The 518945-nt window shown below is 43.7% G+C and overlaps 14 protein-coding genes and 2 long non-coding RNA genes across 66 annotated transcripts in view; 8 read left to right on the top strand and 8 right to left on the bottom strand.

The window, feature by feature from the left end:
- LOC128077042 (uncharacterized) overlaps window positions 1-36 on the top strand; it is a 1656-nt gene extending 1620 nt beyond the window's left edge. The window contains exon 3 of the long non-coding RNA XR_008204812.1: window positions 1-36. This exon is cut by the window's left edge and continues 925 nt beyond it. This is a non-coding gene — a long non-coding RNA (uncharacterized LOC128077042).
- A 10133-nt stretch (window positions 37-10169) lies between these two features.
- On the top strand, window positions 10170-19614 carry GALNT5 (polypeptide N-acetylgalactosaminyltransferase 5). 2 transcript variants are annotated; one of them, XM_052675626.1, is made up of 10 exons: window positions 10170-11998; window positions 13679-13845; window positions 14539-14891; window positions 15314-15360; window positions 15450-15569; window positions 15882-15999; window positions 16089-16412; window positions 17726-17806; window positions 17917-18069; window positions 18797-19614. In XM_052675626.1, exons 1-10 carry the CDS (start codon window positions 10866-10868, stop codon window positions 18935-18937), a joined length of 2637 nt encoding a protein of 878 aa, XP_052531586.1. In that variant the 5' UTR covers window positions 10170-10865; the 3' UTR covers window positions 18938-19614. The 2 variants fall into 2 exon arrangements, with proteins under 2 accessions (XP_052531586.1, XP_052531587.1); XM_052675627.1 differs by lacking the exon at window positions 15314-15360 and having other exon boundaries at window positions 10175-11998; window positions 14539-14658; window positions 14756-14891.
- A 1433-nt stretch (window positions 19615-21047) lies between these two features.
- On the bottom strand, window positions 21048-28676 carry ERMN (ermin). Of its 2 annotated transcripts, none has more exons than XM_052675632.1 (3): window positions 26079-28676; window positions 23499-23603; window positions 21048-22378 (listed from the first exon to the last, which is right to left on the bottom strand). In XM_052675632.1, the coding sequence occupies exons 1-3, from the start codon at window positions 26230-26232 to the stop codon at window positions 21969-21971; spliced, it is 669 nt and encodes a 222-aa protein (XP_052531592.1). In that variant the 5' UTR covers window positions 26233-28676; the 3' UTR covers window positions 21048-21968. The 2 variants fall into 2 exon arrangements, with proteins under 2 accessions (XP_052531592.1, XP_052531591.1); XM_052675631.1 differs by lacking the exon at window positions 26079-28676 and adding an exon at window positions 23925-26072.
- Window positions 28677-28760: 84 nt separating this feature from the next.
- Window positions 28761-43071, bottom strand: CYTIP (cytohesin 1 interacting protein). Of its 3 annotated transcripts, none has more exons than XM_052675628.1 (12): window positions 42961-43071; window positions 42707-42786; window positions 40300-40481; window positions 39084-39166; window positions 37410-37603; window positions 34967-35016; window positions 34591-34645; window positions 32522-32624; window positions 32298-32391; window positions 31922-31991; window positions 30071-30137; window positions 28761-29537 (listed from the first exon to the last, which is right to left on the bottom strand). In XM_052675628.1, the coding sequence occupies exons 5-12, from the start codon at window positions 37536-37538 to the stop codon at window positions 29077-29079; spliced, it is 1029 nt and encodes a 342-aa protein (XP_052531588.1). In that variant the 5' UTR covers window positions 37539-37603; window positions 39084-39166; window positions 40300-40481; window positions 42707-42786; window positions 42961-43071; the 3' UTR covers window positions 28761-29076. The 3 variants fall into 3 exon arrangements, with proteins under 3 accessions (XP_052531588.1, XP_052531589.1, XP_052531590.1); XM_052675629.1 differs by having other exon boundaries at window positions 40300-40403; XM_052675630.1 differs by lacking the exons at window positions 39084-39166; window positions 40300-40481; window positions 42707-42786; window positions 42961-43071 and having other exon boundaries at window positions 37410-37871.
- A 695-nt stretch (window positions 43072-43766) lies between these two features.
- Window positions 43767-57629, bottom strand: ACVR1C (activin A receptor type 1C). The gene is made up of 8 exons (XM_052675625.1): window positions 57415-57629; window positions 51140-51385; window positions 49112-49342; window positions 48757-48924; window positions 47904-48060; window positions 47654-47778; window positions 47242-47372; window positions 43767-47085 (listed from the first exon to the last, which is right to left on the bottom strand). The coding sequence occupies exons 1-8, from the start codon at window positions 57566-57568 to the stop codon at window positions 46960-46962; spliced, it is 1338 nt and encodes a 445-aa protein (XP_052531585.1). The 5' UTR covers window positions 57569-57629; the 3' UTR covers window positions 43767-46959.
- Window positions 57630-70626: 12997 nt separating this feature from the next.
- ACVR1 (activin A receptor type 1) lies at window positions 70627-113904 on the bottom strand. Its single transcript, XM_052675429.1, has 10 exons — window positions 113816-113904; window positions 91421-91497; window positions 88348-88602; window positions 87947-88164; window positions 84884-84983; window positions 82207-82353; window positions 79914-80189; window positions 76927-77124; window positions 72602-72732; window positions 70627-71893 (listed from the first exon to the last, which is right to left on the bottom strand). The coding sequence occupies exons 1-10, from the start codon at window positions 113821-113823 to the stop codon at window positions 71759-71761; spliced, it is 1545 nt and encodes a 514-aa protein (XP_052531389.1). The 5' UTR covers window positions 113824-113904; the 3' UTR covers window positions 70627-71758.
- A 1178-nt stretch (window positions 113905-115082) lies between these two features.
- On the top strand, window positions 115083-121051 carry UPP2 (uridine phosphorylase 2). The gene is made up of 7 exons (XM_052675431.1): window positions 115083-115222; window positions 115762-115879; window positions 116432-116590; window positions 117472-117586; window positions 118078-118287; window positions 119629-119775; window positions 120156-121051. Exons 1-7 carry the CDS (start codon window positions 115197-115199, stop codon window positions 120326-120328), a joined length of 948 nt encoding a protein of 315 aa, XP_052531391.1. The 5' UTR covers window positions 115083-115196; the 3' UTR covers window positions 120329-121051.
- A 2649-nt stretch (window positions 121052-123700) lies between these two features.
- CCDC148 (coiled-coil domain containing 148) lies at window positions 123701-156300 on the bottom strand. The gene is made up of 13 exons (XM_052676071.1): window positions 156189-156300; window positions 155283-155386; window positions 154471-154553; window positions 154145-154308; window positions 153783-153878; window positions 153513-153694; window positions 149974-150112; window positions 147667-147873; window positions 136379-136519; window positions 131619-131737; window positions 127578-127695; window positions 126356-126496; window positions 123701-124766 (listed from the first exon to the last, which is right to left on the bottom strand). Exons 1-13 carry the CDS (start codon window positions 156288-156290, stop codon window positions 124620-124622), a joined length of 1743 nt encoding a protein of 580 aa, XP_052532031.1. The 5' UTR covers window positions 156291-156300; the 3' UTR covers window positions 123701-124619.
- Window positions 156301-192386: 36086 nt separating this feature from the next.
- On the top strand, window positions 192387-239157 carry PKP4 (plakophilin 4). Of its 10 annotated transcripts, none has more exons than XM_052675941.1 (21): window positions 192387-192517; window positions 201326-201438; window positions 210360-210394; window positions 214787-214912; window positions 215081-215271; window positions 216024-216582; window positions 218439-218630; window positions 220125-220345; window positions 221470-221598; window positions 224862-225075; window positions 226187-226370; window positions 227762-227879; window positions 228362-228553; window positions 228687-228860; window positions 229563-229713; window positions 231774-231969; window positions 234006-234090; window positions 234192-234309; window positions 236626-236757; window positions 237497-237570; window positions 238106-239157. In XM_052675941.1, the coding sequence occupies exons 1-21, from the start codon at window positions 192392-192394 to the stop codon at window positions 238352-238354; spliced, it is 3579 nt and encodes a 1192-aa protein (XP_052531901.1). In that variant the 5' UTR covers window positions 192387-192391; the 3' UTR covers window positions 238355-239157. The 10 variants fall into 10 exon arrangements, with proteins under 10 accessions (XP_052531901.1, XP_052531900.1, XP_052531899.1 ...); XM_052675940.1 differs by having other exon boundaries at window positions 214787-214918; window positions 220125-220341; window positions 221466-221598; XM_052675939.1 differs by having other exon boundaries at window positions 214787-214918.
- A 6064-nt stretch (window positions 239158-245221) lies between these two features.
- On the top strand, window positions 245222-261813 carry DAPL1 (death associated protein like 1). 4 transcript variants are annotated; one of them, XR_008204867.1, is made up of 6 exons: window positions 245222-246016; window positions 247162-247218; window positions 248045-248132; window positions 249497-249545; window positions 258373-258486; window positions 260443-261813. XR_008204867.1 is itself a non-coding variant. In XM_052675961.1 (5 exons), the coding sequence occupies exons 1-5, from the start codon at window positions 245959-245961 to the stop codon at window positions 258430-258432; spliced, it is 312 nt and encodes a 103-aa protein (XP_052531921.1). In that variant the 5' UTR covers window positions 245222-245958; the 3' UTR covers window positions 258433-258644. The 4 variants fall into 4 exon arrangements, 3 of the variants coding, with proteins under 3 accessions (XP_052531921.1, XP_052531919.1, XP_052531920.1); XM_052675961.1 differs by lacking the exon at window positions 260443-261813 and having other exon boundaries at window positions 258373-258644; XM_052675959.1 differs by lacking the exons at window positions 258373-258486; window positions 260443-261813 and adding an exon at window positions 251056-251336 and having other exon boundaries at window positions 245322-246016.
- A 114-nt stretch (window positions 261814-261927) lies between these two features.
- LOC128077176 (uncharacterized) lies at window positions 261928-263401 on the bottom strand. Its single transcript, XR_008204868.1, has 2 exons — window positions 263230-263401; window positions 261928-262547 (listed from the first exon to the last, which is right to left on the bottom strand). It is a non-coding gene; the product is annotated as an uncharacterized LOC128077176 (long non-coding RNA).
- A 179-nt stretch (window positions 263402-263580) lies between these two features.
- On the top strand, window positions 263581-333751 carry TANC1 (tetratricopeptide repeat, ankyrin repeat and coiled-coil containing 1). 6 transcript variants are annotated; one of them, XM_052675935.1, is made up of 26 exons: window positions 263581-263679; window positions 284438-284512; window positions 293481-293681; window positions 301698-301799; window positions 304555-304676; window positions 305539-305728; window positions 307425-307682; window positions 309032-309157; window positions 310246-310527; window positions 311162-311313; window positions 312311-312542; window positions 313860-314026; window positions 315776-316383; window positions 316560-316668; window positions 316893-317015; window positions 317878-318114; window positions 319165-319350; window positions 320153-320231; window positions 321935-322068; window positions 322596-322719; window positions 322842-323017; window positions 325356-325488; window positions 326307-326398; window positions 328770-328916; window positions 330419-330519; window positions 331336-333751. In XM_052675935.1, the coding sequence occupies exons 2-26, from the start codon at window positions 284452-284454 to the stop codon at window positions 332681-332683; spliced, it is 5490 nt and encodes a 1829-aa protein (XP_052531895.1). In that variant the 5' UTR covers window positions 263581-263679; window positions 284438-284451; the 3' UTR covers window positions 332684-333751. The 6 variants fall into 6 exon arrangements, with proteins under 6 accessions (XP_052531895.1, XP_052531892.1, XP_052531898.1 ...); XM_052675932.1 differs by having other exon boundaries at window positions 293478-293681; XM_052675938.1 differs by having other exon boundaries at window positions 263593-263724; window positions 293478-293681.
- On the bottom strand, window positions 322125-349261 carry WDSUB1 (WD repeat, sterile alpha motif and U-box domain containing 1). Of its 8 annotated transcripts, XM_052675958.1 has the most exons (12): window positions 349153-349261; window positions 348662-348820; window positions 345690-346059; window positions 344845-345029; window positions 343394-343486; window positions 341952-342045; window positions 340847-340880; window positions 339207-339247; window positions 339017-339123; window positions 338154-338336; window positions 335862-336002; window positions 334245-334534 (listed from the first exon to the last, which is right to left on the bottom strand). In XM_052675958.1, exons 3-12 carry the CDS (start codon window positions 345824-345826, stop codon window positions 334356-334358), a joined length of 1194 nt encoding a protein of 397 aa, XP_052531918.1. In that variant the 5' UTR covers window positions 345827-346059; window positions 348662-348820; window positions 349153-349261; the 3' UTR covers window positions 334245-334355. The 8 variants fall into 8 exon arrangements, with proteins under 8 accessions (XP_052531914.1, XP_052531913.1, XP_052531918.1 ...); XM_052675954.1 differs by lacking the exons at window positions 348662-348820; window positions 349153-349261 and adding an exon at window positions 322125-322137 and having other exon boundaries at window positions 334336-334534; window positions 345690-348609; XM_052675953.1 differs by lacking the exons at window positions 348662-348820; window positions 349153-349261 and adding an exon at window positions 332748-332831 and having other exon boundaries at window positions 334336-334534; window positions 345690-348609.
- A 2435-nt stretch (window positions 349262-351696) lies between these two features.
- Window positions 351697-453720, bottom strand: BAZ2B (bromodomain adjacent to zinc finger domain 2B). 14 transcript variants are annotated; one of them, XM_052675917.1, is made up of 37 exons: window positions 453610-453720; window positions 425887-425929; window positions 403367-403522; window positions 400525-400686; window positions 399267-399460; window positions 397566-397772; window positions 396471-396869; window positions 393839-394448; window positions 392322-392618; window positions 390366-390426; window positions 389745-389853; window positions 389376-389477; window positions 384161-384371; window positions 383169-383261; window positions 383001-383062; window positions 382126-382191; window positions 381815-381880; window positions 381181-381225; window positions 380902-380934; window positions 379644-379709; window positions 377090-377230; window positions 375533-375787; window positions 374946-375160; window positions 373457-373531; window positions 368227-368470; window positions 366350-366412; window positions 365016-365160; window positions 361461-362128; window positions 360648-360924; window positions 360335-360490; window positions 359733-359893; window positions 358646-358956; window positions 358130-358265; window positions 357395-357541; window positions 354361-354620; window positions 353532-353675; window positions 351697-352937 (listed from the first exon to the last, which is right to left on the bottom strand). In XM_052675917.1, the coding sequence occupies exons 3-37, from the start codon at window positions 403518-403520 to the stop codon at window positions 352784-352786; spliced, it is 6489 nt and encodes a 2162-aa protein (XP_052531877.1). In that variant the 5' UTR covers window positions 403521-403522; window positions 425887-425929; window positions 453610-453720; the 3' UTR covers window positions 351697-352783. The 14 variants fall into 14 exon arrangements, with proteins under 14 accessions (XP_052531877.1, XP_052531886.1, XP_052531879.1 ...); XM_052675926.1 differs by having other exon boundaries at window positions 358751-358956; XM_052675919.1 differs by having other exon boundaries at window positions 360648-360921.
- A 20425-nt stretch (window positions 453721-474145) lies between these two features.
- On the top strand, window positions 474146-496924 carry MARCHF7 (membrane associated ring-CH-type finger 7). 8 transcript variants are annotated; one of them, XM_052676450.1, is made up of 12 exons: window positions 474146-474288; window positions 479425-479581; window positions 483602-483760; window positions 485861-486032; window positions 487662-487829; window positions 488818-489606; window positions 489775-489928; window positions 490182-490351; window positions 491135-491244; window positions 492688-492797; window positions 494492-494540; window positions 496442-496924. In XM_052676450.1, exons 2-12 carry the CDS (start codon window positions 479435-479437, stop codon window positions 496517-496519), a joined length of 2106 nt encoding a protein of 701 aa, XP_052532410.1. In that variant the 5' UTR covers window positions 474146-474288; window positions 479425-479434; the 3' UTR covers window positions 496520-496924. The 8 variants fall into 8 exon arrangements, with proteins under 8 accessions (XP_052532410.1, XP_052532403.1, XP_052532408.1 ...); XM_052676443.1 differs by having other exon boundaries at window positions 488818-489928; XM_052676448.1 differs by having other exon boundaries at window positions 488818-489928; window positions 492684-492797.
- A 3951-nt stretch (window positions 496925-500875) lies between these two features.
- Window positions 500876-504163, top strand: NAA20 (N-alpha-acetyltransferase 20, NatB catalytic subunit). 3 transcript variants are annotated; one of them, XM_052676452.1, is made up of 7 exons: window positions 500880-501007; window positions 501102-501126; window positions 501208-501298; window positions 501401-501520; window positions 501666-501801; window positions 502769-502914; window positions 503833-504163. In XM_052676452.1, exons 1-7 carry the CDS (start codon window positions 500955-500957, stop codon window positions 503916-503918), a joined length of 657 nt encoding a protein of 218 aa, XP_052532412.1. In that variant the 5' UTR covers window positions 500880-500954; the 3' UTR covers window positions 503919-504163. The 3 variants fall into 3 exon arrangements, with proteins under 3 accessions (XP_052532414.1, XP_052532412.1, XP_052532413.1); XM_052676454.1 differs by lacking the exon at window positions 503833-504163 and having other exon boundaries at window positions 500876-501007; window positions 502773-502893; XM_052676453.1 differs by lacking the exon at window positions 501401-501520 and having other exon boundaries at window positions 500883-501007.
- The last annotated feature ends 14782 nt before the right edge of the window (window positions 504164-518945 follow it).

Below are 518945 nucleotides of genomic sequence, written 5' to 3'. Positions count from 1 at the left end.
CTCTGAAACAGGCTGTGAGCACGGCACAACACCTAACGTTTGGGTAAGATCACTCCAAGCACTTCTTTAAAGACTATATGATGATACTGATTTAACACCTGCAGTTTCACATGTTGGTGCACCTCTCCCAGCCAGGCTGTGCTGCAGGCATCCCAAATGCCTGCCCAAGGTGAGTCTGCAGCCACCACCATCCGTGCTCCTCTCTGTGCCAGCAGCCCAGCCTCCAAGGTCCAGGTAGGATCCTCATTCCTATTTCTGAATGAATCACATGTGCCTTAGTGAGCCCTCACTGAGAGGCAACGTAGCTCCAATATTTCATAGAACCATGGAATCATTAAGGTTGGAAAAGATAACTAAGATTGTACAGTCCAACCGTTCAACCTCCAGGAGGAGAGTCACTGTCCTGCAGGGTTTCCCAGAGCCATGGGAATGTGGCACTGAGGATGGAGTTGGGCTTCGGGATCCTAAGGCTTTTCCAACCTCAATGGTTCTGTGATTCTGAATGCTTCTGCCACCTCAAAGGCAGCTGTGCTGAACGGGCCCCCTCGTTAGCTCCATCACACTGTAATTGAGAACCTCACCAGGGATTTCCCACCTGTAGCTGAGATGGCAATAATGTGCAGTGCTTTCTCCCAGGCACAGAACAGTGCCAACATCCATGCTTCTACTGCATGGAAACCAGAATCTTCATTTCACATCCTACATGTGATTGCAGCATAGAACCACCTGTGAATGCAGACTGTCATTAAATGCAGCAGCCTTTATAGGAAAATATGTCTGTGATTAGTAAATTAGACATTTGTGCCATTTTAAATTAGACATTTGTGTTTCGCAGTTCTTACAGTAAGTTTTAGGAAAGCAGAAGCACGGGGCAGTAAGGGTAACTCTTTACTTTTCCCTAGAGGGTGGTGAGGCACTGGCACAGGTTGCCCAAGGAGGCTGTGGATGCCCCATCCCTGCAGGCATTCAAGGCCAGGCTGGATGTGGCTCTGGGCTGCCTGGGCTGCTGGTTGGTGACCTGCACACAGCAGGGGGTTGGAACTGATGAGCATTGTGGGCCTTTGCAATGAAGGCCATTCTATGATGATTCCTAGCCATGCCAGCATAGCTGCATCAGCCCACAGGGCCATGAGGGTGGGCTGCCACATCCTCACTGTAACAGCGCTCTGCTGAGAGCCCTCACCTCCCATTGACGCCAGCACTGCTCTGCTACCAACAGCACTGTGAGTCGTACAAAGGTGGGAGATTTCCTGGAAGTTGCCAGCATGGATAATTAAAAAAATACCCAAACACATGAAACTCTGTTCGGTGACTCAGTGCACACACTCCCACTCTCCCCTCCCACGTTCCGTCTGATGCGCTGTGAGAAATTCAGTGCTTCATGCTGGTCCCTGCAGCTCATGCCCATAGCTGTGCCTGCGAGCCCTGCCTTCCCCAGCTCACCACGGAGAGCTGTATCCCTGGGATAAGGATTGTACATCTCATGGCTTTACTTGGAGTGCCCGACTCACATCAGCTCCTTTAAAAAGCACAGAGATTGTATAATCACTGATCCCAGGCTCTGAGCAGGGCTAGGATTTACTGCAAACTGTACACTTGATGATTTGGATGGGCTTTTGCAGAATAACGGGGCTTCATTTTGCTGTGTGCCTCCCACCTGTGTGGTTGAAACTGCACACAGATCTCTCACATCTGTGCTGCCCATTGCTGGGCACCTTACTGGTGGGGCTGCTTCCTAAAATGCTCCTCTGGTTATCCTGGAAGGAGGCAGTGCCACGAGCTGAGTTGTGCCCAGAGCAGCCCCTCCTGAGGGCAGGAGCTGGGGGAGGGGGGGGAAGAAGGCAAAGGGCTCCCAACTGCTTCCATTCCTTTCCAGTTCAAAATCCAGCACAGTGTCAGCAGCCTCTATGATGCAGATAACTCTGTTTGAAGGAAAACATTTCCAAAGGCACAGGAGGCAGCTAGGTGCCTAAATCTCATTTACTTTAATTAAGGAAAAGGTAAACAAATCTCTTAAATGAATATAATAGATCCGGTGTCAACAATTCAGTGTCTTTGTTTCCGGCGTTGCTGGGAAGTAAGTTAAATACCACGACTTTGAATTAGTGGCTGCACTTAAACTGAGGTGCCAGGTTCTAATTATTAACAGATTCGATAGCATCCATATGACAGTAGATTACATTTCAAATGGAGATTTGACATTTTAATTTCAGCTGTGCCTTTAAATTTATTCAGGTGGAAAATAGAACAAATGACCATCTCCAAAGATATCATGAAGCCATATGTTCTTAGCCTGTCTCTCCTTTCCTGTTAGTTTAAAAAACAGAGCTGAAATGCAAGTACTCAGCAAAAGCCTCAATGCCACCCTCGGGATGCTCACTTTCACCCCCAGTGCCGCCCCGCTGGGCTCCCATCAGCAGATGTGTGTTTGTGGGCCAGGACATCGCACAAAGGGGCTGAGTGCTGCCATTCAACATCTGGGAAGAAAAACACACCTGGCAGCGTGGAGTGGAGTGTCTTCAAGTCACAGCTCCGTTGATGGATCCAGTCGCTTTCAGGTCTCCCAGAAAGCTGCCCACACAGGATGCTGCCCAAGGGCTGAGGGCATCTGAAGGTATCTGATGCAGAGCCCCATTGCTGCCACTCTCCTCCTGCTGAGCAACCCTCCGTCCCATTGGCATGACCTGCTGCTCCTTGGGATCCCTCCAACAGGGTTTCCAGGGTTGTCTCCGTGCCCTGCTGACAATTCCTTGCAGCAGATCCCATGTATCCAAATGCTGCCCAAGCATTTTTAAAAATCTGTCCTGGGGGCCGTCTGCTCATTTCACACTGAGCTCTGTGGGATGGGAATAATTCTTCAGATATGAGCATTGGGGAGATTTGAACAAATAGCAGACACCCCAGCATGCTGGAGAAACAACTGAGCATCATTCCCAAAGCCACCATTCCCACCTTCAACGCGTGCAATTCAGTGAAGCAATGGGTCGGGGCACTCAGTGCAGGAGGTGCATTAGCTGCTGACACGTGGAGGGTCACTCAAAGATTTTAACATTTCTGGGCATTGAAATAAGGCGTTATGTCTCCACACACAGACTGGAACCTGGTTTTAACACTCTGACCATCAGAAACGGTCTGGCCCATTTGAAAGCTGAAAATAAGCACTGGTACTTAGCAGAGAGACCACCAACCTGTCTTTGGACAGAGCTGGAGGCCTTGTGAAACTCAAATGAAATTACACTCAACTCTGAGAAAATGTTAAAGATAGCTGACCATGGGGGAGGGGAGGGGAGAGGAGAGGAGAGGAGAGGAGAGGAGAGGAGAGGAGAGGAGAGGAGAGGAGAGGAGAGGAGAGGAGAGGAGAGGAGAGGAGAGGAGAGGAGAGGAGAGGAGAGGAGAGGAGAGGAGAGGAGAGGAGAGGAGAGGAGAGGAGAGGAGAGGAGAGGAGAGGAGAGGAGAGGAGAGGAGAGGAGAGGAGAGGAGAGGAGAGGAGAGGAGAGGAGAGGAGAGGAGAGGAGAGGAGAGGAGAGGAGAGGAGAGGAGAGGAGAGGAGAGCTCTCTGTAACAGCTTTGTACAGAGCAGTCCGGGGACGGGTGCGTTCACTCCCAGCTCTGCCTCGGTGCGGGAAGAGCTTCTGGAAGTGGAGAGGAACAACTGCTCCGATCCCCTGTGATTCTTCTAAAATTAAGGGCTTTCGTCGACAGTTTCCGAGCTATTTTTGCTGCTCGACGGGCTATAGGGAGGGCAAAAGCACCACCCTGTGGCCGGAGGAGAAATAGGCCGCCCATAATGGCAACACATTTGTCCTTCCTGCGACTGTGCTCTGAAACATCCAACTTCCTGATCAAACAGCAAACGCACCTCCTCTGCATGCGATGCGCTGAGTGAGCGCGGCTGCGGATTGCAGCGGATTCCTCCGGACAAAGTCAGACTTCCCAGCCAGGTAGGGACACAAAGTCACCCCCTGAGAACCATAATTTCAGCCTAAGCCCTTCAGGTCAGGCTGTCATCAGCTCTCCAAGGATGGCATCCCAGTAATGCAGCAGGCAGTGCCGGCTCACACGGACAGCCCTCCCCAGTGCTGACAGAGCACAAGCATCTGCTGGGCCAACAGCCTTGTCTGTGTCAAATACCCTTGGCAGGGCTCTGCTTTGGTTCCCCTCAGCATACAGCCGTGGCAGATCTCACTCTGGCCAACCTCAGTGGTTAGGACCATCTCAGTTCACTATCACTGTGATAAAGAGTGGCATTAAAATACCTGCAGCTGCTCATCTGCTCCTTCCTTCCTAAGCGGGGCCAGCAGAGGTGGTTGGATGTGTCCACCCTTTCCCATGGGCACCCACACGTTGTGGGGATGCCGGATTTTATTGTGGGCACAGCAGCAACAAGATCAGGAACACACTTCCAGACAGCCTGTGGGTTTTTGAAATTGGGGATTTCATTTTGATTGGCGAGTCTAAAGAGTACACTACATGCTACTGGTTACTTTCCCTGGCTTTCAATAGATTACTGACTACTTTCACTTTCTTACACACCATGCATGTGAACCACTCAGTTTGACAGTGGCTGGCTGCCTTCAAGTGGTCATGCTGACCGTCTGCACATGACACATCCTTTCATGGCCATCAACTACCACAGCATCTTCACTCTCAACTACCACAGCATCTTCACTCACCCTCAGAACAGGACGCCACGCACAGCGACTGCCCCGTGTTGGCCAGCTCTCCCTTTGGGACTCCATGGCCCTTGCTGGCTTCAACCTACGCCAGTGTCAAGATCAGCAAGAAAAACATTTCAAGAGAATTTCCCACAATTACTTCTGGTAAACAAATGACAGAACCCCAAACATTCACCTTGTGACAGAAGAGAGGTGGCTTGTGATGAGCAGATGGAAGCAGCCCTGCGCACACGGATTGCTTCAAGTGCCAACAGAGAGCTGCCTATGCCACACTCAGCATCAGCACCTCAGCCAAACACACACTTGTGTACTGAAGAAAGTGCCCCTCTTTTCTTAAAAATTTGATGTACAGAAATTAGAGCAGGAAATGAGCTGCTTCAATGTGTAACAGCAGTTTTAGCCCCAAAACAACACAACAATCCCTCAAACAGAGATGAAAGAGTAAGCTGAGATGCAGAAGGGAGACTCTTATCTCTGTTTTTATGCTGGTAAAGAGAAGAAACTCTGCCAGGTTATTTTACTCTACACTGGGCTACATGCATTCAGGGAACAATGGGGCCTTTCTTTCCCACCTGCAGGAAACCTCGCAAACCTCACTTCTTAAGTTACTTAACCAACTCGGCCAACATATCCAACATTGCTCGGAGGGATGGAAGAACCCAGTGGGTGGAAGGGAACACGGGAGGCAGCGGGCAGGAGAGCTGCCAGGCCTCTGCTCAGGCCATGCCCAGGGCTGGGACGTGGCACTGGTTCTGTTGGGCAAACCTCTCCCAGGTGAGGCTGGGTGACATTTGCCTCCATTCCCAGTGGCCACGTAGGTTTGCCATTCACCAACGTGTGCACATGGCCCTGCTCATGCAAATATTAGAGGAGTGCTGTTGTTGGTGCTAATGTAGCTTTCCATGGGCAAACAAAGGTACCCGTGATTGCACACCTGCAATTCACTATCTATTAGCCAGCACTTGTGATATCTTTATTAGGATTTAGCCTTTCAGGCAGGAGGCAGAGGAAGGAGTGTTTAACTTCACAAAGCACTCCACTACCTGAAATATTCAATAATTATTTTGCACAAGCTTTGCACACCCCACCCTGTGAGCTGAGCACATACAGAAGTATATATTTATCAAAATCTAGATCCCTTCTTGAGTTAATCAGGACCAGAAGGAAAGATTGAGCTCTCCTGCGAATGCATTCGTGGTGGGGTTGCAGTGTCCAGCAGAGCTGGCAGCCCCTGAGCAAATGGCAAATGGCTGCAGCCATGGTGGGCACAGTGAGTTCTGGGTGGGTGTCATGTTGGGAAGGGAGGGTGGGGAGGAAAGGAGCCCTGGGAGGAAGCACCTCATTGGACATCATCCATCCATCCTGCAGGAAATGCAGCATATAAAAAATAGGCATAATATTTTTCACAACCCAAAAAAAAATTAACCTGCTTGTGCAAAAACACTGCTGCAATTTTGTTGTTTTTTATTTTTATTTTTATTATTTTTTATTTCCTTCTTTAAGAATTCTGAAAGTGATTTATCTTGTATTCTGCTATGCAGAACCACAGAAGCATTCAGGTTGGAAAGCCCTGTAGGATCCCCACGCCCAACCCCACTCAGCCACCCCCCCATGATGCCCACTGCCCACATCCCTCAGTGCCACATCCCCACAGCTCTGGGACACCCCCAGGATGGTGACCCCCACTCCCTGTGCAGCTGTGCCACTGCCTGCCTGCTCTTTGGGTAAGGAATTGCTCCTCATACCCACCTGACCCTCCCCTGGTGCAATGTGAGGCCATCACCTCCTGAATGTGACCCTAAACCCCCAGACATCCCCAGCACTTTGCTGACAACTTGACAAATTTACTTGAACTATTTTGATGTAATAACGTAATTAGGTAAAAGGGTTCAGCATCCAATCCCATTCCACTAATTTCAGCCATCTGCTTCAACATTTGTGTGCCAGACTTCAGAGTGTCTTTGCTCTAATAGTAATTAATGAAACTGTTAATAAGCTACATATATCATATTATGCTGCAATGATTTATCAAAGGATAATGTTATGAGACAAATTATATATAACAATTATAGAAAATGGCTCGCATTACTAAGCGTTGCATGCTGCTAACTAGTTGCTTTACTCATCTCTTCTTAACGAATTCCCTAATTAATTTAATGCATACTTTATGCATAATTTGAAATTTAAAAACATCGCTGGGTCAGGTTGTAGCCGTCCTCTTTTACATGCTGTCTGCTCCTACAAGACACACATTAGCCAAACATGACCTCTATGCAAATTGTGGGCCCTGCTGCTGCTTCCACTCCCAATCCCGGCGCACGCGCTCCCATCCATGGGCATGCGGGAATCTGGGTCACTATTTATGCAAGAAAAAAAAGGAAAATAAATGGCTTTTCTAATCTTTCCTTACATAACCGGCTCCCTCTGGGGGAAAGCTGTCCTCAGACAAGGCTTGTGCAAGCAGCCACCTGAGAACAGAGCTTCCCCAGCACCGTGCGCCCAAAATCCCACCCCAGAACAGCAGGGTCAACCCCAGATCAAAAGATCTTTAAACATAGAAACACAAAGTTCAATTTCTTCATGTTCAGACGTTTCAGGCTACACCACATAACTGTCTGATATTCGCCAGTTTTCTACATCGAGAGCTTGGCAGCTTCGCCACAGAACCAGACCATAAACTTTCCTTCCAAAGCAAAAAGTTCCATCTCATCTGATTGCAGAGCAATTACTGTGAGCTGAGAGTTCAGGAAAGCCACCAATTCCCCCAGCATCCGCACAGACCACCAGCATACACCAACTTTAACATTTCCTCATTCTTTGTCGCCTGACTTTCCATGTTAAGAGAAAGGAGCTGCCCCACAAGGCTGCGCCCAGTGGAACCCACAGACTGCCTGTTGGCACAGAGCAGCACAAAGCTGCCTTTTCTGACACTCATTTATAACCAGAGACTGAGATCGAGTTTTGAGGCACTCACTGGTTTGCCAGCATGACGCAGGACACGCTTGTTGAGGCACTGAGCATACCTGCTTCATTAGGGCAACACTGTATTACACTTGGGAAGTTAATTCATAGAAGGTGGCAAGTCCCATCAAGGAGCAGCTCTCAGCTCTGCCCAGGGCTCATTCTTAACCTCAGATGGAGAGAGGTGCTTCCGCCCATGGGAATGGCTCTCTGGCAAGCAGCATTAGATTTATTTGCAGAGCACAACAGGAAGGAGGAGCCCAGCTCTGTCCCCCACCCCATGAGTAACTGCCTGCCCTGATAAATCTGCTCCGCTGGGGAAGGAGCCCAAAGCCAAACCCAGCACAGCGTGCTTCCCCTGCCTCTGTGTCCCCAGGGCACAACACCCGCTGAGCAAGGCCAAGGGTTGCTGGAGCACAGCCTCCATCTGGGTCCTTCTGACAGCAGCATGGATTCTCTGCTGCCTGGTGCAGTGGCTGAGCATCCAGCTTTCCCTTCAGTGGGGCACCGAGCTGGGGCTTTCCTTCCTCAGATTGGGAACCCGAGGTCTTTGAGATGTGTATTGCTCTGTCAGATTCTATTAAAGTTAATCAGCAGATTCAAACCCCAGCAGGACCCCGGATAAGATGCACAGACATAGAGAGAATTGTCATATCATTCTTAATGAATATAATTAATACTTCATGGAACTCAATATCTCAACGAACAAATCGTTCACAAATAAAGTTACTGTAGTAGCCGATTATCGCCTGTAGGCACAGTCGTGTCTCAGAAACAAAATCATGATTTCATAACTGGGAGCATGGATGGGAAGAGCTGAGGTGCTTGGGCAGCTGGGTGCTGGGTGCTTGGCTGGGAGGAGGTGACCCACAAGTGCAGCAAAGGTGGTGGCAGAACACACAGAGCCATTGCTGAGTGGGATCCCTCCGTGGGAAATCTTCCCTTCTCCTATTGGCATTCCTGCTCGTGCACATCTCTCCTCCACTGTCCCTTTGTGCACTGAGCCTTCTGTAAGTGTGGTTTCCAACACGGCTTTCTTAATGCAATGCCTGTGTCCGTGTCTGTGCCACCTGGCCATGCCGGAAGCACTCTGGTGCTCAGTGGCAGAGAAGTAATTAAGACATCAAGTAATTGAGATATGGCAGATCCTGCACTGTGACGAGAGGAAGAGCTCGGCGGCTTCCTGAACAACCCAGCTGTTCTCTGCCATTTCCAGGAAAGGCCCCATGCATTCTGTGTGGTCTGACCAACCCAAGTGCCCGACTTTGGCATCCGTGGCCCAATGTACTGTCTTCAACTTTGCTGGGTCTCTCATGCTCCAGACCAGAAGGACAGTTTCCCAAGCCTGGCAGCCTTTAGTATGGGACCATTCCTCCCCAGATTCTCTTTGGACAGTATTTTTTATACAATAGGAAACTACTATACAGAATTATGATAACGTTTGCTCACCTCCAGCACACTCCTCTGCCAGAAAAAAAAATACTGAGTTCTCATCTACAAGTTATCTCGCTTCTGTGCTTTTCAGTCTGAGCTTTGGATTGCTGTAATGGCAGAGTAGCCTCAGTTAGATAATTTCTCCCTGCAAAAGCAGCTGCCTTGTGCCAGGAGTCTGCTTTAGGATCTGGAATGCTTACACTTGCCAAGGAGGATGGAGCGAGCCATGGCCGTGCACAAGCAGCCCAGCAGCCCTGTGCTGACCCAGGCTGGATCTGAGCCACTGGAGTGCAGGGACCTTCCCTGCTTGAGGCCATGGGCAGGGTGAGGGCAGGGTGAGGGCAGGGTGAGGGCAGGGTGAGGGCAGGGTGAGGGCAGGGCTGCCCCTTCCCTCTGCAGAGCACAGCTCGGAGGTCCAAGTCCTCCCTGTGGGGTGGCTCTGAGGGTCTGCACTGAGGAGTTAAAATAAAACAAGGAACTGATGACAGCGTGGGGAAGGAAACCACTGCCTGTGGTTTATCTCAAACTTTCTCTTTTACGTTGAAGGGATTATTTATTCTGCATTCAATCTTGACTCCAAGCTATCATCTTTTCCCTTTTAAACCATCCCTTTGAATCCTATCCCTCACCCCCACTTCCTCAGGGTCCCTCAGTGCACACCATGCACACACACACATCCTGCAGGTGCAGAGCTGCCCGCACAGCAGGGGAGAGGAGCTGCACAGCCCTGGAAAACCATCTCTGCCAGGAAGGTGTGCCTGTAGCCAGCAGCACGAGCAGGGGCTGGGCTCAGAACCTGCTACTTTTTCTTAAGTATGAGCGCAGCGTTTTGCCACTTGCTTACTGATCTTTCAATATTCATACGTGCACTGCAGTAGGCTGGAGCCCGGGCTTGGAAAGATCTGTCATTTTGTTACGTGGGACGCGGTGCTTTGGATTTAAGATGTCAGATTTCGAGAGCCGCAAACTACCGACTCCAGCTTTTTCCTCTCAATCCGCACCCGCGCTTCCGCTCATAGCCACGCACCACGCGGGGTCGCGTTCCTCCACCAGCCCGCACAGCTCCGTAAGGGGCGCAGGTGGGGAGCAGCGCGGCTCCCGCAGCAGCCGCAGCTCCCGGTGCGCAGCGCTCGGAGCCCCGCCGGGCCGCGCCACGTCACCGCCTTTCCGCCCCGCTGCCCGCAGCACCGGCACGGCGTTCTGCGCCCCGTCCGTGCCGTCGAGTAAATGAGCCGGCGGCAGTCCGAGCGGTGCCCTGCGCCTGCCCGCGGGCAGTGCCGAGCACATGCGCTCTTGGCCGCGGAGTTAACGAGGAGTTAACGCTGTAGCGCGCTGCTAAAGCAGCGAGGGAGCGTTCCGGCGGCATGAAGCGTAGCGACACGTCCCGATAAAGTTCTGCGAACGCAGTCAGGAGCCGGGACGGCGCGGAAGGTAAGAGCCGGGCAGAGAGTTGGCCGGATAACGAGCGGCAATAGTTTCCTTCTGTGCGGAGGTGTTGGGTTACAGCGCGAGGCTGGGCGGGGTAGGGAGAGGAGAAGGAGAACCTCACCCTGCCGCCTCCCCGCTCCTTTTCCTTCGGGCTGCCCACAGCGGATGGGCGAGCGGAGCGCGATGCTAACGGGCCCAGGGGCCGGCGGGTGTTGGGGGGGGCTGCCACGCAGGCAGGGAACGGCGGGCTGCCGGGGCTGCGGCTGAGGCTCCCCCCGCGCTGCGCTGAGCCGGGCAGGGAAGGGGACCGAGCCGCCCACCCCCAGGCAAGGCGGCCCGGACTCGCCCGGGGGGCTCGCGGGGAGGATGAACGGGCTGCGGAGGCTGTTCCGCGGCAGCGGCCGGGCGCTGGCTTTCGTCTTCGTGGCCTCTGTCATCTGGCTGCTCTTTGACATGGCCGCGCTCCGGCTCTCCTTCGGCGACAACGGCGCGCGGGCTGCGGCGGAACGGGGACGGCGGGAGCGGGAGCGGCCCTGGAGAGCCCCCCCGGAGTCGGAAGGCGGCAGCCGCCGCGACCACAGCCTCCCCAAGGCCACGGCGGCGCGGCTGGCAGCGGCCGCGGGGTCTCGCGGGGGCGCGGACGGGAGGAGCGTGCCGACGACGGCAGCGGGGGAGCGGGGGCCGGGCGGGGAGCGGAGCCCCTCGGAATCGGCAGCCCCGAGCGGAGGAGCGCGCCCAGGGGGCTCGGTGGCGGCGGTGTCCGTCCCGCACAACGTGGCACCGGCGGTCAGCGCGGCCCCGGCACGGACGGAAGACGCGGTGGCGGATCGGACCGTTCGCGGGGGCGGAGAACCGCGGGTGCCGCCGAGCAGGGCGGGAGGCAGCGCTCCGTCCCGCAAAGCCGCGTTTCCTGCAAAGCGAAATGGGACGGAGGGAGCCGCGCACGGTGCCCACGGCAGCCCGCACACGGGGGGGGGCGCCCCGACGGCCCGGGCAGCGCGGCACGGGGAGAGCAGAGGGGGAGAGAATGCAGCGTCTCCTTCTGAGCACTTTGTCCTTATTAGCAAAGAGGGGGTCAACGTGAGCAACCCTGCAGCCCCCAACTTCGGCTTTGACTCTGAGGGACACTTCACCCGGAGCCAAGCACTGCACCAAGTACTGGGGAGCAATGGCACCTCTACCACACAAGCCTCCAGCAGCACTGCAGCACCTCGCACCCCAGGCCATGGCACCTCCAGGGCAGCAGCAGCGGGACCAGGGGCGGCCCCCGAGCTGGGTGGGCAGGAGGCAGCAGGCATCGGCACTCACCGAGTCCTGGCCATGGATGTCACGCTGGCACCCAGAGACCCTCAGGCACCCGGGCAGTTTGGGCATCCGGTGACAGTCCCCGATGACAAACAAGAAGAAGCCAAAAGTCGATGGAAGGAAGGAAACTTTAATGTCTTCCTCAGCGATTTGATCCCAGTGGACCGAGCTGTAGCAGACACCAGGCCTGCTGGGTAAGCCCTGCTTCGCCGCGCTGCTGGGTGAGTGATGCTGATAATGGTGAGGCTGGGAGAACTTCCAGTGTGGCTTAACTGGCTATGCCTGCTGACCAGAGAGGTGAGCTTGGCGTATATCAGGTGTATCATATCAAGTGTTACACCATTCAGTGCTATTTGGTGTCAGCACTCATACATTTGGTTCCACACACTGCCAGTGTGCCTGGGTAGAGTAGCCTTCCCCGCCCATGAGATCGGGGGCTGGCACCCATCTGGAGAGTAGGTGGCAATCCGGCCAAAGCCACCTGCTGTGTGCCAGCACACGGATGTGCCTGTGGCCAAGACAGTGATGGGGACATCCCAGGACTGCTCCTTTTCCCACTGTTACTGTCCTGCCGTCCAGCACAGGGATTCAGCTCTGCGATCCTGGGACCTGTGGGCAGCATGGTGATTGGAAAGCAAATAATTCACAATGATAATTCATAATGAAAGGTGATGACCTCACATTGCACCACGGAGTGTTGTGTTGGGTACTAGGAACATTCCTTCCCCAAAGAGCAGTCAGGCAGTGGCACAGCTGCCCAGGGAGTGGGGGGTCACCATCCATGGGGGTGTCCCAGAGTGGGGATGTGGCACTGAGGGATGTGGGCAGCAGGCCCCCATGCCATGGGTGGGTGGGGTTGGGCGTGGGGATCCTACAGGGCTTTCCAGCCTTAATGGTTCTGTGGTTCTATAGCTCCCCATGAAATGTGCTGCTGGTTCTGTAAATGGCACTTTGGGCAGGTGGGAGAACTCTGGTGCACAGACCCTCCCGTCTCTGCCACAAGAACTATGACATGGGGTTTGTGCTGTGGCCTGTCCCCATCAGTGCACATGCATTCCCATGTTGCTCTGGGAGCCATTGGAGGTCCTTGCATGGAGGAACAGAGCAGAGGAGGAGGGAGGCAGCCATGGCAGCTTCCCAGTGAGCAGAAGGTGTCACATACAGAAGCCACCTGCACACAGAGCAAGAACTGCCTGCAGCAAAACCAGAGTTGAGGGCCAAGTGCTGGGAGCTGCAGTGCAGAACAGACCTTCAGGAGCACTGCCCACCTCTGGTCGATCAGAAATGCTACTGAGAAGGGAGCCACAGCCATTGGGTATCCGGGATAACGCCTGGCTATCCGGGTAACAACGCCTTGGCCAAACAGAGGTGGGTCCCCATGTGCCCCAGTTCCTCCTACACTGCTGCTGCAGCCCTCTAGAGCAATTTGCCTAGGATTAGGTAGGAACCTAGATTTCCTGGCCAAAACAAAGGCTGCACACTGTGTGGCACTGCGTGGTGGGGCTGAGCACCATGTGGGTCAGGGTGGCAGTGCCAGGCTGCTGCCAGGCCATGGGCAGGAGACCTGAGGGAGCAATCTCCAAAGCAGCTCCAGCAGTGTCAGAGCATACACCTTCCTGACTTCAAAGGGACATCAGCAGAACATCAAGGCTGCGGGCTGCTTTTCTTTAGAGTCCTGTCTAGGGCAGCGGTTTCAAAAGAATTTGACTTCTGCTTAACATTAGTTATATAGAATTAATATGCATGCACGTATATAAAATGTATGCGTTTATGTATGTATATTCTGTATAATGAGCAAAGAAAGGGAGCCCCAACTCGCAGAACGTGGTGAATTACCTTCGGCAGTGACAAACCCATCGCTGCCCTCCATGCAGGTGCTTGGAGCAGCAGGTTCACAACGACCTGCCGACCACCACCATCATCATGTGCTTCGTGGATGAGGTGTGGTCCACACTGCTGCGCTCGGTGCACAGCGTGCTCAGCCGCTCCCCCCCACATCTGCTCCAGGAGCTCATCTTGGTGGACGACTTCAGCACTAAAGGTGAGTGAAGCCACTTCTGCCTTGGTTAAGCTGACACAGCTGGAGCCAGAATACAATTTGTTCTTTGTTACCCACTTTGAATAGTAGTAAGAAGTTGCATTTTCTTCTCCTGATGTATTACAGTGCACGCACAGTGACTCCACGTGTGTGGCACAGACACGCAGATGGTTCCAACCTGTGCTTTGCTGTACTTTGGCTCTCTGTTGGCTTTGACTCTTCAAAATGTTAAACTGATCCAATTCTCTAAGTGGTGCTCCTTCAGGGAGCGTGCTGCCCAGACGCCTGTGTCCCTGCTGCAGATACAGACCCCTCCCCAACCACCTACAGTGAGCAAAGTAGCACAGGTGAGAGAGAAGGGACTCACGAAACGTTTTAAACAACCAACAGTATGTGCTCATACTGTTTACTCCCAGTGATGTCTTTTCAGTGTCCCTGTTCATTGTTGGACCAGATGGCCTTTAAAGGTCCCTTCCAACTCAAACGATTCTATGTGTCCATGAAAACTACATTTTGGAGTCTTTTGCCAATGGTTGTATTCCCAGCTGGGGCAGTGAACCACCCCAGCTTGTGCCCCAGACCTGCAGACACCCGTGTGTCCTGGAGAGCTTCCAGGAGCACTCTGCCCATCACTTCTCACACCTGGAAATGGGTGCAGGATGGGTCTGTCAGCCTCGCTCTGCCCTTCTCCCTCAGACTACCTCAAGGAGAAGCTGGATGCATACATGTCACAGTTCCCGAAGGTGAAAGTCCTGCACCTCAGAGAAAGGCACGGTCTCATTCGGGCCCGGCTGGCGGGCGCACAGGTGGCCACAGGTGAGACACAGCCAGGGCATCCAGGGCTCCCCATGTGGCCCAGCATGGCCAAGGGCTGCCGGCACGCACCCAGCGGTGCCACAACTCCTGCCCATAGGCACCGTGCTGACCTTCCTGGACTCACATGTGGAGTGCAATGTGGGCTGGCTGGAGCCACTGCTGGAGCGTGTCCGCCTGCACCGTGCCAGGGTGGCCTGTCCTGTCATCGAGGTGATCAGCGACAAGGACATGAGGTAACACGGCTCAGGCCATCCTGCCGTGGGAGGAGAGCCCTCTCTTTGTCTGTCAGAATGCTAATAGCGAGAAGCTGTGCATCATGACCCTCTGCCCGGCCTTCCACGGGGGGCTACACCAGAAATGAGCAGCAGCGGTCCTTGCCACTGCTTTATCACACACACCTCTTTGCCTTTTTGTGAATTTCAGGATAAGAGGTGATGGCCTCACATTGTACCAAGGGACGGTCAGGCTGGGTATTGGGAGCAATTTATTTTCAAGAGGAGTGGATGGGCAGTGGCACAGCTGCCCAGGGAGGGGGGTCAGCATCCCTGGGGGTGTCCTGGAGCCATGGGGCTGTGGCACTGAGGGATGGGGCATGGTGGGGTGGGCTGGTGAATCCTAGAGGTCTTCTCCAACCTTAATGGTTCTGCTGTTGTAGATGAAGAGAACTTCTGATGAAGTTTGTCAGAATCTTGTTTTAATTAGGTACAGACGTTCTTCTTTGTTCATTAAGGGTGACATTTCAATCAGGAATGTGACTCAGAATTCGTCATCTCCATCTCTGCCCTGTTCAGCTACATGACTGTGGACAACTTTCAGCGTGGGATTTTTACTTGGCCGATGAATTTTGGATGGAAGCAGATTCCACTAGAAGTCATTGAGAAAAACAAACTTAAGGAAACTGATATAATAAGGTCCGGACAGCAAATCTGAGAGCTTTGGGAGCCCACCTGTTTGCAGCTAGCAGCTTGCTCTGTGCGGGTGGTGTGACACAGGGCATCACCCCACCAGCCATGGCAAAGCCCCAGCCACCGAATGCTGTGTTTTTAATGTTACCTTTATCAGTTGGCCCCAAAAGGGATGGGCCCCAGGGTCTGCACTGTGAGTGCAAACCCACACACCGATCCCAGGCACCTCACAGCCCTGTTTCTGGGTGACCCCTTGGTGAAGGTGAAGGAGATGGGTGCATTCTAACCGCCTGACTTGCACCTTGCCACCTGTTGCAGGTGCCCAGTAATGGCAGGGGGCTTATTCTCCATTGAAAAGAAGTACTTCTTTGAGCTGGGGACGTATGACTCAGGACTGGATGTCTGGGGAGGTGAAAACATGGAGCTTTCATTCAAGGTAGGTTGCTCCTGGCAGCCTGTCCTGCGCGCCTGCTGTGGGCACTTCCTGCAGGCACAGCCACCTGCCCAAACATCTCTGCTCCTCAGGTCTGGATGTGCGGAGGAGAAATTGAGATCGTCCCGTGCTCCAGAGTCGGGCACATCTTCAGGAACGACAACCCCTACTCGTTCCCGAAGGATCGGGTGAGAACGGTGGAGAGGAACCTGGCGCGCGTGGCTGAGGTGTGGCTGGACGACTACAAGGAGCTGTTCTATGGCCATGCGTACCACCTGCTGCCGCGGCGCGCGGAGCTGGGCGACCTGAGCCAGCAAAAGGCGCTGCGGGAGAGGCTGCAGTGCCGCAGCTTCCGCTGGTACCTGGAGAATGTGTACCCAGACCTGGCGGCTCCCCTGGTGAAGGCCAGCGGGCTGGTATGTACCCAGTGGTGCTCTTCTTTCAACCTCCTCTCGCTGGCTTGGATTAGAGGCACGGAATCATCTTGGTGTGCCTGGTTCTGAGCAGCTTCCTGGCATGCGGTGGTGGTTTAGGTTCTTTAATCCATCATGACAGTCAGGATTCCGCTGTATTTTTATGAAGTTTCTATAAACTTCATCAAGTCTGAATTTTTATGAAGAGCTGCAAGTCGCATTTCTGAGGGGCGTTGAAGAGCCGTGCAGTTCTGTGCTATTTCATTCCGTGCCCACCAGCAGGGCGCAGCACATCGCCGCTCTGCTCCAGAACTCTGCCAAGACAACGCGCTCGGATCCTCACAGTCTATTTCTGATTGCAGTCACATCAGTAAAGTGCCTGCTTTGTTAGATGAGGTACAGCAACACCAGCAGTGCAACCCCGAGGGATCCCTGCCTGCCCTGTGTGTCTGAGTGCAGGCGCAGGAGCTCCATGGCAAGCTGGGCTTCACAGCACTAGTCTTGAGAACATGGAAAAAATGTTCCAAATTTCTGGAAAGCATTCACTTTTTTAGGAGTTCTGCTTCAACTACAATAATAAAACCCCACATCAAATCCAGCGCAGAGCAGTGAGGCCATACACAGGGACCTTTGTTTCAACGGAACCACAACCTCCTCTTCTCAGTTCTGTGCCTGTGAAAATGTCCGTGGTGCTGCCATGCTTTGTCCCAGTTCAGGCCACCTGAATTGCCCTTTTATCTTCATTCTCAAAATTTAATAGGGCAGAAAATCTGTTTTTCAGCTAGCTCTGCAAATTCCAGCTGTGCTGAACCCTAACCAAATTTACTTGGGAGCTGTGTTCTGAACAACCTGCTTATTCCCCAGGATTAATTTGGAAATTCTTCAGCAATTCTGAAAGAGGGAAAGGAACTGCATTTGCAAGGAAAGAGACAGGAGTGCACAGCCCTGCAGGGGCTGGGATTTGATGGCATCACCTGCAGCCGTGGCTGCTGCCATCCCTGTGGTGCACTGCTCTCAGCCACAGGTCATGGGCAGAGCTTGGAGCTGCTTTCAACGACCTGAACCAATGCTGTGCACTGAAAAGAGCTCATCTTGTCCTGCTTTGAGTGCTTGCAGAAGGGGCTGGGTTCAGGTTTCTGCTGCTGTAGAAATGTGTAGCAGAGCCAGTGTGCACTGACACGCACCAAAGAGCATGATGTGTGGTGGCTCTGCTTCCCCCCTTTGAGTGTGCAGTGTTAATCAGTGCTGGCACGGGCACGGCCTATGCTCTTTGTGACAGCTGATGTCTCAGTGTGCATGTTGGTGCTGTTTTTCAGCTTGTGAACGTAGCCACGGCACGCTGCATTGCCGCGCAGAACACCTCTCTGGCTCTGCAGGCCTGTGATGCTAACAACAAGGTAAGGTGCCGCACGGAGCACACTGTGCCATTGCTGTGTGTGCCCCTGCCCCTGTGAGAGCGGCTCCTGGGGTCCTGGCAGAGGGTCCCCATCAGCCATCCCTCCTGCAGGCGCAGCACTTCAACTACACCTGGCTGCGGCTGCTGCGGCACGGAGAGCTGTGCGTGGTGCCTGTGGGTGCTGCGCCGGGACTGCGGCCCTGTGGGGGCTGGGAGAGCGACCTGGCCTGGAGGCACAGCTCCATGGCAGCACGCCCTGAGCTGGTGAGTGGCATCCCAACTCCCCACAGCCCCCAGCCCTGACTGCCTGGCCACTCTCTGTCTGGAGCAGGAGGGAAGCGCCATGGCAGGGCTGTGCGCAGCAGGGCTGCACATCTGCAGTGTGGTGACAGCCACAAGCCCTGGTGGCACACCAGGTGACGGGTAGCACTTACACTGGTGTTGGTATCCACTGGTGTTCCATTCACAGTGTGGCTTTTTTTAAAGAAAAGTGTTTTGAAAAGGAAGAAAATGGGAACTTTATGACCTGTACTTCAATGCCTGTGCTGGCCCTCTGCAGGGCTTCGCTCTGAGGAACTTGGTAATACTCCTAATTTTGCAGAGAAGAACAGTAGCTGTGACTTAGCACTTCATCCTATAGCAAAGATCCCTTTCCTCTTCTGTCCAAAGCAGTAATACTTCCATGCATTAGGGGGAGAGGGGCAGCATGGCATGTGCAGTGCTTTACCTTCTGATGCCACAGTGACTGTGTCACGTTGGTGATGTAAGTTGCATTTACCATGTACAAAAAAAATCCAGTTTTTGCCCAGGCAGAAATGCATGTGTCCTTTCAGGACTGTTTCCCCTCAGTGTTACCACATGTGTGTGCAAAGCACTGCAGGCCAGGCACAGAACACCCCAATAGGAGCAGCCCTGGGACAGAGCCTGTCTGGTATGGGGAATGGGGGGAAAGATGTGTAGATGTGAACCCAAAGGATCACCCTCTCCACAGGCTGAGCACCTTGTGGTGCAGCACCAGCATCCACCTGCCTGCCTGCTCGTGCACCCAGTGCTGCTGGCCCTGAGGCTGGGTGCATGCAGTGCCACCAACCGCTACCAGCAGTGGAGGTTTGGCAGTTACCATGTGGCGTGATGGAGCACTGGGCCACTGCAAGACATCCAGCAGCAGCGACAGAGCTGAGAGTTCCTTTCCAAGCCAGAACTGAGCCAGCACAGAGAGAGCTTGGAGCACCCTGTGTAGCACAGCTGGCATAAGGACATTGGAAATGTGGTTTTCTTTCAACTGTGAGGCAAAAAACCACATCGTTTTCTGTGTTATTAAATAGAAATATTTTCTGAAATCCTCTGTCTTCTCATAAGCTGACCTTTTTAACATCCCAGAAGCAGCACGTGCTGACAGGAGTACCTCTGGGCTCCCTGCTCTGTGTGCAGCCAGCAGGGCACTGTGGGGTGGCTGTGGGCACTGTGGGGTGGCTTCGACACTGCAGCTGCACATTGCTGTCCAGCATTTACAGGCTGCTGCAGACCAGCTCACACTTCTCCTCCGAGTTCAAGAGGCACAGCGTAATGTTACCCTTCACATTGAGGATCAGTGCTGACAGCACTTGACAGCCTGCGTCTGCCAAACCATTGACTGCCCTAACAGATTTCCACAATTGGCTCCTGCTCCATATGTCTTCCTGATTTTATCTCCCCCCTTTGGTGCTGCTCGCCTGCAGTCACTATCAGAAAAATTGCACAGATGTTGTTTGTGCAGTCATGTTGTATCAGGAGCATGAATTTCATTAAATGCTGTTTGCTGACATTCAATCATTTGTCACTGAACAGTCAGAGCGTGTTCCCATGTCACAGTCACATCCCATCCCCAGCATTGTCCTTGGCATTTATCCCCCTGTGTCAGTGCTCGCTGCACTGCTGGTGTCTTTGACTCAGACCCCAGCACACCCTCAGGGACTGCTGGTGACGCACAGGGAGCACGGATCCCAGCACAGCCACACAGCTCCTAACCCAGCACAGTGACAACAGAGAGGAATTAGTTTCAGAATGAGGCTGTGCCTCCAGTCCTGACCCCCTGGAGCTGCCTCCTGTTCCCACCATGCTGTGTGCCCTAAATGTCATAGAATTACCATGGCGACTCTTAAGGTTGGAAAAGACCTCTAGGATGGCCGTGTCTGACCTCGGCCCACCCCCACCATGCCCACTGACCACATCCCTCAGAGCCACATCTCCCCAGGCCTTGAATACTCCCAGGGATGGTGACTCTACCACCCCCTGGGCAGCTGTGCCGATGCTTGACTGGCACAGGAGAAGAAATGTTTCCTAATACCCAACCTGTCCCTCCCCTGGCACAATGCGAGGCCATCACCTCTCAGCCTATTGCTGTTACCTGGAAACAGAGGCAGACCCCCACCTCACCACAACCTCCTGTCAGGAGCTGTAGAGAGCTAAAAGGGCTCCCCCGAGCCTCCCCTTCTCCACGCTGACCCATTCCAGCTCTCTCAGCCTGTGCTCTCCATGGGTCTGTGCTCAGAGCCTGTACAGCTCCATTGCCCTTCTCTGGGCGCACTCCAGGACCTCAGTGTCTTTCTGGTAGAGAAGGGCCCAAAACTGAACACAGCACTGAGGTGCAGCCTCACCAGAGCTGAGTACAGAGGGACAATCACCTCCTGCTCTGCTGGCTGCATCACTGCTGACATAACCAGGATGCTGTTGGCCTTCTTGGCCACCTGGGCACACTGCTGGCTCACGATCAGCAGCCATCCACAAACAGCCCCAGATCCTTTTCCTCCACACAGCCTTCCAGCCACTGCCCCACACCTGTAAGTGCTGCATGGGGTTGCTGTGGCCAAAGTGCAGGACCTGGCACTTGTTCTCATTGAACTTCACCCCATTGCCCTCAGCCCAGCGATCAGCCTGTCCTGATCCTCTGCAGGGCCTTCCCACAGAGCACCTGCCCTGCGCACAGCCCTGAGAATGCAAGCCAAGCACGGCAACACGGTACAGGCAGGTGATAAATGGAGACCTGCAGTGGGGTTGGAGCTGCCCACAGTGCAGCCCCTCCGGTGCCTGGGAAGGAGCAGGGGGAGCAGGCAGGTGCCAGCAGTCTGCCGGGAAGTGCTGAGCGGGGCCGGGGGAGCACCAGGCAGCGGGGAACAGACCGGCACTATGGGGCATACAACCAACCTCTGAGGTTTTTGCAAACCAAAGAGCAAATAAACAATTCTGAATGGTACAATGAGGACTGTGTTTTGTTTGTACAATACAGAATTGCCGTTTATTATTTTGACGTTGCCAATAAATAATTGCCTTTCTGTGGAACAAAAAAAGTCAAAGCAATACTCAGTGCTGCTGGAAATAATGTAAAACTGAGAATTAAAAAAGCAGTGATGGTTGAAGGGGAGTGCTGGGGTGGGAGTCACGGTCCAACACTGCTCAGACCACTTCTCCTTTCCTAGAAGATCCCCAGTCCTTTCTGGGACGATGTCTGCAAAGCTTGATCCCAACTCAAGACAAAGCTTTCCATAAAATAGTTCGAAAGAGAACGCATCCACAGCACCGTGGTTATACAAGAGAGCTTTAAAATGGAGAAAGGGAAAAGGCTGTGTTCAGGTGGCAAAAAAATATTACCCCTGAAATCTGCTTTGTCTCAAAAAATAAAAATAAAAAAATTAAAAAAAAAAAATTAAAATTTTGCATCTAAACTTAGTTTGAAAATTGAGAAGAAACGTTAAGAAATGCAGCCACAATGGCAGCATGTGGAGAACACAGCTGTGGTGCTGGCAGGCTGTACTGGACTGATCCCAGAGCTGCATGGGGCTGGATTGGGCTGTGCTCACTGAGGCTGGGCTGTGTGGCCCCAACCATCCCAGCAGCATGAGGACTGCAGTGTGCTCAGGGCATGCTGCCGTGTGAGCGTGGGTATGAAAAATGGAGAGAAAAGGAACGGGTGAACTGGAAGTGAATTGACGTTACACCTTCAGCAAACCAATCGTTCCCTGTCCTATGGATGCCCCACCTGCTGTCAAGGGGAAGGTAGTTGGGAAATCACATACAAAAAGGAAGCAGGGGTGGATCCGTGCTGTGTGAAGGCCATGTCTTGGAACACAAACAAAACCAGAACCAGCGCGAGCTCTCAGGCACATTAAGAGATTCCCCACCTCGGTTTATAAGTGCATCATGGACTCAAATTCATCGATTCTTTGTTTGGTGTTTCCTTTCCTGATCTTCCTGTAGGAGATGGTGTTGTACCGGGAGTAGCTGTGCCTGGAGATGTCGTTCTTCTTCCCCAGCCCCAGCTGCTCCCCGGCCCTCTCTGCTGGCGCATTGCAGGTGGGGCTGCAAGGGGGGGACATCTCCATGCTGCCCTCCTGCTGCTGGGGGACCGCGCCGCTCCCCTTTGGCACCTCTATCACCTGCACCTCGTCCTCCTCGGTGTCCTCCTCCTCCTCCTCTTCCTCCTCCTCTTCTTCCTCCTCAGCATCTTTCCCTCTCTGCTCGGTGCTGTCCGTGGGGGTCACCGCATCCTCCCCACCAGCACTGCCCGCTGTGCCTGCTGCACCCAGCGCCCGCTGCCCTGCGGCACAGAGAAGCATGGTGAGCCCCGTCTCACTCGGGTGGATGAGGAGTGACACCCCCAGGATGAGGTGTGACACCTTCGGGATGAGTTGTGACACCCCCAGGATGTGTGACACCCCCAGGATGAGGTGTGACACCCCCAGGCTGCACCCACCGTGCACACACGCATTGCAGGCGCAGCCCAGCACGCAACAGTGCCATAGCCGCACCCCTTGGGGCTCAGACCCTCTGCCCACCCAGGACGTGGGCAAACACACGTCCCCACTTGAGAAGCGTTTGGTATTGTTCTGCTTGGCACATCTCCGCTCCCATGTCACAACAAACACTCTATTCAGTGTCTGCCTGCAGGGTTCTGGGTAGTAATTAGACTAAATTGGTCAGGTACTAAAAAGCTGCCTGCAATTTGGAGATAAAGTGCTCGTGGCTGAGGTGAGGGGGCCGTGCAGGATCGTTTAATAGATTTTATTGTGCACTTGCAAAGCAGCACAGGTGGAGTGGGGATGTTGGTGTGGAGAGGGAAAGCCTCCATCCTGACTCATCTCAAAGCCATTCAGAGCATTTTGCTTAGGACAGATGCTCATATATTTTTTGCTTTCTTAGGGAAAGGTACACCAGTTTCTGATCATGAGGCACAGCCATGTATCTCCTGTATCTGCATTCACACAGCTCAGCTCTGTGACAATCACCCCAAGCTGCTCATTTGCTCCCCTCTGATGAGGAGCTCAGTATCAATGTGGCAGCTGACATATAGGAACCAGCAGCTCACGGCAGCCTGCTGGGCACGCGGGTGGGGGCAGCAACATGGGACAGCAGCAGCCATTCCTGGAACCACCAGCTCTCATCCCAGCCACCCTCTGCCCCTGTAAGGAGCCCAGAAGCGTCCACATGAATGCTCAACACTGGGACATTACACTGGAGCCCTCATAAATCAGGGAGGAAAAGGGTCTGGGTAGTGAGGACATGCAGCTACGGGCAGGAATGCATCTCTGTCCTCTGCACTGCAACGCGAGGTTTTGGCTGAATTTGGAAGTGATAAAACTCTGCATAACACTGCCTGGGAGGCTGCTTGCTGCCATGCTCAGGCTCTGGCACTCTGCACACACAGCATTCTGCATTACCTTCCTCCAGCTCCTGCCTGCAGGCTCCCATGTCCTGGGGCTCAGTTGTATCCTGGGGCTCAGCTGCTCCCTCCTGCAGCATCGCAATGTTGTCCTCTTGCTTTTCTTTGGGAAATACAAAGGACAAGAATTGGACTTGTGGAACAATTAGTGACAATAATTAGGCTTTAATTGTTGCAGATTGGCAGCAGAATTTTCGAGCAGAGCTAAGAAATTGCTCTTTTCTTTGGTCACCTACATTCCAATCCATCCTCTGTAACCACCAGCTCAGATCTGTCGCTAACAAATACTCCAAGTCTTGACACCCACAGTTGCAGCTCAGGAGCTCTGAGCAGCACACGTAACACATCCAGCTGTTCTTAAGGCTGCACATCAAACAAACTTTTCCGCCCAAATACTAAACAAAAAGGCAGCACCGCACATTACCTCTGCATCGCTGCTCTCCATCACAGTCCCCACGTGCTACATCCTCTGCCGACGAGTTCCCACTTTCCTCCACATTTCCTTTTGCCAGCAGAGTGCCGGGCTGCGCACCCGCCTCCACGCAGGGCATCGTCCCCACGGCTCCGGTGATGCCATCGGTGATGCCGTCAGCCAGCGGCAGGCCCTCCTGGGGGGCCGCGGTCCCGTTGCACGCTGGCAGGCCGGGCACCGAGGACACGTTGTCGCTCATGCTGAGCGCCCGGCACCGGGCCGCGTGTGCGGGCAGCCGGCCCTGCTCAGCCCCGGCGGTGACAGCGCGGGGTTTGGCCGTGGCACCGCGGGGTCCAGCCGTGGCACCGCGGGGTCCAATCGGCGTCTCAGCCACCACGCGGGCTGTCCCGGCCGCACGGTTAAATGCCCACTGCCATTTACATAAACAAACAATATGAAGCAAGGCGGCTTTTGTGCTGGCACGCAGAGCGGGGCTCTAACGTGTCAGCCGCGGTCACACACAGAGATTTTGTCTTCCCGCACAATGGCCCTTTGTGCCTTCCCCCGCAGCGGGAGCACCGGCTGTTCTCGCCCCGTAATCCTCAGAGGGTGACCGCCCCGTCGCAGCCCCATAACCGGCTTAGCGCGGCTCCGGCTCTGCCCCACGCAGCTCCGGTGCGCCGGGGCCACACTGGTACCACCGGCACGGAGCGAGGGCACCGACATGACATCACATCCCAGGCGATGCTCAGCGGCCGCTCCGCAGAAAGGCACCTTTGGGTTGCAGAAATGCTCCCTGAGGAATATGGAAGGGGAAGGCGTGAGACAAATGTGCGTGGAGGAGCTGCCAGCCGGACCTTCCAGCCAGACGGCGTGTGAGGGCTGCAGCCGGCCCTTTCCTGACCACAGCTGAACCCTGCCCTGCCGACCAGAGCCAGGTTTACGTAAGGATGTAATCTCCTGCTCTGAACAACTTTTTTGTATTCGTACAATGCAACATTTCTGACATCTTTGGGCTCCGGGATTTGGAAATCCTCTTGTTGAGGTCAGACCTCGATTAAAAGCAGAGCCAAAGCCCTGTGACTGTTTTAGTTTAGCTGTGAGTTTGCATCTGTAATTCAACGACTTCCAATTGCGCTGTACGTGGGGTTGGTGCGATTGATTCATAACATCGATCTTTTGTTGGGAAAACGAGTCCAAGAAAAACGGGTGCAAATGGTGGGAAACTGCTGCGGGTGCCATCCAGAGGTGTGCGTCACAGGCTGCAGAGCTGAGAGGTTATTTCTGTTCTTCTGAGCTATTGGCACAGCCCCAAACTAATCCAAACGGCCCTTTGGTGAACGCTGCTCCTTGGTGGCGGGGTCCTGTCCCCAGATCTTCCCTCTGGTGGCCACGGTGCTGTAGAAGCCCTGAGACACAGCCTGGTGCCATCTATTGGTGGCACACTCCGTCCTCACCCAGAGGCACCATTCCCAATTAGCACCTGGTGGTCATAGCTCTACTTGCACGACTCTCTTCTGAACCACTTCCCGAGTGACCTTTGAAGCGGGACGTTTCCACTCCAGAAGTCCCTCCCCTCACATTTCGCAGGTAGCACTGTGAGTGAAGACAGCAGGAAGGCACATAGGAGAGCCTCATTAGAGCCACAACTCCATCTCAGCAATACTAAGCAGCCATTCCATGAGGTGCTCACACGGCTCCTTGTGCTCTCCATAGCTCATCGCCTGCCACCACATTTCTGCTCCAGTCACACAGCTTGGCTGTAGCGGGTGCTGCAGCCTTGGGCCAGGGCAAGGCAGTGCTTCTCCTGCCCTTATTCCAGGAACAATGAGCCGAGGCCATCGGGCACTTCTTGACTGCCTCTGCAACTTAATGCTGCCTGGTCTGAAAGGCACAGAGCTGCACAACTGTGGATGTAATGGGGCTGTGCGGCATGCACGAAGTTCCAGGACTGTCTCACCTGAATTGTGGCTGGAATGGAATGGTACTGACCAAAGGCAATTCCCAGCTTTGTGGATATGCAAGGTGTGCTCACCACTTGCACCCCAGGTAACTGCACTCCATAACCCCCTCAGCACCATGAGAGCTGGCTGCCTCCACTGCCTTGAACAGAAGCCTCTAAAGCAGCTGCACAGAACAGAAATACTTGGTGAAAACAGAACTCACCTGGGCAGAAGCACCCACAGAAGGCAGAAGAAGCACAACTGACCCTGAAACGCAGGTGAAGATCAGCCACTGAAATGAGAGCTGCCTCCGAGCAGAACGGAACCAGGGGCAGGCAGAAACCCGAGGCTGAGACAGGAAGGTGCAGAAACCTCATGTAAGCCCGTGGCTTCCAGGGTCAGGTCTCCAGACTGCAAGGGGAGAGCAGTTGCAGGATAACACAACTTCGAAGCCAGAATAGTTTTCCATCATAATCCCTGTAGAAGCCAGAACACATCCCATGGCTTTGGGGGAAAAAAAAACAAAAAACATCAGCTACAGAAAGTACAGCCAGAGAGAGCCAAGCACAAAGCCCACCCAAGGCCAGGCATCCCACCTGGGCCCTGAGCTGCTGGCGACAACCAGCCCGCAGCAGGGGAGGGACTGGGGGGCTCTGGGGTCCCTTCCGAGCCAACCGGGCTGTGGTTCTATGGCTCTTCCCCAAGGGGGCGGTGGGCACTGCACAGCTCCTCAGGGCAGCGGGCAGCACAGCCCACCGCTGCCGGAGCTCAGGGAGCGTTGAGACACCGCTCTCAGCCATAGGGTTTCGGTTTTCAGTGGTCCTATGCGGGGCCAGGGGTTGGACTCGATGGACTCCTTGTGGGTCCCTTCCAACTCGAGATGGTCTGCAGTTGCGTGATTCTCCTCGCACACCTCGGGCTGCCCTGAGCGCTTTCTGCTGCCGCTTGCGCGGAGCAGCGCCGCTCACAACAGCGCTCATTCCCTCGGCTCTGCAGTTTGCCCGTGTTCCTCCCCCCCGGCCCCAGCCCGCTGCAGAGCTGTGATCGCCCACATCCTGTTTTTGATGCGCTGTGCAGCTCCTGGCCGCCAGAACACCGCGCTGTGGTCACACACTGTGCTGTAGCAACCAGAGCTCGCTCCCACCGCTGCAGAAACAGCATCACCTCCCTAACAGTCTTTTTAAGGTTTTCTTAGGCCAGTTGGCTGTACGGGTACGCTGGGTCCCTCCACAGTACCAGCAGGCACACATCAGCCAGCACAGTGAGTTACCCTCCCACACCAAGAGTTACTGCTTGTGACCACAAACCTGCATTAATTCCCACCAAGATGCAGCCCCAGGAGCAAAGCTCACATCGCATTTTGAACACCTTTTATGCAAAAGGAGGAGCAGGATGTGCAGCAATGCAACTGCCTGCCCAGAGCCTGCAGCCTGCACCAAGGAGCGTGTGATGGCAATGCAAAGCATGCTTCTGGGGAGCCGTGGGGGCAGAGATGCCCCTGTTTTCCTGGAAGCCCTGAAAATAAACCATATATTTACTTACAAGTGAAAATGATGGTACCTGAGGAATTCCCAGTCTGTTTCTTCATAATATTATGCACCAAAGAGGTCTCTTAGCCCATTTGCAATCTGTATTTCTGGTGATTAATCTGGGTACTGAAATGGACTTGGAAGGTACTTGGAAGGTATGGCTTCCCCAGGCATCATTTAGTAAGGATAAGCAAACAAATTAGCCGAGTGAGATGTCTTTCCACCAATAAACCAGGCACGTCACTTGGCAGAGGGTACAAAATGGGAATATTTGCCTCTCTACACTGCACAAGCATGACTGAGTGTAATGTCCCTTTTCAAATGTGGGATCTCTTCTGGGCATTAAATCAACTGGATTGGCTGGCCACAGTGCCCATGGCTGCTGTCACTCTGACAGTTCTGTGTCTGCCATCAGCATCCACTTGGGAATGACCTCTACTTGTCCTCATTCTTTCAAACACCTCTGTTGGCAGAGGGAAGCTGTGCCTCAGGACAACAAACCATGGGTTGAAACCTCTGTGTCTAAAAAGGAGCTCCAGTGAGGAGAGCCATGGGGAACCCTGTCCAGGGGTTGGTTGCACCACAGCACAGCCATCCTCGCTCATCCTCATGGTGAACATCTGCCTCTGCACCATGCAGAGCTAAGAGCTCAGTGAGCACGGATGGTGCAGTCAGACCATGGCACGCTGATTAGCATTTTCTCCAACCTGCTGAAATTCCAGTCAGCCAATCTGACCACAGCAACCTCAAGGGGGTGATGGTGATGACATCTAGCACAGAAATGACCCGTCACTGGGCACAGAAAATGCTCTTCTAGCAAGCCTGGTAGGAATGGCACAAAAAAGTCCCAGGGCTTCAGCAGGGCCCAAATCGCCACACTGCCAAGCTGTATCACAACATGGGTCACAGAGCACCACACTCCCATAGCCCGCACTCCACTGGGATTCTCCCTTCAGTATCTCAGCATTGCCACCAGCCTGTTTTCCTCCCTCCCAAACTCACAGATGATTGAATCACAGAATGGGTAATGTTGGAAGGGACCCCCAGCACTGCTGATGCTCTCCATCGCACTCGCCCTGCACTCACCGCCATGCACCCCACCCCAGCACATCCCTCTTGTATCAGCACCAACGCCTTCCGTCCTGCACAAGCCAGCAGCACAGCAGCTCTCCTCCATCAGCAGCGTGCAGTTCTGCAGCACAGGCTGGGTACGGGGCTCTGCTGCATGACCCAGGACATTCGTGCTGCACATCCCCTGCAGTAAGGGAGGTTCAGCTGAGCTGTGCCCCCGAGCAGCAGCACTGTCCATCCCAGCATCACCTCTGGGACCTACCCCTGGACGAGGTCTGGGCTCTGCCCTGCTCCTAATCACCAGCTTAGTAGAAGCTCTTGTTTTATTGAAGATCTCTGAAGATTGACTTCGGTAACAGAAAATAAATAGTTAGAAAATTTGCACTTGATTAAAACTCGTCATTAACACTAAATATGCTGAGGGAGTCGCTCACAGTTCTTCACGTCTTGGAGCTAGTCATTTTTTATGTTAATGAAGAAGTCCACGATTCACTCCGATTAAAAATTAAAATAATTAATAAATCAGAGCATTTTAAATACCATCAGTCCTGCTGTAAGGCTGTATGAGTAAGGAACAAACGCAGCCTCATGCTGCTCCTCCTGGCCCTGGGGAACGCAGTGTCACACCCGGCTTTCCTCCTCCTCCAGCGCCCGGTGAAGACCTGGAATGAATTTCAGGAGCTGCTTTCGAACGCTCGATCTCCTGCTCTTCCTCGGGAGCGTCCCGAAGCTGCTGGAGCTGCCGCCGCTCTCCCACAGCGGGGACATGGAGCCGCTGCTGGCCAGGCTGATGCTGCGGTGCCTGCGCAGGGAGCATCTCCCGGCCGTGCCATCGCCATCCCTCGGTAGGAAGCAGTCATCGTCCATGCTGGACTGGCGGCTCAGGCTCTCTGCTGCAGAGTCGTCGAAGGCACCGCTCTGGTAGAAGCTGTCCTCGCTGTCCAGAGTCATGGAGCTCAGGCGGCTCCGGGAGCTGCTCTCGCTGGAGAATCGGGTCTTGGTCGGAGAGAGTGGTCTTGGCATACAGTCCTCAGATAAGTTGGCCTCTTCCAGCTCCAGCAGAGCGTTGTCATTCGCCTCTCCTGGAAGCAGAGGTCAAGAAGGAGTGTTATTCAACAGCATCAGCGAGCTCCTGCAAGCAGACGCAGCCTACAGCTCTGCAGAGCTGCCTAGATCTGTGCAGGGCGCTCAGCCCCGCTCCTCTTCTCCGCCCAGCCAGGGCCACCAGCTGGGCCTTCGCTCTGGCCCAGCCTCCTGCCCCTCCATCCCACCGTGGGGCTGGGCAATGTCTTACCCACATCATATCTCATCCCACGTTTCCAGCTATACGGGACTCTCTACTGCTGCCTTGCCCCAAAATGCAGAAGCAAAGTCCAATTGAAAACAGAGAACAGAAAAGAAGCTTTCCACATGAACTCCTCTCCTAGAACTCATACATCAGCCCAGCGCCCAAATTCTTCAGACACTGATAAAAATCTTCCCCCAGGGTCATTAAGAAGGAAAAAAAGAAAGCAGATGGAAACCAGGTTAGCGGAGTGCCTGGTGCTGCTCAGCCCCAGCTTCCCCCAGAGGTCTCAGCAGCGCTGCGGTTTCCCACCCGGAAGCGGAGACTCACCATGCAGCAAACGCTGTTCCTGTAAGTGCAGGGAGCGCAACTCCACCCACTTCTGCTGCAGAGTTTGCTGTGAAGGATTAAAAGAGCTGACTGTCATTCACACTTTCACAAAGTTACAAAACACTTCAAATAAAGCAGGTTCCCAGAGAGCACTCTTTGCCTACAGGATGCGGAGGTGTGCCCTCTTTCTGCACAACACAGCATTCCTGGGGCTCAGCAAGCCTCCTCCTGCTTCCCTGAGCAAAGTGCTTTGGCTGAGGCACTGTCTGCATGAAATGTGCGAAAGCAGAAGGCTGAAATCTGGAATGCAGGCAGCTGTACTCAGATGGCCTTTCACTGAGCCACTGCTGACGTGCTGACATCCCACCCTACCAGCGAGCAGCATTATGTTATTTCCTCTGTTGCAGGTCAGCCATTGATCTAACAACCAACTGCTGCACTGGTTAAGAAGCTGCCAAGTGAGTGCCTGCTGGGTCCACAGGAAAACACCGCACACTTCCTTGGCAACCTGCATGAGCACACGACAGGGCAGTCTGGCAAGTTACATGGTTATCCATGCAAAGTGCCCAGGCAAAGCTTGCGTGGACAGTATTGCTGTTCCTTGCACATTTTTCTGTGCTCCACATTCCAGCAACACCAATCAAAACACCACAGCTTTGGCGTAAGGCACCAGAACGGCAGCAGCCCTTGTCCTGGGGCTTTTTGCCATCCCTCAGCCCCAGCCAACAGCACAGCCACACAGCAGGGTGTTTTCTCCCATCCCACAGGCAGCCTGCCTGGTGCGCTGTGGCATGGCATGGTGACACGGCACTGATGCTGGGCACAGCCCTGTGCCATGCATCAGGTAGGAGTGCAGACACACAGGGCCAGGCCCACACCTGACTTCACACAACAGTGAAAGCTCTCCTTGCAGAGGCTTGGCACTTTTGGGAAACCACTGCTATCTGAAAGCTGAGTGTTTCATAGCAGCTTCTGTCTTCCTGAGTTCTCTGAACCATATGGGGAGGGGCAGCCACAGCACTGCTCACACAGGTGTTGTTCCCAGATGGCAAATTCCATCCCTGCTGCAAAGTTCTGGCAAGCCTGAACATTTATCGTGAGATTTATTCTAGCCAGATCAGTGTCCAGTTAGAAGCAATTCCTTCAGGGAGGGCCTTGGTTCATTGCTGCCATAAGGAAAAACTCTCCATCAGGTAAAGAATACTCCAAAGTGTCTACATGTCATACATTCCCCAAATGCTGGCCCAGCTTCCTGTTCACTTACAGCACTCATCAATTCTCACTCTGACCAAGTTTAAGAAGAGGCCAAAGTTATCTTAAGAGGAGGTCAAAATTATCAAAATGATTTCTTGATTATTTTTTTCATCCTTTGACCTAATGGAAAACAATCCTATGACATGCAGTCAGCATTATTTCTTCCCTGCATCAGGCAGCAAAAAAGCTGGAGAAGCTCAGCACCCGTGGCAGGACGAGAACTTGGATGCTTTCAAAAAATGCCCAGGGGTTCACAGAGATGCTTTGCAGCCCCAGAGTTGGAGACACGTGGGTCCTCGGGATGCGATGGGGAGCCAGGGCCCCGTGATTGTGGCACGGCAGCCTCATGTGCAGGCTGGTGCTGCAGCCGGAGCGATGCCACAGTGCGCTCAGTGAGGTGGTGCTGACATCACCCCCACACACAGCACTGGCACCCGGCCCCCGCAGCATCCACCAGGGAGGCAGTGGGGCTGCCAGCAGCAGCACTGGGGGCACACGGCTCCCCAGCCCCCACTGCACCCCATGGCTGCTCCCACAAACAGCGGACCCACAGCAGCACTCTGTGCTTCACAGCAGCACAGTGGTTCACCTCGTTACCTTCAGCAGCTGCAGCTTGTTCTCCAGCTCCATCTTCCTCAGGAACAGGGCCCCGTTGACGGTCTCCAGCCTGGAAAGAAGAGGGGCTTTGGGTACCACCATGCAGGAGTGGTGCCGTACAGCAGCACATGGGGCCATGGTGTCCTTAGGGAGGGGATGCACACGGGACGGAGGGTGCCCTAATGTGCCATCAACTCCCCTCCAAGGATGGATTCAGCAGCTGCTGTGGGATGAGCAAAGTCACAGCATGGGCAAGAGATGCACATCACAGTGCTGAGTGTCTGTGAGTGTGGCACTGCTGCTTAGCACAAGAAGGTTTCACGGTTTCCAGCAGGACCACATCAAACTCAAAGCACTGTGAAGGGCAGATGCCTACCTTAAATAGTTCCCTGAAGACTTTATCAAGTCTACAATTTGCTTGTGACTAAAACCATCGGTGTTCACTCCGTTGACGTTGGCAAGAATATCACCTGTAGAGATAAGCAGAAGCTGCAATGAGCATCTTCAGCACACACATCCCTACCACATTCTCTAAAACAGAACTAACATGGAGAAAAGCAACTAGGGCCACCCGCAGATAGGAAAAAAGCAAGTCATTACCAATTTGAAGGCCAGAAACGTGGGCAGGACTTTCCTCTTGAATTTTGCAGACACAAGTGCATACCTCCAAGGAGTAATCGGTTTGGTTTGGAAATCTAATAGTCTGTAAATAGCAAAGGAAAAGCGCTGCTGATATTGAAGACGTGACTACAAGTAATATTTGAAATACTGTCATGTGATCTATTTTCATTTCACATTCTTTTTTAAAATGAGAGGCTGTGTTGAGCAGGTTGTATTATCATAACTCTTGGTAGAATCCATCGTCCTGTTATCAACTCTGACATTCATTTAGAAAAATGCTAAACTGAGAGATACGACCAGAGCATCTTGTGTTGACAGGAAATGTATTTTGGGTTGCATGCAAATATCAGTATTCAGCCACATCCTCTGCCAAGAAGCTGTTTAAGACTGAAACTGAAGTTCCTGAAAACCTACGACAGTCAAACTTACCTTACATACGTCATGACAGATTCCCAAATTCCTCAGTCAGCACTGAACAGAGATGAATTCTATCACGAGTTCAGAGTTTATTAGAGCAAATCACAACAATATGGTGATTTCAGCCTTAAAACCATCAGCAAAACTTTCAGCTAAACTAAGAACACCAAATTATGTGATGCCCCGTCCATCCCTGGAGGTGTTCAAGGCCAGGTTGGATGGGACTCTGGGCAGCCTGGTCTGTGAAATGTGGAGGCTGGTGGCCCTGCCTGTAGTGGGGGGGTTGGAGCTTCATGATCCTTGAGGTTCCTTCCAACCTGGGCCATTCTGTGATTCTGTGCTGAGGATTCTGAAGGAATCTGCATAATTGAGGCAGTAGGACATGCCTGTCCTTCTGTTTGGACCTTGTTGAGTGTCCCAGAGAAGCAGGATGAGATTCACCATGCCTAGCTAGACGTCTGTCCACCAGCTCAGCATCCCTGCCAGAGCTACCCAGAGAGGCAGACATCCCCAGTGAGTGACTGGTGGCCCTAAGAGCCCTATTTCTGACCAGAAGGATGGGATTCCCTCACCACACACCTTCCTCTCTTCACAGACCGCAGAAGAAGCCGGGCCGTTACTTTGGGTGGATAACTGGGCTTTAGGTGGCCACAGTGCTGGGAAAGATGTGACTCGAAGCAGCTGATGCACAAACATCTGGGCACAGACAGAGGCACACCGAGTCCATGTCAGCACCAGAATCCACTTAATAAGTGGGAAGTACCAGCACAAGCAGCACACAAGAGACCCCGCGTTCCGCCATGGCTGTAGCTCTGAGGAGCTCCTTGCAGATGGCAGACCCAGAATTTCACATCCTCATAGTCTGGTTTGCCTACAATCAAATTGTTGCAATAATGAAACTGCAACTTCTAAATAATGCCTTATGCTTGGTACCAAACTGACGCTGTCATTTCGCAGCCTGGACTTTCTAGTGAAATGCTCACACTGAATGTACGTTCAGGAAGAAACACGCCAAGAACAATTATTTTTAATCAGAATGTCACATATAATGAAAATCTGCCCCGGCAATTTATACAAAAGCCTGATAATGGACTCAATTATTTTCCCTTCTGAAAGCTCTCTGAAAGTGTTCCTGAGCCGAGCACTTACACAACCATTAGTCAGAATCAACTCTGAATAAGTTGGGCTTCCCATAGCACTCCTTTCACCAAAGCTAGCACGTCCCTCTGTGCATGGCAGTGCCAGGTCATTTCATACAGCAGGCACAAGGGATTTCTAGGAAAAGGAGAGGATTTTGGTCTCTCTCTTTTATATAAAAATATTTTCACGTGGCATTCTCTGAAAACATGATAGCCTAAGGAGGAAAGAAGGCGTTCCCATTGTCCGCTTCGTATCTGAGCTGTCTCCTATGGTCAGCACTCCAACTTGCCATGGACCAGGCTCTCACCTGTGACCTATGAGAACTCCTCAGAAGCACGTCCCATTTCTGTGGTGCTTCTTAAGCACTCCAGTTTCACAAAGGACTCACAGATGTCTTTCTCTACCCCATCCCGTGTTAATCTAGTTTGGAGGATGTGATGCTGAAGATTTAACACAATATTTTATCTTTAAATTTGTCACATAAGTCTTACCTGGATTTCAAAGCCAAATGTCTCTTTATCTTCTTTGAATATAGAAATGAAGTGTCTGCAAGAAAAGCACTCAGGATTACCCAGGTTGTACAGCGGGGAAAGGCTGTGCTGCAGAGGGCGGTGGGCACAGCACAGCTCCCAGGACAGCAGGCACAGCCCCGAGCTGCTGCAGCTCAGGGAGAGCTGGGACACCAACCTCAGACTTTGGGTTCAAGTGGGGCTGTGCGGGGCTCACTGCTCCTTGTGGTTCCCCTCCAATTGGGACACCTTATCTTTCTATGACCCCATTCCTGAGCCCCTTCACCCTACTTCCCCCATGAGTCCATCCCACCCAGGGCTGCACTGCGTGAGCACAGCTGGCAGGGCATCACCGTACCTCTGCGGCTGGGAGCAGTCCCCCAGGGAGCTGGATCTGGTCAGAGCGAGCTGCAAGCAGAAAGGGGAAAGGAAAAGGGTCAGTGGGGTCACCGCTCCTCAGGGCTCCCTGCGGCCTGCTGCTGGAGGAATGCCACTGTGCTGCTGTTAGGTTGGAAATCAGTCCCTCAAATATAGCATTATTCCAAATCTTTTAAACACGATATTCAGCACTACCAAGATAGGAACACCACAGAGAAAAAGCAAAATCATGGGTGCTCTTAGCTCTTGATCCAGTTGTTGACACCCAGAAAACATCAAGGGATGTTTCTCCCCGGGGGACTGCGCTGCACTGCCAGACCCAACCCGATGTGAAGGCATCACTGCCCAACAGCTTTCTGCTGTCCCGGCCTGCCTGCAGTGAGCTAAGAATGGGGAGCTGAGTCACTGCCAGCCGATACCTGCTGATAACATTTTGTGCAGGGGTGACAATGTGACCTCTGCCAACTGGCTGTCAGCTCTCAGGCATCGCTCCCAAGGAATTGGTGAGCACAGCAGGACGTGGCTGGGGAACACAACAGCACACACCGCAGGAGTTTGAGGCAGGAGGGGCTGCTGTGCTCACATCAGTGAGTGCAAGAGAAAAAATAGTGACGAAACCCCAGAAAAAAATCTGCTGGGAACAGTGCCTGGAGTAGGGAACTCTTCACACGAACTGCTGGAGGTGCAGCTTCTCAGGAGGGCAGAAACTGGGAGGACAAAAGGCACAGCTGCTAAAGAGGAATGCTGTGTTCTGTAGGGCACCAAAGGAGGACCTCCTGCTGCACATCTGCATTCAGCACTAAGGCAAGGAGGCTGCAAAACTGTATAAGCCAGGGATTTCCACTAACACTGTAAGTATCACCTATACTGTACCCAGTTATGCTGTGACTTTCTTTCACACCTTTCCCCTAAAAAATCTGTAGGTATTTATAACTTCAACACCCATCAAAAAAGGCAGAAAACAGACACACACATACACACACCACAAAGCTGCAGGCAGCTCTCAGCAGCTACTAGTGATGGCCAAATAGTGTTTCCAAGCTGACGCATGGCCATGGCAACAAGCACCCAGCATCCCTGCTTTGGGCAAGGCAGCCTTGTGCCTACAGAGGCCTGAGAAAAACCAGGATCAGCACTTAAACATCCACGCTTTCCATAAACATGAGCCAAAAATAAGGAATTACATTACCACTAAATTGTACAGTCAATATACTAAAAAGTCCTAGGCTTCAATACTGCAAAGCCAGGCCAATGTGCAACCACCAACACAACCTCCATTTTATGAACCTGTGTTCAACTGGAGAGAGAAGCAGGGAGGAGCAAGGGGTGCCATGCAGTAACACACTTGGAATTCTTTGTTAACACCCACAGACACATCATGGCCATTATTGCTCATTTATCTGCAGCAGAACCACAAAGTGCTGCTCTATCACTGCTGCTGGTGGCTGCATCAATGCAGTGTGCCCAGCGCTTGTCTGCTTCTGGCTGTCTTTTACATCCCCAGGACTGTATGGGAGGAATGTGCTTCTGTTGCTGCACAAAGCAGAGCTTTCAGTGCTTGGACATTATGTGCCAGCTTTCTGATAACACTTCAAGATTATAATGCATTTCAAGCACTTTCAATTCAGGCTTATTCACACAAGACAAAAAGGTGAGCTACAATTGCTCAGCTGGCAATTTACAGCAGCAGCAACAGGCAGTTTTGCTCACCTCCCGTTGCAAACAACAGAAATTTGCTGTTCCGCATGAAAAGGGAGCTTATAAACAGGAGGGAGGCTGACTTTGTACCTGGGCAGATAGTGGCAGGACAAGTGTTTTTGAACTAGAAGAGGAGATTTAGGTCAGATATGAGGAGGATTCCTTACTCAGAGGGCAGTGAGGCCGTGGCACTGCCCGGAGCTGAGCTGCCTCGTCCCTGGAGATGCCCCAGGCTGTGGATGGGTGCTGGGCAGCCTGAGCTGGGAGGCAGCCAGCCCACGGCAGGGCTGGGGCTGAGGGGTTCCTTCCAACCACGCTGCGGTTCTGTGATCGATGGTACAAAAAGCACAGCGACAGGGACAGCCAAAGTAGCTACAATAGCTGTAATAAAACAGCCCAAAGTTTGGAAGGAAACAACCCACGATAGATGCTTCCTGCCAAGGATGCAGAACAAAGCCCAGCCTGACCACCGTGCTGAAGCACGCCCAAGTTTAAGGGAACACCAGGCAGCAGGATGCTCCCCTGTGCCTCGTAGCACACCTGGAACGAAGAGCCGCAGCCGGGCAGGATCCCAGCTGCAGGAGCTCTGCTGACCGCCGGCAGTCCCGCAGTCTCTCCCGCACCTCCCCTTGGCAGTGCTCCCACACAACAGCTGCTGGAAGGAGCCCATCGCCACCCAAACTCACTCTCCGCCCGCGGTGCCCTGCAGGCTGGAGGTGCCCTACCTGCTTGCGGCTCCTCGGCAGCGTCCCCACCGTGCTGACCAGCTGCTGCAGCCGCCTGCTGTCCATCTGCACGCCCCGATCCCCGCTGCCCGCGCGCTGGCTGTGCTGGGCGAGCCGCCGCAGGGACATGGCGCTGAAGGGCAGTGCTCAGTGCAGCATGGCAAAGCGCGGCACTTTGGGTACACTTCTCCTCTCTGAGCGATCAGAAAGTATGAAAACGGAAAGCGGGCCATGTGACTTGTGGTTTAGGTGCACATTACATAAATCTCTTCTTGCAGCTCACCAGGGCTGCTCCGTGTGTTTGTGCTCCTGCGGGAGCTAAGAACTAGGCTTGGCAGCTACAGAAATCTGCTTAATTTTTCCGACCCTGCACACAACAATGATTCTTACTGCACAGATCCCACTTGCTGTAATAACGTGTCCTTAAAGAACTGTTTGCTTTAGACACTTGCCCGAGCTCAGCCTGTTCATTCTTTCACTTGCTCGGCCTCCCTTGCTTTGCTCAGATTTCCTTTTGGCAAAGGCAGGAAAGTAATGCTTTCTTTGGAACAGCAGCATCAGTGCATGATTTTCCAGCCACAGGGAGGGAAGCAAAAACTAAAGGCCACGGACTGAAAGTAGGAGCTGAAACCAGCGCTCTGCCCTCGCTCTGCAATACCATTAGCTGAGCACTGGTGCGGAGCAGTGACTCATGCAGCAGATCAGGCTGTGAGCAATGGCAGTGTGAGTGCAGTGAGGAGGGCAGGGGTGATGGGGATATGCCTGCTCCACGTGCCCTCAGGATGATGCCACAACTGGTGCCCACACAGCAGCACTGCCACCTGCAGCCAGCTGGGACAGTGCCTGGGCCCTGGGCACAGTGCAGTGTGGTCACTTTAAAATGAAGTCACGCAGGGCTCCTTTCTTTGAAAGCACATCTGGGAGGACCCGTAACTGTGACAGAACTGGCGCTGCTTTGCTTTCTCCCTCCTGCAGAGGTGCAGCACAGGCTGGCACAGCATCTCCTGCACTGTGTGGTTGCTATGCTTCTGGACACGTCTGGGTGTCTGGCTGTGGCTCAGAGCATTCACACACACAGAACAGGGAGGTTTTTAAGGTCTGTGAAATAAGCAGTATGAGTTCTTAAAATACATGTAATTTAAAGAAACCCATGCCTGCTCTTATACTGGAAACAAGACCATTTTTGGACTGTGGAGCACTGTAAATCCAACCAGGATCTGAGCAGAAACACCGGATAAGTAAAACCATGAGTGCAGTGGGATGGGCCATCAAGACTAAGAGATAAGAAAATCCATCTACTAGCACAGCGATTTTCGGCAGTGTTTTTTGTTTTGCTTTTCCTTCTAGCACAGCTGATTTAAATCACATCTCTGCAAGAGTGCAGTAGTTTTCCTCCCTTCGTTTGGCAGCCCCTCGCCATGTCAGCACAAGGGGAGGAGCTGCCATGGCTCTCACCCTGCACTGCCAGAGCTCAGCACACATGGGTCACAACATGAGATCACTGCTGGCTGCTCCCAGTGCAGCACCAGGCACAGGCAGCTTCACCCCCCGGGGTCTCCTCCATGGCCAGCCAAGCAACCCCCAGAATGCCTGCACGCACATTTCACTCTCCCTGGACTCACCTTTTGGTCAAGGTTTCTTTTTATTTTTTCATCTTGTGTTGCCTCATCTTACCTTCTTCTTTCACATTGAATTCCAAATAATTTCTGGAGCGATGTCTGGGCCGCGAAGACGATCAGAGGGCTGGAGCACCTCTCCTGTGATGAAAGGTTGAAAGAGGTGGGATTGCTCAGCTACATAGCGGTAGGACAAGGGAGGATGGATTTAAACTGAAAGAGTGGAGGTTTCAGGTGCTACGAAGAAATTGCTCACTCAGGGTTTTAAGGCACTGGCACTGCTGCCCAGAGAGGTTGTTCATGCCCCATCTCTGGAGGCGTTCCAGCCAGGATGGATGGGATTCTGGGCAGGCTGATCCATGGTCTGGCAGCCCTGCTCACGGTGAGGGTGTTGGAACTAGATGGTCTTTGAGGTCCCAGCCAACCCAAGCCATTCTATGGTTCTACGATGCAAATTACTTCTTAAGAAGGATAGCAAATCAAAAAATGCTACGTTGCTATAGCAGTCTTCAAAACTATTCAGGGCTAGAAAGGAAGTCAAAAATGACTTGAAGAAGGAGCCAAGCAGCCCAGTTCTGCAGGCCAAGCAGACTCAGCTCACGGCCCTGAGCTGACAGGGAAGGACAGTGGGGCACTGAAGGTGTTTCCTGACCATGAGGTGTGCAGCCATCTCCCACCTTGGCCTCCTGGAATAAATGCCTGGCTTCTGCAGCTCAGTGGTGCCCATATCCTGGTCTTGGGGGGGGGCTTTCATGTCAGCCCCCAGAGCTGAGGCTATCAGCACACTGCAGCGCTTGTTTCCTGGCACCACAAATCCAGGCTATCAAAGGATGGATATAACGCAGATTTTGCAGCTGATGTAGGTAATACAGGAGGCAGATAAACAGTGTATCCCACTTTTTAGAACAAGCAGACAGAACTTTGGGATACAACAGTAAACAAAGGGATTTTTATTTTTCCCTTGTATAAATCCCAATGCCTTGACAGGAATGATCTGTAATGCCTCAGAGATTATCCCCCACCTGACACTGGACGTCTTGTGAAGGACATTGCCTGTCTGCATCTCACTGGGGATCCTGAGGAATGTCATTTCTTTTTTCAGCCAGCAGCTGAGTTACCATTAGTACTATTAAATATATCCAATTTAAAATATGGCCATGGAAACTTCTTTATGTTTGATATGTATGTACAAAGAAGGAAAGGGAGAAAGGAAAGAGGAGAAGGAAAGCAGTGTGTGATGGGAGGAAAGCTCTTCCTTCTTTTCAGAGATGTACCTCAGAGATGACAGCAGTGCCCAGAGCAGGCTGAGTAATGCGGGGATGCGGTGACTCAAAGCCTCTTCCTCTTTTCCTGCCCACCATCACCACACTGAGCAGCTCTGAAAACAAAGTGCATTTCAGTTCCTCAGGCAACCCTCTTCTAGTTTCTGAAACCGAGTGACACATCTGCAAACAAGCTGAGAGGAGAAATTAAATCTTCTGCGAAGAGAAATTAAATAGATCAGGGCTCTGTGGAAACCACATCATCGGCCCCATCGCCCTCTCCATGGGGACACGGACACGCACACATGCCCACATGGCCATCTCAGCATGGCCAGGCCCAACGTGGCACCCAGTGGCCCAGGGCAGAGCAGGCAGGGCAGCCCACTGTGGTCACACCGTGCTGGGGACCAGGACAGACAGGACAGGCAGCATTGCATCGCCGCCCAGAGCACATCCCTGTGCTGCACCATTCCAAAGAGCCTCTCGGTATTTTTAGAAGGCTTTGTATTTTTGCACTTGTACATACATACAGAAAAGCCACAAAAGCCATTTTGTTTATCTACTCGTCCTTTGTGCTACCAGATTTTCCACTTGACAAGCAGCTGGCAAGCCGTGCAATGACTCAGAACAACGGTCTGCAAACCCAAACGTGCATCAGCCCTATGCCTCTGCTCTGCTGAGCTGTCTCATGGGCTCCTCTCCACTTCCTAACCAATAATAAAGATTTTCATAAAACAGGGCTCATTTTCAAGATATCCAGATGTCCAGAAGTGTTACATTCCTCACCTCAGCTGCCATGATTTGACGTGAAATTTTTGAACATTTGCAAAGTGTAAGATGATGATCATGAGCACAGCCAGTAGGTTTCCACCAGCTCTCATTGAACTTCCCAATGAAATCAGAAAGGTGTTTCACAATGGATGCAGTTTCAGCAATCCAGAAGTGCATGAAGTATCTGCATGATTTGCCCCATCTGACTGTATCTCACTGCCATAAACATATGAGCACGTCAGGACTTCATGATAGCTTTGCACTGTGCATTGTTCAGTATCACAGAATCACAGAATGGCCTGAGTTGCAAAAGCCCACAGTGCTCATCAGTTCCAACCCCCTGCTGTGTGCAGGTCGCCAACCAGCAGCCCAGGCTGCCCAGAGCCACATCCAGCCTGGCCTTGAATGCCTGCAGGGATGGGGCATCCATCCCTCCTCGGGCAGCCTGTTCCAGTGGTTTCAGTATCTGAGAGTGGGTTTCACTGGAGCCCTCCCTGCCGTGTTCCAGGAGCAGGACATGGGGCGCTGAGCCCCCGGCGGGGCCCGGAGCTGCGGCTGCTGCCTCGCTGCTTTCAGACATCCCGGCAGCTTCCCCAGATCCCGGCAGCCTCCTCAGCCCGCACCGCCGCTCCCTGCCACGCAGCGCCCAGCAGCCGCAGCTGCAGAGATCTGTTCGTCCACGAGAGGGCCCGAGAAGTCAGCGCACCTACGGTTACCCCGCAGTGACTTCCTGCTCCACTGGAAACCAATTTCTGAACAGCAAAGAGAGCTGCTGCACGTTTATCAGCGCTAAGGAACAGGACTGCGCTGCTCTACCTCTGGAGGCACTCGGAGCTGCAGCAGACACGGCCGGCGCTCAGCGGCTTGAGCAGGCTTTCCTGCGGGCTGCAGCCTTCCTTCCTTCCCTCGAGCTGCAGCCGTCCTTCCTTCCCTCGAGCTGCCAGCCGTGCCGCCCCGCACAGGGCCCCCATCCCGCAGGAGCTCTGTGCTAAGGGTGCGCGGTGCAGAAGAACCGTGCTGGCAGAACGTCTCTGGAACATGGGTTTATGAAACAGTTGCAAGCACACTTTAAGCCCCCTGCTAAGTTTTGGAAGGCTGTTTGTAGAGAAAAACGCTACAAAGATATTTCAAGGGGAAAGAAACCAAAAACAAGCAAACAACAAAAGAAACAGTATCTTTCAATTTCTGCTACTGAGTAGCAAAGATGCAATAGGACGTAATAAGAGAGGAAAACGCTGCAGCCCACTGACGGGGGATGGTTTGGCCTTTGGTTATCTGGGTGTTTTGCATTTTTCCTCCCTTTAATTTCTTTATGGACTGTCCGTGTGGTTCTCCTGCACTCACGTACATCCTGAATTCCCACAGCCTGTTCTGGCCCAGGAAAGAACCAAACAGGGTGCTTCGGCTTCCAGCAACCCCAGCTGTTTGCAAGCAGACCCATGCTACCCCATGGCTGTAAGCCCAGCACTGCAGCTACTGCCTGTGGGAGCTCAGCAGGCACTATGGCACACAGTGCTCCTTCCACATGCACGCTCCGTGCACACAATAACACAGGGGTGCACACTGCCCTCCAGGCCTCCCCAGAACCGCCATTGACATCTTCAAGCTGCAACAGCACTTGCCATTACAAATCAAAGCCTTTACGTACCACAGGCAATGTCGGGTTTACCACTGCTCTGCGTTCAGATCGCTGTGACTGAAACACCAGCTGCAGATCTCCAAGGGGAGCTGAATGGAAAAGAATAGCAGTTAGCATCCCAGCATGGCCCAGTGCCAGGCTCAGCACTAACTGAGCTCTGGAATGCTCGGGAAGTGGTGGGAATGCCCACTGGAGCAGACTGTGCCACATGCCACCGGCGGCCCCCCACCTCCCAGATCCATGGCCGTGCCCACACTCCTTACCAGGCAGAAGGAAGGAGGGAGACATCCGTTCTCAGCAGCACATGGCCCTGTACCCAGGGAGCACAGAGCTGGCACCAGTGTGCAGTGGTGACTGCAGCACAGTTGGCTGGCCTGGACACAAGCACACAGAGCATCAGCCTGGGCTCCTCTGGACCCAAAGAGTACTGAGTGTCCCTGAGCACCTCCACCTCCCAACATCCTACTGATGTGCCAGCAGGCGCTGGGCTCTCCAAGGGGAGCAGCAAGTGCTGGTGAGCCCCGTGCAGCTGCTGCTGGCCTCAAAGCATGCACCTCCTCCTGCAGCACTGTGCCCACAGCCAGAGCATCCCTGAGGCAGACTGCTTCCAAAGCTCCCTGCAGCACCTGCAGAAGGACAGAACTCACAAGCAACTGCCAGTTACACGGTGCTGACTGCAAGAGAACAAGAGCCTACAGCATTCTGCAACAGTTGTGAGCATCTCAACATAGCTTTGTAGCGCAGGACTTTGCACCAGCATATCTTTAAATTGAGCACAGCCCAACTTAAAGTCCCAGGTGATGACTCTCTGGCCAGGGCTCTGCCACCTGCACAGCACAGGAGTTCTCCCTCACGGACTTTCCTGGGCTCCGGTGTGCCCTTGTCCTGGTGCTGGGCGCTGCACAACAGAGCCCGGCCCCATTCCCTGCCCTTCAGCTGTGGGTCAGCGCTGCTCAGAGCCCTCAGCCTTCTCTCCTTTGGGCACACAGCCCCAGGGCTGCCTATGGCTGCCTCAGCCCTCCCCGCTGCCCTCCCAGCACAGACAACAAACAGAGCTCTGCACATCACGGCGACACAAGGGCAGAGTGTGCTCAGTTTATTAAAATCTTCCCAACCTTTCCGAGAGTATATTGATCTGTAAAATACGCATACAAAACACAGCATCTCAACTAATTATTTACATCCAGCAGCAACTTTAGCAACAGTTTTATGAACTTGCTGCAATGCACACAAGATTGGGTATCTCACAAGGTGCAGATTGAATTTCATCGCTAAGTTCTAAAGTATTGCAGCACTTCCAGATAAAGTATGAATGCTTCTGTATAGAACAGACAACCCAAGCTGGTTTTTGAGGTTGACAAAACGCGACGCATTTCTCTTTGGGGACTGAAAGAACCACAGCAGATTTAGACACAAATGTTGTAGCTACATTCAAAATACATTCGGTCTATTTATGCCAAAAATACATTCGGAGCCTTTGGTTACAGCTTATTGCACGTCTTATGTCCTGCAGAAATGCACTGTGCCTCTGGCTGCTTTCCTCCCCTGTGTGCCCACAAAAGGTTCTGGGCACACAGAGCAGTGCCTCCCCAGTTCCAACAGACAGAAGTGGTGTGTGATGGGACTTGCTGTGGGGTTACCTGAGGGAATGAGTCCGGTGGAGTGCAAACGACCATAAGAGCAGCAAAGTGCAAAAGAGATTGCAGTTTGAGTTTCTCATGGGGTATTTAATGGGGGAAGACTTAAGGAGACATAAAATAAATGAGGTGCTAAACGTTCGTTAATTAACTTTCCCTTTCAGTTCATGTTCTGCACACATCATTGTAGGTTTTTACTACTAGAAAGCTTAAAAAAATGTAAAGTAATTCCCCCAGGTGAGAATAATGGCTTAAATAGGTTGGGAGGGCTGGGCGATGAGCAGCATCCAGCATCCCCAGGCCTGAAACATCCCATGAGCTGAAGAGTCTGCACTTTAAGTGCAGATTAGCAGCAGAGATTGTAATCTCTCTCTTAAGAAGCCCATGGCTCCCTAAGGAGCAAAGAAATAACTGAGTATAACCTCTGTTATTAAACAGGGTGTTTACATGGAGGGAAAGGGTGACAAGACAAATGTTGTGTTGTGTTTTTAAAGGGAGGGTACAGCTTACAAACATTTTAAAGCCCCATACAGCAACACCGGCCACCTGGCTCCCTTACGTGTACCTGCAGTTTGTTAAGATGTGTATTCACCTCTCAACAAAAGGCAAAAAACCCACTGCAAAAAACACTGAGCTAAGGGAAAAGCAGGGAAAGCAGACTGATCCTTGTGGGAACCTCGCAGTGCCCTCACAGGGTGGCACAAAGGAAGCAAAGCAGTAAGGAGAAATGACTCTCAGCCCACTGCTATCAGTTCCAGATCAATTGTTCTCCAGTTTCAGGGAGCTGATCTCAGTGGTTACCAGATGGCCTTTTCCCACCCTGCAGCCAACACCTCCATGCTTCCTTTGCAGCACAAAGGGTTTTTTTCAGGTTATTCTCAATAGGAGCAAACTCTGAACCTCAGCTCTGCAAATCCTTCGATGCTCATGTGAGTATCACCATTGGGATTACACACTTGCAGCACCTTAGGAAGTACCATCTGTTGAACTCTTGGCATAGTTCATGCAGTAGAAGCAGATGAGAATAAAATCTATCTGATGACTTTGATTACATCTCAGAAAGCATGCTAGGCAAATTCTACTGGCAATCTGATAGAAATACTCTCACCATTCAGCAAACAGACTGCAAAACAAGGCGAGGTTTGCGCTGCTCAACACAAGCAGAAGCAGACAGAAGTTATTCAAGGAGACGTGTTTCATTCCATCCTATTTACGGGCCAATTAGCATCCATTAGAGCCCATAAAATCCTCATTTGTGCATCTGAAGGAAACATGGAATACTGATCATACTGATCATCCCACTCGTCCACACAGCCCATTCCTCCACAGAGAAGCCCCCGCTCAAGAGGTTCCATGACAAATATTGAACATAAGGACCATAATTAGCCAAAATCTCACTTGCACAGAGCTGTGGTGCTACTCCAGATTTCTGCAAACCTTCACTACTTGGGGACGTCGCAGGCTTTAACTTCTCTGACCACCTGGATTTAGAAATACCTACAGAAGCAAGATTGTTGCACAAGGTGTAATGCTGGCAAGCAAAGGCACTGTACTCAAACAGATGGCCACGGAGTGGGACAGAAGTCTTAGAGACTTCTAAGAAGCTGCTTAAAAATGCACACATTCTCAGCTTCAGTAGAATTTCTCCCATTCCATTCCTATGTATTCACCAGAATATTATTGCTTGCACTATACTTCCTAGAGAGAAATCAATTGGCCTTTGATCGATGCACTCAGCTCAGATGAAAAGAACAAAATAACTTCAACTCCTGACTATAATACTGTGTGTGAAACTGAGACAAGAAGAATAAAAGTAAAAACAAAAACAAAAACAAACAACAACAACAAACAGGCTTTTGTTCACAATATTTATGCTCAGTGGAATTTTCATAGAATCATAGAATGGCCTGGGTTGCAAAGGCCCACAGTGCTCATCCACTTCCAACCCCTGCTGTGTGCAGGTCCAGGCTGCCCAGAGCCACATCCAGCCTGGCCTTGAATGCCTGCAGGGATGGGGCATCCACAGCCTCCTTGGGCAACCTGTGCCAGTGCCTCACCAATCTCTGGGGAAAAACTTCCTCCTAATATCCAACCTAAACCTCTCCTGTCTCACTTTGAAACCTTTTTCACCTTATTTGCTTAGGTAAAGACAAATACAGTATTTAAAAATGCATTTTACTGACAGCCCCTTCTCAGATCCCTGCGTCGAAGCAGCAAAAAGCTTGATGAAATTTGGTCTTTTGCTGGGTTTGAGGATGAAGCTGTGCCTTCTCTTGCAGACGTGCTTTAAGCAGTCCCAGCGATTTGCAGCACATTGGCTTTGACAAGGACAGAAAGCACAATAGCAGAAGGTACATTTACACCGACGTGTTTAAAGCTCCTTCCTGCTATTCACCTAGCGTCCCATCTTCCTCAGGCAGCCCAACCAGCAGCTTGCTGTACAGAGCGAGAGCTACAGGTCAAAATGAGCCCCTTCCAGTAGCCAGCTATGAAGCCAGATGGCAGCACTCTGTTCTGGGCACTTAAATACCGACCTGCGTCACATGAGGTAGACCAAAAAGAAAAATAATATCACATGTCAACAGATGAACAGCAGAACGCAGTGCCCTCCTCCTGCTGGAGCCGCTAGGTTTTGGAGTCTTCCTGCACACAGAGCTGTGAGATGGTCTTCTTGATGCGCAGAGCAGTGAGCCGTGCTGCACCGTTGGCGTACCAGCACTCCCGCATGATCCGGCCCATCACCCGCAGTGCCTGCAAAGTGTCATGGGGAGAACACTGGGACATCACACACAGCTCTCTGCAACAGCAGCATAACAGCCATGCCATTTACTAGGAGCCACACCGACCGCCCTCTGGCTCGCCGAGCAACTCTGCATCTAGAGAGGTTTCCTAAAGAACTGCTCTTACCTCACAGCTTTGCCACTGGTTTGGAATATTTGGTCGGAGCTTCTGCTCACAAACCACCCTTCTCATATCTTCTATCGAGGGATCAGAAGGCACGACGTCGTAGTAAGGCAGCTGGTACTCCTCAGTGATCCCTAGAGAGACGCAGCAGACACGTCACAAGATGTGCAGCAGCTGCCCCAGGATAAAAGCATGGCTGATGTTTTCATGGGCAACGAGAAGGAACAGAGCAACTTTCGTGGCCACCTCATTTCCTGGTGGAGAAAAAATGCTCAGCAACAGATTTATTTCCACCTTCACATCCTGCCAAGATAATTGAGAGTGCAGGGCCAGGGACACGGCTCCTTTAATTGCTCTGTGTTTATCTGGGATAAAAGCAGTCCAGATTGCAAAACGCCAAGGGCAGACAGCTCACCTCCAACACAGCACCTCCGTGCTATCTCCCAGTACACCAACCCAAGAGAGTAGATGTCTGCACGCTTGAAGGACTCAAAGATGTTGGTGTTCATCGCGTCATCCAGTATCTCTGGAGCCATGTACCTTTAAAGGGGACACAGGTCACAGAATCACACCCCGGCAGAACGGTTGGCTTGGAGGGGCCCTCACAGCCCCCCATCCCCTGCCCTGGGCTGGCTGCCCCCTGTCCCACCCTGCTGCACCCATACCTCCTCGTCCCCACCCGCGGGTTCTGGGGGATGTCGATGGTGTTGAGCACGGAGTCGTGCTTCACTGCCAGCCCCAGGTCTGCGATGGCACAGCTCTCGTTCCTCTTCACCAGGATGTTCTTGGACTTCAGGTCCCTGTGAGCGATCGCCGGTTTGCCTGTTCATGGGAAGGAGAGTGCTGGCTGTTCTGATGGCCACAAAGAAAATTGTAACATAATGAGCAAGCAAAAGAAAAGTGACCGCAATCAGCTTTGGTGCTCTTCCTTGTAAAAGATATGACAGTCGATTCCATTCCAAGTAAAGCTCTGCTTAATGCTATCCAATTAAAAAACAGCAACAGCAACAAGACCTTGAAGGTGTTTTTGTTCAAATGTTTGTATTTCAGGAACAGAAATGCAAAATTCCACTCCAAAGTGGTAGGGAACTGCTCATCAGTGCACCCTCCAACAGGTGCTCCTCCAGACACTCACTTATGATGACTGGAGCAGGCCAGGAGTGCCTGGGTGAGCCAGCACCACTGAGCCATCACATAACAGCAGAGAGCTTTGTCTGATTGCAGAGCAGATCTTCATGTCTGACTGGCAAGGAAGGGTCTGTTTGGGCTGCCTCCCAAAAAAAAACAGTGCTGAAGCTCAGAAAATTTGCACTTTAAAAGCTGAGAGGACTGCAAGCTCAGTCGGGCTGACTGCTTCCTATCTTCTGTTTGCACTGTATCACGTACACTTATGCTAAGAGCATTTCTTGCACTGCAACAGCATGTAGAATGCTCTGCTGACAGCTAAGCATTTCTGCCAGCAGCAGTGCAGTCCCCTAATGCAGGTGAAGGCGGAGGATCGGGAGGAGGAGCGCTCACCCTGCGTGCCCACGATCTCCATGTGCAGGTGTGCCAGGCCGCTGGCGATGGACAGTGCCAGCCTCACCATGCCCTCTGCCGTCACCGTGCCCCTGTTCAGGTAGTCAAACAGGGAGCCCTGCTCGTGGTACTCGGAGACGAGCCACAGCTGGGTCCAGGTCCCGTTGTCTGTTGAGAAGAAGCAAGGAGATGCGGCTGCCTAAGAGAAGGCATGTGGAGGAGCACTCCCTGCCCTTTGGCCAGCGCCCACCCCAGCACACAGAGCAGTCAGAGCCCACCCCAGGCAATGTGCAATGATGGTCTGCTTCCCAGCCAGCCCTCAGTTGTGAAACGGAATGAAGAAACGCCACCGTACCCTTGTTATCAGCAGCAATAAAGCCCAGGATGTTCTCATGTCTCAGCATAACCGTCTGATAAATCTCTGCCTCCCGGAACCAGGACCGCTCGTCTCTCGAGGAGAAGATTTTCACAGCCACGTCCTCCCCGCACCACTTCCCACGCCACACTTCTCCGAAGCGCCCCTTCCCTACGATCTCCTGCAGAACGATGGTCCTCGCAATGGTTCTCTGTACGAGCAGAGGTAAGCCTGGTTCAAAAAGAAAGCACAGCATCGGTGAAACACTTCACCAGCAGTTTTCCAAGGCCGAAGTCAGAGGTCATCCAGTGAGCTGGCAGACAACGACCCTTCCCCAGATCAAGTTCTCAATTCACACTTTCCATCTGAAGCACGTCGCCCACTGCTGGATGTCAGACCGCTGAGGCCACGCTGCACCCAGTGCAGCCCACGCTGCCCTGCCCTGCACAGAGCGCGCACAGCAGGCTCAGCCCAGGCTGCCCTGTGTCATATTCACCTCTCAGAGATGGGCCATACCCCAGGGCTATGAAATACCAGCAGCAATAACATTTTCCTCACTTGGAGCACGCATACCCACGCTCTGCCCCTGTGCCTGTGTCTGCTGAGAATGCAAAAGCCATCAGAATTAATAACGTCTGACCTGCACTTGTCTCTGCTGTGTACTCCTCTGAACAGGGAGTCATTTTCATGCACACGGAGCTCAGCATGTGCTCCTGGTTTCCCATTGGGCCGTGCCTCAGGTGGGCATAGAAAATATGGTTAACTAAACTCAGCACCCTTCACATATTTTTCACCTATTAATAAGATGAAGCACAATATGTGTGTTTTTTTCAGATAAATAAAAATCCTAGTTACAGCAAATTGGGCCACACAGACTACATGTGCCATGGAGTGATGATGTGGAACTTGGAGATTTGCGATTCACTGATTTAGCACGTTCTCAATAACAGCAGAGTAGGTAGGATATAAGAAGGATAAAACATTACAAAGGTTGGGATTCTGCTCCAAAGAAGTGTGTGCAGTAATGGTATCCTGGAGCCCTCAGGAAGATCCTGGAGCACCTCTCCGACTCACCCAGCTCTGCGGCCACCCACAACACATCAGCAGTAATGCCTCCTTCAGCACTGGCAGCAAATATCTGAATCACAATGCATTAACTTCTGTACCAGAACAGGGGATTGAGCTTGGCTACCTGACAAGACCACCCACCAAGGCCCTGCTGCCCTCCATTCACACGCAGCCCTTGCTCAGCATGGGACTCACAGTGCTCACACTCAGGGTACTCGGCACAAGCACTGCCAGCACCTGGAACCTGCTTCAGGAACCTGCACTGGGGAACTCCAGAGCTCCCTTGCAAACCAGATGGTTCAGGGATTCTGATGTCCCCAAAGACCTGCAGGGGTGGTTTTGCAGTGGAACCAGATGATGTTAGTGATCTTTTCAAACTTTAATCACAAAACCATAGAATGGCTCAGAATCATAGAATCACAGAATCACAGTATGGCCTGAGTTGCAAAAGACCACAGTGCTCACCCAGTTCCAATGACCTGTTGTGTGCAGGTCGCCAACCAGCAGCCCAGGCTGCCCAGAGCCACATCCAGCCTGGCCTTGAATGCCTGCAGGGATGGGGCATCCACAGCCTCCTTGGGCAGCCTATTCCATGCCTCACCACCCTCTGTGTGAAAAACTTCCTCCTAATATCCAACCTAAACCTCCCCTGTCTCAGTTTAAAACCATTCCCCCTTGTCCCATCACTATCCACCCCCATAGACAGCCATTCCCCCTCCCGTTTATACACTCCCTTCAAGTACTGGAGGGAGGTTAGGTTGGATGGGACCTTAAAGATCATCTAGTTCCAACCCCCAGCAGCTCAGGCTGCCCAGGGCCCCATCTATGGCCTTGGGCACCTGCAGGGATGGGGCGCCAGCACTGCCCTGAGCAGCCTGCAATGATTCTGTGATTCTATGGTCCAGAAGCAGGACAGATGCCGGCCGGTTGGAGACGCAGCTCACACGGACGCCCACATACCAGAGCCGGAGCCAGACGTCGTCATGTCATAAATGAGGTCCTTGAGCGTCTTGCCCGCGCTGACCAGGTTGCACTCGGAGAGCGGCTCCTCCACGTTGGGCGGCTTCGTCCTGCCGCGGGCGCAGCGCCGGCCCTGGCAGCTGCAGGCAGCCAGCACTGCCACGAGGGACAGGACGCAGATGGGCACGGCCACTGTGGCTGCCAGCACCACGGGACCCACGGCAGCACGACCGGGGGACTCGGAGGCTTCAGGGAGAGACGAGGGAAGAGGTGGGAGAAACAGACGGTCAGTGAGAAACTGCTGGGGGCTGAGCAGTGCTGTGACCCAATGGCTCACAGCCCACGGGGAACAGGGCCCTGCCTGCTCCTTCGGGTTTGTGCTTGGAATTCTCAGCGCCAGCCCGGCCAAATGCAGAGCCCTGGAGAAGCTGCCTCCCTAACACCCAATGGATGTGGGACATGCAAAGACCTAATGAGGCAGTAACAGGATTCCTAAGGCAGAACACTTGGAAAACATGTGCTCACAAGCTGTATTTTACAAAGGTCAGGAGATGGGACTGTCCCACACTACATTCTGCTTTAAAATGATATGGGAAAAGCACACAGCAAGAGGCTGCAGGGGCACATTACTAAGGGATTGCACATCCATACGCAGACTCCTAAGGCCTAAGGAGTTGTGAATAATCTAAATAAACAAACAAACAAACAAATAAACAGCCACTCAGAATCAAAACACACTGAAGCACAAGTACCCCACGGCGGATCCACAAGCTATCAAAGCCTGGGAAACCATGCACACCCCACAAAGTTGGCAGCTATAGAACACCAAGAGCCTCTCTCCCTCCAGAGGGCACTCAGCAGTGTGCAACAGCCCTTCTGGGGGCAGCGGGGCTCTCTGGGTGCTGCACAGCCCCAGCATTGCTCTGTGTTGTGGAGGAGGAGAGGAGGAAGGTGGATCTCCCCAGCCCAGCACCGAAGGCTACACTCCTCCAGGTGCAGTGACACCAGCAGCAGTTTCTCCACAGTGGCAAGATGTGCCCTCGGCAATGCAAAGGTGCCGGAGCTGTGATCAGCTTTGCAGAGCTGCCTTCTTTCTTCCACCCAGCTTTGACCAAGGGAAAAAGGAAACAGAGTGTTAACAAGAGGTCTGCATCTGTTTGCAGTGTGCAGCTCAAACTGCTCTGCAAATAAAATTCGCCCCATCTTGCCCAGGAGTTTTCCTTCAGTACTGCTCAGGAGGCTGTGCAGACACGGGCGCTTCCTAGTGCGGGAAGCTGGTAAAGAAATGCATACAGAAAGACCCTTTAAAGCATCAGTTCCTGCCACCAACTGCTGAAAAACAGCACAGCGGAAAATGCTCTAAAGGAAAAACTTGCTCGTCCTAAGGACGGTGCAAACAGCATCCAAAGGGAAATGCTCAGGGAGGTGTGAAGTGCACCGAGCAGGCAGCTACGTGCAGCAGGGCACCTTCCATCTCCCACAGCTCCCAGCTCCCACAGCCCCCAGGGGGCAATGCCACTTATCTGCTGGAAGCTGCGCAGGCAGTGCTACTGCAAAGCATCGGCCCCAGCTGCTCCCTGAGCACCACCACATGTGGGTGCCCCGCACATGGCAGGCTGCACAGCCGTACTGATGGGGTGAACAGGCAGGCTGCACGGGCCGAGCAGCACTGCTGGTGGGATGCTGGATGCCCGCTGCTCCATCCCCACCACATGCACAAAGCTGCTGCTGTCAGACAAGGCTTTACCTCACCAGCTGAGATGCTCTATCCTCTCATCTCTGTCGCTTTGCACCGCCGCATACATCCACTGCTGCCACACATCCCCTTCCTGGCACTTCTCTCTCAGGGCCATAGGAGGACTCAAGCACACTCATGGCCATTATGGGGGCTCAGTGAGATGCCCGCAAGGCAGAAACAAGATTCAGACAGATCCACTCATGAGGCTGACATCCAGCACCAGGGATGCAAACAGACACCAACTCCACAACCTAAGCAGCATTTTTGGAATGAAATGGACTTCAGCAACACTTACAGGTCTGCTCTGAGATTGCTGCTGCAGGTTGGGAGCTCGGGCACAGAAGGGGAGAGGTTGGAGGATGGGGTTCCCGGAACAGCTTGGGGTCTGCACTGAGCTCCTGGGGGACACAGAGGCCCCCTGGCCAGGGAAGCCTGCTGGGAGGAGCAGCTGGAGCCCACAGCAGCCATCTCCTAGCACTCACTGGTAGGGAAGACAAAGCACTGGTGGCAACCACTCCAGTCCTGGCCAGGCCTGCGCAGAGCACACATAGGAGTCTCAGGAATTACCAGCACTGTGGTTTCTGCTGCACTTCCCAGCACTGACCCCACAGCACAGCTCCTGCAGCCACAGCCCCACCTCAGGGCTCAGAGCTGGCACCCGTGGGGCTGCTCCAAAAGCACATCCCGGGGAGGGACAAACAGTGCCAGTGCAAAACACACAGCGCTCACCGTACAAACAGCAGTTTAGGACCAAATCACCAAATAAGTGTGGTAATGTTTACAGAATTGTGCAACACTCAACTCTTTGAGAAATAAGAACATCTCTCATGGATACCTAAAGCACTAAAATCAACACCATTAATCAAAACATGTTGCAATCTTATTTCTAATCTATTATTGACTTACTGATCAGGAATAGGCCCTGCAGATTTGTTGTCATGTACGAAACAAAAATAGAACATCTGGCAACTTCCAGCAATTTCACAATGTGGTGCAGCTCTCTTCCAAGTGGTGTAAACAGGAGTGCTTTCAGGCAGGAAAAAAAGAAGGATGGTTCTCTTTGCTCCCATGGAAAAGACATTCTCTCACACAGCACCTGCCTGGATTTTGACATGCCACCTTAAGACTCCCGAAAGCACAAAACTATTCATATTTAAGTTACCAAACTTTTCAGAGATGGAAAAAGAAAACCAAAATCATTCTTTCCATTGCTGTAAGGAAATACACTGCATTTAATGCAGAGTTCCATGACTGCAGGCTTTCAGGACATCCAGAAAACAGCTGGGAAATGGCTGCCAAAGGGTGCCGAGGTTCAAGGAAAGCCTTCGGGGATACAGCTGTGAGATAAACAGAGCATTATCTAAATTGCTGTTTCCCTGCCCCTGCCCCCACCTCCCTTGCACTGGCTGTGCTCTTACAAATCCCCGCAGAGGACACGGATCCGGGCCAGGCGAGGTGCGCGCAGCCAGCAGGGCGCACGGCACACGGAGCAGCCACGAAGGCTGCAGCACCGCCTGCAGGGCTTCTCAGGGCGAGCATCCCGAGGGCTGCGGCACAGCACCGAGCCGCATGGACGTGAGGAGCAAAGGAGCTCGGGTTGAGGGCGCTGAGAGCTGGGCGCAGCAGCTCCTCCTGCCCCCCGCTTTTCCCAGTCCTGACCCCGTCCTGATGGCCAGGCTGCCGCAGACCGAAATGCCTCCGTCAGAAAACAAAGCAGAAAGCGGCCAACTGGATGAACTTGCAGCAACACAACACAACCTGCAGTAACACACGCTGTCAGCTCTGCACTCCGGCATCGGCTCTCGAGCTCATCCACTCAGAGGAACCGAAGCGGCCATGCAGAAGGGAGAAAAATATATCAAAATATTTCCCCGCCTCTCCTCTCTGTGCTCCATTCTCCATCCTCCCTGCTCTTAGCCATCAGCACGTGCTGGGAAGATACTGGAAAGCCTCTTCACTCACTATCTGCTCTGCAGCTTCCACCTAACTCTGTGCTTGGCCAAGTGAGTGCTGGGAAAGCAAAGTGAACCGTTGTCGTCCTGCTCACTAACAGACAATTAATGCCAGTTTTATAAGGTTCACATTTTATAATGTGAAATTTGTAAAAGCTCTCATACAGCAGTGTCCACTTCTTGAATACTTAGATGAATGGAATGCACAGATAAAGGCTTTGGTGTCTTGGGGCACTTTCAAGCAGGTAAATGTAACAGAGTTATGCACAGAATGGAACATTTCTCCTATGAGGACGAGCTGAGAGCTGGGGCTGAGCAGATGGAGAAGAGAAGGCTGCGGGGTGACCTGGGAGCAGCTTGGCAGTATCTAAAGGAGAGAGACAGGAAAGAACGGACAGATTCTATAGCAGGTCTGCGGTGATAGAACAAGGGGATATGGCTTGAAACTCAGGGAAGGGAGATTTAGGTTAGATATAAGGAAAAGGGCTTTCACAGTAAGGGTGGTGAAGCACTGAACAGGTTGCCCAGTGATGTGGTTGATGCCCCGTCCCTGGAGACATTCAAGGCACAGCTGGATCAGGCCCTGGGCAACCTGATGGAGCTTGGTGTCCCTGTGCATTGCAGGGGAGTTGGACTGGATGGACCTCAGAGGTCCCTTCCAGCTCTAAGGATTCTATGACTATATGTTTGTTCATGCAAAACCTACAGACAATATTGAAAAGAGAGAGAGAGGGAGAGAGACAGAGAACGTTGCCTGGCAATTAGTCTTCCAGTACAAACCACCTTTTCCATCAACATGGACAAACACAAGGGACGTGTATTTCTAAATCCAGCTCAACCCCCCTTTTTCTCTCCCTGCTGCACATTCCCACGCTGCAGGTGTGAGCAGCAATGGGTGCTGCCAGTGCCTCCATGCCAGCTGGGCAGCAGCAGGGAAGAGCCATCAGTCACAACTCATAGCACTTGTTCACCCCACGCTGCTCATTCTGCTCCACAAAGCTCTGCCACTTTGTGAGGAAGGGCCACTCAGTATTGTGGTCTAAATAGCAGAAACCTGGGGTACATTCAGGGCAACACAACAAAACCCCCATCACTGCAAACTACTTCTGCTCTTTGGAACATTTCGTCCCCTAATGCAAAAGTATGGTAATGAAATCCATGGCAGCGAGTGCATAAAAAGCAGATGGGAAGCCTGCATCTGCCCCCAGAAAGGTTTGCCTTCACACACGGTGAAAAGCTCAGCTCAGAACAGGAGCAGCCTCCTCTCGTGCAAAGCAGCAATGGGAACTGTGCAGCTGAGCACAGCACACAGGTGTGGCCCGAGGAATGCTTTGCTCTGCTGGAGCCTGAACACAGCTGGCACACAGCTCCTCCTCTGCAGATACCCAAACCCACCGGGGTGCACTCCTGTGCAGCTGCTGTAAGGAACTGCTTGACACAGGTTGACCAGAGAGTGCAGAGAACCCTTCCAGCCCTGCAGTGCTGTGATACAGCGAGGGCTGTGTGAAAGGGGCTGTCAGGGGAGACCAGGAGACAAACAAAGGGCCTTGGCACTGTCACTTTCTGACTACCGTGAGCTCCCCCAAATGTTCAGAGGAAAGGGTTCAGGCTAAAAATTAATTAATTTTCTCTGGTACTGAAATACAAAACCAGAGGTTTCACAACCCAGCCCAAACATTGGGAACAGACATGTCTCCATTCTCAACTGTAGGCAGCAGCTTCTCCCAGGCCCCAGCATCTCTGCCTACACAAGTGTGGCGGTTTGTTTCTGCATTTCTGGAGCTCAGCTACCACTGGCATCTCCCCTCTGCCGTCAGCTGGAAGATGTGCACCTGAACAACCCTTAGCCACCAGCAGCAGGCACGGCTCTTTCCCATGGATGAGATTCACAGCTCTCCTTCCACCCTTTCCCTGTGGTCACCTGCCTATTGCTCACATACTGAATGGTGTTATAGGAGCATTTCATCCTGCCAAGTATTAACAGGGTGCTTTCACTATGCTGCTAATGATAGCAGCTTGAGTGGAAGTTGTAACTATAAATTACGCATTAATCCACATCTTTCTTACTTGTAAGATCTCTCACTGCTCTAAGTACATCAAAAGGTGTCATCTGATAAAGCTGAGTATTTGACAGCTTACTGTAAAGCTTGGATTAGACACACAAACACCCTGGAGAGAAGGGTGAGGTATTTTACCAATAATTAAATCTAAAACCAGTGCAAACATACATTTTTTAAAGAACCAAACCAATTCCATTGCACAGGAATTGGTCCAGCACTGTGCGGTGCAGTCAGCTCCTCCATCCCCTGAAGGCAGAAATTTCATTCACACCTTGTGTCTGCTGGGCAGGGATTGCTGACACAACTGAGCTCTGAGCAAGGCTGTCCCACAGGCTGCTCCCCTGCACCGCACGGCCAAAAGCTGAAGGCAAACCTGCCTGCTCGCAGAGACACAAGGACTCCCCCCAGCAGTGACAACCATACACACCACCCCCCTCAGCTTCAGTTCTGCTGCCAGCCCCCAGAGCAGCGCCCAGCCACGCTCTGCCCACGCCAGCACAGGCGCTGCAGCGCCGCAGCACGCACCTACGGGCAGGCGGAGGGTGATGTTGTTGCAGAAGTCGGTGTAGCAGCACTCGGTCTTGGTGATGTTCTTGGAGCTGTGGCAGAAGACCTGAGCGTTGAGCTCCGGCAGGGACACGCAGGATTTGATCACCTCCTCCTTGCCGTTGGTCAGCATGACCGAGGCCCAGCACGCTCCCTCCGTCTGGCAGGTGAAGTTGGTGTGCTCGCACAGCTGGCACACGCACTGGAGCCCTGCAACACACAGTTCTGTGAGGGCAGGGCCAGCGGTGCCCCTGCAGCATCCCCCCCGCCTGCCCTGCCCCACCATGGACTCGTGGGATGCGTTCTGCACACCCTCACTGGGTCAGCGGCACCTGCAAGGTGGAACTCTGCTCCGTGGCACAACCTGGGGTCTGCACAGAATAAAAAAGCATTATCCTTGCACCATCCTGTTGCTTTGGGAACCAGGCCAGGCTGCAGAGCGCTATTTATTTTACTTAAAGATGACGTCTAAAAAGCAAAAGCACGAGGTGACTCAAATCTCAGATGGCCAATGGCCACCAGGGCCAGAAGAGCACCGTTCCATCTCTAAGCCACGCTCAGGAAGGCAGCACAGCCCCACACACACTGCAGTCCTCTCTGCGGGGCACCACCTGCCCTAGCCAGGAGCTCCACAAGGCCGTGCCATCACACCTCATCACACACATCACACATCACACCCAGCCAGCGGAAGATGAAAGCACAGAGTGCCCACCCCTCCATGTAACTGCATCTGAGCTCACATCTGAGGAGGGACGCAGCCGAGGCAGAGCAAGCTCTCACAGACATCACCATGAATCCGATTTCTGCCACACAATTTGTTGTCTTTACAGCAATCTTCATCCCGTACTACAAGGAACAGCTTGTGGTGTTTATCCTCAGCTCGGGCCCCACAAACTTCCCTGGCACCATATGCCCATGTTTATCCCACCCGCAGGCAGGCAGGGCGCATCGCCGGCTGCAGCTCCGTGCAGGGAGAGCACAGCCACCCGGTGAGCTGCTGTGAGATACATCATCATGGTCCTGGGGTGGGCAGGGTGAGACCCAGCACATCCAGGGAAATGAGACATCAGGAGGGAAAGCACTTCGTCACTGATGCTGCAAAACAAAAGCATTACTTGAGGAAATGAAAACAAACTGCTGCTGCAGGGTCTTCAGTGATTCAGATGTGCCATTATGCTGCTTTCTCTCACCTTCTCAAGGCTAAAAATAAAATAGGAAATGGTCTTTTCAATGCCATTCACGGTAGATAACTGTTTTATCTATACCCTGAAACTCTGTGGGTGGCTTCAGATGAGCACAGGGAGAGAGAAGGGCGCCCCGGAGCCCTGTGTGCCCGCTCTGACCGAGCTGGGGCCATCAATTATTGCCCAAATGAAGGGCTTCACCTGGAGCCTGTTCATGGCTGGGGGCTGGAGCTCGCACACACAATGTCCAACAGCCAGCTCACTGCAGGCAGAGCAAAGCACCGCTGCATGAAGGTTGGCATTTCCTGCTGCTGTGCTCAGAGCGCTCTGTTGGAGTGCCCAGGTCCGTTTTTCCTATTAGTTCTGGACATTCTGCTTGAAACTGACCCATCCAATTCGCTGCCCACAGCTAAAACCAGGGCTCTTCCCCTGTTCTTTCTGCAAGACACCATTACACCACGCAGAACAAAAAGTTTATGGGTACAGACTGTCAGTACAGCCCCATCACATTACCACTGCTTCTGAAAGTGGAGGTGTTCAGCCCCCAGATGAACCCCCGCCCCAGCAGAACACTTCAGAGCCCGTCCATCAGCTCCTTCCAGCTCTGCTCTGGCCCTGAGTCCCCACTGCCATCACCCTGTCCCATTTCTCCCACTGAGCAGCCCCTCAGCTGCACGGCGCTCCTGCAGCCAGCCTGCAGTACTGCACAGTGCGCAGAAGAGGAGGGATGAGGGACAAGAAGGGCTTAAAAGGAAAGGATCAAAGGGGCAGGAAGAAAACATGCTCCCAGTTTTCAAAACGAGGCGGTCTTAATGCAGTAACAAGAACAACTCTGTTATTTACTCAAGCATGGCAACATTTCCCTTAACACATTGCATTCTCTTGTTGAGAAATTAGGAGAAAGAGGACAAGCGAAATCCTGTGGCCTCGCAGAGCTATGCCAGGCATCCAGCAGCCTCTGGCCCCACACGCAGCCCTCCCACAGCCCCACGTCCCCTCACAGAGATGGGCTGAGCCCTGGGGCTGCACGGCCTCTGCCCTGCAGAGCTGACCTTACCCAGAAGGGCTGCAGTGCCAGGAGGGGCAGCGGGTGGGTTCACAGTGCCAAAACTCACAAGGAAAGCAACTTCTAGCTAGAGAGACCGGGCAGAATGTGTGCTCCCTGCTTCGGCATCATTAAGGGTGTTTTTTCTTCTGTTCTTGCTACAGGAATTGCAACAGATGGAAGAACACGAGTTCAGACACCGGCTTAAGGACAGCAGCAAACAGTTAAAGCAAGCAGAGATATGCAGTGCACGTTTGGAAGTTAAATGGAAAGAATAGAGCACACATGTGGCATAGACTGACCAGCAGTGTGGCACAAAGTATGGGCTGAGGCTGCAGGAGGAGGGGACTTGCTGCCTCCTGTGAGCTCTGCATTTAGCGCAGATTCCTCACTATGCAGATCAGCACAGCGGTAATCCTCCATTAAGTCATAATCTGGCAGTATCCACAACGGTGAGCAGATCCTGACTGTGCTTACCAGGCAGCAGAGTGCCTCAGAATGAAATCTGAGTGCAGACACTGATCACATGCAAAGAAATGTGCTGCCACAAGGCAGAGCTGCTCTCCCCCTTACCACGAGGCCGTCCCGTTCCTCTCCAAGCAGCTGCACAGAGCATCTCTCAGCCACATGCAGCTGTATGTGGCAGTGGCCCCACGCCTGCTACTGCCATGGCAGGGGTGGCCCAGAGGCAGCCGTGCTGCCCAATGGCCCCAACCGCATTGGGAGGAGCAGGGAAACACTGCCGGCCCTGGGCCTGGCCTCAGTGGCGTGTTGCAATGGGCACAGAGCCTGAAAGGCACGGAGCAGGTGGGGGGGTGAGACCAGCTCAGAATTGGGCTCTTTTGCAGAGTCTTACAAAGAAATTGTGGCTCATATTGAGAAGATGAATGGGATCGGTCCCTTTTCCCAACAGCATAAGGTGTAGGTCTTACCTCCACCACTTAGGATAAATCATCATAGAATCACGGAGTTATAAAGGCTGGAAAAGCCCTCTCGGATCCCCGCACCCCTCCCCAGCCCAGCCCCTGGAGAACGGGTGCCCTTGGAAACCTGGCTTTGAAGACGAAGATATGGATGTTTTGAAACTACTGCAATAAGAAGAGCAAAGTATTTCAGATCAGCACTGGGAAACCTGAAGTATCTCTGTTTCGCCCCATTCCGCAGTGCCCACATACGTGCTGATGGAGGAGGCACTGAGGTTCTGCATCCAGCTCAGGCTATCTGCAATCCAACTCTTCAATATGTGTTACTTATCTTGCTGCTGCCGAGCTGAAGATGAGCCAACAACAGAGAGGTAAAATGCCACTTGCGTGAAAAACAGAATGTGCAAAGATCACTTGTGCTGAAGAAGATCACTTCAGGAGCCACATCCAGCACAGAGGTGCTGCCTCTTCAGCCTCCAGCTCGGACTTTGCTCTCTGCAGGGCAGAACAGCAAAGGGCAGCTCAGAGCCTGACAGCAGAGAGCTGCAAGGGAGGAAGCATTTCTGACCTGGGTTGGAGTTATTACCCAAGCAGCTCGCCCTGTTATCTGCCCCCTGCTCACTTCCACGTCGCTGCTCTGTAACCCCCAATGGTAACGAGTGCTCCTCAGGCAGAGCATGGGGCTGGAATGAGCCCCGGACAGCCATCCTCACCAGTTCAGACTGAGCCCCAAACAGCCATCCACACTGCTGAGGCCCTGAACCGGCCCCACACTGTGCTCCACCACATCCCACCTACAGCTGCTCATCTGACTGCTCCCCACAGACCGCCCAGGGCTCGCATCACCAGGACTGGCTCTCAACAGAACCCAACTCATTGACCGTTAAGCACTTGGCATTCTCACTGCTTTGTTATTAAACCTTTTATTAATATTACTATTGTTAAAGCTTTCCTCTTGTAAAAGCAATGGAAAAGAGCATCAGCTCTCACAGCCATACCTTGGTACAGAGCAGCACATTAAATCCTCCGGCAAAGGGGTACAACTGCTTTGCCACCACGGTACATAGGGGTGCTTTCTGCTTTTGGTACATCACCACAGGCATTTCCGCATTCCACAACAAACTCCACTACAGAACCTGCCACAGGGCATCTCCACAACTGCTTTTATCAACAGATATGTGTTTTGCAGTAGGGGAAAGACGAAGAGCTGAAGTTTGGTTGTTTGGATTTTAACGCTGCACTTACTGCATAGCAAGAGCCCAGTTCTGTGCTGTTCTCATTCATTTATCCCTGTTTAGCAATTTTCAGCTGCAACCTGTTCTGAGCTGGGATCCACCTCTCCCAAATGCACAGCGTGTCCGAGGAGTCTCTCAAGAAATGGGAACAGTGCTGACACTGGGTGCCAGGTGAGCCCCCAGGCAGCACTGTGCAGATCCCACCCCTCACTCCACAGCCCCTCAGGCACCCCGAGCAGCACAGGAGGGACCACCAGCACCGAGCACAGTGCAGACAGAGGAGATGGATAGCAAAGGTGGTGGAGCAAAGGATTAAACTGCCAATAAACCCAAGCACCAAACCAATGCAGACCTGAGAATAAGCCCCAATTTCAAGCGAGTCCACCCAAGGGATGAGAACATACAGAACAGTGGGACAGCTCACCGTGTCTGCAGCAAAACCTTTCTCCTCTTAACCCTGCAAACATTCCCAAGCACTGAGATACACTGATAGCTCCTCAGGACCCTGCAGTGCCCAGCGCAGCGTTCAGCCTCGCTGGAGAGGCAGACAACCAACAGGGTGGGAAGAACAGAGAACAAACCCACAGCAACCCAAGAGAAAAAGTCATGCAAGATGGTTGAATACAATGATAAAGCCAACTCCTCTTTCCCATGAGGATCACACAAGTCCTTCGACGTGAGAGGCTTCGTCCCTTCCCATCAGCTGGGGCTGCAAACCCCTCTGTGGCAGCAATCTGAATATCACACCACAAAACTCCCACGGTGGAAACACTGAGAGAAAAGCAAACTGCAGAGAGCCTATCAGAGTAACTCAGATCTGTTCTACTGCATGCTGTGCTGCTGCTCCTTAAAGATAAAGGTCGCTCTGTGAGCCTGCAGCTGACACCCAGGGTTAGCTTTTAAAGGAAAGAACGAGTAGAGTGAACACCCCATAGTGCTGTGAGGGAAGCAGCTGGCTCGGGAGGGGGCAGAGCAGGACAGGTGAGGATGAGATGGGATGGGATGGCATGGGTTGGGGCACGCCACTACCTCGGAACCCCAAGGGAACACCGAGTGAATGCGAACAGTACAGGACGAGGTGCAGCGGGTACGGCCCGTCAGAACCCCCTGCTCAGGAACTTCAGAGACATCAGAGCCGGGGAGCATGGGCTGGAACCAGCGCAGGACCGGCAATTCCCCGTAAATCCCACCTGACCTATTTCTGGCGGATACACGTTGATCATAATTAAATGCATTAAGCTCTTTAACCTCCCGAGAAACAACGCTGACCCCGGCCAGGCGGCAGCACAGCTCTCGGAGTGCCGGGCCGGGGGTGGCGGGCACCAAACAACCCCGAGCGGCCCCCCGGCCCCCGCCGCCCCCCGCCGCCCCCCGCTGCCCCCTACCTGCGCACAGCCACACGGCGGCGCCCAGCAGCGGCAGCGCCGCCCGCAGCGCGGAGTTCGGTGCCCGCCGCATCGCCGCGCATCCACGCCGGGGCCGCAGCCCGCAGCCCCGCGTCCCGCCGGCCGCTCCGCGCTATACGCGGCGGGGAGGGGCCGCCCGGCACCACCTTCCCCTCGGCCACCGGGCAGAACCCGCCCGCGGGAGGTGCTGCCGGCGGCCCCGCCCGGGCCGGGGCTGGGGGCGGGCAGTGCCGGGAGGGGCGGCCCCGCACCGCACCGCTCCGCACCGCAGAGGGCAGCGCCGCGGGGCCGCGCGTCGGCTTGGTGCCCGGCTCTGCACGGAGATGCGCTTCAGCATCTCTCCGGTCGGCGCTCGGTCAGACCGCTCCGCCGGCGCGCCTCGGCGGCCGAACCGCTCTCCGCATCGTACAGGTTGGAAAACACCGCCACGGTCATGAAGTCCAAGCACCGCTTCTCCATCATCCCGTTATCTAATCCGTGCTGAGGGCCTCAGAAAAATTCTCCTTTCGGCCTCACAAGCTGTCCCGTATGCCGCAAACTGCCGGGGAGCTTTTTACCCCCTGTGCCTCGTCAGTACCGAAGGGTACCATCAGAAGTCAATCACACTGCAAACGTAGCCAAGGAAATTCTAACAGAGCCACAGGCACAGGCTGTACCCTAAGTCTTAAGGTGTTGTATGCTCCGTGTGTCTGTGTTTGCTGTAAGATCAAGCCACTCCCAAGAGCCTGGTTCCCCACGGGCTGTTACATGAATTTCTACTGCTGCCAATTAAGTAGCACTTTCTATGAAGTTCTTACTATTATTGCTATATCTCCATTAAGTCTTTTGAACATAACAGAAAATTACAGCGCCATATCACCAGCACAAAACCCAAAGCACCTGTGGTTTGTGTCAAAAAAATAACAAAATAAAACTGAAATGAACTCATTCACCCAAACAGCACTCAAAGCCACTTGGTTTGCTTCCCTTCAGCCTTGGTTCTCTCTGAATCAATCAGTTCTGCAATTCCATTCTGGCCTATTGCAGCCCACAGTGTTCTGACTGACTTGTCCCAGTCAGCTCATAGAGGATCCATAATGAGACACGCAGACAAACAGAAACAAATAAATTAAAAGACAAATCTGTTGTTCTTGATCATGTACTTTCCTTAATTACTTGTTCAGGACCCTCTCACCCCAACCATTCTATAGCTCAGTGATCCCCAAGTCCTTCCCAACCCAACCATTCTGTGAGTCCCCCTGCAGCTGGAAGCCCCCAGGAGGAGCCCGGCTCAGCGCAGGGCTCTGTGTGTCCCTTTATGAGAGGAGCATCCAGGGGAGGAGGCCTTGAGGAGGGGAGCCAAGGAAGACAACAACACAGCATGCAATGAAAGGAGCACAACCACCTTCCTCACCCGCTGCCTCCGCGCTCCAGCACAACCCCAGGGCCCTTCGCAGGGCACTGAACACCGCACTGCCCCCCGGGCTGCAGGGATGCTGGCTCCTCTCCTTCCCCACAAAGGCAACTTCACAGACCTGAAGGATTGGGTTGGGCAGGCCAGCTTGGGAGCCAGTAGAGCAAACAGAGTGTATTTGTTGGATTCAGTGCTGCGGGTTTGTTCCCTTAATTTCATCATGGACTCACCTGGATTAATGCTCAGATTAACATTATTTGGTTTCAGTGCTTCTTCAAGAGAGCTTTGTCACAAGAAATGTCGCTTGACTGAATACTTTTAGAAAGACTATGAATTAACCTCTACCAAAACAAAACTTAAGATACAGAAAAGACAAAATCCAAAACGTCCAGAATTGCACAGCCATTGGCTGAGACCCAAAATAGTTGCTCTCCTACAGTTCCACCCTACGAGCACAGTTTATAGACAGAAATTTACTCTGCACATGCAAGCAGTCGATATTCTCGAGCACTGCACTGTCACAGAGATAAGGGTAAGAAGTGACTTAATACCACGCTTTGGGTTTGTTATGTAACTGCCAGGTTCCATACAACATCTCCCACGTAACTCTGGTGGTGGCGCCTGGCAGCGATGCACCAAACCAAAGCCATGAGACTGAGATGGGGCACAAGGATTTGAGGTCCCTTCCCTCAGACATCAGTGAGAGCACGGCGCCATGCGAGCCGCGTTGTGACGGCACCACACGAGGCTGAGCTGCAAAACCAAGAGGACAACTTAAAAGCAGGCAGGTGTGGGTGCTGCCCTTCATTGGCTCTGCACGAGGTCCTCCAGCAGTGCCACCCAGGACAGCCCTGTTCGCCATTGCTGACAGAGGAGGGCCCACTGTGCAGCAGCCCTGAGCAGCACCAGCTTCCCAGAACTGAAGGAACTGACCTGAAATCCCAGCACCTCCGGGCTCCTGATTTCCAGGGCAGCTCTCATCTCCTAACACTGGTTCAATATAGTTCCAGGTTTGAAACTGGTTCCAGGCCAAGAGGCTCACGGCAAATCTGCTCACAGCTGAACGTGCTCCATTTCAGAGCACTTTTATCCCCACGTCGTGATGAGGGCAGGTTTGCACCGGGAGCAGAGCAGAGGAGCAGCCGACTGAAAGCAGAACAACTTCCAGCAGGAAGCACTCAGATGAGAAATCCTCATTTCATGGTAACACCACGGCATGACAAGAGTTAGGGGCTGCCTGTCTGCAAAGGCACAAGCAGCCCGGAGCTGCCCTGCTCACACCTGCAGGGCTGCTGGGATCACTGCAGGAGCTGCCCCTTCCCCAGCACTGCAGTGAAGCTGCACTCACAGCCCACTGCAGCCCAGTGGAGCTGCCCGGCCAGGTGGCACTGCTGTCTGCAGCCAGGATGCAAAGCACTCAATGCTGTGCTACAGAAAATACTTCCATTCCACTGAAATTGTTTTCTCTTCTGCCACAAAATGAGCTCTGTTCCAACATGACATCTACAAAACCAATGGCACAGAACCCCACACAGGATGGGGTAAGTTATTTTTAATGCACTGCTGAGAGAAAACGCGCAGAAAAGAAAAATATGGGAGAGATTTCTGGGGACAAATCAAACAGCTCTGAGGTTTTGTGCTGGGCTTTGGATTGCTGGCTTTTTGGGGTTGTTTATTTTCAAACAAACAATATGGTTTAAGACTAATTAACAGCTTGGAGACATAAATTAATATATATATTTAGATATAAGTTTTTCCCCCAGAGGGTGGTGAGGCACTGGCACAGGTTGCCCAAGGAGGCTGTGGATGCCCCATCCCTGCAGGCATTCAAGGCCAGGCTGGATGTGGCTCTGGGCAGCCTGGGCTGCTGGTTGGCGACCTGCACACAGCAGGGGTTGGAACTGGATGAGCACTGTGGGCCTTTGCAACCCAGGCCATTCTAGGATTCTACGGTAAAAAAGGCTTTATAAAACCCCAGCAGGGCAAAGTGCTGACAGACTGAGCGCCCTAAAGAAGTGCTGCCCTGCCTCTTTAAGCAGTGCCACCAATTGCTGTGTGTGAAGTGGAGCTTTTCCTTTGGGACAGCTGTTGGAAAATAGAAGTTCTGAGGCTGCTGCCCCACGTCACTACGGGCAGTTTGTTAATCACCGGCCAGGTTATAAAATAGAGGTTTTGTATCAGAATAGGAATAAGGCTCTGGTGTATGTGTTAGCACAGCTCTCTGTCTGGCTTTTTCATGCATCGAATGACAACGCTGCTGCTGCTATCTATTTTAACCCTGATCTATAATACTCCTAACACTGTGTGTCTTCAAAACACACTTAAGACCTTTTGCTTCCATGTCAGCTACTAAAAACTAATTGTCTGGACATTCCACACGTTACTGTATTTTGTGGTCTAAGATGCCTGCATGATTTGGAATATTGCCTTTCAAATCACCCCTTGGGTCTGAAACTTTGGAAGGCTTCATGGAAATAAATATATCAGAATTGTTGTAATTATTATTGATACAAAATTACAAACTGTGCCATTGCAGAGCTGCTTTGAAACAGAACTAAGAACCAGCCAACCCAACACCGCTGTTTTCTCAGCCCTTCTCTCCCCTCAGCTCCCCATTCTTGTTTGCTCCCACTCTAACCCAGTCACTGCTCAGGAGGCACTCAGAGTTGCTACCCTACAAAAGGCAGCCTGCTGCTGGAGCAATAGCAAACAGTCTCGTGACAAAACTGCTGCTCTGAACGTTGGCCTTTTCTTGTTTTCTGAAGATTACCAGCGTTGCTTTACTCTGAAGGCATCGGTGTGGCAAGCTGTTTGAGATGCAGTAAAAGGGGGAAATGCTGTGGCCTGAATTTAAATTGCACTGCTGGGACTTAAAAGCGAGGCTCACTCAGCACAGAGGTGGAGATGCTGGGCACCCACCCTGCTGCCAGCTGGGGTCTGGGGATGGGGACACGGCAGCCCCTGCTGTGCTGAGGCAGTAGGGGCTGGGAGATGCCCAGAATCACGGAAGGAACTTTTAAAGTCTCATCCAACCCAACCGTTCCATGGTTCTATGATCTTCAAGGTCCCTTCTGGCACCACTACCCACGGTTCTATGATTTCTGAGGTCCCCTCCACCCGAGCCATCCTATTGCTCTATGATACGATACCTGCGATCGCTGATCTCTCACCCTCTGTCCTCATCAGACCTCTGACACACCAAACGCCAGTGGGAACACGAGCCGACCAAACAAAGGATGAGAATAAAGAACAAAGATCCTACCCTGAGGCACCGTGGGGCAGACGTGCTCCCAGGCGGGATGTCTGCACGGCATGGCTCACAGGGCACCGAAACAGCGTATCTGAGGGATGTAAGGGCCTCTGGAAAGGGGTAACACCGTGAAAGCATTTACCAACTGGAAGTACTTCTGGGGTTGGCGGGGAAACAAGAATTTTGTTCTGTAATTTGTTTTGTTGTGCACCAGGACAAAACCGATGGGACTCCAGCGCGAGCAGAACGAAGCAAAGCACGCAGACAGCGCCGGGCAGCGCCGCGCACACGGCCGGGTCTGCGCCGTCCTGCTTCGCTCCCTCAGAGCTCCCAGGAATCCGCACAGCTGCCGTCAGAGCAACGTCCGCGAAACGGCACCGCTCTGAGAGCGACGGGGAAAAGACTCCGAGGATTCCCGGCCGTTCCGGGCACCGTCGCAGCGCGGAGCTCCGCCGGGCACCGCCAGAGCCGCGCTGCAGGACGCTTTTAGCACACAAATGAGATGATCGCTGACCCAAATCCCCGCCTGACGTCACCCTCAGCGCGGGGCGGAGCGGACCGACGAGAGAAGGGAATCGCGCAGCGGAACGCGGCGTCCCACGAGCGGAGCAGCATCAGCTCCCCGGCGGCAGCTCCGCGCCCGGCACCGCAGGCACCGCCTCCGAAACGGTTTGGGATTTTCCTTCCAAGTGGGGACAAAGCGCACACGTTATTCCCGGTTGGGAGCTTGTGTCACAGCTCAGCGCTGCTGCGGTGGTCCCAAAGCTCTTTTCCACCTTCACGGCTCTGCGATTCCGCTTTGCGCAGCCGTCCCGCAGCCCGTGCCGAAGCGCAGCACCTCTTCGTGCCTCACAGGTCAGGCCGTGGAGCTTTGCGTTGATGCCCCGCGTTGCTCGTCCTCACACACCGGCCCTTCCCGTGCCCGCGGCCGGGCCATCGCCATAGTAATAAATGGCACAACACGCTGTGCGAGTATCAGCGCTCCAAATCCCTTTAGAAGATTATATTTTACGGGAGGAACAGAGGAACACCCATTAACAAGCACACGGGAGAAGCACAGTGTGTGCTGGGGGAGGTGCTGGCCTGAGACGCTGCACTGGAGGCTCCGAGCTGTATCACCCCCATCCCCCGCAGTCTTGACAGCACCAGCAGCATCTCCCCGCTGCTCCGACCCTCAGCAATGACCCACACCCAGCACTGAGCTCCTCCTCCTTGGATCCTGCTCCAAACCCCCCACTTCTGCACATTTGGAAGCACGGCTGTACTCCCTGCAGCTGGGTGTTGGGGACACACAGCACTGACCCATCTCTTCTCACCGTTGATCCCCACGCAGAGAGCTTCTCCTGATGCAAGTCTGAAGGTCCACCAATGAAAATGATAGCTGACATTTCACGAAGCGTAGACCAAAACCACCTCATCTGCAGGGCATGCAGGTAGGTTTGCTCAGCAGCAGCCCTGGGCAGCTCCACACGCTGAAGGAAGCTTCCAGCAGCAGCTCCAACCACAGGGGCTCACTCTGGCACAGCCAGTGCCTGGCACTGAACAAGATTTTAAAAAATTAATTAAAAAATAATTTATTTTTACCCTGGCAGCAGCTTGCTTGGATAATCTCTACCTAAGCCTGAATAAATGAGTGGTTACTGAGCTTTTTCTGGCTTGTTTTTCCATAGCAGGTTACCCCTGCTCTGCCGACAGGGAAGGCCCATGCTCCAGGCTTATCACACCGCAGCTCTCCCACCCAGGACGGCCCACCCACACTCAGAGGACAGCAGAGCTCTGCCACAGATGCACGTGGCAACACGTGTGCACCAGGCAACAAGAACTAAGGAGCCTCGGGCAACAGCTGGTACCAGAAAGCATCGCTAGCACTGCTGATCTTGGTTGAGATGCTCCCTGTTACCTCCATTCATACCCTATTGCTCCATTCGCATCCCATCTCCAGTCCAACAGACTGATTCCCTCCCCAGCTGCAGTTGTTTAACGGCCCACCTGGCACACATCGAACACCCAGACTAATTCAAGGCAAACCAGAGCACACTCAGCCAACAGAGCCTTTGACTTCCTACTAAGAAAAATCAGATCCCACATTTTGGCAGCAGCAGCATTAGATCTGCTCAGATCCTCACCAGGAATAATTACCAGATCCAGTGACTGGTGGCCACTGGTGACTGCAGGCTGTCACACCAGGCCAGCCCCCAGCCCCACGGGGCACAGCACCCAACGAGAGGCAGTGCCAAGTCCAAACAGCAGGAACCAAGGACACACCACACCGTGCAGGGCAGCGGAGATGGGGCCGAGGAGGAGGAATCGCAGAGAAACAGGAGAGTGGGATCTGCTGGGCACACAGCAAAGAAGGGAACTCTGACAACTGCGAATCCAGAGGCGTCATGGCATAACGGACGTGTTGTCAGTTCCTGGGATCGTCTGCAGGATCTCAAGGCCCTGAACGAGGCAGCTCACCAACAGACAACAGCACACGCACCGACCGGCTGCCGCTCTGCACGCAGCGGGATGGGGGGAAGCAGCCGGGCAGGGCTCTGCAGGAGCACAGCTGGGCTCCCCCCGCTCAGCTGCAGGGACCTCGGGGCGGCTCCTGCAGGACGTGCCTGTGAGCCTGCCCAGCAGCAGCACACAGCAACTGCCGAGCCTCGGCTGCTCCGAGCTCAGCCCTGCACCGCCGGCCCAGCGCACCTACCTGTGACACAGCCCTGCTGCAGCACGCGTGGCTAAGAGGCAGGAAGAGAAGTGAAACGCCTTCGCTTGACTTGAAAACATTCTATTTAATTTATACAAATAACTACTAAATAGAAAAAGTAGATTAAAACAAAATAGTTATTTTTCTGGCAGAGTTTAAATGCATATTATATAGCTTAGAAGAAATAAAATGCATTCTCCCCACAGCATTCATGACCTAAAGTTCTAGTTAATTCCTCCGCTGCTTTCCTCCTCTAGCTCGGTAAGATACTGGACACGCTGTCCTGTGAGTAATGGCTATATATATGTTCCATATTTGAACTGAAAATATGTTACAGACCACACACCTACAAATGTGAAGCACTTAAGATGTGACTATTGAGTTGTAATAAGATAATACAGAAAACAATTTATGCTTCAGGTTATATCGTGTTACAAAAACGTTTGTGTAAAATCATGAAAGAGGCCACATAAAAATAAGCTTTAACTTTATGCACTCACTGTACAGTTTAAAAACTGGCAAGTGCACTGTAATAAATAATTTGCAAGTTTTGTATAAACGAGAAATTCCTAATGTTCAGCATTATTGTAAACATCAGTACACGTAAAATGCAGCTAAAATCTGACGGTTACGTTTTCTTTCCTTTGTCCAAATTCTTTTCCTATTATTCAGGCATGGATCAACGCAGTTTACAGCCAATTGTATTTTTGGCAAGTCACGTCATTAAAATTAACAGTGACAGTGCAAGTAAGGAATGCAAAGAATTCCTAGTGCAATAAAGAAGAGAAGCACAGGCAATATTGCTGATTAAAATTACCACTTCCGCGTGTTCACCCTGGGAGCGATTAGGAGAATTTAAAAATAAAAGGAAAAAAACGGGAGGGGGGGAAGCTGTTCAAAGCCATTATTTAATGCCCTGATCTCGTCTTAGGATTTCTCTGTCTTCCTTCAGGCCACTACCTTTGCAACAGTACATCCAGCATGAGTCTTTATAGCTTGACCGTTTGTGAAATGCCCATCGCAGTCACTGAGCAAAGTCCGCATGGTGCCGGTGTCTCCCAGGCGGACGGCTTGGTAGGAGCTGCTGCCTCTGGAAGAAGCCACGTGGGGACCGATGACATGAGCTGCCTGGCCGGGCTGCCTCTGAGCCAGACAGGTGCCTTCCTGTCAGGAAAGCACCACAAGAAGAAGGTCAACAGTCAGCTTTCAGTTTATCTAAGGAATTGTCAATTTTGGTCAAAGTCTTTTTGATTCGCAGGGCTGTTAGTCTCGCTGATGGATTCTGATACCAGCATTCTTTCATCAACTTGGCAAGAGATGTTAACGTCTGGAAAAGAATAAGAACAAAACACACACGTGAGTACACAAATCACAGTCCAGAGCAGCAACAGATTGGGCTGCTGGGCCCTAACACGGCGTGGCTTTACTACCTTACACATCACCCGTTAAGTATTTCAAATACATGAGCTTTGAGTGTTGAAAAATAAGAGTTTGATAATTAAAGAGAAGAAGTGACAAGACAATGGCTGACTGCAGTGTCAAACCATTGTAATTTTAGAATAGCAGTCTGAGGAGTCCGGACTGACTGGGATGAAGGAAAACTTCAGCAGCAGCCTTTCAGAGAGAACAGTCCCTTATCATGCAGGTGGGGGTGGTGCAGTGTAGAAATCAGAACTTTGTTCCAAGTCTGTATGCTTATGAGCCACAGAAAGGCCTAACAGGCTGCATGTCCCCTGCGTGTATACACCATTGGATAGTGAGTGATAACAAAGGGGGAGTCGTGTGAAAACAAGTATTAATTCTTATTACTGGAGGGCCAGTGTGAGAATAGCTCAGATTTAACAGTCTGCTCAATTCTTCTTCCTTCTGCAACATCAAGGTCCACACCTACGTGTCTGAAACCTATATGGGTTTTTCTCCTGGCAAGTAGCACTGAGATCATCTCAGCTTCGGGTGGCTATGGCAGCAGATTGCACGGCTTCAGTTCAGAAACGGGGTCGGCTTCTACAAACCATACGCAGGAACGTCCACTTACAGGGTCTGAGAACCACCTGTTGGGAATGTTTGGCCTTTGCTGATCTACACAGACCACTTTCCTCATGTCTTCAAAACTGGGATCATTTGGAACCAGGTCATAAAATGGTGGTTTATAGTCTTCTACAATACCTAGTGAGATACAAGCAAGAGAGGCATCATTAAACGGCTGCAGTGAAAGAGCACCTCTGCAAAGCCAGCACACACAAACTAGCTGCCTGAGAAGCACAAAAATAGTTTTAAGACTCCATGTTAAACAGTCATTAAAAACATAGGACAGCACTTACTGTCACAGCAAGAGTTTCTCCTACCATTCTGCAAATTAAAACCTATGTCCACTTTGGAGATGCCTGAGCCAAAGTAAGAGGTAAAATTCACTTGCTGGAAAGTCATCTTCCATAAGGCATGGAGGTTTACAGGATACCAGAAAACTGAGATTCCTACTAGCACAGCATCAAATTTCCACATCTGCACTGTTGTTTTCAATGGGTTTGACACACTTTGCATTGCTTCACGCATCATGAAAGAGTCCAGCAAGGATGTCAGCATCTACAGACCCTCATGCTGCTGCTTCACATAAAATCATCTCTTCTACAACACAGTAAAATGCTTAGAATAAGTGGCACCACATATCTTCAGGTATAGGCTTTGCTGTGGTATCTGAATGCATTTTCTGCCTTGAAAAGTGAGCAAACAAGAAGTTGTGTCTCTGCTTCGTCCCCCAGGTTACATAAGAGCAGCAGGCTAAAAGACTTTTGCCTACTCACTACGGCATGCGTGCAGCACTGCTGCTGTGGATTGAGCTCACCAATGATCTAGGGAGCTCAGCTTTCTTTGGAAAGCAATTTAAAAACTGGTGTTTCAAGTCAGGCACTTGGACCAGCAGCTTGGAGAAATACTGAGCAAATGAAGTCCTCTGTGTACAGTGGAAGTGTGGACAGAATGAAGCTAAAACTGCTGTTTAGCAGCCCGGCAGCTGGCCTATAATCAGGTACACATGAAATTCAGGACATTTTTTATTACTTCAGACACACCTGAGTAGAAAAACAGTTCTCAGAAGCTTTGCTACAGCGCTTGGGATTTAATGCTCTTGTTCTACTGAAGACTAAGACTGAACTCACACAGACACTCTGTAAAAGCCTGTAAATCTGCCTGTGGGGACTGGGCTTCAGCAAATCCTAGCTCACATAGGAGACAGCTCAAAGACCTGGCTACCCAAGGGATGCTCCAGAACAGAGCCACTGACAGCCACAGGTTTGCCACGTGGACTCACAACAAGCTATGCATGCCATGTGTGCCACGTTCCATTTCCAAGCAACTTCTAACTGCATCTACTGAACGTCACCTAAAGGGCTGAAGTCTTGGTCACATCCTCCTCCTGCATACTCCCAGAACACAAAATGAAGTCTGTGAGAATTCAAGAACACAAATAAGCTCTTTTGCATCAGTATCGTTTGAAATGGAAGCACAGAGACAGCAGTGGTTTCACACCATTCACACACAAACCCTCAGAGCTACATGGTGCAGTCCTGGAGGCGCAGCCAGTGCCATTACGACACCGACAGACCATCACTGAACAAGCCCAGCTCTATTTCAGCTTCCTACACTCACGCAGGCATTCCAACAAGAGAACACACAGGTGGCTACCTGAGGTACAGCACAGTATTAGAACACACAGTGAAGTCCTGCCTTACTCCAACAGTCACTGGAGTGCTCTGATCCCCAGGGAGGGCTGCTGGCTGCAGCAGCAGCTGGCTGGCACAGGCACTGAGTGCCACCTCTCACCCACACTCCTCCTCCCAGCAAGATGGCCATCCTGAACTGTGACACGCTTCCCTTTCCACTTCCAGAGGAAAGGAAATGAACCTCTTACCACAAGAGGCCCCGAAGTCGTTAAGCACAACCTACAGCTTGCCATTTTCAGGACAGCCTTAATGACTTCTGTCACTGACAATCCCCTACGCTTTTCTCTCTGGAGGAGCTGGTTTTTGCTAACCAAATGCAGTGCAACTCACACAGAGCAGCAGTTTTTTCCACTTTTATCCTTTGTTACTTACACGAAGGCTTATCTTGTGTGCAGAAGCGTGCTGCTGGAGCAATGTAGGACCTCTGCAAACCCCCAGGCTGCAGGTACAGCCCCGCAGGCACAGCGCTGACCACGTGCCATTGAGCAGCAGCCCTTCCAAGCTTGGTGTCTCACATCAAACACGACCACATTATTGCAAATGACAGCTAAGACCTAAGGAACAGACTGCACTGCAGAGGAAGCACATTCCACAGCCGTGTGTAACCACTGCTCTATTGACATAGAGTGAAACACCACTGGGGGGCTCAAGTCATATTTATGTACAGTGAGGGGCTCCTGCTGCAGCACAAGGACAGCACACAAGCACTCTTGGTTGTGGAGAAGCTCCTCCTCCTGCTAAACCACAGCAGAAAAGCATTGAGAATCATGGTGTTGCCTTGTAGACCAAAGAAAAGCAACAGATTTATGGTTCAAATCACAACAACCTTGGGTTCTCCAGGAATGAATATACTTAGACAGGCTGAAATGGAGCAGATTTCAAGTTCACACCAAGCAATAGATGGCAAGCATCCTTCCTCCTAGGACAAAGAGCAAAGCCCTATCATCACATGCACCAGGCACACCTGCCCCATGCTCACCTCACATCTTATTACTCAGTTCACATGAGCCCTGCTGCCTCCATCTTTGCAAGCTCACTTCAAGTACCAAAGTCTTGTTACAGACCAGACAGGGTTATCTGATGAATTCCACCCAGTCAATCACTTGGATTTCTGAGAGAAAATGTTTACTTCACCTCAAACCAGTGCAAGGAAATGTAATCACTTTCAAGCAACAGCCCGGAATACAGAACAATGGAAATAAATACAGCTGAGTTCGTACCACTGCTGCCTCCAACTTCAGACTCACTGGCAAGACTAATGCCACGAGGTACCCACATTACTGTTACAAGAGCTTCCATGGCAGCACCAACCTTGGCCTGAAGTAAATTCCCAAAGCCTTTCCTTATCTTCTTCGTAGGTTTGCAGTCTGTGCTGAGCTTTCTGCTATCTTAGTTAAGCTGCCAGCACAATCCAAACCCGCTAGTTCAACATTAGCTCAGGTAGGTCTCCTGTGAACTGCTGTTACTGCAACTGCATGTATAAATACACATCTCAGCATGGGAACGTTTAGATACGTACCATTACACAGAACTTTCATTTTAAGAGGTAATCAACATAGGACTGTACGTGTTATCTACCAAATACACACAAAGTATATTAAAAATATAGTTACTGATTAAAAAAAGAAGAGCAGGACCTCTGAAGCCACTCGATTACCATGATCTTATGCTCTAGGAGAGATTCCATTCTAGGTCACTTGAGAAGCAGAGAAGTAGCATCTAGGCTCATAAGGAGGCTTAAACAAGCCCATGCCTGAGCCTACCTCTGAGTTTCTGTATCTGCAAGGCAGCTTTGTTCAGCAGCTTATCAGCATTCCAGAGAGGAAAGGCAGAGAGGAGATGATGCAGGGGAACATCACGAGGCACATACCTGGCCTTTCACTGGCACGTGGGCCAGGCTTTGTTACACTGGATGAGCTACCAGCAGTCTTCACCATCACACCTCACAGCAGCCCACCTCTGAACACCCACTGCTCATTCATACCTCACTCTCTCCAATAAAATCACTCATTCTCTCTCCTTTGGGTCTTGGCAAAGTCCTTTGGGAACAAAACAAGGTCCAAAAACCAGACAGGACTTCTGAGTGACAAAGAATCACATCAGCAGATACCCAGCATCAGGGTCTTTACATTCAGACTCCCTTGCCAATGAAATAATGTAATGCTGTGTGCTACAAAACAGAATTGTACTCTGACCAAAGCTCTGGGAGTGGTTCACTTGGTATAGCGAGAGCATCCTTGAATTCCAATTGTTTCACGTCTTAACTTTCTACATTTTCCTCCTCTTTAGGTTCTTTAGGTTTTGTTGTGTAAACAGACACCCAAAAGCGTTCACTGTGATTTAATGGCACATACAAAAGGTCACAGATTCCACAGCCTAAGATTTTAGTTTAGTTGACTATCCGACAAAATATTCCTTGTCATTATTTAGGATTCAGAAGGGACCCCTTTTTCCCCCCTCCACATTACGTTCCGGTGCCCAGCTTACCGGCAGCTTCAAAGGAGGCAGCAACGTGCCAAGAACAAGCAGGCTTAGAGGTGCAGTATTTTGCTGCACCCCCCGTGCATCTCAGTGGCAGATTCTCCGCAGCCAGTTATTTGCCTAACACACTGCAAACACGACAGGGGTCCCAAGCACCTACCATTGCTAACCATGCGCCGAGCCACCTCCCACAGGACCAGCCCGAAGGCCCAGATGTCGACCCTCTTGTAGGAGTCGAAGCAGTCAGCCTGGATGGTTTCGTCCAACACCTCCGGCGCCATGTAGCGCTTGGTGCCCACTCGGGGGTTGTTCCCCACATCCAACTGGTTCGTGCTTTGGGAGTGCATGACTGCGAGGCCTGGACAACAGAGAAGAACTGTTGAACCCCTTCGGAAGCAGACATTAAAAGTTACACGTCAGGAGCGACACCCAGCAGACAGTTCATTTAAAAAGAAGGAACTCAGAGTCCAGCTGTCTGAAGACCAACTGGGTCAGTTCCACAGCAGCCCTCAAAAACAGCCTCGTGTCCACAGTCTCAGCAATCCCTCAGGAGGTATTGATCTATTAGACACGCTATTGCACGGCTCTAAAATGCTGTTATTGTAAGAACTAAATGTTTTGCAGCCACTGGATGTCACCGGCGCTCTAGGCACGTATACACACAAGGCTGGGCAGCTGTTACTGAGAAGAAAACAATTCTACCCAGCATTCAAATTTATTTATAGAACTTTTGGGTAGGTGGATGCATCTGAGCTGTGGGAGAAGAGAAGAAAAACACTGCATGACAGATATACACAAGTTAAAAAATAAAGCTGGAAAATAAAAGCCACCGTATTTGTAATATCTTGAAAAATAAACATCCTCAAGTGATCCAAAATGAGTCAGCCAAAACCACTCCACCAGGCTTCTACTAATTACCAAACATTTAAGCAAAGAACATTATGTGAGGGTCTAATTTACTGTAAATTCGGAAACGCACAAAGTACTCATTTTGCCATGGTAAACAGCCAGCACTGCAAATTGAGCAGCTACAGGTGCATGACATAACTAAGCAATAGAAAAGGCACGGACTCCTGGCTTTCCTCAGCAACTCCTTACTGTTTCCATTTAACACGACTGTTTCAGATGGAACTAAGAAGCCCTTACTTCAGGCCCAAAAAACATCAGCTCACCTGCCATTTATTTTACTTTTCTTCCTTACCAAAAGAATAATCTGTACTTCACAGGAACAAAAATCTGGAAAATCCTCTCCTGCAATTCAAGTGACTTCAGACTGCTAAGAAAACGCTCCTGGCACCTTGAGAAACATGCTATCTACTGACTGCCCCATCGCCACTCAGAGAAGGAGCTGAACAGCCTATCCTCCAGATAAAAATCATTTTTGTCCTAGTTGTTTTTTTCTTTTCTCTTCAGATCTCACACACTGGAAACAGAGGTTAGAAAACAAATTTCCTGGCAACCTCTACACATGTCAAGACTCTGGAGGACACTGGTAAAATTCATAATGTTCCATCCAAATAGGGCAAAACAGATTCAATAGATTGATGGGTCAAAGTTTAGGGCTGAGGGATGCGAGTCAGCATCCAGTACACCATAAACTGAGAACGTGTTGCAATCATGTCAGGAGACAGCCATGTTGTAATCAGTCCTCATCACAGTGACATCTGTGCTGCTGCATCTGTGCTGCTCAGAAGACAGACATCGCACTGCTTCACTTCCCCTTCACCACAGCACACCCCACTGCACGTTTAAACCAAGCGAGCTCTTACTGTAAGATACCAACCCTCTAAAGAACAAAAAGTGCCAGGGAAAAAATGGAAAAAGTGATGGAACACACCGACATTCAGGTTGCCAAAAGAATCACTGTCACTATGCTGGGATATTTCCAGGAACAGAAATTGAGTAGATGTGTTCTGTCAGTACTCTTCATACCTTCCTTACAAATACAAGCTCTTGTCTCAAGCTGAGGTTCACTGCTCAGTGTGAAGGGAGGAGTTCAGTGATGGAGCAAGAGGAGAGCTGAGCTTTTTCTTAATTTTTCTTTTTGTATAAGCTTTACACCACAGTTTTATAAAGTTGCATATGTGATCTACAACCATGTACGAGAACTGCTTTATAAAGCAGAATAGATCAATTACAGGGCAGAGCTTTCTCAGGCCTAACAGCACTGACAGACTGAAGCAACACTGACATCTGTCCTTGAACTTCATGAGAGCTTTTGCATAGCTAGGACATACTTGCTAACTCTCCTCCTTACACATAAGAAGCAAAAAGTGCACGACAAATACATGCCTGCATTTTTAAACATTTAAAATATAGGTATTTTACCATCACAAAAGTTATTCAGGAAATGTTTATGACTGTCCTTGCTCAGAGAATCTCTCTGATTTTTAAGGCTTCCAGGTAAACCACAGTATGACTTGGGCTGGGGGGACCTGGTAGATCACCCAGTGGATTTCACTCGGTTAGTGTAGTGTTAATCAACGCCAGGACGTGCTGGCTCATGGTACGAACATGAATCAAGAGCCAGTCCCTGGTGTTCTGTTTTTCAACATACAGCTCTATGTTTTACTAACTATTCCTCTGCAATTTTTGATAGGCAACGACTCTCCAATGCTTCTCCCTTCTGTTTATAAAAAAAAAAAACAAAAGCATTTTGCAGACAGCCCTGCTGGTGTGAGCACTGCCACAGCCATCCCACCAGCCTGACGCCTCAAGCCAGCTGTTGTGGAGGGCTCTGTCCTCGACTGAGTTACCTGGGCAAAAAGCACAACTGGACAGGCATCTTGGAGACCTACAGGCTTGGAATAGTGAGCACACAAACAGAAGGGCACTTGAAGGATCAGAAATGATGTGAACCATTGGAACCGCTGCCCGCGTAGATCTGTGAGTGGCATCCAGCAACAGAAGACCAAGACAAATCCAAAACGTTCCATCTGTTTGTGAACTCTGCCCTGGGCCTTGGAGCCGTGCAGCTGCACAGCAGCATCTCTAAGTTAGAAGTGCCACCTAGCGGCTGCCAGACCTTCAGGGCAACATCAATAACGCTCACACTGAGTTTCCTTCAAGGCTATTTGAGGTAGGAGTTACCCAATATATTTGGCTGCTGCAGGAACACAGAGTGCATTAGCACCGAAATGAACTCACCCAAGTCTGCTATGCAGCACTGTCCATTTTTCTTAACGAGGATATTTTTGCTCTTCAAGTCCCGATGAGAAATGGCAGGCTTCCCCTGCGTTCCAAATATCTCTATGTGCAAATGTGCAAGGCCACTGGCTATGGACAGTACTATCCGCAGGCAGCTGACAGTGTCCAGGGTGGTGAGCTGCAGGTAGTCATACAAGGACCCCATCTCGTGGTAGTGGGTAATTAACCACAGCTGAGTGCTAGAGTTTCTGGAAGTCATATCGGATGCAATAAAACCTAGAAAAGATGGAAAAAGAGAGAAAAAGAGTGACTAAGTGACTTCCTTAAGAAAAGAACCGACACAACTAGGCCTCTTGTGCATTTTAAAACTCAACTGAACTGAAACCTGACCTCCAGGATGCAGCACTGAAAACAGACTGCAGGTATTAACTCTTTTTTTTCCTTGTGGTAATACGTTCTGGAACTCTAGGTCAAGTCCATGCACAAGGATGTCTTTGTATGGAGTCACGCCAAACAATTACTTGTCAGGACCATACATTTTTTGAAGTCCAAAACAAACACATTTTGTAGTCCCACGGGAAGCACCACGTCCTTCGATGTGATCGAAGCAGATCGAGCAGACTGACAAAGCCCATCCCACCCCACAACCACCCCAGCCACCTGATGGGCTACAGGCCGTGGCCGCACAGCAGCCCTCACAGCTGGCACTGCTCTGTGCTGCAAGCACAGCAGGTGGCTACAGGCAGTGTGGCAGTCCCGTGAGATCTGCACTCCAAAACCAAGCTACAGCAGTTCTACTTCAACCTGCGTGCACACCACTTCTACAGTGAAGTGAGGCAGAGCACCTGAACACATCAGGGCTGTACTTAACAACTGCTTGCTAGAAGGGGACAAAGGAATTTCTCTTCTAAGCTCATGAACCTCAAGGACTGTTTCTGAAAGTATGAGTTCTTAAAACTTCACCCAAAGGTCAGGCGTTGCTCCTTTCCTGCTACCTCTGAGGTTGGCATCAGCACACTGCTGTGCTCTCAGCTGCGCTGGCCAAGAAGCAGCAGAAGCATTGCTCTCAAGCCAGAGGAACAAACTGGGTTTATTAAAAGCCTGTGTAAGACATTTGTCAGCAAGAACACCCACTGCACTCTTCTGGGAGTCAGATCTCTCCACAGCACGACAATATCATAGATGACAAGCGTTTAAAGCCAGCAAATTTGACAGTCATCAAGACAGATGAAACACTAAGAGAGGAACATGGGAAACATGCAATGTAATTTCAGTCAAGTTCCTTGCTCTCTGGGAAAGTTCAACAATTCACATCTCAGGAGTTCACCAAATTATTTATGTAGTAACAAAGGAATTGCTTCAGGAAACATTAGAGCAGCATCTAGCAGAGCGAGCCACAGAGCCAAGGAATATTTTCAGACAGGAAAGATGAAGGAGCCCCAATAAAAATGTCTGACGACAGACTGTGGGTGAGGTAAGGCAGCGAGCAGAAGACAGGGTGTTGCTTTTATTTGTAAAGGTGACTCCCCAGAAGAGAAGCCTGTGTCCAGCTGAATAAAAACAGCTTCAGCCACAGCTGATAGCATCAAAAGCCCTTTTTACCTAAGCTCTTGGACTCAACACACATGCTCAAAGGATGCACAAGATTAGAAATCATCACACTTGACTATTTACAGGGAAATGAGATAAAGGGCAACCATAACCGAAGTTTAAACACCAAAGAAGATTCACCAGTTTGACTCAAGCTCTGAGCAGAACAATCAAATTTAACAAAAAATAAACTCTGCTACGAGTCCATTTATTCAGGCACAAGGGAAAAGAGAAACTCCTCCCCACTCATTCTCCTCTCAGTCCTCCCAGGTAAACTCAAGTTGTAACAACACCAGACCCACCAGAACCTCTTCACCTATACATTGCACAATGCTCTTCCTCACCATTTCACCTCCCTGCAAGAACTGCTGCAAGGCTGAACCCTCAGCAGGAGGGGCAGTGGCACCTCCTTCCCTCTCTACATGCTATAGTGCCAACAATCAATTAATCCACTCGACTGTCCTGCATTTCTGCAGGACAATGAAGCACAGTTGCTGGGACACTTCCTCCATTTATGGGACTCAGACTTCAGCACCTTCCTGAAAGTCTCTCTGCTTAAAATTCCCTTCAACCACTGAATACAAACACAAGAGTTAGCTCCTGAGAACTGCGAGATGTAAAGTAGCACAGAACTGTCACATAAGTCAACTGTTTGGTTAACTTACCTTCATGTCAACTATGTGAATACAATTATTCTACTTACCTAAAATATTTTCATGCCGCAGCAATACAGTGTTATACAATTCAGTTTCCCTGAACCAGGATTTTTCATCCCTAGAAGAGAAGATCTTCACAGCAACATTTTCTCCTTGCCACTGACCCCTCCAGACTTCTCCATAACGGCCCTTTCCTGGTCAGGGAGGAAACACAAAGAGCTGTGAACTAACAGTCCTCATAGGATTAAGGACAGAAGCAGCCAAGCAGACAAAATCCAGTCTCCCAAATATGGGTACTAAAGAATTAGTGCTCATCACTGCCCTTCACCTTATGTGATATTACCAGGACAACATGCAGAGACACATATGCTATTAAACCCAAGTTCCTAACAACAGCACGAGATTACTGCCAATATGCATACACAGAGGTACATATGCACACACATCAAACACTGTGGGTGTCAGCTGTACCACAGCTGAACAAATCTACAGGACACGGTAAAACTTGTATTTTCTCTGCAATCTGACATATTTGCCTCTAAAATCCCCCACAACGCGTTCCTTGCAGTCATTCCTTTTCTGTTTTGTCTAGAAAGAAAACAACACGTCACACAACTCCCTGAAGTGGGGGTACCTCAGCCCCATGATGCCAGAAGCAGTCAGGGCACGAAACTGAAGCGATGAGCATTGACTCTGAATTCCCACTTCTCTCAACAAAACCTACTCTCAGTCACAGCTCACTGATGACACTTCAGCACCTTGCAGAACATTTTACTACTCTACACACACAGTGTGTTCCACTGTCCCTTGTTTAGTGCTGTATGTTTAGGCTGCACGTGCTGATAAATACAGCTCTCTCCTCCTTGCACACCAGTACTGCATCCAGCGTTTGTATTGGGCAAGGAAATGATTCCACTGCCAGCAATGACAGCACTGTTGTTGCTTAAGTGACTTAGGCAATGTACTACAGGTCACTGTAGGCAATTAAAATAAACCCATGAGTTCTGAGGTTAGGAGGACAGAAAGGACACAAACACCAGGGGAAGCCTTTGTGCCTCCCTTGCAAAAGCAGTAAGCATAGCCAGGCATAAAATTGAAGGACGGCAATAAAAAACAAAGAACACTGAAGACCATCACCAAAACATCAGACACACTGTCTGCATCCCAAGCTTTCTACCCAAAAAATAATTAAACCTAAATTATTAAACACCCAGAAGCAAAGCAACATCCTGGAGAAGGCGCAGTGCTAAGTTCCTGATCATCATCTCCAGCACAGCTACAACACCACAGCCTCAGTGTTCACACAACACACTCTGCTGCAACTGACAACTGTAAATACCCAAATTCTGCCCTTCGTGGCTGTGCCACTCAGTGTTCCAGAGGGACGCATACAGATCAGCTGCAGACAGACAGCCAACAGTGACATCTTAACGCTGTCACCCAGAAGAGAACTCCTGCAAAGTGCTCCCACCTGGCTCTGCCATGTAGGCAAACACACACAGGCTCTGGAAATAGCACCAGCCTGTGTTACCTCAGGAGCAGGCATCAGTCCAACAAGACACACACACCTCTACACCAGACTACACACCTCTTAAAATCATTGTGCATATAATATTCTATGGCTTCTGATGAAGAGGAACTGCTCAACACGTAGACTAAGATTTAATGACAGTGTGGACACATGCCTACTCAAGGCACGCTATAGGCCAGAAGCAAAGAAACACCAGCAAAAAGTCAGCCCAGGCTCAAGGAAAATGTAAAAGATCCTTAATGTCACACTTAAAGTTCTGCAAAAAGATCAAAAGGAGTTTTAGGAAATAATTATTTACAGTTACTTACACCTGGTTAAAAAAAAATAATTACTAGAAAGAATTTCTCTTTCAGGAAGGACAGAGCAGCACCAATACATCATTGCCTGCACGCTCCCAAAGCAACCGCAGAGAAGCAGGGCACAAAGTATATCAGAAGGGGCAGAAATATTTAAGTATGCCAGCAAAAACCCTTTTGAAAATACTAGTGTGAGTGGAAAGCTGCAAGGAACATTACCATGGCACCAACTGACACCCTAAGCCACAAAAAAGGGGGTTTGGCCCCCTGGCAGCAGAGGCCTTGCAGGAATTGAGGCAGGGTCTCCAGGTGAAAGTCAGGCTGGTGGCAGCCGCCTTCCTGTGATCCCCAGCTGCCGAGAACACTCAAAGGAATACAGACTCCCAGGGTATTGCTTTCTGCAGCCTGAGCTGCTTAAATTCACATTATTTGCATCTCCTCTTCTAATCACGTTTTTGTAAGTGTTATTTTAGCTGCTTCAGCTCCAGATCCTGGAATCCAAACAATCATTTTCCAATTCTAAAGCCTTCTAACTGAACACCATTTACTGTTCTACAAATGTGCTAGACAGTTTCAAACTCCAAATGGCATTTGTTTCTCTTAACACACACTGCATCTAGCTTACAAGATGCCCATTCAAATGCTCCTCAATTGTATTCTCTAGCATTACCTTCCTGAAAAAAGGTCAAATTTTTCCTTATAAAGCACAGATGATATTTGCTGTCTTCTGCATAGATCTGAAAGGATGATCCCACTTTCAAAGCAGAAATGCATTCTGTAAGCCGAAGCATGAAAAGTTTCATAAGCACAACTGAGGAACAATTAGGATGCACACTGAGCTTTCTGCCTGCATCTGTTACCCACACCCAGCACAAGGCAAACAAGATTTCTACTGACCTACACACTCCACAAGTGTGATCTGGCGAGCCACCGTTCTTTGCACCAAGAATGGAAGTCCAGAACCACTTCCAGATGTGCAGGAATGGTCCAATAAATCCTGTTCAAAAGCAAGAGCAGAATTTTACTATGTAAACTAAACTGCATTTTTTCCACTTAAATACACAAAGGTGCATCTCTTCATAAAATTGAAGCTATTGGTAGTATCAGACACATGGGGAAGTGTGGCCATGCAGAATCAGAATACGCTGCAGCCACCATTTTACAGAGGGCTGAGAAACCTGCACAGGGTTTTCCGACTGCAAAGGCCATCCCAGGCATACCAGAGGAGAGAGGAACTAAAAGCTGCGTGTAACCAATTTATCTCAGAAATTTTACAGTCAACTCAGCAAGGAATAGCGAACAAATCAAGCGCTGCTTCACGCTCACATTTCCTATTCTGTCCCTATCCTTTATTTTCTGTTCCAGTATCATTTTCTTCCAGACAAGCATTTGTTTATTTTAAGAGCATGACATTTAGTGCACGTGAACCTGGATGCTCACTTGCAGCATGCAATCTATCCTGCCATCAGACTCTGCCTCCTCTGGTTTTTCAGCAATTCATCCTTCTTAGCTCCTCATCTCAAATGTGCATTTGTCACTTATTTTAAAGAGAAACTTCCTTCCCCCTCCCCAAATCTTCTAGGCCTTGCAATAATCTGAACCGCTTCAATGAGACCTAAGTTCTCAGACACACCTTCACCTCTGTGTAATCAGCAGAAGGAGAAGCAACATTTCTCTTGAGCCTTACCTATTTTTCCAGCTCCTTGTGGTCTCTTCCTGTTGAAGATGACTACAAGAGCACACCCATGCAAGTGGGCTTTCACTGTCTAGAGCTTAGCTTGTCTCTCAGATCTACTGACCTGGGGATCCCATATCCTAAGTCTGCTTTATGCATCCCCATGAATAAACATGCATTAGAAAGAGCTGCTGACAACTTCTATACTTAAAAACCCAGCCACAGATGGAGTCTGGAACAGAAACATGCAACAACTTGTTTTTCCAACAGCCTCTAACTTGTGTCTGCACACAAACACTGGTGCCCAGCCAGGCACACGACTGAAGACAGAACAGGGAGATGCTGTCAGGGCACTGCACAAAAACAGAGGGCTCTGGGAGCAATGGCTTCCACGCATGGCTCAGGAAGGGCTGTGCTTTGCAGAGCTTTCTGTTCAAAACAAACGTTAGGAAAATTCTAGTTGAACATTAAAATCCTATTAGCCTACAAAAAATGCTAATACACAGCTACTTTTATAGCTAGGACTCCTATACAGTTCTAAGTATTAGCACCTGGTTGCTCCGTATTACCGAGCTTTTTTTTCTCCGTAGAAAGGAAAACAGGATAAAAAAAACCATATGCCCAATCAACCACAAAGCATTTTCAGGAAGCTGCACTGCTGGGCTTCAACTAGATCCAATGAAATCTCATTTCTCCTCACAATTTTTTTAGTGAGTTCTCAAGAAAAGATTGTGTAATAGTGACAGGAGACTGCTGTTCTGCTTTTCTGATGGAAACAGAGCTCATTATCTTATCTACATCAATGACTGTAAAAACAAGATCGAGGAGGCCACAGCTCTTTTATTCTGCATTAGGAAGCTCAGCTTAGGGCTGTATTTACTGCACTAGGGAGACTAATCCTAAATGCAAACAAACTTAGTGTAACAGAACCGGAGATTTAGATCCCACAGCTGACATGAAAAATCCAGAACATGAAAGACTTCCTGTGCAGGTGAACATGTACAGACAAGGAAATACCAATATCTATTTTTTGTTTACATCACCAGCACCAAGAGGCAGAGACACCATGCTTACAGAGCTACAAGAGTTACACAGCTGTGAACAAAACGACAGCAGACCAGAACTTCACAGCCAGCAACTTCTCCAATTTCTTTTGAAAGAAAGTTTTTTAATTTATTTCTCCCAGGCTTTAACTGCTGTTTCCTTGGATCATGAAACAATAAAGAGGCAAAAGGTCTGCAACTGGAATGGGAATGGTCTTGCACTGATAAGAGATAAGAGCTGGAAGACAGTGCTTACAGACGATCACGTTGCATACCTGCCTAATGTGTGGGGAGCACATCAAACCGGCTCTTTTAAGGCCAACAATCAAGCCTTCCAAGAGAGCCAAAGACATTAAAAAAAGAAGTTACCAAGTGTAAATTATGGCTGAGCTGAAGCAGTGACAAAAGCTGTTGCAGTTTACAGAGCGCCTGTTCGCAGTCACACCAACCACCCAATACTTCAAGCTCAGGAGGAAGGCACTGGTTTCAGTAACACTCAATGTACTCCTGAAGCCATGAATGCTCAGTTTTGATGGGAACATTGCTGGAAACATTTTCAATTACTGTTACTTAAAATAAGGCCAAGGTATAACACTTCAAAACTTCACAAGGAAACACTTCCCCATGTTAATTTTCCATAGACTGAGTGACCTGAAACATTTTAAAAATCAAATTTTGAACAAGATGTCCAAAGGAAATGAGAAGTGCTGCTACTCTCCTCTGTCAAAAAAAATTCACTGATTTCCTACTCCTCCACTTAGCAAGTTCACAGGACTCAGATCTGAAGTTTTAAGTTGAGACAACCTGTATTTTCTTCTCTGCTCATCATCACATCCTTTTCAGTCTTTCAAATTGTCATTGAAACATCAAATCACAATACATTTTTACACCTTCCATATCACTTTAGGCTACCTGAAAACTGTACAAATGTTGTTTTGCTGATATGTAAGCTTCTCAGTGGCTTTAGATGTTGTTTGTAGAACCAGAAAATGTTTGACTAGAGCTTACAGCAACTCTCCAAGTCAAGGAGACTATACTTGCAAAAGTGTTTGTTTTTTGTTTGGTTTGGGTTTTGTGTTTTTTTTAAGTTTCATTTAAACTGTGGCTTCTGAACACAGTAACATCCCCACACAAGTCCTGACACTTAAATGGCATGCTGGCAGCATAAAGCCATGGCCATGTCTGGAGGGGCTGTGAGGGCATTTGGAAGCAAAGTTTTTACCATTCACAAAGGTTACTTACTGCCAATGTACTGTCCCCGACATTTGAAGCAATGAGTCCCTCAATTGTGCCATATTCTGCATCTCTAGAATTGAGTCTCTCCATGTGGTTCTTCTGTATTCTCCGGATGATGAGCACAGCTACCACAGAGAAAACTACCAGCACTACCACTGGAGCCAGTATAACGATGATCAGCGTTTCCATGCTGTAACCTGCAGCTTCCCCTTGCAGGGTTTGCCCTTGAAAAAGAGAAAGAACAAAAGAAAAAACGTTAGAACGCCTGGAGAAAACACTTCCACAACCAGCAGTTTGCTCGGTGGCCACTCACACTGGGAGAGGCTTTTACACAGCAGCACACCTGCACAAAGTGTGCTGCCATGACTCAGCTGCTCAGAATTCCTTCTTTATAAGTTAACCATCACCTTTAGAAGAGGGCAGCTTCGCAGTGATATTCATGTTGCACAGGTATCCTTGGCAGCACTCCACAGCTTGGTCAGGAGATGGCGGAGTTTTGCACGTCATTTTCCCTTGTTCGTAGACTTGGAAGCAGCCTTTCTGGTAAACCTTAGCACCATCGTTAATGCTCAGGGAGGCGAAGCACTGCTGGCCCTGGCAGCGGTCTCCATTCCCACATGACATGCCTTCACACACACATTCATTTAGCTTCAGCTCCTCGTCTGCAAAAAGGGAGAGGTGAGGAAAAAACACACCGTACTCTGTAACTACTTTTACAGAGAGATTTAGTTATCTCCATAGAATAAGACAATAAAAATCCTTTGTTTAAGGAAAGGAATACTGCTTGCAGCTATCACAGAGGAACTACCAAGTAGGAGCTAACAATACCCATTTATCTGATTCAGCAAGGCAGAGATACCAGCCCGCACCACTGAAGAAATACCAGTCTTATCTGCCCACTCCAAGCACTCACATTCCCAGGGCTCAGCTTTACATCATCCCACAGGCACTACTGCAGGAGTACAGTATGGAAGTGTTGTCTGTACAAGGGCAGTTAGCAGAGAGAAACCAACCGTAACTGTAAAGGAGATTTGCTAAACTCAATTGCATTGCTCTGCTCAGGGCAACACAGATGAAGTTGCTCCTGCACACACTCCCTGGGTGCATGGACTCTTACAGCAGACTCGCTCACATTCTTTTTTCAGCTCTAGCAGACATTTCCAGCCATAAGCACACAGATGTTCCTAACACAGCAGCATGCCACCACGTGTTCAACTTTTCAGAGCCTATCATTGGAGGTTGCCCACTGGGAATAGAACTCTGTTTATTTTCCTCTTGTTTTTTTTCTGCCCTCCCACAGTGAACAAATACATGAGTATAGTTTTCCACTATTGAACTGCCTAAAGTCAGCCAGCTTCCCTGCAGCCCACACTCTGCTCAGTGCACGCACAGCCCCTGTGGCTCACATCCTGTTCTATCCCACCTCCCACCCAGGGACCCCTCAAGGCCTAGGGCAGCCTGCACCAGCCAGAGAGCAGAAAGCCACCCCTCTGGCAAAGAACCTCTGAGCTGGGAACACAGACACTCTCCTTCACAACAGTTACTCCTCATGCCCAAACTGCTCCTCAGTTTACCCAGCTGGTTTCCCAGCCTCGCAGTGCATTACCACCCACCCCCGTCCCCCAGGTATGCCCCTGCAGTGCCACTCAGCACACAGCCCGTGCAGGTTGCACAGGGCCAGCAGTGGTTGCCATGCCCCGGCAGGTGCTCATGAGCTGGATGCTGCACCACAATGACACATCCTCACGTGCATAACGCCACCCACAAGGGCTGCCTGTCCTCACCACGTTCTCCCGTGGAAAAATACACTGCATGCATTCCTTGTAACATCTCAACTTAGAGATGCTCTCTCCACTGAGAGGAACGTTCCGCTTCCCGCCCAAGCGGCCAAGGAAACAGGCACGGGGCCACCTCGTCTCACTTGTGCTACAGCAACACCACTAACTGATATTTCTTCAGCTCTGACTCAAAATAAATGCTATGTCAGCTATGTCATATGGTCAGCAAACGACAAACTAAACAAACGTACAAAAAGTCAAAACATGCAGCACAAAAAGTCTCCGTTTCCTCTCTAAGGACAACCCACTCCCAGCGGGGGAACTGGCGAAGCATGCGAAGAGGTTACAAACCCAACATGGAGCCGGCCCAGGGCTGCTGAAAACTCTCAGCATGACAGGGACTTCAAGCACAAAGGTCACAATATTTAAAAACAACAATTCTGCTTTTCTTTTTAAACGACAAGTGTTAAGCAGCTCTGGGAGCAGATGGGGGCAGGGCAGCAGGTGAGCAGGCAGCACAGGGTCAGCATCCATCCCTCACAGGGCCCCAGAGAACAGCAGCATTAAGTGCACAGAGAAAGAAAATGCGCCATAGGAAATTTGGGAGAGGAGAAGGGAAGGAATAAAGCAAACAAAGCTGGCATGGCTCTTCTGCAGACACTTCCACAGGAAGCTGCACTTCACAAACAGGAAAACATTCCTTGTGCACTCAGCTGGCACGGGTCAGTGGACCACAGCCCCCAGACAGCTGCTCCGAGCGCTGCACAGCCCCAGCCCAGCCTGCCATTGCTCCACACTCCTTAATGGCTCTGAAAGCCTCTAACATCTTATTTGAAAAGAACCAGCTGTACTTCAAGCGCGGAGGTGCAGCATGAAAACTGCTATCAAACTTTATTTTAAAAGAATATATTGTATGGACAAAAACAATGGTTTAACATATTTCCACTAAGATCTGTCTAGAGTTGCTTCCTATTCTGATCGTGCCTTAATCTCTGCTTTGTAAACACAAAATCCCACCAAACCTCCACACATGTATTTCCCCACTTCACAGTCTTTTCCAAGGATCCAGTCATCATGCGCTTTTGTTATTTGCATCAATATTTGAGAACAAACTCAGGGGATTTCAGAAGGACCTGACAAGGCAAAGAGCACCTATGTGCCACAGCAGATACTCTGTGCATGTCACACATCACCTGGAATGCAGTCACAGCTGAGGAAGTCACTGGCAGAAAGCCTTCCCTGCACGCTGACAGCAGGCAGTTTTGGAAGCAGCTATCACACACCATCGAGAAACCTTCAGGTGAACCACCACCCTTCTTCCATTTTGCTGAAGCAAACCTTACATGCACTGCACATCTGAAAGCCTTACATGCACACAACAACTGGAGTCACTCAGCATTTCCAAAGAGCTGACTGGAGCTGCCACAGAGAAGAAGAAGCGCCGTGCTGAACAGCCCAGACATGAGAGCCCTCCAGAGGACAACCCAGTAACACAACTCCACCTCAGCCCGCTGTGCTGCAAAGAGCTGCTCAAAACTTTGCCATTCAAGTAAGGTTTCCCATTTCACCCCCCAGGTCCTGCTAAGCCCTATGTCAACCACACATGCTGTAGATTTTGTACACAAGCAGGCAAAAAGCAGGCTCTGAAGCAACTCCAAGTGCTGAGAAGAGCTCTCCCCGCCATCACCAGCACAGCACTCACCTTGCACGCTGCGGGAGGGCAGGGCCAGCAGCAGCAGCAGCACGGGGAGAGCCATGGCTCCATCTGTCACTGTAGGCCTGCAGGAAGAGACAGACGTGAGAGCTGGGCACACTTGCACTGCCTCCACGTGTAACCACCCCAAAACAGTGCCTCTCCACATCTCCCATCAACTCCATAAATGAAGTGCAGGACGACCAAGTTTGGTCTCATTTCCTAAATGAGTCGTTTCCCACATCTACAAAACTTCTATTTTACCACAGTTTCTTAGTGAGATTTATACTTTTCTTGTATAGTCACAGAAGCATAATTTGCAACTGTAGCATGTAGCCAAAGTGTGCCAAGAGGACAGCATGCAACCTTTCAGCAGCAAGCAGGCATATAACATAGAAGATCTGCTTTACCAACCAGGTTTTAAAGAGTTAAACTGCTATGAACTTCAAAGGAAGTTGTGTAAAACTGCACTGTTTGCACTATGGTCTCAGCCGAAACTGCTGAATAACTTTCTTCAACCAGCAGCAACCGGCACTGGATGGCAGAGAAAGCACTGCATGGACGGCAGAGCCAGCCCAGCTCCGTCTGCTTGACCCACGTCCTGTGCAAGAATTTATGTGTTCCCAGCAAAGGCACGGGCTCCTCTAAGGAAGTAAATAAAGGAGTGAATTCTTTCACATACTTCAAACCTTTTCCAGGATACTTGCTCCTTACAAGAACACAAAAGCTCTCTTTTCACTTTGAAGAGCTATTTTACAGGCTACTGACAAGGAACTTCTTTATAGCAGGGGTCGTCTCAGAGGTGGAGAACTTGGGACTGCAGAGAGCAGCAAAGAATGGCAAGCAGCCGTATGGGTCTCTAACTCCAAACCACCCACCTGCCCCAGCCCCAAACACAACACAGCAGCAGGGAGCATACCCACATCAACACGGCTCTGGTGAGCAGGCACAGGGCTGCTGCTGTGCCTCTGGCAAGCAGCACTTACATTCACTTACTCACACTGCATCCCAACGCAGCAGACAGAAAAATGACAGTACCAACATTTTTCAATTTTCGTCAGCTATCTTCTGTTGCTGCCTTTTCATACCATTAGCAGGCTGCCTGCGCGCTTGGTGACTAAAGCCAAATCATTTCTGTATTTATTTCCTGACACAGATTAGTTTTGGAAAGATGTCAGGGATTGTTCTGTGACCAGTTAACATGGTCAAGGATTTGTGACCCTGTGTGCTCCAGTTCTGAGATTCTCTGCTTGAAGGGAGGAGCAAGCAGCACCCAGCATCACTGCCTCTGGCACAACCCACCTCCCACTGCTTGCACCCACTCTGCCTGTCTACTCCCATTGTCAAAAGACCTTGCAACACACAGTACCTCACCTCCAACAATCACAAAACACAAGTAAGGCTGCATGCAGCACAATCAGCGAGCACTCATGGATAAGGTGCAGGCTAGGAGAAAGCTGCCCTGGAGCAGCCGGTACGTAGTGCTGCAGCCAGCCCAGGGTCCAGCACAGGGACTGCTCCACGAGAACTTTTCCCAAGGGGAGAGAGTGGGATTTAATCCCAAAGGAGATGAACTGGAAAGCAGCAAACAAATAGCATGTACCATTTATTTTCCTTTCTGCGTGGATCAGTCTTTGTTGACATCTGACTGCAAACTTTTGGCACGCCCAGTGCTGAGAACGACTGCAGTGTCAGTTACCACTAGATGGCATTCAGAACACGAGTGCCTGTGCCTTGGGCACTTTGTGACATACTCCATCCCACCCAGGGCTTACTATACAGCACAGCTGCAAACAGGATACAGTATCGTGCATGTTACCATCAGCATGCAAGGAAAAACATTGCTTGTTTCAACTTTTTCACCTACAGAAAAGCACAATTAGAAAATGGGAAGTTTGCTATGGGTCACCATAGACACATCCCCAAGGGGTGGCAGCAGGCAGATCCACCCAGGCCTGCTGACCTGCTGCCACAGGGCAAGCCCGGCCCAGGCAGGCACTGCAGCAACTCAGCCTGAGGGTCAGGAGAGCTTCCCAGAAGCAGAGGAGCAGCAGCAAGCACATCCCTTGGCAGAGGAGCTGCACTTAAAACTGCCCACCTCACCATACCGGGGCACAACTAACTTCTGCCTACATTCATGAAGCCCCAGATTCCGCAGGAGAGGTTCCGAGAAGCCCCCACCCCCGCACAGCACAGCGCAGCCCCAGACGCAGCGCCAGCAGCAGGCAGAGCGCCGCAGACACGGGGTCACAGCTCATCTGAATGCAGCGCAGACGCGGCACGCCGACCCGGGGCAGCTCCGCCGGATCACAGGCGGCCGCGCTGTCACCCGCAGCCCGGCGGCAGCAGGCCAAGGCCCCGAGGGCCGCGCGTATTCGGCATGCGCCTCACCAGATCGCTATCAAAAGAAAACATCCCCGGCACTGGGCTGCGACTGCCATCCTCAACCACCACACATGAGCACAGTTGGCCAGCGGCACAAGCTTTAAAAGCAAAGATGGGCGCTTAAAACTGACAGATCGCACGGCGGTTGGCCGTTTCTGAAATCCAAGTTCACAGGAACACGCGAACCTCCTCAGAGCAGCACCGCAGCAGCGCTCCGTGTGTCAGGACAAGGGCAGATCCGGGTGTTCTTATGCCAGCAGCACGAAACCCAGCCACAGCACCGCCCGTGGGCAGAGGGCGCCCAGCAGCACATTGAGATCCAGGAGGGCAGTGCCCTGCAAGGCCACGCATGTCCCAAATCACCCCAAGAACAGAGACAACCAAGTGCGAGAGGCGCTGGGCCTCCCACACCCACACACACACATCATACACAACGCAAACTCCCAACACAACTGCCAGGCAGCGAACAACCCATACAGCGTCAAACATGGAGGAAATACATCTAACATCGACTTCTCACAAAGTGGCAGCTCTGCGTACGCTCGTGCACATCCACTCCTTTCCTATGTAATAGCGAGGGAACAAAGCACTTAGAGAAACAGAGGCCTGCTCAGCCTCCCTCCTGGCACCCATAAGCAAGAATCCATTTGTTGTCTATGCTGTCACCCCCTGTCCTCAGCTGCCACAACTGCAGATACTGCACAGCATGGGAGAACAAATTAGAAATATCCACAACGTCTGGAAAAAAAAAAAAAAAAAAAAAAACAAAAAAACCCACATATTTATCCAAGAGGAAAAAATACCTTACCTATAGGTCAGAGACATGGGCCAGAAACACAGGAGTTCTCATTGCCTTTGAAAAAGAGGAGGGTAGGGAGAGGACGAGGCAGGGCTGGCCCTGCAGGACGGCTGAACAACCCGGCAGGGCTGTGGGCTGTGTGAAAGAGATGGCCATCAGAGCCCAGCTGCAAAGCAGCACAAATACTGCATCTGTGGGGCATCCCGAGCAATTGAGCAGCGGATGGCCTGCTCCACTGATCCCAGACATTTCTACATTGACCTGAAAGCCTCATCCTATATCGCAACTTCTTGGAAAACTCAGCCACCCTTCCCCATTATTTATCATCTTGCAGGCAGCTGCCAAGGATCAACACCGCACCGCGGATCACCTTGCCTTTGCAGGGCCTGCACATGGTGACACTCCGTAAGACCCTATGATAGTGCACACAGCTCACTGATCATCTCATCCTTGAGCACCCTGGGAGTTAGGAGCAATTCACACGTGCAAAGAGCCCCCACACGTGGTCTCACTGATACAGGCAAACAGGTGTGTTTGGACACAGTGCCATCAGGCAGTCAGTGATCAGCCAAGCATGCAGCAGCTTCACCTCAGTGCACAACTGCGGCACTGAGCAGGTATCAATTCACAACACCTGTGTTAGGCACATCTCAATTATTGATGCCTAATGCACAGTTCAGAAACTCATTAAGCACCATGAAGATGAAACAAGGATGTTAAGATGCATGGTACACAACGTATTTCTGCACAGGTATTACAGGAAGCACAGTTCCCTGCAGAGGGGAGCATGGCATTCTGCACCAGAAGGGCTGCATCACAGGTGGGCAGTGGAAATTCTCTTGGACATTTTCCCTGTTAAAAACAATTGAGAGTTACAGACAACCTTAGGCACTAGTCACTTTGCCAGCACCATTCCAGATGATCACCCCATGTGGAGACAAGTTCAGCTGGCACCCAGCGAGCCAATCTGCACAGAACACAGAACTATCTGCAGCTCAGCACTGGCTGTGGGAGGCATGGCCTCCCCCTGGAGCTCTCAGATCAAAACACAACATGAATGGAAGACAGGAACTCTGCCATCCATCAATAGCCTGGACTGATCCACAAGCTCTGTGTAAAATCCAAGCACAAATACTTCTAGCTATTAGAAGCTGCACATGTGAGCTTTTTATGCCTTTAGAAAAAGTGCACACTAACACCTAGTAGCTCTAACTTACTCACTCGAAGTTGACTTCTTTGAGACTTGGCTCACTACCCAGCAGGCACTCCTTTACTTCATAAAGCTTTCATCTGTGCAACACCTGATGAAAGAGTTCAATGAAAAACAAACCTCCACAGCTCACAGTGCTTCCCAGCCCACCACCAAGCACTCCTCCATCCTGCTCCAAGCAGCTACCAGGCAGGTAGCAGCCAGAGAGGTACCAACACCTCCATCCCTGCATGGGAGTGGCATGGGGGTGGGGAGGGTCCCAGCCACTGCCCCCAGGCCCCCCAAGTGAAACATTCATTTCAGCAAAACCAACCACCTGCAGCATAAAGATACGCTCACCAGAGCTTTACCCCAGAGCTCTTTGTGTTGTTTTCAGTCTATAATAAAGTTTCCCATTCCACAGTTCACTTTGGCTTTCCTTTCACCCCTCCAGACACGGCCTTGAGCAAAGCCCCCTGCAGGCTGGATCCTGCAAACCTTTTCGATGGCATCCTGCTCTGGAAATTTCAACAACCCCAATCAACTTTGGGAACCAATTCTGGGAAAGTTGTAGCGCACTGCCTGCACGACAGGCAGAAAGCACAGCAAAATGCTCACACTGCCCTGTTGTTTTACCCCATCAAGTGCATTTCATCAGTATGCCAGACTTAGCCCAGGCATTCCAAGTGCTGCCCTGTGACAGGTTGTGCAGCGCCCCACAGCCCCACGGCCCTGCTGCCTGCAGCTACACTCCAGAAGCAGGAACAGTGCAGCCATGGTGTAGGTGAAATCAGTGACTGCTGCTCTAAGATCAGGGTTTGTAAATGCTTTTTATTACCTTCCAGTAGCAAAAAGGTTCCTTTCAACCGTTTCTCTGAATGCTTCCACCAACATAAACAAACAGTTCTGAACACAAATCTTCAGCTCTGCACTCAGTAAGAAAAATCCTTTTCTCTCAATGTCATGGCAGTTTGGTTGGATCCCCGCCCCCTCCTTTTTGTTCCTTCCCATGAGTTTTAGACACAGATCTCTTGGCCGTGGGCAGGCGCTGTGTTTTGGTTTGGTTCAGTGCAGTAGCTAGGGCCTGATGATGTAACGTGAGCAGCATTTCAAGATCACTTCTCATTCTGGCAAGCCTGCTACAAGACAAATGCAGCCCGACTCCCACAGACGTACACAGCAGTGTCTCTCCACCAGCCAGTGCTGTTTGCATAATACGCAAGGACCTTCGGAAGGTGCAAGTGCTTTTTAACTCCAGCCCAATGCCGTTGAGCTGGCTCACTGAGTCAAACACCCAGTAACAGACCCAAGGAACACGTGCACAGCAGGCAGCGCTCCGTGGACCCCATCTATTTTGGTGCTGCCACTGCCAGCCACGAGCCCATCCACTCACCAACAGCCCCACCGGTCCCGCCTGCCTGGGCACATCCAAACCTCCATGTGGGCTGCAATGCCAACACCACCACCCTACCCACAGCCCCTCAGCCCAAGCACCCTAACCAAGACATGGTTTGTGGTATTTTGCTCAAATCCAGCAGCAGCTCTGCACACCAGGAGCACAGCTTTTACCGGGCCTGTGTGCAGCACGGTGCTGGGGGCTCCGAGCAGAAGCCAGGCTGCTGCTTGGCACACCTTAGAGCTTGACTACAGCCACGTGTCGGCTAGCCAAAGGAAGCCAAATACAAGTTACCTAAATATTTTTGGAGCAATCAGATGGAAAACAGAAGTTCCTAATGCTCTGTGGGCACGCGTCTCTGAATGATGTTTTGCTTCATCAGATCCTTTCATTAACTATTGCTTTGGTGTCCAAAAAGCACCCAGTGCGCCACATGGCTGCATCAGCTCCAGCCCAAAACCTCTGTGCCCCTCCTGGTAACAGAATTACTGCATCATCACAACAGACACTCAGCACTGCCATCACAAACAACTCTCAGCCTGATAACTTGGCACCCTATCACTTCTCCCTACTGATTTATTTCAGTTACCATTCTGACTCTCCTTTCCAGAGCTCTGTGCTGCATCTTCCTTTTCCATCGCTAGCTGCATGCTTCCAAATTCATGCCTCCCACATGGCCTTGCCAAACCTGACTGTACTCGCATGTCTTCAGAAAATTGTTCCACACGTTTACTCAGACTTTTGTTTTAATTGCTGTCAGAGATGCCAAAAGCAATCGAATTACTATCCACCAGCTCAATTACTGTGACTGACCTCACACATACTTCTAGCTGCAAACATGAAGTAGAACACAAGCTACGTCTCCTTACAGGCAAGTCTAGCTTTGGATTTCTGAATGAAAGACTGCCTAGAAGCAAATCCTCTGTGATCACACAGAAACTAAGCTGTATTCTCTTGATTAAAGTAAGCTTATGACATACATCCATTGGCAATTCCCAAGGCTCAGCACCTTAACATAGAGGATTGAGACACAACTGTTAACATAACAGACTGAATACAAGTCAGAGAGAACCTTCACCAACCGCTTCCAAGAGAGAAAACGGGATGCCCAAATTTGCCCTGCATCAAAAGCCACCTCTAACAGGACACGACTAAGAGACCGTTCTGAGCCCAATACAAGAAAAGACAGCATTTGATCATAAACAGAGCATGACCATACTGTTGGGTTTTTTTTTGTTTGTTTTTCAGTGTCAGGAAGAGTTCAGCATAAATCCATTTGTCTCCAGCGTGAGAGAGCACAAGTTACAGGAATGAATATACTTCACCCAAAAATCCTTCAATGGCAGCTATCCCAAGACAAAAGGGAAAAGAGCGCTGCCAAAGACACTGTGAGTTACATTTGAATGTCCGCTTACTGTCAGCAGCCTCTCAGTGCAGTTGGTAATGTTGATGAAGGCACCCAACAGTCAAAAGAAAAAGCTTCCCATCTTCTTATTGCCACCCAGTGGAAATGTGAAGCCAGATCTACCTCCGGAGGAAGGCACCAGCTTTTCACCTATCTCCTGGCCATCGAACAGACTGGGTTTTGTGCTGCAGAACTTCCCACTCACCAGCATAGACCTAGTTCTGAGAGCTCTGAGGTCAGCAGGACCATGGCTGCAGAGGTAAAGCAGCAGCTGCCATGCCTGCCTGCGAGCACGCAGTTTTGCCAGGAACCATCTCAAATTCAGCTGGACTAGACGCTAAGGAAACCACAATTAAATGGACTGAGACATCTAAAGCTATTCTCAGAAAATAGGCCAGACTGGGCATGAAAACATCTGAGTTTGGCTTGATTCATAAACCACATGACCAAGACACCCCAGCAGTGCCTCCAGGCAGCGGGCAAAGGAATGCTGAGCAGCACAAAGGTAGGCAGCAGAGCTTCTCAGCCCCAGCTGCCTCTCTATAGCTCCCGCATTTCCCATCATCTCCCATTTGCCACAGCCATACATCCTGAGCCACCCCTTCATCCCAGGACATCAGGGCTCCTCCAGCCGGTACTTGGGCACTGGGCCATGCTCACAGCCAGAGCTGGTCAGTCAACCACCACAAACCCACCTCTGATGCAAAACCAGAGCAATGCAAGCTAAATCATCGATCACATCCAGCTAGCTATGACTGTGCACAACTCCAACTGTCTTTTATACCAACACACAGCAGTTTCCTCTGCAACCAACCAGAACACAACACCAAGCCCTTGTTTGAATAAGTGCACAAACTGTGATGCGGACAAGTCCTTCCCAGTTCCAAGCAAACACAGACATGACTTCAGACACTGGGAGAGCTGCACCAGCTTGGCTCCTCTGCCCTGTGAGTCAGCGTAAGTACTGTGAGCATTGCAGCATTACACGTAAGTGAGCAGAGCACTTAGGGAAGCTGCTCACCAAAGTGAAAACAAAAGGCCAAAGGACATCTGCACCAAGTGGAAGGGACAAATGGCAGGGAAAGCAGACTGCTTCCCATTTTCTAGTCTCAGCAACTGAAAAAAGCAGACGTTCTTCTTCTTAAAGAAATAAGCAGAACTGCAGCAATAATTTCAAAAATAAATTGCTTGTACACGTTAGAAATAAGCACACGAGGAGGAGTGAGCCACAAAGAGATACAGGACATCTGACTTTTATGTCCTGCCCAGCTACAGCACACAACCTATGGAGCAGCACAGGACACGGCTCTCTGCCCCACTCACACCAGGACCCCCCTGCCATCCCAGCAGGTTCACACTGCTCTCACTGGAATGCTGCTCACACCCCACAGCTGTCTCCTCACACAGTTGGCACTGACCCCGCCAACGTGGGACTTGCTTCCAGCGAGGACAGTGTTATTTCATGGCTGCTAGGCAGCACATGCACCACTAGTGGAGTTTTTATCTTCCTGCTTTCCTGCCATACAGAACCAGCCAGGCTGACTCTGTGAACGTTAAGATCACTCACTTTTCCCCATTCGATATCTCCAAGCCAAAACAACATCTGGAACTTCTGTGTGCTGCACAAAGAGGGAGACAGATTAAAGCTGGAGAAAGCTGCACAGAGCTTCCTGAGCACTGCGTGCGACCGTGTTTATCCACATTTCCCATATAGGCCTTCCAGAACGGCCCTGCTGGGAAAAAAGTCCCTTGCACAGACTCAGACACAACATAGAACTCCTTCCACTGCAAAATAACCTCAAGAAGGATTATCAGAAAAATAACAGGAACAAAGCTGATAGGAAAGTTAAGAGTGAGAATGTAGCGCGGTTCTTATAGCAAAACAAGGTGACGTACACTGACCCACAGAAGGAAATAACAGAACGGCCCAGCGCCTTACTCGATAGCTCATGGGAAGCTCCTGGCACCTCACACACATCCCACCCATGGGCGGCAGCCCCCCGAGCGCACCCAGGGCTCAGGCCATGCGCAGCACATCCCCACAACCAGCAGAGCAACAGAGAGCTGCGCCGCAGACAGGCGCAGGGCCAAGACGTGTCCCAGCTAGCACAAACCTCCCTGCCGACAGACACGCCAAGCACACACACAGACCAGTTGCTCCAACATTTACTTAACTCCTGGTAGTTAATTAACAGAAGCCACGACTGCTGGTTATTCCCTAACCAGCTCTCACATCGAGGGGCCAAGCTCCGTACCAACCAAGGGCAGCCAACGGCCTGGACAGCCCTGCCCTCACAGCAAGATGTCCTCTGCCCGCCCAGCCCCGGGCAGCGCACCGGCCCACCCAGCCGCAGTGCAGGCCGCAGGCAGCTGCCGCACCGTGCTGCGCTGGAGGTCACCTTCAATGCATCACAACGACCAAAGTGGGATAAAGCGTGGCTTCAGGAACAGAGTGAATGTGTCACCACTACACCCCATGCTGAGCTCCCACCAGAGCCTGTTACCGCCCTGCCCCACACTGAGCTGTGCAGCACCACGCATACTGCAGGTGAGCACAGAGAAGGCCACTGCTGCCCTAAACGCATTATTTACCTGTAGCAGTTGGCTGAACAAACACACAAGTCACTAAAACACCTCCCAAACTCACTAAACAGCACGACTGCTTGATCTAGTGAAAGCACCCATCCCTGCTGAGCAGCACTGTGCCGTGTTTTGCCGCACTCACCACCAACGCGCTACGATGGCATTCAGCTCTGCTGGAGCCCTGAGCCCCATCCCCTCCCGCTGTCTGATGGAAGGTGCTCCCTTCTTGTCCTGCTAGCATTCTGAAGAAAACATTGTAAGTATTTCTCATGGATATCCAAAGCAAAAAAAACCAAGACCACAGCTAAGTAAGCTTGGAACTCAGCCCGGTGAGCAGCTACAGCACCAAGCCACCCACTGGATAGCTCTGATATCCACGAAGAGCCCTTCACACAGCCCAAACCTTTTCTCTGCCTAGAATTTCCCCAAGTTAAAAGAACAATGCAGCATTCTCTTAACATCTACTTTACAACACACACTAAAGCTAAATTTAACAGGCTACACAAACTGCATGGCATAAATCACTTAACTAAGGAAAAGCACCATTTTCTCCTCTTTCTCTGTGCTTTGCCACCATGACCATTTTCACACACTTGCAGCCTTTCAAAGGGATCATTTTCACCCCATTTTCTGGAATCTCCCCGATCCTTCCCTCTCCATTTGCCTTCCAGCCCACAGACACTCCTTTTGGCCACAGTTCAGCCATCATCCACACCGGATGAACTCACATACACCACGTAGCAGGTAGTTTTCAGGCATTTGCAACTCTCCTGCAAAAGGTTCTGACAGAATTTGCATTGATGTTCAAGCATTCATGGCACTGAATGGTGCCTGAACCATGTACTCTTGCTGTATGACAAACAGGGACCTGGGGCCTGAGACTTCATGCATGTGCTTCACAGCAGAACAACGTGAAAGTCAGTTGGCTCATTTTCATTTACTCTTGAGGTAATCTAAATGCAATCCACTACCTCCAAGCACTTTCTGTAGCTGGATCAACAACCCCATTCCTTTCTTCCTTACTACCCACTGAAGAGACAGCATGGCCCTTGGCTGTGACACAGAGCGTTAGCAATGCTGCAGTGGGGTTTAGTGAAGACAAGCATCGCTGGACACAAGTTAACACTGGTTTGGGGGTTTAAAAAACACTGCTGCAAGAAACACGAAACTCTGAGTAACAGATCTTCAAACAATAATCCTTCATAAGAGACTTCTTACCCAAAGCTGCTTAGAGGGACCTGAAACTACACGTTACTTTCCAGCAGTGACTACATGCCTCATTTCTGCATTGTCTGCTTGTTTTGAAGTCCAGCAGCAACTGCTGTAGCTCTGAGCAAGCAGAGGCACCGGGCCCTTGTGGGAGCAGGCAGCCAGCAGCTCGGCCATGGGCGGCACAGAAGGCAGGCTGCAGGCAGGGGCTCCAGCAGCCCTGTCACACAAGGCCAGCCCCACACACAGCTCCCACAGGTGGGGCGGCACAGAAATCAAAGAGCTTCAAAGTCGTTTTGTGGTGAGCGCTGGGGGCAGAGCTGCCAAACCAGCAGTGCTGGGGAGGGGCGATCCACAGCAGCTGGGGATCTCTCCAGGTCTGCACTGCTCCGCAGGGAAAACCATCCTTGGCCACCTGAAAATCCAGCCGGTCTGCACAGGCTGCCCTGGGAAGGCAGCGCTGCCCAGGGTGATTTCAGCCCTGTTCTGAACATTTCCATCCTTCCCAGACCGCTCCAGGGGCGATGATATACCACACGGCCATCAGAGCAGCCTCCTCCTGGAGGGGAGAAAAGGTTCCTTTAGTCCATCCACACTTGTATGACTGCACTCCACCTTCACTCCCGTCTCCTCCTTCCAACCCCAAATCTTATTCTTAGAAATGCACAAGGCGACAGCAAGAGGTAATTTCAGAGCACTTCATAGCCCCAGTGCTCCTTGCTCAGCTTGTATGCTGGGTACGACAGAACACCCGGTGCTCCTGATTACAGCCAGTGCCGTACATGACAGGGAGCTCTGCACTCAGCAGGATGCACAGGATGGAGGTTTCTTTGGGCTACTACCAGAAAAAAAAGTAGCTACAGAAAGCAAGATGAACCATCCTGAGTCACTGTATTAGCACAATGATTCAAAGCAAAGCTAAGCAAAATTCAAGGTCAAAATAACCTATCTGGAATTTTACCTGGTTTTCTGAAGCTTTAGGACAGCAGTCTGTCTGCATGGTGGACTACACTCTTTGGGGCTTGGTATTTCAACGCTTGCAGGTTGAACAGTGATCAAGGCAACTAAAATCACTGAGCTGAGTCATAATTTGAAAGATGGATTTTGCGTCTGGCTTTGCACTTATATTTTATTCTCTAACAAAGGTTAATCACTGTCCAACATAAATGAAGATACTGTTAAGACCAATTAAATGCTAACTTTATTTCCCAGGAAAAAAGCAACCTTGTTAATAACAAACAACAGAGGATGAAAGGGAAGAATAGAACTTCTGACTGTTACTGGGCGCACGCTGTGCTGGCATGCAGTAATGGGGAGGGACAGTCCCCAGAGCTAACGCTGTGAATCTTTGCTTATCCCAAACAAGAGTTCAATCAAAGGGAATGCAATTACTATTGGAAGACAAGGTTATAGCAGCAGTGTGCTATTTCTGCAAGAAAGAAACCACCCAAAGCAGCAGGCCCACCGCCCCTCCAGCAGCCAGCCTGCCTCCCCTCCCCCCAGCAGCACACAAGGGTTCAGTGCCAGCAGCAGCAGCCCGTGTGTCACCTTGGTGACATTCCTGCAGCAAATCAGCACACTGTGCAAGCTTGGAGGAGATCTCAGAGTCACAGGATGGGAGGGAGCATCCATCACCAGCAATCCATCACCCTCAGCACACAGCCAGGGCAAGCGTTCACCCAGCTGTACTCACAACGTGCCATGTGCTTTTATGAGGACAAAAAAGCAGAAATGCAAATTCAACAAAAGGCCAAACAGTTCAGCCATGTAGGTTAATTGGAGCATTGTAGATTTTAAATGCACAGTAGCAAAGGTGAAACTTTCTTAAAGACCCCAGGCCGAGCATCTCCCAAGGGCACGTCCCATCGGCTTCCTGAAAATCTCCCTCAGACAGCTAAGTTTAGATTCACAGGTTTTAACTCAAAGGATTTTTTTTTTTTAACATGCATTACTATGCTTAGACCTTTACTATGCTTATTTGTTCTACTTAAACATTGTTACTCACTTGCAACAGAGAAAACTTTTTCTTGGTTTTGCTTGCTTTTGTAGGAAAGACAGACTTTCAAGATCAGAAAAAATCAGCAGTCTCCCATAAATATCACCCCCCATATGTTACAGCAGCACCAGAGCAGTGCACACAAACCATCCTAAGGCACTGACATCTTCCTGCAGAGCCTCCTGGAGCTCAACACAGAAAACAAGAAACCTCCCAAATAAAGCAAGCACAAAAGCAAAGAACGAGCTGTTACACATTCACTACAGGAAGACAGTGATTTCAAATTAGGAATTTTGGAGAAAGACAGGATCTGTTCTCACAGCACCACCAGGACTAAGGAAAAGCAGGATGGCTTCGGGATGCACCAACTTCTACAAACACAACACGTTCGTGTTCAGAACACTTCACATGCAACCAAACACCTGTTCCATACAGTCACCATGAAATGTGTCAAAAGCCTTACTTTAAAGTACTTCAGTACTTACTTCAGAACTTTGAGAGAGAAAAAATACACACTTCATATCCTTTTACGCTTTGTTGGCACACCAAAACTCTAAAGGTTACAGTGTGCATCTGAGCATTGCCTCTGTTTGGTGGTGGTTTAATTTTCTCACACTCACACCAGCGAGCAGCTCAGCAAGGAGCCTCTCCCAGACAGCACAGCCAACAAGAAAACCTCAGCGATGCCGGCTCAGCACAGCCAGGCCTGCAGGGTCCCCACTGCCGCAGCCCACAGCCAAGAGCAGCAGAACACGGCTCTGAGCAGCCATCCGTGCTAACAGAGCTGCTCGGGTGGGACCCTACGGCCCTGCTGGTTTCCTGAGTGCCAGGCTGCCTCCTGCCCCCCTTCAGCTGCCTGCACCCACATTCTGCAGCCCTGTTCTCCCAGCGCCCCCCCAGGTCTCCGTGGCTCCTCCTGAAGGAGGCCCCTTCGCTCGCTCAGATTCTCCATGAAGTCCCCTCCCACAGCCACATAACCCTACAGCACTCTGCCTTGTGACAAGTCTCTCAGGAGCAAAAAGAGGACAAAGTACTCATCAGGAAAAGGATTCAACTACACAGCAGCAGGAACGGAAGAGCTTTCACACACACCTTGATACAAGACCCCAACCCTAATACTCAAATGCACTCAAAAGCGGTGAGTTCAGCTCCTCCCCTCCCTAAGAAAAGTGGGCTTTGCTCATTGCTTTGGCTGCCAGTTACCTCCAGGCACACACTGGCCCGAAGCAGTGCACTTGCTCTTCTTTCCAGGTTTTCCAATCACAGCCAAGACCACAGATATCTCTCCTCCTACCTCTCCCACTGTTTGAAGAGGAACCTTCCGATTTCTTCAGCCAGGTCTCTGAAGAGCCATTAAGTTCCACGAGACTTGGCAGAAGGACACGCACTGGAAACACAGCAGTCTTGCAAGAGCTGCAAGTTAAAGGCTTGTCTGCACAAGAGAAGCTCCGGGGATGGCTCTCACCATTTGAGCTAGGTGCTTGTGAGGACTCCTGCAGCAGAGCAAGGGCTAAGGACAGGCTTGGTGCAGGGCAACGGCGTGCCATGAACTGCACCTACTTTCCTCAAAATACAATTGTATCCTCAAATCCCCTCTTTTCATCTCAGTCCACTGCTGTGGGTGGACAGTGGCTCTGTTAACTCAGCTTGCAGAACTTCAAGTTCTTTCTCTTCTTCCATTTGCTCTATTTCACTCCCCAGGGCCCTGTATCCAGCAGATAACTAAAATTAGATAGGTAACGTTTCACGGCCTTCAATACTCTCGTCTACACACAACAGGATCTTTCTTACAATAAAGGGCATCTGCGCTGGGAGCTCAATCAGCATCGTTACCAGCAGACCATGCATCAAAGTTTGACGTACTCCAGGAACACGATCTGACCAGGAATAAAGGCAGATTTACCCCAAGCAGGCCCTTTGCAAAAGTAAACCTACAACAGCAACGCAGATTCAAATGCCAGTTTCCCACCAGAGACTCCAGTAACCCTATAAGAACTAATACCTCCTAGAACTGGATTTGGTCTTCTGGCTTTCAATTGCTCATCACTTTGCCCCTTCTAATGGAAAAAATAAAATGCCCTTGGAATTCTGCATTTTGCTGTACATCAGAGTCCGGTGTTTTATTTGAATGTCTGACAAACAACCGCCATTCAAACTCTAACTAAACAGATCCAAGACTTTTCCACCAAAAAGCCACTCGTACACAAAGCACAGGAATACTGTATTTCTTTTGAGGTATTTTAGCGGTGCTTGGGATTTGAATACCACTATTTAAGAATAGTCATACTGATACACTCATTCCTTAAAATACTGCAGGTGCAAGGAACACGAGTGGGGAAAGGGTATAAACAGCTTCAGACCTTAGAACAGCCTTTGCAGAGCAGACATGCACAGGTTTGCTTTAGAGGAAAGGACACGAGCTCTACATGCGTGTAAAATGCCTCCACCAAGACAGAAAACCAGTCTTCTGTTTAGGCAAGCTGGAACACGTTATTCATTTAGCTTGCTCTCTACTAGAGGCTGATGCAAACATGTGGGTCCACAAACACACGCAGAGGTGTCTACATGGCATTCCTGGCACATTTATACAGGCTTACTTGACAACCAACTAATTTGAGGTTAAAAGAGCAAAAGCAAAGCCAAGGAGGTGTGGAAGAAATTTTAAGCAGTGTCCTGACAGCAGAAGCCCATGGGAGGGACCATGAGAACAGAGCGAGGCATGGTGCCTGGCCAGCACCAGGGCACCGGCTGTGTGCTGCACTGCATGTTCCTCTGCTAACTTGAGAGGAGCTTTTTCTAATCCTGGTGGTTTGACTCAATTCGTGTGTTTCTTTCTTTACAGAGAAGGGCTCCAACTATGCAAGGACTTGGGAGAACAGCTGATGTTCCCGTGATGTAGCTCTCATCTTAGCCACAAAGCTCTCAGCCCCGTGCCCAGCTAGCTCACCTGCACATGGGACACCCTGCTGGCAGAAGGGCAGGAAACTTCACATCAAAGGAAGGCCCTATGCAAGTCTTCAGAGAAAGCAGGCCCTGCATAGAGATAAGCAGAGATGGCTCCTCCAGCACCACGTTTACACCTAGTTACCCTGGAGATGAAGAGCCCCAGGGTGACAATAGTCCTGCCAGGGTACTGTGACAATGGCCTTTCAACAGCACCCACCGCTGAGCAGAGCAGAGCAGCCTGTGCTGATTTCAGTCCCCACACAGCACAGGACTGCTGGTAAAGCTGTGCACCCCAACAGCAAGGAGTGGGGAGCTGCCCACACATTGGCTGCACAGCCACACAGAGCCCAGCACAGCCTTGTGTCACACTGCAGCCCAGTCCTGCCAGGAGCAGCATTTCAGGTGACCAACAAAGCACTGCAATGAAGTCAAGAAGAGTTTCAATGTGATTTTTGCCAGTAATAAACAACCTGCAAGATACCAGCTATCTTTTCTTTAGGATAACATGTTACAATTAATTTACCCTCTCCTAACCAAACCACTATCTTTCCATTTCATTTTCTCTTTCAAGATCCAGCCTTGAAAGGACTTAATTGTTCCAGTCCACCCACATAAACACAAGAGACAACTCCGTTGCAGTGGAGAGCCCTAAATAGCACAGACTGGCTCAGACTGACTAATACAAACACACATCTTGTTTAACACTACGGTTGTTCCCAGGGGGATGCAGACCTCCCCTCTACTCCCACGCCACACCCACAGCCATTGCAGGCAGCCACCCAACCCCAGCTTGGGCAGCGCAGAACTGAGCCACGAATCGATCCCTGCTGGAACTAGTCCAGCAAAGCCAAGTTGAACTTTAACAAAATTAACACGCTTACCCAGCTCATTACATGGCCACAGAAGCACCAGAATAGGAGAAAGAGCAGCACATGGAGAGGATGAGCGGGACTGCTTGTTTCCTCGGCTCCCACACCGAGCTGAAGCCCTGCACAGCTGCGGTGCCGAGTGTGGGGCGGCTCAGGCCGCAACCCCAGGCCATTAGCAGCCCAGGCGCAGGGGCCTGCTGAGGCACACAGTCATGAAAGCAGCCATCAGCAGCTTGCAGGACTTCAAAAGGAAGCCACTTCTAGCCTCCAAGCTATCCACCCAGCCAAAGGAAGCCGGTGAAGGGCTGCCAACCTGCTCCTGCAGTTACAGGATACACGCCAGACAAGCAGCAGACCTGCAATTGGAAGAGGTGTTTGCTGGACTCCGTTCTGCAGCTTATTAGCAGAGAGGTAAAGTCTGCAGCTTCTTGTCCTAAGAAATGCCTGACCTCTGCCGAGAGCTGCTGGGCAAGGCCACCCTATGTGGCAGCACAAGCTCCTCCTGCTCACTTCCCCTCAACTGAGGTGGCGCCGTGGCTCAGTGCAGCAGAAAGGAGTGTTCCAGGCATGGAGAGCACAGCCCAGAGCTGTGCATCACCTCTGTGTCTGCCAAAAAGCTAACAGCAGCCAGCACTCTCCTCTACTCAGCCCATCTTGGTTCAAGGTGGAGCTCATTCCATTTCTGCCAAGGCAAACAGAGTCCAACCACCAAGCTGGAGGTCTTCCTTCCTTTAAAACAGACCTGAGATTACTAGCAACAAGCTCCAGGTGTGTCCGCACGTCTTTTCAGGCACATGGCAGATGGCTGAACAGAAACAGGGTCAGACACTCTCAGGAGCAACTGAAGAAGGAAACGCGCTCATCCACATAAGCCACTTTATATCAGCAACCATTCAGTCACCTATTCAGCTTACCAGGAGAAAAGAGAACAAGAGGTACACCCGACCCACACTAACCTGCTGGCTACACAAGTGTCCCCGAGCAGAGGCCGAGGGAGAAGCAATGAGGACACAACATGGGAAGGTCCTCTGCCCCACGCTTCCAGTCGAGGCAAGCTCCCCAGCCTGACACTGCATCCAGTCCTCTGCACCCAAAGGCCTGCCCACAGGCCCAGGAAAAGACCTAATGCCATTCTTAAAATAAACCAGAAAACCGCCCTCAGATGTCCCACAGCAGTCTCTCCGTACCTGACCCCTCACAGCCGGAAGTACGTCTCAACACGGCTGACTACAGGCTGCATTCCCGGCTCCCACACGACGTGGGGCCACGGCCTCACATTACAGCCATCTCCACAGGATCTGTGCCCAGACCCTCTCTCCCCAGCAGAAGTTCAGCCGCACCGCTCCCACAGCAGCTCACAGCACCTCGCAGAACAAAGCCGAGCAGCCCCAAGTTACCCGAACTGCTTACAGAGCGAGCTGCCTTCGTACCATGAGGGACGTCCCCGGGGCTGCAGAGGTGCCGAGGCACGGGCAGCACACTGCTTCAGGCACCAAGGACACAGAACACGTCCCGTCCGAACCGGGCAGCTCCTCGCCCCAACACGGCCCGCTCTCCCTGCCGGGCCCAGAGCCGTGCCCGCGGGCGGGACGAGCGCGGCACCAAAGGAAAGCACAGATCAAAGGAGCCCCGTTTGAAGGCGGGATCGTGTAATAACCGGCTGAGACGGTGATGCAGCACCTGATGTTGACTATTCACCAGCAGATGAATCACAGGGTCGGTCAGCGCCTGAACTGCTCATAAAGAACACCGGCGGCTTTCTGAAATCCTTCTTCTGCATTACCAGCAGTAGCAACGCAGTCCTGAGATCCAGAAAAGTCAGCATCCCACAGAATTAACACAAAAGCAGTGGCAATTAACCCAGCCTTTCTAATCACAGTCAACGCTGATCTCGTCAGCCAGGCAAAGTTCAGAGAGCAGCGAGGCCCACCGACACCACAGGGGGGGCGCCTGCAGGCACCCAGCAGCATGAGAGGGGCTGGATCTCCAGCAAGGCACACCCACAGCCCGGCCCATAGGGCCCTCGGTTACAGCCACGTTCCCATCCACATAGAGCTCGTGCTTTTGGAAGCACTGCTCTAAAACTGGGTTATAACTGCCAAAATGGCCAAGAAACAAGAGCTTCTTGAAAGCATTTCCACAAAATTCTCTATATTTTACAGCCAACAGCTGTTTCTAAGTTGATGATCTCAAAAAACCTTCCAAACTATCGTGAAGTTAGGTTTCCAACACCAAGAAATCCATCATTCCTTACTTCACATACATGGCTTTTCAGTTCCATGGAGGGCGTGCTTGGAAGTTGCATTCTTAGCCCCCATCAGAGCACACTGTGACCAACATGCTCCTCTTTCTTTCACTCCTGGTTACTCTCAGGTCTCAGACAAGCCATCCCCAAGCACACTGGCACACCCCTGTGAGGGCCAACCCACAACCCGGCCCACTGGAGCCCTGCAAATCCTCACTCACATTAAGGATGGAAGACAGCAATTCCCACTCTGAAATCTACCACATCTGGCACACTGCTGTGATCTCCTGTCGCTGTATATAGCTGCACAGACGAGCAGGCTGAGATTTTAACCTGTTTATACACAGAAGAGACTAAAAGATATAAGGGCAGATACTGCAATCCTCTTTTGAGAGCCCAAATACCTAAGAATGGGAACAAATTCAAGTGCTATTTCTTCCCCTTGGGCAGGAGTGAAGGGGCTAAAAAGGGGGCCTGGATATTTATGGCGGCTGTTCCTAGATCCTATTTTAACATCAGACTTCATTATATTTAAGCATTGCTTCAGAGTACCAGCTGGCAAATAAAATAAACCCACCACCACACTGATGTTGTTTTACTGCCCGTGTTTGCCTCCTACCTCCAAGGAGATTCTTTGCTACTGATGAGGAGCCCAATGCTCATCCCTTCCCCAGTATATGGATTTGGAGAGCAAAGCAAGGCCAAAGCAGGGCTGTGGGAGCACTGAACCAATTTTATCCCTCTCACCTGCATTCCTCCCAAATAAGCCCTGTGCTGTGTTTCAGCCCTGCCCAAAAGGAGCCGGGGCTGCCGGTGGGTGGAAAGCTAGACATGAGCCAGCACTGTGCCCTCGTGACCCAGAAGGCCAACCCGATCCTGGGCTGCATCAAAAGCAGCGTGGCCAGCAGTCAGGGAGGAGATCCTGCACGTCTGCTCTGCGCTGTGAGACCTCACCTGGAGCACTGCATCCAGATGTGGAGTCCCCAGTACAGGAGAGGCATGGAGCTGTTGGAGAGCGTCCAGAGCGGGGCCACAAAAATCCCTGCGAGGACAGCCTGAGAGCTGGGGCTGCTCAGCACGGAGAAAGGAAGGCTCTGAGGTGAGCTGAGAGCAGCCTGCAGTACCGAAAGGGCTGCAGCAAGGAAGGGGGCAGACTCTTCAACAGGGTCTGCTGTGACAGGACAAGGGGAAATGGCTTCAAACAAAAGGAGGGAGACTGGGATTGGATACAAAGAAGACGTTTTTTACAATAAGCGCACTGAGGCCTTGGCACAGATTGCCCGGAGAGGTGGTGGGTGCCCCATCCCTGCAGACATTCAAAGTCAGGCTGGGCCAGGCTCTGAGCTCCCGATCCACCTGTGGGCATCCCTGTTCAGTGTGTTCAGTGCAAGGGAGTTGGGCTACGTGTCCTTCAGGGTCCCTTCTGACTCAAATGTTTCTGTGATTCCACGTGTCTGCTGCAGTGTGCTGTGCAACCTGAGCAAGACAACACAAGGCAGCTCTGTGCTGGGCAGCCATGGGGCAATGGTGCTGCTCTGAGAGGGGCTGCCCCACACCTCCCTCCCCACAGCACCGGTGATGCTTTCCTGTACACATTGGGACCTACCAACAGAGCCAGACCACAGACAGCCACAGCAGCACGAGCAGCAAAGCAGCAAAAGGAAGCCTTTCTGTACATTGGAAAGACAAGCCCTCTCAAAAATAGATAAGTTTTGCAGGAAATGGTTATATTTAGCCCTCCCCTTTCACCTCAGCTCCTCAACACATTCTCCTTCTCCTACTGAAGGACTTTAATAACTGATACTAGAGGTCAGCTTTAACACATCGCCTCAGCAGAAAAAAATGCAGCCAACTTAATGCATGTTAATATAGAAGAGTGTAAACAACCACAGGAATATCAAGTATCTGACTACTACGGCATGAGGAGAACTCTGGCTTCTCAAAATGCATTAAATAGCTCCAGAAAGATAATGTGACCAAAGTTATTGTGCGAGTTTAGTCTGAGGAAGGCGAGGCTGAACTTCTGCAGACACCACTGCTGCCCTCACAAATGCTTTTCACGCTAACCAACACAGCTCCAGTATTTCCTATGGAATACAAGCAGGAGGTAACAGCCTCAGCAGCTGCATGCCGAAATGCTTCCCACTACACACGTATAAAGTAAGCTTTATAAGGAACTGGATTTCAAGAGTTACTGCTCAATAGAACCTGGGGAGAGGCTGTGAACAGTATCTCCAAAGCACCGCCAGCAGAAGGCCAGCAGGATTTCCCTTTCTCAGCTGTAATTTCAATACCATGCTGTAAGAACTAAAACAAGAAATCTCTGAAACAGCTTTCTTCCCTCCGGCTGTTTCATTTAACTATCAGCTTTGCCTTCCAGCTGCTGGCCTCACTACAGCTCAGAATGTAAAAACTGACAATTTAAAAGCCGAGACGGTAGAGGTTGATCTGAGTCAGAGCAACAGGCGCAGAGCTCGTCCCGAGGTGGAACGGCAGCAGTCAGCACAGAGCAGGCCGGTCCTGCCGGTGGGGGCTGCAGGGCCACCGCCAGCGTGGCGGAGATGGGGCACCTCTGGCACCTCCTGCTCCCCCACACAGACCCGGGGATGCCTTCCACAAGTCGGTACAGTCAAAGGAGCCGGGTGGCTGAGTGCAACCCGTCCTCATCCCTGGCCTTGGCTTCGCCCATCGCAGCCTCAAGGCAACCCGGGACTTGTCACGCAGCACCAGAGCTCGGAGAGTACAAGTGGGAGGACGCCGGCAAAGTGTCCGCCGTGCCGCGATGCGCCGCGCTCTCTTCGGAGCTGAGGTAGGAAGGCGGCACGCAGGAGACCATCACTGAGAGCAGACGGGAATTTCAGGCTCCTGGAGCTCCGTCAGCGCTCACAGCGCAGCGCGGCTCCCGGGGCCGCATCTCACGACTTCCTAGCACCGCCCGGAGCGCCGCAGCCCGCCGGGGCCGCTTTGCTACGGCTGACGGGGCCGCCGAAGCGCTCGGCTCCATTTTACCGCAGCCTCGCTGCGGCGAACGACTCCGTTCGACACGTCTTCGGCCGCCTCCGGAGACGGAGGGAACGCGGCCGCCCGAGGAGCCAAGGCCCGCGGGAAGGTGAGCGGCCGGAGCCCGGAGCGCCTTTGTGTGCGGCCGAGGCGGCGGGATGGTCGGGCAGAGCGACGCGGCGGAACGAAGCGGCCCCTGGGCGCCGCACACCGGCACGGGCCGCGCTCGCAGGGCCGCGGCCGCCCGGCCCCGCTCCGAGCCCCCGGCCCGGCCTCCGCACCGCCCTCCGTCTCCGGGGCCGCCTCTCGGACAGGCCGCGAGCCCCGCCGCTCCCCCCGCGGCCGACGAGGCCCCGCCGCTCCCCGCCCGGCCCCAGCTCACCTCCTCATCGCTGCGGCAGGCGCTACGACGGACTCGCCATGGGCGGCGGCGGCGCGGCGGCCGCGCGGAGGGCACGGCGCTGAGCGGGCGCGCGGCCCCCCCGCATGCCCCGCGGCGGCGCGCAGCTGACAATGGGCCGGCGGCGGCGGCGGCGGGCGGGGCGGGGCGTGACGGGGGGCGTCACTCGTCCGCGGCGTCCGCCAATGAGCGCCGGGCTCACTGCGTCACTTCCTGCCGCCGACGCGACGCGGCGATGCCCGTCCCCTGAGCGCCCCCTGCCGGCGGCGCGGGATCCCCGGCGCTCCCGGCGTCCCGCGCGGCGCTAGGCGCGCGCGTCCCCGTGGCCGGGGGTCGCGCTCGTCCAGCGCCGGAACTGCGCGGCGGGATCCGGAGAACGCGGGCCGAGCCGCGGGGAAGCGGCGGCCGCCCGCTCGGCCTCGACGAGTCGCGCGCCTGCTGCCCTCCGCCGGTCCCCGTGCGCAGAGCGGAGCGCAGCTGGAAGCGGCGAAGGAAAAGGCCGTTAGGCAACAGAGAAACGAGACAGGGCTTTAAAACGCAAAACGCGCCTTTAATCGTCGCCCAGCAGAAGCGCTGCTCGGCGCCGCGCGTTGTTGCAGAGCCGTCGGGGAGCGGCTGCCCGGCTGCGGATGGCGGCTGTCGGGTGCGGCTGCGGCGCGTGCTGCGGTACGAGCGCCTCGACTCGCGTACGGGTTTCTCTTCTCCGTTTTGTTTTCGCCCGAAGCCGCCCGGCGTGCCGTCATTGCTCAGCCCCGCGGCGGCGATTCGCACTCCGTCTCTTTGCCGCTGGCCCCGACGCGCGGTTCGCTCGACTTTCGGGCAACTTTCCAGTTCTGAGCGGCGAAGCTCCCCGCACGCTGAAATCGGCCCCGGCAGCGGCACGGAGCGGGGCACGGAGATGGGCACGGCGCGGACGGCGGCGCGGCGCTCCGGCAGCGGGCGGTGCTGCGGGGCGCGATCCCGTCACGTGGAGCCGCCCCGCAGAGCCGCCCCGCTCCGCTCCGCACATGTGTCGGCCACGCGGCGGCCGCCGGCGGCGAGCAAAGGGCGAGCGGACACGCGGCGGGCGTGGCCGGGGCGGCGGCGGCACAGCCCGCGACGGCGGCCAATCCGCTGCTCCCGGCGACGCGGAGCGGCTTCCGCGGCCAACGGGCGGCGGCGGCGAAGGAACGGCCCCGCGGGGGACTGGGGGGGAGGCGGGAGGGGAGGTGGGTGCGCCGCGGGTGTTGAGCAACGCGCCGAGCGGGGCATTTAAGCCGTGCGGGGCGCTGCGGGGCTCTTCCTGGCCCCGGCAGCCCGCGGACGGAGCCGCTGCGGGCACTGGCCGCTGCTCCCGCTTTGGGTCGCCTTCGGCGGAGCCGTCATGACCGAAACGACGCGTTACTCGGGGTGAGTCCCGGGCGGATTCTGAGCTGCTGTGACTGGGGCGGGAAAAACGTTCTCTGGGTTTGTTTAAGCCCGATTTACGAAATCAATCTCCGTTGGTTGTTGCTTTACGTTTATTAAAGCACGGGGACAGGCAGGGCGAGCCGACCTCCCGGCGCCCGCACAGTCCCGATTCTCAGTGCTTGCGTTGCTGGGCACGCGAATATACAATTCCCGTTAAAAAGCCGTTCCGTGTGATATGGCACAGCGTGTTACCTGCCGGGCGCTTCTGGCAGAGCTCCTCCAAAGGAGGAGCTGGGGCCGCCACTGACGAACTGACGACAAATACTGAGAAATCCCGTCTGCCAAAGACGAAAGACACGGAAGGGGTTACCGGCATCGAGAGCTGTAACGTAGAGGACCCCCGTGTGGCAGCAGGGCTTGGCAGGAGGGCGGCTGCCCCTCATTGCCGCCTCGCCTCATCCCCGGCCGTGCTCCGCCTCCCCCGGGCCGCCCGCCCTCCCGCTGCCCCGCTCACCCACCTTCTCCCCGTCTCCCCGCAGCGGTGGATTCGTCCACGTCAAAAACCCGCATCTGGAGGCTATGGATGAGGACGTGCTGTATCATTTGGACTTAGGAACGAAGACGCACGACCTGCCGGCAATGTTTGGGGACGTAAAGGTAACCGGCAGGGGCCGAACCGGGCGGCTGCTTGCCCTTTTTCTCATCGCACCGTGCTGCCGTCCCTTAGTGCGGCCCCCCGGCAGTGTGTGCTCCTGCCGGAGAGCAGCTGCTCTGCAGGTGAGGGTCGGTCCGCTCCAGCATTTGGGCAGCACTGTTTTAGCACGAACGCTGTGAAAACGTGTCCCTTTTCTCCCCACCTCCTGGCCTCTCTGCCATCAGCAGTGCTCTCTAATTGCAGTTGATGCTGCTGATAGAATAAATTAGACAACAAGCTAATATCTGGCTTGGCTCTGCTGTCACTAGGCGTACCGGCAGCTTACATTTGCTGAATGTACAGCAGTGGAGTTATTGCAGATTTTCTTGCCCTGGAAGCGATACCCAACCAGGTTCGGCGGCTCGGCTGCCCCGGCCCAGGCCTGCCGGCTCCGGTGCAGTGCCCTGCGCTGCTCCGAGGAGGCAGCATCCCGTTGCGGACCCCGCCGCGCTGCAGGCTGAATCGCCGTACCTGTTGTAGCCGACGCTGCCAACACATCTGCGTTTTACACCCAGTTCGTCTGCGTTGGCGGCAGCCCGAACAGGATGAGGGCATTTGCGCAGTTCATGCACAAGGAGCTGGGGCTGGAGGGCGACGGGGAGGACCTGGCCGACATCTGCGCGGGGACGGACCGCTACGCCATGTACCGCGTGGGACCGCTGCTGTCCATCAGCGTGAGTGCAGCGCCGTGCAGCCCTGCCCTGTCCTCTGCTCTCAGCTTCTCGCAGAGGAAATCGGGTTGCATCAAGTCCAACCACCGACTCGTCCCTGCTATTCATTCCAGCACGGGCTCTCAGCTCAGTTGTGTTCGCTATTTAAAAAACGTGGTATTCAAAATGAGCGTGCAGGAATTTTGCTCGTGAGATGAGCAGTGTGACAGTTCCTGGTAAAAACCCTTCCCACCCTGCACAAACTATGAAGTGTGGCTGAAGGTATTCCCCTGACGTGAGCTGCTTGGTCAGAACCTCCTCTGCTAGTGGTTACTCCCTGAGGACAGCGCTGGGTGCTGGGCTGGCCTGCAGGGTGCCTGGGCCTGGGGCCGCTTTCATGGCAGGGATCCCATCTGATTCCTGTGACAAAGCCAAGTCCAACCTGGCTGAGGGAATCAGTCTGATATCCTGGGGATCAGCCCTGCAGGTGTTCCTTGGACCCCTGCTGCTCGCTGCCTTGGCTAAAAGAAAAAAGGTGGAGGCCTTTATCATAGAAAAAAAGGCCATGCTCCTGAGCATCTTGTACTTCTAAAAGCCAAGCCAAGAGCAGGTGGGTGCCTACAGTGGTGCAAAGAACTGAGATGGGAGGCATAGGAACAGGATAAGGGTCACCAGGGGGGCACGAGTTTTGCAGGGGCTCCGCCAGCCCCAAGTGGCGGCGTTGGGGCCACAACACGGCATTGAGGGCAGGAGGGGCCGGGAGCTCTGCCTGGGCAGGCTGCAGGAACAGAGCTCCCTGATAACGCCTGCTGGCCTCTACAGTGGGAAGAGGGTGTGATGCTGAGCTGAGCTCACTGTCGTCACCCATCCAGCACCTACAGAATGACTCTTTCTTCTCTCAACAGCATGGAATGGGGATCCCTTCTGTGTCCATCATGCTTCATGAGCTGATCAAACTGCTGCACCATGCCAAATGCCGAGATGTCACCATTATACGCATTGGTACTTCTGGAGGCTTAGGTGAGCTGTCCCACGACTTCTTTCTTTCCAGGCAAAAGGCTATTAGCAATTTTTTTCCCAGCAATTAGTCATGTCACTATGAGCTTTTGCATTTCGTCAGGCCCCCATGTGTCAGATAACATGATGCTTTATTCTGGGTTCAAACCCAGCACAATCCTGGTGACCAGCTTAGCAGAGCATGTTTTTGTTATGCCTGCTGGGGCAGCGGTGCTGCTCACACCTGCACGGCCTGGTGCCAGGGCATGGCTCTGCATCCATCAGCAATTAAAGTGCCATCACTCAGCATGCTCCCAGTCATTCATCATGTGCTGATTCTGTGCACTTTACTGATACATCTGTGCCACCACACAAATCCCAATTATTCCCTCACATCTGCTTCACTCACTAAAAACCCATCGCACAGATACCTGCAGGTATTTGTGGTGCTGAAGCCTTGCAGCAGATCACCAGCAACGGGGGCTCAGGCTTAGCCTCAGCCTCTGCTTTCCCAGGGGTGCAGGCCGGCTCCGTGGTGATCACAGACAGGGCGGTGGACGCCTGCTTCCAGCCACGGTTCGAGCAGGTGGTGCTGGGCGACGTGGTGGTGCGGGGCACTGACCTGGATGGGGGCCTTGTGGAGGAGCTGCTGGCCTGCAGTAAGGCCATTCCTGACTTCCCCACGCTCGTCGGGCACACCATGTGCACCTATGACTTCTATGAAGGTAAGACGTGCTTTGGCTGCCCTTCCCCATGGCAGAGCTATCTGTGCAGCCAGTCCTACGGGTTGCAGCTGTCCCACCGGTGCGTCAGGGTCAGTTCAGAGCAGTGTGCACCTTCAGAACATGCATTACAAATCCCAGCACTTAGCCAGGCCATGAGTTCCTCTACTGATAGGACGTGTGTGCACCTGGCACCTCGTTACATTCGTAGTGTCACCCCCATATGGCTGGCACTGCTGTAGGTGGTGGTGGAGCAAAGGGAGAGCACTCTGGCAGCTGCTGCCCGGCCCAGCTGTGGCATGGCAGTGTGGGTGCTTAGGGACTCCCAGCAGTGGGGGTCGATGGCTTCGGGCTGCAGAGAAGCAGCCCCGGTCCATAGCCCATCCCTGCGGACAAGCCGTGCTCTGCTGCTCAGGACAGGTCTGTAAGTTCATAATAGCCATGTCAGGAAGCGTGTGACTTTTGGGCAAACAAGCTTCGGTTACTCTGGAACTGTTTCCTTTTCAGAACAAAGTGCTGATTACACAGTAGATGAAATGTAATAAATGAAGAATTAATCGACTGAAAACTATCTGTAAACCTCTGCTTGTGAATGCAACCATCTGTGTGTTCCTCAAGGCCACATTTTATCTAAATAGAAATTCATTAAGGGGATTAACAGTAGGAACAGCAACAAGATGCCACAGGTTCTGCTCATCCCAAGGAGTGAGACTGCACACTGCAGGAGGCTGCACAAGGTGCGGGGCGCTGGCTGCAGGGCAGGTGTGGGGAGAGGAGGCCCGGGGCCAGGGGGCACCGTGTGCAGCGGGTCCTTGGGGACCCGTAGGGCTGATGAAGGCTCACAGGGAGCAGCACAGGGAGCAGTGCCTCTGAAGCTGGTAATGCCACCTGCAAACAGCTCCCACTGCCTGCTGCCAGAGTCGGTCCCTAAAAGAACTAAACCTAAGTTAAGGGGGCTTTTCTCTCCCTGATTTTCTGCACAACTTGCTATGCCTCTCCCACAGTGACTTGGAGTTGTTTGAATTTAACCTGGCACACCTCCACCTGATGTACATCACAGGCCTCAGAGAGGCTGCGACCATTCATTTGCCCCAGCAGAGTGCCAGATGCCTCCTGCTCGGCAGCCGGGTCTTCCTTTATACAGCGTAAACCTACACTGATTTTTTTCTTCTATACAGAGACATAGTATGCTGGCCTGGAGTTCAGGTTAACTGGGACATGAGTGAGGTAACTGTGCAAAAGAAAACTCGGTCAGCTCCAGCCAAAACATTGGCACTGCAGACAGCCTGGGTCACTGAGCCTGCTGCCTGCAAGGGCAAGCCGTGACGGTTGTTTCCTTTCAAGGTCAAGGGAGATTAGATGGAGCTCTGTGCTCTTTTTCCAATGAAAAAAAGTTGGAGTACTTAAAGCGAGCTCATGATGCTGGTGTGAGAAACATTGAAATGGAGTCGACGGCGTTCGCCGCGCTGTGCGGGCTGTGCGGGCTGAGAGGTGAGTGGTGCCCCGGGCTGCCCTGCTCCTCCCTGCAGGGCCTGGGGCTTTGGTGTGTTATGAGCTGATGTGAAGGCCAAAATGCATTCCTAGCAATTTCCATTAGAAAAAGCACACTGAAACAAATGCCATGGCTCAATAAAAAAACAAGCTTGTTTCAAAAGGCCCAAGTACCTGTTGGATAGAGCAGGAAGTACCGCCTCACCCCTCTCGTGTCCTGGGTGTACCCTCAGCTGCAGCGATGCAGCCACGTCCCAGCTCACCGGCCTCACCGGCCTCGCGCCCCCCCACACCATGTGATGCCCCACCTCAGGCAGCTCCCAGCGCAGCCTGGGGGCATTCAGCCGCCCTTGCAACGCAGCACTTGGGCCTTCTTGCAGCTGCTGTGGTCTGCGTAACGCTCCTGGACCGGCTGGAGGGGGACCAGATCCGGGCGTCCCACGAGGTGCTGCAGGAATACCAGCAGCGGCCGCAGCGCCTGGTGGCGGCCTTCATCCGGAGACGCCTGGGGCTGCATGCTGCTGCAGGGAACACACGGCCTTCCAGCGACTGAGGGCACTGCCAACCCCACACCACCGGGAGACCAACCCGCACCACGGGCAAGTGGAGAGCAGGAAAGACAGACTGGGGGGCCGCGCGTCCCCAGAGCTGCAGAGGCACTGCTGCCTGCGAGCAGGGGAGGTGTAACTGCAAACACTGCTGTGCTGGTGCAGTGGGGTCTCAAACTGCTGGAACTGCATCAGTGCTGCTCAGGAAATAAGAGCGTGCCCCTCTGGCTCCTGCCCTGTGGATGGAAGGACTGTCCTGCAGGGTGCCCTTGCCCCGTGCCCCTCATCAGGGGAACACGTTGCTCCTGGCGCAGTGCTGATAGCTGAGCAAATGGCACACACAGCTCATCTGCTCTGTGAGGGCTGCTGCTCCTCGCTGCAGTCAGTAGGGCTCTCGGACTCATGTGGCCTGATGAGCTCTGTGGGGCCAGAGCCCAGCCCAGGCACCCAGTGGGCAGGGAGCATCTCTGCCACCAACCGACAGGGATGCAGGCAGGGTCTGTGAGCACTGCCCCATGCTGTAAGAAGGTCAAACTGCTCGTGGGTGAGGTGGAAGGCATTGCACTGGGGTTACACATAGCACAGCCAATTCACCGCTGACACCGCTTCCAGTTTTGAAGGGTCACTTACAAGGTTGCTTGCAAATAAATCTTGGTGTTTTTAGAACAGGGACTTACAGGATTCAAGAGTTCAGATAAATAAAAGTATTGCATATTACAGAAACTCAAGATGGTATCTCTAATATTATTAAAAGCACAAAACATTTCAGTCTGAGGACACTTATCAGCATTCTCCAAGGGGCCATTTGTGCAGTACTCGGTCTCACCCCACGACCTGATTCAGTGACACCTGAATCACAGAATCACAGAATGGTTGGGTTGGAAGGGACCTCAAGGATCATGAATCTCCAATCTCCCCTGCCACCCACAGGGCCACCAACCTCCACATTTCAGAGCAGCCCAGGCTGCCCAGGGCCCCATCCAACCTGGCCTTGAACACCTCCAGGGATGGACAGGGCATCCACAACCTCTCTGGGCAGCTGTTCCAGCACCTCACTGCTCTCATAGCAAAGAACTTCCCCCTGACATCCAACCTCAATCTGCCCTCAACTTCAAACCTTTACCCCATTTCCTCCCACTGCATGGCCCTGTCTGATGGCCCACTTGGGCCCCACTCACCCTGGTCCCCCCACCACCTCACCCTCACCCTCTGCTGCAGAGCTCCCTGCAGCATCGCAGCCTCCCAGCAGCACTCTGACTGCCATCACGCCGGGTCAGCACTGGGAGCACACAAACTCCACTTGTTTCAGAGAAGGAGCCTGGTTCTGAGTTTGCCTTCCTGGACTTCAGTTTTCAGGCACAAATACTGATCTGAAGGCTAAGGAAGAGCAGGACTTGAGCTAGTGTCCTTCAGTCACCCGTTACTGACATGCAATTTAACCTGCAGTTCAAGCTCAGCTCTGCAAAGTCCAACGTCCACTTCCAGAACCTCGTGTACTAACCGTAAGGTAGCTGAGCTCTTAGTGAAAACTACTCCAGGAAAAGCAACACGATGTTTAACATTCTGCCCAATTTGGTAGGGGTTTGCTTTGCTGCAGCTGACACAGCTACAGCCCTGATCATTTGCTCTGCAGGACACAGCCACTTCTTTATTTTCTACAATGTGGTGCAGTTAAGACTCTTCAATCATTCCGCTTCTAACTTAACGATTACATTGGGAAATGCTTACTCTGTTGCACATTCTGACACCCTCCCAGGGTTTCGCATCAGTCAGTTAATGGCTTATAGGGCTCAGCACCTCCGTCTCTGGGAGCTCCTATCAGAATGCAAACCATCCAGCACAGCCGCCCGCTTCCCAGGGATCAGAGCCAGCACTGCAGCCACTCACATTGCTCTTCTATAAATACAAACCCAAAAGCACACATAAGCTTATGTGCACATAAGCTGGCACAAGCATTGTGTTTCTGCAGCAGTTGGTACCGCACCGACTCATCCTGCAGCTGTGGCATACTTGACTTTCAGGCACCAGTTAACACTTGAGCCACTTCTGACGACCAAAACTGACAGCTGAGTTGTACATCTTAAAGTGGAGTGACTTCATTTTCATAAAGATGTTGTTCTCAGGCCTCAGAATATCCAGCAGCTGAAAGTGAGTGGAAGGTCACAGTGACGAAGCTGATGGTGGAAAATAGGGAAGAAGCAGGTGGGCACTTGGCCACCCCAGATATCACCGAGCATGGCCAAAGGTGCATTAGCATGTATTAATGAGTCCTTGACAAAGAATGAATCTGTATGCCAGTGTGCTGCATAGGGACGTCTGAACTGTTTCAGAGTAGAACCTGAACTCCAGAAGATCAAACTGCTCGTCACCTGGCCCGGTGCACCTGGTGAGCAATAAAGGAATGCCTCTTTCTAACACCACACTGGAGTTAGAGAGTTCTTCCCAGATTTCAGATGACAATACTGAGCCCATTCTCTGCAAAGCAGCACATGTGACAGCATCCACGATACTGCTTATAAAACAGAGCCCCTTTTTTCAAAAATGATTTTCTGCTTCATGTAAACGTTGTTTCTCCATAAGCATCTCACCAGTTACTTACTAGAGACAATTACAGTTTCACAAGATTTTGCACCGCTGAGATTGTCTTCTGGATCTGCCTTTAAAGGTGAGAAAAAAAACCACTGCCTTAAGTATGAGACCTTCTGTTTTTGGGAAGCCATCAGGAGGATTTGTCCCTGGAGCCAATCTGGTCTCCAGAAGAGAAGCAAAGCAGTGCTGGCCTCCTCTGCTGGAGCAACCAACAAGCTGCCCAAGCATGTGTTAAAAATACTGAGTTACCTCGAACAAGACACCAAATTAAAATGCACAGATATGCACTGAATTGCAACGACACAAAATGCAGAGGATATTCAGCTTCCGCTGCTCTTGAGCAAGCAGCCTCTGCAGCGTTTCTACCCCAAGCAAAATAACTCAGATTCACTTCAGTACTCAGATTACTTTGCTTCGATTTAAAGCTGCCCATTGCTGCAGCCTGCAGCACCCGCCCTCCCCTGGCTTTGTGATCCCTTCCTCAGTTCTCTGCTTCTGTTTTCACAGCCTCACCCACCCACACCAGAGCAAACCTCCCTCCCTGGGCACCAACCCCCCTCCTGAGGTCAGGATGCACTGCTACATGTTGTCAGCATTACCTTCAGTGCAAGGTGTGAAGAATGGAACATCGCCTGTCAGACTGCAAGGCGCTCAGTGCAGAGCTGCTGAACCAGTCAACAGGAAGGACGGCCTGCTGAGGAGGGCAGCAGCCAGCACAGCTCTGCAGACGGGCTCTGCTGGCAGGGCCTCCAACATCCTCACCCGCAGATCCTCCTTTGGATCTGCTTCACAGGGCCTTGAGGATGTGCGTCCCATTAACGTCTGTAAAGCATCACAATATTAGGCTAATTAAGTTCCTCTAGTTAACTAGATATGCAAATACGGATGTTCAGATCTTTCTGACATTTATTGTCCTTAGGAACTCTGGGTTAAGCTCCTTGCTGTAACTTGTTTACATACAGAATAAATTTTACAGCCATCTTATGTGAGGCTTGGAAATGCAATCAGTTACGAAATGAAATGACATCAATTTACTTTAATTGAAGAGGATTGCACGCAGTGGAGTCCACTCCAAAATAAGAATCCCAGATCTGAAATGGTGTTTATAATGTATAATTCATTCTGAAACACTGCCAATACGAAATTGCTTGCATGACTGGTTTCCAGTAAGTACGACGCAGCAAACTGGTTTCTCAATATAGACAAAGGTTAAGTTCCTTCTGACCGTCATCAAGGAATAGCAGAAAGATCTTATAATTAAAAGAATCAAATTCTCAGGCAACTGGAACAAAAGCCACGTGGCATGCATTTGTGCACCACGATACAATCCAACTCACTGCAAAGCCTTTGGGGTCTGCGTTGCCAATTAAAAACCAGAATTCCAAACCACGCTACGCAAATTGACCAGCAGAGTTGGCAGAGGTCTTTCCCATCACTGCTGATCTCCTGCCGGGAAGAAATACGGGGAATCCTGCAGCATGGGGAGTTGAAGAGCAGCCCAGCAGAGCTCCTCAAAGCCTGCACCCAGGCAGGGCTCAGATGTTGCACCGAACGCTGTAAGGAAAGGCACGTCCTTTCCTTGAATGATTGCACACAGTGACAGCCCAGCAGCTCCATGACACGGCCAGTGAGAATTTATTGAAAGGTCTACTGTTACGGCCCAGATGACACCTCTGAAGCTTCTCTGCTCTTGACACACAAAGCGCTCTACATCTTAAACACTGTAGATTCCATGTCTCTTCTCGGAAGCTTCAGTGGAGGAATTTTTGGCAAAATCTCTTTTGCATAAAGTGTTTTATGAAGTCCAGCTTCTCGAAGAGCTAACTCGACACGAAGCCTGGGGTCAGAAATGATCTGTTAAAATAAACCACAGCAATGATGAAACAAAACCCTACTTTCCTCACTTGCACTGCAAGTAAAGATAAACTGAAAGGCTATTTGTGAATGCACATATAGACACATACATTATATGTTATATATGTTTGAAACAGAAGGGTTCAGAAGGTGATTAAAAATGTCTTGGTCACAAACAGAGCCTTTGGAAGCGAAGAAGTTCACTGGTGAATAACTCACTACACATAGTTTGATATCATTCTTTTTATGTACTAATGATCACAATCTGTGTAAACAGAGAGCTCTGGTTTTCAGTCCTCATTGTGGCTCAGTTCAAAGTGCAAATGAGAAACTGAGTGAACTCAGCCTGCTCAGGAAAAGGATTCTGACTTCTCTGATGTTCTCCATCAATGCAACCCTGCTTTCAGGACAGAACTGTTAATTCTTCCTGGGTTTTTTTGCCTTTTTCCCTATGGGATATTAGCACTTCAAATGCACTTATGAATTTTTTTCATTGCACTGCTTAGTGACTGCTTGGCAGTACCACTTCCATATCTGTAACAGCAAGTAAGGCCCAGGGAAATTAACGCTAAGATTTGCCACGAGGTTATCTGACAAAATGCACGGCCTCTTTCAGCTCCCTTGGCTGGGTGCTGGGTGTTGGCAGGAGCAGAGCAGTGCCCACGACCAGCTGAAGTGGGCAGCACGTTCTGAGAACCCACGAATCAACCTCACATGCACCTCTTCAGAGCCAGGCTTTTCCAAACCTCACAACACCCATTGGATTTGGGTAAATTTTCTTAGCCAAACAAAGAGCCTTGCATTCGAAATCATTCCCATTCTGCAATTTGGAAATGATACTGACAGAAAGAAGAATGCTATTATGTAGTTCTGTGGCATAAAAGCTTTATTTTAGCGTTGAATAAGCTGAAATGTAATGATGTCTATTACCATGCTTGCCCAGCACTTCCCTTTTTAAGACATTTTAGGGCTTCTCAGTTCCGAATGCATACACTGACAGATGGAGAGTAGTAAAAAAAAACCAGAACATCTCTCCCTGTGTTGCTTAACTTCAGTTGAAATAGAGCTAGCACTGTCGTCACCACAGCAGGCAACCTGAAAACCACCTCACTGCTTACCCCCGACTGGTTTCTCCTTTAGCCAACGCAGTGAGGAGGACTTCCATTTCACGTCAGACACTTAGCACAACACCTACAGGAGCAGGTGAATAGGAGGCACTTTTATAAGTGAGCGTGTAAAAGCACGAACGGGGTGAGTTTAGAAATGGAGCAATAGCAAAGCGCTCAGCAAGCAGTCGGCACCCAGCTCCTCATCCTCCCCACTGGTGGGAGATGTGGCTCAAGGACAGCAGCACAGCCCCTGGGGCACTGTGTGTGTGTGTGTGTGCATGCTGCTGTGTGCTGCAGCACTGCAGACTCCTGGGCACGCAGCTGGCTCCACCCATTGCTCCTAAGGAGTTCAGTTTCACGTACATTGTGTTCTGTGTTCTGCCATTAGTGTTACTATTTCGGCTACGCACCCGTTACCACCTATTGCTCTCACAGTACGGTTGCATACAATAAAGCATGCAGTATAAGGACAGGCTTTACCTGCTCTTCACTGTATGTTTGCAACTGAAACAGCGGCTTCTGAAGAACAAACTCTTCTGTGGACCCAACGCCCATCCGAGCTTTAGATGCTGCAGTATCAGCCACCACTCTCGCTGGGTCTGGTTTTGCTACGATGGAAACCTAAAGCACACAAATGAAAACAAGCGTTACAGCCTGTGTAGGGGCACGGTGGTATCAGTAACACACGGCCCTTGAGAGCACCATCGCTGACATGGTTTAGAACCTTAAACCAACCTGCCTCCATACGTAAGTGCTGTAAAGCCAGAAAGTTGAGCCCAGAGCCTGTGCATCCCCCCAGGGGCACAGGACCAGGTCCCACCGCCAGCACAGCCCTGTGCTCTCTGAATGCTGCCAGCAGCACAGCTCCCAGCCAGGCCCTGCCAGCAACCTCCAAGTGCTGTAACACAGAACAGAGGGGAAGATGCAAGGTGTCAATGCAGGAAAACTGCCTCAGACCAAACACTCAAAACCACTTTGATGCAGTGAAACTCAGGGAGATTTTTTCCAGCTTCCCGATAGAGACAATTTAATTGCCTAGACTTCATATTGCACTGTGCATGACTGGTAAGTGCAGGGCTGCCACAGCCTGGAGAACTGCCTGCTACACGGGCAGGCTGCACACAGAGCACCTGCACACTGGCAATGCCAATGCCAGTCCTTACAAACTGAAATGAACCTGAAAGCCAATGGCATTTCTATGAAGAGAGAGCTCATGATGCTAGCTCACAAATGCTGTGGGGAAATAAGCCTATGTTGAACTCCAGGCGACCAGAGGACAGCCCCTCCTGAGGACATGCACCACTGCTCCGTGCTATAAGGGCAGTGCGTGGCCCTGGGTGCAAAGGAGACCTCAGGGGTGGTACGACAGCAGTGCCAGCATCTGCAGCTCTAGCACAGACCGACACGAGATCTGATGTTCACAGCCCATAACCAGAAGCAGCCAGCAGGCTCAGTTTAGCCCCATCCATATTTCTGGACATCTCAGTGCACTTTAACTTCTTAATATTCTTCCTGTCGGTTACAAAGTATGTAAGATTTATAGCACGACAGAATCAACACTAACATCAGACCCGGAGTGCATTTTAGCTCCTTCATTTATTTGCTTGTGGTGTAACATTTTATTTTACCTTCCATGTAGTATGTCAGCATGTGCTCTGTCTCTACTGCATCTGAAAATACCACACATAAGAAATAGAAGCACCTTTTGTCGAAGTGCTTCCAGGCATTTCTCTTTCTCTTCTGCTGCACAGGCTTCTCGAAGGGCCTCCTCCTTTTTCTCCAGGATCCTCTTTTCTAGCAGCCCTTGTCTAAACTCCACCCTGTAAAACAGCATGCATATGAACGGGAAAACTGGTCAAGTTTCACTTCAAAGTTGTTACTTTCCAATTGAAAACTAGCCTGATGCTCTCTTATGTCCACCATCAAAATTCCTGACAAACACAAAGAATGCCATTCCCTTTATATATTTTTTATAAGTTGGTTAACCTTTCAGACTTCATTTCTACAACCCTAGCTCTTCTCTAGCAAGCTTTAAGCTTTATAGCACCATTACTCACTTTTTTCCATTTTCTTTGCCAAGAAGCAATGTTCTCTGACATCTGTGTATGGCAGCACAACTGTTCCCTATAGCCCTTCTCATTTAAAGAAACAAATCCCTTCCAAGAAGCAAGAAAACTCATGAATTAAAAACTTTCTCGGAAGGAACAAACGGAGCTCAGCACAGATAGATCCCAAATCTTCACCTACGGCACTGCCTTCACCAGCCAGCTTCCTGCAGCAGGTGTTTACAGCCCTTGAGATACCACGGCCACCATACCACCATGCTTCCTTCTGCTTCTCAGCCCGCTGCCAAAGTCTGTTTCTCACGAAGCTGCAGGACGTTCTGTGGTGCATCACTGGCAGCCCTTCACACAAGCTGCTGTTGCCACGGTTTGCCTTCAGGGAAGCACAGAAATAAGGGCTGCTTCAAGGCAGCAGAGCTGCTGTCACTGCTCTCAACGTTTCGTTAGCTCCAAGGAGCACACATGCTGTGCACTGCACGTACTGGAACTGAATGCGTAGTTGTGCTGGTGGCTCCAAAAGAGCACTGCAGCCACAGCCCAATAACAACTACTGGGACAAATATGTTGGTGCTAAGAGAGCAGTACAAAGCAGCTCATGGATGCCCTGGAGAGGCTTTCCACATCCCTGTATGGAATAGAATAGAATCATAGAATCGCTCAGGTTGGAAAAGACATTGAAGGTCATCAAGTCCATCCACAACCCAACCATACTGCCCTAATTCTAACAGCCTTCTGCTAAATCGTGGCCCTCAGCACCACATCCAAACGCTTTATAGAATCAACGCTCGCAATGGAAATCTTTACAGGTCATTTTTTTTTCTCTGGGAGAAAATTTAATCAGTTTTTCATATGCAGAATATTTAATAAAAAGCAGAAATACTCTTTGAAAGTGACAAAATTATTTTACATAAAAATTCCTTCACTCTGCTTGAGCCAACTGCTACGAGTTCTAAAATACTCCAGTGTTATCAGATACAAAATTCAACCGCTTGGAAACTTCTAAAACTGAGGGCACTCGTTCAGGTCTAAGCTCACACATTTTGCTGCAGGAATTCTGATTCACATCGGCGTGTGAAGCTTTGATAAAATCAAACGCAAATGTTTTACCCAGAGTGAAGGTGCCAGTGACTGGAAATGAATAGCAAGGCAGCCAACAGGCAGAGTAGGGCAGCGAAGGGACCCAGAGCATTGTTGCTGTATAAAATTAAGTAAAATTGATTTTACACAAAGCTAAAAATTAAGATATTTCAATACTCAATTTTGATTCTAAGTACCACTCTAAGTACTGATTTTAATAAATCTCCAGCTGAAAAACAAGCTGAGCTGCTCAGGCTCAGTAAAACTGCCTTGAAGTATTGTGGGCACACTTATGTAACTTTGGACAAGCAGAATTTCACTAAAACTCCGCTTCAACACAACACCTCATAAATGTTCAATAGGAAAAAATGGACTACAGCTTATTGGGACAGATACAGTTGGAATTGGGAGGGGAGGGGAAGGTTTATAACACAGGTAGCATTTTTGCTCTGTATCAGAACCTACCTTATTCCCTGTGTCAGTTCAATAAACACCTCATTCATATTTAAACCTCTGCTTTCAGTGGGCCACACGCAGACAGGCAGTGCTCCCAGCATCTTGTTTTGGGGCCTTTACTCCTTCAGTTTGGTCACAGCCCTGGTTATCCAGCATCTCATGCTTACCCAAGTGAGACCTGAACACAGCAGCAAGTCTGGGATATATATTTATATTCAATCATTATTTTATAAGCCCAATTGCTTAATTTGAAATTAAACATAGAAACAATTCAGGATAGGGGCAGAACATTTTTTGGTATCTGATTGCATCCATTAGAAATGCTCTGTGTCTGCCCAGGCTGTATCTCCTCCTTGGAACAGCCAGCTGGCTCACACCAAACCTTCTCCTTTCCCAGAAGAGCCTGAGGACATATCAGGTCACAATTGCTGTGCTGCTCTGACCCATCTTTTACAATCAGCTCTGCAAAGACTTAAAGACGTGTTGTGTTCTGGAACAGGCAAGCATGTGAGGATACAATGAGTTGCTGTAGGACTGCAGTTCTTCACTGTGAAATCACTATACCAGCACCCTGCCTTCATTACAACACGTGCCTGACACTGTGCCAGTAGCACCACAGCTCCTAGTAACAGAAACACCTCTCTGCCCCTATTTGATTAATATTTGTGAAGGCTTCGGAGATGAAAAGCACAGAGCATTATTAATCTCCGCAAAGAGCGAGCATTTTCCTTTAAACTGTTTTATTTTGTACAGTATGCCGATTCAGGGAAACATAATGCTGAGCATTTGCTGACGTTTGATTCATAACAGCCTGAAGGTATGATTGTTTCCTCCCTGCATTCCTCAATGAACTGTGCCATTTCCTTATATTTTATCCCGCAGCGTTTATTACCATAAGAAAAGAACGCTCCCCAACTGCCTGGCACACTGCAGTGTACAGGTTTAAAGAAAAGTCATTTTCTCCTATTCTGTACTGCTGAAAACTCAGTAATTCAAGCCCTGTATTTCCTCTGCTCTTGGCTAAAACCAGTGCCAGGAACGTTTGAGGCAAGGTGTAGGAGTACTCCCAGCATAAACCTAAACTCAGCTGTCAGAGAGGCACCGTAGCAAAGTCAGATGGAAGCAGTGTTTCACCATGAATGACTACAGTAAATTTCAGTCTTTAAAAGTCAACTGAACTTCATCCCTATTTTAATTCCATTTCCAGTCTGCTCACCTGGTGAGTCATTTCATGTAAAAAAGGCAAACTTTTGATTCGAGAGCAGTTATAACCAGACTGCATACAATGGCTTTTTAGTGGTCCTCCTTCCTTCAGCAGGTCATTAGGACCACATTCCGCAGAGAAGACTTGGCACAGGTTGAAACACAGACAGGCTCAGCCCATTCATCAAACAAGCAAACAGCAGCTACCAGGAATGCGCTGCAACGTACATCGTTTGTATTTCAGTTCCACCCTTAGAAGCATTCTGGTTCCCACATACAGAAATCACCACCAAGATTTTCTCACTGGCATTGGTTAAAATCCTAAATGCAGTTTGCTTGAGAAGAAGAAAGCAAAGAGTTCCATGGAAATACTTGATCCAGTGCAGTACCATTTACTGTGTCAACAACTGAGAGCTCTTCATGCAGAGGAAGAGAAACAGCTTTTACTAAAACTAGGTCTGAATACTCAACACAGTAATTATTTGATTATCTCAAAGTTCAGGGACACAATTTAAGGTTCTCTGAAAGGATGATAAGTGTCTTTAAGGCTGCAGATGCTTCGTGTGCTCCCCTTGCTGCCTTCAAACAAAAACACACCTGATCAATATGGAAAGTAGCACAGAAGGTTCAGCTACCCGTCCACAACATGGAGCTCAGCGAGCATGAAGGGAGCTGGATTTCATGTGTGTGCCCTTCTTTGTTTGCAGCTGTTCATTGCTTACATGGCTCTGATGCTGTGACTGATTTGAATTAATTTAAAAGAAGAAATAAATTGCGTTCAGAATACAGCCATGATGCAACCTTCACGTGTCAAGTGGGGAAACCACCAAACAGGAAGAAAAAAAGCACTTCATTTTGTTTTAAGGTGAAAGGTAGGGAGAACAAAACAAATTCTGTTGTAAAAAGTCCCTACTGACAGTATATTCACATGCCATGTATCTTACCGTTCTCTGTCTTTAATTGCTTGTTTAGCCATTAATTTCCTTAATTCCTCCAAATGTTGGAGCTCTTTTTCTTCCTGTTCTTGCCACTTCAGCTGTTTCTCAGCCAAGTATTTTTTAACCTAGAAGTTGAACAAACAGTGAACAAACCAACGACCGTCCATATTTCCAAGAAGAGTTCAGACACCTGTAGACAGGAATCTGTGTACGAGCCCAAATGTACTGTGTGTGCCACGAGTCTTTGATTACATTCATAACATAAAGCAGTTAAACCCCATAAGGTGATGGGACAGTCATGGCACCTTACTTTGGCTGTGGGAAGTAACATTATGCATACTGGCACCACAGCCCTCCAGTCAGTTGTCACACGGAAACCCCAACACGCTGCTGCCCGTGATCTCCTGTGCTTCCTGACCTCGTGGCTCCTGTCAGCAAGAAGCACAGCTGGCCTGGCCTGCCTCTACCTGTTGGTAACACACAATAGCACCAACATGTAGTAATACAAGCCAGATTCCACACCCTCTCCACGACATACTGTCTGTTTTCTTTTCTGCATTACACTGAGCCCTCTGCTCAAGCAACGAAGAGCTGGGGTGACATGACAGATCTACAAGTGGTAACATTTGCAGTTTCTCTTTGTCAGCCACTCCTTCATTTCTACCTTTTCTTCCCAGTGGACTTGCAGGTACCAGAAGAAAAAGACAAGTTGGGACACAGAGATAATGACATGCCCTGATGTGCCTCAAATCAGCAACAAACAGAAAAACAGCCAGAGCACAGCATGGTGCATCACCCTGCCACAGGGCTGACTGAGGAAGCCCCGGACCTGTTAGAAGCAGTGGATTTCCTGGCAATTGCTGCAATCATCTGTGTCACTGACTGATCAAACCGAATTTAGGCCTCTCCTGGAGATGTTAGCTGGAGCAGCAAAGTTCCTCCTCTTATGCAGTATACCTCGTGAAGCAAAATCTGTAACTGTTCTGGTTCAAAATAACACAGGTCTCCAAACAGTGCTTCTATTTCAGCATTGCTAACTTACAAGTCACTTGTCTCCTTAGGGCATTCTTTATGCATGGAGAACATGAAAACAAGGACTGCAGAGAAGCATTCTAATAAAAATGGTTATCAAATCCTGTTTGGAATACTTTTAAAACAAAACTCTCTTTTGGAATTATTCTGCATCCCACACTGTCCGAAGGAATTTTCATAATCTGAATAGAGGCCAATGGATATTTCTGAAATTCGGTATTTAAATACACAGGAAGAAAGTCTGATCTGCAGACTAATTGAAGAAGCAGAGCATTTGTACCTATTGCCATTGCACCCCTTCTCGGATTTAGGAGTGGAGGCATCTGACGCAGCCTGCCCACCCGGTCACACCGATCACAAATATTCCACCTCCTGCTTTGCTGTCCCAGCACACAGAAGTGGCCACACGCCGTGTTTGCAGCCCTTCCTTGCAGCCCAAGATGTCATTTACTCAAATGAAACATATGACTGCTGACCTCAAACAGCTGCCATCCCATCTGCGCATAGGCAGAGAGCTGCTCCACACAGACATTATCCACAGGCAAGGGGAAGGTGGAAAATATATACAACTAGGTATACAACTATATGTACAAGTAAAATATTTACTCATGAAATTAGCATTGCTGGCAGTCAGGTCAACACAGCTCACAGAGCCACCTGCCACTATAAACACTGCGTGAGAGCAGACAGCTCTACAGAACAAGCCTTAATCACAGAATCACAGAATGATTGGGTTGGAAGGGACCTCAAGGATCATGAATCTCCAACTCCCCTGCCACATGCAGGGCCACCAACCTCCCTATTTAATGCTAGACCAGGCATTTGGTTCTTTAACAAAAAGAAAAGTAGCAGCACCGTTTCTTGCAACAAAGAAGCAAACTGCCATTAGATCCGACTCCCCTTTCTCTGTACCTCTCACTGTGGTGCTGGCAGTGGAACCGCAGAGGCTCACCATCACACATCCAGCTGAGCCCACTCACACGCTATCCATCAGACACAGCCAAAATGCCACCACGTCTCACCCTGCAAACTCCGATATGGAAAGCGACTGCGGATAACAAACGTACAAGTTCTCATGATTTCTGCTTCCTGCTTGGCTCGTAGCTTTAAATCCAGAGCCTAAACGGGCAATAAGATATCAGCAAACTGCAATTACACAGAAATAAATGTCAGTGTGAAAAAAATCTTATGCACAATGTGGTTTTGTAACACAGTGCACATAATCTTGAAAAATTCCCCTGCGTGTATTTGTAGAACTTCTGTTTTTAAAGTTCAGTTATGGTGTCTCCTACCACAAGCAAAGCAAAAGTAAAGAGAAAATCCAGGCTGACTGAAGCTGACCCAAGACTGCTCTCAAGAGAAAGATTTTCAAGGCCAGGTTGGATGGGGCCCTGGGCAGCCTGGGCTGCTCTGAAATGTGGAGGTTGGTGTCCCTGCCTGTGGCAGGGGGTTGGAGATCTGTGATCTTTGAGGTCCCTTCCAACCCAACCATTCTGTGATTTATCTGCCTGTTTTTTCACACACATAAATGTTCTTCTCCGCACATTTGAATCTGAAGCTATACTCTTAAATATAAATTATTATAATAAAATATAATTAAAATAATAATTAAATTATAGTCTTAAAGATAAATAGAATAAGGATAAATAAAACAAATTAAAACAAGTATAAAGCCATGAGTTTCTGGTCAGACCTCAGAGCAGAACTAAAGAGCTGTTGATGTCCCTTCTAATCTGAATTTTTTTTCTTAGGAAAAGTGAAAGCGTTCTGAGTATTACGAAGGAAAGAGAAACATCTCATTGAAGTGACTTTTGGGCAATTTTCTAACTATGTGATTTAGGATAGCTTGGCAGGAGGACGTATTCTGCCAAGAATGCATCCATAATCTTTAAGATAAATGGCAGGAAAGGAAGAAGATTGGGTGACAAATGTAAGCAGAAACTTCTTCAGCTAGACAAGAACCTGGATGTGTGCAAAATGCAAAGCCGTGACAAGAACAGTGAAGTCACAGATCCAATAAAACTGATTAGAAATTAGGCAGCTTTTCAAATGTTGGCTCTGGGGACTTACAACAAGGAGAACTAACGAGTGGACAGCAGTCCACCTGCAGGCAAGGCTTCAGCAAAGCTTCGGCTTCTTTTCTCCAGGTACCACTTTCATTCCGGTGCTCCTTTGCAGCACTGTCTCTACAACCCTTCAGCAGTTGTGCACAACTACCAGCAGGAGCCTTCAGCACGGGCTGCTGCTTTTGCCCCTTTTGTCGTGGCAGAGAGACGTGTCTCTTCAAACAGAGCACAGAAAAAATAGTTGAGTGCTATAGAAGTAGATAGGGAAAATCCAAGTGGTGAAGGATTTTATTTCCGTTTTCCCGCTAAGGCATTTGTTTCCAGCAGCCTGCAAGTCATTTATTTTGGTCTGCTATCATCTCCTTTCTGCTTTTACTAAGTGTTGTAAAGTAAATTGCTTTAGTAATAACTTAAGCAAATTGCTGTAAAAATAGATAGCTTCAGTTTTTTCTGCAAGGACTATCACTGCAAGAGACACATCTACTGAAATGAGTTTCCATCAGTTACTAGGGAGTCTAATTGCCCATGTTTTAGTCCCATCAGTAAACATTTGCTCCCACTAATGCACGTCACACAGAAACTAGGAGGGTACATAAAGAAAAGAAGACAAAGTCTAAGGGAAAACACAATAACTTACATGAAGATTTCATTTTCCTTCCTATTTGCCCAAGCTTTCTGCAGTGAGGTACAGATTGATGCCACTACAGCCTCCAAGATACACTCTGAAAGCAACTCTGCTTGAAACAGTTCAGGCCTTTCTTTTCTCTTTTTCTAATTGCCATGTTATAACAACACAGCTCTTAGTGCCTCTCTTCACAAACATGTTGGCATGAGAAGTCCCATTACATTAAAGGAGTTTATTCACTCGCCAGCATCTGAAAGACCAGCCAATAACAACCTATAATATTCTCCTACTTATTCTTTCCAGAAATAATTTTGCAGTCTTAGCAAATATTCCACAGGTAAATTGGACTCTATGCAAGCCAGATTTCATTGCAAAAGTAATCAGAAAAAAGGGCACGATTTTAATATTAAAACCTCCTGAATTTGTTTCCTATCCATCAAATAGAAAGGTCAACAGAAATACAGAGGTGACAATTTGATTTTATAAACACTCCATATTCCCTATTTCTGATTTCTATTGAGTTGAAGTTCAGATTTAAGTGGTGACCACACAAGTGCTTAGAATAATGTCCTGCAGACCTGCGATGCCCTGAGCTGGTTAATAGCATCGCTGTGCTCCAGGTTCACTTTTAAGGTCCTTGTGCTGCAAAGTGCAGAGCGCTGTCTTGCAGACAACATGCTGTAAAGCCCATTTGCTGCATTGCAGCATATTTAACTGCAGCTTTCATAGTCTTTGCCACACTGCTGAGAAGCACAGGACTGCAAGAGCCCAAAGCCTCTGGTGCCTCAGTGCTGAGGCTGGGTGACACCCAGATAGCTCCAAACACCGTCTTTGTGAGACCCTTTTGTTAGGAGCAAAGTAACACAGATGCACAAGCAGAGGCAGGTTTAAGGCTAAAAGGGAAGCACCGGGACTCCACGGGCCGCTGATCTCCGTACTGACACTAAATCTGCTCCAAGAACACAGAGCAGCGAGATCAGCTAAAGCTTTTAAAGGCAGTTGTAAATCACGAATGCAGAAATACTTTAAAAAGTTTCTCCTACTTTTTCTTTCTCCTGAGCTCTGCGAATCATTTCCTGCTTTTTCTGTAGCCTTTCTTTCTCATCTTCCTTTTCTTTTCTTCTAGCAGCTACAGCAGCTTCCAGCTCAGCTGCCTCCTCCTGTTGTGCTCTCCATTGTAGGATCTGAGAGAAAGAATTGAAAAGACTGTTTAAACAGCTGTGCAGGAGAATGTGTGCAATGTTGTGATCCTGCTAAACTGACACTGGTAAGGAAACCCGTGTGATCCATTTTCAAACTGAAATTTGTAATCTGCCAGCAACACGTAACCATTCAGGTAGCATTGTCTTTCTGCATATTAATTTATAATTCACAGCTGACTTGTGTATTATGCAGTAAGAACACGTATGGAAAGATTAGGTAAAATTGGCAAAGGAACCTCAGCAACATCGGATCTTACATCTTTCCAGCTCTTGGACTTTCAATAACGATTAAGTTTCTTAATGACCCCATCATTTCCTTTATGAAGGGATCTATACTGTGGCACTGAGGGCAGTCTGGTGAAACGCTCCTGACAGATGCTGCCAGTGCCCAGGAGTAGGAAGGGAAAGCTGTTATTCCTCAGAAGCAAAACGCAGCTGATTGCCTCGCAGCCATTCTCTAAAGCACGGACGCAGTCGGGATTAAGCTGCTGTAGCCTGAGAAATGGCAAACGATCGTCTGAGCCTCTGTCATTAAGTATCCCCACCCCAACCCCACGGAAGTGCCCTGTTTGCTCCGTGCAGTACTTGACCGTGAGCAGGGAAAAGTGAAAATGATCACGAAACCAGCAAATCAGAGGAACAGACGGAAATGAGGAGTCAGCACAGGCATTAACGCTGTGCGTGTAAAGCGGACGCGCAAACAGGAAGAGACCTGGGGAGCGAGCTAACAGAGCAGCCTCATGACCAGAGAAGAACGGCTGTACCAAGATCCCCCAGCGAGTAGACCAGCACGCGGTGCGGTGCCAGCCCAGGGCAGTGGGACGCGATGCCTTGCGGCCCCAGCCAGCTCCGTAGCCGTGCGCCGCTCGGCAGCCCCAGCTGACGGCCCCGGCTGCCCGCGCGGGACGGATCCTGCTCAGCATCCCGAACCACCGCGAGGCACCGCTGCGTGCTGCTGAACGGGCCGTGTCAGCAGGCAGTGACTGCTTCCCGTGCCCTGCAGTGCGTTGCTCGCAGCGGGGAGCCCCGACTTCCCCCGGCGCTGTCGCGAGCAGCTCATCTGTTACGCGTGGCTTTCAATGGGATTAACGCTGTCTCCCTGCTGCTGGCTTGCCAGCTCTTTTGGCAATGGTTTTCTGAAGTGTTAGCAGACCTGCACGTTCCTCAAAAGAGTGAGCCTACAGCCATTCCTCAGCTGGCTTTCTATACTACTGGGGGTACTTGCATACTGGCAGTAAAGCATCTCGTTTGCATTTTGCCATCTTTAATGCATTTCACCGGCTGCACCGCGCACCATTCATTCTCTCCCATTCCCATGCAAGGCCTCTGTTTGGACACGCAGAGCGCTGGCGGTCCGTGTCCCCCAGTGAGCAGATCTCTGCAGGACAGATCCCATGTTCGCCCCTCTGTGCTGAGACAGCACTTCTACTTTCTTCTTTGCAGCCAATAGACCCAGGGCATCTTCAAGCTGATGTCCCATTGCGTTGTTATTCTCCCAGAGCACATACAACCTTTTCCAGCTTCAGCTCCATTCCCAAAGCTAAGAACTGCAGTGCGGGTGAGTGAGTCTTGTACTCTGAAATGCACAGGGCCAAGCTGTGCCAGCAAACACCAGTGGGGATTTGAGTGTGTGCTCACATAATGGCAGTCAGCACAGAGACAGCTATCTTTTTTTATTATTATTATTTTGGCTATTCTTAGAAAGGATTTTGAGCTAGAATTCAGAATTGTATACTATGGAAAGAAAATGTTAAAACATTACTGCTGTATTCCTCAGCACAGATGCTACTCTTTATAGATGATCTTTCTCCTCAGAATTTTGAAAACGTTCCCTTAGTAGAAGCTCATATCTTGGCTATATAAGTAAAAACAAACAAACAAACAAACAAAAGAAAACCATTTACTACAGTTTCTTTGGCAGTGGTAAAATTACCCTTTCACTCCTAAAAAGAAAAAAAAAACAAGCACAAAACCCAGCCCTTTCAGCCTGCCAGATCTTAAGCAGGAGCATTAGAACACGAACGTGGAAGAACACGCAGCCATTTCCATTTCATGTTCGAAACAGCAAAACAGACTGAAACAAAAATACATTCATGAAGCTTTCAAATCTAACAACAAAACAAAGGAAGAATGAAATCTGTGAGACGTGTGTGCAGACTGGGGCTAAAATAAACTGCTGGGAAACTGACAGAAAACAAACTGCTGTAATAACAACACTACTGGAGATACTCTGAACTTAAGTGAGCCAGAGTTAAAATACATATCCAAAAATTGCCTTTTTAAGCTTGCATTTTCCTTATCCCTGCTTTGCATTCGCCTCAAGCTCCTTAGAATAATGACAAGTGCCAGCCTAAGTGGGGTCAAGATGTGCTGCAGCTTCAGCCTCCTTTAAGTCTGAGAACCCTCCTGATGCCTTACTGACCTTCTCCAGATATTAATTACCTACTTACCAGGATCTCTTTCATTTGTTTTATTTCAGCCATTAGTTAGCATGCTGAACCATTAAAAAGGTTTTACTAAATCTGCAGTTAACTGGAACTTCAGGGGAACTTCTATCTATCTCAGTACATATTTACAATCAGAAGTGTCCCAACACAGAGCCTGTCACCAAGGTAACTGATTAAAGGAAAGCCTATGGCAATAAATCAGTACATTGCATCTGATACTAAAGATACCAAAACTAGTCTGAAAACATCTCAAGCTTCCTTACTTGTTCATTTTGGTTAGCAATTGCGCTCATGGCACTTATGTTACACCAGCCTCATGACAAGTCTCTCCCTAGTTACATGCATATAACTCTTCTCTTAGCGTCCTTCCATTCATGGCAGAGATCACTATCAGGGTGTGATCGAGATTTTCAGCAGGTTACATACAAATAAGTGGGTATAACAAAGCATCAAATACAGGATTTCACTCATCTGCATCACGAAACGTGCAAAAATGTTTACCAGCCAAAACTGATGCACATCAATAATAAATACAGTGCTTAACTCCACTGCTTTCCCCAGCGCTATCTACATTGCCCTAAATCACTACTCAACACAAGCATTTACTTAGTGGATATAATCTGCTTTCCACTTTCATCTAATCTAGTTAGGATTTCCAGGTGTATGAGTGCATTGCAGAACAAGAAGATAGAACAGAATGAGCAGAAGGAAGGAAAGTTTCATTATATCATACTTCCCCTCAGTACCCATTTACTCTTTCCAGGAGGCAGCACATGAAATTAGGTTTCACCACCCCTGCCCACTCCCACATTCATCCGATCAATGCCTTTCATTAAGGCAAAAGAAGAGTCACGTTCTTCAAAAAGCAATTTGCTGTTGCAACAAAAAAGGAAAAACTGGCAAGAGCAGAAAGTGACTGTCTGCAAAATATTTCTGAGAGGCGATTCAGTAGGTTGGCGCTATGTCATGTCTGCCCCAAACGAACTGCTGAAGTCATTTAGGATAAAACGCTCCCAACTAAAATAAGCCAAATTAAAATCCTCTATTATGTAAGAGATTCCAAAATCTAGGCGTTGAGCAACTGAGTCTAACGTCAAAATGATTCAGTTTTTAAACCACATTTGAGCATTACAACCATCTTTCTGCTAGTTCTGGTCTCATGGTCTCACCTTACGCTGCGGTCAGAATGCCTGCATAGGGGAACTTCTCAGAAAGAAGGCACAGGCCAGATTTCAAATCAGATTCCTGCTAGCATGGGCACAGCTTGTGAAATAAGGAGCTAGACTGCCTTGACTCGAGACAAAAAGGGACCTGGTGCGCTGCCTCATGTAGAAATCAAACCTTCACGTGTATCTGATGCAGCCAACTGTATCCTGCACTGCATCAACAGAAGTGTGGCTAGCAGGTCAGGGAGGTGGCCGTGCCTCTCTGCTGAGTCCCCTGCAGTGCTCTGGGACCCCCAGCACGAGGACATGGACCTGCTGCAGGGTTCCAGAGAAGGGCCTGGGGATGCTCAGGGTGCTGGGACAGCTCTGCATGGGGACAGGCTGAGGGAGCTGGGGTTGTTTATCCTGCAGAAGATAAGGCTCCAGGGAGACCTCATAGGGGCCTTTCAATACATCAAGGGGCTCTTCATCAAGGAGTGCATTGATAGGACAAGAAGTAATGGCTTTAAAGTAATAAAGGGTAGATCCAGGCTAGATTCTAGGAAGAGACTTCTTATTCAAAGGGTGGTGAGGCCGTGGCACTGCCCTGAGCTGAGGTCCCCATCCCTGGAGGTAAGCCAGGCTATGGATGGGCCCCAGGCAGCCTGAGCTGGGAGGCAGCCAGCCTACGGCAGGGGCTTTGGAACCTGATGGGCTTTACGGTCCTTTCCAAACCCATCATTGTGCAGTTCTGCCATTCACTTTGCAAACTACACTTCACTACGTATTTGTACAGCTCATAACTCTGTGGAGCCCAATCCTATCTGAGAGCCTCTGGGTCCTGCTGCAAAGTCAACAACAAGAAAGGGCAGGCAGAGAAATGGAACCTCTGTGGCATACATTTTAATATTTCACAATAGTTTACAAGTGACTACAGGACACTCAGTTTCCAAGCTTTTCAAGAAAAACCACTGCGTTCATTGGGATTTTCCTCCAGAGGAGAACAGATACAGGTCTGAAGAAGAAAAACAACCCTTAACAGCGTTTCTGATGATCCACTAAAGAATAATCTGGGACCATAGAATGCACCAAAAAAATAATGCATACTTCATTGCATTCTTCCCTTCTTAGGAGTGCAAAAACCTAACAGGAGATCTTACTGTGTCAGCAGTAAATGCTTTGTTTAATAATTAAAAAAAAAAAAAAAAGGTGGTTAAACTAATATTAAAAATTACACTGAAAAGTGGATCCCCTGTTGTCTGTTTCACAAAGAAACTTGCATCTTAGCAGTACAAGTACTGCCAACATTCAGTTTGGAAAGTTTTTAATTACAACTGGCGTTTCAAGTATGTTTCACAGTCCATGTGCTGTTAGAGGAGCTCTTGCCAAGTGAATTATTAAATTGCTGTGCTGAACAGAATGCATACGTATCTATTTTCAGTTCATTATTACAACGTTCTATATTGCAATAATGTAAAGTACACTGCAAACTACTTGAAGTCTGAATAGTAGTAACGTATTTACCATGCACTTAATATTACAGATATATCTCTTTTAATGACAGACAAAGTTCTGAGGAGATTTTCCTTAGGAATCCCATTAAGTTAACTAAGCTAATGTTACACCATATACAGTGTTTCCTATTAAGAAACGCTGGCTTCCATTAGAAGCAGATATTGAAGTTGCCTAGGTGATAACAACAAACTCGGCCCCAAGATCCTTCAAGCAGCTGGATTGCTTAGCTAGACAAACAGGGACAGAGGACAACTACTCGCATTCAGAGGCTCAGATGGAACAGCTCAAACTAAAACTCGCCTTTGTAAACTGGGCTGCTACAAAGCAAAACTCAGAGAATGGCTGGGAGGAGAAGTGCCATAGGATACTGCACACAGCTCCAGAGCTGGTGCTGCACAGATAAAACAAGCACCTAGAATTCACATTCTAAGCAAGAATTTCCAATAATCTTTGCTGGTGTGACAAAGTCAGTACTTTAAGTCATAACAAAAATGGGAACAAAGGGAAATTTTTCCATTTCCATATCCTGAGAGTTCATTCTTTCAACCTTATAAAATCACCCAAACTAGTAACACATTTTCAGAATCTCCTAGAGCTGTATCTGGAACATTTGTATGCACCTTTCCTTTCAGAGAGCGCATCATCTCCTGGGCTGATCAGCAGAAGTGAGAAGTTACAGCAACAGTGGCCAGTGATGTCAGCAGTATGTGAACAACAAAACACTGTGATACTAACAGATGGCGGGCTGAAATCTCCAGTAACTTTCGCCTCTAACCAAACCCTTCCCTCTTCTCCTCCAGAGCGGGAGTTCTTTCACCTCCCATTCTTCTGAACAGCAACCTCCAGACTCCACAGGGCCTCATACGACACCTCAGGCAAGTGGGACAAGCTGCTTTCAACTGACTTACACAAGACCTATGAAAAATCCTTTGCTAGAGCATTTGGTAATGAGATAACTCAGAAATAATACATCTGCAAGTTTGTTTTTCTAATCACAGAGTGAATTTCTCTTCTGATATTAACAACAAAAGTTCACACCCCTAGTAGAGTTTGTCTGGTACCCTTGAGCAGCTTGTGCTCCACAGGCTTCTCTCTGCAAAGTCTGCAAGAAATAAAAGAGAAAATCAAAACTACTGGTACTAGCATTAATTTTGTCCCATAAAAGTCCATATCTGCCACAAGAAAAGATCTAATTTAAAACACAGAATGTGAATAAAAGTAGTTTTTCATAATTAATAGAACCATAGATGCTTTCTTCAGCGATAAAAATGCTTATAGCAGAAAGAGGGATATGAAAGCATAATCCTGCAACAAAAATGTGTTCTCAAATCTGTATGCTGACTTTTATAGTGTGAATTCTAATTACGATCATGAGGCCTGAGCAAACTGGAAAGGCAGTTAAAACTAATTTGCTTCCCACTGGCATAGAGCAGGGTGTCCACTGCTGTGGCTCATCTGGTAACTCAGCTTACACTGAGCTGATCGCTTGCAGTCCCTGTGCACTGCCTTTAATAACTAGCAGACATAAAACATGTTGTGTGCAACTAACAACAGGAGTAAATCACTGCAAGTAGAAAGAACATGTGGTTATAAATTACTCTGTAAATAATTCATGGAACAAGCAAAAAGTGAAGCCTGAACTTCTGTTTCTCTCAGATTAGTATTTCTTCAGTCCCTCTGAAGTAAAATGTAAAGATCCAGATAACCCAATAACCATCTGTTTATTTATATTCACATCCTCCTAATGACTTTTTCTTAATTAGAAAAAAAGAACAATTATTTCTTCATTTGCAGTACAAGAATGTTTGCTTTCTACACACTACAGATTGCTTTATGAACTCCTTCTACTGTGCGAATATGGAACAAGGGCGAAGTTAAATGATTCTCTCCTATAAATGGGCTTCACAGTAACATCACCATAACAAAGAGGTGTGAACTGCACCAGGAGGTAAGAAAAAACCTTTGAGCTACTAAACCCTTAAATCTCAGATAAAACGTTACATAATATATTGCAAGAAGATTGCAACAGAAAGGTTGATAATCAGAAATAACGTAATTGACTGAAAAATACTGGAGGCACAGGGAAAAAGAGGGGAAAAAGGAAAGCATGGAAAGCAGGCAGAGACAAACTCTGCATATGCTTCAAGCTTAAAGCATACAATCTTGGTCTGACCCAAAAGCTGTGCAGTTTGTCAATGTTTTACTAAACTCAAGCTAAAAAATCTGGGTTGATTAGCTCTGGACTGTAAACATGCTCAGAGCCAGAGCTGGCTCATCTCTGGTGAGATTCAAAGTCTTGGGTATGGAGAAGTGCTGTAATGTCCTACAGCCCTCAGCTTTATCACATATTTACTGAGTGAACACCTGTATTTGAAAACCAGCTTATGAAAAGTTCCTTGTATCTATCATCTCCAGGAAGGGAACTGGGCGCATCAACGGCCATTGCTCCATCCTTCCAGAAAGAAAACTCTGGATCCAAGAATCACAGAACAACGGAACATTCCGAGTTGGAAGGGACCCACAGGGATGATGGAGGCCTGGACATAACGAAGGTGTCTGTAAACTCCAGTCATTACACTGCTGAACTAAAAAGTCAACGACAAAGCCTATAAGTGGTTTATGTACTGTACATACTGCACAGAAATAACAATAATAATAAATTTGACGAGCAAAAAGTCCTGAACTGGTGCAAAATAGCCAATCTTTATAGATCTTAATGAGATCATTCTGGCTAACATGAGCTGCATCCAGCATTCAGTCTCTTCTTATGCCAGGAAAGGTTCTCAGTTGTAGAAGCCAGATGTGTTTGGTTTGGGACTCAGACCCTACACTTTCATCAATCAATAAATAATAATAAATTATGAATTACAGATGTCCCACTACTTATTTTAAAAAATGTTTCCTGCAAAATTATCAAATTACAGACAAAGCATTACAACTGACAGCTATCCAGAATTTAAAAGCAGACAAACATTCTGTTGCATAATTTGACCTCATTTGGTAGTCATTCATTCAAATCAGTGATTTGACTGAATAAGGAGGTACAACACTTCTCTCTAAGTTTACTGATATTTTATTAAAAAATAAATAAAATCCCTTCTTATTATAGAGGAAAGGAAAAGAAGAAAGCCAATATTCAACACGCTTTACATAATTTTAATACTCCCATTAATTCCACCTAACTAGGCTCCTTTTTCAATCAATTTATTATCTTAGTTTCTGTTAGGATAAGGAATGCATGAATTGTTCTCCAAAAATTAAAAGCCTGTTGTAAAAGATTCTGGCACTAGAGTGGGGATTAACCCCAGAGCACAAAGAGAGAAAAGATACAAAGGAAAACTGACGCTCTGCTTTATGCTAAGGAAGAACAAGTTCACCCTGTGCACCATTCACTTGAGACTGAGCTGCCCTTTTGTGCACTTCTGCAGGTCCTCTGCTGACCGTCCTTTATGACTTGCATTATACGAAGGTGCAGAGAACTGGATTAAAATATTTTAAAATAAGTTCAATAGAAAATAACATCCTGAATACCTGCACAACACCTGGATGCAATCTGTAGATGCAGAACAGTGAGTAGTTCAGGCCATCAAGCACCAACTGTGAGGAGCACTCTGCCAACCCTCCTAAAAGGTCACTCTCACCTCATTGCCTACCTGCCTTTTGACAGAACAATTTGCTTCTCTTTATGTTGTTTAGGAAGAGAGATTTTACTGAAACACAGCATCTTCTACAGAACCCAAATGCACACGCTGTAAAGAACATGAAATGTAACCCTACTGCTCATTTAGGGTACATTTCCCCCCACGGCTCTGCTTTCTCCCTTCCCCAGGACAAGTGGAGACGTTACAGACAGATATCAGAAACTTAAGGATCTTTAAGGATAAGAGAGTTTATCCTCATTAGCATTGCTCATTTCACACCTTATTTCACTTGGATGAATGGCTCTCATGATTTATTTCACCAGAAGTTCCTGAGTTCTGGTGAGGACATGCAGAGATTTTCTGGGAGATGAAATATGGGATACAAACTTAGCATCCATTCCCAAGTAAGAACTGCTGCAAGCAAGAACGTAACTTCTCTGCTGCTTTACTTTTTAATCATTGTGCCATCTCCAGTCATCCACGAGGCTGAGACTCATTGATGGCACAGTTGCCTCTTGTGCATTTAAACCAGCTTTAAATCATGTGTTCATTAGGTCCTTTGCTATGCCTTGGTTTGTTACTGCCACAGAATATGCATAAATGTTGGGTGATGTTATGTGGTTATTACTGACAATAATAAAAAAAATATGTAGACAGATAAATCATTCAGGAAGTACATTTTTTCCCTCTGGGAAAGTGGTATGCTTGAGATCTCCTTATGCTGAACTCACTGAAATGCAGAACAGTAAGCCAGCTAATGACAAAAAGGATTAGAACAATCCTACACCTGGTTTTCAGCTCTACAGGCCTTCCTTTGCAGAGACAAATTTATTTTTAATCTCACCTTAACGATGCTCATCAGGATGGATTTTCCTCTATGAATATTTAACTCCCAGAGTTACTTCTTAGTTACCAGCAGCCCCTTTCTGTGGCACCCCTTCCTTAGCTGCACACTTCACACTACAAGCAGAAGCCAGCTGAAGGAACTGCAACTAGGTAACGTGTAAATTTTCAGATGCATATAGCCTCAAATCCAGACAAAACACACAGATGCATACTTTCAGAATGATTTCCCTCAGAAAAGCTGCCCAATTTCTCCTTCCATCCTGCAGCCCTTCAGCTGCAGGTCACATTGATGTTCTACTTTAGCGGAAACGCTGCGCCGTTTCGATTCCTTTCTTCTGGGAAAGGGGTGAATTGTTTTTGATCAGACTTTCACCCTCTTTTATTTTTTTAAAACAAAGTCACCTTTGAAAGCAGCTTTTGAGAAGCATAGCACTAATAGGCTTAAGTTTCAAACAGTTCCTGGTTACGGAAACAGGAGGTCAGAACCTAAGGACTTGGAGGCAGCGTTCAACGCATGGGTGAAAATCTTCAGCTAGGCGGAGGTAACAAAACACTTTGTTACTTTTTGAGGAGGAAAAAGAAGACTGGCTCATAAAATGCAAAATTCTGGAATAAATGTCCTTTTGCCCTGTAAGTCTTTCTCACCTCTTCACACAGCAAATCACCTTTCAGAATACTGTGAAACCTCTTTTTCACAACAGGGGCAAAAGTGATGGAGCCCATTTTTAAGAATTCTTTCTACAACCTGAAAAGTAAACAGAAGGGAAGGCAGGTACTTGTTATGCCTCTGAAAACAAACCAGTGTTCATTTAAAAGACTGGTGATAGTGATGCTTCACTGCCACTTCAGAAGATTCTAGTGTTGAAAGCGATTATGACATTGTTCCTCAAAGTGCGTGAGGTTTAACTAAAACACAAATATTTTGTGGCTTGTCAGGGTTAAAAAGAAACAGAGTATGGTGCCAGACCTCCACGCCTGGTGGCTTGCTTGCAGCCTCTCATATTCTAAACAGCAGAACAGATCTTGTTCTTCCAATAGTTCAGAAATAGTAGTTCATCAGACTCTGAAATGGTGCTAAAAATCCACCAAAACAAATGTGATTGCAGTTTATACAGAGATTATACCCACAGCACGAAACTTATAGTAAGGCCTAAACTGAGCTAGATGATCAAATTCTTAATCAATAAAAGACAAACTAATTTCAAGAGCTGGTAGAAGGAATACGATGCTAACAAGGATCCCTATGGGTAATGAAATGGAGAATCTTCAAAACCATTTTCAAGTCAAGCCTCACAAACACACTGACCTCCACCAACAGAGTGCAGTTCACCCTGTTCTCTGTTTTGGTTTGTTGTTTGTTTGTTTGTTTTTTTTAAATTGGCCAAAGTGATTCAATAACACTGGTGAAAACAGGATGGTCATCTTAGTTTTTTCATCTAAAACCAGTAACTTTTAGAACACTTTTTGCTTCTATTCATTTTGAATTTGGCAGTAAAAACCGAGCTTGCATGAGGTATATTTATAACAGATCCTACCTTGGCTTTCAGCTCAGCACAGATCTCCTGTTGCTTTTGTCTGTTAATTGCTGATTCCACTTCTGCCTCCCGAGCAGCGGAGGCTTCAGCAACAGCCATCACCGCCTTCAGGACGAATGCTTTCCTAGCTTGAGTCCAACTCAATATCAAGACTCTGCGTTGATTCTTAAAGAAATTGTAACGATCCCAAGCTTTCTCATGAGTAACCTAAAAAAAAAAGTAATGCATTTCAGACAAGCTTGAAAATTAAAATCAATAAAATATTTTGCAAATCTTGAGTATCATTGGCATAATTACTGTATCTCCAATATCCGCATGGAATCACAATCGAGAGCCTGAAAGCATTCTGCCTGATGCTAGCTCTGCAGCAGCCTTCCAACACTGGCAGGCCATCCTAGCACTGCCATCCTTCCTGTTGTCTCCTCCACCACACAGCACTTCAGTATTCTGATATCCCACTGTTCTTTTCTGAACTGTACTTTTGGAACACAAATAAACAGAATGCTTTCTTAGAATACAAATGCTGTCATAGAATACATAAAATGCAAGTAGGTCTTTCCAATACATCATCAAAAATACCAAGCACTTTTAGTTAGATGAGGCTCTTCATAGCAAATTATGACCTCCTATAGAGAAACAGAACACCATGTAAAGCAGTTGCATTGATGTAGTACAGATGAGAATTAGCTTCACTTTTTCTTTCCCAATAGGACACTTACAAACAGACTTTTAGCTTGCCAAGCAGCATACTGCCATTAATAATACACAGTTTTTCATCTTAAATACTCCTTCTTTGATTTTAGTCAGTGAGGTTCCAAAGAACATTCGAGCTTCATACCGTTGACAGAAGCAGTAATGGGTGAGGCTGCATGGACTGTGGCATTACAAACTTGGACCTGTCTTACATCCCCCAAAAATATGAACTACAGGGATGAACATTCTAGAGATGGCCTTCTGCTCACAAACTTCTAGAGGCCCATTCCTGATGCTCCCTTCCAGGCTTTTAGCAGAAGACAAGGGGATGCTGGCTCAGCTGGTGCCTGGCTCACAGGTTTCCCATGGGCTTGCAGCTGGTTGGAGATTAAATGTATCACTCCCTCTGGAGCTCCTCTCTGCACAGCTGCTTATATGGTCATCTCATCAAAGGTTCACACAGCCATCACTGCTGCCTCAAACTCAGGTGAGCCTTGCTGGCAAGCAGCTAAACTACACTAAGAAGCTCCTGTACAAGAAAGGAGATGAGCAGGTTGCTCATCTAAAAGCAGGTCACTCTGATGACCTGCTGCTGAATCAAGCACCCAGTGCTTGTCCAGTGACCCACTCTTCTTCAGAGGGAAGGAAGTAGACAAGGTTCTAAGTTTAGTTAGTTATGCTAATGTAATAAACGTTCTAAGAATAGATTCTTAATACTGTTCTAACGTTTCTGTACCTGTCATGACAACATAAACACTGCATTCAATGCGGAATTGCGATTTTTAAATTTTAAATGCCCCCCCAAAGAATTAGAGAGGCCCATTAATAATGTCTATGGTGAAAAACACACAAACACTGTACGAAGCACATCATTATTTAGCCCAGTTATCACATGCAAAAGTTCCGAAGTCCACAAGAACTTCGCCGTCAGTGAGAGCATGCCATAAGTCTCTATCACTTCATTGTCACTGCTTTGTAGCAGGCACTCCTCAAATACAAGAAAGCAGATGGTCTAAAAATAAATGCAGAGGTAAAAAAAGACTCCAGCTTTCCCTACGACATCCTGAAGTATTCTGGCCTTGAACTGGGTTTCTCCATTACCCGCTATGTGCTTATTCACTGTGGAGTGTAAAAGGAATCAGCAATCAATTTGAAGCACATTATGAATATAAAAATAGCCTCTCCCTGAGAGCAGGAGATATCTCTTCGCTCTTCCTGCTGTATATGTGCCACAAGCCAATTAAAATAACTATTCCTAGACGGTGTGACAGTGGTATACATCCTCACAAAAAATAAAAATAACAAGAGAAGCTGAATAGTGTGACATAGCCATAAAATGGTACAGCAAAGCAATGCTAGCAAACTAATTTTGTGAACTTGGCAGCAAGGGCTTGTGGAACTATAAAATCCCCACAGTGCATATTTTGAGGCCGCGATCAAGAAGTGAACGGCTTTCAAGTTCGTGGATTTTAAAGACAGGGACATCTCATCTTCACCGTGCAGAATAAAACCAATAATTAAGAACTTACGAAAGAAAAACCTTTGCTGGGCATTTTTAATACAAACGCTACCGGAAGCTTTCTGTAGGAATGCATACATTTGAGCTCTACTAACCAGTTCGTGCCTAGACTTGTGAGGAAGACATCTGTGCAGCATATCAAGGTACAGAGTCCTTCTCTGCTGGAGATCACTCGGATACTGATTGATGACAGTCTGAAAAACCCACTGATCCTCTTCCTTCCAGTCAATGTTCCTGCAGAAATCCAGAACAACTGGTAACTGTGCCCAGCCAGGCCTGTCCTGCTGCCCAGTGCCTCAGCTACTGCCCGCGGGATGCATCACACACCTCAGCCTGAGCTGCTAAGGACAAGGGCCTTAGCAGATACGTCTGCAGATACCGGTTTAGGAATAAGAATACTGAAATAATAATATGGATTTGGACACTGATTAATATTAAAATTAATGAAATGGTAGACAGAGCAATCTTTCCCTCAGCAATTTTACCTGAGATAGACATGTGTTTCTCTTATTCTCCACTCATTTTTTTTTAACTTCTCATAAGCTGTGTGAAATACCTGACAAACTATTTCCAAGACGCAGCTGTTTAATTTTAGATCCAGCACCATGAAAAGAAATGGAGGTGGTTTCAAAATGGGAGGGAGAGAAGATCCAGCTCCTGTAAAAAGTTTATTTTCAATGACTGACAGCTACTGTGCAAGCTGGAGACAACATTAAACAGGAAATAACTTCAGTATAGCAGACATTGTCTAGCAATTAAAGTGCTTCCTTATAGGCTACTCCTTAATTTTTCATGAAAGACAATGAATGCAGATTGCTGAGCGTATGGCGCTTTCATTTTCTAGGAATAAAGAAGAAATAGTGCCCAACAGAGTATAAGGGATTAAGGAACCCACCAAAAAGGGAATGGCTGCAGTCCTGTAACTGCAAGGCTGGGCTGCGGGTCTCCAAGTCAAGAGCTCCTGAGCTGCCACAGAGAAGGCAATGGAAAGCTGTGCTATTCCTGCAGCCTCTATGAAAGCTGCCTTGCAACTGATCCTCAGAAATGAGTGCTATAAACATCACCCCCCGTCTTCTTTTCTCTAGAGAGTGCTTTCAATGAAATCAGTTCAGTTATTAATTTTAGAATCTGTGTCATAATTTGGTATTTTGAGGTATAGGCATTCTGAAGAGTAACTTTAATGAACAAATTAATTATCCTTTGCTATGACTTAAACCTCTTCAACTGCAACTGCTCCCATGGAGGCTTAACTGACTGCATTTCTTAAGATAACACAGCATTCGTTCCAATCATGCAGGTTGATGAACATCTAGAGGTCTTTTGCCTGCAGTAAAGCACATCCCGACCAGCAGACACTGCACTGCCCACCTGAGAGCAGGGGCCAGCACCGACCCTGCCTCAGAAGGCACCCCTGGTGCTCCCCATCTGCAGGGCACAAGGGTATGTGAGGTCTTGCACCCACATTTGCCTCAGCCCTCTCACCTCCCTACGGATCCCTCTGACTGTCCACTGCTGTGATGGCAGCTAATGATGGGTGCTGTGCTGCTCACGAGCACGACAGAGAAATTGGGAGTTGTGGAAGATGGCCCAGGGAGCTAACAGCTGGAGCCACATGTGGGTTATTGGAAGCAGGGAAACACAGAAGTCTTGGTTTGTCAGCTGTGAAGAGATTTGGTCAGCTGTATACAGACAAATAGCTAAAGGAAACATGACCAGTCTGTGTATTTGCAACCATTACATGCGCAGAGAATCAGAAAAATATCTAGCTTCAATAAATGCAAGATATTTTCTTAATTAAACTTCTGCAAAATTACATAAAACAAGACCTCATCTAAAAGAAATTTGTCATCCCTCTTTACGTCACTATTTAAGGTGGTATGCTTCTTCAGCACCAGGATATTGGCAAACATTTACAAAGCTGATGGCACAACCCGATTTTTAAACATCCTTCTTGCTTTTCTTCTGTGTAATTCTGCTACCAGAAAACATTTCAATCTTGTTTCTGTTCCAGAACTGAAACATGGAGATTGTCTGACAGTCAGCAAGCCTGGGGCAGCTGCTTCCTTTGAAACAAATTTACCCAGGGTTAATCCCTGGCCTTATGCTTTTAAAGAACACAAAGGGACTCGGAAGGGAAGCTGCCCTATAATCCCCACACATCCTTTGCAATAGCTGGGACAACATAAACTTGATGCACTGATGTGTTGTGGAATCTGCAGATAGGCTGCAACAAGGATTCTATATTCCATGATATGATCAGTGCCACCAAATGAGATGTTAACTCCCTGGCCATCAGTTATGTCATTGCTGATTGTTCCACCAGAAACATCCCGTTAATGGGCCTTAAAAAAGGGACCACGTTTACTCACCATAGTCCTAATATCCCTTTCGTTGAAAGGATGTTGCTGAGGATATGGTGCTGAATATGTAATACGAAACCCATCTTTCAGCTATTTAAATAATTGAGATATCCTTGGAAGTTGTGGCAAAAATATAGTTGTGCTTAGAGAATCATCAGCTATAACGCATCAGTTCCAACGATTTATGGGACAATTTAGAAGCTGGATTTTTCCCAGTAACAAAATCTGTGTTTCAGCAGAAATAAAGGAAGTGAATTTGACTGATCAAACATCATCATCCTATATTATGCTTGAAAAAAAATCTTCAGTTTCTAAAAGCAATAAACACTGAAACTGCTATAAATTTGCCACCTGCTGCTTTATAAATGCTATAAAAATTGGAAAGATCAGGACAATTTTTAATAGGTATCATGTTATAACACCTAGGACTGTATAGTAATAATAGACTGGTTTCAGATAACGGTAGGAGAAGGCCCTACAAAATATCCAGGCAGTTTATATAAAAGATATGTAGATAACATCACTTTCTAGGGGATGCAACATCTTACACCTGTTTGAGCATTCCCACACTAATTTATCAGCAGTGGCAGGATATTTAAGTGCTGCACTGCAAGAGTGTGTAGGAAAAGGGTGAGTTTAGATCAGGTTTGTGATTGTTTTACCAATAAAACAGGTTTTTTCCTGCTGTCTCCAGTTTATTCTTCCCAGGCTCCAAATAATTCCTCTGGCCTTCCCACTCTCCACCTTCTTAAAACCTGACATCATTTTAATCTGGGTGATATCAGTAAAGAACAAAAAGAAGCCAAGGCTGGTACAACAGATGCAACTCAGCACTCTCCTGGACTCAAGTTAGCTGGAGCAGGAAAGCTGATCTTTGCTCCCATTAGCATATTATATTTCTCGGTTACATATTACATTTCCAGATCATTATGAATATTTGTGTTCTTTCTATTAACTTTTTCATTTACAGAAAAACCTCTCCTTCTTTAAACCACTCTTTATTTATATATATTCTTACATTTATTTATGATGATAATTAGTGCAGTGATCCAAAATTCTTTAAAAGACGAGACCTATTTATCAGCTTTATAGACAAAAGCATTTCAGCTCTGTGCAAACAGCTGCTGACGTTAGCCCCAGAGAGCTGGGCAGTGAGTCAACTGTTCTCTGCACCGAATAAAACAGTAAAGGAAACTGCAGAACCTGCAAATTGCAAAATGCATTGAAGTCTATGTTGTCCTCTGCAAAAGAAATCCAGAAGCAGATATCATTACCTATATATGACGTCTAGCTGTTGATCGATCTCTTGCAGCTTAGACCAGTATTCATTTGCAAGCTTACGGTATTCATTGATAACAAAGCTCTTCAAGTCTGGATAAGGGAACTTCAAAGACAGGAGATCTGAAGGAACTTCATGGAAAAGTCCGTTTTTCTCTTCAAATCCATGCACTATGGCCTGGGATGAAAACATGCTACTCAGCACACTACTCTGCATTATATGTTTTCTCCAACATCAGTAACTACATTTATAAGGAAAAGCTTACTTCTATTTTGTAGTCTTGAAGCTCTCTTTCCAAAGCCAGACTTTCAAGGTCAAGAAATTCCAAAACTGTTTTCCATTGTTTCTTCACAGATTCGATCTATTTCATGAAATACATTACTGTTATTTCTTTATATCGTTGGAATGTGAAATTTCTGATTTAGAAACAAAAACTTGATTTCCAGTTTAACTCTGCTATGCTCTTACAGGTTTCAGTGAAACAGATTTGCACTGTGGCAAGTGCAGAACTTACTGAATACTTACTGAATAGTCTGCAAGTCAGCTTTAGCCTCAAAACATTGCATACAAAATAAATGCTAAGCAGCACATGATCAGAAATCGGACAAGTCATGATAAAATGCCAACCTGCTGTAACTTCTCAGCTGGACTGAATTTGTTTTTCAGAGATGAGTCTTCTGTGACGTAATGCTGCATTTCAGACAGCCAGAACTTCAGATTCTCTCTTAGTTGCCAGATAGGAGCCACAGCATCAGTTTGGTAAGCATCCCGCTCCTGGGACAATTTATGCTCTATGTGCAAATGGAACATAAAGCTTTCTAAAACACAAAGTATTATGCAGCACTGTGCTTCCTAAACCAATAACTGTCATGACCGCTATTTAAAAACTCAACAAGCAATTAAGATAATTTTGACTGTAATAAATAATCAATAAATGAATTGAAAATTCTTACCCAAGTCCCATATATCCAAAAAAAAGTCGTACTTATGACTTCCTTCATCAAGAAGAGCCTGTATTTCTGCTTCTGCTTTTTCCCTGCAAAATGGGCATGAGTTTGACAGAAGACTTGATTGATTTCTTAGTTCTTAAGTTTACAAGAATGATAAACCTCAGATATTTTATTCATTAAACAAAAAGGACTCTCCACGTGTGAAGGTACCAAGGGCAGGAGTTTGATGGGAGAGAGGTATGGAAGCCACCCTCCCTTCAGCAAAACATGCTGTAAGAGATCTGCTATATAGCATGCAAGCTGGTGGACACAAGGCAGCAAAGTTGTGGTTTGGGCAGCAAATTCTTTCTGAGAAAAGAACTGCATCAGGATACCAGAAGTATTCTTCCTGAGAATTCTGGGATAATAGGCATCGTTCAAAAGGCACAAAAACAGCTTCTGCAGCCTGTTGCCTCTTGTCCTGCCACTGCCCGACACTGAAGAAAGCCCAGCACCACCCATCTGATTCTCACACTTCACGTATTCACAAGCACTGATCAGAGGCCCTCTCACTCTTCTCTTCTCCAGGTTGAAAAGCCCCAGGTCTCTCCGTTTACTTTTGCAGTGACCTGTGTGCATGCAGAACATCCACCTCGCTCTGCCCATTTTTAATCTGTTCTCTTTGCACCTGCAGACCCCTCTCAATGGCAGTCACAAACTCTTTTGCCTGCACAAAGATCTGTCTTCTCCTCCTAATGTCCCTTTCATCCCATGTGCCTCACAAGAATCTCTGCCATCTGATGTATTTATTTAACAATGAATTCCTCAGCTCCTACCTGTTCTCACTGAGTCTCTTATACTCTTGCCACCACACTCGGCAGTGCTGTTTCTGCAGCATTTGCTCTTTGCTAACTTTTGAAATTTGCTCCATTTTTTTGATCTGCAAGGCAATTAAGAGTGTCAGTATTTTTGGTACGTGAATATCGAATTTCTTCCTATTGAAACTGAATTACAGAACAGAAAACCTAACAGCTCTTTACAAAGCTGTTTTCTAAAGAACGGGGGGTAATTAATTTCCATGAAAATTTTTATTCCACTTCAAGTTGCAATTAAAATGAAAAATGAAAGAAGTGTAATCCGTTTTCTTCTTCTTCTTTGCCTTCATATTCCTATTTCCCAGAGGATAAAGGGGGTGGGTGAGTAAGAGAAAGAAACAGCAACAAACTTTCTTACAGGTGGGAAGATGTAAGAATGAAAGCACATCTCTGAAGAAAAATATTGGTTACTGAAAAAGGGTGCTTTTCTAAATCTGTCCAATTAGAGATGCTCTGAATTTATCTGCAGATTTCACAAAGGCATTGCTTCAACTTCATGGAGAACAGGAAGGAGTGCTTTCAGAGAGATGGAGTTCTTAAAAATCCATCATGGGACAGTGGAGGAAGTAGCAGCCAGACATTCTGGCTAATGAAGAGAAGAAAGAAGGAGCGGAACGCCCAGAAGACATTCGCTCCTCTCCTGCTACTTCTCTTCTTGCTTCCCACCACAGCTCCCTCTGTACCACCCAACCCCAGCACTCCCCAGCCAGCTGCTTCAAAAACCCCCTGTTTGCAGAGGATGCCCTGATTCACCCAACCCCCTACTCTCCTCTTTGCTGTCAGATCCCATGCAGACAGTGAAAAGAAATATGATCACTGTATTAAAAACATGATAGCACAAAAACATTAACATGAAAAAATACATACCTTTAATTGAATTTTTCTGGATGCCATTTTTTCTGCTGCAGTGAGTTCACATAGACGTTTGTAGTCAATGGGTTTGTACTTCTGACTGCAAAGCATTCTCATAGGATTCACCAGATTTTCTAGTTATCACATAAAACATTTACAACCATGTCAAATTCTCAAGAAATATTTTAAGTATGAGCCAAAAAATGAAAGCATTATGCATAGAAATTAGAGACAGCACAATAAAAACATTAGAAGTTTTCATAACAGAGATTTGTAGGTGCTGAATAGGAATCTGATATAAACATAAGCTAGATAAGATAGAAGCAGTAAGAAACGTTAACCATTTGTCTTTTCATAAGTAGTAAAAGCAGTTATTTTTTTCTATGTGTACTAAAAGAATAATTCACTTCAAATAGAGTTTACTGGAATTTCAGTAACTTCTAACACAGAAATATTTAGGCTTCAATATAGGCATAATTATTACACCAACTGGAATACCACCTCAACATGTATTGTCTTGTACGAATTGATTAATAGGATTTTTTTTGAAAGAAAAGCTCTATAAATCAATACTTGAATGCAAACTGGGTCAGTCTCAGACACTCTTGTCATCAAATCTCCAGCCACAAGAACAGCAAAACTTTCCTACAGAACTTCCTTAAAAAAAGCAAGGAAAGCATTCTGCTCAGCTCCTGTCACACTGGCGTGGTTCAGAATGCCCACCTTCTACCCATATCCCTATCCGATTTCTCTATCCCCATCACTATTTGAAAGGTTGTCTCAGTACTGAAAGTCTGTTGTCCAAAAACCCAGAGGAGGCAGCTGAGCTGAAAAAGCATTTGATAAAGCTTAATCAAGCTGGTCTTTCACCACGCAGTGAAGTTAACTCGCGCTTCTCCCTTCAAGAGATCTCACAGAGGGAAAATTTCTTCCATTTTATCCTTCCTGTAATCCTTGTATGAACAACTCTTTTCCCCTGGTTTTTAGTCCTGTAGGAAGCATTGTTCATCTACTGTCTTTTGTTCCCTTAGATCCAGATTTGAAATCCTCTTCCCTAAGTTAGCAAGATTCTACATGAACACTTTTTCCCTGCTTTTGAGATTGGTTACAACTTTGTCCATCAGAGATTGTGTAGACTAGGTATTAGGAAGAAATTCTTTACTGTGAGGGTGACACAGAACAGGCTGCCCCCTGAGGCTGTGGATGTTCCCTCCCTGGAAGCATTCAAGGCCAGGCTGCATGGGGCTGTGAGCAGCCTGGGCTGCAGGGAGGTGTTCATGCCTGCAGCAGAGGTTGGAACGACGTGATCTCATATGTCCCTTCTGACCAAAGCTTCTGACCCAAATGATTTGTGATTCTGTGTACCATCATTTTGCATTCAAAGAAGGAAAATTTAGCAGACCAACCCTTTGAACAAGTACACATTCAGTTCTTCCTCTTAAGCCTGTTAATTCTTCACTACTGCTCCTGAACCTTTAAATCACTGCCAGTCTGCAGTCATTTCAAGTAGCAGCATTGGTGTCCACTCTCAGAAGCAGCAGGACACAGCAAGAGCCTCAGAGCATTTCCATAACGTAGCTAATTAAGGCTCTCTGCAGGCATTTCACCTGGGAGATAAGCCAGGTTTGCAATTTCATCCTGTCATACCCATCCGAAATGAATCAGTAACTGCTGTTATCAGTAACTGATACTAACTACTCTCAGGAGTCGTTAAATACAGCATAAATGGTAAAGATCTCATGATCTCAGAAATACACAGTAGTGTGATCTTCTGCCTTCCAGCATTCCTGAACCTCACTTAATTCCAGGGTAGCCTACTATGGTGCGAGTAAGTGTCAGAACAAAGCTGGGACAGCCACCTTCCAGAGGAAATTACAACCCGCCTCTCCCCCTGCAGTGCCTGTTACAGCTGCTGCTGTTCTCATGCCACTGCTGACCTTCACCTGCTGACAGTGTCACCTTCTGATCAGGAATCAGAAGTTATTCTGAAATCATTTCGCTAGCATGAAGCTCTCACGCCAATTGTTCCAAATTGTGGTACAGATATCCAGGGTGAGGAACCCACCTGGGTGTCACGGTCAAAATTGCAATAGCCTGACCAGTATTCCTTGGCCTATAACAGCACTGTCATTCTCCTTAAGCCACTCGATGAAATTACAGCTTGGTGTCCCTGTTTAACAGCTGCCATTTACCATCAGCTTCTGAAACCCTGCTTTCTGTATGCCAGCTTTATTCCTCAGTGAGGTGTATCAAGGATAAGGGTGTGATCAAAAAAACAAACACATCTTTTTTGTTCTCTTTCTTTCTCATGATATTAAATGAGTGAAAAGGGTAGACAGCAAAAAGAATGGAAGAACAGGAAGGACATACTGATATAGGGGAAGCAACAGAGCTCAGTGCAGAAAGTGAGGAAAGGAGAAGGAGACACCCCACTGGATGAACAGAAAAGAAACTGGAATGTTATTTAAAAAAAAGAAAAAAAGAAAAAAAGCCCTGTTTCTTTTTTAGTCTGACCATGGAGAAGTGCATCAGAGAAACACATAAAGGTTACACTTGGTGGTGCTCCTTCACATCTGCAAGAATCAGAAGGGATGGAAGGCAGGGTCAATTCCCAAATCTCTCACCCCATGTCATTCACTTTTGCCTTTGCTTTTGATATGTTTTTTGCTTTGCCTTGTACATCTGAACCTTATGAATCTCCACTCGCAATCTTTATCAGCTTCTTTTACTGAGGACCTTCCTCTTTGAGGATATTTCTGAAGGCAATTAAATCTATTCATGTACAATTAACTCCAAAACGAGGTTGCTAGCATATCAGATGAAAACTTTACATTTAATATGTTCTGTGTTGGATGTGCCTTCCGTCTTACAAATATAAAGATTCCTTTATGTACCTAATATGTACATATACATCCAAAAATACATACATACACATCCACATTAGTGAAAAATACTAAGCTAACATTTTTTCACAATTCTCTGTAATAAATATTGGCTAAACCTGAGATACAATTTTAACAGTGAACAAAAATACTTCAACATTTGCCCAGGTAATGTAAGGCTCAGCACTCAGACCTTCAGTAATTTCATGTGTAAGCTGGGAATTTTCATAGAATCAGAGGATGAGGTTTTCCTTCCCATTTTTTTTTTTTTTGGGGGGGGGGTATCTTTAATAGTGAAACTTGCCATTAAATATCACTATAAACTTTTTTTCCCATTCATCAGTAAGCACGCCATGGCTCAAAGCTGTATTTCTAGAGCACTGCAGAAGGACCCCATATAAAATCCTAAGGCAAGTCCTGAAAGCTATCTCACAACCCTCCTCCAAGCCTCTCCGAAGGATTCGCATTTGCTACATGCCCTACAGAAAATCTGACAGATTGACCCCACTCTTTGTGGAAACATATTTTGCATTAGACATCAAAATACTGGAGCAGCTTCCATACATCACAGTTAAATCACATACTGCATAAACTGTTCTATTTTTACAATTGAATTTATACTCGACAGTGTGCATACCAACATCACCAATCCTCTGAGCTGCAGACATTGTTCTGTGGTCTGCTTCACTTCTTTCTACGTGTTGTTCAGCATCTGGTGAGAAACAAACATGTCTTGAGAACACCAGCACTGAGGGTGCTAAAAATACACATACAATAAACACACATTGATTTCCAAGAGGAGAGCACATATCAGAGTGAATATGTAATTAGAAATTACACAAGTTCATCTTCCATTTTAAGAAAGATTTCACTTTTTTTGCTATCGTTCAAAAAATCTCTCATGTTATTTAGGGAGCAGCTGAGAAATGGAAACCAAACTGTGATTCATTTGATGGATCTGTGACACTGTTACCAAGTAGATCACTCATCCTTCATGCTTTTTGAAATGTCTCTGTCCTACTGGTCCAAATGGAAGATTGCTTTTTGAGCTGCTCTTTGATTTTTAGAAATGAAGCCTGAAAGGCCTCTCTGATTTTGTACTTACATACTATAGTTTATATCTAGATCTCTTTGAACTCCTTCAAGAGCCTCTGCATTAACACCTGCCAATCCAACCCAGCTGTTTCAGTAATACTGGCTTAATTCTTCATACGCAGTGAGGACAGACAATGTACATCAAGGGTCTACAGCACGCAGGGATCAGCCTCGCATTTACACTGCAGTCATAGAATCACCAAAGTTGGAAAAGGCTTCCAAGGCCATCGAGTCCAACCGTAAATAATGACATCTACAATGCAGTTAAAAAACAAACAGAATCACAGAATCACAGAATCACCCGGGTTGGAAGGGACCTCAAGGATCATGTAGTTCCAACCCCCCTGCCTAGCAGGGCCAACTTTGATGTCCTAAAAGTGTGTCTCCACTTCAGTTAGGCACTATCACCTATCACCTATCACCGCAGCAGAAGAGAAAGTCTGCCCCAAACTCTCCCCCTCACTCCCAGCTTCACCTCACCGTTGCTTCCTAGACACAAATTCCACCTAATGTGGTGCAGCTTTGGCACGTGCTGCTCCTGCAGCAAGTAGCCGCACAGTAAATAGCAGACCAGCAAAGTCTGTTCACCTGTGTTTTGTGGAGTTATTTTTCTGCTGTTCTAGCAAGTTGAATCAGCTTATCCACACAAATTCCGAGGATGGCCCAACGCATAAAAAGAAAGGCAGAGAAGAGCAGCAGAAGCAATTGAGAGGGAATGACTCTGACAGAGAGCTATTAATTTCAGTCTACCCAAACTCTGCCACTGCAACCAAAGATACTTAGTATTGTATGTTCCTGCGAGCTATATTTCTTCCTGACAACATTCTGCATTGCAGAATCATCAAAAACAGCTTAAGTGTAAAAACCTGACCGAGATGGACAAGTTTCATTGAACGAAGTACCATTATCACTGCAAAAAAAAAACAAAAAAAAAAGCAAATGCAGTTGAAACTAAGCCACAACTGCACACAGTCATTCCTGTGTCTCCAAGCCACTGTTTGATATTCATACTGTATTTTAGTTAACGATGAAAGTTAGAAAGCAAAGAAAAATCACGGCTATCAGGTGCTGTACAAAGAATATTGGATGATGGCAGCAAGTAGATAATAGCGAATGCTCACTGATGGCATGACATTTCCCAGTGCTTCTCAGTGCATATTCTTCTATGTTATTTAAGTGAGAGAAACCCTGCCTTGCACTGAACCAAAATCCACAAGTCTAAACGTCATCTACCTTTACTCAAGAGCAACCACATTAACAAGAAAGGGACCTTTCCAAATTTGTTCAGGAAGAAATTGGCAGTATCGGTGGGTCAGGAGCTGCTCTGAAGGCCAACATCTGATCACAGGGGCTGAAATTGAAGGAGAAAATATGATAATACATTTGGGAGTTTGTTCTTATTATAAAACATTTAAAATGTTTATTTTACAGTCTAGTAGTCACTTGCAAACAAATTCACGGTGCTATCCCAAAGTCTGCACACTGCTCAAGGGAAAAAGAAAGAAAAGAATTAGCATATTCATTTTGTTGGTCCCATTTTCTCTCCTTAAAGCAATTGCTTGGGTTTAACCTGTAACCATGTAACAAGGCCAAATTCATCCAGCCAAAGGAGTAATTCTGCCTAGAAGAAGCTGCTTTGTTTGGCCTTTTTGTGATGGTAATGTTTTATGGCCGTAACAACCTGTTTCTGCATAATTCTCCGTCTGCACATATACTTCAGTTGGAATTGATTTTTTTTTTTAATCAAATCCATTCTATATGTAAATTCTCTACTTAGAGACTTGCAGAACAGTACAGAATGAGAGTTACACCCTTACTTAGTATGTCAAGACACACAAAGTTGAAATGTCTCTTCTTTCCCCTCTAAAACAAAATACATTTTTCTGCTGCTTCTTAAAAAGGTCAGCTATGCACAGAATAGCCTTTACTTCTTGGAAGAATCAGCAGAAATACAACTGGGACAAGAAATACTTAATCACCAGCTATCACAACCCCAGCCTCATTCAGGGAGATGCTCAGCAGTTATTACCATCACCTACAGACATTGCTCCTGACATGACAGCATGGTAAAACTGCCCCAGGCCTCTTCCAACAGCACCAGACACATGCTGCATCGGTTGAGGCCAAGAAAAGAAGAGCAAGAGCCAACCAAATGATTCTGTGTGGCTGTGACCACTGTCAGCAGAGCCACCCAAGCTCTGCCCAGCAGCACACTGGGCAATGTCTCTTCAGGGATTTGCATGCTGTGGTTAATATTTACACAGTAGTTTTCATCTCCCTTGCCAGAGATAACAGCAAGGATACCATATTCAGAGATTCTGCAAGCAGAAACACATTTCTCTCTATTGGACACAGCACAGACTGCAAGTGCCTTGTGGAACAATTCTGACTTCTCAGACTTGTACCAGCCCAGCATAATGCATACACAAAGGCATGGGTTAGTTCTAACTGCAGAGTGAGACACCAAAATTCCTTACAAAGTTCTAGTCAAACTGAGAGATCTGTAACAAAGCAGGATGGCTTTTCTTTGCTCTCTCTATTCTTGGCACCTCGATTTCCCATGCTGATGTTAGAGGGAATCAGTACCTCCAAGGGTTCTCCAGCTGGGCTGTTTGCACAGGGTTCTGAGAAGCACTGAGCGCCCAGCAGAGCTGCACAGCCGTACCTGTGTGTGCAGCAGTGACCCAGCAGAGGCAGGGCACGCCAGCACTGCGCACAGCACATGGAGCAGTGCCAGCTGCCCGAGGGAATCCCTGCCGAGTGAATGAGCTGTGCAGCTTCAGAGAGCAGAAAGCTCACTTCCATTTTTGTGCTTACAAGCATAAGCCGTGGACAGTGATAAGTAGCAGAAATATTGTCTACTTCCTCTTGCATTTCCACTCCAGTTCACAAAAGGCAGTGCAAGAATTCAAAGGATATTAATTGCATTTCAGTACACGTGACAGTGTCCTTAAGCACTCTCCTCCCTTCGCTCTTGAGGAGACCATAAGAATTTGTTCAGTTCACAACCTTAAAAAAGTAGTTCCCACTGTGATCCTGCTTCACTACATTCTATGACCTGTTAGCACTTCTAGCTGTGGAGTCTGCATGCAAAGGGGAACAGGGCTGGGTATATTCTCATCGTAATGATAATCTCACCAAGACTGAATTTACTGTGCACCTAGAAATGACAAATATATTTAATAACTGCGGGTTAATTCTTGGAGCACTCACTCAAGGCCTACCCTGCAGCCTTGTCTAACTTGCAGGTGAAATCTGTAGCAACTACTACAGCTTATTATCTAGAATTTGTGTTTCATGGTGAAAATGACTAATTTTAAAGTTTTGCAGCTGCTTGAGCAGAGATAGTGAGCTAGATCTAGCAAGTAAACTATTCCTGATATCTCATCTGCCTCCTTTTTTTTCGTATACTTGTTTTTGAACCTAAAGAAATTTCAGAGTGAAAGCCTCAGTTTTGGTAAGACTGCAGCGCTTCAGAAATCTGTTCATCTGTACAGCAGAGTAACTTCAATTCACACACTTCTTCTGTAAAGAAAAGCTATTTGGTACGTAGTACAGCTTGGAACAACGGTAACTTCACTGTGCAGCAAGCTGTCCTGCTTTTCGAGTCATTGTATATTTTCTCTGGAATAGGTTTGTTTCTGTGGCCTTTTTCAGCAGTTTATTAATGCCTGTTAAACACAGCTGGGATCAAGCACACTATCCAGAAACTTGGTCAGTCCTTTCAGTCTGTACATCTGAAGGGATAACGTGGATAACGTCCTCTGGCTGCTGTCAGGCAGTGCCTACCACTCAAACATCCTAAACCAAGGTGAGATGTCGTGTCACTTGAGCATTCAATCCAGAACACTTTACCCAATCCTTCACACTCAAAAAACCGAAGAGAACAGAAATCCACCTGTGTTGCCTTTCTTGGCTCTGCCCCATGCTGGTTGCAGCACAGAGCAGAGCAGCTCCAGCAGTGCCCTGGGACAGCAGCATGGCTGAGTGCCCCCAGTGCCCCCAGTGCCCCCAGTGCCCCGTAAGGCTCTGACCAACAGCTCGGCCGTGCCACGTGCTGCTCGCTGATCCTGGCCCGTACCTACACAACTGTTATTGCTTTCCCAGACAGCATCTGTGTCAGGTGAGTGTCCTTCCAGGACGTGGCTGGGTGACTGCCTGGTGATAGCACTGCTCCAGCACGTGGAGCCAGCCGTGCCGGATGGCTGTGCTCCCCCATCACAGACACAAGCTCCAGTCCCAGCCAGCAGGCAGCAGAAGCCAGGACCTTCCTCCTCCTCAGCTTGCAGTCTACAAGGTGCTCCAGAGCTTACAGTGGGGGGAGACTTTGTCTCCAAAAAGTTTAGACACGATGAGGTCTTAGCTCAGGCTTGTTTTTAGCATCAAGGGCAGACTGAAAGCAGCAGCTCAGAAACCTGAGGGCACTGAGCAGACACAGAGCTACGCCCTATGCAGGTGAAGATCACCTTCTACAAAGTATCTCCTCAGTGACAAACCCCACCACAAGGAATGCTGTCCCTTTCAGAAAGTAACAGTGGATCCTGGTAACCTCAGCGGTGCACAGCTACCTCTCCGGATTTATTTATTTATCCCTTTGACAAACATTCCAGCTCTTCCTTCAGCTAACAACTTTCTGTTCAGCAAAATCTCACACACTCCCATTAGCTTTTGTCCTTTTGGTCAGAATGTAGGGGAGTACGCCTGAGGGAACTGATCCAAAAAAATAAAATAAACCAAAACCCCACAGCAATCTGGCCATTTTTCTGCAATTTTAAGGCTACTGTATTCTGTTATTACTTACTATTAAGTAAGAACAAATTCTCTCGCAACCTCTTCTGCAATCATGTCATACGTTTCTATTTGATCTCAGACTGTCAACTGAAATCATTTTCTGATTCCACAGATTGGATGTTCTGACTGCTACAAAATGGAAAATAAGTATGTTGAGATGGTTTTGGCAAGGGCGGGATCTGTTCAAACCCATGTTTAATCTTCGGTAACTAGAGAATGTAGCAAGGAGAATTACATAAGCACTGCAAGTTACATTTATTTCTGCTGTAATGCTGATGTTTTTAAAACCTCTTCAATGCTATGAAAGTCCGTCTAAGCCTTGATTCAGGCACCACACTTTCAGGCTTTGTTCTAACTTCAATACAGCCTCCAGGATGGAAGCCTCGATGCATCTTAGAAACAAAAAGTACAAAAGAAGAAAGAGGCATTGAACAGAAGCCATCGCTACATAGAGAACTGTTCCCCCAGCCTGCTAAATCAGCCATGTCTACAAGCGGCCGTGACTAAACCTTTTAGTGACAGTGAGAAGCACAGGGCACACCAGTCGTCCTTTTCTGCTCCTGCAGATAAGTCGGTGCTTCACTGCAGCTCAGAACTCTCCAAGGTAATACCAATATGTCTTCTTAAAAGGATTATGCCTCCAATTTCACTAAACGTTTAAGAATGTTCTTATCTTAATGTAAGTACTTGTGCTTCAAGCACATGACTTAAGCATATTCTTCAATGGGAATGCCAAACATGAAGGCAAGATCCTGTTCCCTTTCATTTAAATAGAAATTAAACTCCACAAGTGTTAGTCAGCACTTCTGCAGCAAGCCAAGCCTGCACAGCTGGCCAATGAGGCTGTCACACATCACAGCTTCTGGTGCTTCTTCCTCAGCGAAGGTCCCAATTCCACAAGCATGAGACTTCACAAAGAACTGAGCTACTAACTTCAAAGGAGTCTGGATCTCCCTGCCTCCGTTCAACACATCGTTTACATACAAAAGTCTTTGCAGATTCAGGTGATGCCATCATTTTTCCTTCTTGGCTAAAGTGATGCTAATTGACAGAAGAGTAAAATTATTGTGGGGGTGGCATTTAGTGGTCTGGACATGCTATTTAAAATTAAACTTTTAAGCAGGTTTTAAATCAGATGTATTATAAATGTAAAATCAATAATATGAAGCCGTATCACCTCTACACAAAAGGCAATTTAACAGCAGAATCACTGACAGTTTAATAGGTGCATTTTGGGGAAACAAGGGTTTCTTAATTTTGCAACAGCAGGTGTTGGCAGTTCAAGTAAATCACTACTGACGTACACAGTTAAAAATAAAAACCAGAAATGAACCACTGACTCCATTGAAAAATGTTAGGAATGAATAGCAGCTTTGATTACAGGAGCAGGACAGATGTTTCCTGACAAACTCAGGAGAAAACAAACATTCAAGTCCCTCCATGTCAGTGCTCTCACTTTCTAATGTCTAGACATCTCTTAAAATCTAGGGGGAAAAAAAACGCCAAACCTCCCACTAAATATTAGAAGGAAATATTAATTTCTTGGCTTTTGCATGTTTCCATCCAAAGGAAAGGAATATTGACATGCAGGTGTTTGAACGCTCTGATCCTCAGCATTGTTAGCAAAAAGAGGCAGAAAAGTCACTCACTGCACAGGATGGAGTAAAAACTAAAAATAACCCCCTTTAATCAGACCCATTTCCTCCTACCAGCAAACTGAGTGCTGAAAACCCGTTCACAACATTTTGATCTCAAAGAACTTGCAGCACTCGGTCCTCCACCAAAAGTAACACACCATAATACTTTCATCATTCAGTGTCAAAACAGCTGATAGAGAAATCCCATAGATGGATTATCAATCAAACCGTCGTTCCTTCATGAAAGGACTGCGGAGCTGTTTGAAACAGTCAAGTGTTAGAACCTTTATGCTCCCAGAAGTGACACAGTCCTCTTCGTCCGACATAACTTCGTTATTTCCTCATTAAGTAAATGTTAATCCAGAATATGAAGATCAGTTTGAGGAGCGCTTTGGGCAATCAGCCTGTGGGAAGACTGTGACGCTGCAAGGGAGCAGAACAGAAGCGAAACAAAACCTTTCTGGACAGCCATACGTGAAAGAGGACTTCTATTTCCCTCTTGTATCTTCAAATGTTTTAATTAGCAAACCCAAGATAAAATGAAGAAAATTTCACGTAGAAAAAAAAAAATGTTTTCAGTGCAACAACGATGTAAAAGAAAGGAAACCAAATGTCTGGCAGTGGAGAAAGGACATAAGAAGGTAGGAAATGGAGTCACCCATGCCTGCCAGGCAGCCACGAGCCGAGGGACCCAGCTGCCATGTGGCTGTGCTGCTCTGTGCAAACACGGACAGGCCATCTGCACTGACCAAGGGCAGCATTTAAAGTTAGCCAGCTGCAGGCAGCACACCTGTCCATATCAAAGCATAATTGAAATTAAGAGCATTACCTCCATGTGTAGCATTAAAAATATTACAAATTAAACCATATGCTGTGACACATTTATTTAAAGCCTCGCTGGAAGAAGCAAGTGAATTTATCCATCACAGCAGCCTATAATTTCCTCCATTATTTAAGCAGCAACAAACGTACAGTAAAATTGACCCTTAATTAGCAGACTTGCAAAGCATGTCTGCTCATTCACTACCATAGGTGGAAAGGAGCATATTTGCAATGGTGCATAGAACAGCATAATACTATGCTGCTCTGGCATCCTTCCTATAAAAAACGTGGATCTACATTACTCATTTAACATAACAGAGCTTAAAACGATGTTACAGAAAACTGCAGTGGAATCAGCATTCCCTGCATTACAGCACAGCATCTCCGTGTTGCCTGACACTTTTTTTCTGCTAGTGGAAAACAAAGTCTGAGGCATTCCAAGGTGAGAGATACTAGGGGAACAAAATATTGCAATTTCATGATCTCTTCAGGCTCATCAGTTTTGGAAAAAGAGCATTTCAGCCACCCACACAAAACTGATTCTGTCTTATTTTTCTCTTAAACCAGAAAACTTTTGAGTCATATAAACACAGATAGCAGACACAGCAGAGAAGCCCTAAGAAAAGCAGCCTTCTTACTTAGGGTTTCTTTGCTTAAGAGCACTAATGAAATGATGCTCCTGGCTCAAAATTTAACCTTCTAAACACTAAAGTGAGCCAAGTAAACCCTTCTCATGCTTTTATGTCACAAGGACATTTAACTTTGTGATTAAAAACAAAATCAATTCCCTTGGCAAGCTAAAATATGCATTACCTCTCTAACAGGTGGCTCCCAGAACTAGACAAGGCACAGCACTTCAAAGTGAATCTGTAAGAAAACACGGCATAGTTCCTTATTTCCACACTTATGATCCATACAGATCACTCCAAACTGTAGAAGAAAAAAATGTCAGTTTGTTTATTTGTAAAAGCTTTGGTGCCATTCTCCTTCCTAAAGACTTAGGTTTACTCTTGAGGACTCTGCTCTGCAAGGCTATGGCCGTCCTGGTCAGGATCCAAAGGACCACACAGCTGCATGTATAACCTTAAACATACCAAAACAAGGAGTTTAGTAAAGTCTGAATTGGTATCACACGTTCTTGATACTACACAAATATACAACAGGAAGTAAAAGAACATTTTTCTAAGGGAACTAGAATACATTTGAAATAACCAACCAACCTAAGGCTGCATGAAATAACCAGGAAGAAAGGTCTTACAGGACTAATAGCATTATTATATCCAGAGGTAGCAGAGATATCTTTCTGAAGAGAAGCCCAAAGCTGTGAAGTTTTAGAAAAGAAGCATCTCTTTTGTACAGATTTTGTAGAAGAAAGGGATGGCTTAATGAGAAAAGAAAACACGTTACTTTAGCAACATAGAATGAAAGACTGGGGTGAGAGCTGCCAGTGCTTCAGAGCAATGTTCCATCTTCAGCAACACAGGGCCAATGGGAAAAGGATGCTATTTCACAGGCAGGGATAGCTGGAGAGCTGGGCTTAAAGGAGCTGCAGCAGAACTCTGAGTACCATCACATTTACCTTGCCATCTGATACTGAAATAAATCAATACCAAGTAATAGCAGAAATTCAGCAGAAGACACCTGATGTCACCCAGAGTGTGCAGAAGTCATCAATCCACTGAGAAAGAAATCGTTTACTGATCACTGAGTATAAATTTCTGCACGGGGATCTGGACTGCTGTCATCAGATCACAGCCCCACTGATCACCAGCTAAGCCCACTGATTCCATTTTGTTTCCAACAATTAGAAAGATACAGAGTCACACACAAAGATATTTTTCTGAAAGCCTCTTATTTCAACACTTAGAAAAGCAGAGTCCATAAACAAAAGCCTTCTTGCTTATGTATTTTCTTTGTTGTCTTGGTAAGGCTGCCTGAATTCCAGTTTGAAATTCTGCGTTCCTAGATTGATGAGAAAGATTACGGTTTGGCAACTTTCCCAAGTTTTTTTCCAGTCCACAAATAAAGCCCAGCACGGTTTTGTCCCGTAGGAACTGCGAATTATCCCAGCAGGCCTTCACCTATCCTTGAACAGATTTTGGTGCTTGCACCCTCCAGAGTTTCTGTGGCATTTGTGTCAGTGCTGGTGGCTTTGTTTTGTTGGCTGGGGGTTTTGGTTTTGGTCTTGATTTCTTAAAAATATGTTGCTAGTTTCCACAGATAATGCTTACAGGCTTAGAACATGAAAACCCACCAAACAGTGACTGCTAATCCTTTTTTTCTTTATTGGGCATTCCCACAGCTTATTCTCACATTCCCTCCCCATATCGCCCACTCAGCTGCTGCTGAGCTGCCCGGTTTCGTCAGATGCAGCAACACGCAGGAGCAGCCCTGATTTATAGATGTCCCTGTGGTGCAGCACACTGTACCCTCCACATTGCCAAATGAGCACTCACCGTTTCACCCTATAAACCAGGACAATATATTGATATGGACACCTTTTGTTTTGCCAAAGAAAGGTTACTTTTCTTAAACTCAGCAACTGAGTTTATATTGCTGTCCAGCAAGCTGTTATTCCTCAAACCTCAGTTCTGCTGGCAGAGATGCTCAGGGCAGCCCATTTCACATCACTGCCAGAAGATAAGGTCCCCCATCCACTCTACACATGGCTAGTTGCCCACTGCTTCAGTGTGGGCACTGAAGGCCAGAACAGCGAGCTGGACGAGGACATTGATACAACTGAAAAAGAAGCCATGTTGTGGAGAGTTTGGGGAAAACTGGATCAATTTTCCAACCTAGCTGACTGCACAGCTGTGCAATCATGCTTGCTGGCACAATGAAAGCTAGAGAGATAACATGACAGGATAGCACTTCCCCTTTCCATCACACCTAGGCTTCACCCAGACTGAAGAGGCTGTGCCTTGAGAAGCTTAATGATATGACGAGTGCTTGAAGCACCAGGTATGAACTTCTGATTCTAGACCCTGCAAAACCATGGAAATAGAAGAAGAAGAAAAAAGGAAATGCAAATAACTTGGTGTCATCCAAACAGCTTTCCTCATTTACTTGTTTTTAAACGGAGAAGGAGAAATCCATACCAAAGACAGAGCAATGATGTGATATGTCTCCATACAAGACTACATATTTCTGTAAAACCCCTGGCTGAAACAGCAAGATGTCACTCCATGACTCTTCCAGGAATACATCTTCTATTAGTTCCCACATCTCAGTTTACAGCAAAAGAAGCATGGGAATGCACACTGCTTTCTAAAACCAGATGCAAATACAGTTTAGAAGCTACCCAAAGTCAACTGTATCATGATTGAGCTGTTGTGACATCAACACAATGCTTTGCAGTAACTTTTAAAATCAAATTGTAGGTTTTAGTGATGAGGGGGAAAAGCCCCACACATCTGAATGATTTCCATTGTGAGTGCTAAGCAGCTGCTCATTTGTTCAGTAGCCTTGCCATGAACATTACTCTTCTCCAGTAATTTTTTTCCAAACCTTTGTAATTTCAGCATCTGTAAGAAATTACAGATGAGAGACAGCACTAAACAGTTTCCAAAAAAAAAAAAAAAAAAAGACAAAGACAACACTGTTTTTGTGCCCAATACTGATCTTCCCAGTCCTCCATTTCCAAGGAGCAACAGCTCCCACTTCTGTGGCAACAGCTCCCACTTTCTAAACAAATCCATGGTTCCTGTGTGCTTACCTCAAATGAGAAAGCAAGGGTGATCTTGAAAAAAGAGAAACTATCTCTCAAATTAAAGATAGGCATGATGATGTTTTGCAAGGATTGTGAACATCATAGAATCACAGAGCATCCTGAGTAGGAAGGCACCCTCAAGAACCATCAAACACAACTCCTGGCCCCACATAGCACCACCTGAACACAACCCTATGGCTGAGAGTGCTGTCCAAATGTTCTCTGAGCTCCGGCAGCTCGGGGCCATGCCCACTGCCCTCTGGAGCAAAGCCTTTCCCTCACTCCCACCAGACCCTCCACATGCAGCTCCGAGCTGTTTCCTATGGCCCTGTTGCTGTCACCAGAGAGCAGAGCTCAGCACTGCTGCTCCACTCCCTGTGAGGAGCTGTGGGCTTCTCAGGCTCCTCTTCTCTGGGCCGAACAAACTGAACTGCTCCTCATACTGCTCCTCTACACAAGTGCATGTAGCATTGGAAATGAGCAAGGGAAACTGGAATTTTTGGCCCAGTCTTAGGGTTATGATACCGCAGGCTCAGTGAGAGATAGCAGGACAACTCGCGCTGCTGCAGGGCTGAGGCTGGTGGCTTAGGCTGCTCAGGAGAGATGGGCAGGCAGGAGAAGAGCCCCTGTACTGGGGAGGTCTGAGCTGCAGGGAGCTGACTCCTCTAGGGTGTCTCTAGGGAGTGTTGGTCAAAAGTGGCTGGAAGACCATGTGGAAGAAACAGACCTGGGGGTGTTGGTTGATGCTCGGCTGAACATGAACCAGCAGTGTGCCCAGGTGGCCAAGAAGGCCAATGCTGTCCTAGCTTGTATCAGAAATAGGGCAGCCAGCAGAGCAGGAGGAGATCGTCCCTCTGTACTCAGTTCTGGTGAGGCTGCAACTCAAGAGCTGTGTTCAGTTTTGAGCCTCTGACTACAAGAAAGACATCGAGGCCCTGGAACATGTCCAGAGAAGGGCAATGGAGCTGTGCACGTTTATGGGGAGCAGTTGCAAGAACTGGGATTGTTCAGCCTGCAGAAGAGGAGGCTCACGGGAGGCCTTACTGCTCTCTACGACTTCTGAAAGGAGGTTGTGGCGAGGTGGAGGTCGGCCTCTTCTCCAGCTTAACTAGCAACAGCATGAGAGGGAATGGCTTCAAGTTGCACCACAGGTGGTTCAGGTTGGATGTTAGGAATAATTTCTTCTCCAAAAAAGCATTCAGGTGCTGGAATGCTGCCCAGGGTGGGTTGTTGAGTCACTGCCCCTGGAGGTGTTCAAGAAGCATTTAGATATTGTAGTAAGGGATATGATTTAGTGGGGAAAAATTGGTGGTAGGTGGATAGCTGGTTTAGATGACCTTGGAGCTCTTTTCCAACCCTGGCAATACTACGATTCTATGAAAAGTTCACACAAGAGATATTGTGGTGGGAGGATGTTGCGGGTCATCCAGACAGGACATAGCAGCAGAACTAAAAACGAAAACAAAACCAAAAACAAACAAAAAAGATAAATTGGATTAATTTCAGGATAGATTAAATGAAGCAGAAAAACATACTAATGACTTGAAAGACTGAAGGAGCACAGCAGCAGCAAAATATCCGTTAAGTAAATTGTGTGCCTAAAAAGCTGGAGAACAAGCATAAACCTTTTAAGAGAACAGATTTAAGGCTCATAAGAAACAAAGAAGTTTCAGAAGGAAAATATGCCATTAGATTTTTTTAAAAAGATTTGCAAACATAATGGAATTGGCACTTTCCAGATGATAATGGGAATGAGAAAGAAATCTTACTTCCAAGTCACATTCTGAAAAATAAAAAGATAGAAAGAAACAGTACTTGTTTGTTGCTGATCCCGAAATTGCTGTAAGAGTTTAAATGTGTATTTAATAAAGGCAACTACTAGCTAATGGAATAAGAAGAATGGAATCAGGAGAATCAAGCTCTTTTTACTGGCGAGTCAAACTCAGATGCTTTTCCACAACACATTTTGTCCCTACGGGGCTCAGTACAGGGATAGATGGGTGGGAATTGATGACTTGTGATACACAGTGGTCAAATTAGATAATGCAGTGACTGCTGTGAGTGCCAAAATAAATATGAAAAGCTATGACTGCATGACTAATACCAATTAGAATGAAATTGCTGTTCTTCACTGACAGTCATTCAATATATTTGAAAATCTTATAGGGTCTCAAAAAAAACTATTTTTTAACTGTTTGTATTTCTATCTTGCCAAGATAAACTGGCTGAAGAGCATTTTCTCATTCTTGCTGTTGTTCCTCACTCCCATCTAGCCCCAGCTGTAAATTCCAAAATACAGAGAGAACTCTGAGTGTAGTGGTTCTGCAGGGAGACAGGGCACATGGAACAGCCTGTTCCAAATAACACTGAAGGTTGCAGCTGTCCACCTGGAGCCACCCAGAATCTGAAAGGCCAAGAGATGGCATTAAGCCACCTTTCACAGCCTGCCAGTAGACTGTGCCTTCTGTATTCACAACAATAACGCTCAGAAATGTTCCGTTTGCCAAGCGAGGCGAGTAAGCTTTTTCATTTTCTAAACGCTGTCATCTGCAGAAGCCAGGCCAGTGTAGCAACATCCAAATTATAGGTTATATCCAGTTTAGACTGGAAGTTGATCTAATTAATCCAGTGCACCTTTGGGTGAAGCAACCTTGCAGGCAATGTAAGTCATCACTCTCAGAGGTTCTATGCTCTCTCATCCCTTTATTCTAGGTCTGTTCTTGCATCTTATTTCTCCTACTCTTTTGCTCTTCTCTCTGCTTTGACCCTTCCCCCCACTTTTTATCTTCAAGGCCAGGCTGGATGCAGCTCTGGGCAGCCTGGCCTGGTGGTTGGTGACCCTGAACATAGCAGGGGTTGGAAGTGGATGAGCATCGTGGTCCTTTTCAAGTCAGGCCATTCTATGATTCTATGTTCTTATTCCACCCTTGCTAATTCTTCCTTTACAAAGCTTAAGCTTTTACTCCTCTGGACTCTGTTTCCTAGAAGGAGGTCACCATTCTGGTTTGGTAACATTTTGTGTGTAACACAGAATGAATAATGGGATGCTCAGGGCAGCCAGGAGCCAAGACTTACATACGCCAAGAGCTTTGCGTTTAGCACAAGCAGCAGCACTTACTGTATTAATCCATGCAAATGGCAACGGCTATCACAGACATCACACCAGAATCTTCCAGGGGTAGGGGACGATTTTCCAAGCGGGTAACGAAGATGAATTCCGGGCTTACGAGTGCAGCAGCGGCACTTCAGCTGCCCTTCCTTTCCCAGCAGAGGTTCGCGGCACCTTTAGCAGCGCGGACCGAACGTCAGAGCAGCCACACGCAAACCGTCCTCACTGCCGCGCGCCTCCGCGGGGCACTGCCGGCATTCCCCATCACCCGCCTAACAGCATCGGTAACCATAGCAACCTCAACTCCTTTCGCCATTGGCCTGCTCGGCGCGATGCGTCAACCAATCCTCCGCCGCCCCGCCTCGAGTCGGGCCAATAGGAGCGGGGCGGGGGGCGGGGCGTCGCGTGACGTACGGCGGGGAGGCGGAGCGCGGCCAGGCGGAGCGGGCGGCGGCGCCACCAGCGCTGCTGCCGCCGCCACCATGGAGACCCCGGGCTAGGGCCCGCCGCGGCTGAGGGGGCGGCCGCGCCCGCCGCCGCCGCCCGCGGTGAGTGAGTGAGCGAGCGGGAAGGCGGGCGGGGGAGAGGCGAGCCTCGGGCGGGAGGCGGCGGAACTCGGGGCCGCGGCGGGCCGGCCGCCGCGGCCCCCGAGCTCCGCTGCCCCCCGCCCGGCTCCGTCCGTCGCAGCGCGGAGCCCCGAGGCCCTGGGCGGGCGCTGAGGCGGAGCGCCGCGGGCACGTGCGGGCGTTGGGCGCCATCTGAGCGCGGCCCCGCGCGCGGACCTTTGAGCCGGGATGGAGGGCTGGCCGAAAGGTGTGGTCGGCTCTGCGGTAGCGCTGCATGCTTCCGTGACGCTTCGGCGTTCTCTCTCTGTGTTGTTGTGTTTTTTGTTGTTTTTTTTTTTTTTTTAGGGGTGATTTGCACTTTAGAGGTCAAGAGAACGCGGCGATAGTTACGGTTTCCCCTTCGGCTGCTGGCGTTGTACTGCTGGCCAGGGTCCGTCCTGCTGCTCGGGGAGCGGCTGTCCGTGGGACCTGGTTAAGCACCGACCCGAATGTCTTTTTTCCTTCTGTCTTGTGAGGTGTTGTAGGCTGGTAGTGGGATCGGTAATGGAAGTCCTGCTGTATTCCCCTGTAAGCAGGCAGCACTCACAATCACAGAAACACCAAGGTTGGAAAAGACCTGCAAGATCATCCAGTCCAACCAACTCCTCCCAATTCTTCTTAGGGCATGTGTGTACGTACAATAGCATGGAAAGGAAAAGCCAAAAGCTGTGCTGTTGATTGCTATTATTATCTACTTTAATAATACTGTGCAGGATCCTGTTATAATAGATGAGCGAGTTCAGTAAGGCAGTGTTAACAAGGAGAGTGGTCTGATGTGTTATTTTGCTCCTAGTAGCTTCATTTACCAGCAGGGCATCAGTACAGCGTGTTTTGAGTTATCTCGTAGGTTGAATGTTGATGTGTGCTTTGTGAAAATGCCAGTGGCCTTCATTAGTGAGTGGTGTCGAGTGGTCGGTGCTGGCAATGGGCTGCTCTGTGTTCCCACTGATGGGAAGCATAAATAAGCATTTCTGCATCTCTGCTTTACTTTATGTCTTTAAAATATACACACAGAGGTTGGATGGCTACGGTAACTTCAGCAACTTTGAATGGCTTTGTGAGTACTGCCTTGATTTTGGTTGGCTTTATTCATTTATTTTTTTCAGTTGTGCTGAAAATGAGCAATTTCTGCAAGTGTTTCTCTGGTTGTTTCTTTATTGGGTGCAAGAAAGCACCTGTTCTAGGGTGAGCAGGAAGAGGCTGTTGTTACAAGCATGAACAACGGTTGGGTTTGTTACCAGAATATAGTGATATCACTGTGATACCACTTAGAGAAGTCTCCTGAAAAGCAGGCATAGCTCTTGGTGCTTGAGAAGAGGTCCTTGTGAGCCTGGTGTCAGCTGTGTTTTGCACTGCTCTCATCTCCCATTTGTGTTCTTAGTATTTTCAATCAAGGCAGTGTCCAGGTTAACACCCGAGTGTGCCAGAAGCTTCTCTCACTCAGATTCCTCCCAGGGCTCCTGGAGCAGAGCAGCCCTGGGGCGATGAGGCCCTTTGTCACCTGCTGTGCTGGGCTGCAGCTCTGAACCCGAGGGCGGCCCTGGCTGTGCCCTGGGGTGAAGGACAGCTGGAAAGGTGAGCTGGGAGCAGCATCAGGAACAGAAACATTTGATGGGAAACATCTTGTAAGAGTTACTGCAGAAAAAGGGCTTTGTTGCCATGTATAAAAAGCACTGTGCATCTGTGATTAACTCCTGCTGCAGTGGCTCCAACTTCTGGAATTTTCAGGAGTGTTTGCCTTAGTTTCTGATTTTCTTTCTTTTTTTCTTTATTTCCTCCCTTCCCCCGACCCTCACTGAAAATAAGATAGCAACTCCCTATGGATTGGATGTGAACTGTCGCTCCAGGAGAAATGGGAACTGCTTTGAGGCTTACGGCGGTGTGGAGCTGAGCGAGCACGGCAGTGTGTGTGCGGGGATGGGGAGCTGGGTGTGACACGGTGTGGGCACGTGGCACTGCTCTGCCATGCCCTGAGCCCTGCTGGCAGGCAGTGGCTGGGGTGCAGCACAGAGGGCTGCGGGTCGGTTTCTGCTGCTAGCAGCCTTGTTGGCCTGAGGTGTGTGGAATGACCTCCAGTGCCCTGCTGTGCGGCAGGACGCCCGCCTGTTCTCTTTTGGGTGAAGCTCACAGAAGGAGTGGGGGGCAATGAGGGCAGCCAGGAGCTGCCCCCAGTCACCTTCCAGGGCTGTGCTGTGAGCAGACCGAAGCATGGCTTCATGTCAGCTGCAGCCAGTTTTGGCCTCCGGGCCTCAGCTCCTCTCCCGCTGGCTGTCTCTTCGTCTTCGCCCTTAGCAGCTCGCTCCTTCCCCCAAGGAAGGGGAGCCACGTGCTATTCAGGAAGAGGGAAGTACCGCTTCATTTTCAGTCAACTGATGTGACGTTTTTGTTGTTGTTTTGCTTGTTTATTTCATTTTGAATAACGAAGGCCCCGAAACTATCACGGAAAGGAGAGGCTTAAGGTGGAAGTTTCCCTCCGTGGCAACTGGCAGCCCTTCAGCTGCGCTCCAAGGCCCGGAGCCCGGCAGGTGACGTGCAGCTCTGCTCTGAGTCAGCTCTTGCCGAAGGGCCGCGGCTCCAACCAGTCGGGCTGGTTTGCTGCGGCTGCCGGGAGCCGCGGTGGAGCGAGCCGAGGGCAGCTCACTGCCGCCTTCACCTTCCCGGGCCTTGTCGCTTCCCTCTCGTACAGGCAAAGGAAGGCAAAGTAGCAAGCTAGGGAAATCGGAAAGTGAGGGAGAATCCACTCTTAGTGTTTTTAAACAGGATGACTTTTGAACAGTTTTGTTGTTGGTTTTGTTTGTTTTTAAGTTCAGGTACTTTTGATGTGCGTGCATCTTTTTCCCCATTATTGTTTTCTTCCCTCCAAACAGAAAAGCTTAATAAACTACTCCTATCACCTTCTGTAGTTACAGAAGGAAAAAATAGCTAAATACTGTTCTTTCTCCAGAATGCCTCCATGGTCATCTCTCATGGATCTTCCTTCCCACCCCTTGTTCTTTATTTTGCATAGCACAGGAAAACAAAGACCAGCCGACCTTGTGCTAATTGGCTTTTTCAGTCAGTATAACTATGCCTTTATTTTAGTGCACAGAATAAAACCACAAGTTATTACTTTTTGAAAGGGATTGATCCGTTCTTACGAAGAACTGAAGTTAACCCTTCTTCTCTTCTCCTCTTCCATTAGTGGGATCTGTTCTTTATATGAGACATTACCTGGGTGCTTTAACTGAAACGTAGTGAGTTTCTGTGAACCTTAAATCAAAACCACGGCTAACCTAATTCTGATCAGTATTGTGATTTGTTATTAAAGGGAAGAAAGAAATCTGTTGTAAGGCCTTTGAAGACATACGAGCTGAAACTTGTTGTCTGCATCACAGCTCAATGGGGGGATTTTTAATGTAGTTACTGTTTATGCAACCACAGGCTAATAATTATGGGCAGTGAGTGAAATTTACCCTGTAGCTATTGGATCCGCGAAGCAAAAGCTTCGTAGATACTGTGTAGGCTGTATAATTGGCCAGCCTTTGCTGCTTGTCCTATTTGTAAATAGGAACTCAGAGCACCTCTCCCTTCCCTTAGCAGTGCTTTGCATCAGAGCGCTCGGCAGGAGAGCTCTGCGGCGCTCGCTTGGAGTGCCGTGCCTGTCAGCTGGCAGCAGCTCAGGATGCACGGCGGCAGCCTGCACAGCCTCAGGTGGGTCGGTGAGCGTCCTGCGCTTCGCTGGAGCCGGCTGCGGGGACGGGAGCGGGGGAGAGCCGCCGCAGGCAGGAAGGTAGGGCTGCTCGGCTCTGTGCCAAGCAGGGTCAGAGGGGGCAGAGGTCAGGGGAAGGGAGGAGCCGTGCTGCGCGGTGCCAGGCGTTGCTGTTTGCTCAGGAGATGTTCGGCTATGAAACAGGGAAGAAGCTGTTGGGGGGGGGGGGGGTGGGAAGGTTAGGTTTCTGTTTGCCTGCGTGCAAAGTCTTAACAAATCTTACTTTCAACAAAGCCTTGTTACAGCACAGTGGTCTGAAAAGTCTTAGGCTGTCACTAGGCTGCACTTAAAATGAAAAAAGGTGCTCAAAAACGTTTGCTTTATATGTGTCCAAATAGAAATTATCTATATCTCAATTGATGCTATTTGTTCATGCCATCTCTGCTGGAAATATAATGTGAACAGGAGACTTTCCATTTGTTGTTGATTGCTGTTCTTTTCCTGCAAAATAAATGGAGAAAAAAAAAAAAAAAAAAAAAAGGCTGCAGCCTTCCTAAAGGAAACCTTTTCATTCCTAAGCAACGTGGTCTGCATCGTCTTGCATTGGCAGTTTTGTTATCATGGAACACATGAATTGAATATTCGTGTCTTTGTGTATCACAAAGGTAAATCTAAATGGTGAGAACTAATAAACTTGTAATCATTTCTGTTAGCCTGTTCCTGTGGAACACAGCATACTAAGCTCTTTCATAAATGGCAGTGGAAGTATAAAGGTGCAAAATAAAACAAACCCAACGATCTCTGAAAGAATTTAAGAGCAGTGACAGCTCCTTGAATTCCATTTCATTGTGATGTGCTTAAAAAGTATTTTGTATCTTTCACAAAAATGAAAACAAAATATTGTATGTCATTCCAGTCAGTTTTGAGGGCTTCCAAACAAGTGAATCACTGGAGGAGTTCTGCGTGCAGAAGTATTGCGTACACATGGCACCATTCACCGACCGTCTTTTGTAGATTCCTGCTCAAGTGTTGCACCTATCTAAAGATAAATGCGGGGATGGCTCTCAGAGCTGACGTTCCTGCTTTGTTGTTCTTTGGGAACGCAACCACCAGACTTTGTTGTTGAGAAATAAGTTTAAGCATATGGTAAAATGAAATTACGTTTGTACTGTCATAGAGCATAAACACCACGCTGATGTGGCTGTAGAGTTCACAAACCAAAGGACAGAATTAGGTGAAGTAAGCAGGGGAGAAGGTCCCAGGTAAGGGGCTTTTGTAGCGCAGGTGCTTGTGTCCGGCGGTACGGCTGAGCTGCCGGCCTGTTGTTTGACATAACCTCCCTCTGAGATACGGGCAGCATTTGCAGGTGCCTCCATCTGTTTCTTCTGTATATGCTTCATATCGAGCTTTGCTCTGATTGGTAACATAATGAAAATAGGTGGTACGTTTTGGAAATAATGATCTAGGGTGGTTGATATGTGCATCCTCTTTTGGGAGTGTATTTGTACGTGAGGTGAAAAACCTTAAATCCAAAAGTTTTAGGTTGGCTCTCAGACATGTGAGCTGTGTCCATTTCCTCCATGCTATTTAGATTACCTGTTAAAGAAACAAAAGTAAGTTTCCATGGGTTTTGCCATTGTTTCTTAGCATAAATCATGGTGACAGCCTACTTTGAGACTTGGGAAATTTTGCTCTAATTAAATCAGCTCTTCTCTAGAAGATGCTACTTTTTTTTTTTTTTTTTAAAGGCATTGTTTTGAGTTCTTTGCAGAACAATAAGGCTGTTTTCGGAATTCCAAGTGTTCCTGTGTCAGTTTCTGAAGTTTTCCTGATGTTTTGGTTTCTGGAATTCAAACAGAAAAAGGGTATTATACTCTGGTAATACTCCAGGTAATTTTTGTACAGGAAAGAAGGCTTTATGCGTAGCGTCACATAATTTCTGAGGTTATTCTAACACGTTCAGATTCTAGGAGTTCCAGTAAGATAATCTGTGTAGGACTTCACTTGTTGGTCACACAGCATCATGCAGGAGTTTCCGCTAGTTGAAGTGGTTGACAGGGATACCGGGTTAGGAGACAAGTTCACTTATGTGTAACTTCAGTGTCAGAATGTATCAGTATGAACAAATACTGGCACCAGTGGAGCATTTCTAGGGCGGTTGGTGTTCAGTTGCTTCATGAGTGCCTGGGGCTTTTTTCCTGGTAGCTCTGAAGATGCTCCTGTGTGCTGATTGTTCTGGGGCACGCAGGTGATGATTGAGGCTGTGAAGATGAAGGGCCACGCTCTGCAGCCCTGCCCCACGTCACCTGCTCCTTCAGAATGGCCGTTTGCATCTGCTGAGATTGTCTGAGTCTTCTACAAAAAATGTCATCGTTTGAAAGCTTATGGCAGCCCCCTTCCAGCTGCATTTTGTCACTGTGGTAGCAGTTCAGAAACACTTCATCTTGTGCTCCAGCAGGTGAATGCTTTCCTTTACTTATACAGAATGGCGGTCTTTACAAAATCAAGATCTGCTGACGCTGGGTGTGTGAGTCCTTCAGTTTCCCATGCCTCGATTTGAGCTAATCCTAGGTTGTTCCTAACGGAGGTTTTCCACCCCGCTCACTGAAATAAGCAGGCGTCACTTCTGCTGTGTCCCTCCTTGCCCAGCACCTCGTCCAGGCTCTCTTAGCTGCTCTCTCTTAACTTAGAGATGCTCTGTAGCCTGCTGAAGTTAGGTGTGTGTTGCACAGAATTGTAGCCTTGCTAGAGCTTTCTATCTTGGGTGCAAAAAGGCCTTCTAATACTAAAAACTGAGCTGTAGAGAGTGCTTTTCTCCCCCAGTATGAAAACTGTTAACTGTGAGACTTGTGCAATGGCATTCTGCTAACAGGCATTAACTAAATAACAACCAGCTACAAAACCTTTGGCAATTTATAGCAGCACTGAACAGGAGAGCAAAGATGGAAAAATAAAATAACTAAATAGAAAATAAAGCAGATTATTTACTACCACTTTTATTTCATTACCTTCCCAGCATACATACGACTCTTTTATATTTATATTCATCAACAGGCTTTTTATTTTTTATTTTTTTATTTTTTTTTAACTAAGGCAGCAGGATCTGCATGGAATTGTGTAGTCCATTGAAATTCAAAGCACTTAAGTGTATTTCAAAACAATAATTTCAAAGTCAAATGTTGGTTACAGCCAACAGATGAATAACTGCTGTTCTTCTGCATCCTTTGCTGCAAGAGTCTGGCATTCGTAATATTTAAAGGTTGTAAAATGAAATTTGTTACAGAATATTTTAAAAAAATAATCTGAGAAATACCTTAAATTCTGTGTTCCTTCAGAATGTTTTTCCTTTGTTTAACATAACATTTAGAAGGATCCTGCAAATTAGAACTTTTTATCTGTTTTAACATGAAGTTCCTCTACTTCAGCTGAATCCAATACTTGATGACTGGGAGATAAACCTGGGTTACAGAGCTGCTACTTCTCCATTTTCCTTGAGCATCTGCTCCAGGCCGTTGCTGGCTGGGATTGCTGTGCTGCCTGCACCTGTAGCTTGGTGCCCTTGGAGCTCTTACATTCTCATGGGTACACGAGTTTACTCATTATGCATTTAATTTTAGACTTTTTGAGGCTCTGTTTGAAAGAAGACAATCCAAGCTGAGACAATGCCTATATGTGAGGATATGGTATTGCCTAATATGTAATATTTTCCTATTTTAATGCATTGAATAATTTCTTGTGCAGTGCTGGGGTAAGCAGATGTTTTCTCGTTAGTACCAGTGACTCCATTTGCCTTTTCCTTTGAAAAGGACCTTGCAGAACAGGCTAATGAGGTCCAGAGTTCAGACTCCCCATTAGTGTTGTTTCATTGATTGATTCTATGTGTGTGTGTGAATATGAAGCAGTTTGGTGTGGTGGGGTCTCACAATGTAGTGTGTTAAATTTGTAAGAGTTGCATCTTAAATGGTGTACGAATAGAAACTGCTCTGTGGTTTCAAGTGCACATCGGCTTTCTACTCCACTTTTCCTTGCAGGTATAGTATATTCCTTCCATTACTTCGGAAGGGGACCCCAAAACGCTGTATGATGCAGCACTAATGGCTGACTTTGTTTCCTTGTTCTACCTAGGAGTGTGTGTTAGGAGATTTGGTGGCTGTGCATCTCACCTGGCCAACATCAAGTTCATTTCATCTAGACCAAAGAATGTGTGGATGTCAAACATTTCACAGTGTACAACTTGTGTAGATTTGTACTTTCTCTTCAGATAGAATGGTGATTTATGTGTGCATTTATGTGTGCACTTTCTTAATGGGCATTCAGTGCCTCCCCCTATAAGCTAACAGTTCTTGTGGGAGCTACAGCTGTGTGTTCCTCTTGTGTTGCTTATTTTGGGTTGGTTACAGTAGCTGTGGTCTTAGCCATTTTAACTAGCTGTACACTGACAGGATGGGGTCCTGTTTTTATTCCAGATGAATGTAAAATGTGAATTCTTATCATAGGACTAGAAGAGGGAGCTGCAGTAGCTTGAACTAATTATTTTCAAACGTCAATTTGCACCTTTAATCTTGAAGTATCAGTGTGCTGCTTGTAAGGTCAACTGAAAGTCGTTAGTGAAAGATAACTTTCCATTTAACTAAAAACTCTACAAATTATTTCACCTCTTGTGAGGTCTGGGGCGAGGTCTCAAGTTAGGCAGGTTAATGTCACCTTCAGCTTGGTTTGCATCTCTGGTTTTCCCATAGAAGCTGTGGATCCCCATCCCTGGAGGTGTTGAAGGCCAGGTTGGATGGGGCCCTGGGCAGCCTGATCAGTGCCTGCTGCAGCGCTTGGCAGCCCTGCCTGTGACAGGCGGCTTGGAACTGGATGGCCTTTCAGGTCCCTTCTATGATTCTAACTCATTATCTTATATCACTGGCACAGGTTTGGGTCCTGTAGGATATCAACCGTGAAGATTTTGTGTTTAAATGTGTTGTGGTTGCTGTTTTTGCCATCAGTATCCTGTCAGACGCAGACAGCAGGTGTATGACTTGGTCTGTCCATCTTGATGGTTTGTGAATGGCACGAGTGCACCTCTGTCTGCAGAAATGTCAGCAAACTTTCTGTGCATAAAGTACTCAACTATGTGTGGAACCTGAATGTGTGATTCTAAAAATTCTGTGTCTATCCAGATGTACTTGTCATTGTTGTAATGCTATGGATGGATGCTAAATGTAAGACTGTAGGCTAATAGGCCTAGCTATTATGTGAAGCTATTTGTATATATTTTATTTAAGAGCTCTAATTAAAATGGTCCTGCCACAGTGTGAAGGCAAGCAGATCACCACGATATTGATATTTTCCAGTGGGAAATGAATCAAAACTATACTGACTGTAAATTAAACACATCTCAGAGGAGCTGGCTGCCTTCTGCTGTTTTAACTGATGTGATTTAAGTAGCTTGACTTCCTTTATGGTAGATGCTATTTTATTTATGTACTAAGGTACATTTTTGCCGTAAGAAAAAATAAATTGGAGGTAGCAGTGTGATAGCCCAGAGCAGAACAGGCTGAGGGGATGCCATGGGGCGGCCCTACAGCTTCATTTGAGAAGAAGAGTTCTGTAGGCAACTTGATTTTTCTGTTAAATCTTTCAGGCTTTAATTTGTTAATTAAGTAACCTATTTGTGGGTTTAGTTGCTCTTTAATTACCATATGTATGAAAAACCTGCACTCCACCATTAGCATGATTGATTATTCATACACAAATGGGTCTAGAGAAGCTGGATCTTAAAAAGTAAAAGCTGTGAGTACTATTAGTTTCCGATAGAAACTCCAGCCTGAAGTTTTAGATAGGTTGCCACAAGAATCCTTCTCTGCTGTTGCAGATTCACGAAGGTGCTTAATGGTTGTGCTCTAAGATCTGTCCTTTCCCAAGTGAAGGAATGCGTTTGTACGACCCGTTACAGTGCAGCCTCCAGAGAGGTGACATCTCTGTAAGGTTCAAGGCTGGTAATGCAACTATTCCTGTCCTTGGAATGTAGCTTTCATCTCTGTGTCTTAAAATTAGCTGATTGATTTATTCATTAATTTATAACTACTATGTTGGAAATGTGATGGCACAATCTTTTGTAGAGACACAGAATCAGTAGCTTATTAAGGAGAACTTTCCTGTTGAAATTTTAGCTTAGAGCCTGTTGTACTTGGCATGGCCCCAGGTATTTCCATCTGTTGCAAATAGGCCATCACCAAAGTTAGGTCATCAGTTCATCAGAATTCAGTGGGAAGCTGAAGGTCGTCGTGCTGTCTTGGTGAATGACATTTTTCTTTTGTGAAGACTTCTCTGAAGTGCGCAAGCTGGTGCCGTGGTTCATTCTGTTATGTTCACATAACAGTACTACCAGCCTTTCCTTAGCGTAAACATTTATATTCTGATTGCTGTTGAAAGTAGACGTGGTGGTGGTGGCAACCTTGCCTTTGAAGGCTTTGGAAGCCACAAGCTCTGTTCTCCCAGACGAGGCCTGGCTCCCTTGTGCTGCCCCAGCCTGGGCCATAGCCGGCCTTGGGCACACGGCCTCGCAGGTGCTGCGGCACCAGGCGTCGCAGGGGAGGCCTTTGCGGCTCCTCCAGCGCTGGGCCTGCAGCAGCAGCACCGTCCTGCAGCGGGCAGCTGCCACGTGTTGGTGGAGCTCTGGGCCCCGCGGCCCCTCGCTGGGCTGAGACCGAAATGACCCAGAAAACCGCAGATGTGTTCTGCCATCGGTTCAGCTCGAGCAAATGCCGCCTCTTCAGGTGACTGTAAACAGGAAGTTGAGGTACGTCTGTTTGTTTCCGTGTCCGACACAACTGTTAACAGAACTGTCGGCGTGAGCCCTTCTGTTCCTTAGCGGGAGGATGTTGGCAAGCAGCATCAGTATTAAAACCGGGCAAAGACGGGACGAGGTGGTGACGAGCCTGCGCTTACCTCTCCGTATTTGGATATGTTGTTCTGAAGTTTGCATTACTGGCCTCACTGAAATCTATTTTTAAAGCACATAAAAAAAATATTCTAAAAATGTCCGTCAGAAGGTGTGTTGAGAGCTATTTGGAGTTAACTAGCAGATACTGTAGAGAAACAAGTTACAAACTGTACTTGCTGTTGCGAGCAAGAAACCTTTTAATTATTTCTTCAAGTAACATCTTTTATATGCAGATGTTATGTTCCAGCTACGTAATGGATACACTTTTCATTTACTTGTTGTTGTGTTTCCCTTGGGCAAAAAAAAAAAAAAAGAGGTACTATATATACTCCTGTAAAAGGGAAGAAGCGTATGGCAGATTTTTGAGCCCTGTTTGTGCCCCTCCTTTGCTGGGCATGTTGAGACAGCGTTTGCTCTGCTGCTGGCAGCTTTTTCTATCTGGCCCTGTGCAAACTTAACCAACAGAGAACTCATTAGGTGAGCATTAAAAGAGAAAGGAAAGAGAGGTGAAACCTTCTCATTCCTCTTCCGTGCCTTTGAAAGGCTTCATTTGAGAAATTTTGGATTCAAAACAGTCTCTCTTACAAAAAGGGGAACAAAAAATGCAATTAGGTGGATCCTGTTAATGCCTGTAATTTGTTCTGCTGCATATGGTATTGAAAAGATAACTAATAAGTGGCATAAGTGAAATGTTTCCTTTTTTGCCAGGTACAAATGGTACATGTAAAACTCTCAACTCCTATGGCATTGTAGTACATGTGTTTCTTGTTTATTTCTCTTTAAAGTAGGAGTTGGTTTAGTACTGTTTCCTGCTGAAGGGTATTCAGGCTTTGTTTGGCTTGGGGTGCCCCTGTCAGCTGCTTGCTGTTCCTTGCTTTGGTGTCTGCAGTTTAGTTCACTATCAGCTCTCTGAAATTGTAGGCATTTTTATAAAGCAAAAGTAAGACATTCTAAAAATGGAAAGGTATGCCTCTAACTGCAATTACTGCTTAAACATTATATGAAATAGCAGTCTTGCAAAGTCTGGAAGTGCATTCTTTTCTGCTGTTGTCATCCATGAGTGCATTTCCTGAGTTATTATACTGATGTTGTCCTGGACTTGCCTGCTCCTGCTTGCACTATGCTTTTCTGTTTTGAAAGTGGAAATCCCCTAGACCAGTAATTAGTTGTTGAATTCTAAGACTAAGAATTGTGTGATTCTCCAACTACCTCATGTTACTGAGAGGATTTGCTTTTGATAGCTGTGTTTTAAGGCCCCCATTTTGAGCTTCACGTTGAAGTGTGGTGAATCTAACTGGTCGTGTTTGTATCCTTTTTGATTGTAAATAGATTTGCTTATTTAAGTATATTCGTATTAATTGTCTGGGATGTCTAAATCATAATTATGAGTATGGAAATGTTGTTTTATGAGTAATTATGAAAAAGTATAAACATGAAGTTGGCCCGAATTTGGAAGGGAGCAAGAGTACCTCAGTATCCTATTGAGAAGATACTGACACATTTGTTATCGTTGGTAAGAAGACAGTGTGGCTTCTAGATGTTATCCTTGTTGGTTGTTTTGCTTTTCATGCAGTAACTTCAATGTTTCAGCCCTTAATCAGTTTTCTCCCTCAGTCTCTATTTTATATCCAAGAACAGGCAACTCCCACAGATATTTTTGCGTAGCCTCAATTGGACTCTTGTGACTTTTCGATCCATTCAACTTGGAGCGCGGTGCGCAGAGCTGGGTGTGCTTCTTTAACTTAGCAGACCAGGAAGGCCGCTTGAAAGGCCGAAATTCCTTCAGTATGAATTTTCTGACTGCTGTGTACAACTGGCACTCGTGGATGTCTGTTCAGAGAGCGGTTAGAATTACTGGTGCTATTTAATATAGCGTTGACCTGACTTTTTGCAGAAGTGCCATCAGGAAAAGAGGTTTTCACGCATGGCAAAACTTCTTGATCTGAGTGTGCCTACATGGATATGGTTGAGCACAGTTTTTAAGTTTCAGGCTTGGAAAGTAGAGAATAATTTCCTTAAGTGTAAAATTTCAAATTAACTTGTGCGTAGAAGTTTGCACATGGAGCCTTCTTAGCAGCGCTGAGTTTTGCTGTGTAGTTCTCTTTCAGGGAAACAGTAAGAGTAAAATGTTCAGCAGTTGATGAAAAATGTGTTTTGTTAAAGGTTCTTGCTAATCATAGCCGTGATTTTTGGCAGTTATTCTTGGACAACACGGACTCAGGAATATGATGTTGTTATGGAAGTTGTTTGAGCAGGAGCACCCATCGGTCGCCTTAAGGAACTTGTAAAAGTATCCGGGTAAAACCAGAAGTGTTTTAGTTACACGTGGTGCAGCGTTCGTTCCGAGCAGCTCCATACCCAGGACTGAGAACGTTCCAACACGACACTGAGAATTTTAAATTAATAATTGATGAATATCTTTGTCATTTGATAGTGTTTGGGGAAAAAAAATGCACAAATCTGTCTGTGCCACCGTATAGCCGTTCTCCCCTTCTGTCTGTGCCACGGTAAGACTGGCCTTTATCACTCCAGATAAGTCTCCTCTTTGTTTTTCTAGCCTGTGTAACCAGTTTTGAGCAGTGTGCTCTAATATGCTGTCCTAGACATCATCAACCCCAACTGTGCTGGGCAACGCAGATCGGAGAAGGTCCAGAGGAGGGCTTCAGATCCGAGGTCTGTGTCATCTTAAAGGCACAGGAGCCTTGATGGCTTAACCTACTGAAACTCTACTTTTTGCCAAGTGGCTTGTGTGAAGCATGAGTGCTCCTCAGACATCCTTCAGATGTAAGAATTCTTTTTTAAGGCAAGCCACAGATGGTGCCTCAGGCCCCAAAAGATGCGATCGTAAACAGGCGCTCATTCAAAATGGCCGCCCCGCTGTACCTGTCTGATCTCTTCTTTTGAATGGTTGGTTTGAAAGCTGTAAAAACACTCATGGTGTGAGCGTGTTACAACTGGATATTTGTGGATGTCGAATCTTGCCTGCTCACTAGAATGAAGTATGCTGCCATCGGCAAAAAAATACTGTCTTTTACTGGGAGCTGTAACAAATACTTGTTTACCCAAAAGCTGGGGTGACTCTTTTAATATTTCTAAAAGAATGTAGCACCAGATATCTTTTAAACTTGTATGGACATAGAGAGAGAAGGATGAAAGAGAAAATATATCTTGAAAAGATAAAGAAGAAAAAGCTAACTTATAATAAGATAGTAAAACTACATCTCTCAAGTGGCGTTTCAGTTGCACAGAGGTCTCTTTTATTAATGAGGACCTCAGTTTGTACAATTGTTTGACCATTTATGCTGTCATTTTTAAGTCAATTTCTTCCATGTTTTCGTCGGATAATTAAATCCATTTGCACAAAACTCGTGCACTAGCAGTGTCCGTATAGAGAGGTCGTGTCTTAACAGAATGCTTAGCCTTCCGTGTGATATTTGAAGTATATTGACTCTTGCTCTGTCTGGAAATTTTAAAGCCCTTCTTTTTTTTTGTAGTGCTGAGATATCTTTTATGTAATCCATTTTTTTGTTGCTTTTGTGATCTGTGCAAGTGGATAAAATGTTGAGGATTTTTAGTGCTGAGATGTTGCTTGCTGTTTTCCTTGTGTTTCTGCCATGTGATACATACTGTCAGTCCGTGCTAGTTGGCTGTTTCTAAGAATCGCATTGCCTCTTCAGCAGGAATTGCTTTGGCTTTTATTGTACTTTGACTTCAGGTCAGCAGTAGGAGGCTCAGAAACAGGGAACAAAGGCAAGGAGAAAATTCAAGAGAATCATGAGAATAAGGCAGCAAGAGGAATATGAAAGGAAGTAAGGAAGAAGCTGTGGGGGAAAAGTACCACTTTAACTGTCTTGCAGAGAAAATAGAAAGGTCTGGGTTCTTGGGGTGCAGACAGGAGGACAGCGATTGCTCTCACAAATATATTGGATATTGCTGTGAAAATAGCAGGAGGGGCAGTGAAAGGTGGGGAGCAGAAACTAGAGAGAAAGATTTGATGTGTGGGTTCCTACCCTCAGTCCAGTGATTTCTCATATCTCTTCTTTCTCTTCAATCATGTATTCTGGGTCCTTCCTTTTGTCAATGATTATATGGCTGCAAGATCAGCTGGGACAGAAAAATACCACCCAACTCCTCCCACCTTGGGAGAGCGGGGGGGGAAGGAAGAACAGAGAACAAGCGTAGCTTTGTGTTGGATCAGTTCAATAGACCTATTTGCTTTGCAGCTGTTCAACTATTCGAACAGACACAAGAGAAAGAAATACCCATTTTGGCAACTTAGAACTTAACTGCATGCTCGGAGGTCCAGTGGGAAAACCAGGACTGGCAAGCTCCTAAAGAGAACTGATGAATCTGCTCCGCTGTATGCTGGGAGCCAAGGAGTCTGCTGCTTTTGTAGGCAAGGGGAATGTCTAGGAGGTTGTCGGGATTCAGGGCTTCTGTGTGTTGGGTGACCAAGCTAACCGTGCACAGTGGAGGCAATAGGCGTCCTCCGCAGAGACAGTTTACTCCAGCAAGTCCAGGCAGTTGTCTCCGCTCCGTTTGCAGCGATCCATCTTGCTGCATGGTTTCATGAAACCATTTAAGGAGCTTCCATAGTGAAGAGGAAGGGAAGGCTGCCATTTTTCAAAAGCAGTGCAGGGTATTTCAGACTACAGATTTCAAACTGAATGGCTTTACTTGTTTTCTGGCTTGCTTCTAGTTGGGAAATCCAGCAGACAGCTAGATGGCCACCATTTCTGTTCTCTCTTTTACTTTTAGGTGGAGAACTTCAACCTTAGGAGCAGGTGTTAGGAATCAGGTGAGGTCCCTCCCTCCAGCAGCATCCCGGCGCTGTGCTCTGCAGGCTGTGCTGCAGCGTGACCCCGTGCCGCTCTGTGCTGCCCAGCTGCCCCAGCAGGCAGTGAGCATTCTGCTGGGTGAGGTGAGCTGTGCACCCAGCTGTGTGTAGGATCCGAGCCAGCAGATGGCTCATCTTTGTATCGAGGTTAGAAAGTCGATAACTTTGCCAAGGAAAGCATTAATTGAAAGGGCAGCAGTTAAAATAGCTGCCTGTCTGGTAAGGTATATCTCTCTAATGACACCTCTTAGCAGAGGCAGATGTACATTTAACCCTGATATCGTCATTAGTAATTAATTTGATTCCTATTCACCTGATTTTTATGAATATGATCTCAATGTGTGTTTCCTGATCAGGGAAATGTCTGTGCCTTCTGGGTGTCCGTTTCCTTGACTGTATTGCTACACAAGTTTATTACAGGCGGTTGGCAGGGTATCTAATTCAGTGTCACAGTGGGAAGCGACCAAATAAATTACAGCGGAGAAAAAGCAGTGCATGTTACACTGTATTTCTGTAGAGATTTTTAGTTGGTCTGAGTTTAAGTATTCATTTGGACACCGTACTTGGAAAGCCGTGGACATCGTAGCTTGACCTTGTCATGCTCATCTCTTCTTTCTTTTTTCTTTAAACGTAGAGAATTACTGCACTTTTCTCCCCCTTCTGCCTTAAAGGGAAGAAAATCAAGAAATCTCTTTAGTTGGATGGAATAAGTATTACACTGATTTAATGCTTTAAGATATATCTTATCTCCGGTGACCTACAGGTAAACCTTCAGAAAGAGCTGAAGATGTAAAAGTGTGATCACTAAATATTTAACTGAGCTAAAGTTACAGGCATGTGTAACTCTGTTCAATTGAGAAAGTAGTGCTGCATCTCCTAAATTATGTGGTTTTATGTATTAGTTCCTGTGCTTTGTGTTTCTCCTGACACCCAGTGGGTGCCCCGTGGTTGCAGTTCAGGTCAGGACGCACTGGGATGCGTCCCACAGTTGTAACTCAGGAGGGCTCTTGAGGTTTGGCTTTCTGATCTCTTAACAAATGCTTCTAAATTGAGGAAGAGCTTGACTCTGTAGTTTCATTACTTCATGGCATGCTTGCAAACTTAACAATCCATTTAGAAAGCTGCAGTGCTGAGTTGTAGTCATGAAAGTGATTTAAAATTTCAGGTAGGACCTGGGCAATCCAAACATGTTCCACAATTCTTTGGGCCACTATGGCTCAGTGAAAGAGTTGACTCTTACTTAAAAGCTTGCTTTTTCCTTTTCAGAATCTTAAGTAGAATCCATTGCTTTGGCTCTTCAAAACCTTTCTGCATAACCCTCAGAGCACTTTTATGTTACGCCTTCTGTAATGTTGAACTGTTTCTTATAGAAACAGGGTCTTTGACACTTCAGATGTGTGTCAGGGTTAAGGTTAGATTCTGGTGTGGCTGCCTTTGTATTAAAAGATTGAAATGGATGATGGATAACAGTGTTCTGTCAAAAATAGACACGCGTGGGCAGATGCTCATTTGGTGATACTTGGCAAGGCAGGTAGTCTGTAGTATCATGTATAACATAGTGCGTGCAAACAGTGTGATAGCATTTTACGTGTCTTCTCCAAGGGTAAGTTTGGCACCAGTTGTGAGAAAGTCACCTTCAGACTCACCCACAGGCATTTCAGCACAGGGTAAACCTGCCTGGGCACCTGGAGGTGGCACTGTGGCTGTTGGCCACACCATGGGCAGGGAGCAGAGGCACGTCACAGGCAGTAGGAAGACGTGGGATCCATACAAGCATAATACTAGCGTTCACTTTACCTCCTGGATTTTGCTGCATTTGATAACTGTTACAATGTCATATTTTATTTAAAATAAATTTTAAACGTTGTGCTGCCTGGTAATGTCTGCCTGCCCCTTATGTTCTGTACTTCGCTCTGATTTCAGCTTGTGAAGATGAAGCACAATAATAGCACAGTGCTCATGTTGACATACATTGACGTTCTCTGCCATTCTGGTTAAGTTTGGAAAGATTTTAGAAAAAATGAGAGTATGTAATGCTGAAGACTTTCCTTTACTTAAACGTCCCTGGCAAAAAATGCAAACTATTAAAAAATGTTTTTTATTGCAGGCGAAATGCCAGCCCCTGAGCAGACCCCAATGGTGGAAGAAGGGCTGCAGACAACGCAGGAAACTTCCACCAGCCCAGGAATGGAGCCAGAGGCCACTGCCACTACCATTTTAGCTTCTGTGAAGGAACAGGTACGGGCTTGGTTTTAGTAGTTCAGAAGTCTGCTCTTTCAGATGTAGCCATCATTTCTTCCTACATTGCTGGAAAGAAACAGTGTTTCTGAAATTTATTTCCTTCTATTAATGTAGTGTATCTTATAGGTCAGATATTAGAATCTGAAAGGGATCACTTAACTGCAGTAAAGAGAATCATCATTGTGGTATTTGGTGCCCATTGCAATGCGTGTGCTGTTATAAATCAGATTTGAGATGCAGGTTTATTGTTTAAGCAAAAATGTAGGGAAAATAATCCACCAACATTGTGGAATTGATGCAGTTATGAGATCCAGACCCTTTTGTCCATTGCACACATTTGTGTGCGGTGTTTTATAAGGAGACACGCTAACTGAAGATTTTGTTGGGAGGAATAGAGAGAATGCTTTGGTTTGAATGTCAGAATAATAGGTGATCATCATCTCTCTTGGGTTAGTACAGAAATTGTAACTTACAAATTTCAGAATAAATGTGTTTTGGTGTCTGTTTTAGACATTTTAAGGTAAATTGCTACCCTGATAAATTCAACCCTGAGTGTAAGCACTTGATACGTTATTATTTGTCTACCATTGATATTAAAACAAACAAAAAAAAAACACACAAAACAAACACCAACAGAACCGAACAAGAATTAAATTATGTGGTCTGGATACAAACAGATTTGGTACCTGTGGAACCTGCAGTCTTAAATGAAAACTTTCTGCAGGATGGTGAAACTTAGATCTTCGTTCTCATGGCTAAATACTTGTTTCAAAAGCTCTTGAGATGGAAGTAGGCAGCCTGTTCATTTCTCGGTGGTGTTGAAACTGATCTTCCTGCGTTAAGGAAATTAATGCCTGAGGCTATCAAGATGTGAGTAATTGCAGTCAATTGGGTTAAAGTGATCCTGAGTCACCTCATGTGAAACACTGTTGGTCTTGTGATGTCAGCTTATCACAACTGTCAGAATTTGTTTGCCAAAAGTTCATCTGTGGTGATTTGAAGTCAGTCCATTTTCTTTTGTTGTGGACAAAGGAAAGCTCGAAACGGGAGCTCAGATGGCGAGTTGCACTGCAGTAAATGACAGCACTGCAATTCCCAATGATCACCAGCCAGTAACTGGGATTGCTATCCAGAGGTGCCTTTGTGCAATTTTAATGTGATATTGTTTAAGCTGAACATACCATTATGACAGCATTCCCTACATCAAATTGATACAGAAGTGTATATAAAAAAGGCATTGCTAACATATCCTTTCTTACCCAAAAACCATTTTGTTGTATCTTTTACTTTGAGAAAAAATTGACATGGAATATTTCTTCATTTTAAAAAGAAGATTAAAACCTCTTCTCATTTTCATAAAAAAGACCATTAATATATGGACTATTAAGTTACTCCTTTCTGATCAAGAGGAATAAAAAAATTACAGTTGTGTTTTTGTAGTTGGTGAAACACAAACATCAAAACTGTGGTCCAGCTCTGTAAAGACATATAGGCATGTTAGAATGGGTGGAAGGAAAGTCGTGCTTCACCCTTGGAAATAATGTGAAGGCAGCAAGAACCAATCTGCAGCTTTTGGTTATTTTTTTTCTGTTGATATTAATTACAGACAGACACTGACATGTTCAACACCCTTCCTGTATGGCAGAAAGCCCAGAACAGAATATTTTCCAGTGCAGTTATTTACTTTATTAAGCTTGAAAAGAAGCTAGTGTGATGTTTACTATGGCTCGACTTCCTTTTAGTCAGGAATCTCTCTTTATTTGCAGTGGATCTGGTATTTGTACAATAGAGCTGCCACACCTTAAATTCATTACTTCAGAGACATTTACTAGAGTGGAACCACCGTTCAGGGAGAAAAAATAACTTTATTCATTAAACTGTACCAAATCTTAATGTGACCAAAACTTTGTAAATTACTGCAGTAATAGTTCTGAAATAGGCAGGTACTTTTATTGAGTGACTTTGTTATGCAGCGTCTGCCACAGTGGCACGTATGTGACTATGTAAAAAGTTACAGTAATTGCTAAGCCCTTTAACCTGACAAGCCATTTCAAATACATTCTCCATTTGTTTCTTTTTCATGTGAGTGCAAATCAGTTTGAAGCAGCCTTGTTATCAAACTGGAGGCTGAGCTTTGAGCACTCCCCTCGCTGAGACAAAGTTGTCAGGCAGCTGTCTGAGTCTCTTGGCTGTATTTCTGGGGAGCAGCCATTTTCACCAAACATTGATTGTAACGAGCAGTAGAAGAGTGAAGAAAACAAGTCTGCTTCCAGCTTTGTCTGTGCTCTTCTGACACAGCTCAGTTTTTTGAAACTAAAACGCATCCCTACAGAGTATACGTGATGCCCCTGCTGCTATCGCAGCCTGGCGGGGCAGGGAGGATCATTGCTTCACTAGGAGGAGCTTCTTGGTTTGCCTGACAGGTTTGGATGAAAATCGGTGGGAACTGACTTAACAAAGTTGCATTTCTGGTAGCAGATTTCATCTTTGAATGCAGGGAATTTCTAAGTGTAGTGAGGTTGAAATGTGTTTCTTCTGTTAGTAGTTGTATGGATTTGGCGGTGTTTGGTTTCATAGCAATACTAGGGGGGTTTTATTCGTTGGTTTTTTTTTTTTTTCCAGTTGTTTGCTTTTTGTTTGGGGGTTTTGCTCTCCTTCTTGGAAACACAAAGGCAGCTGGCTGTCAGCTACTTCTCTGCATGAAATTACAGATTACTGGAACCGCTGCCATTTTACAAGTGCAAGCTTTATGCTACTAAATTTAAAATGAATTGCTTCTGAACACACAAGATCGAATGTGTGACTGGATGGTTTAGAATTTAATTTCCTGCTTAGTGATAGTTTTCCTTTTCAGTGATTGGGCTGAGAGAGGAGGAGGTCTCACAGGAAGAACTATCCATGGCTTCAGCTTTGAAACGTAACGTGAAAATACTGCCTCTGATTTCTGTGCCAAGGGAGAAGCAGTTACAACGGTGGCAGACAGATAAACCATGTGTGTATATATGTATATACATTATCGTTTCCTTGGTCTTGTTGTTTTTGACACTTAAAGATGGACAGCTTTTCACCTTTTCCTTTTTAAGTAGGTGATAACAGAGAGAGAATGACTGGATGTGCTTGTAGGTGTGTAATCATAAATCTCTTAGGGTTTCAGAAGTGTTTTTCTAGAAGCGTTTAATTTCAGCACTTCAGTAAAAACGTTTCATTTTCTAGAACTACATTGAACCACATACTATTCTAATATTTTTTCTTGCTTCTTTGCTGTCTTAAGTACAATATTATTTAGATGGCTCTTGAGATTCTTTTCCTGTAGTCTTCACTGCTTCTTCTGATGAGGAATTCCCTTTGAAGAAGGGCCTGCCTGAACCTGTGAGTACCCATCAGGTGTATTAGAGTACAGGTCTTGTGAGGCTGTGGGATTACCAGCCTCTGCTCGGCAGCGACTGACCTCTGACCAGCAGTTTGCAAACAGTGTGCTTAGCTTCAGCAGCAGTTTAAAGTATCCTGCATTGTAACAAAGTTTTCAAAGAGAATGGTGCTCGAATGAAGTCACTGAATACAAGTGGCGTTCTTCCTTTCTGTCATTGACTAAGAGTACTTTTGTATGAATTGCTTAAATTTTGATCCCTCTTCTGCTAGAGCAGCACTAAATTGTTTTACCAGGCCGGTGAACAGTGCAGGCATGGAAGTATTAAGGGCTTTAATGGTCTACTGCTATTGAATACAGAGTAAGTGTAATCAGCCAATCATTGTAGCAGTGTGATTTCACAACCTGTAATCTGTGGTTCTCTTTACCCTGCCCAATTTTATTTTTTCTATCTTGTATTTTGGAAGCTACTGAGATACTGAGAGCGTGAAAATGTGGTTGTGTGCATGAGTAAACCTTTTTATTGAAAACTTTAATGCTGATCTAATGCAGTTAATTAAAAGTTTAGTGTTTGCCTCAGTAGACTCTGGTAGAGAAATTCAAATATCGGGTCACTGAAGTACAGTATTCAAGTTGGGACAATATTTTATTCAGCGTGTTTTGTTCGGTTCCTTAACCTACCTCAGAACTGCAGCAGGTATGAGCATGCAGGACTCCACATGGACTGTACTGTGAAGAAGGTGCAAATGAACCTAGCTGTGTGTGTCCTCTGCTTTTTTGCACTTCTGTGTCCTAGAAATGTCCAAAACGTGGTTGTCTTTCCTTAGCACCACTCATACCTTCACAGGCAGTGAGAGTTGTGTGGCTCTGTGTTGTGTGTTGAAGCTGACCACGAAACAGTAACTGCTGGGGAGAAGCATTCCTTTCAAGTGCTGGCTGTGTTTCAGTAGGTTGCCAGCTGTTTTTATTGACTCAAACTACTGAAAGAGGCTCAGCTGAATGGTTCTACAAAGTGACATTTGGCAATTCAAACAGCTTAGCATATCACAACGCTACTGCAGCTCGACATAACATCCCATCCTGGCCCTGTATTCTGCCACAGCTTGTTTCAGGTACCATTCAGAACTGGTAGAAAGATGCTACAAGGTGCATCCCCAGTGGCATCAAGAGCATCATGTCTGACATTCCAAGTGCCTGATCCCGGTCTGATGAGTAGGGCTACACGAGTACAAGTGTTGTCTTTGTTTGTGCTAGCGCTGCTGATTCTTGCATGTCTCTGGAAAGCCTTCAGTTGGCCAACTGGACTTCCCACCCTTCAAATAAAGCTCTAAGTTACCTGTATTTTGCCGGAGGTCTCAAATCACAACAGGAGAAGTGGGGAAAAAGGTTCTTTTTATTTTTCAACATTATGAATCTTGAGTCCTCATTTTTATCCGTACTACTGAAGGAGAAAAGTTCCTGCTTAATGAAAATAAGGTCATCATATCTCTGCTACGCAGTATTATCATGTAATTACACAATTGCTTCTAAATCACTTATTGTCCAAAGGTAGCAAAAAGAGAATGATGGTCTTTATGTCCGTCAAACAAATTACATTCCCATTACTTACCTGTTTTCAAGTATTTGTTTTAATAGCCAAGCAACATGTGTTCACAATTTCTTTTCAGTTGGCAGAGAGCCACAAGCTTCTAAGAGGAACTCATCTCTCAAATGAAGACAGCAGTGTGTTTTCAGGATTGATAGAAATTGTCTCATCCGTGGTTTCTGGCGGCAAAGACTGTAAAGTGACTTGTGTGAGAGATTGCAGTATCATTGCGGAGCAGTTACTGCTTGGCAGCAGAGCTCCTAGCTCTGTTTTTGGTCAGCTAAGGTATACACCACAATATCAGCACCCCATGCAAGCTTTGCCTCCTGCCTCCAAGAGGAAAGTTAGAGAGCTCTGGAAACTTGCCTGCCTGCAGTCAGTGATTGTCTTTCCGTAGTTTGTTTCTTGAACCACGTGTATGCTTCCTCTCCCTGAGAAGTCACTAAAAAGATAGCTTTTTTTTGGTTTCATGAAGTGACTGAGTAGTTACTGGCAGCAGATGTTACTGATACTAATAGAATTAGTACTTGCTTCAATTTTGGAAGAAAAAGATAGCTCTGATCAATGCATTACAATGGATGTGTTTCAGAAGATTTGGTTACTCTTTCATGCAGTATGGAAGTCTGTGCTGTCATCTGCATATATAATTTTACTATTCCCTTGCCACGTAGATGTTCCACAAACGAAAACAAGCATACTCCTTGTGTTACTTGACTCCTGTCATCTTGTTGCAAGCCAGTGCTATAGAAATTAGTTGATTCTGATGTTGGTCTCAGCCAGCAGCCTTGTGTCACACTCTGTGGAGCATCCTGCACATCCCACTCCTTTCAGAGCAGCTGGCTAGAGAAACAAATCCAAATAGTTTCCTGCAAATACAAATAGTGTATTACCTGATAGGCACACATTAGTGGTAGGTGTTCTTTTAGAGTGCTATTTCCCCCTTCTCCCAAGTTTGTTGTTACCAGCATATGACCTGCATTTAAAACAACAATTACAAAAGCTTTTTGGTTTTGTGTATTCTTCTTATTTATTCTTATGGAACTGACTTTGAGGTCCAAAATAAATGGTAAATGGTGGTTAATCAAGCTTAAGAGTAGGGGCAATGCAAATGATATGAAACAGCCCCAGTTCCTTTAGGTCCTTTAGACCTAACAACTACAGTCACAAATGCTGAAATAAAGAAGAGACGGATGTCAGCATCCATTGTTTCAATGTAAACTTTGTTACTTCGTTGGAAACACAGGATTTACATTTATTGTAAATCTGGGCATTTTCCACTAACTAATTAATGACGGGTTGGTGGATTGGCTGTGAGGTATGTTTCATCTATATTAGAACTGGACAGTACATTGTCACATATAAATTCCTTTGACTTTTTTGTTTAATACACTCTTTTATGTTTCCTCTCCAAACCTCAGGCTGCCCCAAGAGCTGATAGGCTGCACGTGTCCCTCTTTGGTATCGCACGGAGGGGCAGCAGGCTGAGGCCTGGGATCAGACTCTGAAGACTGGGTCTGTGCTATTCAGTGCCATTGCACGTTGTACAAACTTCTGGGTAGTGCATCCTTCCTTCCCAGTAAGATTTGCTGTGGTCCACATGTTGTCATGTTTATGATACTTTTTGCATCAGGTCATGGGATTACAAGGACTTTGCTTTAGAGGTCTGTTCAGAAGAGGATTTTAATAAAATCCCAGGTTAGGGTGCATCTGCTTCCCTTAGCCCTCGTGGTTTGTGTAATTGTTTTCAGGGAAAAGCAAATGATTTTTTTTCTGTAAGTATGGAACTATTTTGAAATCAGGATGCTTTGTGATATGGAAGAAGATTGTTTGCCTGGTTTAGGGAAAGCCAGGTGTTTGGTTTTTTTTAACGGTGATTTTGTTTATCTGAGCCCAAAACAACCTGAAGCTATGTCAAGGTTCCGAAATGTCACCCTGATTAACAAAGCAAGTTAAATTTTTGCTTCCAATAGAGACCTGTAGTTGGGTTTGACCACAGCCATCCAGTCAACCTCTGCTTTCAGCTCGGCAGTATGTTGTACTTATGACTGCAGTTTTCAGGCTCCCTGAAATCCATCTCAATGTTTTCTTGTGTAACATTTTTAACAGTTTTTAGGAATGTTCAGGTATTCCTCCATTAATATTTGATTAGGGGAGGGCAGGTGTGTCAAGTCCGTGAGGATGCCAGTCCAGTCTGATGATTCAAGGGAGTGCACTGCTCTGCTGCAATTGCCGTAGCAGGGCAGCAGCTAAGTGCAGTCTTGTTCTGTGAGCGATGCCGTGTCTCGTGGCAGCAGTGGGTGAGCGCTGCGTGCTGGAGGCAATGAGCTCTGCCAGCCAGTATTTACAGTGTGGGGATGTGTTCATTCACTTTGGTTGCTGAGCTTTAAGAAGTGCCTGAAACGGCCTGCAGTGATGTGTTCCTGCTGGGAAGGGCACTCGGTTCCACGGCGTATCTTTAACCAGCCTGTTTGTTGCACAGCACTCAAGTCACACCTTTGGAAGGAGATTTCTTTTTCTTTAGCTCATTGTATTGAGCAGCATAGCCTGCAGGTGGCTTCCTGAAGAAATCGGTGCTAATTAACCTGATATTTGGAGCTTTCATGAAGGCAATCTCATTGCAGAGGTCGGAAGAAACCATATCCTGAGTCCTGCAGGATGATCCTGCTTTCATGGTATCAATTCCTGCGCTCTGAGCTCTTTGCCTCTGGGGCTGGAGATGGGAGCCATAGGTACATTGCTGAGCCAAGCCTGATCTTACTGTACAGATGCACAAACAGCAAAAAGTAGAGAGTTCTTCAGGGACCACTAAGGAAAGTAAAGTGTTTAAGGCTCGTTCTGTGTGATGTAAGGTGTGGAAGAACTGTTTGCATTAACTGTAACCCATGAGTGAAAGTGACTTCTCTGATGTGGCAAGGCTAGCAACTAATATGTGATATAATTATGTGATACACATTCATCAGGAAAACCTTGTTAGTAATTCACTTTTTAGAATGAAAGGAATACTTGTATTTCATATTTCAGTAATTTTCAACATTTATCAAAGTATAAAATAATGATGTTCATCTACTTTAAATAGCATTCAACAGTTCGTATAATGTTCAGGGAATGGAGAATATGAACTTGAAAAATAATAAGAGTTGCTCTGATAGAATTCTTATCTGTAATTAGCAAACCCTGACAGTGGAGTAAAGCTTCCCTAATACCCCTTGATGGCAGTACAGATTTCAGAGTATCATGTTTATAAAGCAGTATTTCCTGGTTTCATCAACGCAAAAAGATTCTGAGCAGCTGCTTGTATTTCCCAGGTCTTTCTGGGAGCACGATGTTGCAAAATAAAACTGTTCTGGCTTTCATGAAGGCTGAGTTTTGGTACCTTTGACCAAGAAATACAACAAAAGCTGAACAGAATAGCACATTTCTATCCTCAACCAATTTCAACTAACAGGCTTTGAAATTTTGAATAAGAAGTCAGAAGGTAATGTAGCTTAGGATTTGAAGTTTTGCAAGTGAAAAGGATAGAATACAGTGTTTTCCAGTGCGACTCTGTTTTAAACAAAACTGAAGACTTTGTAGGCACCAAGTTCCTTAAATTGACAACATAAGTAGATACCAAACATTTTAATTGTGGAAGGAAAAAATCCACAAATGCTTAAACATGTGTCTTTTTGTAGCAGGTAATTAATGTTTGCATGAATCACTGATATAAAGAACCATTAAATTCCCACTTTCATCTAATAGTTCCACTGAGGAAGACTCCAAAGAAGTAACGTGACTGTGATGAAACTCATTATTTTTCAGAACTAATCCATACCCATTGTTTAACATCAAGAATGCTTTTCTTTTGAAATTTCAGGAACTCCAATTTCAAAGACTTACCAGAGAACTGGAAGTGGAAAGGCAAATTGTGGCTAATCAGCTAGAAAGATGTAGGCTTGGAGCAGAATCACCAAGTATCGCCAGCACAAGGTACAAGTCCCAATGACTTCACTTTCATGTATCCCATAAGTTAAAGGGCCTCTTATGTCCTGTATCCATGTATTTCCACTAACAGTTGTTCACCTCCCATTAATATCTGAAGTACAAAAACACAGATTTGCTTTTAAGAGTTATGAGACAGTTCAAAAAGGCCTAGTCGTTCATTACATAAATGTAAAGCTTTAATTTCTCTTTAAGTATGTTGAAATTTGTTTTTAAGATTCAGCCAAAGAGAAATGCAGTAGACTTGTAAATATGAGCACTAACAGTGCTAGTTCAATGCAGTAATCCTGACAGTTTGTTTTTCCTGAATTAGTTACCTGGTTTCATCCAGCTCTTCTGAAATCCTTCCTCTTGTTCCATTTCCTTTCAGGAAATACCGTGTGTCACGTTCTTGTTAGCGTACTTTTGGCAGTGAGAAACATGCCTAATAATCTAACGTGTGATGACAGTAACTTTAGCAAAGTGTTTAATATTTCAGCTGTAATGAGTATGCTGATTTATTTACTTCCAATTTCTTAGCAAACTTCATTCTCTTATGAAGCACTTAGACCTCATTTCAAGATACAGCGAGCTTCATTTTGACATATGCATAGCAGATTTGCTCTGAATACTGTAATTTTTTTCTAGATAACTTTGTTTCTGTATTCTTTCAGCAGTAAACTCAGGTATCATTATATAGTGTTTCCTTCTGGGATCATAACAAATATTTCCACAAATCAAATGAAAAGTTATTCCTACAAAACCTTAAGAAAGTGGGCATGATTATTTGCAATAAATAAATAATCCCTTGCACCAGCCAACACGGCTGTTTTACTTGATCATAGCACTGAGCTTACGTTTCATTTGACAGTATTGTTCCTGGCATGAAGTTTCTATTTGAGAAACTTCAAAGTACTCAAAAATATTCTTTGGATAAGACTCCAGCTTTATGCCGTTCCTGCTTGTCCATCTTTGCTCTAGTTATTGTTCAGATTTTGTTTTGAAAGCTTAATTTAAAAAAAAAAAAAGTTCTTATGGAAGAAAAAATAAAAATCATTTGTTGTTAATTAGTTGTGAATGTCAGAAGGTCCAATTTCAGTGAATCTTAATGAGTAGTGTACAAGGGAAAATGTTTTCTGTGTCCCAGTCTAGAGGATTTGGAGAGCAAAGAGCAGTGCATAAATATGAGTGAGATGTGTGTGTAGTTTTTAAAATTATGTACAATTACTGATATCTGCACAGAGTTCAGTACCATACGGGTATGGCTTAGACAGGCCTGAGTAGTGGGCCCAGGTGAACCTCATGAGGTTCAACAAATCCGAGTGCAGGATCTTGCACCCGAGTTGAGACAACAACCCCTACCAATACAAGCTGGGGAGTGCAAGGATTGAGCACAGCCCTGCCAAAAGGAGCCGGGGCTGCCGGTGGGTGGAAAGCTAGACAGGAGCCAGCACTGTGCCCTCGTGACCCAGAAGGCCAACCCGATCCTGGGCTGCATCAAAAGCAGCGTGGCCAGCAGTCAGGGAGGAGATCCTGCACGCCTGCTCTGCGCTGTGAGACCTCACCTGGAGCACTGCATCCAGATGTGGAGTCCCCAGTACAGGAGAGGCATGGAGCTGTTGGAGAGCGTCCAGAGCGGGGCCACAAAAATCCCTACGAGGACAGCCTGAGAGCTGGGGCTGCTCAGCACGGAGAAAGGAAGGCTCTGAGGTGAGCTGAGAGCAGCCTGCAGTACCGAAAAGGCTGCAGCAAGGAAGGGGGCAGACTCTTCAACAGGGTCTGCTGTGACAGGACAAGGGGAAATGGCTTCAAACAAAAGGAGGGAGACTGGGATTGGATACAAAGAAGACTTTTTTACAATAAGTGCACTGAGGCCTTGGCACAGATTGCCCGGAGAGGTGGTGGGTGCCCCATCCCTGCAGACATTCAAAGTCAGGCTGGGCCAGGCTCTGAGCTCCCGATCCACCTGTGGGCATCCCTGTTCAGTGTGTTCAGTGCAAGGGAGTTGGGCTACGTGTCCTTCTGGGTCCCTTCTGACTCAAGCAATTCTATGATCTATACCTCTGTCGCTTACCACGATGGTTGTTATGGTTTGGTATACAATCATTAGTTCTTAGTTCCTTTCTTTATAGCTAAGCTGTATCTACTTATATGAAAAAGTTGATGAGAATTTAGGGGGAGAAAATGTTAGTGCTTAAATTGGTTTATTATACACTTTTGTGTGAGTGCACTTGAGTGTCTAGATAAGCTCTGCACGCACTTGTTTTCAGGTCCATAAAATATTATTAATAACTGTAGAAAATATAGACATTCTAAAATAAAGATGAATGATATTCATATAAAAAAGCATATCTGCATGTTCATATACATATATTTTTGCAAGCACCCTTGTATTCTGACTGCTGTTCTACCTTTTTAAAATTATCTTATGTCATCTGAATCTAGTCCCAGAAAGAAAAATTCTATATTTGAATCAGATTCTTCAATTTTTTCATGACCAGCTGCTTCTGATCAAGTTAGTGTTCAAAAGAATTAAGGTAAAACAGTAGTTTGGAGGAGTTTCAAAGCAGATGCAAATATAATGGCGAAATTTTTATCTTAAAAAAAAAAAAAATATCAATGTGTTTCCTCAAACTAAGTGATGTAAATATCTTGCTAGCTGACAAGGTGACAAGTAAATATGAAGAGGGCACCTGAGGCATAAGAAAGCTTGGAAACCAAATGCTTAGTTGAAAGAGCAAGTGGGAATGGCTGACAGCCTGCTTGAAGACCCACACTGAAGTTGAGCACTTACGCAGCAAAACAATATTCCATCTAGCCGAGAATTTTCCAGCATGCTCTTACCTAAAAATAAATAAATATGAGGTGTGTATGCTGCCTTGTTTTTACCATTTGTTCAGTTTTTCTTCCCCTGAGGAAATCATAACACTTTGTTTCAGAGATAGTGCTTTAATCTTCTTTAATGCGGTTAAAGCGGCTGGGAGCGTTTCATGTCAGACATCCAACTGGAGGCTGCGTTCACCTCAGTTGTGTGGCAGCGTCTCTGATGTTCTTGCTTCTAAACTGGATTCCTGCAACGCTATGTTGCTTGCAAAACAGATGCTGTCCCCCAGTCGTGGGTACTTCTGAGCCCATTTGGTTGTTGCAGCTTGGGCTTTAAGCTGTTCTACGCTTCAATCAAGTCATCCTTCTGAACCAGCTCATCAGCCTGTTGCAGGAGTCCCAGCTCAGTGGATGTCATTGTAACAGCTGTGGTAATGGGGAAGTACAGCACCACAGGACAGAGCACACTCCATGCAGAAGTAGGCACCATTTGCACATCCATGCCTACAGCCACCCTGCAGGTTGGCACCAGTGATGAGACTGTAAAACCCTGGGAGCTCACCCAGAAGGACTGGTGTTGCAAAAGCACGGTTCGTTCCCTTTCTGTTAGTCCTTAAGAAATGTGTTTGTTGCTTTATCGCATGTGAGCAAAGGGAAGCAAAGGGTAGTTTGCAGTTTAGGTTTGTTAGACTGTTGGCTACCTGCCAGATAGCTACATTCTAGGAGCCAGCCTCACACAGGCACAGCCGACTGTCTCACTCTCTTAAGAGGGGTGTGAATGCTGACATAAGCAACAGATCTGCAGGTACTAAGGAACTGCAGTGTGATGGGTAGAGGAGCAAGAATTAGATCATCTGCAGCCCTGAATTAAAAAATGTTTTTATTTTTGTGTACTTGTAGATGACTTGCCTGTTAAAATGATTTCATCTCATAATTATATTTATAAATGGGTATTTTGCTCAGCCTTTATATTTCATGCCATCCTATATGTTTTGCAACATCTTAAGAGACTGAAGGAATACATGGGGATTAGAGTTGCATGTAAGTATTAAACATTTTTAATGCATTATGTGCTACAAAATTGGAGATGACAGAGTGGGAAAAACAATACCAAGTTTCAGTTTTATCTTCTTATTTTTTTTGTGTCGTGTTATAACATGCACAGGTTTCTCTGAAGAAGCCACTGGGATGTTCAGCCTCCCATATAATACAGCACTGCAGCTAACTTTCCGTCTGTAGCGTTACTGATTCAGTGGGACTCAGTCCTGGGCTGCCAGGTGTGCTGGAGTACGTGCTGATGCAGGTAGATATCAGTGTGTGTCGAGGGGCAGAAGTCAGGCTCTCTTTGTGAAATGCATTGCCTGACCTCTCAGGTGGGACTTTGCTGTGTGACTCTCAGGGTCAATTCCTCTCCCGCTTTTCATGAGTTATCATGTGTAGCTTTTGAAAGTTGTGTGGTCTGAGAAACCAAAAGGCTCATAGTTATTAATTTAATTGTAAAGTATTAGGCTCACTATAGCAGCTTGCCTTGAATGCTTTAAGAAAAAAAGTGCCGTAAAAGGCACACTAGGCCTGGTCGTTTAAAGAATCCAAGTCCTTTTGGCAGTATGCTTAACTCAGAAGTGAACGCTTCAAATACTAAGTAAACTAAATCAATCACGTGTGAGTAACACTGTGCTTACCTGATGTCTTTTGACTTCTGTGAAACGATGTATTTACAGCTATCAGGATGGTTTAAGTTCTCTGCTTTCTGTACATATAATCCCTTTTTTCCAATACCAATTAAAGCGCAGTGCGAGCTCTCTGCAATAGTAGAAAATACTCCAAAGTGATTCAGTAGTTTTGCCCTCTAATTGAACACTGATCATTTTCTGTGAGACTGCATACTGCACTTTCATGCTCAGACGTCGGTTCTCACGCAGCGGCAGGATGCTGTCAGGCAGTCAGCAGAGCAGGTGCTTTCTGCTTGCAGCGGTGCCCCGTCACGCCCCAGGAGCAGCGCTGCTGCCACGCTTCCAGCCGGGCGCCGATCCCCAGCCCGGGGCACTCGGTGGTGCGCGGCAGCAGGCGTGTGCTGACAGCACTGCTCGCTGCTGGGCACGGCCCTGTGTGCAGATGCTGCGTGCGTGTTGGTGCGGCCTTCGTGGAGCCTGACGTGTCTGATGGATCTATTTGAAATTGCCTGCGTGTATGATTCCCCTGATTTCGTGGCACGTTTTGAGCACATTCCTCAGACTTTGTACTTCTCCTTAGGGTATTATAAATCCTCTTTTATCTAGCGGTAGGGTTTCTGTCTTCTATATTACAAATAATTGCATAGGAAAAATAAGAATTTTTTATTTTATAACTCCTTGGACTGCAGTGATATCGTGACATTGTTTTCCAAACATCAGAGTGGACTGTTAGCCTTGTTTGTTCTCCTGTTGGCAAAACAATGTCACCGCGTCCTGCTCTGTTGGTACCAACTGATTACCCTCTGAAATGCCCTTACTTCAGAGCTGTCTCAGGAAATGAACCCATTTTTTCTTATATTCCATTTCCCAAGTAGAAAGAATAACAAGAATGGAACCATTTGCTTTCGTAACAGCATCAGCAATTTTTCAAGATTTTTCATGTTTTCTTTGAAACTTACTTCCAAGTTACTTTTTTGATTGGGCTGATGTACCAGAAATTGCCACTGTCCTTCCCTTCTACTTCTGCACTTTCTTCCTTGCTACACATAGGACTTCAGGTTTTTAGGTTGTTCTGGGCATGAAAATACAATAATCATGCTTGTAGGCATTTTGTTAGTGGTTAAGGTGGACATAAAACCTCTGTTGTGTATGAGATGGTCAAAAGATTCCTTTCTTTGCCTATAAAATTCAGTTATCCACTTGAATTATTCTTGGGTGTTGTATAAACTAATATCTTCTCCAGATTTCAGTACTCTACATAGAGGTTCTTAAGCTCTGCAGCTAGAAGAAATCCTGGGACTCTTCTACAGATCATTTTTGTCATTGAAATATGAAGTATAACTTACTGTAATCTCACGGATTTTTTTAATTTCTCATGACTAGACACATGTGCCATAGGCTTTGTCAGAGGCTTTGAAATGTGGGAGCAATCTGATAGGCTTGCTGCTCACTGCCTGCTCTGACCGCAGCCTGAGCAGGTTAAAGAGGCAGCCGGTCTTTCCCAAAAGCTGTCTTGGCCTGCTCCTGTCACAGACACTTCAGTGTGTGTTCCTAATTGGGTTTGGGTAACAACTGAAACTCAAATATCCAGCATGTTCAGTATGCTCTGCAGCTCCTTTAAAAGCGGCACTGGAAAAACAGCTGCTTACAGCAGGGCTGGGGGTGTTTTACTGTTCGGCAGCAGCCCTGCCAGCAGTCAGTGCCATTCAAGCACCACGTCTGTCAGTCCCAGCTGAGGGGCAGCTCGGTGGCTGGGAAGCTGCTCCATCCCCTTCTGAGGTGGTTCTGAGGATTCGCTCGGCCCTTTCGTGGTGTTCTGTTTCATCTTCTAGTTGAATGGATGTGGTTTCTTGGTTTTTTTAATTACATTTTTTTTTTCTTTTTTGATAACTGGAGCAATTCAGGAAGTGCATTGTTCTTAGGTTTTCTTAATTCCGTTTTGTTTTCTTTTTCTTCTCTTGAAACTTCGCTTTGATGTTCTGTTTACCCAGAAAAACAGATAACAGGGTAATTTTCTTGTTACAGCTCTGGTGTGGTATGTTTGTTTTCTGCTCACACAGACCGTAAGCATTTTTGGAGGTCTGTCAGAGCTTTGAATGCCCATGAAATGGAGGCATTTTGCTTTTTATACAATTTGATTTCTAATTTTCAAATATGTAAAAATGTGGTTTGCCGATGGGCTGCTCTGCTGGTAAATTGAAGAGCAATGAATTAATGTTGACTCGAGCCGCATATGTAAACACCCACTGTGTTCTGCAGTCCTGACTGGGCTGTGAAGCTGGGCTGTTCTCCTGTGAGCAGCCCCCTGCACACCATTTAGCTGAATGAGGTGAGGCTGGCCGAGGCCGCGTCCTGGCTGTGCTCTGTGGCTCCAGCAGGCAGTGCTGTGTGCGGGGCAGGGCTGGTGTGGTCAGCACCAGCTTCAGGATTCAACCTGGAATAGCAGCGCCTTCCAGTTGGGGGCCAAGTTCGGGTGCAGTGCTCCAGATAAGGCCTTCTAAATTCCTACCCAGAGCACGAGAGGCTTGCCTTTATCAGCTGAAAACCCTCCCTGCAACTCTTCGTGCCACTGGCTCTTGCCACGCTGCTGAGTTGCATGTGGGACGTGAGGTGGCTGTGGTACAGCAGAGCGGGTGCAGCGCTGGTGTGGTGGTGAAGGCAAGAAGGTGCCTATAGAAAAGCTGGAGCTGAAAAACCATCTTGAAAGTGTATCCTTAGTTCAGATGTTACCAAGAACTTGTGCTTTCAACAAAAGAATAAAAAATGCAGGATCTCATTACACTTATTTTGATCATTACTCGTTACTAGTAACGTTTATTACGGTATATAGATTTCAACATATACTTTTTTTTTTCATCTGCCTCTACCAGGAATTTAGTTATACACAGCTTTAAACCTTCACACGACTTATGAGTGTGCTCCTGATGTAGGCATTTAACATGGCAGATGAAGGACAGCTAGAGCATTCTGTGTGAGCAGACACGAAGTGTTGACTGGCAGCTCTGGCCAGGCAGTAGGCTTACAGCCCTGTAAATAAAGCACTTCCCCTGGGCATCAGCAGGTGGGATAGCACAGCTCACATCGACACAGTGCTGAACTTTGGGGAAGGTAGTTGTTGGTTGTGTAAGTTATCCTCATTATGCCCACAGGATGATATTTCTATGAATCTCTTGCTTATCCCGATTGGCACAGAGTTGGATTTGTTCATCTTTCTGTTTAGTGATTCTGACACTGGACCTGAGTTCTGGAGCTCCTAACTGCATGTTTAGCACTTCCATTCACAACAGCATCGTCTCCAGAGAATGTTCTTTGTTTTTATAGTGCAGAGTACTTATCCAGTATTGTTCAAGTTGCTGTGCTCAAGTATTGTTTATAATTGGTAGCTTTGGTAGAAAAGTACAACAAATAATGCAGAAATAGATGCATCTTATCCAACAGCCCAGTTGCCTGCTGATACATAGACATCATGAAGTCTGATGGAGGTGCTCATATTTTCTTCTGAACAGTTTTTTGTTTGGAAAATACTACCTTGCAATCGTTGCAAAATGGTGTAACACCCGAAGTTTGATAATCAATATGTAGAGTGAGGGAGCAACGTTTTTTATTTAAAAAGAAAAAAGTATCCAATGGATGAATTTAGCATTTGTCTGTAAAAATAGTCGTGCATTGATACTATATCAGCATGTGAGAGAGTGCTTTTGTAGAAGAATCAAAATGATTAAGATAGTTCTCTGTAAAATAATTATTTGTAAAATACAAGTAGAGATTTACACAGTTGATAAACTCCTGCTGGATCCTGGAAGCAGTTGTTTCCCAAGGCAGGTTCCACCTAAACCGCGTAAAAATGTATTACCTGTTTGTACTTGGAGGTAGGCATGTTGTGGTGTGTCAGATGGCTTTGCTTTTTACCATATGTGAAGGATCAAATTCTCTCTAGGATCTTGGGAAGGAAAACAACAGCTAAATGTGCGGGTTCCATTTCTGCTCATTTATTCAGAATGCGTTGCACGTTGATGCAAACTGCACTGGAGCTGTGATTCCCGAGCTTCTGTGCTAGGCTCTGCCATCAGCAGTGAATGCTCTTTTTGGAAGTTGTTTTACTGCTAATCCAGCACACGATTCTGAACTTCTGCTGTATAGGATTGGTTGCACCATTGGGCCTTAATAAGGCATACATCACACCCTTAGCTTTGCTCATATGGAAAGGCCAAACTCTTTGGTCATTTGTCAGACAGTGAGTTACATGGACTTCCTCCCAGTTAGTTCAAAATGAAAGCCAATACCCAGAGGTTAAGTTGCAGTTTTAGTTGTGCTGGTTACTGAAACTTTGTCTGCTGGCTGTTGTACAGTTTGGTACACTTGGTTTAGAAAGAAAGAAAGAAATCCTGACTAGAAATGTGGTTCTGTTAGTGATAACTTTTTTTCTTTCCACAGCTCTACTGAGAAGTCATTTCCTTGGAGATCACCAGGTATTATCTTCTATGCGTACGTTTTGCCTTATGCCACAAACCCTTTATTTCCTTGGCATTTATTGCTTGTTTTGATGTGCTCTGAACATTAGCAGTAATGCTGTGTGTCTTTTCCAGATATGTTTTCTAAAGCAGCGTTAATATACTTTTTCACACATGGGCTTTTTTGTTCCTTTGTTATTACAAAAGCTTATTTAGTTTAAGTAAGGGTGGTTGCAGCTGCTTTTCTTGCATCTTTTTGTGCCTTTGTGATTTTTGTGTTGTATGATACTAACAGAAACTTTACACGTTTGGTGTCCTTCACAATTAACTCAAAAATAATTTGGAGTCTTCCCCGTAGTCCACAAGGACCATGAGAACAATGTGTGTGCTTTAAGCCTGAAGTCTGTTGTTCCTTCGTATGGCTATTCTTACTTAACCTACATCCTCCAATGAGCAGAGGTTTCTCTGAGAGTTCTTTTTCTGTTTCTGTATCTCAGGATATCTCAAACTCTCTTTCCAAAATATGAAAAATTACTCTTACGGTTCTTCTGAGTCTACTATTAAGTATATTGCATGGGAGTGGATAGGAGTGTAGATTTCAAGTGACATCCAAGTGTATAATCTGAAGGAACTGTCAGAACCATCCGATCTGATCGGCACAGATCAGGGCAGTATTTAATGATTGAAGAGTCAACCTTCGACCAGCTGGTGGTTTCTTTAGAGTGATGAATGTATCTGCAGAAATCAGCACTGTCAACACCATAGAGCAGGACCAGAATAGGACCTTGGCTCCCTGCAAACTGCTTTTTGCATTGGACACCGTTTTCCTAACTCAGTTGTAAATTCTTGAAAGAATGTCATGTTAAGCAAAACTGGTTGAATATAATAAAAATGCAAATGCAATTGTAGATAGCTCGTTACTAACTGAAGATGTATTAATACTGTGCAGAGTCCTGTATAAAGATGCATGCAGTTTTAAGAACTATCCAATACTTTGCATCACGACACACCATAAAAAATAATGCACTGTAATTGTCTGCTTGCTCACTCAAATGTATTGACCATTATCCATATTCGTGGTAAATCCATCTCTTGAACCATCTTCTTTCCCTTTTTATTGTTTGTTTTGTTTATAGATACTAAGTTCTTAAACCTTGTGTGTAATTCTATTTGCACAGTTTCAGTTGCCATCATGGTATCACCTCTGCTGACGTGAGGTATATTAGCTTTTTTATTTTCAATCTAATGTGGTCACAGCCTACTTCCCATGGCATTCAAATTTTGCTAATCAGGGTGGTGCTTTGGGGGTATTATTCTAACACTATTTTGAAACAAATCACATTAGCTGGACTTTTTGTTTGATTTTTTTTTTCCAAGTAATTGAGTTACTTTGGTGTGTTGTTTGTTTTCTAACTTTCATTCTGAACATTATTTGCATGGCTTTATGTTCTGTTATTTCTTGGCTCTCTAATGTTGCAGTGGCAGTTCACCACTGGTAAAGGTGTATTCTGACACACCTCAGCCTGTTTTACAGACTTATCCATTCACATTCCGTTCCTTATTTCCTCCTCAGTTGTCCCTATGACTTACTCGGCTGTTGCTTTTTCTCCTAGTCTTTCCATTAGTTTGTTTCCTTCATCTCCACCCCTATTTTTATCTTATCCTGTCGCTCTCTCCTCCCCATTGCTGTTCCTTTTCCTTAGAAATCCCCTGCTCTGAGGTCACTTTGCATTTGGCAAAATGGCAGAACTTAAGAGAGGGGAAGTCCGAGAAGTCAAGGAATGCCTTGGAATGTCTTCTTGTTTTAGAACAGCGTTTGTGTTCAAGCTGTAACGGTTAACAAATACACAAGCTTTAACTTAAGAGCTTGTGCTTCTGCTTGAATAGTGCATGTGTATTGCCCAACGAGATGTATGTTGTGTATATCTGGGTGAATCTAAGGCTGTTCTGCAGTAATGGCCCAGAAGTGGGCATGTTTGAAAAAAAGGTATTTTTTGGTTGGAACTTGAACTGATGATGGGAATTTTATGTACTGTTCGTGTATAGGTGGTGAGTGCAGCATGATGGTTAGTTTTACTTACTTACGAGTTCACTTTGGAGCTTTATCTTAAAGAAATATCACTCAGCAATGTCTTACTGACTGTGATCTGAAAAATACTGGCATCAGAGGTGAAGGACGGGGCTGCCTGCAGTCAGCTTATCTGACTTGCAGACGGCAGTTTATGTCAAAAGACATCAGCGGAGTGTGGTGCAACCTTACCTGAATGCATCAGTAGAAACGTACAGAAATTTGAACAGAAATGTAGCATGACGTTGTTTTGCAGATGCTTATAAAAAGAATATTAGATCAGCAGCCATTTATAAAAAGGCTATTATTTTATTCAGGGCATTCTCCTCATGATTGATAGTAGCAGAGAGAGAGAGAGAAAGACAAGACCTTTTATTGTGCTTTCTTGCATTTGTTAGGGAGCTTAAACAATCTTCATTATTTAGCCTTGTGAAAGCATTTGCTTGGTGGCAAATGTGTGATAGAAGTGAGGTTTTGGTTTGGATCTCTGTTTTAGGAACAGCTGTGCAGCGCTGCACAATTGAACGTTATTCTTCGGATGTGTTTCTCCCCAGATCAGTTATTTGTCAGCTTGGAATAGATTTCATAATGATGTGACAGGCAGGAGGCAGCACAACAGGGCCTTGCATTACTTAAGTAAAAAAGGTCAAAAGTTAAAATGTTCAAGTTAAAAATAATTGTAATTTAACTGCCCCTGTCCCTGCAGCCTTTTAGTTTAAAGAGCACGTGTAACACCCACTTCTGTCTGTCAGCACTGAGTTACTTCAGCATTGGTTTTCTGTATCATATCCAGAGATACTTGTGATGAAATTAATGCAAGTGTAGTAACACTTCTTAAATCTTAATTAGATTTGGTCTATTATACTCCCATTACAGCGAATTGATTTAGCATCAAGTACAGTAGAGGGCTTAGCCTAAGAACGTTCTGCTCCCCGGTAACTGTGCTGACTGCATGTCATCTGTAAGGTGTGTTGTCTTTATGTCTTAAATCTGGTGTTTGAACAGTGTTCAAGCATTCCTCATAATAATAATTAGTAACATTTTTAGCATGGAAATCTCATTACTGCACAAACAGCACGTGGTGTGCAGCTATTGGTAAAAATCAGGTAAGTGTATTTCTGCTTTGGCTTGTCAGAGCCAGGAGCGTCCCTTCCTCTTGGAATTCCCTTTCACAGTGTACTGCAATAACAGCTGGAATAAAGAGTTTTTAATAGCCCATCTGTTGTTTTTTGTGATTTTTTTTTTCCTGTGACTACTGACAAATTTTATATCAGAACCATTATTTGTCAATGTTAGACCTTTCTTTAGCCCCTGCATGGAGTTTTTCAGCCCTCTTTCATATTTTCTTCCTAAGTCATTCTCAGCACAGGTCTGCTGTCAGTCTGTGCTGGTTTTTACCCTGCTGGGAGGTCTGGTTTCCAGGCGTGCTCCGCAGGCGTCGCAAACAACTCACAGCTTTAACGTGAAGCACTCACAGTAGTTGTTAAACCATTGCTTCCCAGCATGTGATTTTGGGTTTCCCATCCAGGTGCATTCACAAATTCTTCCAGCACAAATGTACATCTCTGGTGATAACTTTAAATGCAATCCACATTCCATACTGCATCTCTGACAGCTGTTCTTATCAGTATAAGTGTGACATGGCAGTTGAACGACAGCTGAGTATTTTTGTCAAAATAATTTTGATTCAGTTTTCTGTTTGGTGCCCTCGTCTTTGTCCTTGATTTCAGACTGTTCAAATTTCTCCTTTCTTCATAACACTGCTGTGATGTTTTCTTTGCTTTCTCTTACATATGACAAGCCTTCCCTTTGCTACAAAGTTCTGCTAATATTCTAAGAACTGATGTTACCTTGAGAGTCATTAAAAAATAAGCACTTGGATAGCAATATATTAAATAAAGCATTCATAAAATTTGCAACAGCTTGTCGATGATACGCAAGTAGGGATGGAGTTCAACTCAACCTTTTATTTATTCAGATCTTGAGACAGTAGGTGTTTAAGACCAGTAACTACTATTCTGTGCTCTGCAGTACAGTTCCATAAAGTTTCTACTCTGCAAAGTACATTTACTAGGTAACCAATCACACTTTTTTATTAATGTATGTTGGAAAGTGTTTTTAAAAATTGGGAACTGTAGAACTACCTCAAAACTGCAGGAAACAAGATTCCCAGACCTGAGTATGGTAATTTCTTTCCTTTAGTTTGGTAGACAGTAACTGCTGCCTACTAGTAGGCTGCCTTTATGTTGGAAGTTCATTAGTAATGTTTGAGAATTATTATTGAGTTTGCAGGAGTTCTGCATGTGAAGTACTACATTCCTCTTCTTAATTTATTCTTTCAGATCCAGCAGCCACCAGTGCAAACAAACCCCTCGTATCAGAGGGAGTTCATACCAATGCCTATCACATTAGGACAGAGCCAATACAAGGGAACCTCTACTCACCGGAACAGACATCTCTCCATGAAAGTGAGGGTCTGTTGTTTGCATTTTCAGTATTACAGTACATTTATTTTTGTATTAACTGCGTTAAAATACAATACAGTTGTGAATGTAGCGAAGAGCAAAGTTCTGAAATACTTTATTTTCCTACTGTTATGCAGTTCTTGTATTCTTATGCTGGCTTCATATCTCCAGGGTCTGTAGGTAACTCAAGAAGTTCAACACAAATGAATTCTTATTCTGATAGTGGTTACCAAGAAGTAAGCAGCTTTCATAACAGCCAAAACTTGAACAAACCAGAAAACAGACAGCAGCATTCCCTTATTGGAACTGCTACTAACCACTTGGTGAGAAGCTCACGAGCTGAAGGGCAGACTCTAGTCCAGGTATGCTCAAAACAGTCCACTTTCTATCTATCTGTATGCTGCCTTTAGCACACTTCTAAAGACACTCAATGTATAGCTGGACTTATGCTTTCTGTGAGATGTAATTAACATTATGTTAAATTCTGTTATTTTAACTAACACCTGCACTGGTTAGAAAGTGGAAATGGCTTACAGCTGAAGTTGAATAAATCTTGAGGTCTCCTGAGTGCAGAGCATGCTGCTAATACATAAATTCCAGGAAAGCATCTCTCAAAATTCTTTCAGTTGTGACGTTTGGGAAAACCTCAAGATTTTGCCCACATGTGAACACGGTGCTTAAAGAAATGTGGTGTTGGTGTTCCTGTGCCACCTTCCTTTTCTAGCCTTCTCCCCTTTCTTTTTCATTAGTCAGAATGTTTTTAATTGGAAAAGCTTTATTAGCTTATTCTAGAATTCTTTGCAATGCTGTTCCTCAATTTCCAGAGTTAATTATGGAAGTAGTAAGAAAGCGTGTTAACATAGAAAGCCAAGTAAGAAGGAGGAATGGAGCACTTCTGAAATGGCCATTTCAGATATGAAATTCTGGCTAGAAAAGACTGTTTTGTAGGGAATCTTGAAGGGACGATGTTTAGAGTAGCAGTTATTCTTCAGCAGCAAAATGTATTGATAAATTGCTTATATTTCATGTTGGCTTCTGTCTTATGGGAGAAGATTATCTACTGCGTGGCCTACGTGGTAATACTGATAAATGCTTTGTTTTTGCTTTTGAACAGCCTTCAGCAAACATCGCTACCAACCGAGCCATGAGACGTGTCAGTTCAGTCCCGTCCAGAGCACAGTCTCCCTCTTACGTGGTCAGCACAGGTGTCTCCCCTTCCAGGGGGTCTCTGCGAACATCTCTGGGCAGTGGGTATGGCTCTCCATCAGTTGCTGAGCAAAGATCCCTCGCTTCTCATGCGTATTCATCCACTACTCTGCCAGTACAGCGGGCGGCATCCCCGTATGCTGCACAGAGACCTGCTTCCCCGGTGACCGTGCGGCGGATTGGCTCGATCACATCCAGACAGACAGCAAATCCCAACGGTGGGACTTCCCAGTACCAAGCATCAGCTAGAGTTGGCTCTCCACTTGCCCTCGCTGATGTACAAACCAGAGTTGCTTCTCCACCCCAAACGCAGCTGGGATCATCTTCCCCAAAGCGTTCTGGTATGACTGCAGTTCCGCAGCATTTGGGAACAACACTGCAGAGAGCAGTCCATGATATTGAACAGTACGGACAGCAGTACGACATATATGAGAGAATGGTTCCTCCACGTCCAGATAGCCTTACAGGTTAGTAAAAAAAAGGTAAAGACACAGATTAAGTCTTGTTGCAAGCCTACAACAAAATTAAACAAATGTTGTAGCAGTAGGACACGACTGTGGTGCATTTTGTAAATGCTGATGTCAAACACTGTGTATCAGTACAAGAAGCTCAAAGCAAACACCATCTTTCTCTCTGGTTTAGCGATCAAGCTAGCAGTGCGCTGCATTAAGTCGCATGCTCTAAGATTTATGTGGCTATGTGAAAGTCTAAGTCTTCCAAACAGAAGCATTGTAGTATTTTTGAAGATGAAATACATTTACGTGTATGTGCAGGGTATGCACACAATAGAAGATGTTATGCTGGGACTAGTTTTGTGTATAGGTCTTTCTTAAAATAGGTAACAGTGCCATTGAATTTTAGTCTCTCTTTTTTTTCCTAGTAATTCTATTCTCTCAAAGTATTCAACTTAAATATAGGGTAATATGGTCTTAAAACAAAGTCTTAAACACAGACTCTATTAATCAGAGAGGCAGGTCCTGTTGAGATGCAGTTACTGTGTGCTTTAAGTTCTTTCTGTTTGCTGTTTTTGTCTGACCTTCATCCAAAAGGGCACAAACAGGTGTGATCTTGCAGTTAGGACTGTATGCTTTTCAGAGCAATGACTGCAACATCTGTTTTCTTTTAAACTATTGTATTTCAGGCAATCTCAAAATGTTTCCCAGCAAATAGAATAAGGTGTCTTGTCTCTGACCTCCATTTGCAAGGCTTAATGATCTACCAATTTGCTATGGACAAAAACTGAAATGCACACAAAGGCAATTCAGTAGTTAAAGGGGACACAGTCCAGTGGACCACATAGTTTGACAGAACAGTAAATCTGTACTCTTAAAGTACTGTTAAGGTACTTTGCAAATATCGGTGCTTCAGATTCTCTTCTCTAAACAGGTGAATTAATATATCCTCTTAAAAGAGATGAAAAGACTTACTGGGTTAAATCTGATTCAGAAACAGATTTTGAACTCAGAGCATTTGTAGTGTTAGGGAAATAATTAGCAACTGCTGTAGTCATGCTTAGCAATTCATTTTGTAGCCATTTTTACTATAAACTTTCTAGGAAACTTGCAGAATTATTACTGTCCTGTTCTTAATCCAAAAGTGAGAAAAACCTTACCTTTCCTCCTATAGTAGGAGTAAAGTAGTTCTCATGTTTCTTTAGGGGAACAATTTAATACTGAAATCTTTATTGGGCCCAGAGGAAAGGTCGATACTGATGCAGCTGTGCTTTTAGTACTATCCAGAGCTCTTTCCTGCTACATAAGCTGGATGAGCTCTAGCAGTGGTGCAGCGATAGCAGTAATAAGCCCACTGCTGAGGAAATTACTTTAAACACAGCAGAGGTAAAATAAACAGAACTCAAGGTAGCCAGCTAAAAGGAAGGTGAAAAACGAGCAACTCCTACAGTTCCCAAGCACAGGATATAGAAACACAGAATCATCTAGGTTGAGAAAGACCTTCAAGATCACCAAGTTTAACCATCAGCCTGACCTGTTGTGCCTAGACAGATTCACCGTGCTCAGTTTGTGAACTGTGTGTGCTGACTTGGCTTTCACTCAGACTTTAGCTGTAGATGCTACAGTAAAAAATTGAGTTGGAAAACTTAAAGTTGTCAGTATTTTATTGAGGGAATGCTGACTTGTCAATGAATGTTTTGATATGCATCATTTAACAGTGGAAAGAAGTTTAAGGCAGAAATGTTGTGTTAGAGTGACCTAACTTGTGTAGCTATAATGCAATTTTTGCTTGGCTAAAGTAAGAAAGATACAATCATCTTTATTTTTAATCAGTGTGGGCTGTGCACACATTTACCTCTTCTTGGTTTCAGGCCTGAGGAGTTCGTATGCTAGTCAACACAGTCAACTAGGACAGGAATTACGATCAGCTGTATCTCCTGACTTGCACATCACCCCTATCTATGAAGGCAGAACTTACTACAGTCCCGTGTACCGCAGTCCAAACCATGGAACAATTGAGCTCCACCAGGGATCCCAGTCAGCACTGTATCGAACAGGGTCAGGTAGGTAAAGGGCTTACAGAGCTCTTCCATCAGCTGTACCAGAGCTGTGCTCGATTTACACAGTGGAGCTTTTCTGGGGCCTGTGGCATATGGGAGATAGGTAGCTTTGAGTTCGAAGGAGAAACTATATGGCATAAACCAGAGTGGGTGGAAAATAGGTTGGAGGTACTTAAATGACCAGCAGGAATTTAAAGTTTTTATGATGTTTGCAGGAAATACTTTGGGCTGTATGTCAGTGTCAGGTTAGGATCAGAATATGTTCTTTGATGACGTGCACTCAGGTACATTCAAGCAGAGTATTTCATGACGCAAACATTTTATTGCTTGCTCTTTCATTCTCAGTGCATCATTCACATACCAGCTGAGCATGTTCTTTTTTTCCTTTTTAAATTCACCAAGGCAGTAAAATGATAACTTGCACAAATAAATTATCTACCATATCTTTCACAGTAAAAATACAGTTTTTCCCTAACTTCCTAGCTGAGGATAATGTCAAAATGCTACATCTGAAGATAGCGTAGTGAGAATGAAATATTTCTATAGTAATTGGTAGAATTGCTACTGACAGATTTTGAGGTGCATAGGCATTATTAGTAGTATCAGAACTGATTCTCTGTAAAGAGAATGGTTGATTAATTTATGTAGTGGAGTAATTTCTAAAGACTGTGGAAATGATAGAGTTATCTAACTGAACTCTCCAGAAATATTTACAGAGAAGTGTCCAATTCCTATGTCTTACATCTCTATATCTGAAAACTGCTTCTTAGAGCATTTCATATATACAAAATACAAAATACAGAGAGCACTGGATACTCAAGGAGGCAATGGCTTTTGCAGTTATCCTCTCTTCCAAGCATACGGTAGATACGCCAGTATTTCCACTAGATATAACTAGCAATTTGAATTCTCTGTTTCCTTGTCCACCTGATATTAGTTACTTTGGAAGAACAGAAGCTATCACAACAGTTCTGCTAAGTCAGGAAGCTACATACACGTTCCTGGCTTTGAAACCATTAGCTTAATACTTTGAAATCATGCCCTCACTAGCTCTTATTCAGGGAAAATGTACAAGTAATTGTGAAAAGTAAAACAGAATGTGAACTACGTAAACTTTTGTTTAATTCTTTTTCCTTTTTCTTTTTAGTACTGTTGGCAAATTGAAGTTACTGTTGGTAATTGAATTTTATTACACACCTTAAAACATTTTGCATCCTAATTTCTCCTCAATGGCACAAGATGCATATCTTTCTTTATTTGCTCAGGCAAGCTGGGGCATAGGCCTGATTCCACCAAAGCTATATTTCTGCAGCCAGCCTCTCTGCCTTCTTTGGGATGTTGAGTAACTGTTCCCTTATAACTGGCGGCAGCTTTCAACGTTGAGCACTATGCACCTTTTTTAGACTGATTTTTTGGCTTACACTTTTAACTTTGTGTTGTCTCTTCTCTTAATAGACATTTGTTACCTGGTTTGTTTTAATACTAATTTTATACTAGGAGTTGGAAATCTGCAAAGATCATCCAGTCAGCGTAGCACACTCACATACCAAAGAAATAATTATGCTCTGAACACAACTGCTACCTATGCGGAACCCTACAGGTCAATGCAGTACCGACTGTCAGAGTCTGGCTATAACAGGCTGCAGCACGCAGCGCCCGCCGACGATGGGACCACACGATCTCCATCCATAGATAGCATTCAAAAAGACCCCAGGCAAGTCCACTTGTGCTTTCGAGAAGCAAACATTCTGTATCATAAGATGATATTTACTGTATTTGTGAGAGAAGTCTTCGTATCGTTGCCATAGGGATGGTCACCCTCTGGCGCAGATCGAGGTGGCCCACGCTCTGTGCTTGTCAGTAGTGAAGATGCATTTAGGTAACGCCCTGGGTAATGCGCTGCTAATGTTTGGTTAGCCAAAAGCGATGGGGCAGTTGGGCCAGATGACCTCTGAAGGTCCCCTTCAGCTGAATTATTCTTTTCTACTGTTGTTAGGGAGGAATAAATCTCAAAGTAGTTGTTGAGTGACTCAAACCAGATGAGTAACCAAACTTACCTTTTCTGATGAGTGGATTCTGGGGTGATCTGACAGGACGGGCTGCGTTAGCCTTTGAATAGCTATTCAGTACTCTTCTTAGCACATCACTTCCTTAGGGTTTTGAGAATAGAAAAACTTAAATGCTGCTACTTTTTTTCCTTAACCATTCCTTTACCAAAAGAAGAAAATGGCCCAACAACAAATGGTAATGGTAATTTTTCATCTGGGAATTGGGCTTAAGTATGCTTAATGACTTCTCCAGGATTTGACTACACAAAACTGCTGCGTTTGATAAAGTTTGATTAAAGTTATTTCAAGTTTAGTATCCCTGATTAACTCAAGTCTTTCAAATTTACTGCATCTGATGATGAAATCTTGAGACTGCACAGCTTTTGTTCAAGTACAGTTGCCTTCAAATAAGAACACAACGCTGAGGAAAAGATATTGCGTAAGGATACGCACTTAAGTGGCAACGTTCAGTGTGCCACTACATATTTCAGCTGACAGACATTTATATAAGTTGCAGTGTTTTAGTTGGTATAGTTTTAATATGTATATCTGTGTTGTCAACAACCCAACTAACTCAAGAGTACAGAAGACGAAGGGTCCTTTTCCACAAAGAAGACTAGAAGCTGATGTGGCATAGTTATTCTAATGTAGTTGGTTTTCCTCCTACTCTCAATACTCCAAAACAAAAACAAGTTATTTACAATACTTAAGATACTCTACTAGTTTTACTTAGTAAAGAAATGTACATTTGTCACTAATGCCTTTCCTTCAATGTGTTCGTCCAATGAAGGGAGTTTGCTTGGAGAGATCCAGAACTGCCTGAAGTCATTCACATGCTCCAACACCAGTTCCCATCGGTCCAGGCGAACGCAGCCGCCTACCTTCAGCATTTGTGCTTCGGAGACAACAAAGTGAAAACAGAGGTACTGTAGTGAGAGTATTTCTGATCCGGGGGAAGCTATAAACTAAAAGAGCAACTGGAGCTCTGGTCTTTGTTTTCCTTTCTTGTTGCAACACCATATTGTGGAGCTTGTGTGTTTCTGTTTGTGCTAAGTGTACATTCGTATTGAAGTACACTTGTGTTCAGATGCGTGGAATTGCAGACAAATACACACACATCTTTCCTGCATAGCAGCTGGAAGTGATGTGGATAAATCTAATGTTGGGTAGTGTAATCCAGCAGAAATGTGGAGTACGTTTCTTGACACTGGTGTTCATGGAACCTGTTGATGACTGTGGACAAATTCTAAAGGAATTTGCTTTTTCATTCATATGTGGGTTTTATTTGTTATTTTCATAATAAATATCATGTAAATAAAGTGTTGATGTAAGTTCTGCAAGAAGCTAACCTAGCACAACTCGCTGTTGCTCAGTGGTGGTAGTTTTGATCTTCTGCTAAAGATGGCAGCAATCAGAAGATGTAGGCAGGCTCATAGGCAGTCTTGCCATTTTTTAAGAGGTGGGACTGCTTACATAGGAGTTCTTGGGATGTTATTTATCTGTGTATGTTATTCTGTAAGATCTTGTTTGTTCCCTTTTTATTTTCATTGTTATAGGACTCGTTTGGGAAATTATAAAATGTCTGCTTTATTTTTTCTCAAAAAAGCACAAACAGAACAGCAACATGACACATTTAAGCACTATCTGAGTGTGATATTAACTTCCCCATTGTATCTGAAGTAGCATCTCAGTTGTTTACCCTACTTAGCACTGCAGCTATTTGGTATCTGACATGCTTTACTAGCAGGTTGAGTACCAAGTACTGTAGCTGTATGGTACCATTCAGAGAACGCTCCCCTCAAAGCAGAGGCCAGCAGCCAGTGTTATTTATGATAGGAAAGAATCATGATTAATTTATTGCCAAGGTCTGTAAAGCTTTCTTTGAAGATTGCATCAACTTCGTATTTTTGGTAATTATTTAGATTTATTATTTTATTGTTGTGATGAAGACCAGATAAGTTTTCCAGACTAGACAAATATTACAAGTATTTGCTTGTAAAAAACAAACTAAATGCCTGCACATGTTTCATGCTGAAACATGAAGGTAAGCATAAGAGGAAAAAAAAATAATTTAAATTAACTATGAAAATGCTCAGAATTAATAAATTATACTCTGATCTAATGAATATCTGCCTGAATTAGTTTTTTTATAAATGTATTCCATGGTACTCTGTTGGTTCAATAATGTACCATTTTGTGAGTGGCTTTCAGTTGGTTTGTTTTGGTTTTGTTTGTTTGGGGTTTAATTTATGAATGGAGTTGCTGTTCAGAGAAGCAACAGCTGCTACATTTAAATATATTTAATGACTCAGTAAAACAAAATTCTCAGGAATGGTTTTTTAACTCCAGTTTCATCTTGAATTATATGCACAAAAACTGCATCTCATCCTGGAAAAATGGTGCATCTGTTGTGTCACTTGGAACTTGATGGGAGTTGTGGATGTGTGTGTAACGATGTGTCAGCACAGCAGCGACTCAAACGTACTAAGAGAGATTAAGCAGGCCCAGAGGAGGGCCACGAAGCTGATCAGAGGGCTGGGGCACCTCTCCTGTGAGCTGGGAGGGGAGAAGGCTCCTGGGGGGACTTCATAGCAGCCTTCCAGTACCTGAAGGGCCTGCAGGGAAGCTGAGGAGGGACTTCTATAAAAGGGGCACCTTTATACAGGGTAGATAGTGACAGGACAAGGGGAAATGGTTTTAAACTGGAAGAAGGTAGATTTATTCTAGAGATTAGGAAGAAATTCTTCACTGTGAGAATGGTGAGACACAGAACAGGCTGCCCAGTGAGGCTGTGGATGTTCCCTCCCTGGAAGCACTCAAGGCCAGGCTGCACGGGGCTGTGAGCAGCCTGGGCTGCAGGGAGGTGTTCCGTCCTGTAGCAGGGCGTTGGAACGAGATGATCTTAGAGGTCCTTCCAACCCAAACCACTCTGTGATTCTAAGTGGAAATGATAGTTATTTCTTGCTTCTGTTCTTCAGCAGCATAAAAATTATTAGCATTAAAAGGAAATAGCACCTTAAAAATATTTGTTTCTATCAGCCTCCTGCATTTACTTTGTATGATATAAATAAACTATAGCTCAATGCTCATGGGGCTTCAGACCCATGGTAGCTACAGATGTGGCCAGAGGAATCACCTGGGACTTGAAGGCCACTGGTGCCCTCAGCTAAGGGCTCCTTTTGGAGCAGCAGCAGCTTCACGTGGCTGATCAACGCCAAGCTTTGTATGTCTGGGTTTTATAACATACGTGGTAGATACTAGGTGTGGAACTGTTTCCTTTTGAAACAATACACTTTCATTTTGAAGAATAAACTTTTTGAACAGAGGTCTAGAAAAAGTGTACACGTCATCAGTCTTTTCTTTTAATCTACTTAGGGTGTGATTCGACAGGCAAAAACAGCGGGACCTTCAGGTTGGGTGTTGGGTTTGTTTTCGAAGCCTCTTCAATCTGTCTGCTGCTAGGGACAGATGAAGCTATTCATCATTACGATACCCAGTGCCAATTTCCAAGAATGTAATGGAGAGGGGGCTGGTTTTCAGAGCATCAATTGTAACGGATTTGGCTAAACCTCAGTTCTGTTTCCATTAAAGTGTTGTTTTATTCACCTTGTGCTGTGGCCAATTAAAGTGAACTTTAGAGTCAAAAATTCGTGGAAGCTGGTACATATCAGTGTATTTCAAATGGCCTTGTGTCTTGCCAAGCTAATGGATGTGTCACTTAGAATAGAAAAAGGGCCTCTTTAAATGTGGTCCTGTGCTGAAGTAGAGAACCCCCAGGACTGCAGTTTCACTTGGAGCTGAATGCTTGGCCCAGAACCACTTCCTGGGTAAGAAAAGGAGTTCTTGTATTTCTTCTGCCTGGGATTTCCTTCTGGGGCAGCAGCAGTTCAGCAGCTGCAGGTGTGGGGGTTTTCGTATGCCAACTTCAGTATATTCTGTGGATGGTATGGCATAAATTTACTGAACAATGCTAAAATAGTGCCAGGTTATAACAGACCTATCTAATACTGCAAATAACTGATGTAAAAAAATTAGCCTTTTGATGTGGATTTTTAACTCAAAATAATGTTAATCTTAAAATAGAAGAATAGTAGAATATCCTGCCTTTAAAAATAAAAGCCTTTTAAAACCATAGAGTGAAATGCATGAAAGCAGCAGGCGCTGATATTCCTGTCCTGTTTCCCAGGTGTGCCGGCTGGGAGGGATCAAACACCTGGTGGATCTCCTGGATCACAGAGTCCCCGAGGTTCAGAAGAATGCATGTGGTGCACTGAGAAACCTTGTGTATGGAAAGTCTACAGACGAAAACAAAATAGCAATGAAGAACGTTGGTGGGATCCCTGCACTTCTACGATTGTTAAGAAAATCTGTTGATGCAGAAATAAAAGAGCTCGTAACAGGTATGTTTTGGATAGAGACCAGTGCAGAACTATAGCATAGATAATGCTTCTGATGTGGATGAGACCTAGAAATAATTGATAAGTGGCTGGAATTGAGTATATTAGCTGGATTTTTATTTGTGCATTAGTATTTTGATTACTAATAGTTAAAAGCATTAGCATAGAAGTACAGATTCATGGGGAGAAGTGAATCCTGAGGTTACTACCCCAAAGTTCCAAAGTAAATTTTGCTTCGATGTGATGCTCCTACAATCACAGCCAGGCCTCAAGTCAACATTTCTTTTGCTCCTAGCCTAACTTTTATTACAGGCACCTTTTTTTTTTTTTAATCAGCTGCTGTGAACAGTTTTAAGATCCTGCAGAATTCAAAAGACAAAGGCAAACTGTGTATGTGCATTTTACAGTTTAGGTTAATAGTTGGAAATACGCATCTTCTACAAGGCCCTCAGTGTCCAGACTGTACAAGAACAGTCATGGCAAGCACCTGTGTGCTCACCTGCAGCTCTGGATTGTGAGGCACTGCATTTAGCTTATAGGCCATGAGCCTGGCACTTGTTGCAGACAGAAAGAATAAATGACTTAAAGTTCTAATTGATGAAGGAGCTCTGTTTCCTTTAGAAGAATCTGGATCTGTTGAGTATTGCATACCTGTCAGGCAGCAGAATGAGCTATACCTTAGGAAAGGGGAAGGAACATTTCCTGTCAGCATATGTTTCAGCTGGGTTTCTTTCCTTAAGTAAAAGAGAAGAATATTTGTTCATGAATATGCTTGCTTTCCTTCCCAGCACTGTGGAAGGATCAGCTGCTGCTCTGTTAGGGCTCTCTGGGGGGGCTGTCCTCTCACCTTCCTGCTCCTTCATCGAAGAGATCGCAGCCTGGACAGTCAGCCAGGATGGGGGATGCCAAATACATCGACTTGAATAGGAGAAAATGTTACATCAGGGTGAAGCAAATCATTTTATGGCAGCTTTGCTGACTATTTATGGACTGTTACTCAAACCAAATGCATAGGCAAATTATCTTTCTCTTGTTAAAAGCAAGGTCTGTTAAGTAGCCAGTATTGCTGCATATCTGTTACCTCAAGCGACCACAATGGAAATCTTTTCTTAAGGGGTGCTCTGGAACTTGTCTTCATGTGATGCGGTGAAGATGACAATCATTAGAGACGCTTTGTCAACGCTGACAAGCACTGTGATAGTGCCACACTCCGGGTGGAACAGTGCCTCCTTTGATGATGATCACAAAATTAAATTTCAGACTTCCCTGGTTCTGCGCAACACGACGGGATGCCTGAGGTAACCTCCTGTTCTACAGCACCCCATGGTACACAACAGCCCTGCTTCCCACCAGGCCCTCCTTACCTTTAATCTTTAAGGCAAAATTGCCGTTGCGTTCCATTTAATTCTATCGTTTGGACAGCTTTCATTTATTTTTTTTCTGTATTGAGAGAATATGAAAAGTACAAAGTCACCAAGAGGTGTTAATTATAATGGCTAGTAGTTAAATGTTGGCTGGTTTTTGTATGAAGTGGAACTGATCGTTGTATTTTTCCCATCTGAAATACTGCTGGTTTTGCACTGTGTTTATGGCTCGTGAGTTTTATGTGTCTCTAGTGATTATTTCCTAGGAATATGTTTACAAACATTTTCTGTATATACAAGTAAAGAAATGTTTGACTATTCCCTTTGTGGATTTCTCAAACAGCAATAAGAAGAAAAGTACTCATCTGAATAATAAAATATGAAACTAAAACATCTGAAAAGAGAAATCAAAGACCCAGGGCAGCATATGAGCTATTTCTGTTCATTTGTACGTTTTTTTATCACTTCAATTTATTACTTTTCAAATTTTTCCATTAAGCAGCACAGTAAGACCACTGTTTTTCAATAGATACACTGAAAGTGCTTTCTATTTTCTGGTAACCCTTCTATACTCCAAATATTTTCACATACTGCTATTTTTTATTTATTGGGTTATTTTTCACGGCAAGGTTCACACTGTTGTTGGAACATTCAGTGCTAGTATAGCACCTAGAGAACGTGCACCTTCATGGTCAGCATGCAGAGTTAGCAGCAGTCTGGTCTCAGAGCACACCCACTCACCACGTGCATGTCAGGATTTGCAGGGTGGTTGCCTCAGAGGCAACTAATTGTCTGCATACCCTTCACTGCTTACTCTGAAGCACAGTGCAGCCTGTTCCTTTCCCCACACCCTTGTTTATACTTCTATGTATGCATATTACAAATGTCAGTGGCATTGCACCATACAACACAGCACTGAATGAATCCAGTCTTACGACGAGGCAGCAAAGGGTATTTTAACAGAGATGAGCCCAACACCCATCCTACAGCATACATGCTGTATTTTTGTGCTACTGCGACAGAGACAGCTTGTGTGGAAGAAGTCTGTGAGAAAGGATTCTCTTTATGGCTTGTTTTGTTCTTGAGTCAGTTCTACCTTGGAATTACCATTTGAATCTTATTCATCTCTTAAGAAAGTTGGGAGGAGGGTAGCTGCACCAAATGGTATGTTTGCTTTTTACTTCTCTAAGTCAGCTATTATTATTATTCTGTTGGGGTTTTGCTTGTTTTAAAAAAAAATGAAAAAGTCATCTGCAAACTGTCTGATAAATGATGTCTGTCTGTCAGTGGGTGCACTGCATTCATTTCTCATTTTGACTGTTTAGGAATCTGAGCTCTGCAGGGGAAGAAGCCCGGAAGCAGATGAGGTCCTGCGAAGGGCTGGTTGATTCACTGCTCTATGTGATCCACACCTGTGTGAACACATCGGATTATGACAGCAAGGTGTGTGCTCGGTTCATCTGAGGGATTTCTAATGCTAACCTCTGTGTCTGATCTGATCTCTTGGGGTTTGCGTAGTGCAGTTTCTCACTGCGATGCTTTTAACTCAGCGGATCGTCTCTCAGCCCCAGGTCACTGATGCACAATCAAATTCTGTGCCGTAATGCAGTCGTAATTTGTCCTGGACTATTCACTTCTGCCATGTATTCATTCATTTAATAATAAGCTCTCATGCTTTTCATTTGCAGGTTACTAAAACCAGTATAGTAGGGAAGATTATTGTAAATATTTTCATGTTTGGTGATATCGGGAGAGAGATTGCAGTTTTCCCAAAGAAACAAGTGTAATAATGTCCAAGGCACAGAATTAGAATGTGGTGCTTGTGCTTTAGGATACCTTTTCATCTGTGCTTAGTCTGTTTGGTGTGTTTCATCACTGCACGAGAAAGCAACAAGTTTCGTGATGTCTTTACAATTTGGTTTCAGACAGTGGAGAACTGCGTGTGCACCCTGAGAAACCTTTCCTACCGCTTGGAGCTGGAGGTGCCTCAGGCACGTCTGCTGGGCATCAATGAACTGGACGACTTGTTGGGAAAGGAGTCACCGAGCAAAGACTCGGAGCCAAGCTGCTGGGGGAAAAAAAAGAAGAAGAAAAAAAAAACTTCACAGGAGGACCAGGTTTGCCTTTTTTCTTTGATTACAAATGTTTAAAATGCTTAGCTAACGGTGAGCGAAACTTGAAGAAAGATGCCATACATTGAATGAAAATACAGAGGCTTACTGTACTTACAAATACGTATTCATTTCTCAGTGGGATGGAGTTGGCCCTATACCTGGATTTTCCAAGTCTCCTAAGGGGGTAGAAATGCTGTGGCACCCATCGGTGGTAAAGCCGTACCTAACGCTTCTAGCAGAAAGCTCCAATCCAGCCACGCTCGAGGGCTCTGCAGGATCTCTCCAGAATCTTTCTGCTGGCAACTGGAAGGTACCTGAATTTCTGCTCTTCCTCCTGTTTCTTTGTAGAGTGTGGCATCAGATCTTATGTGCTATGAAGCTGTTATTTCTGCCATGAAAGGCAGTCAAAGATGGTAGGCAGGAAGAGCAGTCTGGAAACTGTGCAGTCAAAATGTGTAGGCAGTAATAACACTTCATAACATCAGCACTGTGGTATGTGGTATATTAGTTACGAGATTTAATAAGTTGCATTTGCTCTTATCATTTTTATTTCCATGTATTGCTGCTTATGGCTCTTGCACACAATGTTTTACAATGGCATTAGGTGAGAATATTTCATTAATGTTATGTATTTGTCACAGAGATGGAGAAAATGCTAATTGCTTTCTTTGCTGTAGAAAACCAGACAAGGCTGCTTAATTTTATGCCTGTTTTAAAGTTGGCCCTTTTTAAGAAAAGTACTTCTCCTTCTTCAGTAATTTGTCATCTATTAGGACGTTTTGTCTGTTAGATCATTTCTTAAAATGTTGTGCCACAGCAGGAATGAGTGAAAAAGAGCAGAGTCAGCCCTTTTTCATAATGATAAAGGGAAGCATTTAACTGTTAACATATCATCTTTGCACTGCAAAATGTAAAGATGTCCTTAAAATGCTTAAGAATTATCATCTAATAAGAAACAATTTCAGTCAGAATGTCGCAGTAGATCTGCAGGTAACTTGGAGCTCTGTTACAGTTTGCAGCATACATTCGAGCTGCTGTAAGGAAAGAAAAAGGACTGCCCATCCTTGTGGAACTCCTGAGGATGGACAACGATCGAGTCGTTTCATCTGTGGCAACCGCCTTAAGGAACATGGCGTTAGATGTTCGGAATAAGGAGCTTATTGGTGAGTCCAGAGCTGAGAGAATGCAGGATGAGTCTGACCTAATATTGAAAGAGTACAAGGGGAAATTCTACCAATGGAAATAGCATACTTGATTTTACTGTATCACATCACTTGTGCCCCAGAAATTAATCTTTCTGACAACAGGAGCTTTCCACAGTAATACTGTTCTTTTGGTTTGCCTTTAGCCATCTTGCATGCCTGTCTCTTCACAATGGGCTGAAGTGACCTCAAATGAACTGGACAGGAAACTGTCAGTACAAAATATGATGGAAAACACAACTCTGCTTCCTTGGAGCTGATAAATGGTAACCTGCTGAGAGGGCTTCAGGGTCCCTTATGAGTACTAAGAGAACAGGACAGCACTGCTGCCAGAGCACCAGTAGATGCTTTAATAGAGCTGGAGAGGGAGAGAGGGGGACGATCCTCTGCTAGTGAAATATTTCCACCAAAACCCAGATGTAGAGCAGTGTATATATGCCTTTGCTGAATGAAGTAATCAGTGAAGATGTTTGCTAGAACTTAATGGTTTTCTTCTGACAGTTTTAATATTTAACGTTTAAAGCTCTCATCTATGCCTTTCTCATCTACCCTATGAAAACAAAAGTAAAAACTTCTCCTGCCTCGGTTAGGAATCTGTCTACTATGGCAAGTGTTGACCATGCCTTGCTCCTGCGGCCCAAAGGAACCTGCTAACTCATGGGAAGATGTAAAGATGTTTGATTTTTCTAACAGGAATTTTCTATTTTGTAGGCTAATGGGGTAAGCATGCAATAGTTACTATACAGATAAGAGATAGTTATTCTCAAAAAAATAAATGCAGTTGAAAATTACGTATTTCTGGAGCTTTACCATCTGGGATGTTCAGAACATGTTTGCATGCAGAGCAGGTATTATATCCATAAAAGATTAGGAGAAAAACATGTACTTAGGTTCCATTGCATCATCCATATACAGGCAATACTCTGTGATAATCTATTTTCAGAACTTTTCCTTCCCCTCACAGCAGAACTTGTCAGTTAGGAACATCCCTCCACCTGTGCTCTCTCTGTCGAAGCTTTAGCAATCAAAGAGTTATTGGCTTTGTAGGCATAAAATATTCTGAGACACAAAGTGAGTCAGGACCTAGCCCTCGCCAGTGCCCTGTTTTATACAACTTTATTGGCATTTGTTGGTGCAGAGCTCTCAGTGATTGAATCTCTGGGGGGAAAAAGGTTATTTAAAAGAATGGGTACTCTAACAAATAGCAGTATAAGATGCTATGTGGAAACCTGTGTTGCTGAGCTTGCCAAAACATTGGCAGTGACAGAGTAGTACTGTGTACAGCCTTGTTGGTGGGAACTTTCCACTGCGTTTGAAAAGAAGTTGCTTTGGTGTGCGGAATTTATTTTTGGATAAAATTTTTCCCCAGAAATTATGCAATTAGTGAAGGGCTTTGAGACAGGCTTCTTCATCAAGCACCGCGGCGTACAAGCACAAGTCTTCAGTAAAATCAATTAATAATCATTTAATTATCAACAGGATCTAAACAGGAAAAGAAAATAAGAAACACTTCAGCTTTACTTGATTTCCTTTGTTTGCAGTGTGATTATCCCTGTCAGTAACTGAAACTGAAGGAGCTGAGATCTGATCTCTTGTGGCTGACAAACAGGGTGAACAGAATGTCAGAAGGAAAAAGGCCCACATGGCTGTAAGGATTTCTTTAGCCTCCCCATAAATGAAGCTGAGGAATGTGCACAGCTCCTCAAATCACATGAAATAATGTCATGTTTTCTCTTGAACAATTCTGCTTTCTCCAAATAATCTCTGTTTCCAAATGCTCCAGTTTTAATACCAAAATGCAGGTTACTTCTCATGGCTTTTAAGCCAGGAGAGAAGGGAGAAGACGAAAGTGATCTCTACTCTCACGGTATAAAGTGTGAAGTCTTGGAGTTTTTCCATGGGTTGGATCCGGTGTTCCATTTGACTGCTTTCAAATGCAGTTTATTGTTAAGTCTTAGGATTTCAAATCTGAAGTACCAGAACATACGTTCTGACTTGGTTCTGTTGATGGGTTGTTACAGGCAAATATGCTATGCGAGATCTGGTGAATCGACTGCCAGGAGGCAATGGCCCAAGCATATTGTCTGATGAGACTGTAGCAGCAATCTGCTGCGCGCTGCATGAGGTCACCAGCAAAAACATGGAAAACGCCAAAGCCCTCGCTGATACCGGGGGGATAGAAAAGCTGGTGAACATAACGAAAGGAAGAGGTGACAGGCAAGTAGGCAACAAATGTCATACGTCCTCTGTTTATTTCATTCCAAATGTGTAAGAATGCAGGTAATCGGGGGCGGGGGGAGTTTCAAAATAAACAGAAATTTGTGAAAATCAGTTGGTTTTTTTTACTGTCCTGATCTGAGTAGCTACCAAGTCTGAGTCACGCTGGAACAGAAGAGGCAGTTGGTCTGGTACCTGCCATTCTTTTACGGTGTATTCCTTACAGCTTTTAGAGACTGTTACAGGTGCAGTTAATGGGGTCTATTCAGGGAAAAGAGTATTTAAAAACTTATCTTTTAAACACCTACAACGTTAATGGAGTATTTAGAGCTTTTTGAAATGAGAACATGTTAACACCTTCATCAGGATATCTCAGTAACTATTAATTATATCCAGCATGGCCACTTGTTAGGCTGTGAGGAAAATCTGCCCTACCAAACAGCAACCTTGGCAGTGGGATTGTCTGGAATAGGACTGTGAGTGTTTGTTGATGGGTTCTGGCTGTCTGCAGACAGCTGCAGGTCTGTCTGTGCCACCTGGTGTGCTAGGGCTTCATAGGGCACCGTGGGCAGTAGCACTGAAACCCTTCAGAAAAATAGGTGGGTAGCAGAGCATCACATCATGGGAATGCTGCAGTGTCTGAGTCATGCAGTGCCAGCACCAAGCCAGCCTCAGGGACTCCGTGTAGCTCTGATCAGGATCTCTGCTTTAACCTGCTCAGCATATCTGATGGATCTCATGCTGGCAGGACTCTTGTATAAAGTAGAAAATCTTGGATCTCCCTTCTGTGGCCAGCAGAAAGCTGACTATCCAGTCAGCCCCGGGTTCTGTTCCCACTATTAGATCACGTAGCAGTGGGGAGGAAAGGATCTGCAGCTGTGCAGAAGTGCAAATTAAATGCACAGCATTTTTATCAACATCTGTCTGAAAAGAAACTGTGGACTGTATTTTGTGTATCTGTGATTTATGATAGTTTGTATGTTCAAGGTGTCACCTGTGACTATAACTTTGTTGTTCTGTTGGGGTTATGCGGAAAGTTGCTCTTACAACAATAGGAGAACAGGTACATAGAAGAGATCTGGAGGAAATGACCCCAAGTTATGCTAGGAGAGGTTGAGGTTGGCGGTTAAGAGGAATTTTTTCACAGGCATTGGGATGGGCTTCCCTGAGTGACAGTCAGTCCCCGTCATGGAGGTGTGCAAGAGCCAGGGATGCAGAGCCAGGGGACGTGTGGTAGGGGAGGTGTATGGAGCTGATGGTTGGGATTCGTGGTTGTTACGAGGGTCTTTTCTGACCTACGTGATTCTGTGACTGAAAATCTTTGAACAGCTTAGAAGTGGCTACTCACTGACTGACACTATGAACTGCCATTTTTTTTCAGCTTTTTCAGTCATGTTTTTCTTTCAGAAAGTGTGTTTGGATGAATCTTCACACTGACAGGAGAAGGCACGTGTTTGACACAGATGTGCTGTGGAATTTAATTTCAAATCCCTTCTTCAGTACCAACAGCAGGCACGATGACATGACTGTTCTTCATAACAGGCAGAGCCTGTTCTTGAGAATGCCTTGCTCTTGAGAATGGAAAAAGTCTTACTGAGCAAACCATTCCTGTGGTAGCACAGCACGGGTTGGAGAACCGAGTCCTGCTCGGAGGATGTTGGGACGCATTCAGTACCAACTCCCTGTAATTTGCTATTTTTCTACTGCTAGGAACGCTGTATAAAATTTTAAGGCATATAGTGAAATGTACTAAACGATGTTTCTTATCACAAAGTTTTGTCCTTGTGTATGATGACCACCTGTACTCCTCGCTTGGGTGAGCTGGAAAGAGAATTTCTAGGCTGAAGAGCGAAGTAAATGTCATGTCAGTGTACACAGCCTTTGTTGACCCTGCTGACACTGCTGTACTGCAGGCAGCACTAAGAGCTGGCTTTCTTCACAGCTGCAAGGTTTAGGCTATTCCAGCACTCCAGAACACCATTCTGTTTTAATGGAGTCAATGCTTTCTACTAATGCAATGTTTTTTATTTCCTTAGATCTTCACTGAAGGTTGTCAAGGCAGCTGCTCAAGTACTCAACACGTTATGGCAGTATCGAGACCTTCGCAGCATTTATAAGAAGGTAGACTGCAAAATTAGCTTACACTGGAAAATGGTTGTATAAAAACTCTTAAGCTAAGGTAAAGCAATAATTTATGTTCTTTGCTTTTTACCACTCCTCAGGATGGATGGAATCAGAGTCACTTCATTACACCAGTATCGACGCTTGAACGTGAGAGATTCAAATCCCATCCCTCACTATCAACAGCCAATCAGCAGATGTCACCGGTCATGCAGTCAGGTCAGTGCAGACACATACAGAGATCTATTGAAGGGATACCTTGTATCTCAGTAACTCAAACAGCCTGTGGGTTGACTTGGCATTCTAAAGCACAGAGGCCCTGCTGTGTTTTCTCTGTATTTAACCCTACAAACAGCAGTGCACAGGTGCTTCACGAGTGCTGTGTGTGACCATGTCTGATACTGCTGGCAAGTTTCAGACCCCACATTGTGTCAGATGGTGGTGGTGTGCTTCCAGAACACCAGTAGACCCCAGCTGATAGCGGGCATGCAGCCGAGGGACCAGGTTAGATGTAGTCCTAAGTGAAATCCTCAGTGCACGCTGCGTGGATATCTGGACTTCGTCACTGTTTCCCTCTACAAAATCACTGCTTTTCAGCTGCATGGCACTGTAGGTCAGGCCTCTTACTTAAAAGCACACAGAGCAAACCCACTAGTGAGGGACCTGTTTTTGTTCCATTATAATGAGCAAAACAAATGCAACACATCTTACTCTTCTGACTCCTCATTGTTGCAATGAGCTCCCTTTTGTTCCTTTAACATCTCCAGGAGTACAATCTAGATCTTTGTGACAGAACTGCCATGCAAGGCGTTCAGTGGATTTTGTATCCTCTGAATTTAGAGTTTTATTTCATCCAATTTGCCTTTCTATTTTTATGTGAGTAGATCTCTCTTACTACTGAGAAAAATACATCTGCCATTTGCTAAAATAATTTACCGGCTCCTACAATACAGTTGATTAATTACTTACATAAATAAAAGGAACAACACTCACACTACTGTGTGAAATAGGTGACTGAGGGACTCAGGCTGGGATTTATTTTGCTGTCAACCATATCCTGTGGTGATCTGGGGAAAGACAGCACATCCTTCCTGCCCAGAGTTCCTCTCAGCCACCACCATTCAATACGCAGGACTGATGTCTTCATCTGGTGTCAATAAACAGCAGACTACAGTCTTCAGTTCTAGAGCATTTTGTTGTCCTGATCTTTTTGGTCAGTTGCATGTCTGGTTTTCTCCCAGTCCTTTGGGATCCTGAGAGATTGTCCTGAACAACCATCCCTTTTTCTCTCTCCAACCACATGGTACCAAAGGCAGTTGCTATGTACTCTTAGATCTAGTTGCTAAGTTGCACATACTGGTATCAAAACTGCACCTTGAATTTGTGGACTGTTTAGGCCACATATCTACAGCCAGAACCAAAAATACGTTCTCAATAGAAGCAGTGACACTGAAGCAAATTCTGCTCAGGCTCTGGGAACTACGAGCTTTCCCTGAAGCTCTCCTAAGAGATGCTAGCAGAATGACTGTGGTGCTCCAGTTCTGTGAGCTGCAGGTAGGAAATAAGACGGGAATTTCTAACATAATATTCTGAGGCTGTTGGACTTCAAAGAGCACTGAGCAGAAACTAACAGGAAGTGCCCGTTTTTCTGTTCCAGAGCATGACCAAGCTTAAACTATTAAAATGGAAGCTCAGTGCATAAAAATTATCTGCAGAGTACTGTGGGAACAGCCCTGCAGGTTGCAGCACACACAGCAGGTGTGGTAGAACGTTTGTACCTGGTCTGTAGCAGTTGTTCTTCGTTAGGGTCACTCAGTGCATGCATTAAGTTGACCGCTTTCAGATGATGCTCCCCCAGTTTAGCTTTTTTAGCCTTGGGCATGCTAGGAAAATACCAGTAATTAAGCTATTCTTAGCTCAAACCCGAAATTGTGAATATGATATAAAGGACACAACCACTGGAAGAAGAAAAACAGTTATCTGTGAAAAAGAAAAGAGGTAGTTGTACAAACTTTCTGCATCGTTCACTGTAATAAAAGCAATGGATTACATTGTATTGTTTTGAGATGGCTGTCAGCCAACAGGAGCTGACCAAGTGGCCAAGATTCACTTCTGTGTGATAATGAAAGGAAAATAGTACAAGCGTGTGCATGGTTGACTTCAGCCAGGCAGAGTGTAATGTTTTCTGACCTGTCCTGGGTGACCTGGTGGACTTGAAAATTCTATTTAAGCATAACCTAAATACAGTCATAAACTTTAACGATGAAATGGGTAAGGTCTCTTATTTCAAATCATTATGGAGTGGTGACTGGTTGTAAGAGTATCAGTGGCAATCTCATGGTGCGTTGGTGATAGCTCTCGTCATTGCAGCCCTTCGTACAGGAAAGGCTGTGCACTAATTTTGGCCATTACCCATGAGTTTGCTCATCTCGTTTGCTGATCCTTGGAGAAGGAAAGAATAAGGAGAGAAGAGAGAAGGTCGGGTTTGAGAAAGGTGATCAGCCTGTGCAATAACAGCCTTTCTTTTTGCATCAGTCGGCAGCACATCTTCATCACCGGCTTTATTAGGAATTAGAGAACCCCGCTCTGAATACGATAGAACTCAACCTCCTATGCAGTATTATAACAACCACGGCGATATCATTGCTCATAAAGACATCTACACTGGTAAGGCTCTAGCTAGGTGACCTCCTAGCTGGAATAGGTAAATATTCCTTCTATGTGGAGTTTGTGCAATCATAATATGGACAGCTGCATTAGCAGAAATGTTGCTTTTAATGTTGTTTTCACTTTTATTCATAGCATGAGGGAAAAAAAAAAAAAGGTTTTTTATTTACCTGCTAATTTCTTTAAAATTACAAACATCACCAGAATAACAGATAGTCTTTGAGGTCCCTTCCAAACCAAGCCATTTTTTGATTCTATGAATAACAAGAGATCGGTTTACACACTGAGAAATGAGGTGCTTGGAAAACTTATTTTAGTTTAAGAATCTGTTGCAGAAAATTACTTTATTATACGCTTTATATGTTGTAATCAAACATTATTTTAATATGCATATATAGTTACGTTATTATAAAGCTATACCATTATTTCACACTTTCCTGATTTTGCTTTTCCTTCTTCAAGTCACAAAATAAGAGATGTCAGTAAAAAGGGAGAAATAAATTTCTCATTTTAAAGGTTATCAGCAGCACACATGCATGGAGAAAGGAAAAAAGCATTGGGGTTTCTGCTTAACTACTGGTGAGGGATAACATTCACTTGTATCTTATGACCATATTATCAGTAAACTATAAAGTCTGCAGACTTAATTGTTGGAGTGCTACATAATTCTTCTAGATAAAATAAAAGCGCAAAGACAAAAAATAGACTGAAGTTGATGCCAAAACCTATTTTCTCACAGGTTCCAGCAAAACTTCCCCAATTTACATCAGCTCCTATTCCTCACCAGCGAGAGAACAGAACAGGCGGCTACAGGTGAGTCTGAAATTTGGTTTTGGAGTGATACTGAAATGACTCGACTCAGCACATGATGTTTTAGTGGAACGTTAAAGAGTTTAAGTACACTTTGCAGTGTCAGAGTCTTTTCTGCAGAGAGCTGAGCATTTCTGTCCTCAGCAGTACGTGAGCTGTTGTCAGCTTACCGCCGTTTTCTTTCTGTAGTCCCACATCCTTGTACGTTCTTGGCACGGTTGGATCTCAGACCGCTGTTCTGACTTGGCAGATATTTCAGGTGCTGTATTTTCTACATGTGCCCTAAAAGCTCAGCTATGGATTGGTACTGGCTCTGCAGTGGATGCAGGTGGGTGACCTGTAGACAGGCTGAGAGGTTTTTCCTGCGTTAGTTTTACCTGGAGCCTTAGGGGCGTTTCATGCAGGTTTCGTCATTGGAAGAACTACACTGAACTCTTCAGGGAGAGTTTTGTGTGTAATGTCTATGAGTTCTAAAAGCAAGCATTTTCTCTGTTTAATTACATTTTAAAAGTTTATTTTTCTTTCACGTTGTCAACAGCATCAGCAACTGTACTACAGTCAAGAAGATACCAACAGGAAAAACTGCGACGCGTACAGGTTGTACCTGCAGTCCCCACACAGCTATGAAGACCCGTACTTTGACGATCGAGTTCACTTTCCTGCTACTTCAGACTACACAACACAGTATGGACTGAAATCAACCACAAATTATGTAGACTTTTACTCCACCAGACGATCTTCTTATAGAGCAGAACAGTACCCGGGTTCACCCGACTCCTGGGTGTAGCATCAAAGGAAAAAAAACCAACAGTGTATTTCTCATCGTGCTTGAGAAGAAATGGAATGGCCTCATTTGATGTCTCGGTTATGAAATCTGAAGGTGAAATAAAAGAGGAAACGAGGAAGTCTTTTGGTTTGGGTTTTGGAGGGCATTTGGCTTTGGTTTGGGTTTTTTTGTTTTAGTTTTTGCTGGGGGTGTTTTTGGGTGAGGAACCGTCAGAGAGAAAATCTGGAAGGGATGCTTCTTTGCTCTGTTTAGATGTTAGGTATTATTACTTGTAGCTTCTGTAGTCTGGTGAGGGTGTGGGCGATGTGATGAAAGGTTTGAGAATCGAGTAAAATGAATTTGGAAAGTGCGTAGGTCAGAGCAAATTAAACCTGTTTTTTATGTGAATAAAAGTCTTGTTCTGATAGTTTGTACAGAAAAAAATAAAATGGATGCCCTTGTTTTATTGATATTACTAAATGTCAAGATTGTATGCTATTATGTCGTGTAAATTTCTTTCATTGGTGTAAATATGGAAATGCCACATTGGTTTAAAGTGCCATCCATTTGTAATGCAGTGTGTCATTTTGAAAGAGATTTGAAACATCATACACAAAAAAAAATCCAAGAAAATGTTATAAATTAAAAAAAATACAATTAATAGCATAATTTTGAAGCACAAAGTCCAGTTCAGCATAGCTGCACCTCTCCCATTCCCATTCCCATTCTCTCTGCATATTTCATACAAAAACAAACAAAAAACTTCACTGCCATTTTCTATGCACATGGAAGAACAATAAATATGAAAGTCTCATCCGTGGAAAGCTGGTCCCTGTTCTTTTCTTGTTAATAATTTTTGGTGTGTGGAATTTCAGGAACAAATACTGTGAATGCGAGGTGCAACTGCTTTTTTTTTTGATCAGGTTAAATGCATCAGAATCGCTTTGGCCACTGTCCCAGCATTCCACAGTGCATGTGTTCCAGAGGTGCCAGCATGAACCACCAAAACATGAAGTTATTCCTACTCACCCTTTATTCCCCAATTACTTTGGCTACAGGCAATTGGGGTATGTTGGAACTTCATCCTATGTTCTTCCCAGCACTCCTCTCCTTGTTCCCCCCAGTAAAATTTCTGTCTTCTTGCTTTCAGAGAGTATAGTCTGTAGTTTGCACTTCCCTTGGATTTATTTACAGTCCAAATGATTGATGATGTTAGTAACCATGGACTTTCCTCACGCTGTACAGTCTGTTGACTTTGTACTGTTCTTAGTTTTTTCTTTCCCATCCTAGCAAATTTCTTCAGTTTTCAGTGTCTGCAAATGCCCCCGTCGTGTTGGTGCAGTGATGACAGGTAAAGGTAAGCAGAACTGCTCCAATTAAATTCACCTCTCCTTACTTGGTTGGGGGTACTTCTGTCCCCTGGCTGTACGAGGGGAAAGAAACAAAGGGGTGAACAGCCCAGTAGAGGAAACGAGTTGGGTTTTAACCTCTGTTACAGAGCCAACTCCCCACTGATTGCAGCGTGATGTTACCGAGGGACAGCACTGTGCAGGTGGTGCCTTTTCTTTCCTGGACTTCGGTTTTCTCCTTTTAAGGTAGGAAAGAGTTTCCATTTAATTCGGTTTGAGTTTGTTTCTGGTAAGAGCAGTTTGGTCACTGACAGTTCAGTGACAGTTCTCACTGCCTTCAGAGTCGTGTACAAGGTTTGCTACAAGGATGAACGCAGATCAATGTTGATCATTTGGTACACCCACAACTGTACTGAGCCAGACGCATTTCTTTGGTACTGCGTTGTCCCACGGTGCTTTAAATTAGTGCTGGATAATGACAGGATCACAGTCTGCTCTGATTTCCTTGGAATCTGCTGACATCTTTGAATCATTCTTACCTCTCAGCTGAGACTTTAATCAGGATCAAAAGCAGCAAGGTGTGGGCGGGCAGCCAACTGGGATCTCCTGTGATGTGGCAGATCTATTTTGTTATGGTCATTTTCTTTGGTTTTTAATGGCCCCATCATCTGTGTATTTCCACACTTTGTCTTGGTGCTGCATGATTACAGTCATCTCCACGGTATGCTCATTGCTTAATTTCCCTTTATGTACGGTTTCAAACCAAATGCATGAAAGCGGGGAAAATCAGGGCACAATGTAATTTCTTTGCTCACCTTCAGGATGCAGGCTGGTGCTTGGGCCAGCCAAAGGGCTGGGAGTGTAAACGGAAGGCAGGGGCTTTTAAAATGCACCGCATTCATTGAGTTACATTCAGATTGATATTCTGGTGAGAAAAATAAAAGTTAACTACTCAAAACGCCAGTGTCCTTAGGACGGGGTGATGTTAATTTGGAAGTTAAAAAGTTAAACACTAGTAGTACCCTGGGAAATGTTCTTTATTTCCATCTTTGTAATGATTAAATTGTAAATGTGATGAAAGAAGTACTAAACCTTATCAAAATCGGAGAGTTAAATAGCTTACAATTAGAAGAGCTTGAGATGTTGAGTCGTGCAGTACAGCAGCACTGTGCTAGTCCTCTCCCTACGGACTGCAGAGGGCAACTAAGAGCAGCACTGACCTCAGTGAAGCAGTTATGCTGACTAAATGCTGAACGATGGAAAGAAGGGCTGAAGTTAACATGGATTCCTTCTCCTGAGGAGGAAGTGCCTGCTATGAACAAGTCAGGGAATGTCAGCCATCCCTGCACGCTCGTGGCTCTCGGCTGTCAGCCCCAGTCTGGTGCCCTGGCTGCCGTGCAGCTGCTCCGCCCCCTGGCAATGCGCGTTGGCCAGCGGCTCGCACCGCCTTCTGCAGTTTCTCCTGTGCGTCAAAGACAGATGAGTGTTTTGGCAACATCCCAGGAGAAGCACTGAGCCACTCGGATGGGCGCAGAAGCTGCAGGATGTCTGCCGCAGCACCAAGAACCGTGCCCAGGGCTGCAGTGAGACAGCCTGGCTGCGCGGCCGTGGCGAGGCTGTGAGAGCTGCTGAGAGACACAGAGCCTGAATGGGCCGAGCACAAAGTTAAGGCGCTCAGAGGAGGGCCGTGCGGCTGAGCCTGCGAGCAGCAATCCTGTTGCCATGAAAAATACATTGGCTACAAAAGTTAATTTCTAGAGGGCTTTTATTTGGAAAGCGTACAAAGCCTCTTCCTTACCTGCTGCAGGGACTGTGGCACTGTCATGTGCAGTTCTCATAGCCAGCAGTTTTCTCGTCTGCTGGCTCATCCAGTTACTTCCTGATTAAAGCATCCCGACTGTTTCACTTTGTGAAAATACTGATGACAGCTTTGCAAAACATTACAGGAAAAGTTACAGGAAAAAAAAAAAAGTGCTTGAAATCATCCTTTTTGGCAGTTGTTCTTTTTTTTTTTTTCTTAATATCTTGGCCTTTAATGGAGGCTAAGGACATTTTACACTGTATACCTAAGTGTGCTTTTCTACCTCGCAGCGTTGATATTCTGCTCAGCTTACTCCATACTGATTTCCCATATCACTGCAATATAATACTGGCATTTGCTTGTGTTCCCATGTTGGCAACCTGTGTGTAGTTGTAATTTCGTGATGGCTTGTGATGTTATCCTCAGAGCACGTTCTCTGGGCAGAACAGTGTGCACCACTAGCAGGTGATGAGTTATTTGCAACCTCCCCAGCACCATCACTGCAGGACAGAATGAAATCTTCCTTACAAGAGAATGACTTTGTGCTTCAATTAGTTCAAATATTTATAGCAGTCAGTCTGCTGCGATGTTTATCTCTGTCATTATCATTAGCATGTAATGAATGTCATCTTAGGATCTTGCAGCAGCATCTTCTGGCCTTACAGTTCCTGTTATCACAGGAGAGCGTTTGGGTTTCTGAGTGAATTGGGCTGGGTTTATTGTGTGAATTTCACAACTCATCCAGACCCAACCATGTTTCTGCATTAGAATGCCCAGTGTGCGTTTAACAGAAATTGATGCTTCAGTGAGTGAATGAAAGGACTCAAGTCTTTTGCTTCGCTGAGTCAAATGACTCCAATGGAGTTTGCACAATTGGAGATTAGAGAGTTCAAGTAAGAAGTTATATTCCTGTGTGATGCTGTCTGCAATATGAGCTTTGCCAATTTCAGCTGATGGGCGTGGAAATGGTTTTTTTTTTCCTAAATTAAGTCTATGTCCTCGTCTCTGCTGTGATACATTTATGGATTTTTTTCATGAGTTCTTCACAAAAAAAAAGGCCTGCTCAGAAAAGCTTACCTGCAGCCATAAAGGACGCAAAAAGCTCGAGCCTTAGCATATTCTAAGTCCTGGGGGGAAGTTGTCATCAGGTTTGGAACACAACGACCTTAAAGGTCCCTGCCAACCCAAACCTATGTTTATGATTACTTGGATTTTTTATGGTATTTTAATTAACGGTAGAGTTGGCAATTATATCATAATTAGACTTGCTTGTGTAATCATCCGAGCTGTGCTACTTCCATAAAACCTAATCAGGTGTGTCTAAAACTGGAACACAGTAGAGTCTTTCAGATCACCTCACTGCAGGCACTGGCTGCTGACTGCTGCGGGGCACCCTAAATACTGGTACCTGTCATCTCAATACCAATTATTTCTGATGGTAAAAGTCTCCTTCATGTGGATTACATGAAAAATACAAGCAGCAGAGTATTTGGTGAGGTGATTTCCAGCTGGTTCCTTAAGGCATTTGTGAGTGCATTTCTCCTGACTGGGAGAGTGAAATGAATGATCCCCCTGTGCACCAAGTAATCATGCACAATGAGAAGAGATAGATCTCCTTTAGGACTAAATGCAAAAATCTGTGGCTCACATAGATGGCTCATAATCAAGTCACAGTTCATTCATCGTGTCCTAAATAAATCAGGCAATCAAGTAAATCCAGAATCAGCTGGTGCACCTCCAGAATGGGTAGAGATGCAGGAAACTGAGATCATCACATCCCATGAAATGCTGACTGTCGAGAATTTTCCCTCTGCCCAAAAATCATTCGTCATATGTGAGTGCTTAACATGGGAACAAAATACATAATCCTGCACTTCTATTTATACAGATCCTATTTAGAGCTGTCATTCATCCAGAGAGGTTGAAGAGGATTTATCTAATTCTAAATACTGCGTACGATTATTATCTCAAACAGTGAAACAGGAGAAAGGCCGTTCATCAACTGCCAAGAAGCCATTCAGCTTGGCTCTGCCCACCTTGCTGATGTTGTTAAACGTTCCCACCTCAGGAGCAAAGAAAGAACATTTTAAAAACATTTGGCTATGTTAACCTGTAGCAGCCTCTTCTCACACAGGACTGTAAGAGCTGGAAAGGAAATTCTGCTGTAGCCCAACTGCAACGTCTGTCCTGCTTGGCTGTTTACCAGTTATGCACTTTGACAATTAAATTTGTCAAGAACACAAAGCAAAACAACTCTCAGCTGTTCTTTACCAAACTTTCCCCTTGAAACAAGGAAACTTCTGAGAGTATTTGAATGAGACTGAAAATGCCCCACATCTGAAAACGTGCTTGAAGCAAAGCCTACCGACTCAACTAACCGCACAGAACAGAACATGGCACTGGAAATGTTAAAAGTCTCCATGTATTTTTTTTGCAGACTTGGCTGCCATGCATTTCTCTTTGCTACAGTGATTACCTGCTAAAGCTAACTGGTTTTAAGCCAGCGCACAAGATATGCTGGCAGCTAACAAATCTGACCGTCAGTCGGTTTGGTGCCGTAGCTCAGAAGCTCTTTTGCAAGGAGCGCTGACCGGCCATCGGGACACACGGACTGAGATGCAGTTCTCCTCAAGCAAAAGGCATGAAAACGCCCGAGCGATGAACAGGGGTCTAAGCAGCATAGTTTGGAAAGTCCGTGCTGGGAGAAGGTACGAAGGGCTGTGAAAGCTGTTTGCAGCTTGCCCGCCCTGCTGGTTCCGTGCGTGCTAAAATCCTCCACTTCGCGACCGCCATCTAGAGCCGGCCCGGCTGCACACCGTTACTTTCCTAACGCCGAAACGCTTTTGCTTCCCCATGAAGTTAGAACAGAAAAATCACTTCCTGCGCTTCGCAAGCAACGTGTAAACAGGATCCCAAGGAAGAAGTCCTTTCCCAAGACTTGTGTAGCTGCCACCCGCCCTTACGCACAGCCTCCATCCGAGCCGCGCTGCGCCTCTGCGCCGCTCCGCCGCTGGATGCCGCGCCCCCTGGTGGCCACTCGCTCTAACTGCAGAAAGCTGCGCCCGTCAGAGGAGCGGGCAGCGAGGCGAGTGACGGCGGCGGGCAGCTCCGAGCAGGCGTGGAAAACCAGGCACACGAAAATTGTTTTACTTTCCTCTGCTACCCTCCATTAAGGTCTGCTTTTAGGGATAACGGTCCGGAGCCGTGATCAACAAAATACATGATTTTTTCTTCTGTGTTTGATTTTGCAGTCTCTAAACCAGCTAATTTTTGTGGCACAGAGCAGAACATGTTTGCAGCACACAAAAAAAGCTCTTTGACACCCAGATTTATGGCTTCAGGGACTGCACACAACCAGTAGTGACGAGGTCTCATCACAACACATGCAGATTTTGCTCTCTGACTCAGGCAGAGGCTGCACCGACATGATTCAAGGAACCATCAGCAATACTTCTGTAACTGGATTTTTAAGCCACGGAATATTGCAACACAAGAAAACAGTGAGGGCTGTTTGTACTCTAATATTGCTGTGTATTCTCCCTCGGCACCGTGCGTGCATTGAGCCCACAGGGTGGAGCAGGAATTGCCTTCTGCTCCCCCTGCCCATCATCCCACACAAAGCTGAGCAGCCTTAAGGCCCCGTTGTCTTCCTACAAAATACTATCAGTGCTGACAGATTCAAGACGACGCCAAAACGTAGGATCTTCATCCACAACAACGTTTGCACCACTTATGGTGCAATTTATTAGAAAAGAATTCCTTAACGGATTTTTAAAAAAATATACATTTAAATACTGAAAACGAAAGTGTGAATGAATGTACCAAACAGTTACAGACTGGGTACGTCCACTTCCAGTTCAGTGCTCCATTCTAAGGTTATGTTCACACATTCACCGTGAGCGATGCTACTTTTGCACGGGCCATTGATACGGATGATGCTAATTCTACAAAGTGTAAAACAGGATTAAGGACTGTAACTCTGGGATTATAAACATCACAGAAAAGACTCGGAAAATCTTACCGACAAGGCGGTTATTCAGTACAGATCACGTCAAAAACCCCGTGTGGAGCAGGAAAAGCCGTTACGGAGTTCTGCCATTGAAGGCAGCTCCGTTCCGTTCCCGCAGTCTCTCCCCCGAGGCGCCGCACGGCGAGCTGCCAGCGGACGGATCGCCGTGCTGCGGTAACACCGCGACGAAGCGCCGGGCTCTTCTTTAAGAAGAGAAGTAAGTTACAATTAACTACGTGCGTTACGTAAAGTGACACGTGAGAAACCAGCTTGTGCCACCCGCGACGGGAACTCCTCGCACGGAGCCACACCACACCGAGCATCACGAGGCGTGCTCGCCGTTCGCTGCTGCGTTGGAGGCGATGTCTGGCTGTGCAGCTTTATCACTGATTGGTTCTTTCCTCCCTGAACGCGCTCCGTAATTACCGCAGCGCAGCCGCCCCGCCCGGCCTCCCCGAGCCCGGCGATGGCTCGCAGGACGCTCCGAGAGCCGCTCGCGGTGCCGGGCGGCCGCGCTCCCTCAGGTACGGGCCGTGCTGCCGCGTGCGCGTCCCGCCGCGCGCCTCAGGGCCGCCCCGCCGGGCTCCTGCAGGTCCGCGCCAGCGCGACGCACCGGGCCGCGTCGGTGGAAGCCTCTGCTGCCGTTCCGCTCCGTCGGGTGCCGCGTTTCGGCCCTCGGCGTTGTGACCGCCGCCTGCGGCTGGCGGCCCCGGGACGGACGGCGGCGGGCGCAGCGCGGAGCTGAGCCGCGTGCCCGGTTCGCCCCTCGGCCGGCGCCGCTCCCCGGGCCGGGCTCATCTCGCGCCCGCTGGTCCTGGGGCGCGCTGACACGTGCTGGGCGCTTCCGGAGCCGCTTTTCCAAACGCAATTCTCTAGGGTCGGGAGGTAATTTTTTTTCCGGTTTCTCCGGCTGGCCTCAGCGCTCAGCTGCCCTTCAGGTGACGGGAACGGCTGCTCGGCGCCCGTGCAGGCCGGGTCGGGCGCGCCGTCCCGGGCGCGGTGCCGTCGTGGCGTAGCGCAGCTCAGCGTTTCTGCGCCGTGCCGAGTTTTGGTGCCGTTGTTTTTTTCGCCTTACTCCTTTGAAAGTTGTGGTGCTCGTTAATTTGGAAGCCAGCGGGGACTTCTGGCGCCTCGCGCTCGGCTCTCGGCTGTTTAGTTGCACGGCTTACAGGCGCGCACTAAAAAATCTGAGCACCGCACGAAAACTTTTGACGTCTCTCAGCTGCTTTGAAAAAGCAGAAGGCGGTTTCCCCGTCGGGCGGGCAGAGCCCCGGTTCCCGCTTGCCCGCACGGCCAGACCGCGCAGCGCCCCGCTGGCTCTCGCGCCGTTGGTTTGTGTGCTGCCCGCCGCTCTGCGCGGCCCCAGGCGGGGGAGGGAAGGGAAAGGAAGGGCTCCCTGCTGGCCTTGGACGCTCCCCCAAAAAGCGAGCGCGTCCTCGTGCCGTCGCGTTGCAGCACGGTCAGCGTATCGCAAGAAGCTGCAGAACAGACCGTGCCGAGACCTTGAAATATCCTGGCTTTTCACTGTTGTTAAACACGGCTAACGAAGCCCTGCCCCGAGCTTCCGCTTAACAGAAACGGGGATGAGCTTCCCCAGGTGGGAGCTTGAGGGCATTTAGAATCCTGCTGCTCCTTACTAAAAGCTAATTGAACACGGTTTCCATTTCAGAGACGTCTCATTTTGCAGTGATTGCCCAAACAACGGGTCTGTGGTGGATCTGCAGCTGTAAGATCAGTAGGCTGCTTATTTACTGCTGACGCAGCAGCATAGTCAGGTGCATGTAAGCGGTGCTAGGAAGGACAGCCAAGCCCAGGTACTGCACAACTCCAGCACTGTAGGGCTGCGGCTGGCATGGCTGGAGAGTTGTTGTTTGTAAGCCTGAGTTTGTTGGCAGCTTTAAAACTTGAAGTGTCTTTGTGAACAGGAAGATGTTTCAGACGGTTTGTGTGTTCTGTGTTCAGAACTGAAGTTTCTGACAAGCCTCAGAGCTTAAATCGTTACTGTCAGATCATCTGTACTTTAATTAGTACTAATTGGTTTTGTGATTGGCAGGTATCTTAATGAAGCGTAATTAAACTTGTTAGGACACAAGTGTAAGGTGCATCTGGTTCTTATCTGCATTACTGGCTTTCTTCTGAAGTGCCTTGATCACATTGTGGAACCTTTCTTGCCGTTTCAAAACTCAAAACGTTTGGAGTTGTGGAATTTTTTGTTTCTTGTATTTAAAATGGAATCTTGTCCTTAGAATGGGTGATTGTTCCATAAGCTTACAGTGCTGGGATACACGTAAGTTGCAGTGACCAGAGCCTCGCTGACTTCCTGATTACAGCATGTGGAAGCTGTGACAGCATTTTGCTCTTTTTGCTGGATCTCTTTGGTTTACTTCATCCACAATTATATATAAAAGTAAAAATAGAGTGAAGTAAAAATAGAGTGAATTTGTGAAAGAAAATGTCTTCTTAACGTTTATTCGGGGTGTATTATTTTGTCTTCTCTGTCTAGCATGCAGTTCCATCTATAATGCTACATAAGTTGTATTTTCTTCTTGCAGTCAGAGCTGGAGGTGTGAGAGTGTCTAAAAAGCAAGAAGCCATACCTGCTGGGAGAAACACTGGGCCCAAGGGAAGGGACAAGACAAGGTACTGATGTGCAGGGCTCGGACCCCCGGCCCGTGGTTAGAGGTCGTAGGCAACGGGCTGAAGGTTAGAAAATAGACAACCGTTTGATTCCGTCGAGTTTGACACTTAAATTAACTTGTGCAATTCATAAATAAAAGGCAAGCTGGGGGCAATTTTGTGCTTAAAAAAAACAAACTTCCACATGTAAGGAAGATGCCTCACGAAACAATGAAAGGAAAAAAAAAAAAAAGTGGAATATCTGCTCTCTATGCCCTGGAACAGAAATGAAAACATCACTGCCTACCTGTAATTAGCGATTTTCAATTAGTTTCCAAAAAATAAAATGATTCTAGGCTGTCCTGTATTTCACAAGGATGCCTTGTGCAGGTCCGTGGGAGTTGGTGATAATGCACTGCAATTGGCTGTGCCTCATGAGTCAGGAGAAATGGGTTTTTGCTGTTTCAGTGACTCAGCTCATGCTTGCCTTTTTTCGTGGCGCATTCTGCCTTATTTTCTGTCACTGATCGCGAGTCGTCTGGGTCCAGTCTTGCTCCTGGCCCTTCCAAAGTCACGGTTACCTGCTGGCACACACAGACCTTTTTATCCCGTGTTTGTCACTGTGGCGAACGATTATCAATCGCTAGATTGAAACTTCAGCAGGGAATTTATCTTGCTGCAGCCACGAATCATTAACTTCACTAAATCAGTACCTCCTTTTTCAAGAGCTACAGTTCAGGTGTCCAGTTCCATCTGTAAGGACTTCATTTTAGGCCACGGAGGTATGAATGCAAATAATGGCATTATCAGAAGAATGTGCAGCCTTGTAGTGCTGAGCTAAGTTGTTTCATATCCACAGCTCGTTTTTTTGGAGCGTTGGTGATGTGGCTGTTCTGCAGTATTAAAATATTAAGAAGGAATGGGGTATTCTTGTACAAGAAGTTATTTCTTGAGTTCTTTTGGTGTCAAAAGAAAAATTGCTTCTCCTCCAACCACCCACAGCAGTGCATGAATGCTTCTTGTAGGCTTAGATTAACATAAGGAAAATGGCAGGTCAAGCTTTGCGGGTCTGAATTCCAGTTCTAGAGTTCTGTGAAATTATCCATGGTGCATTAAAAAAAAAACCCCTTCTTGAAATATTTAATGATATTTGTATATAGGTTTTTCTTTATATATAAATACAAAGGAAACAACATGGATTTTCCATTTCTCTATTCTGAGACAGCACTTCCCTCTTCGTACTCTTGTATTCTTTAATGTGATTAAGGGATTTGGCTGCAGAACCTGAATTTCTATTACAAAATATGTTGTGTTAAGAAGTCTGAAAAACAGTTGTCAGTGTTTTTGCAAGTTAGAGATGCTATCTACTATTTTTTTCTCTTTTGCAGTGTTGTCAGTATTTCAAAAATGCACCACGTGGATGTCATGCTGCGCAAAGTAAGTAGGCCTGGAAGAACAGGATGTGTATTTGTCAGGACCTCTCCACGAAGCTGAAGATAGAATGTCAGAAAGTGAATTTTCCTTAAATTGCTGTTGCCTGATGTTTGTAGGTTTGCCATCTGCTGCTGGACATTCCTGAGATGATCTGTTATGTCACAAGTGTGGGGCTTACTTGTAACTAGTTGTCTTCTCTGCTATCTATGATTCCACTCCTATTTAACGTTGAATAAGTAGACATGGAGTTGCTGTGTGCACCCCTTATAGAAAGGCACTGCGACATATCAAGATGTGTGGGTTTTTTAAGGTGGTACATTGCAAATTTATTGAAATGTGGGCAAAAAAATAACAGTGACATAGTAAGTTATTCTGGCTTTAACCCCAGCTCTGCCGAAAAGAAAACCCACAGTCCTCAGCATCGCCCAACTATAGAAATAGCTTTAGCTTCTCTAAAGGTTCAACTTGGCAAAGAGAAGAGAGTGCTTAGAAAGAAGTGAGTAATGTTGATGAGAAGTGCATTGCTGGTAAGCTAATGTAAAACTGCAGGTCGTTGAGGCAACAAGGGCAGCGTGTTCCACTGTAGATCTGTATGCAGTTATGTCACTCGAGGCCTGGTGGTCATTTTCTTGATTTCTCTCTTGGAAATACTGTTGAGGTTGTACTGTGTGTATATAGATTTGTGTCACAAATCTATTGATGGACACTTCATTCATTATAATGGCTCTGCCATTAGATGCTGTCTCGTAACTCTCACTCGGTTGATGCAGTCTTACCCTTACACACTGCAAAAGCTGTTTAACGAGCTGCTTTTTAATTTGCATGCTAATCAGAAAACCTGACAGCTCTCATCTGTTTTTCATACATATGTGATCTTTAGATTGTGAAACATACAAGGGCTTCCTCATCTGTAGAGCTTGGTTAAAAAAACCCAAACCATCGGTCGCATTTCAACATGAGCCTTTCATCAACAGATGGGATCAAAGCCTTGCTATGCAGATCTTGAAATTTGGCTTAGACCTATTTGCTAAGGTGAATGGTTACATCGTCCTGTTTTTCTTCTCCTTCCGATCTCCTCTGCTCTTAACCAGCACTTTCTTCTCCAGCTGGCTCCTAGACTCTCGTACATAAAGCTCAGGACTAAGTTTAGAAAGTAATAATTAAATACGACAGTGATGGTTGTTTGAATCGGAAAGTAAGAATTTGAAGCAGCCTGCTGTTAGCTGTGGGATACAGTTTTTGCTCTGCTTTCTGTATCTTAGCAAACGATCTTGCGGACAGCTGGGAAAAAAATGAAAAAAAATCAGTCACAAAGTCATGCTGATGTTCTGTTTTTAAACCAGGGATTATTAATTGTGCAGTCTCTGAGTTGTGATGTGTTGATCACTTGAACTTTTCAGATTTAGGTTTTACTATGTTCTTTAGCCTGCTTTCATGTGATCAAAATTAGGAAGCGGACAGTGGAAAAGCTGTATTTCATTACAACTTCTTTTCCCCACTTTTAATGTTACAGATAAGCCACAATATCCCTGCAGCAGCGTTACAAGTTGCTCACCAAAAGCCACTGCCTGCCTTGGAGAAGTTCATGCTGCCTAAAAGAATTTATATTATTCAACAGCCACGGAAATGTTAAGACATGCCTTTAAGAAAACAAAAAAAAAAACAAAAAGTTCACTTTGAAGCAAATTTCTATTCTAAATAGAGTGTAGCATACTGGTAAAAGGATCAAAAGCTTGGCTGCCTTGTTATCCCACTGCATTTCTGTTGGTGACAATAAAATACTTTCTAAAGAGAGTTACTGGGGTTGTACTGAAATGTCATGGCTCTGTCTGATCTGATTTTGCTGGTGTTTGGTAGTTGCTCAGTGCTGAGAAGTCCAGCAGCCTCACCTGCCCTGGGAGTTTTCACTGAAAACTGCCCACCCTCTTTTCAGTAATATTTCCTGTTTTGTTTTTTAATGTACTGATAGCAAAGCTGAATGTGATCCTGAGCAAGGTCACAGCTGGAAGATGTTCCTGATAGAGTTTACAACAACTGTAAATGATCTCAAATGCTTCTTAAAAGCCAAACTGCCTGACGTGTTGACCTTGATGTTTGTTTTGATCTTTTTGCAATTATTTTTTTTTAATGATTTAGGCTGAGGGGTTCCATACTGATTTTTGTTTCAAGTTCAATCTTAGGAAACTTCAGAAGGAAGTATCCTTGAACCTTGCCTGCTTATACTGTCAGCAGAGACAGTAAAATAGTCCGAGTCCTGCAGAGGATAACTGTAGTCTGCTGCTGGTTGGTTGGTTGGGCAGCTCAGCCTTTTACTGCTCTGAATTTAGCTCTGCTGGGATCTTTTCTTTAAGGTAGCAATTGCAGATAAATATGCCACTAAAATTACAGTAAAGCAGTCCAAATAGACTTCCTCAGTATATAAAATTATGTTTAGAATTACATTAGTGTTGTCACTGAGACCTTCTGATGGCGTGCTTTGCATGTGACTGCAGCAGAAATCGCTCCATCGCGGAGGGATCCCCGATGGGCTGCCCAGCATCAGCAGCACCACTTAACGGGGATGTCTGCTTCACCTTACTTGTCCATGAAAGGTAAATAACTTTATGTTGATTAGAGATTCAGTTGTGATTGCAGTAGGTGGTGATTAGAGTAGTTATGTGCACTAAGTAATGCAGCTGCATCCTCAGCAAGTAGGACAAATTCAGATATCGGGGCTCCTGTGTAGAAGGCTGTTTGTTCTCTCGTGGTCCTTCTGTGGCTGACTGGCTGTAAGATATTGCTGTTAGCCTGGACAGCAGCAGCAGTGCACTGTGTGGGTATTTAAGCTGCAGGTACAGGACTTGGAAAACAGGTAGTTCTGCCTTTCTGTCACACAGCTCGTTCTTCTGCCTCCCAGGCTGGTTGCATGTGGAAATGAACATAAAAGGTTTGAGTTAGAGAAGTCCAGTGTGTGGAATTATCTGTGCTGCCGTGGCCAAGAGCAGCACAGAGGGCTCCAGCATGTCGGCTGATACGTGTCAGTTCCCAACGGAATGAATGCCAGGATGTTCTTTATTCTAATCTTTATTTTTTCTGAAGAAAAAGTAGTGGCTGGTGAAAATACGTTGGGATTCTAAAGGCTGCTATGGAGGTTTTCCTCTCAAGTAATCACTTTCTGAAAACTTATTCTGGCCGAGGATTTCGTGACAAATGAGATCATTTTAGGAAAAACATTTTCTTCTCTTGGATTACACCTGTCAGCCCCCACCAGATCAAGGTTAACTGGGCACCTTGTTGTTCTGGGTTGTGTTTAACATAAGCCTGAGCAGAGAATCCATCCAAGCATCTTCTCTCACTGCCTTCCTGGGGTGGTGCATACCCTGGCACATGCAGGAATCTGATACACCCTGTTCAGAGGAGCTATTCAAATAGCTTGGGAACAGAGATGTGGGATCCCTGGTTCTGTCCTGCACCTTTAGGGTGATGGAAACATCACAGTCCTAGCTGTGTGCAGATCATGCAGCAGAATTCCAGTCTGGTATTGCAGTGCTTCATTGCTGCAGTTGTATAAACACCTGTGTTGTGATGCAACATTAACTGTCTCTGCTGTGATCATCAGTAAACAAAAGGCTCTGACTGCACTTCTATTTGTTCCATGTTGGATTTTTTCAGCCTGTTTTCCAATGAACATTATCTAAACAGTTTAAAATAATATATTCCAGATTAAGATGGTATGCTCAATGCTAAAGATAGCTGTAGGAAGTGAATTGATTGACATAGATCCAAATTTCCAGGTAGAAGAAGGTATTAACAAGAAACCGGAAGGCCTAACTTTGATAAGCTCAGATTATTAGCTGTACTAAATGCAGGGCAGGTGCAGGCTGCTCTTTTGCTCTAATACACTTCTTGCAGAGTAAGAAATCCTGACAACTGATGTTCCTCGCTCCTGTTCTGCCAGCAATGTCCCCCGTGCCTTTACTACAGGTAGCCTTTCGTGTTTGTTTTCTGGCTTTGCAGCAAACCTGAAAGTATATAGAGAATAAACTCTTCTGCTTACGTGCTTTATGATTAAGAACACCCCCTTTTCAGCTGAGTCGGTCTTTTACTTTACTGTAGTATTCTTACAAGTGCATTGTCAGGTACATTGGTTTTTTTTCTTAAATTATTTCCATTTATTAAGATGTTTTAGGAGAATTCTTAATAAGAAACAAACACCTTAAAAATACGTATTTCAAACTTTTAATAGATTCAACTTAGTTTTCCATCCTGCTACAATTAATCAGCTTTGCCTTCTGTTTAGGTACTTTTGTTTAGATCTAGTCTTGATACATTATTTTGCCATGATTACTTTAGCATCAACTACAGCTAAATCCAGAGTATAAGCAACAGATGAAGTTGGTTTGCTGGAAGTGATGAAAGCCTTGCAAGAAGCCTGTTTTCTTCAAAATTATTGCAAATGATGCAGGCACTTGACAAGAATGGCACGGTTTCAGGAAACACGTTCCTCTGTTGAGCTTCTTGATGAAAACAGTGTGGCTCATATGCTGTTATGTTTTGCCTGTAGACTTCAAAATGGCCTAGAGATGGGAGTGGCTGAAGCCAAGTGGCAATGGAAACCACAGAATTCTATAAATGCTGGTTGGTTTTAAGGTCTTCAGAACATTCTTAAATTTGATAGTGTTATGCATTCTGTTTGAAGGCTTAAATAAAGCGGGTTTCCCTGGATAGGGATGAATTTCTTGAGCAAAGATGAGTCTCTACCTCTTAGCACTTATTCTTCCTGCTTGTGAGATATTCCACAGAGCTACTTGGATTTGGAGGTATGAAACTTCTGGAGTGTTCTGGAGTGAATTATTGCACTATTCAGTGTACAGACTTAAATCTGAATTGATTGTACATATTTCTGATTTTTATGCAAAGTCATGCAGCGGATGAAATGACAAACAAAATGGGTCTAATCTGGAAACTTACAACACAAGGGAGCTGTAACAAAAGCCTATTTAAAACATGTCTTCCTTCCAAGAACAGACTTACTCAGTCTGTTCCTCTCCACACAGCACACACAGATTTGCCAGAATTCTTGCTCATTAACCTTTCCTTGCTGCACAAAACCCAGTTTTGATAACTAATGCACACATTTGCATTTATTGAATTCCCCTTTACCTTCAGTGGTAGAGGGAAGAGTATGTTTCTGGACTGTGGGAATTCCTTGGACTAATCAGTGTTGTCTGCAGTACTGTGTGCACAACTCCTAAAGTGGGTTCACAGTAAACAGTCTTTTGTTTTGGAACTGTCCCTGATGACTGTGGTTTCAACACAGTCATAACACCAAGCTGGCAGGAAGCATCGATGTGCCTGGGGGTAGGAGAGCCCTGCCGAGGGATGTGGACAGCTGGGCCGAGGCCACTGGGTGAAGTTCAGCACGTCCAAGGGCTGCGTCCTGTGCTTTGGCTGCAGCAACCCCAGGCAGCGCTGCAGGTGTGGGGCAGAGTGGCTGCAGGGCTGCCCGGGGTGTTGGTCAGTGCTGGGCTGAGCGTGAGCCAGCGGTGCGCCCAGGTCACCAAGAAGGCCAACGAGGTCCTGGCTGTATGAGAAACAGCGAGCAGGGAAGTACCGAGTCTGAGCGCTGTGTTCAGTTTTGGGGCCCATGCTGCAAGAAAGACACCGAGGCCCTGCAGTGTGTTTGGAGAAGGGCAATGAAGCTGGTGAGGGTTGGAGCACAGGCCTTATAGGGAGCGGCTGGGGGAGCTGGGATTGTTGAGTCTGGAGAAGCAGAGGCTCAGGTATGACCTTACTGCTCTCTGCAGTGACCTGCAGGGTGGCTGTGGTGAGGTGGTGGTCGGCTTCTCCAACAGGCACAGCAATAGGACTGCAGGGAACAGCTGCGAGCTGCGCTGGAGGTTGGGTGGGATGTTAGGAAGCAGTTCTCTGAGAGAGCGCTCAGGCACCGATGGGCTGCCAGGAGGCAGGGGAGTTTCCAACCCTAGAGGAGTTCAAGAAGCATTCAGATGTTGTACTAAGGGATGTGGCTTAGCAGGAGCTGCTGGTGATAGGGGTGGTTGGACAGGGTGATCTGGAGGTCTTCTCCAACCCTCAGCATTTGGTCGACTGCGCCATTGAACCGGGCTTGGACTTGGCAATTGTTTCCAGTCTTTTTCAGCTATTCCACGCTGTAAGGTGTTTTGGCTTCCCTTTTTATTAGTCACTGTTTCCCTTCTCTTTGACAAAACCATGGAGAGAATGATTCAACCTGATAATGAGCATCTTTACTCTTCTTGTCAAACTTGGCTGCAGACGCAGTGCTGCGCATTATTCCACTCTTTCTGGATTTTGATGGGAAGCTGCTGGGTAGTGTTATGCCAGACAAATTTCTGTTAATTCCTTTTGTAACAGATTACCAACTTTAAGTTCATTGAAGAGATGGATAAAATTGTGAAGTCTGAATATTTCCTACCTTCCAGCTTTCCTAGTTTGCTAACACACAAGATGCAGTGCAGGCTTTGCAATCGTATCCAAGAATTTCAGAAGCCTCAGTAGTTTGTATGAGCACACCAATCTGCCACAAGAGGTAGCAATGTCTGCATCTTAACTCAGGTTCAGCCAGCTAAGTCAGCTCCTGGAGACAGCTTATAGCATGGGAGAGCAGATATTTAGCCTGCAAAAAAATTGTTGAAATAGTTTCAAAGAAAAATAATAGATTAATTTCTGAAATCATCATTTGCTATTTCACAGAGGACTCCAGAAGCTGTAGAGATACGAAAGGTGTAACAGTTGCTAAATGGTTCCTTTTGCTCCCTACCTTCTCAGTGTTCATAGCTTAGTTGATTAGACCAAGACATAAAACAAGGAATGCAGGAAAGTACGTTTTTATTAGGCACATTCACGTAATCAGCATTTGCTGCTTTTATAGATGCTTTCATGCTGTATTTTTAAACTTCAGAACGAATCCATTCCACCATGAACTGGGCAGTGCCGGGAAACTGGATCCATCATTTCACATCCCTGTGTGGAAAGGAATGGTGTTTCTGAAGCTAACTTCATTTACTTCAGAAGTGACTTTTATGTAAAGGAATAATTGGAGTTCTTTCGAAGCTGTTACAAAGGATTTGTATTTATTCTGTGGCCATCATTCCAATTGTAAAACATACGATAAATATATACTGAAAGAGAACAGTCACTAAAATGAGTAATGACTTTAAACTTTAATTCAACCTACTTTCGCTGCTCATAACTTTTTGAAATTCCTTCTAGCTTAAATCTTCCTTATTTGGTATGGTGGTGGTTGTTGGTTTTTTTGTAATGAAGAGCCATAGCAAACTCTGAGCTGCCTTTAAGCTACCCGAGTCTGAAATATTTATTCTCTATATGTTACTGTCAAGAAACATCAAATGCAGTGGAAAGCAAGAATATGCATTTAAAAAAATGGCTGAAGTGTAGAATTTCAGGCTTGTTTTGTTCTATGGATCTCAGCCTTAAAACATATGAAGTTAAAAAGCTAAATTTAGACTCAGATGTTTTGTTGGAGATGTTTAAAGATGGGCAGGCATATAGTTTGGTCAGTGCATATGCACTCAAATTCTGTGCAGAAGTTTTTTGAGGTTTCTGAAGACAGTATTTGTTATGAATTTCTTTCCAGTTATGTTGAACTCTGGCCTCAAACTTCAGTAAGGCCAACTTTAGGTGATTGCTATCTTTAATATTAATGATTTCTAACTGAATTAAACTGGCAAACAGTAAACAGGAGGCATTTTTAACTGCTACAAACGTATTTGCCACGATGCATTTGTGACTTCTTTCAGGAACTTAACGCATGAGGGCTTTGCTGAGAATGCCTTTATCTGTGTGCTCACATTCCCACGCACCAAAACGGGGTGGAAGGATGGCAGCGGTGGAATGTTCCAAAGCTCTGGGACAGGAGGAAATGCTGCACGAATCTCAAGGGGAAAAACACGATTTTGTTATGTAGGAAATGACACCTAATGCTTCAAAAATCCCAAGGATGTAACAAAATCAATGGATTGAAAAGCTGGAAGCACTGGAAGCACATTCCAAGTCATTAATTCTCATTTTTATTGTCTGAATATTTTTGTGCACAAGGAGTGGGGAACTTCCCACTGATTCTCAGCAACTGCCCTAAGAGCTTAAGTTCAAAGAGGGCTGTAGGAAATTCTGAACAAACAGGAGTTCTCCTGTGTATTTTGGGTTTTGCCTTGTGGCTTCTTGCATTTCGAGCAGAAAGGTACTCAAAGTGCATTAATATTTTTACCCTAGGTTTTCTGCTGAATTGCATTGTAACCAACCGTACTTTTTAAATACTCATTGCTGTTAAGCTCCTTTAAAAGATTCCCCAACATTACTTAGTTCTATTGTTGCAAAAAGTAAAGCAGAATGTTATGAATATTATTTTTACAACTTGTGGCCCATAGCAATGTCTCACATACCAGTTGTTTGTAGGAGTTCAGAGGTGTGACCGTGACAGGTTTCCTGTGCAAGCAAGGCTATAATCCAAATTCTGCTTGTTCTGAAAGAACAAGAGCTTCTTTAGGGATTGTTAGACTCTTTATTTCTTGCCAGCAATACCAGGACCTGTAATGCACCATTCAGTCATCCTATTTTCTCATTTCTCCTGTAGCTGTCTCAGTCCATTTGATTGTGGATTACTTGCATATGTATGCATTGGAGATGTGTCCTAGGCTTTGTTCCTTGTGCTGCATGTATGCAGTTGGCTGTCTCTGAGCAGTGCCTCTGAATGTGTGCTCGTGGATCATACCTGCACGGATTGAATGACAGCACTTCTTACTGTCCCCTATCCAAAGTTTACTACCCATCTCTTGCTGCTTTTCCAATTCAGTGGAACAACAGAGAAGATGCAATCTCCTTTACTGCTTCCAGGCAATCTTGCAGAAGTTAAACAAGGGGTTAACACTTATCTGAAGATCTGCAGATGAAATAGAAAACCTGTTGGGTAAGTTAGCTGATGCACGCAGTGATCACAGAAGTTTGAAAGAGGTGTTGTTTATAACTTGATATTAATCTTCACTCTTTTTGCCTGTAAAGCCCTGTGACCAATTTCTAGCCTGGCTTCATGGGGAAAAGGGTCTACATATAATTCCTGTGTGCATACCTATGTGTTCCTCTTCCCAGAATAGCTTTAGAACCAGTTGGTTCATTTCAGGTCTAACTGGAGGATGTGAGCTTGAAATAGGAGGCCAAGATGAAATTACCTTCTACTCGTCTCCCACTGTGCAAAAGGCAGCATCACAAACAGAAGCAGGCTGAGACATCAGGTAGCTGTGTGCTGGGTGAATATCATGAACCTTGAATTGGTACTTAACTTTCTTAAATATTTGCAGATGCACAAAGCTACTGAATATAAATTGCTGTTGTTATTCTACTAGTTAGAGGACAAATTACTTTCTAAAATTCATTAAACCAATTTTCTACCAAATTATTATTTTGCATGAAACTCAAACTGACAGGGTAAAAGCAGTGATGTTGAAAGAGAGCTCTTAACATTTAAGATAAGAATGTTAAGATGGGCCCAAATTAACGTAAGCAGTAGCAAAGCTGAGCAGAAAAAGAAGCCTGATTTTTGTATTCTTCCTCATCCGTAACATTACAAGGGAGCACTGCTGCCATTATATTTCTCCTCTGTCTGAAGTTCCCATTCTCCAGAACAAGTCTCTAAAACTGCTAGAAGCTTGCATGATAATGTGGGGCTATGAGGACAACCTGTACTGCGCTTCCACAGTGAGGGTTTGGTAATGGGAGGCTGCAGGGGTGGCCTCTATAAGGAGTCCAGAAGCTGCTGCATGCTGAATCAGAGCCGGCTCCTAAAGGGGCTGCTGCTGGCCAGGGCTGAGCCTGCGGATGGTGCTGCTTCCCCGCTGCGAGAGCACGGTGAAGGAAGGGGAAGAACTGCTGGGAGGCCTGAAGGATGGGACCTGTGATATGGAGCTGTGCTGGAGCAGCTCTTGAAGGACAGCGTGCAGTACAGAGCCGGGCTGAAGCGGTGCCTGGAGAGCTGCAGCCTGTGGGGAACCCACTTGGAATTGGCTCAGGAAGGACAACGTCCATGAGAGGGACCGCATGTGGAGCAGGAGCAGAGACCACAGAGAAGTGATAGGATTGGATTGCTGTGAGCTGACTGCACCCCTATTCCTCTGTGCTGTTTATGGAGAGGAGGTAAAAGAGGGTGAATGGAAGGAAGGTGCTTTTAGTTCTCACTGCTCTGGTCTGCTGTCTTTCTACAGCTAATAAATGACTTTCATCTCTCTGTGCTGCCTCTTTTGCCCATGCTGGTGCTTGGTGAGGGATCTCCCTGTCCTTATCTCAGCCCCTGAAGTTTTCCTCCCTGTGTTTCCTCCCTTGTTCTGTTGAGGAGGAGTGAGAGCGGTGAGGCTCAGTGAGATCCTATCAGTGCGAAACCAGTGCAGGGCCACAGCTTCTGTGGAAAAGAACAGAGAGGCTGAAGAATTTCAGTGGCTGAGACTAGACAGATTATCTGGAAATTATCTGAAGTGTGTGGAAGGCACAAAGGGCAGAACAGCAGAAGCAGAAAACCGGATGTGTGCTGAATTCTTCCCAAGAAAAAGCTACTGATGGGAGCAGAAGCCCATGTAGCTGTGATCAAAAGTATTGTTTTGCTAGGGCAAATAGGGAAATGTTGAAATCAGCTAAAATTGTCCCAGTTCTGAGCTGTCCTGTGAAAGAGGAGGACTTAAATCCAACTGACAGGACTATTTCAAAAATTCTAGTTGTGTATATGGAGAAAGAGAGAGCAAGCTCTGGACCTGACTCAGAATTTGTCTCACGACAGCAGTGTCATGGCTCTGTTTTTCTATCTCAGATTTCAAAGGCAAAATTATAAAAGGCTGCCAGAGCTGAGACATTTCCTCTGAGAGAATTGCTCTCTTTCCAGACATGGCCTCGCTGCAGAATAGAGGGAAGAGTTCTCTGCAGGAAGAGGTAGAGCTGCCTTTGTTCTGGGACAGGTCTCCAGTTCCTGAGCTTCTGGAGTCAAAATGAAGGAAGTGGCAGACAGCGAACCACTGCTGGTGTGCCCCGAGAGTCTTCATCTCCATGCTCTGCCTCTGTGATATCATACAAGGCAGTTGTGCCAGATGTTCTTGTGAGGATGCCCTTGTTCTGTGTCGGGCTGCCCCTTGTTTCTGAGCACAGACATGGGTCCTCTCTTCTGCTGCGCACAGATATTCTGAAAGATGCTGCGTGAAATGCATGCATAGATAGAAAATGTTCTAGAATAGTCTGGCGCTGTAGTAATTATTTGGCAGTTGAACTCAGATTTAGTTTTTCATGATGAATTAAACATGAACATAAATCATAGTTTGCTCAGCATAGTTTGCTCAGTAAATGTTTTGTACTGTCCCTACATTTTCCTTCTTTGGTGTGAGGAAGATTAATCTTTTTGGTAATTATATGAAACTATGTTGTTGAATGGTATGTAGAGAAGCTGAGCTGTTTGGCCGGGATGCAGGGAATGGCTGAAGCATCGGGTGCTTGGGATGTAAAAGGCAAACAGTTTGAGTTTGGGAAGGAAAAGCACATCATATTCTACTAACGTTATTGAGGTTGTGCTCATCATGGTGGCACGCAGACTGCCACTGCTAAAACTCTGTCTGCACCTATAAAAAACATCACTTTAAAGCCATTAATGTGAGATGGTTTCAATGTACTGGTGACTTACTGGAGATAATGCTCTGTAGTGGTTACCTTGATACAGCCCATCGGGGTTACCACAGCTGCACCAGAGGAAAAATATCTGTACCTCATTTCCAGTAGGATTTGGCACCAGCAGTGCAGTTACAACTCACCACTTGTGGTATAACATTCCTCCCCACTCTTGGAATTAAGAGATCTTAATTTCAGCATTAAAAGCCGGCTAGCTTGACTACTGAGCTACTCCAATTCACAGACTCTGAGTTACGCTGAGATCTCATCACCAGGTACATTCTATCTATTTGGTGTTCAGTTCAAGATGTCCTACTTTAAAAGCATGAGGTGAATGCTGAGATTTTGAAGTAGAATTCTCCAGTTGTGAAATAAGAGATTACTAAGTAACAATTAAAGCATTACTTGAGGAACACAGCTGAATTATTTATACAGGCTAAAGCTCCGAGGGCCCTTGATGGTGGGTTAGAAGCGGACACCCAAGTTGCCTTCAGCCATCCGTATGTCCTTTGGGCTGGGAGCCTCGCTCCTGTGACACGTTCCTCATCAAGCGCAGCTTGGTTTATCCCTGCAGTTGTCAAAACCACTGCATTGAGGTGAATGGTTCTCAGCCCCCTTTCACCTTAATGTGCTGATCTGAAGAAGAGGCAGTTCAGGAGCTGATACATATGTATGGTGTCCCTGCCCTGAGGACAGCAGGAGGGTAAGGAGCACACAAGGGACAGCACTGTTTTAATTCCCTGTGCACATCTGCTGAAGAGTTTGTCAACATGCAGCGGGAGTAAGAGACACAAAACACAACCGTGTTTTAAATGAATACGATCCTGAAGTTATATCACTGTCTATTATCTGCTTAAAAATACAGCACGAGTTTTTCATTGCTTGACAGAGAAAACATACATATCTTCATGTTTTTAAACAAAGGACTCAGTATTCATTTTAACCAGTATTGCTGTATTCATTAGTTGATGATCTCTGTGTGAAAATAAGGCTTAAAAAAACAGAGATATTTTCTAGCGGTCACAGAAGATGAATAAGTTACGAAGCATGTAAATGGCACTGATATCAACAGCTCAGTGGGAAGGGGCTCCCAGCGCCCACCCAGCCGTGCCACCCACCTCCTCAGCGGCAGCAGGAGGTGCAGCAGTTACGGAGGGCAGCGCTGACCAGCACGGGGCACCAGGCCCAGCTCTTGGCCGCCTCGCTTCAGTCTGGCCTTTCCCTGGCACAGCAACGTGCTGTTCCCCCGCATCCTAACGTGATGAACCACTGTGTGTGTGTGATGAAAAGAGCCCTGGGAGAGCGGGGCGCCTCACCGCACCATCTGATGGAAGTCTGCAAGAAACAGAAAGCAAGTTCTCAGACTGCAGAGTCAAATCTCAGAAGCCAGAAAATGCCTGGGTTAAGGTCCATCCCGTACAGTTACAAATGCCTAGTCCTCCCATTACAATTACACGTCACAACCGAATTCCCAGTCATCTTTTTGAGGAACGGAACGAGGCTCCGACTGCATCGTCCCGTGCTTTCGGATCACTCTGCGGTTGCCTTTGCTGCGATTTTCCCGTCCTTCGGCACTGGGACGCAGATTGCAGCAGGCCTCCCTGCCCCAGCGCCGCTTTTGCCACAGCCGCGCTCAGACGCTCCGCGCCCTCCGCCCGCCGCCGATCCCCGGGGCGGAGCGCTGCTACGGCCCGGCAGCCGCTGGCCCGGCGGCACGGCGCTGCTGTGCGGCGCAGCCCTCGCTCTGCGCTCCGGAGCGTTGCTGTGAAAGCGCCCCTCGAAGCGCCGCGTAACGGCGGTCCGTGCGGCTCCGACGCTTTTTGTCGCTACCGCTTCTACTCCCCCAACTCTGTTCTTTGCGGCTCTCGTCAGCCGTGACGCGTTCCTTTTCAGACCTCCCGTACGAACGCTGTGCTGCGTCAGGTGCGACCGCGGTTCTCACCCCTCGGGCCGGGCCGTGCGTTCGGAGCATTAGTGCCCGGGCCCGAGCGGCATGAGTGCTTTCAACGCTCCTCACCTAGCCGAGCTCGGTGACATTCGGGCAAGCTGTAGCAAAACACCAGAAAGACATTACGGAATAAAACGTGTTCGAACGACTGAGCATGGGCGCCGCGCGCCCGAATTACGCTTAGGAAACCGAAGGGGCTCCGGGGCCGCTCAGGAGCTTCCGTGCCCGAGCTCCCCCGAAGGTCGCAACGCTCCGGGCTGCACTGCACCCCGCCCCGCCCCGCCCCGCCCCGCCCCGCCCCTCCGCCTGCCGGCAGCGCGCTGCGAGGCCGCCCGCCGGGGCCGCGCCGAGGCGGAACGCGGCCCGCCCCGCCCTGCGGAGCCGCTCCCGTGGAGGGCGGCCGTGGGGTGCGGGGCGGGGACTGCCGCCTGGCGCTGAGCTCATCCCGCCGCCTGCCCGCCTGGCGCCGGCCCGGGCCGCGGAGCCCTCGGGCGAGCAGAGCCGGGCCCGGCGGCGGAGGTGAGCGCGGCGCTCCTCCTCCTCTCCTCCTTCTCCTCCTCCCCGGTGAGGGTCCGCGCGGGGCCGGGCGCGGCGCGAGCGAAAGTTCGGGGCCGGGCGGGGATCCTGAGCCGGGCGGGCGCCGCGAGGCGAGGCCGGGCCTGGGCGCCGCTCGGCTTCCGCCTGCCCCGCACGCCTGCGGGCGGTTCCGTCCCTTCGCGGAGGGCGGCTGGGAGGGAAAGTCCCGCGCTCCGAAAACTTGGGTCTTTCGCCGCTACTTTTCTAACAGCGAAGCGGGAACGAGGCGGCGCCGGGCCGATCCTCGAGCTGCCGCTGACGGCCGAAGTTGCGCGGCGGGCCGGAGCGCGGTGTGAGGGCAGTGCCTGCAGGGCCGGGATCGGCCCTAACGTCGGCAGTACGGATAATGCCGCTCGTGCTTCCAGGCGCGCTCTCCGAAGCTTTCTGAATTCTCGGTGGCGTTATTTAAGGACCGCTCTACCCGAGTAACGCGTACCGGTCGGACGGAGGACGGTGCGGGTCCCCAGCGATCGCTCTCAGCGATGGCTGTAGCCGAGCTCCCCGCTTGTCCCGCACACCCGCTGTGCTGCTGCCCGGCCCCCCGGCGCTGAGGCGGGGCGGCGCTCGGAGCGGTTCGGAGCTGTGCCGCGGGGACGCGGCGGGCGATGCTGTCCGTGGAGCCGGGCGTGCTGCGGGCTTGTGCGGCCGCTGGATGCCGGCGAGAGGCGGCGATGTCCGTACGGGCTGTCGGACTGCCCGGGCCGCCCCAGGGTGCTGCAGGACTGTTCGGCCCTCATTCATTGTTTGCAGAAATCCCGTGTGAGCTCACATTGTTGCTAGCTGCAGCTTGAAAAAAACATCCTGATGGTTATATAATTAAAAGGACCAGGAAATAAGGGAAATCAGTGCAATATCTTGCATCCTGCAGAATTTCCTCCCGTTGCAGTTTGATACGCAGCTGCCAAAAGCTTACCTCCCCTGTTTGTGCTGGTCTGGTGCTGAAGTGATGGGAATATAGTGCTGTGCCATTAAATAATGCTGGTAAACAGAGAAAGCATGGATACGGTTCCTGTGTGCCATTGCTGGCGTGGAGCGCATAGGGCTGCGTTGACATGGGCATGCTGAGATGCTGGCTGTCCTGCTGCCTCACTGCAGCTAACCACTGGAATGTCCGAGTGGCAGTAAATGATATCTGCTGTAGAGCCAAAACATATTTGGTTCTCAGCCAAAGTGCTCGGCTTCCCACAACAGTCCTTAGGAAAAAGGCATTTTGTGTGTCAGACCACAGGCCTGGAGTTGATGCCATAGCAACTTTGTGGTCTGAGCACACACTTCTGGAGACAGCTAAGCAATCTTCGCAGAATTACTGTTTTTCTTCAGCTGAACTTTGTATTGTCATCAGGATTAAATCTCTCTGTGAAGGTGAAGGATGGATCGGCAAGGTTTCAAACTCTGCTGTGTCTGAAGGCATCAGCCCGCTCTGCTGGCTGTTGTAATGACGCTGGTAGACGTGGCTGTAAGTTAGGACGTATAATTGTGGCTCTATGCATAAAGTTTTCCTGTACAGCTGCTGTTCTGACAAAGTTTGGTATTTCAGGTCTTGCCAGAAGCTGGATTGCCATGTCCTGCCGGAAACAGGGAAGGGTCGGCTCTGGGTTCCACATCTGGAAGCTTTGAGGGCTGCGTCAGCGCTGCCTGCGCTGTGTGGGGGCTGTGCAGTTTATTTATCACAAAGCTGTTGCAGTAAAAAAAGGAAAATGCATACAGCCCCACAAATGCACACAGCCTTGTGAATGTTTGTGTACAGGAGGCGGTGCTGTTAGAAAACTGCCTTGTGAATAATAAGAAAAGCACAGTAAAGCATGTGGAGGGGAAAACTGAGCTAGTTGCTCATTAGTGGAAAATATCTGGTGTGTTATCTGATACTAATGCACCAGCTTCCCGTGCTGTCTCTTATTCTTTTAAAATGCATTATTTAGTGTGATTGATCAAAACCTTTAAAATGCAGTATATTTAGCTGATAAGGATGTCAGCATGCTTACCAGAGGTTTGTCCATGTCTAAAACACACTGCAGGGGTCTCGCTGTGCTTGCTGCTCTGTATTTGGCCTCCCTGAGGCCACTGTGTGTGAATGTAATGGCGACAGTCGTGTGGATGGGAACTGCTGCCCACTGTGAGCCAGAGGGCAGATCTTCTGCCATCCAGTGCTGTGCTTCAGCAAAATGCTCTGCCTTTTTCTCCTTACCCTAGCGAATAGTCCTGTTGCTTTTTTCTGCTACTTTCCTCCTTCCAGCTTCATAAATGGACTAACCCTGTGGAGTGTGCCTTGTGGTTATTGTAGGCTTCTGTCCTGTCTAGCTACTACACAACTGTGCGAGCTTCTTTCTCTTTCATCCTTTCCAAATCTGCATCTGGAAGCACACACTGTGTAGATAATAGAAATGGAATGGCTCCAACTTTGTAATGTCCTATTTCTCTGATACCCTTGTAGGGGTTTTGTTTCTTCTCCTCCACTCGCTGACAAGAGGCCTACTGAGCCATAGGCTCCTTCCATAGAGCGCTTTGGAACCGGAACATTATGTTTTGCAGTACTTGGTCTTCCTGTGTGATGTGTGGAGGTGCTCCTGTGCCAAAGTGGTGTTTGTAAGAGTGGATGCAGAAGGCCAAGTGATGCCAAGTACCTTTTACAGCTTTTTCTCCGCTGCTAGGAGAGTAACTGACTGGCAGCAGTTGCTGGAATGTTTTATTTCTGTGGTAGTGGCATCTCCAAGTTTTATTTCCTTTGTTTTGTCTTCTCCATCTGGGTTAATATTCCCTAACTGGGATGTGGGTGATGTGCTCTGCGGTGCAGCCGGGTTCCTCACAGTGCCTGATGCATGGCAGGTCACTGCTGCAGAGCTCAGTGAGCAGTTTGCTTTGCTGCACAGACTACAGTGCCTTCAGCTCCGGATTCTAACAAGGCCTTAAGCACAGATCAGCTCAGCAGTGTCAGTATGCAACCGGTTTGCATTGATGTTAGCAGAAATTCAAATGTCTTTGAGGTCAAGTCAAGAGCTCCTACGTGCATCTTGGTGTTGAAGTCGGCAGCAGGGCTCAGCAAGTCATTGTGTACATCTGCTCTTCATTTAATTTCTCTTTTTTAATTTGATCTAGAGTTAGGATGAGACTTGAAAATTTTCAATTACATCTGGAGGGTATGAAATTGGAAAGCTAAGTGCAACTTCTGGTTCTGGTTATCGTAAATACCCTTAGAACAGAAGTACCAAGCTACAGATACATATTTTAAATCTTTCTGTGCAGTTTTTATCAGCCTCCTAAGCTTCATGGTGCTGTGTTAAAGTTAGGACTTGTGCATTATCAATATAGATGTGGATTGCCATGTTCTACATCTCTAAAACACAGTAGTAGTAGAAAATTATCTGCAGCCTACAGAGCTGTTGCAGTGTCACTTTGCCTGCAGTAGCTTGTCCTCTGATTAGCAGCTGAATTGCTCAAATTCAGCTTTTTTCTAAAAATTAGGCATCCTACTGCAGCATGGCAGGAATTAAGCTATCAAAGAACAGTGCCAGGTGAGCAGGAGCGCAGGGCTGGAGCAGGGACCTGCAGGTGGGCACCTGGAGCCCTGTGGTGCGTGGGGACACAGCTGAGGGCAGCAGCACTGGTGTAGAATCTCCTTCACTTCAGAGTGTTTCTTCCTGTTCCCTCCTACCTGTGTGTTCTCCCTGTCTTGCTCAGTAATATTCAAGAATTTGCATGTTTGTAACCAAATCGAAAGACTTCACTAGCAGTCTTTCAGGCTTGACCAGAGCTGCTGATGTGGTTATTCCTCCAGCGCAGGTAGCAAGGTGTTCTTGGCTGCATTGAGAAGCCTTGGCTTGTCGTTGAACTTCTGGCTACTGCTGTGAAGGCCATTTGTTTTTACACATATTCATACAATTGGCAAGTGTCACTAAACACAGCATGGTTGGGCTGGAAGGGACCCCTCAGCCCAGCCCTGCTGTGGGCTGGCTGCCCCCCCCAGCTCCGGCTGCCCCCCAGCTCCGGCTGCCCAGGGCCCATCCATGGCCTGGGGCACCTCCAGGGACAGGACGCCTCAGCTCTGGGCAGCATTACTGGGCCTCGCTGCCTGCCAGGTATAGAATTTCCTCCTCACGTCTGACCTAAATCTCCCCTCTTTCAGTTAAAGACACTCCCCTTGTCCTGTCACAATCTGCCCGTGTACAAGATTGATTTCTCTCCTGTTCATAAGCTCCCCTCAAGCACTGGAAGGGCACAGTGCTCATGTTATCTGTACGTAGCAGCATACAAGGTGCCAGAAATGTGCAGGGTGACAAGGTGAGCGTCTGCTCCTTGTTTGCTGCGTGTTTTAAGTATTTGGTAATTAATAGTTCTAAAAATGAATGTGCCTGTTGAATGGCCGCTGCACTGTGTCCAGGTTGTGTGTATTGCCTGATTTGCTGTGGTTGTGTTTTTTGGAGGAGGAGAACAGAGGGGTGCTAATTAACAACAACCGAAAAAAAAAAGGTAAATGAAGACTTGATCTTAGTCTTGGTTAAATTTAGATCCAGCAGGAGAAAAGCTGCAACTTGTTAGCAGCACAGGAAACGCCCTGACAGAAGTGTTTGATGTGTGTGTAAATGTGAGCAGCAGCTCCATGGCTGCCATTGGGCTGGAGGAGCTCTGTTTGCCTCACAGCACTTTGCTTCTTTAAATACAGTCCGAGCTTCTGCTGGAACTTTGCTGCCATGTACTTAATTGTATTAATTATTAAATATCTGTGATGTGTCAAAAGCTGGTAGTTATGAGCCAAATTCAGAGCTGTTGCACTCAGAACAGAACAGCAGGAGTGCTTTAATTACTGGAATAGACAGAGACTGGGTTAAACATCTCTAAAACAAGCTTTGTTTGATCTGGAAAAATGCAAGAATTTGGGTAAAGACTGCTTCTCTTTTCCAGGGACATATGAGTCGAGGAAGGCAGCCCATTTCTTTCTTTAATAGCTGTCCTTTTCTCTGGATTTCCATTTCTGCCCAGGCTTTAACAAGTTAGGATTTGAACAGTATAAACATAAGAATAGACAGAAGTAGAATATAACCTTTGATTTCTGAAATTTAAGTAAGAGAAGCTGCTGGAGAGTCTGGCTGTGGATAGGTCCTTTTGTTTTGGTATAAGTGTTTGGTTGTTTTTGTTTTGGACAGTAATAACAAAACATAAAATATTCCTAATGCAGCTCCGGAGGGGACTGTTCTGTGGTTTGCATCAGAAATGCCTTTGAGTTGAATTGATCGTTAATGTGCTTCAAGGTCTGTTCTGCGCTGGCTGGATTCCCACTGACATCAAAAAGGGGTTTTTTTTGTTTTTTTTGTTTTTTTTTTTTGCTTTAGCAGGGACAGAGTTTCTGGATTTTCCTGCAGTATTTGCCAGAAACTGAAAATATCAAGAAAAAAGAGAGAAATGTCCTGGTCACAATCTGTAAGCATGATTTTGCTATGATGGAGTAAAATCTTAGCACTGTCCAACTAGCAGTATAGACTCCTCGTGTGCATGAAGGACTTGTCTTGAAAAGTTGCAGAAACAATTAAAAGGCATCAGGGAAAAGATTTCCTTTCCTCAATGAAGTTAAACATGGTAGAAGTGGAATGGAGGAGACACGTGCCTTCCAGTATGAAGTCAGAAAGTAATGCTTGACTGGAGAATTCCTTGATGCACGTAAAGCTGCAGGGTGGCAGTGCTGGTGTGTGCAGCTGCACTTTGCTCTGTTTGTGCTACTTGTGTTCTGTAAGTTTGCAGCAAGTCAGTCAGTGGGTGATGGTACGCTTCATGAAAGTAAATCTACACTCATTTGGTGCAACCAGATATATTTTGAAACTTTAGGAAGATTAACAAGCTAATATTTTATTTTTCCTGATGAAAATTCTGCACTTTTTCTCTAAAAGACAGTCTGAAAGGAGGGCAAGGGCGGGCAGTAAGAGATTTTGTTCTGCTGGAGTCGGCAGCACTGTGAGGGGCTGCACCAGAGGATTTCAGAAGGATTTCTTAGGAGGGGTTTTGTTGCTGTGTGGCACAGAGGCTCTCCCAGGCTGCTGCTCCTCTGCTGCACACCGTGCCGCTGCAGTGCACACCAGGAACGGGCTCCTGAGAGCTCCCTGTGTCGGTGGGGCATCTGTGCAGCTGCTGTGCTCCGCAGTGTCTCTGTCTGCCTCTGAGCAATCTAACCATGTCCTGCTATCTGCTACAAATCACATTCTTCCTATGTTTTTTTTCCCCTCCTATTTTCACCAGGAAAAAAAATTGCTTTCCTCCTAGTGAGCCTGGCTTGGTCAAGGGAGAGCTTTAAACAGTCCCTTTCCTTTCCTTCAAAGTTCTGAGCTAAGTGCATTCTTGTTAATTTCAGTCTCTTGCTCTTGCATCTTTTCACTCTGTAAATCAGTGAACTCAGTTCATCAGATTGCAGTGGGACTTGCAAGCATTCCATCTGCTGGCGAAGGTGAAGCCTCATGTGCTGTCTTGGCAAACTTTTGAAGATCTGGGTAGATCGAAGGGGGTAATGAATAATTGATGTTTAAAGGATACAGTGTGTGTTGGTAAATTCTGGTTTTGAGGATTTCAGTTATTTTTGTTTTTTTGGACACTTGCCTGTGGAGGAAATGCTTTCTGACATGGGAATTAGAGGCTCTCAGTGGTGCTCGGCTGCTTAATTGCTGAAAGCAGCAGAGCAAGTGTAAAATTTAATAAATACAGGCTTGCCAGGTATTCTGTAGTTTTGGTAAGAGCATGTATGATCTTGTCTGTACCAGACTGTTACTGCAGAATAATGTGGAGTGTGAATGTGAAGCACTTTTTACCTTGTATAGACAAGCCTTTAATTTTTCTTCAAGAACAAAGTGGGAGGTTGTACATATCTTCTTGTCCCTCTTCTGAACCCTGTCACAGACTTGCTGCTGGCAAGGAGTGATACCCAAAGCATTTATGCAGCTTGTGAGTGTTCTCATTGATTTCATGCAGTCACAGCTCAACTGGGTTGGGAGGGACCCCAGAGCCCCCCACCAGCCCCATCCCTGCCCTGGGCTGGCTGCCCCCCATCAATCCGTGAGCTGGGGCACCCGCAGCTCTGGGCAGCGGTGCCAGGGCCTCACTGCCCTCTGGAGAAAGAACTTTTTCCTCGCATTGGACCTAAGTCACCAGAAGTTGGGGTTAAAACCGACCTAAGTTAGTTTAAAACCGTTCCCTGTGTCCTATCACTGCACTCTGTGTGAGAAGTCCCTCTCCTGTCTTCCTGCAGCCCCTTGAGCACTGGAAGGCTGCAGTGAGTTCTCTCTGGATCCTTCTCTCTTGCAGGCTGAACGCTCCTGGTCCCGCAGGCTGTCTCTGTGGCAGAGGTGCTGCAGAGCTCCCTCCCGGCAGTCAGTGCCACTTCATAGATCTGCTTGCATGAAGGGAGTGCTGGCAAGAAAGCCTCCAACCCTCTGCTAAATCCGTGTCCATCTTTTGTGACAGGAACTGCTTATCAGATGTGTTCAAACAGGGCTTGTTTTTAACAATGTAACATGTGCTCTTCATGCTACTTAATTGTACATTCAAATGGTAAGTGCTTCAGTTGAGAATGAACTGAAAAAATATGGATGTTGGTATTTCCTTGTAGCTCACGCTGTACAGGAATGTCTGAGGCTTGCTCATTGAAGAGCATGATCAAGCAACTAAAACCAGAAAGTTTGCATTTTGCAGGAGACAGAAGGCATCCCAGTATGTGAGGCAGGAAGCAGGGAAGGGAATATTTCTGTTTTGCTGCATTCCTATGGTGAGATTTCAGGAGATAGCTGAGCCAATCCAACAGTGTGTTCCGATTCAAAGGTGTGGTTCTTCCTTCTGTACCTGCCATGGGATCCTTGTGCTGCTGTTTTTCTCGTGTTTTTAGGGTCACTTTGTAGTTGTCTTGCCTAATTATTTTAAGCGTTCGTTAACAGATCCAGTAAGGCAGTTGTGTTCTCTGAAATAAATGTCTGAATTTCTAAGGTTCTCAGGTTTCTAAGATTTCCTTGTGTGGCTTGCTCTGTTTGAGCAAGGGGCCGGACCAGATGACATCCAGAGGTCCCTTACAACTGCATCCATACTGTGATTTAGTGAGCATTGGTAGTTTTGGCCATTATACATATTTCAAGCTGTTATTGCGTGGTACCACTTATCATCTGATCTCAGCTATAAGATGTAACTCTAATGAAGAAACAAATCTCAAAGCAAATCTCAAGCATAGAGATCATTGCAAACTTGGAAAGTAGGTCTGGTAATGAAAAGCTGTCTTTTCTGGGCTCTGAACGTGACAGAAACTTGGACAGTGTTGGCTTGTCTATGGCTAGGGTTTTCAGAGGGCTGTCCTGCAGTATCTGGTCAGCATGGCTGAGCTGCAGTCCCCCCTCCCACGTGGCACTCCTGGGGCCGGAGGCTGCCCAGAAGCTGTGTGCCTTCATCGGCAGGCCTGCAGTGTGGAGGGCTGTGCCAACAGAGCAGCTGTCTGGTGCTTTGCTTCGCTCAGGTGGGGACGGTGGTGCTTCATGAATGCTGTCGGTAATCTTGCTGGCTAATGTCCTTCATGTGTCAGTGGAAGAATCTGCAGCCTTCTCTGTCAGGACTTGTCCTGCGGATGTGGCCGAAGCTCCTGAAGGAGAAGCAGCGCTGGGCAGTGACATCTGGCAGGGAGCAGGTGCTGGCACACTGCTGGTGCCGCAGGATTTTGGCTGGACTCCTTCCTACTGTTGGTGTGAATTTGCTTTTCAGTGGATGGAAAAAAAACCTGAAGAAGCCTTCATTTCTAGATAGTAAGCGTGCATTTTCATGTGATGTCCCTCAGTGCTTTCCTCTGGTTATTGTGCACCTCTAATTGCATGCTGCCAGGTTGCATTAGTGCCAGCTTTGGCTCAGTGCCAGGTGATTCCATACAATACTTGGAAGGAACTTGTTTTCCTTTTCTAAAACGTTCATCAGTCGATCTATTACAAGCCTTTGGAAATAGTGATTTTTGCTTTCATGTAAGCCATGGTGCCACTGTCAGGCAAGATGGGGCAGCTGGCATTTCAGGCATACAAAAACATCCCCTTTTTGAAGTTGTGACTTCAGTCATGCAGCTTGCTTGTGTACAGCCTGCTGGTAGAGTGATGTATCTCGGTCTGAAGCTGCCTAATGCTTTCTGTCTTTGTTGTTATTTGTTATATGTAACTGTAGACGAAAGAAACAAATCCGGAAATCAGCATGTTTGCTGAACCACGTGCTATCTTAATTATTTCAAGAAGAGATGTGTAGAGTTAAATCACTCTGAAGTCAATTTTTTTTATATTGCCAAGAGCACTGTAGTGAGAACAGTGCCCAGGGAGGTTTGCCCAGGGAGGTTGTGGATGCCCCGTCCTTGGACGTGTTCAAGGCCAGGTTGGACGGGGTCCTGGGCAACCTGATCTGAATGTGTTTGTTTGGTGGCCCTGCTGGGCAGGGGGGTTGGAACTACATGATCCTTGAGGTCCCTTCCAACCCGGGTGATTCTGTGATTCTGTGAGAACCTCCTTGGCTTACCAGTGTCAGTGAAATTCTCAACGTGACTCATTTTAGCCAAGTCTAATTTTGATAAAGATAGTTAATGGTGCTCTTCTTTCTTTCTTTCTTTTTCAGTTTAAATGAACTTAGTTGATGGCCTTTGTACTGAAAAAGAACAAAAGTCACATGTTAGTGTTTGAAAGTGATTGCTTTGCGAGTTCTGAGTTACAGATGCACATCTTAAATACGAAAAGACTCCATGCTGGTACCGCAGGTGTATACCCAGATAGGTTTCTCCCTAACAAAGATATTAATTCTCTTCACGTGGCATAGTTTGTTTCCTCCCCTTGAGTTTTAAAGCAGTTGAAACAGAGAAACAAATAAAGTACTGTTTATGTGAGCTGTATTGTAAACACCACAATAAACAAGCAGAGGGCTGTTCGCCTGTCTCAGCGGCGGTAGTTTGTTTGTTAAGCATATGGATCTTAATGATTTTTAGTATGCCTAGAAAAGTTCAAGTCGTTAGCAAAAATATCATTGTGTGGGCTTTGTAGTCATCTTAGTAGTGACGTGAGGAAAATGCAGCCCTTGCCTACTTATCATGGTGCGGCTGGAGAGCTTTGCCATCCTTTCTGGGAATGCTGAGTAGAAATTGTATGACTTCAACAAAATTCAATTATGGGTAAGCTGATTCTGTCCTGGATAGTTACAGTAGCACCTCTGTTGTACGCTGTCTGACAAGGAAGCACTGACCGCCTTGAAGGAATGTCCTCTATCAAAAGTTGTAAGAATTCATCTGATGTTACGTTGTTTTGCTCTCTGCTAAATTGGCTCCTTCCTCCTATGGAGGAGAGTATAAAATTGCATATTGTCTGCAGATGACTGCATGCAGAGCTACTGGAGACAGCTGTATGAGTTTTGAAGGGTGAGGAATCCAAAAGCCAGGCAGTGCTTCGGTATCAGCTGGTAGGGTTGTGTTGCCATGCAGATATGAAATGGAATGTCATTGGGCTGGACGTGAGATGGAAACCTGACTCCTGCCTGGTGCTGCAGCACAAAGACGAGAGTCCCCTGGTCAGAAGGTGTTAGAGCCCTTTGTACGTCCTACTTGAGATTATTAGACTTGATGTGTGGCCAGTCAGCCTGATAATGGTAAAGTTTGTAGCCTGTCCAATAGTAATACTTTCCTGCAAAAGATACATTACTTTCGGTTATTGCCTCTTAATTGTAATTATATTTGTTAACCTCTAGATTGATTTCTTGGGCATTAACAGTACTTGTAGTCTTTTTTTTTCTTTTTTTTGTTTTAGAAATTGAGGAACGCAGGTCTCTTTTAACAGCATTACTGAAAGCTGCATGATGCTGGATGGTCAAGGGAGTCAGCTGACGTGCTGGGGTCAAGAAGTAATATAGATACTGATAATAGATCTGTCCCCGTTTCTACTTTGCTCAATCAGTTTTATGGATTATGAAACAATGTCTGTGGAGGAGGCAGGTTTAACTGATGCCATGTTGAGGGCTGAAGGAAGAGGACTTTGCCGACTAAGCTGTTTGAACTGCAGGCTCTATAGTGTAAGATGATTGCATTCTGCATTGCGTTTACTTTTGGCTGCTTGAAGTGAATGGCTGTGTTGTTTTACGAGCAGCTTGTTGATGTTCATCTGGAAATGAGGGCTGTATCTAGGGCAGCTGAGAAACTGGAGACACTTGTTATTTCCACGCTCCTAATATTCCATACTTTCTAGATGAAATGGTGCTGTCACCGTGTAAGTATGTAACTGCTGAGGAAAATAAGACCCAATTAGGATGAGTTGGGTCAAGATTTTGGTTAGCAAGATTTTTGTCTTCCGTTCATTTTCTGTAAACTGTTCAAGCTGAAATGGCAGCTTCTGACCTATTTTTCATCTAATTTTAGGTTTTTGATTTTCTACTGACATATTGTGTGCTGGGTGTCTCTTCTGCCAGCAGGGGAGTGATGAATTCTTTCTTGCCTGATGTTTTGACCCTTTCATAATAGATTTAAAAGTGGCAGCTTTGTCGCACTTTCCATATTTGACATAGTGGGACAGAGAAAGATGGGATAAAAGTCACTATTATGGCCGTAGGGGGAAAAAAAAAAGTAAAAACCAGTGATTGCGTTTATTTCATTTATTTGCTAATTCCTGCCCTAATGCAAACTGTGTGTGCCAGCCATGGTTCCTAGGACTGCTGGCTGGGATTCTTATGTGTTTCTTCAAGACTTATTAACCTTGTGACCTTATTTCTGTCTGGAATACCTCTTCAAATAGTGGCTTTCCGCTGAGGGGAGGGCCAATTTTTTTTTTGTTTTATCTCTAAATTTTCTTGAAGCGAGTTTTATTGCTGAAGGCGAGCAGCAGGGAGTCTTCCTCTGCTCCATCCTTCATTAGCTTGTTTTCTCCAGGCACACACACCTTCTGTCCCTGAAGCAAGAACTTATTTTAGCGCATGATCTGTGTATGCTGATCCATGTCTTGGAAAGTTGGAGGAAAGGAAAGGAAATTCATTAAATCTAGAAATAAAAGGCAGTGGAATGGTAGAGAGGGTAATATAACTTGTGTGGAATGTAAAGATATGGTGTAAGGGAGAAAACAGCCCTGATGACAGTGAATTAGTCTAAATGAGATGAATGAAGTGTGATTCGTCTTGCAAATAACAGGACCCAGGAGGTAAGGTTCCGAAAGGCTAGATAGCTAGGATACATTTGATGAATTAGGACAAGTAGCATCATGTTTTCAGTCTTAACTGAAGAAAGAGGAAATTCTATAGGAAACTGTACATTTGTACATCACTACAGTCTTGGTATTTTCTCTGGAGAGACTTGACTGTGGGAAAAGAAGGGGAAAAACAAACTTCATCTACAACTACTCCATGGTCAGATAGATTTTCATGTGTGGAAAAACAGCTGTGAAACTTCAAGTTTGTGTCTCCCCTCTTTTGGAAGTATGTTATCCCCAAGATAAATGAGTCATCCAGAGGTTCATCAGCATCACTGTTGAATCATTCAGGTTAGTTTAAACAGATGCTTACAACACTGGAAGTTAAGATTTCATGCTCTGTTAGTACTCTTAGTCTGCTTTAGTGCAAGATGGTTTCTTCACTGATCCGGTAAATGGAATTTCTGCAGTACCTGGCACCTGACTGAGAATTTTTGGACAACTATCAAGCAAAGACAGACAGTATTATCCCCTGAAGCACATTCTGTGGGAACACTGGCCAAAATGATCAGCAGTAGGATAAAAGAGATTAGCAGAAAGCAGAGCTACTGCAGGATGGGATAGGTGTGCCTGCGAAATCTAGGAAGTTGAATCTAAAACCAGACTGGTGGGAAACAGGCACTGCAAATGCACATTGTAATAGCTAACATGATAGTGAGGAGATTTTCCATGCTTCCTCATCTGGCCGTCTCTGATCACCTCTCATGTTGCTTAACATCACTTGCAAGAGGATCTGTTCCATGACCTTCCCAGACACAGGAGGCTCACCAGCCTGCAGTTCCCTGGCTCTCCTTTTCTCCCTTTCTGAAAAATGGCAGTAATGTTTCCCATTTTCCACTCACCAGGGATTTTGCCTGACAGCCATGACTTCTTCAAATATGATGGAGAGTGGCTGCCTTTTTGTTTCTGCATATCAGCCTTTTTGTTTAGGACTCTGGGATGCATGTTGTCTGGCCCCATGGACTTGCACACATTCAGTCTCATCAGGCATACTGTGACATGCTCTTTGCTTACAGTGTGAGTGATTTTGCTCCCCCAGCCCCTGCCTCAAGATTCAGCTACGTTAGAGGTTTGAGAAGCCTGAATGCCAATGAAGATTGAGGCAAAGAACTCACTGAGAAGCTCTGCATTCCCACTGTCTTCTGTAGGGAGTTCTCCCTTCTCATTTTTTCAGAGCGGCTACACACTCCTTAGCCCTTCTCTTCTGACTAATGTACCCATAGAGTCCCTTATTATTTTTCACGTTCATTGCCAGGTTCAGTTCCATCTGGACTTTGGCTTTCCTGATTCCATCTCTGCATGTTTGGGCTGCATCTCTGTATTCTTTCTGGGATGCACATTCCTGCTTCTACTGCCTGCAGATGCCCTTCTTGTCCCTCAGTTTGACCTGCAGGTCCTTGCTCAGCCATGTTGCTTTCCAGCCTCCTCTGCTTGATTTCTTGTGCTGGGAGACAGAGAGCTCTTGTGCTGTCAGAAAGGCATCCTTAGAGAGTTGCCAGCTCTGTTCTGCCCCTAAGGACTGCTTCCCAGGGCATCTCACCCAGTGGTTTCTTAAACAGCCAGAAGTTTGCCCTCCTGAAGTTCAGGGTCCTGACTCTAGTCTTCATCAGGCCCAGATTCCTAGAGATCATGAACTGTGATTCTGTGAACTCAAACAAGGCGTGTTTGCTAAAGGCCAGAGTGTCTCCAATCTTAATTTCTTTAATGAGCTGCTCTGCATTGGTGAGCTCCAAGTCCAGCAACACTTTCCCTGGACAGGGAAGTTATTCTCAGTGTGCTCCAGGAATCTCCTGGTTGAAATCCCACCCCAATCAGGATGAAAGCCTGTAAGCCTGATGCTTCTTACAGCTGAAATGTTTTTGCATTAATTTACACACTTGTTCTTAGTAATCATCTTACTGGTCAAGTATCACCTGTTAAAACTGCCTGCTTTCTTCTTAATGGGAGCTCTTCTCAGCTCTGTATCAGGGCAAAGTCAAGACTTTAAGCATAGCAGTGTTTGTTGTTTTGTTGTTTGTTTGTTTTTTGCGAAGTATTCTTCTTCTGACCTAGATATGTTGTTTTTCTTGTTTGAAAAGTGTGGTGTACAGAGAATGCTTGAAAGTTTTCTGCAGGCTTTTATTAAAAACACAGCATAGGAGCTATGAAATGGAAAATGAAATGATAAGTCCTGCATTTTGAATGTCAGTTCCGACATCCAAGTTACATGCTTCCCATGTAGTTGCTTGTTACCTATTAAAATTTGAGTCTTGTGTTCAGAATGTGTGCCTTTTCCACAGTTACTGATGACATGCTGTTAAATCCACCTCATGACTCCTTATAAAAGCTCACTAAAGATAATTCATTTCAGACTCTGCGATGCAGTCTTTGAAGCCTTATTGGAGAACTACTAGACTTTCATTAAATGGTTTGCTTATGCTCACCTAGGTTTGTGGGTTATATAAAGGGATCTGTATGTTTATTGGAAAAACATGTTGGATTCAACTAGTTGTTAACTGTGTTGACGTGGTCTTGGGGATGCCCAAATACTGAACTAACACTGGTTGCAATACTGAAAATATTACGTTGACCACAGAGAAGTTGGAACTTCCAGGCAGGGACTACACAGCTTGGGGTAAGTTTTATTCATCCCTTAGGATCTGCTGTCACATTTGGGAAACATTATTTACTTGTCAAAGAGAAGATGAGTTAAGGCAAGAAATCAGTAGTTCCATAGATGCATATTTACTTTTCAACAGCTTAGAAATATGAAATATATACAAAGAATGACATCACCTTTTAGTGAGAGAATTAATTGTTCTTCCATTTCTTCTTAGACTTTATCATCACTGTAAAAATAAAGGGGAGGTCTGCTAATCTGCATAGAATCCTAGAATGGCCTGGGTTGCAAAAGACCACAATGCTCACCCAGTTCCAACCCCCTGCTGTGTGCAGGTCACCAACCAGCAGCCCAGGCTGCCCAGAGCCACATCCAGCCTGGCCTTGAATGCCTGCAGGGATGGGGCATCCACAGCCTCCTTGGGCAACCTGTGCCAGTGCATCACCACCCTCTGTGTGGAAAAATTTCCTTCTAATATTCAACCTAAACCTCCCCTGTCTTAGTTTAAAGCCATTCTTCCTTGTCTTATCAACCTGTGTAAACAGTCATTCCCCCTCCTGTTTATATGCTCCTTTCAAGTACTTGAATGGAGTGAATGGTTTGCGTCGTTTCTTTACAAAAGGAACCCAAAGAAAATTTTGTTAGATTATAAGCCTGAAGGAATTCTAAATGCCAGTTAGACTCTGTTAGAATATATAAAACTAGCTTTAGTTTCATGTGAAATTGCCCTTAGAAGAAAAGATCATGTACACTGCACGATGAACAAAAATATGGAACTCTGACCCTTTTTGAGATCAGAATTGATGAGCTTGGTGAGCATGGATAACTGTGAATAGGTGAGAATTGAAAGAAATCGGAGCTGAAGTACCGAACATTCTGCATAGGAATGATGGAAGCAGTTGGTGGAAGGGGATTGAAACATACATAAGCAGTATTTGTGCTTATTTTTTAGTTAAAAGGAGAAATGGGAGAATACCGGAGACATTTTGCTGCTGTGGTTTAATATAGTGATGAAATGAGTTACCAGCCCTATCTTGTAGCCCTTCAACTAGAATACTGTTATTAAGAGCTACTTTGATTATCCTTCTCTAAAGAAAGAATACTGGCATACAGTTATGTCAAACGTAAAATACTGTGTAGCAGAATTTCTCTTTCATTAGTCTACATTCAGTTGTCTACAAATTAAAAATAATGAAAGTTTAAAAAGCAGCTCACAGGCAACACATTAATTTCTGGGCAGATGGACTGTGCTGGTGTGGCTGTAAAGCCTCCAGCACCTGTGGGTCCAGCAGTTCTGTCTGTCTGCTGAACAAGGCCCACTTGTATTAATGTTAATGCCATCGTGTCTTGCCTCATTCTACGATGAACTGCATTCTGTGCCATATTTTAGAAGCCATGAGCTTGCCAAGGTTAGATGGGAATTTTTTGATACCTATATCTAACCACATTAGGCAGTTTGTGCTGCCAGGTTAAACATGCGCTTCCAGTTTTATGACGTAAACCATTAAAACGGGGTATCAGCAGTTAGAGCTTAATAGTTTTCAAGGTGCTTATATCTTTTTTAGCATGTAACAAGAATTTAAGGTGTTGCAGCTTTGCAGGACAAGACAGTGAAGTTTGTATTAGAAGTTCTATGTTGGAATTCCAGGAGGTGCAGAAAAGTGTAAGTAAAAACAGCTTCACTGTTACTTAATATTTTGCAGTGTTCAGGCCATCTATTTTTATGTTAATGATTGGCAATGTTTTGCTCATAAGCTGCCCTGAAAGTGTTCTTCTTTCCAGTTGTCAGGTAGGATGGAAGAAAGAAAGGCTGAGGGCCTCCCTTCTTTTTAGGGGCCGAGTATGTAGAAATACACGTGTATGTCAACATGGTTATATTCCTAGTTTGCGCCAATGATTCCTTTTTTGTATGCTTTCATCATTAATCTAGTCCAAACTTCGCTCTCCATTTGCTTTTGTTGTAATTGTTGTTTTGTTTTTGGTTTCTTTTCCACACCTGCAGCCATTATTCTCTCAAACCACCAGCTGTTGATGATCACGGTGGGCTTCGGTGTTTGTAAAGCCGGGGTTGTGAGTCGTAGGCAAAAAGCCGCCCAGCAGGCAGCGCCGCGCGCTCGCAGCCGAGGCCGACTGCAGCGGGGCTGCGCGGGGGGGGGGTCCGTCCCCTCTGCCCTGCCCTCGAGAGGCCCTCGGGAGCGCTGCGTCCGCACGGGGCCCGGAGCGAAGAAACGGGGCTGTGGGAGCCCGTCCGGAGCGGGGCCGCCATGACGATGAGAGGCTGCGGCGCCTCTGCCGTGGAGACGGGCCGATGGGAGCCGGGGCAGTGCGGCCTGGAGGAGGCTCTGCGGACACCTTGCTCTGCAGCCTTACAGTATGCGAGGGCGGCTTATGAACGGGAGGGAAACGGGCTTTGTGCACAGGCCACTAGCGATAGGACGAGGAGGAGTGGTTTTAAACTGAAAGAAGGAAGATTTAGGTCTGATGGGAGGAGGGCATTCCTTTCCCGGAGGGCGGTGAGGCCGTGGTACTGCCCGGAGCTGAGGTGCCCGTCCCTGGGCAGCTGGAGCTGGGGGGGCAGCTGCCCATGGCAGGGCTGGAGCTGAGGGGTCCCTTCCAACCCAACCGTGCTGTGGTTCTGTGGTGTAATTTCTGTTTTAAAGTAGTGCTGAGGGAACAGAGTGACTATTGCAAAGAGACATCAGCTCAAAGGCTGCACGTGTTTGATGTTTTGTATTTTTTTTTTTAATAAAATGCTTGGTGATTTAGTATGTTGCAAAGTATACTGTGATAAGTATGTAGCTGATGTAAAATAGGCATTCTGTGGTCTTCATATATGTCACATTGTTCTGTTTATTAATGAACGAATTTTCCAAGTGCCACAGAACACGCCAACAGCATACAGCGCTGAACAGTTGTGGAGGAAACATTAAAGATTCAGAGCCAGACAGGAGGTGGGAACACCAAACTGGGGATGCTCCTGCAACTCTAACTATTCTTCCCACTCTTCTACATCTGCATTTTCTTTCTGATTTGAATTTTATGATTGAACACTGCTCTCCACTAAGTGCTTTAAATATACCCGTGAATGCCCAACAGTAAGATTAAAAGCCACATTACTCCTGAGTATAGTTACATCGATTGTGACCTACTATAATGAGTTGAGAAAGTTTTCATTTTAAAGAGCTGTCCAATGCACATAAAAATGGGTTCCAAAGAGCTTATGACATTCAAACTGCAATGTTAAGGTGAGATTTATGTATCTGGGTTTCCAGAACAAATGAGTGCCCAGTGTGCAAATGCTAAGCATGGGGTCTGCGTGCTTCCAGATTCACACGCACAGTGGCATCTGCAGTCATGTGGTGTGAAGTGACTGGAAGGAATTGAGATGAGCCAGAAAAATGTACTTATTGATTTGAAGTGTTTTGTATTAAAATAGAAAAATCCTTTCTAAAATGTTGTTCAGGAACATGGAAAGAAGTCTGTTGTTTGTCAGGGAAAATATCAACAGTACTCTGGTTGGCTGAGAGGAATGATGTATGTAGCACATATGTATCACAGCTGTGCTGTAGCAGTGCTATGCTTCACTGAGTTGTGTGAGGCCATCAGGGAGGCCTGGTGCAAGTAGCCGACACTGCAGCACATTCTACAGATCATTCTGTAGGTACAGCACGTGGCTTTCTTGGATTGGTGTGCTTGTAGGTGGAAGTTTCTGTTTTGTTTGTGGGCATCATTTCAGTGGTTGCATGGATGGGATGTGATTACATAATGAAAGATCTTAGTACAAAACCAGAACAATTTCTAATTTCCTAATTTATGTATGTAAGGGTTCTTTTTTTTTCCCCCAGTCCATAAATGTGAATATGTTGCTGTTTAAAAAACAACAACAACAACAAAAAGCCAAGAACCCTGGTGTGGTGGGCTGTGTCTATGTCTAGCTTTTCCAGAATAACAGAAGCAAGCAAGGAAGGGAGTTTCTTGATATTGTCTTTAGTTTTTCCTTTTTATGACCTCATGGTTGAACTTCAGGAACTGTTTTCTTATTTAAAAAAAAAAAAATCAGCTGTTGCTCAGGGAAGTGTTGTTAACCATGTTTTTCATCCAGTCTTCCCGGTATTGCCAGACAGATGTGGTGAGTGCTGACACGTGGCCTTTGCCTATAGGACATGGTTGATTCTGAGTCACTGGTGTTGCAAGCACACTGAGTATATAAATAATAAATATGGTCCTACTCTGGGAGTGTTTGGCAAGTTTTCATTTTTTATTGCTGGAAGTTTAAAGGTCTGAGAGTACAACAGAACTTGCTCTACTGTTGTAGTGTCTTTTTTCCTTTATTAGTCCTCAGAAGTTGCCTTGTCCAAGGCACAGATCGTCAAAGTGTGTTTGCTGCCTGCGTGCCTCACAGTTTGTGATGCTGAGGAGTGTAACTGTCAGTGCAGCTTGTTGGAGATGTTAGTCTGCTGCAGGAAAAATAAGCATCTTGCATGCGCATCTGTATGCATTTGGAACTGACTCAGGGATCGATGTATTGAATACAGTGTAGGCTGTGGAAACCTCCTGGATTTCTGATTGGTGGAATCATAGAATCAGTCAGGTTGGAAAAGACCTTCAAGACCACTGAGTCCAACCACAACCCAACCATCCTACCCTAACTTTAACAACCCTCTCTAAATCCCTGGGCACCACATCCAAATGGTTCTTAAACACATCCAGGGCTGGTGACTCAACCACCTCCCTGGGAAGCCCATTGCAGTGCTTAACCACCCTTTCTGTAAAGAAGTGTTTCCTGATATCCATCCTAAACTTACCCTGGGGCAACTTGAGCCTATTTCCCCTCATCCTGTCACCAGTGAGGTGTGCTTCAGGTTGTTTGTAGGAGCTTAAGAACTCTTGTACTGATTTTTCTTTTTTCTGCTTTATTTCATTAGATTGAGTGAACTTTCTGAAGAATCCATATTTTTGGGGTGGAAGATTTTTTGCATTTTCTTTTCATTTCATGCGTTTTGTATGGTATTCTGTAACATTCAGCATCACCTGATTACTTTTTCTTCTTCCTCTTGTGTATCCTATGCTAAACGGAGACAGTTTTCAACAGCTTTTCAATGAAAAAAAAATAAAATGCATGGGTGCTCCAGAAAGCTTTTTAAGAAAGAGCTGCTCTCTGCAATTGCTTGCATTCTGCTTTCCATACTTGGTAACCAAAGCTAGTTACCTGAAACATCTAAACTGTCTTCCACTTTCTAACCTGGATATCTTTTCCTTAATAATTCTCTGAAATCTGCAGCTGCTGCTCACTTGAGGTTAAATGTGAGATCTGCGTGCAGAGTGGGAGAGATGCACCTGCTCACATGAGCGTGTGGGCAGATACCTCTGCTTACAGCAGTGAGGAGAACTGCAGTAGCACAGAACTTGTTTGGCTCTTCCTTTGTTGGTTAGCAGCATGTTGTATGTAGGTAAAAACCAATGGTGTGTGATACCACATCCCACATCACCACCTGCTCTGCTTCTGTGGTTTGGAGCCTCCAGCTGACCGGGCTGCTCTGCGGCTCCCACAGCTGTGCTGATGAGCTCAGGACAGGAGCTGGAACTTTACTCTCTTTTTGCCTGGGTGTTTTACAGTAATGTACACAGGTTTAGCCTTGTAACCTTAATTACACGTGGAATGTGGAGAATGCTGAATTATTACTTTTTTTTTTTTATAAGACAGTGAACTCTTGATTGCTTAGTTCAAGTATTGAAACATTTTTTCTGCTTTGAGGCTTGGCTTAAACAAGCTGCATTGCAGGGAAAAATAAAAGAAAAAAGTATTTGGTTACCTCCCTGTTTTATTTAAATTGATCCATCCTGTATTCTGTTTGGCTTTGTGTGAGTGGCCAATACTGATGCTGCATTTCTTTCTGTTATTCTTTAGGAGCAACACGTAAAATGTTAAAGGCAGTTTTAAAGAAGAGCCGAGAGGGTGGAAAAGGGAGCAAAAAAGAATCAGGTATGAATATTCATTACAGAGGATGACTCATATTCCCCATGGTAGGTTCACCTGTGCTGCTGGCCCTCTGCTCAGACAGGAATGGTTACATGCAGAGCACTCATCTGTGTGAGGAGGAGGCTTAAAGCTGCCTGGGAGTGCGCACCCAGTGCATTTGTTCCTGAGTTGCTACTAGGAAGAAGGGCAGACTGGAGCACCTTGCTCTTCATTCTTACCATAGAAGTGCAGGATGGATGGATGGATGGTTCAGAGAGAGATTTGGGTTGCTATTTCTTGTGGGTCTTATCCGTTGTGTTTTGAGCAGTTTTGTTTGTTTGCTTCAGCTGTCCAAAGTTGGCAACTGCCTGCGTTGTGGGAATCTGTATTTTTCCTATTAAGCAAAAGATCATTAGATATAAAATACTCATAATAGATTTCAACTTAAAAAGAAGAGAAAATCTTGTGTATTACATTTCTGCAGAACATGCTCCATTATTTCAGTTGGCTTTTTAGTAACATGAGCATTGTCATTCTGTTGACCCAGTATCAGGCCTGAAGGAACATGAATAATGGAAGCATTGTGCTTAGTTCACAGCATTCCTCCTGCACTAAAATCCCATCAGAAGTTTAACATCAAATGTAGCACATAGCACACATGAAAACTTGATTAATTTCAGTAGAATTTAATGTGGTAAGTAGTTGGGATTTTTCTCTTTTCCATTTTAAAGTCTTTGTTGGACTTCTGTATAGTGCTCAAAAAGTGTTGTATCAACAAAAAGCTGATGTTTAGAATGTAGTGCTGCAAAAGCTGAAAATCTGGAGAAATAAGAATGGGATTAGTGCTTATGATTTCTGTACGATGAAATAAAAGGTATGGAAATACTTATGTGCTGATATGCACCCAATGATTAGTGATTGTCTTCATATTCAGATTTTTTAATTGGGGTAACAAAAAGGTTCTATTATCAATAATTTTTTCTCAGATTTTATGCAGTTCTACTGTAGATCAGATTTTGCTACGTTGCTCATTTGAGACCACGTTTCCTTTGTTTTTCCTTCTAAAAGGAAATTCTGGTATCCACACCTGAAATATCTTTGACTTAAATATGATATAGTGTTATTTCTGTTACACTGTGCTATGTCCTGGTGTACATTTAGTTATTTTCTGAATATATGTAATCTCCTTATTGATGTTTTATACTAAATGAGTTGCAGGAAAATTGTGAATTTGAGATTTATTCCTCTTTTTACATATGCTCATTTACAATTAGGAAATGGATTGTGGTTGGTATTTTTATTGAAAAATAAAATGGCTTTCAAAGGCATGTAACTCTTGCTGAGTTGTGATTGCTTGTATAATATTCTGCCATTCATATTTTTCTTTCTGCTGCTAGAACTTTGAATTATAGTGTTTACGTTTACTGATGTGAGTTTTTTTTTTTGCTAATGGCAACTAAGTTGCTACTTTAAAATCAAAGTGAAGCTCCTATGCAAGAAGGCATAATCTTTTATTAAAGTCTCTATTTAATCATTAGTTATTTAATCATTAGTTCCACATGACATCCTGGTCATCAGGTTAGAATAAAAATGAATGTGATGGATGGACCACTCACTGGATAAGGAATTGGCTGAATGGTTGTGCTCAGAGAGTTGCAGTCAGTGGCTCAGTGTTCCAGTGGAGACCGGTGATGAGGGGCATTCCTCAGGGATTGGTGCAAGGTCTGGTGTTGTTGAACATCTTTGTAGGGGACATGGACAGTGGGATCAAGTGCCAAGTTTGCAGATGACACCACGCTGAGTGGTGCAGTCAACACGCTGGAAGGAAGGGATGCCATCCAGACAGACCTGGACAGGCTGGAGAGGTGGGTCCTTGCCAACCTCATGAGGTTCAACAAGGCCAAGTGCAAAGTCCTGTACCTGGGTTGGGGCAATCCCAAGCACAGGTATAGGTTGGGCAAAAAAAGGGCTTGAAAGCAGCCCTGAGGAGAAAGATTTGGGATGTCAGTTGAGGAAAGATTCAACATGAGCTGGCAATGTTCCCCTGCAGCCCAGAAAGCCAACTTACTGTGGGCTGCATCGAGAGGAATGTGAGCAGCAGGGCGAGGGAGGTGATTCTGCCCCTCTGCTCTGCTCTCACGAGACCCCACCTGGAGCACTGCGTCCAGTTGTGGAGCATCCAACACAAGAAGGACGTGGAGCTGTTGGAGCAGGTCCAGAGGAGGGCCACAAAGATGATCAGAGGGCTGGAGCACCTCCCCTGCGGGGCAGGCTGAGAGCTGGGGCTCCTCAGCCTGCAGAAAGCTCAAAGGAGACCTTACAGCAGCCTTCCAGTACCTTAAGGGCCTACAGGAAAGGTGGGGAGGGACTTCTTGTAAAGGTGGGTAGTGACAGGACAAGGGGAAATGGTTTTAAACTGGAGGAGGGTAGATTTATTCTAGAGATTAGGAAGAAATTCTTCACTGTGAGAATGGTGAGACACAGAACAGGCTGCCCAGTGAGGCTGTGGATGTTCCCTCCCTGGAAGCACTCAAGGCCAGGCTGCACGGGGCTGTGAGCAGCCTGGGCTGCAGGGAGGTGTTCCGTCCTGTAGCAGGGCGTTGGAACGAGATGATCTTAGAGGTCCTTCCAACCCAAACCACCCTATGATTCTATGAAAATTACTTGCCTGTATGTAACTTGTTTAGTTGGAATGGTTTTTTTGGTCTCCACTTTTCACGCATTGTCTCATTAAACATTGGTATCTGACTGATACGCTTGTAACTAAGCTCAGAGCAATGAGAGCTTCAGATAACCTCTTAGCCAATCAAAGGATTGAGATCCTTGAATAAAACAAGTTTGCGTTTTAAAACCAAGTATGTATATTCAAATGACATTTTCTGTCTAGACTCTCTATGATGTTAGGCTTTAAATTTTAAGTGCAAAGGGACTTTCTGCCAGATTAAGCACCTACCACTAGCTGGAGCATTGAACTTTTACTGGAATACTTTTAAGTTTCAGTGTGACTTTTGCTTGTTACTCTAAAAATATTTTGCAACAGAAGAGGCTTTGTTCCATGCTTAAAACATGGAACTGTTTTTGATTGTTCTGTGTTGCTTTGCCCATGTTCTGTGGCTGCTGATGGTTAGTTAAAAATTGAAACTCTTTTTTTTTTGCTGAGCAGTGAGTATTTTGTGGTGACTGCTTTTTACCAGGAGCTAATTCCAGTAATAAATCCTGCATACATTTAGAAGGGAAAAAGGAAACCAATCCTCTCCTTGAAGCACATAAATAGAAATTTCTTCAGTGACCCCAGTAACTTCTGCTCGTCACTTTTTTTTTCTTTAAAGCATCTTAAAAAAAAAAAAAAAGTTATCACTACAGGAAAATGTATTTTGTGTGCAGAAAAAGTAATCCAGATTTCAGATTTAACTGTCAGAAAGTGGGCAGATAAACCCAAGTACAAGCACAACTGACAAAGGTTGTCCATTTGGTTCTTTGAACTTTTATTCTAATTTCTGCTTGCTTTGTTTCTCACTTGAGGCTCTTCACTTCTGCCCAGTTACTTAGGCTGTAATGAATTTGCTTCCCCTTCCAGGCTAGTTTCTCCTGTTTTTTGGCCAGTCCATACCTCATTCTCAAGAGCAAGAGAATTAAATATTGATTTTCTTTAATGGAATCATTTTACATGACGGAAGCCTATTCGTATCCCAGGAAGATCACCAATGAACTGCTTCACTTCCTATGAGTTTTTCTTCAACTCCTGAACTGTGTGTGTGGTTACCTTGTCCATAGTGCAAAGACTCAGTCCCTTGGTGCCCTCTGTTCTAGATTCTTTTCTCATTGTGTTGAATCAGCTGTGTATGCACATGCAGGTGTTTTCATTTTGAAAGGCACAAATACCTTAAAGAGCAACTGTCAGTGTTGCACAGTCAAAATAAAGCGCTGTTTACACTTTCAGGTGAGAGTTCTGTCCACTGCTGCTCATCAATTCTATTGAAAAGTAGGATGGGAATGGAACACAGAGGGAAATGGTTCCTTAAAACATCAAAAATGATGGGTTTGGTAATCCTTGTTTTTCGTTTTCTTAGGCATAGCAGTACATTATTCTCAGAAGTGCTGGATTGTATTCCTGATGCCATACAGCTAATGCCCTTTTTCCCCACAGCTATTTCCTTCTGATTATGTCTGTAAAGTCTTCACTTTCCTTTATCGTTTGTTAGGCTTCAGTGTGCCCCACCAGCTATTTTGCCAGAGTAGAAGTTGTTAATACTGTCAGGAATAACTTGTGTTTGTGTGTGGGGTATTTCTGTTTGCAGAGGCCGTGTTACGCAGTGCTGCACAGACACGTACACTGGTACAGTTTGTTACTCGTGCTCTCCCTCGGAGCTGGTTTTCACAGAGTTGTCATGAGGCCTTGAGTGCATTGAGAGCCATGTGTAAAGCAGCTAAGAAAGTCACCCAGCAGTAGTGTTGATCTTTTGCACACTCCCCCTGTCAACTTTGCTTAATTCTGTCTCAACTCACAGCGTTATACTTCTTCTAAAACAGCAAAGAAGTTATGCCTTTTAAGCTCATGTTTTCGGCTTGCCATGCTGAAGAGGCTTCAAACAGCTTTAGAGAGTTTGTGGTGAGTGTATATGCAGAAGTTATTGTGGAATCACTCTAGTACAGGGCCAGGTCATATTTTGATAATCTGCAAGGATGGAGACTGCAGCCTTTTCTGCTGTTCAACAACCCTCGCTGTTTTTAACACCGAAACACTAGAGTTAGACAGATGTAATGATTTCTCTATTCCATCAAATGCCAGGGCAGTTTGCAGACAAAGCGTGTGCAAACAGGTTGAGTTTGAGGCAGCCACCAGGTTTAATGCTGGGAGTGACCTCTTATGTGGAGAACACCGATTTCTCTATTGTCTTAACTGCTTATTGAACCCTGAGGATTGTTGACGTAGGACAGCAGTGACCTTGCTAGGCGTGCACCTCTGCAGCAGTTCTGTTAATATTTTCTTTTTCTGACAGAAGTTAGCTGTGGTACTCGGGTTTTTATCAGCTTCTGATTTCATGCTTAGAATTTGCTACAATAACTTGAAGTTCTTAGCAGTCATGTAGCAAAGTTTGTTCTTTGCTTCTTTGCTGTCCAGTTTACACCAAAGTTAGGCTTAATCAGATCTGGGCAGTTACAGTCCTTGTTTGTTTGAAAAGTGCTATTGGTGCTCTGTACATCCTGGCATGCTTGCTAGGAAGCTTTTTAAGCAACAAAATCCTGCAGAGCTTTTTTTAAAAAAAACATCCATAAACAGACTCCTTTCATTATAGCAGAATTTCTTAATCAGAAATGCGTTTTGAAGTGAGCTAAGAGTCTTCTGTTTCACTTAGGCAGGTAAATTAAGGGAACAAATACAAAATCACCCACCTCAGAAGTAGACATTGAGTGATGTCAGTGGAATACTGTCTGCTGTGCAGTTGCTGCCAATATTCAGACGTAGGGAACCTGCATTTTGGTTGGGTAAGTTTTCTATTTTGAAGATAGAGATCCTTTTTTTTTTCATGACAAAATTACCTGATTTCTGGCATCAACACCATACTGTAGTTTGTACATAATCTGGTAAAGTAGTTGAGGTTCTTTGATTTCTAAGAAACTTGCAGTGAATGAAGAATATACTTTATTATGTCTCATACTGACATAAATACTGGAAAGGTTTTCATTTTAGTTATCCTCTCTGTTCAAAAGAAGGATTAGTTTAATTTAAAATTCAAGATGTAGATCCTAATATCCTTAAAATACCAAATCATTCCGTTAGTCTACCTTCCTTGTATCTATTTGCATCTTAAAAAACAAGCAAGCAAACAAAAACAAGAAAACAACACGTTATTAATCTGATGATGCCTTTCAGTTGCATCCCAAGGTGCAACTAAACTGTGATTTGATTTCCATTGCCTGTAGCTAACAGCTTTTAGAAAGGCATTGGAGGAGCAACTTCTGCTTTCTTGGAATGGCTCATGTTTGATGGCTGTCCTCTGCAGTTCTACAGTATCCCAACCAGGTTTTAATTAGAACCTGCCGTCCTGCCATTTTTTTCTGCTGCAGCAGTTAGTGTTTAAAAATGTTCCAACCTCACTGAGGAAATGTTGTCCTCAGAGCTTGAGACCAGTGTGATTGGGCTTTCTCAGGGCTGGTGTTGTAATAGCATATATAAGAATGACAACAAGTGAAAGCAAGTTTAAAATTAGAAAAGTAATTGAAAAGGAGTATTTCAGTGAAGCGTGTTTTGGATGTTTGTTTGCTTGTTTTAATCACATTGCTCTAGAATCTGAGTCATGATCTGTGTACCTGTCCCCACAGTACCTCTGCAGTGTCAGGGAAATACAATCAGCAGGGAAAAAAAAGTAGAAAAGAAAAAAAATGGTGAGACATGAATAGATTGTGAAACATCTTCAAAGTTATTGCCATAATCAAATCATCTCAATTTAGTGATTGAAGATCTGCCACAGCAGTGTATTCAGGGCTTTTGTAGCCCTTGGTTTTGCAGGGCTTTTCCGTAATGTATCATTTCATGTACAGTCGAGAAGGACAAATTAAAATCCACACAGTTTATTGAGAAAACAGTGAGTTAGCAACAGTTTGCTGCTTCATAGTACAGGGGAGTCATGGGTGGACTTGCTAACCCTGAAGGGGGAGGAAGTCGTTTTGGTCTTTGGTCTCCTGTTTCTTGTGCTGTCTCAGTAGCATTCCAGCTGGAATATTTACAGAAATTCCAAATCGCTGCCTCAGCAGCATATCCAATTAGAAATTCTTAATAACACTGTTTTCTCATTGTGGTTACTTGCATTACTGTGCTGCTTCCGTGCTTTTTCTTCATGTCCAGAAACCAGAATGAACATTGTAATCGTTTTTCAGTGTGGTTCAGCAAATAGAGGGGGGAGGCCGTGGCACTGCACAGAGCTGAGCTGCCCGTCCCTGGAGGTGCCCCAGGCCATGGATGGGCAGCCGGAGCTGGGGGCAGCCAGCCCACGGCAGGGCTGGGCTGAGGGGTCCCTTCCAACCCAGCCATGTTTAAAAACAGTTACTGTCAGTTTAATTTTGGAAAGAACAGAGGAAAAGATCCTTAGCCTTTCGGCTTCTATCAAAAGTAAATGAGAACGTAGTGACTCAGGTATGAGATTTTTTTTGAATGTCAAAATGTGTGTTATTCTGTTCTCTAAAATGTTCAGGTTTTTTATTCTAATTATATACTTGAACAGTACTTGTTTTTGAGATGGGTATACTACAGCACTTTGTTGAAATACTGAAGCCACTTTTCTTGTTCCCAGGATTTAAAACCAATAGCTGTACTCCTGTAATAGTTGTAATGTAATTTTATAATTAATACAAAGTTCATTAAGTATTTATTTTAATGTCTGTCCTGACAAGCTGGAGCTGTTTATTTAAATCAGTGCCTGTTACTATGACTTTTACTTGAAGAAAGAGGAGAACTTTTGGAAGGTGATGGTTAAGTTGATTTCAGAGGTATAAAAGAGTAAGTTTCACACTTAGGAAAGTCAGTGAAAGTTTGACTCTGGCATAGCATTCTTCAGGGTCGTTTATCTCACTAATGCGTGTACGTAGCTGTCATGTATGGCTCTTGTGAGAAAAATAGTATGTCTAGGAAAAATGTCATCTGAAGTACGTGCACCCTTGGAAATATGCAAGTAGGTTTTAAACTTCGCGCCCATTTGGCTTTGTGCAGACTTCTGCAAAAGAGAGTGGTGACTGAATAGACACAAACGTTTTTACTTTTAGCAAAGGAATTGTTTGTTTTTGCCTTCAGCGCAGGCGTTCCCTGTGAGCTGGCTGAGCTGCCTGTGGGGCGTCATGGCAGAAGAGCAGCTCTTCAGAATTGAAGGCAGCAAGCAAATGACAGCAGTGAACAAGAAAGGCAGATCTTAGGGAGGCACATTGATCTGAAATGTTTCCTTACTGTAAGATAATAAACCATAATAAGGAAACCACATTTCAAAAGCAGTCACTTCTGCTTTCTCTGTTGTTCTGTTTTTCTTCTAGTTCTGCTTTGGGTTCCCATACTTCAGCCGTGCTGCTTGTTGCTGTGTGGATCTCTGTGAAAAATATTCCGAGTATTTTCTTTCCTCTCTCTATCAATTTTGTTTTACGTTTCACACTGATTCAGTTTTGTGTAAATTATTGAGCAGTACCCTACTTGGGATAGTAAGAAAAACAGCTGTAGTTAGATGCCAACCTTTTGCTTTTCAGCTATTTCTGTCATGTGACGAGGAGGAACTCAGCACTTTCTGCATGTGTTTCTGCTGTCTTTCATTCTTGTAAGCATGTATTTTCTTCTGTTTTGAAAACATATTTTTGACTGTTCCAATGCTGCATTTCTTGCACCGTTAGGATAGATCTCCTTCCTGCGCATCTGCCTATTTTGATCTGCTACTTAGTGTTGTGAACCAATACTTGGTTTGTTCCTAATAGAAAATAAAGCATTTTGCTGTTAAATTGCATTTAACTGGACTTCTCTGTTTTGGAACAGAACGATGACTAGGCTAAGCCTAGAGCGGTTTTGCGCGAGTGCTTCCTTGTCAGACGCTTCCATCTGTGTGTATGGAGTCACCAGACTAAACTTCTAACTACTTCAGCACACAGTGCACTTTCAGATGGGCGCTGAATTTCAGGGTATCACACTGATCCTGATAAGTCTTTCAGCAGTAGATATCCTTTTGTCTTTGTAAGAAATGTAGTTTTGCCTTTGAGGATGAAATCTGGAAAGCTGCAATTTTGTTTACAGTGAAGTTTTTCTTCCCGCTTGCTGTCTTTATTACAGTGAAATAAAATCTCACTTAGTTGTGCATTTAAATTTTCCAGCGAATTTCCTGTTTGGATTCTGTAGTGGCAGGTACACAGTGAGAGGAGAGGGATCATGCTGACTTGTTGATGGCAACTAAATGTTTTTCTGTGTTAAATATCTGTGTCTTGTTGTATCACACCATGGGTGTTAACATTTTATTTTTAGCAGGAGACTCCTGCCCAGAGAATGCTTTGCAGAGCATTGCAGCATCCGGCCACAGTGCAGATCTTCCCACTGGCAGTCAGCACATCCTGGGGGATGCTTACAGGATGAACTTGGCTAAAGGAGTCTCAATGTCTTTGCCATCTTCACCTCTGCTGCCACGCCAGTCTTACTTGATGCAGTCACGATCAAACAAAAAGTCCCCAGGTAAAATGAAATTGATGTGCAACTAAAACCTTTGTAGTATTTTGACTCAATTTATGACTTAAAGTAAAAGTAACACTTTTTAACATTTTATATATTACGTGATCTTTTTCAATAAAAAAAATGAAAAGTGAAAGCTTTTTTGCATGTTCTCATGTAAAGAAGATAATTGGTGGTTAAATGGACTATATTATTTCAAATAGCAAATAATTATTCTAATTTTTATAGCAGATTTTTTAAATGTCTGAATATGCTTAAAACTGATACTTTATGGTTAATATTTCAGTTAGTAGAAAAATCAGCTGCAAAATTGTACATTTCATTAACAGTGTTGTTACTGATTATTGTTTTAAGGGAATACTTGCTTCAGAGTGTTGCTTATGTTTTGCAGCTAATTTATTTTGTGTCTATGAGTATGAAATATTAATAGATATATTGCTGTTGAAGTGATTTTCAGTCTGTTCTTAGTAGTGACCATGTGCTTATGTGTATGCCTTACTAAATAAGGTACTCCATCTGCTTCCCTTTTATCAGCATTCTGCACATATAAATCATTCCAACACTCTAACATCAGTTGACTTGATTCAGGTCAAAGCATGAGTGTCAGGTGAAATTGTCCATATTATTGTGCAAACACTCAGCAGTTTTGAAATTCTTTGTTGTAAAGCTTATGAAGTGTAAGAAGAGGACTGGCAAAAGTGGTTTTTGGGTGGCACTGAGAAAGGCCTTGATGAACGACCATCTTACAGGAGATTAAAGAAAATTTAAAGAAATAGGAGAGGATAGCAAATACAAGTGTTCTTATTTTGACTATCAGTATTTACAGTCCAGGCAAAAATCTGTGGCACAGAAAGTAGGACTTCATGTTTTAATGTAGAGGGAAACATGGTGGCTTTTTTTGCCGAAGACTTAAGTGAACCTTGGGATCTAACTCCTTGTTCTGTTGCTGTTGGGAAGACTGAACTGCATTTGAGATGATATCTAGCCAACATTGCAGCTCAGTTTCCTTTAGTGACACGCTTTTATAAGTGTAGTAGAGACTGCTGTTTCTCTCGCAGAAAATGCGTAACAGTCCCTACATTTCAAAAGGGAAGCCATATTCACACCTTCAGAATCATTCCACTGTGATCAACAGACCAAAAAATAAAACATACACAGAAGATAGAGAAGATTCCCTATGAAGCGTTTTGAATACATTGGCATTTCTGTGCCGTTGTTTTGGATGAATGCCTAACTAGGTACCTACCCAGTAGAGACATTCTGGGCTATTCCTTTGAGTTTCAACAATTGGAAGCTGATGGAAAATGATTTGACACAAATGATCAGGCTAGCATCCATAAGTAATAAAAAGCAAGGATGCTAGCTGTACTAATTGCAAAGCACTCTGTTCAGTAGCATATTAAGAACTTTCTGTGAGAGTGACGGAGCAGTGGAGCAGGTTGCCCAGAGAGACTGTGGCATATCTGAAGATATTCAAGTCCCATCTGGATGCCTACTTGTGTGATTTAGTGCAGGGAGGCTGCTTTAGCAGGATTGGACTCCATGATCTCTAGCTGTCGCTTCCAACCCTTGCAATTCTGTGCCATGAACAGTATCTTGAGGTTTTATTCATGATATTATGGATGAAAGCAGCAAGGATTGCAAGGAGAGTTAAAGAAGCATCCTGAAGTTCAGATGTAATGAAGCTGTTCTAATGAAACTACTACTCAGTGAGGTAAATTTCACAATATTGTTAATACTTCTGAACATCTCTGAAAATATCCAAGGCAGTAAACCAAAGGAAGAAAATTGTCCATTGAAATATTGTTCTGCCTTAGTTTCTTTCTGTAGTTGTAATTCATGTCATAACCCAGGTGTGCTGATGGTCTTATGTATATAACATGATACATTTGTGTAACTTACTTCTTTGAGCTGGAATTCTGTTTAGTATCAGCTAGACTGAAACAATATTCCATGTATTCAGAGATAACGATTGAAGAGTGTATCACTAAATACTATCTGTTTTTTAAGTAAGAATTTTTCCCAGGTCTTTATTGAGCCCATTACCTACCGAATTTTGGTTAATAAATTAAAATCAGTCATGTTTCTCTAGCAATAAGTTTCAGAGTTATACATTCAAAAATAGAAGCTATAGTTCACCAATAGTTACTTGCTCTTAAAATGTGTTTTTGAGGGCTGCATACTGAGAACATTTCTACTTTTCTAGCAGATGTATCCTTTTGTCTTGTCCTGCATCTCTGTTTGTTGTTAAAAATAAGTACTTAATTATGCTTATGTCATCAGTGGAAAAATATTTTTTTTCCTGATTAAATTATTTTAAAATACTGTGTAGAATAACACTGCAATGGAAATTAACAGTTTGCTTTTACTGTTTCTCCTTTCCTTGCTGTTTCTGCATCTTTCCAAGTAAGTGTTAATCTGTGACTTTGGAGGGATATTTTTTAATTATTTTTCTTTGGTTGTTTTCTCTGCTGCCTGAGCAGAAAGCTTTACCATCTCTTGTCACTTCTTCAAATGTAGCAGCATTTTGAGGTGGATATGGGCAAAACTTTTCCTTGCATAGTTGCTTCATCCACTCACATTCTGGTTATTTTTGCTGAAAAAAACAGCATTTCTGCTCCACCAAAAGTGATTCAGTTAATGTTGGAGGTATGTTTTAAACTTCATTTCCTACCTTTACAGAGAGTTGCACGTTCATAGATAGTGTTTGGAAGAAAGCAAGTTCTTTAACTGTGTCCCGTTAAGCAGATGGTATTGCAGATATTTTGAACATGTTAGTAAATGTTGGAAATGTGCTACACCATGTAGTGGGGGAGTGGGAGGGCAAACAAAAAAAACAACACAGAAAAACAGAAAACAGCTTGTAAAACGGCGTTCAAGTACATTCATATCCCAACGGGAACAGTGTAAGGTATGATTTTAAGTTACATTAAAAGAAATATTTCCTCATTGCTGTCAGGCATATTATCCTTAATCAGGTGCACATTTGCTAATTCTGAAGGGTTATTTTACCTTCTAGATTGTTTCCATTTTCTTTTAGTTATCTAATATGCAATAGTTGGAAATAGGTTACACTTGAAATGAGTTTCCCTTTGAATGTTGTATACCTTCAGGTAGTTCTTGACTCCAGATTCAGGCAATAGAATGCTTTTGCCAGAAAGTATTAGCTGCACGTGTGCTGTGGGTAGTATGTTGGTTTTGTTCTGTCCCTTTAGACTAAGAGGATTTTGTGCCATCATAGACATATCTGTTCCATGAATAATGTAATTATCAGCTCTCCAGTTTGGAGACATTAATATTTAGCAAGTTTAGAGGCATCTGTTCAGAACAGATTTGGAAACTGCTAGTCTGGGGATTCCCTGGACTTGGCTTTAATGTCTTTTTGAAGCTGCTGTTGTGATCACTGGCAAGGCACTTTTCTTTCCCTTTCTTTTATGCACTAGCACTCTAGGTAGGAATTCAGGATTGAGCCTGAACTGATCTGTCTGAAATTATTCCTCGTGTGTTAGGACATTGGTTCATTATAGATGGGTGTGTTGATAAATGTGCACAGCTGACAGAGGTACCTTGGCTGCAGTGCATGCATGGTAATAACTGCCTTTTTGCCAGCCAGTCCAAGTAGTTCAGCTCCTAGAACTTCATTATCCACGGACAGGCAAAACCACAGGAGAATAAGCTGAGCTTCTGAACTGGAACGCAGAAGGCTCTACAATCCTGTTTGCACAACCTACTGTGAGTGACACTGTGTTTTAATTATTTGCATAGGAGGTGGGGAAGCTTTTTGTTTGAAGAGCTTGGAAGAGTACCAGTGCTTCTGGATCTGGTTCAATCCTCAACTGTAACTATAAAAGGAGGGAAGAGAGAAACGATACCTTAACATACTAAAGAGCCAAAAAATACTGGCAGAATTAAAGCTACTGGTTTGTTGGAGTCAAAAGCTTCCTTAATGAAAGAGTTGATGAGGTGGAAAAAGGAGCAGAAAAAAGCAGGATAAAGAAGAATTTTTCAGCATGAGATCTCTGTCTGGGAAAGGGATCAGTAAGTCACAGTAAGTCAGTCAGTCTCACATCTGTGTCAGGAAAGGTCAGGAGCAGATCCTCCTGGAAGCTATGCTAATGCACATGGAAAGCAGGGAGCTGATACAGGAGAACCAGCATGTCTTCATCAAGGGCGAATCGTGCTTGACCAACCCAGTAGCCTTTCGTGATGTTGCCTCTGCAATCAGTGGACAAGGGAAGAGCCACTGATGTCATTTATCTGGACTTCACTAGGGCCTTTGACAAGGTACCCACAGCATTCTCACAAAGTAGGGTCAGCTGAGGGCATTACCTAGTCTGATCTTGAAAACTTTGAATGATGAGACTTCGCAGCCTGCCTGAATAACAAGTTCCAGTGCTTGGCAGGGAAATGCTCCAGTCCATAACTGTTTTGGTGGTTCTCCAGTAGCAGTAGGAGCTCTTGCTATCAGCTTCTTTTTCCAGTTTTACCTTTGAGTGGACTTTGGCTTTCATAACATTGTCCCTACATGCCCAACAGTATTTCTGAGTTCCTCCCTTTCTCCTGTTACCAGCTCCTTTTTTACTGAAGCAGAGTTGTGAGCAAAGCCAAACTCCTGTTTGTTGCAATATCAGGGTGGACTGGTTTTGTGCTTGGTGGAGACTGTTATTAAAGACCTACCAATATGCTGAGCTCTTTCAACCCTGAATTGCTTGAATAAGCTTGAGGCAGCTCTCTTGAAGTTCAGGCTTTAGTCTGCGATTTGCTTTCCTCACTCCTGTCATTCTTGTGACCCACTATGTGATTGATGTTCAGTACAACCAAGGCTGCCTTTGGTTATCACATCCCAAACCTGTGCTGGAAGAGCTGTTGTGCATCGTCCTTGGTAGATCCATCTAATTCATATATAAAGTACACATAACCTTGACACCCTCTAGAAGTCTGGATTGTTTCTGTCTTGTCACAGTGCCCTTCCAGCAGACTTCAGGAAGATTAATATATCCCTTAAAATACTGCTGCCTTTATGATTTCCTTTTCTTCTCTTACGATATGTAATGTTATGTAGCACTTCAGAATGAAGCTTCTCCCATTTGAATTTGACAAAATTAAACTTGGAGGTTCCTTGTTTAAAAGAATAGAAGTAAAAAAACACAGTATGTGATCGTGTAACTGTAAGTCCAAGATTCTGTGGAAGTTGTACAGGAAACAGTCATCATGGAACATGAGAAGGTCTGTGCTTTCACTTTTGAGACTATTTATTATTATTACAATTCTTTGGAAAAGAATTAATATAGAAACACACAAGATGAGAAAGTGGGATGCTACCTGTAGAATAATTTTCTCTGGAGCCTTGTCATTGCTGTGGCCTAATGGTATTAAAATCAGAATGTCAGGTATATTTTCAAGTGAGGAAATTTTCTTTCCTACTCTTATGATGATCATGCATGACAGTGAGAACCTGAGATTTTAGCTCTATAGTATAACCAAAACTTGTATATAAATGAGGGAAAAAAACATTATCTATTGCTAAAGCTGGGGAAATTTCCTGAAAGTCCTCAATTTTTGTATTTTGCCAAGTCTAGTAATTTACTGTGTTCTAGGGACTTCTTGGCAATATTTTGTTTCTTCTGGATGAATCAGTACCTCAAGCTCACCAAAACCTTGAAAAGTTCAAGTGGCTCTATTAGGCACTTTAAAAAAATTGCAATAGTTCCAGTGTCTTATCTTAAACTTTAAGACAGGAATTTGGGTTTAGTACCTTCGGTTTTCAGTATCATGAATGATGATATTCCCAGTTGCCATTCAGTTTAAATAACTTGATTTTGCATAGGGTAATTTTGCAAGATTGCTGGTGTATGCTTTTCCAAAACTCTCTCAGTGTTGTTATTGTTTTTATTGTTATAAAATTCTGTTGGCATATTTTTTCAGGATGTAGATATATGTGTTTATATATATATGGTGGTATTTCAGCTCAGTGGCATAATTTGCATTAATGTGTAGCAGCTGATCTGCCTGTAAGATCAGAATTTCTACATTGTGTTTGTTGTGCAAATGTTGATCCAGTTGTACCAGTATACTTTGTTTGGAAAGCCTTTAGAGGGCAGCATCATTCTCTTTCAGTTAGACTTGGCTGACAAGAAACACTGTTCTGCAGTTAACGTTTCCTGCAGCTGCTGCTAAACCATATTTAGCAAGGAATGGGTTCATAAACAGCCTGAAACCAAAGCAAAAGCTGCAAAATTAAGTGAATCAGCTTTTTTTGAAAAAGTATGTTTGTGATTATACACTCTTTAATACTAAAAGTTGGCATGTTTGAACTTAACGTGTTCATGAACTAGAAATGCAGTGTTTTCATGAAAGCAAATACCATTACTAGCCACTCTTTAATTTGGTTTTTGAACTAACTTTCACCTTTCCTTAAAATCAGAACATGCATCAATATTTGGATAAACTGTCGAATAATATAAAGCCTCTTGAGTTTGAGTTATGTAGTGTGCTGATGTTGCAGGCTTTGTTAAGGCACACACGAGGTGAGCTGGTGATCCAAAACAGCCAGCACGGCTTCTGCAAGGGCAGTTAGTGACTGAGCGCTCACATGGCCGTCTGTGGTGGAGTGCTGACATCAGCAGACAAAGGATGGGCAACCGATGTCTTTTACTTGGTCTTCTGCAAAATCTTTCATATGGTCCCACACCATGTTCTTATCTCTACACTGGAGAGAGATGGATTCAAATGGTGGACTCTTCAGTGGAGAAGGAATTGGTTGGATGGTCCCAGCCAGATGTAGTCAGTGACTCTGTGTCCATTTGGAGGCTCATTATGAGTGGTATCCCCCAGGGGTCTGTCTTGGAATCGGTATTTAACTAGGTCTTTTCCAACCTTGTTGATTCCATGATTCTGTGATCTCCATCAGTGGTACAGTCAGTGGAATCAAGTTCACCCTCAGCAAGTTTGCGGATGGCTCCAAGCGAAGTGTTGCAGTTGATGCAACAAAAGGAAAGGATCTCATCTGCACAGCCCTGGCTTGAAGAGTGTGTGAACTGAGTAAGGTTCAACAAAGCCAAGTGTGCGGTATTGCGCCTGGGTCAGGGCAGTGCCAGCTATGTGAACAGACGGGGAAAAGAACTCACTGAGAGCAGCCCAGCAGGGCGGTGGCAGCGGGGAGTGGGAGGGAATTGTCCACCTCTTCTCTGGGGGAGCTGCCTCCAGGCCTGGGGCCGCCAGCAGAAGAAGGATGTGGGGCTATGGAGAGGAGGGCCAGCAGGGGGCTCAGAGGGCTGGAGCATCTCTGCTCTGAAGGCAGGCTGAGAGCTGGGCTCGTGTGGCCTGGAGAAGGTTCTGGGGAGACCTCACTGCAGCTTTCCAGTCCTGGCGGGAAGTTTATAATCAGGAGGGAGCGCAACTTTTTACGTGGTTTTAAACTAAAGGAGGGGAGATTTAGGTTAGATATTATGAGGAAATTCTTTATTCAGAGGGTGGTGAGGCCCTGGTTTTGCTGCCCAGGCCAGTGTGGGTGCCCCATCCCTACAGGTAGCAAAGGACGTGGATGGGCCTGGGGCAGCCAGCCCATGGCAGGGTGGGGCTGGCAGGGCCCTTCCAACCCAAGCTATTCTATGATGCTGTGATTCTGTGAACTACTTGTAGCATTTTTCTTTTAGTTCTAGAGCTGCTCATAACAAAATTATCTTCCTGTTGTACTGGAAAATGAAAGCTCTGTAAAAAGGAGGCCTGCTGGAAGTTGTACAAGTTTGAACATAAAAAAAAAATCCCTCTTTACATATATAGGAAAGCCTGAGGACTGTTGGAGTAAGCAGACTGGTTTACATTCCAAAAAGCACAAGTAGAGCATTTATTTCTCACAAGCCTGAAACTGCAGCAGCTCTTGAGTTCTTACAGTAGCAGCTGTGTGTCTAAGAACTAGTTCCTCTACATTATTTGTGTCTCAGAGGAGAGACACTTTACATTTGAAATGTGTGGTACATCTGGAAAAAATTAGATACATTCAGCTATTTTCCTTTACAGGTCCAATCAGGAAGGCCAAGTATGTGGAAAGTCCTAGAGTGCCAGGTGAGGCAATTCTACTGCTGAGAAAACAATCAGAGCAAGAAGAACTCAGTCAAAATGGTAAGAATCTGTTCAGTGATATTTTATCCATTCGCTTCTAAGAAAGTGATAAAAAGTAATAATGCTGAAATTTGATTCTTTATTTGTAAGAGTGTTTGGCAGATGCCATGTTCTTGTAGTAAGGATGAGATGCTTTTCATTACGTTCACACGATCTTCGTAACTGCTTCAGTTTTTGGAGATGTGCACATACTGCAGGCAAATTGATACCAACTGTTGTTTATTACTGTGTATGCCAAAGGTTTACTAGATTCTTCATGAATTCATTTTCAGTGTAAATTGATTCCACAGGTATAGCTCTGCACTGCATGGAGTTCAGCATGTTAGAAATGTTGTGAAAGCTTCCTAAGTTAGAAGAGGCTGTAACAGCAGAATTCTGTGTTGACAAAGCTGGTAAAAGCTACCTCTAGAGCCAGTGGGTGCTCTTGGTGCTTTAGGCTCGTTACATTTGGCAGGCCCATAGTAGAATGTAGCTTTGACAATGAATGGCATGGTCAAAGCAGAATGACCCATGATTTGGTATATGAGTGTATGCACCATATCATGGATTTCATGTGTTTAATGTTACTTTTATTTTTTTAAGTTTTAAGACCTTATTAAATTAATTGTGTGATCATCAGGTTCCATATGAGTAATCTTTGTTTATTTTTTCTTTTCCCTCAATTTTAAGGGAAGCAAGTGTTTGTTTTATTGTTGTTGTTTTTAAAAAAAGCCTGTTATCTTTAATAAGTAATAGTGAAAATAGAATTCACTCTGATTGTTTCCCCTCTGCCCTATGTGATATGTTATAGTTGACCTGGTCCTTGTCACGCTTCCATCTTCGTAGCAGTGTTAGTGCTTGTAGTCCTCATCTCCCTTACCTAAAGCTGACCATCTTGTAATAATCTTCCTCTTGACAGAATTGCATTCCCAGAAAAACAGAATGCTAATAGCCAAACTGAAACCCAGTGTGTGAGGATTAATCAGTGGTTGATGGGCTGAACAACTTAGGCTCTTGGATTCTGTCCTTGTTGCTGAACTGGCATTTGTACTGTCTGACACTTACTCAAATTTGCACAAGGTTAAAATTTAAATAAAATAATTGTAGGTTTTTGTAACAGTTCGTAGAGCAATGAAATAGTTGATTTAATAAACTCTTTAATTTATAGACTTTTTATTTTAAAGATAATAATCAGAATTGCACTTACTATAGAGGAAGTACATTTTCCAGCCTAATATTCCAAGACCTGGCAATGTTCTGAGTTGCAAAAGCTTTGGCTATCTGATTTCAGAAGACACCGTTTTGTAGAATTCTTCCTTTTGGCATTGCTAAAGATGGTCAGATATTCCAGAGTAAAACCTTTACCTGCCCACAAAGTTCAGCAGTTTTTGTGTTTAAGCAGGCATTGAGCTGGAGTGAAATGCAGAAGGATGTTCTTCTAGTGAAATACTCATGTTTGCAAACTGTGGGCTTTGTTGCTCAGTAAAATTGAAACACTCAAGTAAAGCTTACTGAGCAAGCTGTTCAATTCTATTAAAATCACTGTTTTCTCTGGTTTTCTTACAGTCTACAGCTGGGGAAAAATATGCTGTTTCTTACAAATGCCACTAAACATCTGTTGTGTCTTATGTGTTTGGAGATCATATGTTGTGGTATTTTTGGGTGGTTGTTTTTTTTGTGAGAAATCCCCACCATGTCAGATGCATTTGGCCTAGTAAAGCTGCAAAGGAAAAACAGAAGTAAAGGAACAGTTTAGTTGTTGTTACTATTTTCCTGCTGTGTTTTTTGATGGTGTAGAAGTGCCAACTGAGTGTATGCTTTTCTCTTTTGAAGATCATTAATAAATCCATGCAATGACATCTCTCTCCCTTTCTTCACCCATTCTCTGAGGCATTGCTCATCGATTAGGAACTTTTTGTTACCTGAAGTCTCCAAACTGTACACTGATACAGCTGTTTTGAAGAATGTCCTTGTTACCTTCCAGGTGTCTGGGGATGAGATCTGCAGGCTTGCTTTGCTCAGACACTGACTGGGAAGTAGCTCAGGCTGTCCTTCACTTTTCCTTCGTTACGGGACTGGGTAGAAGCTGATGCAGCTGGTTGTTCTGTAATGGAGAATTCCTGTTGTGAGCAATTTCTCAGTCATTAGATGATACACCTTATTAAATCGACTATTTATACCTGAGAACAACACAGGCCAACATGTTCTTCTTTTTTAATAGTCAAAAGACTTTAATATTGTATAAGTGTTTCTGCTGGGGAATAACTTTATAGTTTGATAGATGATTCCAAACTCTTGGCAATAAAGAAATATTGGTATTGTTGCAATGTTTATGAATCGTCTGTGTTACCAACTCTACTTTTCACATTTTTAATGTAATGTGAAACTTTATAAAAAATTACTTTCAGTCTGACAGTGAGCTTTGATAGTGTCATACTGCTATTGATTCATGCTAGTCATCGTGTTGATCATCAATCCAGCGATGAACTGTTTGTTTTAATACAGCTGAATTCACTTAACCATTTCTGTTTTGACTGGCAGGGTGGTACATTTTTTGTTTGTTTGTTTTTATCCCCAGATTTGTGCAGCTATGCAGAGAATCCAAGGTCTACCAACAGTTTAAAGACTATGTGGCATCGTGGCATTAGCTTCTCTGTTAGGGAAGCTGATAGAAGATCTGCTGCTTGCATCTGATTATACTCTTTCTATCTCTTGTAACGTTTTGCAAGAGTAACACTAATTTTCACCAATTTTCTTTCCCCACCTCTCTCTAAAGCAAAGCCTGATGAAGACTCAGGCTGTTCTCCTGCAGCACAAGAATTGATGACAAGATTGGGTTTTTTACTGGGAGAAGGGATACCAACGTCTGCTCATATAGAAGAAAAGAACGAATCCATGGTAGGATTATTGAAAAAATGTATTTAATGTTCATTCTGCTTTTGAGAGTTCTCATGCTGTTTTCCCTATGTGCTATTTGCAGTTACTTGATACTTGACCAAAATGGGTTCTATTTTGCAGTCATAAGGTGGTAGAATTGAAGCTGGATTATAACAGTCAAGTTATAGATATTTGGCTTTGTGTGTTTTGTGATTTGGTTTGGTTGGTTTTTTTTAATTGTGAGTTGATCTTGCCTTCGTCCCTGCTCTGCCTTATTTCTTCCTGGTTTTGTCAGTGAGCTACAAGAAAGGAATATCTCAGTGATTTACTAAAATAGGAGCATATTTGGAGGTATCCTTTCCTGTCCAAGAAATTCACTTCTATTCGATGGTCTTTCTTCCTCAGGTAGTGGTAGAGGAGCTAGAGAGAAGCAAGTAGCTGACATCTGTATGAAGTTCATGTGCTAACTCAAACACTGTAATTATGAATTTCTTTCTTTCCTTTCTTCTTTTATAATCCCAGGCCTCAAAAATCATCAGTTTGGTTTTCCATGACAGGGGGAGGTTAATAAGACTTCATTTCCATTGCTTCTAACACAAAGTTTGGATATATATTTTGCCAATAAATATTTAAAAGAGTAGTGAATCATGAATTTTTACCTTTTTAAGATTTTAAGGTCTCAATTTTAAGACTTGTAAGATACTTTTAAGAGTATTCTGAAATTGTGTCATGAAGGCTTCTTATCAAGATACAGCTTCCACTTCTTGAAATTTTCACTCAGAAAATGAATGTTTTGCTTTAGTTCACCTTGATGTTTCTGAATGTCCACACAGTGGGGTGCTGCCTTCTGTGCAGTGACTATTCCTTTTTCTTCACACTGCAGTGTACAGTAGCCAGTCAAGGTGTCAGTCCATGCTCTACCCTCACAAGCAGCACTACATCTCCCAGCACTGACAGCCCCTGCTCAACTCTCAATAGCTGTACTGGCAAAGCAGCAGCCAACAAAGCTAGTCCCTGTGAAACCATGAGGAGCCCCAGCTCCACCCTGGAGAGCAAGGACAGTGGAATAATAGGTAAGCATCTTAATTATGTAATGCAATTAATAGAAGTTAACCTTCTCATAATACTGCAAGTTCAAATAACTGTGATTTTATGTCAAAGCTAGATCCCAGTTCAAATCCTTTGCACTTGAAAGACTGAAGTCATATTTTTACCTGTTTTAATTGTTAGGTGTGCATTTCTCTTTTTTTCATGATGCAGTTCTAATTTCTCCATGTTTTCATTTAAAATTGTTAATTTCTTCTGTTTATCTCTTATATTTACCTCTGTAACACATTTCATTATGAAGAAAGGCAGAGCACCCTGAAGCTGGTTTGATTTCCAATGAAAGAAAATCAGTGCTTTTCTTGTGAGAATAATTCAAATCAAGCTGTTTAGAAACAGTGCAGACTTGGAGTAATTTTCATGAAAGTGAGGCTAAAGTGGGACATCAAGGAGGAGGTGAACTGGTGTGATCCACTACTGATGGATGAGTGAGCTGAGTCAATGCATGCATTTCCAGTGCTGTCAGTTATCTTTAGATAACCTCAGTGGGTTTTTTTCTGTAAATAAGCAAAGCTCTGAACTCTTTGCTGCCTTGTTTGTATCACCTTTTTTATTTCTGCTCCCTGGTTTAGTGGTTCAGTATCAGTACTGCTGTCTGCCTGTATCTTTGAGCGTCCAGGTGGTTGCATTCATATTATTTTCTGGAAGTCCAGACTAAGATGCAAAAAATGAATCTTTCATCTTAATATAAACTGTTATGGGAAGATGTATTTCTTGCTGTTTTAGGCAGTGTTTTTAAATGCTAATTCCTTAACCAATCCCCTTTAAAATTGATTTTATAGGAGCTGCTAAGCTTACAAGAGAAACAAATAAAGCAAAATATGCTCCCTAACCTGGAGACTTCTTGATTTATATGTATATGATTCCAATTAAATTAAAGTCTAGCTGATGGACTAAATATAGGTAGGCAGTAAAAGAGTTCTAAATCTCAAATGCCAAGATTTAACAAAATAAACTTAAGATATGTGTTTGTGAACTTAATTCTTTAATTATAACTTTTCTTATTAGAAGGAATTGCACATGAAAATTGTCTCTGCCTGCTTGCTTGCTGCTATAAGTACTGCCTTGATAATCAATTAGCTGTCCTGGCTGTAGCTCCTCCCACCTTCTTGTACACCCTCAGCCTCCTCGCTGGCAGGGCAGAGAAGTGGAGAAATCCTTGACTCTGCATAAGCAATGTTCTGCAGCAGCTGTAACATCATTGTGCTGTCAGTATTATTCTCATAAGACAGCACCATATCAGCTCTGACCTTCACCCAGAGGACGGTGAGGCACTGGCACAGGTTGCCCAAGGAGGCTGTGGATGCCCCATCCCTGCAGGCATTCAAGGCCAGGCTGGATGTGGCTCTGGGCAGCCTGGGCTGCTGGTTGGTGACCTGCACACAGCAGGGGTTGGAACTGGATGATCTTTGAAGTCCTTTTCAACCCGGGCCATTCTGTGATTCTGTGAAAATTAAACCAGTCAGGCTTTCCTTGATTGCATTTGGCAGTTTGAGAAGCTGTGTTGTTCGGCCTTTTAGATAGGTAATATTACTCCAGTTTAACAGAACATCCACTGCAGAACCAGGCCCCAAATGCTGTATGAGTTTGAAAGCTATACTGCATATTAACACAGGTAGGCCATTTTCTTGTGATGTGTACTTCAGTTGTCATTTTCTATCTCAGCAACTGTCACAAGTTCGTCAGAAAATGATGATCGTAGTGGATCCAGTTTGGAATGGAGCAAGGATGGGAGTCTTAGAGCTGGAGCACATCGAGGAATTGGTCATGATCGAAGAGCTGACAATTGCTCACCAGTTGCAGAAGAGGAGGCCGTTGGATCTGCTGAGAATCTGCCAAGAGAAGTGCCAACAGGAGAGGGTCCTGTTCCTTATACTCAGAATTCTGGATCTTTAATAATGCCTCGTCCAAACTCAGTTGCAGGTGAATAGTGAGATATAAAAAGGACATTTTGTTAAGATGACATCTCTGTTTAATCTTTCAGTTGAAGTTATGTTGTTGTTAGCATGAAATACTTTTGTTGGACAAAGAAGCGTAAGTTCTAAACTAAATAGGTGCGTATTACATAAATTGCCTGAAGTGTTGTGAAATTGAGAAATACCTAAAGAAGTACCTCTGACTTGAGCTCCATTAGCAGTACTCAGCAAATGCAGTAACAGGATATTTGCTTACATAACTATAACCCTGCAAACAAAATGATTGGATGAAGTGCTGAGAAGTATAGGTGCCGTATATGTGACACCAGATTTAGTTAACAGCTAAGTTACAAGTCAAGTAGTAAACTCAGAGTGAAGAAAACCAGTAGAGAGGTTAGAGGGCTTGGTTATTGATGTTCAGAAGGAAGAGAGGAGGATACTGTACTTGATTCCATTTAGAAAATGTTGTCCATGGAGGGGAGTATTTTAACTTAAAAGATGAAACCAAGATTGCTGCATGGAGTTTTCTTAGTGGTAAGTGGTAAGTGTGAGGGAAATACAGTTGGTAAATCAGCTTTTAAAATTATGAATGGCAATATTTTGGCACAGAATGTTCTAGCAATTGGGCAGGAATTTTGAAATTCTGATAATGCCACCTGAAATTTTGGACCTGCAAAGTCATAGATTATAAATAAGCATAGAGAAGTGCCCTCATTGTGAAGGCACCAACTTGTTGATTCAACTGAAGGAAAAAAAAAAAAGAGGAAACATTTTCCATTTTATTTTCAAAGGAATTGTGTTCTGTGTATGTTTCTGCTAAGTCCAGCAAATTGCAAAAGTAGTGGAACAGCAAAAGAAAAAAATGCCCACTGGCAGCTCAGTAAGTTTTTTCAAGAACTTAAGGCTTGTCAGCAGCAGCCAAAACCCAGTGCTAGGCTGCCTGCAAGGTACAGTTTGGTAGCAGCTCTGAACTGTTTTTTTTTTTTGAGCTTCTTTTCAGGCATTAGGAATGTCACTTTAAATTTAGAACAGAATTCAGGAATTCTTTTCAGGAATTCAGGAATGTCACTTTAAATTCAGCAGGCCGAGTTTTGCACTGAATACAAAAGCTGGAGAGAAAAGCATACTTGAGTGAAGAACATCACGCTTTCACTGAGCATTTCAGGGAGACAGTAGTATAGGAAGAAGAGATCTCTCTTTCCATATAGAGAAACTGCTAGCTTGTGCTTTATTCCCACCCCACCCCCTTCCCCCCAGAAAAAATAGTAAGTAAATAACTGTAAATAACAATATTCTGTGTAATTTATTGTGTAGCAAAAATAAAACTTAATGATCTTCAATTGTTTAATACTGTAGCAACAAGTTCTACCAAACTGGAAGATCTGAGTTACCTGGATGGACAAAGAAATACTCCTTTACGCACCTCCATTCGCTTACCTTGGCACAACACTGCTGGTGGAAGAGTGCAGCAGGAAAACAAAGGTAGGCACGTTTTCATCTGGAACTTGTTGGTACAGTCACACAGTTCAGTGATTTCGTAACGTGTATGAGAGTTTAGAGCACTCCTGACAGCTCACACAGCTTGTTTAAAGCAGTGTGCCTGTTCATACTTCTTGCTGCGTGGCGCTGTGGTGAATGTGTGAATGTCCATAGTGAAGTTATGTGATACCAATGGAGGCTTGCCTGGCTGCCATATTTTACCATCTCTGACACTCAGTTAACCACTGCAATTTAAGAGATACTGCACTGGATTAAAAGTCTTCAGGTACTGTCATTAGAGTTCCGATGTCGGAAGAAAACTGATCTAATACCACTACACCTGTTAGTAACAAGAATATGCTTTAAAATTTCAATACAATATTACTGCTGGTATTGGCAATTTTCTGTTTTCATATTTATTGATTAAAGGTGAACGTTTGTGTGACATTAAATTACATCAGTGAACATTTTTGTGAACTTCAACGCATCAAAATCAAATTCTCCTTCTATAAATCTTGCCATGTGTCTACCAAGTGTGTTGATTAGTGTTACCAAGCATGACTATGCTTCTAGCTGTGTGTAGAGTGCATTCTTTTCTCGTAGCTTCAAGGAGGCTGAAGAAGAGGACAGTAACATTATTTTTATGTTACTTTAAAAATACTTTATTTAAAACTAGAGGAAAAAAATATTATTCTCTACCTTTTTTATTTCTCTGTAGATGTTTTTACAACTTTGAAGACCTGGTACTGAAATGCTCAGCAGTGTGCCTCATGTTAAACTGAAAAATGTTGGGTACTTCTCATTTTATAGAATTATTGCTGATTTTTTTAAGAAAAGTCATGTTCAAACATACAAGTGTACTTATGGGATATTTTTAAACTTGTTTAAAGTTTACTTCTTGTAGGAATTATGCAAGTGATCCAAACTGAGCAAATTGTTTTTTCTTGTTTCCATTATGAAAGCCTTAGAAGAATTCTAACTGTGAACATGATCAAAAATGTCACTGAACAAAATGATCTTCTGAGACATTGCTGTTTTATTGCACATCTGGCTTCCTCTAATAAACTTTTCTCCCTGCCACTTCTTCCCAGCACGTTTTGTCACCTATAAGCCTCAAGACATTTTGCTAAAGCCATTGCTGTTTGAAGTGCCAAGCATAACGACAGACTCAGTGTTTGTTGGAAGAGAATGGCTGTTTCAGGCAATTGAAGAAAAACTGAAGAATACAGATCTGGCAGAGAGCAAAGGAACAGTTATTACTGGGAATGTGGGATTTGGGAAGACTGCTGTTATTTCTCGTCTGGTGGCACTGAGCTGCCATGGAAGTCGCATGAGGCAGATAGCTTCAAACAGTCCTAATTCGTCCCCCCAGAGTAAGTCCCTTCTGTAGTGATTGTTTGGGTTATTGTAATGTAACAAGAATCAAAATGTTGCTTGCTTTTCTGATCTAATTTAGTAGGACTTACAGAATTGTTTGAGTTGGAAGCAACTTTTAAAGGCCATCTGGTCTAACTCCTCTGCAGTGAACGGGGACACCAGGGATAAAGCAGTTCTGTCTCCAGAAGGCCCCTGCTAGGATCTGTAGGCCTCTGTCTGCAAGCCAATCTAGTGCCTGTGTTAATTGGAGGGGTAATGTGACTGTCATTGCCACTGTGTCTGCTGATGTCACTGCAAGAAGTCACATTGATGATTTCTAGCAGTCACAGAGTAACTCTTAGTTCAAGTGACTCAGTAAGTGCATAATTTTCATGACAAAACTTAACATCGTGATGGTTTTGCTTTTAGCGACTTTATCTTGATCTAAAAGCCTCCTGGATTGTTTCAGAATGGTGAAGCTGTAAATATGTATCTACTTGTATTAAAGTAGTTGCAGACTTCTTTGATTGTTGGTTCAATCCGAACTTTTGCACCGGCAATGAAGATATCCCACGGTCTTTTCATATCAAACAGTCTGTTTCCTGTTTTCAGCACATTTGCCCTTTTTTTATTTGTTGTTGTTAAAAACAGGCAGCGATTCCTGTCAGGAGATTCCCTTGAGTCAGTCACCTCTGTCTGCTCCTCCTCCAAGCAGTACCTGTACGGTGAGGACCACAAATTGTCCTGGCACTCCTGACAACCAAAGTCAAACAGGTGATTCTGTCAAACGCCTTGCCTCAAAGGTGAGTTTTCTTTACCGATGGAGCTTCGTTTTCAGCACGTTAGAAAGCCTCTGGTCTTGAGGGGGATACAGACTGATTTGCAGAGCTTCCTTCCCATGGTCGGCAGTGGGACGGCAGCAGTTTGCTTGGATACTTCGAAACGATAAAAGCAGCTGCCTACCTCTTCTGCCTTTCACTTTATTAACTGATTTCTGCTTGGTCTTGGAGAGATTGTTAAGCTGAAAAAATAAATTCCATCTGCTCTAAGTGTGTAAGGAAGGGTTTGGATCCTTAACTTCCAAAAGAGGCTGTACGTTCTCTTTGAGTATTTGCTCAGTATGTTATCAATAGGCAAAATTCTGAAAGACAAATAAAACGTTTGGGCTGTGCTTATTGAATCTATAATGCACACAGTGCAAGTTGTCTGAATATTGTCTGTTTTCCATACAGTGAGAGTTTGGAGCAAGCAATTATAAATCTGTTGGCTTGTTCTTTTTTTATGTGTGTTTGTGTGTTATGTTACTATGCTGGTTTTTACCTTTTGCAAAAGCAGTAAAAAATATATATAATGACAGTTTTACATGCTTTATGCAAATAATTATGAGGAAAACATGGGGTTATTGTTGATGTCTTTACAGTGATGTGTATTATTTGGAAACAGCGTTATGAAGCTCACTGAAGTTACTCTGAACACTGTATTTTCCTTGTGGCTTGTTTTTTTCAAAGAAACATAGCTTGTGTTATATTTTCTTTGTAAGCATTTTTTTTTCTGCAGGAATCTGACGTTTTGATTGTATTTCATGTTGGCATGCCCTACAAGGTCAAGATCCATTTCACTGTCTAACTTCCTATGCCTTTGCACAAGTCATCTGACACAGATTGCAGAGTTGGATAATCATTCTAGCACTGAAAAATATTTTGTAGATGAAAGAGAGATTTAGTAAAGCTTTATCATACTTGACTATCTAATACTGGGTCTTACAAATTGATTGGGTAACCTTTGTTTTTTTTTCCTCAGGTTGTTGCTTATCATTACTGCCAGGCTGACAACACGTACACTTGTCTTGTCCCAGAATTTGTGCACAGCATTGCAGCTTTGCTTTGTCGTTCAAGTCAATTAACAGCATACAAAGATCTTCTGATAAAAGAGCCTCACTTACAAAGCATGCTTAGCCTGAGATCTTGTGTCCAGGATCCAGCAGCAGCTTTTAAAAGGGGAGTGTTGGAACCACTTTCAAACCTCAGGAAAGGTAAATGAAGTGGGAAGTGACTTGGAAGCAGCACCTAAGATGTATAAAAAGTGGGGAAAAAAATAAAAATGAAAGCCTTCAAAAATATCTATTCTAATGTCAAAGGAGAAATAGGTAAATCCTGAGGAAAGGATTCTTTAACTGTGGTGGTTGGTTGTAGCAATTATAGGTAGGTTTTTTTTGTATTTTGAAGTCAAATTCTATGAAGCATCCAAAGTCACATCAACCTTTTGTTTGTTTCTTGCCAGAAAACTCAAGCTGTTCAGCTTGAAATTAAGGCTCACACATTTCACATTAAAGGATTTTGGTTTTGGAAGCTACTGGCTTTAGTCACAGTTTGACTGCTTAGTAGTTTTCTGTGCCTGAAGACTTGCAAGGTGGATGTGATTATTGCTCACTTTTAAAAATCAAAATATGATATGGCAGTTTTCCAAGGAAACACGTAAGAACATGATTTGGTATTTCAAAGAAATAAATCCTGCAGAATCTACCTTTAGATGGCCTTGTATGCCAACTGGAGCAGGTACTGGAGATGTGGTTAGATGAGGGAGGTCTGTCTGAGCAGGGTGCCTGTGGTTCCTCTGAAAAGCAACCTGCAGTTCCTGACTTTTTTTTTGTCTGTTAACAAATACGTGTGATGCTCATGGGTAGATCTGATGTTTGTTCCTGGGACATTCAATCTTAACCAGAATGAGCAGCATTAGTTTATTAAGCTATTATTATTACAAAATAGTCTGCTCAGTTTTGAAAGTGTAAACAAATACCTTTGTGATTCTTACAAGTTGTATGCTTTTCTTGGTGTGGTAAGTTCAGTAAAGCATGAGTAAGTGGTTAAAACTTAGGTCAGTTAATAGCTCAAACAGCATGCGTGTGCATTCTTCCCCTGTCTGTGCATCTCTTCTCTGTTACAGGCTAACAGCTTTGTTTAATTGTTAAACTCTCTTCAAATCTGTTGTAAAATAGATCCATCATAAGTAGCACATTCAAAACTTCTGTGCTGTGATAGCTTCTATTTATTTTTTTAGCACTCTTTAGCAATGTTGTTTTGTAGTTATGAAAACCAGAGCTATTAATTGTTTCCCTTGCCTGAACAGCATCATTAAGTACAATACATAGATTGGCTGACGTGGTACTTGTACTGTTTTTCAGCAGTCAAAATGTTTAGTCTGTAAAATAATGCTTGAATGCCATAAAATCAGTTGCTAGGCAGAAAAATACATTTTTATTCCCTGGCATTTAAAATTGGAGAATAAAATGTTGCATAATAGGAGAATTTATAATCACCTTTTCTTTTTTTTTCCAATTTTTGCATTTCAGAGCAGAAAATTCCTGAGGAAGAATTCCTAATTTTGATCGATGGTCTAAATGATGCTGAATTTCATAAACCTGATTATGGCGACACAATTTCATCATTTATTGCAAAGATAATTTGTAAGTTTCCTCCCTGGCTGAAGCTCATTGTGACTGTGAGAACTAATTTTCAGGTAAAAAAAAAAAACAAAGCCCTTTGACCTTTTTCCTACCCTCAAAAACAAAGTGATCTCTTACAGCGAGGCAACTGCATTGTTAAGAAAGAACACAGGTTTTAGAGGAGTTCAAAGTCAAGTCTGTGGGGTTGGTTTGTTAGGATTTGGTGGTTTTTTTGCCTTCTGCTGTAAAGAAATACGTAGCAACAAAGAAGTACAGTAGTGGAGGTGTGTTTGCTGTGTTTCAGATCTGTTTCAAATCAATGCCAGTTGAATTGATAATATGAGAAGTGGGGAAATGGAATCTGTTTCTTTGTCTTTCTGGAGGGAAATGAACAAATGAATGAGTGAAAAATTTAGTAATAATAATTAGAAGTGCGTAGTGGTCTTATCTTAAATGTTTACATGCTGGAGTCTGCTATAAGTCTGCTATTACCAAGCTCTGTGCTTTCACGTTTTAGGAAGGGATAAGTTGCCATTGTCACAGTTGATGTGATTGATTCTGAGCCTTAGTACCACTGGTCTCTGTGTTGCTTCATCCCTTTGTTCTGAGCAAATAAATCAAAGTTAGAGAATCATCTTCTCTCAGTTAAGCAGCTGAAAGATACCTGCCACAGTCTTTACAATGTTTGAGACCCTATAGGCTTTTTTCTTGCACTACTCAGCAGTGTTCTGTTGGAAGTTATGTCATTGTTGGTTTTTTCCAGCACTAGTCTCGTTCTAACATCTTCATTGTTTTTTTTTTAATTTCATTATAATTATAATACTTCTAAAAGTATGTCTTCTTAATTGTCCTTCACCTTCTCCCTAGATAGCAACATTTTTATTTTTACAGTGCTTTAGATACAGCCCTGCCACCCCCATGCTACCACTTAACTAGGCATCCCACATTTACAAAGAAGAAAACGTGAAGGAGAACTGCAGTCCAGCTCCATAGCATATATATTTCCTAACACAGCAAAGAGTTTGTCTAGACAGAAGTAGGCCATAAAAATGTATTCAGGTTGACATGCTGAAGTGTATGACTGTGCCATACGCGATACTTGCCTTAAACTAAACAGGGCTGAATGTGTGTAGTAAGTGCCTTTCTGGTATGTTATTACTAGACAATGTGACAATGAGAATATTCTTTTCTCCTTGCATCATTAGATCTGTTCTTTAATAGATCACAGGATCACAGAATGGTTGGGTTGGAAGGGACCTCAAGGATCACAAATCTCCAAGCCCTGCCACATGCAGGGCCACCAACCTCCCCATTTCACAGCAGCCCAGGCTGCCCAGGGCCCCATCCAACCTGGCCTTGAACACCCCCAGGGATGGACGGGGCATCACAGCCTCTCTGGGCAGCTGTTCCAGCACCTCACTGCTCTCATAGCAAAGAACTTGTCCTTACAATCCCTAGACAGCCCCTAGATAATTCCTTCCACCTCCTGCCCTCCCCTTGCCCATTTTAGAGTCCAGTTCTGGTAACTTTTTTGTTCCCTTAGTTTTGAAGTGGTCATTTTTATAGGAGATGAGCTATAGCCTTGCAGAGATTGGTCAGTGAAACAATTGAGAACATCCTATGGAAAACGGTTGAATGCAGAAATGCTGTTTTACCTCTTACCAGTGGACAACATTTGCAAAATCGCAGTAGTAACAGTGAATTTGGTTTCAGTCCATCTCATACTTGTTACAGAAGGCAGCTATAGCAAAGACACATTGCTGAGTACTTAGTGTTCAGTCATGGAATGCTATAATGCCTGTGTTTTGTTCTTTCTTCCCCAGGAGGTAGCAAGTTCACTGCCCTTTATCACAATATCCCTGGACAATTTTCCAGACAGCAAAGAAATTCACGATGACTTGAGTGCTTACATTCAGTACAGAATTAATAACAGTCAGGAGATTATAAACAACATATCTTTGAATGGAAAAGCTGATGCGGCTGTAATTGGGAAAGTGAGTAACCATCTGATCATGAGAAGCCTGGGATCTTATCTCTATTTGAAACTGACTCTGGATCTTTTCCAAAAAGGTCATTTAGTAATCAAAAGCGCAAGCTACAAGGTAGTTCCAGTGTCTCTATCAGAACTGTACTTACTTCAGTGCAACATGAAGTTTATGACAAACTCTGCGTTTGAGCGAGCCTTGCCAATATTAAACGTGGCTCTGGCATCCTTACATCCCATGACAGATGAACAGATTTTCCAAGCTATTAACGCAGGTCAAATGAACGGAGAACAGCAGTGGGAGGACTTCAGCCAGAGGATGGAAGCTCTTTCATGTTTTCTGATAAAAAGGCGTGACAAAACACGTATGTTCTGCCACCCTTCCTTCAGAGAATGGCTTGTTTGGAGAGCGGACGGTGAAAATACTGACTTCTTATGTGAGCCAAGGTAAACAAAACTTGCAATAAGTCATTTACAAGTAACTGCAGTTGTTTTACATAATTGATTTCAGCTATTGTTGAGAGGACAGAGTAAGGTTAAAACACAAGCATGACTAATATTTTCCAAATTTACTGAGAAGTGTTATAAAAGCTGTTCTCCTTGAATTCTGTTCCTTTTACTAGGAATGGACACGCTTTATTGGCTTTCATGTTTTCTCGACAAGAGGGAAAACTAAACCGCCAACAAACTATGGAACTTGGTCATCATATACTTAAAGCTCACATTTTTAAGGTAAAGCCACTAGCGTAATAGATTTCGTGATCTGTATGTATCAGTGTACCTTAAAGATGCTATCTAAGTTGCTTTAATAATTCATTAGAAGCTTGTGCAAAATACTTGAAATTGTTACTGGCATTAACAAAAAATGTCTCTTCCTTTTGTACTGATGAAATATAACTGTAAATGGTCTCTATAACATAACAGAGAGAGATTTCCTGTTATATCTTTCCTGCTAGGGTCTCAGTAAAAGGACTGGAATTTCTTCCAGTCATCTTCAAGCCTTGTGGATTGGTTACAGTGCTGATGGACTGTCTGCAGCCCTTGCTTCTCTGAGAAACATCTATACACCCAATGTGAAGGTAGGAAAATAAGCACTCGTGCGTAATCAGTGTTTCATCTGTTGCTATTACCTTAATTTCGACATCATTAACAGAGTAACAGTTCAGAAGAAAACAAAAACGCTGTGCATCTGTAATTATTAATTGAAGCAAGCCTGCAATACTTTTTCAAGCCATTTTTCATGTCCTGTTCAGTTTTCCTTGGTAGTTTTGGTGTAAAGAGGGACTTCACCCTGATTTTGTTGTAGCCACTCTCTGTTACTTCTGACCTCCTGAAAAGGCATCCTAAGTACAACCTGTTTTGCTGAGCAGGGTTCAGCTGTATTTTCTTGTATGGGAGAAGTATCAAGTGAATTGAATTGTAAAAGAAGTAGTACTGTGATACCAAGAGTGTGATAACACAATGGCAGAGCTTTACTTTATGAGTTGCCCTAGATTATGGATTGGGAAAGCCAAAGTTCTATTGTGATTTTAGCAAAACTGCTGTGCACTTTGATTGGAAATGTGGTTGTCTACACCTGTGCACATTCCAATTTTTTTTAATGCAATCCAGTTCTTCATTATTTTATATATATAATAGTAGCCCAAGAAGCTTCGAAAATGGTAGTATTACAACACAATTTGTGGTGAGAATGCAGTAAGTTCCATGATAGAGGTGGATCTTATACTGAGAATACATTGTTACATGGTACAATAATTTGTTTGTTGACAGGTGGTTTTTAAGTTTTTTTCTGCTTTGTGTGTGGTAAAGTCCATGTCTGCCAGTTAAATCTGCTTCAAAGTCAGGGAGTTGCACATAAGGATCTAAATGTAAAATTTGGAGTTGATTAACAATTGAAGCCAAATTTGAAGTAAAGATTGTTTTATTTAAATTGAATTTTAGGTGAGTCGGCTGCTGATCTTGGCAGGTGCAAATGTGAATTATAAGACTGAAGTACTAAATAATGCTCCAGTGCTGTGCGTCCAGTCACACCTTGGACATGAAGAAGTGGTCACTCTTCTACTTGAATTCGGCGCTGCTATTGATGGAACATCGGAAAATGGAATGACCCCACTTTGTTACGCAGCAGCTGCAGGTCACATGAGCATAGTTTCACTGCTGTGCAAAAGGGGAGCAAAGGTAAGCTGATGAACAAAGACTGCAATTTTCACAGCCAAAAGTCTTGCAGGGGCCTAAGAAAGCTGCTGTTGATTACATAACTCTGCTGACACATAACACAAAGAGAATTCCAGAGTACAAAACAAAAGTCCGGAACATGTACACAGACTTCTCAACTGAGCATTTTCTCTCTAATCATGTCCATGAGTAATTTTACATGCATTTCTAATTACTCTGAAGTTAGTAGGACTACACACCTACCAGATATCAAAACCTTTGCATCGCTATTCGTTAGAAACAAAATGCAGAGAAGGACTGGCCTTCTTGCAGCATTTGCAGTGCAACAGGTCAGCCCCCTTTGTGAACTGATGCCTAGTTCCCTCCCAGCTGGAAGACTGTGCACTTCCCTTTGTTGTAGTCCCAGCCCAGACCGTAGCCTGTTGAGGTCCATGAGAATGGCAGCACAATCATTTGACATATCAGCCACTCTTCCCACTTTTTTGTCATCTACGAATGTGGTGAGTTTGCACTCTGTGCCATCATACGGGGCGCTGATGAAGGTGCTGAACGGTGTCAGGCCCATTGTTCATCACAGGATCATACTGCTGATGAGTTGTCTCCAGCTGGACTTTGTGCCTGGGCTCATCTGATCAGCCAGTTTTAGGTACACGTCACCGAATGTTGTGTAACCTGTATGTGTCAGCTTGTCCATGGCAGTGTTATGGCAGGCAGTGTCAGAAGCCTCACTAAAGTTGGCACAGACAACACGTGCAGCATTGCCAAGCAAATCACCTTGACTTCTTGTGGACGACAGGCTGGTTAAGCATGATTTTTCCTTGGTAGATCAATCTTGACTGTTTCTGATCACCACTGCATCCCTTGTGTGTTTAGAAACGATTTCCAGGGTTAGTTTCTTCATAACTTTCGCAGTGACAGAAGTGAGGCTATTGGATCTTGCTACTCCCCCTTTTTTTTAAAATAGGGGTGACATTTGCTCTCTTCCAGCGCTCAGGAGCTGCTTCTCTCTATGACCTTTCACTAGACTTTTTAACTTTATTTTTTCCAATGCAGGCTGACTATCTAGACAAAAAAGGGCAGTGTGCTTTGGTCCACAGTGCATTGAGAGGGCATTGTGATATCCTTGAGTATCTTCTGAATGTTGTTTGGATAGCTTCTTCTCAGGAACAAAATTCACTAAGAAAAAGCCAAGCACTGCAGCAAGCACTGACAGCAGCTTCCAGTATGGGACACTGTCAGGTAGGTCGATAACTGGAGTATTTCCAGATCTCTTGGAATTTATCAGAATTGTACAACAGTACTTGCTGCTTTTTTTTTTTTTTTTTTTTTTTTTTTTTTTAAGGGTTTGTAAAGCAGAGTTGTTGAAACTTCTGATATTTTAAATACTATGCATTCTTAGTACCTATTGTAAATGCTGTAATTAAATATCCAATAAAATGAATTGGTTCAGAATTTGGTCTATTTGTAATTCTGTCTTTTCACTGCTGCTCTTGAAGTTACACTGAGTCTCCAGTGGTAGTGATAATATTCAGTGTTTCACAGTATGCATTTGAAGATCCTGAACTGCAATTAACTTGAATTAACGATTAAATCAATCTAGTAAAAAATCTTATTTGTTATGCACTGATGAAAGTGAAAGCAGCCAACTACTCAGTTATGAGAAAAGTTGATCTCATCTATCATAAAACATTACGTTTATCTAAAAATGTCCACCTCCTTTTTATTCATTCTTCTTAGCTACAAAAAAAGTTTCATTAATTTTAAAGAAATCACATTCTGCCATTTCAGACTTTCGTGCTTTCCGTGCTGTGCATCATGAGGGCACTTCTCATGCATCCTGGAAATGTCCACGTTACCCACATACACATACAGCAAGTGAAAATGCAGTGTGATGCTGCTGCCTTTACCTGCTTGCTGCAGCCTCGTTAACCATTTCTTTAAAGTAGCCTTTAGAAGAGCCTTTAATGTAATGATCTTTTGATGGCAAATGGAACATGGCTTGATGGGTTTTTGTGCTAACTAAATCTGCTGGTTTTGACAGGTGGTTTGTTACATCCTGGCAATTGAGAAGGAGCATGAAGTTGACATCAATGACACTGATACCTTGTGGGGAGAAACAGGTATTTTCTCGCATTTTCTCCAATTAGAGCTGCTCATTTAAGAAGAGGATTTTTTGTTTGTTTGTTTGTTATTTTTTTTCTGCTTTTCTGTGGTTACTGGAACCTGTCAGTTTTCAGAATACATGAAGTTTGTAGGCATAGATGCTGAAGTTTTAACTACTTAAGCCTACTCACCTCATGGGTTGAAAACAAGAGTTGCTCTGTGTTAGAATCACTATAAATTAGTCACTGTCTACTTAAACTGCAGATTGTCCTTGGGAATACAGTGCTTCAAGCTTCAGTATAGAATTTCATTCAATTATGTATCTGTATACAAATTTCTGCTTTCAAAAATCGCATCCATTTGCCAGAAATCCAGGCCACTGCCTCCTTCCTGCTGCCACTGGATGAAAAGATGGGGCTTTGTATGGGTGGCAGATACTGGATTATTGTAATTTTTTAAAGGGACACAGTAAAGTGTGCAGCCTGCATATTCTAACCTGAAGTTAGAACGAGTACATAGACTAATTCTTTCTTTTGTCCTTACAAGATCAAATGATGTATCTGAGCACTTCAGGTACCATTGTTTTCAGTCAGGCCTCTTTAACACTAGGACAAGAAGAATTCCAGTGGATGATGAGAGTCTTTGTAAAATAGCCATAGCAGGGCTTAGCCCTTCCCTACCCGTTACATTCTTCTGTAATGCTTAAATATTTTTAAGATTTGCATTTAATGAAGATCACTGGGAGACTGAAAAAAGTAGTGTTAGTTTACTGGTGAGGTGCAGTTTGCCAGCTGTGTTACAGTGCTGTACAGATGTTTATTTTTACTGGAAAAATAAAATTGAAGAAATACGAGGAACAAATTTTATTTATAACGTATTCTTTTTATAGACTTTAATTTTTTTAAAGTTTTACTTTTTCCCAAGTAATTTTCCAAACTTTGTTGTCTTATATCATACACAGAAACGTTCTTTTTTTCCTACAAATTACAGTTTCTGTCTAACATTGTTGGCTGCAGATCAAAAATCTGTCAAATTACTGGTTGTTTTTTTTTTCATCTTAATGAACTGTTCTTACAGCTTCTGTTCTGCACCAGTTGCTTGTTTAGCTGTTCATTTAAATTCTTTCCTCCTTTCTTGGGACAGAGTGGGCAGAGCTTTCGCAGAGCACTGTATCAGGTGATTTTCAGTGGAGTTGTTGGAATTCCTGAGCAGGGTTCAGTCGTGATGATGAAAATGATGATGCAGATTTTAAGGGTTCTGTAATCCCACGCTTGAACAGAGTTATATTGTTGCTCTAAATCAGTTATACCATGAGCTAAAAAGCTGGTGCTCCCTTTGGAGCTGCTGGAGCGAGAAGCAGCTTTCTTCTCACAGGAAAAAGAACACTAAGGAAAAAGGAGCTTTAACTGCCTCAAAGATAGGCTGGTGGTTTTATCCAACATTTTCATAAAGATTCTCTTTCACCTACAGGCTGTGCATGTGATGTTTTGTTATCTGTGAGAGTTACCTTCTGATTTGCCACATCTTTGAGCATCTTTGGGTTACTGGCTTAACCTGCTTTTGACTGATCCATTTCAGTCTGAGAATAGTTAAGAAAATCTCGTGGGCCAGTTGAGTTGGAAAACAAATAGGAGGTCCTTAGCACTGATAGAATCTGTGCATGTCAAAGCACGTGTTAAAACAGCTCAGAGAAGATCCTGATGAGAATTGCTTCTTTCAGCCTTGACAGCTGCTGCAGGAAGAGGAAAACTGGACGTCTGCGAGTTACTTCTTGAACGTGGAGCAGCTGTGAGCAGAGCCAACAGGAGGGGCGTTGCGCCGCTCTTCTGCGCAGTACGGCAGGGGCACTGGCAGGTCTGCGCCTTCTCTGCAGTCTGACGGAGTCACGTGGGAAGCTGTCCTTCACTTCTCCCATCCGTTGTTCTGTAATGAATTGGTGTAAATGTTATAAAGTGCATTTGCACTGACTTCTAACAGAAACAGACATTTTGTTTTAAGTTACTTAAAGTAAACGTAAATGATTTGAGAATACACTGGCTGTATGCTGATCGTAGTTGTAATACAGCTAAAAAGTAGTGTATGGAATTTAAAATACTTTATTTGCTCTGCCAAGAACACAGTCAATTTCAGATGCAGTAGACAGCGTGCATTGCATCTGCTGGGAGCAGACAGAACCTGAGAGTGAGGAGCCCCGTGCTCATCAGGAAAAGTCTCCGAGTTGTTAGGAAACTGAGTTGAGCTGAGCAGGATTTCTCAGTGATTGCTGTAAATAGCACCTTGATCCTCTGCTCTAAAAGTTTATTCACAATAGCATCATGGCTAGAATTTAAACTTGATAATTTATTTTGAAAAAATTTACTTCTATTTCTTTTAAATTTCAGATTGCTAAACTTCTTCTGAAGCATGGGTCTGATGTGAATTTAAGCGACAAGCAAGGCAGAACTCCTCTCATGGTGGCTTCTTGTGAAGGACATTTGAGCACTGTGGAATTTCTCCTTTCTGCAGGTAGAAAATAAAGACTGTTTCAGTGCTGCACAGCTGTACCAGAGACTGCATTCATGTAAGTTAGGTTGTTTTGCCTATGAGAAAAGGACATCTCCATTACAAAGCTGATTTTCATTTTATAGGTGCAACTATTTCATCTCTGGACAAAGAAGGGCTGACAGCTTTGGGCTGGGCATGTCTAAAAGGCCACAGAGAAGTGGTTCAGTATTTAGTTGAGAAAGGCGCAACAGTTGATCAGACAGACAAAAATGGACGAACACCTCTAGACCTGGCAGCTTTTTATGGAGATGCTGATATTGTAAGTAGTTCTTAAATAGTAGAAAAACAAAACTTGTACTGATTTTTCATAACACAAAACAAAGTTTAGGAAAAAAGTTACCAGCCAAAACAGAAAGGAAATTTTTGTGAGTAACCATGATGGTTACACCACGAACGTCTTGACTGCAATTAAGAAGTGTTTGCGCTGAAAAGCATTTTCTAGTAAGGTTTTAGTACCAAGCTAATTAGAAGTCCAGCATTATGCATATGTGTTTTATGGTAGTGGGTGTGTTAAATCTCAATATAAAGGAACATTACAATTTCTGTTTTGAATTAAAAAAGAAAAAAAGTCTGTGGTATGTAACATGGAAGGAAAATACATCTTTTTTTTCTTGCCTTTGCCAACCAATCAAAGCAACTGGATAGAGGCCCAGTCAGCTGGGAACCTGAGTGGAACAGAAGTGCCAAGAGAGACAGAGGAAGAAGAATATTGCCAGAATGGATGAAATTAAGAAAGGTTTTAGTTCACCATTGCTACACAACGTTACTTTTCCATGCTGAGCATTTTACAAGCTCTTGCATGGCAGTGAGAGAACTGTTAGCAATCCTTAAGTTTTCATCTTAGGACTCTCACAGGGCTAAGTGCATTCCAGTGTTACTGTCCAGTCTATGAACTTGTAAACACAAAAGGCCTGAGATGTAGACTCATATTTTTCTTAGTTCTATGTTCTTAGTGGAACATAGGTCATTTCAGAGACAGAACAAGTGAAGTTCCTCTTTCAGTCTTGTGTCTTTCTCACGTACTGCCTTCTTTGTTTACAATAAATGTTAAAATGCAAGAATTAAAGGCATTTTAGAGGGAAGTCCTTCTGAATCTGAAATGAAGTATGCCTGTAACAGAGATCAGAATTACACAATAGCTTTGAAGCCTGTGACTCAGAATCCTATAAATCTTTAAATCTGTGATCTTGGAATTTATTGTATATTTTTGTTCTTGTGGTTCAAAACTCAGCAGTAAAGCACAGTTCAGAATTCTGTCCAGATAGGAATGAAATTGCAGTCTGCATGCGTTGCAAACAGATCCTACAGCTCAGTGGGAGTTAGAATGAATAGTATATGCAGCTTCTCAGACCAGTGTCTGTTCTTGTAGCTTGCATGTACACCATCCTGTTTTGAAACAGCATTTCTTGAAGAAAAGCACTATGCTATAATTTGCTATAGACTTTAAGACCCGTTCTGCTGTAATTAAAATTAACTTGAAATTGTATGCAAGCCCTTAGATTCTGAACAGGCTTTAAGAGGTTTCAGCAGTCACATCACAGGGCTCTTCCTGCAACTGCAAGTGTTCCTCAGTAAAACTGAGTGCACAAAGGTTTTTTGTTTCTTTTTTTTCCTGCTTGGGAGTGAGGGATATTGAGTCCTGCGTGGCCATCCGTGGGCTGTCCTGCTGGAGCAGTAGCACAGCCTGCCAGGGCACCTGATGCATTGGCCACTTGGAGAGTTCCCATAGCTGAACAGCCTGATGTTGTGCCAGGGCAGAGATCACACTGCAGGCCAGCAGAAGGCTTGGGGGCCTGGCAATGGAAAGGACTGTTAAAAACCTCTCTCCGTGCCATGTTACTGCCAGTCACATTTAAGTAAGCAGTGGTTACCTGAAAGAACTGTTGCTTACATCAAAGCTGTTGTAATACCCTATATATTGCACTTTCAATTACTGTTACTGATGAACAAATTAGTGCTTGGAAGCCAGTGGTGTCTGACATTTGTCTTCCTAAACTTATTTACTCTTGTGGCATTTCGCATTTGCTGTATTTATGCTTCAAACAGTGATGTTAGACTGCTGGAATCGATGGGTAAGAAATTAATAAAATAATTCTCTGGGGCTTTTTTCTCTTTGTATTGAACAAGAAGCAGTTCTTCAGCACGATAACTTTTGTTTGAATTGTTAACTAGAATGTTGTGAAGTATCTGAGACAAAAATATTCTATTTTCCTTGTACTGTATTTGTACAACTTTTTGTCCTCTACTGGGTGCCGTCCAGGCACTGCGCCCAGTGCCTCACAGAGTGCCCACAGCCCCTGGTAACCAGCTGAAAGCACACCCTGCACTGCTGCTGTTTGTCTTTCTGGTACAGCTGCCTCCAGGAATGTGGGTGCATGGTCTGTCTGTCTTTGACTGGGACAACGCAGCTCTTAGGCGCAGTTCGGTAGCGTTCCCATCTGCTGTATTCCACGGGCTCGGTTCAGTGGACTTAAAATGATGTACATAAACTCTGGAGAGTATGCTCAGTGTGCTTCAAGGAAGTGGTTTGCATGATTCGCCGTTCTGCATCTCTCAGCAAGAAAAACATGACAAAGCCTGCTTGTTTCTTCTCACAGGTGCAGTACCTGGTAGATAAGGGAGCAATGATTGAGCACGTTGACCACAGCGGCATGCGGCCACTGGACAGAGCCATTGGGTGTCGAAATACATCAGTGGTGATGATGCTCCTGAGGAAAGGAGCTAAGCTAGGTTAGTAAACCTGTCACATCCTGGAGGGAAAGAACTGTCTGCTACACGGCAGTTGTTGTCACTTCTGTAAAGTACATTGAATAAGTAGTTCTTGCAGCACAGACTACTTTGGTTTGTGGGTGCCAGCTCAAGTCACAGGTATCTTTCCTTTTTTTATAGATATTCCCTCAAGACTCACTTCAGAAGTGAGGAAATAGTAGTAGTCCTATTCTGCTCCTTTCATGTGCGTTAAGAAGCCCTGAAGAGTTAATCTTACATGGTTACTCTATCATAAGAAAATAATGTTTATGCTATTAGTGATCCTTAGTTCTGGCAGTATTACTGATTTGGGTGAAGAAGTTTTACATTTAAGTAACATTATGTTAATAAATTTTAGAATTGGGCATAAATTGTACATTTAGAATTGTACGTAAATTGTAGAACTGCAGCCTGAATCGTGTATTATAGGCAGGTATGTATTGCAGCTGTCAACATAATGACAGCTGAATCTCTTGTACCTTTAAATCATAACGGCTGTTTGTTTGGCTCCTGAGTATGACTGAACACAGATCCCTCTGCAGTCTTAAGCTTCACAATGGACTTTCACACTGTCCTTTAGACCACAGGAAAAAAAGAATCGCGCCGGTTAGTATCTGACTGCTAGCTGTGTGATGGTATGGGACAGGTATACAAACGTGTGTTAAATATATGCATGCGTTGCTAATAATGGTAATTGTTTCATGTCGATGAAATACTCACTGAAAGCTTTCCAATGTGAATAGTTGTCAGAAACAATTTTTTTTTCACTTTGTCAGAGATTCTTACCATTTAACTTTCAGGAAATGCAGCATGGGCAATGGCCACCTCGAAACCAGATATTCTCCTTATTCTGCTGCAGAAACTGATGGAAGAAGGAAACATACTGTACAAAGTAGGTCAACTTTCTTTTTTCCTGACAGCAGTACTCTGTAATTGGATTTCTGTTTGAAAGTAGATTGATGTTCTGTTATACTTTCTTTTCTATTCAGACAAGATGTGTATTTGCACATCCTTTCATGTTGGGTATGAGATCAGAAAACCTTGAGGATCCTGGGCAATAACCATTTAAAACTAGCATGTAAAAAAAGCCAAGCCAAAACACCAGCCAGTTTATAATAAACAAATACATTTTCTTTCAGTTGACCACGTGCTCTGTGGACACTTGTCAGTTGTTTCTTAGGAGCAGCTCAGAATGTGAGCACCTTGTTGAGTTCAGTAACATCAGGGCTTTTCTTCAAGATCATCTAGTCCAACCACCCTCCCATTCCTATCCTTCAGTGTTCTTTTGCACACTGTTTAAATACTGAACAAGGAGAGCAACGGATCTCTTGATGCATTCTTTTTACTAGGCATGGTATTTTGCTCAGAAGAGAGGAACTGCTTTTGTAAACTGTTCCAATGCAGAGCTGAATGAATTATGTGGGCATTACTGAAAATCTGTTGTAGCCACAGGGTTTATAAATTGCACAGTTGTTTTTTAATAGGGGCCCTCAAATATCTGCCATTTTACCTCTGATTTCTGATGGCTTTGCATAACGGAGGAGAGGAACCCTTCAGACTTTGCTATCACAAATCAGGTTGGGCCTACTTAAAGTCCTCTGGACTCTGTGCAGACATCTTATGAATAATTTATCAAGCTCATCAATCCTGATATGAGTTTAGAACTTTATATCCAAGCAGGTACCGTCAAGGGTGGGACATCATTCAGGCCTAAAGGGTATCAGAGTTCATGCTACAAAGGCAATTCTGTCATTCCAGAGAGGCCTTTCCTGCACCTCACTAACACAGCAGTGTGTTCAGTGTGTCTCGAGGGTTCTGCAGGGAGAACCCACAGCATCACAGCACCAGCCCGTTCTGCTTCAGGTTCTCAGGTCACTCAGCAGGTTGGACCCTGCTTAGATTCTGAGACCAGGTCGGCACAGCAGGGTTGGTAGCAGCGTGCTTTGCAGTTTGTTACAAAGAGCTGAATTTCCTGCTGGTATTTTTAGACTTAATTTTATTACAGCGATTTGAATGACTTGCTAGAGCTAAGGTGTGTCATGTAGCTTATGAAACTTTTTCAAACACACTTTGCTTCATTCTTTTGCCAAAGTTTTGAATGGAAGGCTGCAGCATGTCTGAGCGTGTGATGGGGTTCGTTGTGCTTCGGCCTGGTTCTGTGACTAAATGGGGCAGGAGGACCCATGGGCCCAAGCCCCGAGATGGGCCAAGAAACAAAACAGTGGTAACAAGCTAAGGGAGAAAACTAATTTACTAAATACGATAGTGAAGTGTGAGATAACACAGTATAATGCAATATATTTGGAATTGAAGCTAGTGAATTAGAAAAAATGAGTGTCCAAAACAGAAGGCGTTACTGTAAGGCTGAAAGTGAGACGGCCAGGGAGAGCAGACGAGCAGAAAAAGAAGGGGATGTGACTCCCAAACAGTTTTATCTTTCCCTCTGAATGGAAACAAAACAGTGAAGTCTTCTGGGATATGCAGTTCATTCTTTCTTTTCTGGGACAGGTAAAACAGAACTGTCAACAATTCACGGAACTGCAGCACTGAGTCTTTACTCCCAGTGCACCACGTGATATTGTGATGTGGAATACAGATAACAAAAGTCATAAAACAATGGCAACGTGCTTCCAGTGTGCAGCAATTACTTCTCAGCCTTTGTTAACAAGTGGGCGGCCAATCCTTTACTGCATTTATGTTCCTACATTCAGCCCTCCACCCAATACTCATGGCTGAGTCACTGAAATGAAGCTGGAGTAGCTGGGCTGCAGGTTTGAGTGCTGCACCAGTTCCTTCTTGCTCTCCTCATCCATCCCTTATTCTGTGGTAGCACCACCTGGTGAAGGGTAACCATTCCTGATTAAGGATATACTCCATTAGAAATGTCTTAGAGCTTTAATAAACTGTATCATCAGTCATTTGACTGCTCTCCTTAATAAGTGAAATTAAGAATTGTATGGTGTCAAACACATTCTTGAAGAATTGTTCTGGTACAAGAAGTGTGTATTACTGTGTGTAGCGTCCTGGTGAAACACTATTAAAATACTGAGTTTAGAAAGAAACATAAACTATAAAAAAATAAGTAATTACCTCTTAAGTTCCCTTACGGTACCTGTGTGTAAGTGCAACATATATACATTACAAATATATATTTCTCTGTGAAGAGAACATGTTGGTAGATTTCAAATATGAATGTGGTTGCACTGTGACAGCGCTGTAATAATACAGGTTTCTGAAAAAGCTTCTTATTCCCTACTGTGTAGAAAGGCAAGATGAAAGAAGCAGCACAGCGCTATCAGTATGCCTTGAGGAAGTTTCCGAGGGAAGGATTTGGAGAAGAAATGAAAGCATTCAATGAGATGAGAGTTTCATTGTACTTAAATTTATCACGGTGTCGCCGAAAAACAAATGTAAGCTCTTGTTTTTAATCCATTGCTTCTCTATCACTGGGAATCTTAGACACCTATTCTACCACACTGCTGATGGCTTCTGTTACATCTTGCTGCTGCTGTGCTCTCGTGACTCTCCATCACTATGGTGAGCTCCAAAGGCAGAAGAGGGGAGGATGTGCAGATTCCTCCAAGGCGTATGGACGCAACTGAGTCTTAGGATTTCTCGCTTAGCAAACACTGGTACACTGCCCAAACATTGGACGTGGTTGGTTTTGGTGGTTTTTTTGCTGTTTTAGAATTCCTTTCACTGTGCTGTTCTGGGGCTTAGTTGTGTGAACAAATGGGGACAGTTCCCCAGATAAGGGGAGAACTATTGCAGCTGTTATGTTACCATTATTTTGGAATAACAAACTGCTGGCCATTCCTGGTACTTTTAAAGGACTACATGGAAAATTCTGCTGCCACCAGCATTTATTGTGAAGTGCCTGCTTATACAGCTTGTTGGTATGTGTTGGTTGTTCCTTTTGTAGCTTCAGCAGTGTATCAGATGGCAGCGAAGAACCTCAATGACCATTAGAGCTAAACCTTGCAATTCTATGAATACACCTCATACAATTCCTTCTTTTCAGGCACGAACTTCTTAATTCCCAAGTCTTCCATGTTGTTCATGGCATCTATTTCAATCTGAAGAACATTTAAACATGGATGTTGAGGATTTATCTTGGCCATTCTAGCACTGCTGTGCAAGTGCCATTCCTTTACTTTCGCTGTTAGAACTGCAGTCTCCAGCCGCCTCCTGGATCAGACTGTTTTTCAGTAGCCTCACACTAACAGCTGGAAGTGACTCTGTGATCAATGGGAGAGGGAGGAAAGGAGGAGATTCTTTCTATATACTCTCATGTGTTGTTTTGATTTTTCTTGATAAGCTTTTGCTTTGCTGTGCATGGGTGTTTTAAAAATTAGACTGGCTTCATCTTTCCATGGCCATCATTGCCCCATTTCAGTCGTGCTTTGTAAATTCCAGCTTTGGGTTTAATTGTATTTGCTAAACTGTTCTTTTTTGTTCTTGTGAAATGCAGACCAAATACATTAGATCTACTGGATCTACTGTAGGTTTTCTTTAGAATTCACACACACCTCCTCCAAGAAAGCTCTAGACTGATACAACTCCTTTAATGTCTTTTTTTCTTTTTTCTCTAAGTCTTTATTCTTTCTTTTTTCACAGTGCACTCAAAGTGTTTTTATCTGAGGGGATCCCTTTCCTTGCTCAACATGCAGTCTCTTGTCTCTTGTTTAATGCATGTGCATTGACAATAACTGTATAACTCTGCATCTTAAATACTTTAGAGTCAGTTTCTGTTAGACTTCACAGCAAGTGCTACCAAGATACGCTGTGCTCCCAGTGTCACTTTCTGTACTGGACAAGCTATCTGCACTTTCTGAAGCACTACCATGATTGAAGTACACATGGCTCTCTTTTATTGTCAATGTATAATGAGTACATTTGTTTAAATAATTAGGATTTTGGTATGGCTGAAGAGTTCGCTACCAAAGCATTGGATTTGAAGCCCAAGTCTTACGAAGCCTATTATGCTCGAGCAAGAGCAAAAAGGAACAGCAGGTACTGTTTGATTCTGTTCGTAAGTCCACATTCATTTTCTTTTAACTTTGTAATGCTTTCTGTGATTGCTTTTCTTTTCTGTTTTTTCTTTTCTTTTTGTGGTTGGAATTTAGAAAGAAAAATATTTTTTTGGTACAGTTTCCGTATTATTAGGTTTCACCATCAGTCAAAACAAACCAAGCCCAAAAAGCAATATTAAATACCCATTCAGGTAATTATTAGCCCAGAAAGTAGATAGAAGTAAACTGATACGAAGTGAGTTCCTTTAAATGTAAGAGTGAGTAAGGAGAGGTATTCTACAGAATCATAGTCCCATAGTATTGTTGGGGTGGAAGGAATGCCAAAGCCCCCCTGCTCCACCCCTGCCACGGGCTGACTGCTCCCCAGCAGTTCAGGCTGCACCCATCCATGGCCTTGGGCACCTCTGGGCATGAAGCACCCACACTGCTTGTAGCACTGGTGCCAGCCCAAAGCAGAATAAGAAATTGACAGGGAGCAGAGTTTAGCTGGTGACCTCCTGTGAAGGTGAAGGGCTCGTGAGACAGTGCTTCAGTTCCTAGTTGATTTCTGCTGCCTTCCTGATGACTCTTGGGATGCAAGAGGGGAAGGACTTAGGACTAGGTCTGTGCTTCCACTGCAGAACTTCCTGGGTTGAAGACTATACAGTTCTTATCTTTTCACCACACCTACAGGAGATGACAGATCAGAACATCTCTTTGAAAGTGGTGGAGGTGGATATTACTGCTTAATAAGCAGTGCCGAAACTCAGACTTGTCCCAGGTTTTTATTAATGAATTCTGGGTCTTCTTCATACAGAAAGCTACTTGCTGCTCTTGCTGACTTACATGAAGCCACAAAGCTGTGTCCTAGCAATCAGGAAATAAAACGTCTTCTGGCTCGAGTAGAAGAGGAGTGTAAGCAGTTCCAGAGAACACAACAACAGAAGCATCAGTGCCCACAGTCAGGACAGCAAATTAATAACTCTGATAATGAGGAGGAGGATGTTATTCAAGGTGTGAATGAGAACTTCCATCTCCAAGAAAAAGAGGAAGAACTACCGCACCCTGATGAATCCGCTTCCTCTCCACAAAGGCTGCAGCGTTCCTTAGCTGCTTCATCATACGCTAGAAACATTCAAGACAGTGTTCAGCAGAAAGCGAGACCTGTGTCCCCTCAAGGCAGAACAGGCAATAAATACCTAAGAGAGCCAGGCTTGATCATGCAGCCAACAAAGCAAGCACAGATTGTAAAAACTAATCAGCACCTGAGCTCCATGCAGCCTGGATCAAAACTGGGAAGTAATCAATGTAATACAAAGACACAGTCGCCTTTTCAGCATCTTTCTCAAAGTCCTGTGCCAGTTCAACACTCTAAAGTTCAGCATTTGGATGGGACAAGCGCATTTTCTGCTGGAAGTGCTTCCACAGGTGCTACTTCTGAGCTGTACAATGAGAAGTTCACATCCAGCCAGTGTTCCCATTCACAGCACTCTTTTGCAAAGAAATCCAAAACCACTGACCCATCACCAGCCCCATTTCAAATGAATTTCAGTGAAGCAAGACAGCAAACCCCTGTACCCAGCACTGTCTCTTCGAGTTCTCCATCTAGCAGTATGATTCTTGCCAGCTCAACCAGCAGCTTAACTTCAGTGAGTAGCTTTGCAGATGGCATTAAGGGGCTGGGGCCAGACGTTCGAATCAAGGAGAACAAAGTTAATCAAGTTCATGGTGCTGCTGCTGAACACAGACCTCGCAATACGCCATTTATGGGAATCATGGATAAGACTGCCAGGTTTCAGCAGCAAAATCAGTCCAGTCGCTCTTGGCATTCTCAGACCTCGGATGGATTATCAGCAAATGTTTCTTCTGGAAGCATTCAGTCTTCTAATTTTGAGCAGTTTTCAGTCAAACACTCTCAAACTAAAACTTCCTCTGCTGTTACTGTCCCAGGAGAGAGCAACCAGAATGGGATGCAAGGTAAAGCACACGAGGAGCTGAAGTGTCAAACAGTGGCCTACTGTCAAGATAACAGAGCACCAAAACAGGTTCTGCATTTATACCAAGATGCGCCACCAAAGCAGCACTCTCACATCAGTAAGGAAGGTCACTTAAGCCACGTCACCTCTGCAAAACCCAAGCGATCATTTATCGAATCAAACGTGTAAATATGATTTTGTACATTACGCAGTTGTAGAACTTTGCTTCCAACATCACAGGGTAATCCCACCACTGGCTGCTGGTGGGCGCTCAGCCCATGCTGACCAGTGCCTTGTGGGGTGCGACCACTTCAAGCTGTTCATACTGACACAGTAACTGGAAAAGCCAACTTGTGTAGGAACAGTCGTTAGGATCAATCAGTCAATCAATCCGACAAACTAGGACCTCAAGTAGCAAAATTCTTGCCGTGACATTTTACCCCCAAAAAAGAAAATATATATACATATATATATATATATATTTAGCTTCTCCATAGGGCTTTAATCTTTGCTTTTGGTTGCATTGCATCTCATCACTTACACAATAACTGTGCCTCTATTATGCTTAAGTGCTTACTTCAAAGAACAGTGTTACGAAAATAGATGCTGCGTACTCTTCAGATCTGTATATGGTTTTTTTAAATCAAAGATAATATTTTATCACTTTTCCAGTGGGCTCTACTTTGAGGTGCATGATGTACATTTAGGAAGCAAAATTTGTGTATGAGTAAACTCAAAGCAGTCATGTTTTGAGATGTAAATATAACTATTTTTAGTAACAAGTAAAATAAACAGTAACATCTGCATGTGTATTGAAAGGCTTTGACCATATTGGTTATTGCACTGAGTAACACAGCATTACAGCATGTTAACGATAATCGCACTTTATATAGTTACCTGATCACCTTTGGGTGCTATTTTAAAGCAAAATTCTGTATCAGCTGTTAATTATTAAAAAAGGTACAGCAGTGAAATGCTTAGTAAGTATTTCGATAGGAAGCCCAAGAAATGAAACGCAGGTGAACGTTGGAAGAAAAGCGTATGTGCAGTTACTTTGTAGGATGAAGCTGGGCAGATTTTTCAGAGGAAATAAGGTTTATAGAGGCAAGAATACTTGGAAACTAAAGAGGTGCAGTGAGACTTCTGGCTGCCAGTGGGCAACCTGAGGCTGTCACTTCTCAGGTCTCGTGTGTTGTACAGTGGTGCATTGCCTTGTAAACAGCTGTACGCGGTTTTATAAATTCTTTCCTGAGTTCACATTATTATGCTTTTGCTTATTTATTGCATACTATTTCTTTGGTATTTTGTACAAGTTTATTATTCTGGTCCTGTAGTTCTATTTTTGCACAGCTACTGTATTTTTTTCCATACAAAATTAAAGTTATGATTACAGCTGTGTGAGATGCAGTCACTGACAGCTCAGGAAGAATTCTCTCCCAGCTTCTCCAAATGCATGTTCATTCATAGGGAACAGGGAAATACGCTTTTTGCAATTAAAAAGTAGAAATAAAATACCAAGTCTGTGCTTTGAGACTCACATTGCAAAATGAAGACTCAAAAACTCATAAATTTGAGGAAAATTTCAAGAAAAGTTATTTGAAAAATGCTGAGTCCTGGTGTTTGATTTCTTAAAGAGAAATACCACTGAGTAAAAGTAAAATAACTTAAAAAGCATTCAGTAAATTTTTAGGAGCTTCCAACAGTGAAAATGCTCTTTTAGCATTAAAAGTGCATTAAAAGTGACAGCCAGGAAAGAAGAGAACTTTTTTAATTGCAGGTGTTTCTGACACAAATATCTCCTCTAGCCTACCATTACCTACATTTACATTTATGACATTTACCTTCATTTTAGTAAACAACTTCAAAACGACGTGGTTTCACCACAGTTCTGCTGAGTCTCCAGCCAACGGCCGATGGCCATTTTCAGTGTCCTGTTGGGTGTAAGCACAAGACTGGGAAGAGGGAGATTCGTCATGGGACTGGAGCGTCTCTTATTGCTGATCCAGTTTTCTATTGCCTCCTTTTCGTAGGAATACCCATCTGCAAAGAAACCAGCATCAAAAGCTTGCATTACAGACGATAGGGTGCTGGTACACAGTGTGTATTTTACATATGTAAGAGGTAGAAGGGAATCGGTATTTCCAGATAAGAGAATTGAGATGTAGAAAAATCATGTAGTTGAATGCATTACAGTAACAGTTGATACAGCAGTACTGAGATAAAATTCAGTTCCTGCAGTAAACAGTGAGGTGGAAATGACACAGGACACATGAAATTGTTCAGTCTCTTTTGAGACAACCTTTGTCTTGCCTGGGCTTGATTTAGTAAGAACTGTTGTGGGCCATGTATATGTAAGTTGCTCCAAAAGTAATGCCTCCTACTTATTCCTATGCAAACTACAACAGCTATTAGGAGCACAACAGCACTGCTTGCTAGGGCAAATTCTCAGCTACAAAAACACCATTTTTCAACATAGTCACCACCTTTAGCTGTGCATTTTCGCGAGCAATGAGCAAGAGTCTGCATGCCATGCTCATAAGTATCTGGGCAAGCCGAGGTGACCCACAGTCACCACAGCTGAAACACACCACCCACCGCCTCCCTGTGCTCACAAACACTGCTGAATGACAATGGGTGCCACTTTTTTCACCTGAAAGAATTCAATGACAGCTTTGTTTCATCTGCACTTCCATGTCAGACACCATTTGACTCCCTGTACTGCCATCTGTCATGGCAACAACATGCAATGGAATACTGGTGGGAAGGTTCAACCTCTACTGCCATCACACTGACACTCACCTCTTATGGGCCAACAAAACAAAACAGGAGGTGCTGCTTTTGGAGCAGCCTTTGTAAAACATACATTATTGCTATTATATGAGTAACAGAACATTTTAATTGTAATTTTTTTTTCTTAAAGCATTAAAAGAGAGGAACAAAGCCACCAAATCAGTGGGATATCTGACCTTCTGTACAACCCTTAAGTGCCATATATACAGCTGTGTAAACTTAGTAATGAGCTTGTGTTTTTGCTGTTGTTTCCCTTGTGCACAATTCCATTGTGTATTCACAGAGACAACTCTCTAATTAGGATTTAAATATATACTTGCAGAGGCACAAAAAGAAAAGAGCATTAAAAAAAATTTTATATGGTTCTGTCAATAAAGCAGACACTAAAGGAATCACAGTACTATATTTTTCTCTGTCACAGACACAGTTTGGCCAAACATTTACCACAGTTCTGTTCTCTTGCAATAGCTACTTAGATTAATTTATCCTGTTCACTGTAGAAAGACATGGCCAGTTTTTGTGTTCCCATGCCCATCTTTAAGCCATTCTCGTTATTCAACATTGCTCAAAGTCATACCTGCTGCAATGACAGGATCCTTCATGAGCTCCCGAGTTATAGGGCATAAGAATTCATCAGGAACAGCAGTGGAAACAGAGACTGTTTTTATCCTCAGCTCTTTGATCTTCTGGAGGATTTTACTGCGCAGGCCAAGAGACTCTGAAAAGTTATTGGAATACAGAGCAAAAAACACCATTATGTGAGGCAGAGAGGTTGTTCTTGCATTCACTGCCATGCCAGAGGAGACACAGCTCAATCCTCCCATCCCCACGCAATATTGAGAAGTCCGCAGAACTACTACTACCTTAAATTTGGATTCACAAATGGGCTTTAGACCCAGAATAGAGGGGACACAATCACCTCCCTCACCCTGTGGCCTCCCCTCTTCTGCTGGAACCCAGGATAGCACTGGCCCTGTGGGCTGTGAGCACACTCTGCTGTCTCATGTTCAGTTTTTCATCAAGCAGCCCCCTTCATTCCTTTCCAGCAGGGCTACTTTCAAGGAGTTTTCCCAGTCTGTGTACATATCTGTGATTACCTCAACCTAAAATGCAAAACCTTGCACTTTGCTTTGTTGAACCTCATCAGGTTCATAAGAGCCTCCCTTAGGAGCCAGGGATACATGTCACCCAGCCCCAAGGATGTGAACACAATCAGTCTCGTGTGCCATCCTTACAGTGGAGCAGAATTTGTTCCCCCGGTTCCCACCTGGAGATTCAGATTCAGGCATGTGAGAATCCTGGCTGCCACTGAAGACTGAGGCAAAGCACTCATTAACTACCTAATTTCTATAAAAAAGATTAACTAATGACATATGTAAGGATTAAGATACTGTAAAGATTGAAATACAGTACTGAAATATAATAAAAAGCTCATGCTTATTATTAAGGAAGATTTTGCATGGCAATATTGTAAAGATCTGTGGGATCAGACTGAGATCAAGAAAAATTAAGAATATAACCAAAGAAAAGAAAGGTAATAAGGAACAAAATTCTGTAGTTGTAACTACATTTTTTGAGGGCATCCTCTACAATCTTTATTACAAGAGCAACTTTTCCTAGATCTTGCTGATGTAGCCAAATTCTTGCATTCAGTTTGCACCTTCAATTAACAACCTCCTGATTAAATCTCTAGTCAGGAGCTAAGGGATTATCCATAATCCTTTGATAATTGCCAGTAGCGCAGCTCCCACTGCACACCATTTCCACACAACCCTCCAGTCAGCTTGATGAGTCTCAGCTGGTGATTGCTGCAATGGTTCTAGGCTACTCCAACATGAGGGAACACGTATGCAGGAACACAGAGCTATGAGTCTTTCATCAGCGGCAATTCCTGACAGATTTGCAGCAATTCCGTTGATTTCTGTACTTCACAAAGCTGACTGACACACTGATACTGAGCTGACAGATACCAAGACCGCAATTAAGAAAAAGGAGGGGAGCACTCTGTCTACAGGAAAGCATGCTAACTTCATAAAATAGAAATATAGTTATAGAAGGGTTTCTTGACTCATTTGACTGTTGTTATACTCAGTCTCAGCTGTAAATTAGTGCTGATGTGTTTGCCAAAACATCTAGCCACAGAGAACAGAGAACATTCTGAAAGCTCTGCAGTAGTCCGCCACAGAGAAGTTTCTTTTATCAGAATTCAGGAAGTGAGTGGTAACGATGCCACAGCGCAGGAGTCCTTCTAAAACGTAACTTCAGTTTTCAATAAAGCGACAGGTCAACATTAAGCCGAAGGATGCCTGACGAATTGCAAAGTGTCTGAGATTGGTAAGGTTTGCTTGAGCATTACTGACACCAAATGCTTTATCTACAAATAAGTATAAAATAAAACATACCCTGTATTTTTCTGCTATGCTAACTGCACTCTGAAGTGTACTCACTGCTAAATTTAAGGTCGCTCACCATATAATATGACAGACGTGACGCTTTTTATAAACTGACAGGAAAAAACCCCATTTACCAAGTCAGAATCAGTAAGTCTACATGAAAGGTGAAATTACTTTCCCACAGCTTAATGACCCAAAATCTAAAAAAGGAAAACAGAACCAAAAGCAGGTAAGACCACTTATCAACACGGCATTGCCAGAGAATGAGCAATTTTACGTTTCTAGCTATAAGAAAACAAGCAGTACTTGGGATAATGTGACATTAGCTTTGTTTGTCTGTTTCAGTTACCAACAGTAGTGATCAAAAATGCATTTCAGAAAAACACACCCATGCATGAAACTTCTCACTTACTTTCATCCCAACATCTTACATAAACATAAAGGACTACAAACTGCTTGGATTTCTATATTCTTACCAATTTTTAATTCATTAGTCAGACTTTCTCTTGTAAGATTCAGGAGTTCTTTGCCATCGATGTTATTTGCTTTGAAAAGCCCAACAAGTTCTGCAAAGCCCTGTGCACAAAGCCAGGCTGAAACTTCATCCTCCGACCAGTTCTCAGCAGTTCTAATCTTAGAGTTATTTTCTGTAGCGTTTCCTTTGGAAAGACAAAAGTAAGGTAAACAATACAATGAAAAACAAAAAAAAACCAAACCCAATCAGTAAGAACTATGGAATTAATGAGCATTTTCCAAATGCTCTCACTATTCCACATTTCCTAACATCAGATAAAAGCAATACTCATTAAACACTCCTTCATAGGAGGACAGTCATTTGGGTTTGTCTTTATTGACTCATTTTCAAAGTTCAGAGGAATTTAACCTCTCAAGTGCTGACGTCTGTCAAAACTGAACAAGAGACTGAGAAGTGTCAGCAGACACTAAAACTAAGTACCATATCTCCTTGTAAAAGCACACCAAATTCCAGACTGAATTCTTGAGCTTTGAACAAAGATCCATTTATTTTTACTCCACATACTTAAGGTACTCCTTAAGTTTTTCCTTCTGCAGTGACTGGCCAGTTGTATTTCTTGCTGACAATTATGTTTTCAATTAGCATATTTTCTTTTTAAATTACTGCCAAATATACGTCTTTGAAAAGTCTTTCAGTGCTCTGGGAATTAACACCCGCATCCTAACTGCTATACAGAAAGTAAGAAATGGAAAACACCAGAGAAGAAAGAAAGATAATATTCTTCTAATCTCTAAGTTAGTTGTTGTTTGATAACAGAGAATGCCTGTTGCATAACAAAAGGCTAAAAATACTTCCAACACTGACCTGCACAGGGCTGCTTACTGTCCAGCTGCCATAGGTGCACAGCTTTATCCATTGAACCCGTGGCAAGTAAGAGACTGCGCGGCGCAAAGGCACAAGCTGTGACATACCTACAGACGTGGAAATTGACATGGCACTGAGTGGATTTCTTTTATTTATTAATAGTAAGGTATCTATCATACTGAATTCATACCTGGTATGCTGAGACAAAGTATGAAGGATAGTGCCAGTATTCTGTAAAAAAAAAAAGAACATTTGTGACTTTATTTCAAGAATGAAACACATTCACTCACCTGTGCACATACTTTCAAAGATAAGGAATACTATTTCTTCTTTGAATATGACAGAAGTCACCTTCAGAGTAGGCATATGACCTTGCCTAAGCCAATGGGCAGCAAAGTCAGATATGCATCTTGGTTTTCCTATGTGAGGTTCTCTATTCAGCCCACTGGCAGAAGGCTCCCCTTCACTGTAATAACAGTAGAAATAGCAGCTGCATTAATTGTACCCGTATTGGCTGATTGTTCCTGTGGATAAGAGCATTTCTTCTACAGATCCAGGATTGAAAACGACCTGAAACAATAACTGAAATTCAAGCAGACTTTGTACTACAACCTTTAATAATTTACTGGGATTACATCAGAGGTTTGTGTATTTCTAAACTGGATGCTACTAAAAACAAATCCCCGAATTTTCAGTTTTAACATATGATTTGGGAGACTTTCCTCATGACTAAAGGTAGCATTTCTTTGACAGGTACAGACAGAACTAAAAGATGAAGAGCAAAGTTATTCCAAGACAGTAATTCATAGTTTTCTTCTACTACTGGGCCTGAGGAAAGCATCCTATTTTAGGCCAAAACGTCTCTCTCCCATGAAGATTTATTGTCTTAACTTCGCTCAGCCTTAAAAACGGCAAAAGAACTTCTAAAAAATTTGTTGCACCTTGTGTTAAAAATCTCAGGCTAAAAATCTGACCAACAGCACTAAGAGACAGTGATGCTGCAGCTGCCTACAGTTTCGTTCCCTTGATGTCCCTTGATGTGCCATTCCTCCCGGGGATCTAAGCATCAAACTACTGATACAACTGGGCCAAAACTGTGAAGGCATCAGGTGAGCCATTTTGATGACAAACACGCAACCCTCACTGAAAATCTCTATCAGTACAGCAGCACATGCAGAAAAGCTTAGAATTTGTTCATCTGTCATTTTCAGCAAAATCATTATTCTGAATATGATAAGGCTGTAAATACCACTGTCGGGTGAACCCCAAAGAATATAATAACAGTATTACACAAAACACCTCAAGAGGATGCTTTTGAAGAAAGGTCATTGTATGTAATGTAATTTTTGTCTTGAATTATTTATTATGCTTCCATTTAATTATTTAATACGCTTCTAATTAAATAATATGCTGTATATACAATTACTAAAGGATTTCTGTGATCACTGTCCCTCCTTTTACATCAATGCATACCATTCCTCTTGCTTTGAATGCTAGGATAAAATTTAAGATTAGCAAAACTCCTTCTACTTCAGTAAGAACATGCAAGCATAGGATTCACTCAATGATACTGTCCTGCAGAGCAGCATAAAGAAATCAAGTAACAAAACACTCAAATAAATGTCAATTAAGAATGAGAGAGATTGACTGGTTCTCAGGAGATATTTTACCTCAAGTTACACTTATTGAAGATTAAAAAATAAAAATAGGGGGTTTCATAGTTCTTATTTCATAATGTATTCTTTATCTTGACAGGATATTGCAGAAGTGCTAATAAAGACAGCAGCCAAATGAGTTATCATGAATAACCTTACAATACACCATACTTACAGTCTCATATATTATGACATACTTGTCCACAGACCTTTAAAAAAAAACACACATTGACATTAAAATTATCCATAGAGGAATAAGGAATCCAACTATTTCTAATTAAAGCAGGAGGCAGAAAAAAAAAAAAAGAAAAAAAAAAGAAAAAAAACCCCACAAAAATCCCAGCTTTCCCAGAAGTAAAATGAACAAATAGAACTCTCAACAGAACTCAGCATATCAGTGCTTTATGGAAAGCAAAGCTCCATGCATTTCTAGCTTAAGACAATGATACTCTTTATCATGTTGTATCATTATGTATCTACAGCACTTTTAAAACAATGTATAAAATCCCAAATTCTGCACTTCCATAATTCCTGATGCAGAGGGAGGTTTCATGCAAACCGGCCCCCAGTTCCACGGCTCCCCACAAGGTACAAATTGGTCTTTGCAAGAAGTATCTGTAATGCAGATATTTCTATGCACTCTGCACAGAATCTGGCTATCCATTAACACTCTCAGCACTTCTACTGATTTCCAAAATCTTCTCATTTGCAAAGCAAACTAAAGGAAGCATTGCATTTCAATTAAAACTAAACGAAGGCCACATAAATGTCCAAAAAGAAACCCACCCAGAAATGATGTCCTTTACTACTTCTTAAGTTCTTTACAGAGTGGTGAGGTGCTGGAGCAGCTGCCCAGAGAGGCTGTGATGCCCCGTCCATCCCTGGAGGTGTTCAAGGCCAGGTTGGATGGGGCCCTGGGCAGCCTGGGCTGCTATGAAATGTGCAGGTTGGTGGCCCTGCCTGTGGCAGGGGGTTGGAGCTTCATCATCCTTGAGGTCCCTTCCAACCCAACCATTCTGTGATTTTGTGATTCTGTGATGAATCTCATTGCAATACACAGAGAACAGAGCTTGCAAAATCCTAGATTTCAAACTCAATCCCCACCAGGCACAAACAAAATGGAAAAACAATTCGCTGCTTCTGGAGGGCAGAGATAACTATTCTGCAATTACAGGAAATATACTTTGAACTCTGCAATTCATTTAAACATTCTGTTCACAATACTTCAATGTGGACAGGATTGCCATCTGAAATTTCAACAAGTATCAGATACTGCTTACCCTGAGACTAACATCTGCCCATCATAAGAAAATGCACAAGCCAGAACTGGGGCAGAATGTCCACTCAACGTGCATTTATATCTTAATTCACAACCTAAAAATACAAAAAGTAAATTATAGCAAATTGGATGTATCTGATGAGGTACTAAGACAACATGGTTTTAGGGGCATAAAGCTGCCTCAAATACCTGACTCTGTGACACACTGTATAGAAAAAGGGACAAAGGATCACAGAGATAACATAATTTTAACTTCCGTGACCTCTTCGCTTTGTATCAGCATCTGTCTAACAATATGTTAGATAATTGGCTATCTGAACATTCCGTATTCATTCTTACAGGCTTCTAAAATTCCCTGCTGATGATTCTGGCCACATGCCCTGTCTCTACATAGCAGTCACACACTTTTAAGATTTTTGTTATTGTTGTTCCACACGATAACATGTGGAGCCCTGGGAGTTAAAAGAGTCAATGCTGCAGTTCCGTGGATGATCCATATTTCCAGGTACCTGATTCTCAGAAGAGAAGAACAACTGCACCTCCCAGAAGACTTCCACTGTTCTGTTTCCATTTTCCATTCAGAGGGAAAGATAAAACTGTCCACAAGGCACAAGAGGTCCCCCCTTCTGTTCCTGCCCTCTCTGCAGTGTGAGCTCCCCAGCCACCTGCCTTCAGCATCAGTGAGGCCTTCGGTTTTGGACACTCTCATTTTATTTATTAGCCTCAGTTCCAATTAAATTGTATTCTATTGTATCATATTGTGTTATCTCGCATTCTGATATCATACTTAGTAAACGAGTTTCGTCTCCCTTAGCTCATTGCCACTGCTGTGTTTTTAGGCCCACCTCCCATCTCTCTGCCTTCTCCCTCTTCCACCTTCCCCCTCTCCAGGGCTCTGCGGGTCCCCCTGCCCCATCAGTCACAGATCCAGGCCTCACTGACCCATAAACCATCGACACAGATCACACTGCAGTTGTAGCACAGCCACACTGTTTTGATTCCTCCAGCTCTTGCTCAAAAGGCCAAAATTACTGAAAGATGAAGGAAGACCCCTCCCTGGCCTAGCAGATCGAGAGGTTTCAAACTATCCATGTGCCCAACAGCCAAGACAGAAATAATACTCGTTACCAGAAGATGAAAATGATAATTAAAAGCAAACATTTACCATAATATTGGGAGGACTAGGGGGATTTTTTAAAATCTTTACTACTACTAAACACAAAGCTACTAAACCACTAGACCACTAAACAAAAAGCTACAGAGTCCAGTCTGACAAAACACAGCATGCCTTAGCTGCTTTCCAGCAAAACAATTAAAAGAACACTTCCAATTTGTGGTTAGTTTGGCTGCAAATCCATGACAGCAGTATAAATTTGATTTTAGATGTAAACTGTCACTAAAGAGTTAAAACACTTAAATATGAAGAAGCATCACCATACACACCTAAGGAGTCTGCAAACAAAATAAACCAGACTTTGATCTTATTATCTTGGCCACAAGAAGCCATCTGGAAGTATCCGGACGCGTGGTCACCACCTGATAAAATTAAAAATATTAATGGGAAATTGATAAGCACAAAAAGTAACAGCATATCAGTAAATTACATCACCACTCCTTCAGTACAATTTGGTAAATCTCCTTAATCTCAGAACTTCAAAAAGCATTGAAAGAAAGAATTGCAGAAGTTCTAAAAATATCTGCAGGCAAGGACTGTGTGTTACCATCATGTGATTTCCAGAACAAGTAGATGGTGCCCACAATTGCACAACTATGCTCATACTTGAAGTTCTTTGGACAATAAGAGTTTGATTCTTTCAAGAGTGGTGATATTGCCTTCTAACCACAGAACATGGTTATTTCCCCACTGTAAATGGTTATTTCCATTTCTTCAATAGTTCTCAAATTTTTAAATCATTTACACATGTTCAAAATTTGCAAATATGAAAAACTACTCTATTTCTACAGAGTTACAGTTAAGCATCTTATCACATTACCCCCAAGGTTTCATCTCTTGTTTTTCTGTATTTTCACTTTCATCTGGTTACTGCAGTAACATTCCCATACACAGAGCTGTTTGCAGTTCACAGGAGCCCTCAGAGCTGCTGTGTGCTGTGGCAGACCTTAGGATTTGCCACCCATCTGCCAAATATCAAAGTGCCTCCTCCTAGGATTCTGTGTAAGATCTGGGTCTTACCAAGAGATGAGCAGCATGCCTTAGCTATTATGGTGTAAAAAAACTTTTCTTGGCAAATCAGCCAGAATGAGAATTCTTTCACAGCACAAAAGATTTGGACATTTTACATGCTACCAACTCGTTAATGGGGATCACAGTGTTGTACACACCAAGCTCCTCAGAAGGGGAACACACTGTTTTCCATTAGGGTTCACTAAATCTTTTAGCAAAAGCTGCTTTTACTATTACATCTTAGCAGGACTTGTGAGATTGAGGGCTCACTTCTCCCCAGAACTGCACCAAGTCTGGTGAGGGAAAACAGTCTACCTGCTCACTCATCACAGCTGAAGCATTCTGCTTATGTTTATAGCTCTTTGCACTGCTTTAATCCAGTTCTCTTTCTTGGGGAAGCAGAGGAAGAAAGAGGTAAGTGGAAATGGTAATCAAGCACTACACCTTCTGACATTGCTCTTAGACCCCGGAGATAGGCCTCACAGATGCTGCCCAAACACATTCCAAAACCCTGGCAGCATAATTAGCTACTTCAAGCATCATCGACCTCTCCACTACTATTACTTAAGAGTATTCAGAATACGGAGAAATTTCAGCTCTTCCCAAAAAGAATATGAAAATAAGAGAGAAATGAAATGACTTTTTTTTTTTTTTCTTTCTTTCTTTCTTTTTTTGCCATGTTCCTCCCCTGAAGAGTCAAGTAACCAACCAGAAACTGGATATGAAGAAATATCACAGCAGGTAACGCCAAGATCGTGTGCTTTTTCATTACACAGACATCTCATTTTATCATCCCAAATAGTCAAATCACCGCATGATGATCCAGTGACAAAGAAATTTCCACACGGAGAAAAAGCACAGGCCACCAAAGAACCATCTTTAACATTCCCAGACCTGAAAAGTAAGAGTGTATGATAACCGGCTTTAGAAGTAATGTTGTGAAGAGTTGATCTCTCAAATGCAATCTGATAGAATATCCAAATCATACTAAGTTCTGTATTTTGGAACTTGGTAACAGAAGGCAGAGAAACTGTGCAATTGCAGTGAGATGCAAAACAAAAGCACACATAGGATCCAGGACCTGCTCCTTGAGGAAAAACACGAGGTGACACCCCATGGTAAAAGCATTTAAGTTGAGTGATAAGTTCCAAACTAAAGATACTTCGCTAGGACTTACAGTTTGGAAGACAGAACACTGCTAAAATTCTATGGCAGGATACATTTTGAAAGTAAAACAAACAAACAAAAAAAAAAATCAGTAAAAACTGACATCTGTATTTTAACTAAGTCAATACTTAAACACAAGATTTAGATGAGAGTTAAAAAAATCAAGCTTCTTAAGTATGCAGTTAAATGCTTAATGTTTAAGAAAAACAAAAACTCAGCACTTCTCCTCTTAATGACCTTTTGCTATTCCGAATCTATTCCATTTTTTTTGTCACATAAACCAGAAGTGTAAGGTCTGCAAGTACTGCATACCAGCAGAGCAGCACTTGTAACAGATCATATTTCCATAATAGTAAATAAGGTTGTGAAAAGGCATCTGGCACTCACCTGTACATTTTCATTGAGTGCACGTTCCAAAGAACAACACTTCCATCAGCTGCACCTGACACCAGGTAAGAGGACTCAGGGGAAAAGCGGCAGACTCTGACTGGGCTGCCAGTGGGCTGCTCCAGCACTGCCAGCATCCGACCATCACGAGCGTCCCAAACGATGGTAGTGCCATCCGTGGAACACGAAGCTAAAGTGTGTCCTGATGGAGAGAAGCAGCAGCAGTGCACAGCGTATGCGTGACCTTTCAAAGGCGAGTATGGGAGCTCAGTGAAGTCATTTAAAGAGTAAATACGAATTGATTTGTCCAAGGAACAAGTAGCCAAGCACGATGATGAGAAGGCACAGCAGTTGACATCATCACTATGATCTGTTAAAGTGCGAATTAATGTCGCCATTTAATCCACTTCCAAAACAAACAAACAAACAAACAAAAGAACTTGAAGTTAAAACAGTTGGACACATCCCCTAATTCATAACTGAGGCGCACACAGCGCCTTACTAAGATACACTCTCCTGGGAGAAATATCTGATTTGCAGAGGTTAATTTTTCACTTAAGTACTGTTTTATCCTCAACCTAAAGCAGATCACATGTACAACATGCAAATGAGGAGGTTTTGACTCCATTATAGTAAAACATATTTTAACTTTAAGTTAACTTGCCAGTTTGCAACGCAGCACTGAAGCTCACATAAAAACTGTTTGATTTTAGGGCAATGGCAACATACTTTGTTCCAGTACTTTCATTTATGCTAATAAGTTTGCTGTTCAAATTTGTTCTCATTTGCACCTACACAAAACATAATGCAGTACATGCGCACTGTAGAATCTAGTCACCAAGCTAGCAACTTATAAAGCACTTGCTACATATAAAACAAATATCTCTTCCTACATGTGATGAGGATTCAGTGTCAAAACATTGCTTCGGGTTGCACCATGGATATAACAATATTTTTACTTTTAATTATGTGGGGAAAAACAAAAGTTTTCCTAACAAGCTAGCACAAAGTAGCTGTTAGGTATCTTTGTATTTGTTTTCAAGCCATCCTCTCTAACTGGATGTGCCATGCATGCGCTTCAAAACCACCTGCATTAACAGTTTTGTGAAAGCAGCAGAACCCTGTCCCATATCCCTGTAAAGCTGGCACCAGTACAGATACGTGTACAAAAAAAACTGCTAAATGAACGCTAGATCTCCAAGTGGGAGCAGAGCAGACCACAAAGTATGCTGGGGGGGAAACAGAAATCACCAAAACCTACAGTTGAGCTTTACTTCCAAAAACTAACATCTACTCTGAATTAATGGGTATGGGAAACAGCCAAAAACAAAGACTAAACTGAGACTCAAATGTGAGAAAAAGCACTGCCCCTTCCTTTTGATTGCATTCCCTGCTCTTGTTAAACCAAGCAATTACCTGCACCACCACAGGTCAGGTTGTACTTTGTCTTCCTGAAACGATCTGGTTAGGTGCCAAAGTGTCAGACACAGTCAGATGGAGGACAAGGCAAGTTATTTCCCTTGTGATCTCCAAATTCTAGAAAGAAAATTTACATCTTCATAAACAAAAATTTACAATTCTTTGCAAGAGTAGATAACAGCAGGACAAGGGAAAACGGTTTTAAGTTGAGGGGGGGAGGATTTAGGTTGGCTATCAGGGGAACTTCTTTACTATGAGTGGTGAGGTGCTGGAAGAGCTGCCCAGGGAGGCTGTGGATGCCCCGTCCCTGGTTAGCCAGGTTGGATGGGGCCCTGGGCAGCCTGGTCTGGAATTAAATGGGGAGGTTGGTGGCTCTGCCTTGTTGCGGGGGGGGATGGGGTGGAGCTTCATGATCCTTGAGGTCCTTCCAACTCGAGCCATTCTGAGATTCCATGCAGGGAAAGAGGAAATGGGCAAAAGGAAGAAGCAAGGAACCAGGGAGATACAGAGTGGGGAAAGAGACACACAGAAGGGAAGTTGAGCTATAGTGTAGGGCTAAGGCAGGAACAGAGCTGCTCAGAGCATTGCAGAAGGCTCACAAAGGCTAAAAAAAACGACAGACAGCATCATGTGGTAGTTGGAGAAAACTTCAGTTGGGTATGAGCTCCTAGTATGGCCAAGAAACTCTACCATTTTTATCTTCCATGTTCCTTAATGTTTATATACCACACAGTTGTGTACTACTGTAAACCAAATACTGCAAAGCAAGTAATGCATTTAAGTCAAAGGCGGAGATGAGAATTTGAACTGCTCATGAAACTGCTTTTGCTTCTGCAACAGGGGAGCTCCATGAGTATTTTCCAGGTACTAAGGCAGTGGGACTATGAGCCTCACAGACATCAGCAGCATCAGACAAGTGTGCCATGTGGCTGAGGTCAGGGAAAATCCCACAAAATACATGCCAGCCAGTTCCCCCACACTACAATCACGATGCAGGGAAACAGGAAGAGCGGAGACAAAAGGAAACGCCTACAATTCCACTTTATCCTGGTAGGCAAAAGCTGCTGCGCTACTTTGGTGGAGCCAACATCAAAATCAGTGCACTATTACTTACATGCTTCGTCTGGACAATCCGAAGGCCAGAGGCCAGCACAAACAAGGAAGCACATTCACATACGTGCACGGACACGTGCCTGTATACGTGGAGATACACACGTGCGAAGCGCACGCAGGTACACACACGTACACTTACACATACACGCGTCTAAGGGCAAAGCAACCGCTCTCCTGAGCAGCAAACAGCGCGCTGCTTGTTACGGTCCGATCCTTAATAGCGCCTGCTGTGACATCAGGACCCTCCCAGTTTTACGTCGATTCTCTTTAAAACTGTCGGACAAAGGCTTCAACAGGCCCGCGCTGCCTCCCCCAGCAGCGTCCGCTTTAACCCTCAACCCGACGCACGGCTGCACGGAAAGCTCCGGCACTCCGGGGCACGACCCGCCCCTCCGGTACGCCGCCCCCCGCGGCGCAGCACGGCCCGGGCCGCCACTCACTTCGATCTCCGGCGACCGACCCGGGGCGGCGCTCACGAGGCCGCACGGCGCTCCGCCCCGCGGCCCTTCCGCCAGCCGTCCAACTCGGAGGCCGCGGGGACGACGGGAACGGAACGTGCGAGAGCGGCACCGCGAGCCCTGGCTTCGGCTCCCTCGCCTCTGTGAAATAACGGATGCAATAAGTGGCGGGAGGACGCCGGCGGCCGCGCACCGCCCTCACGGGAGCACTCGCAGCCGACCCCGCGCACGCGCTCTCGCCCGCTCCGCCCGGCCTTCCCTCAGGGAGCGACGCGAGCGGCGGCGTTTTTGGCCCACGTCGTCTGCGCGTTTCCCAGACGAGTCCTCGTTTTCAGACGTAACGGCCGAGAGTCACGTCACACCGCCCTCATCTAACGCGGAGCGTGTTTGACGCCGGGATGGCGGCAGGGAGGCGGGCCGAACCGGAGCAGGCGCTTCCCGCCTCACACAGAGAAGTTCGCGCCCCCGCTCACCCGCTAAGCTGGCCCGTTCACGGACGGCTTTACGAGCGGCGCTCCGGCGGGACCGGCAGGCCGCAGCACGGATCTGCGCTGAGCGCCCCGCCCTGCGCGCCTCCCCCGGGCCGCTCCCGCCCGGCCGCCGAGCCGCCCAGCTGAGAGTGGCGGACGTCAAGCAAACGCGGGCCGGTTGGTTTGTCGGCTGTCGGCCGCGCTGAAGGGCAGCGGCTCGTCACGAACGCCGCAGGCTACTTAAGCGGGCCCGTATTTCACAGCTGGGAAAGCAGAACCAACTCACCGCGTCGAACTGCGGCTACTCATTTCTACTAACCGTGGTCACTTCGGGCAGTGCAGGCGGCGGGAATTTGTGTAATTAAAGATAACGTTATCTTCTTTGAGTGTACGTACCGACTATAAAAAAAATGGATTACAGTGGAGAGCTGTAGAAAAGTCACAAAGTCGAATAGCCTAACTGGTTTGTTCCAGATTTCAGCCTTTAGTCCTCAGTTTGCAGGCACGTTGTGGTAAATCTAGAGCATCTAGGGACAATTTGATGTGCACTGAGCAAACTACGTCCTCTAGGTCACAAATTCAGCATTTTATATAACATTACTGTTCTTGGGATTTCTGTGCTTAAGTTCAGATAACCAAAACTGTCATTATGAAATTACATAATTACATAGAAAGATGTAAGGTTTAGACCCTTAAAAAAAGGACATTAAAGACAGCTTTTGTCAGAGACAACTTCTAATTTCCAGCTGCCCTTGTGTCATCTAATGTGTTTGAAAGAGATACCAAAGAGACAAAACAGAATGCAAAGTGATAAACAGAGAACTCCTCACTGACCACCACAAATGCTACTTTTAAAGTTTTAAAGTTTGTCAGTGAACTCCACAAATTAAGATCAGCTTACCTTGTTCAGAAAGGAAGTAAAGCACATTGGTCTCTTCCTCTAAGAAAACAGAGATGGAAACACTAAGAGGAAAGGTTAGCAATTAAGAAAAACTGAAGACATTTCTCCAGCAGCTAAGTAAATGTCAGCTCTTTTCCACAAAGATATGACAGTGTACTTACATTTCAGGCTCACTTTTCAAATATAATAATTTCTGTAAATTTAATTTTATTGGAATTGGAACAAAAACTCCACCAGTGAGCAAAGCAATACACTGGTAATGCACCAACATTAAGAGAGGTGAAGCACGTCCCACTGTCACAGCACTAAGTTCTGGTTAACGAGACCAGCTGCACAGCTAATCAGGAGACAGGCTGAGAAACGCAGCTGTGTGCATAACGTCGGTGTTAATACTGTTCCAACTCCTCAGAAAACTCAGATCTACTATGGGGGATAAGTACAGAATCCGAGAAGAACAAAAACAATCATTTTCCACCAAAGTCATGCATTTGCCAATGATCTAAGCATTTCAAAACACACAAGCCTACTGTTCTATGTTCAAAACACGGATTACTCCTCATATCTATGGAACATACCAGCAAAGCTTTTTACAGAAGCATTCAGAAACACTATGAAGAAGTTAAAAGCTATTAAGCAGTCAGTGGAGTTAATGTTAGAATGTCTGACACCCACACGATTCTTTTATTGTAGCTTATGCCAGTTCTTCTGGCAAGTCTTCAAGTAACGTTCAACAAGGTGTTCTGTAGAGGCCAACAGAACATACAAAAAATTGTTAAGAAACTGGCACTTAATGTTATCAGTCAGCAGAAGGAGGGAATGTAATGGCAAGGGGGCATATAAAACAAGACTCAAACATGGCATTCCAAATAAATCTATTTTCTTCAGTCAGGGCAATGGTTACGACTCATGCCCTCCTACAGACAAAAAAAAAAAGCTAATAAAACCAAACCAAAACATACATGGTCATTAGCTTTTAAGAAATATTACTACAGTATGTATTAACACTACGACAGTAACTGCTGTTGTAATGTTAATACAAGTTCTGGGAAGCAAAGTGGCTGCACCTCTAAAGCCTTAACCGATGTTATCCGCACTTATTCAGGAAGGCAGCAAAAGTGCTCCTCTGACTGCTTGGCAATTGCTTGGAGGTACCACTACAAAGGCCAGGAGAATTAGATGCATCGTAAGAACTGAAGTGCAAGACTCAAAATATATTATTGGAAATATTCCTGTACACAAGAGCTCAAATATTAAAATTGCCAGGAAAATCTGTTTTGCAAAACAATCTTTTATTGTATCCGTGCCACACACACTAGTGAAAAATAACACTCCTAAAAAAAAAAAAGAAAAAAGAAAAAGAATGCTACCTTTCCACAACATTTCTTTTAAATAAAGCTTCAAGTACTCTTACATTAGTAAAAAAAAAAACAAAACAAAAACAAAACAAAAACAAAAAACAAACAAACAAACAAAAAAAAACAAAATAAAAAACAACCCCCCAACCCCTACCTCTATCTGCCCCAACAGGCCACCACAACACACAGTAGATAAAACACAGTGGTTACAAATGTCTTTTTTTTGTCTGTTTTTGTTGCTTTTTTTGTTTGTTTGTTTTTGTTTTGTTTTTGTTGGTTTTTTTGTTGGTTTTTGTTTTTTTTTGTTTTTTTTTTTTTTTTATTTCTGTGGCAAATGGAGGAAAATGCTTCTATGAAAAAATACTGTGTGTGCTAGGAAATTGTCACAACTTTATTCCACGTGGATACAAATGATTATACTTGAAATTGAGGCTGTGGTGGCTTGAAATTATGTAACAAAATAGAAAAATGGAAAACTAATATCCCCTACACCCTGTTTTTAAAGGCAGGCACTACCAAGATTAAGGAGACTCCACAGTGTTGGTAGAGGATAATTACTGTACAAGCCATATAGCTATAATTACCTTAAGACTAAAATAAAATGCTACTGTCCTCCTAAGGCATAAACAATAATATCTGCAAACGATATGTACACATCATACATATTTAAAACAAGACTTAATATAAACAATAATGAACAGTATATACAAGTCTCAATTTTTCTTCACTGTCTTGAAATACAATTTAACTACACAAGTGATGCAGCAACATATATATAAATGTACTTGTAACTCTACAGTAAAGTTTATTTTTAGTGCTTTTACAGCACATCAGTGTAAACAGTTTTACTTGGCTTTGTTTTACATTTTAAAACATTCCTTGTTGTATGTTCAAGATTTAAAGCAATTTTCTAATTCTTCCTTTTCACAGAAAACGAAGATTCTGGATGCTGTATAATCATAAATAATTCATAAAATTAAATACATTCACTAAAAAATAAACTACAAAGTAAAAAAATGAAAAATAGATATTTATTGGAAGGGAAAAAGAACCATTTTCCCGAGTAGAGCTCTGGTGGTTGAATATTCAGTGCGTTTTGATATATTTTAAATTGCTATTGCACTATAACACCCCTTTCTTTGAAATTCTTTGGGTGTGCTTCCCTGTTCTACCTAAATTAGTTTGTTAAAACATACAAACCAAGAACCAAGGGGCCATGGTTGCTGTAGGAGTGAAGCCTTTAGAACTAATATCACTTTTTTGTGATACTTCTAAGGAAGAAGAACAGTCATTAGTTATGTAGGAGCCTTGCACTTTCACGTTCACATTGCTGGTCTTATCAGTCCTCATTTAAGGGGAAAAATGAGTTCTGGTAACTTCAGCTCAATTTGAAAATCTCTGTCCATTTCTTTTCAAAATACTTCCTCATGTTGTGGCCAGCCCTGCCTATGTCAGAATCATCTTCATTAAAGGTTTCACAGTTGTCAAAAACAAGCCTGACATCTAGCGAAAATGCTTCAACGTTAGGGTACCTGAAAAAAAGAAAAAGGTGAATCATTGCTGGAACAGTTAACGGGGAAAAAGAACACAACAAGGAACTCTGCTAGCATCAGTGAATCTACAACCAGTTACAGAACACGCAATGAATGTTCAATGAATAAATTGCATTTATCTAATTTTAGTATGTTCAGGAAAACAAACCCTAGAACAAGCAAATTCTTCTTCATTACTGTTTTTGTTACTTTCCAAAAAATAACATTAAGATAAAATTTCAAGACTGAACTGGGCAACTTTTTAATTTATTAGCTTGCCTTTTCGCTTCAACAGTTTTCTAGTTCAAATACTATTGGTATTTTCCACTTATTCATTCTTTCTTGGTCTCAAGTCCTTTCAAAGGGAGCGCTGAGTGTAGCCGCATTTACCCAGAAAATGAACAACCAGGTACGTAAAGGGCTCCTGGATTAATCCCATTCCTTTGTCTTTACTCTTTTTCTAATCCTGATGTAGTGTTCCAGTACACAAAGGAACTATTAAAAAGAAATGCAGTACTATTCTCAAGTCTCAGTTCTCAGTAAGCACACGTGGAGCACTGAAATCTCGGGGCAAGTAACATTAAGTTTACTTACTGTCCGCTGGTTAGCTTGTCTCTGATGGTGGAAAAGTCCATAGGCTTTTTGATAACTTTCTTATAACCGGGAACAAGTTTCAAGTTTACAGGAAGTAAGAAAGGCCAAGCATCCTCATGAGTTTCCAATTCTGAGAGAATCATGCTGAATAAAATAAGGATTTAAGTAAGAAATGTTAAACTTTGCATAATCAGAAAAGCTGTTCACCGTTCCATAGATTCATCGCATACTGTGAACCTTTTCACCCTAGAAAAGAAAAGCACTTATATAATCTGTGCCCTCTCTTAGAGGGGCAGAAAACAGCCTCAATAAAGAGAGAAAACTGACTATTCAGAGTAGCACTTAGTTCTCTCCAATGATACTTACGCAAGATGAGGTTCAAAGAACTGAAGTTGCACAAATATTTCATCATAAATGATGTGCAAGCTAATAAAACAGTTACTGATACTAGCTTTCCAAAAACCACAAAGACACTCCAGAAGATGACGGTTTCCTATTACCATCTCTGTAATGCAACAACTACACTTCAGAAAGCCATCAATACCACAGCTCTCAGGGTTTCTCCTACTCTTGGAAGGGCATGGAGGAGTACATGTCACAAACCACACTGTGACTGAGTACCTTCCATTGCCAAACAAGGCAATTACTCCCTGAAAGCACACAAAATCTTTTACAGCCACAGTCAAATCACCACGACCCATGTGGAGATGCATAACAGAGAAGAGGGCTCTTGTTCCCCAAACACTGTTATGTTTAATGAGGCACTATCTGCTTGTACAATACATGCCAAAGTTTAGAATCAGTTGCTTTACAAGAAGGTAGTTTGTACCTGCATACAGCCAGGTCCTTGGAATCATCTCTTTTAGGTTTCTTTACAGCAATGAAATTTTCTTGCTTTCCTTGGCTTACAGAAACACTGTCATCCATCTTCCTTTTCTTAGGGTCTGTTTTTCCTCTTTTTAACGAGGTGCTAGTAGTCGCAGAGTCTTCATCTTCTGTATCTCCTGGTAATTTCCTGCCTCTCTTTTGTTCATTACTTTTTTTTCCTTTTATTTGAAGTTTTTTTAATTTTAGAGATTGACCACTTGCCTGAAAATAAAAAGGAATAAGCAATAACCAAGAAATTACAGAGATCTGTTACTACAGATAGACAGCAGTGAAGATCAAACAGTCACCAATAAAAACTATAACATGTCAGCAATTAGTCACTTTTTGCTCTTCTGTAAAGGTAAGGCTGCAGAAATCCCTGTGACTAGTGGTTTAGGTTCCCAACTCGTGACAGTGTAAAAGCACCTGACCTTCAGGCTGGTATGGCAATACCTGCCAGCAAATCAGGATGGCCTAGTTTTAGGTACAGTACACATAGGTCACTCTGAAAGTGATGCCTCCTTTCTATTTCCTTGGAAACCGTAACAGTTTCTAAGAGCACAACAGATAGAGGAAATTCACAGCTACACAGCACCATTTTTCAGCACAGTCACCACCATCTCTATGCATTTTTGCCAGCAATTAACAACAGCCTGCATGCTGTGCTCATAAAAATATGCACCAGCTGGGTGCTGAAATCCGCTACCCACTGCCTCACTGTGCTGACATCCACTGCCTGCTCTTCACAAACACTCAAGGTCGATGCATGTCAATGGGTGCCACTATTTCTGCATGAAGGTATTCAATTCCGTATCTTTGCTTCACACTCATTTCCAGGTCAGACAGCATTTTGTCAGACAGCCCCACGTGGCCAACTACTGCACGGTGATGAAGTGTGATGGAATACTGGCAGGAAGTGTCAACTTCTACTACCATAACACCAACATCCGCCTTGATGTCATGGCACAACATCATCAACTAGGAGGCATTATTGCTGGAGCAGCCCTTCTATTTGTCCATTCTCAAAAGACTGATTTAACCATGACTGGAATTCTGCATCCCTTTACAAGCAACTGTATTATTTGCAAGGTACAGAGAAGAGCTTTTTAAAAAGTCAAGACAATGAAGGGATCAACTGATGTAAATAAAAGCTACCTATGAAAGACATAAAGAGCCTAAACACAAAACAAATACAATAAAACCTAGGAGTATAAAACCACAGCAATGGTACAACCTGGAAATAAGGATTATTACTGAATCAAATAGAAAAATATTTACAGACAATAAGGTGAAACTAAGAAATAATGCATTTAAGATGTAGACAATCGGAGTCATGGTTATTAACAACATCATAAGAAGGCAGTATTTGAAGACATCACTCAAATCATTAGAACATAATGTCAAACACACAATTCTATTGAAAAGACCCACCTACGCTTCTGATTAGAAGTTACTTAATTTCTTGAATTTTATAAATGACTTTCCTAAGCATTTTGGATCTGACTGTAGCTAGTGTGACAAGAAGTGTGGTCAGTTTGCAATTTATTTGTCATCTGATTTGTAAAGTGGAAAATGTACGCTGTGTATAGATCTAGTTTTGCTTAATACTGAACACACCAGAATGTTTTGGGAATAGCTGTACTCAATTTAAGCCATTCAGCATCACATCTATATTCTTTGTCCAAGAGAAACATAAGAGAAACAACCAAGTGTATCAGTTTGCAAAGGAAAAAAAGAGTGATGCTGATTATCGTCCAACTGAATAAAAATACAAGGTCAACCAACGAGAACAAATCATTTTTGAATATCTAAGGTCTATTAGGAAATAGGCCTAAGGATAAATAAGGAAATATTCTCTACTGTCTGGAAAACGGCAGGTGGTTTGACAGCCTTATTTTACACAAGAAAAAGATCCAAGTTGAGATTAATTAGGACAACACAGTTGCTACCTTGCCGTAAAATTGTTTTCTGTTTAACAGAATTTTTAATCACTACTCAACATATATTGAAATTCAGATAGAATTATATTTTGGATTTCTTATACCTTCAAATTTCCAACTTCCAGCCAAATCTGTGACAAAAGAAACACCTCAGAAAAATGTTATTCTGTCACACTAGAAATACAATTCATTTAAAGGAAAACAGGAGAAAAAAATAAATCCAGAAGCAATAGGGAAAGTCACAGCATGATGGGATAACTTCTATCCCTATAACAAGGTAAGGTGCAATGATTTCTTGATAACTACAGGAAAAGGTTAAAGCCTGAGTTTACCTCTACTATACAGTGAATTCCCAACAGTGACTTTGCACTTTCCTTATTACTTTGTTAAAGATGCACCCAAAAAGGATCACATTGACAATATATGAGAAACGTACAACACTGAGTACTGCAGTTGAAAGTTACAGTATTCACAAATGAAAAATCGTATTAATTTTAGGACCACATGGAGACTAGAAAAAATGTGGATATCTAATAATATTTCCTGTTTTGAGTCATTTAGATAGAACTATCCCATTGTTCTCTTTAGACTATTTTTATTTGAGGAAAAAAAATACTTAAAGACTCTCTCAAATACATTGTGCTGTATCAAAAATGTAAAACTAATCTATGCTGTAGAAAAAGACAGTGATTTACTATGTATTTTTTTCTGATTTTTCTTTTCAAACAAGACATTGTCCATCAACTCTTAACAATGAAGCTCTAAAGACAAATACTGAGAAGTATTACAAAATGAAGAAAAAGCTATGATGTTGAATCAGCAAGAAAATTATGCATATATTTACATTAAAAATTAAAGTTGAAGACAAACTTCTACTGCCAATGAAATCCAAGTTAAATAAAACAATTCATCTCATACAATTTAATTGCCACCCAACATAAAACATACAAATCATATATATGTTTTTTTAATTAAAAAAAAAATGCACTGACAGACATAGCATTCTAGCATCCACGAGAAGAGCACTGCGTGTCACTGACTTACGGTTAGCGTTACCTTTGCTATGCAGGCAGGACAAAACCAGTCACCATCCGGTATGGTCGTGATCTTGGGTCTGTGGCAGTAGGTATGACAGCCTTTATCGCAACCGTCACAAAGCAGCAGCAGTTCCTCATTATCTCCCTTTCGACATATTTGGCAGTACTGTAACACATGAAAAATGGACTCAGTTCAATTTGTAAGCTTTGAAGCATGAGAATGGTACCTAAATTACAGTTCCCTTTCAAACAATTCACTCCAAATTTTTTTTTTTTCGCTTTACGTCGGAGCCCAGCAATAATAAGGAATATAAAAGTACGTGAGGAGCTAATGGCTACATGGGAACAAAATGAAGCCCTGAACTGGGATATGAGATGCTGAATCACCATACAGCTTATGTCAGAGAGGAGATAAGAAATACTCCACTAAATACAGTACCTTCTGTCAGATGAAGCCATAAGTTACTATTTATTGATACGTTGATTATAAGGAGTAATTACTATCTCATATAGAGCAAACAATTACAAGGGCATTTCATCTTAAAATTTTCGTGATACTGGATTTGGCAAGGGAATAATCCTTTCCAGTATATTTATACTCATCTGTGCACAATGTACAGTTAATATCAAGTTTTATAGGCAGTAATAAAAAATACATTATAAATCACGTTTGCTTAAAATACCTAAAGTGTGAAAACAGGATATAGCAAAACTAGTTCAGGTACAGTATTTTTTCTTAATAAAAAACACTTACAACTTTCATAATAGATTTTTCCCACGCTATCGATTTCTGTAACTGCTGAATGCACAGAGCTACCTGTGCAGCACTTCGTGCTTCTGACAACGCCTTCCTCCACACCCTTAGCCCTGGAGCAATATCCTCGTCAGTTCTGCATTGAAATACAGAGAAATTAGGCAGGTCACATCCGCGTTGGCTGATATTTGAACGTGAAACAAGCATTATCACACTGAAAGCCAAGCAATGACAAAACGTACACAGCCAATAAGTATAAGGTATAAGCAACTAAATTTGATGTAGTGCACAGACTGTGGCTACAAGCCTCAAAGCTTAGTCACATCCAGTTAAATGTAAGATAACTGCATTATCAACGAACGTAACAAAAAATATCTTTATGAAGCACCATGCAGAATAACATGATCCATACGGATCACAGACATACAAGAAAGTACATAGATAACAAGCAATAGAAAATAGGCTCCAATTAGCAAAGAAGCACAATAATTTTTCAAGTTAATCTCAAAAACCTACCCGTCACCATCACCACTAACGGATGGTGCAGGAGCAGGGACAGTAACTGTGCCCACATTATCCAGTTTGATCTGAATGGTGGTACTTAAGGGGCTCTTCAGATACCTTCGCTCTATGTTCCGCTCCAAGTCAGCGAGCCTGGTTACAGCTATATCTAGAGGGTTGTCACTCTTCCGCTCTAGAGAGCTGGTACTGCCTTCTCCGCCTCCAGCACTATCTCCATCGTGCTTCTTGTGCAATCTAACAATTGACTTATGTTCATGATATACCAAGTCTTCTCTTTCTGATGCAGGTTCAGGACACAGCCAGCCCTATGTTAATAGAAAGGTTTGTGCATTTATTGGTTGCTATTTAACTTAGCGTTTGAATAGAGGAACTGTTCTACAGAATCAGAACAAATAACTGAAGTGCTGTTTCCAGTACATCTTGGTAACGTGTAATCCATCTGTAGAGACATTTTCCAAAATCTCCAGAGAACTAAAACAATCAATCAAAAATACATAAGCATTACCAGACTTCCTGAAGTGAGTTTTCTGCAACATTCTGCGTTCTTATATTGGAGTATCCTATTTTATCAGTGAAAACATCAGAATGGTCTGTTTCATTGTCTCAGAAGACAGTACCAAGTGGTCACAGAGAAACGACATCTACTCGTAGAACATACTCCATCTGGAATAGTGCATCCATACTTGAACCAAACATACTTAGTTTGGTATCACTACTCAGTTACTGGCAGAACCCAAACCAGGCAGAAAAGTGGCAAACCGCACTAAAATTAAGTCATCTACATGAAATGAAATCTGGGCATTCGTGAAAGGTTAACAAAATGTGTATGATTCTGCACCCTGTCAAAGAACTCCTCAGGAGTCGCTATTCTGATCGCCTTTAGCTCAAGTTACAACTGAGGGAAATATCTGAAACAGATACCCATGATGGTGCTGCAGTGGATTTGTTTTATCTGCTGAAAATTACAGATGAATGAGAAGGCACTTACCAACAGCAAAAGGACTGCTACTATCTACTTTACATTCTTCCCACTTCAGCAACATTATTTTAAAAGAGAAATTTTACTAAAAGTTAGTTTTACCTTAACTTGCAAACTAGCTGATGCAACTCTCCTCTCTAGATCTTCCACCTGCTGAAGAATAGCAAGGTCCACCTCCATGGCTTGTTCTTCTACTGACCAGTTTTCCACAACATCTCGAGTTACCTGGTTATCTTCATTTTCATTGATATCAATAATTGCAACTGCATTTGAGAATCATATTTCGTTAAATTATTATAACTTCTCCAAGTAAATTCAAGCTGTTTTACCTGTCAGTCCAATTAAATGCTGAAGAATTGTTAAGGAAGCGTACGGCTCTTAAGATATCCAATATGACCACCAAATTCTGTAAGATTTCAAGCTCGCAATTTAAAGGCAAGGGAAAGGGAAGACTGAGCTATATTGTTACAGAAACAGAAAATGCTTGAAAAGTTATCGACGCTTAAACCAATAGAGAATTTATATTAAAGAAGGTTTTTCCAACACTAACTTCCCAGAATAAGGCTGGTAAAAAGGCAACTATGTGACCTTTTACTTTTTTCAGGCTACTATGACCACCTCTGTATCCAAGCACATCCTGGAGAGATCTCAGTCAGCATTACTGTGCTCCGATACCACATGTAACATAATTACCGATTACCTACCATCCTTATTTTTGACGCAGGCCAGGGTGATATAGTCCATGTGTTTCTGAATTTGTTTTTGTAAGGCCTTTTCTCTTATTCCCCTGAGATGCAGCACTTTATGCAAAGACTTTAGGTCGTCAGGATCAGTAATCCTCCACCACCCGTACTGCATTTCTAAAGCAAGACAAACACACAAATACTTAAAAGGTGTTTTTCACATGATTACAATCAGATTAGAGAAATTCCATAGGGAAATTAGAAAAAATAAACTGTAACAGCATAGCAGCACTAGAAATTATCCAGGCAGTTCCAGCTGACAGCCCATTCTTACCTTCTGGTATTGGCTTTGGGTTTGGGTGATCGACTGGCTTGGCCACTTCCACTGCTGTACAGGTGGCAGAAGCTATTTTCTCAGTCTGCAGTGCTGGTGATTCACTTTTACTTGCAGGAACACTGGATGTCAAGAATGAGTTACTGTTCCCTTCTGGTAATCCCAAGCCCGATCCAATAGTAGGTAAAGGAGATGAAAATTGAACATTTGAAGTAAGAACTCCTGTAGGCCATCCACAAAACTGAAGTCCCATGACAGGTAGCCCAGGCTTCATCTGCTACAGGAGAAAACATTTTTAACACTATCACAGCTGGTATTGTTCAGTACTACCAAGAAACCAGAGTTATCATTAGCATGTTAATTTTTAAGCAGCAATCAAAACCAAATGGGCACCTTTACTTGCTCAGTATTTCAGGCCGTTCAGGAAACAGTCATATAACAGCAATGCAGTAGTTCCTATTAGAAACTGTGATTGCTTAAGGAACAGTATCGTTTGTGGGCAGAGTCAAATTTCTGAAACCTGTTTTTCAATACCAATACAATAGCCAAACACCTGAAAGCAAAATCTGATTACTAAAATAAATATACAGAACATCAGACGTTGGTTTATCTTTTTTTTTTTTTTTTTAAATAAAAAAATTCTAATATTATCTTTTTTACATGGAACTACTATTGATGTTTAGAAACAGGAAGGAATAAAATAAATGAAAACATGATTACATGATACCAGGCCTGTGAAGCAATCTGGCTCAAAATAAATTCTGCCAAATAAGCACAGTAAATTAATACTATTTAAAACAATTATTTACTTACCTGCAGTGGTGGCAATGCAAAAGGACTTAATCCCATTGGACTCTGTGCAGAGGTTGAGCCCAGAAGAGGTGAGGGAACAGGTGAAGGTGATTTTGATGGTGGATGTGACTGAGGAGTAAGTGAAGTTGCAGTAGCTGGTGTGTCTACGTGGGTAACTGACATGTCATCACAGGGTACTCTTGGCAAAAGGCTGAACCATTGTCTGTTCTTCTCACTAAGAGGCTTTAACAACTGGTCACTTGGAATTAATGGAGAACTATAAAACTTTCCTGTCCCGCTTGCAACAGGACTGAAAAGATTATTAGAATCGGACTTCTCGCTGCTGCTTTGTGATACACTGGGTTGAAGGCTGCACAGAGAGTTTTGGGAGGTATTTTGATAAGATGGAGTGCATCCATTTGCTGCACCACCATTAGGTTTTTGGGGTGTAACATCAGACTCAGGTGGCATTTTTGCAACCTCTAACAGTTTGCTTAGTTTTGAAAATGACCCAGGCTTTTGTAAAAACAAATTAGTGCTGTCCTTTTCTTTCAGATCTTCCTTTTGCTCACAGTGAGTTGTATTTAAACAGCTTATTTTTTCTTCTGAGATCTCAAATACCTCTTCTTTTATATGCACGCTTTCTACATTTTTTAACTTCTCTTTTTCTTTTGCAATTTCTTCTAGACCTAAAGAAGTACAAAAACCATAGATGAAACAAAACAGACCAACTAATTTAATCAATTTTATCATTTCAGATGAGCAACAACTTTTTTTCTGCCTCCTTCCATATTAAATTTATCTTATATAAACAAAATTACTTCTCACTTACCACAACAAAGCAAATATAAAAGCACACACAGATTCTCTAACGTCTGGAGGAAAAATAACACCAGTGTAGTCAACAAAGCTGTAGTATTCTTCCTTAAGAAATATTAGTGTCTGCAACAGTTTGCCAGCAAAAGATCTTTGAAATATGTATTTTTGGTGGCTTTCTTCTTGTCAGACTCAATTTGCTTTATCCAGCCATCCATACACTTACATCACCTGGGTACAATGGAGCCTTCAAGTTCATTTTTGCAAGAGCTGACAGCCAGCTACTAAAACAAGTACCATCATTCCTATTATGAAATCAAATATTCTCAAAATATTGAAGCACAACATTAAACATTTTACCCCTTTAGATAAAAATCATTACCAACTAAAACTGTGAAGTGTACCATCAACATTCTTGACAGTTTCAAAGTTTGAAGAACTACCCAGTGTGACAGACAGCCTACACACAGAAAAACAGGCAGATCACAGAATCACAGAATCGATGCACAGACAGTGCAGCCAGAAGTTGGCAACAAATGCCAGTTTCTGGAAATATTCAAGGTGGAGAAGACATATTTTAAATGCTCATGAAAACCATTTTTTTCTGTTTTCTTTCCTCTTCTAGTCTTTCTTAACCATCTCTCTTCTATTAATGTTTCAGCTTCAGACTAAGAAACCTTTTTTTTGAAGAACAGAAAAAAGAATAAGGGCAAGGAGCTAGAGAATCCAACACTAACTTTTAAACATATTTTCATCAGAAAAAACAACCAAATAAGCAATGATCTTGCTTATGGTTAACGGCCAAAATATCCATAAAATTTGCCTGTTCATTCTAGGAAATTGTAATTCCTATGAAGACAAGTAGTTAAAGAAAATAAGACTTCCTCTAATTAATACTTGAAAATACTTGCAGTATACATCAAGGTACAAACAACCTGAATACCAGCATAATCAAAAAAGCCATGCAAGAGAAAAGGGTATATTTTTTCTTTTTAACTGGCAGTTGTCTCATGTTTCAAGTGTTTAGATAAAAGGAATTAGGAGTGGAGAAAGTACAGAAAGTGTGAAATGGAAAACAAAGACACGGAAGGACGAGGGAGTAGTTCAGAAATTCAGAATATGTGCATTCGGGGGGACTGAACTAAAAAAATAAAGATATGCACTACAGTTCTTGGCTAAAGATTTTGTGCTTTTTCCAAACTACAGTAAGACAGGCAGTTGCACTTCAGTGCTTTTCTTCATGTAGGACTGCTGAAGCACTTGTGGCTTTATTTCATTAGAATATAATAAAATAGGTGGACAACAGGAATGCAAGTGGTACAATATCTGGTAGGTTACCTTTTGCACCCAATCAATCATGGGTAAAAACAGGTCCAATAAAATTATGCAGAGACACAGAACTATTTCCTTATGCTTCTCATTTAAAAAAAAATAAAAAGACAACTTGAAGATTAGGATTAGGGTTAGGACAAGTTCTGTGGCTCATGTGGAGTCTAAAAGAGGACTCAAAATCGTGGACGCTGTAATTTTTAATTCTGTAGTTTAATTAGCAGTTTTAATTAAGTACATTTCCAGAATGATGCAGTACCCTTGAGATCCCACATTTCTCATGTGCACTGGAGTTGTTGGGGTTTGTTTTTTTTTATTATTGCTGGGGGAAAAGTCAAACCATGGGCTTATGCTTCATCTGTATCAGAATTTGAAAAGATTTTTGCATGATCAAAAAATAAAAACTGCTCGAATTTATCAACTGTAATATGCAGAAAAAGATCTGGTAATAGCGGAATTTCTGCATCTATTCAATTGAAAATGTGAGAAGATTCAATTAAGCACGGTATACTTGTGTAAAGAACAGAAAATTACATTCAAATATTTAAATAAAGTAAGTTTAATATTTACTAGTTAAGAAGAGATGTGAGAAATAAAGATACGAAGCTGTATTGGTGATTTAAGTCTTTAGTACTTCTCAGTGTAAAAAACAATTTTCACATTTATTTTATCAGACCATCGTGGTTTTTGTGGTTTAATCTCAGCAGGCAGTTAAGCAGTGCAGAATTGCTGGCTCACTTTTCACCCCCAACTCTCCCCAGTTTTATTGTTCAGCATGAAGTTACACAATACGAAATGTGCCTTTCAACAGTGGGTATCAGCTACTGAGTTTTGTCCTCTTCTTGTGCACCCCCAACTTATTTGATGGCAGGAAGGTTGAAGAATGGAACAGATCCTGACTCTGTGTAAGCACTGCTCAGCAACAACTATAGCACTGCTGTGTTACCTGCAATATTTTCATTACAAACCCAGAATACAGCATCATACAAGCTTGTAGGAATAAAACTGTGTCCAAACCAAACAAGTGCACAGATGTGTATCAAATCTTCAAATATAAAATATTCTGTGTATTTGCACACAAAAAAGTGACAGAAATGAGTATGTCTACTATGATCATCCTGCTTTCATATGCAGAGTTAACTGTCAAAGAAATAATTCAGAGAGACAAAAATGAAAAGTGTAACATGTGTAACTGTAACTTCTGAAAATTTACAAAATATTAATCCTCACTTCACAAGAGATATTAAATGTCTTCCAACCAGTAACATAGTATCAGAAAGCATCATATAAATGAAAGACTTCTACCGAGTACCTTTTCAGCCTCAGGTTGAAGATGAAGCCTAAAGATCTCACTACACAAAATCACTGCCCGCAGACTGGCAGCATGTTTTGCCATGGCACACAATGGTATGAAGTCGTTCTGTTTCTTACCTTCGCCGCTTTCCATGCCTTCCACAAAAATGCCCCCACACTGGGGCAGAATCCAGTACCGACGCCTGTAACGATCTTGACCAAACATCATTGAACGCAAACAATGCGAGGCTTCAAATAACTTCTTTCTGTACTGGCTTTGTTGCTGTTTAAAAAAAAAGAAAAAGGAAGGTGCTATAATTCTATAGGCGAAAAATAAACAAGTACTTTAAAGTTTATTAAATTCTGGCTATTCTGGTTACCAGTGACCGGAATTTCAAGATCTAACTGAGGCACTTTTAAAGGTTTTTTGTGTGTATTATATGGTACTCTTACTCGTGATTGCTGTCCTGATTATCTGACTTGGAGAGATGCCTTAAAAAAAAAATAATTCAATCACTTCCTGATTCACCTTACGTGTACCAGCTTTCCTTTAAAAGCATTTTTGTAACGCTAGGACCTGACATTCTTAACATTTGCTCTCACAGAAGAAAATGATTAATGAACATATTGCAAGGGAACGCCTGAAATTCTATCAATTAAGGAGTAATAGTAAATGGTATAAAGAGCACTTGAACACGGCCAAACAATGAGTGCTACTGCAGCCCAATGGAAAACTAATGAGATATTTTAATCAGCTCATAAAAGAGTATTCAAACAGAAAGAGTTATCTGAGGGGAGCTACCAATAATTTCAATTCCTTTGTTCACTTTTTACTCTGCTAAATTGGCACTGTTGGAAGATGGGTATAATTCTGGACTGCTGATTTTTTGTAATTTGGATGTGAGAGAAACCAGGAGAAAATGTTTTAAATGTCAGACTTTCTGACAGAAAGAATAAACTATTTAATAAAAACATGGGCCATGACTAGAGCCTGACCTACAGCACTCTCTTATTCATGTTTCCTTTCCTCTTTCATTGTTTTGAAATCTCAAGCAAAGGTAGCTCTCTTCATCAGCCTTGAACAGTTGCAACAATTAGCCAACCATAGGAAAGGATAAGAACTGCCACCAATTGTATAATGAAAATCTCACTGTCTCTTGGACACAAAGCTTTATGATCACTTTATAAATCAACAGACAGAAGTATATCAGTTACATCTCAACAACAACTTATGATGTGGAAAGATATAATCAACGGCCTTCTGACCACTGTGTGAAATCCACTAATGCAACAAATATTTATGGATTAAAATTCAGGTGTCATAACCAGCTGCAGCATTCATATTTTCATCAAATCAAAGTTTATCCTGATTAAAATTTATAATAAGGGAGAGCACTGAAGGTGATGGCTTGTAATTTCAACTCTTGAAATCCCACAGTCAAATATTAAATGCAACCAAGACAATCTCTCACCTTTGTCAGTTTTTCAATCTGCTTCTCTAGTTCTTCAACACTTGCTGTCTGGTCTCCATCATCCTATAATCATCAAACATATCGTCAAACCAAAACCATCTCAGGATAAAATCAGTCTGTCTTATTAACTTTATAGTAGAAAAGATGTAACAGAAAATGAGCCTTCAAATGTGAAAGGCAAATGCTAAGGGTAAAAATGTTCAAATATTTGCCTGTTGACTATGTATATATGACAAATGTATCTGACTAGGAACAACATGGCTGGAAAAAAGACCTATCTTTCAACAGCATCCTAGACACATATGTAGCAGAAAGATGGTGACAAAACATTGGTTACAAACATTGTTTTATTGGAAGAGATAATTCTCCTTGTGTATAAACAACTACAGAATTCAATCTTATATTCCATGAAGCTTTTTGAATATTTGTGTATATTTCAAAGAGTTTTTCATGCAGGAAACAACAATCTGCTGAGTTTTATCAGTGAGTCTTTCATCAGAGCATACTTGTAACTTATTTCAATGTCTACAAGAAATTGTAGGGCCACCTTAAATGACATTTAAATCACTGTAAGAGTTCCAGTATTATCCTTTCTGATTTTCTGAAGAGGAATGCACCAAGCCTATGGTTCTTCCTTCTTAGTGTAGTTAAACATACAATTTATTTCCATTAGAAGAGCTTTATTCAGTTGAACAAAATCTTGGGGATAATGAGAAATTTAAAAATAGTAACAATCCCAGGTGCTCCCAATTACTTACAACGTAAGACAACGGTTTCAAATTCCACGTCTCTAAAATTAGAGAACCAGAAAGAAGCCTTCTAAAATACTACATACAGCACAAATGCAACGGAGTACTTTTTCTGGAGGAGTTATAAGACCTCCAGAGTACCAAACTGTAAGACTGTATTTAAGGGTAAAAGATGAGTAGAAAGATGTGGGATTAGATTCCTAGATATTACCTGTTTTAAACTCTGAAATATTATTTTGTAAGAAGACTATGCTATACCATTAAGGTATTTTCTTAAACTCATACAAAGTAATTGTAACAAATCCAGAGGAGCAGCAAAAATAGCTGTTCCTACTCTAGAAACTAGCTGGGTCTCTAATGAAGAGTGTTCCCAAAAATTTGAGTTCAGACATTGTATGCATGTATTGTTCAAAGAGTCACTGGTATTTTGTATTGCTTGTCTCTTTATGCAGCACGAAAAGCTGCAGTTCCACAGTCAATGTTACGAGCCCACGGCATTCTACAAACACTCGTTTTGTCTACAATACAGCTCAAAATAACAATGTTCAATCTTTCCTACATCTCATCCAATATTGACTAGTAAAAACATTATCAACTTGTGTATCAGGTACAACTGAGCACTGAAACATACTTTCTGCAATATTCATTATCCCAGAAAAGTTATGAAAAGGGACGTCACAATGTGGTAACGTCACAGGTACGCTTCTTTAATAGACAAATGTTAAATACAACTAAATATGTCTTTTTAATTCAAAATGACCTTTATTCTACACTAATCAAAACATCAGTTCATACTCATTTGCTTAAAATGCTGTGGTTCTCAGGATCTTGCACAAACTCTCAAAATTTCACGAAAATTAAGATGAAGCCAAAAAAAGCAGAAAGCTATCAAGAAAAAAAAAATACACTCTTGAAAACAATTTATGTAAAAATTATTATTATTATTTTTTTTTTAATTTAAAAAATTAAATTTTTTTTAAATAAAATGGATGTTAAAATACTTTTCCTTCATTCTTATTGTAAGACCTTGGGGACGTGGTGCAGAGCACCCTAATGTTGCAGGGAAACAGAAGAGAAGCAAGTTTCAATTTACCAGTTAGTTCCATTTCAATATTTAAAATCCCCCACCTCATCCTCACAAACTTCTGCCTTCTTTCCTTTTTTGTCTTCTTTGTCCTCTTCATCCTCATCATCCTCATCTGCCTGATCATCACTATCATCATCGTCATCATCATCATAATCACTATCCCCACACTTCCGTTTCCGCTTGCGGCCTGGCGTTGATGTTTCCAAAGAATGCGGCTCCTCTCCCACTTCACCACCTCCTGTTGCATCTCTTTTGCCAGTTTTTTTTGCATGAATGATTCTAAGACTTTAAAAACATGACAAGGAGTGAAATTATGGATCTTATTTGTAGCATAAGCACACCTTTGTTCCTGTGTGATTAAAAGTGAATCATTTTATATCAAATTAGCTCTTCTGATCTATGATGCTCTACATTTTATTACCTATTTATTGCCATTAAGCAACAGGAGAAAAATCAGGTTAGAGAGAGCCTTTAAACCTCTTATCCAGTTCTGCCTAGAATTTCTGTTTCTTCCAGGTAAATTTTCATCACATAACCACTTAAAAGAAATAGAATACAAGCGTGCTATTGAAAAGTTAGTAAAGACAATTAGAAGAAACAACTATTTATCTTCTGTTTTATGCATCTTTATGTATCTTTATAAAACAGCTGTCAAACAAAAAACAGGGGAAAATCCTAAGCTGAACGTACGAAACTCTTTGTATTTGCATGGCAACAGCAAAGTTGTTTTTAAAGTAATTTTTTTTACGTCAGATTTCTGCGTTGTTGTTGTTTTAATTATTATTTATTTATTATATCTTATTTCCCTTTAGCACAGGCCTTTGACTGATCTTTCCATTCTACGACATATTTTCTTCTTTGAGAAGTCATGGTTACCTAAGCTTTAGGAGACTCAATCAAATCCTTATTTTTCCTTTTATGAAAGAAAAAGGAAACTTACATACCAGTAATTATAGTTGTTGTAGACCTTCTTCTTCTATAAAAACCCTATAAGACAAGATCCCACACAGCAAAAATTACAGTTCCACCTATCAGGAAGCTAGCAGGCAAACATGCTGAATCGCAGGAGGTATAGATAGCCAGGCCTAATCACTTATAAAGCAGACCAAAAAATGCAACTGACTCAGAAGAGATTCATAAACGTGTAGGGAAGACAAAGATTTTGTAAGAGATGGCTGGAAGAAGGTAGGATGGGAAAAGTAGAACGGTAACGACAAACACGATTACCAGCACGTAATTCTCCCTTGTCATACTTCTCTCTCTTCCCATCCTACAACACAATATTCCATACAGCAAGTGGCTACAAACATGAGTGTTGTAAAAGTACTTGCTTCTTGACAGATGGACTCTGACGAAAGTATCAGCTTTTTAAAAGCGCTGATAAAACCATGCCAGTACCAAACAGCACAGATTTTAATGAAGTTGTCACTGCTCAACTGGTAGCAGCCCTCTTAAAGCTATTTTAGTAATTCATAATATTCTGGATAAAAACATTTCTCGAGCCTTCCAGTGAATTTGGCAGTAAGTACTATTTTCAGCTCTGGTACAAAAAGCCTCAGCTCACCGAGTCCCACTGAGATGTCTGAGATGTTAATTTTTCAGAACATTTATTCTTTTCTACGGGAACTTCACACTATCAAGTCCTTTTCAGCTGGACTGGAAACTTGTGCCTATGTACATTAATCATGCACCAAACCAAGCCACTAATCAGCAACTGCACTGAATGCTGTGTGATGGTACCATTGAAGAGACAAATCAGATTGAGATAATCTAGAAGACAATTCACTAAAAAGGCTAGCAGATGAAGTGCAGTGATCAGAAAACACACTCATTCATACATCTAGAATAAATGATAACAAATGAAAAAAGCTTCTTTTGCTAGAACTGAGAACAAAGATACAACGTTGGAAAGCACCAGAGGAGGAGACTTGCACAATACTAGAAGTAGGAATGGAAATAAATCAGAGATGCCCTCTTTTTATAACAACACAAGCATCAGAAAGCAGCTCTTTTTATACAAAATCATGTAGAGGTAGAAATCAATGAGAATGCATCTTAGAAAAAATGTTCAGATTTGTGAATATGGCATGATTTTCTTGCCACTACCTAAGCACGTGGCAAACAAAAGTTTATTGCATACACTCAAAAAACTTTCTTCCACTCATCTTTCTTTCACATAAAGATCAAGAAGACTTCTGTAACCACAAAGAATGCTGTGAAGTCCTCTAGACAAAACAGTAGGCGATACTCAGGTAAGTGACTTAAGCCTGCTCTTCCTAATCTGTAATGTTCATCAGATCATGGAAGAAAAACTCACCTTCTGATTTATTTTTTAATCACTCATCATAACTTCAGTACCGAAATCAACTATTAGGAAATAGCAAGGAAAAGAAATTCTAAGCATCACATTCTCCTAACATTCTTCTTCTTAGCTCTCAAATAATGAAAGTTTCCCGAATCAGAATTACCTCCTATGCAAACTCAGGATATAATTCCTACCCTTAGGTAACACTGCTTTTGATTTACCATCATCATTTACAGGTGAGATGGTCTCACTGGAGAGTAATTAACTGATAAGATGCATAGCATAATACTGGCATGTTAAAAAAAATGCTGTAATGAAAATCTTGTTCCGCAGTATATCAAAGTTTTGTAGAGAAACACGTATTATCCTTAAAGTAGCTATGTTCCATTTTTAAAATTGATTTTTTCATTGACCAAGTGACAAAAGAGATGTCAAGAAGAAGGCATGTAATGGAAGAAGAGACACTGGAAGTTAGGATTATCTAGTAATAAAATCAGCTGAATCATCTCAGGTGAGACAGTCTGCTGACAATATCTGTGATATAGAAAGCAAGATGATTTGATCTGATGAGACAGATGCTTTTTTTGTTTCTTTCCCTACAAAAATGGTGATTGGTATCAAGATCCACCCCTACATGCAATAGAAAAGGCACCAGGTGCAACCTCGCATTGCACAGAAGAGTTCCATTTCTGACCATAAATGTTATCCTTATCAATGAATTCAGTTCACATCTTCAAAGAAAAGGAAACAAAAACAAGCCAAAAAAAAAAAAAAAAGAGAAAAAAAAAAAAAGGAAAAGAAAAGCTACATGCTTTCGACTCCCCTTCTTCAGCCATCGCTTTCTGTAAATCTTATATGCATGTGTGTATACATACATATAAACACAGGGAGATTTTGTGTGTGTATATGCGTGTCTGTATACATGTATATATAAGTATATATACATAATTTTTTTTTTCTCCTTCTGATATTCTGCATATCCAGTTGAGGAGCTAATCTCATCAACAGCTGGAGCATAAGCATAAAAAACAATCCATGACAAAACCTCACACATGATGAATCTCTTCTTACCCCACTCAGATGTAGTTTAAGGCAATCTGGACATCATGGTATGATGATTTACGCAGCATACACAGACATAGTCTTGTAAACCAGGCTGAGTTGGAATACATCCATTTCTCAGTATCCTTCATTCTACTACTACATGCTTTCCACATGATGAGTTTGTGTTTTGAGGGTCATGTAGAGGTTTGTGTACTTATAAGAGGAGTACACATCCATTGATAACGTGGCAAGTAGTCAACAGACCAGATATTCCTAAAACTATTTGGAACAGGAATGTTTAAAAACTAGACTGAGCCCCAAATGGTTAGGGGAGATAACATACAAAAACCTAAATGCAGAAAAAAGATCAAACAGAAGACTTTAAGTTTCTCTTCAGAGAAGCCCCAGAACAGCTCTAAGAGTTTATAAAAATCATCTGACATACAAAGAGAGCACTGTTTTAAACCGATCGATGAAGGCTTTTCTTAAAAGCTTCTGAGAGTTAATCAGAAAAAAAGTGAAAAATTCAAAGATTTTGAATCAAGGATGAGACAGATGAGTCAAAGTCCAGTGACTTCAAAGAAGCAGAGAATGTCTCAGAACACTCCCACAGTACTTACACTTTAGAATAGGACCAGCACTACTGTTAGCTCCTATCCACACAGGAAGGGGAAAAGCAAAAAACAGAGGAATGACTGTAGAAATGAAGAGGAGCATGAGACTTTAGGGTCTTACTCCCCACTATTTGAAGGCAAAGAAAAGAAAGATGAGAAAAAGGAGGATTCTAATCTACAAGTACTTACAGTTTGATGGAGGGAGAGAAAGACTAAGTGGCCCCATGGGGGCAATGACAGGCAAGGGTCCCAATCTATTAAGAAATAATTGGCTAAATAGGACTTTACCGACACTTCTAGAACTATATAGAATCATAGGATGGGTTACAGATGAAGATAGGAAAAGTCATGTGTACTACACTAAGAGATAAAATGCATTAAGCCTGCATACACAGGGATTTGTGTTATTAGTAGAGAATTTCTTTTTATTGGTCTTATTTTTTCCTCTACCTCCCTCTTGTCCTTCTTCTTTACTTCTTCTTTCTTCCTTCGCAGATACATTAAAGGGAAAAAAGGGAGAAACAAGATTAGAAACATAAGTACCTAAAGCAAGGGGTTAAGAAAGGATTCACCATTCCTGGTAAGAGGTAAAGATGACCAAGAAAAAAGAAAGTAGAGGCTGGCTATACATTTTTACCACCTGTGATTCATGAAAGTTATGCCTTCCAGCTTCCTGGTAGTTGGAGCCATTATGCTTGCTGTATGGAATTTTGTCTTGTAGGATGGGAAAACAGTGGGTATGAAGCTGAAGACACTTTAAAAATTCCAATTTTAGCTTAAATAAAAATACCAAAATATCTCAATGTTTGCATGCTAGAGATGATCCCTAAGTATAGGGAATGATGTAACAAACATAAAATGGAAGTGTTAATATTATGTAATATAAATCAGTAAAATTTGATGGGTGACTGTTGCATGAAAACTGCTTTAAAATGCCTTTCAGAAGGAACACTGCTAAGCATGGTAGGTCCAAATAAACTGATAATGTCAATCACAATATGACAGCTCCTGTAATATTCTAATAAAATTGATTTCACTTTTTTTTTCCCCCAAAGAATACAAAATGGACTCAACTCTTAATTATGAGGGGCAAAAATCCTCATGCTTCTTTAACATGTTACAAAAGACCGGTGCAGGACCATTCTAAATTCACATCCACCTGAGTTAGATAGTTCAGTTACTAACTTCTTGGTAAGCCTGTAATGGTACCAGCTAATTTTGTCCTTAGAACCAACAGACCATATAGCAGCATATATGAGCAAATGCAAAGAAGCAATACATAGTAATACTCAAGGAAATGAAACTTACTTCCGAAGTTTGCCTTCAACCATCCATTTATCTCTCCTTAAGTTCGACATATAATCAATATTTTTATCAATTTCACTGTCAAAGACAAAATAATCCAAAGATAATTGAAATACCATTAACAGTGCACTTGCATGTCTTTTTCTGACAAACATTTACGGAGAGATTTTTTGTCTCACTAAACTATCCAGGTAAACTCTTAAAATACAAAATAAATAACTTTAAAATCAGCAAGTTCCAATATTAGAAACATCTGTGCAGTTTTTATTTACAGACATCAGGCAGTTTTTATTTACAATGTGATGCAAGTTTGCAGAAGTATGTAATTCAAAGAATTTGACATTTCTTCTAATAGCTTGCATTTAACATGAAGCCTCCAACTGCATTAGCCAAAAAGCATCTTGCCCTACACACAAGTTATCACAAGTACATATACAGTATTTCACTGGGACCCTTTATCCACAAATTAACATCTACCTTCCTGTACAGAAACAGAAGAACAAGAGATAGACAGATGTAGTAAATTCTCTGGGAACTACATCAGAGAAATTCCAGACTCCACATGTTAGCAGTTTATACTTGTTTCAATGATGAAAATAAAACACAACCCAGTTTTGAAAGACTGCTATGGATCTGGTTTTACAGTTGGTCATCTACAGTAAGTGAAGGAGTTCCTTGCTATCATTAATTTGATTAAATGCACATTGATTCTCTTACAAACTACTTGCACAGTACTTGCACCATTCAACTTGCCATTTCCCAGCTTTTTAAAACACAAAGAATTTCTTTCATTCTTGCACTGCACAAGACTGGTTAACTTTTGCAGTGTATCATACACCAAAAGACATAGAATTGGCAATGCAACAAAAGCAGTAATCAATTTGGTCATATAAGACTATTACAGTAAGCAAGCACACAGAGGTGTAAATATCTCCAAGGCTGCCACTTCCTAACTTTTTATCACATATTGCTAAGTTTTTGTGTCTTTTATGTGACAGCTTCTTTTACTTATAGAATGCTACACATCACTACACAATATATACAATATATATACAATATATGACTACACAAACTATACACTTTCTTGAATTACTGCCACAATAAATTAGATTTCATACTTCAGCTGATGATCTACTTTGCATTTGAACAGAAGAGGATTTAAAAAAAAAAATCAAAAGGAAAAGAGAGTATTACAGAATCATTACACCACTCTTCTTAATTATTCCCCAGAATACTTAGTACATATCTTTGTAATCACTCACATCTTCTCCAATTTTAAGTTTTGAAAGCAACAACAAAAAGCAGACCAAACAAGGAAAACTTCTAATCTTCCACAATATCAGACGTTTGTAAAGACAAGAAGTGGTAACAGCAGATTTCAGCTTACTTTCTAAAAACGTCAAGAAACATCTTGGAACAAAAGTCTATATAATGTTTTTAAATACAACATTTAAATAACTATTTTTACATATTTGTTTGAGAAGTAACTTACCTGACTACGCTTTTGCTGCAAGCTAACTCATTGACAAGGAAAGCTAGCACTGCTGCTTTCTGAGCTGGAGTATGCGCCTGAAAAGCTTTTGTCTTCAAGCTCTCTGTAAGCTCAGTTTGCCCACAATGAGCCTCCATAAATATCTGCAAAATCTCAGACACGTTATCTCGATTGATGCCAACATTCAGTAAGTGCTCCCCAAGAATAGTTTTAACCTAAAAGAAGGATGTTTCAATCAATCACATTTGAAAGTGCTATCTTCACCGCACTCTGCATTACTGTTCATAAAATAGCTATGTGGTTTTATTTGCTTTTATTTACAAGCATTTCAGTGAGGGAACTTCTTTTGACTACTCAAGTGAAAATCTTTAATGGAGAGAAAAAGAGAAGGACCACTCCTTCATGTGTTGGTAAGAATAGAGATAATGCTAATATTAAATAAACAAGTCAAATGAGAAAAGGCATGGCGCAGGTGGACCATCTCACACACTACGAAGAAAGTATTCATAAGCTAGGATTTGGGTTATTTTTTGTTTCGTTGGATTGCTGGTTCGTCTTTTTTTAATTATGGATTATTTTCTCATTACCTTGTATCCTGTAACAAGTCCTGGATCACAAACAGCTGCAGAGACAAGCTTTACAAGCAAGTCTTGTACTTCTCCTCTGCTGTCTCCTACGTTCAGCAGACCTTCTTGAAGAGCACTCAGGGAAGGCACATCCGTATTCACGTCAAAGCCGAGAACTTTACCAAAGTTACGCAAGAACTGTACTATCATGAGACAATCTGAAAACGTGCTTCCAGACAGAACAAGGCCTGGGATGCGAGGCAGCTCTGGCAAAGGCTGAAATGGAAAAAGAAGAAAAATAATTCAGTAGTATATTTCAGAGGGTAACTTTCTTGATTAGTACTTTCATATGACATACAGCACATGAACAATAGAAGGTGAAGGCAACATAGGAGAGCTGCTCCCCACATCCCACCTGTAAATTTAATATAACGCTGAAATACCCTTCATTAATGTTTATCTTCTTCATTTATTTTAGGAGGGCATCAACTAATACTTCTTGTATAAGAAGGTTTCCATACCCTATTTGGAGCCAAAGTACTTTCAAAGGTAGTATTAAAGATCTCTGGGAGCAGAAGGAAGTGTAATTCTCCTCAGAAAGGTGGACTTGAACTTGATACAGGTGAAGTCCTGAAGGACAGGAACTAAAAACACAGAAGCCTGGAAGAACACCATTTCGACAGGGAATAATGGCCTGTAGTAGTTGCACATTTGACAGAAGTTCTCTTCAGTGCCTACATACTGAGAAAATAGGCATGCTTCTGATGCTAAAGCAACTCAGACTAATGTAAATCAATTATGCAAATACACTTCAGGAAAAAGTCCACCTTTAAGCAAAAATGTGTTTTAACTAAGGAAATCAACACCACTTCAGAGTTTGTCTTATATTGTATTTACATATTTCAAATATTAATATAATTATCCAAATCAATACTTGAATGCTTTGGCAATGGCTGCAAGAAAAGTTCATATTTTCTCAAAGACAAAAGACAGAGAAAATAAAATGGCTGCTTGGAGAATCATTCCTCGCATGTTATTATGTTGGCCCACGACATCAAAGGCAGATGTAGGTGGTGTGGGAGTAGAGCTTGAACCATCCCACCAATATTACATTACATGTTATTGTTGGGCAACATATGGCAGCAGACAGGCATTCTGACAAGATGGAGACTGACATGCAAGTGTGGATGAAGCAAAGGTGTGAAACTGAGTTCCTCCATGCAGAAAAAAACTGCATCCACTGATATTCATTGACACTACGACTCTTATGGAGCCCACACAGTAAACGTGAGCACAGTGTGGCAGTGGATGGTGAGTGGTGGGTTCAGCAGTGGCAACAGTGGTCACCTCCACTGGTGCATATTTTTACAAGCATAACATGCAGGCTTTTCTTCACTGCTGGCAAAAATACACAGCTAGTGGCAGTGACTATGCTGAAAAATAGTGTTTTGTAGCTGAGAAATGTCCTCTAACAAATATTGTTGTTGTGTTCCTTGTACCTATTGCAATTTCCATAGTAATAGGTAGGAAGCATTACTTTCAGAGCAACCAATGTATACTTCCAATTGTTACAATTACCTTCTGGTCTGCTAAGCACATATCTTCATTAGGCTTCTTCAGCTCTTTCGCCATTTCTAGTTCCAGTCTTCGCTGTTCTAGTTTACGTTCTTTATTTAACCTTTTTTCGTCACGTTTCTCTTGCTTCAATCGCTCTTTTTCCTTCAGGAGAATTAAAAGGGCAGAGAATAAAACCTATGACTATTTAAAGAGGAACAATCTAAGAATCTGAAAAGCATTATTTATGTAATTTCAATAATTACCACAGCACCTTAAAGAATGCACTGAAGTAAAAAAAGGTGGAATCTAGACAAATAGAATCCCTCAGTTTGACCTGCAGGTCCTTGCTCAGCCATGCTCCTTTCCAGCCTCCTCTGCTTGATTTCTTGTGCTGGGAGACAGAGAGCTCTTGTGCTGTCAGAAAGGCATCCTTAGAGTTGTCAGCTCTGCTCTGCCCCTAAGGACTGCTTCCCAGGGCATCTCACCCAGTGGTTTCTTAAACAGCCAGCAGTTTGCTTGCCTCCACCCGTTCACCAGGCCCAGATTCCTCGAGTCCACAAACTCACACAGGGCTTGTTTTTTCTACAGCCCAGCGCCTCCAATCTTAACTTCTCTAATGAGCACTGAACACCACATCCAGCAATTTACCTATCGTTCTTTTCTCCAGTGCCTGTACCAGGAAGTTATCCTCAAAGATATAGTAATCCAAATGCCTGTTTAGTTTTTCTGGATTACAGTCTGTTACTTTTAAATTAAATTAATGAACATTCTTTAGTGCCTAAGATTCAACTACTTCTCTGACAAACAGATGATATGATAATGGTTATATCACTTCAACCTCTTAACTATGTCTACTTTATTTATGCCATCACTAGCATAAGCAGTCTGAGATTTCATATACAAAAAATAGTTTCATATTAAAAAAATATAAAAAGTAAAACAAAAAATTTAGATACTATATTTTGGCACTGATATTCCCTTGAAGATAATATCGGGGTTTTGCAAACAACCTCCTAGGATGAATCAAGATGCTTATTACTTTATCCTTGTCTACTAGAAGTGGACAAAGAAAGCTAACTTAGTTGCAAACATAAGCAGCTTCACTGCAAATGTTTGTCTTAGGAAAGCTATTACCTACTTTCTTCTGCAGCCTTGTAATGAAATTGAGTCCGGACTTCTGAACTAGTTATTCAGCTAACTTCTATCAGGGTTACAGCAGATTAAGAGCACAGAAACTTTGCTGTCTTTCAAATGGTGCTATGACTAAGAGGAATATTTAATTAGTTAAGGGTCTGATTAGTGTACTTGATAGAAGTACTTTGATAGGAACTGGTTTAGGTTGTGCAGATGCAGACTACCAGCTTCTCATGAATGCTTTTTTCCCCAGCTATAAGGAAGCCATCTAATATTCTTTAATTTATAAGCAAGGCAACAATCTGAATTACCAAAAGCACTCTAATTTTGCAGTACTTTAGAAGAAACACCTTAATTCAGTTGGCCAATAGACAACCAGTTAAGCAGTGCAGAAGGTGTGAAGAATCTTCATCACTAATTCTCGTAATACTCGAGTGGTATCAGACCCAGTTGTGATACAGTAAGTTTATATAAATGAAAGCAATCACCAGAAATATTAAGAAACACCTTTCATAAGCCAAGTGCAGCCATGTTGAAAATAGTTGAATGGTTTTCAGAAACAAATCAAAAAATCTATGAGTTTAGATGGTCAGCATGAGAAAAAGTCTGAAATTTTGTAAAGTGAAATCAAGCAATGTTTTGTTGTAAGTTTAATATTAGTATGTTTTAAAAAGAAAGTAAGCCAAATAACTAGAATCACAAGCAAGATAAGGCAAAATATACAGACATTAAATAACATGAACATTTAGGGCTCTACCTCCTGACTGAGAATTTTAGAGATTTTAGTAAAGCAAAATGAGAGGTGAAGCATGTGTCTTCTGAAGTGCAATAGTATGTTCTAAGTAGAAAAAATATATTTATTATGGTGTAATAACCCCATCTGCATGGTTTCATGCAAAATCCGCAAGTCCAATAACTTTGGAATGGAATAAGATGTGCAATTTTAGCCCTGAGTACTGAATAAAAGTTGCTCAAGAAGTCTGACAAGCGTGTTTATGATCTAACTGTCCATATACACAAGAACAATAGGAAAAAGAAAGAAAAAAAACAAATTTCCTTTCTGGGAAATACTGAGGGCTCTGAAGTCACTACGCAGTTCTTGATGTCTTGTGACAGAAAGACATCGCCATCAAGGATGGAAGGAACCTTCTGAGACCATCCGGTTCCACCTCTGCACAGTAAAAACCCCACTCAAGTAGGCTGAGCTGCAGCTTCCTTGGGGTCCTATTAAACCATCCTCAAAATAAACTTTTCTTATCTTCAAAAGGAGTTTCTTGTATTTAAATTTCTGCCAGTTGCTTCTTTTCCTGGCTCCGCGCTGTGTACAAATGACACACCATGTGACTGCAACTACAGGTAAATGAAGGACAAAGCTCTTCTTACAGATCACCGTGGAATGAAATACTGAAAACATCAGAACTGTCAGAGGTCAATTACTCACTTCTGCTTTTTTACGTGCTTCCATGGCTTTCATAAGCATCATATGTTGTCTTCTCCTCTCTCGTTCCTATTGAAGCAGATAAGATTAGAACAAAACTAATCCCACACATTAACATCGGTTAAAAAGTTGAGTGCAAGTTTAGCATTAATAGACAAGTCACAGTAAATACTAAATATAGAATGGCCAAAGTCTGTGCATGTTTTAGTTCAGGTTTAGAAAGCAAAATACAAGAACAATCAAAAGCAAAAAGGTAAAGCAATGAACATGGAGACAGTGTAAAAAAGAAGCATACAGATTTACTTATGGTCAGTTGTGATGCTGCTCCTTCATAAGCTGGCAGAACAAAAAGCATAATGGTTGGCTGGAACAGATCAGTTACCTTACATCTGCTATTAGGGAACTTGATATTTACTTCTTCAATAGCCAATTCAGCACAAAATTTTTTTAATGGTTGTTTTAAATATTGCAAGTATTAACGTTTTTATGATCAAGCAACAAATTAGTATGATGAGTTTTTGCAGCTCCAGATCAGTCCTAAACAGACTAATGGTGGCACATATACATACATGCACTGAATTTATTGATGTCTTTCCCTCAGTAAACTTTGTCAATTACTTCAAATACATTAAGGAGCTGCATTCTAGAGCAGTCTGTATGTTTTTTTCCTAAAAGCCTTAAAAGCTGTAGAGTAGATCTTAACGCCAGTTAAGCAAAGTAAATTCTATCACCTAGTTCAGTGAGGCTACAATTATCAGTCTAATGTTTCACTCCACAATTACAATGCTATTTACTCTGACAGCTAATTTGTTCAGTACTTTACAAACTTCGGAGAGATACAATCCTGACTTCTTAAATAAATTAATCCAAATCACTGCTAAAATCCTCTGGATACATTCCCAATGAACGGGACAATGTTTAGAAAATTATTCATGTGACAACCTACTCGTGTTTGCATTTATTATAACTTATGTTATTCCCTGATTTTATACATTAGTCCAACGTACACTGGGACATCAGCAACACAGATTACAGTTTAGAAGGTCATTTATAGACTGTCACATTCTATTTATATGTTTGAGACATCTTTTTTTTTTTTCTTAACAGACAAGACAAGCAGATGTATGCAATGCACTGCGCTGTAAAGCCATGCAGCAGTATGTAATATGACAGCAGCCAGTGCTACATTTTATGCATTGCTATGACAACCATATCACAACCAAATCACAATGCGGTGTTAGATGTACAAAAATAAACATACCCATACCATATCTAGTCTATGCCTCTCCAACTCCTGGTAGAAAGAGTTGGCACAGTATTATGAAACAGAAATCACAAAGTCATAAAACCACTTTAAAATCCCCCAAAAGACCCCAATACCAAAGCAAGCAACAAATCATAAGATGAAAGAAAAAATGTGCAGGAATCAAACCCAAAAATTTTAAAAGGACATATTTTAAAGATTTTTATCCCCCATACAGCTTAAGTACTGGTTTGTAACTGTCATTCTGCCTGCTTGGTCAACTAAATGCATACTCACCTGGTGCTTGAGAAGAACAGCTTGTTGCCTTCGCATCTCTTTTTCCTTAAGCAAAAGAAATGTATTCAACGTATCAAAACATACATCCCAACACTTTGGTATAATGAAACAGCACACCCCAATAAAAAATTTATTTCATGTATCGGCTACAGAAGGGTAATTGCATGTATTCTGAGCTGGGAATTCAGTGTTAAAGTACACCAAGAACAAACATTAAAGCAGTAAGAGAAGTGCACATATTTCTTCCAGCGTTTGCAGAAAAGTTCTAGAGGCTTCTATACACACAGCCTGCACAAGACTTCATTTGCTGGGAAATAGCAAAATATTTTGATACAGTGTGCTTGAAAAAATATTGTGAACAATGCTGCTGTACCAGTATTTCGAGTCACGCTAACCAAATACCACGTAAGAAAAACTTCAACAGTATACAAAAATAGCATCTGCATAAATGCGCTTTTCTGTCTTTGTGTACATCACTTACATCTACAAGATGGTGCTAAAGAACGTAACATATATATTCTAACAAATGTATTCATGTCGTATCCATTCAGTTCCATACTCAGTGAATGACAGCTCCTGATTTTCTCTACTAACAAGTTATTAAAAATAACATCTGCAGCAGATCTAAACTAACCTTTATTCGTTTTTCAGCCTCCAGTAATTTAGCATTTGCTGCTTCTTCTTTCTTCTTCTTTTTTGCCTGTGCACGCAAAATAGATCACTCAACAAGAACATCACAACTTGAAAAGTTACATTTATTTCTATTCTTTTTTTTTCCTTTTTTTTTGTAAGATGAAATATTTAATAACAGAATTTTTTTTATCTGACCCCCTAAGCACATGTTGTTAGATCTGCTTGCTTGGTAACACTCCTCGCTACATGTGTGACTCCTAAAGGACAGCATTCTTAAAAAAAGAATTGTATTATTTGAGCTATTATGTCTACCTCTAAAATTTGCTGAGCTCGAAGTTCTTTCTCCATTCTGATTTGCTGGATACGCTTAATCTTCTCCTACAAAGGGAAGAAAGTTGCTTTTTTTTTTTGTCTTGTAAAGACAGTATAAAGAAAAAACAAAACCAAAAAACAAACAACAACAACAAAAAAACATTAGAAAACGTCTGATACCCCTGAAGGAACCACCCACAGCTATGCACAGATGCACATGTTTAAGAAGTCACAGCAGTATTTTTTTTATTTAATTTTTTTTTTTTACACCTTTAAGAGGAGATGATTCTGTAAGTGAACTAGCAGCATTCAGTCCTAACAGGCAATGGTAGAGATATCTAGCAATGAATAAAAATGGCAGCTATACCATGAAAAGGGTGATTTGATGCAATCTCACCTAACAAGATACAGAGATCTCAAATCGTTAATTTCTACCTTCATTCTAGTGGTTTTTCAATGAATTTTGGAGCAACACGCAGAATCTGAGTACTGCTAAACCCAAAGTATGTCAGCCAGTAAGCGGCACAGCCATGTATCATGGAGAACACATTCACAATTAAGTAGACTTCAGTATTCCCAGATACAAGCTTTGGGTTTTGGTAGATTTGGATGCCTTAACTTGTACTGTATAGGAATGAATTTTCTAGTTGCTGTAGTGTAACAAGAATAACAAGAAATCAGGTTGAGGCAACAGCCACAAGCTGACACAAGCATGTTTCATCACACACACACACACACACACACACAGCTAAAAAAAATCAAAGAAAAACCACAGAAAAAAAAAATCAAGCTAAACAAACTTGTAAATTTTGTTCCGAGCTTTAAAAATATGTACTATATTATGAAATAATAAAAAATCAGCACTCTCAATTTACCTGCTGTTTCATTATTTTTATCTGCTCTTTTTGCTTCCGCTTTTCCTCAGCTGCCATGATAGCTTTAAAAAAATACAATTGAAAAATTAATATCAGCAGAAAATGATGAAGGACAGATAACTTCACATCCATCGTTTTCAAAGTACCCCTCACAGATCTGATCCATACCTTGTTGTTTTTTCGCTTCTTTGGCAGCTCGAGCTTGTTCCTGCTTCTGGAGTTTTCTCAGTAGCTTTATCTGTGCTGCTTGTCTAGCTATTTCTGTTACAACAAGGAAAAAGTTCATAAAAACAGTTCTCTCTAACAATAAAGATAGAACTCATATTCCCATATGTGTGTGAAGAACAAGAAATCAGTTGATTTATTTTTGCACGCTTTATCTTGAAAACATTCAACTACCAAATACAGTCTGTGGTATCTACACACTGATATGTGCACTGTAAAGTAAGCATGCAACAGAAAAAGAATATGAACAGTTTCTACAAAAAAATAATGCACTGCTTTTGGAGAAATTTATCCATGAAGTGTGAGACAGCATCCAGCTAATAATGCTGCTTTGTTTAAAAGCCAATTTCTTTCTTTTTAAATAAGAAATTACTTGTCACAGAGTACTAGATTGGCATTTAATTCAGAAGTCATGGAATTACTGTTTTCCTTATTTGTTACTTAGTCCTGTTCTCTCCAGCTTAAATCATACAACTTTGTCCTCTGCCTATTGAGATCAATTTTCCTTCATTCAATCAAAAACACAGTGTAGAGGTAGAGGGGAAAATGAGATTCTAAGCAGGGTGAAAAAGTTAATTTCTAGTTCCAGTGTTGTTTGAGCTGGTAATAGAGACCACACAGAGATCTTTTTGTTTATGCAAATTTAAAACAAAAACATCAAGAGCAACCAAAACACTGGATGTCTGCTTTTTTAACTTCTATAACTAAATAAAGTAATTACAGAATAAACTTTCAGACATCCACCCGTGTGCTCACACTTCTCTTGATTCATATATGTTTACTGATCATAAAATAGGAAAGGGCTGCAATAAAAGCATTTGACAAAGTTCTAAATTGAAATGTATATTAGCAAAATACATCTCTTTAGAAAAACCATCAAGTCTCCATGCACTGACACTCTCACGTGTTTGTGAAAGCAGTAAAACACTCCTCACCTTGTGCCTGCAGCTTTCTTAAAAGCTTCGCATCAGTGTTGTCTAGAAATTCAGTGCTTCCAACGTTTGGAGGTCGGCCTTTGCGACGTCTCATTCTTGATTCCTCTCTAGAATGCTGTCTGTCTGGATTTGGTGGCCGTCCTCTACGCCCTTCCATAGCTCTAATGCAGGGAATGACTTCCTCCTCCTTCAGAAGACACCACTGCATGCCCTTTTAATTGACACATTTCACACAGAAGTATTACAAACACAGAATCAAAAAAGAAAAGACATCTGAGAACAAGAACAGTGTATGCTTTTATAAGATAAAAATAAAATATAAATACATGTTTTAATATATATTAAATCCTTCTACATACATAAAGTTTTAATGAATTATATATAGAGAAGAGCTGAGATGTCTATCTGAGCTGTACAACGTTCCAGTGATTCACAGAAATGTTATATTGACAGCTTATCACTACAGAGCATTTCACAACTACACTACGATGCAAGACACTGAAATCTACTCAGTGGCATCCACAACAATTACACAGCAGCAACATCACTGATGCATTACTTTTAATTAATTTAGGCCACGCTACCTAATGCTCTACTCACATTTAAGCGGAAACAAATTCTTCCTCATCATATAAACCAAAAAATAACTGCACTGCTTTCAGAGAATCCACTGCTCAATGCAAATGAAAAAAAAAGTCAACATATGGATCACTGTCCTCCAATTTGAAGTACTGACAGAAACTCTGTCATAAAGAAGAACAAAATGCGGTGGTCCATCTACAAAAACTGCTTTCTGTGTGCTGTGTATCTTAGCTTTACAACTGCACCAAAAAAAGCAGGTTTATTTTAATTCTGAAGTATTTTGTACAATTTAGTTATTCTTCTTTCTTGTGCAAGAAAATTTCTGCACCAAACCGAACTGAAAGAAATCGGAAGCTTCTAAATTTTCATACTCCGTCTTAATCAAAAGCTGCAGAAACTACATTTTCGAACTTATTAAAGCATGAAGCAACTTGCTCAGCAACTTCTTCTTTCACTATGAATACTATTTCTTCACGCAATCTCAAAAGCAAACATTGAAATACTTGGTTAGAAAAAGCTTTCGTTTAACTGACAAGAAGCGGAGCTTAGTGTAGCTGCTGAATGTAACAGTAGCTCAGCCTGCCGGCTCCTGCTGTAACATCAACCTACGTCACAACTGTATCCAGGCTGCATGGGGCTGACAGCAACCTGGAGGGAGTCCCTGTCTACAGCAGGGGTTTGGAACCCAGCGATCTTAAAGGCCCCTTCCAACACAAACTCCTCTCATGTTTCTATGTACAGACTTTATCATTTTCAAAAAACAGAAAAAATTGAAGTAACTTCTGGACTCCGCTGTAATCTAGCCTAGAAAGTTTGTTACAAGATTTTGGAAGTGTCTGCTAAATCAGGAATTAATTTTGGTAGCGTATAAAACACTTTTTTTATATGTTCACAAAAAAATACATTTGCGCTACCAAATTTTCCTCATTTGAAAGTGCATAAATACTGAAGCAAGCCCAAAACACATTTTTTGCTTATTTTGTCAAATTACTTTTAAATCTTTTTGCTTATTCTTCACAATGTATCAGAAATACTTAAGCCTGAACCACTCCCAGTCAGGACCATCGTAAGACTGCATCTCACACTCAGTTTACAGAGATTCCAAAGGACTACATTAGTATGGTCTTAAATACCAGCTGTTCAGAACCACAATCATATCACGACATGTACAGTACATCACTCCAAAGGACTTTTGTATTTAATCATATTTAATTTTCTAACAAGAGAAGTAAGCATTGTTCATTTTACTGCCTAGTACCTGCCTTATAGTTTACCAGAAGTTTAGTTTATGAAGCTGAGCAAGCTATGCTAGATTTAATACCATATTTATCACGTAGACTAACACTGAACCCATGAAATGTCATAAATCTTATGACCAAAAAAGCAAACAAACAAACAAAAACTCATTCAAGTAGCAGAAGAAGCTGCAGCTGCGGTTCAACTTGGATCCTGAAATGGAGATTTCTTTTGCTTTCCATTTAATTTTCTATGGTCAATAATACTAATGATAACAAACATTTAGATCTCTATCTACAAGTCTCTGAGATCATTATTACCACAAACTGTGGATGCATATTGCAGTCACGTAATCCTCACAGAAGAGAAACTAGAAGCTAACAGGAATAAGATTCAATAAGCAGTAAGAACCATCATTTCAAAAAAAGGGAAGAAGATTACTTAACATCTTGCCAGATACTGTGATTAAACATGTTTCCACAATTTCACAAAAATAGTTTAAACAAGATCCACTGAGAGACACTGAGTAGACAAACTATATAATAGGTCCCAGGACAGCCCTGTACCTGAAAACACATGGACACACCTGGAATTATTATTCCTATAGGTGTGTCAACTTTATTTCCCCAAGGCATTCACTGAGAGATGCTGCTGGAGACAGAACACAGGGCTCTGCACAACTCCTGGTCTGTACCAGTATGGCTGTTCTTTTATATTGAAATCACTGTGCTTACAGAGAAACAGAATGAAATTTACTGGATTAATTATTACCGATTTTCCAATGATATCCGATTTTATTTTTAAGCACAGAAATCACAGCACGCTGATGAAGATCATTCAATTACCTAAATCTTTTATAAATAAAGTGACAATTGAGGGTGTGGTGAGGAACGCAGTAGCACATGGTAGCAGCACAATATTCTCTTCTTTCATACGGCACTGAGGAAGGAGAGTTTTCAACTGGAATAAACGCACACTAATTCACTAATGAGTGTGCTGATTTATGTCAGTTCAGAACCTGAAGCATGTTTCCATCTTTCATCAATGACTTCAACAGGCCATCTGACAGTTGCCATGCTAACATCTTGTTGATAATCTTAATTCAGTTTTTAATCAAGTTTAATGCTCAAAACAACTTGGAACCCGTTTGTAATTGCTTCAGTGTTTGGGTGGCTCAAATGTCATGGAAAAGAAAATCTCATGATAAGGGAACACAAACAGAAGTCAACATTTTTGTTTCTCATTACCCAGATTTCATGTGACAAAATAAACACTTCTTTGAGTCTTCTCTTGATATTCCCTTAAGAAAACATGCCTGAATAATAATTCTCATATATCTCAACTGCTGTGAAATTCTCACCGCACAAGTTGATAGTCTCGTTTAACCATGTATTAAAACACAAACAACCGCAATAGTAGCCATGCGCTACACCACATTTAGCCACTATGTCACTACAGCAGTTTTGTGTTTTGAAGAATACAAAACCAGAAAAACAAGAAATAAAGACTTTCCACATGTAAGTGCTCCTCCAGTTGCATGTGACGAGGACAAGCACTCTGCAACCAACTTCGAGCACTATGACAACATCTCTCTCCATAGAAGGCAATAATTAACTACCCGTGTTTTGGGATCATATATAAATGTGCATATATATATATATATATTGGAACCAGAATACATTTTTATCACAAAAAAACATACATTTTGAGATTCTGTGAGTTTTCTATATGTCAAAGGAGAGAGAAAAAGAAAAAGCAGGACGAGTGCCAATATAAGAGATGCAATGTCTTTAACATAAGCTAAGCTTCACTGCACAAAGAGAAAGAAATCTAAATAATATTTTGAAATGTTGTCCTTTATTGTTGAAACTGATCACAGAATGGCCTGGGTTGAAAGGACCACGATAATCTTCTAGTTTCAACCAATCCAACCAGTAACTTAGTTTCTGACCTTTAGGTCTACGCAATACCTTACTGCAGTGAGGCCATCTGCTCAGGCCTAGCAATCATGACAGAGGAAGTCAGACATCTAGCTGGCACTGCAGTCTGGAAAAAATAACTAGAGGCCAGAAGGAACACTATAGGGCTATCTCAAAGGCATAACTATAGAGGGAAGCAGAACAAAGCTGAAAGCCTGCTGGTCAAACTAATGAACAAAGCCACAGGCACTTTACAAGTAGCTGGCATCATAATTTCAGTTTAGATTCGTCCTCCTCATTTCACAGAATCACAGAATTGTAGGGCTTGGAAGGGACCTCCAGAGATCATTGAGTCCAACCTCATTTGTTGTAAACAAACTACAGAAGCAGAAACTACAGTGAGATGTACAATGCTGCATACTACAGTCTCACCTACAGGAATGTGTCCTTCCACCACTTCTCATTTCTGAAGTTTTACTGTACCAAAGAAGGGCAAGATCTGAACATTACCCCATGAATTGAAGGAGGGGAAGAAAAAGATAACTGAAGAAGGGAACAAGGTTATGGAAGGAATATGGGAAACACACGAAGAACCTAACAGGGTAAAAAAGGAACTGATATTCCAACATTTACCATGAATCCAGTTGCTGTTAGGCTTTCAAATTTTTATTATGCAAATACTACATACTTCCATGCGGTATCACAGTCGCACAGGGGAAAAATACAGTGTGGTTATCTATCCAAACTGCTGTAGTAACATATAAACATGCTTATATTTTAAAAAAGAAAATCTATTCATTGAGTGAAGTCCAAAATCTTTTGCACACATCCTGAAGAAAAGGCAACATGACCAAAGTAGAGAAATAAAGCATGGATCAAAGTACTAATTACCTTAGAATTCTAACATTATTTATTTTGGTGTGATTCCTCTACACAACACATAGTAATTCTGGCACTCTAAAGCACAACCAGTATACTCAGATTTCCCTTCCTTAACGATCTAATGTTTCTAGTGCTTTCTGATAAACCACACACTTGCATTTAAACGTGTATTTTAGACATTTTACGAAGGTGAATATATGAAAGCAGTGTAATGTAAAGCAAACACAGAAATTATCAATACTAGGTTTCTACAAAACAGGAAGACAAGTCTCAGTCAGAAATAGCTGAACACTGACTCAGACAAAACATGGAACTCTGAGTTCCCTCGTACTACACAAAACCAGGCTCAGAGTTCATCATGAGGCATGCTGAACCCTTGCAAGCTCCTTCTGAAATCACTGAGAGGTGCAGTTTTCAACACTGCCAGGGATCAAGGCATAAGCAACTCGCAGTTATTATTATTAAGAAATACGTAGAATTTTCAGAAAGAATTATCTAAAAACAATAAATGCTTCAGACTGTAGCAAAAACTACTTCATCCAAAGTAAGGTTAATGTTCCTTGGATCAAAGACTTTACTTTTTAAAAAGCAGATACCTGCGGTCCATCTCTGGCTTCATAGAAGTCACCCACTCCTATTTTTGCACTGAAGCTGAAATTGTCCCTTGAGATATCCATTATTCCATTTCTGCTGAGATACTGAAAAAATCACATATTTTTCCACTTCAGCTTGTAAATAATTACAACCCAGCTTTGTACAGCTAACTGTGAGTGTAATGATTTGCATATTTGATCAAGGTGATATACAGACCGAATCAGCAATCAGGCTGACAAGTATTATCATCTCCTCACATCACGTATTTTGAAATAAGGATCTTTACTGGAGGAAAAAATGGCATTCTTTTATTGTAAACATGCTTGGTAGCACAAGAACACAGAAGTGAAGAAAAGAATTTACTTTAATACCTTTACTACTTCGGGATACTGTCTCAGCTTCTTTCCACAAGGTGCAAAATATGCTACTTCTCCCTGAAGACGACCACCAAAGTTTCTTATTCGGGTTTCTCTTTGCCAGCTGGAATAACATGAAATGGATGCACATAACAATTCACTTCTTAAGAAATACATAATGCCAATTCCAGAATTTCACCTGAAGTGCTTAAGTTGCACTCTAATTATCAAAAAATCAAACTGGAAGAAAGAGAAATTGTTACAATGCTGATTGTCAAAATTCTGATTGTACATGAATTCATTTCTATCAAGCTACTGATAAAATCCAGATTTTAGAACAATATTTCAAGGAGTTGGTTGAGTACAGAATGAACTGAAAGGACTAATGTCCAGTGGCAAAAATGCTAAAAGGCAAGTCATGTTTACAAAGGAGTAAATTTGATGCACAAGTGAATGCATACAATATGCTCATACTTCTAAAGAGATCTGCAGTCATTGAGAGTTGAAAATCTAAGTCCTGGAAGCCCTTTTCTTGTTTTAAAAATTCCTGGGGCTGAAATAGATCATTTCTTTCCCAGCTGATTTTTGAAGGTATCGTCTCCCCCTTACAGAATACCAAGAATCTATGCAACCTACCCATATTCCAAAGGAACACGCAACTCCCGTTCATCTGTTACTCTTCGTCTCTTTGAAATGCCTAAAAAAGAATCTCTTATCAACACCTGAGCTTACAAAAAAGAAAGTACCATGTTCCTAAACTATACCTTTAAACTTGCATCCTGAAAAGTTAAATCATTTTTACATTCTAGATATTATATATCTAAAACTTAATGCAACTTATTGCTCTTTGAAAACACTTTTTTTAGTAGTTTTTCTTTAGCTTCTTTTTCTAAAACAAAACAAAACAAAAAAGCAATCATGCCATGCTAAGCCACTTGCCTTGTTTATCTGTGTCAGGTATTATATGGAGATGCACTATAATAATGCCATGCACACCTGTATTTCTATACCAGACAGTTTTTTCAATACAGAAGATGAAAAAGGAAATATTCCTTACTTTAAAAATCCATGACTAGACTCTGTCCTCAAAGTGCACTTTGTATGAGACTGTGGTCAACTGCCAAAAGTAGAAAAATTATTCCAGCTATCCAGAATTCAAATACTTTTTGCTTTATTCGGTGCTAATAAAGACTTGAATCAAAAATATAAGTGAAAAAGAAAATCAAATGTGGGGTTTAAAGAGTGCTGAACCTTAGTACTTTCCTCAGTTTTTTTCAGAGAACTGTATGTTATCAACTATGTACCCAAACAGATTTGGAAAAATGCATCTCTCAAAAAGCTTGTCTGGAGCTTTTGTCTGAAGAAGATGACATGCCTCTTGCCTGTGTAAACAGACATGAGAAAGCACACCTTCCAAACTTGCTCAAAACTATCACAGTTAGGACTATTTTATGACATAACAGCACAGGTTTCCAATGGAGGTGACTAGAAGATGAGCTGCCCATGCTTGGATGCCAAACTGCTTGGACACACTGCTTCAGTCTTAAACTGACTGGACCTTCATATTACTTCATGGTAGAGGGAGCAAAGTTGCTTATCCAAATACAACTGAATTGAGAAAAAGCTGTGTAATGAAAGTCAGATATGGAGAAGAGGCCATGCACCTCTTCAACAACTGACTACCGGCAGATAAGATGAATGCAAGAATATTTTAACAGCGCTACGGCTGTTCTTAGTGGGGAAAAAAAGTACTGAACCTCACACAATGAGACAAAATTAACACACTGCATCTGTCATGCCCGTAACTAACAAAAATCCACCAGCCTTTTAAAAGCATCATAAATCAACCCAAGTTTCTGAAAAACAAAATTAACTTCATACTTTTAAGAACGCGGATTATTCTCAATACACGTGAAATCTTTTATCATGTAATTCACCTGCCTGCTCATGGAAAAAAACATGAAGTCGAGCACACATTCCTTTAAAGTTAATGTACTTAATGTCATGGCATTTTATTTCTGTTCCACAGAATTGAACTACAAAGACCAGTCTATGAGTGGATGCAATTAAAAACTTACTTCGCTTGTGTGTTAATTAAATATCAAGTTGCCAATTCAAAGCAGTAAATATGCAAATTGATTTAATTGTTACTGTGCAAATTGAGAAGTCTGACCTTCAAAAAAAAAACCAAAACTGCAGGCTTTTCTGCAGCAGTTGTACCTTTCCAAGTACAGGATTATCAAATAACTAATGTTATGCTATGTTCTTTCTACGATCTCATAAACTACTGGTTCAGAGTAATACGTTCAATAAGGACTAATCAATAAAGAGCTTTAGCGTAATAAATATAAAATCCAACCATTACTTCTTACTTTCTCTCAAGTACAAAATGACATGGACTAAGATGTCCCAGATGGAGTGTAACATCAGGTTTCTAGGTACCTGTAATTCTGCTGAATGATTTTAACGTCTTTTGGAAACACTTGTGAAAAGATCACCTCATATTAGTGTTAAAAATACTTTTCGTAAGTACCTTAACAACACATGTCACTTAGGTGTTACACTGTATTATATAAAAAGACATTCAGATACCACAGTGTGAACCTGGTGTAAGAGTGGATGGTGTTGTCCCAAGAAAAACTGCAGGCTGGGTCTCAGGACATAAGGCAGATGGTGCAGAGCTTGGGGTCTTTGCTACTTGGAGATTCAGTGGAGTGGAATGAGCTGCAGGTCCAATGGAAGAGCTCTTCATGGAGGAACCAGTTTTCTTCAGTTTCAGTGGAGTTTTTTCACCCTCAGTGTCTGTATCTGATTCATCTTGATCCTTATCATCCTCATCATCTTCATCTTCAGACCCATCTGTATCCGACTCAGAATTACTTTCAGACTCTATTAAGAAAAATTACAGCAAAAGACAGATTAAGGCCAGTTAATTAAAAGCAAACACACTTAAAGGTTTAACACTTGTAAAGCCTTTGGTCTTATTAAAACACGAAGGCTTTCTGACTCTTTATAACATTCCTTTTACCTGAACTTCAAAATGCCTAAAATTATGACAGTATAAACTAGTTCTGTGTTACAATGCACTGTTGTTCCTCAGGAGGAGAAGAGAGACAGAAACAGAAACGTTTTAAGAGACTGTTTACCACAGGACAGACTACAGCTAGATTGCCCTGTGAGCCTGGTACCGTGCCCTGCTGTGAGAAGGGCAACTATACAAGCTGTGAAATCCTGTAAAATAAGGATCAAAGAGGAGGAAGCAAATGGTGGAACCAGGTGCAGAATGAGGCGTGAAAAATGGAGGTAAGGCAAAGTTAAGAGATAGGGTAAAGGACAGATGGGATAAGGAACAGAAAAGAGGCAACAGTTCTGAGGACAACAGAAGGTGTGTGGATAAAAGATTAGAAGAGAATAGCAAAGGCAGAGCAGGACACAAGGGATGTGGGCACCCATGGGAAGGGAGTGGCTGGGAATATAATGAACTCTTCAGAACAAGTCATGCCTTTCTGAATCACTTGAGTTTTCAAAAACAAATCAGAAAGTTACCCATGAATAATGCAGCCTTTACAACTGTCCTGGTACAATTCTCTAAGCTCATTCTCTACTGTGCTCCTGAATAAAGCCTAGAAATACGCTTTTCTTACCAGTTTTAAAAATTTGAAGGCAATTTTGCTTAGCGCCTCTGTGGCTGAGGAAGGTGGCTCAGCAGATGGGCTCTGCCTGACAGAACCGTCAACCAGCCTACCCTCTCCAACCCTCTCCTGTGCACCCTGCCATGGAAACAGTACGTGAATTGCAGGTTGGGTGATTTGTCTGGATATTAGTTCTTTGACAGCCTTGCCAGAAAGGCCTTGAACCCTATCTACCAGGACAGCTGAAAGTATGCTTGCCATGTAACCAAGTACTAGAATACCCAAAACATGATTTTGGATGTGACATAAGGAAGGACTGGGAGGCATGCACTACTTTCCATGCTATCTGTAAGACACTGGGTGGGCCACGCCACCTCAACATTGCCTTTTGCTATTGAAAAAATACTGTGGGAAATAAATACGTTTTCAATACATAAAAATAAGTTTCTGCTTTTCCTATTAAAAAGTTTAAACCACCTGATTGGCTATCATCAGAATCATCATCTTCATCATCCTCATCTTCATCTTCATCGTCGTCATCATCATCATTTGAGTCGTCAGATTCTTTACTGCTGGGGGCATCTGAGTCTACCCCTCTGAACTGCTCCACCACCAGTTTTGCAGATGGAAGGCGGTGTTGTGTTTTTACTGCATTTACTGCATTATTGCTGACTGGTTTATCCTTTCCTGAACCAGGTAACATAGGAGAGGTAGAGGGCACAACAAGTGACCGGTTACCAGTTGTTTTTTTCCCACATGCACTCAAGTTCACTGGCAAAGAAAAGGGGGTACTGCTAGCAATGGCTACACTTTCATTGATCTTGGTTTGGGACTTCTGTTTTGTAGTAAGTGCAAGAGGAACTTCCTGGATGACGCTCTGAATAACTCCATTGGGTTGGTGATTACCTAAAAGTGCATTTGTCAGGAATGGATTAGAATGGTTGTTTTCCAAAGATGTGAGTTTTTGATGAGCTGGTGAACTGGATGTTGGTTTTGAGCTTGACAAAGATGCAATAACCTTCTTCAGGCTCTTAGATGATTCCTGTTTCTTTAGCTGTGCTGCTGGGAATGTCTGTTTATATTGTTCCTAAAGAAATAAGAAGAGGAATAAAATCTGAGTTGGTGGGGGGTTTTTTTGGTTTTTTTTTGTTTTTTTTTTCAGCCAAACGAACTCTATTAAATCACATATCTGCTTCCAGAAAAGCTCTTTTTAATAGAACAGAAGTGCTAGCTACAGAACAAGAGATGAGTAGCTGCAAGTTTTTTGTGTCTCTCCAGTAGCTTTCAGTGTAAAGACAAACTGAAATCAAGATGAAGCTGATTTAAATTATGCAAGGAACCTTTTTCTGCATTGCTCTGGATGGCAAATTTCATGAAGAAATTAAATATGATTTCAAACAGAAAAAATAGACTACAGTTACGTAGCTACACAGGGATAAACCCACTTTTTACTCATTTCAATGTATTTAATCTCTTTACTGAATGGTCCATTTTAAAGCACGTGGTAAATGCAACACACTAATGGCTGCAACACTAGCCAAAATCCAACTGAAGGCTCTTGGCACAGGAAACTTTTACACAGAAAATTGTGAGAAAAAACATTACTACGCAAAAGAGCTGTGATACACAAACTTTTCGTCCCTGAAGAAAAAGAAAAGTAAGACTTGAAAATTCTTCACATAAAGTTTAAAATCCCATAGTACACTCTAGTGCTTCAGAAACACATGCAAGTGGAGCTTAGAGGGCATCTGTCTCAAATTCTTCAGAAATAAGGCAAAGACACTTTCTTTGATTAAAGAAGTAGAATTAACAAGGTCATCTTAAATCAATTTTTATGAATTACATCAAATACATTTCTGGAAAAACCAAAAACTTCTTAAAACTAAACACAAATCTATAAAACAGATATTTATGTAGGGCTTATTTCCAGTAGAAAATTACAGAAATAAAAGCACTAAATGGGTGACAGACCACCACTTAAAGACTCTCGACCTAAATCTGATACCAGAATCCACTTCCAATGGAAAAGACAGATATTTCCATAATTACATTTATTTACAAATTCAATTAAATTATCAGCTTATTTAAACATTGAGAAGCACCTGGGATTTGGAAGGACAAAATGATTCACCTCTGGTCTAGAAGCAGCAGCATTTGAAATACTTTAAGGTCTTTAAATCATGGCTTCTATAGGTGAATCAGGCTTCACTTTTCACTGACATTACTTCTAAGGCGTTTTAAAACACGAAATGTCTGGATGAATGCTTATACATACACACACGTATGCATATACATACACACACACATAACCACAGCCTCAACATTTCTAAAATCACATATTTTTATTGCTGTCTGATCTCCACTAAAATCAAACTGAATAGGAACCATGAAAACTTACTGCTAGTCAATAAAAATGATTCTACTGTAATCACAAATTGAAAAACAAAGTACGAAATCAAAACAAAGCTTTGTAAACAACAAAACTGTTAGCATAGATATGTATAAGCATACTGTAGGGTCCTGTTCAGTAAAAAGGAATTTTACTGCAAAGGTTATACTGAGTTTTAATAGTTAATCCACGAACATCCTTCCATCTGCAAGGAACAAACAATGGAAAATGAAATTTACAATGCTTGTACACCAGACATGGAAAATATTAAACCAGCATTTTGACTAAAACTTTGGGAAGAAAAGTCAGAAACGCCCATCCCATTCAATTTCCCAGGAGTGCTCTTCTCATTTTGATACATAATTTAGCTGCTCACATTTATTTAAGAGACGCACAACAAAATCCCTTTCTTCATCAGCATAGGAAGGAAGAGAGAAGATTATAACCTTCATAAGCCGCCATGCAAAAGCCTATGCCATCTTCAAGATATCCTTTTGTTTCCAGGTATTACTGGGCTTACTGTATTAAAGATCTTATAAATTACAAAAATTACTCAGGTGAACTCCAAATAAAAGATCCTGAATTAGCAAGAAATGATTGGAGACCACTGTAAATTATAATTAAAAATCAGATTTAAGTAGAGTTTGATAATGTGGCAGTAAGTTTCGTTAAGCAGGCAGCACAGGTTACAAACTGCAAGAACAGAGATTTTTCACTCACTCGTTTTGATCGTACATCGCTGATCAAAGGGATGGATTCTTCAGAGGTATTCTTATTCCCTGCTTTGAGTAGGTCAGGGGGAGGAACTAAGATTTTTAAATAGGCTTCCTTTTTGGCTTGATGTATCAACGACAAAGGTTTCACATTGGGAACCAATCCTGTAGACTGTATTACACTTGTGTGTTTGTTCACAGATTCCTCCTTCGCCTGAGAGCTTTGGAAAATAAACGGAAGTTGCTGTGACAAAACCTGAGGCTGCTTCTGCTGGGACTGGAATGATGAATGAGTCTGGGAATCAGACACAAGAGGTATCTGCTGGTGTGTTCTTTTTTCTTGGGACTTTTCGTGGGCTTTTTGCCCATCAGTTTTCATATCTTTTACACCACTATGCATTAGCACCTGCAAAAGATGCATTTACGAACATTCATGTTAGATTACTTAAAGATGATGAAAAAAAAATCATCCATCCTAAAGGAGTAATTATACTTCTTGGCAGAGAATGAATAATACTAATTTAAAACTAAATCCTGTGACATAATTAGGGCTTTTTCTCTCCAAGATAATCTCAGCATGTGAAGAAAATAGTCAGTAAAGAAGTACTAAAACGCGATTGCTTTTAACAAGTAATCTGACAGTAAATAAGTTACCCAGCATTCCAATCCTGTTCTTCTATTTGTTATCAGGAAAAGTCATCATTTTACACTGAAAAAGCACCTGCCAAGGTGCAATATCTTGAGAAGGCACACTTTCAACTCAGTATCAGTGCACAGCACCTAACTTGTTGGTGTTGTTGGTTGTGAGTTTTGTTGCTGTAGTTCATTGTTGGTTGCTTTTTTTTTTAATATATATTTCATACTTGATAACCAAATAAAGCTTCTAGCGCCTCACTAGCAAAAAACCCACACTTACACAAAAATGGGAGGGGAAAAAAACAAAAATAAAACAAAAAAATTGATAAACCAAGCAAAAACCAGCATTCCTAACGTTCATTAATATGCAGATAGATAATTACTCTCTGGTACAAACACTAGATGATTCTTTTCCACAAACGGCTTCCAATGACAAGACTGCAAGCTGCAGAATGAGATGTCATACCTTGTTCTTGTTTTCGTGATGTGCTTCATTTTCAGAATCAGATTCATCATCTTCACTCTCTTCAGCACTCTGGTCCTCCTCCTCTTCTTCATCCTCCTCTAGGTCATCAGAATCACTGCTGCTTATGCCTTCACTTGATGTGTCTGACGAGGAGCCTGAGTCACTGTCACTGTTACTGGAGCTTTCCACCGTTTTTTTTCTGGGTTTCTATCAGGAAGATGACCTCTTTGTTAATGGGTCAGCTTTAATTTCATATATTATCTTATTTTAAAACAAAACCAGTAAGATTCTATAGCAAAGGAGCCTGAAATCCCTCAGTATAACTGTTTAGGCACTCTTTGCCAGGAGCTAAAGAGGAAGAAGTTTTTCTCAATGTGATGAAAATGAAACATAGGTCACTAGGTTTTGCCACAACAGTTTTTGGAGCACACGACCTGCAGATCAGTTAAGCATCACAACATTTCAAAGCAATGTACCGAATTAGAGCTGAGAAAACTGGTCTGGAATTCAGGTATAGAAATCTACAAAATTCACTGCATCCAAAAATTTCACAAACCAAAAGCTTTCTTGCAAAAGAACACAGAAATAATGCCAACACACTGAATTCATCAACACATTTCAGAGACACATTCATTGAAATTATATTATTTGTAATTTCACAGTACTTGCTACATTTCAACTTCTTTCATAATTTGGTCTTCAAGAAGGCCAAATTACTTCAGGAATGCTTGGTTCTCTGTGTAAGTAGTTCTATTAATACAATGAGACTTTTAATGTCTTCAATATCAGATGGCTGCCCTTTTTTTTTGCATTTGAATTCAGTAAAAAAAGTCAACTTCTTTGACTTTGCTTCTGATAAATAGAAAGAGAATTCCAAAAAAGCTTTTTTAAAGCCTGAAGATTTAATTTAGCTCCTGAAATTTTGTTTCAAACTAGACGAAATACAATTACAGAGTTAAATAATCACTTCTCTTATGTGTATAGGGTGAGGAGGCTGCATGTGTTCAGTCAGAGAAGAGACTCCCTGTTGCCTGCCAGTACTGTTTACAAACAGGAGGGTGAGCAACAGGAGGGTGCATGGTGTGATAATGACAGGACAAGGGGGAATGGCTTTAAACTAAATAGGGGATTTTTAGATCAGATATGAGATGGAAATCTTTTCCCTGGGCAGCGAGGCCCTAGCACAGCCTGCCCAGAGAAATGCAGGTGCTCCATCCCTGGACACGTCCAAGGCCAGGCTGCATAGGGCCCTGGGCAGCCTGAGCCAGTGGCAGCCAGTCAGCCCAAGGCAGGCTGAGCCATTCTGTGATTCTATGATTTCAATAAATATTATTCTTGAATATATATTCATATATTACATATGTTTACATGCTAATAGCTATAGATTGGTTGTGTTAAAACATACTTCCATTTTATAATTGGTTAATGTAAATAAACTTCTGATATCAGATACAGTTATTATGCAGTAAAACTAGTGTAAATTGTTCACAAACAAAACTTAAGTTTTGCAAAAAGCAAGCACAAAAATTCCTCAAAAATAACACTTCACAAGGGTGGACATCATGCTCCCAAAGATGAAAATTCCTAAGTATTTTTCTATTAGGGTAAACATATGTCTGTGTGCACAAAACAGAAAATTCACCATCTCTTTTTTTTTTTTTTTTCTTTCAGTTGAATCATGAATTGTTTACATATATTTACCTTATCTTTGATTTTGTCAGCTCTGGTGTCCAAAAGCTGAACTTTGCTTGGCTCCTGGTTGTACTTGCGGCCTCCTGCTCCTGAGGTTATAGCTTTCACTTGTCCTGCAGATGTTGCAATACTAGTGGATAGTACAGATGTGCTGATAGCTGATGCTGCAGTGGTACTGTTCCCATTCAGTGATCCATTTATACCTAAAGATGACAGATTTTACACAGTGATACTTTAAAAATCTAAAATAGCAGCCGTTTTTGGTGAGATGTTCCAGTCACAATAACCTAGTTTCCATACTCCCTTAGGAAGAGACTACTCAAAGTCAATTTCTGTCATAAACTCAAAGATGCACCATCCAAGAATCAGTCTGAATTGCCCACAGATTTATTTTAAACCACAAAACACAGAGCACTCATCATGTGAAGTGCAAATAAATGTAATGCTGTAGAGACAAAAAAATGTGAAGTCTACACAAACCTAGAGTTCAGTTAGGGGCAGAATAAGAAGATTCTCCAAAAAGAGATATAAAAACAAAACACACTACATTCCAGCAAATATTTTGCAGAACAGTCTGCTTCAGATTCTGAACAATCAATCAGCTTCAAAGAACTTCAGCAAGCCCCCAGAATTCTGGAGCTCTGAAATGTAAAAAATGAGGGGGCAGTAGGGAGTAGAAGTTGCAGGAATGCTCCTAAAGAGAACACTTGCTTTCAAGTTTGCTTATTTATTTGTCAAAAAGTGTGTTTTCTAAGAAAATACCCCCAGCCCCAAGAACTCTGCAATCCTCGGACTACTATCAGAATGATTTTGAAATACAGATCAGGTCCTAAAAAAACTACCAAAATTACTGAAAAAAAAGTCTTGTTTGTACTTCAAACAAAGGATTATAAACATGTTCAAACGATGTAAAATTGAAAAGAAAAAAAAAAAAAAGTTTAACTCAACCGTTCTTTACTGAGATCATAGCTTTGTCCCTTCCCTCCGTTGCAGAACAGACTCCAAAACATATAAAAAATAAATTATTTATTTACTCTATAAATATTAAAAGGAATATATTCTCTACTGTTCATCCCAGACAAAAGAAGAGGTGTAAAAATACAATTAGAAAGAGAATTTTGTAATTGAAATCCCAGAATTTCATGTTTCACGCTTCACCGCACAACAAATTCATAGAGAACTTTTTAGGAATGGGCAATGAGAACCAAGGCTCAAATTCTACATTGTGCAAGCATGCAATTATTTAGCCAATAATTTTACTCATTACCTTTTTCTAAACTGCCACGAGTATTTTTTCCTGTAGTTCTGGGGTGGAATGGAGTAGAATCATGGTTCTGGGCAGGAGGTGCAAAGAGCGGTGAGATGCCCAAGAGTGGTGGGAAGAAAGCTGCCCCAGAGCGGGAGTGAGAGTCCACTGTTCGCCACCATTCTGTACCACAGAGCAAACAAAAAACAAACTTCAGCTTTACCAATAACACACAAGTATTTCTGCAAGAATGTTCTGACGCAGAATTTAGAGCAGATCTAGTAAATTCTGGTAGGGAGTTAAAAAAAAAAATATATATATATATACATAATAGACTATATAGATATATATATATATATATATGTGTATGTATATATGTATGTATACTCATATGTAACACTTAAGACATCACCAAACATGTTTCATAACATGAATTTCTTGTGGCATTTCTGGCTATAAACCCTTCAAGCTACTGAGGTAAAGATTTCAATACAGTTTTACTTATACGAACTTACATATATCCCTTCAGTTTTTAAATGGAGCTGATAAACGAGATGGAGACCAACATTTTACACTGTCTGTTAGCAACAGGACAAGGGGAAACAGCTTTAAACTAAAGAGGGGAGATCTAGGTCAGGTTTGAGGAGGAAATCTTTTAGCCAGAGTGTGATGAGGTGCGATGGCCTAGGTAACCTCCAGCAGTCCCTTGCAACTTTAAGCGCTCTGTGAGGAAAACAGGCTAAATGTGATAAGAGCATCAACTCTAACATTAATTTTGAGTTTTTATACTTCCGCACTCAACACAAATCTTTAAACTTTCAAAAATGTTAAGACAAAAAAGGAACAGCACACATGATTAAGCAGAAAGTAAAGCTGGAGGACACTTTCCAACAAAGACTAGTCTGGCAGATGGCACAGATGTCTGATAGGTAAATAGATGTCTAGTATTCTGAAAGAAGAAAAACAGAGAACCTGAAAACATCACACAACAGTTGAATTCTTAAAAGCTGTGAGAATCCTAACATTTATATAAATCAGGGAAAGGTGGCAGGAGACCTGCATACATGAGCAACCAGCTCACAGATAAATACAAAGGGAACAAAAAGATCCAGTAACAGTGGAAAAGGGGCCTATCTGCTGGGGAAGAAGATAAGAATGTTGTCAGGGCCTGTAGGGATGCAAAGTACAAGGTTAAGGTCCACTTGGAATTAAGTCTGGCAAAAAAGATCAAGGATAATAAGAGAGGCTTTTAAAGTATGCCAGTAGTAAAAAGCGGACTAGGGAAAACGTGGGCTCAGACTCTTTTTGGTGGCAAGCAACAATAGAACAAGAGGCAACACACAGAAGCTGGAAGAAAAAATAAAAATACACAATCAGTACTGTCTGCTACCTTACGCCGATACCTGATTTGTCCCTAAGGCAGAGGCCATCGATTTTGAAATATGGGTGAAATAAAGTGAAGACGAATAGAAACAAACCATTGTTTGCTTGTAACAATAAACTGGATTGCAATGATACCATCTTACGAAATGTTAGACTGTCTAGCAATTTTATAATTCTAGCATTTTATTTTTTTTAGTGTTAGTTTTTCAAGTTACTAACCTACTGTTGACAAGCTCCACATAGTGAAACTTTAAACTGCACTCCATAACATTCTTTACTTTAAATAGGTCAAACTTTCAAGCTCAGCTTGAAAGAGACTGAAAACATCACCGTAAAGGAGAACATCCATTTCAACAATGCTGACCTCTTAGAAAATGGAACTACAACTGTGAATGCCTTTGCTAATATTAATGAACTTCATAGTACAATGCGTTATGTAAAAATAAATATTTAACTAGTGCCTAAAACTATAAAGCACCAATCTGCAGAAATATAAAGATATTCTAACCATGCAGAGGGCATTCCAGCTTAGACTGCAGTGGTCTGCAGCGGGTCTAGAGAATTGCTTAGAATGGCAGAAATTAGTGTGCTTCCCACTTCTCTCCGTCGCGTTTTAATCATTGCAGTGCTACCGAAGTTTGTCTCCTGCATAACTCAGCAACATGACTCTCAATCTTCCCAGTTGTATGCCTAATTTCACAGTGCTGATGAACCTGTCATAGTGGGAAACTTGAAGTGATGGAAAAAGCTGGACAATGGTTTATATATACACAAGTAACAATCGTCTACTCTTACAGCTGGTTAAAAACCAGATCTGTTATTTTAAATGAAGATCAAAGCACTGGCAATCTAATAAAAATACTCAAAATGATTAAAAGAAAACGTATCATTTTAATACACTCTGCAAACTCTGAGTATGCTCTTGCAGAAAGAAGTACACAGATAACATCTGTGAATGTAACTGCAAGGACTCCACCTTTAACCTTTCTCCATAAATAACAAGATAAGAAGTTGGTTGTGAACCAATTTTGTACAAAAGTTTAAAAATAATAATAATAATAAAGAATTGAAAACAGACTGAGAAAGCTACCTGCTAGTGGCAAAGAACACAAACCAGCTAAGCCAATACAGAACGCTAAACAGCTAAGCTTGAACGCTGAGAACACTGCGCATTCTCAAGAAACTGATTGGTGAATCTACAATCTGAAAGTGGCGCTGAGTCTGCTAGACCAGTTTGTAAAATGATTCCCATACCTTTGCAAATTGAAGAGTTCTTTCATGCTTAAAAGAGCTGATTTTAAATCACTTTGAATGTACTATGTATATACAATGTACAAAATACATAAAATACAAATTTCCCTCCTCAAAATAATAACAAAAAATATGTGAGATCTTATATTTGACCTTGTAGCAGTAACTTCATCACAAGAGTTAACAACCACTAAAATCACATAGCAATATGTAATCGAGTTATTCTTACCACCCGTGTTGATTGTGGAACTCAGCGACGCAGCTCCAGTGGTAAGGCCACTCTTGGACACCGCAGAAGCTACAGAAGGTGTAGAAGACACTGGAGATGAAGCAGCTGCACTTGAGGAGACTGATGATGACGTTAACCGCTCTCCAGACTCCATATCTAAAAAAAGAGAAAAAGGGCTAAATTCTACAGCAGGAAATCACAAGCAGACAAGTGCCTCTGTTGACCGTGTCTCAGGAGCTGTGCTCAGACAGTTTCCTGCGAGACCTTCAGGTGAAATCTACGTGATACTGTGGTACCACAGTCATCACAGGAACCCAGCATAACTGCAGCAGTAAGGAAATTACGCACTGCTGTTGAGAGCAGCAACACATTTGAATCTGAATGCTGCACAGTAAAGTCTGAAACATTAATTGCTGTCTCCAATGCCCATGAGAAGCCTTGCCAGAGCCTTGGGAGCATGAGCAAGTCCTAATTGCCCTGGCCAGCCACTCCACAGTTTGTCCAGAAATTCCATGTAGACTTAGACCTGCACCGTCAGCCCGCACCTGAGCTGGCCTGCTGGGCACCTGCTGCCATCCAGCACTGCTGTGCCCGTGCCTCCTGGCTAGATCCCTCTTCTCATGCTGTAGCTTCCCTCCAGGCTCGAAACAACCCACATCTTCTGCTCCTCTGACCAGACTACCACCAGAAGAAACCGAGGCCTGAACAATTCCTTTACTTTGTCTGGACCCTGTGACCAGCATCCTATTGTAGCGTGTTCACATCCTGTGAACTCCCTGCTCCCTGCTGTGAAAACATCATTAAGTTCAACAAAGCCACATGCAAGGTCCTCCATGTCAGTGCAATCTCAAACACACAGACAGGCTGACAAAGACTGGACTGAGGGCAGCCCCGTGAGCCCTCCCCCAACCTCTTAGCTATGCTCTTTTTAATGCACCCTAGGATCCCAGTGGCCTCACTGGCCACCACAACACACTGATGGCTCACGACCAACCTGTCGTCTACCAGAACCCCCGAGTCCTCCTCCACAGAGCTCCTCTCCAGTAGGTCATCCCCGATCCTGTACTGTTGCATGCAGTTATTCTCCCCAGGTGCAAGACTCCATACTTGCTCTCGCTAAACCTGGTCAGGTTCCTCCCTGCCCAACTCTCCAGCCTGTTCGGATTCTATTGAATGGCAAGATAGTCTTACGGTGTGTCCTCCACTCCTCCCAGCTTTGTATCATCAGCAAACTTGCTGAGGGTGGACTCTATCCCTTCATCCATGTCGCTGATAAAGATGCTGAATGAGACCAGACCCAGCACTGACTCCCCCTGGGGAACACTGCTTGTTACACGTGATATTTTCTGTTTCATAAATTTGACTCTCTTCTAATGATTATAGAAATCCTAGATCACCTGCAATAAAATAAATAAAAATCCACACACATCCAGTTGGTTTGTATTCAAGTGAGCTCTCTAAGCAGCTGCACATTAGAACTAAATCAGCAGCACAAGACAGAAAAGCAACCTATGCAGTCTGAAGGTTAAAATACATTCAGCGGTTTATGTACAACACGCTAAACCTGAACTTCCTTTAGTATTGTGTAATGGCATTTTTTATTAAAGAATTAATAAATAAGGTACAGTATTTGAGGATTTTTAGTAACACGTGACAAAATATATAATTTTCCAATCTATTTCAGTATTCTTCATGATATTTATTTTTTTTAAATTGCAGGTCTTGAATAAAACATTACCCAAATAGGTATTCAGTGTTTGAAGCAAAATATCCATTAAATCTTACCTCAGATTAAGGAAAATTCCCAAAACATAACACACTCTTTCTGTCAATAAAGTTCTTTTAAGTGAAACCCAGCATCTACTTTTCCTTTTTCCCCTTTATCTTTTTCTTTAAAGCTGATGATTTTTATTCATCATCCTGTAGTAACAGCAACAATGGAAAACAAAACTGCACATAGCTTTTGTTAAATTACATAATCATCACAACAAATTTAGAGATTAGAAAATCTCCAGAATTATTCAGAAGCTCGTTGACAATTGCTTGGGAGTTTATTGTGGTACTTCATACATTCACAGTCACTCCATTGCAAAAATCTTGTCGTTTAATCTGGTTATATTCTTCTTACCACTCTTACACACGAACTCACTTTACCCACAGCGCAACGTTTCTGCCTTTTATTACCCAAAAATTTAGTTACAGTTAGCTCTGTTGCACAATGCTCTGTCTCTGGGCCACGGTACCGTACTCCTCCACTTCAAAAGGCATACTACTAAGTCAGCTCAAACTCAGACTCAGCTGCAATTACAAGAGAGACAATAAAGCTTAAGGAAAAAATCGCAAAGGAAATGCCCTGATGAATTTTCCATGTCAAACGCTAACACAGGTTCATCTTTGCACTGTTAAAATTCAAGACAGTTAAAACTCCTGCTTGTGTAAAACCAACCAGTGTTTTCTGTAAGTGAACCTTGCTCACTACCTCTGAGGAATGACAGAACACATCAATGAGCATTAATGTGGTCAAACCCAATGCATCTGTTCTAACATACCTACAGAAAAACTTCCCAGACAACTCACTACGATCAACACATTTTGTTCACCTGGTATTACTGTGCTTCTGGGCGGAGGAACGCCAATCCAAACGCATAAGACAAAGGAAAGAGGTCCCAACAACTCACTACTTTTGAGAATAAATAATGTTTTGAACTGCAAACCCAGATATGTAACTTGAGTACGTGAACATCACAGAAGCCTAAATAATCTACTCATACATCATGGACAGTTCATTACACAACTTTTAGAGAATGAGGACACCTAGGACGGGATAACTTTGCACTGCAGTCCTAAACCTACACACACTACAAAACACATCATGTACTCAAAGAAACAGGAAAGACAAGAATGTTAATTCAAGTCCTTCCTCATAAATGAAGCAGCCAGGATAAGACAGAGAAGTGGTATCCACATTTTCATGTTGACCCACACACACATAGTTCTTCAGGAACCAGTTTTAGAAGGAAGTACTCTGTGCTACACCGTTTAAACTCACTTCACCATTGGACTCCACCTTCATTTCCAAAATGTCTTTGTTGTTGATGTTATTTGTTCATTGTTTCTTCCAGATTTAAGACATTAAGATCTCAAAATAAATGTGAACATTTAAGCAAAAATAAGTCCACTCAAGTTTACTTGAAGAAACTAACCAGAAGAAATAATAATGGGCTCTTAATAAATAAAACCAAGCCTGAAGAGAAGCCTCAGAAGCTATTACCTTGTCAGCAGACCATCCTCATCACCCACTCACAGTACTATTCTTACAAATCATGCAGATGCCAATCTGGTGTTTCAATGTTATTTACACACTTAAAGGATGCGATTAGAAACAGAAAACCTGACGGACTGCATTTCTGTCTCTACACACAGTATAGAAAGAAGACAGTAAAACATCCCTACTGGCCTCTACAAAAATCAAAATCACCTCTGAGAATATGAACTCAGATTTCAGGGGTCGAAGAAAGGCACATATTAAACATTCACTTCTCCTCCATTCAAAGCGTTCTAGTTAAAACGCAGGACATCATTTTAGCTGCATGAGGCATTGTTTTCTTAGCAAAGCTTGGCAAGGACCTGAATGTGAACTGATATGAAGTACTCTCATTAACTGTTCCTTTAAAATGAAAAGGCACTCTAAGAGCAATCTGGGACATGGTAGTCACATGTGACTAACAAACAAGCCTGCACTTCTTTTGAAGCAGGAAGAAGGAAGCCAAAGGCAACTCTGATTGCTGCCCACAGCATTCACCTCAAGGAGATGGCACAAGAGGTGCACAAGGCTGACGGCTGCTGTACACACACAGCAGAAGCAGCTGTATCCTGGGACCCAAGGTGCCCCAAGTGCTTCACTGAGCCAACCTGCATGGAGAAGCAAATCATCAAAAACAGCTCCAGAAGTCATCAGGAATGCCCCTCCAGTTCCACAGCAAGTCAATTTTGTTAAGGAAGCAGACACGAAGCTCGGAGCCAATAATTTCAGTTGTGAGACACCAAGCTCTGAGTTCACAAGCCTCTACAGTGACCAAGCATGGCAAGATTAGTAAGAACAAGCAAGACGTTTTCACATCAGAATTCTAAGACACTGGGAAAAACTGTCAAGGGTGAAGGAAACCAGCTGGGCAGTGAGGGAGCAGCACATACAGCATGCTCTGATGGACAAGAAATCCTTCATATCAAACACACAGTATCATTTTAATACAAACATAGATTGGAACTGCAGAATTTGACTTAGCACCTTTCCAAACATTGTTTAAAAAAGAACGTGCATTTGCGGTTTTGGTACAGAACTACAAGAATGTTTCTCATGGTACATAACTATTCTGCTACAAATTTGATGCTATTAACATGTTAACATTTTAAACCAGCTATAAAATGATTTTGGACTCATTTAACTGAGTAAGATCAGAAGTGAACAGCAAGTCACTTTACAACATGAAGTCTCTCATATTAATACTCTAGAGCAAAATAAAACTGGACCTGTACACACAGCTCTCCACTCACACAGTACTCACCACAGAGAAACGTATTGAAGAAAAACAGTCCTTATTTCTAGTAAACAGAGAAACAACATCTTATACATTTAAGAAAAGGTGAAAAAAGAGATGGTTTTATTTGTAACTAGGTTTACGTTAGACACAGAAAGGTACTCTCTATGGTAAAATAAATTACGAACATATATGATACCGTGCGCTTTTGGTCACCGAGTTTGTCCAGTGAGCAATCAATAGAATTTTTCATGAAGTTAATGCTTGTTGCTTGTTCAATATTTAAATACATTTTCATGCTTTATTAAAAAAAACTCATGCAAATCAGGTTTATTTTCTCATAGCTGCTCCCAAATAGGCGTTACAAGAAAGCAGCAGAGGTCTGTCTTGAGGGGGGTGGGGGGAGAAAAGGCAACAAAATTTTGATACTTAACACACCATATATTTCTCTCTCAATCTATAAACACTTCAAACTATTAACTTGGTCTGGGAGCACACAAAAGCACTGAATTCCTGGCATTACAGGAGAATAGACACAGAACATTAACGGCTTACTGTGGAGAGCAGTTTAGTCAGGAAGTAGCCATTATCCTGTCGCTACAGAGCAGTGACAAGGCTCCAAAACAAGCCGTAGTATTTTTTCCTCTCGGTCGAGAAGGAAGAAAGCACACGAGCTGTTGTGCTCCAGCTTTGCTGAGCCCAAAGGTCGGCAGATGTCTGTTGTCAAAAACTGCTCTGAAAACAAAATTCAAGCAAGCGTTTCCACAGCTGTGTTTGAGGAAGCATCTCAAACCTACCACAACCTCCCTCTGTGCTACACACAAAACATGGCTGTCTTACTCAGAGATTAGCAATTATTGTAATGAGATACTGTCAGAGAGGGTCAAACAGTACTTCCTGCAGTTTACACATCTAGATTTCCTGGTAAACAAACTGAAAGGCAGGTGGAGCGCTCCGACCAGCAATGGCACCCAGGCTCGCACCGCCGCCAGCCGCCGGGCTGCGCTACGCGGCGTTAACCACAGGTGTCCCGTAGTACTTGGATTACGAGAGTCGACGCGGCACCCAAATGTAAAACCAGCTCTGACCCGTGACAGAAGTGCTTTCCACAATGTTAGATCACTATTCGCTCTGTACCTTGCTGGCTTCTTTCCTAAGCCGAACCAAAGAAAATAAAGCTTTTTCTTTTACATTAAACGTATGCGCACGTAGGGAACAAAAGCTGCTGAATCACACCTGGAACAACTGAAACAAGGAAACGAATCCTATTCGTTCCAATCAGCACTGAATCACTGATCTCAAAACACATATACAAATAACACGCATGAATTATCAAAATCAACTAGCTGAATATAATTTTAGAAGAAGAATAACTTAATGACAACTTTTAGCTGCCCAACACTGTTTTTCCTCTGCTAAAAAATCAATCACACTTCCCTGTACCGAGAACCTTCCAAAACATTAAGTTCAACAACTCTTTTCGAACAAACAAAAACCGCTACTATGAAAACTCAAAGCAAAACCAGTCCTCTCCAAAAAACTATGCAGAAATTGCACACAGAAATCCATTCTGAGACTCGTGAAAGAAAAGCCACACGGCACCTGGGCAGCTTCAGCCAGCCAACAGGAGATGGAGCTCATTTATGCAGCAAATAACGAATTTATTGTGCAGCAGGTGGACACGAGTGAAACTGCCAAAGTGACCCAAAGTAAGAGCACAAGGATAGCAGGAAGCAAAATAGAAGATCATTTACATACTAGAGGAAATACACAAAACTAAAAAGTAATTATCCAACTCAGCATTAAGTAACAGCTAGGGCGTACAGAGTGTGACATGTCTGAGGAAACTAAACCAGAAACACAAGAACCAAGAAGTCTCTAATCACGATGTTATAAATGCATCACAGTCATTTTTCACAAGCTAACAAAGGAACAAAATCAGAAAAAAAAAACAAAAACCCACAGAAAACATTATTGGAAAGACAACAAATTGCCAGCTCTGCTGCTGAAGAGTAACTTGTACCAGTGAAGGAGCTACTTTGCCATAACCACCTCCCAAACAGGCTGATACATTACCAACAGTGATCTCTGCAAACAAGGCAATACCCAAAGCAGGACATTAGTGAATCCTGCTTGTCACAGATCTAATTAGTACAGCCACAATTTCCTAATACAACACAAGAACATAATTCATTCCCAAAACTAAATCAAAATATCAGCATTTTGCTTTGTCTGCTTTGCTACTGTCATGCACTTGAAAAAGAAAAAAAAAAAAAAAAAAAAAGCAGTCTTGTTGAACTATATATGCAGTGCTTCTGAAGGAAGCACAGAAATCCAAACTCACACATCGACTTACAGCCTCAACCAGGGAATTACCCCTTCCAGAACTCTGCAAATTAGAAAACAGCCACTATAAATTTGAGCCTTGCATGTACAGTTGTTCTGCATGCTCAAATACTGCCTCATAGAAGATAGTTTTTTCTAAAATTATTTTAATCCACATTAACTCATAACAAAGAAAACAACAAAAAAAACCCCTACCACCACATTTACTGTGGAACAGCTGTATTACTTTGAGACAGCAATGCAGAAGAGAGAGACAAAACGCATCACTGGAAACAGCCAAACAAAGTCTGGAGTTACTTTCTGAATTCCAGCTCTAATACAGAAACTACACGTACAGAACAACCACCACTACCTCTATTAGTCAGCAAGAATGATGAATAAGCAATCATTGTTCTCTGGAATTTTACAGGTCACTAAAATACTGGTCCTCACTTCAGCTCCATGTTTACAGAAGAGTCCTAATAGGATGCTGAAACATATGGTAAAAGAAATCCAACTACGTCTTAAGTATGCATTAGCACCCGACAACAGAAAGCTGCACGTCACCAACATTGCATTGTGAAGTCCAACAGAACAGACACTGTCTTTCAAGAAGGTTTAAAATATATTGTTTACATATAGCACATTGTAGCTACACAGACACATATTGATTTAAAAAAAAAAAAACAAACCAAACTAAGTACAATAAGAGCAAGTAAAGTTCCTCTTTTACTGGTACCCCTAACAGTGCCTAAGGAGATTCATTCTATGGACATTAAGGGAATTCTACTTCTTTCGTTTAAGAAACATCAAGAGCTTCTTGCAGAGGCATGTATTCCTTCACGAAAACTATGACTCCTGTCAAAGGGATTTTAAAAAGCTAATGGTACCTCCACAGACTACAAGAATCATCTCAAAACTCTTATCTGAAAGTAATGATCTAACCAAGACGACATTTGATGCCATCTATAACTTTAGAACTGCGTCATTATAGCAGGTTCTACTTTAAAACAGATTGTGATATAAACTGTCATCGTTCATCCTGTGATAAAGCAAAAAGAGTTAAGCCATGAACCTTGCTTATCAACTGCCTGAGAGAACAGAATTTCTATGAAACCTTCAGTGAATGCCAATAAAGCCAGAGAACTGTCTTTTGCATCATACCCAAGACATCAAAATTACTGTAAGAACTACATATTACGTCACAACACATCCTAAAAATAGTAAATATTTATGAATATAAAAAGGAGACCTAAATTCCAGTATCACCTATAAACACAGTCTGCAGTAATGACTTTGGAGAGCTGGAACTTCTTGCACTCATCTCTGTAGAGCACTTAACAAACTAATTTCTAAAAGGTTCACATACCATATTGTTCTGTCTTTTCCTTCTGATAATTTTAGGTGGAATCCTTTGACACTAGCTGCATAGGTGACTAAAACAAATAACAGGACAATAAGGATAGTTGATTACTTTCAGAAATAGTTTTCTGGAGTGTGATGCCACAGGTTTTAAATCATCATCTTCCTGAAGAAAACAAGTTAATAAAAATCATCCCCAAGCAAGCTACAAAAGGTAGGAAGATACCTTTCCTTCCCCCACCTGTCCTGTGCTGAAAGCCTCAAAACCTCTTACTGTGAAGAGCCCCTCACACGATCACACATGAAAAGTAGCCTGAGTTGTGTCCCTAAGAGATTCTGGCTGCATTCAAAAGCCCCTGTACCATTTTATCCCATACATGCTACTGCACAAAGATCGTTCCTGGGTCCCATTAATGCACAGCGTAACATCAGATGAAACTGCACTCCGCATCTGAAAAACCATCCAGAAGCAGCAAGAGCCAGATAATCTCATTTCAATTAGTATCTCACTCACCACCAAGAAAACCAGACAAACCAATCTTTCCAAGCCAACAGCTGATGCTAAGTAATCTGCATTCTTACTCTGGACATAGTCCTACCAAAGGAAAAGGCCAGGAACGGGCTACCTTTCCTAAGGGGAAGGGCTGGTAAGAAACCTGCTCTTTGTTCTACCTCCTCTATACTCGGGTTGCATACATTGCTCTGTTACTTGTGATTTTGCTTCATTTTATTTCATTCCATTCTGATTATATACCAAACACACAGACACTTCATCTAGCATTTTCAGTGCTAAAACAGTATCTTGGAATTGGAATAACCACAGTAACTACTACAGAGCAACCATTCAGGAACAGACAGCCACATTATACCATTATTAATCATATCTCTAAAAAAATTCTAATAAAAACAGATTTGCTTCAATGCATGTAAAAGGCACTCTAACGAAAAGCCAAGAAACTGCCATCCATTCTTCCTGTTCCTACAGAGTCCAAAAACCTCCTTCATGCTGGCTCATCACCCAGAACTAGACGTAAAATATTCAAAATTCACTGGCATTTCATACGTTCTCTACTAGATTCTGACCCCACAAAGTTGATATATAGAATACATTCTGGAAGGGCATAAAAGATATATCCAAATTAATTACCTCAGTACATTTTAATTGTCCTGCACCAATGCCTTCTTCTCAAGTGTTCCCTTAGTTTGTATATTGCATTTATTAAAGTACCGAGCATTTCACCAGCTAAAGAAAGTGAAGTCCATCTTAAGAATCCCGTTGTCCTAAGCACCAAAACATCATTCCATAACAACGTGATTCATCTTACTGTATGCACAGTTTTCCAATTTAGTATTTCAATGGAATATACTGAAGAATGTTAAGACTCAAGCTCAAAGAGATTTGACTGAGATCATGCTTATTTCAGAGTTGTATAACAGCTGATACTGGTGTCAGCTCCTTAAAAAAGCATCACGGAGACTAATATTCTTACCTTAAGCTTTTATCTTTGATACGGTAAACTCATTGTTAACCTTACTTAGTCAAACTGAAGGTTTTCAGGAAGAGACTGCATAGGTTGCAAACGTGGCAAAAAAACGCACAGAGAAAAGGGGGAGAATAAATTGCAGTTTTCCATTAAAATTTCCCATTAGAAGTTTATTGAAGAAATGCAATATAAAATAACTGATTGGAAAATATGAAGGCTTTTTAAAAAAAATTTTAAAAAGGAAAAAGTAACTAAAAATACATATTCTTTAATTTTTCTATCACCATGATATCACACACACACAGAGCCTCTGAGAATACAATATTCATTTTGCTGCAGAAGAACAGACATTGCATAACAATGAGATTTGCTAATGAAATCAGCCATCAACCTGGAATACATATGTATTAAACCAAGACCTCAGTGTCATTTTCTTTTTGCATCATTTGTTCTCTCTCTCATTTTTCCTCGACCTTTCACTACTTTGTCTTCCTTGTTTCACTGCTTCCTGTACAGCAACACAATAAAGTATTTTGTTAATACTATGTGTAGCACTTTTCATTTAACAATTTCTTTATTTATTTATTTTGCTCAGCACAGATGCTAATTGCATGGATTCTAACATCACTGTTAATGCACTCTTGAAAGAAAAATCAATGGATGCTGAAGAGACAAAGGAGTTTTACTTCTAGCTAAAACTGCAGGAATATCTGATTTAAACTGGGTGTTCCCTTGGAGCAGCTAGAGCTGTATACCAATTAATGCATGGAGGAACACAAGTTTTAAAAAATTTCTTTTGTATTAAATTAATGATTAAACATGAACAGAAGTTGGAATTCTGACACGAACAGAGATTCAACTGCTCTGCATGAACAGTTGCAGAATGCAAAATTATCATGCAAACAAGTAAAACAATCCAACAAGTTCAGCAACAGTGCATATAAGCACAGACTGTACATACCAGTTAAGCAAAACAAGTTAGTGAAAAGAGATGAATGCTGAATGCAATTATTTATTCAGAGCTGACCACAGAAAGATTAAAACACAACAAAAGACATTTTTCTCTGTTGGTACTATCATGGTATTTTGGTTCCGTGGATAAAAGCTGCTTTATACTTCATAGATACAAAGCAACCTATTCACACCACCAGATCCAAGACTATCAGAACTGTTTTCAATTTACTCAAATACTATGTAAATTAGTATATATTCCACCGATTTATTTCACTGTTCTCATTTTCCAGTGTTTTAACTGAAACAGTACAAACAATATATTGATACCATCATGCTACTACCAAGTGAGCATTTTTCTCAATAAGTCATATCTATAACTAAATTCATATCCATAACTAAGAAAAAAAAAAAACACCACAAAACCTCGCTGTCCGGTTTGGTTGGTTGAAAAAAGGGAAAAACAACAAACACTCCAAAACTCCAATTCCATAAAGACAAACAGCCAGTTTGTCACTGTTAGCATACCAAAAGCTGCACAGATAGCATCAAGAGCTCCCCTGGAATAGTCCTTGTAGGCTTACAAACGCAAAAAAGTACAAGAAACCAAGAAAAATTGAGGAGAAATAATGAAATGATAAAACATCTGAAAACAGGCAAACAGGCAGAAGTGCCTCTGAAACCAGCCATATCAGCTCATCGCCTCACAGCCCGGGAAGAACATCGCTGGGTTAGCTGACATAACAAAGTAAGTAACAGAAAGTGTAAGACTTCCACTAGCAGTCACCTATGTGATAAGACCTGAAGGCACATAACATCGCTGTATTTCTCCCTGATTTCTGTCATTTTTAAAGACAACTATATGATAAGGAACGTCCAGGTGCGTGTCATAAGAAGCTTTATTACCCTTAACTGTGCATTATCATGTTCTAATTAAAAGACGTATGAAGACTATTTTGGATCACACATTATCAAAAGTACTTCAGTTTTGATTACAAAGCATTTGCCTTTCTGCACAAAAGCCACGTATGCTGTATCTCAAATAGACAAAGGCACAGTTAATTATAGTGGGTTTATCCTCAAGAGCAAATACTGTATAACTTCCAGGCACTGAAAGAGAGAGATTCCAACGCAATAACCTCAATCCTTCAAAGTACCGGGTCACTTTCATCTGTGATGAACAGTAACTGCTTTCTATAATTTTAGTCAAGTAGGCTAAAGAGTGCTGCTGGCAGGTGATAGCTGTGTAATGCTTGCACTTTGAGTGCTGACTTCTTACCCTTTAGCATAGGTCAACTGACCACTTGAGCATTCTTTCTGCAAGACGATGTAGGTTCTTGAGGCTATGTTCTACTTCAAGTGACATCAGTACATCTATCAGGAATCTGTCCAGCATGTATAGACCATAAGAAGATCACATCTTCTAACATTTCTCTATATTTATTCAAATGAGTAACTGAGAAAAGAAAGATATTCTTGGATATCCACATCTACTGTGCACGTGAAATGTGATTCTAGTATGTAACTGTTTACACTCAGCAATCAGGCATATGTCATACGACATCCACCTTCATCTCCATAACTTACCACAAATGTAATTAATAGGAATGACAGTATAGAAACCAGTTACTCTACAGATAAAAGTGAATCATTTTTCTCTAAGAACATACTTAACCTCATACATATAAGTGAAGATTAGAATGCAAACAAAACCACAGCAAAAGCATGCAGAATCAGATGCTGTGCAGCGCTAAGAGACAAATGAATATTTATCAAAGAAAAATATGAATTCACAAGAGGCTGAATTATAAACCATATTTATCTTCTCCAAACTAACCAGAAACAGATTCTTCAATATATAGAGCAAAAATCTGTATTTTACTGAGATAAATGACACAGATGTAGACAAAATACAAACAATCTAAAGTCTGCTGCTTTTCTTTCTGTGGTTTAAAATCATATTCAAGAGACCTAACAATGCTATTGTAATATTATTTGCTGTACTAGCAGTTGTATGCACACGTATATGTCTTTATTTTTTACATGCTAAGAGAAAAGCTATTTTTAGGGCTTCATGCACACAACCTGCAAAGCTTATTTAAAATCTGGTAATAAAACAAGCTGACCCTTTTTTTTCCTAACGGAATACCACAGATTGTACTGAATTACAGTGACTGCTATTTAGCGACTCATAGAGAATAAAATTAGAGGACAATTTATTAAAACAAAGGAGAAAATCCTGAACGCTACAAACTAACTGCCTGTGTGCTGAGCCACCCAACAAAAACATCTATGATCTTCCAGAGCTGCCATTTTTCTTCCTTGACAAAGACTCCATCTGCCACAGAGCCATTTACAGCCTCGGAGTCAGAATACCAACCATTCTGCAAGTCTGCTTTCACCTTGACATCCCCCCTGTAATACATCTGAAACAGATCACATATAAGCCTTCTACAAGCTCTAAGCCCATGCTTTAGTCAACTGGCATGCATTTAAGCCATGCTCTAAGGCACCATTTTTACTTGCTCTGAATTGTGCAAGGATATAAAAACTCCTATTTATACACCCTTTCGGTTGTTATGCTTGTTTTAAATTAATTACTTGTGAAGAAACTAAAAAGAAAATCCTTCAAATTCAAACAGAACATGTAAATCAGTTAAAAAGCATCTGATTTCAAAATGTGTGTGTACACAACATACATGCACACAACCTCAAATTAGATTTTCCCAAATAAACAAAACCCATCTAATAAGATCCTTATTATGAGACCATCGTGCAGAATAAACTATCACAGTTTAACTGAAATCAACAGAACTACATTTGTCTACATCAGCTCTACATCTCCTAACCTATATACAAACTGGTTTCAATCAAAAAAATTCCCAGGTTAAAGTTGGAACAAAGAAGGAAAGAGCCCTTGCCTCACTGAACAAAAAGCCAGAGATAAAAATGACTTTTCATTTATTTTTTATTTACACACACACTCCAAAATATAAGAACAGAACATAAGCACAGAATCACAGAATTGCTCCGGTTGGAAAAGACCGTAAAGATCACCAAGTCCAACCGCACCCTAACCAAACGACCCTGACTCCAACAAGCCTCCGCTAAATCACGCTAAATCCACTAAACATACATCCTGTCAGCTGGCCTGTCAGAATGCTAACTTAGCAGAAGTACTCCTTTGCTGGCATCTTTTGAGCCTTGAAATTCAGGTAGTTGTTGGTTCTCCAAGTCATTGTTAAAGCTCCAAATTCACAGCCTGATTTTGCAGTGAGTGTTCCATACACACACACACACGTGTGTCACATGCACTACTGTGATGTGAATCTTCAGTACAGTAAATACATGGTAGCAAAACGTGAGCACTAGACAAAGCTTGCAAGCAACATCACGACACCTCACATCATAATCCCTGTAAAGTACATATTGCACAGGCTTAGCTTAACTGACATCCTTTCTTCCCACTGTCTATTGTCTTTACCTCTACCTGTCACATAATAGCATCAACCACTCAAATTGCATGTTTTATTTCTCTGCCAATCTATCTGCACTCTGCCCCCCATTCACCTTTGTTCACACTGCTTTTAATACTCAAAGCATAAACTCAATTGAGGCCACGAATGTTTTCTAAACTCATACAGAAAAAGATGTCTTCTAATCACCCAAAATACTACCCCCCAGATTTTCCCTGGCTAAATCACAGAAGAACTGGGACAGACTGCAGGACAGAGCTGAAGCAATTCTGGCATTACCTTTTGTTCTTGTTTAAGAAGTGCTAGGAATTGTGCTTTAAGAAGTGCTAGGACTCATGGACACACAACCAGAATGTTTATTTTATGACTTACAGGTATTTACCTGACACTCTCATATCATATCTCTCACTCAAAAAAACCCTCATTCCATTCTCCAGCTGCTACTGATATACATTTCAGGTGTTTCTTATCTCATCTGTAATTCAACTTCCCCCACCCTCCTCATTACTGCTAGTTAATTGCTCTGTTTTTCTAGTGATAAAACGGGTTGGAAAACAGAACAATACAAGGATGCTGTAGTAAGTAAGAGGCTTGACTCAGGACAAATACAGACCTACGCTTCATTCTTCCCCAGTTGTTGGAGCTAAGAGTCAAACATGAACAAGAGAACAATACTGCATCCGAATTTAAGATAGAGGCTCCAAATCAAGGAATGCTGGCCCAAGAGAGAGGCAGAAGAACACACCTTTAAGAGGAGGTAGTACAAAGAAGCCAATGCAGCAGAGCTAAGGAAACAGTCAGAATAATGTATTTAGACATTGCCAAATCTGATGGACAGCCCCACATGAGGAAAGATCTTACTAAAGATATGAATGAGCAGTGGAAAAACGGGAGTCACTCACTGCTAGAAATCCAAACCTTTCTTTCTTACAACTGCAGTTGTCTTCTATTATATCTTCCTTGCCAGGAAGCACTGACTTAATGCCTTGATGTTACTGCCTCTTTACTACTTTCTTTCTCTGTTAAAAATCCTAGGGATACAAAAGTAAAAAAAAAAAAAAAAAAAAAAAAAAACAGTAACTTTTTATAGTTTAAGAGATGGAAAGAGGCATAAAAGTTTTGAGGACTGGAAATAACTTCTAAACAATTTCTAGAGGCAATATGATCCAACTTCCTCCTTAAAGCATGGTTAACTTTCAAGTTAGATCAAGTTGCTCAGAGCATTGTCCAAACAATGTGTAAATTTTGCAGGCTCTCTGAACCCTCATTTCAGCTTCTGATCATTTTCGTTCTGAGCAATTTTTCCTTTGCTATCTAATCAAATTTTCATATAGCTTGCCTTTTGCCTTTTCTCCTTTCATTTTCTGCTTCCAAGAGGAACCTGACTTGCCTTTTCTGTAACACCTTTTATGCAATTGAAGATAACAGCAGATTCCCTACCCTCTTCAAGGCTGAACAAACTCAGTTCTCAGCCATTTGTAAAATGTTTTGTCCTCTGTCCTTGATGGCCCACTTAACGTATGCTACTATCTCTCTTGTATATCAAAGACCAAAATCAGGAACATTCTATATCACCGAATCATTAAGACTGGAAAAGACCTCTGAGATCATCTAGTCCATTCCCACTAACCCTGTCCTTTAGTCTCCACATCTCCAGGAACAGTGACTCCACCATCTCCTTGGGCAGCCTGTGCCTGACAAGACAAGACAAGGTTTCCTAACTCCCAACTTCCCATCCCCTGGCACAAGGAGAGGCCACCACCTCTCATCCTATCTCTGTAACCCAGGAGCAGAGGCCAGCTCCCACCTCGCCACAACCTCCTGTCAGGAGTGTTGGTGGCTATGAGGTCTACCCTGAAATTCTTCTCCAGACTGAACAATTCCCTCAGTCACATCCCATAGGAATGTGCTCCAGATCCCTCACCAGCTTTGTTGCCCTTCTCTGAACATGCTTCACTGGCCTCAAATATTCTTCTGGAGGAGGGACCCAGAATTGAACATAGCACTCACCTCACCAGTGCCAGTACAGAAGGACAATCACTTCCCTGCTCCTGCTGGCTGCACTCTTTCTGATACAAACCAAGATGCCACTGGCCTTCCTGGCCATCTGCACACACTGCTCGCTCAAATTCAGTCACTGTCTCAGCTACCACCTCCAAGTACTTTTCATCCATGCAGCTTTCCAACCGCTCTACCCCAAGCCTGCAGCACTGCACAGCTTTGTTGCTACCAAAGTGCAGCACCCAGCACTTGGTCTTGTTCAGCCTCATACTGTTGGCCTCAGCCTATCTTTCAGCCTGTCCAGATCCCTCTGAAGGGCCTTCCTATTCTCAGACAGATAACACTTCACTCCAACTTGGTGCTATCTGCAAACTTGGTGAGGATGAGATGTGGACACAGGGAGGTAAAATGGGATGGTAGGAGTCACTTTGCTCAGCCGGCTGCCTATATTTGTACCAACATATTCCACGATACAGCGGGCCAACTTTGCTGCAAAGGTGCAAGGCTGATTCATGTTCATCTCACTGTCTACCAAAACTCCAGTGACCCTTCTGCAACATGGTTTTTTTAACCAGCTGCTCCTGTCTGTCCTGTTATTATTACTCACAAATTGTTTGAAAGAATTAGTTTCTGGAATAACAATTCCACAAGTAATGGAAGATACAAGCCACAATAAAAACTGAGGATGAGGCAAGGAAGGCATAGTATCATTCACACATGGCTGAAAGGATGTTGATCAGCATGCTGCTCCAAGATAAAAAGCTCTCCTGTTTTCACATCAGTTTCTCACAAATCACTCATCTAAGCTCCTCCAGTTGTTAAAAGAGCTCCTTTTTTTTTTTTCTTCCTTTAAGGATCCCACTCACTTTCTCAGTTTTGACATTCCTGAGATCCTACGTTTTCAAGTTTTCTTTATTAAAACAGGACTTTACTACTTCCCTTAAAAATCAGAAAAAAAAGCAAAATGATTCTTATCTAAGAATTTTTATGATCTCGAGAATATAATGAAGAATCAAATAATTCACAGTAATATGACGAGCTGTAATAACACACACAAAAACCATACTGGTCCTCCATCCTTGAACCCGTAACCCTTGTCCAGACAGGACTTTCACAACCTTGCCTGTGCTGAGTTGGTAAAGCCCTACTGAAAACAGCTTTGTCACGATAACAACAGCAATAGCACTCAGGGTAGCTACCAGGAGAAAAATCACTGATGCGTTTGCAAAATATAACATTGTACTGACTTGCAACTGGAAATTATCCTAGAAATAGCAGACTTTTTAAACTAAGCATTTAAATCAGATTTAGCTCATTAGAGCTCCAAAGTTCAATTATAATTATTTCCCATCTCCCATAAGCAGAGAAAATTTTGTTTTAAAATACAAAAAGCACTTTCTGAAAGAAAAACCAGACAAAGTTAAAACACATCATTTCTCCTTGGAAAGATCTCTTAGCTTTTAGTCTTCTAAAGCAACTGTAAACAACAAACGTTTTTTGTGCAAACTACTACTGTTACAAGGAAACACAGCAAGTCTTAACAATAGTGATACTACAAAAGAAGTCAGTTCACAACTGAACTCCCTCAGTTGCCATCTGTATTGTAAAGCTTAATAAACCACTTATTTCTCCTAACAGATGTTAATCATGACAATACTTAATCAGAATCTGCCTTTTAACCCTTTCAGCATAGCCATTATTAATTCTGGTTTTCAGCATTACATTTGAACAGTTGCTGGAATCTTTTACAAAAATTATGTCAGTAGTGTTTTGTGTTCATTTCAAATCATGCTCCAGAAAACTGCAATGAAACCACATATTCTGAACATAAGTGTGACTTGTGAGTTCTTTCTCTGAAATTCTCCTTCATTCTGTAATTTTTCTTCATCAATTTTTTAATCCTTCTTCAGTAAATTGTGGTTTGAGGTCTTTCCTTGGAAGCAAAGTCTAAAAACACACACAAGCATACACATATATACAGAATTACAGTTGTTGAAAGTCAAAATTGAATCTGCAGATGATTCAGCAACATAAAATATGTTCTTCACTGGCAACAAGCTACTTTTATCTCAATTTTTTAAATTAGAAGCATGTTTATAAAATTAATTATATAAAAAGAGGAAAAAAAGGTGTAATTGTTTTCTACCCTTTACTTAAACCCAGTATAGTTACTTCAGGCATAGAAATAGGCTCTGAATATCGTATTATTCTTGCTTTCTCAGTCTATGGTAATTGTTATTGTATTAAAAAAAAGATATAATTAAATCTGCAGGTTTTAGTTGTATGACGAAAGTATGGTTTTTTTTCAGACCTTGCCAAATGCATACCCATCTACACTGCCAAGGAAAAACTTCTGCTTCTCAAATGCCATTACTACAAGCACTGAGAACAGCTTGTTTTAAGGGAATAAAAATACTAAGATTTCCTTTTCATAACCAAAGGCACTTTCAATAATTCTCTGCATCTTTGAATATTTGAAAATGCAAACACACAAAAAAATTTACAGCTACATATTTAAATCCTTAAGCTCCCTTCTTGGAAGGCATCTGAGAACAATTACAGGGCATGGGGGAACTGATAATACACTCAAGTTGCTATAAAACAAGGAGAATAAATTTGCACACTGAGTTGGCATGAGATTGCACTAAAAGTAACACCTCGTACTTTATTATGACGGCCCACAACATCAGAAGTAGATGCAGGTTGGATAGCAGCAGAGGGTGAACCTTCCCACCAATTTCCCTTTGACATTTCGTTGCTGTGCCTCAGATGGCAGCAGAAGGGCAGTCCCACAAAAGGTGCCTGACGTGGAAGTGAGGACAAAGCAAAGGCGTGCAACTCATCTTCTCCATGCAGAAAAAATGACACCACTGACATTCATCGACACCTGCTGAATGTTTGTGGAGATCAAACAGTGGATGTGAGCACAGGGTGCTCATAGGTGCACATAGATGGTGGATTTCTGCAGTGGCGACAGTGATATGAAAGACAATGACATGAAAGACAAGCCATGTTCTGGACAGCCACACCACAAAATGAAGAACGTCTCAATCATATCAATCACCTCAACTAGCAGATTACAATCAGGGAACAGAGTATAGAGTTTGAATATCAGCTTCAGTGCAGTGGAAATGATGGTGGCAATGTTGGAACATCAAAAAAAACTGCAACAGGTGGGTCCTACAAGTGCTCATACAGGAACAGAAAAAACTTCATAAGCAAGTTTTTCAGGACCTATTACATCAATATGAGGCCAAAGGTGATAATATCTGGATTACACCATTACTGGTAACAACATGTGGTGTCACTACTACAAGCTGAAGTCAGAACAGCAGTCCATGAATCAGTGACACGTGAATTCCCTATTGAAGAAAAGTTCAAGATGCAGCCTTCAGCAGGTAAAGTGATGTCAGCTGTCTTCTGGGACACGAAAGGGAGGATCTTTCTGGACTTCCTGGAACCAAACAAACCATCAACTCTGACCGCTGCATCACAACACTGACTAAGCCGAAGGCTCCAATTTTCAGAGTCAGAGCAGAGCAGAAAACAACCTTTCTCCTGCAACGCAGTAACACCAGGCCCCACAATGGGGGGGAGGGGGGGGGAGCAGAACACTGAAGAGAGTACACAACAAACTGAATTTTGACTTGACTGTCACATCACTCCCACCACATAGCCTGTTTTTGGCACATTCTGCCCCTCAATGAAAAATGGCAGCATTTTCCTAGCAACAATGTCACCATAGCAGCTGTGAAACAGTGGGTCACCTCCACTGGTGCAGATTTTAAGACCACGGCAGGCAGACCCTTATTTATTGCTGGTAAAACATATGTCTAATGGTGATGACTACGTTGAATAAGTCTTTTTCACCTGAGAATTTGTTCTATCAAACAGTGTTATTGTGATCTTTGTAGCCATTGTAGTTCACATTGAAATAAGTAGGAGGTATTATTTTCAGAGCAACACGTACAAACGATCAGCCTTCAAAATTAGCTTATTTAGAGACACACATCTATTATCTCCTTAGAATTCTGGAAGACTACAGGAGAATGGATGAAAAACTACAAATTCCTCCTGTACTTACCCAGTCAAACTGCTGTAGGAAAAAATGTTACACATGTCAACTTCACTCTTTATGGAGCATTCCTCTCATTCTACTAAGGCACTTTTGTTCAGTATTCATCTATTCATCTCAATTGTTCACCAGCGCAACAAAAACAGTGCAGCCAACTAGCAGCTCTCATTCCACAGCTATACGTCTAACAGTTCTTCAAAGCAGCCTCTGCACTCATAATAACTTCCAAACTACCAAGGCCAAAAGAGCCCTAACAAAAGCCCTAATAAAGTATTCAGAAAGTCAGAAGCAAATTTTCAACTCAAGCAAGGTTTGTTTTTCAATATTCATGTATCCACATTTTCAGTGGGACTGAATCTCCTCTAGAAACAGGACTCCATTTTTTTCTTTTTTCTTTCTAAGTCATAATTCAAGAATTTGGGATTTGAAAAACTACATGCTAAGATAAGGGTGATTTTTTAAAGCTAGTAAGATCCTACCTTCTCACCAACACCAAACATGTAAAACTAGAAGTTTGTTTAGGAAGGAAGGTAGCAGTCTTGAGATATGAAGCTTCTAATTAAATGCCAGCTTCAGTACACCCCCATAGAGAACCTGCTGTTAGCAAAGATAGCACTGGTTTCAGTTTTTGTGAAGAGAAAGCCTTCTCATTAAAACTAGCATGCCCTACAGTAACAGTCAGTATTACAACAAGTATTGTTGTACTGTATTACAACAAGTTTTATGCCTTTTTTTCCATCTTTAAAATCATTTGTTTCCTCCTGTTTAACAACATTATTCTTTCCATATAAATCTGTTGATTCTCTGAAGCCAGCAAACGCTGGTGGTCTTAACACTCTCCCAAATACAAAATGAAAACAAGTCATACGTGGTGACACATGGAACTGCACACTTGAAGAAGTACTTCCAAAGCCTGAGCCTGTGATCTAAAACCTACATTTTAAAAATACTGAATTTATTTTTCCACATTGTCAGGGCAAATTTACAGACTGTTAAGTTACATCTGGAATGGCTGCATGAATGTCACTACTGAAATGTATGGCTCTATCGTACCACACAGTATTTTCAGGGATCCAATAAAGCTCACGTTAGTTGACATATCTGATCTCTGAATGTGAACTTACAGTATCTTTTCACTAAGATACTCTTGAGAAGAGGAGGTTCAGAGGAGACCTCATTGCACTCTACAACTTCCTGAAGGGAGGCTGTGATGAGGAGGGGTTTGGCCTCTTCTCCCAGGAAACGGCCGCAAGTTGTACCAGAGGAGGTTCAGGTTGGACATAAGGAAGAACTTTTTCTCTCAGGGAGTGGTCAGGCACTGCAATGGCTGCACAGGGAGGTGGTGGAGTCGCCGTCCCTGGCAGTGCTCCAGAGGCTACGAAATACAGTTCAGTGCTTGTGGTAGCAGTGGTGATGGGAGGATGGTTGGATTAGATGATTTTGCAGGTCGTTTCCAACTTCATGATTCTATGATTCTACATTTCAGGGTGTATTGTCATAGAAAGTGCATGAAGAATTGGTGGTTCACTTGATGAGAACCAAAATCATAAACCCAAAAAATCATTTCAAAGCTATTAGATTTCCATCTCTCACTCAGTGTACCTGACAGACAGTAAATACAATGACAGTATAGAGATGTGCCTGAAAGTTACAACTCTGAGCTACACCTAGCTAGTCAGGCTTTAAGTTTCTTTGTATCTATTTTAGTTTTCACCATTACGTTTGTCCAAAGTAAACGACTAAGACACCACAACTTTACTGTGTTTCTTTACCGTGAAAAAATAAGCAAAATAATATGAATGCAAAATTCTTCATTTCCTAATAGTCCAATAAGCTATGAGTAAAAAATGATAACCATTTATGTTGCGAAACAACACAATGAATCTTTGAGCATTCAAAATTATTTCTGCAGGTTGCAAAAATGGATTTTGGAATCAAAACTTTTAGCAGAATCTCCCAACTCTTTTTAAATTTTCTCTAAACTGAACAGTCAGATGTCAAAACCACTCGAGGCATTCTGAAACAGTGTAATACTGTCAAATTTATATTTCAATCCTACATTAAAGTAATCGCTCACTGCTACAGTGCTATCATGGTGCTGATTAAAGACTTACCCAATGGTAAAAACTGAAGTCACAGAATTACATATGTGGACTAAATATCTAAGAGATTTAGTTAAACCAGTACTTTACACCTTGCTGAATCAGGACCTAGATGCAGAACGAGCACTACACATCTTCCTTTTCCCTATGTGTAGCTGATGCTTCCCAAAAAATTAGCAGAATGCTTAATGCTGTGGCATACTTACTGCGACAAATGCGTTCAGTTCTGTGACATCGCTGTTCTGTGAGCTGCAAAACAGAAAACAATTCACAATCAGCACAATCATCTCTTCATCAAGTAACTTTTATTATAAAAAAAAAAAAGACACATTAAACAGAACATTAAGATTTCTAAAAAAAGAAGACTGTAAAACTAATTTCCAGTATACGAAAAACACTGTAACTATCGCACATTCCCAAACATGAAGCCATTAAAACAAGAATACTTTAAACCAAGTATTATGTAATCATACTTTTCGGGTTGCAATGAGATGTTCAAACGTGTGTGTACCCATTTTAAACTTACTGAATTGCAAAAAGGATTGTGTGTCTTAGAATGCAAACAGAATTCTGGCCTTACTAAAGTCAATGGGCATTTACAACTTTGTTTATATGGAACCAATATTTTTCGCATTACTGATTTTCTCAGGCACAACCATTTCAAAATCTGTTCATGATATGAGAAGCACCCTACATATCACTGAAAAATTAAAACTGAAAATAATTTTTGAAGACTTAAATTGCTTTCGTCCTGAACTTTCTTTCCTCTACTATGTAAGTTATTTTTTCTACAAAGTTGTTCTTTTTTTTTCCCCCCCCATCTATTTCCTGTACAGCACAGAACAGTTGCAACATTTGGAATACAAACATTTTAGGAAAGCATTACCTGCCATAATAGCAAAAATCCAATATTGCTGGGGTTTCCCAGTGTTTACTTTTATTCCCAAGGAATCCAAGTAATAAGAGCAGAGAAATTTTGCACATACTGGCAATACAAACCTAGTAGGTGACTGGCAGTACAAAGCTTGTAGATGCTCTCTTCATGCACACTAATCTTTTAGGGAGCTGAAGATAAGCTAGGTAATAATTTAAATCTAGTAGATAATTATCATCACCAGCTTTTTCTTTTTCTTTTTTTTTTTTCCTTTTTCTTTTTTTAATTTTCCACTTTTAATTGCAAGCAGTAAGCATGTTGAGCATTGAAACCAGCAATGGCTTTTCCATTTGTTATGGCCACTCCATTAGAGCAGCACTCCTTGGCCTCCTGGGAAAAGAGCATTTATTTTTCTCCCTTGTTAAAGGATAGCCAGGAACAAACCATTTATCTGGGGCAACACAATCACACTATGCGGGAAGGGAATCACATTTGTTCTGCCAAAGAGAGACCAAAACATTACTGTTTCCCTTCTCTACTCTACTGCCATGCTTTGACAACACAAAAAAATGTACTGGACCAGAAAAAAAGAAAGAAACTAACGGAAGAGGATCTGACACAGTAACTACGCCCTGTAAGAACCAGGAGAAAAGCATTTGATAGATGAAAAGACTAAGAAAATCTGCATTTTTCTACATTCTGAACCACTCTATCAGGTGACTGAAACCCTGAACTTTCCTTCATGAAGTACAAAAAGTCCCAAAAGATCCTATGACTCTATGTGGTAAGTAAGGTCACTTTGTGACGTCCGCATGTACTGCATGAAGCATTGCACACAGTTCCCTTCTGAACAAACAACTGCGCTGTGTAATGTAACATATACTTCAGTCAAGTACATCTGTATTTTCATACCCTTCTTTCACTAGAGACTGACTACACTCCGACCTTAAATAGCGCAATATACTTTTGTCATGGTTTTGTCATTTTTGGTTTTCGGTATTCCACATCATAACATCATGTGGGGCACTGGGAGTTTAACTGTTAATGCTCAAGTCCTGGGTACCTGCCCAGAAGAGAAGGAAAACTACATTCCCCAGGGGACCTTGCGGTCAGGGAGAGGAGGTTTAACTCCTGGCAAGGTCCCCGATTGCTCTTTCTCGCCTGCTCTTCATCGTGGGTGCTGCTCCCGTCTCCCTGCTGCTCAGATGCACTGCGCATCTCACCTCAGCGCTGTGGTGAGGCCTATACCCACCTTTCTGACATTCTCTCTCTCTCATTATATTTGATTTATTAGCTTCAATTCTGATTACACTGTATTATAGTGTATTATCTTGCATTCTGATAATATATTTAGTAAATTAGTTTGTTTCTCCTTGGATCATTGTCACTGTTTGTAATAATTTTGGGGTCCCCTGTTTCCCTGTTCCAGAGGCGCGGATCCGCGGATCCCTCTGCTCATCACGGAACTGGGCTGAACCAGCCCGTAAACCGTTGACAACTTTTCAGTACACCTTCAGTAATTGTAGAAGAGAAAAAAATCCGCTGCCTGTTCAAACACAGTTCATAGAATCATTTAGGTTGGAAAACACCTTCAAGACCATCAAGTACAACCTTGAACCTGACCTACAAAGCCCCCCCATTAAGCCATGTCCCCTAATGAAACGTCCACACATTTCCTAAATCCCTCCACATACAAAGGATTCCTCCACCTCCCTGAGCAACCCACTCCAATGCTTGACCAGCACAGCCAGGCAGGGAGGCTGGCTGAGCTCACAAAGCCACAGCACATGTAAGCCTTCCTGAAGGCCTGGAACAAACCCTGGATGGGATCCAGGGGCCCAGCTCCTCAGGAGGAGACTTGTAGAATGTGATATGAGGTCAGTGCTCCCACAAATGACTCAAAACCACTGAATACTTGCAGGTTGAAGACAGATCAAAAAAAGAGTTTGTCAGGAAGTGGCATGGTAATTTTTTGGTTTGCATTCCAAAATCTAATAAGTCACTTGCATACTATGTGCAAATATATGAGGAAGTGGTAGGGAAAAGGTAGAGCACTAATATCACAAAGAACATTAAGTCAGACAATGGAAGAAACATGCATGGGGGCAGGAACAGAGACACCATGAAGCCCACAGAGTCTGTACCCTATGACCTCAAACTGGGTTGCCATAAATAGAGTACACTTTATACAAAGCAGCCTGAAATTATAGCAAGGCATCTGGCTCCTCAAAATCAAGGTCAAAAACAAAACAGATCACACCACTTGAAAGATTCACAGAGCGAAGGCTCCCATAAATTGGCTATATTCACACTGCAACTACCACTGACTGCTTAGATGATTTTTAAAAAAGGCTGAGGTAGACTTAACAGTGAAACTATTTTCTCGCAGCACACAACATAGCACAAGTTAAATACTGAGTTATTTCCCATTTTTTTTCCTTCAGCCAGCAGTGCAGCTGCATAACTACTGCCTTTACATCACTGGCAACCCTTAAGGCAGCCAGTTCAAAACTAATGCTCTTCTTTGTGACTCTGCACAAGTTGCATTTATTCCAAGAGCAAGCATTAGCTGTTCAAAGTCACTGTACGCATTTTCAGGAGCCCGATTCTTTACCTTCCAAAAACATTCTTATACCCAGTTATAAACTTTAACTGACCATAATATTTTGAAAATATTTCTTCTCATCTTCTTCTCTTCTCCTTCTCATGTTCTGACGAACAGCCCATTCTGACACTATCAAAATTAGTCTGAGTACACTCGCATGCTCAGTAGTGCCAAAACACAGCTCTGCAATGGCCAGCTGTAATGGAGACTGAGACGCACTACAGTAAAGCAACCTGTAGCCTGTTCACACACAGAGAGCCATCTTTCATCAGACCAATTCACCCCACACTCCTCTTGGCAACAGGACAAGCTTCCAGCCCAATGCAAAAGAGAGTTAGGATGCAACCACAGCACCGCGGCCGCCCCTTCCAGAAACATCTCAGAATGAGACCAAGTAAGGAATAATAGAAAACAATACCAATTATCTGAAAGCAGGGCTGCCTCAAAAACTGTTCAAACTTCTATTTGGAAAAGCAAGAATTTTGGTAATCTCAATCAAAATGGATTAGATAGCCTTCATTGAGTATGAGAGGTAGAAATAACAGCTCTGGGTTTTGACTACCTTGATATATTTAGAGCTGCCTATCAGATGTTTCTAAAGGCTTACAGCCAACACTTTTAGAATGCTGTGCAACTGGATAACCAGCATACATACATCAACTGTAATAACTAAGTGCCACACCAACTACTGCAAATGTGTTTGCAATTGTTACTTACTCTCGAGTCCATCCTCATGTTTGTTTTACCCAAAATTAAATTTGTACCTGATCAAGTAGAATTTGTACAGTTGGGATAAAATTAGAATTCAAAAGAAAAGAAGACTGAGAGGGGACCTGATCCAGGTCTATAAATATCTAAGGTGTGGGGGGCAGAATGGTGAGGCCAGACTGTTTTCAGTGGTGAGTGGAGACAGGACAAGGGGAAACGGCTGGAAACTGCAGCATAGGAAGTTCCGCACAAACATGCGCAAGAACTTCTTTACAGTGAGGGTGACGGAGCACTGGAACAGGCTGCCCAGGGAGGTGGTGGAGTCTCCTTCTCTGCAGATGTTCAAGACCTGCCTGGATGCTGACCTGTGCGACCTGCTGTAGGGAACCTGCTTTGGCAGGGGGGTTGGACTCGATGATCTCTGAAGTCCCTTCCAACCCCTACAATTCTGTGATTCTGTGATTCCAGATTTCTGTTTTCTGAGGTTTCAAAGATAAACCGTTCAAAAAAAAAAATATATATATATATATATGAATTATAAATTTATCTTTTTGAAACACAAGAAGCATCTAATACCAAAGAATACTGTGATTAATAGAAAACAGACTTGCTTTCATGCTAGTGTCCAAAGTAAATAGGTGCCTTGGCTACACAAATATTACATAAAGTGGAAGATTGAGCTAAAACACAATAGTGAACGTGATATGGTGGAAGCTGAATATTTACAAGATTGGGAAAAAAATAGAAAAGGTAATGAGCGCCTGCAGGAGGAGACTGTGCACTTCTTTCACGGTCCTGTTTCCCATCATCAGCTCAACACAGCTGAAGTACCTCAATGACTGCCATGAGACCCTGCAAAGACACAGCTGTGCCTGTGCAGGAAGTAGACAGTTACTGTGGACAGGTAATTTTTTTTAAAGAAAATTTCAATATTAACAAGGCAACTTCACTATCATCTAATCCTTTTTTCTGCATTATTATATCCATGTTTACAAAACTGAAAAAATATATATCTGCGTTTAATATTAGCATATAAAGGGAGCTAATTAAGGTTTGAATTAAGTGGGAAGGCTGGGCGAGGTCAATTCCCACCTTTGTTACTTATCATTCTGCATTTTGTTGTTGTTGTTGGGTTTTTTGTTTAATGCAAGACTGGGATAACTAGTTTACATTCTGGCAATGGGAACTTAATGATATCAAAATTTAGATTCTGAAAACATCGCAAAATTCTGTACCAAGCCATCATGCGGGAAGTTTTCTTTCATGACTGCAGCTTTCTTGCTTCTCCAATGCAAACATGCTACAAAATGTTTGTTCTTCTAAAAACTTACCTGGTGCTCCTCCCAGTTACACAGCAGAATAGATTCATGGAACCCGAGTTTTCAAGTTCTATGCTTTCTGGTTTTCATCAGTAATTCAAGACCTGTCTACTATGGACGTTTTCTGTGACAGGAAAGCAAACAAAGTTCTGATTTTGTAAAAGAATCATGAAGTAGCATAAAGGAATTTTAATCTAGATTTAATACCCCGCTGTTACCATATTAGTAGAGCTAGTATTTCTTGAAAATCTAGTAGACAGAATATTGATAAGACGGAGGCACTTACTCCCTTAAAACTTAGATAAATATTTGAGACAGTTGAAGCAAGCTTCATTGTGCAGGATGAGATACACACTTTCAAGTTTTAGCAGAAAAGTCATTAATACCCATTGAAGTCTGACACATGTCAATCACACACTTGGCAATTTTCTTCTGAATAATCAAAAGGAAGAGAAAGAAGCTCTTCCCCTAGAATATACAACTTGGGGAAAGTAAATTGAGACATCAAATATTTTTAGAAATCATTTCAAAATGGCTTTTATCAACTTGGATGAACTGAACTCTAAAGAGCCAATAATACAAAGTAGGGATTTAAAGCAAACAAATCAGTCCAAAAAATGCATGATTCAACTGAAAAGGCAAGAGCCATGGGAATATATGACAGTTTCAGGATCTGAACATTTTTAAAACCTCCCATTTATGTGCTGCCTGAATCTGCAAACCACAAGAGACTCTTTAGCAGACCTACAAAACAGCAGGACAAGTCCACCACAGAAAACACTTGACTATTCTCAACTGATTAATAGGATATATGAGAAAACCACAATCTGTTAAGAAAGGCAACAGTATAGTAAACCGCAAAGGCCAATTTAGTGTGGCTGAAGAAAAAAACCAACGATGGGCTTCTAAAAAACGCACAAATAAATGACTCCAGCGCTCTGTATGTAGTCTGTTTCCAGTTGTCAGACTATACCTCCAATACGGATGAAAGACAGGAGTTAGACCACCAGCTGACGGAACACTGCACACAAGGACTATAAATCTGTCCTAAACTGTAAGACTGAGGCATGCAGTCCATTCCTATTCTTTTCTTAAAATATTTTTTCTATGCAGCCAGAGACTTCTCTCTTTTTTCAGTTCTCCAGGCATAGCGATCCACTTACATAAACATGGATAAAGTTGTCTGATAATGATCAAGAAAACACCTTCTACAGACACTCCTAATTAGACGTGGAATTGTTATCTACCCCTCTACCATCTTGATGAATTTAAATTTGCATGGTTTACCATTTTCAAATATTTGAAAAATAATATTAATAATTCTAATACTAACACAACCACGCAAATTGATTTCCAAGTGCTGAAGATCTGTATATAAACCATGTGAAGAACGAACTCACTTGTCTCTCAGTGCAAGAGGCCACATAAAGGTTAATTCCTAATCCAATAGATTACTTAGATTGGTACAGTTACAAATTAAGCTTCTCAATGCCTTTTGGTTTACTCAGGTGAAGCACTGTCTACAAAACGTGCCAGCTCTGTAGCATCACTTTCTTCTCACTCAAATCTAAATCAAGTTTATGAGTGAAAAAGGAATGAACATTATTTTTACTATTCACATGGCTGACCACCTCACACAGCTTGACTAGATAATGCTCCTAGACTGATCTTCTAAGAATTCTCCTTGAAAGATCAAAAGCTGTACGGCTCATCAGAGCTCTGCCAGCACATTAGGAACTGTTGGGCCATGAACCTTTCCTATTTGGGACCTTTCACTGTTACGATGGATTAAAGCAACGGTGTCAGCAGAAATAAGAAAGCCTACATTATGATTAGGAATTTAAAGTAAGACTCAAGACTTGTGAAAAATAAACTTTCAGCAAAGCTCATCTAAAAATGTTGAAAAGCTTCCACATCACGTAATTAGTTTTCATTGACTGCCACTTTCCACAAACACGACACACTTTTTCCAACACAGCACTTACACAGATATAAGCCAAATTCTTATAAGAAAAGGCGTCAGTCGTTCCATATAACCTACACGTTTCACTTCCATATATTTGACGCATAAGAATATTGATGTCAAGGCCATTCTCTGACCAGTGGGAACATGCTGACTGACAACTCTGATGGCCATGCCAGCATAACTGGAAGAGAGAAACAGTAAGCAAAAATACAACAGTTCCTCCTCCTAACATCACAATCGGTGGAAGATAAAAATGTGAAAAGAAATATCATTTTTTCTTTTAGAGAAGGAAGCACCATTTCACACTTTCGTTACCATCAGCTTTGAGCTGAAGAACAGGAAAAAACCTTATTAATGCATTAGGATAGATTTTAATTTCTTCCTCTGTTTCAAAACTGTCTGCTATATTGAGACTAAGATTCTGGAGCAAATACATATCAACTACAACACAACTACAGCAACCAAAGATGGAATAGGAAGAAAGAACTTTGGCATTCACATTGCCACTTGCATGAAATGAAAATATCGATGAAAATATAAAGCAGTTATTTTGAATACTGCATCACTTGCCAGAAAGCCAAGAGACAAAGTAAACTTCATGGGAATTTGTGTTAATCAAGAACATATACACAAATACCGTACACATACCATCAACGACACACAGAAATACACAACCGAGGGAAAGAGAGAAAGTGATGAAAAAGCCAGCATAAGGAAGGAGGGAAAAAACAAAGTGTTACATACAAGCAGGTCTGTATGAAGAGCACATACAGGAGAGCTGTACTAAAAGTAACACCTCGTACTTTATTATGACGGCCCACAACATCAGAAGTAGATGCAGGTTGGATAGCAGCAGAGGGTGAACCTTCCCACCAATTTCCCTTTGACATTTCGTTGCTGTGCCTCAGATGGCAGCAGAAGGGCAGTCCCACAAAAGGTGCCTGACGTGGAAGTGAGGACAAAGCAAAGGCGTGCAACTCATCTTCTCCATGCAGAAAAAATGACACCACTGACATTCATCGACACCTGCTGAATGTTTGTGGAGATCAAACAGTGGATGTGAGCACAGGGAGGCGGTGGGTGGCGCGTGTTCCAGCAATGGCAACAGTGGTCATCTCTGATGGTATAGATACTTAAAAGCAGGGCAGGCAGGCTTCTGTTCAGCACTGGCAAAAACACATAGCTAACGATGACTATGTTGAAAAACAGTGCTTTATAGTTGAGAATCTGCTTTATCAAACAGAGTTATTGTGCTCTTTGTATCAGTTACAGTTTCCATCAAAATAAATTGGAGGCATTACTTTCAGAGCAACTTGCGTGCATGCCCATGCTGCTATGTGTGTGTGTATATACAGATCGTACCCGCACACATCAAAGAACGTGAACGTAGGCCTTTTCTAAAAAATGATAATTTGGCTACACAAATGAAATAAAGATGTGCTCTATGTGAAAAAGGGGAAGGAATATAAAAGAATGCAGTGAATTCATTGTATTGTTATCAGAACTGTAAGCAGAAGTCACTTGAATTTTTTTTGCACTACAGAATCAATCTACATCTACTGCAGAAGTAGTATTGTTGAGGCAGAAGTCAGATACTTTCACAATTACCTGCAATTGTTCTCCTGACGTGCAATACATACAAAAAGAACATTTTTCAAATGAAATACATAAGAAGTCACGTGACCTGAAGCGGGAAGCCCAATCTTATTTTTGCAGCTCAACAACAGAAGTCACGAACAGAAACTTTAAGAACAAACAACAATGCAGTATGTTAGAAATCTCAGCTGGCAGAGGACTAGTAAAACAAAAGAAAATGATTTTCGTCAGAAGAAGTCTCACACACCGGTATGATCGTATCATTTACTATGTACCAGAATATACACGTTACAGGCACAACATGAGAAGAAAACCAACAGGAAGAGTTCTAACCATGAAAGAACCATAAAAATGGAGAAAAGTTTAGCCTACGAACATGTTAGAGATGACAAATAAACTATTACACCTCTGTGAACCCTTACCCAAGATTTTATCTTCTTTAGGCGTAGAATTGCTATTAGACACTGGAAAACTCTTCTTATAGAGACTAATAGCCTCCAAACATCCACAACACCAGGTTCAGCAGACACACACGCACTTTTCAATAGGCCAACCAACAGAAGACACAGCTAAACACCCACTGACAACAGCTCTTGCATTTTTTTTCCAGGTAACAAACTCCTGTCCTGAACCAACATCTGTTGTACAAAACAGAACAGAGAGCGGCACTTCTTTTATGTACTGCATAAAACTTTGATTGTGGTATCAGATTCCCTCTTCTGCAATTCATGAAATCTACTCTCTAGTCTGTCCACAAGAACCTCATACTCTGCCAGCTTTGTGCTGTTACAGAAGAAAAAATCCAAGTGTGATAGACTTGAACTGGGAGTTATCATTAACAAACAACTAGTATCAATAGCAATACATAGATCAAAGTATGTTTCTTAGTTACACATGCATTGAAGGCAGCATTACTTTTCAAAATAACTAAATTTATAAAAGTGGACTTTTTTTTTATTATTATTATTTCTGACATATATAAATTGTTTTGTTTTGTTTTTACATTTATTTAGTTTCTGAAGATCACTGTCTAACCAAGAAAAGGCACTGGGGCTTGTCAACTAACTTTAGCATGGTAAAGAAAAAATATTATTTAACACTTCTCTTCTGAATATTCAAAATCTTTGCATCGCCCTGTATTTTTTTCATATATAAGAAATAAAGATTGATTATTGGAAATATCAAAACTGAAACCAATGAAGACATTTTATCAAATTAAAACAGAGAAAATGAATTAACCTACTAAACTTTGGGAGAAACGAAAGGTTTCACATGGGTCAGTATGCAACTCATCATGAAAGGCTGCAGCACAGAAAAATAATGGAAAGAACAGACATCTTCAGTTATTTAGCCTTCAACTGCCAGAACAGATGGCGAGCCTGTTGTATGAGCCATACTTACCTGATTTATCAAACTGCGTGGTAAGCACAGATGCGTGACCTAGGAACAGCCACACTGCTGGGTGAAACCTATTCCATACGTTAGCTTATCCCCAAACCCTGCTAGAGTTAAGAGTCAGAAATCAGTTAAACTTATACTGGTCTAATGACACCTGACTTCTGTAAGCTAAGTACAGGAACCTGTTATTCAGCAATGATATGACTTCTTTGCTGACAACAAGAACTCTTAGTACCACACACATGAATCAGTGCCATCTGCAATGCAATACTGCAGCCTTTTTTGCAGGCTTTCATGTTGGACAACCAGAACCAACTGCTGCTGATCACATTTACATTTTACAACTTGGAAGTGAATCGTGTATGATCTACTACTCTAGTGAAATCCAGTCCAGCAAATTAAAACAAAACAAACAAACAAGCTACTGCACGCCTGTTAAAAAATACATACTTTTTAAATCCTGAATGCTGCTTTCAGCTGTCCATGTACTAATCACACTTATGATCAGTTTTACATATTGAGACACACAGATTGTGGTTTTGAAAAATCATCATTTAAAACAAAAGCTCCAGAAAACTACGTGTATGCACTTCATAAAGGCAAGTTAGTGTTTCACACATCACTGCAAGCGTTGCTCTCCTTTGTACAAATGAAAGGACAACAAACCAACGTGATTTACATTGGCATATCCACTCCCAATAAGAAACGTGCATACATGAGAACGATTCCAAAAACTTTTCACCAAGAGAAGTATCTTACTGCTTGCAGTTATGTACCTATCATTCTATTAACGCTACTTAAGAGCAATTCATATTTTGCAATTAAAAATCACATTTAGTTAAATTCATTCTGAAAAAGTAAGCCCTAGTACCTAGTATCCACATAACACATGCAAAAGTTTTAATGCCAAAGCTGCAGGCAATGGATTTGCAGTTACTTCAGATTTCTTTGTAAGCACACTACTTTTGCGGTGCAACAACAACAAAAATCCCTGCTAGTAAGTGTTCCTACGATGGTCCTCTGTGCTTTCCTGCTGCCCCAAATTAGGTTCTTCAACAACCCACTTGGCAAGGACAGCAACACGGTGAAGATGCACGTGCTAATGAATGAGAGTGCTACCATGGGTAGAGTTGGAATAGCGTAAATCCTGCCAATTCCTGAGCTGGCAGGCTGAACCCCTGCATCCTTTTCAACACAGCGACTGTAGGAAGTCAGCTTTCAGCGTCCACTCTACTTTCCCTCAGGGCTGAAAATGGACTGCAAACAGAAGTTACTGCATAGACTGGGCTAGCACCCAGACAAACTGAACAGCCAGTGCAGTCGTAAGGTTTTACACGTATTGACAACAAGCACTCAAAGAAGAAACATCCTGTTACGTTCATAGTAACAAGAAACACTGCAGAAGCCTTTTTTTTTTTTTTCCAGAAATTATTCATTTCTTTCACAAAAGGCATTTGAAATCAATCTGCACTCACAATAAAGTGTAAATGCAAACTAATCTGCAGCTCCCAGGCTAATGAGGATATGGATCCAAGATAATAATGTTCAAAGATTTTCAAAAATCTACATTATGTAGAACCAGTATTTCACAGCATTTCATACCACCAGTCTACACACCACAATTCGCTTTTTAACTGGGATGGGACCTGACATCTGTAAGAACTACAGTGACAGTACTGTGCACACATCAAAGCCACACTTTTACATACAAACAATTCAAACGCCACATTCACTGCATAAGCACACACAATTGTTTTCCTGTTATCACCGATGATGATATCTGGGAAAGACTGGGTTTTCTTTGATAGTCTAAAGCAAGGTGGTAAACTCAGCACCTGCCTGGGAATGGGGAAGAAACAATTAAAACTCAAGTTTTCCTGACTACTATTATTCAGTGTAAGTGAGGTAAAACGAAGGTACCAATTGATTAGAACAGCAGACTGCTGAAATGGGGTCAAATAACTTTTCTCAAAAAAAAGTTAACTATCATGTTTGAAGACCAAAAAATCCCCAAATCTATAAAGCTATTAGGATAGCATTAATGTTACTACTGAAGTCACACAGAGCCCAAACACGGACTAATTTAAGGCTGAGATGCTGCAAAATAACTACACACTTCACCCTTCAGAAGAGCAACTAGGCCTACACTTGCATATGAAGGCAGGACACACATCTGACTCGCATTTACACCACATCTAGGGGAAAACTTTATTTCCACATATTAAAGTTTCATGAGATCTTTACAATGCTCAAGTTCTGGCAGATAAAGGCCTTAAATAAGGTATACAAGCCAGTAAACAAGCGCCTTTATCTCCTTCACTGAAACAGAGCATGAGAGTAAGTATAGCCCCTGCCAAAAACCAAAGTTGGTAACCAGTGCTGAGCCAGAGCATCCATCTCAGCAAGCACTCTGCAGCGCAGCGCAGCCACGTAGCAGTGCCCTGTGCTGGATCAGTTTCTACGTCCCATTTAGAAAGTGCATCTATGATCCGGAGACATCACTATACAAATGTATATAGACTAGATATTAACCTACACTGCTAAGGACACTTCAATTAAGTATGTAAACTAGGCTAATCAACATAAATATCTATCTAAGTAACTAATTCCCAAAAAGTTTTTTTTTTTAAATATCATTGGGAAATCAATATACCATATAACCTCTCCAAAGAAAGCAAATAATTTAAAATAATGGATAAAGAATAACTTATATTTCAACACTAGAATCATATACAATCTTTTCAAATTTGTAGCATTTTTCATTATTCCTGTTTTTATAAGTTAAACACAGTATATCCATGTACAGTAAGACCAGACTAATAGTTAAGCCCAAATTTGACAAGATAACACACACTCAGGCCTCTCTCATTAAAAATAACATCTGCTATTAAGAGCACTGTCAGAGGCAGTAACATTCTGAGATACTTTTATTTTAAAACCTGCATTTCCAAGACTATTACCCACAAAAAAGCTTAGCTTTTAAGTACTACGTGGTTTGCACCGGCAGCAACAATAGGTGATCTGCTGCACTCCAAAACTGGCAGAGCTGCCAACTCCACGCAAACGTCACGTCTCAGCTTCTGGAGCCCTACTGGAATGATGCAAGTAGTTTAAACACTTATATTTCTATCACAATCAAACACATTGCTCAGAATTTAGCTGCCACACACTTGCAATACTCTAAGTCTTCACAGTAATAGCTCCGCGCATTCAATACAGTGAAAACAACACAGTCCTCAAGTTGACTGTTTTTTTTTGCTGCTGATTTTTTTTTTACGTCATAATTTACTGAAATTGGTACTTTTCGTGTAAGCTTGATTTACTGCACTAGACTCAGAATTACTTTCCAAAGAAAGGAGAAAACTCGGAGTGTCCAACTTACAACTCATTTATGCACCTACACCTTCTGCTAGTGGCTTCACCTTGTGCTTATTCCACAGTTTTGGCCCTACACTGAAGACTTTTTCTGATAGCTTTTAAAAACATCATTAAATATCTCCATGGCACAGTTCAACACAGAGAAGAGTTTTAAGAACATAAAAAGTTTGCTTTAAATAAAATTCTAAGAACATGCTGCTACATCGCACTCAGAATTCTCTTCCTTGATTTTGTTTAGCAGTTACACAACTGCACAACATAGCCAGCTCTCCAAGAAAAAGTTAAACCACTCCAGCACCATTTAAGACTTGAGGCAGTCCATAGTTCAAATGCTTGTTCACACAAGTGGCACATAACTGTTAAAGAATATTTTATCAAAGAAAGCAGATTGGCCAGAAAGGAATTTTAGCTGCATCCACATAAATGTCTTTCAGTCACGGATTTAAGTAAACGTTTCTGAAGACAGCAAGTAGAGCCAAAATTGTGGTTTTGTGATTCAGTGGAAAGATGCACAATTCATGTATTCACACTTAAAGAAACAACGTACATATATTAAACACTAAAGTCATTTCCTAAAACCTAAAACAAAGCTACTCTTCAACTCCATTTTCTACTGAAACATTAATCAGATTATTCACAGCCTATTCCTGAAGTTCATAACAAAAAACCTAATTCTTAAGCGCTCTTTTTCCAAGTCCAAGTAAGCAGGAGTCAGCAGACTAATAAGTATTTACATTAACCTACCCTCTAAAAACAACTGCTCCCATAAAAAGAGATGAGAAAGAGAAACTAAGTCAACCTCAGTTGCTGCCTGCTCATTTCCTAGCTCTGCTTTTGCTCCGTGGCAAAAAGAAAACAAAAGAAGTTAAACAGCTGAGGTTACTCCACAAAAAAATGACCTCCTTACTCTAAAACACTAATAAACATGAATCACAAAATTAAAAGGTTGGTGAGATAAATCAAAAAATAGTCCATAAAAGCAACTGATGAAATGTGATCAGAAGCATCAAATTCCTCATTTCACCATCCAGTAAAATCCTTCACTTCATTTCCCATACATAGATACATACATTGCCATACCCGTAGTCCCCATTAATTTACTCACGCATATTTGGCACTGTTGCAGATGAGCTTGTCTGAGGGCTCTTTTTTTAGAACATAAATTGCTGTTGTATTCTCTCCATTTCCTCTGAGCAACTCAGTCTTGAGTTACTGAATGCAACCGAAATCAAATTAAAATATGCACAGCAGAAAACAGTTCTGACTGGACAACACTTCAACCACTTCTACAACTAAAATACAGCGAATTTTAAGCAATTCCTTTGGTCTATGCATTGCTCTTTAGCTCTGCCTTTTCATGGAAGGTTTGGTTTTTGTTGTTTTTTTTTTGTTTTTTGTTTGTTTTGTGGTGGTTTTTTTTGTTTGTTTTTTCTTTGTTTTTGTTTGTTTGTTTTTTAGAGTATTTTCCTCCTGTGATCCTGGTACTCTTAGGATACAGTTGTTTATCAACAAGCCCAACTGCTTTTCACCATTTATTTTTCACTCTGCTGAAGCTAACAACAGGTTATGTTCTATAGGCATATGAGGATTTTTCCCCTGTGTTTCCTGCTAGCTTAAATAAGAGTTACATGCATCAATAACAGTGCCTGTGTTGTTCGAAGAATTTATTCAATCAACAGAACAAAAAGTACCTTCTTCTCCAGAATTAGTTTTCTAGAGATGGAAAAAAGGGAAACAAATAGAGAACAGCCAGGGTGGTCACTACATTTACAATCGCTGCAGACCTAACAGCTTCACAGATGACATACCTGACACCTATGTGGATATCCAGAAAGGGATACGGGAAAAATCTGTAAGGTTTGAAAAGTTACATCACCAGAAATTATTCTATTTCATATGGAAGAACGCATCTTAAACTCAGCACAAAAAGAGCACAGTAATGAACCAAGAATGAACAACAGGACTAGTAGTGATGACCAAAACAATGCAGTGAATAACCACGAGTCAGAGATGACTTGTGTTCAACCCCGCACAAAACAATAATAATCTTTACAGTCATTGGAAACTTGCACATATTTTTGTATTATGGTGTTTATTAGTCCGTACGCACTAATTATCAAAGATCATAGTGATATTTATAACAACAGTATAAACGGCAACAATAATTCAAAATAAAGGTTCACCTAAACCACACACTTAGCAAAAGCAATGTTTTGAGGAAGAACTACGGCACAGATCCCTTGCTCAGAAATCACAAAGTTTTCTCAAACACTACATTAGAATCACTGCCAGATACACTCCATATTAATTTATATATGATCATCCTAAGTGCACAGTCATTTTCCTCACCACATCTTTCAAGGACGAATCGGTAATTTAACCAGTTGTCATGTGAAAAGCAATAGATGTTCTATAAAATACTGAATTTGGTTCACTGGATGGTTTTAGTTCCAATGCTTTATTTCAGTCATATCTGAAATAACAAATTTGTTTTCTACTCACTTCCTTTATTTCAAGTATGGGTTGACAGCACTTGGCCCTAAGTCCAAGATCAGAGAATCACAGAGTACCAGAGATTGGAAGGGACCTCAAAAGACCATGCAGTGCAATCCCCCTGCCAGCACAGGAACACCCGGGTCAGGGCACACGGCTGGGTTTTGAATGTCTCCAGAGGAGGAGACCCCACCACCTCTCTGTGCAGCCCGTTCCAGTGTTCTGTTACCTTCATCATGGAGAAGCTTTTTCTGGTATTTACTTGGAACCTTCTATGTTGCAGCTAGCACCCACTGCCCCTGTCATTGGATGTCGCTGAGAAGAGCCTGGCTCCATCCTCATCACACTCACCCTTCACATATTCATAAATTCCCATTTTGACTGCTGCTGAAACTCCAATATTACTAAGCAATTACAAGTATTTGTTTAGAATCAATCACTGCGTGTGTGTACTTACAGTTACCCTGCTTCCCCCTGCTCCATTTTTATCACCTCAATTTGGTCAGTAATGAATTTCAGACAGCCCTTTGGTATCCTGAAACTCTTCAGTTCATTTTCATCTTTTCATAAGCATGGTGTTTTGTCATCATGGTAGAACTATCAAAACTGAGAAAAACTCAGCCCAGCCATCATAAAGTCAGGCAATCCAGTAAAAGAAATCCATATAGGTCTCAGGGTTTGTAAACACCTTCTGAAAGGTCAGAATTTGCATGAGGTCACAATTTATTCTTGATCTGCATGTGAGTGCTACTTTATCAGAATAGAACTTCTTAAATCTGAATTCCAGCAAATGAAACTCCATAAAGCACTTCGTGACGTAACAGCAAAGTTGAGATTTTCTTACACAAAGAAGCATATACACAAAGTGATCTGATGCTCCTTCTCCTTTTTAACGCCACTCTTTAGAGTCAGTTTTCCATCTTTCTGTCCAGTAGCACCACAACTGTTAGGACGGATCTTCAAGAAACAATATCAAACTTAAATTACGATAGCCCAGTGGGATGAGCTACAGACAGGCTCAATCACCACGCCAACTGCAGAATAAACAAACTTTGTGAAAGGATGGCTAAAGAGACAAAACCAAAGATCTTTTATGCCTCTTCCTTCACGGGACCAATGTAGTTTTGAACAGCTTTGACTTGAAAAAAAATGAGTATTAGTTGACTTTGTGAATCAGTCAATCAACTTAAGTACCAGTCATTTACTTACTTAACTTTCTTTCTCCAATTAAACTGTCCTCCTCGAAATGAAGAAATATGCATGAAGAACCGTGAAGATTGCTCACGGTCTGGATTGACCATTATAAAGAAACCTATTTGAAATTTGGCACCGATTTATCACTTGAAAAATTACGCAAACTCCTGCAGAAAAAAACTAAAAATGATTTCTTATGAATGGCTCAAATTATATGTAGAAACTAGGAAGAGGCTACTAAAGCATAAGATTGTGTGCACATAGAATATAATGAACATGAAAATCTACACACGATATCAAGCTAGGCTAGCACTCAAGTTTTCTGTATTACTGCCTACATTGATGAATGCAATAGGAAAAACAATCACTGCAGAATTAGCCCTTCTCTCAGTCCAAGTTATATTAACTGAGTAGAATGCAGGCTAGTTCTGTTGATGTCAGCGAAGCAAAACAAGCCACTCAGCTTTCCCAAGCGTGTTAGAGGAGATCCTGCTGACCTGTGCTCTCAACTTGTCCTAGAACACAGAATAAAGACCATGGCAGAAGATGACTGCTCATGCGTACATACAAAGCACTTTGCAAGGTACACTGCAAAGCTGCAATGATTACAGACAACATTTCGAGGCACAGACATTAAAAAACGAGCAGCTGTCCATCACACACATCTGGTTTACGAGAGTAGTCTGCAAAACTACCAATGGAGCTTTCCAAACATATAACTTTGTGACTGCAAAATAAATAAAGCCAGTAGCTACATTTAAATGCATCCTTGTATGAACCACCTGTATCAGCACAGTAAACTCTGCAATCTGCTCTATATTTACAGCACTGTAACAGTGAACAAAAAAGTTTACTGACAATTGACAGGGTAAGAAAAAAAAAAGTTGATATAAAAAAAAATTAAAACAAAAATCAAGGAAGTATTCCAAATTGCCATACCTCTCAAAAAAAAAAAAAAATAGCATAACCTGTTCCTTTTAGTTCCTTACATAAGGAAATAACAGAACATCTTTCTTCTAAGTGACTGCAATTACTAGTGTGCTTCACATTAGTTTTATCTTACAAGATCTTTCCTTCCCAGCACGCTGCCTGATTGCTGATCACAGCATGATCAAGACACTTTTTCATAGTCATAACAAGTCAAAAAACTTGAAATTCAACAATTCAACCCTTTGGACCAGACTAAACATGGAATCAATACTTTGCACTCTTGTTCACTTGACTCAGTGAAGATGATTTCTTATACACTTAAGTTTTAGGAAGGAAAAAGCTTTCAAAAAAAAGAATTTTTTTTTAAGAGGTTTATGAGATTTTTTTCTTCACATGTAATTTTTATCTTTTTAAGCACTACTAGAAGGAGACGTAGGGGTCTCACATTGCACCCGGGGAGACTCAGGCTGGATACTAGGAACAACTTCTCAAAAGAGTGATGGAGTCACTGTCCCTGCAGTTGTTCAAGAAGCAGGGAGATGAGGTAATTAGAGACATAGTTTAGTGGGCAAAAGTGGTGGTAAGTGGATGATTGGATTTAGTGATCTTAGAAGTCTTTTCCAATTGTAATGATGCTCTACTATCATAGCTGAGTGTAAGACAATAACGGGCCCACAGTAACTGCTGTACGTTAGGAATACATTCTTCCCATAAATCCTTCTTGGTTTTCTAAAATTTACTTCTCCAAGCCCCCTCGTATGCATTACGTAGCAAGTAAATTATAGAGATGCTTCAGCATCCTTATTTGATAGCTGTCTCAAGTTTTAAAAAGAGGAGACAGCACAACACCCTTACCACAGAGAAGGCTGCCAGTGCGCCACGCAAGGACTCACAGTCGCATCGTCCGTAGCACATGATCTCATACCCAGTCGTTTGGCTTAAATCCTGACTTACAGTTTCTTCTCCAATGAATTCAAGGTATGACTGCAAAAATGAGTGCTTTCTCTACTAAGTTTTCAGAAAGATTGAGAATTGCTGGAATGCATAGCAGAGATTTCTGTTTATTTATTTAGTAGTACCAACACGCAAACCCCTGCATACAAGTTAAATAAATAAATGACCCTTGTGCTGTTTAGCAGCACCCTCATCCACACCCTTCCATTGTCTTTATACAAGACAACAGATCTCAACTTTCTTCCCCTTTCTCACACAATCTTTCATTTACACTTTGTTTGGGGTAACAGGCTTCTAACATGGTCTACACTAACAAAACTGAGAAAACAAGTCACTGGTCCTTTGCTGTCTGAGGAAGAATCAAAGACAATACTTACAGTACTGCTATTCAGGGTTCCAACAGACAAGAAGAAAAATGAAGGAGAAAAACACATCCATTTACTTTTCTTTAGAGCCATACTTAATTTCACTGAAACGGGCATCCTGTTACTGAAATATCAGACCAGGTAACTACAAAGTTAGAGGTCACTTTGAAAGCTCTTAAAACTGTATGATGGAACTATTGAGCACTCTGCTCTTCTGCCTGACTTTTCTCCTAAACTACAGAGCTTTAGTCCCAACAAGGATCTCTGATCTAGCTCTGCTATCAACATTGAAAACAAGCAGTGAGATGATTCAGGGTTATTCCAAGGATGAAAAGCGATCAGAGATGTGATGGAAAACACTGCTTTGCATTTCTTATGCTTTAGCCATTTTAAAGTGCTGGAACTACTTAAAAAATAATAATAACAACAAAAAATACCCCAGTTGCAGGGAGATACAGTGTCTTCTATCAACCTAAATAATACAACTTGAAAACCTGGCTTGTATGTCCTTCTCCAGGTATTTTTAACTCACTAACACAGAGAGGAGCAGTTCTTAAAGACTCCCCATCTTCCTGGTTCAGCACATAGGAAGTAAGAATTTATTTCCTTCTTGCCTCAGCAAACCTTTCTGCATACTTGTGCCAGATTATGAAGCAGAAACTTGGAACATACCAGCTCAAAAGATGTATGGAAGCAAGAATTTAGAGTGTCTCTTCCCACGGGAACTGAGAATGTTTAGAAAGAAAACTTTTATAAGTCTTAATATAATTTTCCAGTCACTAAAGAAAGCAAAGTGCAGAAAAGTTACCAAGTAAGTGTACAAACTAGAGGGAATGGCTCTCTTTATTTCTAAACTGGAAAACGAAAACTAAACAGCAGAAGCAAAATCAACAGCACTTACTAAGACAGAAACCTCAGCTTACAACCATCACCGCTGACAGACACTGCTAAGGGTGTAACAATACTCAATCCTACCCCCATAAAAAGAATTGTCATTTGTAACATATCCATTATTTTTCCCCCCACTTTGTGATGCTGACTCTTCTTACCATTTCACAACACCACAAGTTTGTGTATCTTCACATTTTACACCTTTGTGTTTCTCTCCTCAAACACTGGTACACAACGCACACTGCAGCAACCAGCTTTAGCAAAGCAACCCTGGATAAATCTACACTTTTTCACCCCCAAAGATGAAAAGAACTGAAGGATTGCAACAGTTGGCTGTCGTAACATTTTTAGGCTGCTTTACATAAACAATTGGTAATTAAGATGTGACCGCTGGCCCTTATGTTTTGCTTCCCCAAAGCTCACAGTTTATCATTTTATTCAGCATTTTGTTGAATTAATTATTTAACATTGAGACTGTACTATCTTGCAAGTTCATCTAAAACCAACAGCCTCTGTGATGGCAGCATCCAGATTTCAAATGCAGGCAGACCAAACAAACAAAAAAAAATTAGAAAAAAACGCAGCTCAAGCACAGCCTCCAGATGTGACTGGAATGGTTTTTAATGGCTTGCAAATGACGATGTGCTCGCTATAACCAGCTGCTCTTAAATTATGAATATGCAAACCATTCACGTTAAACCCAAATCCCAGCATTACTCCTGCAAAGAAACCCCAGTGGTTCTTGGTCGTTCTACATGTTAGCTCTGTTAAGGATACAAATAGCAGTAAGCTTCAGAACAAATAGGACCAAACTATTGGCATTCCATGCATTAAGTCCATTATCACAGCAGGGGTTGTCAATCTCTGGAACTTTCCTGTAACAGCTCAGGCAATATGAAGATTATCTCCCATCAAAAAGTAAGTATGGAAAATTAAAAATAATAATAATAATAATAATGTCTGCAGCATAAACAAATTCCCTCTGCTAATGCCATTCACATTGTTGGCTCTGACCTACCAGAAGGCTTGTACCAAGCTTCTAGCATTTAAAAGCATCAATCATAAAAAACAAAGGCAGGACGTTGAATTATACAGTATTAACCTCCAGGGTTTGCAAATAAATACCTAAGATTTATTTATGTCCCGGCACGTTAAGAGCTTCAGTACACCGTCCTTTACACCAAACTGACTGCCAATATGATGAACCTCTCTGCCCTCAGCAGGAGTGCAGCGTCTGTGATTAATGAGTGCGTGCTTCTGGAAAAGCTAAGAACAGAAAATAGAGAAAATCCACACAACGACTTCTGTACACCCCAGATGGATCACTGCAACAATCATCAGCAAACTAGACTTCTCTTATACGAGAAAACACCGAGAGAGGGCTCTGGCTGTGGGATATTTTTGCTGATTGTATCTGTATAGCACACAACAACCACTGTGCTAGAATAAGAAACAGCACATTGCATTTTGCCAGATATTTAAAGAAACTTTTAGCATTAAAAAAAAAACAAACACCAAACTTGTCAATACAGACTGATTAAGAAATAAAGTCACAAACTGAAGTTGCTAGCTTTGTATTCAAAGTGAAGGAAAAAAACACTACCCCAGAGGATTCAGAAGCTCTGGCTTCACTTCCAACTCGGAATCTTGATAGCGATTCCAACTCGAGAGCAGCTATGCAGTGCATATTTTGTAACATTAAAACACCACATTTAACAAATATTGTAAAAAAACCTGTTTTACACTTCCTCTAATTTCTAAGAACACAATAAAAGGCTTTTCTATTATTCATAATTCAAATGAAAACATCCTTTGCAACAACTCCAGAGCAGAAGTTCAACCTGAGAGTCTCAGAAGATGACACTGACTAATAGTTGCTACATGCTTTCCAGATCTACCACCTTTGTCAAGGCTTTATGCTGTGAAATACCTATTGAAATTAAAATCCCATTGCTTTCAATGGGACAGTTCACAATACTAACTAATCAGGTAGATAATTTTTTAGATGGTGCCTTTACATGTCCAGTACTTGGAGCTCAAACAGTTTATGCATTGCCCCCCTCGGAGGGCAGTTTAATCTCTGCAAGCTCTTTTTGCAAACTACCAAGGCTTAGCACATTCAGCTCTTCACAATGCCTGACCTAAATCAAGTCAGAAAAACAAAAAGTCATGTGTCCTGCTCACTGGGAAAGCAAGACATTCAGGAGGCCCTGATGCCATGAGTGGAAAGGAAAGGGGAAAGATCTTATGTTAATGATAACGGTCATCATCCTTCTGAAAAAATAAAACAGATACTCACTTGCGTGGTCTTTTGGTTTTTTTTTTGCAAGCTTGCAGAGATTACATCTGAGATATCCCGACATTAGGTAAGGTTTAAAATGTGTTCTTTCTTTGATACTTCACTCTTCTCCACAGATATCAAAAAACATCCACAGAAAGATAAAATATTTTTATTAGGAATTATGTAAAATGCATAAATTAATTATGCCAAAGTAAGGAAATAAAAACCCTGCATCCTCCTTCTCTTATTACTACATTTAAAAACTGCAAATGCACATATCTCTTCATTGGGAGCCTTCTCACGACCTGGTGGTCCCATTAAATGAGAATGTGGGAAATAAAATAAGTCTCTGAACTTCAGTAATTTTGTTTGGTTTTCAGTAAGAAGTCCACCGACAAATTTAAAAAGAACACAATTTTTTTCTTTAATCTTTATTTATTTGGCGAAGAACGGCTCGAACTGGGGCATTATACAACTGTAAATTTAGAGGCAGAGAAAAGCAAAAAAGTAAGAACTCAGCTACTATGAGAAGTGGTGTGCTAATTGAATAGGATGCTCTTCTACATTTTTAGTTTCTATCTCAATCACACATTTTCAAGGTAAAACTGAAAACCAGGTTACTTTTCTTGGCCATTCTGAAGAGACTACATGAAAATACAACTCCAAATTTTAAATGCTCTGCACCGTCAACTTCAGTACTGAAGCAACATTACTTTTTCCAATCAACAAACCACGCATGTCAGTTTTCAAAGTGTCTAATAGGAAAAGCATAGATCAGCCATGAAGACACCTTTTCTTTCTCTTCTACCAACAACTTTTAAAGATTCTCGGCTCCCTGACAGAGCCCTCGCCTGCAGAGCTGTGCAATGAACACATTCTCACCTCCACAGAAGTACTCAGAAACTCCGAGAAGTGGTAACTCAGTGGTAACTCTTGCTAACTATTTCTGTAAAACCAAGTAGGTACGTTGTGAGGGATGGGAAAGAGATGGATTTGCTTCCTCTTATTCAATATTGAACCATCTCGTGTACAGTCCTAGATCCCAAGAACTCCAAAATCCCTACCAATCACATCAGAGATGAACAGACCACTGTTCTACCATTGCACGCTGAAAATACAACAAACTGATTTTTAATCTAAGACATAACAGTAAAACAAACCAAAAAATTTTAACCATACCTTCTTTTACAACGACATTCAATTTACCCATTCTGGTGAGGTGAGAAAGAACAACCATACCCACATTTTGGATTTTGCACAATGTTATCCTCACCACTAATACAAGATTTCTTTAAACAGGCTGTCAGACATACATTCCATTCTGTTAACTTTCAGGATGCTCCACAGTGAACAATTTAACCGTGACAAAAAGCACTGCTACCCTTGATGCCCACGTCAGTATTTCTTCTGATGGCAACCTAACACCACAAAGTAGCTTAGGATAAGGCATGGCACCATTTATTGGATGTGCACTAAACAAACCAAAAGCTGAACAACGCTTCAGAGAAAACTGACTTGGGAAATCCTCACCTCAAATCAGCTAAATGATGAAAACACGGAGTACTACCCTTCCATAATCTTCTATTAGAGTAACATCACCTTATTTGTCAAATAAAAAACAAAAACTGTTCTGTACTATTACAGTACATCTTTATCCTATGTCTTTATTAGAATACAGCCTTGATCTCTGACAAAAACAGCCAGGTTCTGGGGCGTTACCTGTTCTTTTTACTCCTACCTAGCACCAAGAAGAAAGTAAAAGCTCTTTAAAGAAACCTGTATTAGGGACACAAAACATCAGTGAAGTAACTTGAACTGTGGGATCCCCTTACTGTATTCGGTGTGTGTAGGAAACTGCATTTTTGGCAGTGCTATCTATACCTCCCGATGACTCCAACCTTAGTTCTAAATATGCCATATGCCATTGTAATACTGTAAAACTAAAAGCAGTCAAGTACCTCCTCATCCTTACTTCAGGGAGATGAGGCAGAGCACAAACTCCCCCTTTGCAGCTGTGATATTCCACTTCTTGCAGGGACAGAAAAGTAGCAAGGAGGTCTTTAACAACTGCAGTTCAAGCAGCCAGTGACTGTTCTGTTTCAATTCGATGACACCAGTAATGGCTTCTTAGCAGCTCCATGAAATCAACCAGCTGTCAAGTTGATGCATCAGAAGGAACAGTTACGCACTCCCATAAGAAAAAGCAACACATCAGGATGTTTTCTGAAACATCTGCTCCTTCACACTGCAGTTCTATAATAAACATGCAAACAAAGGAACAGGCAGCAGGACTCAAAAAGAAAGACTTCCATTACTTCCTTATTCAAGTTTTCTGTGTCTCAGAAACACATGCCAGCCTTGTGGCAATTTATCCTTACCACGAGGTCAGTAAAAGAAGCAAATAATCATACCGCAATGCCTAACCGTGGCTAATTTCTTGCACAATATAAAAATAGCACCAATTTATCCTCTAAAGAGATAACTGTCTGCTTATTTTCATTAACACCTTTCTCCCAAAATTTCAAAAGTTCACATTCTCCTTCCCCTAATTCTGTTCAAATAATTTTACAACGTATGTTCAATACATTGATTTACAATAATCTACAAGAATGAGTCTTAAAAGCACTTGTTTTTTTTTTTTTTCTGGCAATACAAAACTGTAAGCAAATGAGTACAGCAGTATTTCGTTTTTGTTTTTGTTCTTTTTAAAAAAACAGGATGATGAATACCAACAGAGCAATTCCAGTTTATTACAGGTACACATTAGTCACAAAACTATTTTGTGCCATTCAGAACTGACTTTGAGCCACTCCTGAGAAGGGCGCACTGCCTGATTCTTTAATGCAGTCTATTTCTTTTGCAGCACTTCAATAAAAATGCACACGCAGTTTACCACAGGTATGAGACCTCAAACAGAGTAACTATCATTGTCTGAAACTGCTTATCCTCTGTTGCTCACCCATTTGTAATCTACCAAATCTTCTAAGACCTCGGCTGCATGTATAATTTAGAACCATCTGTTCGATGTGCTCTTAACTACTTAAACACTTCATCTAGCTCAGGTGCACGTAGCTGCCAAACAGTCAATTCCGTCATGCTTTCCAATGCATTTAAAAAGCCCTACGCACAGCCAGGCAATCTGACACTTCTCCAACATGGCCCTTAGGATACTTTACACATATAATTCACTATCAACTTTGTCAGAAAAAGTCTCAGTGTACTAACAGGCATTTCTGTTACTTTTTATGTTAATTGCTATCAGCATTTTTCTCAACCTCGAGGACAAAGGAAGGAAGGAAACAAAATACAGGCAGTTTCATATTCTCATTAGTGTAACAGTAAATATGCAGCAAGTAAGGTGACCATAGGAAAAAGAATGGAACAACAGAACTTTACCTAAAATAGGTACTTCCCTATACCCTGTGACAAGAGAAACTTCTAAGAGATCTTAAAGAAAAAGTGTAATTGAGAAGTAAATTGAAAGAACAGTGCCTTTTGTTGCTTCCCTTTTCACAGCAGCTGACACAGAGCTGAGAGCCAGTACTGACAGAGATTTTTTTAAGTAAATGAATTCAGCGCAGTGAGTGCACAGCACCACCATTAGATAGCATCGGCAACACTGGAAAGGGGAAAGGAGAGGAGGAACGGAGACTTTCTGAGAGGAACCTTTTAACAATACGCTTAAAGCACTGCTTCCAAATATACCCAAAAACGTGCCAGATGAAAACGGGACAGCCGTGTGTTTCCATTACTCCCATGTGCTTCATCCGAAATAGAAACTGTTTACTCCTCAGGGGGAGGTTCTGGGCCAAGTTTTCCACGTATACCTCACCCCAAATAACTGCTTTCTGTACATGCCAATAACACGTACCTCCGAAGGGTTTTTTATTTAACGTAACAACTTCGGGTAAAAAGGGTGGGGGGGGGGGGGTGAGGGCTCGGGAGAACAATGCAAAAGCCCGAGTATTTCCCTGCTGGTCACACTCAGCGCACCCCGCTCCCGCTGCTCCCCCACAGCGCAGCCAGGACCGCGCCGCCCGCTCCCGGCGCCACGGGTCGCCGTTCCTCGGAGCGCTCGCTCTCGGAAAAAATCCCCTTAAACTTAACATGACGTCACCGCCCATCCCCGTAACGTTTCCTAAACTTTGAGTCGGATCCAAAAGGACTTTCCGGATTTCCACTTATTCCCCCTACAAAAGACGAAGAGACTCGGGAATACCAATTTGCCCAAGATGGCGAAAGGCTCGTTGTTTGAAGGGCAGGAAAAATGGAGGAGATCGTAACATACACAAAGGGATAAATTTCAAGCGCCCGGCCGGGGCCGCGGCCGCCCGGCGCCCTTCGCGAGGAGCAGAGCGCGCACAAAAGACGACGGCGGAGGTTCCGCGCGCCGCCGCTCCCCGCCCGCCCCGCGCCCCGCCGCCCCGAGGCGCCGCGCCGGCGGACCAACGGCCACGTACCCGCGGCGGCAGCGCGGAGCTCCGCGGAGGCCCCGTTCGACCGAGCGGCGCCGCCTCTCCCGCAGCCCTCCCTCGGCGGCCGCTCCGCTCCGCGCCTTGCCAGGCGCGGGCCGCCCCGAGCTGACAGCCGGACCGGCCGGGGAGAGCGGGGCGAGGGCCGGGACGCGAAGCGGGCGGAGCGGGGAGCAGCGCCGCGCCGAAGGGCCGCCGGTACGGGAGGCCGCCGGCGGAGCCGCGAGCGGGCCGGGCCGGCCCAGGAACGGGGCCCGAGGCCGCCGGTAAAGTTTAAAGTCGCGCGGGACCGCGGCCGCCCCGTCCCGAAGCGCCGCGCTGCACCCCGACCGCCGGCTCCGCACAACAAAGGGACTCCCGGCCCGTACCGGCGGGCGAAGCGGCGGCCGCGGACGGAGGCCGGACTCGGCGTTGGGCGGCCTCGCGTGAGGCTCGGCGCCCCGGAGCTCTCCCCGCCTCAGCCGCCCCCGACCGCGGCGCCCCCCGCCCCGCGGCCCGCACTCACCTCGCGGCCGGCGGAGCTCCGCCGCTGCCCGGGCGCCGCTGCGCGTGCCGGAAGGCGGCCCCTGCCCGACGCTCCCGGGAGCCTCGCGCAGCCCCGGGAAGGGGCGGGGGCGCGCGCGGGGGCGCGCAGTGCCGCCGCTCCGGGCGAGGCCGCTCCCTGCGCGCGGTTGGTGCGGCTCCGCCGGCCCAGAGTGACGTCAGCGACGCGGCCCCGCTCCGCCGCAATCAAAGTTGTCGCTACCGCGCCGGGAGACGGGGAGAGCCGCTCCTCTCGCTCCGACGCCGGGACGTCGTGGGCGTGAGGCGCCCGAGCCGCGGCTTCAGGGCCGCCGACCGACCCCGCTGCGCACCGTCATTTTGCGCCTGCGGGAAAAGTTGACGCCGTGCGCGCCTCCCGCTCGCGGCGACGGGGCACGGCCGCAACGGTCGCGGTCCCGGGATGGATCTCGGCCGGGAGGAACGGCCGCAGCTCGCGTGCCGCCTGCTCCACTGCAGGTAAGCTGGGGTAGGAAAAAAAAAAAAAGAAAATAGCGACAAAGGTGCTTTGCCACGGTGGCCATCGACTAGGGCGAGAAGGCGACCCGTATTCCCAAGAAGACATTTTCAAGAGACCGAGCGCCCAGTGGAAGCGAGGGCCAACTTTCGTACTTCGTGAGAACAGGGTAAATTCCAGCAGAACCAGCGAAGCGAGGCAGGCGGTGAAGTCACCGCGGTGCGGAAGCACTGAGGGTTACGGGCTGTTGGCACGGGCACTTAAAAAAAAAAAAAAAAAAAAAAAAAAAAAAGCCTAGCCTGAGCCAACCTCAGCATGGCGATTGTGAAAGAGGACGAGGCTGCGCTGCGCGGCCCTGGCGTTGCGTACACGGGATCCTCTTCTTCTATTTATTTTTTTTTGGAGGGGGGGCATCGTCTCAAACTGAGCCAGGACTGAAGTGCGCTTCAAGAGCCAAGAACTGTTTTCTGCAAACCGTAACAGCTGACACGTAAGATTACGCCATAGCGCCGTGAACACCTGAGTTAGTTCAGATGAACTGCTTAGAACTACAAAACTCAGAAACGTTTGCTTCTTTCACCCAGTTAATACACACATTTTTAAATCAACATTGTTTCTAAATAAAGCTGATCTCAGCATGAAGAAATATGTGCAAACAGAAAGATGCCATTGTTTTCCGTTTCCTCGTGAGCCACTGTGGCTGTGATTTTAATTGTGGTGAAGGATCTTCATTAGTATTAACACATGGGTAGACTTCATAAGGCTGCTTCATTAGCAGGGAAAAAAAAAGCTTGGCAGCCGCGCTCTTTTTGCATGCGATGAGAATGTCAGCCTTACCTCGGTCATTTGTAACATAATAAGTGCAAGCACAATGATTGCAATGCGGGAGCGTTGGGGGAAGGGCAAAAATGCTGCATAATACAAATACGAGAAAAGAAAGCTGCTCATTATACAATGTGTGCTAAAAATTAGTGAAGATGACATCTCATGAGATTCGTGCTTAATAAATTAATGTGCTGATATGTTTTTAATTATTATTTTTGTACCAGCTTATTTCATTCCCAGGATTTGTATCAGACAGCAAAGGCTTGCTAGCATTTATTGATTTTTTTTTTTTTTCCTCTGCCACATTCCCGGAATACAGGTTTTAATCATTTCACTGCACCACACTCAGTAATTTCATTAAAAACTGGAACCTTCCATCTTCAGAAAGGCATTTAATTTCAATGACACACAATTTCTCTTAGCAGCAAACTGTCTCAACAGTAAAAGCTGGCCTAAGGTTCAAATGCATAATTTAGTTCTGAGTTCTCCATGCTCCGCATTCCTTTGAAGCTATAATTTGACTAACTACCTAATAACTGTAATAAGGACAATGATTTCCTTATAATATGTTATTAACCCATATTTAATGAACTCGGAGGCCAAGCTCTGTACATGTTTGGGTCAGTACCTCTCTAACCTCAAAATTTTCTAATAATGTTCTTAGGGGGAAAAAAAAAGTGAGATAAGAATTAGTATATATCTATACTCATAATTAGTACCTGTTGTGCTCAAGACAGTAATATTGTCACTTACATAACTGGATACTACAATAGGGGTAACTATCAAATGTACTGCCTCACATGCATATTTTCCATACTGCGTGTAACACAAAGTGAATTCTATTACCAACTCTTATTGCCACTACTCTAAATAACCGTTCTATTTATTTTTTTTTTTAATATATTTGTAAGCCAAACTGTGTAGTACCTTGTGAGAAGCAGAGGTGTGTGTTCGGGTAATGTTACGGAATCCTTGTTCTCTGTAACGCTCAGCAGAACAGACTTCAGTCTGCTTGTATACAGAACCACAGACCTGAACACGTAACTACGTCACAAAGTTCAGTCAACAGTCTAAAGCGAAACCTCTGGGATGCATTTGATGTTGAAATCAAATGTTAATACATCTAATTGCACTGATTATTAATTTTTCCTTCAGAAAACAATTTGAAATGACTTTGGGTTGCTACAGAGTATTTTCCAATCTACACCAAAATGTTTTAAAAATAATGTTTTTCTATTGGTCACAAATAGATTGGTTTTAATATTGCAAAACTTACTAAGTTTTGGAGTTATGTTAACAGTATTCTTTTAGTAATATAACTGGTAGAAAATGGTTGCTAGAAGGTGCTACAGATGAATTTCAGTTGATCAGTTACTAGACCAGAAGTGTTCCTAGAGTCCTGATTTGTGTTTTCTATGGCTATATTAATGCTTTAATTCTCAACTTAAAAAAAAAAAAAAAAGCAAATTCAAATTGCATCATATATACTATATTAAAAAAATAAGGTCTCATTTCTTTTGATTTCTAAGATGAATTAATTGCAAATATAGTTAACCTCCACAGTTTTTTGAGGCTTCTGGTGTAGGTGTCTTAAATATAAACACACAGAAAGTATTCTTTTGTAGTTTCATTCATTTGTTCTTATGCTTATGAACTTTATTAATATTTCTTCAATATTTTCACCCACCATTGTGTTCATGAATTTCACTGGTGAACTTGGAGAAAACAGAAAGCAAGCTCCATACCTACAGGTGTAACTGCTCACGTGTCTATGACTTTACTCACATCACTGGGCTACAAGTGTGCTGAAAGGCCAGCCCATACATAAACATCCAGAAGGACAAGCCTAAAATTCCTGTCCAGCTGTGCATGGAGATTGCTGTTACCATCTGTCCACAGGCAAGGTGGTTTCAGAAGGTCCTCTCTTCTCCTATTCACAGTTTTGCAGCACAGCTTTACAGCCCTCCTCTGGTGACCACACACACGTCGGTGCAGCCACTGAGATCAGCGAGCAAAGGAAAACTGCATAAAAATTCACACATTTTGACTCTGTAAGGTTATCCTGTTCCAGTCAGACCTCAAAAGGACGTCTCTGAAAGGCTCTGCGGTACTCACTGGAGGTTAAAAACTGTGCTATTGTGCTTCCACTAACAAATGTCCTGCAGTAGGGTTTGCAAAGCATATGTTTTTGTTGTAAAATATATTGAGACATATTTAACAAACACGATCAGTAGAGAATTACCTTCAGAGAAAAAAATATTGGTTTTTGCAAGATAAGGATGACTTACCATTTCCTCTGATAAAGGGCAGAAATATTTGACATTCAACACACCACTAAAAAAAAAAGCAAAGGTCAATTTTCATTAAATGCTTAATAAGTCATTCCACTTTGATGGACAAACTATGTTTTAAAGCTTTTCCATTTTAATTTCAGAACTTCTAAAAAAAATTCTCGTAGATACTTTTGGCACCACATAGGTCATGCTCTCACTCTCTGAGGGCTATTTATATAGGCTAGCGTGTCCAAATATGCCTGACTTTATACTCTTACATCTCTGGTTTTATTCTGTTACCCTAGCATGGTCAAGGAGCATCTACCTCTCAATACTGCAGTGAAAGAGGTTAAAATGACAAAAAGCTTCTGGAATTATTAAAAGCACAAACAAGCTTATATAATATATGAAACAGTTGTAGAAGATTTGCAACTGGATTGATACATTCACCACTTTAACTTGTCTCCATTAAGAATTGCTGTTCAACTGTAAAAAAAATGGGTACGTAGGGAGATTCATAAAGCATTGCAAAGATCCTGAGGTAAATGAATCCACAGAACAGCTGTAAATATTTGCAGATGTTGTAGAGTTGAGGTCAGGTGGTCTGAACAAGGCCAAAGTAAGAAATTTCAAAGGATCTAGTCTGCAACTTACTATATACTATCAAAGCCCCAAAGTCTTTCCTAATGAGCTTTGTCATCAGCCCCACACTACACACAAATCACGGAATCACTTCTAAGTTACCCAATATGCTTACTAAAAAAACCATCACCAATAGTAATGTCAGCAACTAAGGCATTGACAAAATCCTTTATTAGCATGACAGCTCACACTGAGCTATCAACACATTCACAAAATAAAGTTGCCAAAAGAAATACATAAAACCAAAACATTTTTGGGTGTTTTTTTTTCCCCCCCTCATTTCTTTTTCCTTAAGTCTTATAATCTTACAAATCCGGCCCATTTATCTTCTTCCCAAAAATCAGGTGTGCTGGTTTTTGTTTAACCTGTTTAAGTGTGTAATATTTCCACTTCCTGATGTAACTCCATTGAATAGCTTACCAAATAGCTTGATTTAGTTTGCTTTAGCCAAAGCTCTCTTTGCTCAGGACCAAAATCAAAGCCACATTTTCTCTGACGAAAGCGGTGTTTTCCTTTTTTCCTGTTTTTCAGTCACAGGGGTTCAGAAAAGCTCACCTCAGAATTTAGTGTGGATCTCCAGTAATTACAGCCCCAAATGAAAAGAAATTCTTTCAGGAGAGTACAGCAGCTATTACATAGCAGGTATCAAAACTACACAATTGTTCAGGACAGGAAGTGATGGCATCTCTCATTAAACTAAAACTAAACAGGAAATAACTTTACATAATTAGCCAACTTGAAATCTGGCCAGGTCACAGGGATTAAGAACTCCTACCAAAGTTCAGCTCACCCTGTGTTAATTGGCTGTGAACTTAATTTCAAAGCAGAGAACATTCTATTCTACATATGATGTACAGCACACACCAAAGAAGGCTATATATGTACAAGCTAACAAAATCAGTTTCTCTTGAGATACTTAAGGTACGTTAGCGTAAGGTTGAAGGTTTAAATAGTTTTGTTCATAACATGCATTTTAGTTGACTACCTTTACAGTTACATTAACTGATCTTTAGCATTTTAAGATACAATGCAGAATTTCTTTCCAATGCTCCCAATACCATGATAGAAATGTAGACTGTAAATTTATATCATTTCTTAGACAAAAACTGGTTGACTTGTGTCTGTTTGTTAAAGACCTTCGGTTTGTGAAAAACTTTTAGTTTTGAAGCACAAAGTAACATTCAGATTATTAGGCTTCTAGCTCCTCTAAGTGTGTACTAATTATGTTTGCGTATCACATTGCTAAGGACATAGTAAGCACATTTTATATTTTAAAGAACCTGATGATGTAGACATTGTAGATATGTAAAATAAAAAAATACATGTAACATACCAGTATCTGCAAGAAAGCTAACTTGGTGAATGAATTGAATTACATTACTAAGAACACGTCCATAAAGAAGAAAAAATTGTAAAGTAGGCTAAGACACCATTCATCTAAGAAACACGTGTAATTTGATCAAGTTAATTCCTAATATCTTTCAGTACAAAATTTGCTATTAACTACATCTTCTCAAGAAGTGATTTTACTTAACCTGGTATTTCATCACTGCAGATTGACTTGACTGATTCAATTAAATATGGCAGATACAATATCTGGTGGAGTAATTTAAGAAAAAAGTATCCAATACATCAAAGTGCTCCGACTCATCTATTTAGCCACTGGGATAATGACTTTTCCAAATAAATCATTGAGTGAAAGAAATACAGAAGACATGGATCTGATTTCCAACAACCAATTAATATATTTCATTTTCCTTTACATCACAAATACTATTCTTGACAAGAAAAGTAGATTAAAAGATAAATTAGACATCCTTAGAAGTTACACCTTTTATTTTTCATTGCATCACAATCAGTAATTTCTAAAAATCTATAAACTGCTAATAATGACATTTTCTTTTTAGATTAGGATTGTGGTAGATAAAACCTGAAATCATAAGCTTGTGATTCTAAGTCCTCTTAAGTTCTGCCTTCCAAATAGCAGACTGAAACATTTAATATCTGTTGTAAATTTAGTTGCACAAGTCAGTAAGGAATTACATCTAAGATCCAGAAACTTGTTGTTACGTAAAAACATAACTTACAAGAACACAGATTGTAGAAGAGATCGAAATCATTCTTCTTCAGTGTAATACTATCCTGATGTTTCTTTCTTCTTTTTTCTTTTTAATCTGTTGGTCCTATCTTCTTCAGAAATTCTTAATTATCTATTGTTTCTTAATTTGACCACATTTTCCTTCATCATCAGTTTCCTTTCTCAGTGCTTCATGTTCATTTAGAAGAAGGCTCACAACCACCACGCATGGTGCAACACAGATCAAACTTCTTTCAGGACTGCAGAGAATTGAGCTACACATTTAGAATTTGAATATTTTTATCATGTTTCTGAAACAATTGAAACATCAAGGATGCCTTCCCCTGTCTTGTTTATCAAATAATTAGCCCTTTTTAATATGAAAGCAAGCACAGAAAGGATCATTTCCTCACTAGCAAAAGTTTAGAATAATGCTCTTTGAATAAATACCATTTCAGCTTTTTATTATAGATCTGGGGAGTTTCCTTAGGCAAAAAAATCATAACAAGCAGCTACTTTGACAACAAAAGTAACAGCCTGACACAAATATATGGATAACTAAAAACTTCCAATCTTGGTCTTCCTGCTACTACCTCCCTTTTCTCTCCCCAAAACACAGCAGCTTCCTTTGCCACATGTTAAAACTGTCACACGTTAATTGCGGTGCCCTACAGATAGCTTTCAGCAAAGCGCAGTGACAAAACCTTGCCCAAAGTACTTGCTGGTATGGTGAAGCAGTGAATTCTGGTAGTTGCACAAAGGTATGTAAGAATTCTCCTACGTGGAAAAAGGGCAGAGCATTTGAAATTATAGACTACAGTGGAAATGGCTCACAAATTAAGTACATTACTGTCCCTAGTTAAGTATGCAAATCTCAGCTTCTAGAAGTTACCAGTAAGGATTCTTTTGATGCTTCTCACAATATTATTATTTAAAATAAACAGAAAAAAATATTTTTATTTAAAAAAAGATTCCCATTCTTGGATTTCAAAGTGAAATCTTATTTACCAAATATAAATTAATACAGCTGTATGACAAATAGTCACATTCATTCGTAGGATACCAAAGATAGAAATAATCTCTATGATATCCCCACCATTCTGCTAGCCTGAATATACCAAATTCAACCTCCTCTTCTGACAAACTCAGCAACTTATGCAGAAAATAACAAGTAATTTAAACCATTAGATCAAATAGATCTGTGGAATTAACTGCTAGATCCAGCAGCATTCCCCTGATTTTGCAATACTGATGGCCTTTGGCCCACATCCAACCTTGGTTTGACTTCTGGCTGCTGAGGATGACGCGTAGCCCCGGCCCACTGCAGGTTTCCAGTCTGACGCAAAGCACTGAGCCAAGAACGCCTCAACTCCTTTCTTGTCTGCCTCTTCCCTTGCACAGATCAGAAGAGGCCTCACTGCAAGCTCAGATGAAGCTGAGGGCTGCCTCCAGCTGGCTGTGCCTGGTGCCAGGCCTCACACCACCGCTGAGCCTCACCACTCAGTTCCAGCACTTCACACTGGGTCAACACAGAAGGCTGAGGTGCAGGGTCGGCTCGGACCAGGCAAACTCCCTGCTGGCTGGCCACCCAGTTACACCCACAGGGGCTGGCCAGTGTAGTTTAAAATGCTCTGCTCTCAGATTCATTGTTAACAGTTGTGCTTGAAGTTGGATTTTGCTGGTATAAGACTGCTGGCAGATGACCTCATATGCAGTCAGCTGATTACACAATCAGATTTCCTCACCTGCTCACTCACTGGTAAGGATTTTTTTAATTACAGTGTAATCCCAATCCCAATATGTTCCTTTATTTAAAAGGAACACAAGTGTTAAGTAGGGCAACGCTTTCAAATCAGCCAATTTATGTATATAACTAGTGTTGGGCAACAGCAAGTTAAATGCTCAGCGCAAAAATCCAAGAACATTTAGAATAGGAGAATACGTACTTTCATTGAGAGAATGAAGGGCAGACAGTTGAGGAAAGGAGCAGCCATCAACACACTGCTCAGAACACACATAGAACACACAGGGCTCAGATCTTCATCAGCCTCACATTTTGTTGCAGTATGAAAACACGTTAAGACTACAAAGTCAGACTCCATGAGTTCAGAAGCAAACAGAACTAAAGCTGCACATGTGACATTAGCTTGGCCTCCTTGTGCACAGGAGCTGATCGATCTGAGGTAGTGCAGTGGGAGATGGACACAAGGAAGGCTGTTGTCTGCTGAGTCTTCACTGCGGGTGCTGGAGCAGAGAATGAAATACTGAGCTCCTGGTGCTTAAGGAAAACATACACCTCACAGGAGAACAGGCTTCTATATTTTTCTTAAACTAAGCTTTCAGATACAGTCGTCAACTAGCCTTCATTACCAAAATATGCAGTTTGAGCTTCTGGTTTCCTGAATTACAGAGTGCTCACAATTGAAATAGACCTAAATTTAGAGCTGTTATTGGAGCAAAGATCAAAGAGGTACAGAGTTGGCCCTTTGAGAACATACCACCATTGCAGTCTATCCATCAGGCCTGGGCACATCCACTCCTGAGATTTAACAAGAAATCTGTACCAAATCATTGGCATGTAGGTAAATGCTTATATCAGACCAACACATAACACAATTGGTCTCACACAATCATTCCCTTTTCAAATCTGAAGGAACATCATAATCAAGAAATGGCAGAGCAGCTGAAAGTGAACTTAACTGGAGAGGCAGCAGAAGGCAGCTGTGCGCAAGGAAAAAGGCAAAAACAGGAGTATCTTTGGGAGCAATGGCTTTCTGATGTTAATTCTCAGAATGAACAGAGGCATGCCAAGAAAATCTTGGTGTTTCACAGAATCACAGGGATAGGAAGGGACCTAAGAGACCATCAAGTCCAATCCGTCAGCTAAAGCAGGTACCCTACAATGGATCGCACTGGTAGTTGCCCAGTTGGGTCCTGAATATTGCCACAGAAGGAGACTCCACAGCCTCTCTGGGCAACCTGTTCCAGAGCTCCCTCACCCTTACCGTAATGAAGTTCCCTTGCACATCAGTACAGTAACTTCCTACATACAAGTTTTAGGCCATTACTCCTTGTCTTACTGCTGTGTACCACTGAAAAGAGCCTGCCTCATCCCTTTGCCTCACACATCCCTTTAGATATTTATAAACATTTATCAGATCCCATCTCAGCCTCCTTTCCCCCAGGCTGAGCAGACCCAGGTCACTCAGCCTTTCTTCATGTGGGAAATGCTCCAGGCCCATCATCTTTGTGGCCCTCCATTGGACACTTTCCAGGAGATCTGGTTTTTTTTTGAACGCAGTCTAAACACGACCTCACAAGGTCAGAGTAGATAAAAGTTGTTAATAAAGACAAAAGTTCCTCATGAGTTTTCACTGAGGATATCGTCAAAGTAAAGAACAAGAACAATCATGTTTTCTCTTTATTTTTGTCTTGGGTAGAAAACAGCTACTCAGATTCTTATAAGGCATTTGATGTTATGCCAATTAAAAAAGCACTTGTGAGCTCTAGGCTTTGAATATCCATTCTAACTAGGCTGTAGGCACTTTTGAAATTCTGTGCGAGCCTTCAGATGATCCTAGACTTTTGGAAGTCCAGAACTATTGTCTAAATAATTTTTGACAAGATCTCTGGGAAGGGGTGATACAAAATTTCAGTTCTCCTATTCTGACCAAGGGGGTTTTCCCTTTCCTTTCCCCTCTCATTTCCTCTTCATACTCCTTTTCCCACTAGTAAATATTTTTATTCAGTACCACATTCAAAGTTAATCACATTTATTTGTTTTGGATAATTGCTTAGACGATTGTTTATCACAAAGTAAACATTGTACTTAACAATAATTTTGGAGCTGACAATGATAAAGGCAGGTTGATTCTCTTAAAGCAGCACTGTGTTAATATTAAGCTCTAACTTGCAGCTCACAGAGTTTGGTGAACATGGAAATAAAATACTGTGTTCTCCTTCCCTGCCTTCTCTCTTAAATTGAAGCTGCCAGTCATAGTTTATTGTTTTGATATCAAATAGAACATATAGACTGACTCAACTAATTCCATGACTGTGCCTTAAGTGTTGAGAACACAGTATTTCTTAAAATATTTATTCTTTATCTTATTAAGTGACAAGGCAGAGGCTAAATGACACCTTCAGCACACTGCACATTCTAAATTGACAATATTGTTATCATAGGAACTTCAATATATTAGCATGAGGATATTATAAATCTGCCCAGAAAACAGAAGTAGTTACCACTAAAAAATAACTTTTTTCTTTTTCCTCTCTAGATCTAGATTCAAATTTGAGTTTTTAACTTCACAGGCAGCAATAATCCATAATTAAATTCATTCTTCTGCAAATGCAAATTTTTCCCATACTAGATCTACATTATTTGAATTTCAGACAATGTTGTGGTTCAGCAATATGCTAAACTCTTATTATAGCCTGAGCAAAGACTGATGATCTTGAAGTGAAGTTCAAAAACCCGTGACAGGTTTCAAAGCCAACTAATGCTCAATCGATTGAACCCAGAAGGCAAAAAGAAAATAGCATCAACCTTCATGATTGTTACTGGATCAGTGTAGTCCCTACTACACTGTAAAAAGGAACCTTTAACATTGATAATGACATATAAGCAAACGCAATCGGAGCTTGCCTGCAGCTACGTGGGTGCAAGCCTTACTTTCCTAGCAGAAAAGAAGTGCATTTGTCAAGACACAATGGTCATACTCAAAAATTAAAGGGGGTAACTTGTCTCAGAATGTACACTCAGCCTTTTCAGTGATGATAAAAAGTGACCTTGCCCTTTTCATATTGCGTCCAGAAAGAACACAAACTACACCACAAAGCTGAATAATAACTTGCAACACAGCAATTTCTCAAAAGGTATTAAAATGCAATTTGAGAGCAGTAGCATTGGGGTGGTTTAGTCTGTCTTGCCTTGTGGCCTTACCCCTCTTCATATATCACTGAGATACAGTTAATCAATTAAAAAAAAAAAAATCACTTATAAAATTTCTTCATGCATAGCTTTCCAGAGCAAGGGCTACTCACAAGAAAGGTTTTTACCACAAGAGGAATAAGAAGAATACATTGGTAACAGTTCTTATTGCAGCACACAGTCTCTGAATTCACCAGCTGTTAAGCACTTTTAATTCACTTTGTCAACCAGTGCTGATGAACTGTCGTAACAAGGAGGGAAATATCACGGTGCATCGAGGAGGGACCTGCTTACGGCGATCAAAATGGAAAAAACTAACATTATTTGGTGACACAGTTGACTCATGGAGCGTGGAGAATGCTTTAAATAGAGACTTTTCTCTCTTATGTATATATCTCCCGTACGTTAAGATACACTTCTGAGACTTTTTTTAGTGTACTGTTGCTTTTTTCCCTCCAGGAAGATACATTTTCTGTAGTGTGCATTTTCAATAAAACCTAAGAAATAACACCAGAACAACATTGTTTGTAACTCCACCTAGCGGTCTTAAAACTTCCCAGTATATTTATGCAGTTGATAGCTTGCACATCGAGAATTCTCTCCTTATTTGCTTTTGGCTATACTCTTATTTTCATATAAAAATTAAAAGCTAGCCACATTTTATATAGCATTTGTTTTCAAATACCTCTACAACATCAGCAGTGATTTTACATGAACTTGCAACTTTCACTCTCAAGAGTCAAGATCTTATTAGTGCAATATAGTAAGTACAGTGGAAACTGTATACAGAGATGTTGCCATTCAGCACTACCAACCCATTTTGGGAGTTGAAGTAAGCATCTGTTTGACAACATACAGCACACATGTTGCCTTTTAAAATAAAGGAACAGTGTTAACTCTGATATGGTGAGAAGATACTCATATTTCCCAAATTGGTATACAGAGAGTACAAGAGTATCAGTACTTCAGGTAACAAATAACGATCTAGAATACATCATCACAAATGCTGAAGACCTCAATTTTATTTGTAATCTGAGAAAAAAGCAGCCTACCATCTCCAAAAGCGCTCTGCTTCTCTTCACTGTACAGGACATTAGTACAGAAGATAATCACAGAATCACCCGGGTTGGAAGGGACCTCAAGGATCATGTAGTTCCAACCCCCCTGCCCAGCAGGGCCACCAAACAAACACATTCAGATCAGGTTGCCCAGGACCCCGTCCAACCTGGCCTTGAACACGTCCAAGGACGGGGCATCCACAACCTCCCTGGGCAGCCCGTTCCAGGGCCTAACTACTCTCCTTGTGAAGAACTTCCCCCTAACATCCAACCTCAATCTTCCCTCCTTCAACTTGGATCCATTTCCCCTCGTCCTGCTGTTGTCAGCCCTTTTGAAGAGTTTACTCCCCTCCTGGCTGTAGGTTCCCTTCAGGTATTGATAGGCTGCAATGAGGTCACCCCGCAGCCTTCTCTTCTCCAGGCTGAACAAGCCCAACTCCCTCAGCCTGTCCTCATAGGGGAGGTGCTCCAGCCCCCTGATCATCTTAGTCGCCCTCCTCTGGACCCTTTCCAAAATCTCTCTGTCTTTCTTGTACTGAGGGCTCCACACCTGGACACAGTACTCCAGGTGGGGCCTCACAAGAGCCGAGTAGAGAGGGACAATCACCTCCCTGTCCCTGCTGACCACCCCTCTCCTGATGGAGCCCAGGATCCCATTTGCCTTTCGAGCTGCCAGAGCGCACTGCTGCCTCATGTTCAGTCTCTCATCCATCAGGACCCCGAGGTCCTTCTCTGCCGAGCTGCTCTCAAGGCCCACTCCTCCCAGCCTGTACGGGTGCCTGGGGTTCTTCCGGCCCAAATGCAAAACCTTGCACTTTGCAGTGTTGAACCTCATTAGGTTCACCCGAGCCCAGCCCTCCAGCCTGTCGAGGTCCCTCTGAATGGCATCCCTTCCTTCCACCGTATCAACCGCACCACTCAGCTTGGTGTCGTCAGCAAACTTGCTGAGGGTGCACTCAATTCCCTCATCGATGTCATTAATAAAGATGTTAAAGAGCACCGGTCCCAAAACAGACCCTTGGGGGACACCCCTTGTTACCGGCCTCCACCTGGACACAGAGCCATTGACCACCACCCTCTGTCTGCGGCCTTTCAACCAATTGCTCATCCATCGGGTCGTCCACCCATCAAATCCACTTCCCTCCAATTTGGAGATGAGGATGTGGTGGGGGACCATGTCAAAGGCCTTGCTCCGGTCCAGGTAAATGACATCGGTCGCCTTCCCTTGGTCCACCAATGCCATCACTCCATCATAGAAGGCCACAAGATTAGTTAGGCATGACCTTCCTTTGGTGAAGCCGTGATTTGATGACCTTCATTTTAGAATAGCATTGACCAATAAAACCATAACGTGGTCAAAGCTGCAGCAATAATGGTGGAACAGCACAACCCTATGCTACAGAAAATGAAAACAAACCCAAACACAGCAGCAACAGACACAGAAACAAAAGTAGAAAAATTACCCACCTTGAAAAAGCATCAGACATACAGAGACCTTTATCAGGATACTCTTGCCTCCATTGCCAACCTTTAACTGAGGTCTGGGAAGGGGTGAATCCTGGCTCCACCCCTCCTGGTCACCCGAGTACATTGCATGCACCTGAGCTGCCCTAGACTGGCCCTGCCTTCCCACCAGGTGCTCAATCACTGCTTCAAAACATGAGTAAGCATTTCTGCTATGCTGTTGTAATAAGAGATATGCCCTTATTGTTTATTGTTTTGTTTCCTATTTATTCACCTTACAAGGTATGGTGCTTAAGACCCTCTTTTTGTTGTTGCATAGAGCAGCTAGTTCAAAAAAGATCTCAGCTTATGTGTGCTTACTGCTAGAGATGGTAACAAGAAACTCACTTCTTAATTCTTAGAAAGGGAAGGAAACAGTAGGTTTTAGACAAGGCTATCATCAATGCATTTACAATCACTAGCATTTCAACAAGCTTTTTATTTTTTAAATTATCTGCTGCATGTGTGTATGAGAAGTGTTGAGTCACGGCCTGAACCACTGATTGAGCACCTGAGGAAATGACCCAGTCAGCCCTGGGAGCACAGGTGAAGGCAATTCAGTTGGGTGACAGAAATGGTTACAGCCTGGCTGTGCCTCTCTTAGATGTCATTTCAGTGCTGACTGCCCCTGAGGAAGGATAATTTCTTGGGGGGTCGCTCCTTGGTGGAGCTTTCCCTTGTAACCTGGAGTCTTCTGATATGGGTAAGCAGTCTTCCCTTCTTTACAGCAGTTCTGTCTCGTGCCTTTGCACTGTTTTGTCCAATTGCTGTAGTGTCTGGTTGCTATTAGTGAAAATAAATTAAGGTCTCTTCTCCTGCTTTTGTGGGTGTTTAATTATTTGTTTTCTTTTTCTGTGTGATAGTTCCAATCACAGAACCTATATTCCTTGCTTTTTGGCTGATATTGTAATGTGAAAAAACAACACAACCCCTCCTTCCCCCCCTCACCCCCCCAAAAAAAAAAAAAAAAAAAGCTGTTTCCCCGGAAAGGTGCTGAACTTGATTTTTTTTTTATTTTCCAGGTTACAAATCAATTGACTACAGAAAGCTGCAATGATTGTACATAACACCTAACTCTTCCTATAGATCCAAGCTGTAGGTTGTGTTTCTTATGATAGTGTTACTTAAGAATGATGTGGCACTCCTCTGCTTAGCCTGAACTGCATGTTTCCCTATTTTCTGTGCTCTGAATGTTTACATTTATTTTCTTAGTGTTCTTTGTGTGTTCCGATATGAATGGCTATGTTGAACTTGCAATGCAATTAACTAAGGGTTTATCTGAACTTCTTGCAGTTAGTTCTACAGTGTTTTGAAGATAGCCGTTTGTTTTGTTATAACCTGGCTGATACTTTATTTCATTTATTGTGAAGTCAAAGACTACTTAAACACCAATTCCTTTGTATTAATGTCTTAAATGTGGAATTGAATTTAAGGCTGTGTTTCCATTGTACACTTAGGTTGACTTACTGGGTAACTGGAGAAAAAAATGAGATCCCATTCATCTTACATCTTTCTTTCAACTTCCAAGCATCTACTTGTCCTTAGTGCATACTTTATTTTTATTTCAGTTAAAGTCATATGAAATGCTACCCCCCACCCCACCCTGCCAAGAGATGTTGTTTTCATCAATTGAGTGATACAAATTCACATGCATAAGAATCACAGAGAATGGGGATCTATGTAAGGGAAGGTTATGATCTTTGACTATCTTTTAGTGGAGTAACAGCATCAAAGGAGGAGTGAAGAAGGGGCAAATGTATGAGCAAGTGGAAAAGGCCTAAGTACAGAAAACTACGTCTGTAAACAGTAAAAAGCATATGCCCTGATCCAATCCAGAACATCTCTACCTTGCACAAGTGTTTGTGCCTTTGAACAGGTTTATTGCTAAGTGAGAAGAAAGGGCTGTGTTAACACCAATTGTGCAGATCAGTTTGTGGTACCATTGAGCAACACTTTGTAGACACCTTGAAGATGGGAGCATTCTCTTCTCCTTGCTGAACTGCCCCAAGTCTCTCAGTCTGTCCTTGCAGGGGGAAGGTGTTGTATCCCTTGGATCATTGGATCGTTATTATGCATATAATGAGTGAGAAGCATGTGGGCTTTGGTTGCAGTGGTACTTAGTTCCCGAACTTATGCTTAATTCTTATTTGTTTTCCACTTAATTCAGTATCTGCAGAAGCAAGATAGATTTTGGGTTTGCAAATTCAACATTGAGCTCTGAAAGAAATTTCATTAGCAAACTAGCCTTACTCCATTCAAGATTGGTTTTAATCTCAAGGCTACTAAGAGCATTTATCTCCATTCTTCTTTCACTGATAATATTGCAAACAATGGTTTCTGGAGATTGTGATCTCTGACCCTCATCTGCATTTAACAGCAGCTCAACTTCCACGCTTTATTCAGCATAGCATTCACAAGAAAGTCTTCGAAATGGGTCCCTACCAGCTGCTATTCAGTATGTAAGACATACTCTTATTGTAAAAGCTTTCTCCCACATATCACTATTTCAGGAGTAAAATGGAACAGCTTATTTTAAATTTTTTATTTATTCATTCTTTTGAATTCTGGTGTGGATTGAAAATTGCAAGCCTGCTATGCGTTCTCTTCCTATGACTTCCTGCGAAGTACAGGTAAAATAACAGTCAAAACACACATTGTTCTTACATTAACAGAAATAATAAATTAGATAGTGTTTTCAAAATGATTGTTTCACTGATTAAGTTCCCATCTATACAACAGCTGTGTGCAAAGGTGACAGATATTTTGTGCTATGATTATTTTTGTTTTGTTTTGTCTTCACAGCTTTTATTCCAGTCTTCCTCTGAGAACTTTAGGAAGCAAAAGCGCTGCTAGTAGTCATAAGCTCAAATAATGAAAAGTGTAAGGAGTGAGCATATTAAAAAGATACTATTCAAAATGTAAGATCTGATCATTTCTATTCTTGTATGGAGGTTATATGCTAGCGATTCAGATTGTAGAGGTTGATAAAAATGATTTACTGACTACAGAAACAAAAATAATATATAAAACATTTCTAATGGAAGACTTTTACGCTGTTTTCTAAAATGGAGCTCTCAATTTGCTGTACTGAAATCTCCAACACCTGCATAATCTCAAATAGTGGAAATAGCCAAGTTATTTTACTGCTATGTGTTCTTGTCTATGAAGAAGCTATCTACTTCCATGGATAGGCCCCTCCTCAGCCTACTGCAGAGCTCTGTTGTCACTACAACTAATGAACTCACAGCACAGGAAGGGAACAACTCAGTACTAGGTTATCTAGTATGAAAAAAAAAAAAAATTACTGCTGCCAAATACTTGAAAATTGTTTTGGTTTCATATAGAGAACTGGCAAATAGCAGATCCTGGAAGTCAGCTTATAATATCTGTATGCTGTGAACTGCCTGCTGTGCTGGGAGGCATAAAAATAAATGAGAACATTAAAATGGAAGTCAGGACAATCTAGTGTGATTCAGAATACAGAGAACGGGAGAGTGCATAAGGAAAGGCTGGACCTGGTCACTGGGGCTGCCTACAACACTTGAGTCCTTGACAAGAAGCACTGAATGCATTCAAGTAAAACGCACTCAGAAGCCTATTTTTAGATAACAAGCCTATTGTATACATAAAGAAGATATGAAGCTTTAAAAATTGTTATGTGCTCATTTGACTTTCATTGACACCTGAGAAAGAAAAGAAGCCTTTTAGCATCACTTTGTACATTTTTAATAAAATGATCAATTGTCAAAAAGAATTGAAGACTGGAAATGTGTGTTACCAGCTGTTTCTGGTGTATAGCTCCAGGCTGTGAGTTTGTTTGGTGTTTTCTCACCAAACACTGTGAGTCTTGTATCACACTCTATGAAACAACAGTAGTGCCTATTATCACATGGCAAATTCAGTGAGAGGCAACAAATGTGCCTTAATTCTTCTATATCCCGTGAAGTTAAGGAGCACCTTTACTCCAGAATCAGGGTGTGTCCAGCGCTATGTTGTTTTCTTGTCCTTCCAATCCTTGGGTTTCCAAGGGAAATGCATGAATATATGTTGCCTCACGTCCATGAGTCTCCTCGATAAGAACCTTCAAGAGCCCCCTTACGCTAAAGAAAAAATGTCTCTTCATTGTTTATCTTCCCATTTCTTCTGACTGATGGCACCCCATCCTTGCTTTAAAAAAAAAAAACAAAAAACAAAAAAACAAAAAAAAACAACCTTTTAAAGTTATCCTTAAGTTTATTTATCTTAAGCTCGTATAAAATGGATGTAAAGTATGGCTTGCCTTGTAGTGCAAAGCAGTCATTATCAAAAGAAAATTCTAACTAGGCCTTTGAATTCATGTGTGTATTTCTTACTTTGAATTCATTAGTTGTGCCTATTTGAAGAATGATATTATCTTTATTTAATACAGCCATATCGTAAAGAAGAAGAAAATTGAGAAATTGGGTGGTGAGGCACTGGAACAGGTTGCCCAGGAGGCTGTGGATGCCCCATCCCTGGAGGCGTTCAAGGCCAGGCTGGATGTGGCTCTGGGCAGCCTGGTCACCTGGTGACCGTGCACATAGCAGGAGAGTTGAAACAAGGATTTTTGAGATTCTTTTCAAACCTGGCCATCCAAGATTCTATGGTGATTCTATGAAGAAAACCTGTGTTTTTCTGCAGGGGACACATACTTCATGCACAAAAAAAAAAATGAATAGTAACAGCCAGGACTGTGTTCTTAATCCTGCACTTGATTTATTACCTCAAATATTTTTGATGTTAATTTCGTCATTTGTATTAGTTGCAAGGAGTTCATTCTGGTCTTATTGTTTTTTAATGCACAATAAACATGTTTGTTCATTTTTACTTTTTCTTGCTTGAATTTTAAGAACAGCATTTTGGTGTGTAAGGGACACAGAGGTACAGTTTCACAGAGTTGAAGATGTCTTCTGTTTAATCATAGTAACTTGTTCTTACCCAGAAAAAATAATGAACGTTATATAAAGGAAAGAAAATGAATAAATAAATAAATCAGGTTGGGGGCACCATATGGCGGGGGAGGGCATAGATTGAGAGCACTGTATTTCAAGTACAGGAAAAGAAAAATGATCCCCTTGTATGCACCTAATAATTGCTGATGCTTTGCTCCTCCTACTTCCTTCTCTGCTTTGATACTAATTTAGTCAAAATAACACAATAACAATAATTATCTCTTTCCTGGACCGGAGTCCAGGAAATTCTTAATTCTTATCAACACAGTGGTAAAACATATTTTAATCCCCACCCTACTTGTATATTATCCTCCGTAACAAACTCAGATAGATTCCAGTGAAATCTTACATTGCTATTATCCTAGTTCAAAAGCATTTTTAACTCCATGTGTTTATGCATGTACATGTATTACTTTTCTGCAACTATTTGATTCTTGATAACTCAGGAACATGGGAGAATATCTTAAGGCTATACAGATTTTCGTAAGTTTTCAGTAGTATGAGTTCATTCCTATGGAAAGACATTTTCATCTTAAAGGGAGTAATTTCCTCTGCTCTTGCCAGGACTAAGTGACATAACTGCAGCCTGGGATTTTCTCCAGCTACAGAGACCAGGGGTTCCCTCAAATTCACAAGCTAACTGAAGACATCATCCTGGATAAGAATATCATTGAGAATTCTGATACTGAACTTTCTGTTTTCTGTAAAACATTACATCATGTTCTCTTCTACCTACAGGAGGCTTTTACACTCTGCCCTCTATATTCATGATGATCATTTTATTTGATCAGTGGATGCAATTGATTTATGCAAAATTTCTCCTTTAAGAATACAATTTCCACTAGGTTTAACAAGTTCCATAAGTGTTCTCATTTGCTAACCAGGAACAAGGGCATCCACTACCACCAGAATGGTTCATTAAGTCCGTTCCCCGCTGTCCTCCCTAGAGACAGATTTGCCATATGAACTGTATTGGCCAGAGCAGCAGCCTGAGTCTTACTGGTATAGACAATATTTTTCTGAATCCAATAAGCATTTATTTGGCATGCTGGTAAAAGGCAACAGGTCCCTTAATGAAAGCAAACAAACAAACAAACCAACCCCTAAAACCAAAGAAAACAGAAACCAGAGCAGCCTTTATTCCCCAGGAGTTTTCCTCCAAATGCTTTTATTTCTCATTACGGCTCTTTCCAGCCCTTTGTCCTCTGTCTCCAGTTAGCAAGTATTTTGTTCCACAGTTGTGTACATAAGAGAATCAGTGAACAAAGTCAGCCACAATCCAACCATGTGGAAAAACACATTTAACAGCATGAAGGGGAAGCAGAATCCAGCTAGGTGTTTGTTAAACATAGGCTTGTCCCTTCCGTTTAGAGATGCCACCTGGCTAGTTTCTAACCAGCCTGTCTGGTCTTACTCGCGTCCCAGATCTGTTGGAGCTATTAGGTGTGCACACATCGGGTCTGTACGCTGTATGCCTGCCAGGGAGGGTGGATGTTTGTTTTGTTTTGTTTTCCTACGGCCTGGCTAGCCTGCCACTATTTCACACTCCTTTATCTGACGTAACAGTGCGATGTTGGGCACTCAATGTGCTGCTGGGACTCAGTAAAGCCCTGCTGCACAACGGCAGCAACGAAACGCCGAAGCGGCGATGGAACCGAGGCTCTGCCGCCCCGAGGGCGGCGCCCCCTGGCGGCTGCGGCGGCGCACCCCCTTCCCCGTCTCCGCCGCTCTCGCGAGATTCCGGGCACGGGCGGGGCGCGGGCAGCGATTGACGGACTCGCGGCACAGCGCCGGCGCCATTGTGTTGCGGGTCGAGGCGGCGGGCTCCGCTCGGCCGTCTGCGGGTCCGGCCCGGCCTCTCCGGCAGATCTCCAATGCTCGTGTCGCGAGGGCCTCGCCCGTGAGAGTGAGTACGAGCCCGACAGTGTCGAGGAGGGGAGGGTGTCCCCGCGGGCCCAGCTCCTGCCCCGCGCGTCGGGCTGCGGCCGGGAGCTCGCGGAACCATTTTGTCTCGGTGCCGCCCGGCTCCTCCCTCCTCTCTGCGGCCGCCACTGATGGGCGCGCGCCTCCCTGGCCGCGTCGCGTATGTGACTCCGGGCCGCTCCGCGCCGCTCCTCGCCTCCGTCCAGGGAGCCGCCGTCCTGCGGAATCGGAGCGAGGCGCTCCGTGCCGCCTTTTGGCTGGCTACGAGACGCCGCTTGGCGCTGTCGCCCGCTGGGCTGAGCCCCGTGACGGCGGCCTCCCCGTGACCCCCGGCCCGCAGGGTGCGGAAGGAGCTGCTGCTGCGCCTGGTGCCGGGGTCTCGGTCCGCCTGGGACGCTGCTGAGTTCTTGTCGGCCTTCTTGGCTGGCGGCTGGTTGCGCGGACTGACGAAACTGAGCCTGAGCTCCGTTTTGCTTGCCGCTCTAAATGTCATCTGATGAAACGTGAAGAACACGCGGTCACAAATTGGTTGTGCGACGATCTTATGAGCCGCTGTATGTCGCTAAAATCTCTAGCCCTAAGAGCTCTAAGCGTTGGCTGAAGCATCGCCACGTAGTGCTGAGGTGGGCCCTGAATTTCTGAGCTGGAAGTGAGGTATGTGCAGCTGAAAGCGGGGACCCACAAATGTGCTGAGCTATTGCATGGCAGCTAGAAAAGCTTCACTGTCTGGTAGACACGAGTATGTCCTGTTGCCTCTCATTGCTTAGTAGGTGGGGTTAGGGTGACAGAGAAGGAGGAGTGAGAGGCTTTTATATTCTAAATATTTGCTATGCTATTTTTACCTTTTCAGATTACACTGCTTACCCGCAAAGAACTGTTGATGTTTTAAATTTTCTATTGCATTTATTGTGGCTAGGTTGGATGTAGTTGATCTTTTATAATATTGTTGTAGGCATGGTGGGTGAAGAAGGGAGGGATGTTGGAGCTGTGTACCCCGAATAGGCGGTGCAACTTCTCTCAGATGGTCATTTCTTTTCCATGCATAATTTTAATGGCGAAAGTTTAATTTCAGTACCGTTTCTTTCTTTCGTTCTTTCTTTTTTTTTAAACGGGTCTTGAAATGCATCACAAGACTTTATTAGTGGTAGATGATCTCTAATTTGATTAAAAAAATCTTCTAACTACTTCCACTGCTGTTGTCTTCCCCTGTTCATTTAGATGCCAATTCATGTGCGTACAACCTTTTGGCTTGTGTGAGCCACATTGGGTGAAGATGAATTGCCTTGTATAAAATTGCATTATGTATAAAATATATAGTTAATGCATTTAAGTAATGTAGCTTCATTTGCTTTTTATTTTATTTTATTTTATTTTATTTTTTTTTTAAATTAACATACTGGAAGAAGAGAGCACCAAGAAAACAAAACTGGTGGGATGTGAGACTGGTTTTGTGAAACTAAGGCATCAGTCTGGTTCAGTGGAAGTAGCTGCAGTTCCTGGTGAACTCCCAAGGTGTTTGTCAGAGATTTCTTATGAAGTTTTACTCTTCCCGTGCTTCATTGTTGAAAACAGTTGTTCACAAATGTGGGTACTGCTAAAAGCAGTGACATGAGTAAGGTATGATTGTGAAGCGAGGGGTATCTTTCTTTGGTAAGAGGGCTTATTAAAGTCTGATAAAGAGACGTGATCAAACATTTGAGTTGGACGTCTGGTTGCACCTCCATGCATTCCGCTTGAAAATTTGCGGAGAATGTATATATGCCGATCGAAAATGGAGTTGCAAATATAATGAAAAATAGATTTCTTTCTGGCAATCTTAAAACCTGTTCTCAAATTCCTTCATCAAAACTGCAGGCGTGACTGCATGTATTTTTCACTGGACTGTGTTTAGCCGAAGTATCAACACGCGTAAGGTTATTTGCCGTAACTTGAGGCAGCGCTGCGCCCTCCCCAAGCCCCGTGCTCAGCTCAGACGGTGCTCACTGCACTCCCACGTGTGGCTGTTATGACTGATGGGGGCCAGGCCTGTTGGATGGTGCGGCAGAGCCGCTGCCACGATGCTGTGCGGCAGGGCGGGCTGTGCCAGGCAGCGTGCAGCTGCGGATGGCTTACGCCTCTGCTAATTCCTGCTGTAAGGAGCTTCCTTTCTTTCACCTGGAACCTCTGTGTGTTTTCTGTCTGCCTGCCATAACTTTCTACTTGTGTTATTTAATTCACCAGGTTCTGCGTGTATCCGGAAGCAGAATGATCCGTAACCAGCGTGATTGTTCTGATGCTCTGTGTCAGAAAAATTGGATCACTTAATCTGTCTGCTTGTCTCTTATTGCCTTGACCTTCGTGGTTTGCATCAATATAGAATGTAGACAAAATGTTTTGGAAGTCAAATCTCAAGACCAGCAGTTGTGGTGTAACACTTAGACCCTTGTATCTATTGCTGTGACCTGGGATTCATTTAGTTTCAAAGTTTTCAACTTGAATAGTTTTTTTTTTTCACACTTCATATGGCTTTGGGCCTGTACTGGGCTTGCAGTGCATGTGATGGCAGATTACTCTGAGGTTTAAATTAACAATCATTACAGTATCTTCGGTATGTTACAAATACTTTAAAAATGTGATTCTTTTGTATTATTGGGCAGATGACCCATAGAAAGTGGTGTAGCTTAGATTACTGAATTTGTTAATGAATTTCTTAACTCACATGACTGACAGCGTTCTTTTGGGCTGTGAAGTGCTGCCCTGAGCATTCTTACTGATACTGTTTGTACAAGTTTGAGAATTACTCAACAGTGCTGTTGTCCAGTAGTATTTCCTCGTGGGTTTAAACGTGATTTGAGCAGCTCAGCCATTGCGTGACTTTAAGTTCCTAATCCAAGGGTAGGTCAGTGAGAAATGGAGGTTCCTAAACTGATCTCACTTAACCAAATATGTGAGTGTATAGGCTGTTAATGTTTGAAGCGTGGTGTAGTAACTGGCGTGCCGCTCTGTGGTACAGCCCAGTAATTCTTTGTACAACCTATGTTTATCTGACTGTTGGCTTAAATGTTCACTTAAAGCATAGCATAATCATGAGATGTTTAAGTCTTATATTTTATTTTCTTTGAAATGAGCTGTACTTGCGTGATTAAGATTTTAGGCTACTTTATGGTGTGAGCTGTTTAGTAAACCTGGTGGCTAAACATGGAACAGAGAAGTGGCTTCAAAACCTTCATTTGATGAAAACAGTAGTCTGATTTGCATTTGTTCAACTGTTTGATCAATGGACTTATGTGCAAACTAATTTGTACTGGGAATGTGTCAAATAGTCCTGAGTTTATGAACTCAGCTGGGAGCTGCAGCTGGATGCAAGACGTGTCAGGATTGCAGTAGTTTGTTGGAGACTGTGATACTAAATGTGGGGAAATAATTGGGCTTTATTGATTGATGATTTTTTCTTGATATATTCTCATTGCAGTTTTCAGAAGGCTAGATCAGAATTAACAGTGGTTAAGTAAAACAGGTTGTACCACTTCTGCAAATTGCCTTGCTCTGCCATCTGTTTTCAGAGTTGTTAGCTGTCACATAACCCTTTCCGCAGCACACCACTGACAATGCCGGGATTCTCTGCAGTGTATTTACTTTTTGTGGTGCTATTATATCTGTCCTGTTCTGAGGAGGAAGAATCTGGGAATATTAGCAAGCCAGTTATCCATGTATCTAAAGCTTTTGAGCAGCACTAGGTCAAAATATCCTTTCAAAGGAAAGAATGACCCACAAAACCACTTCTCATTTGATAAAGGCACCAGTGTTTATTTTGAGATGCCTAGAAATACAAAAAGAGCAAGTATGCCAACTGTGTTGCAGCTGCATCGAGAGGAATGTGAGCAGCAGGGCGAGGGAGGTGATTCTGCCCCTCTGCTCTGCTCTCACGAGACCCCACCTGGAGCACTGCGTCCAGCTGTGGAGCATCCAACACAAGAAGGACGTGGAGCTGTTGGAGCAGGTCCAGAGGAGGGCCACAAAGATGATCAGAGGGCTGGAGCACCTCCCCTGCGGGGCAGGCTGAGAGCTGGGGCTCCTCAGCCTGCAGAAAGCTCAAAGGAGACCTTACAGCAGCCTTCCAGTACCTTAAGGGCCTACAGGAAAGGTGGGGAGGGACTTCTTGTAAGGGAAGTGTCATGGTGTTATGGTGACAGGCAGTTTCTGTGACAGGAAGGTAGAGATAGGATGAGGGGAAGTGGTATTAAACTGGAAGGGGGCAGATTTAGATTAGATGTCAGCAAGGAATTCTTTACTGTGAGGATGGTGAGTTACCAGAACAGGCTGCCCAGTGATGGTGTGAATGCCCTCTCCCTGGAAACAGCCAAAGCCAGGCTGGATGGGACTGTGAGCAAGCTGGTCCAGAGGGAGGCGCCTGCCCCTGCCTACCACTGTCCTCCCCCACAGGGGAACTAAATGATCTTTAACGTCCATTCCAACCCAAACCATTCTGTGATTCCAAGTACGTACTTCAGAGTCAAATGAAAGTTTATTGTTTGATGTGAGACACCATGTACTTTGGCTTTATAAAGTGATTTTCACGGGGGCTATTTTGGAAAACTTAAATATGTCTTTGAGGTAGGTAGATTGCATGTAGAGTTGTTTAATGGAAAGGTGATGTTTCATAGTTTTGACTCTGAGGACTGAAGTTTGAGTGTAGTCTTTGCATGTACTTAGTGTATCACAGATTCAAGATGCAGCTCATTAACGGAAAATTAATTTGTGAATTTATTTAATCTGAGGATTCCTTCCCTGGCTCATTTTGTTTCCATGCAGCTCCTGCAGAGTTCTTCAGAGAGTCCCACTAGTAATGTAACAGAAAGAATATAGTGTAGATATAAGCATATAAGAAGGTTCTGTCTTTCTTGTTTCTAGTCTTGTAGCATGGAATGGGAGATGTAAAGATGAGTTGCAAAACAGAGGGGAAAAACCTCATTTTCCATCTTTCTGGTGCTTGATCAGACCAAAGCTTGGTGTAAGTGTGCGTGCCTGTGTGCATGACTCGTATTTGAGTTGCATTTAGAAAATACTTGTGCATGTTTTGTATCTAAATCTCTGCTTCCGAAAGGGAAAAAAAACCACAACGGTGTGTCCTTTATTACAGGGTACAAAGAATGGAGTCTAAGCCCTCAAGAATTCCTCGAAGGATATCTGTTCAGGCCTCCAGCTCTACTCTAGGATCTAGAACATTAACTGGAAGCAGTTTAGCTGGTGCATATAGTGCAAGAGATTCTTCACGGGGATTAGACTCTGGTTACCAGGTAATGTGTTTTAACTCTCTCTGTAAAGTGTAAATTCATTTAATGTGTCTTTCTCACTAACCCTGAAGTTGGTGCACAGACATACGGATTCAGAAAGAGGGATGGGGTAATATACAGAGAAATCTCAGCCAGGCCTTTGCATTTGTGAACAGGAGATATAATTAATTGTATGATCAATTAATTGATGACCAGGCCAATGAAAGTTTTTTTTTTTTTTTGCACAGTGAGCTAGCAGTTCTGTCTCTGGCATCTTTACCTGCTTTTGTTTGTAGCTGCTCCTTTAGAAATGGACTGACTGATGACAGAAGGGGAGCCAGATACTGTGAATATATTTTGACTGTAGTTACTGCTGTCTTTAATGTGTGTAGAATCTGGCTTTCTGGTCAGTGTAGGTGAGGCTTATGTTTGAATTTCCATGTGTGTAGGGCGTTACACTTCATGTGTGGATAGTGATGCAGGAAGTACAGGGATATATTGCAGTTCTAAGAGTTGATGATAGGATGTGCTGCTTTGGAGCACCTGCTTACTGCCTTTGCATTTTGTAGGGGTAAGAAGAGACCCTTTAGGCTGGCATTGTGCTGTCAGTTAGTATATTAATGCAGCTAGACCTGACAATAGATTGGGCTGTGACAGAGACCTGCTCTTTCATGTGCAATATTTAACTCTAACCAAATTGCTTTTGTGGGATAGGGAAGCTGTACTCTGAAGTAAGAAGCCATACTGTGCAGATGCTTTCACTTTGAAAGAGTACTGTGGCACATATGGATTAAGCTAATTCAGAAGTAGTTTTGGGTCACCTGGAATCAACAGAAGATGGTTTGGCTCGAATACTGTGTTGCTTCTGCACCTGTCAGCAGTTGTCAAGTAAAATTTTTGTGCCTGGAAACATAAGCACAGTTTTTGTCTTCAAAGCTGCAGAATTGCAACTTCATGGCTAAATGTTTGTGTTTGTTTGACAACATGATTATGAACCTGGTCACTTCTGGCAAGTTGTGTAGGACGCTGTGTTATATAAAGCCTTTTCCAGAAGCTGTTTGAGAAGTAAAGCAGCATTTTGTGATGTTTAGCACAACATAGCACAAGATGTATAGAGCTGCATGTTACATATTGCAATGTCTAGCACGCACGTGTTTGTTAGTATATAGGCTACCAAGAGCATCTGAGGGTAGTCTTCAGTCAGTTTTCACCTTTGGACTTCTACCTTTTCTTCACTGACTGCTCAGCAAAACCAAATCTGATAGTCTTGTTCTTTCGTAGGATTTACGAATGCACGCAGTCCAGTATCATACAGTAAGCTCTTGACAAAGATGAGTCTGAAGCTGAACAGCTGCTTTGAAGTTAGATGTGTTACCAAATAGTCTTCCTAGTATTAAGAAATAGGGAGGATTATGTGCTTATGTATTACATGAAGTTCACTGTGTACTGAGCGTTAGCATTTGGTTATTTTCTGCTGAGCGATGTGCCTGTAATCTGTGGAATGTTTTTTACAGTGCTTTCCAGGTAAAACAATGTAGAACATTGTTGTATCCCTTCTTTCCACTCTGATTTATAGGAAGTAGTCTGAGAGATTGTTATTTAAGACTATTGCTTAGCAGTAAGCATAGGGTAGTAAGCATCTCCTGGTCTTTGCTACTTACAGAGCTGTTGTATGAAAATTGCAGCATTACTTGCAGGTTAAGATTTCAATTGGTTGAAAACCAGTCAGTCTAAATAAGACTAGGGTTAGCAGGAATGGAATAGACAGTATTTCTTCATTGTTTTAATTCATTTAGAAGTCTGCCTTTTTCTTTTTTTAAAGAAGTATTCAAAAGATCTGTCATTTAGAAGAAAAATGTAGTACTTGGTTTGTGTAAAGAGAACTTGTGGAGTTTAGACTATAGCAAGAGAACATAATTATATATTAACTAAAAATAACTTATTGGATACATAGCAGTCAGACTTAAGCATTTGGGTTTGACTTGTGCTTAAAAAAAGCTGTTTTCTATTGTGTGGATAGTTCAGTATGTTTTTCATGTATGTACAGATTCTTGTATACTGTCATATGGAGTTCCTTCTGAATGGCAAATTCATGTAATTTGGCATGGCTGAAAGCCAAAACAATACAAAAGAAGAAAAGGAGAAGAAAAACAAAAGAAAAACTTTCTTATATGCACCATTAAATTTTTAGCCTCTGTTTGTCTGAGAAGCCAGAGCAATCACGCTAGTAATAAACAGATTTGAGATATGTGTCATACCATTTTTTTTTTTAGGTAACCTACAATACAAATTCCAAAATATTGTAATAGTACAATAAAAAAACTCTTACGTTTTATGGTGGAGGCAATCCAGGAGGCTCCTGGAATGCACTGAGGATAACTTCTTGAGTCAGGTAATAGGTGGGCCTGCCAGAGGGAATGCAATACTGAAGCTATTGCTCACTGATGCACATGAACTGGTTGGTGACATCAGGTTTAGAGGCTGCCTGGGCTGTAGTGAACGTGCTGGTCAAGTTCATGCTCCTGATTGATATGAGACAGACAAAGAGTAGAATTAGGGTGGTTAGGCAACAGGAATCAGGAAGTTAGTCAACAAAACACCCTGTGAAATTGTCCTTATGATATTTAAGGAAGCGTTTCTTAGGGCTCTCCATCCCCAGGTGTATCAAGTCAGGAAAGGAAGGCAAGACACCAGTGTGGCTGAACTGGGACCTGCTGGGCAAACTGAAGAGCAAGAAGAAAATCCATGAGCAGTGGAAACAGGGACATGTTGTGTGGGAAGAACGTAAGGAAGGTATGGAAGGGACCAGGAAAGCCAAGACCCAGCTTGAACTAAACTTGGCAAGGAATGCCAGGAAGAACAAGGAAGCCTTGTACAGCTACCTCAGCCAGAAAGGGAAAGTCTGGGAGGGCATACCCCTCAGTGAGTGACAGTCAAGGCAAGGAGAAGGCTTTTTGCCTCAGTCTTCTCTGATAACTGTTCAGAAGGAACTGGGGAGGCAGCATTCCACCTGCTGTAAGTGACGATCAGGTTCGTGACCACCTGAGAAACTGAAACATCCCAAATCTATGGGTCCTGATGAGTTGCATCCTTGAGGGAATTAGCTGGTGGAATTGCCAAGCTACTCTCAGTGATATTTGAAAGTTGTGGCAATCAGGTGAAGTCCTTGGTGACTGGAAAAAAGGCAACATCACACCCATTTTTAAGAAGGGTAAAAAGGATGACCCCCGAAATTACAAACCTGTTAGTCTCACCACCGTGCCAGGAAAGGTTGTAGAATCACGGAATTAAGATTTTAGAATGGGTCCAACTGCAACCTAATCATACTGCATACTGAAGGAGGCTGCAGAGGATTTACAGTGGGTTTGGTTTCAAGGAATCTAAGTAGCAGCTGGTCCAACTCTCCTGCAGTGGGCAGTAGTGTGTTTTTTTTTGTTTGTTTTTGTTAGGAACGTGACTTCAAAGCTGGAATCTGTTGTCCATCTATTTTAGTAGGACAGATCATGCCTATTATTTAAAAAATACATTAGTTAGTATGCTCAAAACATGCAGTCCCCTTCAATTTTCTTTCGTGTATTAAAACTCAAGACCAGGGCAAGACGGATGGATTGTGAGTATAGAGGATAGTGATGTGTTGTCTTGAAATTTGAGTTCCTTAACTCTGCCCTGTTGCTGGAGTGCCTACATCACACCCCCAAAACCATAGATTTCAACTTTGCTTTATTCACATCAACTGAGAAGACATCAATGAGGTAATAATTACTAGACAGGAGTTTTAAAAAAAAATCCTTCTTTCACCACAGGTTTTTTTTTTTTTTTTTTTTTTTTTTTTTTTTTTTTTTTTTTTTTTTTTAAGCCTGCGTTGTTTCTTCTTGGAGGTATCTTACTTTGGGTTGTTTTTTTGATGTGGGTTTTTTTTTTTTTTTTTTTCTTTTCTTCTTTGAGAAAGGTTTCCAGATCTGTTAGTACCCACCACTTGCCTGTGTTTACTTGCCTGTGTTTTCAGAATTCAAAATGCATGTGATAACCGTGTTGTTGTTTTAGGAATCCGATGTATTGAGTAATTCTGACAGAGACTGGGGAATTGGAGAAAGAGAGACTCATGAAAATCCTTGGAAGCTTACAACATCCTCTCCGACTCACTACTCAGGGACACTTGATCACCCACGGTCTGGACGATTTTTGGGAAGCAGAAACAGACTGGTGAGAATTTTTAATGTTTAATAACTTTCTAAAAGACAATCGGGCTTTACTGTAACCTTCTCAATCTAAAAATCTGCCAACAGAAGCTCACTGTAATGTACCTAGAAGAATACACTTTATTGAGTCAAAATGGAGGAAAAGCAAGCAAGTGGTACTGGAAGGCTGCTGTAAGGTCTCCTTTGAGCTTTCTGCAGGCTGAGGAGCCCCAGCTCTCAGCCTGCCCCACAGGGGAGGTGCTCCAGCCCTCTGATCATCTTTGTGGCCCTCCTCTGGACCTGCTCCAACAGCTCCACGTCCTTCTTGTGTTGGATGCTCCACAACTGGACGCAGTGCTCCAGGTGGGGTCTCGTGAGAGCAGAGCAGAGGGGCAGAATCACCTCCCTCGCCCTGCTGCTCACATTCCTCTCGATGCAGCCCACAGTAAGTTGGCTTTCTGGGCTGCAGGGGAACATTGCCAGCTCATGTTGAATCTTTCCTCAACTGACACCCCAAATCTTTCTCCTCAGGGCTGCTTTCAAGCCATTCTTTGCCCAACCTGTATCTGCGTATAATCTGGGATAGCCCCAACCCAGGTACAGGACTTTGCACTTGGCCGTGTTGAACCTCATGAGGTTGGAATGGGTCTGCTTCTCAAGTCTGTCCAGGTTGCTGTGGATGGCATCTCTTCCCTCATCATCCAGTGCAACTGCATGAGTGCTTCAAGATGGGAAAAGGGAAGAACTATGAATACATGTAGGGAGGAGTGGGAGACAGAGGGGGGGAGTGGGAGGCAGTGAACAAATGTAAGTTCTCGCTTTGAAACCGAGAGCGCACATGGGTACCTGACAGTGCTTCTTCCCTAAAGAGGAGTCCTTTTTTTTTTTACTGTGTCTTAAAAGGTAAAAAGCACTTTCAGAATACTTAGGTAGATGGAAGAGCTTTGCGGGATGCTTTGGAGGTCGGCCTATGTACCTGTTTAAGCTGGTGCTCTAGCCTTTTCAAAATGAGGTTTTCTCCTTTTTAAGATAAGTTTTTCCCTTGAAGTGTTCTAACACAAGTGAATGCTGCATAAGACTCCTGGTCTTCAACTTGTAAAATAACAATTGATAAAAAGATAAGTGATAAAAGATAAACTATGTGTTAAACTGATGGTTTGAGGTGACATCAAATTGTTTTTGTACTTGGTTTGTGATGTTAGTTTCTGTGTCTGTCTGTCTTTTTATGATGAGAAAGATGAGTAGTTTTTAGTTGTAAAAAGTGAAAAGCGATGGCATTCCACTTCATTTAAAAAACAACAACAACAACACAGTATAATTTATTTGGTCAATTAAGAAGCTCAGTTTCAGACTATTTCTGGGAGAAGGACAAACAGCCTGATGAAGTTCAAGTTTTTGGTATTTAAAAATCAATATTTAGCTGCAAGTAATCAGATAATAGCTTTCCAGGATAACCTTTTGTGCTTTTATTTTTTTCCTTCTCAGTAGCACAGAATCTATAAAATACTGCAAAAAAATTACCCTTTTACAACTCCTTCGGTTGTACTTGAGCTTAAGGTAATCAAGCTATATCTGGACTAAATGGCTTACTAGAATCTGGAGCTGCCACTTAGTTAAATATGTTTTAAGTTGGCAGAAGATAAGCAGAATTTGTTAAACTAGAATCGTTTTTGAAGTACAAAATTATTACCTTCTTCTCTGAAGACATTGAGAACCTGCTTGGACGTGTTCCTGTGTGACCTGATCTAGGTGTTCCTGCTCCGGCACGGTTACTGGAATGGATGTTTCAGGGTCCCTTCCAATCCCTGACATTCTGTGATTCTGCTTGCCTTAAGATCTGTAAATCTATGTTTGAACATGATTATGGCATCTTGTAAGTCATCAATATATTTTAATGTGAAAAAAATGATGATTTTAATAGGGAACAACTTTTGGTGGTAGAACTGCACAAGCATAGTTCATATGATACTGTTAAGTAAAAAGACTTTGAACCTTCAGGTTGCTTTTTTTTTTACTAGTTCTGTGAATCTTCTGTTATGTGCACTGTTTTGCAGTATCTTAGGCTATCAGAAGGACACCTGAATACATAATCCATAACCTTTTTTTCAATTTTTTTTCTTTTCAGTCTACATCTTCCTCTTCTCATTTTACATCTGGGTGTTACGATGATTCTGAAAGAACTCAGGGAGCATATTCAAGACTGCATAGCCAGCAGCAAGATAGTGATTCAAAGCGACCTAAGCTGTCTTGTACGTCTACCTCTTCTGTGAGAAGTAATGGCTTGGCTGCCTTTTCAGGTGAGAATGTGATGACTTGAGCTGAGCTACGTGAGAATTGTCTGAGAGTAGCAAGATGAGGATTTACCAAGTTCTAAAATACTTGCATTGAAATATTATGCTACTACGATTCTTAAATATTAAAAGCTGATGCTTAATAGGATTTTATTTTCACATTTATGGGAGTATCCAAAGCAGTGAGCATGCTGCTAGTATGGTTTTCTGAGAACTCATTTGTACTCACAACTTGAACGTTAGCTGTACCTATTCCATTTGTACTAAAACTGAGCTTCATGTCTCAGATTGTCTTAATTGGTTAAGATTTAAAGGAAGGAATGAATGCAGTTGTTTTGATTTCAAGAGTCAAATGGTATTGGCAACCCTGTGTGTGTATTAAGGACCAGCAGAAGGAATATCCTTGTGTACTTAGCTCTGTATTTCAAGAAGCATAGTTCCTTGGAAGGTTAGACCATTGTTGGTAGGAGTCAGAGAAGGAATAAGTGGGTTTTTTGTTTGTTTTTTGTTTTGTGTTTTTTTTTGTTGTTGTTGTTTGTGTTGTTTTTTCTTTTTTAGCTGTCTCAATTTACTCTACAGGCCAAGTAAAAAATAAATGTTCTAAATAAAGAATGCTTTCAGGAGAAGCTGAGTTTTCCATTAATGCTGCAATGAAGTGTATGATATGTGGACTGATACAATATAAGCAGATACTTGAATAAATGTATTTAAAGCAATCTGCCAACGGAGGTCTAATGGCCAGGAAATAAACAACAAACTTATATTGAAAATATCTCTAGAACACCTTGAAACACTATTAGAGCCATTCAAATTATGCTTGTGCATAGAGATCAATTTTACTTTTATATCCCCTTATTATATGGCTATCCAAATAAAGGCTAATAAATTCTTGATCAAATCCTGTACCGTGGATGCTTCCTTATTCTTTGTAAGTAGAATGACCGTTATTAACATGTCTTGTTATGGTCTAGAACATCTTTCAAATTCCAGATTATTTGATTCGTAACCTGTTGACCTAAATTTGGATTTAAAATTTAGCAGTAAATTCATGATGGATTTATTTGGGATGAGTTTTGTCCACTGCTTAAGTATGTACTATTTCAGAGAGATCTTATTTTTCATTAGCAGCTTCAACAGTTAACTCATTAGACTGAGATGTCGTCTCTGTGGTAAAAGCAAGAAAAGTATTTGTCACTGTTCTTAAGAGGTGTGTTCCAGCTTCACTTGTATTGCTGGAAAATCAGTCGTAGGAGCATTTAAGAAGTGTCAGTGGATTGGTAGCGTTTATTAAGACTGAAGCTGCTGTTTTGCCTAACTGTGAAGCTTAGTAAGTGATGCGCTGTCTTTGCACAGCAAGACCCTACTTCTGTTGTATTACTTTTTCTCTGGAATTATCTCTCAGAACTGTCTGCAAGATTAAATGAGTTGCCAGCATCAGCGGAGTGCAGCTTTATTCTTAGCTTTTTGTTGGTAGCTGGCCACTTGATCAACTTAGTGGTATTGTTAAGTTCACTCTTAATACAAAATAACCATGATATGTGCTTACATGCCAACTTTAATGGATTCTTAAATACTTAAAAATAAACAAACAAACAAAAAAACCAACATGAGATTTATTTTCTTGTTTCTTTCCAGATTCCTCTTGGAGATATAGTAGGATTCCCAGATCATCTTCTGTGATGTTTGGTTCCCTGGGAACTGAGCTAGTGAGAGAGCGAAGAGAGTTAGAAAGAAGAACAGATCAGTCCTTTAATAATCTGGTGGATCATAGCTACAGAAACAGTGACTTTTCATCTTCAGCATGTATGTATTGTAGAAATTATAGCTCGTAAATGCATAGCTGCATGCCCTATTATTTTCTTCCCATATTCTCCAAACTTTTTTTTCAAAATACAAAGACAGTAAAATCTATTTAAATTTTAAAATGGCCTTTTAAATAAAGTTTCCATGTACTGGCTAAGACATCAAATGTTATATGAAGGGTTTGGCTTGTATAGATGCACTCAGCCATAAGAAAATGGTATCAGTGCTTGCCATTATGATACAAACACTATTGTACTCACAGTTGTAAGCTACCTTTCTAATTATTTTGAGATCTCTATCTGTTTTTCCATACCTAAGTAAAAAGTGTTGTTTGACTCAGGAAAGAATTTTTACAATGCACCCATATCTTATTGTCTCTTTTATTTGGTTTCTTGAGTGGTTATTAAGGACAATTTTATTCTACCTTCAATAGTAATTTTATTCTACCTTTCATTATACCTTTTAAGCACATTCTTGATGGTCTTAAACAGAGGCCAGTTTGGGTAGTTTGTTGTGGTAAATGAGGAATATGTTTCGCTTTACCCATGCATTTGTTAAGGTGCTTTGATGTCTGCTGTATTCCTGCAGTATTAGTTAGCATGTCTTCTTCGGTCTGCAGGCATAATGAACCTCTGAGTTATAAATAGTATTGTGTATGTGGTTGGTGGGTTGTTGTTTCATACGGTTTTTTTTTTTCTTACACTTACTGATGATCTTACATAGCTTCTGACAGATGGCTAGTGTTTGCTGTTTTCACATCGGTGTAAGACAGTGAATCATACCTTGATAATCTGAAGGTTTTAGGGGTTTTGGATTCCAGCTGGTTTTAGGAGACTGACAACAGTCCTGGTTTCAGTTTTGATGATAGAATTATAAAATGTAAATTTAAACTTAATATTGTTCTGGAATTTACCTGCTGACACTTAGGAGTTAGCTATAACATAATAATTAGGACACGTCGTATTTTTTCTCTGCTTTCTTGCAACAGATTTTCAGGATAGGCCTGCCTCTACATATGCGGAAGGAGCAAGACCAAAAGAGAACTCATTAAGTGCTTTGAGGTTAAATGCATCCATGAGCCACCAGTTGCCTTCTGCTCATCAATCTTTTTTCAGCAGAGACTCTAGCGTAAGATCTTCAAGGACCGGCTATTCTTCAAGACAAAGGAGAAATGAAATAGAATCTCCCCAGAGGAATGTACACCCAGCATTTTCTCATTCTTCAGCTAGAGGCGAAACTCCTTCAAGTAGTTCTGGAAGGGTTTTATCTTCTCAGAGGTCACTGAATGATGCTGCAGCTGACAGTGAAGGAAGGCGCACAACCAGACAGTTGCTGTCTCGTTTAGCATCTAGTATGTCATCCACATTTTTCTCTCGAAGATCTAGCCAAGACTCATTGCAGACAAGGTCATTAGGCTCTGAAGAGTCATCTCTTGTCCCAAGAGTTCAAGCTCCTACTCTGTCTGGCACCAATGGAACTGCAACTCCTGAAGCTCCAGGACTGCATACATCTGAAGCTTCTCAGGGATTTAGCTTTCTGAGACGAAGATGGGGTTTATCAGGAGTTTCCCAGAGTCTTAACTCTGATCCAGATGGGGAAAGCTACAGACCAGACTCTGAAAGTAGGAGCACAGGGTCCTGGTTGTCATCGTCTTTGAGGAACAGATGTACGCCGCTCTTCTCCAGAAGACGGAGAGAAGGAAGAGATGAGTCTGCAAGAATCTCTACCTCTGATGCAGCTGCTAGATCACAGCATGTTTTGAGAAGAAGAGAGTCAGGTGAGGAGACCTCTCTTGAAGCATCAGATGGCCCTCCTAGGGCTTCTGTTAGCAGACCACCAACACCTGCAGTATCTGGTATTTCCACGGCTACTGCCTCCCCACCAGATTCAACCCACAACAGGAGAAGTTCTGGAATTCTGCCTGGTTCTCTCTTTCGCTTTTCAGTGCCTCCAACATTAGGAAGCAGTCTGTCTGACAATCTTATGATAACTGTAGATATTATTCCTTCTGGCTGGAGTCAGTCTGATGGACAAGAAAGTGACAAATCCAAAATACCACCTTCAAGAGATCCAGAACGACTGCAGAAAATTAAAGAGAGGTAAATCTCTATGTTGTGAGATAATTAAATGTGCTTGACTTAGCGTGAAAGGGTTTTCTGTAACCTTGATGTTAAAACCTTGATCAGAAGAGAATGTAACTCAGAACTGCTGCCTACGGGCTCACTTTTGTCCTCAGAGAAACTTATTTTTTAATCCTTGCAGATTTGAGAACTGTTTGAGAGCAGAAACAGATGTTATTAAAAAATTATGAGAAATGTGCCATGGTATTTGTTGATATTCCTTCCTATTCAGCTTGCTTTTAGAAGATTCTGAGGATGAAGAGGGTGACCTATGCAGAATCTGTCAGATGTCCTCTGCAAGTACTGACAACAATTTAATAGAGCCGTGCAAATGCACTGGAAGTCTGCAGTATGTTCACCAGGAGTGCATGAAAAAATGGCTGCAGTCCAAGATTAATTCCGGTAAGGCAGATGCCAGATGAATATAGACTTCAGGTTATGTGAGGAGCTTTACTGGTAGGATTGCTCTTACTGGTATGAAGACATATATTTGAAAGAGGAATAGTCAGGGACAAACAAGTATTTTTTTAAAACGTACAAAAAACAAACGCAAAACCAAGGCAAATAAAGCCAACAACCATTGTGGCACTTCTGGATGGTGGCACTTCTGGATATGTGCCCGCAGTCTGTCCTTGGAGTTATTTATAAGAACTGTGTATGTCATTGTTGGAATTCCATTTTTGGGATCATCTGTTAAGATGTTAAACAGAATATGACACTTCAGAAGAGTATGGAGTACTTTCAAACAACACTGCCAGTTTCGGCAAGTTTGTTCCCTGCTCTCCCCTTGTGCATTTGGTCTTATAGCCAGTCTGACTGAAGCATAATGGTAGGAATTGTAAAATAAAAAAAATATTTTTTGTTGTACCTGTTCTAAGCTGTTTCTGTACAACTGTACAGAACTGTAACCATTCTCTGTTTATCTCTTCCCTCCCTACCCCCCGCCATCTCAGTGAACAGGAAGCAAAATACTTAGAGCTTAACAGAGAATATGTAGTATTTAAGTTCTGATGCTTAGCAGATATTCACTGCATTTATACCAGAAGTCATCATTTCTTCTAATTTTGCTTTGTGAAATAAAGCCAGGAGCGCAGTGTTTGCAATGCTTATGTGATTATGTCCTGCATTTTAGGTTGTTGCGATTTGACACTAACTTGTTACTTTCCCCCTGCTCTTCCCTAACAGGTTCTTCTTTGGAAGCAGTAACCACTTGTGAACTATGTAAGGAGAAGTTGCAGCTGAATCTGGAAGACTTTGACATTCATGAACTCTATAGGGCACACGCAAATGAACAAGTTAGTATATTTTGCTTAGTTTGCTAGGTGTTGATTTGGTGCTGGGAAAGCACTCCCCTTTAGAAAAAGATGTTTCTCTTTTTCAGAAGGACTGTTAAGCACATAAAGTAATGAAACTGTGAAACAGATCTTTCTTTTGAAAATTCAGACTAATTCTGTCCTTACACTCTTTCCTGTTATTGAGCTTTCAGTAAATGTGATACCTCTTCTATCCTGTTCTTATTTGCTGGTCTGCAGGCCTGTCATCTATCTTTGCCAGTCTAGGGTCTCTGCAACATGGCTGTGGTGGAAATACTTCATTCATATTCAATAAGTCATGCTGGGTCTTTCCATTTTTTTTGTTTCAGAATAATTTTTTAACAGTTGCTTTAAACATATTAAAAACTTTACTTTAGTCCTTTGATTAAAGTGGTAAAAAACCAGCTTCTTTTATAACAGAGCTTCTTGCTGATCCTTCCAAGAGCTTTTCTAAATGGAAAGTGAACGTAAGGCCAATCAGTATTACTATCTTTATGTAAAATGCATTATCTTAGAAATACTGTGTTCAGTAGTATTTTAAAATGAATAAATAATAGTAAGTTGGCATTAATTTATTGAACTTAATTCAGAGGATTTTCCTTTTTTTATGGGTTAAATCCTGTGAATGTAGGAAGATTAATGAAATTTGTCTACCTGGGAAGTTAAAAGAGAATACAGAGAAGTGACTCCAGCTTTAGAAGATGTGAACTCAGCCAAACATCAAAATGTAGTTTTCTTACTCTTTAGAGTAAGTTGACCTACTGTAGTACCGTAATTCCTGTCAGCTATACCAGGTTGTGAACAGAGCATCTTGAGACTGCTGTCATCTTCTGTTTCAGCACTGGTGAATGTTGGTTACTATCATTGTACCTCAGTAGAAGATATTTAAAAATTTTTTTCCTAAAAAATGGGCTCCGAGTGATCAATTTGACAGCATCGTTTTGAAAGATTTTCTTTATTGCAGAAAAGTGGTTTCTTAAATTAGTTATCACACCACAAAGCTTTTATAATATTTTTCTTTTGTTTTTGTCTTCCTATAAAGCATTGCAAGCACTGAAAGGAAGCCAGCCAGGAGTGGGGTTTTCTGAGTTTTGTGCTTTGTTGATTTTATTTTACATTGTATAATTCCCTGATCCTCCTGCCTATGAACTAGTCACCTGTCTTAATAGAAAGAGTTCCACAAATAAAATCTATCTTCAAAAGTAACAAGGATTGCACCTGGGGGTGAGTGGGAGGAACTACAAGTATAACAATATTTCAATAATTAAATTTTTTAGTATTACATTTCTGTGAGTTCCTTGGAACACCTAGAGATCAAGTATGTAGCGCTTCCAGTAGAATTTCGTTTTTGTTCTGCTTCTTGAATTGCATATGTAGATATGTCACTGACATTCTGAATGTTTCTTTTGATTTCCTTTAAGGCAGACTATGAATTTATCAGCTCTGGTCTCTACCTTGTGGTGTTGTTGCACTTATGTGAACAGCGCTTTTCTGATATGCTCGGAACCGCAAGTGAGGCCAGCACACGTGTCAGAGTAAGTATGCCTTCATCTTACGTGAGGGATTGCTCACACTGAGAACTTGGAACTAGACTGTTGCCTTGAATGATCTAGGAGCCAGATGCTCAAAAAGTGCTCTTATTTGAGAAATCTGGGTCTAAATTGGTCTGGATTTGTCTGACCAATTTAAAAGTAACAGTACTACTTCAGTTTAGTTACTGTGTTGCAAAATGATTTTTGTCCAGGTTGTTAATAATTGTTGATAATTGTATGTATGTTGCCATAAACACTGGGTATCTAGCCCAAACTAGAATGTTCATCTTCATCTGAAAGCAATGTGCATTTTAGATTATTTGACTATCTTACTTGACAAATCTTTCTCATTATGCCAGTCTACTATGCCAGTGAGAGGTTTGGATCTTGCAGTGCTGTCAGCAGTTTGGGCCCAAACTGTGTACTGAAGTTTTAACATTCTGAAGCTGCCTAGTTGTAGTATGTAGAATGGCTTTCTGGCATTAGTCAAAGTTCTCAGTTGGGTTTGACTAGATTATTGTTGCTTAAATGGCTTGACATGGAGGTGTAATAAATACACCTTTTACCAGCAACAGACCATAATTCAAAATCATTCTACATAGTTACTCAATTAAAAAAATGCTGTATTCTACATGTTAATTTGGTGTTGGATAATGATTCCATACTCTTCGTCAACTTGAGCTGAAAATATGATTTTAATTTTTTTTTTAATTGTTTACAGAGAATTAATGATTGAAAGTTTGTCCAAAGCTTGTTTGAATGCTTGTATAGCACATATCAGGCTTTTGAGGTTGAATCAGGACTGTGCTGTAATCTTTTACTATATTAGAACAGTAGTCCCCTTTCTATATATCTATACCTATATATACCTAAGAGAATAGCTTATTTTCCACGATCTGCAAATGAAATGTTCGTTTTTCTCCTCTACAAGTATAGAGACATGATGCACTGACTACAGTTATATTACGTATAGTGGTTTATTAGCTAGAGTGTATTGCAGAAATATGATGTTTTTAATGTGTTTGATCAGTGGTGGCATTACATTGTTGTGAGATAGTGTGTTTTAAACCAGTGAGAGTACCTGTGCATGTTTGATAGTCAGAGCACAACTAGGCTATGGTTGTTTTTGTTTCCTTATATTTGCTGTGTATCAACATGTGGTGTGTCAGTTAAACAGCGATGTATCGCCACTGTGATGCTGTGTTCTTCTGAAATTCAACTGCCACTGTTGCCTGATAGTTAATGCAATTTTAAAACTTTTATTTATGATTATAGTCCTTAAGGTACTTACGCTTTTTTTTTTTTTTTCATTACTGTCATTCACCATAGGGCTCTATTTTGCCATATCAGTGACACTGGCAATTGCTTACTTGTGTGCAGCTCTCAAAATAAATGTGTTGTACAGTCTGTAGAATAAAACAGTGATGGGCATAAACTGTTACTAGAAGTATTTGACAGAGTGGAAGCTGAAATAACTGTGCAGCAGCAATTTGAAGTCTAATGTGTGGGACTTGAGATTAAATTTTGCATTCATTTTGTGAGTCGGGCAAATGGTTTAGGATAAGTGACTTCTGGAATGAAGCTTTCCAATATGAAAAGTGAAGAAAAGTTGAAGATTACTTCTTTGCTAACTTGTTGCAAATTTCTGCACATAACTTTGCAACTTTTAAACTACTTTCTCTCTGCCTTATTTCTAGTTTATTAACCTTGCAAGAACTCTTCAGGCACATATGGAAGATATTGAAAGTAGGTGCTTCCCCTCTTCTCCCCCCTCTCTCTCCCATTGGATCTAGTTAAGGTTAAATGAATACAATCCTCCTTTGCCAAGAATCATACTACCAAAATTAGTTATTGAAAATTTGAATTAGGATTCTTTTTTTTTTTTTTTTTTTTTTTTTGTCCCCCCAATATCAGTGGAATTGTTCTAAGTAGAAGCTGACATTAAGTCTCCATGATTGGTTTCCCAGCACCGTACAGTTTAAACCATGGAAGTGTTTTCTGCCAGCGACGCCAAGATTCCTCACCAGTAACAGTTTATTCTAGTAACATGAAGTTGTGGAACTGCTTGTGACCTTTAGGCTATAGCCTTTCTCTTGAGTCCTAGTAGAAAAGACGCAGCTTAAGTTTTGCTGTGCTCAGATTATCATACTGTGCGTGCCATATTTGTTCCCCCCGTTTTCCCCATGCTTCTTAGGTCTACATATTCCTTTATCAGCAATGCCTGCTTCTGGGTGAAATTTAAGAGTTCTCAGCTTTGGCAGAGGACTAGCTCGCTTTTTGCCTAATGTTTCTTTACCGTGATGAAATGAAAAAATGTGTGCTGGCTTACAGTAAATGTAGCCTGAATCTGAGTATTGTTTTAGGGCATTACAAACAGACAGTGGAAAGAATCACAGAACTATAGCATCACAAGTTTGGAAAGGACCTACAAGATCATCCCCAACCGTTGTAGTTTGTGTCTGTCTGTGAACATGCAGATTTTGTATATAAATCGATCTTGCAGCACACCGGGCACGTTTGGAGTATGATAAAGAATGCTGTAAGGAGGGGAGGAGACATTAATTAGTTCAAAAAGCATACGATCATTCTGCATTAAGAGCATGTATTAAAAATATTTTCTGTAAAGAAGGTGGACTGGAATTCAAAATTCATTGTTGAACTACTTCCTTCTTACTACAGTCCTATAGAAATTAATCTTAGTAAATGGTATTCTACAGTAATTGAATCTACATTTGAGTGAGGCTTTATCTAGTTTGCAGGTGACAAGTACTGAGTTTCAATTTATTACTCATACTATTTAAGTTGTGTTTCTCTTAAGTGGTTGGGGGGACTGGTGAAGTGAGGAGACAGATCTTGCTTCCCTCTATGTTCAGAGGGAGAACAAATCACTTGAGGGCAAATGATTTCAAGAAAACTGAGTTAGTTTAGAAGGGCAGCTTTGATTAATTGCTGTTATGCACAAGCTAACGCTTGACAGACTGACTGTAGATAATGCTTGCTGAATTCTTCTCACCATTGACAGCATGTGTTTGTCCTTTGATTCACCTTTCAACAACAGAATCCTATGCATATGGTGACATTGTGTTTAACTTGCATATGCTTTTAAGAATGGGAGTGGAGAGAGGACTGCTTCCAAGTAGGACTGGCTTAATTTCATTAAGCGATGTATGTATTTATGTAAGGGTCAGAAATGCAGGAACTACTTTAGCCTTTATAGCTATTTTGGTATACAAATGATTAATTCCCACGGAGTCATTTCTTCCCTTTGCGTGGGGTGCAGCTGCCATGGATTGCATATACTCTTTTAGCTGTAATTGGAGTTAGCAACTGCGAACATTATATAGAAGTTGAATCTCTGGCATAATCGAGTGTTCTTCCTTTTATTTTGAGGAGAAACAGCAGAAAGGCACTACAATTTGTAATGGGGAATTTGGATTTTAAAATTCTGCATTTTTCAGATACGAGATGCATTTAAAAATTAAGCTAGGTAATTATACAAGATTGGGACAGGTATTACAGTCAGCTATTGATGTTAAAAAAAATAAAATAAAATCATCTTCGTTTCCACTACTCATATTAAACTGAAAGTGCTCTAAATTCCACAAACCTTTATGAAGGCTTCTGATTACGTTCTGTTGTTCCAACAGCTTCTGAGGATGATTCTGAAGACTGATGCTGGTGTAACTTTTATGCTGAAAGAAACAGAAGTGCTGCAGAAATGCTGAACTGACAAGAACAACATCAACATGTGTTTGTTTTTGGCTCTCCTTCATAAAAAGAGCGTTGAATATTACTGTAGTTTTTGAAGCATTGTGTAATTCAAAATCAGCTGCTGCACTGTGGAAGTCAGTGGACTTGAGAACAACTATTCAGTATGTGTGAAGATTGTCTATATGTATGTGTGTATATATATTCACACACAGTATATATATATGCGCATATATATGTAAAGCAACTTCACTTTTTAAATGAAGGTATGCTTCATTTGGGGAGACATCAGATTTTGAGTATATAAGAAAGCTATATCTCTTTCTTTCCTTCTTACTGTAGTCACATTTCTGGTTTTGTCTATCAAGTTTTGCTCCTCTACTGGCACTAAGTGGTTATTGTGGGTGTTGGGGTGAGGGTGGGGAGGGTGGGTGGGGATGTCCTTGTACCTAAACAGCATTTTTTGTTAATGCCTCTGTTACCACCTCATATAATAATTGATTGCTTCCAGTGTTAATAAATGAGCAGGAGGATGAGCAAACTACAGTAGAGAGTGTTTGGTTTTCAGTTTACTTGAAGAGTATTATTTAACTGAAAAAGCAATAAGAACTAGCAGTGGTCTTCTAATACTTAGTGTTAATGATGTTTTTTGTTTACTGGTTTGGAGATTATTTGATTTGATTTTATGTGAGTATTCCGTTATGGAATATTGAGGGTGTAAACTCTTGCATTTCAGCATTCCTGGCAGATAAGCAATTTGATAATGACCTAAGGTTGTTCAGTTCAATCAGACCTTTTTAGGTCTCACCTTCACTGTTCAAAGCACTGGTTATCAATGTGTTTTCTAGTGTTGTCACTTCTTTATAAATAAATTAAGAATGAGGTGAGCGTCTCATTTGGTATTGTCCATTTTATTTATACGTGCATAGCTAATTATGTGGTGACATGACTTCATGGGCAGTATTTGGTGGTAGCTGGATGGCTGGTTTAGATAATTGTGAAGGTCTTTTCCAACCTTAGTGTTTGTACAATTCTATGAGCTATGAGAAGATACATTATCTACCAGAACGTGCATTTGAAATCTTGGAAAAGCGGTGTCTGTCCGCCCTTGATTGTTACTGATGCTTGTAAATTCTAATGCAAACATTTAAGATTGTTTCTGTCCATTTTGAATTGAAATGCTTTATATGAATGGCAGTACAAAAAATGGTCATGCCTGCATTAGAATTGTATTTGCTATGAACATTTATGTTGGCCTTTAAATGACTACGGTAAGAATATCTGCAAAGAATGTAATATGTTGAAATACCTTGATTTCATGTACAAAATAACTTAGGATGGAGACAGGATGTACCTTATCAGCAGGAAGAGTTAACTGTTAGTATTGTATGAGACGGCCTGTCATCTGTAAGACCTGAAAGAAAATGGGACTCTGAATAAGTGGCACATTTGTGTCCTCGATCTCATAACCTTAATTTTAACCTTGGGTATTCGCTGCCAAAGCCTACAAGTTTAGTTCTGACAGTAGCTGAAATACTGCTTTCCTTCAGACATCAATATGAAAATATAAAGTATAGGAATACACGAAAATGTTTCTCATTTCTGTAAAAAGTGAATTAAAGTTTATAGTGGAAGATAAATATTGAATCCTTTTTGAGTTAGTTGCTTTAGTGTAGTAAAACATTACCTAATGAAAGGACAGTATTTAGTATGCACATGCAAGCGTGAGCTTCAGTAGCCTTTTGACAAATATCACTTCATGGATTTGAGCAATCTAAGAAGCTGTGATTCCAAGCACAAATCTGGTTCAGGTTTTCACTCTAAGGTGACGACATTTTGTAAAGGTCATTGTTACAGTTCGTTGTGGGGAGGGGGGCAAATCCCTGAGTAAGCGTGTGATCTAAATATATTCCTTCTGGGGCTTCTAAAGCTTATCACATGCCCACTGCTCCCCTGTGGGCACCTAATTACTGGTCCTAGCTGTACTCAAGCAAACCTGATTCTTACTGAGTTCAGGTGCACCCAGCAGGGCCAGTGATACAGGTCCAGATATGGATGCCATCGTGCTGATGGTGATAACCAGCAAAGTACAATAGCTCATCTCATCCAAGGACCATTTAAGAACAAAAAGGCAAAAGTGTGGTTTTCAGAGTCATCATGAGTCCTTAAGGCTGTGGTTTCCTGAACATCTCCCTTTTCCCACAGTGTCCCTCAAGTGAAGATGCTTACCAAGTGTCTGTCCTGGGGTTCTGCAGCTGCTTATGCATTTGGTGGTGGTGAGAGACTGGACAAAAGCATGTTTTTCCATTGCACAGTTAAGATTGTTGCTACTTCTGTGGGATTTGTGTACGTGTGTGTTTGCATGTGTGTGCCAGCCTTGTCTTCCAAGTTGCTGCACTGCACTGAGCTGCATTGTTGGTGGTATTCCAGTTCATCCTGTGCATTGTTAGGCTTCTGCTCTGAAACTTGCCCATACTTGTGTCTCTTTTGCAGCTTTCATTATGATTAAGTCACTTAAGGTTTGACACTATTATCTCTGGACAAATGTTTAGCATAAGAGATTTAGAGAAATGGTGGAACAGAAGAGGTGGAGTGGTGTTAGCTTTTAGTGAGTTTGAACTCCAAAAAACAAAAGCATAGTATTCAAAGTCATTTAGCAGGTAATGTAGCACTACAGTTGAAAGGGTAGAAATTTGGGTGCCAGACACGACAGCTGTTTAAGTGTCAGATGTGTTGTGAGGCGTTCTGGGGGTTGATGTGGAAAATGAAGAGTGGTGGTTTCCCCTTGTCACACCTGATGGTTGACAGCTGCGTGTTACAACTGGTGAAATATTTTAGTCTTGGGAGATAAAGACGGTGAGCTGTAAACCTCAAAGGTATGCAGGCTTTGATGTTTTCTGCAGTTGAGTGTAACTTGTGCATCTAAGGTAGGTTGCAGGGGCGAAAATGGAATTGAATGGGAGTCTAATGCATTTTTGTTTTATGGAAAATGACTTCTCTAGCAGGCTTGGCCTTTTCTCCAGTCTGAACAATTGGAAAGAATTGTCAGCTGAAGATGGCTGAAGGAGTTCCTGAGTTGTGCTCTTGATTTCCATTGGGAGGCATGGAAGTAGGTAAATATGAAAAAAATGCTGTTCAGTCTACTTGGGACCCTTACGTTTGCCATCTTTTCCCCACAGTCTTCCCTTATATTTTCTCCAGTGCATCCCAGAGCAACCTTTTTGCTCTTCAGTCCCTTCAGATGTCTTCCATTTCACTCAAGTTCGTGTTACCAGTCTGCTCTCCTTTCCACGTCACCAAATCCTTAGTGTACTCCGGGCCCCTGATTAGCTCAAGAACACTCCATTGGTATTTTTGGTGCGCCCCACAGTCTTCCTTCCACTTGCCTCCTGGTTCTGTCAGGATCCTTCAGCTTTTGTTCAATCCCGATACTCCCATTTGCTTCCATTATGTTATACAGTCCCTCCCTTCCTCCCCCCCTCCATTGGAACTCGGAGCTGCTCAGGACTACTTCGTTGTCCTATATTCCACCTATATTCCACTATATTCTCTTTGGTGCTTTTTTTGCTCCACAGAACACCTCAGGACACCTAAATTGGCTCATTCCCATCAGGAGATACTCTATCCCCTTTTTCCTCTCCCTGTAATTGCCTAATGGTACCTTTCATTTCAGTGCTCCTCAGAGTCCTTTGCCATCTGTTTCCCTCAAGGCCTATTGATTTGCCATATCTTCCCATAACCTCCCTGTCCCCCCTCACATCCTAGGACAGTGATCACATCTGATGTCCTCAGTTCTGCTCAGATTCCCTTAGTACCTCTCCATTTGTACCTCAGATTCTTCTGTTTGCCATCCAGAATCTACATATGCTATTTGGTCTCTTTAGGACTCCTTCATTGCTCTTTTGCTATGCCTGAAAGCCCTCCAGTTCAGAATTGTTGAGGATGCTGGGAACCTTGAGTCCTGCAGGCTCTCCATTCCCCTTTAAAGCAGGGTTAACTGCAGCAGGTTGCTCGGAACCAAGTGCAGTCAGATGTGGATTATCCTGAGGTACATAGGGATGCACTGCAACTTCTCTGGGTGACCTATCCTACTGGGTTGTGGGTTGACCACTTTCTTTTTTTTTTTATAATTTAAAATTAAAAAAAAGAGCTGTATGTTGACATGGAATATTCTGTGTTCTGAGTTCTGTCTGTCGTTTCTTGTCCCGCCCCTGAGCAGAGCTGAGCAGAGGCTGCATCGTTTTCTTGCCTTGCTGCCACTACATTTTGCACCGCCTGACGGAGGCTCCCCGGCTCCCGCTGCCTTCCGCTCTTCCTCCAGCTCGGCCGGAAACACGGAGCCCAGATCGCGGTCGCACAGCTGGGCGGGCAGCAGCACCGCCTCCCCGCGCCGGAAGGGCCCCGCGTCAGCAGGAAGGACTTCCGGGGAGCGCCGGCAGCAGCGCCGCCGCCATGACCTCGCTCCGCGCCTTCACCTGCGACGACCTCTTCCGCTTCAACAACATGTGAGCCCGAGCACGAGCCCTCCTCACGCCCCGGGGTGCTCCGTCCCCGCGCGGGGCGGCCGGGCTCGCGCTGAGCGTTGCTTTCTCTCCGCAGCAACCTGGACCCGCTGACCGAGACCGTATCCTTCCGTGCCGCCGGCCCCGGGGAAGCTTAGGGGGGCGCCGCCCTTGACGCTGTGCTCCTTAACTGAGGGTCGCAGTACGGCATTCCTTTCTACCTGCAGTACCTGGCGCACTGGCCCGAGTACTTCATCGTGGCGGAGGCACCGGGCGGGGAGCTCATGGGTTACAGTGAGTGGGGGCGAGGGCGGCCGCGACGGGAAACGTGCGGTCAGCGCGGGGCCGGAGGGAGCGCGGGGCGGCGGCGTCGGGGCCGGTTCTGTCGGCGTGCAGGTGCCGCCGCCGAGAGCCGTAAGGCTGGGGGTCGTTCCGACGGAGCTCCGTGTCCAGACAGAAATGTGGCCCTCGAGGTACGCCGCTGTGTGACCCACAATTGTACAGAGCTGCCGAATCGTAAGAGTGATAACGTAGATACCCCTGGTTCAGCCGCAGTCACTGTAGCTGTCTGTTTATCACTGCCTTGCTCTTCCGTGAAGATGTGTAGCTGCAGCGTGCTGTTCCAGAGGTGCCGCTATGCTGATGCTCTGTGTGTTTGCAGTAATGGGTAAAGCAGAAGGCTCTGTGGCTAGAGAAGAGTGGCATGGGCATGTTACTGCGCTCTCTGTTGCACCGGAATTTCGGCGGCTGGGTTTGGCTGCCAAACTGATGGAACTACTGGAAGAAATTTCAGAGAAGTGAATATCATATTTTTTTCAAATTTGGCTTTTTGAGTATTGTGCCTGTAGATTTCTGTCCTTACTTTAGGTACCTGATTTACGTGAAGCAGACCCAGAATCTTCCATTAACTAGTGTCCCGAGTGACAGATTCGCTTTAGTGAGAGAAACAGGAATTAGGGATGTTGCTTGGTGGTTTAAAATACTATGACTTCTATGAAAGCTAGCTTCCCAGCATGAATAGGAAGTAGCAAAGATGCTGTAGAAAAGGTCCTTTTCTTAATAGGAAGAGAGCTTCATAAAACATAAACTGTTTCCTACAGAACCCCCAGCGTGCTCTTTCACTGATCATGGACTTCTTGCGGTCCCCTCAGGCGCAGGATTGCACAAGTGTTGTGCTGCAGATATTACCTTAGCTTACTTTCTGTCTCATGCTGGGTTACTGCAGAAAACTTCAAATCCTCAAATAAACCTGCAGGGTATTTGCTGACAAGGGCAATCCCATTGTGCTTGGCAAAATCAGAAGTAGTACAAAGCTTTGTAAAACTTGCCTCTTCAGGAGAAGAGCTATTTCCTCTTAGGCAGCTGAATGCAGAGACTGATTATTTTTTTTCCCTTGTGCGTTTTAAATTAGCCAATCCACAAAGTAATGCAATTCAAATGCATCTGAAGTATAGATTTAAAAAAAAGTAAATGTTTTATGGAAATAAAGCTTATGTGGGTATTTAGTTTGTCCTGTTCTTTCTGTTAATAATTCTGATGTCACTGCTGGGTGTGGAAGATTAGTCATTTCACTATCACAATTATTTCTGATGATACCAGATTTGTTCCTTGTTAAAGGAGTGTGTCTGTTGTTTTTGTGAAGGATGTCTGATTCGTGCACCACCACATCAGACTTGGTTTTGGTCTGAATATAGGTTATTGGTTTTTAATTGGCAATATGTTCACCTGCTCTTACCAACTTTGTTTGTTTGTTTGTTTTCAAAGAAAGGGTGGATTTTTCGTTGATCTCTTTGTGAGAGTATCAAATCAGGTTGCAGTAAATATGTATAAGCAACTAGGCTACAGTGTATACCGGACAGTGTTAGAGTACTACTCTGCTAGCAACGGGGAGCCAGACGAAGATGCTTATGGTAAGTGCTTGTTCTGCATCAAGTGGAATGGAAAGGTTCTGATGCTGACCATCCCAAGAATTGTTTATGTTTGTTTTGTTTTGTTTTTTTTAGTATGAAAAAATTTAGTTGGTGATTGTTGAATGGAAATTTATTTACTCCTGTTGGTAGATTTTTTTTCCTGCTGAGGATTACATAGTTTTATAAGTACCTAATCCTGCAGTTTGCACATCTTATAGTGTCTGTGGCAAAATAAAATACAAGACAATTAACAAGTGCGAAGACACTTTATTCCATAGGTAAGATGAAATAACATAGTTACTTACCTGATTCTTCTTTTCGGAGTATGCTCCTGCAAAGTGTCTGGGCCTATCGCTAATGGTATTAGGGAAAATAATAGCCCTGTTCTTTTTTGTCTCCCTCTCCCTCTTGATAACAGGGACTTGAAATGTTATTTCCCCAGATATCCTGATTAAAATGTGACAAAAGTTAATGGTCAATAGTGACAGAGATTTTTTTCAATTAAAAGGGTAAAGGACGTGACCATTTCAAATATATTGTTGGTACCCTGTTAACAAAACTGAAGCAACTGCTGTTTGCTATTTCTAGACACATTTTTTCCAGTAAGTATCTTCCATAGAAGCTTTTGTGGGCATGGTGTTTATTTTTTTTAACTTGAGATAGAATCATAGAATATCCTCAGCTGAAAGAGACCGATGAAGAATATTGTGAAATACAAGGGCCACAGACAGACATCTACAATTCTGCAGATACTTTAAGTCGTGTTTTTGTTCTTTTAGTTTAACGTTTGAATTTTGTGCAGTGCTATGTTCCAGTTGTTAACATAGATGCTGATCTTACTGTAACAGCAAATTCACTTGGTGTAGCTTTGTGCAATGACTCTTGTTATAATTAAATTTTTGTTTTCCTTTACCACAGATATGAGAAAAGCTCTTTCCAGGGATACGGAGAAGAAATCAATTATACCTCTGCCCCATCCTGTGAGACCAGAAGACATTGAGTAACTGTAAGCTGTGATTCTCAGAAAACATACGAAGAGTGTCAGGTTCTTTCTCTGCCAGCCCATCTAGGACTTACAGATGAGAAATCTTAGGCTAGATCTCCTCTTTATATGAAACACTGAAAACAATACTGAGAAGCCTATGTACACTGCCTCTATTGATAAAATAGCTGCGTACTTTTGCATTCACTCTCATGATTTTCATCTCAAATATTGGAAATGCAGACTATTAAATGAGGTAACCCCTGATGTGGCGTGCTTTTTTTTTTTTTTTTTTTTTTTTTTTCTTCCCAAACCCCAACTGTCTGAAGTCAGAAATAGTGAAGCTTCTAAAATGTCCTTATTCATGAAAAACAAAAATCACAGAGTGGTTTGGGTTGAAAGGGACCTTTAAGATCATCTAGTTCCAACCCCCTACTACATTCAGGGACACCTCCCTCTGGCCCACATTGCTTAAGCCTCATCCAGCCTGGGCTGGAATGCTTCCATGGAGGGGGGAACCCACAACTTTGCTGGGCAGCCTGTTCCAGTGTCTCAGCACCTTCACAGTAAAGAATTTCTTCCTGATATATAGTCCAAATCTACCCTCTTTCAGTTTAAAACCATTTCCCCTCATCCTGTCACTACCTGCTCTTAGAAGAAGTTCCTCTCCAGCTTCCCTATAGCCCCCCTTCAAGTACTGGTAGGCCACTGTAACGTCTCTTTGGAGCCTTCTCCAGGCTGCACAGCCCCCAGTTCTCTCAGCCTGTCCTCATTTCATCCCTTGGATCATTTTTGCGGCCCTCCTCTGGACACGCTGCAACAGGTCCATGTCTCTGCTGTACTGAGGATTCCATATCTGTATAAAGTATTCCAGATGAAACCTCACCAGTGCAGAGCAGAGGGGTGGGATCACCTCCCTCGCCCTGTTAGCTGCACTTCTTTTGATGGCTTGGCTTTCTGGGTCACGAGGGCCAAGTGCTGGTTCATATCCAGCTTCCCATCCACAAGTATCCCCGGCTCCTTTTTGGCAGGGCCGCGTTCAATCCTTTCGTATCTTGGCTTGTGTTAGTAGTGGAGGTTGCTTTGACCCAGGTGCAAGGCCTCGCATGTGGGTTTGTTGAACATCATCACGCTCAAGGCTGTCTGGGTCCCTCTGGGTGACGTCCCCTTCCTCATGCATGTCGACCGCACCGCACAGCTCGTTGTCATCATCAAACTTGCTGAATGTGCACTCGATCCCACTGATGATGTCATTTATGAAGATATTAAAGAGTATTGGTCCCAGCACCCCAGGAGGACACCTCTCACCGGTGACCTCCATCCAGACATGAAGACGTTGACCGCCACTCTTGGATTAGATCCTGCAGCCAGGTCATCATCATCAAGTCCAGATAGATGATATCAGTGGCTCTTCCCTTGTCCATTGATGCAGTGACACCATCAGAGAAGACCATAGGTAGGTCAAGCAGGATTTGCCTTTGGTGAAGCCATACTGGTTCTCCTGTATCACCTCCTTGTCTTTTATGTGCTGTAGCATCGCTTCCAGCAGGATCTGCTTCATGGTCTTTCCTGGCACAGAGGTAAGACTGACGGGTTGGTTATTTCTGGGGTCGTTCTTTTTATCATTCCTGAAAGTGGATGTGATTTTGCCTTATTGGCAGTCACCAGGGTGGTCACCTGGTTGCCACAATTTTTCAAATATCACAGGGAGTGGCTTGGTGACTCCATTGACTAATTTCCTCGGGACTCTGGCATGCATCTCATTGGGATCCATAGAATTCTGGATGTTCAGGTAGGACTAAGCATGCAAAATTTGTGTGTTGTCAGGCACTGTAAGCTATACAGCTGGACATTCCTAACTAAAAATATCTATATACAGAAAGTTATCTTCTTTTTTAATCAGGGTTTTGTATTTCATATACAGCAGATGCAATAAAGTACATTGTCTTGCTGCTCTTCTCTTACATTTGTTGTGAGTCACTTGCACCCTTGACTGCTCAGGTAATGTCTCCTTGTGTTGTCGAAGTTTCCTTAGCAATTCTGGCCATTAACAAAGCAGTAGATCATGGAGATGCCAGCCATACCCTGGGTCCCTTGCACTCACCAGATGTTGGGCTGTACAAAGTCACTGTAGAATGCGTAGAGATGTACCAGCAAGAATTGGCAGAAGTCAAGAGAAGAAAAATGGCAACAGGTGGACCTCAAATAGCTAACTGTTAGTGCAATAAATTCAAGATTATTGCATGTAGAATGGAAACCATAGGAGAAAAAAATCTCTGGGGAGAATTCTTTTGCGCTGTGGATGTCTTCTTGTTAGAATCTTGTGTTACAGGAAATTGAGGCTGCCTTGTAAACTCAAGTTTTTATTTAAAAAATAATTTTAAAAGGCAGGAGAAAATAAAAAGTTAATCATAAAATACTCTCTACTTCTGGAATGTGTTGTGCTTAGGTAGTTCTCATATTTGTTCATTGGAGTCTCAAGTATTCCTTCTCTTGCTTGGAGGAAGGAAGCTCTGTGTGTGTATTTCCTTGCTGTATATTTGTATATGGGTGTCAACATTTCAAGGGCTGGTTCAACCCCAGTTCTGTGACCAGCAGGGTGACCTATAGACAGATCCACACTCTGGGAAAGAGAAGAGGGGAAAGGATAGGGAGATGCACCTAAAAACATTGGCAGTGACCTGAGGAGAAACAAGCTAATTTACTAAATAGGATATCAAAATGCAAGGCAAAACATTGTAATACAATATAATACCATATGATTAGAGTTGGAGCTAATAAAACAAATAAAATGACTATCCAAAAACCAAAGGCCTTAGTATAAGTAAGCTGAAGCAATATGGCACCTGCAACAAAGACAAGCCAGATGAATGAAAAAAGGGGGGTCTTGTGATCTGCAAACAGTTCTTATCCTTTCCTCTGAGCAGAAATGGTAACAGAACAGCAAACAGTCCTCTGGGAGATGCTGTTCTCTTCTTGGACAGGTACCGAGAACTGAAGCATTAATTCTTTAACTCCCAGTGCACTACATGATGTTGTGATGAGGAATACCGATAACAGAAAATCATAAAACCAAGACAGTGGGAAAGAGAGACATGCCTGCTTTCAACACACTGCTGCTTCTGCTTTTGGAAGGCAATGGCAGTGAAAGGGTGAAATGCTGGGTGAGAAGAGGCTATCATTATTATAACAACCGTCACACCAGAGAGGGAGGATGGGATGAACTGGCTGAATTTGTGCAAAATGACACACAGCTGTCAGGAGAGGAGATACAGGTAGAGTATGAACTCGTTTTCTCTAAAGTCAAAGTTGCCGCCATTTCTGTCCTTCACACGACTTTAAGACTATAGTAAGGTTAACAAACTTTGTAACTTCACCATGCACTGCTTACCTTTGCGTGTCAAAATTTGTGTTATTGCAGAAAATTTATTCTGTTGGTAAAGGGGTACAGGCCTGTGGTGTTGCTGTTTAGCGAAAGGCAGCTTGTAAGCTTCTCTTGAGCATGATACAGAAGGCGCTGTGTAACATCCCATTTCTTGTGTCTCTGGTATCTCTTTCTGGCTCTTCTTTCTACCATAACACTAATCCAGAGCACTACATCTGGAGTTGTGACAGTATACAACGGAGAGCAATTGTGGCTGGCCATTGAGAACCTGATTGTGAAGCTTCAGACTTGCTGTCGAGGCCGTCTTGTTTGTCAGGAGTTCAACTCCACAGTGAGTTTTTTGAAGAAACGAGTTCCAGCCATCACTTGTATCCATGTACGAAATCCCTTGATTCTGTTTGAAACCTGTCAGTTGCTCTCTATAGGCACACTTAGTGACTGGTTATGTTCAACACGAGGAGTTGCCACACACAATTATCTTCTCATTTTACAGATTATCTAAAGGCATTTCCTTCTCCCAAAGAGTCTCTGTATATAATTTACTTCTCTTTGTGATATATGAGCAATAAATTCTCCTCAAGCAGAACTGCAGAGAGGAAAAACAAGTTTGAGGAATCTTTACCCATCATTTCATCGTCTGATTCAGTGCTTTGGAAATAAGACAATGTGAAGTATGTCGTATGTCTTTATGTTAGTAATTTGTCATTACATTGTATTACCACTGCAATTCCTTGCAAACTGAGAAGAGGCAATGTGACTTTCAGCATTGCCTGAGTAAGAGTCTCTTGCTCTTCTCATTTGTCCAGGTATTTGAAAAATTGAGTATGTGAAACATACGGTGTGACTATTTGGGATAAAGTTGGTCGCATTTACAGGAGAGCAGTGAAAAAAAATCTCCATCTCCAATGTTTGCGAGTGAAATTTATGCTTTGTACTCCATGAGCACTTCGTTTGACCTCTGTATCTGTGTTTGTTCCTGCCAATGTAGCACATGCTCTTCCTATAACAAACAAAACAGACAAAAAATCCCCACAACCACTACCTTCAGCTTGTGAAAGTAGCGCTCTTCATTAAGTGCAGTCCAACTCCCTGTCTGATTCTCTGTTCTGAGAATCAGAAGTAGAGAATCCACTCTGAAGGTTAACAATTTTACACCCCTCTTCTCTCTAGCAGCAGAATCTGTCACATGACCCTCACATGTAAGAATTTCTCTGCATTTGGTTGTTTAGTTGCACATTTGTTCTCCAGCTGTGTTTCTGAAGGCCCTCACTCTTCATGGGGACAATTTCAAGTCTTCCACAGTGACAACTATGGAACAAATAGATAATACTTGACTGCGTATCTCTTAGAGCATATCTCCTGTAAGATGAGCATGTCTCCGTTACCTTTTATATAGCTGAAGGGAAGTTGGAAGTGGAGTAGCAGAAAGAAGCTTAGAAATTGTAGTTACTTCTCTTTGATTTGAAAAGTAAAGTGAGTGCTGCTTTTCTGTTTTCGGTCCCAGTGACGTGGCTATGAACAAAGGATATTTGGTATCAAATACATTTGGGTTACCTACGAGTGCACAAGGATCAAGTAGTGAAAGTAACAAAGACCCCATGTTGTTTTTTTTTTTGTTTGTTTTTTGTTTTTAATAAACATTTTGGGTAGCAATATCTGTGGAAAAGTCTTTTGTCTGAACCTGTTTTGGCATTCTTTTGTATAGATGCAGTGACCAGGATGTATCAAGACAGAAGGCAGTACAGAGATCACCCGCAGTATTTCAGAGACTATGTAAGAGGCTGTTATGCAGTATCTGATGACTTTTTACTCTTCTCAAAATGAGTTTAAGTGGCTTTTCTTGTTGTTGTTGTGGCAGTTCTTCAATCCTAGATAAATGATGTTTGTATCTGTTCAGACAGTAGATAAGAAGGCTGCAAAAGCCCTCAATGAGTATTGCCGAAAGAAGCAAACTAATGTGCCTTGAGTGTCTATTTGTAAGCGATGCTGCCAGCGTGATGTGTGACATCATGACAGTTACGAAGATCAATTGAGATGAAGTTGGTAAAGTGATGCCAAGTAGGTAGGTAGTTGCTCAGACAGAAGGAAAACTTGATTCCTCATAGTACTTTTGCTGCTGAGAAATAAAACCACAGATACTGATGTAAATTCAGTAATGTGGACTACCCCAGGCTGACACTTTGTTCTTCAGTGTCAACATCTGTCATGATTTATTCTGTATAAGAAATGGCAGATTTTGTCAGAAGCTGTTCAGACGTGTTGCTGTTACCTTTATCAAGGACTGGCTGCTGCTTGACAGGCTGTCCATGTGTTGATTATGTGCATATTTATTTTATGCTCCCTGTCCTCTTGAAGCTTCCTCGCTTATTTTTAGTTAATGCTCAGAATGCATCTATGGGGGTGGTTTGGGAATCTGCCCACTTGCTCAGTCAGTGTGACCAAGATTTTCAGGAGGAGCCTGAGCTAATGAAACTGTGAGGAAGTTGGGAAGTTGTAACCTTGATCCCATCTAATAAGCAGCTTAAAATGGCCTCAATTTCACGGACATCAGAATTGAGCTGCTGGTGAAAAGTAAAATTATGGTGTAGGTGGGAAATGTACTGTTGGGAGACCAACAGCATGAATTGAGGCCAATGGTAGTTAGATAATAAATTTTTTCTTAAATTCCCTGCCTCCCCCCTCCCCCCCGTTCCCCCTCTTTCATCTTCTAATGTTGTGTTTTTCCTTTGTCATGGAAAGAAAGAAAGAATGGATCTGCAGGGACTGTGCTGTGGGTCCATGTCAGTGCCCTAGGAGAAGTTAATTCTGCAGTCTCTTAAAGGTCTTCCTGCCATTAAGTTCATACTTACCTACTGTGTATCCTTAGAGGAATGATTGCAGAAGAGTAGTTCTCCTACTTAAGGATGCTGTCTGTCCATAGGCATGTTCATTTGGTTTGGCTGGAGCTTAGGAGCTTGCTGCTTATGACTTCAGTTCTTTGTGATACAGAGCTGTCACTTGCTGCCCAGAACAAATACACATATTGTTAGAGGAGATTACTCCATGCGTTTTGCTTTTACTTTTTATTGCTTATAAGTATGAGGATGGTATATCTGTTCAAACAGGTAACATCTACAAGAATTTTTTTTTTCTTTTTCTTTTTCTTTTTTTTTCCTCTTGGAGCAGTAGTTCGGGTAGATATAGATGCTTTCTGTTCTGCCAATGTGTTTCCCATAGCGGTGTTCTAGGAATGACTTCTGTTGTTGATTGCTTTCTTGTTTATTTTAAATTCTGAAAGAAACATGCCATTCTTTTTCTTCTGCCTATGTCAGATTCCTTTTGTTTCCTTAGTAGATTTGAGTTGTATTCTTGAGTGGAATGCACAGCTGGATCTAGAGCAGGTACCAAAGAGGTGTCTGTGGGCAAGCAGTGCTGGATTTCCCAGACAGAGGTTATAAAGTTCTTTGCCTCCTTGCAAAGTGTTCTTGTATTATTATTAGATAGTCTTGTATGTTACTGCTGAACCAAGATTTTTATGACAAATCCATTCTCCGTTTTCCAAAGGCGATGCTGAGAAGCTTGCCTCGCGATGACTTATGTGTACCTCACATTTCATATTAATTCTTTCCATGGGTCGAAAGTAGACCAAATCCTTGAAACCGCACCTGGGAATCCCACTGTTATTAGAACAGTTCAGCCGTGGTGTCCACGGTCAGAACGCCCAGCGGCAGATCGTGGCCTTAGTTGCAAATGGAAGTACTGACGACAAATTGCTTGATGTCAAGACCAATCCAGTGGATATTTATAAGCCTCGAGTGACCCGGATGGGATCTCGGAGTGCTGTGGCCAGGTACGGAAGTGTTATTGCTACATTTCTTCTAAGAGTTGCTTGGCTGTTTTGCGTTGCTCTTGTGAGAGGTTGATTGTGTTTTTGCAGTAGAAGCTTCCAATATTTTCTGTGTACAGTATCGGCCTTTACTGAACTTATAACCCTCTTGTGAAATAGCTGTTTTTCTTCCACTAAGTAGGTTACTGGGCAAAGTAAAAAGTTAAAGATTTGGGACATTCTACTGGGGTAGAATGGAGTGAGGTGCAAGATAAGGCAAATAAGCAGGGGGGAGAGAGAGCCCAGCACGGGACAGAACGATTGTGCTCATTCTTGGAATTATTGCCTTCCTCTCTTCACGGAAGAGTACAAAACATAGCAAAAAACAACAGGTTGGTAATGTACCTTATATGGAAATGTATCGTAGCAACAGCGTCGGGGAGATTGTGATCATGAGTCGCTCAACCAGTGAGCAAATGCCAGGAGAGCGTTACCTGTGCTTAGAGTACAGAAGAGAATGAACTTCACTGGCCGGCATGCAATTTCTCCCTTGCCAACGGGGGCGTGCGCCCACTATTGCAGTAATGAATGAACTTTGCTGCTATCTCTAAGATCCTTGCCTAACCTGAAATTTTTGACTTAGAGTGTTTCTCACAAATTCAGTGCCAAAACCAAATTTGATTATGCCATCCTTGGCTTTGATGCACACATATGTCCGATTGATACCTTGTTTTCTTCGTCGTCTCCCTTTCCGGCCTCCCCCCCCCACCCCCCTTTCTCTCCCGTGTTTTTCCTCTGCCTGAAGAGCAGATACGCGTCAAACCCGTCGGTAAAATTATTTCCATGGTCTCTAGTGCCATCGCGTGGCCAATCAGAGGAACTGCGTCTAAGCTGTTTCCACGGTCTCTGATGCCGCCTAGTGGCAGATTGGGAATACTGCGTCGAAGTTGTTTCTGCGGTCTCTACTGCCCCCGCGTGGCCAATCGGTGGGACTGCGGCAGCGTTTGTTGCCGCAGGCGGCAGGACGCAACGCACGCAGGCATGCAGAAGTGGTGTAAATACGTTCTCGTTGCTTTGCGCAGCCAATCTGCCGAGTTTTGTTATGCTTAATCCTCCAGGCAGTAGTGCGTATGCGCAAGACAGCTTTTAAATAGCATTTGTTCCGACGGAGCCCTGAGATGCGAGTGAGCAGTCAATTCTTGGACCAGCTACAAGATCCTTTTCTCTTCCAATGATCAATGCTCCTCGTCTATTTTTCCAGCCGGTATTACGCCCGAGCCTCTCTGAGAACAGACTGTTTAGGCTCTCTGCAAACCATACGCTGGCGTGTGTATTGTATGCCCAACAATGAGCATGGAAAACCATATGTGAACTTAGCAACAAAAAGAATCAGTTGCGAACTTGCCGCACACGCATAGCGGTGATGAGAATTGCGCATGCGCCCTGAGGTGAGGAAATTGACGCATGCGCCAAGCGGAACCAAGGCCGATGTATGCGCAGTACGGTGCTGAGAAAAGCACACGTGCAATGCTGCGCCACGCAAGCCGCATGCGCAGTGCAGGGCTGCGGGTGGCGCACGGGCCGTGCACTGTCGAAAAAATTGCATGTGCACTCTGTGCCAAGAATAGCGCATGTGCAGTGCGATGTGAAATTCTGGCACATACGCATAAATGTTTTGAGGCGCGTACACCTCGCGATGAAGAGGGAGATGCATGCACACTGTGTTGTCCAAACAGCCGCATGCGTACTGCAATGACGAAATAGGCGCACGCTCACTGCGGAACCGTGGCTCGCCTGTGCGCAGTGCTGTGATGAACACTGCACATGCACACAATGGTGATGAGCCTAGCGCATGGGAAGCACCATATCAAGCGAGGCACACACGCACTGTAGTGATGAAATTGGCACATGCGCACTGCAGAGAAAACTGGTGCTTGCGCCATGCGAAACTGAACACTAACAGATGTGCAGTGCTATGTTGAAGCTGGCGCGTGAGCTGTATGCTATGAAAAGGTGGCACATGCGTATTGACATTTCCAGGCATGTGCAGTGCGGTGTCGAGAAAGGCGCATGCGTACAGCTGGCACGAAACTAGCGTATGCAAATTCCATACAGTGACTAATGCAGGCATGGTGCTTTGCCGAGAATGCCACATGTGCAGTTCGTGTAGAGGCTGGTGCATGCATGTTGCTGTACCGAGGGCGGAGCGCATGCAGTGCTTGCCATGATGGTGCGGAGCCGCCTGGGGCTGGCACATGCGTGGTGCCGCCCGGCCAGGGGCCGGCACATGCACGGTGGTGCAGGGCCGTTCCGAGGCACGTGCATGCCTGTGGCGCTGTGCCATCCCGGGGCCCGTGCATACACGACGGCTTTTAAATGGCTGGGGGACGGTGCAGGGCTAGGGTTGGAAGGGGACGTTTGCTGGTTCAGCGGGAGGCGAGCGAGTTGGATGCCACGAGGCGCTGAGGGGCAGCTGTGAGCCGAACCGGTCCGTTTCCGTTCCCGGGTGGGCTCGGGCATCAAACGGCGGAAATAGACGAGGGGCACCCCGGGCTAGCGGGGGAGAATCTATCGCTGAGCCGGCGGCCCGGAATCGGCTGCTTGCCCGTAGCCGTAGTGGTTTTTCGAGACAGCTGCTTTTTTGAAAGTGACGGGTGTATATTCGCTGTTAGCCGGAGGACTAATCACCATAGAGAGCGGCGGATGAGCTGCGCAGAGCGGTTAGATCGGCACTTCCGCATTTCTGGGCGCATGAGGCAATTGTGCGGCTGGCAGGACTCGGCGGCAGGCGGCGGCAGTTCCACGCATTGGTGGCTGCCCATGGGGCGCGTGGAGTCCTGGGAGGAGTTGATGGCCGTGCGCGGTGGGGTGATGGTGCCCCTGGAGCCCCCAGAATGGGGCTGGTGCCCCAGGCCCGTGGGCAAGTTGTTCAGGGAGTGCTTTCTGGAGATGATCTGTCTTTTCTCTCCATCTGCAGCGACTTCAGCAATCCCGTGTCGTGCCACAGCAAAAATGGGGGACTGCAGTACGTCAGCGATGTCTGACTCGAGGAGGGCAGTGGCTGCAGGAAGGACGCTCGCTGCAGCCTCCCTGTTTCTGTGGGGTTTGGGATTCGGTACCAAAAGCAAATGCTTGGCTTTGCTGCACGCATCTCTCAGATTGACACCGGGTTTTTCATCACCTCTGATGATGCTGGATGAAAAAAAAAAATAGAATAAAAAGCATGACAACATCAATTTTCCAGTGATTATTTATTATTTATTATTATTTACAGACAGATATTCATAAGCACTGAGCGCAAGCTTGCTGGCTTTGTCCAAGTTTTGCTCGTTTTCTTCGTCGTCTCCCTTCCCCCCAATTTCTTTTCTGTGTTTTCACGCATTGGAATTTCATTTCGAGGTCCGTGCTGCCCTCGTGTGGCCAATAAGCGGAACTGCAACGAAGTGTTCTCCGCTCTCTGCGCTGCCCCCGTGTGGCCGATATGCGGAACTGCAACGAAGTTTTTTCCGTTGTTTGGGCTGCCCCCGTGTGGCCGATATGCGGAACTGCAACCAAGTTTTTTCCGCGGTCTGCACTGCCCTCGTGTGGCCGATAAGCGGAACTGCAACGAAGTTTATTCCGTTGTCTCTGCACTGCCCCCGTGTGGCCGATATGCGGAACTGCAACGAAGTTTATTCCGTTGTCTCTGCACTGCCCCCGTGTGGCCGATATGCGGAACTGCAACGAAGTTTATTCCGTTGTCTCTGCACTGCCCCCGTGTGGCCGATATGCGGAACTGCAACGAAGTTTTTTTCTGCTCTCTGCGCTGCCCTCGTGTGGCCAATAAGCGGAACTGCAACGAAGTGTTCTCCGCTCTCTGCGCTGCCCCCGTGAGGCCGATATGCGGAACTGCAACGAAGTTTTTTCCGTTGTCTCTGCACTGCCCCCGTGTGGCCGATATGCGGAACTGCAACGAAGTTTTTTCCGTTGTCTCTGCACTGCCCCCGTGTGGCCGATATGCGGAACTGCAACGAAGTTTTTTCCGTTGTTTGGGCTGCCCCCGTGTGGCCGATATGCGGAACTGCAACCAAGTTTTTTCCGCGGTCTGCACTGCCCTCGTGTGGCCGATAAGCGGAACTGCAACGAAGTTTATTCCGTTGTCTCTGCACTGCCCCCGTGTGGCCGATATGCGGAACTGCAACGAAGTTTATTCCGTTGTCTCTGCACTGCCCCCGTGTGGCCGATATGCGGAACTGCAACGAAGTTTTTTTCTGCTCTCTGCGCTGCCCTCGTGTGGCCAATAAGCGGAACTGCAACGAAGTGTTCTCCGCTCTCTGCGCTGCCCCCGTGTGGCCGATATGCGGAACTGCAACGAAGTTTTTTTCTGCTCTCTGCGCTGCCCTCGTGTGGCCGATATGCGGAACTGCAACGAAGTTTTTTCCGTTGTCTCTGCGCTGCCCCCGTGTGGCCGATATGCGGAACTGCAATGAATTTTTTTCCGCTGTCTGGGCTGCCCTCGTGTGGCCGATATGCGGAACTGCAACGAAGTTTTTTCCGTTGTCTCTGCACTGCCCTCGTGTGGCCGATATGCGGACCTGCAACGAAGTTTATTCCGTTGTCTCTGCACTGCCCCCGTGTGGCCGATATGCGGAACTGCAACGAAGTTTTTTTCTGCTCTCTGCGCTGCCCCCGTGTGGCCAGTATGCGGAACTGCGTCCAACTTTTTTCCGCGGTCTCTTATGTCCCCGCGTAACCAATCCGTGCCCAACAACGCGCATGGAAAAGCAGATGTGAATTTTGCACGAAAGAGTCCTGTCTGGACTTGCCTCATGCGCGCTGCAGCGAGGAGAATTGCGCATGCGCTCTGCGGTGAGGAAACTCACGCATGCGCAGTGCGATGTCCAGGAAGGCGCATGGGTACTGCCTGCATGAAGTCGGCGCATGCGGGCTGCACGCAATGACCGACGCATGCGCAGTGCTGTGCCAAGAAGCCGCATACGCTGTTCGGTGCTCGGTGCTGAGCTGGCGCATGCGTACTACCGTTCCGCGGCTGGCGTATGCGCCTCGCGTGGCAGAAACCGGCGCGTATATATAGCGCGTTACAGAGCCCGGATTTGCTCAGATGTATTGCTTTCCCGAGACATGCTCGTGTCGGTGCTGCTGCACACCGGTAACGCGATCGAGAATCTCCGAGCCTTTGCGAGTCGCTCCGAGCCCCTCCGAGCAACTCCAAGCCGATCCGAGTCTCTCCGAGCCCTTCCGAGCAGCTCCGAGCCGCTGCGAATTGCCCCAAGCAGCTCCGAGTCTTTCCGAGCCGCTCCGAGCCCGTCCGAGCCGCTGCGAGCCCCTCCGAGGAGCTCCGAGCCTCTCGGAGAAGCTCCGAGCAGCTTTCGCGCCGCTCCGAGCGGCTCCGAGTCCTTCCGAGCTGCTCCGAGTCCTTCCGAGTAGCTCCGAGCTGCTGCGAGTCGTTCCGAGCCCCTCGGAAAAGCTCCGAGCCGCTCCGAGCCGCTTTCGCGCAGCTCCGAGTCCCTCCGAGGAGCTCCGAGCCGCTGCGAGTCGTTCCGAGAACCTCGGAGAAGCTCCGCGCTGCTTTCGTGCCGCTCCGAGTCCTTCCAAGCAGCTCCGAGCCCCTCCAAGTCGTTCCGAGCCCTTCCGAGCAGCTCCGAGCCGCTCGCTCCGAGCCGCTTCCGTGCCGCTCTGAGCCGCTTTCGTGCCGTTCCGGGCCGCTCCGAGTCTTTCCGAGCAGCTCCGAGCCGCTCGCTCCGAGTCCTTCCGAGCCGCTCCGAGCCGCTCCGAGTCCTTCCGAGCAGCTCCGAGCCCCTCCAAGTCGTTCCGAGTCCTTCCGAGCAGCTCCGGGCCCCTCGCTCCGAGCCGCTTCCGTGCCGCTCTGAGCCGCTTTCGTGCCGTTCCGAGCCGCTCCGAGTCTTTCCGAGCAGCTCCGAGCCGCGCGCTCCGAGTCCTTCCGAGCCGCTCCGAGTCCTTCCGAGCAGCTCCGAGCCCCTCCGAGTCGCTCCGAGCAGCGTTGCACTGCTGCTGCGGGGGCTTTTAAACGGCTGGGGGACGGTGCAGGGCTAGGGTTGGAAGGGGACGTTTGCTGGTTCAGCGGGAGGCGAGCGAGTTGGATGCCACGAGGCGCTGAGGGGCAGCTGTCAGCCGAACCGGTCCGTTTCCGTTCCCGGGTGGGCTCGGGCATCAAACGGCGGAAATAGACGAGGGGCACCTCGGGCTAGCGGGGGAGAATCTATCGCTGAGCCGGCGGCCCGGAATCGGCTGCTTGCCCGTAGCCGTAGTGGTTTTTCGAGACAGCTGCTTTTTTGAAAGTGACGGGCGTATATTCGCTGTTAGCCGGAGGACTAATCACCATAGAGAGCGGCGGATGAGCTGCGCAGAGCGGTTAGATCGGCACTTCCGCATTTCTGGGCGCATGAGGCAATTGTGCGGCTGGCAGGACTCGGCGGCAGGCGGCGGCAGTTCCACGCATTGGTGGCTGCCCATGGGGCGCGTGGAGTCCTGGGAGGAGTTGATGGCCGTGCGCGGTGGGGTGATGGTGCCCCTGGAGCCCCCAGAATGGGGCTGGTGCCCCAGGCCCGTGGGCAAGTTGTTCAGGGAGTGCTTTCTGGAGATGATCTGTCTTTTCTCTCCATCTGCAGCGACTTCAGCAATCCCGTGTCGTGCCACAGCAAAAATGGGGGACTGCAGTACGTCAGCGATGTCTGACTCGAGGAGGGCAGTGGCTGCAGGAAGGACGCTCGCTGCAGCCTCCCTGTTTCTGTGGGGTTTGGGATTCGGTACCAAAAGCAAATGCTTGGCTTTGCTGCACGCATCTCTCAGATTGACACCGGGTTTTTCATCACCTCTGATGATGCTGGATGAAAAAAAAAAATAGAATAAAAAGCATGACAACATCAATTTTCCAGTGATTATTTATTATTTATTATTATTTACAGACAGATATTCATAAGCACTGAGCGCAAGCTTGCTGGCTTTGTCCAAGTTTTGCTCGTTTTCTTCGTCGTCTCCCTTCCCCCCAATTTCTTTTCTGTGTTTTCACGCATTGGAATTTCATTTCGAGGTCCGTGCTGCCCTCGTGTGGCCAATAAGCGGAACTGCAACGAAGTGTTCTCCGCTCTCTGCGCTGCCCCCGTGTGGCCGATATGCGGAACTGCAACGAAGTTTTTCCGTTGTCTCTGCACTGCCCCCGTGTGGCCAATAAGCGGAACTGCAACGAAGTTTTTTCCGTTGTCTCTGCACTGCCCTCGTGTGGCCGATAAGCGGAACTGCAACGAAGTTTTTTCCGTTGTCTCTGCACTGCCCCCGTGTGGCCGATATGCGGAACTGCAATGAAATTTTTTCCGCTGTCTGGGCTGCCCTCGTGTGGCCGATATGCGGAACTGCAACGAAGTTTTTTCCGTTGTCTCTGCACTGCCCTCGTGTGGCCGATATGCGGACCTGCAACGAAGTTTATTCCGTTGTCTCTGCACTGCCCCCGTGTGGCCGATATGCGGAACTGCAACGAAGTTTTTTTCTGCTCTCTGCGCTGCCCCCGTGTGGCCAGTATGCGGAACTGCGTCCAACTTTTTTCCGCGGTCTCTTATGTCCCCGCGTAACCAATCCGTGCCCAACAACGCGCATGGAAAAGCAGATGTGAATTTTGCACGAAAGAGTCCTGTCTGGACTTGCCTCATGCGCGCTGCAGCGAGGAGAATTGCGCATGCGCTCTGCGGTGAGGAAACTCACGCATGCGCAGTGCGATGTCCAGGAAGGCGCATGGGTTCTGCCTGCAGGAAGTCGGTGCATGCGGGCTACACGAGTAACCGACGCATGCGCAGTGCTGTGCCAAGAAGCCGCATACGCTGTTCGGTGCTGAGCTGGCGCATGCG

Source organism: Tympanuchus pallidicinctus, unplaced genomic scaffold, assembly GCF_026119805.1.
Source record: "Tympanuchus pallidicinctus isolate F22 unplaced genomic scaffold, pur_lepc_1.0 scaffold15, whole genome shotgun sequence".
Taxonomy (NCBI): Eukaryota; Metazoa; Chordata; class Aves; order Galliformes; family Phasianidae; genus Tympanuchus; species Tympanuchus pallidicinctus.
This window is presented reverse-complemented; position numbering and strand designations above follow the sequence as displayed.

Excerpts from the sequence above, each read along its gene's own strand:
- GALNT5 (XM_052675626.1), top strand. The coding sequence starts at position 10,866 with ATGAACGGGCTGCGGAGGCTGTTCCGCGGCAGCGGCCGGGCGCTGGCT. Across the intron at positions 14,892-15,313 it reads ATCAGCGACAAGGACATGAG|ATGAAGAGAACTTCTGATGA; the intron begins GTAACACGGCTC and ends CTGCTGTTGTAG. Across the intron at positions 16,000-16,088 it reads ACATGGAGCTTTCATTCAAG|GTCTGGATGTGCGGAGGAGA; the intron begins GTAGGTTGCTCC and ends TCTGCTCCTCAG.
- ERMN (XM_052675631.1), bottom strand. The coding sequence starts at position 24,171 with ATGAGCGACAACGTGTCCTCGGTGCCCGGCCTGCCAGCGTGCAACGGG. Across the intron at positions 23,604-23,924 it reads TGGAGAGCAGCGATGCAGAG|AAAAGCAAGAGGACAACATT; the intron begins GTAATGTGCGGT and ends TATTTCCCAAAG. Across the intron at positions 22,379-23,498 it reads CAGGCAGGAGCTGGAGGAAG|GGCAGCGGGCGCTGGGTGCA; the intron begins GTAATGCAGAAT and ends TCTGTGCCGCAG.
- CYTIP (XM_052675628.1), bottom strand. The coding sequence starts at position 37,538 with ATGTCCCTGCGGCGGCTCGCCCAGCACAGCCAGCGCGCGGGCAGCGGG. Across the intron at positions 31,992-32,297 it reads TCTTCAGGGAACTATTTAAG|GCTGGAGACCGTCAACGGGG; the intron begins GTAGGCATCTGC and ends TCTTCTTTCCAG. Across the intron at positions 29,538-30,070 it reads GGAACAGCGTTTGCTGCATG|GAGAGGCGAATGACAACGCT; the intron begins GTGAGTCTCCGC and ends CTCTGCTTCCAG.
- ACVR1C (XM_052675625.1), bottom strand. The coding sequence starts at position 57,568 with ATGCTGACCAACGGCAAGGAGGAGGTGATCAAATCCTGCGTGTCCCTG. Across the intron at positions 49,343-51,139 it reads GACGTCTGGCTCCGGCTCTG|GCTTACCTCTGCTCGTACAG; the intron begins GTATGTGGGCGT and ends TTTTTGAACCAG. Across the intron at positions 47,373-47,653 it reads ACGGAGGTGCTGTGTTGGAG|GGATCACTGAGGAGTACCAG; the intron begins GTGAGCTGTCTG and ends GCGTCTCTCTAG.
- ACVR1 (XM_052675429.1), bottom strand. Across the intron at positions 84,984-87,946 it reads TCGGGGACAGTACATTGGCA|GATTTATTGGACCATTCCTG; the intron begins GTAAGTAACCTT and ends GCTTTTGAACAG. Across the intron at positions 72,733-76,926 it reads TCGGCGCATGGTTAGCAATG|GTATTGTAGAAGACTATAAA; the intron begins GTAGGTGCTTGG and ends GTATCTCACTAG.
- UPP2 (XM_052675431.1), top strand. The coding sequence starts at position 115,197 with ATGACCGAAACGACGCGTTACTCGGG. Across the intron at positions 115,223-115,761 it reads GAAACGACGCGTTACTCGGG|CGGTGGATTCGTCCACGTCA; the intron begins GTGAGTCCCGGG and ends GTCTCCCCGCAG. Across the intron at positions 116,591-117,471 it reads GACCGCTGCTGTCCATCAGC|CATGGAATGGGGATCCCTTC; the intron begins GTGAGTGCAGCG and ends TTCTCTCAACAG.
- CCDC148 (XM_052676071.1), bottom strand. The coding sequence starts at position 156,290 with ATGAGAATGCTTTGCAGTCAGAAGTACAAACCCATTGACTACAAACGT. Across the intron at positions 153,695-153,782 it reads TTCAAGACTACAAAATAGAA|GCCATAGTGCATGGATTTGA; the intron begins GTAAGCTTTTCC and ends TTTTCATCCCAG. Across the intron at positions 126,497-127,577 it reads TGGAAGCACTTCGACAAAAG|GTTTCCATCGTAGCAAAACC; the intron begins GTGCTTCTATTT and ends TGTGTGCTTTAG.
- PKP4 (XM_052675940.1), top strand. The coding sequence starts at position 192,392 with ATGCCAGCCCCTGAGCAGACCCCAATGGTGGAAGAAGGGCTGCAGACA. Across the intron at positions 218,631-220,124 it reads ACTGTATCGAACAGGGTCAG|GAGTTGGAAATCTGCAAAGA; the intron begins GTAGGTAAAGGG and ends ATTTTATACTAG. Across the intron at positions 225,076-226,186 it reads AATAAAAGAGCTCGTAACAG|GGGTGCTCTGGAACTTGTCT; the intron begins GTATGTTTTGGA and ends TCTTTTCTTAAG.
- DAPL1 (XM_052675959.1), top strand. The coding sequence starts at position 245,959 with ATGGCTCGCAGGACGCTCCGAGAGCCGCTCGCGGTGCCGGGCGGCCGC. Across the intron at positions 246,017-247,161 it reads GGGCGGCCGCGCTCCCTCAG|AGACGTCTCATTTTGCAGTG; the intron begins GTACGGGCCGTG and ends TTTCCATTTCAG. Across the intron at positions 248,133-249,496 it reads AAGGGAAGGGACAAGACAAG|TGTTGTCAGTATTTCAAAAA; the intron begins GTACTGATGTGC and ends TCTCTTTTGCAG.
- TANC1 (XM_052675932.1), top strand. The coding sequence starts at position 284,452 with ATGTTAAAGGCAGTTTTAAAGAAGAGCCGAGAGGGTGGAAAAGGGAGC. Across the intron at positions 284,513-293,477 it reads AGGGAGCAAAAAAGAATCAG|CAGGAGACTCCTGCCCAGAG; the intron begins GTATGAATATTC and ends TTTTATTTTTAG. Across the intron at positions 310,528-311,161 it reads TCCTAATTCGTCCCCCCAGA|GCAGCGATTCCTGTCAGGAG; the intron begins GTAAGTCCCTTC and ends TGTTAAAAACAG.
- WDSUB1 (XM_052675952.1), bottom strand. The coding sequence starts at position 346,087 with ATGGCGACATTAATTCGCACTTTAACAGATCATAGTGATGATGTCAAC. Across the intron at positions 343,487-344,844 it reads TTCTTCATATCCAGTTTCTG|GTGGTGACCACGCGTCCGGA; the intron begins GTTGGTTACTTG and ends TAATTTTATCAG. Across the intron at positions 334,535-335,861 it reads GGATCCTGTCATTGCAGCAG|ATGGGTATTCCTACGAAAAG; the intron begins GTATGACTTTGA and ends GTTTCTTTGCAG.
- BAZ2B (XM_052675917.1), bottom strand. The coding sequence starts at position 403,520 with ATGGAGTCTGGAGAGCGGTTAACGTCATCATCAGTCTCCTCAAGTGCA. Across the intron at positions 396,870-397,565 it reads ATCACGAAAACAAGAACAAG|GTGCTAATGCATAGTGGTGT; the intron begins GTATGACATCTC and ends CATCTTTTGCAG. Across the intron at positions 383,063-383,168 it reads AGAAGCGAAAAAACAACAAG|CTATCATGGCAGCTGAGGAA; the intron begins GTATGGATCAGA and ends ATTTTTTTAAAG.
- MARCHF7 (XM_052676443.1), top strand. The coding sequence starts at position 479,435 with ATGGAGTCTAAGCCCTCAAGAATTCCTCGAAGGATATCTGTTCAGGCC. Across the intron at positions 479,582-483,601 it reads GATTAGACTCTGGTTACCAG|GAATCCGATGTATTGAGTAA; the intron begins GTAATGTGTTTT and ends TTGTTGTTTTAG. Across the intron at positions 483,761-485,860 it reads TGGGAAGCAGAAACAGACTG|TCTACATCTTCCTCTTCTCA; the intron begins GTGAGAATTTTT and ends TTTTCTTTTCAG.
- NAA20 (XM_052676452.1), top strand. The coding sequence starts at position 500,955 with ATGACCTCGCTCCGCGCCTTCACCTGCGACGACCTCTTCCGCTTCAAC. Across the intron at positions 501,127-501,207 it reads TGGACCCGCTGACCGAGACC|TACGGCATTCCTTTCTACCT; the intron begins GTATCCTTCCGT and ends TGAGGGTCGCAG. Across the intron at positions 501,299-501,400 it reads CGGGGAGCTCATGGGTTACA|GTGCCGCCGCCGAGAGCCGT; the intron begins GTGAGTGGGGGC and ends GTCGGCGTGCAG.